General features: G+C 37.0%; 1 protein-coding gene and 1 pseudogene across 1 annotated transcript; one reads left to right on the top strand and one right to left on the bottom strand.

Annotated features, from left to right (window-relative positions):
• Positions 1-114,166: 114,166 nt before the first annotated feature.
• On the bottom strand, positions 114,167-458,160 carry KCNH5 (potassium voltage-gated channel subfamily H member 5). Its single transcript, XM_037835300.1, has 11 exons — positions 458,088-458,160; positions 427,907-428,030; positions 420,018-420,124; positions 411,034-411,162; positions 395,487-395,602; positions 389,708-390,100; positions 355,419-355,845; positions 230,171-230,370; positions 193,550-193,802; positions 178,089-178,285; positions 114,167-115,539 (listed from the first exon to the last, which is right to left on the bottom strand). The coding sequence occupies exons 1-11, from the start codon at positions 458,158-458,160 to the stop codon at positions 114,592-114,594; spliced, it is 2,967 nt and encodes a 988-aa protein (XP_037691228.1). The 3' UTR covers positions 114,167-114,591.
• LOC119530875 lies at positions 328,415-330,020 on the top strand (annotated as a pseudogene).
• Positions 458,161-576,716: the final 118,556 nt, after the last annotated feature.

Below are 576,716 nucleotides of genomic sequence, written 5' to 3'. Positions count from 1 at the left end.
TAAAATTGACACGAGAAAAAATAGAAAATATGATCAGCCAATAGGTATTAAGGAAATTGAATTCATAATTTAAAAATTCCCACAGGAGTACTGTAATTCTACATTAATTTACTGATGAATTCTATCTAACATTTAAGAATAAATAAATAAACCAGTCCTACTCAATAAATGGGGTATGAGGAAGAATTCCAACATTTTGTGTGTGTGTGTGTGTGTGTGTGTGTGTGTGTGTGTGTGAGATAAACATTACCCAGATATCAAAACCAGACAAAGACATTAAAAAAAGTTATAGACAAATATCCCCTATAAACATAGATGCAAAAATCTTGAGCAAATATTAACATATTAAACCAAATCCTATATAAAAAGGATGAAACACCATGACCAAGTTGTATTTATATTAAGAATGCAAGATTGGCTTAATATTCAAAATATCCATCAATGTAATTCACTGTGCTAACAGAGTAAGGAGAAAAACGTATTATCAACTTAAAAGATGCAGAAATAGTATTTAAAAAATTGAAATCCCTACTCTCAGCAAACTAGGAAGAGAGGGGAATATTCTCAACTTGATAAAGCGCATCTTTGAAAAATTACAACTTTAAACTTACTGGTGAAAGGCTAAACAAGGCAAGCATGTGTGCTCTCACCACTTCTATTCAACATTTTACTTGAGGTCTGACATAGAACATCAGTCAAGGAAAAGAAATAAAAGTTACAAGATTACACAAGAGTAAGTAAAACAGTCTTTCTTTATAGACAGCATGATGGTGTATATAAAAAATTCTAAGTGACCTTCAAAAGTGCTACTAGAATAATAGAATTTAACAAGTTTTAAGATACGGGCTCAATATACAAAGATTATTTTTCTATATACTGGAAAATGGATAATGGAAACTGAAAAAGAAATTAGTTGTGATCCATGAATTTGGCTGAGGGGCTTTCCCCCAATATGTAGAGAACTCTTACAACTCAATAAGGAGACAAAGAACCAAATAAAAAAATGTTTAACAATATATCAACCTGAACTTGACAAAAAAGAGATACATCAATGGTCAATGAGCACATGAAGAGATGTGGGGAGAAGATTTACCACATTATACTGTAATTCATATGGAAAAATAAACAAGAATATCCAGGACAGTTTTGTAAAAGAAGGATAATGGAGAAAAGAATTTATGTCAATTCTCAAAACAGTCAGTCATTGGTGCAGGAATAGATAAAGAGTCCATTAGGGCATAATAGAAAATTTATTTAAAAAACTAAATTATATGGAATTTAATCTATGATAAAGATAATTACCTCAAATTAGTGGAGTAAAAATGAAAACTTTTAGAACTGGTGTTTGGACAACTGTAATGAAATAGATGAAACCATATAGGAAATTTGTTTCACTAGGATAAATTTGTATATTTTACTGAGAAAAATGGATCAAATTTATAATATAAAAGTGAAACAACAAAATTATTAGAAGAAACCCTGGGGAAAGCATCCACAATCAGTTCACTTTAAGTAAAGGAGACTACCCACTATTTGGGGAAGGAGGCCTCATCCAATCATTTGATGGTTTTAAGGACAAGAACTGAGGTTCCAGGGATCAGAAAATTTCCTGTTTCAAGGCTCCAATATCAACTCTACTGGAATTTCCAGTCTGTCAGCCTCCCGTAAGGAAATCAGACTCAAGATTTCAACACCTACTTTGCTGGAATTTCTAGCATGCTGGTCTGTTCTTCAGAATTTAATTTAGACTTACCAGCCCTTATAATTATGTGAATCAATTCCTTAAAAAAATTATCTTTATATATGTGTGTGTGTGCATGTTCTGTTTCTCTGGAGAACCCTGACTATTGTAGACATGAAATACAAAAACCTTAAAAAGTTGATTTTCTGTGTCTCTCTATTTAGACAAAATCAGTCCTATAAGGGAGGTAACTCAGAGGCTTTCTATATATTATGAAAATGTATGTTTCTCCAATCAGCTCTTACATATAAGAATTGCAAATCACCATTTCTCCATATGAATGAATTAAAGCATGATTTCTGGCAGGTGAATAAGGAAGACCTGGAATTGAATTTTAGACAATTCTATAACTCTGACCGCAGTGTAGTCGCTTACCCTCCACCCTGTTTCATTTTGTTCATCTGTAGAATGGGAATAGTTACTCTTGCCCTGAATGGATTGGTGATGAGGCAACCAAATAACAGTTTCGGAAAGACTTTCAAAACATCGTTTTGCTTTAAAATAAAGTTATTGATTTTTAAACTTTTTTTCACCTTTGAGTATATTTCTTGGAGGAACGTTTGTAGGATTGTTTTCCTTTTGCTTTCAAGGTCACGTCTAATGCATATCTAGCTTATGCTGCTTTACTGTAGGTGAAATGTACATTGAAATGTTTTTATCTGGAAACAACTAATATAAGTATTTGACTTATTAATAGAATCACATTGTTTTAAATCAGCACTGGAGCTGCCCTGAGATAGATCTTTTTAGACTTTACAGTTGCATATAGTAGTTGGAGAATCTAGATTTCATTTTGGTGATTGCCTTCCTAAAGACCGTTTGCCAATACTGGACATGAATGAGGACATCAAATTAAATGCCATGGCTGAAAAATAAAGCAAACTTTATATCATCAAAATACCAAGTTAATTAAAGAGCATCATAAAAACAGAGTCTCAGAGAACACATTAGAAGCAAAGCAGTAAAACTCCAGTGTCTGGGGTAAGAGAAACTTAATCAATCACACGGTATATATCACCAACCCAGGCATAGTTAAGGTGTATCTTAATATATCTTTTCAAAAGAACACACCCTTTGTCAAAAGTATTTAAAATTAAACCCTTACACATTGTAGCATCTTTAACAATTTCCTCTTCCCAGACTCCATCCACTTCACCCTATCACCATAGCAAATACATATTCTAAAATAAGAAGTAAGAAGTTTATATGGAAAGATAGGAATGAGTTATAATTTTACCTTGATTCTCAAGTAATAGTTATGCATCTTGGGATCTATTATCATCTAAGATATACATTTTGTTGCCACCAGTTACTGCTGGGTAAAAAAAAAGAATATGTAATTCTGGTATATTTGATATTATGTAGGGGCATAATAAATATGTAATAAATAAATATTATGTAGAGACAATAAATGTGAAATTAAGTAATAACCTTAGAGCCAAAGTGTGACCCATCTTTTTAAATTTTTTTTTAGTGTTTCTCCTTTGAATAGATAAATGTTTCCCTACACACATGCATTTTTATTTCTTGCCTTATTCATTCAGCTTTTTTTTGCAGACAAGCTGCTCAGAAGAGCTTTTCTTTTTTCCCTCTGACAACCATTCAAGGCTCTGCCCCAGACTATCCTCTCATTCTCCATACTCTTCTGCATAAACTCCTTTAATGTCTATGCTATAATTACAAGTTATATGCCAATAACTCTCAAAGTTGCACCCTTAGCACCCTGAAATAAAATCTACAGGCCTAAATATTCAACACCTACTGGGTATCTTAGAATTTCTCCAAATCCTCAAACTCATCACATAAATTAGAAAATTTGTTATCTACCTTTGCCAAACCTCTCCCTTCCAGTGTTTTCCACCTCAATGAATGGCATCATCTTCCTCCCAGGTGCCCTAGTCAGAACCCTACATATTTTTCTTCACACCTTTTCCTTTCTCACCTCTGCTTATAATCATCAGGTTTTGACAATTTGACTTCCCATATGTTCTAGTTTGCTGATGCTGCAGAATGCAAAACACCAGAGATGGATTGGCTTTTATAAAAAGGGGGTTTATTTGGCTATACAGTTACAGTCTTAAGGCCATAAAGTGTCCAAGGTAACACATCAGTAATCGGGTACCTTCACTGGAGGATGGCCAATGGCATCCGGAAAACCTCTGTTAGCTGGGAAGGCACGTGGCTGGTGTCTGCTCCAAAGTTCTGGTTTCAAAATGGCTTTCTCCCAGGAGGTTCCTCTCTAGCAAGCTTGCTCCTCTTCAAAACGTCACTCACAGCTGCACTCCGTTCAGTCTCTTTGAGTCAGCACATTTATATGGTTCCACTGATCAAGGCCCACCCTGAATGGGTGGGGCCACGCCTCCATGGAAATATCCCATCAGTTATCATCTACAGTTGGGTGGGGCGCATCTCCATGCAAACAACCTAATTCAAACGTTCCAACTTAATCCCCACTATTATGTCTGCCCCACAAGACTGCATCAAAGAATATGGCTTTTTCTGGGGGACATAATACATTCAAACCAGCACACCATACATCTCTCAAATTAGTTTACTTCTCTCCATCCTCACTGCTATTGCCTTAAATCAAGTCCGCATCAATTTTTATCTGCATCATCTCAAAGCCTCTGAATCACATTCTCTGCCTGTAGTTTTATTGCCCCTCTAAGTGCTCTGCCATCCAGCTATCATAGTGGTCTTCTAAAACTATAAATCTTGCCATGTCAGTTTCTTGCTTAAAATGCTTCAATGGTTTCTAATTGCCTTAAGGTTAAAATTCAAACCAATTAACATGACATCCTCCAAGATCTGCTCCCTGTCTGCCTGTCCAACCTCATGCCTGACTATTCCCTTACTCCCACCTTGTATTACAGACATAATAATGTAGTGTGTTTGTAATTCTAGAAACCTGCCTTAGCTCTCAGTCACTCCCCACTCTTTCTTTTCCCACTGCCTAAAATGTTCTTGACTTCTTTCTTTCCTTGGTTAGTCCCTGCCTGGCATTAAAAATTTTTTTCAAATGTCCTGTCCTCTGAAAAGTTGTCTCTGATCCTCTATCACCCTCACTTACATGAGATTAGGTGCCCTTCCTCTGAGCTCCTATATTACGTTGCTCTATAGTAGCATTTCAGTTCTCACTAGTTTCAGTATTTATTAAGAAGTTTTTATTTATTAAGAGTATTTAATAATATGTGTCAGGAATTGGGCTAAAGGCTAGAGAGATAGGACGGAGACAAACTCTTCCCTCTGCGAGGCACTTGGCTAGTCCATTTTCATATTGTGCAGACTTTCTCATTATATTATGAGTTTCTTGAAGCCAGAAAATTGGCAATTGTCTTTTCATCTCCAATGCCAAGCACATCTGGCACACTGCATGTGGTCAGTAAATGTATATAAATGCATAGCTTTAGCTTTATCCATAAGTGAAAGATAATTTGGGGAGGGGGTCTTAAATATCCTGTAGCATTTTAAAAGTAAGCATGCCTATCTGCAAATGGGCAGAGAAAGTATCTATTTATGGTAAAAATCCTTTCTGACATGCTGCTTCTTTCTCCCTTCTCCTCACATCTGTTTGCATTTTGGCAAAGGCCCAAGCTGTATTCAACTATTATTTATGTAATGCCTATTCTCAATATCTGCCTTGGCTGAGTAGCATGAAAGCACCAGCTTTCCTATTAAATCAGGTTCTTATCTCTGACAGAGTATTCAACTTGGTTTTCTTATTTTGCATCCCAGTTGCTCTAATAGATATCCTAGAGCTTTTCGTATTAGCCCCCTCTGAAGTGCCCATGACAGTTGTAAACCATTAGTTATCAGGCTCACCTGAGGCCTGCAAAGCACTGTGCCATGATAGTATGATTAATCCAACTCATGCAACAGCCATAATTCTGAATTTCTGATGGAGTTTTAATAAGGATGGTTGGGGAACAGAGTATCTCAGAGCTACAGAATCTCATTTTTCCTCCAAATCAATGCCAAAGTGGATTCCAGATAGCATTTTTTGTTCTTTAAGAACTGAAAAGAAAAGATATATTGTCATATTTCTTGCTTTATGAGGAAAATTGTATAACATCTTTGGAAATGTTTTTCATAAAACATCTCTCCCGAATTTTTGTCATTAGCTAGGTGAATTGTCTGTACATGGAAAAGGGGAAGTGAGTTGGGAAATGTTTATGCCCACCCCATAAACAGCTCCCACCTCTTTTTATGGTGGTCTCTTTCCTCATCAAAGAAATGAGTGCCACTCACGTGCTTATGCAACAGTGCATCTGAGATTCCAAGATCTTGTCTAAAGGTACAGTGCTGCCAAAGTTCTCTGAAGAATGAACCACAGCTTGTGTACTCCACTGCTGAATTATGCTTTAGAAATTAAAATAAGAAACAAACAAAATAAAAAACTACTCTTTTTTACATCATTTTACTCAATCTTAGTGACCCAAATAAATGATTTAGATATTAAATAAAGGCAATGCATTGTTTCTACTGGAACTTGTATCCAAGTCAATTCCTTTACTCATCTAAAATTCCACTTTTATAGATGCTGGGAGGAAAGACAAATATTTCTACACAATATGACTATGAATACATTTGATAACCAAATTTTAGCATTTTATTTTTACCATTCATAAATTTATTCAATAAACTCACAAATTCTATCTGACAGGCACCTTGCAGGGTGCATGTTAAAAACAGACATCCTCAGAGAGGGTTATGGGAAGATGGCAGAGTAGGGAGCTCCAGGACTCAGTCCTTCCACACAATACAATTATTAAACATGCAGGAACAGTATGAAACTACTATTTTGAAATTCCAAAGGCCAGAAGAACACTGTACAGCTTCCAGGGAATAGTGATAGGAAGGGACTGATGGTAAAGAACAGTAAATTGCTCTCTCTGTGTGGTAGCTACAGGTGCCCATCTCCCACTCTTATGACAGGCCACCCTAGGGTCCAGCCCCTGGCTAGCTTGCTGGTGACAAGAAAGAACATAAAAATCCTATTCCCCAAGAACAGGGGTGGGAGCAGCTGATCAGTGATCATGGCATTTGATTAGCAAATTCAGATTGCTGGGGACCAGGATCTGGGGGTGGCCACTGTTTCAGCCTTCCCTGACTGAAGTGATGGCAGTCATTGTTTCAACTCTTCCCAAAGATGGTGGCAGATTGTTCCAACATTTCTCAGAGAAGGGCAGTGGCTGTGGAGACTTAAAGATGCTGCACTTCCTCAGGGCTTTTGGGAACAATTAGTTGAAGGGCTGCATTTGCTGGGCAGGCCAGAAAAGCTCACCTTTGGGGAGCCATTGGAGAACTTCTTGGCACCTACCTGATCCCCTTCCCAGGGTACTTTGTAGCCCATCTATGCACCATTCATGGGTCTCTAGACCTGTTTCACCTGGGAAAGGCTGGCTTGGGAAATTCCTCTCCAGCATGCCCCTTCTCCCAGAATTTGCCCTCCAGGATAAAGTAGCTTGAGATAAAAGGTGTATAAGAAACTGTAGAGATGTTCAGTCTGGGCAAAGGCCAGCCAGAATCAAACACCCAGGAGAGGGAGGTCTGTCTCCTGGGAAGCAGACAAGTCAATCAAAATTCATAAACAGGAGAACTCCAAACAATTAACAAGTAAATGCCCAGGACAAGACAGAAGCCCAGAAAGAGGGAAAACCCTGCACACTGCAGTCACCTTGGGCAGACCTTTCTGATAGGTGGACTGAAGCTCAAGAAAATGTATGTCTTATCACCAGTTGGTTAGAAAATCATGAAACAGACAGTGTAGGGAATAAATATCAGAATTAACATTTTAAAATATTAAAATGTATAGTGTGCAACAAGAGTACAAGATAAATTGAAGCAAGAAATGATGGTCCATCTAAAGGAAGAGGATAAAAGTACAGAAAACACCAATGAAGAAGATGATAAGGTTGATATAATGAATAAAGCCTTCAAAAAAAAAAAAATGATCTTAGGAGGTGGGGCAAGATGGCAGCATAGGGAGGTGTGGAATTTACTGAGTCCTCTAGAGCAACTAGTAAATAGCCAGGAATAACTAGAAAATAGTCTAGAACAGCTGATGGGGGGACATCCATGACCAAACACACATCATACACCAGTCTAGAATGGGTGTAATGGCTGAGAATGCAGCATAGAACTGTAAGTAAATCTCCCCAAACTGCAGAGCTGGTGCTCCTACCCCACCCGTATGGCAGGCTGAGTTAGAAAACTTCACTGTGGGAAAAAAGAAGCAGTCCCTGCTGGGACCAAGCTTAACCAAGCTCAAATTGCAGTTTTAATTAACAAATTTGCACTGCTGAATACATACTATGAGCAAAGATAAACCTGGAGCAAGCAGGAAAGGAACCCAGAGCTTTCTCCTGGGGTGATGGAAAAAAATACATAAATAAATGAAAACAGAGGCTTTTGGAGTCTGCTGATCTCAGAATACTGAAAAAGGGCTGTGACCCAAGAAAAGGAACACAGAGAACCAGGTACCAAATTCGGTTCTTGCCTGGTGAATGGGAGGGCTGGGGACTGGCTCTGAAAAGGGGATTTCTGTTTTTCATTGTTTTTCTCCCATTCCAAGTAGCTCATTAGAGAAAGCCTCAGGCATTTTCAATTGTCAGCACTGACCCAGGCAAGAGTGGAGTTAAGATAGAGAGTCAAAGGAAAAACTCACGTATAGAAGATAATTCCCTAAAGGGCTTATATCCCCTAAGAAAAGTGTGGGGAGCAGTTCAAGTGGCAGCCCTCACTCAGAGAACTCAGACCCCAGGACCTGGGGAAACAAAACCAGAAACAGCTTAAGCTTGGCTTCTGACATCCTCTGTCCCTGGCCAGGATAGGGTCCACTGAGAATTAAATGCACCACACCTTTACACTGGTAGGGACCTGCAGACTGACAAGCATCAACTGCTGGACAGGATAGGAAAAGCACAGAGTCTAGAGGCCTCACAGGAATATCTGACAATCTTCTGAGTCTCACCCTCAGGGAAACCTGATATTTAATACAGCCTCCTCCTCAGACCTGGGCCCAACTGGTCTGGGAAAATCTGAGTGGGGTGATCAAGGAAACCAGATGCCTAGAAGACAAAAAAAAATTATGAATCACACTAGGAAAAACAAAGATATGGCCTAGTCAAATGAACAAACTTACACTTAAATGAGAAACAAGAGATGAAACAGCTAATTAAAGCTCTTCAAACAAATATGCTAAATCAATTCAAAAATCAAATCAAGGAGTTGAGAGAAGATATGGAAAAAGAGATGAAGGGTATGAAGAAGACATCGGGCAAACATAAGGAAGAACTCAAAAGTTTTAAAAAACAATTGGCAGAACTTATGGGTATGAAAGGCATAAAAGAAGAGATGAAAAACACAAAGGAGCTATGCAACAGGAGATTTGAAGAGGCAGAAGAAAGGGTTCAGGAATTGGAGGACAGGACAGCTGAAATCCTACACACAGAAGAACAGATAGGAAAAGACACCCAATGTCTAAAAGGTGACAGAAGACAGTCCTGAATTATTAGTAGTAACTTTAAATATAAATGGATTAAACTCTCCAGTCAAAAGGCAGAGATTGGCACAATGGATATAATGCATGACCCATACATATGCTGTCTGCAAGAGACTTACCTTAAATTCAAAGACACAAGTAGGTTGAGGGTGAAAGGATGGAAGAAATATATCCTGTGCAAGTAGTAACCAAAAGAGAGCTGGGGTGGCTATACTGATATTGGATAAAATAGATTTTAAGTCTAAAATAATTATGAGGGAAAGTTGGTCATTATATTTTGATAAGGGGGAAAACACAACAGGAAGATGTCACAATTATACATTTTTATGAACCTAACAGCAGAGCCCCAAAATATATGAAGAAAATACTGAGAAATTTGAAGAGAGAAAATGACAATTCAGTATTAATTATAGGAGACTTTAACACACCACTCTCAATAACAGATAGAAAATGTAGTCAGACAATCAATATGGAAGTACAAGGCTTGAATGATACTCTAAACCAACTATACCTAACATTTCAGCCCCTCCCCCCCAAAAAAAAGAATATGCACTCTTCTTGAGTGCACGTGGATCATTCTCTTGGATAGACCATTTGTTAGGTCAAAAAACAAGTCTCATTAAATTAAAAAATATTGAAATCATACAATGAATAGTCTCTGACAACAAGGGAATGAAGCTAGAAGTCAATAACGGGAGAAAAGGGGAAAATTCATGAATATGTGGAAATCAAACAACATACTTTTAAACAAGCAATAGATTAAAGAGAAAATCAGAAGCAACATTAGGAAATATCTAGAGGGGAATGAAAATGAAAATACAACATACCAAAACTTATTGGATGCAGTAAAGTTAGTGCTGAGAGGGAAAATTATAGCTTTCTATGCTTATATTACAAATGAAGAAAGACTTCAAGTCAGAGGCCTAAACTCAAAACTGGAAGAAATAGAAAAAGAAGAGCAAACTAATTCCAAAGAAAGCAGAGGGAAGGAAATAACAAAGGTTAGAGTAGACTAAAAGAAATAGAAAACAAAAAAGCAATAGAGAGAACCAACAAAACCAAAAGTTGGTTCATTTAAAAGGTCAATAAAATTGACAAACCTTTAACTACACTGACAAATAAAAAAGAGAGAGGATACAAATAAGGAAAATCAGAAATGAAAAGGGGTACATTGCTTCTGACTGTTGAAGTAAAAAGGACTATAGGAGAATACTATGAACAACTTTATGCCAATTAATTTGATTACCTAGATGAGTTGGACAAATTTTAGAAACACAGAAACTACCAATATTGACAAAAAATTAGAAGATCTCAACAAACCAATTACTAGTAAAGAGAATGAACAGTAATCAACTCCCCCCCCGTCCGATAAAGAAAAGCCCAGTACCTGGTGGCCTCAGAGGAAAATTCTACCAAATATTACAAGAAGTCTGAACTCCAGTTCTACACAAATGCTTCCCAGCACATTAAAACATTATACAACATGAACAAGTGGGTTTAATCCCAGGTATGCAAGGGTGATTTAATTTAAGAAAATCAATTAATTTAATGCACCACATCAATAAATCAAAGAGGAAAATACTGAAGACAAGGTAGCACTCCCTAACTCATTCTACAAGGGCAACATCACTGTCATACCAAAGCCAAATAAAGATACCATAAGAAAAAACCACTACAAACAAATGTCTCTTGTGAATATGGATGCAATAATCCTCAACAAAACACAAGCAAACTGAATCCAAATGCATATTTAAAGAATTATATACTGCGGTCAAGTGGGATTCATTCCTGTTATGCAAAGTTGGTTCAGCATTAAAAAAATCAATTAATGTAATACACCACATTAACAAAATGAAGGGAATGATACAGAAAAGGCATTTGACAAAATCCAGTACCACTTCTTGATAAAAACACTGAGAACAACAGGAAGAGGAAGAAACTTCCTCAACGTGATAAAGGGCAGATTGAAAAGCCCACAGCTAACATCCTCCTTAATAGTGAAAGGCTGCAAGCTTTCCCTCTGAGATCAGGAAGAAGACAAGGAGGCCCAATGTCACCATTGTTATTCCAAGTTGTACTAGAAGTTCTTGCCAGAGCAATTAGGCAAGCAAAAGAAATAAAAGGCATCCAAATTGGAAAGGAAGAAGTAAAACTCTCCCTATTTGCAGATGATGAGATCCTATAGACAGAAAATCTTGAAAAATCCACAACAAAGTTCCTAGAGCTAATACATGAATTCAACAAAGTGGCAGGGTACAAAATCAACACCCAAAAATCAGTAGTGTTTCTATACACAAGCAATGAACAATCAAAACAAGAAATCAAGAAAAAAATTCCACTCACAATAGGAAAAAAATCAGATATCTAGGAATAAATCTAACCAAGGATGTAAAGGATTTGTACAAAGAAAACTACAAAATTTTGCTAAAAGAAGTTAAAGAAGACCTAAATAAATGGAAAGAAATTCCATATTCATGGATTGGAAGCCTAAATATCATTAAGATTTCAATCCTCCCAAAGCAATTTATAGAATCAATGGAATCCCAATCAGCAATCCCATCCCTTCTTTGCAGAAATGGAGAAGCCAATCATCAAATTTATAAGGAAGGGTAAGGGGCCCTGAATCTTGAAAAAGAATGAATTTGGAGGACTCACACTTCCCAATCTTAACATTTATTGCAAAGCCAAAGTAATAAAAACAGCATGGTACTGGCACAAGGACAGACAAATAGACCAGTAGAAAAGAAATGAAAGCTCAGACATCAGCCCTCACATTTATGGCCAACTGATGTTTGTTAAGAATAAGATGGCAAAGAGCACTCAGTTGGGAATTGAGAAGGAATTGTGAAGGTATTGAGACTCAGAATAGTTAACTGATTTGCTCACACTCAAATAGTTAATACATTATGGTGCCGCTGTTCAAACTCAACGTTTCTGAATCTACCATGTGATGGTGCTCACCACTCCATGACATCATCACCCCAATTCCTGGGATGATTCCTTAGATTCTGATTTAGTTGCCATCTGCTTTTTTGAATACTGCAGGAAAATTCTAGTCTTTCTGGAACTTAACTTTCCATTATTCATCCCATTTTTGTAGATGAGAAGTCTGAAGTTCAGAGAAATCAAATAATTTACCTGCAGGCACAAAGTAAGCAGAGCCTGGGAGGAGAATCAGAGTTAGGACCTAGACTCACCTAGCTCTGGACCTTGCTGCAGCCTTTGTCCCCAAACCTACTCTCAGGCATCAGACTCCCAGCTAGTGGCAGCCTTTTACCTCCACCCCTGTTGCATGCATATGGCCCCTGGCCAAGGAAAAATTGGGGGTCAAGATACTCTTTATGATCCCTCCAAAAATTTCATCATTATTGTCAATTACTAGACTTAAGGTAATAGTAGACTTTTCATTAATTCATTAAAAATCAGAGGGACATCTATTGTGTGCCATGTAGAGGTCATTTATGGCTTTGATGCCTCCATGGGTAGTGGAAGAAACACAAGGAAATACAATTCCATGAGATAAACGACATGATAAAAATTTACTGACGGTTCTGTGGGAAAATAATCTAGGGAATGGAGCTGCAGTGAAGACTTTTGAAGGAGCTGAGCTCAAAGAACTTCAAGTATTCCAACATGGTAACAACATGTGCAAAACAAATCCAAAGAAACAGTAGGCACTTTTCAGCAAGTACAATACTTTGTATGGCTAAAGCATAGTGTGTGTGTGTGTGTGTGTGTGTGTGTGTGTGTGTGTGTATTGAAGGAAAAAGGAAAGGGCTAATAGGAGTATGTATAGGAGTTGAGGCTGCAGAGGCTGGCAGGGACTTATGCTGTGTTTAGGAGTTTTGGCTTTTATTCAGAAGGCAATGAGGAGCTACTGAAGGATTTAAGTCAAGGAGAAATGTAATATAGCTCATACTTTAGAACTGTTTATACTTTGAACTCAGTAATTCCACTTCTATTTTCATTGTTTTAGCTTACTATTTGCTAAAACAAATACCATATAAAGGGTTGGCATAAAAGATAGTAATTTATTGTCTTATAATTTTGAGGCTAAGAGAAGTCCAAAATCAAGGTGTAAACAAGCTGATGCTTCTCCATGAAGACTGGAATTCTGGGGCTGGCTGCTGGTGATCCTTGGTCCTTGGGTTTTCTGTCACATGGCAATGAACATGGCAGCATCTTCTCCATTGACTTCCAGCTTCCAGCTGCTCCCCATAACTTCTCTCCATCTGACTTTCACTCTGATTACAAAGGACTCCAATAATCCAGGTTAAAACCCAACCTGATTTAGTTGGGCCACACCTTAACTGAATTAACATCTTGAAGAGATAGTTCCACATCCACCAGAATGTGGACCAAGACCAAAAACGTGTCCAAACTGGGCTACACAATTCAATTGAGCACAACCATATAGCTCTCCCATGCTAAAAGTAAACAGGATTAGGGGGAGAATAGAGTAATTATTAAGTGACTGGTTCCTAAATGTATAATGAAGCCTCAAGCTGCTCTCTCTGACAATCCCACCTCCAACTTGTCCTTTTTTCCATTTATTTTTCTTCGAGTAACTGCTGAGCCCACAACTCAGAATCTTCTTCCAGGCCACCAATCTGTCTTGCCTGCCTCACCAAATCTCATCACTACATGTGACACAGCATAACATTTAGGGGACTTCAGAAAGATTTAAAGAGGGTAAAAATGGATGCATCTATATTGGGGGCCCAAGAATGAGTCTAGACTGGGATTTAAACTCATCTGGGCATATATGAGAATGTGGGCATATCTGAAATGACCAGGGAAACACTAGAATGGAAGCACTGGTCTCTGTTATCATTCTCCTCATCATTCTCCAACTCCTTTGACATATGACAGGTTAATGAAGGACGAAGTTGAAGAAACTGGTTTCATGAGGTTCTGGTTAGACGTACAAAGAGTGACTGAATGTTACAGTGTTGTTAGGAGAGATTTTTTCCCCATGTGCTTCTCATGTCACATAGCGCAACCTGTGAAGAGTCTTGCAAGGGGTGGGCATTGAGAGATAATAAATTTGACATTAAAATGAGAGTTCTCACAGGAAATAGGTAGACCATGAAAGAACCATCTGTAAACACAAGAAAAGTCCTCCCCTCCCACATCCATCCCTGAGAGCCACCCTTGATTCCTTGGGTAGTGATAGGGCAGGTTGGTAAAAGTCAGTGAGTGAGTGTGGCTAGAAGAAACTTGTCATTACCAGCTGAAGGAATTAACTCAGGCAATCACTAAGGGTCAGTCACCAATTTTTCTGCTGTTCCATTCCTGTTCCTTGTTTAGTATGTCAGTGCCCATGTAGTATGACATATATCAAACAATTACATCTCTTCTTCAACTTTTGGGAGGAAATAAGGATAGACGGTGAGGCTGGCTTTTACTCTCTGTATACAATGTGACTTCCTCATATATTTTCTTTTTATTTTTGGCTCTTATGAAATGATGTGGTAATGATGGCATTATTTTTTAAAATTATGACAGAGTGGAAACAAGGTGCTGCTGTTTGTTTCCTCATTAGAATCATCCTCATGAATTTGCTGTTATCCCACTCAAAGATGACAGTAAAGATTCATTGCTGTACTCATAGAAGCTTGGGCAAAATACTCAGGGACATGATAAATTGAATACATTCTTTTTTATGGGGGTGGGGAGGGAGGAAGTATTCTTATAGTTAAAAACTAAAGGCCTGTAAGCTCTTGACTCATTTTCTCAGCTTCCTATCAATGGATCCTACCAATAGACCTAAGACCACTATAGTTTCTGAATTAACGGTGACTGAGGCTGAAAATATACCTATAAATTTAGTTCCACTACTCAGTTGGCCTTAGTAATGGTGTGGCAGACTGTATTTTCCAAAAATAGCCTTGGAAATAGTTCTGATTTCTTGTGCTCTTCTAGAACCTTGCCACTCTCTCACCAAAATGTGAAATCTGTTTTCTTACTCCTTGCAACTGGGCCACCATCAGTGGCTCCCTTAATAAATAGAATGCAGCAGAAGTAACTTTATGTGATTTCTGAACTGGGTTATCAAAGTCCATACAACTTCCACCTTGCTCTCGGTCTTATTATGCCTACCCTTAGGATCAAGCCACCGCATTGTGAGGGAGCCCAGGTCACATGAAGAGGTCATATGCGGATATTCCAGCCAACAGCCCCAGGGGAGATCTTAGGTGATAGTCACCATCAACTGCCATACATGTGAGTAAACAAGTCCTCATACCATTCTAGCCCTCAACATTCATATTGACACCAGGTAGAGAAGAGGCAAATTATCTCTACTGAACCCTGCCCAAACTGCACATTCATGAGCAAAGTAAAACTGCCATAGTTTTGTGGTAGCTTTTATATAGCCATAGTAAGCAAAACAAACAGGCTTGTCCAAAAAGACATGGTGTCCATTGTGCTAGGGGTGAGTGTTGGGTGTTCTTGTGTTGAGAGCTTTGAGTTGCAGCATTTTGCAGCTCTCATTTTGGCTACCATTATGTAGTGGGAAAGAGTATAGGCTTTTGGTCCAGAAGAACCAAGATCCAGGTAACATCTCTGCCACCTACCACAAACTTTGTGACTTCTGGCTAAATACTGAATCTCATTGTAAGAGTGGGATTATTTCACTAACCTCACTAAGCTATTGTGGATACTAATTGAGATGGAGTTTTAAATCACTTAACACAAATTGGCATCCAATTCTTTAGGAGCTAAGATATCTGAACTGGCAGAGCTCAAATTTTTAGGGACAGGAAACAACACTTTTGGGGGTATTCAAGTAATAATGGGAAGAACCTTTCCTACTTTCACCCTTTGATTCCTGAGCCTGTAGTATTTTGTAATATTTATTTCCTCATACACTAGTATTTTGGCTATGGCATCAAAAGTACCATATAAAACATATATCCCACTTCCACTTCATGATGGAGAGTTACTGTCCACCTACATAGATAATGGTTTCATGGATTAGATATCATTCAGTTCCTAATGGGTAACTCAGGTCGTGTGTCCGCTTTCTGTCTCATGGTCAGGCATTCACTCTCTATCTGGGCCCAGTAGCAAGGAAGAGCAAGTTGTCTATACAGCATCCTTGTCTGTTACAAACTTCAAGCACCATTATATAAACTGAATCAAAAGACCCAAGTGACTGAACAGCTTGTACTGTGGCCTGGACCTGTTGAACACCTTATTTTGCTCCTGGCCTCACCCAAATTGTCAGTAATCGGATTAATCAGAAAATCGGTCAGAGCAGCACACCCAAACTGGTATATGTTGATTCCAAAATTCAAAGAGATCTACCAAGCATCATGCCTCTTTCTTATTGGTAGGCAACTTGCCTTTCATTTTGGAAGGGATATACTGACACGGCCCAGACATCTGAACCCTAAGAAACTTTTCCAAAGGGGCCCCTTAATTTTTGTGGTATTAATCATCCATCCTCTGGCACATGTTTGCTTTACTAAGGCTTCTAGGGTACTTTCTATTTACTACTCCTAAGGTTCAGTCAATTCAAGGAATGAACTGTGGGCTGTTAAGAGAGTTGAGGTTCTCCACACTTTTTTATGACCGAGAGGAGGAGAGTTGATATTGTCCTCTCCCAACCAGGTGAAACAAATTGCTTCCGGTAGTGCTTGATCGTTAATACAGAGGGAAGAAAAACTTAACTGATCAACATGCTTCTCAGTTGCCAAGGGCTGTGTTGATTTGCTTCAGTAAAGATACCACATCTGGAATGAAAGTTGTATAAGAAATCACTACCTGCTAGACTTTTTGCTACTTCGTTGTCATTTTCTATAATCCATTTGCCAAATAGGGCAGATAAATGAGGAGGCAATAGGAATCATCACATTTGTAACTCCCAAATCTTCAATGATGGAGTTAATCTATGTGGTAAACCCATAAATAAAGCCATAGCATTGGCTTCCATGATGATATGGAGGGGAAATTCCTGGGGCGTCTACAGTAAAAGTTCTCACTTTACAGTTCAGGGAACCAATTTTGCCAGTTGCTGAATTTGTCTATTCCAACTCTGCATTTAGAAACTGCAGAAATAACAAGATTTGGTAGGGAGATTCATTGGGCCTCTGTGAGATATACTCCAGCCAAACTGCATTTCTAGATTGTCTCATTCAGTACTATGGATTTTCATATGAACAATTTGGTGAGAATTCCCTAAAGCCTATCCCTCGCACTGATCTCTCCCCTGGATTTCAGTCTCGAACATATAAAACTGCCTACTTGACATCTCGTCCCCACTCCCATCCACTCTATTAGGTGTCTCAGACTTAACATATCCTCAACAGAATGCTTCATTGCTCAATGTGCTTATCTCCTAGTGTTTGCAGGCTCAGAAAATGGAAACAACTTTCTTGAAGTAATACAGGTCCACAATTTGAAGTCATCCTTGACTTCACATTTTTACTCTCTGAAAAAGTGGTTGAATTGTGTCACCCCCATATTTGAGGCCCTACTCCCAGTACCTATGAATGTGACCTTATTTGGACATAGGGTCTTGCAGATGCAATGAAGTTATGATGCAGGAATTGAAGCAGATATTTTGCAACCATGTGACAATAATGTGTGGACAAAAGCCACATGTTAAGCCACTCAATTCTAAGCATTAAATGAATTCATATACATAGAAGTGGTAAGTACATAATAAATGCTCAGGAATATTAGTGGTAGTACAACTGTTTCTATAGTAATTTATATTTGTTTTTCCAGTGCTTAAAGAAATTTGTAAAGTTGGTACTCAATAAATCCTTGTTGAGAGCTTGAATGAATAATTTTTTTTTTTTTTTTGTAGTGGATAAATGACAACTATCCACTAGATTGCTCTTTCTAGCAACTAGTCTTCCGGGTTCCATCTTGCCACCCCACTTGCTTAGGTGGACTTCTCTGACCTAACTTGGATACCCTATTGCTACACCGCTATCACTTCCATCTCTCCTTTTTGAATGTTTTTTAAATGGGCACTGAGGAATTGTAGAATAATTATGTAGGTGGTAAGAAGTAAAATATTCACACACATTTGTTTTCAAAATGCACTCCCTATAGAATTATTTTTTTTTCACAAGTACTTACTTTCTCATTTATTGTTTATAAATAGAAATTAAAGTTTACCTTGAAGAGCAGAGTTGTGGGTTTTTTCCAAAAAGATCTCTCAGGTAACATAAAACTAACAGACATTTGTCATCATCAAAATGATCAGTAAATTTGAAACTTTTGCCTTTTCATAAATCTGCGTAATACATGTTTAAGTTCCATAACTGTCTCATACATTGTCTTGAGATTATAAGAGGACTTCTATGAAATGCAAATGATTCTCCTAGCCATTCTATATTAGTAAGTATTTGGAAGATTCTGCAGTGTTGTAGAGCCCTTATATTTTAAAATTACCTTCATTGATGATATTTCAGCTCCAACCTCATTGTCTAGATAAATTGTCTGTTAACAATGTAGTAAACAATTTCACATATGCTGCCACATCTATAATCTTGTCCTGGAATCTTTTTCCATTGCAGTCAAAGAAACTACTCCATAACGTTAACCCTTATAAATTCTTTCCTTAAAATATTGTGTTTATTAAATGTAGAAAATATTACTATTTGGTGTGGTTATCTATATCCAGTTCTCCTCTATTTCCTGGGCACATGGGAAAGTATATTTTCTATTGTCTTGCTGTTAACTGCCATCAATTGAAGCCATGGATTAATTCTGGCCCATGGAATGTGAGTGGAAGTGACCCGAGTCATTTTTTGTCCAAGTCATTAAAAAGCATGAAACTCCAGGCCTTTCTTTTAGTACTGTAGCAACTTGGAAGTCTTGTGCTGAGATAATGGAGCACAAAAGTGGAAGCATGCTGGAACTCTAGGTCATTACTTGGAAGATAACTGCCTTGAAAAGCCATTAGACCCATAGAAGACCTTGTGTGAGCCAGAAATAAACTTGATATATTAAGCCATTGTGATTTTGAGCTAATTTGTTACAAAATTAAAGCACAGCTTCCCCTGAGGAATAGATTAAATAATCCAATGTTATGGTCAGAATATGTCATTTCTGATATGCTCTTCCTTTGGTGGTTCACAAAGATGCAGTTATTTGTATAGCCATTACTGAAACAGAATCTAAAAGTTGCCTTAAGCTGAGACATGTTAAAACATTTTCACTGTTATCCAACTCTATAGCAATTCTCTCACACTGATAATTTAGTCATATCCAATCTTCTTCAGATCTGCAGCAATGTTTTCCCCATGAGTCTCTTTTTTTGCTGATGGAAAAATATACTTTAGTTTGTTACCATGTTCTTTTCTGTATATCATCTCAGCCAATTTTGGTGTGGTAAAAGCACAAGTGTTTCCCCAATGACCTCTCTTTGTCCTTCCCTGCTAGGTAAGAAAACTTTGATTATCCTAAATATTTATCAGTACATTTAGTAGAAAATTTAAAGCAATGGACGGAGACTCCAATATTTCTGAAAAAGTTATAGAAGTTATTTTCCCATTTTCTGGTTACCTTAGTGCTTATATTTTAAATTCTGAGTATTTCTTTTCAGTCTAATCATGATGGCTTCACACTAGTATCTCAAGATCCATATACATTTTGGGTGCAGTTCATCATTAAGTCTTTCTGACAATTTAAACCTTTTTTGCCTGACTTCTGATTTGAACTGTTTGGCTATTATCATTTTAATCTCAGAGTTAGTGGAATAATGACTTTATCTTGTATTTTGTGTTTCTTTTATTGTTAGTAGTATTTTCTAGTTCTTTTTAGGAATCAATTTTAAGCCACTTGTCTTTGTGTGAGGTTTCATTTAGTTTTAATAAGATAACATAACCTACGAAGTTTAAATATGCGACAGTATACTGAAATTGAAAAAATGAATAAAGATGTCATAGCAAGCCCTATGCATTGGTGGAACTTCCATATCTGCAGAGGGACACCATCCACAAAAGAGAATAAAGGGTGACCCAGTGAGCATCATTGCAACCCCCTTCTCCCTTATTTTCCTCTAATATAGACATGGGATATAAAATAAACCAATTTCGAGCCCCCCTTTCATCTAAAGATGGCCATGGGATACAACCAGAAATTCCCGGAGATAACATCACGTCCTAATAAAAGCTTGCTAGGAGAAAGACTTTCACTTTTGGTCCTTCCTTTTCCTTTCACTCTGGAATATTGATGCAATTCTTAAAGAAGAAGCAACCATCTTCTGTGAGGCTTAGGGACTCAAGTACCAAGTCACATAACTAGTAAGTGTCAGCATGTGGGCTAAGATCCAGAACTCTCTGACTTCCAAAACAAAAATCGTAATCCCTCTTGTATACTGCCTCACCAGAGCTGCGACAGAATAAGTTTCAAGGGATGGAGAGAATTTCAAATGAGACTTGGCAGACCATTACGTGATAAAGTGTCAGTAATATATTTTTACATTTGGGCAAGCTTTGTCTACTTGTGTACAAGGCAAAATTACATGTGTTTTAACATTATATCCCTGGATAGGAGCCTGTTTTTTATATATTGATTTTTCTTTAAAAAGGAAAATTTAATTTTTTTTCTCAATTTTGTCCCGTTGTATTCCAAGGTTGTTTTTTATTGTGAACAGTAATAATAAAATTTAACAACTATTGGATCTTGTTGCACAGAGTGACTTTTATATTGTACATTTTGTACTTCACAGAGACTAGTGGAAGCAGACTGAGTATTTAAAAAATTTCAATTGTACTGGTTTGAATAGAGCAGGGGTTCATAGACAGGTGTGAAGGGTAAGGTAGAAACAAGCTGTGGTTTGACTGAAGACAACCTGCAATATCAAACTGTGGAGTTCAAGCTGGAGCATTGATGATATTAATCTTTGGAATCCAATGGAAAGACTGTAGCTAATTCAACAAATGTGTGTTGAAGACCTACAACTGCATAGAGCATTCGCAATGATTGTATTAGGGATTAAGTTTAATTTTCTTGTACTTTACTGAGTATTTTTCTGATATTCAACAATGTGATTAAAATCAGGTTTTTAATAAATCTGCAGCCAACTCCTTGTAAGCATCCCCGATGCCTGAGCTGTGGTGACCAGAAAACAAATTCTGTTCTTCTAAATCCATTGGAAATGAGGAGAAATAAGGAGAACAAGGCTTTCTGTGGAAAATTCCCTGGCATTAGTTTCATGAGGCTAGATTTTGAGCTCTGCTAATAGGAACACAGCTGTGACCTGAATATCAAGGCACTCAGGTAGCTTTTGAAAGGCATCCAGACTACAAACCACTAGGCATTTGTAGCCGGTAGTTAGGAACTGTTGTTATATTCTGACACACCCCCAGAGCCTGGTCATGATGTGCTGTCTGCAGCCTTTTACCATATGGTTAAACCTCTGGGTTCTGTTGTCAGATGCCAAAGTGAAAAGCAGAATAAGAATCTCCACAATCCAATTATGGCAGTTTAAACCAGGTGGGTCTACTTGGCATGTGACCCACAGAAAATTTCAAGAATTCTCTTCCCCTTTTGCTCTAAAGGTTTCTCAACCTGAGCACTATTAACATTTGGGGCTAAATAGTTCTTTGTTGGTGGGGATGGGGCTGTCTTGTGTATTGGAGGATGTTTAGCAGCAACCCTGACCTCTACCTACTGGATGCCAGTAATACCCTCCAGCCATCATGACAATAAAAAGTGTCTCCAGAGAAATGCCCCCTCGGAAAACAAATTGCCCCTGGTTGAGAACCACTGCTGTATCTAGAGATTCAACCTATATTGAAAAATTCCAAATGACTCCATAGTATACAGTATCAGAACACAGAGGTTGTAGGGGACAAAGGCTGAGAAAGGACATTCCATTTGACAGTGTGGATGCCGTAGGGGATGGGGAGGCATCATTCAGGCAGAGTGACAGGAATGTAAGTGACACTCAGGGTTTGGCAAGAGACTGGGGTGATTTGTACAAAAGAAGAAATTGGCTGCTTTTCTGCAAGTTGGCATGAAGGGAGAGAAGTAGGCTGGTATTTAGCATGGTTCAATGCCTTATTGAACAGCGTACTCAACAGATATTTGTTTGATTCTTTGTTTAACTTAACATATTCCCCTTCAATATAGAGAAAGCTGAGCAGATTTGGAGGCAGGAAAGCTTTAAGGGAAACGAGGAAGGAGGCAGACAAAGAAAAGGGAGGCAGAAGAGGAAAGCAAGAACTCCCGAGTTGGGGTGGGGGAGATTAGGAGCTAGAGGGTATTTGCAGAGGATGCTGATGACAGGGGAGAGAGTAACATAGCTGGAAGAATTTGAAATCCAGAATTAGGCCATGTGGCTACACACCGTAGGTCCATCATTTATGATCTATTTGACCTTGGGGCAGTTTTTTAATCTCTTGAAGTTTCAGTCTCTTTGTCTAAAAATGGGGATCATAATAGTTGCCACCCTATAAAGTTGATGGAATATGAAAATGTGATCATGTCCAAAGGCATCTAACACAGGACTTTAGAAGCAAGTACTGAGTATAAGATAAGGGAGCTTGGTGGAGCATTGAAGAGTGGCAAAGCCCAGTGTTTTGTGGCTTCCACAAACCCAGGCTGGGCTGATAATCACCAGTGTTCCTAATGGGGATGCTGAAATGGGTGAATGTGGAGGAAGACTGTGATGGCTGACCTGCCTGGGCTATTGACGAGAGTGAGAGATGACAGGTAGGGAGCTTGTGCAAAGACTGGGGATGGGGGCCCCATGGCTATAGTCTTAGCAGGAGAGCAGATGGAATGTCAGGTGCCTCTGTGGTCTAGGAGATGACTACAGTATCAGGACTTGTATTCCCCATGGGGTTGGGACTCTGCTAAAACCTCAGCCCTTAATACTGCATGGGTCCCATGTAAGTGCTCCAGAAGTATCTACCCGGTGAACCACTGAAGAATAGACGAGGGAAATCAACAGCCTTTTCTAATGTGAACTCTTCTTTCAAATCTTTCAAATCTCTATAGCATTAATTTTTACCTTTTATGGTTGCTTATGTATTTTGCTTGGTGATAGAGCTATAATTTGTCTTAGTTCTTTCATTAGACTGAAAATTTCTTGAGATATCTTCATTTTTATATGCGTTGTCTCATAGTACTTTATTTTTAGTATCTGAGCAATATAGATACTTGAGGAGTTAAAATCAATTTTAAGGCAATGACAGTGAAGAAAGGCACACGACTATCATGTCTGATTGCTGAAGGGTCATTAATTGGTGCAGTATTTCTCACATTGAAATCCATAGATACATTCTCAAGGATTTTAGAGAAGAGGATTTTTTTCCTTTCAATTTGAGACTTTCATTTTGACAATAATCTAAAATAATATTTTATCAGTTATAAAGACAAAAGTTGTCTCTGGGGCGATAATGCACAACTTGAAGATATATCTGTACACTTTCAACTCAAAGTCAGTGCTTCTCTGGGTTCTTCTTTTGTATTCTTTTTAAAGGAATCTTTACATTACTCAAATTGAAGAAACTCTGGCTTCTGAATTAAAAACCCTGGGCTGAATATGGGGGTTCAGCCTTGACTCTGCCAGCGACATTTGACAAATCACTCTAGATCTCATTTTCATTATGCATAAAGTGAGGGGTTTGAATTTAATGGTTTCTGAGTTTTGCCCCATAGCTAAATGTCTATGTTTCTAAAGATGATGATATTAATAGGGGAAAAAGAAAATAATAAAAATGTGAACAAGATCATGCAAATTTCAAGAAAACTGAGAATGATACCTACCCAGCAGTGAAAACTATCATTCATTAACTATTTCCCTTTTATTGCTAAGAATATTTATAGTGTGCCTACTATATATATCAGGCACAGTTCAACAGTCAAGACACTAGGAATCATTGGTGTACAAATCAAAATACTTGCCCTAGGAAGCTTGCATTGAGGGCATGTGTGGGTGGATGATTAAATGGGTGAAAAAGAAACTAAACAGGTAAATTAAAAAATGAATTCATCTGTGGTATAAAAATCTATGTGCATTTGTGGGAAACTATGCAGTGTACACAGGATCACCCTCCAGTTTATTTGGTTCTAGTCTTTTATTGTCTTTGTGCAATCATACAACTCTATAAATTGTAAGCAACAGATAGCAATGCAAATTAATTCTTACACACATGAAAATTATGTCATGCCTGGAAGAGGTGCAATTGACTTCCTTTTCCTTCCATCTTCCCCTGTAAAAAAGTTGTCTCTCTGCACATGCATTTCAAAATTCCTGATCTACGAATTTGTCTGATATATAGATTGTCTTGTGAACTCATTATAACAACTGTCTGCTTCCCTCATTAACTGAGGAGTAGAATAAAATCTTCAAAGTGCTGATTTTTTTTCATTTTTTTTTAACTGAGATTGTTTGCATACCATACAATTATCCCAAGATCCAAAGTGTACAATCACTTGCCCATGGTACCCTCCTACAGCTGTGCATCCATCAACACAGTTACTTTTTTTCAATTTTTAGAACACTTTCATTACTCCAGAAAAGAAATAAAGACAGACAAAAAAAAGGAAGCTCAAATCATCCCATACCCCTAACCACCCCCCTCCATTATTGATTTGTAGTATTGGTATAGTACATTTGCTACTGTTGATGAAAGAATGTTCAACTACTACTAACTGTAGTATATAGTTTGCAATAGGTATATATTTTTTCCGATATACCCCTCTATTATTAACTTCTAGTTATAGTGTCATACATTTGTTCTAGTTCAAGAGACAGATTTCTAATATTTGTACAGTTAATCACAGACATTGTCCACCACAAGATTCACTGTTTTATACATTCCCATATTTTAACCTCCAACTTTCCTTCTGCTGACGTATGTGACCCTGAGCTTCCCCTTTCCACCTCACACACCATTCAGCACTGTTAATTATTCTCACAATATGCTACCATCACCTCTGTCCATTTCCAAATGTTTAAGTTCACCCTAGTTGAACATTCTGCTCATAATAAGCAACCACTCCCCGTTCTTTAGCCTCGTTCTATATTCTGGTAACTTACATTTCATGTCTATGAGTTTCCATATTATAATTAGTTCATATCGGTGAGACCCTGCTATATTTGTCCTGATGTGTCTGTCTTATTTCACTCAGTATAGTGCCCTCAAGTTTTCTTCATCAGCCCATTTTTTTTAAGACAGTTAAACAAATCGATGGTTCCCTGTATAGTCACGTATTTATGTACTCACCACCATCAGCACTATCTGTATAAAGACATCTCCATTTCTTCCACAACGGAGGAAGAAGAGTCAAAGAAGATAGAAAGACAGGAGAAAAAAGAAAAGAAAGAGAGGAAAAAAAGAAAAAGAAAAAAAAACGACAGCTAGGAAGCAACAAAAGGAAAGATAGCATTAAACTAAAGTAGAATAAAGAGTCAGACAACATCACCAATGCCAAGAGTCCCGTACCCTTCCCCAAGTTCCTCCCCCACCCCATATGCATTTAGCTTTGGTATATTGCCTATGTTATATTAAAGGAAGCATAATACCATGTCTCTGTTAACTGTAGTCTCTAGTTTGCATTGATTGTATTTTCCCCCAATCCCATCCCATTTTTAACACCTTGTAATGTTGACATTCATTTGTTCTACCTCACATGAAGACATATTTGTAACTTTTATCACAATCATTGAGCACCCTAGATTTCACTGTTATACAGTCCCAGTCTTTATCTTTCCTCTTTCCTTCTGGTGTCTCACATGCTCCTAACCTTCTTCTTTCAACCATACTCACAGGCATCTTTGCTCAATGTACTTACATTGCTGCACTACTATCTCCCAAAATTATGTTCCAAACCTCTTACTCCTGTTTTTTCCTTTCTGTCTGTAGTGCTCCCTTTAGTGTTTCCTGTAGAGCAGTTATCTTATTCACAATCTCTGTCTTTGTCTGTCAGAGAATATTTTAAGCTCTCCTGCATATTTGAAGGAAAGTTTTGCCGAATATAGGTTTCCTGGTTGGTGGTTTTTCTCTTTCAGTATCTTAAATATATCGCCCCACTTCCTTCTTGCCTCCATGGTTTCTTTTGAGAAATCCACACATAGTCTTATCAAGTTTCCTTTGTATATGATGGATCACTTTTCTCTTGCTGCTTTCAGGATTCTCTTTTTATCTTTGACGTTTGATAATCTGATTATTAAGTATCTTGGTGTAGGCCTATTCGGATCTATTCTGTTTGGGGTACACTGCGCTTCATTGATCAGTAATTTTATGTCTTTCATAAGAGATGGGAAGTTTTCATTGATTATTTCCTCTATTATTGCTTCTGCCCCTTTGCTCTTCTCTTCTCCTTTTGGGACACCAATGACACATACATTCCTGCATTTCATTTTGTTCTTAAATTCCTGGAGATGTTGCTCATGTTTTTCCATTCTTTTCTCTATCTGTTCTTTTGTGTCTAGGCTTTCAGTTGCCTTGTTCTCCAGTTTCTGAGCATTTTCCTCTGCCTCTTGAGATCTGCTGTTGTATGTTTCCATTGTGTCCTTCATCTCATGTGTTGTGCCTTTCATTTCCATAGATTCTGTCAGTTGTTTTTTCGAACTTTTGATTTCTACCTTACGTACACCCAGTGTTTTCATTATACACTTCATCTCTATTGCCGTAACTTCCCTAAATTTTCTGAATTGATCCAGCACTGGTTGTTTAAATTCCTGTATCTCAGTTGAAGTCTAAGTTTGCTCCTTTGACTGGGCCATAATTTTACCCCTCCTAGTGTAGGATGTAGTTCTCTGTTCTCTAGGCATCTGGCCTCCCCAGCTACCCCTATCAGGTTTTCCCAGACCAGAATGGGCTCAGGTCCTGGAAGTGGGCAATAGTTTCACATCTCCCTTAGGGTGTCCCAGTAGACTGATGCACCTGTGAGGCCTCAAGTCTCTGTGCCCTTCTGCCCATCACATGGCTCCCATCAGCCTGTAGCTCCAGGCTGTCATAAGGAGGTGTGGCCTGTGGCTATTTTCCCCTAGGCTCTGTGGTCTGGTTCTGAATGGAAGGTTGGTAGTTGTGCCAGTTTGAATGTATTGTATCCCCCAAGTGCCATTATCTTTGATGTAGTCTTGTGGGGCAGACGTTTTGGTGCTGATTGGGTTTGCTTGGAATGTGCCCCACCCAGCTGTGGGTGGTGATTCTGTTGGGATGTTCCCATGGAGGCATGGCCCCACCCATTCAGGGTGGGCCTTGATCAGTGGAGCCATATAAATGAGCTGACTCAAAGGGAAGGAACTCAGTGCAGCTGTGAGTGACATTTGGAAGAGGAGCAAGCTTGCTAGAGAGGAATATCCTGGGAGAGAGCCATTTTGAAACCAGAACTTTGGAGCAGACACCAGCCACATGCCTTCCCAGCTAACAGAGGCTTTCTGGATGCCATTGGCCATCCTCCAGTGAAGGTACCCAATTACTGATGTGTTACCTTGGATACTTTATGGCCCTAAGACTGTAACTGTGTAGCCAAATAAACCCCCTTTTTATAAAAGCCAATCCATCCCTGGTGTTTTGCATTCTGCAGCACTAGCAAACCAGAACAGATTTTGGTACCAGAGAAGTGGGGTGCTTTTGCTGCTGAGTCTGCAAATACCAAACATGTTGGAACAGCTTTTCAAATGGATAAGGGGAAGATTCTGGAAGAATTGTTAGGAGCTTGATAGAAAAGGCCTAAACTGCTTCGAAGAGACTGTTTGTGGAAATATGGACTCTAAAGATACTTCTGATGAGGACTTGAACAGAAATGATGAATGTGCTATTGTGAACTGGAAGAAAGGCGATCCTTGTTTTAAAGTGGCAGAGAATTTGGAAAAATTGAGTCCTGGTGTCAGACAGAAGGAAGAATTTGAAAGCGACAACCTGGAATACTTAGCTGAGATTTCCAGACTACTTCTGGAGGACGTACCCTGGCTTCTTCTTGCAGCTTATAGTAAAAACAATTTCTTCAAAGACAGAGCCATGGAGGTTGAGGTCTGGAGTCAAGAGGTCTCGGGCTGGGGGAGTGGAGCAGCCCACATGCATGGAAAGGGTGAGTTTGCCCTGGAGGTAGAGGGCGGGCCTTCCGCCTCGATGCTCAGGAAATGTCTTGCCACCCCAGGCCCCAAAGAGGGTGGAGCACATTCCCAGGGAATTGGGGAGAGCCTGGCTGCCACCACACTGTTCTGAAGGGGTTAAGCATGTGCCCCGGAGATGGAAGGGAATCCGGGAGCTGCCCTGATGTTTGAGGAGGGTGGGGCCAAGAAGGTGGTCTCCCCAATGTATAGATATGTTGGAGCACTCACCCAAGTGTTTGGAGAGGAAAGGGCTGCCACAAAGGCCCTTAGGAAGAGTTAGACTCCCGCTCTCTCAAGCCCCAAGGATGCAACGTTGTTCTGTAAATGACTCTCAGACTTTGAAATCCAATGGAGTTTGTCCTGCGGGTTTTAGGAACTGTTTTGGTCCTGTTAACCCTGTTTTCCTTACTGTTTCTCCTTTTGGCAATGGGAATGCTTATCCTATGAATGCCCCTCCTTTGTATATTGGAAGCATATAACTTGTTCTGAGTCCACAGATCCAAAGCTAAAGGAGAATTATGCCTTAGGACCCAGCACGCCTGTAATTCATTTTGATAGGATCTTGTACTTAACTTTTGTTACTGAAATGATTCAAGTTTTTGTGATATTGTGATGGAATGAATGTATTTTGTATTTGGAAACATAATGTCATTTTGGGGTCCAGGGGGTGGAATGTGCCAGTTTGAATGTATTGTGTCCCCCAAGCACCATTATCTTTGATGTAGTCTTGTGGGGCAGATGTTTTGGTGCTGATTGGATTTGCTTGGAATGTGCCCCACCCAGCTGTGGGTGGTGATTCTGTTGGGATGTTCCCATGGAGGCATGGCCCCACCCATTCAGGGTGGGCCTTGATCAGTGGAGCCATATAAATGAGCTGACTCAAAGAGAAGGAACTCAGTGCAGCTGTGAGTGACATTTTGAAGAGGAGCAAGCTTGCTAGAGAGGAACATCCTGGGAGAGAGCCATTTTGAAACCAGAACTTTGGAGCAGACACCAGCCACGTGCCTTCCCAGCTAACAGAGGCTTTCTGGATGCCATTGGCCATCCTCCAGTGAAGGTACCCAATTACTGATGTGTTACCTTGGACACTTTATGGCCTTAAGACTGTAACTGTGTAGCCAAATAAACCCCCTTTTTATAAAAGCCAATCCATCCCTGGTGTTTTGCATTCTGCAGCACTAGCGAACCAGAACAGTAGTAGAGCTTGGCACTGCCTCTTTCCTCATATGGAAGATATACCCCCTGGGGAGAGGTCATTTGCTTTTGAATTGTCTCTGACTCTGCTATCTCCACCTTTGTCTGGGTCTGAGCATTGGGAATTGAAAATGGCTGAGGCTTTTTCCACTGAGCTGAAAAAGGGACAGAAAGACTACCTTCAAGGTCAGTCTGCACCCCTCCACCTCAGTTTCACCCATTGGCCAGAGACAGCACCCAGTCCTCTGGGCTCTCCCTCCCCGCCAGAGAGATCCTCCAGCTCTCCAAGGTCAGTGGTCACAAAAAGCCTCTGTCTGTTTGTCGGGGATTGGTAGTTTGTATTGAGCAGTCTACATGTGCTAATTAAAACCCCAGTTGGAGCTCAGCTGAGCTATATTCACTTGTTTGGAGAGTGCTGCTCTCTAGCACCACGAGGCTTTGCAGTTTGGCCCCTGGGCGGAGGGGGTTCCTGGCTCAGGTCCACAGTTTTTACTTACAGATAATATGCTGCAATCTTGGGCATTCCTACCAATTCAAGTTGGTGTATGATGAGTAGACAGTCACTTTTGGGCCCCTTGCAGTTGTTCCAGATTATTTTCTAGTTGTTCCTGGCTGTTTATTAGTTGTTCCAGGGGGACTAACTAACTTCCACTCCTCTCTATGCTGCTATCTTCTTTTTCCCTGTTCATTTTTATAGCTGTACAGGAGTCATGGTTTGACATTTTTCTGAAAATTCCCTTGTTGTAATGGCTAAAGTCTATGAAGGATATAAACCACGCTAATTTGGCAGAAAGTAATAATAAGATAGGATCCAGGAGTCCTACCCCTTTAGATCTGCTGATCAGGAAAGGCTTCTTGGAGGAGAGGGCCTTGAGCTGAGACCTGAATGATGAAAGGAACAGCTCCTGAAGGTCCAGGGGATGCATATTGCTAGAAGAGGCAGCAAGAGGTACAGAAGCCTACAAGTGAGATTTTCCTTGGCATGTTCAAGCTATCAGGAGACTAGGTGTGTGACTGGCACATACTGAACAAAAGGAAAGGTAATATGAGATGAGGATAAACATGTAAGCAAGTGCCAGATGTTTAGGGCTTCGTAGAAACTGGTAAAGTATGTGGATTTTATTATCAGTACAATTGGACAGCCATGGGAGAGGCATGATCTGAATTTTACTTTTGAAAGAACTTATTAAGACCAAGAATACTGCTTTGCATGCTTTACTGCAGTTATTCTCTGGAGCATGGATTATTATTTTCCCCACTTCATAGATGATGAAAATGAAGCTCAGAGAGTCAGTGGACAAATAATATCTACACTATACCATTGTTATCTGTCTATGTAAATGGAACATAATTTTACTGTCTACTGAAATCACAATGATTGTGATTGATTTGTGCATAAGTTCAAACATGATCAAAGATTCTTTTCTGAATCATTAATAACATCTAAGTTTTGTAGATTTACTTCACAGAGTTTCTTATCCTCTCTTTTAAGATTGTTTCCTGACTTTCCTTTCAGGAAATAGATACAAATATTGATTGGGAATTTGAGGTAATCTTATTATTGAATCAATCCTGGCTGTGAAAGCCTTCGTAAATTTTGTCCAACATCCGTAGTATTTCTAAGGATTTACATACAAGACTTAATTACTTATTAATCAAATAATGAATTTAAACTGACAAGTTCTTCATACCTACTTACTAGATCAGCAGCCAATAAAAATGCAATATGTACTAAATAGTGTTTCAGACAGGTTTTAGTTGTGTTTGTAATTTGATGGCTATCAGGATGGGTTGTTCTTTTTTTTGCCAATTTAGTGAATCTATAACGAATCACGTCACTCATGTTGGTAGTTCACTGTTTAAAGCTTGCAATATGCTCACTATTGGAGTAGGGGGAGACTATCAGCAAATTGGCAAGTAAAAATCCCCTGTAGAGCTGTGATGAGAAAACTTGTCAATCATTGCAAAGACTGTAGCTTAAATACCTTAAGTTTTCATTAGACAATTGTAATTCCTTCTTCATGGTTTTGTTATACTCTTATTATTGTAATTGGCCTCACTTCCCTAATTTACCTAAACCAGGTTTCTGTGGACCCAACTTTGATGCTCTTCCATCTCAAAATACAGATAATTTTGAAATTTTTTTCAAGCAAGACAATAGCAACTTGTACACATACTGAAATGAACTACCAGTAGTTTCCCAGAAGTATAATGTCTATTTTGTAGAGAACATCTCTCACTGAGTCCCCTGAATCATCAGGCTTGGCCATATCCCAATTTTTTCTTTCAGCAAAAATGGAGAAAAGGAAAAACTGGCATGACTAGCTAAACAAAATATGAACTGCTTAAAGATTAAAGAAGCTCAAAAATGTTTTAGGAAGGGCAGTCAATTAGAAGTTTGGAGTCGAAAACTATCAGCTTATTGGATCAGAAAGGTTTAGGAATTTAAACCTTATGAGAAAAATTAAATTATACCAGCCATCCTGAATGTTTGTGTGTGTGTGTGTGTGTGTGTGTGTGTATGTCTATATTTATACTTACACACTCATTGTGCATTTTACCTTTATTTTAAATAAATTTTCCCAGCAGATGATCATGTTTGAGCAGATACCTTCCAAGTGGCATTTAAACAAAAATAAAACATTAAGCATATTAAATTTGTAAATATTTTTTTCCACTCCTTTTATTAGCCCAGCATCTCCTGGTTAGTTTGCCTCAAATTCAACCCAATAGGCTTAGTTTTGTAGATTCTGTATTTCTCTTCATATTGGGCAAATGCCTCTGAAGACTGCTAATCTCTTCAGACTCCCAGGTTGCCCCAGTGCAGGAGGGTTGTTATTGCTTGCTCAAGCTTAAAAAAAAAAAGCTGCTTGTTAAGCCTGAGAGATCAGAATACTGTCTTTAAAAAAAAAACCCTAAAATAGGGCACCTTACGGCAATTGTGCTCAGCTAATCTGCACTGGAGAAAAAAATCAAAACCAGATGCCTTTTTTTTGCAAATAAAGCAGAATATGGTTTTTAAAAAATAGAAATAAAAGAAAAAAGAAAGAAGGAAAAATAGTCACTGCACTTCTAACCAGAACTTGAAGAGCCTTTTTGACTCCCTTATTCCACCCATAGAGATTAAAACATTGTAGAGATTAAAAGCATTTATAGATGAGTGCATTTCAATGGTCATTTTTAGGAAAAAAAAAAAAAAAAAACCTACTTAAGGTTTAGATGCCACCTAATGTTAGGCCATAAAAACTCACATAGCCTATAGTATTAAACAATGCTAGTAAAACATTTTGAACTGTGCCAAAACAATTGCTCTAATTAGATTAGAAGTTCACTTTGTAAGATCAGATCAGAAAATATATTGCGTATTTTCAAAGTGTCAGTAACAGTTATAGCTGTCATTTTCCTTATACACTGAACTTGTAACATCACTAATTACTAGCAGTCCTTTTTAACCATTTAATGTATTGATAAATTGCTAACATAATTTATGAGTTTGTTAATTATTTAGTGCATCTTTGTAGGATCCTAATATTACCTAAGCCAAGCCCCTGTTACATTGCTTCTTTGCAGGTTAATGGAGCAGAAGGATGGAGTTTAATTACCCAGAGAGAAATATAATGAAAGGAGAAAATACTCTCTTTCAGAAGCACATACTAGAAAATCATTTTATGGTATTTTATCATTTTGACAAGTATTTTATTTGCCATTAGCTACATTATATTCAATAACTCATCCCTTACCTCTTTTAGGTCTCCAAATAGTTTTGGTTTTTATCCTGTGTCTTTAAATATAGATTAGAACTGAAGTCCTCCCATTCACTGAACCTGCTTCTTCTCTAAACTCTCTTCCCACCTGATCAGGACTCTACTTTCTCACTGGGTACCTAAGCAAAAAGCCTGGAGGCAATGAGCTGGTACACAAAGATATGTGAGGACCAAACTGATTTGGGTTCCCAGCATGGCCAGCAAAGCTGTTGACAAGGTTTTGCTCCATTAATGAATCTGAATGGACCCCTGGCACAGAAAATGAGGGTGATCCATTATCCTAGAACTTGTGTATTGCCCACGAAGTTCTAACGCTGATCTTCTGTGATAAGATGTCATCACTTTCAAAGGAAGCTACTAAGGCAGCTCCCAGAATCCTCTGTTCATCACTAAATTTACTAGCAAATCACTTGTCAGCTGATAAAGTACAAATATCAAGACTGAACTTAGCTATTCAATTATTTACAATGAATCAAATAAACTTGAGCCTATCTTATGAATAACAAGAGGCATATCTTGGGGAAATGAGAACTTACATTTATATGGGATTTAAACTTTTGGAAGAAATAATACACTTTATTTAATTTGATCCTTACTTCAGTTAGGATAGGATAGCATTTGCTGCAATGACAAACCATCCAGAGTATCATTGGCTTAAAACAACAAAGATTTATTTCTCACTCATGCTACTTATTTATCATGGATGATCAGGGGAGAGACTCTGGCCTAAATCATCCCTGGTCAGGGACCCAGGTTAAGGGAGGATCCATCTCTGTGCTTCCACAATTGCAAAGGTGAGCATGGTGACCAGTGAACTGACTCAACTTGTCGTGTTTGGGTGTAACACGTCACTTCTGTAAATAGTTTTTTGGCCAAAACAAATCACATTATCCCTCGTAATCTCAAAGGCAGTAAAGATGTTTAATTATGCTCTGTGCCTAGAAAGAAAAGAACTTGAATGCTTGAAAGAGACCAGTGAGGAAATACAGTCAGCAAGGCAAGTCATGGAAACCAGGCAGATTTTCTAAAGATGATATTTAGAGAGAAAATGGATAGTTATCTGTACATAAATATCTTCCTCTCACCATGCTACAGTGCCTAACATTTTATTATCCACTACTTTAGACTAAGTAATGTCTTGCTTAAAAGGGTAATACCTTTCCTAACATTTGGGTGTGAACCCAGGTATCAAGAGATGATGGAAGTGTGATCTTTAAGATGGAAATGAAGCATACTCATGACATGACTATTACACAATTAAGTGGCACCCCACCCCCAGGCTGATTCTGCCAGCCTTGGGTTCTGACCATGTCCCATGGGAGGCAACGTGGTCTCCATGACTCTTGCAGCCTGCTGGTGGTCATGGAGAAAGGAGGTGGGGAAACTCTTTTGACTGAGAGGCAGGGCAGTCTACATATATTTACTGGGAAAGGACCTCTGCAGACATTTATTTTCAGATAATACACAGGGAGTTAAGTCATACATCCCCCTTAAGTTATAGTATTTCTCAGAACTGTACAGAGTAAATTAAAGACAAGTAAAAAAATAGATAATGTGTTTAAACTTTGAATTTTGTAAAAGTGCAAGGAGAGACTGAGAATTTCCTTGACATTTTCATGCTAGCCCTAGCCAAGTAATTGATAATTCCAGTGAAGGTCAATTTGGTACACTGTGATTCAGATTAGGACCTTGAAAGAAGAGCTGATTGATGGGATTGGAGACATACTTCTCCTAATCTCACGAAGCATCTCACAAAAGAATTGGAAGTGGATGCCAAAATCATTCTGGATATTTTCTGCATGTCACACATATGTGCTTGCTCACATTAACAAGGTACTTTTGTGTTCTGGGTCATGACATTGTTTTGAATGGAGCCTTCATCAAGTCTCATATCAGCTTCTGATCTTTTCTGCTAGAGTCCTCATAACATCCTAGCTTATTTTCAATCCATAGTTTCTATTCATCTTTTTAGCTTTAAAACTCAAAAACTCCAATGGAAAGATACAAGTGGTTTTAGGCAAGTTAACTATTACAGTGATAATTGTCTTTACTCAAATAAGGAAAGGAGAAAATGAATCATAATTTGAAAATATGAAGATTTTCTTCAAGGTTTTCATAAGGTGCTAACTCTGGGCTTGTTTTTAATTGTAGGATGTTTTAAATAGCTGAAATGTTAAACTGTAGGAAACTGAAATAAAGAAATTATAACAAAGTTATTTTGAACCTAATTGCAGCATCTGTTAGAGTTATATGACAATAAAATAAGTGCTTTTCTACCTGTTTACCTTCCTTTTTCCCATTTAAGAATAAGTACTTAAAACTACCTATCCCATTACAATTTACTATTCAACTCTTCAAAATTACAATTTACTATGCAACTTTTAGAATTAAGATTTTATCTTGATTTCCAGTTTCTAAATTCACCAAGTATTTTATGGCAAAGTTTGAAAAGAAATTGCCAACATTATTATGTTTTACTTTTCATTTGTGTGTTGTTTATTTAAAAACTATTCTAGTGCAAGTCTATATTTTATAAAGGTTGCAATATATTAAACAGATCCATTACTGAAATATATTTCTTCCTTTTTACATTAGTGATATCCTTCTTCTGAATTCCTAAATTAAAAAATGTGAGACACTTTACATCGTTTATTCTCTTGGAACACCACCCAGTCAGAAGATCAGCCAGATTTGAGTTCTGGCTTTGCCCCTTCCCGGCTGTCAGACCTAAGCCTAGCCATTCACTGTCTCTAAAGCCCAATTTTCACATACATCAAAATAAAATATCTACCCTGGCTACTTTGTCTATAATTCGTGTTGTGAAGGTTAAATCACTTTAAAATGATACAAACTATTTTGACAATTTCAAGTTTGTCAAAGGAGTTTAAGCTATTAATATCACTGTTTAATTATCTGATTTTTTTTTTTTTTTTTTTTTACCCTCTGGTAAAAAAAAAGAATTCGCTTTAATTACAATAATAATAGAAATATTCTAAAAGATTGTTTAGTTTGCTTTTGTGGCAGTTAAAGGCCTCAAAGATTACAAGTGTCTTCATTCTGTGTATATTATTTGCTATGTTGTTTCTTACAAATGTGTTGTAAATAAGTTTGTGGGGCATGGTTAACTGTGTTAGGGTGAAATAAAATCAAATTTTCTGTTTCCTTTGAAATTTAGGACCTAAAAATAGGCATACTTCAGTAATAGTCTAGTCTTCATTCTTGGGTAAAATTCCTTTATGGAGAGCTGAAGAAATAGCCAGCAGTCAAGCTGGCACAGGGAGTGTGGAAGGAAGGTGTGTTTACATTGAAAAGTTATGCCAGGTGAATGATACAGAGGGCTCACTCCACTCTTCACCTGGGTATCCTTGTGCTATAAATTCATTGAAAATCTTGAAGAAAGAGACCCTAATCCTGAAAGAAATGTCACTGAATCCAAATCGATATGAGAATTTTCTCAGGGACCAAAACACTAAGTTGAATGTAAATAGAGAATATGTTTGTAGATGATTTTAAAAAAAAATCCGAATCTTGAAAATGTATGAAATGCCAAATGAACTGATGGGGAAAAGGATTACAATTTAAATATCAAAGATCTTAGAGTTTCTTCCTAAATCTTATTATTGAATTAAAAAATTGCACTACTTTAATGAGTAAATGTCTCCTGGATATGGAGGAATCCTCTCAAATATTGTGTCTTCTTTTATCCTTTACTTGTAAAATAACTATAATCCTTCTGTTGCTTTTTCTTCCTATAGTGTCTTGATTATGGGTAGTTTTTCTCCTTCACTAAAGCAAGAATAGCAACAAAAATCATTATGTTCCTTATCTGTGGTAGAAAGAAATCAAATTAAGGACCTTTGGTTTCTCGTCTCACCAAGAAAGCCATGCTTCACATTTCAAAAGAAAGGGCATTTTTCAGATGCTTTTTCTCTGTTTCCTGAAAACTTTACTTTGGCAATTCCAGTAATAAGAAAATCACCACATGGGTGCTTTTGGCAAATAACAAAAACATGGAAAATAGTAGCCACATTTTCACTAATGCATGGGAACCAAAGGTCAGGAAGCCATAGTCTACATGGGCAGGACTTCAGAGAAGACAGTTTTAATATTTATTGAAGGGTGAACCTTATAGTTATACTAAAGCTGTAAATATTTTTTAGTGTCACCTAGACTTGAAGGCAGAATCAGCGTCCCCTTTCCCACACACCACACACGTTTAATAGTCAGTTCCCTTTAGATTATTTTTCCTCAATGCTTCTAAATTCAACCCTCTCCTTCCCATCTCCAGTTTAGACTTCTAGATGTCCAAGTTCAGGTTCTGCCCATTTTTGTCTTTGCTTCATCTAGAATCTCTCCTGATTTGTCTGTTGAAATCCTATCTAAGTCTTTATTATTTTTTAAAAACAATTTTAGAAGATTATTTAGTTCACCATGCCCTATTGTACCACACACACCACGTACTACACCCCTCACTTTTCCCAGTAGACAGCTCTCTAATCCTTTACCATAACGTAGCTAATGCCTTTTTTTTAGCACTCTGCACATTCTGACTTCGGTTCACTTTACTCTTCCCAAGTCTTCCTTGCTCATCTTTCCTGAACTAGAAGCTTTATTCTCTCATAGAACTACTGTCATGTGATGGTGATTACTCCCTGCAACCAGGACTGAAATTTCCATCATTATTTTAACAAATATGTATTAATGGTACACTAGCTGCAGAGCCTTTTCTATTTACTCCTTTGGAAAAGACAGCCAACAGAGCTTTGCATATAGGAGATTCTGTTAAATGCCTGAGTATCACTCAGGAAGGCAAGATTATTCTGAGAATTTCCCCCAGTCCTCTCATATTAGCCAACGTAGCTTGTCAATAACTCATTGTTGCCGTAAATACTTGACTATGGGGATAAAAACCCAGTTTGGTTGATTTAATGGAAGCATAGAGTCTGAGAGTGTGAAGGTCAAAATTCTGAATGTCTGAGGTAACACAGGCAAAAGACTTTCGGGAAGAATAGCAAGAGAGCATGGTACCAGATTATGGGTTGTGCAGAAAGGGGTGAGTATGGGGAGATGGTTGCCAAATTAATTGGGAAGACAGAAGATGAGGAATGGAGGAGAGAGAGCAGGTGCTGCATATAAATTTGTACTTCTTCACATTGTGACTAACATTAATTCTGGACCTGAAAAGGATGCTTTAGAGGGGAAAGACATTACCAATGATCGATTTTTAGGGAGCGTATAGACCACCCAGAGAGCATCATCAACAGAGGCACAGGCTATACTCTCAAGGTTAAATTTCAAGTGTATTTAAGGTGGGGCGAAGGAATCTACATTTTTAACAAGCACTCCAAGTGATTCAGATACATGTGGTCTAAGGGCCATCCTTTGGAGAACATTGGCAGACTATAAGGTTTAGCTTTCAAACCATGCCAATATCAATTAGTTAATTGTCCATAAATTTTGTATCTGAGTAGGAGGAAGGAAAATATCTGGATGGCTTCAATGCGTAGATTGCTCACTATTCCTGTTGCCACCAGAGGCCCAATTTAAGAGGGAGGAAAACATCCATAGTTTTGACATATTCAAATTTTGAGGCCTCACATCTGTTCTATTTAGTACTACATGATTTTAACTGAATAGGATGTAGTTTCTTTCATATCATTTTAACTTCCTTAATCTCCAACAGCATGCATGGTTTTCAGTGGCAAAGGCTCTATAGATGTCCCAATGACAATTTGTAAAACTTCTCACAAAAGCCAAGCATGCAATGCACAAGCACAATTCTTTAGCTTTTTAACTTTCAAACCGTATCCAAGTCTCTGTACAGTGATTTTCTTATGAAAAGTGGCCAGTAAATGCTTCCTATAGATAATTTATTTTAGTCATATTGATTTTTTTCCTCCTAAAAGCTGTATTGAAACAACAGCCATTAAAGTTTATAGAGCTTTGCAACATCTGGTTATGATTGCCAACAATTGCTCCATTCCTTATTCTCTAGGATGCATATAATACCTCTGAGAACACCTTCATTAGCCGCCTACTATTCCCCTTTCTGATGGCACCTGGGGAAAGGCAGGAAAAAGAGATAAAGAAAATATCTGAAGGCAAAGCAATGTTTATTGTCCATAAATTAGTTATGTCATTTACCCAGAGTCTGCTCCCTGGTGTGGTGTTAGAGGAACACTTTGCTTCTGTATTCATTACTTGGGATAGCTAATCCCAGTGTATTTAGTGAATTAAATACATCCATTTTTAAGTTAGACGTGCACTGGCACATAATCTTCCACTTAAAATTTTTGTATGTTAACTTCATTAATTTTATTAATCAAAGTTCTTAGCTGAAAGCAACAAAAACTGACTCTGACCGACTGAAGCTAAAGGGATTTTCTCAAAACTATGAGGTAACCCAGGCAACTAACACCTCAGAAGGCTAGAGAACCAGACTTGGAAAATGAGCAAGAATGAGGAAATGTCAGTAGGAGCAGGACCACAGCTGACTTCCTGCCACAGAAACTGTTGTGTGAGAATAGAGATTCCTCTGCCCCTGGAGAGATCTTCTTGGCCTAGCATAGATCTCATGTCTGTGTACTACTCCAGCACAAGCAAGAGAAAAGCCTGAAGCTGAATGAACTGAGCTTTCTGGATCCTTAGTAGGATTCAGGTCCTATTGCATATATAAGAAAGGGTCAGATGCTGGGAAGTCAACATGAGGTTTTAATTATGGTTCCCTCAGAGCCTATAGACTTTAAATTATAAATTTTTGGCATGGGCCACACTTCTAAGGGAGTAGAATTAATTACAAAATACATATAATATTTGTAGTAATACATATAATATTAGTAGTTTTAAGCAGTGTAAACTAGTGCAGATTCTTCATAGAATCAGATGTTTGTTTACAAAGAAAAAGTGTATAAATTTATAACTGAATAACATTAAAGAAATATGAAATTTGCCATCATTCTTCCATCTTGTCTATCAAAAATATATTTATATAGCATTTTCTATAGACAGGCAGTCTGGTAGGAATGGGGAATTAACTATTCTTATCATCAATGAATGTATAATACAGTACAAGGAGTATAAGGAGACAGATGCACAAAGGACAATGCAACAGAGAATTGGTGCTTTATGAAATTACGTACAAGATACAAAGGAGGTAAAATATGTGAGAGGTCAAATTTATCTAAGCAGGAAAAAAGACTTCAGGTAAAATATAATAGGTGAACTGGGTCTTAGAAGATGAGGATGTGTTCTCCTGGGAGAGTAGGAAAAGGGATTCCCAGGGATAAGAAAATACATGTAAATTGTTGCATGTGATTTGGAAATGGGTGAATGTATGTGCATAATGGAGGGGCAATGCTGAGATTGGGAAGAGACAGAATCAGGAAATGAGACTGGGGAAGTAGGCAGAGACAAATTATGGAGAGTTTGTCCCAAATAGGGAATGTGAGTTTATCATAAAGACAACAGGGAATTTTGAAGGCTTTTAATCAGAGAAATATTGTGTTTTATTTTCATGTTTTAAGGAGCACTTCATGATGGTAACTCTGGTCTGAAAAAATGGATTAGAGAAGATAAGATGAGGCAAGAAGAATAGATAGATTTTGGTAATATCTCAGGGAAGAGAAGAAAGAGCCAAGGCTAGTGAAGTTGGAGTATTGATGGAAAACAGGAGAAGGATTTGAGAAATGATAGAGAAGAAAGAATTGATGGTGCTTTTCCATTAGCTTCAAGTAGGGTGAGGAGAGGGGTAGAGGCATTTGGTAGGCTAACACCCAGGCTTTGGTGGAGGTATAGGGTGCTGACAGAAGTGGAGTAGAAGATTTCATAGAAAAATAAGAGCTGTACAGTAAATTCAGATATACATGGGTTTGGAATACAAGAGAGCTCTTTTAGTTACAGGTATCACTATGGATCACCAGGATGGAGGTCACCCTGGGAATGAGTATATACAATTAATAGACAAGAGAACAAAGCATAGAATGTGTGAGCACACCAACCCTTGAGGAATTGACAGAGAGGAAACTGCAGTGAGTTTGTTCAAAATATTATGGGAGGGGAAATAAGTGGGACATAGGTAAAACAAGATTGGCCATGAGTTGATAATTGTTAAAACTAGATGATGGATATATGGGTGTCAATTATCCTAAAATGTCTACTTTTGCATATGCTGAAATATTTTTCCAAAATTAAAAGTTTTTAAAAGTGAAAAAGTCAGAGATTTACAGAGAGATGGTGGAGTAGGGGGCTCCAGGACTCAGTCCTTCCAACAAAACACTATTAAACAGTCAGGAACTATCGGAAAAAAAAAAAAAAAACAAAACTATGTTTTGAAACTCAGTAGGCCAGAAGAACACTATACAGCATCCGGGGATGAGTGGAAGGAGCAGGATAATAAACTATGGGTTTGTGCTCTCTGTGTAACAGCTGGTGGTACCCATTTCCTACTTTACTGACAGGCTGGCTCATGGTCCAGTCCCTGGCTAGTTCGTTGGTGACAGAAATAGACATGAAAATCCTCTTCACCAAGAATAGGGGTGGGCACAGCTGATCACTAATCATGGCTTTTGATTAAGATAGTTGGGGTCCAGACTGTAAGGGTGGTGTTCTAGTTTGCTAATGCTGCTGGAATGCAAAACACCAGAAATGGATTGGCTTTTATAAAGGGGGTTTTATTCGGTTACACAGTTGCAGTCTTAAGGCCATAAAGTGTCCAAAGTAAGAGGGTACCTTCACTGAAAGATGGCCAATGGCATCTGGAAAACCTCTGTTAGCTGGGAAGGCATGTGGCTGGCATCTGCTCCGGAGTTCTGGTTTCAAAATGTTTTTTTCCTGGGATGTTCCTCTCTAGGCTTCAGCTTCTCTCCAAAATGTCACTCTCAGTTGCTCTTGGGCTGTTTGTCCTCTCTTAGCTTCTCCAGAGCAAAAGTCTGCTTTCAAAGGCCATCTCCAAAACGTCTCTGTAAGCTTCAGCTCTTCTCTCAGCTTCTGTGCATTTTTTAAAGTGTCCCTCTTGGCTGTAGCAAGCTCGCTCCTTCTGTCTGAGCTTATATAGTGCTCCAGTAAACTAATCAAGGCCCACACCTCCATGGAAACCATTCAATCAGAGTTATCACCTACAGCTGGGTGGGGAGCATCTCCATGGAAACACTCGAAGAATTACAATCTAATCAATACTAATACTTCTGCCCACACAAGATTACATCGAAGATAATGACGTTTAGGGGGACATAATACATTCAAACTGACACAGGTGGCTATTGTTTCAACCTGCCCTGGACAAATACAGTGGCAGCCATTGTCTAAAGCCCTCTGGACAGGAGTGGAGACAGTGGAGATTTAAAGATGCAGCACTTGCTCAGGGCTGCAGGGGACAGTTAGCAGAAAGGCTGCATTTACTGGGCAGGCCAAGAAAGCTCCACTTTAGGGAGCTTAGGCAGCTATGGGACACTACCAACTGCACCAAAATATGCATTATGGGAGTCCTAGAAGGAGAAGAAAGAAGGAAAGGGACAGAAGGAATAGTCAAAGAAATAATGACAGAGAAATTCCAAAATCTAGCAAAAGACATTAATATGTACATCCAAGAAGCCCAAGGAACACCAATAGTATAAACATGAATAAAAATACACCCCTTCATATGTTTATTTTACTACCAAATGAAAAAGACAAGAAGAAAATTCTGAAAGGTGCAAGAGAAAAGCAATGTATTAAATAAAAGGAGTTCCAATGAGATTGAGTGCAGATTTCCCAACAGAAACTGTCAAGGCAAGAGGGCAGTAGGTTGAAATACTCAAAGTGCTGAAAGAAAACAACTGTCAGCCAAGAATTTTACATCCAGCAAGAATTTCTTTCAATAATGAGGGAGAGACTAAGACAATCACAGATAAGCAACAGCTGTGAGAGTTCATTACCACTAGACCTGCGCTACAAGCAATGCCAAGGGGAGTTCTTCAGACTGAAAGGAAAGGACATTAGGCAGTGGTTCAATGCATCATAAAGAAATAAAGATCTACAATAATGGTAATCATTTGGGTTATTATAAATGCCAGTATTCTTGTAGTGTATTTTTTGGTATGTAACTCCACATTTTACTTGCTACAGCTGCTAAAATGCAAATGCATAAAAAGTAAAGAATAATCTATGTTTTTGGACATACAATATACAAAGATATAAGTGGTAATAAGTACAAAATTAAGGTGGGGGTGAGAGAGGTATAGGAAAAATATATGTGCATGCTATTGATGTGAAATTGGTATCAAGTCAAATCTGATTTATACATTTAGAATGTTAAATTTTAACCACATGATAACCACAAGGAAAATAGATAAGAAAAATACATTTAGATATTAATGAGAAGGCACTCAATATGGCACAGCACAAAAAAAAAAAAAGCAAATAAATATTAAAGAAGGCATTAATGAAATTGAGGGACAAAAATGGTATGACTTACAAAGGCTAAATAGCAAAATGACAGAAGAAAGTCCTGTATTATTAGTAGTGTCTTTAAATGTAAATGGATTAAACTCTCCAGTCAAAAGGCAGAGATTGGCACCATGGATAAAAAAGCACAACCCAACTATTATGCTGTCTGCAAGAGAATCACCTTAAATTCAAAGTTACAATAGGTTGAGGGTGAAAGAATGCTAAAAATATCTCCCATGCAAGTAGCAATCAAAAGAGAGCTGGGGTGGCTATACTGATGTTGGATAAAATAGACTTCAAGCCTAAAACAGTTATGAGCGACAAATATGGGCATTCCATTAATGACAAAGGGGACAATTCAACAGGAGGCTGTCACAATTACACATATTTATGCACCTAACAGTAGAGTCCCAAGATATATGAAGCAAATATTAACAGATTTGAAGAGAGAAATTGACAGTTCTGCCACAATAGTAGGAGACTTTAATATACCGTTCTCAATAATGAACAGAATATCTAGTTAGAAGATCAATTAGGAAGTACAGAACTTGATTGATACTCTAAACCAATTAGACCTAACAGACACATATGGAACACTGCACCCAATAAAAGCAGAATACATATTCTTCTTGAGTGCACATGGATCATTCTCCAGGATAGAACACATATTGGGTGATAAAACAAGTCTCAATAAATTCAAAAATATTGAAATCATACAGTGCATATTCTCCTACCACAGTGGAATGAAGCTAGAAATTAATAACAGAGGGAGAAAATGGAAATTCACAAATATGTGCAAATTAAACAACACACTCTTAACAACCTATGGATTAAAAAGGAAATCAGAGGTGAAATTAGGAAATAACTTGAGGCAAGTGAAAATAAAAATACAGCATACCAAAATTATGGGTTGCAGAAAACACAGTGCTGAGAGGAGAATTTATAGCTGATAAATCTTTATATTAAAAAAGAAGAAAGACTTCCAATCACAGACCTAATGTCAAAATTGGAAGAAACAGGAAAAGAAGAGCAAATGTAACACAAAGTGGGCAGAACTAAGGAAATAACAAAAATTAGAGCAGAGGTAAATGAAATAGAAAAAAAAAAAAAACAATAGAATCAAAAAACCAAAAGTTGGTTCTTTTAAAAGATAAATAAAAGTCAGCTAGACTAACAAAGGAAAGAAACAGGATACAAATAATGAAAATCAGTAATGAAAAAGGGGACATTACTACTGATCCCACTGAAATAAAAAGCCCTATTACGAGGACACTGTGAACAACTATATGCCAATAAATTGAATAACTTAGATAAAATGTAGAGATTTTTAGAAACACACAAAGTACCTCATTGACTCAAGAAGAAATAGATCCCAACAAACCAATTACTAATAATGAGATTGAAACAGTAATCAAAAACCCAGATGGCTTCAGAGGAATTCTAGCAAACATTCCAAGATTTAACTCCAGTTCTGCTCAAACTCTCCCAAAAAATTGAAAAGGAGGGAACATTCCCTAATTCATCCTGTGAGGCCAGCATCAACCACATACCAAGGCCAGATAATGATACCATAAAAAAAGAAAATTACAGACCAATACCTTTATGAATTTTGATGCAAAAATCCTCAACAAATTACTAGCAAGCCAAATGCAACAGTGTATTAAAAGAATTAAACACCATGATCAAGTGGGATTTATCTCTGTTATGCAAGGGTGGTTCAAGATAAGAAAATCAACTAATACAATACAACACATTAACAGAATGGAGGGGAAAAAAATGTTCAACTCAGTTGACACAGAAAAGGCATTTGACAAAATCCAGCACCCCTTCTTGATAAAAACACTTAGAACACAAGGAATAGAAGGAAACTTCCTCAACATGATAAAGGGCATTGTGAATGCAATTACCATTATTGAAATACAATCTGAATATGATAAAGGGAAAATGTATATATGGCAGCAGAATAAACATTTTTTTTTTAATCCATGGAACTATATTACACAAACAGTGAACCCTAAGTTAAACCATGGACTTAATAGTACAATTATAAAGATCTGCTATCCTCAAATGTAACAAATGTTCCACACCAATGCATGTTGTCATTGGTGGGGTGATGTATAGGAATCCTGTATTTTATGCATGATTTTCTCTAAATTCTCAAGTTCTCTAATAAAGAGAAAAAAATACCCCCCCAAATTTTTTTAAAACTGAAGTTTATTTCTACTCCTGTGTGCCACATAATAATATAGCATTTTATTAGGTGATAAACCGCACAGTAGGGATTATTAATTCAGAGAATGTTCAAGAAGAGGGTCAGAATGTAGATGGGACTGGAAGTAGCATATGGTAGGACAAGTACATTTTGGATAGGCAGAGGAGTTGGGAGGGCATTTTAAGCAAGGAAATATGATAGGGAAAGGCAAAGAGAAAATAAGTATTTTCAATACACAGTAAAAATACTAGCTCACAAGAGAATGGATTCATGATAAAATATTGAATAAGGGATATCATTCTGTATTGTGAAAAGCCTTAATGCTAAAGGATGCAATTTTATATCTGTAGAGTAGGAAATAGTAACCTATTTACTGTTTCTGAAAAGAGGAATAATATGAAGAAATCAATTTTAAAGAAGGCTAATATGGTATAAAACGACGAAGAGTGGATTGACTAGTAGCAGGAAGTCCTGTTAAAAAGCCACCTTAATAATTCCAAAGACTTCATAATAAAGACTTAACTGGTGTGGTAGTTGTGAAAAGAATGGATGGATGTGAGAGACCCCTGAAGCAAGAATTAAATAACTTGGGGGTCAAGCAAAGGGATGCTAATTCCACCAAGGTAAAGAGGACATTAAAGATAAGTAAATAAAAATTTTACTTATAATAAAATAATTTCAGCAAAAACTGGAGCGTTAATTTAAAGCTTTTTAAAAGATGACATGTTCAGGTATTTTTAAATATGTAACTACATTTAATTTTTCCAGATTGATGTTTTAGAGAGCTATTTTCTTTCTTGTTCCATTTTCCTTCAAAGAGTATAACATCCATAGCCAATGTTCTGTGTGCATACTTTATGCAGGGAGGTATTCTTAATAATACAAAGGTATGTATGCAAGGACAGGGACACTCTGTCCAAAGTTATACTGGTTAGATAGGAAAAAAGTTTTACATGTACATTACAACCCCCCACACAAAAAGTCAATATTCATAAAACCCCATTCTCTACTCATTACATAAGAACTTAAAGGACATCTCAAATGTTTCTGAGTTTATTAAGATTAGGCACAAAAAGCAAGAGGTTGGACTAAAAACTAGCATTAACATACCCAAGTGAATTTAGTTCGGTATTTATGGGAAATGAGTATATTTTATTCTAATAAGGAGCAGCTTAATGCAGTTCTGAGTCTGAACAAACACAATCCTACACAGAGGATAATGTGTTAGAGTGACAAGATGCCAACACATTATGACAGTTACTGTGCCACCTGACCTGGAACATTTTTGCATTTTCTAAAAGTGCATAAAAAGCAAATTTTATCATTGATTCCAGCACATCAGCCACACATTTTCAGTTTTTATTACCCATAGTCCCACAGGTTCTAGCAAAACAGCAAACTAGGGGTCGTTAGTTAACATTTTAAAAGGACATGATTTTAGATGCTCCCCCAGGTGCTCCGACTTCAGCAATTTTACATCATATGCCAAGTAGCAGACAAATCACCAGCCCTGAAAACAGCCAACACCACTGTTATTATCAACAATAAAATCCACCCACACATCTAACCAGAGCCAACCAACAACTCTTGAAATGCTGATAGCATCGTGGGGCTTTCTAAATGTGGGGACATGGAAAGCAGCTGCAATTCCCCTCAGTAAATACAGATGGTGAGAAGTTACTGTTCTGTTGGTGCTCAGGAGGATGGATACTGAAGGTAAAGCCAGCAAGAATTTCCACAGATGTACCCAGTGATGCAGCAGTTAGTTCCAGATATTAGTTACACAACTGATCTTCTCACCCACCCCCCTACCTGCTCCTTCAAAAATAACTGCATTGCCTATCTACCCAATGGTCCAAGCAAGAAATCTCCAAATTAGCCTCTATTTTTTTCACCATGCTGCTCTCGGGAAATCATAATTGCACTCTCTCCTCATGCCGCACTGCTATGTTTCAGATTCTCACACTTCTTTCTGGACTACTGAAGGTCTTAATAGATATCACATTTGACCCCAATTAATTGCTAATATATTATTCCTTCTTTAAGAAATGATTACATAACATCTTATAGTCTTGTGGCTGGAATATTTTGAAACTTTCATTTGGAAATCAGAAATAAAATTAGCAATTAGAATCATTTCCATGTGGTGCATAAGCTCAGATTGAATATTCATAGGTCTTTTATTAGACATTCCAAATATTAAGGAATGCTAAACTTTTTCAGGAAAAAGTATATTGAGACACCTAATGGACTGAAGGATTGAATGATTCTGTCATCTTCCTGTTGCTTAGAAGTTGGTCTAGGATGTGTTTCCCAGACCCATATGCACCTGCAAATGTGGAAAATCTGAATTCTTAAGAGATTCATTTTTATAAAATTAATGTATCACTTTTTTTTAATATATCACTTTTGATTTTAAGTTTGGAGGTAGATCTAGACAGTGGGCTATTTTCTTTTCTGTCACAGAAACAAATTTTTTTCTCCCCAAATCCAAGATCAAGGTTTAGAGAAATTAAGTCAGACCTGGTCTGTGAAAGACAGCTTTGAAGGGGCTATAGTGATTATACACTCTCTCTCCACCAAGGCCACCTTTACCAGCCTTGTCAGGGAGCAGCCCTATTGCTACAAGACAGACAGTCACCTTGGAGACGCAGCAAGAGCTGCTGCATCCGGTGGCCTTTTCTTTAGTTCCTTACTTTGAAAGCCACTTACACTTCAATGTATTATTTAACATGATGAAAAATACATTGCTCTTTCAGACCTTCAGCACTCAAACAGTTTTAAAAAGCTTTGAAAACCTTTCTAAAACTAAAATAAACCTGCCCTTGGAAAAACTATTTACTGTGTTCATATAAGGATCATCAGCAGTGGATCTGCATGAGTAAAACAAGTAAATGAACAACTTTGTGTATTTTGGTAGCATGGTATCCCCACTGCACCCAAGAAGCTTAAAAGGGCCTCACATGTCATAAACCAATTATCATCTCATCAGGCTTGAAAGCAGTTACAAAATTGCTATTGCCATAGCCTCAAAGGCAGTGTTAAAGCCCAGACACATAATAACTGTGGCAAAGAGAAGGACAATAACTTGATCTATCTCAAAGAATAAAGCCTAAAACAGAGTTGACCAGATATCCAATTTACTGACAAATGGAAAAAATTGACCCTGTTGATTGAATTAGAGATTGCCAATTCAATTAGGTCATTTAAACAAGACCTAGAGATTTCATATCCAATTTTTCAACTCGCATTTTTGGTTATAGCCTTGAATTACAGATAGGAAAACAAGAAAGAGAAAGGCCTGGTTTCTCTGAACTGTGTCAGCTTAGCTATGCTTGAACTGTGTTTCTCAGAATTCTATTGTCTATATGGTTTTGAGCTAGGGCTGGGCGTGAGAAATGAGTGAAAGATTTGGACTCCAGAAATGAATCAGCAGTCTAGTTTGTGTTTGGCAGGTCAGAGTAGGGTCAGGAGCTATTGCAGCTCACACCTCACACTGTTCTCAAAGATGTGGGACTTTGGGTTGAGGCAAGCACCATTTTCAGTAAAACATGATCTAAGTCCATCTCTGATCTTGACATTTAGGCACAAGGAGCAAGATGAAATCCAGTCAGTCTTCAGGACTCAAGTTCAGAGCTAGATTAGATTCACTTCAGGGTGACTCATGTTGAAAGATAAAGCATTGGATTTGAAATTCTTTCCATCTTGCTGGAGGTCAGGGTTGGTCCCATCAGAGCTGTACACTGAGGTCAAGTGATTTTTGGAGCTGGGAAGAGGCAGGGAACCAAAAGGGGGGACAAGCTGTGAGGATTTAAAAGAAGCCATGTGTTAATAGGTAAATAAACTAAAAATAAATATTAAAAATCAAAATGGATGATTGTTAAGTAACTCACCAGAGTTTTACTATATCTAATCCATCAATTAAACATGGTTAAATTAAATTAACCATAATTAAATGTTTTATAAATTATAAATCATATATACATTACATATACATATATGCTTATGTATACACACAGATATATACATACATATGTAAATATATACACACATAGCCTATACATACATTCTCTTTAATGTAAAAAAGCTATGTTGACTCCATATTTCATGAGGATTTTATTTAATGGACTCGAATTTAACATTTATAAAGGTTAAACTCTGTTTAGTGATTAACTGAAGTTCCTGAGTTCAAAAAACTATTAATTTTTCCTAAACTTGCACTAGGATGAAGTAATTTTGTAGATATTATTTATGTGAGTATAATTTCTCACTCCTGGGGTCATAGAGAGAGGTCCATTGTATCACATCAGATTATGCTTTTCCAGGTTCTTGAAACCTCATATTTTTGTCACAAACCTGTATGTAAACACCTATACTAATAGTTGGCTTTGGATTACTAATACTTCTGGAATTCATACTAGAGTGTTTCAAAGTTAATGGTTACAGTAGTTTGAGTCCACAGATGTGTGTCCCACCCCCCACCCCCACCCCCCCACACACACTTGTAAATATGTCTTATGAATGCAAGAGGGCTGTCCCACTGTTACATGTGATTTATAGCCAGCAAGGATATATTTGAAAAGCATGTGGTAATGACAGCTTTTTGCTTTTTGGATTACTAGATCTCTTGCTTAATAATAATTTCTGTTAATACAGACCTTCAAGACTCAGCAAATAAAAATTGCCTATGCCAAGATGTAATAAAGTTCACAAAAGGAATCTGCTTTAGTAATATTGGCTTAGGCCCTGTCTAGGTAATGACTCATTTTATTATTCTCAATCTTGCTTAATTATTACACTTAATTATTTGTTCACTGGGTCCTAACCAGCAAGAAAGCTATTAACATGATGTTCATGCATGCTCCTTTCTTTAGGTATTGTATTTTCTGTTCCTCCTCACTGGAGGTAACAGCTTTAAAATGAATATTAGATCATTAGATTTTCATGTATGCATAATTTTGGTGCATTGAATTTGAACCAAGAAAACCTCTCCCCTAGTTGAGCTATAAGCAGTGAGAAATTTCCAGCGTTCTCAGTCCTGAAGCACTGTGTACAATAGAAAATTGGGCTAAGCTGATTTCAAGAGGAAACGGGGATAAATTAATTCATGGCCAGGATTAGCATCAGGTTGGCATTAGGGTGGACAGACTATAATTCTCACATGAGTTTCAGAAAAAAAAGTTTATGGGAAAACTTCCGATCCCATGCAGATCATCTATATTGCCTTCTGAAGGGGATATGTGGGGGGGTGGGGGTGGGGGTCCTCCGGTGCTATGCACCAAAACTACTAATTTGACTTATTTATTTTCAGTCATGTGGAAGAGCATAGGAGATGATAATTTGAGCTACTGGGAATCCTCTAGAAAGCTGAGTTGTATAAAGGGCACAAGGTAGGAGAAGTCTATCCTGATGCAGTAATAAGGAGATGGGGGGGGTGCATTGATTGCACAGAATTGAAAAACAATAATGAAACCAACTAAAAGCAGGTTTACTTTTTATCAGTACCATGAGCTGGCAATTCCAGACAATGTCAGTGATAAAACACTCCTCTCCAAAAAAATATTTGATTGTTCTAAGTTCTAAACAAATGCTGCAGTTACTTTTGAGTTTTAATAATATATGCATAAGCTTCAATTTTGCACATTTTACTACTTGTCTTTTAATAAATATTTTATTCTCTAATCAAGTTATTTCAGAGAATCCCCAGTTTTATGGTTGACCCAGTGACACACTTATCTACATTCATTCATTTGCATTGTCTAAGAGCATTAGGATTCAGAAGTTTGCATATCTCCAACAAACTGTTGGAGTGTTTAGATGCTCTACATATTTCTGCATCTAAACAGGTTTGAAAAAAACAGGGTTGATAGAGACAAGGATAGCTCAGTGATTGTAAAGAAGAAAACAGCAGAAACTTGATTTACAGCAATTCTGTCATGCTTTCTGACTACTTCGAGTTTTTATTTGCATTTGTGAAACAAAGTATGAACTATAGGGTGAAATATTTTTGTTATTTTACTGAAAATTTTAGTCCATATATAAAATATTTTTCTGAATTTGAATCATTCCTTTAGAATTAATAGTTATTCTTCACTTTTAATTATTAAATGTTAGGAAGCTAAAGAAAGAATTAAAAATAATGATTATTTCTAATTGTTACATTATTATTACAATAAATATTACTGTTGTATGGAGAAACATGTTAAACAATGAACTGATCCAGGGTTCAAATACACTTGGCACACTACAGAAAACACAAAAGTCAGGTTCTGAGGCCATGGTTTGCCTAGTGTGTCAGAAGCTCCAGAGATATACAGAATTGAACCACTTTGGAAAGGGTCCTCAGAGGCATAGATGTAATCAGTTCTGCATATGCCATGAGTAAGTTATAGTGTTTAATAGTTAACCAGTCCTACTGACAAACAATTGAACTTTTATATAGAGAAGATCCAAGATTCCTTAAAAGAGCATTCTTCATTTATTGCATTCTAGTACAGGAGAGACCTAAATCTGTACCACCCCTAGAATTCTGGATTGAGGGCAGTTTGCACAGCAGTTCTGTGAAGACTATCTCTGGTGGCCTCCAAACCATGAGTCAATAAATTACTATGCTTAAGCCAAAACCCAGTTTGTGATATTTTGTTATAGTGGCCCTGGCTAACTAAGATGGACTCTGAAGTCAAAGTGCCTGGATCAAATTATGAGTCTGTCCATCTACTACCTCGGTTACCTTAGACAAGTTACATAATATCTCTATGCCTCAGTTTTCTTATCTATAAAATTGGGATAATAGGGTTGCTGTAAGCATTAAATTAGTTAATATTTTTAAAGCACTTAAAATAGAATCAGGAATATATAAAAATGTTATTTTGATATAGTGCTTTCATAGAGCACTACGTAGATAGTGTTTGCTCTTTCAGTGAGAATCATGGAAGTTTTCACAGAGGAATGAGTTGAAACAATTGCACAAGAAGTACAATCTTAAAAATTATATGGCATATCCAGGGCCAGAAGCAGATGAAGAAGGGCTGAAAAAAATCTGATCAGTTAAACACAGGCTGGTCTAATGGTCTAGAAAAAGTTGAACCAAGTGTCAAAGTAGAGCCTTAACACAAAGCCAATCAACAATTCAACTAGACAAGAGGGAAAAACGGATCTTCAGACTTAATTCATCAAAGTAATCAGATGTCTAGACATCAGCAAAAAGTTGCAAACCACACTAAGAAATAGGTATGGTTCAGTCAAAGGAACAAACTAAAACTTCACAGGGGACTCAGAATTTGGAATAACTGATCAAAGATATTCAAATAAATCTCCTAAATCAATTCAAGGAGATGAAGGAAATACACATAAAGAGATAAAGGATACTAAGAAGAAAATGTATGAGCATATAGAAGAATTTGAAAGCATAAAAAGAACTATAACAGAAATTATAGGGACTATACTTAATAGTACATGTTTAAGAAGGTTCTTTCATGAACTATAGCAAATGTATGATACTAATACAAGATGGTAATAATAGGGTGGTATATAGGAAAAATACACTCATGTAAATAATGGATGATAGCTAGAATTATTTTAATAATTTTTCATCAATTATAACAAAGGTAACTGTTAAAAAAATAGTACAATTATTAAAAGTGCTATCATTGATTGTAACAAATGTTCCACAATGATGCAAGGCATTGGTGGTGGGGTAGTGTATGGGAATTCTCTATTTTATGCATGATTGTTTTGTAAACTACCAACTTCTCTAATAAAAATAAAAGAGTTAAGGGAAGGCTGATTCAGGGTAGTGGCCATGGGATCAGGTTAGGGGCAGCTTTAGACATGGGGAAGGAAAAAGCTACAGAATATGGCACCTGATTGAACAGGTGGGGCAAAGAAGCAAGATGAATTAAAGGTAACAAGGTACCAGCCTAGGTGTATGAGAAAATGAGTATGTATTCAATATACACAGCCACAGAACACTAGGGAGTTTAGGCAATGGGAGTGGAACTCTGGGAAATCTCTCAGCACATGGCAAAACCATAGGGAGCAGCCTGGAGTTTGAGGGCAGGAATAGGTAGTCAGAAGAAGAAATACAAGAGTAAGGCAGGTATATTAGCAAGAAAGCAATTCCAAGGCACAGGTTTAAGGAAAGAGAATGTTGAAAAAGGTGGGTCTTGGTCTGGCAACAAGAACTAGTTAGGGAAAAGTTAGGGAGGCATTATAAGTGCCCTTTAGCTGTCTCCCAGGACATTAGACTAGAGCTTCCCAAATCTCCCTTGCCAAAAACCAAGATTTGTCCCAGACACCAATGAGAGATCATAATATGATAGTGTCTTAGTTTGCCAGGCTGCTATGGCAAATATCACACAATGGGTTGGCTTAAACAACAGGAATTTGTTGGTTCACAGTTTTGAGTCTATAGGAAGTCCCAAATCAAGATAGCAGCAAGACTCACTTTCTCTCAAAAGTCTGTAGTCTTCTGATGCTGGCTGCTGGCAATCCTTGCGGTTCCTTGGCTTTCTGATCAAATGGTGATGTCTTCTTTCTTTTCCCAGTTCCCAAGGACTTTGAGCTTCTGGCTTCTCCCTGTGGCTTTCTCTTTAGAAGGCCTCCAGTAATCTGGATTAAGGCCCACCCTGGTTCAGTTGAATCACATGAGTAAAATGATATCTTCAAGTAGTCCTATTTACCTTGGATTCATACCCCCAGGAATATGGATTAAGATTAAGAACCTATCTACATTGGGGTACAAAATTCAATCTTCCACAGATAGGTATTCAACTAAAGAGGAAAGAAAAACGAAGAGTCTAGAAAATAGGAGGAAGTTTGGCATCCTAAATTCTTGGAGAGGAATTGAGGGACTTGATGAGAAAGATGTTTCTACATATTTTGGCAACTCAGTGTAGAGGGTTTTCAGATGAAAATGGAGGAGGAACAGAAATTACCAATCCATCTTTTAAAGTGACTACTTTGAAGCTTATTAGGTACAACATGGAAAGGTCAACAATGGAGAAAGTGCCTGGAAATTCAAAGAATAAAATAACTGAGAAAGCAGTAGAAGATACTCAGATGTTATATACTGATGCATAGAAATTTGATAAATTGAACTTGAATTTTTCATCTTAAGAAGAAATAATAACTCATACATATTGCCAAGACCCAGTAATCAACACATAGCTGTGGAAAACCACAGCCTGTTCAAAATAAACATGATTTTTACTTTTCAGTTTGTTTTGATTTGGTTTGATTCGGTTTTCAGAAGGGAGATGAGAGATGTTCTGTATGAAGAAGGCATATACTTACATATAGTGAAATGAATTTCGACATGGAAACTAAGCCTTGGCTAAGGATAGAAGGAAAAAGGGGATATGAAGAGGAGCGAGAGCTCACAGGAGAAGCAAAGACATACTTTGCTTACCTAGCAGTTGTTTCTGGACTCAGGTCTGATCACGAGGCTGTGCAGTTGGCCAGCTCAGCCTACAACGAGTTGGCCTGGAGTAAGCCTTTAAGTATAATGATGTTAAACAATTGTGCTCTCAATAAACCCTGAGAAATACACAGCAACAGACTGCTCTGGTTGCAATCTGCCTTCTTCTTGAGAATACAGATGCTAAGTAAGAGATTGCTATCAGTAACTCTCAGCCAGAAAAGTGTGTAGCAATTCATTTGTTGCAAAATTGTAGTGGACAATGGTTGCAGCCGCAAATCAAAGATCGATGTAACGTGGGTGCAGTGTGGTGAGGCTTGCTGCTCGGTATTGATCCTATCAGCCGCAGCTCCACACACAGATGATATTCACCATCAGTCATAACTGCAAAGACTTAGGGCCACAGCACTGTCTTCTGCATGTCGACATGCAGCAAGACATTGTTAAACATGATATTCCAGATTTCTACTTTGTAAATTGGCCTTGAACTATTTGTAGGCAAATAAGAATGCTAAAAAAAGCGACATTTTAAAAATGAAGTCTGGTGGGTTATCAATTTAGAAATATTTTACAGTTAACTGTAATTATGGTGGTTTTTTGAGAATAGCAGAATATAGTTTTTAAAGTATTCTGTAATTCTGATAGTTTATTTTCCAAATAAGTCACATTACTGAAGTATGTATGTGTGCATCTCTGTGTAATACTTAAAAATTTTATAGTAAATTGGATGAAAATACAAGACATCATTGAAACAATTTAAAGTCTTTAAGCCAACACAATGTTCTTCCTATCCCCTAAAAAGAGAAAAAATTATGAAAGGAATTACACTTTTTTAACCATGAAAATCTCCCCAGTATTTTTAACTTTTTTAAAAAAATTAGAGCAGGTGTAGGTTTACAGAAAAATCATACAAGTAGTAGAGTTCCCATACACACTCCCCACCCCCAGTATTTTAAAAAATTAGTTTAAGTTATCCAGATGCCACCTGTCTCATGCACAAAATGGAAGGATAAATCCTTTATTTCTTTGTGTCTCTCATGGTACACAGCATTGGCTACACAGAGTAAGGGATCAATAAGCATTTGCTAGTTGATTATTGAGAAATAACTGTGGAAACATAACTGCTAGATTATTATATACTTTATATTGAAAAGAAAGATTTAACAGCTGGCACCCATAAAAAAAATCAAAGTATTACACAAGCTTACATTTGTAAACAATGTTGGTGCCCTTTATCTAGGCTAGGAAACATTTTTAAAAAACATAAAACACCTCTTGTCTGTAAACCCAGTTTCTCTTGTAAAAAGCTTTCCAGGGAAGTTTTTAAATAGGCTTTCAGTCTAAAACTCTCAGCAAATTTCCCAGCTCCTTTAGAGTCCTCCTCACGGTAGAAAAATTGACTTTTCAGGTGATCTTGCCTCTGAAATGGTGTGGTCCATTCAATCGCTATACCTCTTTTCCAAAATGGGTCATCCTGTAGCTGGTGAGAGTGTGATGAGATTGCCTTCTGAAAAGCAATGTTAAAGGTATGGATTAAGTCTCTTTGAATGATCACACTCTTTGACCTACTAAGTGATTTTCCTTTTAGGGAACCAAACTCAAGGTGTAGATTTTATTCATAAAGGTGGTCACCAAAGCACTAGTAATAACAGTGAAACATTGCAAACTATTAGAATGCCCAAAATACCAATTAAATAAACTGTTGTAATTCCACACAATACATAATTGACACAGCAGTTTTTACCCATTAAAAATGATGCTTTCCTAAGAGTCACCCCCATCTTTTGTGGCTCAGATATGGCTTCTCTGTCTAAGCCAACTCTGGAGCTAAACTTACTGCCTTCCCCTCCCTCCCTTATTCGACATGACTCCCAGGGGTGTAAATCTCCCTGGGAACATGGACATGGCCACTGGTGATGAGCCTATCCCTGGCATCATGGGATGGAGAGAGCCTTCTTGGACCAAATGCGGAAAAACAAATGAAACAAAATAAAGTTTCTGTTGCTGAGAGATTTCAAATAGAGTCGAGAGGTCATTCTGGAGGTTATTCTTATGCATTATATAGATATCCCTCTTAAGTTTTTAGTATATTCGAATAGCTAGGAGGAAATACCTGAAACTGTTGAACTGTAATCTAGTAGCCTTGATTCTTGAAGACGACTGTGCAAGTATATAGGTTTTATGGTGTGACTGGGTACCTGTGAAAACCTTGTAACTCACACTCTCTTTACCTAGTGTATGGACAGATGAGTAAGAAAATAAAGACAAAAAATAAATAAATAATAGAGAGGAATAAGGGGGAAAAAACAATGCTTTCAAAAAAAATGATGCTTTCAAAGAAAGTATTCATGATATAATAACAAAAGGAGAATTCCAATTTTGAAAATACACTATTAGATTACATATTAAAATTTTAACAGTACATACCTTTGATTAGTGAGATTATGAATTATCTATGCCAAAGTTATTTGCATTTTCCTAATTTCTATAACAAGCACTCATTCTTCTGCAATGAAATAAATTACCAGAATTTTTATAACATCTCTTTTTTCTGTTACCTTTTCATTCCTACCTTTCATTTGGCAGAGACTTAACCACCCATACCAGCCCTGATGCAACCCTTCTCTCTTCCTCCAATTCTCTTTTGTTCACATTTTCAATTTCTCTCTATTCTAGCTATCTTCCCTTCACCTTAACAGTAGGGATTTATTAGTTTACAAGCTTACGGTTTTGAGGCTGTGAAAATGTCCAGATCAAGGCATCATCAGACCATACGTGGACTCTTTTGTCACATGGCAAGGCTCATGGTAGCATCTGCTGGTCTCTCCCTTCTCTCCCGGGTTTTGTTGCTTTCAGCTTCTGGCTTCTCTGTCAGTGGTTTTCTTTCTCAGTTTCTGTCTCTTTTCTCTTTGTCTTCTGTGTTTTTCTCTCTGAATTTCATCCTTTTATCAAGGACTCCAGTAAGAGGATTAAGATCTACCCTAATGCAAGATGGTGGATTGGTGAGCTGTATGTTTTAGTTACTCCTCCAGGGAAGTAGGTAGAAAGCCAGGAACTGCGTGGACTGGACACTGCAGAGCAATCTGACTTTGGGCATCCTTCATACAAAACTCATGAAAACGTGGAACTGCTGAAATCAGCGAAATCTGTAAGTTTTTGCGGCCAGGGGACCCGCGCCCCTCCCTACCAGGCTCAGTCCCGTGGGAGGAGGGGCTGTCAGCTCCGGGAAGGAGAAGGGAGAACTGCAGTGGCAGCCCTTATCGGAAACTCATTCTACTGATCCAAACTCCAACCATAGATAGACTGAGACCAGACACCAGAGAATCTGAGAGCAGCCAGCCCAGCAGAGAGGAGACAGGCATAGCAAAAAAATAGCAAGACAAACTCAAAAATAAAAGCAGATGCTTTTTGGAGTTCTGGTGAACATAGAAAGGGGAAGGGCAGAGCTCAGGCCCCGCAGGCTCATTTGCAAAACCCAAAGAAAAACTGATCTCTCTACGCCCTGGATCTTTCCTTAATAGCCCTAATCGCTTTGTCTCTTAGCATTTCAATAATGCATTACATCTGCCAGGAGGGCCCATTTTTTTTTTCTTTTTTTTTTTTTTTATCTTTTTTTCATTTTCTAAAACAATTACTCTAAGAAGCCCAATACAGAAAGCCTCAAAGACTTGCAATTTGGGCAGGTCAAGACAAGAGCAGAACTGAGAGCTCTGAGACAAAAGGCAATAATCCAGTGGCTGAGAAAATTCACTAAACACCACAACTTCCCAAGAAAAGGGGGGCATCCTCTCACAGCCATCATCCTGGTAGACAGGAAACACTCCTGCCCGTCACCGGCCCCATAGCCCAGAGCTGCCCCAGACAACCCAGTGTGACCGAAGTGCTTCAAATAACACACATACACCACAAAACTGGGCGTGGACATTAGCCTTTCCTGCACCCTCAGATGGTTGTCCCAGACTTGGGAAGGTGGAGCAGTGGGAATTAACAAGCCCCATTCAGACATCATTTCAGCAGACTGGGAGCCTCCCTACACAGACCGGCAGCCCAGAACCACCCTGGGGGGATGGCACTCACCTGTGACATAGCACAGTCATCCCTCAACAGAGGACCAGGAGATGCAAGGCCTGGAAGAGGGACCCATTCACAAGTCTCAGGGGCCACACGCCAATACCAAGGACTTGTGGGTCAGTGGCAGAGACAAACTGTGGCAGGACTGAATTGAAGGATTAGACTATTGCAGCAGCTTTAAAACTCCAAGAACACCAGGGAGATTTGGTTGTTAGAGCTGCCACCCTCCCTGACTGCCCAGACACATGCCCCTTATACAGGGCGGGCAACACCAACTACACACACAAGCTTGGTACACCAACTGGACCCCACAAGACTTACTCCCCCACTCACCACAGAGGCAAAGTGGGGGAGAATTGGCTTGAGGGGATCAGGTGGCTCGTGGATGCCACCTGCTGGTTAGTCATAGAGAGTGTACTCCACGAAGCTGTAGACCTGACAAATTAGAGATAAGTATTTCAATTGGTCTACAAATCCTAAAAGAACCCGACCAAGTTAAGCAAATGCCAAGAGGCCAAAAACAACAGAAAATTTGAAAGCATATGAAAAAGCCAGAAGATATGGATAACCCAAGCCCAAGCACCCAAATCAAAAGATCAGAAGAAATACAGTACTTAGAGCAACTAATTAAAGAATTAAAGATGAACGATGAGACCATGGCACAGGATATGAAGGACATCAAGAAGACCCTAGAAGAGCATAAAGAAGACATTGCAAGACTAAATAAAAAAATAGATGATCTTATGGAAATTAAAGAAACTGTTGACCAAATTAAAAAGATTCTGGATACTCATAGTACAAGACTAGAGGAAGTTGAACAACGAATAAGTGACCTGGAAGATGACAGAATGGAAAATGAAAGCACAAAAGAAAGAATGGGGAAAAAAATTGAAAAAATCGAAATGGACCTCAGGGATTTGATAGATCATATAAAACGTCCAAATATAAGACTCATTGGTGTTCCAGAAGGAGAAGAAAAGGGTAAAGGTCTAGAAAGAGTATTCAAAGAAATTGTTGGGGAAAACTTCCCAAATCTTTTAAACACCACAAATACACAAATCATAAATGCCCAGAGAACTCCAAATAGAATAAATCCAAATAAACCCACTCCGAGACATATTCTGATCACACTGTCAAATACGGAAGAAAAGGAGCCAATTCTGAAAGCAGCAAGAGAAAAGCAATTCATCACATACAAAGGAAACAGCATAAGACTAAGTAGTGACCACTAAGCAGCCACCATGGAGGCAAGAAGGCAGTGGCATGACATATTTAAAATTCTGAGTGAGAAAAATTTCCAACCAAGAATACTTTATCCAGCAAAGCTCTCCTTCAAATTGGAGGGAGAGCTTAAACTTTTCACAGGCAAACAAATGCTGAGAGAATTTGCTAACAAGAGGCCTGCCCTACTGGAGATACTAAAGGGAGCCCTACAGACAGAGAAACAAAGAAAGGAGAGAGAGACATGGAGAAAGGTTCAGTACTAAAGAGATTCGGTATGGGTACATTAAAGGATATTAATAGAGAGAGGGAAAAATATATACGACAAACATAAACCAAAGGATAAGATGGCTGATTCAAGAAATGCCTTCACGGTTATAATGTTGAATGGAAATGGATTAAACTCACCAATTAAAAGGTATAGATTGGCAGAATGGATCAAAAAGAAAATGAACCATCAAAATGCTGCATACAAGAGACTCATCTTAGACACAGGGACACAAAGAAATTGAAAGTGAAAGGATGGAAAAAAATATTTCATGCCAGCTACAGCCAAAAGAAAGCAGGTGTAGCAATATTAATCTCAGATAAAATAGACTTTAAATGCAGGGATGTTTTGAGAGACAAAGAAGGTCACTACATACTAATAAAAGGGGCAATTCAACAAGAAGAAATAACAATCATAAATGTCTATGCACCCAATCAAGTTGACACAAAATACGTGAGAGAAACACTGGCAAAACTAAAGGAAGCAATTGAAGTTTCCACAATAATTGTGGGAGGCTTCAACACATCACTCTCTCCTATAGATAGATCAAAGAGACAGAAGACCAATAAGGAAATTGAAAACCTAAACAATCTGATAAATGAATTGGATTTAACATATATAGAACATTACATCCCAGATCACCAGGATACAAATTCTTCTCTAGTGCTCACAGGACTTTCTCCAGAATAGATCATATGCTGGGACATAAAACAAGCTTCAATAAATTTAAAAAGATTGAAGTTATTCAAAACACATTCTCTGACCACAATGGAATACAATTAGAAGTCAGTAACCCTAAGAGACTTAGAAAATTCACAAATACCTGAAGGTTAAACAATACACTCTGAAACAATCAGTGGGTTAAAGAAGAAATAGCAAGAGAAATTGCTAAATATACAGAGATGAATGAAAATGAGAACACAACATACCAAAACCCATGGGATGCAGCAAAAGCAGTACTGAGGGGGAAATTTATAGCACTAAATGCATATATTAAAAAGGAAGTAAGACTCAAAATCAAAGAACTAATGGATCAACTGAAAAAGCTAGAAAATGAACAGCAAACCAATCCTAAACCAAGTAGAAGAAAAGAAATAACAAGGATTAAAGCTGAAATAAATGACATAGAGAACAAAAAAACAATAGAGAGGATAAATAACACCAAAAGTTGGTTCTTTGAGAAGGTCAACAAGATTGACAAGCCCCTAGCTAGACTGACAAAATCAAAAAGAGAGAAGACCCATATAAACAAAATAATGAATGAGAAAGGTGGCATTACTGCAGATCCCAAGGAAATTAAAAAACTTGTAAGAGGGTACTATGAACAACTGTATGGCAACAAACTGGATAATGTAGAGGAAATGGACAATTTCCTGGAAACATATGAACAACCTAGACTGACCAGAGAAGAAACAGAAGACCTCAACCAACCCATCACAAGCAAAGAGATCCAATCAGTCATCAAAAAGCTTCCCACAAATAAATGCTCAGGGCCAGATGGCTTCACAGGAGAAATCTACCAAACTTTCCAGAAAGAACTGGCACCAATCTTACTTAAACTCTTTCAAAACATTGAAGAAAATAGAACACTACCTAACTCATTTTATGAAGCTAACATCAATCTAATACCAAAACCAGGCAAAGATGCTACAAAAAAGGAAAACTACCGGCCAATCTCCCTAATGAATGTAGATGCAAAAATCCTCAACAAAATACTTGCAAATCGAATCCAAAGACACATTAAAAAAATCATACACCATGACCAAGTGGGGTTCATTCCAGGCATGCAAGGATGGTTCAACATAAGAAAATCAATCAATGTATTACAACACATTAACAAATCAAAAGGGAAAAATCAAACGATCATCTCAATAGATGCTGAAAAAGCATTCAACAAAATCCAGCATCCGTTTTTGATAAAAACACTTCAACAGGTAGGAACTGAAGGAAACTTTCTCAATATGATAAGGAGCATATATGAAAAACCCACAGCCAGCATAGTACTCAATGGTGAGAGACTGAAAGCCTTCCCCCTAAGATCAGGAACAAGACAAGAATGCCCGCTATCACCACTGTTATTCAACATTGTGCTAGAAGTGCTAGCCAGGGCAATCAGGCAAGACAAAGAAATAAAAGGCATCCAAATTGGAAAGGAAGAAGTAAAACTGTCATTGTTTGCAGATGATATGATCTTATATCTGGAAAACCCTGAGAAATCGATGATACAGCTACTAGAGCTAATAAACAAATTTAGCAAAGTAGCGGGATACAAGATTAATGCACACAAGTCAGTAATGTTTCTATATGCTAGAAATGAACAAACTGAAGAGACACTCAAGAAAAAGATACCATTTTCAATAGCAACTAAAAAAATCAAGTACCTAGGAATCAACTTAACCAAAGATGTAAAAGACCTATACAAAGAAAACTACATAACTCTATTAAAAGAAATAGAAGGGGACCTTAAAAGATGGAAAAATATTCCATGTTCATGGATAGGAAGGCTAAATGTCATTAAGATGGCAATTCTACCCAAACTCATCTAGAGATTCAATGCAATCCCAATCAAAATTCCATCAACCTACTTTGCAGACTTGGAAAAGCTAGTTATCAAATTTATTTGGAAAGGGAAGATGCCTCAAATTGCTAAAGACACTCTAAAAAAGAAAAACCAAGTGGGAGGACTTACACTCCCTGATTTTGAAGCTTATTATAAAGCCACAGTTGTCAAAACAGCATGATACTGGCACAAAGATAGACATATAGATCAATGGAATCGAATTGAGAATTCGGAGATAGACCCTCAGATCTATGGCCGATTGGTCTTTGATAAGGCTCCCAAAGTCACTGAACTGGGTCATAATGGTCTTTTCAACAAATGGGGCTGGAAGAGTTGGATGTCCATATCCAAAAGAATGAAAGAGGACCCCTACCTCACACCCTACACAAAAATTAACGCAAAATGGACCAAAGATCTCAATATAAAAGAAAGCACCATAAAACTCCTAGAAGATAATGTAGGAAAACATCTTCAAGACCTTGTATTAGGCGGACAGTTCCTAGACTTTACACCCAAAGCACAAGCAACAAAAGAAAAACTAGATAAATGGGAACTCCTCAAGCTTAGGAGTTTCTGTACCTCAAAGGAATTTCTCAAAAAGGTAAAGAGGCAGCCATCTCAATGGGAAAAACTTTTTGGAAACCATGTATCTGACAAAAGACTGATATCTTGCATATATAAAGAAATCCTACAACTCAATGACGATAGTACAGACAGGCCAATTATAAAATGGGCAAAAGATATGAAAAGACAGTTCTCTGAAGAGGAAATACAAATGGCCAAGAAACACATGAAAAAATGTTCAGCTTCACTAGCTATTAGAGAGATGCAAATTAAGACCACAATGAGATACCATGTCACACCGATTAGAATGGCTGCCATTAAACAAACAGGAAACTAGAAATGCTGGAGGGGATGTGGAGAAACTGGAACTCTTATTCATTGTTGGTGGGACTGTATAATGGTTCAGCCACTCTGGAAGTCAGTCTGGCAGTTCCTTAGAAAACTAGATATAGAGATACCCTACGATCCAGCAATTGCACTTCTCAGTATATACCCGGAAGATCGGAGAGCAGTGACACGAACAGATATCTGAATGCCAATGTTCATAGCAGCATTATTCACAATTGCCAAGAGATGGAAACAACCCAAATGTCCTTCAACAGATGAGTGGATAAATAAAATGTGGTATATACACACGATGGAATACTACACGGCAGTAAGAAAGAACGATGTTGTGAAACGTGACAACATGGATGAACCTTGAAGACATAATGCTGAGCGAAATAAGCCAGGCACAAAAAGACAAATATTATATGCTACCACTAATGTGAACTTTGAAAAATGTAAAATGAATGGTTTATAATGTAGAATGTAGGGGAACTAGCAATAGAGAGCAATTAAGGAAGGGGGAACAATAATCCAAGAAGAACAGATAAGCTATCATGGGTAAATTTAATGTTCTGGGAATGCCCAGGAATGACTATGGTCTGTTAATTTCTGATGCGTATAGTAGGACCAAGTTCACAGAAATGTTGCTATATTAGGTTACTTTCTTTGGGTAGAGTAAGAAAACATTGGAATTAAAGTAGTTATCTTAGGTTAGTTGTCTTTTTCTTACTCCCTTGTTATGGTCTCTTTGGAATGTTCTTTTATTTTTTTTTTTAATTTTTTTTTTTAATTTTTTTTATTTTTCATACAGTTGATTTAGGGAAAAAAAACATTTAAAAAAAAAACAAGACAAGGAAAAAAATATGCAGAGCCCCCTTGAGGAGCTGGTGGAGAATGCAGGGGTATTGGCCTGCCCTACCTCGAAGGTTGCTAACATGCCCACAGACATAGGGGACTGGTGGTTTGATGGGTTGAGCCCTGTACCATAGGTTTTACCCTTGGGAAGACTGCTGCTGCAAAGGAGGGGCTAGGCCTCCCTATAATTGTGCCTAAGAGCTTCCTCCCGAATGCCTCTTTGTTGCTCAGATGTGGCCCTCTCTCTCTACCTAAGACAACTTGAAAGGTGAAATCACTGCCCTTCCCCTACGTGGGATCAGACACCCAGGGGAGTGAATCTCCCTGGCAACGTGGAATATGACTCCCGGGGAGGAATGTAGATCCGGCATCGTGGGATGGAGAACATCTTCTTGACCAAAAGGGGGATGTGAAAGGAAATGAAATAAGCTTCAGTGGCAGAGAGATTCCAAAGGGAGCCGAGAGGTCACTCTGGTGGGCACTCTTATGCACAATATAGACAACTCTGTTTAAGTTCTAATGAATTGGAGTAGCTGGTGGTGGATACCTGAAACTATCAAACTACAACCCAGAACCCATGAATCTCGAAGGCAATTGTATAAAAATGTGGCTTATGTGGGGGGACAGTGGGATTGGGGGGGGGGCCATAGGGATCACACTCCCGTTTGTCTAGTTTGTGGATGGATGAGTGGAAAAGTGGGGGAAGGAAACAAACAAACAGAGAAGGGCGCCCAGTGTTCTTTTTTACTTTGGTTGCTCCTTTTCACTTTGATTATTATTCTGGTTGTTTTTGTGTGTGTGGTAATGAGGGTGTTGGGGATTGATTTTGGTAATGAATGTACAAGTACGTAATGGTACTGTGAACAATCAAATGTACGATTTGTTTTGTATGACTGCGTGGTATGTGAATATATCTCAATAAAATGAATAATTAAAAAAAATCTACCCTAAATGATGTGGATCCCATCTTAATTTAAGATCCTACTCACCAAATGATCATACTTAGGATGGGACCACACCCACAGGAACGGATTAAATTTAAGAACAAGATTTTCGAGGTACATACAGCTTCAAACCATCACATAGGGCAAACAAATAATTATTTTTTAGTTTCTGTCTCTCAGCAGTGAAGTTTATTGTTCTATGACATACTTTTAATCATGTCACTCCATTGCTCTCACCTTCAATGTTCACCATTTTCTTTTTTTTTTTTAGTTCAATTTTATGGAGACTATTCACATACCATACAATCATCCAAAGTGTACAATCAGTTGTTCATGGGACCATTATATAGGAGTGCATTCATCACCAAAATTAATATTTTTTTCAATTTTAAAACATTTTCATTACTCAAGAGAAGAAATAAAAATAAAAAAAAAAACTCAAATCCTCCCATACCCTTAACCACCACCCCCATTATTGACTCATGGTATTGGATTAGTACATTTGTTACTGTTGATGAAATATTACTAATTGTAGTACATAGTTTGCAATAGGTACATTTTCCCCCATAATCCTCTATTATTACCTTCTAGTTATAGTGTCATACATTTGTTCTAGTTCATGAAAGAGATTTCTAATATTTATACAGTTAATCACAGACATTGCCCACCACAAGATTCACTGTTTTGTACATTCCCATGTTTTAGCCTCCAACTTTCCTTCTGGTGACATATGTGATTCTACATTTCCCCTTTCCATGTCATTCACACACCATTCAGCACTGTTAGTTATTCTCACAATAGCAAGCTACTGTCACCTCTGTCCATTTCCAAATGCTCAAGTTCAACCTAGTTAAACATTCTGCACATGTTAAGCAACTGCTCCTCATCCTTAAGCCTCTTTCTATATCCTAGAAACTTATATTTCATGTCTAGGAGTTTACATATTATAATTAGTTCATATCAGTGAGACCATGCAATATGTGTCTGACTTATTTCACTCAGTATAATGTCCTTAAGTTTCATCCATCAACCCGTTTTTTTAAGACTTTTGTTCACACACCATACATTCCATCCTAAGTAAACAATTGATGGTTCCCTGTATAATCACATAGTTTTGCATTCACCACCACCACCACTATCTATATAAGGATATTTCCATTTCTTCCACAAAGAAAGAGGAAGAGTAAAAAAAAAAAAAAATGTATAAAGACAAAAGAAAAATATGACAGCTAAAAAGCAATGAAAGGAAAGATAGAATTAAACTAAAGTACAATTAAAAAAAGTCAGACAACATCAACAATGCCACGAGTCCCATACCTCTCCCTTATATCCCCCTCTGATAGGCATTTACCTTTGGTATATTGCCTTTGTTACATTAAAAGAAGCATGATACAACGTTTCTGTTAACTACAGACTCCAGTTTGCATTGATTGTATTTTTTCCCTAATACCACCCTATTAACACCTTGCAAGGTTGATATTCATTTATTTTCCCTCATGTAAAAACATATTTTTACATTTTATCACAACCATTGACCACTCTTGGTTTCACTAAGTTATACAGTTCCAGTCTTTATCTTTCTTCTTTCCTTCTGGTGTCCCACATGCCTGTAACCTTCCTTCTCTCAACCATACTCACAGTCATCTTTGTTCAGTGTACTTATATTATTGTGCTACCATCACCCAAAATTGTGCTCCAAACCTCTCACTCCTGTCTCTTCCTATCTGTCTGTAGCACTCCCTTTAGTATTTCCTGTAGAGCAGGTATCTTGTTCACAAGCTCTCTTATTATCTATTTGTCAAAGAATATTTTAAATTCTCCCTCATATTTGAAGAACAGTTTTGCTGGATATACAATTCTTTGTTGGTGGTTTTTCTCTTTCAGTATCTTAAATATATCACACCATTGCCTTCTCATCTCCATGGTTTCTACTGAGAAATCCACACATAGTCTTATTGAGCTTCCCTTGTATGTGATGGATTGCTTTTCTCTTGCTGTTTTCAGGATTCTCTCTTTGTCTTTGACATTTGATAATCTGATTATTAAGTGTGTTAGCACAGGTCTATTCAGATCTATTCTGTTTGGGGTATGCTGCGTTTCTTGGATCTATAATTTTATGTCTTTCATAAGAGATAGGAAACTTTCAGTGATTATTTCCTCCATTATTGCTCCTTCCCCTTTTTCCTTCTCTTCTCCTTCTGGGGCACCCATGACATGTACATTCATGTGCTTCATGCCATCATTCAATTCTCTGAGACATTGCTCATATTTTTCCATTCTGTTCCCTGTATGTTCTTTTGTGTGTAGGATTTCAGGTGTCTTGTTCTCCAGTTCCTGAGTGTTTTCTTCTGCCTCTTCATATCTGCTGTTGGATGTCTCCATTGTGGTTTTCATCTCTTGTGTTGTGCCTTTCATTCTCATAAGTTCTGCAGTTGTTTATTCAAACTTGAGTGTTCTTCCTTATGTTTGCCCAATATTTCCTTTATATCTTCATGTCTTTTGCCATATCTTCCCTTCACTTGTTGAATTAGTTTTTGAATTGATTTAGCATATTTATTTGATGATCTTTAATTAGTTGTTTATCTCAGTTGAAGTGTAAGTTTGTTCCTTTGACTGGGTTGTACCTTCATTTTTCCTAGTGTGATTTGTAGTTTTCTGTTGTCTAGGCATCTGGTTTCCTTGAATACCCCAATCAGATTTTCCCAGAACAGAACAGTCTCAGGTATCAGGCAGGGGCTGTATTCAGTATCAGGTTTCCCTGAGGGTGTGTCCTAGAAGATTGACAGACTTTCGTGTGAGGCCTCTAGATGCTGCGCTTTTCCTAACCTGCCCAGCAGGTGGTGCCTGTCAGCCTGTTGCTCTCCACCAGTATAAAGAGGCGTGGCCACTGTAATTCTCAGCTTAAGTTGTTTCTGGTTTGATTGTTTTCCCCCAGGCCCTGGAGTCTAAGTTCTGAAGCAAGGGCAGCAACTTGAACTGGGTCCCACCTCCCACCTCTCAGGGAAGATACACCTCCTAGGGAGTTATCTTCTGCACTTGAATTACTCCTTTGTTTTGCTGACTCTGTTAACTCCACCCCTGCCTGGGTCAGCACATGGAGAACTGAAAATGTCTGAGGCTTTCTCCACTGAGCCACCCAGATTGAGAGAGGAGAAAAGGACAGGGAGAGAAAGCCCCTGTTCAGAGTCAGTCCCCAGCCCCTCAATTTCACCTGTCAGCCAGAGATAGTACCCAGTTCTCTGTGCTCCTTTTCTTGGGACACAGTTTTTTCCAGTATTCTAAGCTCAGCCATCTCCAAAAGCCTCTGTATTTTTTTTTTTTTTCCATCATCCCCACCTCCTCTCCCCTGGGAGCAACCTCAGGGTACTTTGCTGCTTGTTAGGGGTTTGTCTGTGTTTGTAGCTTGTATTCAGCAGTCCACATTTGTTAATTAAAATCCCAGTTGGGGCTTGGTTAAGCTATACACTTGCTCCCAACAGGGACTACTTCCTTCTTCCACAGCAAACTTTTGCAGTTTAGCCTGCTTTGGAGGAAGGTGGCTCCCAGCATGGTTCCACAATTTTTACTTACAGCTTTTATGCTGTGATCTCAGCCATTCCACCCATTCCAGGCTGGTGTACAATGTGTGGACAGTCATAATTGACTCCAGCTTTTGTTCTAGACTATCTACTAGTTGTTCCTGGCTATTTAGTATTTGTTTTAGAGAACTAACTAACTTCCACATCTTTCTATGCTACCATCCTGCCCCACCTTCTTCACACCATTTTCTTAATAAGTTAAAACACATTCATCATTCAGTAAGACATCTAAGGACCTTCTTAATCTAGCCTCTCTAATCATTATGTCCTCATCCCTAATATATGTATAATATGGTCAAGTAATTCCTCCAAATTCATGCCATTATTCCTCATTTCTTTACCTTTACTTATGCTATATCATCTATTTGTGTATTTTCCCCAAGGCTGCTCTTCAATACCATATCTGTTGAGATTCTATCCATCCAATTACAGGGTCACCTCTCTTTCCCTTGAACTCCTAATGGCTTCCTTATAGCAGTTACTTCGTCATGGCTTAAACAGTGGTTACTTAAAATTTTTAACCTCTGTGTCCCTAATAAATGTGGCTATTGTGTCTTATTCATTTTTGCAGTCCTAAGAGAAGCAAGCTCAGTATTCTACTAACAATAGGTTTTTAATGACTGTTTTTGAATCTCAGAAAAAGATTTAAAGGGGATTGGCAAAAATTTTATGTGCAGAGTCATAGCTAATTGACTGAAGAATTTCTTTCTTCAACACGGATCTGTAAATGCATTCAATTTATTAGCTATGTGCACTTACACACTGTGGAAAATAATGGTTTTACCAAGTCATTTCCTAAGTGATGCATTTGGTCCTTTCAGATATTTTGGAAGATTAAGTGTAAAGCATCGTGATAAATATTCACTAGGAACATGGGTTAAAAACTGCTCACTGTCTCTCAAATTTCATTCTACTATTTCTTCTTAACAAAAATAACCCAGTGTATTTGGCAAATCACATTGCCAGTCTGCTAAAAGGTGACATATCCCAGTATCTCTTGCAGATAGGTAACACCCCATGTATGTTTTTGCCAATATATTATGAGCAGAAGTGTTGGTAGCCATTCCCAGAAGTCTTCTTAAGATGATAGGTACACCCTTCTTCTTCTGCTTTCCTTCCTCTAGATCTGCCACCCAAAGGTGGATACGATGGAGTAGCCACCTTTGACAATGAGAGTTAAGAGTCCCACCTTAGAAAGGTGAATCAGGAAACTACAATGAGCCTGGGTCATTGAAGGCTGTAATCATTCCAGTCCTGAAATGTTTATTTCTGAATTGTGTGAATAAAAGCATCTGTGGCTAAGCACTTATATTTTGGTATATCTTCCCATATGTAGTAGACCCAAGTTACATGTAGACAGGTAAATGGATGTGAATGTTTTGAGTTTCCTCAGTTCTTAGCAAAGGGCTTTCTTCTCATTCTGGCCTTATGAAAAAATCAGAAAGGAAACTAATAGATTCTGGTCTTCATCTGTTTGGAATTTATTCTACTTGTAAACTCTTGAATAGTAATTACTATGTATTAAGCTTTATTCTAAACCTTTAAAAATATTAACTTATTTAATTATCATAACAACCACAAGGGTAAGTTCCAGTTTTATCTTCATATTCAAAAAGAGTTACCAAGATACATAGAGGTGAAAAACTAGCCTAAGGTTAGCTCCTACTAAGTGATGTGGAGTTGGAGCTCAGGGAGGCTTATCCCAGAATTAGCCTTCATAACCATTATGCCATTCACCCTCCTCAGATTCTAGCTGGAATTTCTTATGTGCTTTATAAGTTAATCATTTAAAAACTGAACCCCCTCGGAATATTAAATTGTTACTAATATAGAAAAGGGTCTTACATCTGGGTCAGAAGAAGCATTCTTAGACACGGAGAAGAAAAATATCAAGATATTTAAATTTGAGTGCAGTTAAGCAGCTATGATCAAGTGGCACTTCTTGGTTCTACTAGTGATTTTTAATTCTTCAATAAGTTACTGATTTTTTTAAAATGTATTTTAAAAAGCACAAAAATACTGATTTCTCAGCTCTTACCTCTTTATTTTAGATATAAAAGGGTTGTGAGTATTCCATGGTAGAAAGTTATGCATTGATATCTTGAAGATGATTATCTATTAAATGCATGGCTTGAAAACAATACTATAGATATACCCATTTGAAATTGAAACAAAGGAAGAGTTTTCATTCATCTTGACGGTGTTTACAATATAGAAACAGGACAACCAGAGAGTTTTTTTTTACATTAATGAGAATTTCAAATAAGATAAAACAAAATGTCCAACACATATTACTATCACATGCTTAAGTGTGTTTTCATGTTCTTCCTGTACTCTCAACTATATTTAAATTACTAGTACTCATCAAAATTCATCTCTACAAAAAAAAAAAAGAGTGTAACTTCAAAGTCCTTTCATGTATTGGATGTCATCATGGCTTATTCATTATAAATTACCTTTCAATCTAGTAGTATTTACACAGAGAAAAAATGGAGCCTTTTAAATTCATTTTCTTAGGGAAAAATAATCTTTATGATAAAATAGCCTCCCTTTGCAAAGGAAAGAAGAGTGACATATTTTATTTTTCCAAACATGTGACTATGAACAAGCAGGGGCTATTATCCAAATACCAAACTCAAGCTCTCCTGTGTTCATTGTATCAAACTCTTTTTGTGTAATTCTAATTTAAATTATGGAAGCTGAAAATGCTCTTGTAAAACTTGTTGTCATGACAACAAAAATCCCCTAAGAAGTGATGCAAGTCTGCATGTGAAGGAAACATGCATGACATAATGTGACTAAAAGATGCTTCAACCACCCACCATATGCCCACTTTTCAATTTGTCTATGCTTGCTTAGTTTTTTAACAGCTAACAAAATCCCCACCTTACATAGCTCTTTAATAAATACACTAACAGTACTTATTTTTGGCTTTCCTGTATCATGTTATTTATAGTGAGTAAGAAAGGGAGTTAATAAAATTTGTAAAATTTGTCAATCTTTATAAGTTATTTAGAGATTTTTTACTTGGTCACTTATTCTTGAATTCTGAAGATTTTCCTTCTTCAAATACCTTCTAAAGGATTTCTCTAGGAAGAAAGGCTTACTAATACTGTTAAAGGAATACTTGTAGGGTAATAGAGATTTATTTCTTCTAGTTATCAAAGATGAGAAAGTAAAAAGTGAAAAGATGAAAATAACAATTTTAATTAACAAGATGTACTTGGTTTTCCTTAGAAAAACCTTAACACAGCACAAAAAAAGACATTTTTCTGCTATTTGACTATTTTAAAATCATAGATTCTGGGCTCTAACATGGAATTAAAATTTTAAGAAATTTCCAAATTTAAAATTAGGGTCATACATTCCAATTTGGCAAAAAGTAACAAAACATCATATGGAAAGCTATGTGCCATATAACAATCTTAGTTTTCTTCTTTGTTAAGATCTTACCCTTCACTCTGGCAGTTAGTGTCCTTCCTGTTGTGACTGTAAACTATCTCTCCAGTCAAAAGTCTGATGCCCACTCATACATGATGTTCTTGCAAGTTAAACTCCTCATTATAAGATGCCCTTGCCAACCCCTGTGCCTTCTTCCATCTCTAACTGTTAAAATTCTATTCTTTATATATTCAACATGTCACTCAAGACCAACTCAAATAAGAACTCCTCAACACATTTTGTGAACTGCCCCCCCAACTATATATGTGCTTTCCTCTCTCAAATACTAATGTTGTTGTTTGCTTTTTTTTCTCTTCATTTCCCCCCCCCCCCCATATTACAGTAGATTCTATCAATCTCTCATCTATGGCTTTTTGGCACTTGCTATTCCTGTGTATGCCAAAGGCTTCTGCATCTCTGCCTCAAAGCTTTCTCTGGGCATCACAGGAACATAATCATCCCACCTGCACCTGACCCCTGGAACAGTCAGGATATTAAATACCCAGGAGCAGCCTTCAACCAGTGGTAAATAGGAGGTGATGGGTCAATACCCAAACTTCCTAAATCACTTGGTTGGGACAGCTCTGAAATGTTTTCTGCACCTCAGATCAGCTTGTGTCTGTTTTTGTAAATAAAGTTTTATTTGAACACAGCTGTTCACATTTGTTTATTGTTTTCTATGGTGGCTTTCATACTACAATAGCAGAGTTGGTAGTAGTAATAGAGATTATATGGACCCTCAAAATATGACATATTTAGTATTGTCCCTTTACAGAAAAAGTTTGCAAACCAATGTTCTATACTCTGTCTCCCAAAGTTACTGCAGGATAGAGCTCCAGCTGTCTACAGTAGTACCCTCCTTATTACAAATTTCTGCAACAGCTTTGCTCCCTTCCTTGACTCACTTTCCCATAAGGTTACCAACTCATCTTTGTATGCCAAGACTTTCCTGATTTTAAAACTGAAGGTCCTGTGTTCTGGGCCACACCTCAGTCCCAGGCAAATCGAGATGGTTTCTCACCACCACCTTCCCACTCTTCTACTAGTGTGTCCTGGAATCATCTCCCAAAGTACCTACTTGGTTTTAAAATCCTCATCTTGAGGTCTGCTACTGGGGGAACCTACCTAAATACAAATTATTCTCATATGCATACAAATCATATTCCCTGTTCTAGTTTGCTAATGCTGCCAGACTGCAAAATACAAGGGATTGGCTTTTATAAAAGGGAGTTTATTTGGTTACACAGTTACAGTCTTCAGGCCATAAAGTATCCAAAGTAATGCATCAAAATTGGGTACCTTCACTGGAGGATGGCCAATGACATCCAGAAAACCTCTCTTAGCTGGGAAGGCATGTGGCTGGCATCTGCTCTGGACTTCTGGTTTCAAAATGTTTTTTCCCTGGCATGTTCCTCTCTAGGCCACATCTCCTCTTCAAAATGTCACTCAGTTGCTCTTGGGGCATTTGTCTTCTCTTAGCTTCTCCAGAGCAAAATTCTGCTTTCAAAGGCCATTTCCAAAATGTCTCTGTAAGGTGCAGCTCCTCTCTCAGCTCCTGTGTGTTCTTCAAAGTGTCACTCTTGGCTGTAGCAAGCTCGCTCCTTCTGTCTGAGCTTATATAGTGCCCCAGTAAACTAATCAAGGCCCATGCTGAATGGGTGGGGCCTCACTTCCATGGAAATTATCCAACGAAAGATCTTGCCCACAATTGAGTGATCACATCTCCATGGAAACATCCAATCAAAATTCTCCAATCCAATCAACACCAATACTTTCCTACCCACACAAGACTGCATCAAAGATAATGGCATTTTGGGGGACATAATTCATCCAAGCCAACACATTCCCTATCCCAATAACAAACCCATATGTAAAGAGTGGCCTTATGCTCTTCTCTTCCTACAACCTGCAGAAGATAGCACAAGCTTTTTAATTGCTTGATAATTGAATTGCATTCAAGACCTTCAGTAGATAAACACAGCTCTAATATTAAAAATAAACCAAAATGATTTTATATTCAAATTAACAAGATGGATTGAAAGTATAACACTGTCAAAACAAAAGGAAGAATTCAGAAAATTTTCTACATAATTCAGTTTGTGTTTTAAATATCTTTAAGGTTTAGTTATTCAACATTACCTAAATTTTATAGATAAGCAAACTTAGACACTCAACTACTGATAAAATATATCTTGTTTTGTCTTGTTTTGCTTTTAGGTCTTACTGATTTTATAAATCCCTTGTCTAGTATAAATACTAGATGAGGTATTTATAAAATCCTTATTCACACAAAAAACTAAAGCCCAGGGTTTAAGTCATGGCACATGTTAAAAGTAGAGCTGATGCAAGAACCCTAAACCTTGTTCTCCTTCACTTTGTGTAAAGTAAGCAAGTAATTAAATAAATAAATAATAATTTTTTAAAAAAAAATATTACTTTTGCTTCCAGGAAGATGGGAAAAAAATGCTTTTCCCTATTCCTCTCTATAAAATATTGCTAAAAATCCCTGACATTATATATAAAATAAACATAAGAAGGACTTGAAAGTTGGAGAGACAAAGGAATACCAGCTATAGACAGCATTCAAAGAACAACATGGTAGTGAGTTCCCTGGTTGTCTTTTGTGCCTTTTATATAGCAAGATGGGTACTGGAGAAGCTGGCAACCCAGAAGCACACCATGTGCAAAAATTCCCAAGAAAAGCCTACTCTCTCTAGCCAAAAGACCAGGAAAGGGTCAGTACAGCAATATAGAAAACTTTTAGAAAATAATCATTGTATCTAGCCAAACACACACCACACAAAACTGGCCCAAACCCTATCCCAACTAGCAAAGGTGTAGTAAAGAGCCTGCACTTACACCATTGCCAGGCTGTAAAAAATTCCTTAACCTCCCACAAGGTGATGTCAGAGAAGGCCAAGTAGGTGGCCAGGATTTTCATCCCAAGCAAATAATATAGAGTCCCTCTCCCTGAATGTCACATGAGAATCTTGGACTTCTACCTCACATGGTGACAGTGAGGTGTATCTTCCCAGGAATGGTGTCAGAGGAAGCCTGTTAAAATACAAGACTTAAACTTAAGATCCAGACTCCTATAACATAATACCTAAAATGTCCATGTATCAATTGAAAATCACTTACCATGCCAAAAAACAACAACAACAAAAAACAAACAAACAAAAAAAAACAGGATGATCTGAATCTGGGTGAGAACAGATAATTAACACTAAGTAACACAGATGTTAGAATTATGTGAGAGGATTTTAAAGCAGACATCATAAAAATGCTTCAAGGAGTAATTATAAACACACTTGAAACAAATGAAAATAAAAAGATTCAATAAAGAAATAGAAGATGTAAGGAAAACCTAAATGAAAATTTGAGAACAAAAAAGGCAATAGCTGAAATAAAAATTCAATAAACACTCTGCATCAGAATGGAGAGGACAGGAGAGAATCAGTGAACATGGTAACAGAAAAGTAGAACTTACCCATTCTGAAAAACAGGGAGTAAGTATCTGAGAAGTTGAACAGAGACCTGCAGGAATAAAAAACAATCTAACGCATGCTATTAAAGTCCCAGAATGAATGAAGAAAGAGGGTAGGACTGAAAAAATATTGGAATAATAATGGCTGAAATTTTCCCAAATATGACAAAAAGGCATAAACCTACAGATTCAAGAAACTGAGTGAACTACAAAGGAACTCATCCCAAGACACATCATAGTTAAACTTCTGAACACTAAGACAAATAAAAAATCTTAAAAGCAGCCAGAAAGCATTAACTATAGGAGAACACAACTCAAATGACATAAGATTTCTCCTCAGGAACTGTGGAGGCCAGAAGAGAGTGGCACAAAATATTTCAAGTGCTGCAAGAGAACTGCCAACCCAGGACCCTATATTCAGCAAATATATCCCTCAAGAATGAAGCAGAAATCAAGACTTTCTCAAAGGTAGGAAATATAAGAGAACTTGTAACAACATACCTACCAGGAAAGAATGGCTAAAGGAAGTTCTCTAAATGGAAAGGAAATGATATATGAAGCAATCTTGGAACATCAGAAAGAAAGAATAACAGAGCAACAATATAGGTGAATACAGTGGACTTTCCTTTTCCCCTTGAGTTTCTTAATTATGTCTCATGGTTGAAGCAAAACTTACAACATTGGCTAATATGTTACTCAAACTATGTAAAGGTAATGTGAAGACAATTATATTATAAATGAGGGAGGGTAAAAGTTTCTAAAGAAAGGTAAGAATTCTATACTTCATAAAACTGGCAAAATGTTGACACCAGGAGACTGTTGACTTATACATACATACATATATATGTGTGTGTGTGTGTGTGTGTGTGTGTGTGTGTGTGTGTGTGTGTGTGCATGTGTATGTATGATTCCTTTAAAAAGCTATGCAAAGAGATACGTTTTAAAAGCATGATAGATAAATCAAAAATGAATTATATAAACAAAACAAAACAAAGATGGTCACTAACCCCCAGGAAGACAAAAAAAAAAAAAAAACACACTGGAGAGATGAAAAAACAGAGTAAACAAGTAGGAGACAAAAATAAAATGGCAGATTTAAGCCTTAAGATATCAATAATTATATTAAATGTAAATGGTCTGAGTAAATTCTTAAAACCAAACCAAGATTGGCAGAGTGGATTGAAAAACATGCCCAACTATACACTGTCTACATAAAATATAATGATGTAAGTAGTATAAAATTGAAGTATTAAAAATATATATATATCATGCAAACATTAACCAAAAGAAAGTAGGAGTGCTTTTATTAATATCTGACAATGTAGGCTTCAGAACAAGAAAATTACTGGGGACCAAGAGGGACACTACATAGTAATAAAAGGATTATCAGTCCTGAAGATACAGCAATCCTAAATTTATGTATGTACCTAAATGTGTGTATGCACCAAACAACAGAGCAATAAAATACATAGAGTAAAAACTGATAGAACTGAAAGGAGAACTAGACAAATCCACAATTATAGTTGGAGACTTCAACACCACTCTCTCAACAATTGAAAGAAGAACTAGATAGAAAATCAGCAAAGATAGAGAAGAATTTAACACCACCATCATAAAACAGTTTCTTATTAACATTTATAAAGCACTCCTACTTACAACAGTGTAATATACATTTTTTCCAAGGTGTTCATGAAAACTGTGTAAAGATAGACCATATCCTGGAGTATAAAAGAAACTCCAACAAGTTTAAAAGAACTGAAATCATACAGAGTATGTTCTCTGACAAAAATGGAATGAAACTGGAAATTAATAACAAAAGGTTAACAGGAAAATCTCCAGACACTTAGAAACTGCACAAGATGCTTCTAAATAATCCATGGGTAGAATAGTAAAACTCACAGGCAATGAAATATCACACTGAACTAAATTGAAACACAACATATCAAACTTTGTGGGACATAACTAAAGCATTGCTGAGAGGGAAATTAATAGTGCTAAGTGCATAAATTAGGAATGAGGAAGAGTTGAGTCAATAATATAAGGCCCCAACTCAAGAAATAGAGAAAGAAGATCAAAATAAACTCAAAAGAAGAAGGAACAATATGATAAAGAGAAGAGCAGAAATCAATTAATTGAAAACAGAAAAATAAGAGAATAATCAAGGAAACAAAAAGCTGGTTATTTGAATGATTCAATAAAATTGACTACCCATGAGATAAAGTGCAACAGAGCTATGTCCACTCTCACCACTTTTATTCCACATAGTTTGGGATATTCTACTCAGTGCAATAAAGCAAGAAAAGGAATAAAATAATCTATCAAGAAAGAAAGAAATAAAACTGTTCTTATTTTCAGATGACATGATTGTCTACAAAGAAAATTCTAAGAACACAACAAAATCTTCCTAATTCTAAAAAGTGAGTTCAGCTAGGTCACAGGATTTAGATAAACATCAAAAATTGTATGCTAACAATGAGCACATGGAAACCAAAATTAAGAATATAATAACATTATAATCACTCAAAAATTAAAGATTTAAATGTAAATCCAACCATACATATACAGTACTTATACGCTGAAAACTACGAAATGTTCATGAAAGATGTTTTAAAACTTCTAAATAAATGTAGAGATATACCATATTCATGGATTAAGAGACTCAGCATATTAAGATGGCAATTCTCCTCAAACTGACATGCAGTTTAACATGGTTCCTATCAAAATATCAACAAGATTTTTTATATAGACAAGGTTTTTCTAAAATACATATGGGAAGGCAAAGTAAGTAGAATAGCTAAAAATTTTTTTTAAAAAGAATAAATTGAGAGGAATTACTCTACCTCAATTCTAACACTTAATATAGCTCCACTAATCAAAATTGCATGGTATTGGCAGATTAGATTTGTAAATCAATGGACATATTATTAAGGTCAGCTGATTTTTGACAAGGGTGAAAAAGCAATTCAATTAGGAAGAATAATCTTCAAAATATGGTTCTGGACATTGACCAACTACAAGAAGGAGTGAAGCTGTGAGACACACGAAGAGGTGAATGGATCCTGTACACAGTATTTGAGTGAAACACACCAGAAATAAAGGCAAACACTTTAATGCCTCACCAATATGGACTAACTACAATGTGTAAACTCAGAATTGAATCTTAGAACATAGCCTAACGTGGATATAATAATTGTAATAGTCCCTAGATTGTAAGCTCTTACAGCAGTTAACTCTATCCCTGAATTGTAATGCCTATCTCTAAACTTTGAGATGCTGATCCCCTGACTGGTCTCTGGAACAATGCATATGTCTGAGACACCTGAAACTCAGAGCTAGAGCTGGGCAAATATGAATGTCAGTATTAGTGCATACAGCCACTGTCAAAAAAAAAAAAAAAAAAAAAAAAAAGCTGAAAAAGAGCCCAGACTTCAATTAGTGATATGAATGAAGCAGGTCTGGTTAAGACCAGGGCAAGCCAGGCCAAAGGGTAAAGGTTGAAACTGATTGTGTTTTAAAACTTCAACTTCCATATGAGACCAAGGGAAGAGATATCTATTTGGTACAGGATCTAAATTTTCTAAACGGTACAACTCTACAGTCGATTTGTTCAAACACCACAATTGCATGGAACTTTGAATAGGAAGTGAGATACGGTAGGTTAGTATAGGCTGGAGTGAAATAGTGACACATCCCAGAGTAATTTGGGCAGATAATAAAAAATATATTTACAGCCTCCCCCTCCCCAGCCCCAAGGATCTGGGGGAAGGTGCGGATATGTTGGACATCCTCACCTGGACTGGTCTTGATGTTGTCACGAACATTGGGACTGGCAGTTTGATGTGCTGAGCCCTTGATCATGGGACTTGCCCTTATGAAGCTCATTACTGAAAGGAGAGTCTAAACTTGCATGTAATTGTGCTTAAGAGTCTCTCCCTGAGTACCTCTTTGTTGCTCAGATGTGGCCCTCTCTCTCTCTAACTGAGCCATCTCGACAGGTGAACTCGCTGCCCTCCCCCCTACGTGGGACCCTACTCTCAGGGTTGTAAATCTCCCTGGCAATGCAGAATATGACTCCCGGGGATGAATGTGGACCTGGCATTGTGGGACTGAGAGTATCTTCTTGACCAAAAGGGGGATGCAAAATGAGACGAAATAGTTTCAGTGGCTGAGAGATTTCAAATGGAGTCAAGAGGTCACTCTGGTGGACATTCTTATGCACTATATAGATAACACCTCTTAGGTTTTAATGTATTGGAATAGCTAGAAGTAAATACCTGAAACTACCAAACTCCAACCCAGCAGTCTGGACTCCTGAAGACAACTATATAATAATGTAGATTACAAGGGGTGACAGTGTGATTGTGAAGACCTTGTGGATCACAGCCCCTTTATCTAGTGTATGGATGAGTAGAAAAATGGGGATAAAAACTAAAGGACAAATGGGGTGGGATGGGGGGATGATTTGGGTGTTCTGTTTTCACTTTTATTTTTTATTCTTGTTCTGGTTCTTTCTGATGTAAGGAAAATGTTCAGAGATAGATTGTGGTGATGAACACATAACTATGTTATCATACTGTGGACAGTGGATTGTATACCATGGATGATTGTATGGTGTGTGAATGTATTTCAATAAAACTGAATTTAATAAAAAAAAATTAAAAAAAACATGGTTCTGGAATAATTGGACATACATAGACAAAAAAATTAACTCAACCTCTGTCTAAACCTTTTACAAAAACTAACTCAAAATATTCCATAGCTATAAATGTAAAATATGAAAGTATAAAACACTTAAAAATAACATAAGGGAAAGTCTCTAGGACCTAGTACTTGGTTAAGAGTTCTTAGAATTCCAAAACACAATCAAAATAAATAAATAAATAAATAAATCTATTAAGTTGGACTTAATAAAAACTAAAAAATTTTGTTCTCTGAAAGACCCCTTTAAGAGGATTAAAAACTAGCTATGGACTTGGAGAAAACACATGCAAACCACAAACCTGAAAAAGAACTCATATTTATAATATATAAATTAGTCTCAAAACTCAGTGGTAAACAAACAATTCAATTAGAAAATGGCAAAACATGAAGAGACATTTTACTGAAAAGGATATATTGATGGTAAATAAGCAGATTGAAAGAAGTTCAACATCACTAGCTATTAAGGAAATGCTAATTAAGACCACATTGAGATATCATCACACACCTGTTAAAACAGCTAAACTAAAAAAAAAAAATAGTGAAAATGTTAATTGTTGGCAAGGACATAGAGAAACCGAATCTTTCATACATTGCTGGTGGGAATGTAAAATGTCACTCTGTAAAATAGTTTGGCAGTTTCTTAAAATACCAAACATATACTTAACCTACAACCCAGGAATTGTACTTCTGGAGATTTATCCCAGAGAAATGAAAATTAATGTCTCCACAAACATCTGTATAAAATTGTCTACAGCAGCTTTATTTCTAATATTCTAAAACTGAAAACAGCCAGAATGGCCCGCAATAGGTGAGTGGTGAAAAATACTGTGTTGCTCCCATATTATGAACTACTGAACAACAGAAAAAGAGTAAACTATTAATATATGCAACTTGGATGGATCTTAAGTGTATTATGCTGAATGAAAAAAGACACTCATAAAATTCCATACTGTATGCTTTTATTTATATAACACTTTTGAAGTGATAAAATTATACAGATGGGAAACAGATTAATGGTTGCCAGGAGTTGGGGATGATCTTAGGGAAAGGGGGAGTTGTAATTATAAACCAGTAGCTCAAGGGAAATCTTGGTAGTGATGGAATAGCTTTGTGCTTTGATTTTGGTGGTGGTTACACAAATCTTCACAGGTGATAAAATGACTTAGAATTATAAATATACATTGTACTGATGTCAAATTCCAGGCTTTGACATTTTACTGTAATTACCTAACCATTGGGAAAACTGATGAAATTGATGAAAGACACATGGGACTTCTCTGTACTACCTTATGACTGCCTGACAATCTATAATTAATTGAAGTTATAAAAAATTGTTTCATGAAATAAGACTAAATGATGTTGAGTTTCACTGATGACATAACAGTGCAAAGATGGACAGTGTCATCTACAGTACTCTGAACCCCTGGAATGGCATAGTATTTCCAAAAGCTAGAAAACAAAATAATACATTTTCATGTGTGTAGCCTATACATTTTCAATTTAATTTCTATCCCAAGAAAATAATATCATTTCTACAAACTTCCAACCTTAAATCAACCAATAATGGACTCAGGTAAAAATGTAGGTAGCATGGTAAATAAATGTACCAATACTCTTAAAAATTAATATATCTGATCTAGAAAATTCTCTGCATCACTCTAACATCCTTCAGCAACCTTGAAGTGGGGCAGGGCATGCTCTTGACCATAGGCCACACCAGGAGGGGAGCCTTCTGTCCATCTGTTTTCCTGCTGCCAAAAAAAGAAAAAAAAGCACTCTTGGGAATATAAACTGAGGCAGATTATCACACTGAAATTCCAACTTGGAAGTTTGGGGATGATTCTTTCCATAATCAGTATTTTCTCTGCATCCCCACCCCATTCATTCCACTTGTGCTCAGTTCTTTGTAGTATTTGTTTATTTCTCTGCTTCCTGCCTTGAGTACTATGCTCATTTGAAGGCAAGAACTCTCTCTGATTTAACCTTTGTAATGCTCTCTTTCTAAGCATAATAGTTTTATAGAGTATGAATCTAATACATGTTGTAAAATAAAACACATTTGAATAATTACAGGATAATTAAATTGGTACAGTTGTATGTTGGCAGTTTCACATTTTGTGTAATGTTATTAGCACCACACCAGAATATACAGTGTTGGTTTCTTCATGTAACCATATTGCACTAAAAGGAAAAAATTTGAAGCAGCCTGAAAATACTAAGCTAGAAGATAGTCTCACTAAGAGGAATCCAGTGGGGTATTGAGATATTCAAGGTTCAACATTTGTTTAGTAGAGAAATAGTTACTGAATGTATTCTATGTGCATGGTTCTCCATCAAGCCCTAGAGATAAAAGGGTCCACAGGAGATATGGTCTTAGACCTCATAGAATCAGGTCAAGTATCAGTTGAATGGGAATGAGATTTATTTTTGTATATTAGTGGGAGTTTATACTGCACTTTATAAGCACAGAACAAATATATTTAGAATCAGTACAGTCTGAGGGCCTGGGATTGTGGAACCCTTTTCAATAGACGTCTTTCAAAGATGGCTTGAGATGCTGCAGGAAAAGGTGAACCAAAATAGTTGGTTTGGAGCACTATTAAATCCCTCTAACTGTGACAAAGCTTGCTTTGCTCAGAAGAGTTCACGCTCTTCCTTGTCAGGTTATTTTTGAAAAGTGACCCACATCCAACACATCAAAAGAAAAGAATATTTTCATCTTAACTTTATGGGAATGAGTGTGCAAAAGAATCCAGAAATGTAGGACAGTAAATTCTTTATTATTGCATTTCTTAATCTTGTGAATCAACAATATTTTTCTAAGCAAAATAATGTTCTACACTATAGCTCCCATATTAAAAAGCAAGATGATTATTTTTTACTTTTGTTTGATTAAAATAAAAATGTGAACATAAATTCTGAAGATAACTAAGTGCCTTTTCCATAAAGTAAAGGATCTGACATAGTTTGAAAAGTAAACTTGGGGGGGGGGGAGGCACAGGGCAAGATGGCAGAGTGGTGAGGTATGGGTTTTAGTTACTTCTCTGAGGCAGCTGGTAGATAGCCAGGAACTGTGTGGAATGGACACCACAGGGGAATCTGAGTTTGCATATGCATTATACAACAGTCTTGAGCATGTTGAACAGCTGAGATCAGCTCTATAAGTTCTAGCATCCAGAGGGCCTGTTCCCCTCCTTGCCAGGCCCAACAGTCTGTTTTGTGGCTGGTTCCCTGATGGAGGAGGGGCCATCAGTGCTGGGAAACAAGAGGGAGAACTGCAGTTGTAGAACTGACCAACAAACCCAGACTGCTGTACAAAAACTACAACCATAGATAAACTGAGACCAGACACTGGAGAATCTGGGAGCAGTCAGCCTGGCAGAGAGGAGATAAGGCTAGCAAAAACAGCAAAGGAATAAAACAAAAACAAAAACAGAGATTTTTGGAGTTGGGGGTGAACAAAATATGGAGAAGCACTGGGCTCAAACAGAATCAGGCACATATACAAACCCAGGGGACCAGGGCTCTTCTCTGAAAAGCTGGTTTTCTGGTTTCTTGTTTGCTCCTCAATTGCTCTCCAACTCTTTGTCTTTTAGCATTTCAATAGCCCATCAGAACTGCAAGGATGGAATTAAAGCACTTTTCTTTAAATAGTCTATAATGGACCATTCTTTTCCTTTTTTCTCTTTTTTATCTTTTCATCTTTTTAAAAAATAACTATTACAGAAAGCCTCAAAGACTTGCAATTTGGACTCAGGCAAGAGCAGATATAAGATAGGTCTGACAGACAAAGCAGTAAGTCTAGTGGGGGAGACTACTCACTAAAGGCCATAACTTCCCCAAGAAAAAGGGGGCAGGGACAAGCTCAAGTTCCTTCTGGGAACTCAGACCCCAGGGGCTAGAATTCAGAAACAGGCTTCAGTCAGCCATGCCCTGACAGGGTCAGGGTCACTGGGAGAACTAAAGGCTCCATGCCTCCTTACACTGGTGGGGGAACTGTGGGTTGGCAGGAACCACCTGCTGGACAGCATAGAAAAAGCACCGAGTCTAAAGGCCTCACAGGAGAATCTCATTCTCAAGGAAACTCCATACCCTCTACCTGAGACATGGGCCTCTCTGGGCTGGGAAAACCTGATTGGGGTTGACCATATCTGAGGAGATCCTCAGACAAAAAGGCTGCATACAGGTAGGGCAAGAAACAAAAAAACAAGAGGTGAAAAACTCCAATCAACTAAACAGAACTGAAGTTAGAGGCCTAGAATAAGCTGAACTGAACACCAAAGGTTAGAGAACAAAGCCAACCAACCAGAAAACCCTAGGTAAAAGAGTGAAAATGAGCTCCAGAATAAACTAATCAAGAAAGTCAGATGCCTAGACAGCTTAAGATAATGAGCCATACTAGAAAACACAAAAATATGGACCAGCCAAAGAAACAAATGAATGGTTCAACCAAGAAACAGGAGTTGAGGCAACTAATGCTAAAGCAATTCACTGAACTGAAGGAACAACTAATTAAAGATGTTCAAAAAATCTCCTAAATCAATTCAAAAATCAAGTTAATGAACTGAAGGAAGATATAGGAAAAAAGATGAAGGCTATAAGGAAGACACTGTATGACCATAACAAAGAACTCATAAACTTGAAAAAACAAATGGCAGAACTTGCAGGAATGAAGGGCATAATGGAGGAGATGAAAAGACAATGGAGGGATAAAACAGTAGATTTGAACAGACAGAAGAAAGGATCTGTGAATTGGAAGACAATACATTTGAATTCATACACACAAAAGAACAGATGGTGAAAAGAATAGAAAAATATGAGCAGGGTCTTAGGGATCCGATGGACACATGAAGTGCATGAATATGTGTGTTATGGGTGTCCCAAGGGGCAGAAAGAATAATGGAAGAAATATTCACTGAAAATTTCCCATCTCTTATGAAAGACAGAAAAGTACAGATTCAAGAAGTACAGTGTACCCCAAACAAAATAGATCCCTATAGACCTACTCCAAGACACTTAATGGATTAGATTGTCAAATGTCAAAGACAAAGAGACAATTCTGAAAGCAGCAAGAGAAAAGCAATCCATCACATACAAGGGAAGCGCGATAAGACTATGTACAGATTTCTCTGCAGAAGCCATGGAGGCAAAAAGACGGTGGTAAGATTTATTAAGATAGTGAAAGAGAAGACCTGCCAACCAAGAATACCATATCCTACAAAACTGTCCTTCAAAAATGAGGGAGAGATGAAAATATTTTCAGACAAACAGACACTGAGAGAGTTTGTGAATAAGAGATTGGTGATATAAGAAATACTAAGGGGGGTGCTGCAAGTTGATAGGAAAAGACGGGAGACAGAGGTTTGGAGAAGAGTGTAGAAATGAAGATTATCAGGAAGGATAAAAGGAGAGAGAGGAAAAAATAAGATATGACATATAAAATCCAAAAGACAAAATGGTAGAAGAAAGTACTGCCCTCACATTAAGAACACTAAATGTTAAAGGATTAAACTCCCCAATAAAAAGACACAGACTGGCAGAATGGATAAAAACAGGACCCATCTATATGCTGTCTACAAGAAACTCACTTTAGACACAAGGACAAAAATAGGCTGAATGTGAAAGGTTGGAAAAAGATATTTCATGCAATAGCAAACAGACAAAAGCAGGAGTAGCTATATTAATATCAGTCAAGTTAGACTTCAAAAGTAAAACAATTAAAAAGACAAAGAAGGAGACTATATATTTAAAAAAGGGGTCAATTCATCAAGAAAACATAACAATCAAAAGTATTTATGCACCAAGCCAGAGTGCTCCAAAATTCATGAGCAAACACTGAGAATACTGAAAGGAGAAGTAGAAACCTCTACAATAATAGTTGGGGACTACAATACACCACTCTCATCAATGGATAAAACATCTAGACAGATGATCAATAAGGAAATGGGGTTGTTGAATTGTATGATAAATGAACTAGACTTGACAGACATTTATAGAACACTACACCCCACCACAGCAGGATACACATTTTTCTCAAGTGCTTATAGGACATTTTCTAGGATGGACCACATGTTGGGTGACAAAGCAAGTCTCAACAAATCTAAAAATACTGATATTATAAAAAACACTTTCTCAGATCATAATGGAATGAAGTTGGAAATACATAACAGGCAGAATATTGTAGAATTCACAAACATGTGGAGATTAAGCAACACCCTCTTAGAAAACCAGGGGGTAAAGGAAGAAATTACAAGAGAAATTAGTAAATACTTCAGGGCAAATGGCAATGAAAACACAACAAATCAAAACTTATGGATGTGGCAAAGGTGGTGCTGAGAGGGAAATTTTTTGACCTAAACAGCCATATTAAAAAAGAAGAGAGAGCAAAAATTGAGGAATTAACTGTTTACCTGGAGGAACTAGAGCAAGAGCAGCAAACCAAACCCAAAGCAAACAGAAGGAAAGAAATAACAAAGATTAGAGAAGAAATAAATGAAATTGAGAACAGGAAAACAATAGAGAGAATCAACAAAACCAGAAGTTAGTTCTTTGAGAAAATCAACAAAATTGATAGACCCCTAGCTAGGCTAACAAAACAGAGAGAGAGGGAGAGAGGAAGGATGCAAATAAATGCAATCAGAAATGGGAAAGGAAGCATAACTATTGACCCTGCAGAAATAAAGGAGATAATGTGAAGGTACTATGAGCAACTATATGCTAATAAACTAGACAACTTAGATGAAATGGATAACTTCCTAGAAAAGCATAAACAACCAACACTGACTCGAGATGAAATAGACAACCTCAACAATCAAATCACAAGTAAGGAGATTGAGTCAGTCATCAAAAACTTCCCAAAAAAGAAAAGCCCAGGACCAGATGGCTTCACATGTGAATTATACCACGCATTCAAGAAAGAATTAAGTACCAATCCTGCTCAAACTATTCAAAAAAATTGAAGAGGAGGGAAAGCTACCCAACTCATTCTATGAAGCCAACATCACCTTAATACCAAAATCAGATAAAGATACTACAAAATAAGAAAATTATAGATCACTCTCTTTAATGAATATAAATGCAAAAATCCTCAACAAAATACTCACAAATCAAATACAGCAGCACATCAAAAGAATTATACATCACGACCATATGGTGTTTATTCCAGTTATACAAGGCCGGTTCAGCACAAGAAAATCAATGTAATATACCACATCAACAAATCAAAGCAGAAGAACCACATGATCAGTTTGATCAATGCAGAAAAAGCATTTGACAAAATTCAACATCCTTTCTTGATGAAAACACTTCAAAGGATAGGAATAGAAGGGAATTTTCTCAATATGATAAAGACAATTATGAAAACCCCACAGCTAATATCGTACTCAATGGGAAGAGACTGAAAGCTTTCCCTCTAAGACCAGGAACAAGACAGGGATGCCCACTGTCACCATTGTTATTCAACATTGTGCTGCAAGTTCTAGCTAGAGCAATTAGGCAAGAAAAGAAATAAAAGGCATCCAAATTGAAGAGGAAGAAGTGAAAGTTTTACTCTTTCCAGATGACATGATTCTATATGTAGAATATCCAGAAAAATCTACAGCAAAGCTATTAGAACTAATCAATGAATACAGCAAAGTGGCAGGCTACAAGATCAACACCAAAAATCTGTAGTGTTCTTATATACAAGTAACAACAAGAGGAAGAAATCAAGAAAAAAAAAATTCCATTTACAATAGCAACCAAAAGAATCAAGTACTTAAGAATAAACATAACCAAGGCCAAAAAAGACCTATACAAAGAAAACTAAAAAAAACTGCTGAAGAAATTGAACAGGACTGAAAAAAATGGAAGAACATACCATGTTCATGGATTAGAAGACTAAATATAATTAAGATGTCAATTCTACCTAAATTGATTTTGAGAGTCAATGCAATAACAATTAAAATCCCAGCAACTTACTTCGCATAAATAGAAAAACCAATAACCAAATTTATTTGGAAGGACAACATGCCCCAAATAGCCAAAAATATCTTGAGAAAGTGGAACAAAATGGGAGGTGTCACACTACCTGACTTTGAAGCATATTACAAAGTTACTGTGCTCAAAACAGCATGGTAGTGGCATAAGGATAGATATACCAACCAATGGAATCAAATTGAGTGTTCAGAAATAGACTCTCACATCTATGGACAACTGATCTTTGATAAGGCAGTCAAGCCAAAGCAACTGGAACAGAACAGCCTCTTCAATAAATGGTGTTTGGAGAACTGGTTATCCATTTCCAAAAGAATGAAAGAGGACTCCTATCTCACACCTTATAGAAAAATTAGCTCAAAATGTATCAAAGACATACACATTAGTGCTAAGACCATAAGCTTCTTAGAAGAAAATGTAGGGCAATTTCTTAAAGATCTTGTGATAGGAGGTAGTTTCCTAGACCTTACACCCAAAACATGAGCAACCAAAGAAGAAACAGACAAATGGGATCTCCTCAAAATTAAACACTTCTGTACATCAAAGGACTTTGTCAGAAAGGTAAAAAGGCAGCCTACACAATGGGAGGCCATGTTTGGAAACCACATATCAGATAAGAGATTAATATCCTGAATATATAAAGTGATCCTACAGCTCAAGAACAGAAGGAAAAATAACCCAATTATAAAATGGGCAAAAGACATGGACAGACACTTTTCTGAAGAGGAAATACAAATGGCTCAAAAACATGAAAAAATGCTCAACTTCACCGCAATTAGGGAAAAGAAAATGAAAACCACAATGAGATATCATCTCACATATACCAGAATGGCCATCATCCAAAAAACAGAAAATTACAAGTGCTGGAGAGGATGTGGAAAGAGTGGCACACTTATTCACCATTGGTTGGAATGTAGAACAGTGCAACCTCTCTGGAAGGCAGTGTGGAGTTTCCTCAGGAAGCTAAGTATAGATTTGCCATATGACCCAGCTATTCCATTACTAGGTATATACTCAGAGGAACTGAAAGTTAAGACACGAACGGACATTTGTAAACCGATGTTTATTGCAGCATTATTCACAATTGCCAAGAGATGGAAGCAGCCCAAATGTCCATCAACAGACGAGTGGATAAACAAACTGTGGTACATACACACAATGGAATATTACGCAACTGTAAAACAGAACAAGACATGGAACATATTAACATGGATGAGCCTTGAGAACATTATGTTGAGCAAAGTTAGCCAGAAGCAAAAGGACAAATACTGTATGGTCTCACTAATATGAACTAAAATTAGTGAGCAAACTTTGAGAGTTAAAAGCTGGTAACACAGGCTACCAGGAGATAGAAACAGGGTATAGTTCAGGGATTTGATGCTGAAGGACTACAGAATGTTCAGCAGGATTGATTGTATAGATCCAGAAACAGATAATATAGTACTGTGTGATGGTAGTACAATATTGCAACTATACTGAACAAAAATGTCTGTGAGTAAAGCTGAAAGAGGTGGGCAAGGGGCATGAATGACGCCTGAGGTAAAGATAGAAGATAAAGACTGGGACTGTTTAACTTAAAAACTGGAGTGGTCAGTGATTGTGACTAAATGTAAAGATATAAAACTGTTCTTGAAGAAAATGTAGGGCAATTTCTTAAAGATCTTGTGATAGGAGGTGGTCTCTTAGACCTTACACCTAAAGCATGAGCAACCAAAGAACAGACAGACAAATGGTAAGGGGATGGTATTGGGGAAAAAATATAATCAAAGCAAATTGAGTCTATGATCAAGAGTAACATTGTAATATGCTCCCATTAAATGTAAAAAAGGCAATATACCAAAGCCAAATGTGTATGAGAGGGGGATATAAGGGAGACACATGGGATTCTCAGTAGTGGTGGTGTTGTCTGACCCTACTATTATATTGTATTGTATGATATTTTATTTTTCTTTTTACTATCTTTTTTATTATTCATTTTAAAAAAAATTTTTTTTTCATAGTAATCAATATGTTCAAGTGCTGACTGTGGTGATAAAGGCACAATTTTATGATGATGCCATGAACAACTGATTGTACATTGTGGACAGTTATATGGTTTGTGAATATAGTTCTATAAAATTGTATGGAAAAATAAAAACAGGGGTAAAAGTGCTGGAGAAAACATGGAGAGAGGTATGTAAGTATTTACTGTTGGTTAGGAGGAAGAATGGTATAGCCTTTCTGGAGGATAGTGGGGTGGTTCCACTCGAAGCTAACTATGTAGGGGCCATAAGGTCCTGCAACCTCATTAGAGGCATATACTTGGAGGATCTGAGAGCAGGGACATAAATGGACATTTGCACACTGGTGTTTATGGATAGAGTATGCATGATTTGCAATGGGTAGAGGTGGCCTAAGGGTACATCAACTGAGGACAGAATGGTAAACTGTTGTGTGCATACAATGGAATATTGAGCAACTGTGAGAAGGAGTGAAGTTGTGAGACACTCAGCAAGGTGAATGGATCCTGTACACAGCATTTTGAGTGAAGTATGCCAGAAAAAAAAGGCAAACATTATAATGACTCACCAATATGGACTAACTCCAATGTGTAAACTCAGAATCGAACCTTAGAGCACAGCTTATCAGGGGAATGCTTATTTTAATGGTCTCTAGATTGTAAGTTCTTACAGCAGTCACATCTATTCCTGAATTGTAATGGCTATCTCCAGATTCCGAGATGATAATCCCTTTGGATATAACCTGATCGATCCCTGGAACTTTGGGTATCTGTGTGACATCTGAAACTCAGAGCTAGAACTCAGCAGATATGAATGACAGTATTAGTGCATACAGCATCTGTTTAAAAAGCTGAAAAAGAGACCAGACTTCAACTAGAGATATGAATGAAGCAGATGTGGTTAGGACTAGGACAAATCAGGCCAAAGGGTAAATGACAATACTGACTGCATTTTAAAACTTCAAATTCCATGTGAGACCAAGGGAAGAGATGTTTACTTGGTGCAGGATCTATATTTCCTAAACAATTTAACTCATACAGTTTGTTCAAATACCATAATTACATGGAACTTTTAATAGGAAGTGAGACCTGGTAGGTTTGCATAGGTTAGTGTGAAATAGCAACACATCCCAAAGTAATTTGGACAGAGAATTAAAAATATATATCCAAGGCCCCCCTGAGGAGCTGGGAGAAAATGCAGAGGTGTTGGGCTTCCTCACCTTGATTGTTGCTGATGTTCTCAGAAACATTGAGGACTGGTAATTTGATGTGCTGAGCTCTCCATTATGGGACTTGCCCTTATGAAGCACTTTACTGCAAAGGAGAGGCTAAACCTGCTTATAATTTTGTCTATGAGTCTCCTCCTGAGTACCTCTTTGTTGCTCAAATGTGGCCCTCTCTCTCTAGCTAAGCTAACTCGGCAGGTGAACTCACTGCCTTCCTCCCTATGTGGGATCTGACACCCAGGGGTCTAAATCTCTCTGGCAACATGTGATATGACTCCTGACATCGTGAGACTGAGAACATTTTCTTGACCAAAAGGGGGATGTAAAATAAAAGAAAATAAAGTTTCAGTGGCTGACAGATTCTAAGTGGCGTCAAGAGTCACTCTAGTGGGCATTCTTGTGCACTATATAGATAACCTTTTTAGGTTTTAATGTGTTGGAATAGCTAGAAGTAAATACCTGAAAGTATCAAACTGCAACTCAGTAGCCTTGACTCTTGAAGACAATTGTATAGCAATGTAGCTTACAAGGGGTGACAGTGTGATTGTGAAAGACTTGTGGATCACACTCCCTTTATCCAGTGTATGGATGGATGAGTAGAAAAACGGGGCCAAAAAACTAAATGAAAAATAGGGTGGGAGGATGGATGATTTGGGTGCTCTTTTTTACTTTTATTTTTTATTCTTATTTTCACTTTTTCTGGTACAAGGAAAACATTCAAAAAATAGATTGGGTGTTGAATGCACAACTATATGAGGGTACTGTGAACAATTGATTGTACACTTTGGATGATTGTATGGTATGTGAATATATCTCAATAAAATTGAATTAAAAAAAAGTAAACTTGGCCCAGACACTGAATTGCTTGAGTTAGGTGGAACAGATCTTTGCTAGATGCCTATCTTTCATTTTTAAGTTGCTTTACCTTTGAGATTTCTAATGGTTTAATCTAAGGATAATTCAGGTAAACTCCTTCTGAATTCCTTTTCAAAATCAGCTTTTCAGCTTACTAATATTTTTTGAGATTACAGTCTTTGACACAACTGTTTTCTAGAACTTATTGGCTGCTTTTAGGATATAGTCTTAGTAGTTTCCTTGAAAAATTCAAACCAATTACTCACAAATCCAGCTTTCTAATTTCACGGCAGTTTCTTCCAGAAGTGCTAGTATCTCTTACCGTATCATCATTTTCACTAAAACACTTGAAAAAGGTAGTCTTAAGTCAATCAATTCATTGTCAGCTTATGGGGCTAGAAAAAGGCTACAAAATGAGGTGAAAAGGGGGTGATAGATTTAAATTTTTTCTCAATGCAATACATTTGAATAGAAATTTCACCAAAAATGAAGGACACATTGAAGAATGTTTAATATCATTAGTCTTAAGGGAAATACAGATCTAAACCACAATGAGATACCACTATACAGCCCCTAGAATGGCTAGAATCAAAAAGACTGGCTATACTCAGTGTTGGCAATGATGTGGAGAAACTAGGGCTATCATATACGTTGCTGGTGGGAATGTAAAATGGTAGAGTCACTCTGGGAAAGTTTGTCAGTTCCTTAAACTACTAAACATACACTTATTATATGACTCAGAAACTGCATTTCTGGATGTTTATCTCAGAGAAATGAAAGCTGCTGGATCCACAAAAGCTGTACATGATGTTCCTAGCAGCTTTATTTGTAATAACCTAAAACCGGGAACAATCCAAATGTCTTTCAACTGGTGAATGGATAAACAAACCATGGTTATACTCACACACTGAACTATTCAACAATAAAAAGGAGTGAAGTACTGATATACAAATGCAACAATATGGATTAACTCCAAAAAGCATTATGATAAGTGAAAGAAGTTAGACATAAAAGCCCGCTTGTTCTATAATTCTATTTAAATAAAATTTCTAGAAAAGGCAAACCTATAGAAACAGAAACACAAAGCAGATCCGTGATTACCTGAGGCTTGGGGTGGGAGTGAGGGAACACAAATGGCCATGAGGTAACTTTTCAGGGTGATGGAAATGTTCCAGAACTGGATGGTGATGATGTTTGTACAACTATATACATTTACTAAAAATCCTTTAACTGTATATACTTAAAGTTAGTGAAGTTTATGCTATATAAATTATGCTTCAATAAAGCTATTTGTAAAGATGCACTTTACAATGAATACTTCTCCAACAGGTTTGCACCTGGCATCAGTGTTCCAATAACCAACAAAACTTGTTTGTAAACCAACTGAATCACTGGCAGGACTAAGGAAGGCAAGATTTCTGGAGTCAAGAAACATTTTTAGAAATCGCCTCATTCACAGAGAAATGAGTGGTGGCTATTCAGTTAAGATTGTTAATTTTTCTCCTAAGCATCTTTCACTTACATGAGTGGGATGCATATGTGTGGTCATTATGAAGGAGCCATCACATTCAGTTTGTATTTGCAATAACAGTAATGGAAACATGACTGTGTATAGGGTTCTCGATGAGTTTTTGCACTGATGTGCACAGTTAAGCCCATATCTCTGTTCTAAGCCCAGAATCTCTCCTTCCAAAGACTGTTCAATGAGGCCAGGCAGAGCTGTGTGTAACTGAAGAGAAAATTAGTAATCTGAACATAATTAAGCCACGTATGCATTTAAAGATGTTTAGTGGCAGCCTGGCTTCTATCCCTTAGATACCAATAGCACCTTGTCCTCGTTTGACAACCCAGAAATTGTCAGAGGTACCCTAGGAACAAAATCACCCCCCAGTCGAAAACCACTGGTCTAAATGATCAGTTCAAACTCTTTGGAGTAGTCAAAAATTGAGTAGGATCTTTGAAAAATATAATTTCCCCCACTGTTGAATTATCAAGATTACTGTAAATCTGTTGATATCTAGAAAAATGTAAAGTGAGTGTCTTGGAAAATGAAGACATTTGCAAGAAGGATTGTGACATTACACCAGTTTTACTGCAATAACAAACTCCAGCATCAAGAAAAGTGAATGAAGAAAATGAGCTTGCTCTAAGCAGACATTCTGACTGGATAAAAAAGAGACTCAGTTTTACTACCTGTTTGATGCTACCTATGCAAAACAGATTGCCTTTAGTATGAAACCTTAGCAACATCTCAAAGTACAAAAGCCAAATTCACACAGAAGAAAGTTGCATCACCACATTTGACTATCGAGTCCCACTGTATACAGAGATCATCATTTAATTAAACCGTAAAAGTGAGAAGAGAGATAATCTGCTTACTTGTTTATGGGCATTAATTAATGAACATTAAAATTCTCATCAATCAAGTGAATTAACATTCAAACAATTAGTTGTCGTTCCTAATGCCTCACTCTTCTTAAAGGCAAAGAGAACACCAAGTCATAGGTCTAGCCTTCCTGCATGAATTTAGCTGTGTGACCTCTTTTCAAAAACAGAAGTGAGTCTAAAAGGAATGAAACTGAACTACTCCAAGCATTCTTTCAAGACTTTTAATTTTAGTAACTGTACTGGGGGTAGAGCACCCTTTAAGCACTGCAGGGAGTTCTAAAGAAAGAAGAAAACACATTCCATTCCTTTAAGTATCTTTTGTCTCCGTTGCCAGAGCATCCTGTGCTGATCCTAGTGCTGCAATGAGGCTTTTCCACATAAGTCATCGCACAGAGAAGAAACTAGGGTGACACCATGAATTGTAGTTCTCCCTAGAAATGAACAAGCAGACCCTACACATCTTAGCATTTTTACTGTCTTAGAAACTCTGGCACAAAGCCAAACCCTGAAATTCAGTAGTCAAATGATAACTTTCTGTGAAAGACTCTGGACCAATAAAAAGTCCTTCCCCAAATAATTTGAACATTTATTTTATTTCTACATGTGCTGTTATGAATACCAGGTTTCTAATGCAGACCTGAGCGTTACTTTGAGGCAAATAAAAACTTGATTTGGAGTTAGAGATCAGATTTGAAAACTGTCTCTGATATTGTCTAGCTATCTGAGTTTGGAAAAGTCACTCAGCATACATGGCCTTGTCTCTCCAATGGGGATTAAGAGATCTACCATTTAGGATTGTTGGGAGTAATATATGTTAACAGTATCTAGCACTGTATCTGACAAATGGTAAATAATTCTATTTTTTCCATCTGTCCACCCATCAATCTACCCATACATACATACAAAACTGTGAGAGTCTTGGTTCTACATCAGAGTCAATTCAAGTGACACAACAACAAATCATACAACAGATGCAGAGCTACAAAAGTTTCAGAGATCCTGCCACAGTCTATAAGGGAGGCCTGGTGGGGAGGATACATTTTCTGGCATTTGAATTCAGTCCTTGGGTCATATTAGTTATAAACATTTTAACTTGTCAACCCCAGCATTGTGACCTCACTTGTAACTAAGTGACTTGCATCAGAGTCTTAAACCAACTCTTCAACTCTACTGCTTTAGCATTAACTTAGGAATTTATTTTATAAGTATAAATCATAAGGCAGTAGTGAAATGTGTTACTGATGTACCATAAGATATTGACAACTAACTCCGGAAGTGAAAAAGTCAAGTAGTACTATTCACTTGAGACATTCAGATTAATGAAACTCTGGCTGTATCTATCCTATAGCCCATATAGCCCCTACATTAATAAAGTTAACAAAATATATTTTTCCTGAAGTGTGTGTGTGTTTGAGTGCGTGTGTGTTGGCCCTGTGTTTGTTTTTATAGTTGCCAGAGAAGTAAAAGCACTCCACCTGCTAGTCGTGTCTGAACAAACTTTGATCTTTGTCCATTTTTCTCTCTATATAAATGAGAAAATCCTGCAACTTAACAAGCTGGGTGTCAATGTATGTTATTAATATTTATGGCTCGTTCTCAATAAGTTCTGACATCTATCCTTCACTAATGGAAAAATCAAAGTCAAATAGAGAGAACCTCAAGTGTTGTATAACCCATTATATTTTTCAAAGTACTTTCACTGCTATTATCTCATTTGATATGGTCCCAACCTACTTTTGGGGCTACTTAAAGAATAAAGTACCCACTAGAAGAGGAAAGGAAGAGGAAGAGGCTCCAGGCAACCCCCAGCACAGAAGTTGCTGCTGATGTTCTGAAAGGCAAAGCTCCCCTACCCGGCGTCTCCTACCTTTCAGACAGCTTAATGGTGACTGTTGGATGTTTTGCTTTAGTCCTTCCTTTTCCCCTTAGGCAGGCAGGGAGCCTCAAATCCACCAGCTAAAGGTCACAGGCAGAGCATTTCTGTTTCTCCCCCTGCATAGAGCAGAGTGGAAAACTACAGGGAACAAGACTACAGGATGTGTATGCAGCAGTGAAAGAACTGGGACTGTGTAAAGCTGCTCCCTTCTTTCTTTGACTGAGTGATTAAGATTTTGGGGGAAGGATGTTAAGAGTGGAGAACATGGAAATTGAAGGAAGGCATGGCACACCTGAAATCCTTCCCTCTCTCTTAAACCTGGTTGTTGTTCCTGGTATTCCTGCCAATATAGTAAACTGCCAAGTTCAAAGGTCATTAAAATTAAGAACTTTAATAGAATCTTTCTGTTGGACTTAGAACAGGATATTCACATTCCTGGAAGACGTCCCTAAGGTCACCCTTTGGGCACAGCAGAATTTGATCAGTATGATGTCTAGAACAATGTCATGCATGGAGGTAACATTTGTTGATGGGGTTGGATGGCTCCAGGTGACAAGATTCTAGTACTTCTGTATGAGCTGCTGACTATATTGACCACTATTATTTATAAGCCATGGTCATAGATATACCATTTTCCTTTTTCATAGAAATAGTCCCAGTGACTATTAAGAAGAGGATGTCATCCCCAGACAAATTTACAGCTAAATCTGGGCGCTAGAGAACAGCAGAATCAGGAGAGGTGGAAAGCTGTGTTATGCATCCATAGGAGCTCACAGGAGACAAGAGACCCAAAAGTTGCTGTTTCTGTTCCTCACATAGCGAGCTGAGGTGATCAGTATCCAGCCAACCCTTTTTTGTCTTCTTGAACAGTGACCCAACTCTGTGGCCTGAGCCAGATATGACAAACTTATGCTCTAATTCTGCTTCTAAAACTCTGAGCTGATACAGAGAGTATCATGATTGTAGGACATAACAATCCTAGGATCAAAGTGAGAGAGCACACATTTTCTGAGATTTTTTTTTTAGTGTTAGAGAAATTGAAGGACGCACACATCTTTATATAAATAGTGTAGTGGGCTACACAACTGTCCTTTCAGCAACACAGAAATGAACAACACTTTCCATATCTTAAGTTTGTGTGTGTTTGTGTGTGTGAGCATATGTTATACTGTGGAAAACCCAGACAGCAATCTGATATAGTGGAAAAAGTATTGGACTTGGAAACAAGACAACTGAATTTTAATCCCAGCTCCTCTGCTAACTATGCTTATAACTTTGGGGATTTGCTTAGCTTCCCTAAGCCTTGGTTTCTTCATCTCTCAAATGAAGTGTGGTGTTAATTCACTTCCAAAGTTCTTTCCAGCTGTATAAAGTCTTGTGTGGCTCAGATCGGGCACACGCTGATTTAGTCAAATTAAAGCACATTGTGTTGTTTTGCCTAGATCAAACAAAAAGGATCTGACTTGAATAAGCAAACTGGGTGTTTGCAAACAATCTTAGAGAAAGCAAAAGCTTCCTTGCTGGTTGGAAATAGAAGCATGCTGACCAGAATAGGATTGAGGGTTGGAAGGGACCAGCATAACTGGAGAAAATATCCCAAGGGACACAAGTTTTTGTCTCTTCCTTCTGTTCTTAATAGTATTTGGCACCTGGGTAATTATTCATGCAAATCTATAATATGTTTTATCATGTCTTGAAAATTAGTATCTTTCTCAATTGAGTTACCAACATACAAGAAAAGATTGTAATTTGTTGCCGGTTGTGGTTTGTGTGTATTTGTGTGCAGATGTGTCTGTATGTTTGTATGGTTGGATGTGTAAAGAAAGAAAGAAGAGAAAAAGAAGAGAAAGAGTGGGAGGAAGCATTAATTACTCATAATTTGTGTCGAAATTGTCCATCCACTTTGGCGATCCATTTAGTTATGTGAAATTATCATGTCCTTGACTCCTGTATAATTGAAAGTTGACTCTAGAATCTTCTTCTTACACCCAAATACACCCATGCCGTGACAAAACTTTATTTAGTTTCCTCCAACTAAGATGCTGTTTTGAATAGAAAAACAATAGCTATGAATAACTCTTCTGTGACGTGCAAAAAAGCATCCCTTAAATTTGTGTTTCTTTAATTAGAAAAGACCTGCATTTCTCATACAACAGACTCCCTTTATTGCCTGTTCAGCTATTGCTTTGAAATGCTTCAAGGGATACTGGCAATATCATTTCTGACTTACTGTCTGCCCCCAAAAAAGAAAAAAAGTATTCTATTCTTTCATGTATACTCTGCCTTTTATGTCACCAAATTTCATAGCCTGTAATAAACTTAAAATATTAGGAAAATCAAAAATTTGTTGATAGATTGATAGAATTATGAAACATTAAAAGAAATCCCATTTAAAATAAAAATTTCTTCAAAATTCAATTTAGAGTTGATCGTTATTTATCGCTCTTTCATGGAACAGAGAAACCTTCTAAGTCCATTTTACTAGTGGGATTTAAAAATCTAGCTTCTCATATGATACTACTTTAATTTTATTATTTATAAAATAATGGTACAATCTATCAGAGGGAAACTATTATAAAATTATAAAATAACAGTGGCAAAACTAATATATCAAAAGACTGTTCTCTCTGAATCCTCTACTTTGTGTTTTAATATTGAGGACTTTTTCATTTATTAGACCAAATTCAAAAAAAAAATTTCCAACAAAGACCCAACTCAAACAGCTCCATAAAATGCACATTTTATTCTGTTTCATGAAAAAATATTCACATTTAAATAAAGTGTGGAAAAAAATCAAAGTTAATCCTCCCTGATTAAGTACAGTTTATTGTGCTGAAACCCAGAATTCTTTTGGGTGACAAACTTCCACCTGCCAATTCACTTTTGAAATGACTTTTTCTTGAGAACAGACTTAAAATGGTATCATCACACACTTCTAAGAAGCAGCTAAATTTTGATTACAAATATTCCAGAATTGACCCTAAAATCACAGAGCTCAAATATTTTCACACATCCTATCAGCAATCAGGTGATAGGTCAGCAGTACATTCAAAATTTCTATTTTATACACTGCAATACTTTGGTTTAAGTAGAAAAGCAATCTGCTTAACATGAATCAGATTTTGAAAATAGCAGACAATTACTGCTTAGCATAATGATATCAAAAACATCTCACCTGAAGTTTTCACATTGTTTCCTTGGTCACTTGCTTCCAATGAATTAATCCTTAAAGGCAGAGGCATTTTTAATACTCCAAATTCTCACAAATATGGTTGCAGTGACAAAAACATTTACAGAATTTGCAAAAATAAATTCCCATAGTAACATTAGTGTTATAGTCATATATTTGCATTATAGTATACAAAACTTAGCAACTAGTGTAAACAAAGTCACTAAAACATAGAATTTTGAAAAGCCTATAATTTTCAATGTCATAAATGTGCACACTTTAATTTGTGTTGTCTGAGTACAAGGGCTTTTAAGAGAAGTCATTACTTTTTCATAAACAACAGTGTCTGTTACAGAGAAGAAATGATTCTAATTTCAATGTGATAATCTTTTAAGAAATTTGTTTATAATATGAAATGCATTTTCCACCTTGCATTGTTAATTGTGAATGGGTTTCCAGGTGGAAGCTGACTGCTTTATAGAAGATGCCAGTGCTACAACCACAAGGAGATATAAGCAAATACTACTTAACACCATCTCTGAAAAAGGATCATGAAAATCAAAATGTGAAAATATTCCTGTAAAGATCAATGAAAAATCCTCACCACTATTTTCTAAACATGGCATATGTCAAATAATACTGAATTTCAATGAAAGTACATTTGAAATTTGGTGCAGTTTCCATTAAAGTCTCCATATAAATTGACAATTCATGACTATGACATCTTACTATACCAGTATTATAGACACAAGTCTCAGTTCTGAGCCTTTTAGCTTGGCAAAATCAAACTTTCTTTGACATGAAATTCAAAATGAATCTTTCTCTATGATGGGTTTGCATAGTTTGCTAACTCTTCTTCCTGTTTGCTCATTCTCAGCAGCATCATCCTTTCCATCATACTTTGGTCAGGAGAAAAGTTTAGGATCAAATGAAAGATCTGTTACACCACCTGCCCCATGATCAAAACTAATCTTTATGTTGGTTTGTTTATAAAGTCTTATACCCCCAATTCAGTGGAGAGTCTGAAAACAGTAGGAAGAGGTCAAGCTTCAGGTTTATCAAAGATGATTTATCAGAGGAGGAGGAGAAAATATTTGACAATGAATTACTTAAATTACTTGTTGTGAACACCTGTTCTGTACTATTCATGCATCAGGGTGGGTAGGTTAGCCTTGGCTAGTCTGGTCCCTCAATAGTCCCGTCATCCTGCCTGAACAAGAGAGCATCAGATCTTCTTAGCTTGTGAATGGAGATGCAGCCCAACCAGCTGAGTGCTTAGGGGCCTGGGCTTCTGGGTCAGAACCAGAGCTTCCAAGCTCCTTGGTTGGTGGGAGATCACACTTTCTAAAAAAAGGCCCCAACCTTTGACAAGATTGCAAGCTGCTTCCTAATGTTCCAGTATAATCTCAACAATTGTCATGACCATGTATTATTTAAAATACAAAAATAAAAGTCACCTCCCCCCCACCCCGAACACTTTCAGAGGGAGAATCTGCTATACCTTCCCTTCCCTCCCCTTTTCTTCAGTTAAAACTCTGGTCAGAAACTGCACATTTTGGTCTATTGTTTTCGACCAAGTGCTTTTACAAATAGTGCAAGTCATATCTTCATTTAGATAGTAATGTAGTCATAATGTAAAAGGGATGGAAGTCAGGTAACAATAAAAGCTTTGGTTAGTGTCACTGGGGTTCTCCAAAGCTGCTATGAAAAATGTGGGATGGTCCTTTCTGTGGTTACCTTCTGGCTTTGTTATTGTCAAAGTGGTAACACGATGATTTGGGCTGAGAAACCCAAACTGACATGTTGCAATATCATATTTTTTCTCCTAATCTCAAGACATTTGGAAAAAGTTCACATCTTTTCATTAGAGGAAATTACTTAAACTCTCAAAAGTGCATACAATGGGCTCATTAAATTGGGAAATAAGAACACAAAATGCTATTCGAAGCAGAAATAGTGCATTTGGATAATGGATTTAATAATGGTTTTGCCAAAAAGCCCAAATCAGTGTAATTAATAAAGTTCTGAATAATTTATCTAACATCAGTGGGTCAAAAGATAAATTTGAAAAATAAAAGTCTTTCTGGAGTTTTATCCAAATTCTAATGTTAAAAATAAAGAGAAATATTAAGAAATTATTCTAAAAGTCTCATTTGCTTCCTTGACTGTCACACATCACCTCTTTAGGTTAAAATTCAATTGGAAAAGGAAATGTTGATACTAGTGACCACATGTCAAACTTGTCTCTCCCTTAAAATGACATTTTGCAATTCACTTCCACTGATGTCCTTCAACTTCCAGGGAAAGTGAAGGAAAATTGCATTATTGGGACTGGGGCACCTTATGCTTATAAGAGTTGTGATTTCAACATCTGTGATTTACTCTGACCTGTGGAAAACCAAACATTTAAAATTTCCACTATACAGTAAAATTTTAAAGGATCATTTTAATGTATAGAACCATTAAATGTACATGTCTTGAAAGTCTTCGAATTTGTGCTTGAACTCATTAGCCCTTGCAAAGTTCTGATGGCCTGTGTTAGAATTTCAACTTTACCAGTTACTATGTTGGACAACTTCTTTACCCTTCTTAGGGCTGTTGCAAGTATTAAATGGATAATCTAAGAAGTACTTAGCATAGTATTAACAGTGAGCACTCAATAAATATGAGCTTAATTAACTTAATTAACTTCTAATCCTTCAGGTAAAGAAGCAGATAGATTCTACTCAGTCTTTTCTTAACCTTTGCCTTTATCATGTTCCTGGTCCTCAGTCTAAATCCTCAATGACCCTGATCCTCATAAGGCATGGAAACCCTTTGTCTCATCTAAAATCAAGATAAAGGAAATCTTGGAGGAGGGGCAAAATGGCAGCATAGAGAGGAGTGGAATTTAGTCAGTTCCCTGGAACAACTTATAAACAACCAGGAACAACTAGTAAATAATCTGGAATAACTGCAGGGGGAGAAACCGTGACTGTCCACACACTGTACACCAACCTGGATTGGGAGGAATGCCTGAGCTTGCAGCATAAAATCTGTAAGTAAGAGCTGTGGAACTGTGCCAAGCCTCCTCCCCCATGGCAGGCTGAGCTGCAAAACCTTGCTGTGGTAGAAACTAGCAGCACTCTCTGAGTGAGCAAATGTAGCTCACCTGAGCTCCAACTGCAGTTTTAATTAACAAATGTGGACTGCTGAATACAAGCTACAAACCCCCAAAAAGCAGCAGAGGCTTTTAGTGATGACTGTGCTTAAAGAGCCAGAGGACTCCTCTGCCCTGGGAGGTGGAGCCCAGAAGACTGGGTATTACCTCTGGCCAACAAATGAAACTGGGGGGCCATGCACTGGCTCCAAAAGGGGGCTTTCTATCCCTTTTTCTCTCTCAACCTGAGGGGCTCAGAAGAGAGCCACAGCCATTTCTAGTTCACAGCACTCTGACACAGACTGGGGTGGAGATAAGAGAGTCAGGGAGACTATTCAAATGCAGATGATAACTCCCTAGGGGGTGTATCTTCCCTAAGAGTAAGGAGGTAGGGCCCAGCTTTCCCTTCAGAACCAGACCCCAGAGCCTGGGGGAAAACAGCCAAAACAGAACCTAAGGAGGCCACACCTCCTAACACTAGTCGGGAGTGACGGGCTGACAGGTGCCAACTGCTGGGCAGGTTTGGAAAAGCACAGCAACTAGACACCTCACAGGAAAGTCTGTCATTCCTCTAATATACACCCTGAATATAACCCCATTCTGAGACATCAGTTCAGGGAAAATCTGACTGGGGTAACCAAGGAAACCAGATGCCTAGACAACAGAAAACTACAATCTATACTAGGAAAAACAAAGATATGGCCCAGTCAAAGGAAGAAACTTACACCTCAATCAAGATACAGTTGAGATATTGTTTCACTTTAATGAAACAATCTATTAAAGATTTTCAAAGAAATATGCTAAATCAAATAAAAAACCAAATCATCGAGTTCAGGGAAGATATGGCAAAAGAGACAAAGGCTACAAAGAAAACACTGGGAAAACATAAGGTAGAAATTGAAAGTTTGAACAAATGACTGGCAGAATCTATGGAAATGAAAGGCACAACACAAGAGATGAGAAGCACAATGGAGACATACAACAGCAGATCTCCAGAGGCAGAATAAAACACACAGGAACTGGAGAACAAGGCACCTGAAATCCTACACACAATAGAACAGATAGGAAAAAAAATGGAAAAATATGAGCAACTTCTCCAGGAACTTAAGGACAAAACTAAAAGCAGGAATGTACACATCATTGGTGTTCCAGAAGGAGAAGGGAAAAGGGGCAGAAGCAATAATAGAGGAAATAATCAACGAAAATTTCCCATCTCTATTGAAAGACATATAATTGCAAATCCAAGAAGTGCAGCATACCCCAAACAGAATAGATTTGAATAGACTTACACCAAGACATTTAATAATCAGATTATTAAATGTCAAAGACAAGGAGAGAATCCTGAAAGCAGCAAGAGAAAAGCTATCCATCACATACAAAGGAAGCTTGATAAGACTATGTGCAGATTTCTCAGTAAAAACCATGAAGGCAAGAAGGAAGTGGTGTGATATATTTAAGATACTGAAAGAGAAAAACCACCAACCAAGAATCCTATATCCAGCAAAACTGTCCTTCAAATATGAGGGAGAGTTTAAAATATTCTCTGACAGACAATGGAAGAGTTTGTGAACAAGATACTTGCACTACAGGAAATACTAAAGGGAACACTACAGACAGATAGGAAAAGACAAGAGTGAGAGGTTTGGAACACAATTTTGGATGATGGTAGCATAGCAATGTGAGTACACTGAACAAAGATGACTGTGAGTATGGTTGAAAGAGGAAGGTTAGGAACATGTGGGACACCAGAACGAAAGAGGAAAGATAAAGACTGGGACTGTATAACTCAGTGAAACCTAGAGTGTTCAACAATTGTGATAAAATGTACAAATATATTTTTACATAAGGGAGAACAAATGAATGTGAACCTTACAAGGTGTTAAAAATAGGGTGGTATTGGGGACAAAAATATAATCAATGCAAACTAGAGACTATAGTCAACAGAAACTTTGTATTATGCCTCCTTTAATGTAACAAAGGCAATACACCAAAGCTAAATGCCTATAAGAGGGGGACATAAGGGAGGGGTATGGTACTCTTGGCATTGGTGATGTTGTCAGACTCTTTTATTCTACTTTAGTTTAATTCTATCTTTCCTTTCATTGCTTTTTAGCTGCAATGTTTTTTTGTTTTGTTTTGTTTTGTTTTGTTTTGTTTTTCTTTTGTCTCTCTACCTTCTTTGACTCTTTTTCTTTGTGGAAGAAATGAAGATGTTCTTATATAGATAGTGGTGATGGTGGTGAATACATAAATATGTAACTATACAGGGAACCACTGCTTGTTTACTTAGGATGGAAAGTATGGTGGATGAACAAAACCATCTTAAAAAAAAATGGGTTGATGAAGAAACCTTGAGGGGACTACACTGAGTGAAATAAGTCAGACACATATTGCATGGTCTCACTGATGTGTTTAATATGTAAACACATAGGCATGAAATACAAGTTAACAGGATAGAGAATGAGGCTAAAGAAAGGGGAGTGGTTTCTTATTATGAGCAGAATGTTCAACTAGGTCGAACCTGTGTTTGGAAGTGGACAGAGGTGACAGTAGCACGTTATTGTGAGAATAAATAACAGTGCTGAATGGTGTGTGAATGTGATGGAAAAGGGAAGCTTACAGTCACGTATGACACAAGAAGGAAAGTTGGAGGTGAAAAGATGGGAATATATAAAACAGTGAATCTTGTGGTGGACAATGGCTGTGATTAACTGTACAAATATTAGAAATCTCTTTCATGAACTAGAACAAATATATGACACTAAAACTAGAAGCTAATAATAGAGGGGTATATAGGGAAAAATATACCTATTGCAAACTATGTACTACAGTTAACAGTATTTTAACATTCTTTCATCAACAGTAACAAATATACTATACCAATACTATGAGTCAATAATAGTGGGGGGGTGGTTAGGGGTAGGGGAGGTATGGAGTTTTCTTTTTTGTCTTTATTTCTTTTCTGGAGTAATGAAAATGTTCTAAAAATTGGAAAAAAGTTAATTGTGGTGATGGATGCACAGTTGTATGATTGTACCATGGGCAACTGATTGTGCACTTTGGATCTTTGGATAATTGTATGGTATGTGAACAATCTCAATAAAATAAAATTTAAAAAAAGGTATAGGAAATCTTGAGTCAGAAGACAGATCATACTCTCACAATATCTGGCACACAGAAGGCATTAAAAATGATAGTTTGTGTTCTCTTTATCCATATAACAAGACTCAGAATATTAATTCAAATCTAGGATCAACTACAAATTCTAGTACCATCTAAGCAAGTGTGTTAACATTCATCTAATTTCTCTTCACTAAAATAATTTCTCAAACATTTCCCAATTCCTCCATGAAGTTTAATAAATTTATATCTTCTGTGAAGAATGAAAATTTAGTTGTCCTCCTCTAAGGAGGAGATGCTGTAGCAATGTGTATGTGTGGTTGAGCGTGTGCGTACACATGCAAGTGTGTGTGTGCAAGTGTGTGTGATCCCAAGTGTTTTGAGAGATGGAGAAGGACAATTATGATGGGGTGAAAGGACCCCAAGCTGTTTCAGTGGATGAGAGACATTTTCTGCCCTCTCTGGATGGCTGAGATATCATTATTTTGCATAAAATGCTTTGAAGTTTAAACTTATTAATCAAAATTAACAGTAATACTGTTTAACGAATTGATTTGTTGGACATAATTAGACATCAGATACTATTAATTGATTTGTTAATAAAGACTGTTAAATTATTTTTAGCACTTCTGATCTTCATACTTTATGGTCCTAACTAATTTTCACTATATTCTTTAGAAATATTACCACATTGTTTCAAAATTATAGGCTATTTATAAGCTAGACTTTCAATTAAATTCCTTCCTCATGAACATGAAATGAAGATCATAATTTAGAATTTCACAAATGTTTATCTCCATCATTTCCAAGGTAGAATGATCCTATGGGCAGGGAAGTATTTTTAAAGGTTTTTAAACAATTTTAGGTGGTTTCAGGGAAAAAGCATCAAGGCTGGAAAATAAAACCATTAAAATTCAGAGTAAGCATTTTAGCACAATATAAGGAAAGTCTATTGATTTTCATATGTTAAGCCTGCTGAATAACTTGCATATCCAGTGGAAGAATTACTAATAGATCATTGCTTTTAGTATATATTCTGTTAAGGTAAGTGAGGCATGTAAAATTCTCTTCATCTGGAGAAATTCTGAATAAGAAAAGTCGGGTAAAAATTCAGGAGATAAAAAAACTGTGAAATCAGGAAATTAAATAAATATCTTTGCAGAGAAATAAAGGTGACTTGTGAACGTCACAAAGGAGAAGGAAAAAGTAATTACTATTTAACCTGTGGGTGATGATTCTGTGAAAATAAATTAAGTTTTAGAAAAAGATTTTATTAAAGATCTAGATTTCACAGGAGATAGGTAAGGAGAATCTGTTTCTTCAGTGAGGGTAGTTCTGTAGCTTCATTGTTAAAACTGAACCTGCATTGCATTTTTCATGATTAACTTATGGGTTAGAAACATCTCACATAAGCACTCTTTTCCTTGACTAAGGAAATAAGGAAAACTTATACTAAAGAAAAACGTGTGCAACATAGATATTTTGGACTTATTTTGTATTAAAGTGCTAGGATTGCATTGTTTCATAATTACATTATTTAATGTTAAAAGACTACTTTGCACTTGAAAATACATCAGAATTTGTCCTTTTGTTTGCCTGATGACATGCCCATTAGAAAAATAAGCAATAATTAAAGACAAGTGGTTTTGATGGCTCTGTTTCTGTTTTAAATGTCCCTGTTCTTATTCCCCCATCTCACTTGTTTTTCTCCAATGACTAATGGCAGGTCCAGACTTAGCAAATCCTTCTCATTGAGAAGGTTACAGACAACACAGAGCCGTCAGCAAAGCTAAAGTAAACCAACGTACAGCAGTAAAGCTAGGGTAAAACAATAAAAATCATATTCTATACATACTTGCCAGAGTTGATCTGACTGTGCCCATGAGCATGGCCAACTCAGATCTACAAGAATCTAAATTGCAACATCCACTGTGCTCCTCCTTGTAGATTTGTTACATACGTGGACAACATAAATCGTGATTTGCAATCTCATGAGCCCATGCAGCCTGGCAACACTAACCTACTTACAAACTGAATTTTGGTTTTTGTTCTGATTGGGGTCATGTAAATTACCTCTCGGTTTTCTTTTCTAGACCCAAGTTAATACCAATAATTTCTGTAGTGCCAAATTGACCTGTATTGACCCTTCAAAGGATAACAAATGCCATGCCATAGTCATAAGGGTTTTTGTTAAATGAGCTGCTAACATTTTACTGTAAATACAAAGTTTACACTGAGAGCCAGTTGATTGAAAATATTTATTTACATATGTGTACAATACATACTTGGAGAATGCAACTATGTTGGAATGTCACAGACCTATCACAGTGGATAAAAATACAAATTTTACCAATCATTTAGCAAATAAATAGAAAGGGCTGGAGTGGATAGTGTAAAGTCACTGTCAGAGATGACAGATCCCCTAAACCTCCTTCAACTTGTCTTCTCAGAGAAGGCATTAAGACATTAAGAACTAATCCTTCGTTAAATTGGGAAACATGTCTGCTTCCAAAATAGTGCTTAATAATTGATTTATAATAACAATTTTAAAACTATGGATTGACAGAAACATTAACAAAACCCAATGAGAGATCAGAGAATCTCTTCTAGTGCATAAAAAATTTCCCCTTTTGTTTCTGTGTGCCCTTGTTATTTACTTCTTAAAGGAACATGGCAGAGAGTGATGGCTAATTTGAGTGTATCCTTTGAGAAACAGGGTTATCTCTGCAGAACACACAAATATATTCAAATAAATCTCATTTCCAAAAATCAAATGTTTAAATGCTACAAGTGGCTAACCTAGTCATATCTTTCTTGAATTACCAATTTTACTAATCATGTTTTGCAACTTTTTAAATTAAAATACTGTCACCTAAAGGGACACAACAATATGAGTGATTTTTTAATGTCAGTCAAATGGTTTTCTTTTTTTTTAATCTATTTGTTTCAAGTTCAAGATATACATTAATATATGTATATCTTTAAATATCTATTGGTCAATGGAAAGGATTCTTTCATAGTAATGATTTCATTTGTTTGTGATTTTGTCTTGTGGCACCATATATCTTGAGTAAGTTATGATTCTTTGTATATAAAAAGTTGAAAGACGAACTATTCTATACCTTGAATATTCATTAGTAAGTAGATTTTTGTCAAAATTGAGAATTTCTACTGAGCAATATGATTCAGTGGAATAAGAGGAAGCACAGAACTTTACCTATCTGTTTCTCTCTTGCTTTCTTGCTGCCTTCAGAAGACCTTTTTCCCCATGTTTATTTGATCATTTTCAAGTTCATTTTCAAATCTTATGCTCACTAATAATTATTTAGCCACCTATGCCTTTCTCCACTGACCTCTGACTAGAAAAATCCCCTCTGAAACCTGGAAAATTATTTAGATAGACAGCTCATCTTGACTAATCTGCAATGAAAGAAAGAAAAAAAATGATAATTTGTCCTAATGTGATTTTCATCGGAAAGAAAGATAACTTTCCATTAATCTAATACCATCATTATATAAGAAGGGAGCAGCTCTTATCTTCATTTTAATATTTATTGGTGGGAAAGTTGAAGCCCCTGATGCATAAAAAACAAAACAAAACAAAACAAAGCAGTTAACTTGCCCAAAGTCAGACTGCTTAATTGTGGCAAGGCTGGATTCAGACTCCAAGACAAAGCCGAGATACACATCCCAAGGTGTTTTTCAAAATTTTGCTTCTTTTCTCCCCTTCCATCAGAACCACAGAGAAATTCTCTTACATGTTACAAAGCAGTATTAAAATGCAACATTTAATTATTAATAAATACCCATATTTTAAGTTATCCATGTGTGATATTTATATTCTAGACACATTTTCTCCTTCCTGACATGAAATTTTGGAAAGAAGATTGAGAAAATAGCTTAAAAGGTAAAAATAATACAAGATGATGGAATTCATAAAGGATATGACACTTAATTCTACCCATACCAACCAATGGACACTTCAAAAACAGTCACTGCTCGGAAAATTAATAATGACAATAATTTTCTTCTAAAATAATTTAATTATTTAAAATAGACCATCATATGGGCCAGATCTTATAAGAGAACAAAATCTCCTTAAATTAAGGGATGCTGTGATTTTTTTTTTTTTTTTTTAGGCTTCAATAAGGCTACTTTCCAAAATGACACTACTTAATGGTCATAATGAATAGTCCTATTAAAATACTGGGTACTCTATGACTATGTATTTGTTCTATGAGCTATTTAAAGCCCCTTAATTTCTTTGCTCTTACTTCCATAAAGTTAAAAAGTCTGAATACTTACAGCATTTGTAGTCCTAGAGTTAATGTGAGATGGGACCAGTGACATAACAAAAATGTTCCATTGTAACCATGAAGTGTGCGTCTCTATTCAGTCACTGTGCCTATTTAGGTCAGTGTTGGACCCTAGTAGCTCCGGTTTTGTCATCTGCCTTTAGTGTGCCTGTTTGTCTTTTTTGTAAGACTCCTCCACCTATTAAATCACATTTAGTACAACAATAGCTTAATACAGACTGATGAAACTTGCCACTATGATACACTAGTCACAATTCCATTATTATTTGACTTTCACTATTATGTTACAACCACCTGTCCAGGGTACAGCAGCTGATCAGGTTATATATTATCAAAGAAAAATTATTGAAAGTGTATAAGTTGCTTTGGAATCTCATCTATTATTACTTTGTTCAGAAATACAATAGCAAAAAGTATTTTTCCGGATGCACCAAGAGCATCTATACAGTGTTAAGAATAAAACATGCAGTCATCTGGTCCCCAAAAGAAAGTCTTCTGTCTGTGTGCTGATTGAGACAACACAGATAATGATTTTATCATTATTGCATATATTAAAGCAAGTATTCACCCTTCATTCAAATCTGAGTAAGTTCAACTGGTAAGAACTGTGGAATCTGGGAACCTAAAGACTACTCTATATACATGTTCGCTGAACACATGCATTCCTGCTGAAAGCAGCAGAGTGCATTCAGCACCACATCATGTCATGCACACAGAGAACAGAGATGGCTGGAAATGAATATCGTGATAACTGCACCATAAATAAGCAATTGATAACCTCCCCCTGCCCCTTCTTGAAAATCTAGGGTAGTTCAAAATCATTATGCTTCTTTTCGACATATATGAACAATAAATACTGTAGGTTGACTGGGTGAAACTCTGAGTCAATGACAGAACACAGTGCATATTTGCACCACTAATATATAAAGGCATGGACTGCGAATTAAAATTGCCCTGTTGTTTCACAGTCATTCTTTGAAGCTATACACCAACTGGTATATTTACAGCACTCGGCTAAAGTTAAACTGGCAACTTCTGACTCAGATTATTTTTCTCACTCATTCAACTTTAAAAGTGTAACCAAGCTTGTCTCACACATGGTTAAACAAACAGAAAAATATCCTGACTCTTAATAAATATCAAGAAAAAGGTACTATCCTCACCAAGAAGCAAAATCCTTATTTCAAGGCCGTTTCATTTAACCATAATTACTCCATTTTCTTGTGCCTGTGGTAGGTAGATATTGTAGCAGAGCATGGAGGCATGTTCCCCCGAAAACTTCCAGTACTTTTAATGGAAGTTGTGCGCACAGAGAAAGGAAAGTGGAACCCACGGCACAAAACATAAGTTCTGAGACTCCTACATTAAAGAGGCACATCTTGTTGGCATGTGAGGAAGAAGTTCTAATACAAAGTCTAAAATAGCAACTGTATTTATAAAATATTTTGCTTTTCACTTTTCCAGTCTGATTGTGATAGTTTGTCTTTCAGTTCTGGTGGTTTTGGCTGGGGATTTTGGGAAAAAGTTACAAAATTTCATAAAAATGGTACAATAGGCCAAAATATCTCCTTTGATTTTGGTATGATCTTTTGTGTATCGTAGAGATGGTCCAAAAATGTATAAATTCCTCATATATATATATTCAACTTGATGCAAACACTAACACCCTGCTTTCACTATTTAAATGTCATGCATGCACAAACTGAAAAATAAGTCTTTCTGATCAACGTCACAGAATACACTTTCTTAGTCAAAAGAAATTAAAGAGTTCTTCTGGATTCTTACAGATGGACATGTGTTTTGTTATGAATGCATACCTTAAGGAACTAGCTATATGCAACTCTTTTTGACTTTTTTTAGTTGATAATAGGCACTTTCTAAGAAGAGGATTTGTGACTCAATAAACAATGAAATTCAGTCTTTACTGACCCCCTTCCTAAATGGACCCACCTGAGCCACAGCAGTCTATTGCATCAACTCAGCAGAAGTCCAGCAGTAGAACTGTGTGCAAAAAAGCTTTAGAAAATTTTAACTAGAATAAAATTATAGAAAAGCAGTTATCTGAGTTGAGTAACTTAACATCCACTTCTCGGCGGTGTTTTTGTAACCACATTTCATATATTCTCCTACAAACAATGAGATTCATATGTGACCAATCCCATGCCTGTTTTTCATTCTTTCTAAGTTAAAGATAAGCTAGAAAACATGTCTAGCTGTTTACATTCTCTTGAATTTGTCACAACAGTTAAAATTGTGATATGATTTCTTAAACACTTTTTTGTTTGTTTCATTGCTAAGAGCCTTTCAACTTCACCCTTGAACAAGTTTTAGAAATACAAATTTAGAACAATCATCACCTTTGGAAATCAGTATTTCTAACATGAATTGTTAAAAGGCCCTTATACCCTGTGGTGCAGTATTTCTATAATAATATACAGTATATTAACAGTTTAGTATGCATGGTGTTGATAAAGTCAGCTTACAAGATGGCAGCTATACTCCAAGATGGAGGGAGCAGGGAAATCCTTACGTTAAGAGTCAATGATTACTATTTAAGTATAATGTTAAAAAAAGGAGAGGTATAGTTGAGAGAAAATGCAATTCATGCAGAAAACCCATAGCAATAAATTCCCAATATCCCACACTGCTATCCGACTTAGTCAAAAAAACAGATCATTAAATGGAGCAAACATTGCCTGTAGGGGAAAATAACCTAATACTAAATTACAGAAAGATATCCTATGGAAAGAGATCATAAAATGGTAGTAACCATTTAAAACATCAAACTCTTTCTTGGCATTAATCTATAATTTAAATTTAACAGAAGAGCAAGGAAATCACAGCTCAATATACTCAGCCTGAGATCAAATTTGTCATAGCAACATTGGCAGGTTGGACCCTGATTCTTCAAATAGTACATTGCCTTGGTTAAGAAAAATCATCCTTTTTTATTATAGAGAATATAAATAAATGTAAGGTGTGCATGCAGTCAACTGCATAATATACAAGCAATAATCTATATTTTAATCATCTTCTGTGGCAGGCCAGAATCCAGCTGGACATGCAATATATACATATCAAAATCCATATTGTGTTCATCATATTGAAAGCAAGTGAAAATATATATATATGTATATACTATATATACACATATGTATATAGCTGTATATACGGTTTTTAATATATTAACAAATATATATATGTATATATATATATTAAAAGTGGATTTCATCTTTATCTGATTCAGGTGACTCAGGCCTTGAAACACTAAAAATATCCTGACATGGTATTTGGGGAGGTACTTGGAGTGGCATTTGGGATTTGGGAGAAGAGGCCTGGGGCACGCTCTTTTCTGAGAGTATTTTTAAAATTTCTGCCACCTGCTTTTCCAGGGCAGTCATTCTGCAGCTTAGCAGCTGGATGTCCTCTTTGAGTTCATGCTTGACTTCCTGCAGTGTGGTTTGTAAGGCCTGCTCGGGGATGGGATAAAAGGGATGCTTGGCATCGGCCTGAATGGGACTGTGCTCTAGGGGACTTCGCGTCTCACCAGCCTTATCCAAACGAAGGTCACTTTTTGTAATTCCACTGTCACAAGAGTCTGTTTTCCTTAATGGGTTTTTGGTCACACTGTTCTCTGAGTCACTGCTCTTGGGATCCTCTGATAATAACCCCATCGACTCAGCTTTGGTGACATTATTCCAGTCTTCCTTTTTCTCCTCATGAGCTCCCGTATTATTCTTGAGTCGCAGCCACCCCTTTCCATTTCCGTTTTTCATTCTGATTGGGCTGTTGACTTTGAGACATTTCTGGTCAGCACCACCATTGGGCTTGAGTTCCATGGCATCGCGATTGTTTGGCTTGAGGGATTCACTGGTTTTCACATAGGCCAGAGACGTCTGGATGGGCGTGATCTGTGACACGGTCACCACGCTGGTGCCGGTGATGGAGGCTCCGTTCTGCAAGGAGCGGCTTTCTGCCTGCAGTTGATTCCGCTCGGGGTCGCTCTGCGTGGATCCCTGATTCCGCAGCTCCTTCTGCTGCTTGAACTTCTGGAAGAGCTTTCTGACTGGGTGGTCCACAGGGATGCTGAGGGTTACCTCATTCTTCTGCCTCAGGCGCTCCTCCTCCTCCTTTTTCACATCACTGATTTTACGGAAAATGATCTGTGACGGGAGAGATATCAGGATATTCAAAATGTGACTTTAAAAACAGATGAATTTATAATTGTGTGGTACTATACAGGATGAACTTTGTTTTACAGATAAAAACCTTGAACATATGATAAGATCAATTCTAAAGGGATAAAAATATTCTGATGCCATTTAACAGATGCAGTATGCTTAAACCCAACACAGGAACAGTCTACTCACACATCATGGGTAGGGAGGGTGGGGGTGGGGGTGTATTTAAGAGAGTGCAGAATTATTTGCTTTCTTAAGTTCCTGTTTAAATAGAAAATATATAAATATATAAACATAAATATACATGTGTATGTAAGTGTGTGTATAGGAGTGTATATATATCCCTTAAATTACTTTGTAATGCATCACTATTTTTTGGATATTTTCCCTTTGGTCATATAAATATGATTCAGAACATTTGCAATATCAACCTCTGTTTAGGGGTCAGCTAGAAGAGTTCCAGGCTATACAAATATTGAAAATTTAGATGGTTTAGATAGCACCATCTGGTTAGGGGACAGGTAAATTTAGTTGTGTATCCCTAGAAGTCAGGACTAGGATCTATGAATACATTTCTGGGAAGCAAATACCAGCTCAATATACAGACTTCATTTCAAACAACTGCTATGTGTTAACTGTGCAAACTACGTCAAAAACTCATGAACCACACATCACTGTAATATTCAAACAGAATTAAGGATGTTGTGCTCTGATAATTTCACTGGATGGGAAGTTGGACTCAGTTACTTCTAATATCTCTTCCAATTCCAAGATTCTTTAAATTTTAAATATAGAGTTAAATATAAAGTGCATGGGAGGTTAGATGGATATACACAAAAAATAAGCATAATTTTATTAAAATGTATTTTGAAAACATTATTGGGAAGAACTTGTATAACTCCTTCAAGAGAAATAAAAAAGATTTGCTCTACAGGAGATTATATTATCAGGAGTAGAAGTGAATTTAAATATTGTGAGGCGTTTTCTCAGATTTCTTCTGAAAAACAAAGCAACTGCAGGTGAGTCCTGTAACGAAACTTCAAAAGACAGTGATATTAGATAAAATGCTTTCAGAGACAGACAATTTTATGACTGGCAAAATTACTCTCCTGCATCAACCTCTCTCATTAAATTGGTGATTAGATTGGTATATGTGAACAACACAGTCCCTAGCACATAATTGACACACAAAATACACTGATTCTCTCCCCTTGAACTCTCATAAAATACTTTCTATTTGAAATCATATTCGCCACCTCTTAAAGATTCAGCAGCTTCTAGGGGTAACATCCAATCATTGATTTTGCACCAGAAACAAATAATGAGGACAGTCATTTTTAAAAGGGAAGTCTGGGGGATAGCAACTCCCCATCCAGGAAAGGGCACATCTTCTAAATGAGATTAGAGTGCTAAATATAGCTGATCAAATGATAATAATTCACATTTTAAGATAAATAATCTCAAAATTCAAAACTATCTATAAAGGCAAGCATATTCTTCTCTTTCTAGTGACATATGAAATTGGATCTTTTTAAATGATTTAATACTAATCTTGAAGTCTGACATCAAAACTCCAGCAGTTTAATTAGAAGTCTTTCAAACATTGACGTATTTCTTGTACTTCCTAAGTAAACAGAGCTTGTACTAATCCTGCAAAATATTAACACTCTTTGTGACAGGACAGACTCAACACGGAAACACAGATACTATTTTTCTATGCCATCCCTTTCATCGAATAGGCACTCACTTTGGTTCTACAGACTGACACAAGGAGCCTAATATAAATGACTGGTCTCAGGAATCTTCCCACGCACCTCTGACATCCTTCCCTCAACTTAAAGCTTTGCATAGACCTAGCCTTGGTCCAATGTGGTAATAGAGTAAACGTCACATTTGGGAAAAAGGATCCATTCCAAACTATCAGTCTAGGAAGGCAGGTGCTTGGCACGTAGGGATGTCAGACAGAATAAAGGAAGCCAAAGAAATATGTGGGACATACTTATACTAAAAATAATTCATTGCTCATCTGATTGGGACATATATTTAAAATGTTTTATGTATATAACATTTAAATTTACCTGGGCACCTCTATTTTTGATTACTAAATTTTGTAACCCTGTTGGTATATAATAGACAAAGACATTACTTCCTCTGAAATGGACACAGATATTGTGATGTGAACCTCAAAGCTTACAGAAATTATAATGAAAGATTTGGGTGTCCCTGGTGACTGAGAATTTGTGAGCAACTGACCAGAGTCCTATTTTTGTTATCGTCAATGTAATGGCTAATAATTGCTTACAATTATTGTATGCTTACCAGATTTAGGATGCTTAGTCATTCAAAAGTATTACAAGCCATCAATAAAAGCAGCTATTTTCAGCTTCCCTGACCATGAGCTGGCCTGTTCTCACCCCAGCCAAGAGAAAGCAGAAGTGTTTGGATTGCTACTACCATGCTGATAACAAAGCTCCAAATTCCAAAATACCAAGTAAAAATGAAATCTTATCATAGGGCCAGGTTCCCAGTCTGCATCCAGGGTCAAATGAGGCATAATTGGATTGGCATATTTTGCCAGCCACCTAGAAAATGTGAAAGGAACTGGGAAAAAGAAAGAATAGAGGTTTTGGACATTAGATATCAGAATCCAAAGAGTGTTGTACATTGTTCTTTCCCTCCGTCTCCCCAACCCAAGGGGATAGAGGAAGAGAGGATAACGGGCACAGCTCACCTGAGGTTTAGGGGTATTTATGAACATCAAGACTGGCCCTGCCTGATTTTTCATCTGGAGTTAACAGAATGCCAGAACCTACAGATCGACTAAGGTACAGAAGAAAGAATATGTGACCTAAAGAGGGACAAGTTCCCCTTCTTTGCTCCTTTGCACCTCACTTCCTATGTAGCCTGGATGGGCCTGGCTGAGATTCTCATGGACCCAGAAAGACCCAATAGATAGCCATTTGTGATTTCAGCCTTTCAGAAGCCAGATGAGGTGGTGGGAGAAGTGACGACACCCTCTAAGATACCTTCCACTAAGGAATCTCAAACCATTAAACATGCCACGTGATGGGAGTCAGCCGTGTGTGTGGCCAGCTCAAAAGGCTGGCGCTCTCAGGAGTGACTCCAAACCCTCAAGATTTCATGGATGAGCCCTTGGTACCAACGTGGGTGAACCTTTCCCTTAGCAGTGGGTCCCAGGCAATCTTGAGCCCAGTGAAAGTAGAAGCGAATGCAGGGAGACGATTGGAAGAAAGGTTCATGAGGAGATTCCCTCCCCGAGATGAAGCATTTGAACTGGAGCCTGACTGAAAACAATAACACTTGGATTTGATGGCCTGCTTACCATAAACTAGACTTTTCAGTCAGGAGAAACTTAAAAAAAAAGGTTTACTGGAGTAGATGGAGTTTACAGAACCATCTTTTTTCCGACTACTAAGCAAACATGATGACTTAATGAAAACGGTTTTAAAAAGTTTGCATATAGCAATGCAGTGACCTCTACATAACTATTATTTTACTTAACTGTCATAACTATTCTGTGAGATAGATACTATTATTCTCATGTTAGAAAGGAGCAAACTGAGGTGACAGAGTTTAAGTGAATTGCCTTTTGTCACACAACTAGTAAGTGTGTAGGATGAAAATCCAAGGAGTCTGAGTCCAGGCTTAACCATTACACTCTACTGCTTTTCAGGGGAACTTTGATACTTCCTCCTGGATTCTGTGAAAACCCAGATAGTTGGGTGCATAAAGTAGGGAGGGATGAAGCAGTTTCATATCCAACAGGTAACCCTTCACTAAGCATTTGCCATGGAGAATCATCCCTGAAGACAGCGAATTGAACAAATGATTCAACGGGCTTGTTGGATGAGGCGGCAGCCTTGACTAACAGCTGAGGAGAGCTTTAAGGGAGGCAGTCACTAAATTCTCATTCTCAAAGGCAAAACCAGCAAACTTTGAAGATAGAGATCTCCCTTCAAAATTTATGCTCCCATTTTGTAGCTTCTCCTTCCCTTCAAGGCTGTCCTTGCATTTTATTTTAACTTGCTTCTACAGATATTCAATTTACTACATGAATGAAAGGCAGGGGTCAGGAAGGATCAAATAATGTGATGTTCCCTGAATGCTGACACCATTCCTGACCCCACCCATTCTTAGATTCATGTGTTTATGAGGACAGAGATTTTTGTCTGTTCAGTTTACTGCTGTATCTCCAGTGCCTATGATGGGGCCTGTCCTCAATAAATAAATTTTATTCATTAATTTGTAAACTTTTAATATATTCAGCAAATCCATATTTGTGATGAGTCTATGAATAGAAAGTGTTACAATTATTTCCCGATCTCTAAACAATAAGTCAAAGATATTTATATTATTATTATAGATCATTAATGTCTACTTCTATTTTCTCATTTAGAAGAAGATATATTCTCTACCTCCCGGCATCCCCAGGACCTAGCCCACTGCCAGGCAAAGTAGATAATTAACAAATCCTTGCTGAGTTGAATCACATTCAAATCTTCCATCCACAGATCAGTCCTTGGAAGGCCTTGAATCAGAACCTTCCTTCACTTCCACATAAGGATGCAAAAACATGCACTAGGAACTCATTTTCTAGCTGATGACTGTAAAGATATTATACAAGTTTCTTAACACAAGGTAAGAAAAATAGGCAATGAAATGAAAAACAATCAAACAATAAAATGAAGAAGTGATTTTATCATGTCTATGAGGCTTAAAGACAAATAATCTACTGAGATGCCATCATTGGTTGATCCATGTCTTAAATACAAAGTGCAATAGCTTTATGATTTGTCTTGGGTTCAGAAGAGTAGATTATATATTAAAGAAGGAACTAAAACAGCAGAGATGCCTAATGTAAGAAACTCACTGTATTTCAAAACATTAGGTACAATAGGACCTCTGTAAATCCCCAAAATTTTGAAGATAACTTTATGACCCTGAACTCCAAGTTTAAGTAACAACTGATTTTTATTACTCAGAAGACTACATTTCATTGTAAAAATAACATAGCAATATTCTAATTTAGCATTATAAGCATTCTTAAATTCTCCTGAATTTAAGACGTACTTTTGCCTTTAATTTTATTTAAAAGGCATATAATAAAATGGTTCAACTTCATAACACATTGGAAGGACTGATTACTTTTATTTAGTTAAACCTCTATAAAAATAGCATGCTTGTTTTAATTTACACAAAAAAATCCACATAGTATCCTTTGGCAATTGAAAGAACATCCAACCAATAATATTGTTCATAACCCTATTGACTCTTTTATGGGTAATGTGTCATATAGAAATAAAAAATCTTTGGCAAATTCATTATATATGCAAAATAGATATTAATTGTATCCAATTACTATGTGGACATGATTTTTCTCCAGAAAGAAAACATCCAAAAAGAATCCAATGCCCCCACCAAATAAAGCACGTTAGAAATTGCTTAAAGGATCAGAGTGAAGTTCATGTGAGATCAAACTATGTGACTTAAATGTGTAAAAGAAAAAGTATACCTATATGATTACCATTTTGGTGTTAAAAGAAATCAACATTAAAAATTCAAATATTTGTTTTTTACTCAGTATTAACAATATAGGACTCCTAGCATTTGATGTACTCTGTGTCTGTCCTTTTCCCAATGGCAAATCAAATTGCTGATGTACACCTCAAAAATTAAGATTATCAAAACAAAACAAAACAAAAAAAGCAAAAACAAAAAAAAAAAACAAAAAAAGAAAACAGGAATCAGGCTAGGGTTCCAGCCACACATTTATTGGTAAAATGCACAATAGCCAGTACCGTTTCTATCAGCAAAGAGGTTTATTTCATTTAAGCTTTTCTTTTCTGTGCCTCATTATGTTCTGTGGAGCCCATGCTGAAAGGTTTAATTTATTTAAATGATAAAAGCTTCTTAAACTTAACAAGGACTGTAGCCAACTGAGCTTTCCCTTTCAAAAGTAGGACATTTGATCATAAAAGTGATATCTAAATTGAATAATTTGAATGTGTACTGGACATTGAAATCCAATAAAGGCAAGGAAAAAAAGGGTTAGAATCATCTGTTTAATGCCATGGATTTAGAGTTATATAATTTAGGGAACTGACTAGGAATTTATAGTTATATGTGATCAGGCAGCGGCTCTGGTTCATCTCACTCTCATGGGATCAAGTTGGTTTGGTTCTTTGTTCTTTTTACTGTTTCCATAAACTTAATCATTAATTCTAACTTTAGCCCTTTCATTCCAACCTGAACTAATCCAACAAGCTGATATTTATTAAACACTACCATATACTACCAGAGGCTGGAAACTCTTAGCAGCAAAGGCCACAGTGATGGAGCCGTGGCAGATGGCCATGCATAAATCTAGATATGTGAAGAAAGGGTAACTAGGACGCATTGCACTCTGTTTTGGGACATGGCTGCCTTGCTTTACTTCAACCAACGATAAATCTATGAGCTCTTCAGGGCAAGTAATGTGTGATTGATCTCATTCATCTTCTTAAGTCCTAAATAAGCTTTGATAAAATTGTAAGTAAATAAATTTATTTATGTAAATGAAAAGTAAAAGGAAGAAAGGGAAGTGAGTAGAGAGGGGAAAAAAGGAAGGAGGGAAGGAAGGAAGGAAGGAAGGAAGGAAGGAAGGAAGGAAGGAAGGAAGGAAGAAAAGGAATATCTTTTGGTTTTGCTAATATGGGGGGTAATGTCCAATGTGGATGGGGGTTGACTAGTAAGGGGTGAATGCAGAAGTTTCTATAATTACTGATAGAATTGCTGAATTAATGAAATGTTCTAGGCTTCATTTTTCTTAATAATATAAAGTTAATTTCAATTCACTGAACTATCATAAATATGAAAATACATTTTTCATAAGAAACAAAAACATATATTGTCTATGTCTTTCCTGAGGCTAGCACATCTCTGAAATATAGATGTTAAATCAATAAATTATTGTTGCTAAAACAGCTATTCTAAAGTAAAGCTGGTCAGCAGGCAAGGTTTAGATTCATGGCCTCTCACTTTTGCCCCTCCCACTGTCCAACCCTCCTGCCTGAAATATTACAGCAATCCATGAATTAATCTCCATGCCTCAGTTTCTAGTTTCATTTCCTTCATTCCGTTCTTTATGATGTAGCTCTAGTGCTCACCATCAAATATCAAAGTGTCCTATACTTAAGATCATAGAATAAAATTCAAACTCAGTAGAAAGGCCTGCTGTGGTCCAACCCTAGTTACCTCTCCAACCTCTGTTTCCTTGCCCTCCTCACTTAGCTTCCACGTACTAGCGACGCAGAACATTTGGAGTTGCAGAGTTTCTTTATGCAAAATTGCACATATTCTATCTTCTTGTCTGCACTTGCTTGGGGAATTCCTACTTAACCTTTAAAGCCCAGCTCAACTGTGCTCTTCCATATGAGGCAGGGCTAGCTACATTATTTGTGTGATCCATTGCAAATAAAAACGCAAAGCCCCTTGTTCAAAAATGACTAAGAATTTCAAGATGGCGGCAGCAATGCACTAAACCAAGAGTAGATCCTACTAAGCACAAGATCAAAAACTTTAGTAAGTTTCTGATCTGTTTAGAGTCAATTCCATGTGTCAGGGATCACATAAAAATTCTTTGCTAGATATAATTCTCTGTTTTAACTCTGATTTAATTCTTTGCTTTTTTGACACCAGTCTTCTGCCTCCATCTCCCCGACCTCTACTCTTTTCTCCCTCCTCCCATGCATCCACTCCATCTCTCTCCAAAACAGCTGCTACAATGAAGGCATTTTTGCAACTGCACAGATCACATGCCCATGAAAATGGCCCTGCTCTGCGGATTTCACTTATCTTCCCAGGTAGACTTGGGTTCATCCTATTCTGTAGCCCAACAGCTTATTTTGTGCCAAGTGATCTTCTAGGTGATGAGATGCAGCAGCAAACAAGATACTCATTCACTTTTCAAGTATTTGTTAAGCATCTACTGTGTTCCAGACTCTGTTTTGGCATTAGGAATACATCAGAAAACAAAACAAATTTCCTTAGATAGTCCATTTAATGTCAGAAGGTGATGTGGGCTTCAAAGAAAAATGAGAGTGAGGACATAGAATGGCAGAGTGGTTGGATCTCTATGAGGAAAGGCTATTTAAGCAGAGCTCTTCATGGGATAAAGAAGCGGGCCATGCAGATAGCCATGAAGGGAGGACTACAGGAAGTAGGAACTCTGAGGAAAGAGAATGCTTTACAGGTTTGAGGAGCAGCAAGGAGACCCAGTGGGTGGTACTTGGTAAACAAGTGGAAGAGTGACTGGAGGAGAGGTTGGAGAGGACAGGGACCTAATTATGTCAGACCCTAAAGGCTGCTATATAGACTTCAGATTTTGAGTATGAGAGGAAGCCATGGGAGCATCTGAAGCAGAAGAGTTACTTTATCTCACTTCCACTTTAAAAAGATCCTTCTGGCTGCTGTTGGAAAAATGAATTATAAGAGGAAAAAAAAACGGAAGCAGGGAGACCAATTAGGAGAATTTTCCAGTAGTTCAACTGAGACATGACAGTGACTTCAACTACGGAGGCAGTAATGGAGGCAGTGAGAAGACATCAGACTGTGGATTTATTTTCCCAGTAGAGTTGACAGGATTTGCTGATGGTCTGGATGAACAATATGAAAGAAAATGAGAAGTAAAACCAAAACAAACTAAAACAAACACTCCCACCCCTCTCTTTAGTCCAAACAAAATGATAAATAGTGCTACATTTTCACAAATGGGGGAGCCTGAAATGGAGGCAGATTTGGTGGCCTATGAACTAGAAAGACAAGTTATCTGCCTCCCTCCTCCACATACACACATGTACACACACAAATATATGTGCACATATACACATGCAGAGTATACAAAAGTGGGGTAAGGTAAGATAACTGAATAAGCAGGTCTATTAAAATGGCGGGGTTAATGGCTGACAGACTCGGCCGGCCTGGGTCCACGGCAATGATGAAATCTCACAGGCCATGAAGCATTAGTCTCTTAATCTGCAATATGGGGTAAGTTCTCTCCTCCATACTGTCTGTGGTTCCTTCTTCCACATTCTTGGAGGTACTTCTTTGGCCATAATCTTCTATATTCTGATATGATACAGTCAGATCTGGTATAGTCAGATCTGATAAACTGCTGGAGAGTTTTTCCTATTTCAGCGTTGTCAAGCTTCCTCAGTTATTTCCTGTCTGTGCAAATTTGGGACCCACAGTTTGTTTTAAGGCTCAAATAGTAAATGGCTTTTAGGCCAAGTTTATGGTGTTTTTGGCAATATGATTCTCTCAAAAACCTTAGTAAGTTTCTGATCCGTTTACAGTGAATTCCATGTGCCAGGGATCGCATAAAAATTCTTTCCTAGATATAACTGTCTGTTTAAAGTCTGATTTAATTCTTTGCTTTCTTGACACCAGGCTTCTGCCTCCACTCCCCAACCCCTGCTCTTTTCCCCTCCCCTCACCCCACCTCCCCATCTCTCTCCATAAGGGCTGCTACACTGAAGGCATCAGACAGTGGGAAGGTTACATTTGATCTCTGCCATAGGTCTGAGTCTTAATGGGCTTTCTGTACAATGGTTTTTCAACTTTTTCTAACTTCCCCCAGACTTTCTCTATTCCTTTCTACTTCTGCTTACAAGCCAGTCACTGCTATTTAAGATCATCCCTTTCTGTTAATGCGTTTCTAAACATAACCAGTCACAACCCACACAAACTACTAACGTTCTGTTTTCCAACTTCTTCCAGTAGATCCCCAGCATTAAAAGGCAATCACAGGCAGCAGCTTTACCAAATGTTTTGTCAATGAAAATATTTGTCTCCACTTTTCCAAATCTCCCATATCTATTTCCTCACTTCCTTTCACTCCTGCTACATCCATGTCACATGAAATGGTGGCAGAATCTCAATATTGGTAGCAATTTAAGCTAATGCCTAGGAGCACTGCAACTGCCCTTTAATGGTTACCTTTGAAAATTCAGAAGAATCATGTCTTTAAATTCTAAGTTCTTAGCATAGAATTTCTAGCACACCCAAGTTAAAGGGAACAAAATAAAGCAAAACCAACTTCTCTCATCATCATTGTGCTTTGCTGGGAATGTAAGAATACAGCCTTTAGGATTTGCATGAGTCTCATAAACAAATTATCAGACCACATTCTCTTTGAGAACATAATTATTTCATTCACAATACAGACTGTTTCTTCAGGATTTCATCTTGAGATCACTAAAATAAAAATACTAGGATTAGTGGAATTGTACTAAGAACTTTAAGTGAATTATTAACTCATTTAATCTTCACAATAATCCATTTTATAGATGAGAAAACTAAAGTTATAAATCTTTCCCAAGTCCACACAGCTAATGAATGACAAAGCAGGATTTCCTATTCAGATCTATCAGGTTCAAATGCTAGGCTACTCTGAATCATGTCTGAGCTGTTTCAAGAATTCCTGATCTAAATTTTAGGGTGATGCAAAGACCTATAACTGGACTGTAGGGAAGCAAATTAAATGATCAAGGAGGTTGAGTCACTTTCATAATGACATATACTAAAATCATGACTGCAGTCTTAAAGTTTAACATATAGAAGAAGATATACACATATGAATATATAATGGCACTCTTCAGCATTATGAAGTATGTAGAAAATAATACTATATTACATTCAAGGAAAGCACACAGTTTAAAAAGCACTTTAGCATACGTACCTCATTTTCTCCTTGCAACTCTGTAAATCAGGTAGGGCAATTATTATTATCTTTATTGATAGATGAGGCTCAGAGAAGTTATATGATTTGCCTAAGCTCACCCAGCTAGCAAATGGCCAAGCTGGGACTGAAATCCATTTCCTAGCGTTCTTTCCACTATTCCCTGCTGACATTCATAATACTATGCAGAATTTATTTATTTATTTATTTATTTATTTTTGTAGTTCATGAGGCACTTTCAAATATATTACTCTATTTGGTCTCACATAATGCTGTTCCTTTGTTCCTAGGAACATATCTAATATGTGGGTTTAGCTTTTGCCTTGGAAGATAATTGCTGTGGTGCCTCGGGGAGAACAATTACTGAGGTAGGGTAGATACAATACCTTTAAAGATATTTTTCTCATAATCAAAGAAACTTTCTACTCTAGCATATTTATTTAAATATTTGTTAATCTGCATATGATTTCTAAAAGAATAATGTATACTTGATATCAACACACACAAATTCTTTATTGTTGGGAAATAAAAATTGAGTAGGTAAATAGTTTTTCTCCGATGGAGTATTATCCTCTGTGAAGACTTAAAAATGTGTATTTATTCTGAGTGACATATTACTATTCCAATCTTTTACATTAGGAATTAAATTTACATGATATGGAATATTTCTTGGCTTATGTTTTATACTTTTTTTTTATTTTGTGGAACTTAATAGCTGAAACTTAGAGGAATTAAAATTAGTAGGCACTTGGACATACAGCCAATCATTGACAGAGTTCAACCTGGAAATTACTTTTCCTAGTTTCTAGGGAATATTCCCCAGGGGATATCTATTATTTCTGGATTAAAATCATGGGTTAAAGTGAAAAAACAACCCTTTTTAGGAGTCAGGAGGCAAGGGTTTGGGACCATCTCTGACACTGACTTTCTGCATGAACTTGGTCAAGCCACTTAGCCCTTCTGAGCATCAGGTGGATTTAAAAATCCATTTAAGGTAAAGGAATATTCATTTTATCCAGATAGTAGAGCTGTTTCGAGTAAAAAAAAATCAACTGTTTTTGTTGAATCTATTGAGTAGCATAAGCATAGTATATATATATACATATATATATATATATATATATATATGTATATATATATACATGTATACTCAGGTTTAAAACTGAAAGTGGGGTCTCTAAAATTTGTTGATTGAAAAATAACCAAATTCTGATGCAGAAACCTCTACTCTTTTCTACACCACCTGGGTATTTTAACCTTCCACAGAAGCAAAACCAGACTTGCAAGTGACTTTGCCCTGCCTCCTAGGGTGGTCTGGACCCTATTCCAATTGAGGAATTTGACTGTTCAATACATTTAGTTAATCCAAGGGTGAGTCTTCCCTTGCCTTCCACAGGTGGCAAACTAGTGTGCCATACATACTATTGTATGCTTCGTTTAGTAAGAAGTCACTAAAACAGCATTGGTAATGAGTTCTACTTCCAATTTGAAAACTTCTTTGCAGGAGACTGTATGTTCAGAGGGTCTATGTGGAAAAAAGTTAAGAAATAGGAGTTGCAGTCCTAGCCAGGGTTCTAGCTAGTTATGTGAACACGTGAAAGTCCCATAACCTTTCTGGACTTCAGTTTCTTTATTTAAAAAATGACAAAATGATGGGGCTGAACTTAATTCTTTTCAACCCTTACTATCATTTAATACATTAAATAAGAGGTCACTACTTGATGCTAAAAAAAAAAAAAAAAAAAAAAAAAACACTTTGAAATAAGACAGATAAGATCCACTTTACACTCTTTAAATTATTCCTAACATAAATTCTTACTAGAATAACACAAATTTCCCCATTTTCTAGAAGCAAAAGTTTCTTGCAACAAAACCTCCTGAGGATTCCGTGACCCTTGGTAACAATTTTAGATTTAGGATATACATGCTGCTTTTGTTTGTGTTTGGTTCTGTTTCTTCTGGAGGCAACTGCTCGCATGCTGTGCTGGGAGAAGATGAAAATGTGCTGCTAATTATCAAGGTTTGTGCTTCTAAACATTGCTGGCCAGTAATTGAACCGCAGCATCTAGAGTGAGTACTACCTAATAAAATTTGTCCCAACAGTGTTGAACTGTAATTAGTTATTCCAATCCAAAAAGAGTGTGAGAGGTGATGTTGGCTGTTTCTTTAGTGTTTCAGTTGCCAGGAGTGGCAATTTTAAGTGACTGAGATATGCCAATGCATTTGCCCACAATATACTCACAGCCAAGCAAGGAGAGGCCATAGGGAGTGAGGTTTGAACTATTATTTTTGGAAAGCCTAGTTAAAGAGATCTTGGCTCTGTGTATTATTGGGGCATGAATTATGAAAAATTATGCAAAAGTATTAGACAGTATTAGAATGTATGATAATTTCATCAACAGCATCCTATCCAAATATATTCATGTAATTTATACCGAATCTAATATTTTTATTAAAAACATGAATATCTGTGACCTATTATATTTAGAAGGTTCTTTATACAGTCAAAATAGATCTCCCACTATCCTATTCCCACTATCATATTCTATTCATCTTTAGCCTTCAGAGGGAGTTGTGCTACCCTTCGGTGGAAGAAGCAGCATATGCTATATGCTATACCTTGGCTAGGCTATGGTGTCCAGTTGTTAGGTCAAATATTAGTTTAGATGTTACTTTACAGGTATTTCGTAGGTATGACTATATTTAAAATCAGCTGACTTTAAGTAAAAGAGACTGCCCTCCATAAAATGGGTGGGCTTCATTCAATCATTTCAAGGCCTTAAGAGAAAAAAACTGAGGTTTCCTAGAGAAGAAGAAATTCTGTCTCAAGACTGTGGCATAAAAATAAAAATCCTGCCTGAGTTTCCAGTCTGGCAGCCTGCCCTACAGATTTCAAACTTGAGCCTGCAATGCCAGTTCCTACAGTTTCCAGCCTGCTGGCCTGCTGTACGGATTTCAAACTTGCCAGCCCCCACAATTGCATGAGCCAATTCCTTAAAATAAATCATATGTGTGTGTGTAAATGTGTGTGTATATATACACACACATATTATCTCCTATTGGTTCTGTTCCTCTGGAGAACCCTGATTGATACACAATTTATTACTGTGATTAGAAGCACTGACCCCTACTAACATTATCTATAGGTAACTTGGGAGGAATTTTTGTCATTATCTTAGAAAAACAGATTACATTAGCCCAGTTGATTCATCATAATTTTTTTGCTCTGAGGGAAAGATAATCTCTGAGGGTGGACAGAGTAGCTTTTATTGAGAATAGCATGGTGTAAGAAGGGAAACATATGAGAAATTCATAGTTGATTGATGATATCAGAGTGGAAGGAGAGGGAATATGAGAGTTCAAATTTTGAGGGTCAACTGAGTTCCAGGCACATATGACAGAGAACACAAAAATAAATTTCATTCCGTTATGGAATGGAAGAGTGAGCATTGGTAAGGTGGCAATTCTCCTCTAACTGATTCATAGATTTATCAAAATCAAAATCCATGCATGAGTTTTTTGTAGAAATAAAGATGCTAATTCTACAATTTATATGGAAATACAAAAGGCCCACAATATAAAAAGTAATATTAATTAAGAAGAACAAACTTGGAAGTCTTAAATTGCCAGATACTTTACTGCTAAAACTATATTAAAACAAAACGTGCTATTAGCAGAAGAATAGGCAAATGACAAATGAAGAGAATAGTGTCGAGAAACAGACCCACACATATTTGGACACTGAATTATGATAAATAACATGGTAATACATTGAAAAAACATTGGTCTCTTCAATATCAGTGTGGGATAAACTGGATATCCACATGGAAAAAAACATATTGCTTGACTGTATTTTGCACCATGCAAAAAAATCAACTCCAAATAGAATGTAGATTCAAATCCAGAAGATTATAAACCATAAAACTTTCAAAAGAAAACATAGGACAAAATCTTCTTTATCTTGGGATAAGAATATATTTCTTAAACAGCACACACAAAAAAGTGGTAACCATAAAAGGGGAAAAAAGGATAAACTGGGCTACTTTAAGACTTTTTGTCCATTTAGACATACCATGAAGAGAATCAAAAGGCAAATGAGACTGAATGGAGATAAATTCAATATATGTATCTGATGATCTCATGAAGGACTCATATCCATAAAATATAAATAACGGTTACAAATCAATAAGGAAAAAAGACAGACAACTCCAACAGAAAAATAAGCATTTGTACCAAAAAAGGTGATGTAGAGGTTCATTAACATATCTAACAGTGTTCATCTTAATTAGAACATCAGAACATACAATTTCAAACCACAATGCATTACCCTTATGCACTCATCAGAATGGTTAAAATGAAAAAGACAGAAAATAAATGTTGGTGAGGAAGTGGAAAAATTGAATTCTCATAAACTGCTGGTTGGTGTGCAAATTCATCTGTTTGATGAGGATCTACTAAGTATCAAGATAAACATATATTAGACCCAGGAATTTCACTCTTAAGGTATATGTTCCTTCCAAAAAAAAGTGTACATATGTAAATTAAAAGGCATTCACAGGAGCACGTGTAGAGACACTATTCATAATGGCCCCAAACTGGAAACTCTAATGTCCATCAAGAATAGAATGTGTAAATAAACTGTAATATAGTCACTCCAAGTAAAGAAAACTCTACAATGGGCATTAATGAAATACAGCTACATGTAACATGAAGGACTCTCCGAAAATAATATTGAGGGAAAGAAGCCAGATAAAATGAGTACATAATATATGGTACCACTTACACATTTAAGTTCTAAAAATCCAGAAACAGAGACAAAACAAATCTAAAGCATAAAAAGTCAGAACAGCATTTAAACCTTGGGTAGTGGTGTAATGAATGCAATGGAGCAAGAAATGGGTTTCTGACAATCTTCATGGTCTGTTCCAACTAGATGCCGGTTAAATGTATCTGTTCCATTTGTAAAGATCTATCAAGCAGTACACTTGGGATATATGCACTTTTCTATATATGCGTTGTATTTCAATAAAAATGTACTTAACTAATAAATTGTGAATAAATAAATAAGAGCTTGCCCCACTTCCGAAGGTTCTTAGTTTTGTGGAGTAGAACTTCTCGTAAGCATGCCACTGCAATGCAATGGGGAAATTGTTTATTACAATTCATCAAAGATTTATAGGAGCCCCTATTACATGCAGGACAGGTCTGGGTGCCAGGGATATAAAAATGAATAAAATAAGGTCACTTCTTACAGTCTAGTAAAAAATGGAGGCATGAGAACAAATAATTTCAACACAATATATAAATGCCAGGTGTTATGGGTTGAATTGCATCCCCCCAAAAGATATGCTGAAGTCCTTATCCCCAGTAGCTCAGAACGTGATCCTATTTCAAAGTAGGGTCATTAAAAGTGGAATTAAAAAAGGTAAAATGAAGTCATTTGGGAATAGAGAGGGCCCTTAATCCAATATGACTGGAGTCCTTACAAAGGGAAATTGCACACAGACAGACAGATGGGAGTTGGGGTGGAGAAGGCCATGTGACAACTGAGGAAGAGAAAATCATGGATTGCCAGCAAACATGGAGGGAGGCACAGAACAGATTCTTCCCTACAGACTTCAGAGGAAGCCAGGCTCTCCTAATACCTTGATTTTGTACTTCGGCCTCCAGAACTGTGAGACAATGAGTTTCTGTTGCTTTAAGCCACCCAGTTGGTAATACTTTGTTATGGCAGCAATAGGAAACTAAGAAACAGAGGAAGAGGAATGCACATGATGTTAAATAAAGTAGTAGCCCTTACTTGTACTCTACTTAATCAACTTGGCCAGCTGGACCATCACTTGCCCTTCTCCTTGTAAAACACACTAATCGATGCCCACAGCACACTAGATACTGCAGACTGGTAAACGCGTGAACATTTATTTCCACCAGATGCACTGTCAATTTTAGACAATAGTCAGTTGTAGTATGCTTATCAGTAGCATCATTAAGTTCTTGTTCTATTTTAAAGAAACAAAGATTGGAAATCCCAGAGGCTATATTATGGTTTGAATAAGAAAGATTATTAGTGCTTCAAAAGATTAGTAATTGGATACACATTTTAAGGTTTTAGTCTAAAATAAAATACTTAACCAACATTTTTTATTCATTTATTGATTAGTTGAAGACATACAATGCTTTGGTAAGTGTGTAAGCTCTGGTACCATATTGGCTGTGTTCAAATTGTGGCTCACAGACTCATTATCTATGGATTCTGGGTAAGTTATTTAACCCTTTTGTGCCTCAGTTTCTTCATTTGTGAAAGGGGATAGTAATAATACCTTCATCAAAGGATTTTTTGGTAATAAACGTATTACTGTATCTAAGGAGCTTTGAAGAGTGTCCGACACATCATTTGCATTCTAATGGTAGGTTAGCTATTAATATTTCTGGTCCCCATAACAACAGATAAGAGAGGCTGTAGTGCTAGAGGTGAAGGAATGGATCTAGAGAAAAGGAATAATCAATGATAGTCAATTGGTGAAACCTCTAGCATCACCTGGTGAGGCAAGTTGGGGACAGGCTTCACAAATATTTCAGCAGGATCTTGAATCACAGGTAGGAATTCACCAAAGAGATAATGGCTGGAAGGAACTATGTACAGAGAGACGCAGACTGTAGAAAAGTATAGTGTGTTTAGGGAACCTTGAGTGTTCTGTGTTCTTGAAGACAAAAGTCCCTGAGATTAAGAGATGAAAAGTTATTCTATAAAGGGAATTTTTAATTTACTTTTTAAAATTTCCATTACTGTGAGTTCCATGAGAACAGTGACTATGTCTTCTTTTTCCCTGGCTTATGTGATTCCACGTTCTCCTTCTTTACTTCCCAGCCACTGGTCAATGACTGGTCTAAGTCAACTTATCTGTATCTTCCTCCTTCTCCTGATCTCTAGATGTTGGCATATCTGAGGGCTCCATCCTTTTCAGTAACAGCTATTATCAAGAAGAATCACACATTTTTATATCTAGAGATAATCTGTCCCTTGAATTTCAGATTCATATCCATATAATGTATCACACAAACTAAAACACATTTTAGAGATGAGGTGCTACTAACAATTATTCCAGGACAACAGGCATAAATCAGGACCATCCTAGGCAAAGTGGGACATGCGGGCTGTATGTATAGCTAACTACTTACTTGGCATCTCCACTTAGATAGCAAGTGGACATACTGACCTTAAGATGTCTCAAAAACAAACACCTGACTTTTCAGATCTGAGGAAGAGGATTGCTCATTGCCCAGACTTTGAGCTGGATGCAGAGCCTGGTTGGGACTTGTTGTCCACTTTGTGTGTGGGAAGTGTGGGAAGAAGGGTAAGACATGCTTTTAATCTCCATGGCAATGACTGCTAACTGTTCACCAAACTGTGTCCTCTTCTTCCCTGGCAATGGCTAGATGATGTTTCCTTGCATCCCTTAAAGAGAGAAATTGCCACCTGACTAAGTTCTAGCCAAGGGAATATGAACACAAATTACATGCATCATGTTGAGGCCTGGCCCTGTATAATTTCCCTGAAGGCCTGACTCTTGCTTCCAGCTGGAAGCAAAAGATGAACAGATTTAGAGGATGATGGAAGTCAAAAGATGAAGGAGCCCGGGTCTCTGAATCACTCAATGGAAGACTGTTCACCAATCACTTGCTTTGGATTGTTACATAAATGAGAATCAAAATCTTGTTGTGTTAAGGTACTGAAATTGTAGGGGTTATTGGTTCTAGTATCTGGCATTTCTTTTACAATGAAACTGATGGATTTTCTGTGAATTTTCAATTTGATTTAGTGTTATTGTCACGTAAACTTTCAAAAAAATTAAGTTTGAAGTCAAAGAACAAGTTAAAATAACCCACAACTCTTTGCATGCAAACCAGTCCCCCTTTTTTTTCTTTTCAAACTTTGCCAGAATTCATAATTACTCTAGGCATTTACTTTTATATTTTGAAATGAAAATGTAGCTTCAGGACTTAATAGACTATATAGAGACAAGAATCATGTGGATAAAATATCTTCTGATACTTATTCTAGAAAAGCTAAAATAAAATAGGTACTGATGTATAGTTATTTAATTTCAAGCATTTCCTTAGAATTAGTGATTCTTGCAGGCACAATTACACTACTTACTTTGATAGTTATGGGGAAATGGTTGAAATAAAGAAAAATCAGTAACTGCATAGCAGTAATGTCCACCATGTGTCAAGAACAGTACTTCAGTCAATAACATACTAATCAATTCACATGACTCACATCCCTTCTCTTTATTTTCCTTCATGCAGTTTTGCAAATTAAAGTAGTTTAATTTCATCTCTTGATTAGGTTTAGCAATTTGTTTATTAGCAGAAGCAAGAAACCTCTTTCCACATTTACTCAAGAACAATAACTTGGGAATATTTATGTTAAATAATCTGAGAACATAATAGACTCACAGAAATCTTCATTTTTATTAAAAATACATCATCTACAATTAAAATCTGTCTTTTCTTGTAGGAGGATTCCATCCCCAACCCAAGGATATAGCAAAGCCAGTAGAGCAAAATTACAAAGGGACAATTTTCAATTGGTTTCTATTTAACTATATTTCACAAAGTGAATATAGACTTTTTTTTGTTAGTTAGAGCATGTGACTCTCTTTTCAAACAATACTATGTTTCTACAGATTTCATGTGTAAAAAAAATTAAATTAAATTTTTAGAATTTTGAAAAAATAATAATTTGACCATTTTTTAAAATACTAATCACATTGATGGAAAAAGTAAAAGAAATGAAAGAAAACATCATTGAAATAAATCATTGTGGTTCTCTTTTTTTGAAATATAATATTAATTTCTTTGCCATAGCTGCATGGGTTTAGCAAATAGCTTTGGATGGTTTCTACATGAAAGCAGTAAAATTGTTTTACTAAAATTTGAGCTTCGACTCTATATTCATCCACCTTATGTGATACTTGTTTTAACTTTTAGAAGAAGTTTGCTTTACTGAACATGGAAATAATACTTGTAATACTTGTAGAGTTTTATTATCTAAACTTTATAAAATAATTTGAAGAACACCACCATTATCATGGGTTTAGGTATGTTGCAAAAGAATTTTCCTTAAAGACAGCACTGAAAAGAAGAGGGGGGAGATAAAATGATCTCATTGCTAAGATGGATTTTGAATGATAATCACCACTAGCTTCCCTTTGGCTTCTGCCCTATCATTGAACTAATGTGTTAAAATCTGACCTTGAATCATTGCTTCAACTGGCCTTCTTGAGTTGTATACTCAGGGTGCTGTGCACACATCACTGAATGAGACAATCCCTCTGCCATCCATACAGGGCACATAAGATAGCTCAGAATCTCCAGTCCCAATAGGGCTTCCAGTTGACTTTTCTTGATCTTGATCAACTCCATTTACTGCTCCCCCACTAATGATGGTTTCAAATCATCATTTCTCTCCCTAAACTCAATCCAGATGCCATCCCGTCACTATGTATGATTATGCCTCCTACTTTATTTGGAAAATTGGAACTAAGTGGTCAATTCCCTCTATTTCTTGCCTCTCCTTTCTGTTCTTCCTCTCACCAGCTATAGATTGAATACATCTCAACTCCTTCCTCTCCTTCCTTTCAGTCTGAGACTGAAAAGTTCTTTATTGTGTTTAAAGCCAATCCCTTCACTTTTGCTTTTTATCTGGTCATCCTGAACTCTCCAGTACTTTTCTCCATCAATTACACTTATATCCTCCAATAGCTTCAACTTCTTCTCTACTATTATTTTTAAGTTTGTCCCTTACCATCTACCCTCCTCTTTTTTATATTATAAAATTTTGATTAAAAAGCTGTAGGTTTACATAAAAACCATGAAGAAAATACAGAGTTCCCATATAACCCCCAATTACTAACAACTTGCATTAGTGTGGTATCTTTGTTACAATTGATGAAAGACTATTATTATAAATGTACTATTAACTATGGTCCATAGTTTATATTAGGGTTCACTATTTGTATTGTACAGTCCTATGGGCGATTTTTTAAAAAGATTTTTATTCTAGGAACATATATACCACCTTGAAATTTCTCCTTTTAACACATTCCAATTTATAATTCATTGTTGTTAATTATGCTCACAATGTTGTGCTACCATTACTACCATCCATTACCAAAATACTTAATTGGTACAGAATTTTTCTTTGGGGTAGTGGGAAAGTTTTGGTACTAACTCTTTTCTTTTATTTCAGGTTTTAGCTCATCTTCACCGTTCTTGGAGATGGAGTATTTTAGAGAATACGTTCCCAAACCTGTAACCCCTTCTCTACCCAAACTAATTTTGTGCTGAATATATCCATTTACTTCTTCAGATTCATTCTTCTCCTTTCTCTGCTCTGCTCTCTACACTAAGATGATGGCCCGTATGAATTACATCCACCGGTTCACTTGCTGCCTTGCTTCCCATTGAGTTTGGTGATGGAATGGATAGAAGGAGGAGATACAAGGAAGGAAAGAGAGACAGGATCAGGCTCTTTATTGTCCCAGCTCCTCCTTGTAGTGTCTCCATAGGCTGGGTTAATTTCTTAACTGAAGATCACAGCTCCTATCAGTTAGTCTTCTCAATACAATATTGTCTTTCACTCAATCTCTATTCCTATCTCCCTCTTTCACTGCCTTTGCTTCTCCCTCTCTCTCTCCTTTCTCTTCTCTCCTCAGGTCAATGAATGGCAATGGTATCCCACATGTACTTAGTCTATGGGTAGTGGGTAGCTATGTAGGGAAATCATAAGGGCTGTCCACACTTTCTATGTAGATCTTTTATTTAGCTTTCCTCAAATTATCCAGTATGAGTCTGCCATTGGCTTTCTAATAGGTTCCAATGTGAAAAATTTTCTTGAGAGAATATACATAATGTTTTAGTAACAAATACCATATAATGGGCTGGCTTTACAACAGGTATTTATTGGCTCAAGGTTTCAGAGGCTAGAAGGCTTGTTTCCTCCCGGGTTGGTATCTTCTAGCTGGCCAGCAATCTTTGCGGTTCCTTGGCTTTTCCATCACAAGGATATGCACACAGCAGTGTCTTCTTCTTTCTCTTCTGCTTCCAGCTTCTGGCTGCTTCCTGTGGCTTCTTCCCTACATGTCCAATTTCCTTTACATATAAGGATTTCAGCCATATTGAATTAAGACCCACCCTTATTCAGTTTGGACATATCTTAACTAATAATACATTCAAAGGTCCTATTTACAAATGGGTTCACACCCACAGGACCAGGGGTTGGGACCTGAACATGCCTTTTGTGGGGAACATGATTTAATCCCCATAACATAGGTCCCACTTGTGAACTTCTTATACAGTCATCAACCCACATAACAGTTTTTGCCCTACTAGCCTTAAATTGAAATGATTTTCTCTGTCTCTATGGTCACCATTCATCCCCATTGACAAATCAAGGAGTCACTGTTCAGTCCTTCCCTTACTGGAATTTTTGCTGCATTTGAAGCTGTTGACCACTCCATTCTTCTAATAAATCTACTCCCTTGGTTTTTATGACACTCTTTTTGTTCTCTCTCTTTATCTCATTCTTGGGAATTAATATTATCCCTTTAAACACGGATCCTTAGAGTTCCATCCTAGCCCTAATGCTCATTATATGCTTTTTATAAGTGAGGTCCTTAATTTTCAAGACTTTAAATACACCCAACACGATCCAAATATTTATTTCACTTCCAAATCTGTTAGACACAACCATCTGTGTATTCGGAAAACACTTCAACCTTAGCATGGCTAACATTAAAATCATAATCATTAGACTGCTCTATCCCAGAACTGCTCCTACTTCTGTATTCCTCTTGGCTAATGGCTCCATTTATCCAGTGAGAAGAGAGTCATCCTAGACTCCTCTCTCTTCCCTCCCTCCCCACCATATCAGCCTCCAATCATGATTCATTGAAAATCATTCTTCACACTAACAGCAGAGAAAAAGTGCTAATGTGAAAATCTAGCCATGCACCTTCCCTTGCTTAAGACTGTTCAATGGCTCTAATTTAATCTCCTTCAAGGCATATGAGGTGCCTGCTTCCTGCCTTGACCCTTATTTATATTCTTAATCTCATCAGCTAGAACTATCTTGCCTTGTGCTTTATGTGCTATTAATACCAAACTGCTTATAGTTCATAGTTCAAGTCATAATAGTTCATGCCTCCATGCCTTTTGAAGTCTGTCTCTCTTCCCCAGAATGCCCTTAACCAGGTTGTTTGATCATGTTCTTAGTGTTTTAGCCTAGGTGTCATTTTTTTCCAAGGAGCCCTGCTATTTACCCCTGCCCCCTCTTTCACCGGCCTTATGCTCTTCCCACTGCCCTATTGCTTCTGAGTGTACAAATCTGGGTTTCAAAACACCCAAACAACTTTATCAGATAATTAAAAAATTATATTGAAATTGTTTGCTAGCATATCTTTCTTCCTAATTTCCAAACTTCTAAACTTTAAATATTATTGGGCACAGGACATGATTCGGTCATCTTTTAACAAGAGCATAACACAGTCATCTGAACTAAAAGTATTTCACATATGTTTTTATAACTATAAATAATTAAATAATAACAAGCCTCTTGTCACTGTTTAACCTCAGTGTCATCTCTTAGGAAATGTACAATGGAACATTTCAAATAGCCACTAAAATAAGTAGTCTGATATATCATAGGACAGTTTCTCTAAGGCATGATCTGATACATTGTATGGAGTAGCCATATAATAGTGTAAGGTCCTAAACTATGCATTCACTTGGAATCCACACAAGTGCAGACAATCTGTGGGGTGAGCCAGCCTGGGGGTATATGCCTTAAGACTGGGGAAGATATCATATCTACAGTTGTTAGAGCTAATAGCCCCCATACCTGAGACCTCATTAGATGTCCTGCAGGAAACAAAAGCTTACTGATATTCAGTTTCGAAAGTGGAAGGAGGATTGTAGCACAGTGACTTGTGGGAAGAGTTGATGTGATCAAGTCAATATTGGTGACATAAAGAGGGGACAAGAATGATGGACCTGTGGCTGTAATCAGGAAGGGACTCAGGTGAGCTCAAGAGTGTCATTGTCCTTGGGTACGTAGCAGAGCAGACAGGGCAGAACAGAGACACACATATCCAGAGTAAGAGTAACTGGGAAAGTCAGTTGGTGTAATGCAATAGAGAAGAAGTCACCTGACATTGACTACTCAGGTGTATGTGAGATACTCCAAAGACCCGTTCCATTAAGGAGATAGATCTGGTGCCTGAGGTTCTTCAATTTTACTGTTATCATCTTCCTCAGGCGTTACCTAACATAACAAGGGCTTATCATCATTCAGACAAGTATTGTTGCTATTGTGATCATGATGATAATTCAAATAACAAAAATAATCATAACTGCTACTTATTAACACCAATTATATAGTAGGCATCATGATTTGCATTATATAAATATTATCTAATTAGTCAGTAAATATTGTTAGCTTTACCGTCAAATTATATCCAGAATCCAACCACTTCTTCACCATTTCCACTGATACCACTCTGGTCTAACTCACCAACTCTTGGGCTGCTGCAATAGCCTTCTCATCAGTCTCTCTGCTTCTGTATGTCCACATCGTCCCCATTATCACCACTGTAATCTATTCTCAGCAGACAGATGGAAGCAACAGTGAGCCTTTAAAATTTTGATCAATGCCCTATTACTCTTCTACTCAGTATCCTTCAATGGTTTCCCATCTTATTCAAAGTAAAACCAAAGTCCTTACAGTAGATTCCAAGGCTCTGCCCGATTGACTTCTTCTCCCACTATTCTTTCCCTTGCTCACCAGGGTCCAGCCTCACTGGCCTCCTTTGCATCCCTCAAACATGCCAGGAATACTCCTGCCTTTGGGCCTTTGTACTTGCTGTTTCCTCTGTGTATGTCCCCTGGATATCCTTAAACCTTGCTCCTTCATCTTCTTTAGGTCGTTCCACAAGCATTACTTTTTTGATGAGCCCTATTACCCTATATAAAATTGCAATCCTCTTCAAATGCTCTGCTTCCCTTCCCTGCTTTATTTTCCTCCATAACACCCATCATCACCAACTATACTATACATTTTATATACTCATTTCATTTAATGTGTCCCACAACATGACTTAATCTCAGTAAGGACTTCTTTTTTTTTTTTGTTCAGTGCTATACCCTAAGTGCCTAAAACATACAAAATATAGCACTTTAAAATGCATACAACTTATCTATTGAGTGAACAATTAGATTATCTCTTGTACCTTAGAAGTAGTACAAAGTAGTAGACTGAATACTGCCATTGCAGTCAGAATGCCTAGGTTCTATATCCCACTCAATCACTTACCAGGTGATAAGTGGCCTTGGGTGAGTAGCCCCTGAATCTGTTTACACATGTGTTAAAATGGGGAAAATAAAATCCATTCTACCTACTTCACATTGTTGTTCTGAAGATCAATTTGGATGATGCATATAAAAGTGGTTTATCTGTACAGTGTTATACAAATACAAGCTATTATAAAAACAAATCCATTCAGAGTTTTACAGAATGAAAGTGATTCTGTGTGTTAAGAGGTAATAAAATATTCCATTCCTAATTGTTGTGAAGTCAGACTTCCTGAAAATAGGTTTTAAAAAAGGAAAAGTAAAAGGAGTCCCTGTCTAGCACCACTTAAAGATAAAATAAGCAGGAGCTGCAATAGGTAACAGTCATTATTAATAGCTTTTACTTACTAAGAGTTACTAAACTCACATATAAAGCAAAATACTTACAAGAACCCAGACATTCAAGCTTTCTTGGTGCCAAAAAAAAACTCCCTATGAGTGAAAGAGACTCAACATTATTGCCCGAAATTGTATCACCTCACAAAAACAGGAAGAGAAGATACCTAAAAAATCATATTGTGGTTTCTTTAATTTATCTTTCCCACTATGATTTACAAATAGTAACATACTCCTGCTAAGTAAGTATTCCTGGATAATGTATAGTTTGTGCTCATCTCCCTAAGTTTTGCAGATCCCACAATCATACTTAGGGCATTTGGCATCAACTTGACATCCATCAAACAGTTAACAAGGAAGCATTTCTTAAGTACCTATTAAGGAAAAGGCACTGTGCCTGGTGGAGAGAACAATGATGAATAAAATATGGTCTCTCTCTTAGAGTACTTTGCAATACCGTTAGGAATATATAGCCATGTGGAGCCACAGTAAAAATCAAACCACGAGGGACACTTTAATAAAAGGAGTGCACAAACAGTGATATGGAGTTATGCAGAAGGAAAATATGAATTCTAAATGGCAGGATCTGGAAGAATTTTTAGAGACAGTGCTATTTTAACTGTGCTGAAAGGACTTCAACAGGAAGAGAAAGAAGCAGGATGTAAGGGATTGTCATGTAGAGGGAGTAACTTGAGCAAGGAGCAGTAAAATGGGTCAAGAAGAAATGAGATAGATTTGGAGTCACTTTATCTGCAAGCACATACTAGTGACAATGAGAATACTGAGGGACCATCCTTAATTTTTGAAATCAACAGTGGCAATGGAAAATATCCCCACTAATACAAGATATACTACAGTGCCATATTCAAAGAAACTAAATCAAAAGTGTTCAGTCTCTTTGGGGTATCACATACTTTTTGGGAATCTGATAAAAATTATGAAACTTCCCCCAAGAATACACAGTGGTCAAGAAATGAAAATGTTTAAACAGGTTTTCAAAAGTTTAATAGATTTCCTTGAAGCCTGCCTTTGGATCTCAGGCTAAGAACCTCTAGTCTTTTTGTGGGTGCATTTTTTTTTCCTTTTTGTGCTAGAGCATTTAGGGGTACTTGGAGGGGAAGTTTCGAGAGCAGTGCTAAAGTAACATTTAACTCATATGAAAAATGAAAAATGATTTATTTGTAAAGGCACTGAAGTATGTCTAAGATGCTCTCTACTGAACATCAAAATTTGCCATCTTTAACAAAGAACAGACAGTACTTTTGTTAGAAGTTCAGTGACCCACTGAAACTAACAATCCCAAAACCTTACCAGCTTCAAGCACGGTACTATTGTACAAGTTGAACTACCTATATGAGAAAAACCTGCACAAATATTACAAGTGGATAAAAATCTGTTTCTTGAAATCCAAGTCATAGGATTTAAGAGCTCCCCTTTGTCATATAAACATGCAGGATGTTTGAAGAACAGAAGAGAAAGCTTGCTGCATACCTCAAAGACTGCCAATAGAGCATTATCTTTGATTTACAACATCAGTTTAATGGTATTTTATAGACAGGCCATAAAAATAAAACATAATAAAATGTAAACCTTTTAGCGAAGTAAGATGGAATTATTTTTGGGGGTGTATGGGAATGTTCTAACATTTGAATCAGCACTGTGAAGAATCCCTTTTCTTGACAGATCAAGAGCTCATAAAAATTGTTATGCTGCTTTCTATTCTCAGGGATCACATTTTTGATCAAATCAGGTCTCATTAAACCAACAGGAGAAAAAAGTGGATCAAGTGGGGGTCAGTCTGTGTCAGACTCATAACATGAAGGACTAAGATCACAAAGTATATTTGTTAAGCAACCGTATGCCTGCATTACACAGGAGGTTTGTGCTTGGGCATTTGTGAGGACATATTTGACTACAGTAAAGACACCCTTCTTGTCATTCTGCTCCTTAATATTTCCATTTTCCATCCTTGTCATATATGTTTGTGTATGTATGTTGTCTAATCTCAGGAGTCAAATAATAATCACCATCACACCTCTGGCCTAGATGGTCAGAAAGACGTGGCTTCGTGCTAGTTGCTATTTAATCCATCTCTCCCCTCCTGTTCACTAGCACCCTATTCCATATTGCACTCCTGTGGCTTTTCTAACATTTTACCTCAGCTTGCCCCTGGCCTTCATCCCACCCTGAAAAAGCCTTCCTCCTGGGTTATGAAGTTATTTCAGAAAAGAACATGACATTTAAGAGATGTAATCCCAAAAGGAAAAGATCCCTGTTTCAACCTTATTCCGATTTTCCTTTTTTGTTATTATTTTATGAAACTTACCTTGCTATTCATATATTCTGCATGAAATAAAATATATTTAATGTGGAGGTGGAAATGAAGTTTATTCAATTCCTCATTGTACATCTGATGGCTTAGTGTTAAGAAATCACTTTTGGATAATACTTAGTAAGGATGGAATTAATATCCACTAATATGTATAGCTTTCCACTTGTCTCTTTAGAGCAATACAACTGATTAGCTCTGTGCCACAATTTAAGACAAAGAACTCATGGGAAGCTTTTAATGTCTCATTTCTGACTTTCATTACTTATTAACTAAACTTTAATCTGCTAATTTCCAGACATGTCTTACTTTCAACTAGGAGTCATTAAAACACATGCTTTGATTTCTTCTAAGTATGAAAAGCAAATTAAGGCAAATGTAAAAGACACCCCTATAACATTTTGAAAGGTGAACATTATAATCATGCACTGTATTGACTGCTGTTTGAAAAAGGATCATAAAGGAGTTTTTTCAGCAAAACAAGTGTACTGACAGATGAAGTGACTTGCATCTATTCCTTAAGGATTTCCCTAGGATTCCTGATGCTTCAGATAAAACAGGAAAAAAGAACGGCATTATAGTTTAGATGAGAAAATGACTGACAATACAAAGACCTGCTCTGTCAATGGGCTATATCAGGAAGAGAAAGCTCGTGTCCCGGGAAAGCTCATAACATTACAATAGTTAGAGTGACCTTCTAACTCTAGGATACAGGCTGCTGGAAGATAGTGTCCTACTAGCATGTCCTGGACCACTCTTTTCATGAACAAAACATACCAAGTCAACTGTCAGTAAAATCAGGAGTGGGTTCTCCAGATTTTTTATTATAAAAGCCCTTGCAAGATCTTTTCTGGTAATGCCGTAGTATCTGACTTTTGGTTTGTTTATCATACCCCCCTCCACCTCCCAAGGATTGGATAAGGCAGGGAAAGGAGGATCAAGCTCGAGTGAGATTTGCAGCTTATTAACAATGATTTTTAAAAGTGTGTGCCAGAGAGAAAGAATGCGAGAGAGAAACTTTTGGCCAAGAGAGGTTGATATTATTTCCTAAGAATTTCTTTACCTGTCTAGTCCTTCTTCCCTGGCAATGCACAACAATACAGTTCTCTTTTCTGTGTTGATTTTACAAGAGTTTCCACATTGTATTTCAGGAAAGATCTGTGCAAAGAAAAGCATAGGACTGTGGTTTTTTTAAATCACTCTTTTTTTTTAATTGTGGAATATAACATATACACATAGTAGTGATACTTTCCAATTGCAAGTTAACAAGTAGTTAGGATTGTGTTTTAAATGTAAATTTGTTACTTCTGCAAAAATTGTCTATGCTTTTGCTGTATTTAAAGGCAGTATAGTATGAGAAAAGATCACTGGCCTTGAAGTAATACCCTGGGGATTAAGTTTCATCTCTGCTGCTTATTGGGGTTACAACTTTGGACATACACTTAGCCTCTGTAAAACTCAGTTTTCTGCATTCTGAAATGCAGCAGGCATGTCTTCCTCAAAGCCTTGTTCGGATTAAATGAAATAACATATGGAAACTTGTGGCACAGAGTCAAACATATTTAAGAAGCTTTAGGATTGCCAATGTCACAGATAGCAAGAGTACAAGGTATCCTGCAGTATGTGATTCACTTTTTTTAGATTTTTGAAAGAACTTCATTTTTTTTGTTTTGTTAATAAACAATAAAAATAAATTAACATAATTAGATTTTAATAAGTAAAAAAACTAAGTAGTGAATAAAAATAATTTAAGTTATAAAAACTGAAAATATGGACTCAAAAATTTTATAGACTGTGTCTATTTCTAAAGGTGTTTGTTCTTGTACTGCAAATGTCTAATTTTATAGATAAGGGAGGGAAGGCAAGAAATAAAAAAAGGTGGAGGAAGAAATCGCTACCTTTTTTTCCTTTAGCTATCTGAACAAGTTAGCAAGACAGCCAGTCATATTACAAACCTATTAAGCTTCAAGTGTTCCTCAAAGCATGTTCCAAGAAGCACTTCAAACATCTTTTTTGAGGATGAGCTCTAGGAACCTAAATTCTAACCAATACCCCTCTAGTGATTCTTATGAACAGTTTTAGAATCACTGACAAGAACAATGGTTTTCAGTCCTGACTGCATATTATAATCATGTAAGGAACTTGTTGGGGATTGAATCATGTTCCCACAAAAAGTTATGTTCAGGTCCCAACCCGTCATCCTGTGGGTGTGGACAAACTGTAAATAAGATTCCTTTAAGATGTTACTTCAGTTAAGTTGTGATCTATCTGAATCAGGTTGAACTCTAATTCAGATTACTGGAATCCTTCATAAGCAGAATGATATTTAGACAGAGAGAAAGGGAGAAGCCACAGGGAGCAGTCAGAATTTGGAAGTCAATGTAACCCAGAAAAGAAAGGAGAAGATGCCACAATGCACATTTCCAGGTGATGGAAAAGCCAAGGAACCCCAAAGATTGTCAGTCAGCCAGAAGATACTGACCCTGGGAGGAAGCAAGCCCTCTAACCACTAAAACTGAACCAATAAATTCCTGTTGTTAAGCCAATCCATTGTACTAATTCTTTAGCATTCAAGAAACTAATACGGTCATCTTTGTTCAGTGTACTTACAATACTGAGTTACCATCACACAGTATTGTGCTATCCATTTCTGGATCTATACAATCAATCCTGCTGAACACTCTATACTCCTTCAGCATCAAATGGCCTACCTCTACCCTCTTTCTTTCTCCTGATAATCTCTGTTCTCAGCTTTAACTCAAAGTTTGCTCATTAATGTTAGTTCACATTAACAAGACCATACAGTATTTGTCCTTTTGTTTCTGCCTAATTTCACTTAGCATAACATCCTCGAGGTTCAGCTACATTGTTACATGCTCCATGACTTTATTCTGTCTTACAGCTGCATTAATATTCCATCATATGTATATACCACAGTTTGTTTACCACTCATCTGTTGATAGACATTTGGGCTGTTTCCATCTCTTGGCAATCCTGAATAATGCCACTATAAACACTGGTTTACAAATATCTGTTTGTGTCCTAGCTTTCAGTTCCTCCGAATATATACCTAGTAATGGGATTGCTGGATCATATGGCAAATCTATACATATCTTCCTGAGGAACTGCCACACTGCCTTCCACAGTGGTTGCACCATTTACATTCCCACCAACGATGAATAAGTGTGCCTCTTTCTCCACATCCTCTTCAGCACTTGTAATTTTCTGTTTTTTGGATAATGGCCATTCTGGTAGGTGTGAGATGATATCTTGTTGTGGTTTTGAGTTTCATTTCCCTAATAGCTAGTGAAGTTGAGCATCTGTTCATATGTTTTTGAACCATTTGTATTTCCTCTTTGGAAAAGTGTCTGTCCATGTCTTTAGCCCATTTTTAAATAGGGTTGTTTGTCTCTTTGTTATTGAGTTGTAGGATCTTTTTATGTATTCTGGATATTAAATCCTTATCTGATATGGGGTTTCGAAATATTGTCTACCATTGCATAGGCTGCATTTTTACTTTTCTGACAAAGTCCTGTGATGTAATAAAGTGTTCAGTTTTGCAGAGATTCCATTTATCTATTTCTTCTTTCATTGCTCATGCTTTGGGTGTAAGGTCTAGGAAACCACCTCCTATCACAAGATCTTTAAGAAATTGCCCTACATTTTCTTCTAAAAGTTTTATGGTCTTAGCTCTAATGTTTAGGCATATGATCCGTTTTGAGTTAATTTCTGTATAAGGTGTGAGATAGGAGTCCTCTTTCATTCTTTTGGATATGGATTTTCAATTCTCCAAACACCCTTTACCGAAGGGGCTGCTCTGTCCCAGCTGCACTGGCTTGACTGCCTTACTGAAGATCAATTGTCTGTAGATGAGAGGGTCTATTTCTGAACACTCAATTCGATTCCATTGTTCAGTATATCTGCCATTATGTCAGTACCATGCTGTTTTGACCATGTAGTTTTGTGATATGCTTTAAAGTCAGGTATAGTGTGAGACCTCCCACTTCATTTCTCTTTCTCATGATACTTTTGGCTATTTGGGGCAACCTGCCCTTCTGAACAAATTTGGTTATAGGTTTTTTTATTTCTGCAAAGTAAATTGTTAAGATTTTAATTGGTATTGCATTGAATCTATAAATCAATTTAGGTACAATTGACATCTTAACCATATTTAGTCTTCCAATCCATGAACACGGTATGTCTTTCCATTTATTTAGATCCTCTGTGATTTTGTTTAGCAATTTCTTGTAGTTTTCTGTCTATGCATCTTTTGTGGCCTTGGTTATGTTTATTTGTAAATATTTGATTCTTTTGGTTGCTATTGTAAATGGAATTCTTTTCTTGATCACCTCCTCATGTTGCACATTACTAGTATATAGGAACACTACTGATTTTTGCGTGTTGATCTTGAACCTTTCCACTTTGCTGTATTCATTTGTTAGCTCTAGTAGCTTTGCTGTAGATTTTTCTGTATTTTCTACATATAGGATCACATCATCTGCAAACAGTGAAAGTTTTACTACTTCCTTTCCAATTTGAATGCTTTTTCCTTATTTTTCTTACCTAATTGCTCTAGCCAGAACTTCCAGCGTGATGTTAAATAACAATGGTGATAATGGGCATCCCTGTATTGTTCCTGATCTTAGAGCAAAAGCTTTCAGTCTTTCCCCATTTAGTATGATGTTAGCTGTGGGTTTTTCACATATTGCCTTTATCATATTGAGGAAGGTCCCTTCTATTCATGTCTTTTTGAGTGTTTTCATCAAGAAAGGATGTTGAATTTTGTCAAATGCCCTTTCTGCTTCAATCAAAATGATCATGTAGTTCTTCTGCTTTGATTTATTGATGTGGTGTATTACATTAATTGATTTTCTTGTGTTGAACCAGCCTTGCAGAATAAATCCCACTTGGTCATGGTGTATAATTCTTCTAATGTGCTGTTGAATTCGGTTTGTGAGTAATTTGTTGAGGATTTCTGCATTTATATTCATTAAAGAGATGGGTCTACAATTTTCTTTTTCTGTAGTATATTTGTCTGACTTTGGTATTAGGGTGATGTTGGCTTCATAGAATGTGTTAGGTAGCTTTCCCTCCTCTTCAATTTTTTTGAAAAGCTTGAGCAGGATTGGTACTAATTCTTTTTTAAATGTTTGGTAGAATTCACATGTGAAGCCATCTGGTCCTGGACTTTTCTTTTTTGGGAGCTTTTTCATGACTGATTCAGTCTCTTTACTTGTGATTGGTTTGTTGAGTTTGTCTGTTTCTTCTTGAATCAATGTTGGTTGTTCATACTTTTCTCAGAAGTTGTCCATTTCATCTAAGTTGCCTAGTTTATTAGCATATAGTTGCTCATAGCATCCTCTCATTATCTCCTTTATTTCTGCAGGGTCAGTGGTTATGTCCCCTTTCCCATTTCTGATATAATTTATTTGTAGTCTCTTTCTCCCTCTCTCTCTCTCTCTCTCTCTCCCTCTCTCTCTCTCTCTCTCTCTCTCTCTCTCTCTCTCTCTCTCTCTCGTTAGCCTAGCTAAGGGTCCATCAATTTTTATTGATTTTCTCAAAGAACAGCTTTAGGTTTTGTTGATTCTCTCTATTGTTTTCCTGTTCTCAATTTCATTTATTTCGGCTTTAATCTTTGTTATTTCTTTTCTTTTGTTTGCTTTAGGGTTAGTTTACTGTTCTTTCTCTAGTCCTCGAGGTGAACAGTTAATTCCTCTATTTTTGCTCTTTCTTTTTTAATATAGGCATTTAGGGCAAAAAATTTCCCTCTCAGCACCGCCTTTGCTGCATCTCACAATTTTGATATGTTGTGTTTTCATTTGCATTTCCCTCAGGATATTTACTAATTTCTCTTGTAATTTCCTCCTTGACCCACTAGTTGTTTAAGGGTGTGTTGTTTCACCTCCACATATTTGTGAATTTTCTGGCCTGCCACCTGTTATTGATTTCCAACTTCATTCCATTATCATCTGAGAAAGTCTTTTGCATAAGATCAATATTTCCATATTTATTGAGATTTGCTTTGTGACCCAACATGTGGTCTATCCTGAAGAATGATTCATAAGCACTTCAGAAAAATGTGTATCTTGCTGTTGTGGGGTGTTGTGTTCTATAAAGTCTAGTCCATTTATCATACAAATAACTAAAAATATGGAAATGGCTTTGGAATTGGATGATGGGTAGAGGCTGGCAGAATTGGAAGATACTTGAAAGAAAAATCCTAGGGTGCTCTGAAGAAACTATGGGTAGAAATATGGATAGTAAAGGTACTTCGAATGAAGCCTTAGAAAGAAATGATGAATGTGTTATTGGAAACTGGAGGAAGGGTGATCCTTGTTATAAAGTGGTGGAGAACTTGGCAATATTGTTTTCTGATGTTGGATGGAAGGCAGAACTTGAAAGTGATGAAGAAGGATATTTAGCTGAGAGATTTCCAAGCTAAGTGTGGAAGTTACAGCCTGGTTTCTCCTTGAAGCTTATAGTAAAATGCAAGAGGAGACGGATAAGCTGAGAATTAAACTCTTAAGCACAAAAGAACTGGAAACTAATGATTTGAAAATTCTCAACCTATCCAGGTAGCATTCTCTGAGACGGGCCAGATGTGGCTTTGAAGTGAGTCCTTAGAGAACAGAGCTCCATGGGACATAGATATAGATATAGATATAGATATACAAAGATGTAATAGAGGAAACAGACTGATTCAAATATGAGGTCAAAATCAAAAGTCACAAGGGCATAAGCTTTGAATGGCAGGGCTTGGTTTGCCAACAATCTGCTTTCTTGGATGGACAACTCTAGGGCTGCTTCAGGGTGAAAGGCAGCAGTCATCTGTTTCCACAATGACTAATGTTGCTCTCGAGCACAGCTATAGAGGTCACTAGTAATTGCTGATTGACAAGCATTTTGAAAGAGAACACTCTCTTAGCAAGGATGAAAAAGCTGGTTTCATAGTACCCAAGTGTAGTTAGGAGGTGTCAATAGAGTCTTTATTACAAGAGCAGAGCTACAGCCTCAGCCAGGTTTGGAATAACTAATTAACACAAGAAATATCCACATTGCTGGCAAAGAAACAAGCAAATTTTTGAACTGCAATCCAAAATCTCACCTCTATTTTATTTTCTTTATTTTCTATCAGCTTTGAAATCTTATTACCTTTGGGAACTAAAGAGAAAGGTTCTGTCAGCATAAGACAATCCAGATTCATTAATAAATAGTTTACCTTTATAGAACTACTGACTTTTTAAAAACTTTTTTGCTACTACCTCACTTCACCCAGTAATTCTTTGAGTTCATTAAAACAAATTTAAAAAAAAGAAAAATTACCAAATTTAGATTCTGAAGACCTAGGTTTTGGTTCCAGGACTGTTACTTCATTACTTAAAATCCAGGGATCTTCACAAATTATTTTGCTTCTCTGGGCCTTGGTTTTCTCATTTCTAAAAGGAGAAAATGATATTTTCCCCCAAGGACACACACAGTATATTGCATTTTAAATAGAGCTAAACTGTAAGTGCTTTGGAAGTGTCAGGTATTGTAAATATCCCAACTTTAAGGATGATTAAATTGAGACACAAAAGACTCAAGAAGTAAGTAAGAGGCATTACTGTGGTTAAAATGCAGATTTTCCACCATAATTACATGGAACTTTGAATAGGAAGTGAGATCTGGTAGGTTTGTACAGGTTAGTGTAAAATAGTGATATATCTTAAAGAAATTTGGGCAGTGAATAAAAACATATTTGCAGCAGCCCCAACCCTCCCAACAAGCTGGGGAAAAATGTGGAAATGATGGACGTTCCCACCTGGGTTACTGCTGATATTCTCACAAACACCGAGGACTGACAATTTAGTATGCCGGGCCCTCAATCTTGGGGCCTGCCTTATGAGGCTTGTTACTGCAAAGGAGCGGCTAAGCCTACTTATAATTGTGTCCAAGAGTCTCCACCTAAGTGCCTCTTTGTTGCTTAGATGTGGCCCTCTCTCTCTAGCTAAGTCAATTTGGCAGGTGATCTCACTGCCCTCCCCCCTACATGGGACCTGACTCCCAGGGGTGGAAATCTCCCTGGCAATGTAGGATATGACTCCCAGGGATGAGCCCAAACCTGGCATCGTGGGAATGAGAAAATCTTCTTGACCAAAAGGGGGGAGCGAAATGAAACAAAATAAAGTTTCACTAGCTGAGAGATTTCAAATGGAGTCAAGAGGTCACTCTGGAGGGCATTCTTATGCACTAGATATATATCCCTTTTTAGGTTTTAGTGTATTGGTATAGCTAGAAGGAAATATCTGAAACTATGGAACTGCAACCCAGTAGCCTTAATTCTTGAAGATGATTGTGTAACTATGCAGCTTACATGGTGTGACTGTGTGGTTGTGAAAACCTTGTGGCTCATACTCCCTTTATTAGTGTATAGAGAGATATGTAGAAAAATGGAGACAAAAATTAAATGAAAAATAGGGTGGGATGGAATGATTTGGGTGTTATTTTTTATTTTTATTTTTTATTCTTATTTTTATACTTTTTGATGTAAGGAAAATGTTCAAAAATTGACTGTGGTGATGAGTGCACAACTATATGATAGTACTCTGAACAGTTGATTGTACACCATGGATGATTGTATGGTATATGAATATATCTCAATAAAACTGAACTTAAAAAAAAACACAGATTTTCTGATTCCTAGTCAATCAGTTATTTTCATGATATCACAGATAGTCTCAAATACTGCCTGATGGATTTCCGGACATCAAATCTAGTAAAAATAATTATTGAGTACCCACTATATCCTGGGGTATTAAATGATGACAAAAAGAGCATTCCATAGCTTGACCAGGTCTTTGGGAAAGGACCAAGCAATAATATATTCTGAAATAACAAATAAAAAACTAATTGAAGTCTGAGTCTCTTAGGTCCTGACACCAAACTTCACACTAAGGTCAGAAACGATGATCCATCATTCACCAAACCAATCATTCAGAGGCCTGTGGGAAAACTCTTCTTTTTCAAAATGGCTAAAACTTCAGGAACCTTTTCCCCACACCGTGTGCCTATTACCAAGGGCCATCAAATCAGAAATACTTGCGAAGAACATCAAGTAAAATGTACTAGCTTCAAAACACTTTCTAATCTAAAAGACTGTGGAGCAGGAGGAGTAATGAAGAAAGAAGGAAGAAAGGTAGGATAAGTTACCAGAGAGATTTTAAAGGGTACAGTCCTTCCAAGGAAAAGTCTGCAGACCTCTTCAATTTAGACATTGCTCTCTACATTTTCTTTTGACCTGGAGTCTAGCAGGGGGAGTTCTTTACCACTCCCTTTTCTGTAGGACATGCTATTGTACAAACTGCCAGCAAACATGAAGTCAAATTTCCCGGCTTTTAATGCACAAGTCATCTTGTGTTGAAAGCCAATTCAGTGGCTGGTTACTCAGTTTGTCTGTGTAGATCATAAGCTCATGAGATGGAAAGACTCAAAAAGTCATCCATCCCCGTGTCTGAAGGTCTGTGCTGTCCCAGAGCTGGAGGCTCAACCTTTCTAAATAACTGCATGCTGTCCTTGCACTTAGAGAAGTTATCATCCTAGAAAAGGCAACCTTGAACTAAAACAATGTTACATTGAGTCTGGCTGCCCAAGAAACACAATATTTCCTCAGAATATCTAACATTTTAGGGAATGGTCAAAACACCAGGCAAGTTCATCGACTCTCTATAAATTTGTTACCTGTATAACATGGCATAAACTTTTCAATAATTTTTACATACAGAAAAATAAAAGAAACAATCGTATATATTTCATTTACTTTCATTTTAACAATCCTTGGTCAGAGTGCAGGAACCAGAGAGACCTCTGAGATCAAAGCTATGAGGGGTTGGTGAGGAGCTGGGGTATCATCAGGGAGGCACAGAAGAATGTAGATGCACTTAGGTGATAGTGTACCCTGCTTCCCACATGGACCAGTGTGTCCAACCATGGATGACAGTGCCAGGAATCTGGTGCAAAGGGCTGCACATGTGGAACTATTCACAATTTCTGCACAAAGCAGCCATTTATCTTGTCACCCTCATGGTCAAAAGAGTTTTCATTCATAATCGAAACAACTTATCTTGTAGCTGAGCCATTTTCTGTGTCTCATTTCAAGTAAAGAACAGGGATTGACAAAAGTTAGTCACAATCTGCAGTTGCCTCTTTGGCAATGGTTTTCCAGCTGTGCTGTGCACACAAATCATCTGGAGTGAAGCCTTATTTGCCACCCCCACCCCAACCGCCCCATACCTGACAACTATAGTTTAGTGGAGCCCAGAAGTCTGTTCTTCAACAAGCATCCCAAGTGATTCTGATGTAGGTAGCTCATGATCCTCACTTGTCTTAATGGCCTGATCTAAGCCATCCCAAAAAATGTTCAGGTACCCATGTCATCACCTCCAGGTTGCCTGAAATCGTTCCATAATCACTCTGCCTGAAATTCTACCTCTAAAGGTTGAGTAATCTTTTAAAGTGTAAATATATGTATTTAACATGTGATTATATATATACATATTTATATACATATATGTCATAATCTTATATAAAAGTATGTATTAATGTTGTACAAGTTATATTTTAAATTTTATGCACATGTGTGTTATGCCTATATGTTATAAGTCATTTATAAGTACTGTAATTCCATTTATGCTCATTAGGGAAGAATATTTATTCTCCTCTCCTTATGTATCCACATGTAGGGATTTCTATAGGCTAATATTCCTAATATTTTTCTCCACCTCACATTTCCTTCTCCCCAGGAAAGAAATCATTCCAATAGGTGAGACTGCAAGAAAGAACTGAGCCTAACCATTTTCTCTCCCCTTTTGAAGCCACACTGCCTGCAGAGAAAATGTATTTTGACCTAACTACAGAGGAGTGTGTTTATCAGGCCAGGCTGTGGTTACCCAGTCTACCTAATTCAAGGCTAAATATTGGAAAGTCTACTCAATACAACCCTAAATCCATATTCTCCAATCAGCTTGATCATTAACAACAGTCAGACTTTGATCTCTCAGTCATTCCAAATATAGGATGAACATAAAGATTCTATTTCTTGGACCCTTCAAAGCCCTACAATGAACAAAAAGATAAATGTCAGACATAGCCAAAAGAAGAGTAGGTTTTCTAATCACTGAAGAGCTGTGTGAATAAAGCATGGGGAGTGGGGATACAGGCCTTATCTTGGAGGTGGGAGGGGAAAGCCAAACTCATCAAAGGGAAATTTTATATAACTATATTCTTAAGATCTCACCCTGTGTCTCAAGCATTAGGTTCTCTTGAACAAATTAAACAATTCTAGTCTCTTTAACCTTTCCTTAGAGATATTATTTTGTTACAGGTTTATGAATCTATGTAATGCCTATATTCAGTCCTCTTCCAAACTGGAGGTACTCAAATGTTGATACATTCACTTGCCAAATATATTTTGAACACTACAGTACAAAATACTACTCTAGGTGATGGTCACAGTATTCACAGAAAACCCCATCTTCACCCTTTAGGGATTACACTGATGAGAACAATGGACCCAAAATAAGAAGTATAATAAAGGTTCCAAACACCAAGCTCAAGGAGCTACTTCTCTAAGTTTACCAAAGCTCGGTGCAAAAGCCTCTCACGTCCAGATGACACAGGTGCCATCCGGGGTCAGGATCACTTTGCATTGGCAGGTCAGCCACCAATCCAGGAGAGAACTTCACTGAGCTGTATTTCTCACTGGAGACTTTCTCTAACTCATGAATCGCTCTTTTAGAATGACAGTTCCCTTTTTCTTTGTTTCTTTTAATTAATAACCCTGTGGATTATACTGTCATTAAAAATGAATTTTACCTTTACTATGAAATGTCAAGCATGAATAAAATGAGCAAATTTTCTCACAGGGACTATTATAAAAAGGAAAGATAGAAGTTCACCTTTCCTTTGACAAATCTGACTTGTTAAAGTAATATTTCTCTTTCTTCTCATACCAGTGGCCTGTCTATACTATGTTCCTTCACAGGCAGATGAATGGATACAAATTGTATTAAAAAAATTAAGACCTTCCAAGATGTGTTAATGGCAAGGGCAGATGAAATTGAAAATTTTATGAAATTCCAAATGCAGTTGTCTTTACCTCTAAAACTGCAATTCAAATTTATCTTGAGGTCCTAAATAAGAGTGGACTTAGCTCTTGGTTTACAAAACTACTGGGTAATCCTAAGCACAGATTGGAAAAGCTCTTTTCTATTTTTCCCAATGCTTCCCTTGAGTGTCTCTCATTAAGACATAAATGTGGTCTATATTTGTTTTCTATAGCCAAGAGAGGCAGGGTTCTGGACATCTGAGCAGATGGCAGAATGCTCAGATATTCAGGATGGGTTTTGAACCTATAGGTAAAGTGCAAGTTTTAGGTCAAGTTAGATGGCTTAATGCTCATCTTGTCACATGCAGTAAAATAGAGCATGGAGGTCTGTTCATTAACCTAGATGAGAGAGATGCAATTGATGAGCTAAGTGTGCCAAGAACTGGACTTGACGTTAGAAACTGACTATTCTCTTTATCTCATTTATCATTAGTCCAATAATCTCATCAAACATCAGGGACTGTAGTTGAAATTTTACCCCTAATAGAGGTTATGCCAAATATGTTAAATTTGGAAAGAGGTGGAGATATTTTACTTTGTATTAACACAAGAAAGTAGGCATTTCCTTTGGGAAAACTCAACATTATTCTGGGCAAGTATAACCCTCAGCATATTCCATGGCTGCATATGGAATTCCTTGCCATTACACATTGCATTTGGCTTAAGAGTGCCTTTGTTAATGTTTCCCTCACTTTCTTATCACCAGTGACTGACAGAACCCAGTAATACTAAGACTACTGCCTGACTTTCATTTCCCATTAAAATTTTGGGAGAGGGCCGTAAACACCCATGTGGCTCTGCCACTTATGAAATGCATCCTCATCATTGTCATCACCTTCAACACCATCACCAGCAGCAGCAGCAGCAGCATGGCCATCATCACTGTTAACACTCACTAAGACCTTACATGGGACAGCCTCTATCCACCTAGTACTCACAGAAACTCTCTAAGGTAGGTATTAGTCTCTAAATCCAAAGAGGGCAAGGAAAATGTCTGTAACTAGAAAAGTGCCTGGTACTTCAGAGGTGTTCCATGCATACTTATTATTATTCTCATTTTACAGATGAGGCATAGTAAGTAAACTAATTTGCCCAAGATTATTGATTTGACCCTGTCAGATATTGAAACATGTCCCCCACCAAAGGCATGCTTGGATCCCCGCCCTGGTCCTGTGGGTGTGAACCCATTTGTAAATAGGACCTTTGAAGATGTTATTTGTTAAAGTGTGCCAAACCTGAGGGTGGGTCTTAACAGAAATCCTTATAAGCAAATGAAATCGGGCACGGGAGAAACCACGAGGAGCAGCTAGAAGCTGGAAGGGTCAATGGAACCCAGGAGAGAAAAGAGAAGATGCTGCCATGTGTATTGCCATGTGACGGAAAAGCCAAGAAACCCAAAGGTTGCCAGCCAGCCAGAAGATACAGACCCTGGGAGGAAGTGAGCCTTCTAGCTTCTGAAACCATGAACCAATAAATTCCTGTTGTTAAGCCAACCCATTGAATGGTATTTGTTTTAGCAGCTGGGGAACTAAAACAGACCCCAAGCTGTCATACTAATCCTTACAAATGCAGATCTTGGGCCATTCTCCAAGACAGAGATGCTCATCCCTGAGATGCTCTTTGACTGTGGGTATAAACAAGATTGTTTTATTTCTAAACTGAGTGAGGAGCCATGGTTGATTCTCCAGCCTATCGTTCCTTAAGTAAGAAGGGAGCAGGCATTTTGGACACCCACATCCCATTTCCTAACCATCAAACAACAACTAAACATTCATTCTAAATCAAATGCCTAATGCTGCAAAAGAAAGAATTGAGGTACCTCCTGGAGAAGTCCAAATATTACCATTCTCCTTACCATTTTAGACGAATTTCAACAAACTAAAATGTAGTACTAATCGTAACCCCATGACAAGTCTAATTTTTTATATGCATATAATTTCCCAAAGAATTTTAAACTTCTCAATGCTGTAACTTCTGGCAATTCTTATTAAGAGTACATTCATACTGATCCTAATAATTTTCAAGAATAAAAAATCTCAAACACCTCTTTTTCCTCTTTTCCTGCTACTTTCCTTTCAATATTTACTCCCCACTGTGTGCATTAGTTTCTACTTCCAGAAAGAGAAGCAGTGCACATCATTTTAAAGTAACTAAATTGCAATATTATTACTGAGTCATTCATGACATCAACAAATGTCATGGGGGTGCCTGTATGCAAGCAGCAGTTGAGTGTATGGGATAACAGACATTCCTCTATTTTTAAGGGCTTAACAGTCCAGGTATGGAGATGGCATCTATTCAACACATACAGCTCTACAAAGCAACATACATTAAATACTGAACAAACTGATGCTGTGGCGGGTGCTAAAGAGAACAGAGAAAGGAGAGCTCAGTGGGCCAGTGCACATGGGGAGGTGCAATACGGAGGTGGAACTGAAGTTGGTCCCTGAGGAGGGAGCTGGAGTCACAGAATAAGGTGACCGATTTCCTTTACATAATGAAAGTTCAACCATAATATAGCTTTTCTTTGGAATGCGTTATTTTCCCAAGTTCTCTTCCATTTGTCTAAATCTTGGTAGTTTTACTGCTCCATATTTTAAAGCTATCTCAAATTTTAGTTTCTAGAACAATCTTTTTATAACTCAATAAAGAAATACCTTTGCCCTTGTTCTCCATTTAAAATAATCACTTTTGTTGCTATTTGCATGGTTTTGCTTTGCCTTTATTATAGTAACCCATATTAGTTTGACTTTACTTCAATGAGAATTACATCTCTTATCTTTTTTAATCTTTTTTAATCACAATTAGTTCTGTTTTTGACAAGCTGGAACACACCTGAGTGTTGAGCATTTCCACTCTGAAATTGAGTAAGTTTTCTACATTTTGCATATTTTTTCTGAAGATCGACTTTGAACAAAATGAGAACATGCCTGGATGATTTTAAATTCTTTGATATCAATGATGAATTTATTCCTGGGGTATGTTTGTTTGATCATGGAAATAAGAGGTGCCTGTGCTTCCAGAAAGAGTGATATTTTTGTTTTATAAAATTTGCTCAAGAGCTGAAATTCAAATCTCTTACATTCTATTCAGTATATTAAAGATAGCTTACCCTCTAAGCATCGGGTACACATTTTCATATAATTAGACTTGTTGCAAACATTTTGTGCTGACAGAAACATTCTGATTGAATCTACCCCACCCCCTCCATTCTCCCTCTCTCTCTCCCTCCTTCCCCCCTCTCCTCCTCCTTCCCTCTCAATATCTGAACTTCATTAATGCTGCCAACCTACAGTGAATTGCTTGTTCAAAATTAAGAATACTCCTCTAAGGGAATGTGTCAGTAGAATGCCTTAGGTACCCAAAAACTGAGATTTTGCAGCCTTGCACAGCTACCAAATCAAACTCTGTTTTCATAATTTTCTCACCATAATAAACATCCACATCCTGAACCTTCTTCGCAAACCCTTTGTGGAAGTCAGCTGCATTGGACTGAAGGGGATGAATACCTATCAGGCATCTGCCACACACACCCCCTCCCCCCCATCAACACCACTCCCAACAGCCTGCAGAGAGAGTCCTCCTGGTGTGTGATTTCAGTAACAAGCCTCGTGGTGACTCTCAGGTGTGGAAATGTTGCTATCAGCAAGCCAGCAGTCAGCCTCATTTTACAGAGTCATAAATTCAGCAGGCTGGATTTGACCTCTCACACTTGTTTTTTGCTGGCATAATACACCCTTCCCTGAACAAAATCTACAATGGCTAAGTAGGTCATTATGCATCCTGGTTTCTGTATTTTGGAGCCTGAGGAAACACTATTATCTCACTGAAGAAGGAGTTTGTATCTTCCTGTCATGTGCAACTAACCTTCGAAGAATCTACCACTAACACATTACCCATTTAACGTGCCTGAGTTATGATACAGTTCACAGACCATATCTATAGCAGTTGCTTAGGCATCTGTTACAAGAGAGAAGCATAGTCCAGGATAGGGTCCTGGGCCCCATGCTATCTCCATGTGCTGCCATTAGGGAAAATCAGTTTCTAAAATGCAGAATTAGCAGTTAGTTTTGTTGTTGTTGTTGCTTTTATGAGAGAAGTTGTGGGTTTACAGAACATTCATGTATAAAATGCAGGATTCCCATTATTCCCAACCTATTCTTAACACCTTGCATTAGTGTGGTACATTTGTGACAATAGAAGAAAGCACATTTTTATAAATGAACTATTAACTATAGTCTATAGTTTAACTTAGGGGCCACTGTTTCTGTTGTGCAGTTCCATGGATTTTTTTAATGGAACCTAAAATCTCCCATTTAACTACATTCAATTATGTAATTGCTATTAATTGCATTAATAATGTTGTGCTACCATCACCATCATTCATTACCAAAACTTTTCCATTGTCCCAGATAGAAACTCGGTGCATTTAAAGCCTTAACTCCCTATTTCCTAGCCCCACCCCTTTCCCTGATAACCTATATTCTAGATTCTGACTCTATGAGTTTGCTTATTTTGGCTTATTTCACTCAACATGATATCTTCAAGATTCATCCATATTGTTGCATGTATCAGAACTTCAGTTACCCTTTTGACTCTGCAGTTTCCATTCTAAGTTGTGAGTTTTCTAAGGGACTGTGCTACTGATGAACTTTTACAGATGGCTTCACTCTTTAGAGGATAAACCATGGAAATATATGAAACCCCAGTGAAATCAATTGTCAACTTCTAAAAATGTCAGGTGAATCACGTATAATCTGATTCAAAAAGAAGAGGCAGAAAATTAATGACTTTCTCTGGTAGAAATTACTTTAGCCTCACTTGGTCATCTGAGTGTCTCCGGCTATTAAGTTGAGTCATTTGATTTGATTCCTTTGGAAAAGATCATTGACTAGAATGTCAAAATCTATGAAACATATTCCATCACCCCCCAGGGTGGGAAAAAAAGAACATTCCAGGAAGGCAGATGTTATTTTGGTCAGAATACTGAACTATTAAGAATTCAATCTACCCACAGAGCTACTGTTTTCTCATTTTCAAAATGTATATAATTCCTTAAAGTCCTTTCTCTCTTATAAAAATTGATATGAATTATTATAATATTTTTGTACATTTTTTGGCCAAGACCCTGACAGAATTTACTGTAAGCATCTTGAAATTTCTGTTTTGAATAACCAAATGCTTCCTCAAAAATATATTCCTGCGTTGTAAAGCTTTACAAAGCTATTCATCAGAATCTGCATGGAAGCCTTTTGAATACATGTCTGTTGAGCTCTGTATTCTCTCAGATACCTCAGAGATCGGAAAGAACAGAAGAGTGGATTCAGCTCAAAAAGAGAAGGGAAAAAATCCTTTGTAGCATGTATAAAGACATACTACATGATCAAATTGAGATGGTGTCCTGGGGGTTGTGGAAGAAGGAACTTCCATAAGTCCTCTGCCTTAAAATATATCAAAATGTAGGTTCATAAACATGTTAAAACTTAATATTATATATTCAACTAGAGAACAGCCATTGAATTTTTTCTGGAAGAGATCAGGGAAAAGAGATGTAAGAAATTAGGATAGGAAAAATGGCATGTATCCCAAATTCAAATCAATATCAAAAGGCATTAGGGCAGTGGCAAGGCCCTTCAGCCAGACGGCAGAGGGAACAATTCCAGGGTTCCTCCCATAGAACGTAACATTGAAAATCCAGTAAGAACTGGCAGAATTAACATTCTCAGAGCTCTGGAAAAGCATTAAAGGGTTGCATTAACTGGGTAAGCAATGAATCAAGAAAAAGGCAACAAAAAATTGTGGGAAAACCTTCTGACACTTTTACTGGCCCTTCCCCTACCCCCACCCAGGTCAGCTAGGAGTGATGACAGACCACATCCCAGTGTGGGCTCTGATCCTGGGTTCCAGAGGGAGCAGAGTAATTCCTGTATATATATTGGGTGCATGTATGTCAGCACCAGAAGTTGGGTAACAGCCTGATGGACTGAGCCAGGATGTTTGTGACACAGTCCCAGAGTTCACTATGGACATAAAGGCAGCTAGCAGAGCCCCCTAAACATCTTAAGAAAACAACCAAGCCACAGTAGCCTAGAGAAAAACGTTTCTGATTGAGACATAAAATAGTGCCTGGGACTAGAAGAAAAGACAGTATATTTCCTAGGGAGAAGTTGGACACATCCAGATCCATGTACAGAAAGTAATTCATAAAGTTCTGCAGAATGCCTAGGACAAGACACACGCTCAGAAAAGACCTGAGAGGATCCTAAAGCTTTTGCATCACGCTGTTCTGTCAGTGCACAGTAATGCTGCCTAAGCACTGAAGGAGAGCACCAGCACAGAGCAAATCTGCAATCTGCAAAGAATGGGAAAAGTGATTTCTTATTTGTTTTTTTTTTTTTGGGGGGGGCATTTATTATTTTTTTGTTAGCTCCTGGAAGTTAAGGAAATCTCTATCACAACACTAGCTAAATACAAGCTTAGGTAATGGAGATTTTGGACCTGTATACATCAAGGGAAGCATATACTCTTTGAACAAATAGTTTAGAAAACTCACTAAACAGACATATACTAAAACAATGAAAAGGAAGAAATCAGGTAAGTGGGAGAATCTGATTTACAGTGTCAATAAATTAAAAATTCAATGTCCATATTTCAACAACAACAAAAAACCACAAGACATACAAAGGATCAGGAAAAAATGGTCCATTGAAAGCAACAAAATATGTGACATAAACCATCCATGAGGAAGTCCAGACAATGGACATACTAGAAAATACTTTTTAAAAAACTACCTTAAATACACTCAAAAAGCTAAAAGAAAACACATAGAACTAAAGGAAATCAGAAAAACAATAAATGAACAAAATGAGTATTTCAATCAAGACACAGAAATTATTAAAAGGAACCAAACAGAAATACTGGAACTTAAAAGCATCATAACAGTAATAAGAAAATTTCCTAGAGGGGTTTAACAGCAGATTGGACATGGTAGAAGAAAGAATCAGCAAACCTGATTCTAGGAAAATTGAAATTATCCAGTCTGAGGAACAGAAAGGGAAAAATAATGAAGAAAAGTAAACAAAGCCTAAGATACCTATGCAAGACCACCAAATTTATGGATATACACACTATGGGAATCCTAGAAGGAGAAGAAAGAGAAAGAGGCAAAAAGAATATTTGAGGATGTAATGATGGAAAAGTTCCCAAATTTAATGAAAGATGTCCAAAAAGCTCAACAAACACCAGATAAGATAAACCCAAAGAGATCCATGTACAAGACACATAATCATACTTCCAAATGCCAAAGACAAACAGAAAATCAGGAAAACAACAAGCGATAGGCAACAAGTCATGTACAAGCAGACTTCAATAAATCTGAGTACCAATTATTCATCACAAACACTGGAGGCAAGGGCAGTGGGGTGACATATTTAAAATGTTGAAAGAAAAACAATGTCAACCACAAATTCTATATCCAGTAAAACTGACTTTCAAATATGTGGAGGAATTAAGACATTCCAGATAAACGAAAGGTAAGGAAGTTCAACACCACTAGATCTGCCCTAAAGGAAATGTGAAAGGAGTTCTTAAGGTTGAAAAGAAAGGATACCAGACAATAGATTAAATCCATTGAAGAAATAAAGAACTCTGGTAAAGGTACCTACATAACTGCCAGTTCTATTGTATTTTTGGATTGTAACTCCACTCTTTAATGATCTAAAATAAAAATGCAAAATAATAATCTATAGTGTTTGGACGCAATATATAAACATGTAATTTGTGACAAGAAGAGTATAGGGGTGGAAAGATACAGGAACAGAGGTTTTGTTTGTTATTGAAGTTAAGTGGTATCAATTCAAACTAAATTGTTACAGATTTAGGACATTAAATGTAAGTCCCATGGTAACCATAAGGAAACAATTCACACACACACACACACACACACACACACACACACACACAGGAAATGAAAAGGGATTTTTCACTACAAAAGATCAACTAAACACCCATTATGCGATAATGGAATAAATGGGGGACAAAAAAAAAGGTGTAAATCTCACAAAACCAAATAGCAGAGTGATAGAAGTAAGCCCTTCATTTTCAGTCATTAATTTAAATATAAATGTATAAATTCTCCTAGCAAAAGGCAGAAATTGCAGAATGAATAAAAAAGCATGCCCTAACTACATACAGTTTAAAAAGAAAGGATGAAAAAAAAATCCACGTAATATAAACAAAAGAGATCTGGTACTAATATCAGATAAAATGGACTTTAAACCAAAAACTGTTACAAAGGTCAAAGAAGAATATTATATACTTACTGATAAATTCTATATGAAGATATAACAATTATGGACATATTTGCACCTAATGTCAAACCCCAAAATATATGAAGCAACAATTGACAGAATTGAAGGGAGAAATAAATGGCTCTACATTAATAGTAGGAGATTTCAATATACCACTTTCAATAATGGGTTGAACATTGAAATGGAAATCAATAAGGAAATAGAGGACTTGAACAATACTATAAACCAACCAGACCTAACAGACATATATCGAATACTTCACACAACAGCTGAATATCCATTATTTCAAGTGCACATCGCTCATCCTGCAAGATAGAAAATGTACTAGGTCACAAAACAAGTCTCAAAAAATTAAAAAATATCAAAATCATACAAAGTATTTTCTCTGACCACAAAGAGAACGGTTGTTTAAGAGTATGTTAATCACTACATATTTTTTTTATTTTCCAGTTTCCCTTCTATTTATATCCAGCTTCACTCATTGTGGCCAAAGAAAATGAGAAAAAACCTTGATATAAATGAAAACAGAAACACAATATACAAAAACTTAAAGGGTATAGTAAAAAGCAGGACTCAGAGGAAAATTTATAGCTCTAAATGCCCACATTAAAAAAACAAAAAGATCTCAAATCAGTAACCTACCTTCACATCTGCAAGAAATATTTCTTAGAAAGAGCAAATTAAGCCCAAAATGAGCAGAAGGAAAAAATAACAAAGATTGGACCTGACACAAATATAATAGAGAATAGAAAAATAATAGAGCCAATGAAAGTAAAAATTGATTTTTAGAAATGATAAATGAAATTCACAAATGTCTTGCAAGATTGATAAGGAAGAGAGAGGATGCAAATAATTAAAATCAGAAATGAAAGTGAGAATATTACCACCAACCACATAGAAATAAAAATCAGGATAATTCTATGAACAATGTATGCTAAACAAATTATATAATCCAGATTAAATGGACACATTCCTAGAAATACATAAATTACCTAAACTGAATCAGGAAGAAATAGAAAATCTCAGCATATCCATAGCAAGTAAATAAAAAGAATCAGTAATCAAAATCTCAAAAAAAAAAAAAAAAAAAAAAAAAATCCAAGTCCATACTGATTCACTGGTGAATTTTACCAATATTTAAGTAATTAAAACCAATCCTCAAACTCTTCCAAAAAACAAAAGAGGAGGGAAGGCTTCCTAACTCATTCTATGAGGCAAGAATTACCCTAATACCAAAGCAAGATAAAGATATCACAAGAAAAAAGCAATGGCATGCCAATAACCATTATGAATAGTGATACAAAAATCCTCAACAAAACACTAACAAACTGAATCCAAGAGCACATTAAAAGAATTATAAACCACAAGTTGGCTTTATGCAAGTAATGCGAGGGTGGTTCATCTTAAGAAAGTCAATTAATGTAACACACCACATTAATAGAATGAAGGATGAAAAAACCTATCATCATCTCAATTGATGCAGAAAAGGCATTTTACAAATTCCAGCACCCTTTCTCAATAAAAATACTCAGAAACCAGGAATAGAAGGGAACATCCTCAACATGTAAAAAGGCATATATGAAAAACCAACAGCTTATTTCATACTCAGTGGTGAAAGCCTGAAAGCTTTCTCCCTAAAATCAGGAACAAACACAAGGATGCACACTTTTACCAGTGGTGTCAAACAATGTACTGGAATTTCCAGCCAGAGAATAAGGCACAAAAAAGAAATAAAAGATATTCAAATTGGAAAGTAAGAAGTAAAACCATTTTTATTCATAGTTGACATGACCTTTTGGGAAATCCAAAAGAATTCTTTTTGAAAATCGAAAAGAATTCACAAGAAAGCTACTGAAACTAGTAAATGAATTCAGCAAGTTGTAGGGTACAAGTTCAATACACAAAAATCAGTTGTGTTTCTATACATCAGCAATGAACAATCCAAAAAGGAAATCAAGAAAAGAATCCCATTTACAAAAGCATCTAAAAATTAAAAAATCTAGAAATAAACTTAACCAAGATTATAAAAGACATGTAAACTGAAAACTACAAAACATCACTAAAAGATATAAAAGAATGAATGGAAAGACATCCTGTGCAGTGGATTAGAAGATGTAATATTGTTAGGATGTCAATATTATCCAAAGCAATTTAGAGATTCAACACAATCCTGATCAAATGGCCACCAGCCATTTTTTTATGTGTGGAAATGGAATAGGCTATAATCAAATTCACACAGAATGACAAAAGGCACAAAATATCCAAAACCTTTTTGAAAAGGAGCAAATTTGGAGGACTAACACTTCCCAATTTCAAAATTTTCTACATAGCTACAGTACTCAAGTAGTATTGTACTGGCATAAGGAAAAATTGACCAATAGAATAGAATCAATAATTTAGAAATAAACATTCACATCTATGGCCAATTGATTTTTGACAAGGGTGCCAAATCCTCTCAGTGGGGAAAGAATACTTTCTTCATCAAATGATACTGGGAAAACAGGATATTCATATGCAAAAGAAAGAAATTAGACCCCTACCTCACACACTATACAAAAATCAAATCAAAATGGATCAACAACTTAATATAAGATCTAAATATAAAACTCTTTGAAAAAAACAGAGGAAAATCTTTAGTACCTTGCATTAGGCAATGGATTCTTAGATATGATGCCAAAAACACTGAGGAAAGATTATATAAAATATACTTCATCAAAACTAAACAATTCTGTGCATTAAAGCACATTATTAAGAAAGGAAAAAGAAAACCTGAAGAATGGGAGAAAATATTTGGAAACCACATATCTGAAAAGGGTTTAATATTTGGAATATATAAAGAAATCCTGTAACCCAACAAAAAAACAACAAACAGCCCAATTAAAAAATGGCCAAAGGACTTAGACATTTCTCCAAAAAAGATATACAAATGGCTAATAAGCACATGGAAAGATGCATAACATCATCAGTCTTTAGGGAAATGCAAATCAAAATTACAATGATCTACCACTCCAAACACTGACTGCTAGTAAAAAAAAAAAGAAAGTAATAAGTGTTGGCATGGATGTGGAGAAACAAGAGCACTTGTTCATTGTTGGTGGGAATATAAAATGGGGCAGCCACTGTGAAAAACAATTTTGGGGTTCCTCAGAAAGCTAAACATAGAATTGCCACATGACTTGGAAATTTCACTAGGTATATATACAGGTATATAACAAAAGGAATTGAAAGCAGGGACTCGAACAGATCTTTGTACACCAACATTCACAACAACCTTATTTACAAGAGCCAAAAGGTGGAAGCAACCCAAGTGTCCATCAGCAGAAATGTGGTATTTACAATGGAATATTATTCAGCTGGAAAAAAGGAAAAAAGTTCTGATACATGCTACAACGTGGATGAACTCTTATAACATCATATTGATGACAAATATTGGATGACTTCACTTGTATGAAATACCTAGAATAAGTCAATTCATAGAGGCAGAAAGTAGATGAGAGGTTACCAGGATCTGGGGTGGGGGAGGAGTTGTTGATTAGTAAGTATAGAATTTCTGTTTGGGGTGATGAAAAAGCTTATGTAATGGGTAGTGGTGATTTTAGCACAACATTGTAAATGTAATTAATGTTATTGAATTGTACATATTCAAGTTATTAAAAGGGAAAATTTTGTTTTATAAATGTGTTATCACAATAAATATATGTTTTAAAAAGGTCATTAGGGAAGAAAGTAATGCACACATTTCAATCTTATCATTAATAAAAATATTTGCTTTTTAATTCTAAATGAGTATTTTCCTTTAAATGAAAATGATGTGCTATAACACCATGCTTCCAGTAGCCCCTCCTCAATAATAAATTGTTGAGAATTAAGAAGTGGTAAACACATTGGAAATGAACAGTCTAGTGTCCAGCTATAATTATTGCCTAGAAAGGTATTATTGAACGCATTGTTGTATGGCAGGATTCAGCCCTAGAAGAAAAACAAATGCTTTAAGTGGATTATTGGCGACCACTGGAATCCCCAAGAAAAATAATTTCTATAATTTCTACCTCATATTCACATTAGTTAACTATTCTTCTGTCTATTAAAGGATTATTTCTTTTTTTCACTATTAAAATAAATGTTTTCTTGCAACAAGAATAGACTCTCATTTTAAATAGAAGATCTATTGTCAAGTATATTGGTAAATTAGTCAATCCAGCCCCTATTCCGAAAGTTGGAAAATTCTGTACTTAATTGACTGCTTTGGAGGTATATGGAAGAGTTTGGGGTTTGGGAACCTATATCCTGATTGTTACATTTGGAAAATTTTTTATTTTGTCTGGAAGCAGACCAGTAGAGAGCCCTAAATAGAAGCAGCTTAAGTACTCCAAAGACTCAATGATGAGGGCTCTGCTTCACCTAAGTGCACATGACAAAATTCTGGAATTACCGAAGGTCTGCCTCTTTCCTCCCACCAACACTGAAACGAGAGCCAGTCTGGAGTCAGAAAACTGAAGTTGGAGCTGCGGAACAACTATCAGCTGTACAACTAAGCAAGCACCAAGCCTCACAGAACTCACTTCCCTTACAGTGTTGGGTTGAGGCTCAAATGAGATAATATCTGTGGTGTGTAAATTGCAAGGCCAGTTTAGAGGTTAAAGTTCTGCTATCCATAACATGTAAGCAAAATAATTGCGAGGAGTCAGCAGTTCCTAAGGAATTCGCAATCCAGGTCAATTGTGGTAACAGTGGTTATAATCACACTCTGCTCAAATTTCAGTATGTTATGCAGATTCTTTAGAAGAAAAGTGAAGAAAAAGCTTGCTCTTCAAACTTTAGAATGAGGTTAAGAAATTATTCTGGCAATCATTTTCCCCAGCATTAGGTGATCCTAATTCATTCATAAAAGTGATGACCAAAATTGCTGTACTATTCTGAAGGCACTAGACAAGCTGCTGCAGGATTGTGCAGAATAGGAAGGCACAGATGGGTAGAAACAGCAGCTGAAAGTTAACTTAAATTGTGATTTACTAATAAGAGTAATGGTCATTTCATAATCCTATATCACAAGGTTCTTTGCCAAAGTCGTCAAGGGCATGATGTGTTTTTCTAGATGACAGTGATTATTCTAGTCAGTGATGATAAAAGCTATACTTTGTGGCATGTCTGATTCACATTTCATTCAGTCAATGGAGTCATTCATTCAATTATAGAGCAGGCACTATTCTGATCATTGGCAACAAAGGGATTACGGAAGAGGCCTACCTTAAGAAGCTTAGTGTACAGCTGAAAAACAAAAAGCAAATAGGAATCTAAAACAATACAGTCGGTGCTTTGGGAGAAGTAAGCACAGTTATTATGAAATGTGCCGGTTTGAAACTATTATGTACCCCAGAAAATGCCATGTTCTTTTAACCTATTCTTGAAGGTGCAGACCTGTTGTGGTTGGGACCTTTTTATCAGGTTGTCTCCGTGGAGATGTTACCACCCAATTCAAGGTGGGTCTTAATCTTTTACTGAAGTCCTCTGAGAGAGCTCACGGAGAGAGAGAGGGCTTAGAAAGAAAAGGCCCTGGGAAACGCGAGAAGGACCCACAGAAACTGAGAGAGCCATTTTGAAACCAGGGCCCAGGAGAGAAAGACAAGCAGACGTCGCCATGTGCCTTCCCATGTGACAGAGGAACCCCGGATGCCAGCAGTCTTTCTTCACAGAAGGTATCTTCCTCTTGATACCTTAATTTGGACATTTTCATGGCCTTCGAAATGTAAATTTGTAAACTAATAAATCCCCATTTAAAAAGCCAACCCATTCCTGGTATATTGTATTCCGGAAGCTTTAGCAACCCAAAACACAAAATTTTTCAGGGTTTTATGGAGACTTGCAAGTGTGGGCAATTTTATAGTGATGTCTTTTTCATGGGATCAACAAATGATGGAATTGGGGAATAGATAAGCTTTCCTATTTTGTTAGCTGATATGCCAGTGGAAGAAAAAAAAGGATAGTGAAGTTAGAACTCCCATTGCCACATTTCTATACCATTTCTTACAAGCTGCCATTACTGACTAATGAAATACACACAGTCAGCAGCACATGTATACCAGGCCCTTCTGAAGTCCAATTTGGGTGTTTTTCTATCCACAAAAGGTAATTGCTGCTGAGGTCCTTCATTGCTCTCGGGGTGAAAAAAAAAAAAAAAAAAAAAAAAAAAATGACATTCTAGAATGCTTTCTGGAAAGAAAAGCAGTGTATTGACTTCTGAGCCTGTGACAATGCAAGAGGGAGCCCAAACCACTAAGCCCAAACCACTTTTTCTTCCTACTGGAACAACCTTCCAGATTGGTACCTTCCTTATCCATCACATTGCCAGCTGTGCAATGTGGCTTCAGCTGCTTTCTACTTAAGAATAGCAATGCCTATGAAAAAGGACCCTGGCTTTACAGAGTGAAAGGGATTCATACCTCTAGGTTCTCTTCTGCAATTTGCGGTTTATACTGATCATTCCTGGAGGACATTTTTTTTTTAAAGTTCAAATAAGAATCCTTTCTAAATCACTGTAGGAGCACAGGGATGTTTTGCTAGTATCGATAATTATGCATTGCCCCCCAAAATCAATACTGAATGCTGCTGCTGCTGCACATCCCCAGTAATGTAAACCCACTTCAGCTGGATGCTTAGATTTTAGAATACTTCACCATTACTCCTTCATTTTAATTAAAAAAATAAAATAAGGTTAAATGAATATTGGTATAGGATCCCAGATTAGCCTGTGCTTTGACCTAAGTGGTAGAGATTATTCAATACAAAGGAATTTAAAGTGGAAACTATGGAGACGGACCATGATGGGTCTCTGAGCTACAATTGTGGCATCTCTGTAGACCACAGCTGAAGGACAAGTGCCAGTTTGGCATCACTTTTTGATCAGCAGCCAATGGCCTCCTCTCCATGATAACAGCAGAAGTTTAGGACCATTTTCTCTGGAGTCATTTGCTTACAAATTTGCCTTACATAGCCACAAATTCACAGAGCCATGGAGTGAAAAGAGGCAATAATTCTATGGCCATGACCACCTTTAATCTGGAACCACAGAGGGGTTTACACCCACTAATAAAATACAGAAATGGTCTTTCAAAGAGAAGTCCATTTTATTACATAACAAATTTAGCCTGTATTAATAGTGTTCAATCTTAGTTATTTTTTTCCTCTTTGAATTTTAATTATTAACCTTTTACTTTGAGATTTGAGAATTGACTGCACAGTAATCTTAGTTCTCAGTCCTAACAAAGAATTATTCTCAACACTACCTCATTCCAGACCTGTTTCCTGCTCTAAACAAGGTCTCACATTTTCCCAATTCTATATGAAAATACTTGTTTAACTTTTTCTTTTGCCTCCCTCCCACCCTCCTTCACATCCATCCTTCCTTCCTACCTTCCTTCCTTCCCAAACTCCCTTCTTTGTTCCTTCTACCTTCTTGCTTTTTATTCTTTTTGAGCAACTAACATTTTTAGTACTTAGCATTGTCACATTTAGTGGTGAACTTGTCAAAATTTTTTCATGACTTTTAATATGAAAGTGCAAACTTCTTTTAAAAAATAACTTAAAATACAAAAATGAAAAATAGGGGTTTTGCTTAACATGAAAATTAAATATATTATATATATTCATTAACACTTCTTGCATAATACCATTTTCACTAAAATGTGATCCCTTACAATGCAGGTTACATACCTGCTATGGCCACATCATATGCATTTTCTCAAGCTTAGATTTAGGGTCTTGCTCTCAGACTCTGGACACTGCTATAGCTTGTTTTTTTGAACTCATCATTAGTTTTATCCTGGACCATCTTTTGAAAAACTCTATGTCTCACGTGCAAACTCATGCCATATACCTTTATCCTCCTTCTTCCCTGTTAAAAATGAACAAAATCAAGTAGTAAATCTTGCCCAAAATCTTGTACAGAAGACTTTTAGTCTATGTTAAATAGTAAAAATACCACCTGCATGGAATTCAGGGTCTTAGTTTCCAGCCTCAGCTCTGGTACTAATTAGCGAAGTGACCTTATTCTCTGTGTCTCAGTTTTGTCATCTGTTCAAAAAATAAGTTGGACTCAGTGATCTACAAGATACTTCCTTGCTCTAGAATATTTCTCTGAAATGGCCTGAAATCCTAACTCCACTGTCATTATCACCTTTTAGAACTCTTCTCTGTCCCCTCCCCTGGGATAAGTTGCATTCACCTTCTTTGTATTCCCTTAGTACCCTGAGTGTCACTCCCTCATAGCATTTATATCTGACCTATTATGATATAGTCATTGGACTGTCTCACAAGACTGCAGGTCCCTGGAGATCAGACATTGGGTCTTTTATTCCCCATAACCCCACAGTTACAAAATAGGAGCTCCATGTATGAATATCAAATATATACTGAGTCAGCTAACACTTTCTATGCCATGCTTTAATAAAGCATCTCATCAGAAAATAGCAAATCAAATCCCTCACTAATCCTATTTAAATAGTCAATCTGGAGGAAAATATGTTCTTCCTATCTTGAAAGCAAAGAAAATATTCAGAAATAATTCAACATCTCAGTGATGCTTAATGTAGCCATAAGTGCTAATGCAGCATTTATTTTAGGTTTCAAGCAAAGTAGAATTCTCCTGACAGCCTCATGGACAAATATGCTTAGCAGTTTAAAAATGGTTCAGTCTCTTATAAATTTCTAAAACATAATGTCCATAGGCTTCAGCGTCTTTTATGGAAATCAGGTCACAGTGAAATTACTAACTTACCTACAAATTTCAGGACTTCGGAGAATATAGATTTTTCATCAACCTTTATAAATGGTATTCTGGGGGCTCCCAAGACCACCCAGAGGTTCAATAATTCAGTAGAAGGACCCATAGGACTCAGCATATAGTTATGTTCATCACTATGGTTTATTAAAGATAAAGAATACAAAGAAAAATTAGCAAAGGGAATAGATGAATGGGTTAAAATATACGGGAAACCAGGCACAAGCTTCCAAAGTCCTCTCTCAGTGGAGTCACCCAGGACAGACTTCATTTCTCCAGCAATGAGTTTTGAGAGTACGTGTGAAATGTCTACAAAGGAAGTTCATCATAGACTCAATGTCCAGGGTTTTTATTGGGAGATGATCACACAGGCACCCTCTGCCTGGCACATATCAAAATTCCAGACTCCCAGAAGGAAAACAGATGTTCAGCATAAACTACATTGTTTGCACAAACAATTTAGGAACAGCGAGTCACTCTTAGCAGTCAGGGTGGTGGGAACATCCTTAAAATCTAAGTTCTCTGACGCCATTCAAGGACCAGCCTTTTAAGCAGGACTTTCAAAGGACAACAATCAGGTCTGCTATGTTAACTCTTAATGCACAAATAGTAGACATCATTGTATAACAACTAGGCAGGATAAAAAGAAGTCCAACAACTCCTTTAAAAGTCCAGTTAGAATCTTTTAAAATTTAGATACCATGTCTGCTGAGTGTGCTGCTGCCTCCCTTGACCCATATCTGAGGGCTGGTCCTCAATTTAACCAACACCAGTTTTCCATTCCAGGAAATGGCATCTTGAATTGGTTAAATAAATAAATACATAAGTAAAGTGAGCAAGTCAGTTAACTTTCCTCTACTGCTCTCCCCACTCCTTTTTTGAATATGTATAGACTTATTGGAAACTATGAAACTGTGTTCTCATTATGGAAAAATACAACTAGTCCTTTTGTTCAACCCAATTTAGTTTCTGACTCTCATAGAGAGGATTTTAACCTCCAGCATCTGGTAAAGCCTATAGACTTCTTCTCAAAATAGTGGCTCTAACTGCACAAAATTAAAAACATAGGATTACAAAGAAAATGCATCATATTAAATTCAGTTATTAAAATGTTAACAATTATTTGTGCTATAAAATCTATGTGCTTCTTTAAGAACACACACAAATAGTAATATCCAATAAGAAGTCTAACAACTACCATCCTTTTGAGGTAGTAATGAGCATAAACAAAATTTCAGGGTATCTTCAACAATGTAATGTAATAAGTATCATGATTTCTTTTGTTGCAACATCACAAGTACTTCTAATAATCCTGTACTTTGTTACCTACCTTCATAACTGAAGGAGATGCTAAATTTCGGTTAGAAATTAGAGGAAATAAAGATGTAATAATTTTTCTCATTCAAATTTACAGGCCCTGGGTAAAATCTCTGGCATTCAGTACCATAATATCAGGGGAATCATCAAATCATTTGCAGAGGTCGCAAAACTCTTAGCTCAATAGCAAGCAGACTTGCTTCATTTGGCCAGCACAGTATTTTAAAAACAAATCAAATTAGTTGCTAAACTAATGCAATTTACATAACAATCTATGCTTCTGGATTCTCTGGAAAAAATAACAATGGGCTGACAACCCTGCAAGGCAATATGGAAACAGAATGTGTAGAAGCTGCCCCTTTTGTATATGGTATGAAATCTCCAGTCCTCATAGCCACAGTAAACCTTGCCTCACTTGTATGTGCTGTCTACCTGGTGCTGTAGATACTTGAGTTTCCCACCTCTTACATAAGGTGTTTTCCGTTTCATGATATCGCTCTGACAGGATAACAAACTAAAGACTTGCTCCTTAATAAAGGGAGAGAGAATTCTCCTTTCATACCCATTGCCATCCCCACCTAATTTTCTGTCCTGAACTTCCACAGTTGCCACACTAAGGCCCATGGGCAGCCACCTGGTTTTATAAATAAAATTTTAGTGAAACACAGCCACATTCATTTATTTATGTATTACCTATGGCGCTTTTGCACTACAATGGCAGAGTTGAGTGGTTGCAATGGACGCCATATGTCCCACAAAGCCTAAAATATTTACTATCTTGTCTTTTACAGAAAAAGTTTGCCAACTGTTGCTCAAGTTGTTGGGGAAAATTACCAGTTAGAGCTCTAGAATTGTTATATATTGGAGGTTTAGAGATAGTTAGGGGGTGCTGTATTTGCATAGCAAGCATCTTATTTTTCCTTAATAGAGATGGAGGCATGGAGCTAAAGACCTTTGACTTTCTTCCCTATTGCAGCCAGGGAAAACTGCACACTACACAAACCTTTCTGCAAGCCATTGCACGTGCTTATGTAGACAGAGCTATAATCTATAATGGCAGAAAACTTGGGTTCAAAGTCTGCTTTCCCACTTACTGGGCATATGACATTAATTAATGGTGATGGTTATGAGATATCTATAGCATACTAAGGACACAGTTTTGATTATATCATTCACAACAAATATTTATTGAAATAATGCTTATAATCATAGCAATAACAAAAAACATTAATATATCAATGGGGAATGAAGTTAGAGGGAATGAATGAGAAACTCTATAACTTGTTGAGAGTTTGTCTGTAGAATATTGTTGTGGGAAAAAAGGAATGTTAGCTACTTTGCAAAGCCAAAGCAATATGTTATAGTCTAAAGAATATGGGCTTTAGAATCAGTCAGAGCTAGGTTCAAATCCAGGCCCTGATCCATAAGTTAGTTGACAACTAGCTGCCCTCCTCTCAGAACCTCAGCCTCCTCAGTGGTGAAATGGAAATTATACTGCCTCATTTCTGGCTATTGAGAGGCTTTAATAAGATAATTACTACATGTAAAATGTGTTGAAGTGCCTGGCTATGAAATAGGCTCTCCAAATGGTAGTTATTATCAGTAATCATTGGAGGTTATTTTCTCACAATTCATTTTGTGCTGCTTAGATTTTTTTTTCAGACACTGAATGACAGAGGGCCCTGTTCCCATATTTTGCCATGTTATTGAGCCTGTCCATCAAAAGCAGAGGAGACGGAATTATAAAATTAAATGGACACAAGTTATGTAAAGGGTAGAAGCCATTTGGTGTAACTCAGTGCATCTGCACCTGCAAAGAGTCAAGTGTACCATTCGGTGATGCCACTAAAAATACAACTATTCTGTCTCTTGCTTCTCTTCCTATCCAGGATAGCCGACCACACTGGTATAACCAGTGAACCGTGTGTGTGTGTGTGTGTGTGTGTGTGTGTGTGTGTGTGTGTGTGATGTATATGTGTTCAGATGCATGAAGGAGAAAACAAGGTGATAGAACTTGATGATAAACTCACTTTGAAGAACCATAATTTATTTTCTAGTGGTGACTTGTCTTAATTATCCCACTAGGAGATCTTGCAATGCAATGCAGTTGGTTATTTGATATCAGTCCCTCTGGGCCTCAGTTTCCTCATGTGCTGTAACAGGAAAATAACTGCCTGTTTCATTTCACAAGAATATTATAAAAATCAAGTGAGGTACTGTGTAAACAACATGCTTTGAGGAGAACAGTGACAAATAATATATGTCCTGAGGAAAGTAACAATAATGGGGAAGGGTTTTGGTAATCTTGAAATACAGTTGATGATTTCAAAAACTGGCAAAATTTTGATTGAAGAAGTCTTAAGAATACAGAAGTTTCAAATATCTAACAAGATACCCTGTAGAAGAAGAATGTGTCGTTTAAGAAGATAGAGCATAGAACCAAAAGATATATTTCGGCTTAATACAAAAAGGGACTCTGAGCTCCCTAATGAGTTTAGAACCAAAAGCAAGAAAGTTCTATTTTTATTCCATACTTAGCATCTTTGATGATTAATTTCATATGTCAGCTTGGCTACATTGTAGTGTCCAGTTGTTTGGTCAAGCAAGCATGGTCTGATTATCATTGTCAAGAAATTTCATAAATGGATTTGCACCTATTATCAGTTGATTGCATCTACAGTCAACAAAGGAGAGTGTCCTCAGCAATGTGGGAAGTCTCCTGATCAAATCTGTTGGAGATCTTAGAAGGCAGAACTGAGGATTTTGGAAATCAGAAAGAATAATTTCTGTCTCAGCTTCAGCCAGCCAGATTTCCCCAGGAAAATCTGGACTCAACTTCAACATCACTTTCACTGGAGTTTCTAGCTTGCTACCTGTCTTGCAGAAATTGGACTTGCCAGTCCAGAAGTTCACATGAACCAATTCTTATAATTCATCTCTTAATACATATATATATCTCCTGTGATTTTGTTTCTCTTGAGAACCCTGACTAACACTAACAAAGACCCCTTCCACTTTTATCACTACCTAAGCTTTCAGTATTTTTACAAATACGTGTTTCACATATTTGCATTTCATGTAATATTCACTCTTGACTAAACTCCTTGAGCATAAGGACTCTGCATTTAGTCTGTGCTCTCTACAGCTATTTGTATTTTGTCCTGCAGGTTGAACATGATCAGTAAATGTTTGTTAAGAAAAATACAAACCGAAAATGCCATTCAAATTCAGTCAATGTAGTAATACGGCTAGTACAAATACTACTACTGCTCATCTTTTCCTTTCTTGGAATCCTGAGTAGAGAACTGCATTGACTTGACTATTTTCATTTATTTGTTGTTATAGTGTAGATAGAAATTTGTCCCTTGGATTGATTTTTTTCCTTCCATATTAACAGCTGTGAAGATTCTATTTAAGGGGGTAATGGCTGGGAAGGATTATTTCAAAATACTTCACCATGGACAGGCAATCATTTTAGATTAAATTCCCTAAGTGCAGTTATACAAACATATATTTCATTCTTGGCATTAAAAGGGCTTTAGCCAATGCCCAATGACCTGTAAATCAAGGCAGGAAAACTTCTTAATGCAAATTAAATGTATGTCATACTCATCAATAAAAAAGAAAATGGCAACAAAGATTAAATTCTCAGCAGCACTGCAAAGTAAAGGATTCCTATACCTATCTGTAGGATATGTCAGTGTGGTTAATTAATTTTTTAGATGATGTGTTCTTTGAATTAGTTAGGAGTAAGCTTTGTGAATTTATTAAATGAGAAAGAGGGAATAAAGACAGCCAGGGATGTAAAACAGGCAACCAGCTGGATTAACCTTACCAGCTTAAAAAATTCTGTTTCAAAAGTGAGACACTTTTTATGGCAGTATTATAATCCCCAAGAGCCAATTATTTCATAGTTTCATTTGTTTTTCTTCAAGTCTGTTTTCATTTTGCAATTTAAAAGATAAAGATTCAAATCTTTACCCATTTAATAAGGGCTTTTTTACCTTAGAAAGTAAACAAAATCTAGAAAAAGGAAAAGAAAACTCTGCTGTTTTACATTGATGGGAATGCATTGCTGTAAAATGACATAACTTCCCCACTCCTCAACTAATATAGCATCATATATTAGCCCTCTGAATACTAATAAGAGAAAGTGGATCCAGATGACATACCCGTTTCCTTAGATTGCAAGTAAGGGTGAGATTCCTGGAGAATGAGTTTGCAAAAGCCGTATAAAAGTCCAGAACTTTGAGCAAGGCTTCTCGCTTGATGATGTGTAGATCACAATATGTCAGTGCCCGGACATTGGCACAAGCATGAGCAAGGGTGGTTTCCTTCCAGAAGATGTCTCCAAATACATCACCTTTCCCTGGAAAACAGTATAAGGCACGCATTAAAGTATCTACAACATTTCTTATTCCAATCACTATTGATACTTAGTTTCCTAATACAGTATTGATCTTCTGGCATTATTTAGAGCCTGAATGTATGATCCAATCTACATACATATAACTTTCATATAACATGTAAAATAACATCTTCCTGAATTCAGTTCTTGATAGAAATATGGAGGGACATGAATAAATGAAATCCAACAGGGAATCCCAAAACCTCATTTGGACAAGTAGTTGCATAACCTGCCACCTGAACTTTTCCCACTGTGTATGGAAGAAGCAAAGGTAACTTATCAGTCCCACCCTTTCCTCTGCACCTTCTGATGGAGATGACAATAAAATGCAATATATGAGGATCTGCTTTCACAGCCTTATAAAGCTGGAACTTATCTAACAAATATTAAACATGTATTATTCAGTGACTAAGTCCTGTGCTCCAGGCAAATTGAAACCTGCCATAATCTAGTTCCCCAAGGATGCCTTCCTTCACATTCCACCCAGCCAAACCTTATACAGGGCCTCAGGGTTCAGCCAAAAGCTCCCTGTCCACAATTCCAAAACTGTAGAAGCTGACTTGGGTTATCCCATAAACAGTCCCCTACAGGGTGCTATAGCATATCCAAATGTATGTCTTTTGAAACTTTTAAAAATCACACAGAAATCACCAATTCCCTTCAGGGCACCATCCACTGATAATCTGAACTCAATATTTCACCATTCCAAATCAAGAATACTTAATTGCCCACATAAAGAGGATGCAGAAGAGTCAAAGGTTAAAAGTGCCCGAAGGCCTCTCTCAGTTCCATAAGAGCTCCTGGCTCTGAAGTGTAGTCACTTGGTTGACTGCTGTGGGAAAGAGAGAGTTTTAAAGTGGAAAAGAAATGGGATAAAGCCAAGTGGGAAAAATCTTCCTAGAGGCACTTTTCCAAAGACTTATTCTGCACTCTAACCACAGGGATGAATAAATATCTACTCTCAGCATGCAGATTGAAGTCAGAACTGACAGGAGATAAAGAAAAAGGGGAGGGGGGGATGGAGGGAGGAAGAAGGAAGAAAAAGGAGAGCTAAGAGGGCAGAGGGAGGAAGGAAGAGAGAGGAAGAGAGGGCAGGGAGAAAGGAGAGAGAGAGAGTGAGAGAGAGAGAGAGAGAGAGAGAGAGAGAGAGAGAGAAAGGGGAGAGGGAGGAAGGCAGGTAGGCAGGCAGGAATCTTACAACAACCCTTCTTGTCAGTTAGACCAGAGAGAGAAGAGAATGTGAAATCAAAGATATAGAAGGGGCGGGGGGGGGGGAGAGACAGGATACATGAGATCACAGATTTTTTTGCCCACATGGGTAATTGAGAGACCCTTAAAGAATCACGTGGCTTGGGATTCAATCATAAGAGGCTCTCTATGGTAGAGAGAGATAACATGCACATTATTGAGGAGGTTGTTAAAAGCAGTATGGGATCAGCATAAAATATCCACAATAGGTATTTAATTAATCTTGAGCAATTCATTTGCTACCGGACCCTCCAAAAATTCCATTTAGTTAGTGAGACAGATGAACAACTCAACTAACAGTCTGACAGCCAATATTGGTCCAGAAAAGGATGGTGAGAGACCAGGTACCCAAATAAGGTCTCTAGAGTTATATGTACACAGCACGATAATAGCCCTAAGGGACACGTTAGCTACAGGAATTTAAAAGATAACCTCTACATTCTCACAGATGAATTTCAGCTACCTGGAAATGGCACTCTCTTTGAACAAGTAATTCTCATTATAGGTATTTATTCTAACTGTATAATCAGAGGTGCCAAATATACTTATAAAAATGTTCACTTTATGATAGACAAAAAAGTGGAAACAAGATAAATGTCAATGAATTAAAAAATAAATTGTTATAAATAAAATTCAACATCAAATAAAAATCAATAGTGACATGGAGAAATGCTTACAATATATGAAGTAATAAAACAGAATAACAAATCATAGATACAGTATAATCTCATTTTTATAAACCTCATTCAGTCCCTCCCCACCAAAATACACACACACACACACACACACACATACACACGTATATGTTTACACATAAAGCATGCAAGTAAACACATCAAAATATAATTTCCCTCTGTATTATGTGATAAAGGGTGGATTTTATTTTGTCTCATAATTCACATGTATTGTTTCATACAGAGAAAAAATCGACAATTGTTATATGCTCATAGTCCCTGGTGCTAAGAAAATAGCAAGGCTTTTAAAGGGCTGCTTTGTTCCTTTTCCTCTATTGTCATTCTTATTCTTCTATACTGGGTTCTTCTGTAAAGAGATAGAAAAGGATTACATTTTGTTATGGACTGAATCAAGTCCCCAACAAAGACATGTTCAGGACCTAACCCCCCAGGCCTATGGATGTGAACTCATTTGTTGATCATTATGTAATATTTTCAAGATAATAGTTTGTCTCTGTCTCGTAAAACAAAATAAGCCACCTTTAAAATCTGTTCTCAACTCCAAATCCCACTACAAAGCTATAAAGTAACAGAAAAGTTAACTGAGTCAGCCAAAGTAAAACTTATCCCATAATACCCACAACAGCAACAACAAAGTCTAGTGAAGTATAGAAGAATTCATAAGTGTGGATAATTCTACCCCCAGCATCTGAATTCACATTATATAACACACAACATTAATTGTTTTATGACATAGAATTCCCATTAGGAGACATAATATATAAATCAGATATTAGTCACATCGGTTTTAAAATGTATTCAGTTAGTTTATCCAGCTTTCTACATTACCTAACAGGCACTCAATTCACAGCAAACTGTTAAAAAGCACTTCTGGGAAGATGGTCATCTTACAAATTAATTAAGTAATTTACCAGCCTCAAAAGGACTAGCTAATGTCTTCTTTAAGGCATGTTATGCACATATACCCTAACTAATCTGCAGAAATCACAGGTGTGTGGAGATGCTGGAGTATGCATGGAACATCCAAGAGAAAAGCACCTTTTGCTTCATCAAGAGTTCGCATACATTTAGGGTTGGGAACTCGTGTTCATTTTCATACCTATAGACATCTGAGGCTGGTTTTTAGGTCAGCTCCCACTGGATACAAGTAGGCTCAGCTATAAACGTTTAGAGCTTGAGAGAACTAACCTCCCCCCAAAGCCCTAAAATTAGTAGAAAAGCTAGCACTCAACATTAAAGTTGTTGTTTGGTCTATTTATATTTTCTCAGTTCTTTGCATCAAGTCTTATGAAGTATTTCACTGCTAAACCACAGGAAACATGATTGTAAAATAGAAATAAATTTGAAAGATTCATATAGTAGGAAACTTGGAAATTCAAAGGCAAAACATAGGCACAGGGTTACAACATAATTAAGGGATTATTAAAGACCATGGTGTACTTGGAGATTATGGTGCCCTGAGGTGTTGCTTTTAAAGATAGAGTTTAATTTTTTAAAAAAAAAAAAATGACTTTATTTAGCTAGTTAATGACATGGACAAAATAAATGCATAAAAGTTATCACAGTTATTCAGTAGGGAGAACAGCTAATATATACAACAAATCCCTAAAAATAAAGTATTTCAATTTTACTTAGGTGTCTCTGAATACATGCAGAGGTGTAATGATGGTTCCATGTGATGATTCTTCTATAATATGGACCTTAAGGTCCATGTATGCACTTTCATTTATTAGTCAGCCCATAACTATAATTGATTACTGCTGGGCATTACCAAGAAAGTGAAAAGACAGCATATAGAATGGGAGAAAATATTTGAAAGTCATGTATCTGATCAGAGCCTAAGATCTACAGTATATAAGAAAAACTCCTACAACTCAACAACAAAAAAGATAAACAATCAAATTCAAACATGGGCAAAGGACTTGAATAGACATTTCTCCAAAGAAGAGACACAAATGACCAGCAGGCACATGAAAAGATGTTCAACATCATTAGCTGTTAGGGAAAAGCAAATCAAAACCACAATGAGGCACAACTTCTTACCTACTAGGATGGACTATAATAAGATCAGATAGATAGACAGATAGATAGACAGGTAGATACACAGACAGATATATAGAAACACAGAAAAAATGAACAAGTGTTGAAGAGGATGTGGAGAAATTGGAACCCTTGTATGTTGCTGATAGAATGTAAAATGGTGCAGCTGCTATAGAAAACAGTTCGGCAGCTCATTAAAAAGATAAACAGAATTACCATATGACCCAGCAATTCCACTTCTACGTATGTACCCAAAAGAATTGAAAATAGATGCTCAAACAAGTACAAGTGCATATGGGATCATAGCAGCACTTTTCACAATAGGCAACAGGAGGAAACACTCATGTATCCAGCCATAGATAAATGGATAAGCAAACTGTGGTATAAACAAACAATAGTATATTATTCTGCTATACAAAGGAGTTAAGTATTGATACATGCTACAGATGTGGATGAACCTTGAAAGAATTAAACTAAGTGAAACAGAAGCCAGATACAAAAGGTCACATATTGTGTGATTCTATTTACAGGAAGTAACCAAAATAGATAAACCCATAGAGATGATGCACATTGGTAATTGCCAGTGGCTGGGAGGAGGGAGACATAGGCAACAACTGCTTAATGGATAAGGAGTCTTACTTTGGAGTGATGGAAATGTTTTGAAATTAGATAAAGGTGGTGGTTATATAACATTGTGAACCCCTAAATGCCACTGAATTATTCACTTTAAAAATGGTTAATTTTACCTTAGATGAATTTCATACCAATAAATTATTTTTTTAAAAGAGAGAGAGTATCCTTATCCCAGTGATGGGCCATGGTAGACACCATCAAGGAGGGTGGTGAAATGATTATAAACAAGCTGATAATGCCAAGTTTGGCAGGATTAATATACAGACAAACTGGTCATATACAGAAACTCAAACACATGTCCAAATCAATATATCAGTAGAATATTATAGAAAAGAAATCCAAGCAAAAGACTAAATTGAAAAATCGTTACATGTTGAAACTCTTCTCATTTCTATTTTCTAAGAAAGTATACTTGCAATAATGTTCACATTAAAACTGTTGAGTCTTATAATGTTCTCATCTGTCCAGTCGGGTCATTGTGACTGCCTTCTTCATCTCATTCAATTAATGCATCCAGCATCCTGAACATAACTTCCACCTTAAGCTGAAACCTATGCTTCGTGCTGTGAGACATGGATATGCATGAAATACAAATCCTATTCTCAAGGAGCCTTTAAGTTATGTAAAGATATATGAAGAAAAATTAACTACAAAACAGTAAGGAATACAATAATGTGCTATTGGATTAGGGTAGACAAAGCACACTTGGGAAAAACAAAAGGATTATTCAGAATTTGAGGGAATTAAGGAAGAGCTCAGGCAAGAAGGTAGCACTGAACTGAGAGAATAGTATAAGCACAATCTTCCCAAGGAATGATGAGCATCATTAGCCTAGAGAGGGCCAAGTCTAGAGAAAAAAAGATAAGAATCCCAAACAGAGAATGCCAAGCAGTGGAGTCTACTTAATCATATTGTAAAGAGGAAACCAATGAAAAGTATTCCAAATAGAGAGAGCTGGGATATATCTAGTGCTTTCATAGCAAAACTGATGACAGTCTGAAGAGTAACTAAGAAGTATTGTGGAAAGGCTATTGGCATCAGTGTGAAACAACAGTATGATGCTTCACAGATGGAAAATATATGATTTTATTTGCCCTCACAATCATGAGGAAGGTAGTGACAATAGGTAAGGGGAGAGAACAATACGACACTAGAAAACAGAAGCGCTATGACTTGCCTGTTGATTTGAGTGGAGCAGAGGGAATAAAATGCTTAAGACATTCTAGGAAAGAAATGTAAACCAAGGATTTTATATCCAACAAAACTGATTTTCAAGGTCATAAACCAGATCATCAATATAAAGGAACTCAGGGAATATTATTGCCATGGATCCTTTCTACAGAATCTTTTAAAGTTTACGTTTTAGACAACAAAATACCTAGAGATAATGATACAGAAACCTGTGATAGCACTAACGATATAGTTACTAGCAGAACCAAGATTAAATGAATATTTAAATGGAGAGAGTATACTGTGCAATGGCTATATACTCCAAATATGTAGATATAGTACAACTATTAAGAATAATGGCAGGTCGGGAGAAAATGGGGCATGCGTATGGTAAAATTCGTACATGTGTTTTCAGTCATCAGATTGATGGTGGTGGTATTATCAGCATTGTTATTCTGAGATTGTTATATTTGTATTGTGGCACAAAGCAAATGAGCAACTATGGAATATTTTAATTTTATCATTCCTAAAATTCTCAACACGGAAGAAAATCAATATAGACGTAATATAGAAGTTGATAAATAAAAACTCTATAGTATTACATTTGAATTGAATATATCTTCATGAACTCGGGGTAAATTTTATTTGTATGTGTGTGTGTGTGTGTGTGTGTGTGTGTATAATGTGTGTGTATACAATTTCCTAATTTTGTCCGTTGAAATCGGTTAGAAACAATGACCAACCCAGTAGCAATGAGCATTCTTAGAGCCCAGATTGTGATCTTGAAATATTATTTCCCACTAAAAACATTAGAGCTTTTTGGAGAAATAGCTAATGGTTGATTTCAGGTATGGGGCAGGACATGTACAAAATGAGCATCTTGTCATACTAGATAGCAAGAAAGCTATCAAAGACCATCGTATCAAAATGGCACAGAAGCCATCATCAAGGGGCTCCTAGTGGCTGAATGTGATTTAAGTTTATGTATCAACTCAGCTAGGTTACAGGGTCCCACTGTTTGGTCAAGCAAGCACTAGCCTGACTGGTAATGGGAGAATATTTTGTGGGTTCTTATCATCACTAAGTTATTTGTATCTATGGCTGATTACATCTACAATCAACTAAGGTGACTGCCTTCAACAATGAGAGAAGTCTCATCCAATCAGTTGAGGGCCTTACAGGGAAAGCTGATGATTTCAGCAGTCAGAAGGAAGAATTTCCATCCCTACTCAGTCAGACAGCTTCTCCTGGGGAATTTGTCAAAATCCTTCTTTGGAGTTCCCAGCTTGTAGCCTGCCCTATGGAATTTGAACTGCCCAGGGTCAGGTGAGCCAATTCCTATAATAAATCTCACTGTATTTACATCTCACAACATTATCTGTCAGTTCTATTTCACTGGAGAACCATGACTAATATACCAAAAATGTGACAAACAGAACTTTAATAAGGCAAAAACCTCCATGCATTGAAACTCATGAAATTTGTGTAAATACATGAGTTAATAATGAGATTCTTTTAAACTACCTGGGCACATTCATAGAATAAGAAACCCGTTAATTATCTTGAAAATGTATAGATAATGGGAAGGTATCAAACATGTGTCCTAGGCTTTTCCAATGTGAATCCTACATTGGGAAGCCGAAAGTAAATGAGAAGACTCACACCTCTATAAAAATATTTCAACTTACAAATAAACCAATACAGAATTATAAGATCTCCATTTTTGAACCCCCAACGAATTAACAGTTCTAGGCATTGTGTATCAATGGCTGGTAAAACCACAAAAAGAGATTCAACTAGACATAATGTGCCTCCTTATGAAAGAACACATTCACATCTATAGTCTCACCAAAGGGACTGAACTTGAGTCTGATCAAGCCTCTGGATCCAGTAGCCAATTTGTAAAAATACAGAGAATGGAACAGGTTGAATGGCACCATTTGTATACTGTTAGCAGAATCCAGACTGTGGGAAACTCTACACAACAAATGGCTTAGGTTCTTTAGCAGATAATTGTAAGGAAAAGAAAGGGATGGATATAGAACTTATAGATTTCAAGAGATGTAAAATACATAGTCAATAAAAACAGGCAAACTAAACCTTAGTGTTTAGCTATGCAGTATATAGAGTAACTTCAGGCATGGTGGGGAGCGTTGTCAAAATTCTATTTCTTGACCTGTGAGATGGATACAAAGCATTTACCTTATAAAATTTCATTGGGTTAATCATTTATATCATGAGATTTTCTGAATCTGAGGTTTAGTTTCTAATAAAAATTAAAAATCTCAGGTGACTTTGACATGCACCTATCCTCCAATAACACCTTTTACTCCCCATATAAAAAGGAAGACTGAAATTTCAAAGGCATTGTGGAGTGGGTAAACCGACACCCACAACTTAACGAGCTCTGGCCTTTTTATTGCGACAAAACAAAATCCAGTTATTTAAGTTGTAATTAGTTACATTTTCAGTTCCTTGAAGCCAAAAGTATTCTTGATGCTTTTTGAGACAAGTTGAAATATTGGCCTCGCCTAGGGGAACACAAATGAGGAAAGAAGAGTGGAAACAAGACACTGTTTGTTTGTTTTTTTGTTTTGTTTTTTTTTTTTTTTTTTTGGTAGTTGCAAGAAAGCTGGAAAAAAAAAATACAGATGAAGAAGTACAGAAGCGGATATGATGATAGCAGAAAAAATAAAAGAGCAATGAGAAAAGCAAGCCAACAGCCCCACTCCTTCCAGAGAATGTCAACATTTGAGGGAAGGACAGAGGAGATAGCATACCCAATGAAAAGTAATAATTAGGAAGAGAAGAGGAGTCCTAGGGTGGCACAAGTTCTTGGCTACTAGTGGAAATTATACAAGAGTAAATTCAGGGTAAAATTATTACAAACGCATTGTACTATAATTGTGAAACGGTGTGTTGCATCACATAAAATCACAAAATTAATTCTGAAAATTAATGACAATATTACTAAATTCACAGAATAGAAAGAAACTTACTAAGTAAGATTCTTGTCATGTTTTACTTCCTCCTGTATCTGGAAGGCAATGTGTTTTAAAAAGCATTAACTTATGACTTATTATGATGGTAATTTTATGTGTCAAACACTAGCCTAGATGTTGTTGTGAAGGCATTTTGTAGATGTGATTAACATCTACAATAAACTGATTTAAGTAAAGGAAATTACCATCCATAATGTGAGCGGACCTCATCCAACCACTTGAAGACCTTAAGAGCAAACAACGGAAGTTCCAGAGGGCGAAGGAATTCTGCCTCGAGCCTCCAACATCAACTTCTGAGTTTCCAGTCTGCTGGCCTCCCTTAGAAATTTTGGACTCAACACTGAAACATCAACTCCTACTGAAACTTCCAGTCTGTTAGCCTGCCCTTCAGATTTAGGACTTGCTGGCCCCCAGAAACACATGAGAAAATTCCTTAAAATAAATCTTTTTATATGTATGAATAAAGAAATATATGACTATGAATATGAATATATACTGTTAGTTCTGTTTCTCTGGAGAACACTGACTGATACAGTTGTGGTGTATCAGGTATCCTTCGTTTTATAACAAACCACCCCAAACTTGGTGGTTTCAAAAGAAAAACCACTTACATCACAATTCTGCTGGCTCACAAAATGGGACGGCCTCAGCGGAAGGCTGGCGAGTTGGCTGTAGCCGGCTGGTGTATTTTGGCCTCAGCTAGGATACCTGGGATGTCTGGAGCCTCTCCACATAATCTCTCATCCCCCAGCAGGGCTGGCTGGGGCCTGATCACATGGAAGAGTCAGATCCAAGAGCAGCAAGTTTAAGTATGCTAAGCCTCTTTAGGACAAGACTTGGAACAATGTCATCTCCGCCACGTTCTCCTGGCCAAAAGGAGTCACAAGGCCAGTGAAGAATCGAAGAGTGTATATAGACTCCATCACCTCATGGAATGAGGTGCAAAGATTTGTGACCAGTCTTGAAATCCTGAAGCAGTTTTACAAGTTTCATTTCCAGTTTAATCCCTCCCAAACTGAATTCTTTCATGGCCCAAGTGAAAGATGTAAACAGAACATAAGCTCTCCCTATTGTGTCCTGAGGGCTCACGAAATTCAAACTCAGGCTCCAGTTCTTCCAGTCCTAAATAACTCCTTGGTGGTAAATTAGTCATTTGTAGGAGGACCATATTCTCAGATACTTAGTAGTCAGTTTAACTGTCTCATAGTTCAGTCAAGTTTTTCAGAATTATGTCTGGTGAAGGATTTTTTAAAAATATACTGGTATAGTTCTTATCTTACCAGTGTTGTTAGAGAAAACCTTTTTTAATACAAGGAATGAAATTCATAAAGTTAATACAGGCATTATCTTCTGGTAAGATTTAACCAAATAGTTATATAATTGTAAAATTCTATTGCAAAATTCCTTTTAAACAAAACATCATTTCTGTAATGTGATGGTTAGGAGTACGGGTATAGAGTGAGACAGACCTGGTGAGACAAATCCTGTGTCCACCTCTTACTAGCTGTGACCTGGGGGAATTACCTGATATTGCAGAGCTCCAGTTTCTTCATTTGTTAGATCATTATAGTAATATATTATTCACTAGGCTGATGAAACAATTTGATGTAATAATGCATATAAAGTAATGAGTACTCAATAAATGGTAATTGCTACTATATTAAATCAGACTTTCAAGGGTCCTGGCATGTATTCTTCAAAAATATACTTGAAAAGAGTGGCAGCCTGTGGCCTGAGCAAAACAGGCCTGCAGGTCTTTGGTGCACAGCAGTCTGCGTGACCTAGGCAGCTAATGTTTAACCTATTGTCTTTGTAAGCCAGTAAGGAGAAAAAGGGTACATTGACCTTAAAATGTAACTTTACAGGAAGCAGGCAGGAGGTGAGAGGCTCTTAGTCTCAGAAAAAGAGCAAAATGTAATTGTTCAAGTGTTACTCTAGTCCCTCCTGCACCATCCCTCAGGTCAGAGTGACCTGTTCCCACCTCTATGCTCTCCTAACCCTTAGGAATGCCTTTTTCTTAAACCTTTATAAATGGTTTGCTATCCTCTGTGTACCATGATCATCTTCCCTGCAAATGCCTGAGAGAGCTGTCATGATCTCTCCACGAATTCTCACCCTGTTGGTAACCCTGAATAAAAGTTCATTTATCAGAAAATGCTTGTTGTCTTCTTTTGCCTCTGGACTGGCATGGCCCTCGTGGGCTGCGACAAAAAGTTACATTAGAAAATATTAAAATCAATCCAAAATGTACCTATGCCTTTAAATTTTACTTAAGTATGGGGAAGGGGGCTCATTTAATAACCACAAATGTGATTTCTCTTTCTTTAAGCCCATTTTAACTCCTAAATGTTTATTGCCTGAAAAATTAATTCTGACTTGCAGAATCATCTATTCTAGCTGGTGGCAGAATTCAATCCTACTTTTAGGAATTAAAGCTAAATCTTCTTCACTGGATATAATTTAAAGCCTTTCTACCATATTCAATGACAAGGGTATAAGTTAGCTCATACAGCAAATCGGCATGTTTCATAGTACAACGTTATTTTTATGGTACAACACAAAAATGTGGATACAAAAGAAAATATTTAATTTTTTGGAGCTTGGGAAAAGCCCTGTAAGTATGTAAAGTGTGAAACACTTGACTTCTAATAGCAGGTATACAGGAAGAAATCTTAACCACAGCATAAAAGTCACATTTTCACAGATTCTCAAAATAGCAAAATATTATTCATTCACAGCTCAGAATTTTTTTCTTTTTGGAATACAAATAAGAAGCAAATTTTGGATTTTGAGAACCATAATTTAAAAGTTTTCTTTAATAATGAGAAAATATTTACAAGAGATAAATGATCCTACCTACAATGTAATCTTAAATCAAATAGAAAAGCAAATCTTTCTTACATTATTAAATTCATTTAATTCTGTCTTTTCCTTCCTAGTTGATGTCTCTTCCCCCCAATCCCATAACAATTTATAGCCCTTCTATTCAAACTCTATATAAACAAGCATAATTCTCTTGGGAACTTCAAAGTAACAAGGAAGAGATTAGATGGAGATGGTCTTGGGTTAATAACTCATACTCTGTGATTCTAATAAACCATAAATACAGAAGAGAAAAGACAAAACATGTATACAGCAAGACAAATATCTTAGAAGCAAGATTTTTTTGTTAGGGGGGAAATAGCATTTTTATAGTCTCTAAAAGGTACAATGCACTTGTCAAGACATTTAGAAATTACCTGGTTCTTTCAGCCATACCAATAAATCTGTTCACATTAAGGAATTATAGGGTAAGAACTAAAAAGTAAGAAGACGTTCAAGAATATAAAATATTGTGTGTGCATCATGAACTTAATTTAGAATTCTTTGTGTTCCATAAAAAGCAGGAAGGTCAAAAAAACTGGAGGTGTAAGAACTGAAAGAACTTCAAATTGGAAAAAGACATGAACTGCAATTATATTTATATGCCCTATTTAGAAAAACATCTTGAATCCATCTTTCAGTGTTAAAAAAGGGAGTATTTATCCACATTTTTTTATCTTTCCATTAATTAGTTATGCTTCAGTACTTATTCATTAACCTCCCTAGCACTTTTGACACGCTAAAGAATTACGTTCCTACCAAGAGACTGCTTTGAGGCAAGGCTCCAAAAGAACGAAACTGCACCTGTTTTTGGATTCAGAGATTTTAATTAATAAAATGACCTCCCTTCTCTACTTTCAACTGGCAAATAAATTAGTGTAAGAGATAGGAAGGATTATTCCTTCTATCAGAACAATTTAGACAACCTTATGTTTTCCCAAGTTATCTTCACATAGGAAGGACATAGGGATGTTGTTTCTGTCTGACTTTTACGAGATTTAAGCCAAACATCATTACACATGACAAAGAACACATTTCAATTTTAAAATCCACAATTCACAATGAAGACATCAGTTATAAACATCAGTGCACTAAATAACACAACACCACCTTGATAAAGTACAAACTAAAGGAGATACGTTATAGATAAAACACATTAATATAATAAGATCCTTCAACATGCATTCAGTGCAAGCAAATCAACTGGACAAAACATTAGTAAGGATTTAAAAAACATAAATCAATTCACTCAATAAGGTAGAATTTAAGGGTACATATCAAACTTTATATACTTTTTGCAACTTTCCTTTAAGTTTGTAAATATTCCAAAATTAATTTACCAAAAATGAATAGAAGAAGAAACCAAGCAGAGCAGGAAAGAAATAGACAATCACCAAAACGTCAGGTCTGACTCTTAAGTACTATTTTCCTCCCCCTTTCTTAAAACTTTGTCCAGGGGTGCTGAGTGTTAAAACAAAAACTCTAATCTAATTGCCTTTTGGTTAAACTAATCTTTGTCAGAGATCCATGGAATAGGGGGGAAAAAAGTAACTAGAGACGTGTCGTATAATTTGACTCATTAAGCAGAGAGATGAAAAGTCTGAATCCCAGGATTTTTTAGGAGGACAACCAAAAAGCCCACACTCAGAAGAGATAAAATGTGACAGATATATGATGAGACTGGTCCAATACCCAGGGGGTCCTGTGTTTGTTTTTACTATGTCATTGGGCAATACCAGCTACCATTTTATTTTAAAATTAAAAGAAAATACATTTTATCAGGCTCACTGAGCAAATAATTGCGGCTTAGCAGACCTAGCCCAAAGGCATTGCACTCAGGGATTTCTCCAACCTTCTCTTTAGAAAAAGAGTCACCAAGGTGAAGCTGTAATGAAGACAATGGGGCACAACAAATGACAGTGAGTCTACAGCTGAGGTGAATTTACCACAATGGTACTAACTACTGTGATATATTTCGTGTCTCTTTTCCCACCCACCATTGACACGAACAGAACATGCAGGAATGAAAATGCACCTGTTCTGAGCTAGTTTTTTCTCCTCTTCTTTAAGCAAACAGGAAAGGTTGTAGTGTTTATTGCTCTCTTCTATCACAAAGGATTGTTCTGGCATAATGCACACTTTTTGTGAAGGTTTAGATTAACTCCTTTATGCTCCAGTAAACAAAACAAAACAAGCACTAAATATCATTAAGCACACACCCATAGTGCTGACTCGAAAGCACTCACGTTTTTTACTTGCAATAAAACAAAAATTAAAAATAGTTCCTAGAAGAAATTTAACTTAACTGCAATATTATTTCTAAAGAGTTAAGGGCACGTTTGCAAACAATACTGTTCAGCCGTTTACAACACTGAGCCTTTTTCTGTAACTCTTACAGAGTTACAGAATCTGATTTCCTATAAAGGGTGATTTCTTCTCAACTCTTCTCAAGTCTTTTTCAAGTAATTGTGCCCTTTGAAATTGGTTCTTCATTTTTGTGCTGAATTTTGCTTTTGCTATTTCTATAATGCATCAATCTTTTACTTCTAAGTGGCATTCAAGCTATGGTAGGTTGACCTCACTAGCTAAAAATCCAATAGTTTAAAAATTGAGCTCATTTTTCATGAGACACAAGCCATGAAAAATGATCAAAATGGAGTTGACACCCTCAATTCTAACTTTTTTCACTTGAGAAAGAGATAATTCTCTGCTGACTTCATTATTGTTTTCTCTTTTATCTATGTGGACTTCAAAACCTGCTGCAGATATTTGAGCACAAAATGATCCAAATGGCCATTCAGCCATTTTTTCTTTACCAAAATATGTGTCTTACTCGGTCCAAAATCTTGTAAATTTTTGTATTTTGTCATATACATGCACTGTCACTGCTTTTTGCTAGTACAACTATCAACAGGGTTTCCGAATTTTCTAGTAAATTTATTATTACCCAAATAATTCCTGGTTTGTGAATATAAATGGATATAACCAGCTTCAAAAACCTAAAGTTCATTTACTTACACTGCAATGGCTCCATTATAGTCGGTCACATATACTGACCACCTTATCACTTTGAGCTTACTACTTAGGCCAACTGCGATGAAGCAGAAATATTTGGAGTAAGATGACCTGCAGGTAAACCTAACTCATTTACTAATCAGCTGGGAAAGTCACTCCGTTCATCCCATTAAGAAAATAGTTGAACTAGACAGGTTCTATTGACCCTCTGAGATTAAAACTCTTCATTACTAACCTGACAATCAACCCGCAAGCCATTTTCACACATATCAACATGGAGGTATAAGGCACCTCTGGCTGAGAACAGAGGTAGTCTAAAAGGTACTGTTCTACCATTGCCCAAAATTTTTAATCAAACCCTCACGCAATCCATTAGGCTGTGACCAGTACTGATGTTCCTTGCTGAAGCAGCATTACTAGTTTTTACTAAGATTCATCAACTCATTAGCGACCCAATTTCTGAAGTCACCAAACAAAGGAAATTTCTCTTAAGAAACCTGAGAAGCAAAATCTCTAAAACTGTTACAAGTTTGCTACTACATTAGGAAAGTTCACAGTACCTAAAATAGCCACCACCTCGTCATCCTGGATGACTTCCAAGGATCCCGACACCACAAAGCAGAGAGCATCCACACTTTCTCCAGCATGGTAAATGAGGTCCCCAGGAGCACAGTGAATGGTTTGGAACTCTACCGCCAGGGCGCGCAGACACCCATCGCTGGCCAATCGGAAAGCAGGATGTTCATTAAAAACCTTCCGGTTTAGATGAACACAGATATCAGCTCTCATGTCCTTGGGACAGATGGAGAGGACCTGAAGAAAGTGAGAGAGGAGTAAGTGAGAAGGAAAGGGAAAGGGGCCAAATGTTTGTTGATTATGACCATGTCTGCCACACACCATACTAGACAGTTGAAAGGAAAAATTAACAAGACGTAGCTCTGCCCTCAAGCCAATCTAATGAGATGGGCTAATGAGCATATGGACTGCTACATACAGGACTGCGTAGTAAATGCTTTGAGAGAGGAATATGTCTTCCCCTAGAAAGAACACAGTCTTTTGGTGGTCAGGAAAAAAGTCCCAGAAAAAACTTAATATCATTTCATCAGCCAACTAAAATAAGGCATTAAAATTAATGTTAGTATAGCTGATGTTTCAGAATTTTTTCATAAATAAATAAAAATTCAGGTTTATGAACTTCACACCACATTGGAGGTGGATTAATATTATCCAGCTATAAGAAAACAAAACCAACAAAAGCACCCTTGCAACCTGATATGCGGGCTCTGGCTGATATAACTCCACTCTCTATGTATTTTCTTCATTCTGAAAGATTTCCCTCTTAAAAATTAATTCATGTTCAGGGAATGAAAAGGGTTTTCATCATCCTTCTATAGGGCTGAGGCAGCTGGAAATATCAGCAAGGTGAGCACATCATTTTGCATGGCTGTTCTTGCTCATTCTGGTTTTTCACTCCTAAAGATTGCTGAGGGCAATGGCAGAATTCAGGTAGCTTTAGAAAAGGAAACAAATAGCATAAATATGCTTAAAAAGCAAGGTTTACAGTTTGTATAGCCTGTAGCTTTCAGGCAGGGCAATTAGAGAACATATTTAAAATGTACATTATCACGTTTAATCAGAGAATCATGGAGCAGGATGTGAATAAAGGAAATTGGCACCATCAGCTTCAAAGATGCACACACAAACTCAGAATCCCCCCGTTACTAAATATACAAATATAAAAATGTTTTTGCATGTGGGAAAGCAAATGAATGTCAACCATGCAGAAATTTGAAAAAGGGATGGTATTCAGGAAAAAACATAATCAAAGCAAACTGGAGTCTATGTTCAACAGTAACATTGTAATATACCTCCATTAAATGTAACAAAGGCAATATGCCAATGTTAAATGTATATGAGAGGGGGATATAGGGGAGGAATATGGGATTCTTGGTAGTGGTGTTATTTTCTGTCCTTGCTAGTATATTGTATTGAATGACATGTTATTTTTCTTTTTATCATTTTTTTCTTATTGCTAAAAAAAAAAATTTCTTGTAGTAATCAATATGTTCAAGTGCTGATTGTGGTGATAAATGCACAACTTATGATGATACCATGAACAACTGATTGTACACTGTGGATAAATGTTTGGTATGTGAATATAACTCTATAAAATTGTAGGAAAATATATATATAGGAGTAAAAGTATTGGAGAAAACATGATGAGAGGGATGATGCCTCACCAATATGGACTAACTGCAATGTGTAAACTCAGAATTGAATCTTAGAACATAGCCTAACGTGGACACAATAATTGTAATAGTCCCTAGATTGTAAGCTCTTACAGCAGTTAACTCTATCCCTGAATTGTAATGCCTGTCTCTAAACTTTGAGATGCTGATCCCCTAGCGTATAACCTGATTGGTCTCTGGAACAATGCTATCTCTGAGACACCTGAAACTCAGAGCTAGAGCTCGGCAGATATGAATGCCAGTATTAGTGCATACAGCCACTGTCAAAAAAAAAAAAAAAAAAAGCTGAAAAAGAGCCCAGACTTCAATTAGTGATATGAATGAGTATCTTCTTGAACAAAAGGGGGATGCAAAATGAGATGAAATAGTTTCAGTGGCTGAGAGATTTCAAATGGAGTCGAGAGGTCACTCTGGTGGACAGTCTTATGCACTATATAGATAACACCTCTTAGGTTTTAATGTATCGGAATAGCTAGAAGTAAATACCTGAAACTACCAAACTCCAACCCAGCAGTCTGGACTCCTGAAGACAATTATATAATAATGTAGCTTACAAGGGGTGACAGTGTGATTGTGAAGACCTTGTGGATCACACCCCCTTTATCTAGTGTATGGATGAGTGAAAAAATGGGGATAAAAATTAAAGGACAAATGGGGTGGGATGGGGGATGATTTGGGTGTTCTTTTTTCACTTTTATTTTTTATTCTTGTTCTGGTTCTTTCTGATGTAAGGAAAATGTTCAGAGATAGATTGTGGTGATGAATGCATAACTATGTTATCATACTGTGGACGGTGGATTGTATATCATGGATGATTGTATGGTGTGTGAATGTATTTCAATAAAACTTAATTTAATAAAAATAAAATAAAATAAAGTAAAAAAAGTAAAAAAAAAAAAAAAAAAAAAAAAAAGATGCACACACAAACTCAGAATCCCCCCGTCTCCTTGGAAACTCTTCCTTATAATCAGAAATTTTTTTCTTTGATAGGATTTCAATCTCTCAAGCTGAAGTCTAAAGTTGATCTTTCCCATATTAAATCATATATTTTAATATAAAATATTTTTGGGGGGATAATTGCATTTTAAGCTTTAATAAAAGGCTTGAACTATCCCGAGTATTCCTTTTATTTAGAGCTTACTATCAATGAAAATCTGGTGCTTCCATGCAAAGACAAGTCAATAACAACTATAAAGACCATTTATTAATTTATGCTTTGGCATTCCTTCCCTTAACTTTCCCTAATACTGTAAATATTATTCAATTTCATCATCTGTGTTTTTTAAAAATATACTTCCTCAAATCTTTATAGGCAGTAATGATCGTTTCACCCATTTCTCTGAAAATTCTCATCTTTGAGAAAAGGAATGCCTAACAGAGTTTTAAAAGCAAGTGACACTGCCTTTCCACATCAGTTATTTTCCATAATAATGTTTCCTTTAATATATTGATGTTTAGTGTCTTCTGACAATCTTAGTCATTCAAGAGACAATTACTGAGCTTCTACTGTGGGTCACATCACTATGTTAAATCTGTGGAACTACAAGGATAAATAAGACACTGTCTTTGCCTTGGAAGAGCTCACCATTAAGTAGGGGGAGGTAGGCAGGTAAAGGGACAGTTATAATATGCTATGAGAGGGGTGTGGCGTGGGATCACCTGCTGCCTGGTGGGTCATTCCTCATGCCTCAGGTGTTGCAAAAATTGTCAGGCTCAAGAGGACATAAGCCTGGGTTGAAGTCCATCACTTACTCTGTTATTTAATTTCTCTAAAGCTTATCTGTGAATTGGGACTATTAGTAGAGCTTATTTCTTAGGCAAATTGTAGAAATTAAATGAGAGTCTCTGAGTTTAGCCCAATTTAGCCTGGCACATAGCAAGGGCTTAAGAAATGCCAGCTTTTGTCATCCCCATGGAGCAAAAGAATCACTGCAAAGTTTATTGTTACTTTAGTGCTTTACAAAGACAATTTGCTTTTTCACTTTCTGCCCCTATCTAAATTCTCTATCTTGGCTGATGAGGTTTCAGAAAGAATAAGGAAACATTTCAGCATGAATCTGAGACTATTCCAAGCATTGAATAAGGTTTATAGTTTTCTCAAGATGAAAATGAAATTAGCACAAAGGAAGCAAAAAAATAAAAAACAATTAAAAAGTATGCACACTTGTACATAAGCATTATACTAAGAATGGCTTAATGAGAAAATGGATTTAGTTCTATTTCTATCCAATTACCTTACATGGTTTTTTTCATTATTTTTAGATTCCTTTTGGTAATAGTCATTTTATTTTCTTGTAATTTTTTTTCAGCATTCATGTTGCTAAAGAAATCTAATATTTGCAATATTCTCTGTTTAGTCATATATCATAAGAATATTTTTATTACATTTTAAATGCATCTTTCCTTTTGATTGATTCCATTTATGGCACAAACTCATTTATTATTTGGATAGATGGCATCTAATATCCAAATATCAGGAAGTGACAGGTTGAAAAAATGGGTTTAAATGGATCAACTAAAGTCATGCTCAGTGGTACATTCCTTCCCATCCCCAGATAAAGCATATGCCTTACATAGTGTGCCTATGATAGGGACAGAATTTGGTATTATTTCCTCTGGAAACCACTAATAGCATAAATAGCTATCTTAGACAAGGCAAAATTTAGTTTTCAGTGTTAGGATAAAATTATCATTCAGGGTGACTCCTACATCTGGTCCACTCTTGCCAATTTCAATGTACTCTGCCTTTCTATTATGTAGGTACCCTAATGGGTACCATAATTTACAAACAAATGAAATTACATTTCAGTAAAAATATTCAGGATAAATTTGAGTTTTATTTTTCCCCAAAGTTGATCATCTCTCCCCTCTTCATGTCAGGGTAGTTATAAGTTATGATAGATTCTTAAGATAAGCCCAAGCTTTCCCTTTACAAGAACTATGGCAGAATGATTTTTAGGATGCTACAAACCAACACTGAAGAAACAATGAAGTCCATGGTAAAAAAAGAAAACCTTTCTGTTAGTATTTGTGATTTCAGTTCCATTAAAGCCAAAGTCAAGTGATTTGTAACAGATATCCCTCAGTCTCCAAAGATCTAACCTCAGCAATATGACTAGAGAACTTTTAGTAAACACCAACATAGTCATATTGTCTTTGCCTTCTTAAAATATTTGATTCCTTGCTTCTTCACCAGGTAAGCCAAACCCCTAATCAAACACATAGACTCCTTATGATGGGAGCCCCTTTCAGCGACATCCCTGGCTACCTTATTCTAACCCTGCATGCCTGTCACAGCACATTTCTCAGCGCTCTAAACTTGCCATGCTCTCTCATGCCTCTTTGCCTTTTCACGTGCTGTTCCTTTTGATTGGCATCCCCTTCTCTGCCTAATCACCTCTGACTCATACATCAAAGCACAGGCCATTCCCACTCTCTTTCATAAATATAATTCACAAACAGCCATCATAGAATTTAGTAATGTATAAAGAAGAAAATGAGAGTAAGACATTTTGTAATGTATTTTAAATAATAGCACAATATAGTAACATGGAATTATAGAGTTGAAATTACTTTGAAGATCATTTAGCTCAAAGATGTCAAACTTTCAATTTCAGCAGTGAAATCCTTTTTTAGTTTTTAATGAAAAACCTGATCTAATGCCCAATATATGAAACAGGTACAAACATCATTTCCACTGAGTGAAGCCGTGATGGGGAGGCAAACTCCTTGGCAGGGAGACAGGACAAGACAGAGCACATTCAGTCATTCATTCAAATCATGGTCATTCTCCAGATCCATGAGCAAAAACTCTCACAGTGCCTGCCCCACTGCAGCTTCCATTCAAGCACTATTTGAAAAATCACTGTTCCTAGCCCAATGCCCCATCTTACAGATCAGGCAAAGGTGTCCCATAGAGTTATGTGATTTGTTCAGGTCCTCCCAACACATTACTGAAAAGGCTCACATCAGGATCCAGGACTCTTGAGTTCCAGCTATTAAGACATGCACCACAAAGCTGAATCTGGAATAAAGCCCAGTACCTGGCACCTCCTGATGTTTTCTGGTTCTCTGTATACTACAAAGATACAAATGTTGGTTTCTGAAAATCTGTACAAGCTCCAATTAATCAAATCTATAGTTTATTTATTAGGAAAACACAAATGCTAACCTCCATCCCACTCCCAGGCCATAAAACAGCTTAGAAGATATTGCAAATATGTTTCCTTTCTAATTTTAATTTCAGCTCCAATAAATATATCACAAGCTTATATGTAAATTGATAAAGATGCAAGGATTCATTAACAAGTTATGTGATTAACCTGTTATTACTTGCCAAATGGAAGTCATCTTATTTGAAATAGGTTTTATTGTATATATGAAGAGGATCTGAGTTTGAGATTGACACAGAGTGAGCAATTGATAAACTTTACTCATCTTTATGTCTCTCCACCATCACTTTCATCCATTATGAAATGTTGCTGAAGCGAAGAAGAAGAAAGTGAGTCTAAATACAATAATTAATAATGAAACCTAGGAGGGAAATCAAGACCCTATAAGGAAATGGTTGACTAGAGAGAAGCAGAGGAAGAAAGCTTTCTCCTCTCTTAGGCAACCTTTCAATATACTTTTAAAATTCATTTTAATATTCATGATATAACAACTGGAAAAAATGACAAAGAATAAAATAAAAATTCTCTATTATCTATAACTTTTTTACATATTTTACATACCATTTTCATATAACTCAGATGTCTACAGTTTTATTTTCTGCTATTGTCATCCACCACATTGCTATAATCATCTCCCATGTCATAAAATACTGCTTTAAAAACATAATTTAAACACCGAATAATAGTACATCATATAGTTGTAAACACAATAAATTTAATCATTATCACTGGATATGAGTATTTCCAGTTTTCCCTTTCATAAACACACAAATATCCTTATACCTGTATCTAATTTCCTAGGGAGAGATATTTAGAAACAAAATTCCTGGGTAAATATAAAAGCAATTTTAAGGCTTTTACCAAATTGCTTTCCAGAAAGGATGTGCCAATTTATACCCTAACCAGTTGTGTGTGAGAGTATCTGCTTACACTTTCTTAATCTCCATTTTAAATCTTCCATATGAATTTGAAAAAGTTAGTTTCACCTGAAATGTAAACAGAATTGAATAATGTGATAAAAGAGAAGTCTGGAGAGCTTTAGTCTTAGTGGAGTTGGTCTTCTGCCACTGCTAAATAACTTGTTGACCACAGAATCATCACTTTATAGTGGAGAAGTTGAAGTTTCATGGAAAAATCATGCGGAAAGTACAGAGTTCCCAAAAATTCCCCCTAAAATGTGCAGTTTTCCCTATTATGAACACTGCGCATTAGTGGGGTAATTTGTTACAATTGATGAAAGACTATTATTATAATCATCTATTCTGCATTCTAGTTTCTGACTATGAATTTCTTATTCTAAGTACCTCATATCAGTGTGTCTGGCTTATTTGATACATGGTGTCTTTAAAGTTCACATATGTTATCACATGCATCAAAATTTTATTCTTTTTATGGCTGAATAATATTCTATTGCGTGGTTATACCACATTTTGTTTATTCATTCATCAGTTGTTGGGCACTTAGGTTGCTTCCATCTTTTGGCAATTGTGAATAATGCCACAATGAACACTGGTATATAAATAACTGTTAAAGTCCATGCTTTCGATTCTTTGGGGTGTATACCTAGAAGTGAAATTGCCAATTCATATGGTAATTCTATACTTAACTTTTTGAGGAACCAGCAAACTCTCAACATTGTACATTCCCACCAACAAAGAATGAATGCTTCTATTTCTCCACATCCTTTACAACACTTGTTATTTTGTGATTTTTTTTTAATAGTAGCCATTTTAGTAGGTGTGAAATGGTAACTAGTTGTGGTTTTCAATTGCATTCCCCTAATGGGTGATGATATTGGACACATTTCCATGTGCTTTGTGTACATTTGTATTTGTTTGGGGAAATGTCTATTCAAGACTTTTGTTCTTTACAAATTGGGTTGTTTGTCTTTTTTTCTTAAGTTGTAGGTTTCTTTGTATATTCTAGATATTAAGCTCTTATCAGATTTGGGATTCCCAAACATTTAGTCCCTTCCTATAGGTTGCCATTTTGCTTTTATCATGAAGTCCACTGATCTGCAAAAGTTTTTAATTTTGATAAAGTCCTGTTTTTCTATCTTTTCTCTGGTTGCTCATACTTTCAGTGTAAAGTCTAAAAAACCATTGCCTAACACAAGGTCCTGAAGATGCTTCCCTATGTTTTCTTCTAGGAGTTTTACAGTTTTGGTAATTATTTTTAAGTCTTATCAGTAGTTGCTTTAAATGTAAATGGGTTGAACTCTCCAGTAAAAAGGCAAAGATTGGCAGAATGGATTAAAAAGCAACAGCTAATTACATGCTATTAAAAGAGACTCATCTTAAAATCAAAGGCATAAGTAGACTGAAAGTGAAAGGATGGAAAAAATACACAATGCAAGTATTTACCAAAAGGGAGCTGGGGAAGCTATACTAATATCAGATAAAATAGACTTCAAGTAAAAAACAGTTATAAAGCAAATAATGTCATTATATACTGATAAAGGGGTCAATTCAACAAGAAGACATAACAATTATAAATATATGTGCACCTAAGAGCAGAGTCCCAAAATATGTGAAGCATATATTGACAGATTTGAAGGGAGCAGAGACAGTTCTACATTAATAAAAGTCTTTAATATACCACTTTCAATAATGGATAGAACATCTAGACAGAAGATCAATAGGAAATGCAAGACTTGAACAATACTCTAAAACAATTACACCTAACAAACATATATAAAACCAATTAAACCTAACAAACATATATAGAACACTTCACCCAGTAGCAGAGAACACATATTCTTCTCTAGTGCACATGGATAATTATCCAGGATAGACATGATCTTAGGTGCAAAACCAGGCTCAGTAAATTAAAATATATTAAAACCATACAATGTGTCTTCTTTTATCACAATGGAATGAAGTTAGAGATCAAAAACAGAGGGAGAAATGGAAAATTCATAGAAATATGGAAATTAAACAATATACTCTTAAACAATCAATGGGTTAATTAAGGAAATTAGAAAATATCTTGAGGCAAATTAAAATGAAAACACAAGATACAAAAACTTATGGGAAGCAGCAAAAGCAGTGCTGAGAGGGAAATTTACATTACAAATTTACATTTACAAATGCTTACATTAAAAAGAAGAACAATTTCAAATCATAAACCTAACCTCAAAACTGTCAGAACTAGAAAAAGAAGAGAAAACTAAATTCAAAGCAAGCAGAAGGAGGGATTGAGTGATTAATGAAATAGAGATAAAAAAGAGAAAAACAAAAAAACAAAAAGTTGGTTCTTTGAAAAGATCAATAAAATTGACAAAACTTTAGCTAGACTGACAGAGAAAAAAAAGGACACAAATAACTGAAATTAGAGTGAAAGGGGGGACTACAATGAAATAAAAAGGAATATAAGGAGGTACTATGAACAACTGTATGCCAAAAAATTAGATAACCTAGATGAAATGGACAAATTCCTAGAAAAACACAAACTACCTACACTGACTCAAGAAGAAATAGAAGAGTTTAACAAACCAAAAACTAGAATTGCTAATCACAAACCTCCCAACAAAGAAAAGCTCAGCATCAGCTGGCAACAAAGGGGAATTTTACCAAATAGTCCAGGAAGAATTTACAACAACCCTTCTCAAACCCTTCCAAAAAAACTGAATAGGATGAAACAGTCCCTAATTCATTCTATGAGGCAAAAATCAGCCTCACACCAAACCCAGATAAAGATACCACAAGAAAAGAAAACTACATACCAATATCTCCTATAAATAGAGATTCAAAAATCCTCAACAAAATACTAGCAAGCCAAATACTACAGTATATTGAAAGAATTATACACCGTGATCAAGTGGGGTTTATCCCTGGTATGCAAGGTTGGTACAACATAAGAAAATCAATTAATGTAATACACCATATTAACAGAAGGAAGGGGAAAAACAAAAGCACCTGATCATCTCACTTGATGCAGAAAAGGCATTTGACAAAATACTGCAGCCTTTCTTAATGAAAACCCTTATAGCACTAGCAATAGAAGGAAACTTCCTCAAACATGATAAAGGGCATATTTGAAAAGCCCACAGCTAACATCCTACTTAATGGTGTAAGGCTGAAAGCTTTCCCTCTAAGATGAAGACCATGGTTATTCTACATTGTACTGGAAGTTCTAGCCCAAGCAATTAAGCAAGAAAAACAAATAAAAGGCATCCAAATTTGAAAGGAAAAAGTAAAACTTTTCCTGTTTGCACATGACATTATCCAATATGCAGAAACTCCTGAAAAATCCACAAGAAAGCTCCTAGAGCTAATAAACCAACTCAGCAAAGTGGCATGGTACAAGAGCAACACCCCCAATTCAGTAGTTTTTCTATACACTAGTAATGAACAATCTGAAAAAGAAATCAAGCAAAAGATTTCATTTACAATAACAACTTAAAGAATCAAATTTCTAGGAATAAACTTAAGCAAGGATGTAGAAAACTACAAAACATTGATGAAAGAAATTGAAGACAACCTAAATAAATGGAAGGACATTCCATGTTCATGAATCAGATAATTAATTATTGTTAAAAAGTCAGTTCTACACAAAGTGATTTACAGTTTCAACACAACTCCAATAAAACTTCTGACAGCCTTCTTCACAGAAATGGGAAAGCAAATCATTAAATTTATATTGAACAGTAAGGGACTCTGAACAGCCACAGACATCTGAAAAAGAAGAACGAACTTGGAGACCTCACATTTCCCAATCTTAAAACCTATTACAAATCCACAGTAATCAAAACAGCATAGTACTTGCATAAGGACAGTTATATAGACCGATGGAACTGAATTGAGAGTTCAGAAATCAAACCTTACATTTATGGCCAACTGATTTTTTTCTTGCAATTTTACTGAAATATAGTCACATACCACACAATCATCCAAAGTGTACAATAAATTGTTCACAGTATCATCACATAGTTGTGCATTCATCACCAGAATCAATTTTTTAACATTTTCATTACTCAAAAAAGTAGTAAAAATAAAAATAAAAAAGAACACCCAAAACAACTCATTCCACCCCACTACCACCACCACCATTATTCATTTACTTCTTTTGTCCTCATTTTTCTACTCATCTGTCCATACACTCGATGAAGGGAGTATGAACCACAAGGTTTTCACAATCACATGGTCACACCGTATGTTATATAGCTATACAATCATCTTCAAGTATCAAGGCTTCCGGGTTGCTGTTTAACAAGTTTCAAGCATTTCCTTCTATCTACTCTAATATACTAAAAAACTAAAATGGGATATCTATATAATGCATAAGAATAAACTCCAGAATGACCTCTTGACTCCATTTGAAATCTCACAGCCCCTGAAACTACTTTGTTTCATTTCTCTTCCCACTTTTGGTCAAGAAAGCTTTCTCAATCCCACAATGCTGGGAACAACCTCATCCCTGGGAGTCATGTCTCACATGGGTGGGGGGCAGCGAGTCTACCTGCAAAGTTGGCTTAGAGGCCACATCTGAGCAATGAAAGAGGTTCTCTGGGGGGTGACTCTTAGGCACAATTTTAGTAGACTTAGCCTCTCCTTTGCAGTAAAAAGCTTCATAAGGGCAAGCCCCAAGATCGAGGGCTTGGCCTACTAAATTGGTAGTCCCCAATGTTTGCAAGAATATAAGGAATACCCCAGGCAGGTAAATTTAATATTTCCACATTTCTCCCCCAGTTCCTCAAGGGGGCTTTTCAAATACTTTTTTTATCCTCTGCCCAAATTACTCTGGGATGCATCGGGGCTTCACACTAACCTGTACAAACCAGATCTCACTCCCTATTCAAGGTTCCATGCAATTATGGTGTTTGAATAAACTGACCATACAAGTTATATTATATAGCGTGCTACAGAAAACAAAGATTTTGCACCAAATAAATACCTCTACCTTTGGTTTCACATGGAAGTTGAAGTTTTAAAACACATTCAATATCATCCTTTCCCTTTAGTCTGATTTATCTTAGTCCTAACCAAGGCCATTTCGTTCATATCTCTAATTGAAGTTTGATCTTTTTTCAGCTTGTTTAACATTTGGTATATGGGGTAATGTTGATACTCATAGCTACTGAACTCTAGCTCTGAGTCTCAGGTGTTAAACAGATACCTGAAGTTCCAGGGACCAACCAGGTTATACACAAGAGCTGAGCATCTCAAAATCTAGAAATAACCATTACAACTCAGGAATAGATGTAACTGCTATAAGAGCCTACAATCTAGGAACCATTATAATAACTCTTCCCCTGATAACCTATGCTTTTAGATTCAATTCTCAGAGTTTGCACATTATAGTTAGTCCATGGTAGTGAGGCATTATAATGTCTGCCTTTTCATTTCTGGCTTATTTCATGCAACATACTGTCCTCAAGGTCCATTTACCCAGTTGCATACTTCATACTTGCAGCCACTCAACATTCCATTGTATGCATACACCACAGTTCACCATCCCGTTAATCGGTCAATGTACCCTTAGGCCACTTCCACCCATTGCAAATCATGAATACTGCTGCCATAAACACCAATGTGCAAATATCCATTTGTGTCCCCACTCTCCATTCTTCCAAAAATGATGTTGCAGGACCATATCACAACCCTATACTTAGCTTCCTGTGGAACCACCACACTGCCCTCCAGATGGGCTGCACCATTCTACTTCCCCACCAGCAGTGATTAGGTATATCCCTCTCTCCACATTTTCTCCAGAACTTGAATCCCTCTGTTTATTTTGTAAACCTTCAATCCTAAGTAAACATTTTCTCCAGAACTTGAATCCCTCTGTTTATTTTGTAAACCTTCAATCCTAAGTAAACAATCAGTGGTTCCCAGTATAAACACATAGTTATGCATTCACCACCACAATCTATATGTGGACATTTCCATTCTTCTGCCAAAAAAAAAAGAGAGGAGAAAAAAGAAAAAGAAAAGAAAAAAAAAATGATGAACAGAAAAAATTTTTAATAAAGCAAAGAGAAAGACCACTGAAGTGGGAAAGAATAGTCTCTTCAACAAATGGTGCTGTGAAAACATGCTACAAATTAAGTATAGAATTACCAAATGACCCAGCAATTCCACTTAACGTATATTCCTAATAGAATTGAAAGAAGGGACTCAAAGTAATATCTGCACTGGTGTTCATAGTGGCTTTATTCACAATTGCCAAAAAATGGAAGCAACCCAAATGTCCATGAACTGATAAAGGTTAAACAACGTGTGGCATATACACACAATGGAATATTATTCAGCCATAAGAAAGGAATGAAGTTCTGAACGTGCAACAACATGGATGAGCCTTGAAGACACAATGTTGGGTGAAATAAGATAGATACAAAAGGACTAATATTGTATGATCTCACTGATATGAAATAAATTGAATAAGCAAGCTCCTAGTATCAGAATCTGGAATACACCTTACTGGGATGGGATGGAGCTAGAGAATAGCGACTTAATGTTAAATTGTACAGAGTTTCTATTTAGGATGATAGAAAGGTTTTGGTAATGGATGGTGGTAATGGTAGTAAAGCATTGTAAACACAGTTAACATCACTGAATTATATATTGGAATTACTGGAATGCATTAAAAGGAGAAATTTTAAGTTGCATATATTTTACTAGAATAAAAACTATAAACAAAATCCATGAAGAGCCCAATACAAACAGTGAATGCTGAAGTAAACCATGGTCTATAGTTAATTACACAATTTACTAGAATAAAAATTATAAACAAAATCCATGAAGAGTACAACACAAACAGTGAACACTGAAGTAAACCATGGTCTATAGTTAATTGTACAATTATAAAAATGTGCTTGCATCAGTCATAACAAATATACAACACTAATGCAACACATTAATAAGAGGTTGGTATGTGGAAACCCTGTAATTTATGCATAATTTTTATGTAAACCAACAACTTCTCCAATAAAAGAAGAAAGATACTTGGAAGTAATTTTTAACTTCAGTTTAATGAAAACTAGAAATTAAGAATATCTGAAAATAAATGAGACACACAAAAAACTACCTCATAAACAAATAGATATTATCTAAAGGGAAAGAATGAATGAAATAGAAATTGGTAATGCCAAATCAATGGCAACAATCACTTCTAGAATAATTGAAGTTACAAAATCTTATGTCTAAACCTAATAGAGGGAGCAAACTACAATTCCTGAAGATATGCATGCATCAGCTATCTTTCAAAATTATTTATGCAATTGAAGATATATACATATATGCACAAAGTGTAGAAAGTGAAGGTACTAAAAAGAGGTCACAGAGTAGCAAATGAAGGATATGTGTGTTGATTGCACTTATGTATTTTATCTCATCTAATTCCAAAAATAATTTGTGATTGGATCATAAAAACTCATATAAACTGTACACACACACTTAAGTACATACACATATAAAACAACTAGAAAGTTAAATTGTCTTGAAAAGATTGGGAAATGAAATAAAACAAAAAACAACAATTGAGTTCACATTGAAACATTTTTTCACAGATCTGACACTCATATTTAGATTAGAGACACGAAGGGCGGTGTATAGTGGGTATATACGTAAGATGACCATGTACTTTAAATCAGAAGCCTTTCAAATTCACCAAGCTCTTCCCCTCACTCTCCAAATATGCTGATATCTATCAGAGTAGATCCCCATCAATTTGTTCTTATTGAGTAACACCTGTTATGTTTATTATTTATAGTTGAAATAGGAGAGCAATATTAGACTGAGCTTTCCAATAAATTAAAACCTTCACTGCTGCTCAAGTTCTGCTTCAGGAATTTAGCTCTCTGGGACCAGTGGACTAGACAAAGGGTACAGTGACTTAAATATTTATATGCACAATAAGCTTCCTAGACATTTCTATGACATAATTCATGCATATACAATATAGACCATAACAAATACAATAAACATAGCATGCCTAATAAATAAAAATAAAAAATTAAGAAAATGAAAAGACAAACTTCAGACAAAGAGAAGATATTTATATCCAAGATACATGAAGGACTCTTAAAAATCAACAAGTAAAAGGCAGACAACCTAATTAAAGAAAAACAAAACAAAACAAAAACTGGGCACAAGACTTGAATAGGTAATTCACAGAAGAGATTATCTAAATGGCCAATAAACATAATAGAAAGTGAACAAAACCCAGGAAATATTGGGAAATGCAAATTAAAACCACAGTAAGATATTACCATATGCCACCACAATGACTAAATTGTAAAAGTCTGGAAATATACCACGTCTTGGGAAACATGAGAAACAAGTGGGACTCTCATGTAGTCTAATGAAAACAGCAAACGGTATAACCACTTTTCAAAACTCTGGTAGATTTTAATAAAACAAAACACTTACTAAACTATAACTTATCAACTCCACTCGTAGGTATAAACACTAGAGAAGTGAGTTGTTATGATCAACAAAAGACATGTACAAGTATTTCAGAGCACCTCTATTCATAATAGCCAAAATTCAGAATCAACCCCAAAATCCACCGTCCACAAAATGTACAAATACCCTTTGGTATATTCACACAATGGAATAGTACACAGCAATAAAAGAGGAACCAACTACTGCTACACACCACAATACAGATGAAATTCAGACATAAATTCAGAGCAAAAGAAACCAGAAATAGAAAAAGTATGTATCTTATAATTTCACTTATACAAAGTCAGTGTCAAAATAGTGGCTTCAGGAAACAACCCAGAATCCCATTAATGGCTGAACAGATAAACAAATTGCAGTATGTCTTTATAATGGAATATTATTTGCCAAAAAAAGGAACAAAGTACTGAGAAATGCTTCACTATGGATGAACTTTGAAAACATTATGTTACGTGAAAGAAGATAGACACAAAGGCTGTCTGACAGACACCTCACATTGTATGATTCCATTTGTGTAAATCCAGAACAGGAAAATACATAGAAGTGGAAAGTAGATTCCTGGATTTAGGGGCTGGGGGAGAGAGTAATAGAGAGTGGCTGCTAATGGGTGTGGGGTTTGGTTTTGCAGTAATGAAAACATTCTGGAATTAGACAGTAGTGATGGTCATACAATCTTGTAAATATAGTAAAACCCACTGAATTGCATATTTTAAAAAGGTGAATTTTATGATATTTGAATTATATGTCAATGAAAAAAAGTGGTTGCTTCGGCGGGGGAGTAATTGCCTAGATAGATCATGGAGGAGACTTCTAGGATAATAAATGATTTTTTACCTTGATTCAGGTGGTAGTTACAAGGGATATACAAGTGTAAAAATCTATTGCTCTGAACGCTTATGATTTGTGTACTTTATATGTATGTATATGTGTGTATATACAAAAAGACATATTTATAAACATATGTATACAAAACCTTCTATAATAAAAACTATATGGGAAAATCATTTTTATTTCCATGTTCCAAATTTGCATCAGGCAAATTTGATCAAAATTATGCTACACCTCCTTACAGAATAGAATATCTAGCAGCTGTGACTAATTCCATTCAATACTTTTATAGTATTGGAATAGAGTGTCTATCATATGTGCATCATATATAGGAAGTAGCATAAAGAATAGATCCAAAAAGTTTCTGCAAGCCAAGTTTTGTCTATCTCACCAGAGTGACAAGACAAACTCATTAGTCAGTCAAAGTTACAGGGAAAGGCCAGCACGTCGCTAGCTTAAGGGGAAGCCAGCTTAACGGGAAAAAATAGGAAGCAGCTCAGAGGAGGCAATAAGCAAGGAATGTTTGAGGAACAGTGAGCTGATCTATATAAGCCAAAGTAAATTGAGAATTTGACCATTTTAGAATTATTTAATCAACTTTACGATTGTAAAACCTATCTTTTTCACTTCATATGGTGGAAACAGCTTTTCTTAAGTAATTGGTATATTGTAATGAATTTCTATCATGAAATGTAGTGTCTACTATCTTAATTAAGTTTGTATTATTACTGTTGATAAGACCTGAGAACAGGACAGTGAACAATTGCTGGTTATTTAATTGCTTACTTAAAGGTATATGAGCTGCCATGGTGACTAAAGTGGTAACAATGTTTTTAGGACCAAAAATAACCAAATTTTTCTTATTTGCATGAAACCAATTAGCAGCATAAGGGGATTAGACATTAGTTTAAAAATATGCCTTTAAAACTCATTAGTATTCTACAACATCCTAGAAACTAAATTCTCAACTTTTTGATATAGTGTATTATGTCAAGATTATTAAAGAGGGCTTTGGGTAAATAAGCCCCAAATTGAATTTATTTTATGTATTATTTACATTGCTATTTGCCACCAATGTCTTCATAGCTGAAAAACCAGATTTTTTAGTAACACTTCTTATTAGATCAAACTCATAGACATTTCTATCATCCAGAAAATAGCTGTGAACCTCAGAGTAAGTAAATATATCCAAGAGTAAAAGAAGAGGATGTCACAGAGCTTGTAGGGTTTACCCATAGGGCCTTACTTAAAACTTCAGTATTCCTACTGGACACACAGATGCAGCAAACATGATGCTCAAAGACAGCAAATCAAAGATGGCAGACTGAAGAAATGCTGCTGTAGCAAGTGAGCTAAGTGTAAGGAAAAGCAATGGATGAGAGCCTAATGCAAGAGAAATACTCAAAAAACTAAAAAGTAATGATGGGCATATGGACACCAAAATTAAAAACAACCTTTGCAACATCTCTGAAGAAATGAAACGTTTAGATATAAATCTGACAAAACATGAGCAGGATCTGTATCCTGAAAATTACCAAATGCTGATGTAAGAAAACAAAGAATACCTAAATAAATGAAGGGACATACTGTGCTCATTAATTGGAAGACACAACATAATAAAGATGTCAGTTCTCCCCAAATTGACCTATACATTTAATGCAATTACTTAAAATCCCAGCAAGGTTTTCTGCAGACATAAGATAAGTTTACTCTAAAATTCATGTGGGAAGGCACAGAATCTAAAATAGCTAAAATCACTTTGAAAAAAGAACAAAGGAGGAATCACTCTAACTGATGTTATGGCATACTATACAGCAATAATACAGACAGTGTGGTATTAAAAGAGGGAAAGAAAAATAGACCAATGGAACAGAATAGAAAACCCAGAAACAGACCAACGCAAATATGCCCAACTGGTTTTTGACAAAAGTGCCAAAGCAATTCAATGGAGGAAGGATAAGCTCTTCAGCAAATGCTGTTGAGGAAATTGGGAAACAGTTGGCAAAAAATAAACATCTCAACCTAAACTTCATATCTTATACAAAAACGAAGCACAAAACAGATTATGGATTTAAATGTAAAACAAAAAACTATAAAACATTTAGAAGAAAACTTGGGAAAAAATCTTTGGGATGTAGGGCCATGTGAAGAGTTCTTAGACTTCACACCCAAAGTACAATCCATAAAAGGAAAAATAGATAAACTCTATCTCATCAAAATTTTAAAAATTTGCTCTACAAAAGAACCTGTGAAGAGAATAAAGAGACTACAGGCTGAGAGAAAACACTTGCAAGCCATATATCTGGCAAAGAACCAGCATCTAAAATACATGAAGAAATCTAAAACTCAACATTAAAAAAACCAAAAATCCAATTAGAAAATGTACAAAAGACATGAGCAGAAGTTTCACTAGAAAGGATGTACAGATGGAAAATAAGCATATGAAAAGGACTTAAACATTATTAGCCCTTAGAGAAGTACAAATTAAAACCACAGTGAGATATCACTACACACATATTAGAATGACTAAAATAAAAAATAGTGATAACTCAAAATGCTGCTAAGGATATTGAGAAATGATCACTCAATTATTTCTGGTGGAGATATTCTTGGGAAGAGAGAATGGCAGTCTCTCACATGTGCTTACCACATGTCCCAGCAATCATATTCTTGGTCATTTATCCCAGAGCAATGAAAATTTATGTTCACCAAAAATCCAGCACACCAATGTTTAAAGCAGCTCCATTAGTGATAGCCCAACACTGGAAACGCCAAAATATTCTTCAATGGATGAATGTTGAAACAAACTGTGATACATCTATACAATGCAATACTTCTAAGCAATAAAAATGAACAAATTTCCTTTTTTTTTGATACATTGATACATGCAACAACTTGGATGAATCTCAAGGGAATTATACTCAATGAAAGTGAAAAACTAATCTAAAAGTTTACATGAGTCTATTTATATAGCATTGTTGAATAACAAATTTGTATAGATGGAGAACAGATTACTGGTTATGAGGATTTAGGAAGTAGGGGGAGAGAGGGAGGTAGCTGTGATTATAAAAGGATAGCACAAGGGATCCTCATTAGGGAACTATTTGATATCTTGACTGGATGTGGTCACACACATCTAGACCTGTGATAAAATAGCATAGAACTAAACACACTTATGCATACATGCATACACACATACACACACACACGAGTGCATATAAAACTGATGAAAAATGAATAACATTGATGATTTGTATCAATGTCAATTTCCTGGTTGTGATATTTTGCTAGTTATACACGATATTATTACTGAAGGAAAGTGAGTGAAGGTTATACAGAATCACCCTATCATTTCTTACACCTGGAGTGAATCTACAATTATCTCATAATAAAACTAAGGAAAAAAAACTAAAATATTTTGTATTTTGGAAGCTTTTGAGGGAGAGACAAATAGCTCCCCAAACAATCAGAGACCATAGAACATCAACTAACAGCAGCACATTACATTAGAAGCCATCAAGACACTTTCATTAAGTGATACTTTGAAAAAACCCATGATCAGTATTAATAAATTCATTAGGAACTTTATTATAGTGGTACTGTATGACTGTTGGCTTTAGTAAGCTCTGTGGCTCTCTGAAATTTGTTCATTAAAATATAAAGTTCTTAAGGGCATGTAAAAAAGTGTTATTTGTATTTTTTTAATGTGGCCAATAATAAATGACTCCACAAAAGCCTCTTCCTAACCTAGGTTCCCAATCCTATAAGAGAAGCAGAAATTTTGTCAATATTGGAAAACTCTAATATTAATCTAATATTTACCCCAAGTTTGGCAACACAGGCTCACCAAAATTCCAAGTTTCATTGTTCTTGGTTGTAATTATACCAATTCAGTTCTGTAACATTGCATAACTCTTACTGGCAAATCTCTTTGATAAATAAAATCAGAAACGCAAATTATCATAATATAGCTAAAATTTGACTTCAATGAACTAACAAACTAGCAATCAGTGATCCCATAATGGTAGCATGTTTATGAGGAGTCATATAATTCAATCTAGTACAGAGCACAGTCCTTTTAGGAATAGCGCATTTCCAGCTACCATTCTCAACACAGGTGAAAACCATCCTTCTCTTTGTTAAGGCAGAAAACCAGTCAAAACACAAAAATCTCCTTTTACCTTGAATGCTAACAATTTATCACTTAAATTTTTATTAGCAGGAATTGGAAAATATGATTTATGTAATTGTCCTTCCCTGCCTCTCCCTCTAGACTGTCCGTCTCGTGCAGGCAAGGACCCTGTCTGTCTGGTTCGTGGCTGCATCTGCAGGGCCTGGCCTAGAGCCTGCAGCATGGAAAGAGTGGAGAGGTGAGAGGTGTAGAGCAAAGAGCATGGACTCTACAGTCAGAACTCTAGGAATCAGAATCAAAATTTGGCTCTGCCATTTATTTGTTTATTCTTTCAGAACCTCATTCTCCCATTCTAAAAACAAGACTACACTGTCTAATACATAGTGTTTGTGATCATTAAATGAACTGAGCAGTATCTCCCCACCAAGAGAAACACTAAGGATTTAAGCACATTCCCTAAACGTGTGTTTCTTTCCCTCTGACCCTTGGCCCAACACTGTTCCAGTGCCCCATGCCTGGCAACCGACTGCCTCAAGCAGGAACCATTAAAGAGTATCAGCAGATCAAAAACAGACATTTATTTGATCAGTCCTGCTAGACTGAGAACCCTGGTTGGCAGGGACTGTCTCATTGCCACCATTGTCATCTCAGAGAGTGAAACAATATCCTGAATGCAAGCAGGGGCTTTACTATTGAATACTGACAGAGAACAGTAGATCTTTAAAGTAAAAAGTAACTTAAGTTTCAATAGCTATCTAAATATTTATGATTTCTTGGCTAAACATCCTATCAGACCTCAGCTTACAGCATAGAGAACTTCGTCTCCTTTTAAGAAGAATTTTCTATTTTCCTCTAACCATCCAAAATTTATTAAAAAGTTAACATGCCACTATTAAATCATGATCCCTCTAACAGAAAACTTAAATGATAATAAAGTGTAACCGTTAACAGTAAAGAGGATTTGGGATTGGGGTTTTGATGTTTGTTTGCTTCCTCACTGAAGGATGGTACTCAACTGCACTGAGAATGGTCGACTAAAAGATCTATTTATAATTGTACTGTGTTCCATGATTTATAGAAGTATATGAATCACTAGCAACTTGATTAAATTATGTCATTATTGATTTAACTACTTTACAAGGCACTCTGAAGCCAAATAATAACTATCCAATTAAAGAGGGAAAGTCTCTTTGGATGTATTGACATTTTAAACTGTGCCATCAGATGAGCAGGATCTTAATTGAAACAGCTGGGTATAACTTGGCAGTTTGGGGCTGGGCTGTTTCTGTTTTAACAGTGACTGGTTTCCCCCAGGAGGGCTGCTTCCCATTAATTTCTCATTTATTGTCAAGATGAAGTTTGATACAAGGGTTCCAATATTAAATGATTAATTTAAACTTCTGAGTTTTCCTAGGTGCTAAGAGGAAACTACTATTATTTCTCATTAACTCTTCCTGAACACACGTTTGAATTATAAACTGTGTTTTTTCCTGCCCTCTGGACTAAAGATGTCTCTGGCCTGAGGGCCAGACAGAAAGCAGGCGGGAGAGAGGCTCCTCTCAGGTCTTCTGGGCCAAGGAAAAGACATGAACCCCTCCTCCTCCTCTTTCTTTTCCCTACTTTCCTGCCAGCACTATGTGAAATGAACAAGTGGCCCCATGGGGGCCATGGTCTAAGAAGAAGCATCTCTGTGGTTTCTGGAGGGGCTCCATGCCATCTGCTCTGATGCCAGGGAGACCCATAAGTGCACAGTCCAGAGGATGCTGTGTTCTAAGGGTGAGCAGCAGGCAGCCTCCCAGGGGTGGGGAACAGGCACCAGCCAAGGGGTGACACCTTTGCTTCCTGCCCATTGCCCAGCAAAGGGCCTCAGAGCAGATGAGTAGGCCCCAACTCAGAACCCCACACTGTTGAATGTGTGTGCCATGTACCAGCAGGGTGCAATACCCCAGAACTCTGTGTGGTGGGGTTGAAAGCTTTTGCAGTCAGTATCCCTCCAGACCTTGAATAGGAAGTGAGATCTGGTTGGTTTGTACAGTTTAGTGTGAAGCCCCGATATTTCCCAGAATAATTTGGGCAGAGAATAAAAAAGTATTTGCAAAACCCCTTTGAGGGAGTAGGGAAAAATGTGGAAATATTAAACTTCCCCACCTTGGGAATTCCTGATATTCTCATAAGCACTGGGGACTACCAATTTAGAAGGCTGAGCCCTTGATCTTGGGGCTTGCCCTTATGAAACCTGTTACTGCAAAGGAGAGGCTAAGCCTACTTATAATTGTGCCTGAGAGTCTCCCCCAAAGAACCTCTTTTGTTGCTCTGAAGTGGCCTCTCTCTAAGCCAACTCTGCAGGCAAACACACTGCCCTCCCCCCGTGTGGGACATGACTCCCAGGGGTGTAAATCTCCTTGGCAATGTGGGACATGACTCCTGGGGGTAAGCTTGGCCCTGGCATCTTGGGATTGAGAAAGCCTTCTTGACCAAAAGGGGGAAAAGAAATGAAACAAAATAAAGTGTCAGTGGCTGAGAAATTTCAAATGGAGTAGAGGTCATTCTGGAGTTCATTATTATGCATTATATAGATATCCCTTTTTAATTTTTAGTGTCTTAGAATAGCTAGAAGGAAATACCTGAAACTGGTAAACTGCAGCCTGGTAGCCTGGATTCTCAAAGATGATTGTGTAACTAAATAGCTTATCTAGTGTGAATGTGTGATTGTGAAAACCTTATGGCTCACACTCCCTTTATCCAGTATATGGACAGATGAGTAGAAAAATGGGAACAAATAATAAATGAATAATAGTGGGGATGAGGGTCGGGGCTGTTTTGGGTGTTCTTTTTAATTTTAATTTTAATTTTTATTATTTGAGCAATGAAAATGTTCAAAAATTGTGTTGATGAATGCACAATTATATGATAATACTGTGAACAATTGATTGTACACTTTGGGTGATTGTATGGTATGTGAATCTATCTTAATAAACTTGCATTAAAAAATATATATCCCTCCAGTTTCCCTATTTCTTCTGAGTCTGGAGCTAGAAGGGCTTTGGAGATCAGATGGGGTGAGGGAGGGGTGCTAAGATGCAGAGAGGTGTAATGATTTGACCAAGGTCACACAGCCTGCAGCTGGCAAATGAGGTGGCTGCTGCTCACTGCCTGGTCTCAGAAGGAGGCAGGTGGTGGGAGGCGGGGGAAAGACAGATTGTCCTGCCTTTCCTGAGAGCTCCACTGAACAGCTGGGAAGTGCTGTTTGCCACTGGGACCCAAGATCTGAGGAAGATATGTAAGGCCATTGTTATGGATTGGATCATGCCCCCACAAAAACATGTTCAAACCCTAACCCCAGGTGTTGTGGATGTGAAATCATTTGTAAATAGGGTCTTGGAAGATCCTGGTAAGGCCAAAGTCAATCAGAGTGGGACTGATTCCAATATGATGGGAGTCCCTATAAATAAAGGAAATTTGGACACAGATTCATTAGGAGACAAAAGGAGACAGATGGTCATGTGACAGAGACAAAATGAGTTATGGATTGCTGGTAAGCCACCACCAGAATGCTACAGACTTCAGAGAGAGCATGATCCTGCCAACACTGGGTTGTTGGACGTCTAGCCTCCCGTTCTTTGAGATAAATTCCTGTTGTTTGAGCCAATTGATCTGTGGTACTATGTTACACAGCCCTGGCAAACTAAGACAATCATGCATGAATGTATAGTCTGAAACTGTGATTTTAAGTGATTGGTCATCCAACTGAAATATGGCAGCCAGATGGGGAGATTAGCCGACTAGGACTCAAGTCACCTTGCAGATCTAGCATTTTGCCCACCATATCCCACCTGCACTACTTCCAGTTTTCACCAAAACTGTGGGATTACTTTGGTCTGTACATGGGCTTCAAGAAGTGAAACCTCTCATCCTAGATTAGGAGAGCCATGTCAAGGTTCTCTGATTACTTCTGGGGAAACTACTATACTTCATTTGAACAATTTGAGCAAAGGATTCAAACTTTAATATCAGCACAAGTTTTTAGATGGCCTTTGCCGTATGTTTTAACTCAGAGATTATCCCAGTTCCAGTGAAAAGATAATGAGTGGGAAGGCTAAGAAAACTTTATCCAAAATCATAAACAAGTGAAGAAATAGGAAAAATTAAGGTGTGATCAGGAGAAACTTACCTATAGGATGTTAATCTGAGACAAAGGGCAGATGGCTAAGAGCATTGCCTCTAATGCAGACCTGGTCTAAATCCAAATTTTACTATATGTGACCTTAGCCAAGTCATTTAATATTTTAGAGCCTGGTTGCTGTATTACTAAAATGGGAATAATTATAGAATTTATGTATTCTAAAGGGTGAGGATTAAACACACTAAGATTATTGGATAATGCCCACAAAGGCAGTAGACCCAATTTTACACAAATATGTCCCTCTTAGTTTATTTAAGATTAATTTAATCAAGATGAGGGTACAGACAGATTTAATATATCCTGTATCTATTTGAGTATTGCTATTAGTTTCAGAGTGAGATTTTTATCCAACATGAATGTTCCGCTGAAATTGTTCTATGGCACATGGAATGTACAATTCTAAGTTAATTAATAATTTATGATATTATTAAGGAGTTAACTAGATCTTTGTTTTTTTTTCCCTTTATATTGTTTTCTATATTCAGACCAGTTACTTGACTGTTAGCACATGGATATTTTGAGTTGTATTATAAAATGGTGAAAGTGTTCAGTTTCTAACAAGTTTTATATCTAATTTCTATTGATTTCTCTACTGCCATTCTTTGACCCATATTCTCCCAATCTAACTTAGATCTTCCCCCCACCTTTATTATCTTGCATGGTTTCCTTCATTGCTATTTGAAGCATCACAGTTTGGAATCATGCAGTTTATCTCCGTGGTCATTTGTTTTAAATCCTTCCTACCCAATTAGACTGTGAGCAACACAAGAACAGGAATTGTGTTTATTTTTATTTACCACTCTATAGCAACAGCTACAAGACTATGTCTCCTTTTATATGGATGCAAATTTAAAAGGATGGTTATTTTCCTATTAATATAATTCCACCACAATATAGATCCTTCCTCAATTGATGTTTCCTCTCTCTGAGAATGCCCCAGCAGAAATGAGGGTAGTGAAGATTTCCTCAAGAACGTTGGAGACACAAAGAAAAGAGGAATAATGCTAATGAGAGAAAAGAAGAGAATGCCTGAAGGTCTGAAGACAGGTCAAGAATCTTATAAAAACAAATTTAGAGACAGTGGTCAAGTTGCACCACAGTTTCAGTCCAGGACCATGCAAAGAAAAGGCCATGGAGCAGCAACTCAGGCAACTGGCAGAGAACAACCAGAGAAATCACTTTGTTACATAACAATTTTTCCTTCCTCCTTAATCTATTCACTGTATTTTTCTCCACTGTCTTGCTACCTTCTGCTGTGCCAGAGATGCCTATGGTTATTTGGCACTACTAGTAAAGGAGCTAAAAGTGGCATTTCAAACCTTCATAGAATACAAATGAATCTAAACTCAAAAGCAAGTAGCCTAAGCCAAAAGACCGGCCTCTTTTTCTTCTTCTTCTTTTTTTAATCATAAAAACTGGGAAAGAGATAGAAATATAAGTAGAAACTAGAAAGCCCCAATGTCCTGGAAGAAAAAGAAAAAACAATCAAATAACAACACCAACAATAGCAACAATCAAGAAAATGGAACTATCTTTTAAAAAAAAGTCCAGTTTATACAAACCAACAATCTGCATATTCCTACATTTATCTAATAAACTGAAAAAATTGTAGAACACACTATGATTTCATTCAAAACAGGTGTTTCAATGGCCATCACTGCAGCTTTACTCTAGAAGGAGTTTGAAAGAGATAAACCTAAAATATATATGTGTATTTGTGTTCAATCTGTACATATATAGACATATTTTATTCATCCAAATTACTCCCTAATTGATGTTCTATTTTCATCTACATTTAAAAACAAAAATGCTCACTGAATACTGAGCAAAGACTAACCTTAAAAATGTCGCCAGGCATAATCTAGTTTTTGTAGTTTATGGAAGAAATAAATTATAACCGCAATGATCCTATAATGTTGTGGCACTTATTATCTACCTCATGCAAGTACTATGTAGGCACGTTTCATCTTTCAGCCAATTCAGTAAGGTGGATAGTTTCATCTTCATTGTAGATGTGATGATACAAGTGTGTAAGCCAATGCCAACCATCTGGACAAAGGGAGGCTACTGAGCAAACCATTCATTATCCTTTGTGGACAACTTCTCATTCATTCTTCTCATTCATATGCTTCCTTAGGACCTTCCACAGAGACTAACGGCAGAATGGCAAGAAAATGAAGTACAAACTAGTCCACACTACTGTGCCAAGCTACTTTCAAGATGGTGCATAAAAAGGATGCACTAAATGCTATTCCTAAAGAGATTTGGAGCATTCAGGATTTAACTTAAATCATGCAATGCCTCCCTATCATTACTAGTGAAAAATAACACTGCCTAATATCTGACCCACAAAATGTTGATTAATAATTATATTGTCTAGTAATATAAAGCTTGCCTTGAAGCACTCAAAACTATGCCAAAAGCCAAATCACACTAAAGTATACACTTGAATGTTCCAAAATACTATTACTGAAAATATTACTGAAAGTTATAGTCTACTTATTATGTTGCTAATCAGTCCTTAGACATTAGTTACCTTCCGTTATGAGAAAGAAAAATAAAATTGAAATGTCAGACAAAAACCAACATTTTCCAATAAGCTCTATAAGCCATCTAGAAAAGAGAAATGCCAACAATATCTCTGAATGATTCCTTCATAATATTCCATTCAGTAGGTAACAACTGAGCAGCATATATGGATGTGATAATAGTAAAATTCCCTTACCAGGCTTAGGTACAGATAGAGAAGTTGCAGTTTTCAGATATTTGGGGCATAATGCCTTCACACAGCAGGTTGAAAAACAGTTTCTTATAATGCCAGACCAGGCATAGTCTCTCTTGCTCAACAGATTATTTTAAAAGATCACAGGAGACAGATCTAAGATGGCAGCACAGAGAGGAGTGGAAGCTAAGTAATTCCCCTGGAACAACTAAAAAAACCCAGAAACAACTAGTAAATAATCTGGAATAACTGCAGGGGGACAGAAGTGACCGCCCACTCATCATACACCAACCTGAATTGGGAGGAATGCCCGAGATCACAGCATAAAATCTGTAAGTAAGAACTGCGGATCCAAATCGGGAGACCCCTCCCCCACAGCCCAAGCTACAAAGCCTCGTGGAGCCAGAGAGAAGCTTTCTCCCAGCAAGCAAATATAGCTCAGCTGAGCTCCAGCTGGGGTTTTAATTAGCGAGTGTGAACTGCTCTCCAGAGGTATGAATCCCCAAGTAGACAGAGGCTTTGGGTGACGACTAACCTTGGAAAGCCGGAGGGTCACCTCAGACTAGCTCTGTTCCTTTTTTGACTCAGTGGAGAAAGCCTCAGCCATTTTCAGTTCCCAGTTCTGTGACCCAGACAGGGGTGTGGCACAGGCAGAGAGAGACCATTGAAATGCTAATGACCTCCCGCTAGAGTATCTATCTTCTCTAAGAGGAAAGGGGTGGGGCCCAGCTCTACTACCTGCCTTTCAGTCAGAACTTACACCAGTCAAGAATTATAGGCTAATCTTTGCATCAGGCTGGGAGTGCCCCTGCACAGTCCGGCGGCCCGGGGCTTCCCTTGAGGGATGATGCACACTAGTGACATAGCACAGCCTTCCCTTAGCAGAGGTCCTGGACGATCACAGCTGAGAAGAGGGGCCAGCTCAGAAAACCCAGGGACGCCACGTCAATGCTGGTGGCTTGTGGGTCAGTGACAGAGAAAAGCTGGGGCAAAACTGAAATGAAGGCTTAGACTCTTGCAACAGACTTGAATCTCTGGAAACACCTGGGAGGTTTGAATACTAAAGCGGCCCTGCCTCCCTGACCACCCAGACACACGAACCACATTCAGGGCAGACAGCTCCAACAACAAACCCAAACTGAGTTCACCAATTGAACCCCACAAAACTCATTTCCCCACACACCACAGAGGCTGAGTTGGGGAGAACTGACTTGAGGGGTATAGGTGACTCGCAGACGCCATCTGCTGGTTAGTTGGAGAAAGTGTACGCCACCAACTTGTATTTCTGAAAAATTAGATTGGTATTTTTTTTTTTTTTTTACAATATAAAAGAACCCTATCAAGCAAAGCAAATGCCAAGAGGCCAAAACAACAGAAAATCTTAATGCATATGATAAAACCAGACGATATGGAGAACCCGATCCCAAACACCCAATTCAAAATATCAGAAGAGACACAGCATTTGGCACAATTAATCAAACAATCACAATCGAGGAATGAAAACATGGCACATGATATAAAAGACATGAAGAAGACCATGGAACAGGATAAAAGGGACATCAAGAAGACCCTAGAAGAGCATAAAGAAGAAACTGCAAGAGTAAATAAAAAAATAGAAGATCTTATGGAAATAAAAGAAACTGTTGGCCAAATTAAAAAGACTCTGGATATTCACAATACAAGACTAGAGGAAGCTGAACAACACCTCAGTGTCCTAGAAATCCACAGAACAGAAAATGAAAGAACAAAAGGAAGAATGGAGAAAAAAATAGAAAAAAATCACAATGGATCTCAGGGATACGACAGATAAAATAAAACGTCCAAACTTAGGACTCACTGGTGTCCCAGAAGGGGAAGAGTAAGGGTAAAGGTCTAGAAAGAGTATTCAAAGAAATTGTTGGGGAAAACTTCCCAAACCTTCTACACAATATAAATACACAAAGCATAAATGCCCAATGAACTCCAAATAGAATAAATCCAAATAAACCCACTCCAAGACATATTCTGATCAGACTCTCAGATACTGACGAGAAGGAGCAAGTTCTGAAAGCAGCAAGAGAAAAGCAATTCACCACCTACAAAGGAAACAACATAAGACTAAGTTGTGACTACTCAGTGGCCACCATGGAAGTGAGAAGGCAGTGGCATGACATATTTAAAACTCTGAGAGAGAAAAATTTCCAACCAAGAATACTTTATCCAGCAAAACTCTCCTTCAAATTTGAGGGAGAGCTTAAATTTTTCACAGACAAACAAATACTGAGAGAGTTTGCCAATAAAAGACCTGCCCTACTTCAGATACTAAAGGCAGCCCTACCAACAGAGAAACAAAGAAAGGAGAAAGAGATATAGAGAATTTTAACAGACATATATAGAACCTTACATCCCAAATCACCAGGATACTCATTTTTCTCCAGTGATCACAGATCTTTCTCCAGAATGGACCATATGCTGGGACATAAAACAAGCCTCGATAAATTAAACACACAAACAAACAAACAAAAACAATTGAACATATTCAAAGCACAATCTCTGACCACAATGGAATACAAATAGAAGTCAATAATTTTTGAATTGTAACTCCACTATTTACTTCCTACCTGATACAAAATACACAAACTCTAATGACAAGTCAGTGGTTTTGAACTCAGTGTAAAATATGTAATTTTTGACAAGAATTATATAAAGGCGGGGGAATGGGGGAGTATAGGAACATAGTTTATGTGTCCTATTCAAATTAATTTGGTATCAAAGAAAAACAAGATTGTTATGGATTTCAAAGTTTAATTCTAAGCCCCACAGTAAACACAAAGAAATTATCGGAGAATATGACCATGGAGACGAAAAGTAGAGTATGGGTTAAGAGAAATGGGGGAAGGAACAATGGGGAGTTAAGAAACGAATGTAGGGTAGCTGTTTGAGGTGAAGGGAAATTTCTAGTAATAGATGGTGGGAAGGTGATAGCATTACAACATTCTAAATGTGATTAATCCCACTAGTGGAAGGCTAGGGAGGGGGTGAAATGGGAAGATTTAGGCTGTATATATGTTTCCACAATTGAGGAAAAAAAAAAAGACAGTCTAAACAGATGACAATTGAATGCCAAGGATGAACCTGGATGGGATCTGAGGATGGAGGACAGGAGGCTCAAAGGGACACAGTTGAGACATAATGAAAAGGAAATATAGAATGTATGCTTTGTATCATTTTTGAATCTCTTGTACTTCTTCGCTGCGCTTAATGGGATTGCATAAAAGAATGTTCTTGTTCACGGGAATTGTATATGTGAATTATAGTGTTTGTTCAAGGATGTGTGCAGCTAGCTCTCATATGTTCAGAAGACAGAGCAATAGATGATGGATGATAGATTGGGAGAGAGGGAGGGAAGGAGGGAGGGAGGGAAAGAAATAGTGGTGTGATAACATGTTAAAGTTAGTGGATCAGGGTATCGGGGGAGGGGGGTCAGGAATGCTGGAGTTCTGTGTATGGGGCTTGTATTGTTTTTACAACTGTCCCTATAACTTTGAATTTGAATTTATTTTCAAAATAAAATTAAAAAAAAAAATAGATCACAGGAGAAGCACCCTAGTTGTCCCACATGCCTGGCTTATCCCCACCAGGGATTCTGGGTCTTAATAATTTTTAAGCTAGTATTTGCTCTATAATCTTGGAAAAGCCAGTTAGTTTCATTTGTAAAACTATAGGACTTAGACGTACTAAGAGAAAGTTGGTGGAAAATAACTGTTGAATGATTACAGAATTTTATTCTAGCACTATTTTTATACAGTATCCCTTAAATATAGGTGTCCTAATTATAAATGAGATATGATATTCAATAATAATCCAAATAATTTAGACACAATTACCATGTAATTATCATGTCAGGACCTGCAAGTTCATCAAGTACTACGTTTTACCTATGTGTCTGAAGCGTTTGCTGACAGGGAATTAATTTCCTCCTGAAGCAGATACCCTGTTCCATTTTTAACTATCTTTACTTGTTAAAAACTTCTCCATTACGGTGCTCTAAAATCCAACTTCATTTAACTTCTATGCATTGCCCATATTTTCACCCTTTATCTATAGCAACCCCAAATAAACAGAATATTTCTTACATTATTTCAAGTACTTCAAGTCACTTTACTATATTCATGTGTACATATTTACATAACTTTTATGACATAGCACATCTGCCTGTGAGCTCTTCTTGGGAAGTCTCAGGTCTTCCCTCTTAAGTTCAACTGTCCATTGCCATAGGAACCTCTTGCAGTATTTAAATATTGACTCAAGAAAATGATGTCAGACATGACAATGTTATCCCATTTTTACATTTGGAAATTCAAAAAAATATATTTAGATGTACTTGTCCAAATTTTAAAAAACATATAAAAGTAAAGTAACTAAAAGAGATTTACTTTAACTTGTAGAAAAAAAAGTATTGCCTACTGTATTTCAAATAAGTTATGTGCTTCTGTGATAGATTTGATTGAAAAAATAATTGAAGACCTAGAAATATTCAAAATCTCAATTTCTTTAAATTCTAAAGGCATAATTCTGCCTGAATATTTCATATAATAGCATCTTCCTGATAATATACTTCATAGTTATTACAAAACACACACGAAATAAGAAATGAAGACCAGAGAGAGCTTTTTAACTGATATTTTTGAAGCTACATGTTGAAAAAAAAAATAGGCCTAAAAACCAAAAATTGTAGGGTTAAGCTTCTCCCTCTAAAAGAAGCTGGAAAAGAAATCCAGTATAATCAGAAATAAGTGGTCTACAGAATGTTATTCAGATTGTACATTTTTCATAAGGTCCAAAAAGCTGAAAATAAAAAGTCCTCAGCCATTTGTTTCATTTGAATTATTTCCCATTAAAGTCACTTCAAACTGCAGGATAGATTTTCTGAGCTTTAACCATCATCCCTTCTATTTTTTTCTATAATCCTCCCTTCTCCTTTTAAATCCTCACTCATTCCACCCATTTCTCAGTCTTTTAAAAGCACAGAATGTTAGCAACTAGCAAAGCCCAGAGGAAGGATTTTGGTAAATTTAAAAAGAAACTAAAGCAACATAGTAATTAGGAGTCGATAAAATATTTTCAACTAAATAAAATTAATCTAGCCACTGTTCTGTATGTTAAAAAAAAATATTGCCTAAGGCAACCCATCATGATAAAAAGGCTACAGTCTCCATGTCAGAACAGATTCTAATGCCATGATTTGTATTAGAGAAGGCATTATTCACATAAGGCAAATTAAGGCTGAATTAAATTACAGTGATTAATTTGCTTGTGGGTTAAAGCTGAATTTGAAAAATCTATAAAACTAAATATGTGGAAATGATAGAAGGAAATCTCAGTAATTGGGGGGAAAGGTTTTACTCTAATTAGCTGCAATGCATCATTAAATTCCATTGTACTAGCAACTGAAAAAATATAGCTGTTTTAGAATTAACGAGAGAAGAGATGCATTGGAACAGACATTTGGCTTCATACATTATATTTTTATCTCTTTCTGGCGTATAATCATAGTTAAAATCTGCTAACAACTGCCATTAATAAAGTATTTGAAAGAAGCTATCAACAAAATGTGAGATAAGAAACATAGTGAGGTAAAGTGTTTGGCTTACTGGAGGAAGGATGACTAACAGAAATCTCAGATGTTATACACAGGATGATTGCTAAAATTCATAGGCTGTTTACTAAAGCCAAGTAAAGTGTATATCCCAGCTAGTGTTTAATTGATTTGATCGCTTCCATATTTCTAATATTGTAACTGCAATTACAGATTTTATAGGATTACTGTCATCAACCTCTCATGTTCTTTTTCCACATCTGTATTTTAACAGACAGAATCAATGAATCTTATCAAAAAGCCTGAAGTATAGATGAATATATAATTAGATGATAGAAGATAGATAGATAGATAGATAGGTATAGAACATTTTTATCATGAAAGCTATATATGCTCATTGGCTGCTGTGTTGGGAACAGGGAGTCAAGGTTGAGAGCACAGCAGGGGACCAGTTGGCTATTACAATTACCCAGGTAAGATATGATGATGACTTGGACCATGTGACAGCAATGGAGGCTACAAGAAGTGGAGATCAGGCCAACAGGATTTAGTGGAGATTTAAATGTGAGAGGTTTTGTCCTGAGCAACTGAAAGGTGGAGTTCCCAATAACCACACTGGGTAAGATGGTCAGTGAAGCAGGTTTATGTGAAATGATTAGCAGTTCAGTTTGGGACAACCTCATTGGACATGATTTGCAGTCGGATAGGAGAGTCTGTAGTTCAGAAAAGAGATCCAAGATGAGTACATAATCTGGATGGTGCTAGCTTATGTTTTTAAAGCCACAAGAGAGGACTGAGTTCTGGGATACCCCAACATTTAGAATATAATCATGTTCAAATTGCTTTCCAGAAATGCTCTAACAATTTATACATCTCCCAGGATACTACTCTAGATTTTTTCCTAAAATTGGGCTTCATTCTGTCCATTTGACAACGGTTTCTTGTTTCAATTTTTACTCTTCGTTACAAAGGAAAATAAGCTTTTTGGGGGTATATTTGTTAGTAACTTGTAATTTGTTTCCTATCAATAACCTATCAATTTGCTTTGCTAATTTTTCTTCCCAGGTATTCTAATCTTTTTTATTAATTTATAAAATCATTTTACATATTAAGGTAATTAACCCTTTTGAGATATTTATTACAAATGTTTTATATCATTTTCACTTCGTGGCTTTCTGGTGTGAGAAATTTTACATTTTTTATAATTTATTAATCAGTTACTTCATTATTTATGCCATTACTTTAATATTTACAAAGACAAGTTAAATATAGTCACATTTTTAATAGTTTATGATTTATTATTTTTTTACATTTAACTCTCAGTCCTTCTGACATTTATGTTAGGCCTTGTGGTGAGACTTTCATTAAATATCTTCCTAAATGTTTGGGTCATTTTATAATTATATTAAATATATCATTTCCATGTATTAAGTTCTTATGTATATTGAGGTCTAGTTCTAAGCATTCCCTCTTTTTTTTTTGGCTACTAATTCTTTTGTCTATACTTCACTAATTATTGTATTTTAAAGGTATATGTTACGTACACTATTTGTTAAATGAATGAATGTCTAACAGGAATATGAGCCTTCTGCTCTGGTTGCTAGGTTCCCTACTAAACCAGAAAGTAGGATGCCAATTTTTGTTTTCTTCTTGTTCAGCATAGCATATGGTGTGTAGTCTAAGAATGAGCTTTTGAAAATTCATCCTCATTGATGATGCAATTAGTCAGAATCTCCACAGCCCCTTTCCAAACCCAGACATTGGCATATGTCGTTTCTTCTCTTACAGTAATGTTGCAGCCAATTTTATGAATACGTGTGGTGATTTTCTTAAAAGGCTAGGATAAATCAATACTGGCATGGGTAGTTTGCTGCCATATTAAATTAGAACCTCCAAATATGTTTTACACATGCACAGCCTAACTTCCATATTTGCCACAGTTATTTAAATCTGCCTCTCCTATTAGACAAAAACTACACCAAGGATTCCCCACTCAGTCAAGAGGCACATCTATGTTCTTTTCTTATCCAAATGCCAATACTTTTAAGCAATTTTAAATGTTCTTTTAAAACTTGTTCTCATTTGAATTGAATTTGCATTTCACCTTCCATATTAGCCTTCCCGTATTTTCCTCTATTACTCTATTTTCCCTGGTCAATCACTCTACTAATTAGAATCATATTTCTGTGACCACAAAAGATGAACAAGTGAACCAAAAACAAAAATGTGTGGCAAATAGGTAAAATAGTAGGGGTCCAGAAATTGCTCCCTGCTACATGGTGTGTGCACTCCAAACACACTCCATGCTATCCCACACTAATTAAATCATGAATCAGGCAGTTTAGCAGGTCCTCAAGGGGAGGTTTGAAGAGAATCTCATCGGCTCTGGGAATATGCAAAACAGGGATTCAAAAATGTGCCATGTACTGGATCTCTGATATATATGCCTGGGTGAGGCTTTTTTCTAATATGTAAGAGGCCATGATATTATTTTAATGATATTTTTTGTCAACTACCATGTGAACCCATTGTATTTTCTGGAAGGAAAAGCTTCTGAATGAGATGGTAATTGGCAAGGCAGGAGTTTGCCTCTTGATCTCAATTTCATTTTAATGGGTGTCAAAGGAATTCTTGTATTTGAAGACTTAAACTCTGTTATTCTCACTTTCATCCCAGAGGACGATTCTCTTCCTTCTTTGGATACTCTCTCTATTATTAACCCAAGTATATTTTAGTCATGCATTCATTTTAAGTAGCCACTAAACTATGAGTCATGCTGTATCTTGTAAAGAAGAGCATTTTGAAAGGAAAGCAAACCTCACTCCCTTTCATGACTCTTCCATGTATCTACCCCATAGCATCTCCCCTGTATACCCTCTGAATGCTTCTCTCCCTCAGCTCTTACATTCCATGTCCATTCCAGACACCTCGTTTCCATCATCTACCCCTAACAATATCTGCTCTGGCTTCAAACTATTTACTTTCGGTTTCACAGAACCCCTCTAACCAAACATGTACTTTGCTCTTTCCCTTTGACATTGAAAAATGTTTGCTGAGCAGGTCTTAAAGAGAAAACACAAGTCAACATCAGAAGACTAAAAGAAGTTTGTGGGAAATAGCAAGGAAGGGAATACACTGCCTGATAATCATATGTCAAAACTCAGTATCTAAAAATAATATTCTCAATAAGGCTTATAAAGTAAAATAACTTGATTAGTTTTCTCCTGTGCTCAAGCCCTTTTTGTCATCCCCTATATTTGATGTGAATCAGTCAGTGTAGGAAGTGGGAAAAAATTTTTTATTGTAAGGAGGACTTTGGGTCTTTCTTTATCTCAAATATAACATGGATGGGAAAAATTAGAAGAGATTTCATGGAAGTCAAGGAAGAAATGAGAGATGTCAGGTGAAAGGGCAGAGAGGCATCTATTTTAAGGACAAATGTAAGGGAAAGGGAAGATAAAGAGCCACCAGGTGCTTGGTACATGAGAGAGGTAGGGGAGAAATTTAAGTGGACAGTTTATTTCTAATTTTAAAATGGGCAAAAAATCAAAGGAGATATCAAGAATGAAATCTAGTGGAGAAATGGCAGCATTCTTAGAGTTCCAGAGGAAAACAGCAAATTACTGGGAGTAGTAATTAGACTGTTTTAGGGAAATGGAGTAATTAGTTGTTTTCAGGAACTACATTTTCTAAATTAAGTGTCATGACTAGTTCTAATTGATGATTAATGGTTGAGTGCTTTTCACCTTCTAATCACTCAACAAATGTGCTTGATTGATAGGTAACTTATGAAATAGAGTATCATTTATGAAGCAGTTATAGAAGTATTGTGTGTTGAGTGGGAAGTCTGCATGCATCTGAAAACACTGTTGAAACAGAAAATAAATAAAATAATAATAATAACAACCCATACCTTCTCTGTGTCAATGCCTTTTGACATGGACCATGTTGACACAATATAATCCATGACTCTCTCACTAAGGCCTTTGGGGACCTGATAGAGTTTCAGAAAGTCCCGTACATTATTCAGCATCTCATGGTATCGGTTGGTGTTGGCATACATTTGCTGGAAAATTGTGGTAACATTTCCAAAAATAGTTGCATAAAGAAGAGCTGAAAGAGAAGAAATTATGAAAATAAAACAAATATCCCAGAAGGAAAAAAATAATATGAATATTGGCCAAGTCAATAAATAATTTGACACAGTTACCCTTATCAACTTGTAGGGGTTAAAACTTAAAAGAGTGCCTGGCACCTGTAATCACTCAGTAAATGTTAGCATTCAGTTTTATAAACATGATTTTATAAGCATGCACCACTCTAGATCATGTGGAAAAACATGTGACTGGTTCACAGTGTCTGTGAAGAATCAGACCTAAAGTTTTCATTTTTCCTAAGAAACTCTAGCTTTATGATTAAAGTTATTCTCCAGCCTACTCTTCCTGAATGAAGCCTAATTATCTTAAGTATTCCAAGGATTGATGATTCAGTTTAGAAATGTATGCTCCTTCTCACTTCTTGTTCCTTCCAGATTTTGGAATTCTTCCCTGCTTATAAACATTTTGATGGAACATCAGAAATATATGGAAGTAGAGACAAATTGAAGTGTTCCATTTTTAGAAAGTTCTGGAGAGAAACAAGGTTGGAATTAAGAGCTAAATTAAAACTTAGGGAATGCCTGGAAATTCTTATTAAAGTCACACCTGTCTCTCAGTGAATATAAGTTTCTCAATTCCATCATTTTAATTAAGAATGAAGCCAATTTGTTGACCACTGTTATTCATCTACAGGGACTTATGATTGGGATATGGTTTTTAAATGCCCCTGACTGCTGCCTCCTTTCCTATAGCCCACAATTTACCAATTCTCTCTCCAGATCTGATCAGGCAATAATGCTGACCAGATACTGCTAAAGCACTTGAGGTAGTTGAGTTCAACCCAAACTGAACACAGCTCTAATTGCACACCACATCCTGCACCCACCTCTGTGGTTTCACTTTGGTGTTAACAGCTCTTTCGGAAAGAGGATAGTACTTTATTCCCCTTATTGTTACCATCAACTTCAGTAAGCAAAATATTTAGTAATCATAGGCATAAGCTTTACACAAATAAGTGCAATATCAGACAAGGATCACTTCCATCCTACATTCTCCAAGCCCTTGAAAAATGAATCCTCTACACAAGGTACTGTATGGGCTGTTTCATTCTCCAGTTTCATTAACCAAATCCCATTTGATGGAAATGCTATAAAATCAAGCTAGTGAAGCAAAGTAAAATCCTTAAAATACCTTTTTTAGAAAACCATTTGTTTTTTCAAGAGCAGTTGTTCTCCTCTGAGTATGACAAATTATAATTTCACAACTGAGAGCTATTATTTTATAGGCATTTAGTCAGCTTTTGCTTTTATTTAGGGATTTTGATGTCAGTGAAGGGCAAATTTTAAGATAGATGATATTTTGGTTAAACTGAGTAGGAGGAATAGAATGCTGGCATTTCTCATCTGGGTCTTTAAATCTTTGAAAATTAACTTTTAACAAATAGAGGTAACAGACTTAACATCTTGATTCCACTTTTGTTGGTATTAAGAAAGGCTAACATGTGGAATAACGTGAACAAATTAAAGATAGAAGAATCATGTAATAAAAATGGAATTTCACATATTCAGAAAAGAGAAATAAACACAATGTATGTTTTTTTAAAATAATGAGTGTTATAAGGGTTAATGAAATAATGCTGCAATCATGATATTTTTTAATTTAATTTTATTGAGATTGTTCACATACCATACAATCATCCAAAGATCCAAAGTGTACAATCAGTTGCCCACAGTACCATCATACAGCTGTGCATTCATCTCAACAGTTAATTTTTTTTTCAATTTTTAGGACATTTTCATTACTCCAGAAAAGAAACAAAAACAAAAAAAGAAAATTCAAAGCCTCCCATACCCCTAACCACACACCCTCCGTTATTGACTCATAGTATTGGTATAGTACATTTGTTACTGTTGATGAAAGAATGTTAAAATACTACTAACTGTGGTACATAGTTTGCAATAGCTATTTTTCCCTATATACCCCTCTATTATTAACTTCTAGTTATAGTGTCATACATTTGTTCTAGTTCATGAAAGAGATTTCCAGTATTTGTAAAGTTAATCATGGACATTGTCCACCACAAGATTAACTGTTTTATACATTCCCATATTTTAACCTCCAACTTTCCTTCTGGTGTTGATAAGTGACTCTAAGCTTCCCCTTTCCACCACATCCTCACACCATTCAGCACTGCTAGTTATTCTCACAATAACGTGCTACCTTCACCTCCATCCATTTCCAAACACTGAAGTTCAACCTAGTTCAACATTCTGCTCATAATAAGCAACCACTTCCCATTCTTTAGCCTCATTCTATATCCTGGAAACTTAAATTTCATGTCTATGAGTTTACATATTCTAATTATTTCATATCAGTGAGAGCATACAATATTTGTCCTTATGTGTCTGACTTATGTCACTCAATATAGGGCCCTCAAGGTTTCTTCATCAACCTGTTTTTTTTTTTTGAGAAGGTTTTGTTCACACACCATGCATTCTGCCCTAAATAAACAATTGATGGCTCCCTGTATAGTCACATATTTATGCATTCACCACCATCACCACTATCTATATAAGGGCATCTTCATTTCTTCCACAAAGGAGGAAGAGTCAAAGAAGGTAGAGCCAAAGAAAAAGAAAAAGAAAGAAAGAAAAAAGACAGCTGAAAAGCAACCAAAGGAAAGATAGAATTAAACTAAAGTAGAATAAAAAAGTCAGACAACAGTACCAATGCCAAGCGTTCCATACCCCTCTCTTATGTCCCCCTCTTACAAGCATTTAGCTTTGGTATATGGAATCATAATTTCTAATCATGCCCAGCTAGTATAAGTTGCCAATGAGTATCACAGAACTACCTATTATTTTGATATGTTTAACTTGTTTGGCTACACATAATGCTTGCAATAGTTCTACCTTTGCCAAGGTGTCTCAATACTGACTTTTAGTTTAACAAATTACCACACATTTCACCTTCTTGGGTATATTAAACATGCATGAAAAAATACATTTTACTCACATGAAAAGGGAAAGCACTAAGAAATGAAAAAAATCTGCCAATGTATTAAAAGTTTCAGCACTAATAAATGAAGGACACAATCAATATCTCAATAAGTTTGGCATATTGCAAATATAGCCACTCCTGCCTTCCATTTTCATGTGAGTGTGGTATCCTATATTGGGTCTTTGTGACTAAACAAGGTGATGATGTAAAGTAAGAGATTCATATATATGTATGAATCTTATACATATGTATGAATTCATATATATGATTCATATATAAATGAATCTCTATATATGCATCTGTACCTATATGAATCATGATGTAAAGTAAGAAAGTCATACATATGTATATATACATATATATTAACATTTTATGCATTTTTTATTGTGAACTTTAACATACATACATAACAGTGAAAACTTTCAAAGTACCATTCAACAAGTAGTTACCAAATTTCAAAGAATGGCATGGGTCACAGTTCCAAAACTTCAGCTATTTCCATCATTGTAAAATATAACATGCATACAAGAAGGTGTTAACTTTTGATGTATAGCTCAATAAGCACTTATATAGGTAATTTCAAAAATTGTTACAGGTTACAGTCCCACAGTTTCAGTTCTTTCCTTATTATGCAACATAGGGTATATACAGAAAGGTAAAGACTTTCAAAGCAAAATCCAATGAGTAGCTATAGAGCAAATTTCAAAGGATGCCATAGGGTAGTTCTACTATGTCATCTACCTCCTTCCAGCTATTCCAACACCCCAGCATCCAAATAAATATATATACATATATATATATATTTATATAAAGTTTCAGTATTCATAGACCTTTGTTAAATTTTATTTTGTTTGTTACTACCCCTTCCTCTCACTTAATCTCTTTCTCTATCTTCAGGGGTGTCTAGGCATTGAGCACCCTAACTTGTTCAAAGGGAATGTGGACACTATGGGGAAGGGGCTGCTTCTGATTGTTGTTCTTAAAGAGGCTGTTGCTTCTGGATTTAGGACTTCTCTGGCATAGGAACACTCTGGTGGATTTAACTTTCTAAAAGATAAAACTTAGTGAGTGAATATTTTACAGTATCTCAGGTAGGGACTTAGGTATTTGGGGACTACTTTTGGTAAGGGCATGGCTTACTGTGGGCATTTGGGATGTCTAGCTGGAGCTTACATAAGAGAAACCTCCAGGACAGCCTCTTGGCTCTATTTGGGATCTCTCAGCCAGTGTGAACTCAGCTTGTTGTCTTTCTTTTTTTCCCCCTTTTGGTCAAGTAGGCATTTTCAATCCTTCACTGCCAGGGCCAGGCTCATTCCTGGGAGTCATGTGCCATGTTGCCAGGAAGATTCATTTCCCTGGGAGTCATGTCCCTTGTGTGTGTGTGATGTGGTGGTGGTGGGGGTGGGGGGTGTTAATGAATTTATCTGCTAAGTTGGGCTGAGAGAGAGAAAGTCCACATCTGAGCAGCAAGAGATGTTCCCTGGAGGTGCCTCTTTGGCATAATTACAGGAGGGATCAGCCCCCCATTTACAGACCAAAGTTTTCCAAGAGCAAGCCTCAAGTTGAGGTCTTGATTTATTAAGTAGCGTGTTCCTAATTTCACTTAATATATATTCTATCCCAAGCTAAACAGTCAGTTTCTTACATTATCTTCACTTAGTTGTACAATCATCATCACTCTCATCTTTAAACAATTATCATAACGTAATACATCCCAGAGTTCTTATCAGTTGCTAATTAATCATCCCTGTAGTGTTGGTAAGATATTCCTATTAAATATAGTCTTTAATATATAATGGGTAGTTTTTTCATATACCACTCTGTTGTTAACCCTCTGTAACAGTGTCATACCTTGCAAGTATATCTTAACTTTTATTTTTAGATCATTTTAGACCCACAAAAAGTTGGAAAAACAGTAAAAAAAAAAAACCATGCATGCATACTGAACTTCCCTCAAAGGTGACAACTTACATAAATACAGTAATTTATCAAAACCAGGAAATTGCCAAAGGCACAATACAGTTAACCATATAATAGACCTTATTCAGATCTTCACCAGTTTTTTACAAGTACTCTTTTTTTGTTTTGGTGTATAGTTCTATAAAACTGTATCATATATATAGAGTAATAACATCTATGCATTTTTTAAAAAAAAAGAGAAAACACTTCCTATTTTAAAATATTTTCTACATTTAATACTGAAAACATTTCAAAAAAGATAGTGAGAGCAAATATCATGTTCCACAACAAGGAAAAACAGTTCTGCCTATTACAGTCTGCATTCATGGGATGAATGATCACATCTTTAATGAGAGATCCCCTAGGGCATGACACGCAATGAGGGAAACTGATCTCAGTAGAAACTCTATGCGGCTAACTCCCAAAATAATACCATTGGCCTGACCTCCCCCCTGAATTATAGGCAAGCATATCTTCTTGGATGTCTAATATGTATTTGAACCTAAAGTCCAGAAAAATAATACTTAATTTACAATGCCCCCTTCCAACAGCCAAGGGCACTTTCATCTCAGTAAATGGTAAAGCAATTTGCCTGGTTGCTCATACTTAAAACCTAAAAGTCATCCTTTAATCCATGCATGATTCGTCTCTTATGTCTAATCCATCTACAATTCCTGTTGATGTTAACTTTAAAATACAGCCTTAATTCAATCGCTTCTCACTTCCTCTACCAGCATTCTTGCATAATCTTTAAAGGTTTGTGCTTTGCCACTTACTAGCTATGTGTCTTTGCGTTAGTTACTTTACCTCTGCAAATTTCTATTTCCTCACTTGTAACTTGAAAATTACACTAGAATCTTCACAAAGGGATTGTTTCAAATGAGATAGCACATATGAAACAATTAAAAAAGGGTCCAGTAGAGAGTCAGCATCCATAAAATTGTATCTATCATCATCATCAACACTGAAATAGCTTTTAATTTTTCATGCAATAGGAAAAATGATCACTTTTAAAAGTATATATAATGCAAATCTTGGCCTTGGCATTAGCCAGGGTTCTCTAGAAAAACAGAACCAATGATACATATTATGTATATTTATCCTATGTAAATATTATCAGATTTATTTTAGGAATTGCCTCACGCTACTGTGAGAATGGACAAGTCCAAATTCCATAGGGCGGGCCACAAGCTGGGAACCCCAGTGAAGGTTTTCGATAAATTCCCCAGGAGAAGCTGGCTGGCTGAAGTAGAGGTGGAAATTCTTCCTTCTGACTGCTGAAATCATCACTTCTCCTTTAAAGCCCTTCAACTGATTGGAAGAGACTTCGCTCATTGTTGAAGGCAATCTCCTTAGTTGATTGCAGATGTAATCAGCCATAGATGGCAATCAACTTATTGATGATATAAATCCATGAAATATCCTCACAGTAACAATCAGGCCACTACTTTCTTGACCAAACAACTGGACACCATTATCTGGCCAAGCTGACACATGAACTTAACCACCACAGCTCTCCACTACTCAAAACTTTTCGATCACACTTAAAACTTAAATCCAAGCCTAGTCATGGTCCATGGCCACAAATAATCAAAGCACTGTCCTCCTCACTGATATGCACTCCTTCCACTCTTCCTCTCACTCCCTCTGCTCCAACCACGCCAGCCTTCTCCATGCTGTTCGAATATTCCAAACCCATTCATGCTGCAGAACCCTTCACACGCTGCTCCTTCTGCCTGGAACACTCATCACCAAGATCTTCACCTGGTCTGTTTTCTCTCCTCATTCAGGTCAAAACTCAACAAACACATCAGAAAGGCCTTCCACAACCACCCTACCTCCAGCCCTTTCCTCCAATATCATTCTCTAACTTCTTACTCAGACTTATGTTTCTTGATCTTATTTATTACCACTTTAATTTCTATTAATTGTTTATTATCTGTCTCTCCTACTAGAAACACAAGTTCCATGAGGGTAGAGATGGGCCTTGTCTTTCTTGCTCACTGCTGTGCTCCCAGAACATACACTAGTTCTGGCACATAGTAGATGTTCAAATTTTTTTCCAATAAATTCACACACTAAAAACCTAAAAAACAGTTTTTCAGAAATATTCTTTTTTCATATCAAATTCTCATGACTAGTGATACAAAAACACAAGAGGAATACACATTATTGAGACAGGTGGGGAAATGAAACATTTAGAAACTAAGAGGGTCCATGTTCTGGCCATGTTTAGATAAACAATGAGTTAATTGTGGAAGGACGTTGTCCTCCACATGAAACTTGAATGTGCATGCTTGGTCTGGCCTAGTTTTGCAGAGGCCAGTAATATAATTTGACCCTTTGATGGAGATGCCCTACAGTCAATTCACATAGTAATAATAATTTGTGACAATGTCATCAGCCACTTTTTATATGCTCTCCTGCAGGCTTTTGGACTTAGGATAACAGCTATTTTTGCAAGCATATAATATTCATAGTCAGTAATTTTGGCATAAATGCCAACATATTTCTTATCCAAAATGTCTCATTTTTTCTTATTACTCACAAAGTGATTATTTTGAAGATAATTCTTATAGATTATTCTCTGACACCCCTCTAATAGAGAAGTGGGGTATATCCATTCTTCTTGAAGCTAGATATGCTCGATGACTGATGGCCAAAAGAATATAATTGTGATGCTGTGCCACTCTCTGAGGTCAGTCCTTTGAAAAGGGGAAGCTTCCAATTTCTGTCCCTTGCAATACCTCCTCTTGGAATCTAGCTTCCTAGTTGTAAGGAAGCCCAAGTATTCTTCTAGAGAGGTCCATGTAGAGAGGAATCAAGGCCACTGGCTGATAGCCTGGACTGAGCACTCAGCTAAGACTGGCCTTAGATCAGGCAATTTAAAATATTGATACATGAGAATACACTTCTGATAACACAAGGCTATGTTGGTAGTCCAACCATCATTTCCCTTTCTGATTATATTCACTAAAGTCCACTTATAATAACAACAGTTAAAATGTGAAGGGAAATTTCCCATCAGTCTGTGATTGTATAAGGCATAGCTTTTTAGTATCAGTTTACCAGCCAGGTGATTCAGCCAACTAGGAACTGGATCTTCCAGATCCAGTCAAGCCACCCCAGTGGATATTGCAGGGTCATGCCCTCCTAGTTCTGTGTAAGTTGCAGATTCATAAGCAAAATAAATTGCTGTTCTTGTTTTAAACCATTAAGTTTGATTATTTATGCAAGTAAAATAATTTAATACCTAATAAAATGGAATAATAATTCTCAATTGAGTGGGGGACGCTTGGAGGAGGAGATTAGTAAGCCCCTTATATGAAGCACATAAGAGCCTCTGAGGGTATAGTTTAGAAAACACTTTTTAGTATTTTAGTCTGGTTTTATATTTAAAAATAAAAAATATTTATTGCTTTTATAATATAAACACTAAAGCCAGGAAGGAATGTTTAATATTTTCAAAAATAGACAGAGGTTCAAAGATGGAAAATTATTATTAGAACTGCTTATGATTCAAGAATTGATGCATTCAGTAGACATATACTGAGCATCTATTATATGCCAGCCATTATACTAGCCACTCTAGGACTGATGAAAAAGACAGGCATAATCCCTCCTCTCAAGTAGCATCCACTACTCCCTGTAGAAAAGTATTAGTCTTTTTCCCAAAACAAATTATTTGAAAGCAGATTCAAATTCTTTTTCCATTTCTTAGTTAAAAAAAATCCACATATAAAAATATAGTCTATCTCTCAGGGTTAAGAAATTTGCAAAGTCAAACAAAAATCTATGTTTAGCTAATTAATTGTAACTCAGCCTCCTCTCTTATGAGCTGTCCATGTTACCTGATAAGGTTAGGCTTTTTGGATCTCATGAGACATTATTTTCCCCATGCACTTATTTATTTGTTCATTAAGTCAAGCTGTATCAATTTACCTCCTTATTAAAGATCTTTATATTTTAAACATTTGGGTATGCTCATGATGACATCCAACACTTAACTTTTCCTTGTTATCTGCCTTTTACATATCTTGGTCGGTGGCCATTGACCTAAAAGTGAGTAATTTAAAATATTGATATGAGAATACATTTCTGGTAACCCTTAAAGCCATGTAGGTATTTCAACCATCATTTCCTTTTCTATCTATATTTACTAAAGTTCACCTTTAAAATGATATTTAATATATATGAAGGATACATTCATCAATCTGTGATTGTATATTTAGCATGCAGCTTGTTAAAACATTTGAAATGGCTCCAGTTGGCCTTAGAAGAAAGTCAAGAAGTTGATCTTCAATGACCTCAGAGCTCTAGTTTCAAAGTATTACTGTCCTTCCAGCTCTCTCATGATGGCTTCTGGTTTCCCCAGGTGAGCCTCCTGAAGTGACCCAGATATGAAGACACCCTCTAGGCATCCATTTAGGCACCAGAAATTTTTTATTTCCCAGTCCTCACTAAATCTATGCCCCATTTGATCTAATATCTGAACTATGCCAATTTTCCTGTTGTAAATTCATCACATTACTTACTTTATAAGTTTTAAATATTGAAAACTACTTAATTTACTATCCCTCTAAGGGATGTTGGAATTTTGAAAGGGGAATTTCAGGTAATATAATGAGTTGATTGTAATAACTCACTATTTGAATTCACTATCAACTAGCAAGGTAACTTGGGATATAGGAGGCCCATTTTTATAACAGCCAATTATAGCATAATATTGGACAGGTTTCACCTAGCTTAAGGCTAATCCTTTAATAACTATAACAATCAACTTCATCAAAGTAATCTCAATAATAACACGGCCATGTTATTTATATTATTTTCTATATATCCTAAAGAATCTTTTAGTTTAAGGAAGTTAATTGTGAACCTACATTAATCAATGTAACATCAAAGATGGAAGAAAGGGAAAGTGTGAAGGCTGGAGAAAAATTGGATTGTTCATTCAAAAGAATTCTAAAAACTCAAAGTAAAAGTCTGTGCAAGGAATCAGAGAATCAACATAACTTCAGTATGCACTACGATGGCTATTCTTTTTTTTTTTAATTTTATTTTGAAATAAATTCAAACTTACAGGAACAGTTGCAAAAACAATACAAACCCCATACACAGAACTCCAGCATACCCCGACCCCCCTCCCCCGATACCCTGATCCACCAACTTTAACATGCTGTCACACCACCATTACTTTCTTTCCCTCCCTCCATATCTATCATCCATCATCTATTGCTCTGTCTTCTGAACATATGAGAGGAAGCTGCACCCATCTTTGAACAAACAATATAATTCACATATACTTTCCCATGAACAAGAACATTCTTTTATGCAATCCCATTAAGCGCAGCTAAGAAGTTCAAGAAATTCAACATTGATACAAAGCTTACATTCTATATTTCCTTTTTTGTTTTTCTTATGTCCCATCTGTGTCCCTTTGAGCTTCTTCTCCTCCATCTTCAGATCCCATCCAGGATCATCCTTAGCATTTAGTTGTCATTATGTATTTAGACTGTCTTTTTTTTTTTTTCACTTGTGGAAACATTTATACAGCCTAAATCTTCCCATTCCAACCCCTCCCTAGTATTCCATTAGTGGGATTAATCACATTTAGAATGTTGCAGTGCTATCACCTTCCCACCATCCATTACCAGAAATTTCCCCACCCCAAACAGAAACCCTACACTCATTTCTTAACTCCCCATTGCTCCTTCCCTCACTTCTCGTAACCCATACTCCACTTTTCACCTCTATGGTCATATTCTCTGATACTTTCTTTGTGTTTACTGTGGGGCTTAAATTTAACCTCTTAAGTCTATAACAATCTTGTTTTTCTTTGATACCAACTTAACTTCAGTATGACACATAAACTACATTCCTTTACTCCTCTATTCCCCCACCTTTATGTAGTTCTTGTCAAAAATTACATATTTTACATTGAGTCCAAAACCACTGATCTATCATTACAGTTTATGTATTTTAGATCCTGTGGGAAGTAAATAGTGGAGTTACAAATCAAAAATACAGTAGTATTGGTATTTATATTTACCATGTGGTCTTTACTGGAAATCTTTATTCTTCATGTGGTTTCAGTCAATTGTTTAGTGTCCCTTCCTTTCAGCCTGCTCAATTCCCTTTAGCATTTCTTATAGGACTGATCTACTGGTGATGAAGTCCCTCAGCTTTTTATTATATGGGGATGTTTTCATCTCCCCCTCATTTTTACCCTCCAGGTGTTTGTAAATTTTCTAAGTCTCTGATGGTTACTGACTTCTATTTGCATTCCATTGTGGTCAGAGAAGGTGCTTTGAATAAATTCATTTTTTTTTTTAATTTATTGAGGTTTGTTTTATGTCCCAGCATATGGTCTATTCTGGAGAAAGATCCATGATCACTAGAGAATAATGTGTGTCCTGGTGATTTGGGATGTAATGTTCTATATGTGTCTGTTAAATTTCTCTATATCTCTCTCTCCTTTCTTTGTTTCTCTGTCGGCAGGGCTCCCTTTAGTATGTGAAGTAGGGCAGGACTTTTATCAGCAAAATCTCTCAGCATTTGTTTCTCTGTGAAAATTTTAAGCTCTCCCTCAAATTTGAAGGAGAGTTTTGCTGGATAAAGTATTCTTGGTTGGAAATTTTTCTCTCAGAATTTTAAGTATGTCATGCCACTGCCTTCTCGCCTCCATGGTGGCCACTGAGTAGTCACTACTTAGTCTTATGTTGTTTCCTTTGTATGTGGTGAATTGCTTTTCTCTTGCTGCTTTCAGAACTTGCTCCTTCTCTTCAGTATTTGACAGTCTGATCAGAATATGTCTTGGAGTGGGTTTATTTGGATTTATTCTATTTGGAGTTTACTGGGCATTTATGCTTTGTGTATTTATATTGTGTAGAAGGTTTGGGAAGTTTCCCCAACAATTTCTTTGAATACTCTTTCTAGACCTTTACCCTTCTCTTCCCCTTCTGGGACACCAATGAGTCTTAAATTTGGACACTTTATTTTATCTATCATATCCCTGAGATCCATTTCGATTTTTTCGATTTTTTTCCCCATTCTTTCTTTTGTTCTTTCACTTTCCATTCTGTGGTCCTCGAGGACACTGAGTCATTGTTCAACTTCCTCTAATCTTGTATTATGAGTATCCAGTGTCTTTTTAATTTGACCAGGCCAACAGTTTCTTTTATTTCCATAAGAGCTTCTATTTTTTTATTTACTCTTGCAATTTCTTCTTTACGCTCTTCTAGGGTCTTCTTTATGTCCTTTATATCCTGTGCATGCTCTCATTGTTTGTCTTTAGTTCTTTGATTAATTGCACCAAGTACTGTGTCTCTTCTGATCTTTTGATTTGGATATTTTGGTTTGGGTTCTCCATATCGTCTGGTTTTATCATATGCTTTAAGATTTTCTGCTGTTTTTGGCCTCTTGGCATTTGCTTTACTTGATAGGGTTCTTTCAGGGTCTAAAAAATACCAGTCTCTAATTTGTCAGATCTACAGCTTGGTGGCATACACTTTCTCTAACTAACCAGCAGATGGCATACGCGAGTCACCTATTCCCCTCAAGTCAGTTCTCCCCAACTTTGTCTTTATGGTGTGTGGGGATCTGATTCTTGTGGGGTTCAATTGGTGCACTAAGTTTGGGTGTGTTGTTGGTGCTGTCTGCCCTGAATGTGGGGCGTGTGTCTGAGTGGTTAGGGAGGCAAGGCAGCTTTAATAATCAAACCTCCCAGGTGTTCCTGGAGATTTAAGGCTATTACAAGAATCCAAGTCTTCACCTCAGTCCTGCCACAGATCATCTCTGCTGCTGACCCACAAGTCCCTGGCACTGGTGTAGGGTCTCTGGGATTTCTGAGCAGGTCCCCCTTCTCAGCCATGCTCTTCCAGGACCCCTGCCAAGGGAAGGCTGCACCACATCACAAGTGCAAGCCGGCCCTCCAGGGAAGCCCTGGGCTGCCGGGCCATGCAGGGGCATTCCCAGCTTGCTGTAAAGATCGTTGAATGGGGCATGTTAATTTCCCCCTCTTTGTACAGCTCTGCCTTCCCAGCTCTGGGACAATTAGCTGTGGATGCACTAAAGGCCACTGTCCCATGGCCAATATTGTGGCGTGTGCGTGGTGCTACAGGAAACACTCCCCGTCACACTGGGACCTTTGGCGCGGCTCTGGGCTATGGGTCCTGCCCCGGAAAGGAATGTCCCCAGCCCGCCAGGGAGATGGCTGCAAGGGGCGCAGTTTCTTTCTCCTTTTGGCTCCCCTCTGCCCCCCTGGCCCCAAGACAATCAGCAGCGGGTGTGAGAAGGGCTATCCTCCACAGCAGACACCAAGGTGTTGGGATAGCCCACTCCTGCCATGCTTCACTATGCAGTTCTCACCATTGTATCCGAAGTCAGTCCCAGGTTTTTTTTTTTTAAAAAAGAACTAATACGTCTCCAAATGCCAACCCATGGTTTCCCCACACCGCAGCATGGCTGCCGGACTTTCAGCTGGTTCACTCACTTGTTTAGAATGCAGACTCCCAGTTTCACCAAATGCACGGTCTCTGTGGATTTAGCAGACCTTGTCCGGCTGGTGCATCGCTGGAACTGGTGTTCTGGGTCACTTCTGGCTTTGATCTAGTATTTTTCACAGAGGTGTTTTTTTGCCCTGCCTCACCTAGCCACCATCTTGGGTCGTCCCAGTTATTCTTTTTTAATACTAAGCAAATCCATTTTAATATCTCTAATCCAGCACTCTCATTTAGACTTCTAATAAATTTAGTACATTCACCTTATTTATATATAACTATAAAAATTTTTATAATCTGATAAAAGGCTAGCTGAGAAATGTATAACAATACCTCTGAAAAACAACAATAACAGATGCTCAATGAATGCTGATATCATCACTACAGACTCATTTATTATGGGTGAAACATTGGTTCCCAAAATGCAACAACTGCCAGAGGCAACCACAGAAAACCCAGCTCCCGCTTAGAACCCATCTCTTCCCTAGCTCTAGTTATACCTACCACCACCCCAATCCCCTTCTCACAGGAATTTACTTTGTAGCTTAGGACATCACACCCTCCTGGATGAAGCCATTGCCTGGCTAATACAAGGACTAGCTTAGTCACTAAACAATATATTGGAAGGGAGCTGTCTTAGGTACTGAACCACAGCCTCAAGCAAGAACACTGCTGTCCATGCCAACCTTGGGGCACTGGTCACTTGTCTCTGTGTTTCTCAGGAATTCTAAACCCAGCTTGGAAAAAAGAAGAGGGAGGACAAAAGTGAGGACATTGAGAAATAAACAGACACAGAGAATTTTCTGGCCATGCATACTACTCACTCAGAGATGGCCAGGGGAGGGGGGAAGGAGACACTTTTATTTTGACACTATTTTCCAAAAATCACATTTATTAAAAATAAGATAAACCACAGGCTGAACGACCAAAGGAAAATAAGATAGAGTAGTACCAATTGATTTAAAGCTGTACAAGGGTCAGCACACTCAGGTTTATGTTCTCAAGGAACAGAACTCCAATTTTAGCAAGATTGATTTTTTTTCTTTTTGTAATTGAGGATATGGATTTTATTTTCTATCACCAAAAATTTTTTATAGTTTCAAGGAATAACTTAAAGTATAACTTATATTTCACAAGTTATGTAGCTGATGACATGTGCTTTTGGCACTTTCATTTTGTTTCCAATTTTTTTTCCCTTAGTTGGGAGAAGGCACATTTCTTCCTCCATCACCTTCATTTACATTTATACACACACATATACACATATATATATTCACAGTTAAATTATGATTTTATTTGATGATTACATGATAATTTCAAAAGTTGTATCTTTCTGGATAAACATCCTTATATATTTTTACTTAAAAAACTTTAAAACATAAAATGAGGAAACTGCAATGGTAGTATTTCAGATACGGTAAAAGTTTAAATTTTTACCTCCAGAGGTTTTCCTATGGCCTTCAAATTATAAAATGCAGAGAACTACTTAGTCTACCTATTTATGAGTCTAGCTTTATCAGCTATAGAAAAAAAGGAAAAGAAAATACAGCAAGTCCAGAATGGTTTCACTGCTGTAAAAAATTGCCTTCCTATTACTTGGGGCTGTTTCCCATCTATTTTGTACTATATAGTCCTTTGAATTACCCAGGAATCTTAGTTTTTCATTAAGGATACCTGCAAGCCATTCCCCTAACATTCGCTACTAGAAATAAATAGATAATAAAATTAAATTACTAACCCTCATCATATATCTATAAAATGGATGTTACTATCATGCTTACTGAATATACTTTATATTCAGTGTTGAATATGGAAGCATTGGATATAATACTTTAAATAATACTGGAATACCTCTTTCCCAAAACACAAGTTTTACTGATGCAAGATCCAAAGAATGAAGTGATACTATGTGACACAAAGCCCTAAATGAACCAATGAGTATTCTGAGACTGCTACCCACAGCCAAGAGATTCTCTTGTCCTCTGAGAACTACTGCCATGACCCATCTTCTAGTTGACCCTTAAAACAACCCATTCTTGCTTTCAAATCTTTGTTCATTCAGTTCCCTTGTGTTGGATTGCAAAATGTGGCCACAAACTTCCGCCATCCAAACATACACATCTCTTTGCAATGAGTCCTTTACTGCTTCTCCAAAAGGTTCTTCTTCAACGTTTCCTTGAATCTGAGCTGGCTTTGTGACTTGACCAATATAATATGGCAGAAATGGTATTATGAACTTCCAAGGGTAGATATCAAGAGAACCTGCAGGTTTTGCTTTCACCCTCTTAGAGCGCTGCCTAGAGACCACCATCCTTGAAGAAGGCTGAGTTGTACCAAAAGAAAGCAAGACAGCAAGGATGGATGGAGAGGCCTAGTTATCCCAGAGGCCCCAGCTGAACTTAGTCACCAGCTAACCACAGCTGCCTGAGTGAGATCAAAAAAAAAAATCAATAGAAGAACCAATTGTCCAGTAATACCCAAAGACCATGACAAATAATGAATCATTGTAATGTTAAGTTACTAGGTTTTGAGTCATTTCTTATAAAGTAATAGACATCTAATATGTCTCTCTACTAAGAATGCCCTCCCTTTTCCTCCATCCTTCCTAAATATCAGCCACTCTTCAGGACCTACTATTTCTTTCACAAAACTGTCTCTGATCATTCCAGGTCACAGGAATTTCTCCTTCAGTTCTACAGAACCATCCAATATATCACTACTTAAGATAGTAATCATATACCCTGCTTTCTGTTGCTTTTTACTCCTTTGTATGTTAAGATATCTTGTTTTAAATATAATGACATTTATGAAAGTAGGCACCTTTTAAATTTCTTTTCATCTCTTTGCTGACAGCAAATAAAAATAGAAGTTGAATTAAATTTAAAATATTCTCTCTAGGTAGTAAAAGTAAGCACTCAAACACACAAGAGCCACCCCACTTCAAATCTGGTTGCAAATACTTTTAATGTCTTATGACTTGCCAGTCTGAATACGGAAGGCAGAAAAAGAGACCATTAAGAGGTGTAGAATCACAAAGGTTATGGCTAAGGTCAAATTTACCTACTACTCAAGTCCAAGAATATTAGAACCTGGGGACATCAATGTTTGAAACTTGGTGGTTTATGAAAAATAAGTAAACTACAAAATTGATTATGCTATTGTGGAGAAACACTTCAGAAATTAAGCAAGAAGTGATGTTTGTACTAAGTATGGACTAAAAGTTTAAGTGGGTGTACCATTAGGCTCGATTATCCCAATTCTTTGAATTTATTCTATGGACCTATGACAAAAATGATCACTGAAGTGTTGCTTATAACATGGGGAAAATGAGAAATGCTAAAATGTTCAAAAATAAAGATTTGGTGATAAAAATAAGGCACATCAATGCAATTGAAAACTAGGCAGCCATTAAGATGATGGTCTTAGATAAGAAAAGATTAATGGCATTTTAAGCAGGTTATTAATTCCATTTTTGTAATATTATATATATGTGTGAAAGTGTGGCAGGATTAACATATAAGTATATATAGAAACATGATGAGAAGGATGTTTAGAAATATTATTGTTATCTCCAGGCAAGGAGATTGGTGATTTTAAGTTCTTTAAACTTTTCTGTATTATTTGACATTTTGCAATGAGCATACATCATTTTTATAAATAATAACAGGCTATTTGTATTTTTATAAGCACTGTAGAAGCTATAAATTTCTTTAAAGACCAATCAGGTCATTTCCTGGATGATATTCATGAAATCCCGCTAGGAAACTCGAAATGCTAATAATGATAGCAAACCTTTACTCAGTGCTTATTGAGCCTTAAGTAAATCTGCATAATCACCCTAAATTACTACTTTATCCTCATCATAAACAGAAGGAAACAAATTCAGGGAGTTAATGTGCCCAAAGTCAGACCAGAGCTTCAGTCTCAACAGCTTCACAACCTAGCAACCTTATCAGCTTTTAGATTGATACTGAAAAGCATCATCATTCTGTCTCATACTAACTTCTCGTAGCCAATGTCAGTGACTTAGTGATCACTGATCTGACCAAAAGTTCTTAAATGTGAACAGGTCTCAGAGAATAAGTACTCCCAGGGTCCAGAATGTAGACCAAGTGGAAATAGCAGGTACCCCTTAAAAATATGCACCAAGAAGTATTCCACTTCCATTCCTAAAGTGAGATATGGTTAGCTGGATACAGAAAAGGAACCTTTAAACCTACTGTGGTTGCCACGTTACCAAAGCAGCCACTTAATGCAATAGAAAAGAAAGTTTACTGACTGATATGTCTGTACCATGAAAAGATAACTTTGGTTTACTCTGCTTATGCTAAGAAAAACAGCTTACTCACTATGACACACATCAAAACTAATCAGGCAAGAAAATGGAATATAAACTTTATGATGGAATGGAATATATAATTAGCAAAAAGGGAATACTCAAAGAGTAATGCAGATCTAACATTTATAGCCTCCCCATCGCTCCCCTCAAATTGTATATTCTTGTCATTGCTGCATCCATTGGCCTTCCACCACAAACTAATTTAGATGCTCTACCATTACTTTGCGAAGGCTGGTTACACCTTTAGCTGGATTTCTCCTTCTATTTTGTCAAATATTAGAGTCAGCCTGCTGAACAGAGGGACAAGTGAACATGTCCTTTCATCAAAAAACTCCAGATCCCTTCTTTAAAGCACTGGGGAGAGTAACTTGTCCAGGGCCAGATATCCCTCCACTTCTAACTATTCTCTTGTTTCCTTTCTAACTGAGAAAAAAATCATGCTGAACATCAAGTTTACAAACCAAAGGCAGCATTCTGCATGGGTCGAGTGAAAACTTGTATTTTTGGGGCTGGGAAGTGAGATGAGTTATTGTAAATTTCTTTCTCTGAGGACCTCCTCGTTTTAGACAATCTAGAGCCCCTTCTAATGGTGGGTATGCCAATAAAGTTGCAACTTTTCAGACAAAGCTCTGAATAATCTTATCAGGCTGTTAAGAGTACCACTGGTCACCTTGGGGTCATTGTTAGCTCCTCTCTTTCTCTGATCCCTTTTGTAAAGCTAGCTACTAAGAGTTTTTAATTCTTCCTTCAGAATATCTCTTATACTCAAAGCTTCCTTTCTCTTAACAATCTCAGAATCTAATCTTACCATCTCTTGGCTAGATTACCACAGCAGCTCCCTAACTGGTCTCCCTAGCTCCAGTCTCTTCATTTAAAATAGTCTGTATATGGCCACTAGGCCAACTTTCCTAAAATATTGATTTTATGATTCTATGTCTCCCCTTAAAAATGTTCAAAATTGTCTCCTCATTGTGGTTAAGATAAAGTTACTGGTGGAACCAAAGGATCAATACAATGGAGTAAAGGAAGAAGCTCTGGCTTTCTAGTATCTTCCAGAACCAGGACTTAGCATTTTCCATAGGTTAATTTATCACCTCCCTACCTAGACTATGAGCTGCTGGAAGAAAGAAACTATGTCCGTAATTTCTTTTCCAATCAAGTGAGACTTTTGCCCAGTGAGCAAATAAATGAGAGTTAATTTAACCTGACTATAAAAAAAGATGTGTGAGGCATTTTCTAACTTAAGTATAACAGACCATTAATATGACTTTAACTCTCCAGCTGCCTGATATGGGGCAGGAATTTTCTTACCACCTTTAAAATCTCATATAATGCATAGCAACCAATTCATCAAAGGAAAGGTGATGTAATCCTTGAATAAATTATTGTTTAAGCTCTTTAAGGCAGGGCCAGAATCCTGTAGTTCCTTTGTAATCCCCAAGAATAACTAGAAGGTTCTTCAACAAAGTGGGATATCCACAAAATATGCTAACATGAAAAGATTAAAACAGCTGCTCCGGACTTTGTTCTTTGTTTTGTGAAATGATAAAACTAGTTTTGTGAGAATAGAAGACTTATTAAATTGCACATTTGCATAATTTTCAAGTATGCTATTTTAGTCATTTTATAAATATAATTAGACCATTTTTACATTGACCAATAGGAAGGCTATCCAAGAATGTACTGAACACAGATTTATTGAATGCTTGCTGGGTGTAAACACAGTGCAGACACCATGGGAGATCAGAGATGTACAATTTTATATTCATTTTTTTTTTTTACCTATTACTTAAAGCAATTTAGTTGTAGTAAAATTCTATGCTCAGAAAAGATTATGAATTTTCCTGTTCTCCTTAAAAATGTCCTAAGCAATGTATCCGAAATCTGGCAAAATATCAACCCAATAGAAAGCCTAACTATTAAATAGCAATACATTTGACAAAACCCACTGAAATGATCAACAAGGTCAAAACTAACCAGGCCAGCCTTACTTTCCTCAAGAAACTGTTTTGCATTAAAATCTTGGGTTGACCTCCTCATCACTGACTTAAAGTTGCCTGTAATAACTAGCCTTAATCTTTTCCTTCTCAAGTAATGCTCTCTCCTTATAGAACACACTGCTCCACCACTGGCTCTCTCTACGCCCTTATCTAAGGGTCTTTACAATCAATCATCCAAACCAGGACCTTTTTTGAGAATTAAAGAGGGAACTCTTAATAGTCGTGCTGGGACAACAGGAGTAAGCAGGGCTGTCCCAGGCAAACCTGGGACACTATGGGTCACTCTACCCTCATTCCAATTCCTCATTCTCTGCCCCCTGCCCCTTCACCCTGAATTATAGGAGACAAGGTCTATGGGCTTCTCATCAATCACTTCATCAGAATTCACTCTGTAAGTAACGTCTTTCTTTCACCATTTCAACCAGCATCACAACTGAGGTGACCTCCCCATTCACATGCCCTAACCTGTCTGCAAAAACCTACACAATCACTTAACCCGAATGAATGTATCTGAAACTGCCTGATGTGATGCCTGAAAGGAATCATATCCATCCTCTCTTTGCAACCCAGAATATAACCCTTCCTGAAATCCCCTTCTACATTAATATGAATGGAAATAATTACAAAACCAAAGCTCTAGAAGAAAAACCACTATGTTCTTTTTTGCGGGGACCATGCGTAGATTAACTTAGCTGAACCTGAGGGTATAAAATGGCAGTGAGTTTTGAAAAACATATGAGTGAGATGAGAAAAATATGCGGGAAGAAGGTAAAATGAGTTGGTAAAGGTGTAAGGAATTTGATTTGATGAAGCAGTCCAAAATTTGTCAACTATATTCTCTTGCAACACTATAATTCTCTGTGAGGATAACAGATGTTTCTCTAAAAAAAAAATAGTTTCTGGATCAAATATGTTTCATTAATGTTCCATATTAGTTTTGCACTTGGAGAGTCCCAGCTCACATTTAGCATATTACAATGCACATTAGCACATCAAAAGCTCTGAGAAGCCTTGCAGTGAAGACACCATTTTTCATACTTGTTTGTTATTGGAACCCTTTTTGTTCATTGAAAATCTGTGAATATTTTGCAGATCTTTATGCAATCAGAGCAGTAGGCAGGAAGGAACAGCTGCAGGCATTAGGACATCTGACAGGATGTTGCCACAATCCCAAGATGCTGGTGCAGATCACAACTGAGATACTGTTTTAACAAATCTAAAAACTGGTGGTTGCTTATCAATCAGAGAAGCAGATTGTTGTAGGGAAAAGAAAGTAAGGAAAAGAAAAGAGCAGAAGTCATGAAACGTAAGGAAAAGAAAGAGCAGGAGTGCTCAGTGGTGAGGTCAAATTTAAATTGGACCATGAAATAACCTGGGCAGTGGTGGAAAGTGTGAGAATGAGCAGTGCAGCTGTATTGGCAGGGCTTGCTGCTTTCTCTGGCTATTCACAGATTCCGCCTTCCCGTGCCACCACACCTTGTGGGTCTTATAGTGCCATTCCCTCACTGAGTCTTAAATCAATGTCTGAGAAATAAGGGGTAAAATGCTATTTGAAAAAGTTTATTCTTATAGTTTTGTACAGGTTGAACTAGAGTGGGAAATAGACTAACAGTAGGCAGACAAGTTACCAGATTGGTTACCATACTGATGAAGAATGAGATGATGAAGATCTGGAATACAGCAGGGGCTGGCTGATGAAAAGAGAAATAAATAAACCAAAAGCCATGAGGAAGAACAGTGTGCTTGAACTTAAGTCAGAGGCCTCTAACACAGTATGTTCTTACAGACTGGGAGGTCCTGGGAATGGGTTGCCATTTCTTGGCACTCTGCATATTCAGTTTGTACTATTTTCCTTAACATTGACCTGCACCTTGGCAAGTTTATCATAAATCATTTCAATTATATAACTTTAGCTTCTCTACATATAAAGTGAACCTTTCTTATAGACCATAAAATATTATTTCCATGAATTGTGCATTTCGTAGGAGACCTTCTACAATGCTTGGAGCAAATAAGTGACAGCTTAAATTAAACGGGCATTTTAAGTTATTTTATATATGATTGGTCACTTAACTCATTTTTCTTTTAAAGATATTAATATCTCATCTATGTAAAAACAGGATCAGATCTTTAAAAGAACAATCACCAAGAGATTGTCATGTAGAAGACAACCACATCATCAAAATTAGAGAAACAAAATCCATTTAGTGATATATGAAAAATTTCCACCATCTGGAAGCTTAAAAAACAGAAAATATTAATCCACCTTTATTTTCTGGGACCTGTGATTTGGGGAAACTTTGAATATTCTACCTATAAAAAAACTTTCCACCCTCAGCTGATTCATCAGGAGGTGTCAAAAAGTAAAGTTCAATTAACTGTTTATGATGAACAAATGAATACAAACCCATTGGGTCAATAGGAATGGCTTTGATTTAATAAGTTCTGAAGGTTGTGAGGCCTGATATGATCATTTGCCCCCATCTCCCTAATTTTCAAGACCACATACCCCATGAAACACTCCATATCCCATAAACACTGCATGGCATATTACTGAATTTCTTCTCTCACCATCTACCACATTACTAGGTTTCATTCTTCTCTAATAACATTTGTTCACCTTTCCAATAAATCAGTACTGCCAAGGTCTGACATATACGGAATAAAGCCATATCAAGTTCATTCTACTGAACACATCACTGTGGCAGAAACGTCAACTATAATAAGCAAGTGATGAAAAAGATCTTCGGGGCCCTTGTCAGGTCGGACAGACCCTGACAGTAGATTAAGACTGAACATTTACAAGAAGAGTTTGGGTGACTGAGGCTGACAACTGTCATTAACACAGTGAAGATGAAGAAATACACCATGTAAGATTTCCCAGCTTTCACACTTTTTAGGTGCTTTCACATTACTGCTTAATTCCCCTAAAAGCCCTGGGAGTTGACATCACTTCCCCTTACAGGTGAGAAATCTGTCTTCCTTCCCCATCCATATTTCACCACTGTCCTGGCTTAGGCCCTCATCTCATAACTGGATTACTGCAACAGTCTCCTAATCAGTGTTCTTGCTGCCAGTCATGTTCCTGCTTTAAGAGTTGATTAATATTAGGCTTTGCTCGGGGTACAAAAACAAAAAACAAAGAAGTGAAAATTCAGTGCCTTGACACAACCAGTTTTTACTTGTAGTTCACATCCCAGGATGGAGGTGAATTGCACAGCCCTCCAGAGCAGTAAGGTTCCAAATGGAGATTCTGGGAACCCTCTTCCTTCCAACGGTGACTCTGCCATCTTATTCGTGCTCCCACTGTCATCACCAAAGAACAGAGGGCTAGAGGAGCACTCACACCTGTTTAAGTGGCTCACAGCACTTCCCCCCAACTCCCATTGGCAGAAGCCAGTCACGTGGTCCCAACCCACAACCCCAAGGGAGGCTGGGAAATGCAGAGGAGTGCATAGCTTCTTGATAAGTGAAAACAGCCTTGGCCACACCAGTGTTCACTGAAGCCAGAGTAATTGGCCTTAAATACAAATCTGCTCATTCTGTGCCTCTGCTTAATCTCCTACAATGGCTCCCTAATGATCACAGGAAAAAGCACAAGCGGTATAAAAGTGCACACGTGACTCTGCATAAACTGACCCCTGCCTGAGCTCCATCTTCATCTCCTGATACTTTCCACCTTGAAATTCAGGCTCCATAAACCCTGAAATACTGGCTTCCTGAATACTAGGTTGTTTTTTACATTTGCTGATATTTTCAGAAACATCACATTTATGACCATTTATTACCATATTCAAAGCTACTATCCTTGCCTAAGCCCCACATCTTTTGCCTCTACTTTTGCAAAAGCCTCCTAACTGGTCTCCTTATTTCCACCCTTCCTCCTGCAGTATATTCTCCATACAGCAGCCAGTGCATTACTTTAAAATAATATCAGATCACGTTAAAATGCTTCCAGGGACTCTCATCACATGCAGAATAAAATTCAAAGCCTACACGATCCAACCCCTTTCTTCTTCTGCAAACTCATCTTCCACTTGTCTCCCTACCTTGCAGTGCAGGGAACCCACCGACACCCGAACCCGCTCAGCATCTCCTGCCTCCAGACCCAGTGGAACGCCACACCAAGTGCCACAGCAGGTGTTCTAAGTAAAACACGCTTACAATGGTTCCCCCCCTAACTTATTCCAGGTCTCTTAAATGTCACCATCTGGCAGAGAAACTCTTTTAACCCCATACCCTTTACCTGCTTTAATTTTCTTCACAGCACTTACCTTCACCTGATATTGTACTTTGAATTGGCTTGTTGTCATTATCACCTGACACCCTTTCCAACAGGCAAGGTCTATGAGATCTGGTGTTTTATCTGTGGGGATACTATAATATCCCCAGAGCTTGGAACTCAATTTATGTTAAATTAATGAAGGGGGATAGTGAATCCCGTCCCACCCTGCCTACAATGCACTTTCTTCAATTCACTTGGCAGCAACTCTACCTTTGGGCTTCAGCTGAGGATTTACTAACACCTTCCACATTCTTCCCGGGGAGACCTCTGGACACCCAGTGCGACTCCTCCTGTGTGCCCTCAGTCTCTAACACAGCGTCTGACACAGAGTAAGCATTCGACAATTTCACACCACAGCATAAATGCTCAAAGGCAGTAATGCCAACGGCTAGTAAGTAAGAAGGTGCACTAGAAAGGATCCAGCATTTCTGATTTTTAGATCTAATCTACAGCTGCTGGGGAATAGACCTTTTGTAGCTGAAATTCGGGATTCAGAGTATATTTCTTTTCTTAAAGTATATTCAGCCTTTGCTGAGGGCAAGTCACTTAAAAATTAGCCCTCATAGATTTTCTTTGACACACCTACATGGAAACACTTCAGCAAATACTCTCTATTTAACCTCGGTTTCACCTCTATTTCCACCCATCTGTTTCAAAGAGTGTGGGTGATTTTTCATTTGACTCCTTTGGAAAATTGCATGTAAACATTTTCTTCCTAAAACTGCTATTTTAACTTCAATATGAATGTATGTGACTTCTGCTTCTGAAGGCTCAAGCATTTCACATTTAAGAGCGTTCAGTAGTGAATCATTTGATTGGTAGTTCATGTGTCCAAAGTAGCAAGGTAATAAAGTTTTAATGATATGGGACAGAGGCAAAGTTAAGTCCTCTGGTCAGTGGAAGATCCCATGCATAAAATCAAGTGTTCATTTTTTAACTTCAAAAAAATACTCAGTTTTACTCTATTTATAAATCAATCTCCTTTTCTAGCATTCAGATGTACAGTAAAAGGTAGGGAAATCTTTTAAAAAAATAATGTATGGAAACATTTTGTTTAACTACTTGGGAAATATAAAGCATGGTTTTAATGCAAAGTATTTTGGAAAATGTCTCAGTAAAATTCCTATTATGCCCACAATTAACAATAATAATAATTATGATTATTATAATGAACAGTCATTATTATGTATGTTATGTATTATGTATCTTATTCATTTTCTTAACTCATTTAAACCTTAAAACAACTCTCTGAGATAGATCTATTATAAACTAAAGACATAAAGGGTAAGTTGTTTGCCCAAGGTTACACAGATATTAAGTAGTAGAATAAGGATCCAAATCCAGATGGTCTGTCCCCCATACCTACGTTTTGAACTTTTATTAAATTTTCCTCTCAATAAACACAAAACTTTTTTTTTTGCATTAGCCATAAGATCTTAAATAACACACCAGTTTAACTATTTTCACTACAATTTAACACCCATTTGTGATGGATATGAAAAGTTAAATATTATTCAATAATGATCAACTTCTATGTACCAGACCCTTTATTAGGAGCTTGGATACAATGGTGTGTGAGCTCACATCTTTCCCAGGGAGCCCATAATTGAATGTAGCCACATAAAGTATTTTTGTTCAGTGCCTCAAAGGCTACACAGGACACCATAAGAACACCAGGTATTTTTTTTTTGGAGGGGGCGGTGGTGAGGGGAGGTCAAGAATATCTTCCTAGAGGTGCAATTTCTAAGCATTTGCTAAAGTTGTGTGATATTATGTGGCTCTAATACAATGATAGATAAAATTGGTACCAAGCTATACTAATTGACTGAAAGTTTAGTTGCTTTTCCATTGATGTAAGATGATAAATCTCTCCTTGAGGAAAACAAGGAAAGTTCCCATTCAGAGCTTCATTTAGAACTTTGTCTAACTAATAGAGTTGGACTTGGAATTTAGAGTTTAAGTCTCAACCCTACCACAAATTAGCTGTGTTAAGGATTCTGGAATGGGAACGTGAAATGAATAGAAAGCCCCAGATATTAGGCAAGAGAGATTTGCATAACAGGTCGCTATGATATGCAAGAAAAGAGGGACAAAGACATAAACAAAGGATGGGTAAGGATATCTATGTTCTCATGCCTGTCAGTGCTTAAGAGATGAGCTGTGCATGCAGTGTGGCAACAGAGGATTGGCTTACGGTTGCTCTGCCCACATATGCCAGAGGGAGACTAATAAGAATTGGGAATAGATAACTTGAATGAAAAACCCCAATCTGAAAATGAGTCATCATTTGTGTTGAGTGGTAACTCCAAATTCAGTAGCTTCACTCAGGCTTTGATCTCATGCAATTAATTCCTTTTACTCAGAAACCATACACTACTGTCTATCTCTTCCTTTTCTTTCTTGAATAGTGAATTTCCTCTCCTTAAATGAAATGTTCTCATCAGCATCTAAGCATAGTCAAGGCTCTTCCAGCTTATTGAAAAGAAAAAATAACTTGACTATTTATTTCATTTCCTATTCATTCATTCATTCATTCATTCATCAAATATTCACTAGCTGTCTACTATATGCCAGACATTGTATTAGCGACTGATAATACAAAGGTGAGCAAAATAGGTTTAGTCCATGACCCACACTGCTGCTTTTAATGACTTGATTGTATTACAAGAATTTAAGACATCTTTCTGCAAATGTATTTTGTAACTAATTCCCTTATACCTAATGTGTTTCTTTAGTTGTTGTTCCCAAATATGGCTCTGGCATTCTATTTGTTGATTTCTATGCCAAATAACAAAAGGAAGAATTGGAGGAAAATGCAATTTCTCTGTAGATTCTAACTCTTAACTCAATACACATTGTCTAAGAACATTGAATAAATATAAGTATAAATTTATAATGTTATTTAACTTATAGAAAAGTTTCAAGTTCTTACATTCTACTCACTAGCAGAGGCAATGACAAATAAATGAGGTCCTAAAAGTATGGGGGAGTGACAATGGAAATGACAGAAGAAAAGGAAAAGAAGGAAGAGAAAGTGAACAAGAAAATACAAACTTCTAATTTGTATGTTAAGACCCCTCAAGGATATAGAATGACTTAAGTTAAAATGTTATGACAATACTTATTGGTTTAAAAAGAGTGATAATTTGAAGGTGTGGAGTGTCCATGAAGGATGTTTCTTTATGTTGTTACCAATTTGAAGGCTCATAATGTGGCTCTTGCTGAGTGAAAAAAAATGCCTTTGTAATTGTTTCAATCATTAGGCAGACAAACAAGCATGATTTATCTGAAAATGAAAACAATACACAAATCAGAGATTCAAGCATATAATGATACATGATACACCCTTGGGCACTCAATAAAAGCAATTGTCCAACTTCCTAAATCCACAGACATTACATTTGGAAATTATGATTGCTTAATGAGCCAGTGATTTGAATTCATTAGTGTTTGCAGGCACTTATGAAATCAAACATTTATTTTTACTTCTCTGAGGTGGTTTGGAGTAGGAGAAATAATAAAATGCCTTATCCATTTATCATAAACAACTCAAATCTTCCTCAACTTTTTTTCCTAAATGAAAGTATCAGGTGGCAGGAAGAAGATGCAGCTGAGAATGAGAGCAGCCCCCAAACTCTGAAAGCCACACTGGGTGACCATCACCAGTCTGCTGTTGACCTACACAGAGTGATTGCTGAGTGGAAAGGTCAACTGGTTGTCCATGATCCAAAGGCTGGTCTGGTTCTAGATTTTCTATTCCTAATTATGAATCCAGGCTTCTAACCTGGGATGGTATTTTAGGAGGCTCAGTACCACTAACTCTTAAGCATGCAGGAGGCCCAAAATTTCCAAGCTAATGATGAAAATATTTTGTAGTTAAAAAACAAAAACACCCTTGCACAGAGAAAAGACAAGAAGCTCAAACTAACGTTTATTTCCTGGACTCTCATTACTGAAGAAATCTCCTTTTTTGGAGACCTTGTTTGCATGTTTGTTACAAGAGGAGATTTGAATCTCATAAGTAAATTCATAATAAAAACAACCAGTTACCTTGTAAATAAACACATGTGTCCTTTAAATGGCTAGAGGGATGAAGAAAACGGAAGCACCATCCTAGAAGCACCTAGAAGCACCACAAATCTGAGACACAGCATACATTTGGCATAGTTTGTAACCTTCAAGAAGTTATTTAACTTTTCTGAGCTTCTGTTTTTCATTTAAAATATGGCTAATAAAAATACTGATGATGATAATAATATCTTGTTTATATGGTTGGGGGAGAATTAAATAAAATAATCTATATAAAATGGTTAGCATGGTTTCTGGCACATATAAAGCATTAAATAAAAGTTTTATTATAGCTCTATAATAAAAAAACATTGAAATCTTATCTGCTCTCTGTACATTGATATATGGGAAAAGTTAAATTTGACTTCAATATCATATTGCCTTACATAAAGATTTTTAAGTCAGAACAATGCCTTTCTAGTTTGCTAATGCTGCCAAAATGCAAAATACCAGAGATGGATTGGCTTTTATAAAAGGGGTTTAATTGGTTACACAGTTACAGTCTTAAGGCCATAAAGTGTCCAAGGTAAGTCATCAACAATCAGGTACCTTCGCTGGAGGATGGCCAATGGTATCCTGAAAATCTCTGTTAGCTGGGAAGGCACGTGGCTGGCGTTTGCTCCAAAGTTCTGGTTTCAAAATGGCTTTCTCCCAGGACGTTCCTCTCTAGGCTGCAGTTCCTCAAAAATGTCACTCTTAGCTGCACTTGGGGTATTTGTCCTCTCTTAGCTTCTCCGGAGCAAGAGTCTGCTTTCAATGGTCGTCTTCAAACTGTCTCTCATCTGCAGCTCCTGTGCTTTCTTCAAAGTGTCCCTCTTGGCTGTAGCTCCTCATCAAAATGTCACTCATAGCTGTACTGAGCTCCTTCTGTTTGTCAGCTCATTTATATGGCTCCACTGATCAAGACCCAACCTGAATGGGTGGGGCCACACCTCCATGGAAATTATCTCATCAGAGTTATCACCCACAGTTGGGTGGAGCACATTCCATGGAAACATTCAAAGAATTACAATCTAATCAACACTGATAGGTCCAACCACACAAGATTACATCAAAGATAATGGCGTTTGGAGGACATAATACATTCAAACCGGCACAAATGCTTCCTATGAATTTTCATTATAAGAATATGACTGCAATTGATCAGCCAAATCTCAAATTCCAAAACTTGAACAAGATATCATTCTATGCAATTTGAATGCATTTTGGTTTTCCTATGCTCTATTTTTTAAATAAAATAATATTTTTTAAAAAAACTGAAATCAGCAGAAAACCATAAAAGGCCAATTATCAAATCTACTTTCAAAATTATTGCTATATGAAAAGTCAAAATAATTAAGCTAGACTATGTTCCGGTGTGCTAATGCTGCTGTTACATAAAATATCAGAAATGGATAGGCTTTCATAAATGGGGTTTAGTTGGTAACACATTTACAGTCCTGGGGCCATAACAGTGTCCAAACTAAGACATCAACAATAGGATACCTCTACTGAAGAATGGCTGATGGCTTCCAGAACACCTGTCAGCTGGGAAGTCACGTGGCATCTGCCGGTCCCAGGTTGTGTTTCACCTCCTCTCTCAGCTCCTGTACATCCTTATCTTAGCATCTCCAAATGTCCTTCTGTCTGCAACTCCAAGCATCTCTCATCATCTCTGTCAGCTTCCAAGCATCCCTTCAAAAGTCTCTCTCAGCTGCTCTTGGGGTGTTTTGTCCTCTCTCAGCTTCCCTGGAGCAAACTCTGAGCCAGCATCTCAAAAGCATAAGCAAGCATCTGGATCTGAGCAGGTTCTTTTAAAGAACTCCAGTAAACTAATCAAGACCTACCCTCAATGGGCAGGGTCAAATCTCCATGGAAACATTCAACCAAGAGGTCATACCCTAATCAAAAAGATAAATCAATCTGCCCCCACAAGATTGCATGAAAGAATATGGCTTTTTATGGGGGACATAATAAGATTTCAAACAAACTGGCATAGACTACAAGGGTTTTGTGTGTGTGTGTGTGTATGTGATTCTTATGGTTTCCTGTTGTGTTCATCTCTGGACAACTTGAAATTAAGATTCACAGGTTTAAGAGAACATAAAGGTCCTTCCTCAATATGAAACCAGGACTTCTGCTCCCAGTTATGATGTAGCAACTCTTAACAGATAAGCCCTCCCATCATAAACATTGAGAAAACTGAGCAAAAAATATCAAACAATTCATTTCAGGCATTGGGCAACAAATAGCACAAGAATGTGATTCTCTTAAGGAAGGGAAATAAACAACACAAGCTCCATGAATGCCCTGCATATCTGCCTGAAGTCTATAGAATAAGAAGGTAGAATCCAAGTTAAGCAAGGTGATCTGGCTGAATTAATTAAACTGAGATCAGAATTTGGGAAGGCTGTGGAAGGTAAAATTTTTGTGGCAGAGTATCAGAAATGAAGATGCCAAGCAGAGCATAAGCTCCAAAAAACTGCATAGGGCCCCCCTTGAGTCTTTGTCTGAATGCTAAGCTGTGCATACACAGGATGACACTCCATCAGGGCTAGCTAAAAGTAGCTGGGTGTGCCTCTGAACTAAACCCAGATCTCACAAAGAGTTGGTAAATATTTGCTTTCCAACCAGACTTAATGGAGTGATCCTCTCTAAACACGTAGGACATTCATGAGAGAATTAAAAGAGTCATGTCACAGGAAGGTTAAACTAGTACAAGAGAAAAGACTACCTGATATCCATTCAGAAAGCTCAAAAAAGCAATCCTTTAAAGGATCAAGTTTAATTGCAAATTGCTAAGCCATATTTCAAAATAATATTCAACACACTTTAGAAAAAATTGACAAAGCAACTGATGATAGCACCTAAAAAATCAAATATTTCAGAATAAATCTAATCAGGGATGTAAAGGATTTGTACACAGGAAACTACAAAACATTGCTGAAAGAAATCAAAGAAGACCCAAGTAAATGGAAAGACACTTCATGTTCATGGATTGGAAGAATAAATATTGTTAAGATGTCAATTCTACCAAAAGGGATTTGGAGATTCAATGCAACCCAAATTAAAATTCCAACAGCCTTCTTCTCAGAAATGGAAAAGCCAATCATCAAATTTATGTGGAAGGAAAAGGGGCCACAAATAGCTAAAGCCATCTTGAAAAAAAAGATGAAGTTGGAGAACTCACACTTCCCAATCTTGAAACCTACTACAAAGCCACAGTAATCAAAACAGCATGGTACTGCCACAAGGATAGATATATAGACCAATGGAATAGAATTGAGAGCTCAGAAATCAACCCTCATATTTAGGCCAACTGATTTTTAACAAGGTGGCAAAGACCACTCAATTGGGAAAGAAGAGTCTCTTCAACAAATGGTCCTGGGAAAACTAGATATCAGTCTGGGAAAAAAATTAAAAAAAAAAAAAAAGAGAGCCCCCCACCTTACACCATATACAAAGATCAACTCAAAGTGGATCAAAGACCTGAATATAAGAGCCAGAACTATTGAACTCCTAGAAAGAAGTGTAGGGAAACATCTTCAGGATGTTGTGTTAGACAATGGTTTCTTAGACTCTATAATCAAAGCCCAAGCAACAAAAGGAAAAATAGGTAAATGGGACCACATAAAAACTAAAATCTTTTGCACATCAAAGGACTTACTATGAACGTAAAACAGCAACATAATAACAGGAGAAAATATTTGGAAACCACATATCTGATAGAGGTTTAATATCCAAAATATATCAAGAAATCATTCAACCTAACAACAAAAAGACAAACAACCTAATTAAAACTTAGGCAAAAGTCTTGAATAGACATCTCTCCAAAGAATATATACAAATGGCCAGAAAACACAAGAAAAGATGCTTAACATCATTAGCCAACAGGGAAATGCAAACATAAACCACAATGAGATACCGTTTCATAACCATCAGAATGCCTGCTATTTAAAAAAAACAATAACAACAAAATGACAAGTGTTGGAGAGAATGTAGATAAATAGGAACACACATTCATTGCTGGTGGCAAGGTAAACTGGTGCAGCTGCTGTGGAAGACAGTTTGATGGTTCCTCACAAAGCTAAGTAGAATTACCATATGACCTAGCAATCTCTATTAGGTAAAGCAGGGACTTGAACAGATATTTGCAAACTGGTATTCATAGTGGTGTTATTACAATTGCCAAAAGATGGAAGTTACCCAAATGTCCATTAACTGATGAATAGATACACAAAATGTAGTATATACATACAAAACGTAGTGTGTGTGTGTGTGTATGTGTATGTGTATATACATATAAAAATATAAAAAATTCAGCTGTAAAGGAATGAAGTCTAATACAAGTGACAACATGGATGAACCTTGAAGACATCACGTTGTGTGAAATAAGCCTGATACAAAAGGACAAATATTATATGATGTCACTGATATGAAATAATTAGACTAAACAAATTCAGAATCAGAAACTGGAATATAAGTTACCAGGGGGCCAAGGTGGGATACGAAATGTAAAGTTTATGCTTAAATTACACAGAATTTCTATTTGGATCATGGAAATGTTCTGGAAATGGATGATGGTGATGATAGTACAACATTGTGAACATGATTAATAGCACTGAATTATATATTTGAATGTGGTTTAAAGGAGAAATTTTAGGCTTACTAGAATAAATTAAAAAAAAAATAGGACTTAAAATACAAACCCTATGTTAGAGAACCCAAATATAAACCATTGACTATACTTAACAGTACCATTTTAAAAATGTTCTTTCATCAATTTCAACAAACATGCCACACTAAAGCAAGGTGTTAATTACAGGGTGGTTTATGAGAATGCTGTATTTTATGCATGATTTTTCTGTAAACTTACAATTTCTCTAATTAAAAAAATAGCAATGCACTTTAGAGCTTATAACATATTCAGAAATAAAATATATATCCCATTTGTGAGAATGGGAGTATGGTATAGAAGTTCCATCTTGTAAGATTTTTACATTATATGTGAGGTGTATAATATTATGTGAAGGTAAAATGTATAACTTAGAGATACATATTATAGCCATAAAGTAACTACTAAAAATTAAGTGAAAAAGTTTGACTAATAAATTAAAAGAGAATATTGAAAAATACTCAATAAAAATCTAGTAAGAGGGAAAAAAGAACAGAAAAAAACAGTAACTACGGTAACAAACCAAGCAGATACATGGTAGCTGTAAACCCAATCAAACTAATACTTTAAAAGTAAATGGTCTACTCTAGCCCCCTCTCACAATTCCCCTAATGACCCCCATGCTCCCCACCACATCAGAATTCTACACTGCTCATCCCATTGGGATTCTAAGGGCTTGGTCAAAAGGAGCCAGACAGAGTAAGATGTAGATTTGAGGGCCCAGAAAGGGACTCAGGGGTAGGTTAAAGATGTGGAAGTGTCAGAGAACCAGAAGGGACATACAGAGATAGGCCAAGAAGGGAGAGACCCAGAGATGGATGTAAGCCTGTGGGCTTTGCGGTCTGACAGATGGATCCAAATTTGAGTCCAGGATTTCCCACTAACTAAATGAAGCTGGAGTATGGGTCCATGTGACTCAGTATACTACTCTACTTTTGTCTATTTTGGTAAATTTCAGTAATAACATGTTTTGGTCCTAAGGAAAGGACTTAACTTCTTGCACCTCAGTTTCCTCATCTGTACAACGGGCTTAAGAATTATACCTGCTTCTTAAGTTGTGTGTGGATTAAATGAAATAAATTAATTCTGGTGTCACATCCAGAACAGTGCTAGACAGAGAGCAAACTCTTAATAACTATGAAAAAAAGAAAGGTAAATCTAAACATTGCAATTGAAATGTACAGACTGTCAGATTGGTAAAAAAAGAAAGATCCAACTACATGATACCTATAAAAAATTCACTTTTAATACAAAGACGCGATAGTTAGAAATTAAAGAATAGCCATGCAAACAGCAAACAGAAGAAAACTGGAGGAGCAAAATTTATCAAAGTAGACTTCAATATAAGGAATATTACCAGATAAAGCAGAACACTTCATAATAATAAATTAGTGAATTTATCAAGAATACATAAAAATCTTAAATGTGTATGCACCTAATAAAAGAACTTCAAAATACATGAAGAAAAAAATGAAAGAAACAAAAGGGGAAACAGACAAAACCACAAATAGATTGGGAAACTTTAATCATCCTCTCTCAGGAATTCACAAACAAGTAGCAGAAAATAAATAAGGACTTATAAAAAGTCAAGCACCACTATCAACAACTTGATCTAATTTACCATTACAGAACATTATTCCCAATGGTGGCAGAATACACATTATTTTCAGGTGTATATGGAACATTGAACCAGATAAACTATGCCACCAATGAAACAAGTCTCAACAAATTTACAAAATGGTTAGTTACACAAGTTTGTTCTCTGACAAAAAAAAAAAAAAATCAAACTAGGAATCAATAATAAGTGAATTTCTGGAAAATTCTTCAAATATTTGAAAATTGAACAGCACACTTTTATGTAGTCTGTGAATTAAAGAAGAAATCACAATGAAAATCAGAAAATATTTTGAACTCAATGAGAAATAATATTTTAAGGCATCAAAACTTGAGTTATTAAATGAAAATAATGTTTAATTGAAAGTCTGTTGGTTTAAATATTCTTACTAAAGAAGGAAGAAAGAATGAAAACTATAATCAAAGGATCCACTTTAATAATCTAGAAAAATAAGACTAAATTAAACCCCAAGTAATAGAAGGAAGGAAATAATGATGGTGAAGCAGAAATCAATAAAATGAAAATAATTAGAGAAAAAAATCAATGAAACTCAAAGACAGCTATTTGAATAAAAGCACTAAAATTAATCAAAGTTTAGGCAAATTGATAAAGAATAAAAGGCATAAATTACCAACATCAGAAAGCAAAATGGAGACTTTCATAAATAATAGAAAAATATTATAAACACCTTTATGTCAATAAATCCATTGACTTAGATAAAATGGGCAAATTCTTGAACACAATTTTTCGAATTGCCACAAGAATAAAAAGAAAATTTCAATAGTCCTATGTCAATTATAAGCATTATATTTGAAATAAAGAAACCTTGCCACAAAGACAACTCTATGCCCAGATGACTTAGTTGGGGAATCTCTCAAATATTTAAGGAAAAAATAATACTAATTTTCTTTTAGGAAATAGATGAGAAAGAAATAGTTTCAATTTGTTTGATGAGGTCAGAATTACCATGATCCCAAATCCAAACATATTGCAAAAACACTACAAACCAAGAACCCTCATAAATATTGACACAAATAGGCTTAACAAAATATTAGCAAATCAAATTTAGCAATATTTAAAGAGGATAAATATTATGACCAAGTGTGATTTATCCCAGGAATATAAGGATAATTAACCACAATAACAGATTAAAACAGAAAAGCATCCATCTCTGTAGATTCTGAGAATGCAATTTACAAAATTCAACACCTATTCACAGAAAACTAGGAATTGAATGAAAGATTTTCAAAGTGTAAAAGGGCATCTACAGGAGGCGGGGCAAGATGGCAGACTGGTGAGCTGTATGTTTTAGTTACTCCTCCAGGAAAGTAGGTAAAAAGCCAGGAACTGCGTGGACTGGACACCACAGAGCAATCTGTCTTTGGGCATACTTCATACAACACTCATGAAAACGTGGAACTGCTGAGATAAGCGAAATCTGTAAGTTTTTGCGGCCAGGGGACCCGCGCCCCTCCCTGCCAGGCTCAGTCCCGGGGGAGGAGGGGCTGTCAGCTCCAGGAAGGAGAAGGGAGAATTGCAGTGGCTGCTCTTACCGGAAACTCATTCTACTGATTCAAACTCCAACCATAGATAGACTGAGGCCAGACACCAGAGACTCTGAGAGCAGCCAGCCCAGCAGAGAGGAGACAGGCATAGAACAAAAACAACACGAAAAACTCCAAAATAAAAGCAGAGGATTTTTGGAGTTCTGGTGAACACAGAAAGGGGAAGGGCGGAGATCAGGCCTTGAGGCGCATATGCAAATCCCGAAGCAAGGCTGATCTCTCTGCCCTGGGCACCTTTCCTTAATGGCCCTGGTTGCTTTGTCTATTAGCATTTCAATAACCCATTAAATCTCTGAGGAGGACCGTTTTTTTTTTTTTTTTTTTAAATCATTTTTGCTTTTTATAAAACAATTACTCTAAGAAGCTCAATACAGAAAGCTTCAAAGAATTGAAATTTGGGCACGTCAAGTCAAGAGCAGAACTAAGAGAGCTCTGAGACAAAAGGCAATAATCCAGTGGCTGAGAAAATTCACTAAACAACACAACTTCCCAAGAAAAGGGGGGTGTCCGCTCACAGCCACCATCCTGGTGGACAGGAAACACTCCTGCCCATCGCCAGCCCCATAGCCCAGAGCTGTCCCAGACAACCCAGTGTGACGGAAGTGCTTCAAATAACAGGCACACACCACAAAACTGGGCGTGGACATTAGCCTTCCCTGCAACCTCAGCTGAATGTCCCAGAGCTGGGAAGGGGGAGCAGTGTGAATTAACAGAGCCCCATTCAGCCATCATTTGAGCAGACTGGGAGCCTCCCAACACAGCCCAGCAGCCCAGAACTGCCCTGGGGGGACGGCACTCACCTGTGACATAGCACAGTCATCCCTCAACAGAGGACCCGGGGTGCACAGCCTGGAAGAGGGGCCCACTTGCAAGTCTCAGGAGCCATACGCCAATACCAAAGACTTGTGGGTCAGTGGCAGAGACAAACTGTGGCAGGACTGAACTGAAGGATTAGACTATTGCAGTAGCTTTAAAACTTTAGGATCATCAGGGAGATTTGATTGTTAGGGCCACCCCCCCTCCCCGACTGCCCAGAAACACGCCCCACATACAGGGCAGGCAACACCAACTACACACGCAAGCTTGGGACACCAATTGGGCCCCACAAGACTCACTCCCCCACTCACCAAAAAGGCTAAGCAGGGGAGATCTGGCTTGTGGAGAACAGGTGGCTCGTGGACGCCACCTGCTGGTTAGTTAGAGAAAGTGTACTCCACGAAGCTGTAGATCTGATAAATTAGAGATAAGGACTTCAACTGGTCTACAAACCCTAAAAGAACCCTATCAAGGTCAGCAAATGCCACGAGGCCAAAAACAACAGAAAATTATAAAGCATATGAAAAAACCAGATGATATGGATAACCCAAGCCCAAGCACCCAAATCAAAAGACCAGAAGAGACACACCTAGAGCAGCTACTCAAAGAACTAAAGATGAACAATGAGACCCTAGTACGGGATATGAAGGAAATCAAGAAGACCCTAGAAGAGCATAAAGAAGACATTGCAAGACTAAATAAAAAAATGGATGATCTTATGGAAATTAAAGAAACTGTTGACCAAATTAAAACGATTCTGGACACTCATAGTACAAGACTAGAGGAAGTTGAACAACGAATCAGTGACCTGGAAGATGACAGAATGGAAAATGAAAACATAAAAGAAAGAATGGGGAAAAAAATTGAAAAACTCGAAATGGACCTCAGGGATATGATAGATAATATGAAACGTCCGAATATAAGACTCATTGGTGTCCCAGAAGGGGAAGAAAAGGGTAAAGGTCTAGGAAGAGTATTCAAAGAAATTGTTGGGGAAAACTTCCCAAATCTTCTAAACAACATAAATACACAAATCATAAATGCTCAGCGAACTCCAAATAGAATAAATCCAAAAAAACCCACTCCGAGACATATACTGATCACACTGTCAAACATAGAAGAGAAGGAGCAAGTTCTGAAAGCAGCAAGAGAAAAGCAATTCACCACATACAAAGGAAACAGCATAAGACTAAGTAGTGACTACTCAGCAGCCACCATGGAGGCGAGAAGGCAGTGGCACGATATATTTAAAATTCTGAGTGAGAGGAATTTCCAGCCAAGAATACTCTATCCAGCAAAGCTCTCCTTCAAATTTGAGGGAGAGCTTAAATTTTTCACAGACAAAGAAATGCTGAGAGAATTTGCTAACAAGAGACCTGCCCTACTGGAGATACTAAAGGGAGCCCTACAGACAGAGAAACAAAGACAGGACAGAGAGACTTGGAGAAAGGTTCAGTACTAAAGAGATTCGGTATGGGTACAATAAAGGATATTAATAGAGAGAGGGAAAAATATGGCAAACATAATCCAAAGGATAAGATGGCCGATTCAAGAAATGCCTTCACGGTTTTAACGTTGAATGTAAATGGATTAAACTCCCCAATTAAAAGATATAGATTCGCAGAATGGATCAAAAAAAATGAACCATCAATATGTTGCATACAAGAGACTCATCTTAGACACAGGGACACAAAGAAATTGAAAGTGAAAGGATGGAAAAAAATATTTCATGCAAGCTACAGCCAAAAGAAAGCAGGTGTAGCAATATTAATCTCAGATAAAATAGACTTCAAATGCAGGGATGTTTTGAGAGACAAAGAAGGCCACTACATACTAATAAAAGGGGCAATTCAGCAAGAAGAAATAACAATCGTAAATGTCTATGCACCCAATCAAGGTGCCACAAAATACATGAGAGAAACACTGGCAAAACTAAAGGAAGCAATTGATGTTTCCACAATAATTGTGGGAGACTTCAACACATCACTCTCTCCTATAGATAGATCAACCAGACAGAAGACCAATAAGGAAATTGAAAACCTAAACAATCTGATAAATGAATTAGATTTAACAGACATCTACAGGACATTACATCCCAAATCACCAGGATACACATACTTTTCTAGTGCTCACGGAACTTTCTCCAGAATAGATCATATGCTGGGACATAAAACAAGCCTCAATAAATTTAAAAAGATTGAAATTATTCAAAGCACATTCTCTGACCACAATGGAATACAATTAGAAGTCAATAACCATCAGAGACTTAGAAAATTCACAAATACCTGGAGGTTAAACAACACACTCCTAAACAATCAGTGGGTTAAAGAAGAAATAGCAAGAGAAATTGCTAAATATATAGAGACGAATGAAAATGAGAACACAACATACCAAAACCTATGGGATGCAGCAAAAGCAGTGCTAAGGGGGAAATTTATAGCACTAAACGCATATATTAAAAAGGAAGAAAGAGCCAAAATCAAAGAACTAATGGATCAACTGAAGAAGCTAGAAAATGAACAGCAAACCAATCCTAAACCAAGTAGAAGAAAAGAAATAACAAGGATTAAAGCAGAAATAAATGACATAGAGAACAAAAAAACAATAGAAAGGATAAATATCACCAAAAGTTGGTTCTTTGAGAAGATCAACAAGATTGACAAGCCCCTAGCTAGACTGACAAAATCAAAAAGAGAGAAGACCCATATAAACAAAATAATGAATGAAAAAGGTGACATAACTGCAGATCCTGAAGAAATTAAAAAAATTATAAGAGGATATTATGAACAACTGTATGGCAACAAACTGGATAATGTAGAAGAAATGGACAATTTCCTGGAAACATATGAACAACCTAGACTGACCAGAGAAGAAATAGAAGACCTCAACCAACCCATCACAAGCAAAGAGATCCAATCAGTCATCAAAAATCTTCCCACAAATAAATGCCCAGGGCCAGATGGCTTCACAGGGGAATTCTACCAAACTTTCCAGAAAGAACTGACACCAATCTTACTCAAACTCTTTCAAAACATTGAAAAAAATGGAACACTACCTAACTCATTTTATGAAGCTAACATCAATCTAATACCAAAACCAGGCAAAGATGCTACAAAAAAGGAAAACTACCGGCCAATCTCCCTAATGAATATAGATGCAAAAATCCTCAACAAAATACTTGCAAATCGAATCCAAAGACACATCAAAAAAATCATACACCATGACCAAGTGGGGTTCATTCCAGGCATGCAAGGATGGTTCAACATAAGAAAAACAATCAATGTATTACAACACATTAAAAACTCGAAAGGGAAAAATCAATTGATCATCTCAATAGATGCTGAAAAAGCATTTGACAAAATCCAACATCCCTTTTTGATAAAAACACTTCAAAAGGTAGGAATTGAAGGAAACTTCCTCAACATGATAAAGAGCATATATGAAAAACCCACAGCCAGCATAGTACTCAATGGTGAGAGACTGAAAGCCTTCCCTCTAAGATCAGGAACAAGACAAGGATGCCCGCTGTCACCACTGTTATTCAACATTGTGCTGGAAGTGCTAGCCAGGGCAATCCGGCAAGACAAAGAAATAAAAGGCATCCAAATTGGAAAAGAAGAAGTAAAACTCTCATTGTTTGCAGATGATATGATCTTATATCTAGAAAACCCTGAGAAATCAACGATACACCTACTAGAGCTAATAAACAAATTTAGCAAAGTAGCGGGATACAAGATTAATGCACATAAGTCAGTAATGTTTCTATATGCTAGAAATGAACAAACTGAAGAGACACTCAAGAAAAAGATACCATTTTCAATAGCAACTAAAAAAATCAAGTACCTAGGAATAAACTTAACCAAAGATGTAAAGACCTATACAAAGAAAACTACATAACTCTACTAAAAGAAATAGAAGGGGACCTTAAAAGATGGAAAAATATTCCATGTTCATGGATAGGAAGGCTAAATGTCATTAAGATGTCAATTCTACCCAAACTCATCTACAGATTCAATGCAATCCCAATCAAAATTCCAACAACCTACTTTGCAGACTTGGAAAAGCTAGTTATCAAATTTATTTGGAAAGGGAAGATGCCTCGAATTGCTAAAGACACTTTAAAAAAGAAAAACGAAGTGGGAGGACTTACACTCCCTGACTTTGAAGCTTATTATAAAGCCACAGTTGCCAAAACAGCATGGTACTGGCACAAAGATAGACATATAGATCAATGGAATCGAATTGAGAATTCAGAGATAGACCCTCAGATCTATGGCCGACTGATCTTTGATAAGGCCCCCAAAGTCACCGAACTGAGCCATAATGGTCTTTTCAACAAATGGGGCTGGGAGAGTTGGATATCCATATCCAAAAGAATGAAAGAGGACCCCTACCTCACCCCCTACACAAAAATTAACTCAAAATGGACCAAAGATCTCAATATAAAAGAAAGTACCATTAAACTCCTAGAAGATAATGTAGGAAAACATCTTCAAGACCTTGTATTAGGAGGCCACTTCCTAGACTTTACACCCAAAGCACAAGCAACAAAAGAGAAAATAGATAAATGGGAACTCCTCAAGCTTAGAAGTTTCTGCACCTCAAAGGAATTTCTCAAAAAGGTAAAGAGGCAGCCAACTCAATGGGAAAAAATTTTTGGAAACCATGTATCTGACAAAAGACTGATATCTTGCATATACAAGGAAATCCTACAACTCAATGACAATAGTACAGACAGCCCAATTATAAAATGGGCAAAAGATATGAAAAGACAGTTCTCTGAAGAGGAAATACAAATGGCCAAGAAACACATGAAAAAATGTTCAGCTTCACTAGCTATTAGAGAGCTGCAAATTAAGACCACAATGAGATACCATCTAACACCGGTTAGAATGGCTGCCATTAAACAAACAGGAAACTACAAATGCTGGAGGGGATGTGGAGAAATTGGAACTCTTATTCATTGTTGGTGGGACTGTATAATGGTTCAGCCACTCTGGAAGTCAGTCTGGCAGTTCCTTAGAAAACTAGAGATAGAGCTACCATTCGATCCAGCGATTGCACTTCTCGGGATATACCCGGAAGATCGGAAAGCAGTGACACGAACAGATATCTGCACGCCAATGTTCATAGCAGCATTATTCACAATTGCCAAGAGATGGAAACAACCCAAATGTCCATCAACAGATGAGTGGATAAATAAAATGTGGTATATACACACGATGGAATACTACGCGGCAGTAAGAAGGAACGATCTGGTGAAACATATGACAACATGGATGAACCTTGAAGACATAATGCTGAGCGAAATAAGCCAGGCACAAAAAGAGAAATATTATATGCTACCACTAATGTGAACTTTGAAAAATGTAAAACAAATGGTTTATAATGTAGAATATAGGGGAACTAGCAGTAGAGAGCAATTAAGGAAGGGGGAACAATAATCCAAGAAGAACAGATAAGCTATTTAACGTTCTGGGGATGCCCAGAAATGACTATGGTCTGTTAATTTCTGATGGATGTAGTAGGAACAAGTTCACTGAAATGTTGCTATATTATGTAACTTTCTTGGGGTAAAGTAGGAACATGTTGGAAGTTAAGCAGTTATCTTAGGTTAGTTGTCTTTTTCTTACTCCCTTGCTATGGTCTCTTTGAAATGTTCTTTTATTGTATGTTTGTTTTCTTTTTAACTTTTTTTTTCATACAGTTGATTTCAAAAAAGAAGGGAAAGTTAAAAAAAAAAAAAAAAAAGAAAAAAGACAAACAGGGAAAAAAAAAAAAAGGGTGTAGTGCCCCCTTGAGGAGCCTGTGGAGAATGCAGGGGTATTCGCCTACCCCACCTCCATGGTTGCTAACATGACCACAGACATAGGGGACTGGTGGTTTGATGGGTTGAACCCTCTACCATAAGTTTTACCCTTGGGAAGACGGTTGCTGCAAAGGAGAGGCTAGGCCTCCCTGTATTTGTGCCTAAGAGTCTCCTCCTGAATGCCTCTTTGTTGCTCAGATGTGGCCCTCTCTCTCTGGCTAAGCCAACTTGAAAGGTGAAATCACTGCCCTCCCCCCTACGTGGGATCAGACACCCAGGGAAGTGAATTTCCCTGGCAACGTGGAATATGACTCCCGGGGAGGAATGTAGACCTGGCATCGTGGGATGGAGAACATCTTCTTGACCAAAAGGGGGATGTGAAAGGAAATGAAATAAGCTTCAGTGGCAGAGAGATTCCAAAACGAGCCGAGAGATCACTCTGGTGGGCACTCTTACGCACACTTTAGACAACCTTTTTTAGGTTCTAAAGAATTGGGGTAGCTGGTGGTGGATACCTGAAACTATTAAACTACAACCCAGAACCCATGAATCTCGAAGACAGTTGTATAAAAATGTAGCTTATGAGGGGTGACAGTGGGATTGGGAATGCCATAAGGACCAAACTCCACTTTGTCTAGTTTATGGATCGATGTGTAGAAAAGTAGGGGAAGCAAACAAACAGACAAAGGTACCTAGTGTTCTTTTTTACTTCAATTGCTCTTTTTCACTCTAATTATTATTCTTGTTATTTTTGTGTGTGTGCTAATGAAGGTGTCAGGGATTGATTTAGGTGATGAATGTACAACTATGTAATGGTACTGTAAACAATCGAAAGTACAATTTGTTTTGTATGACTGCGTGGTATGTGAATATATCTCAATAAAATGATGATAAAAAAAAAAAAAAAAAAAAAAAGGGCATCTACAAAAAAAAGAAAAAAAAACTACAGTTGATATCATTTTTAATGGTGAAAGACTTAAGACCTTCCCCTAAGATAGGAAACAAGTATTCTCATTCTCATCACTTCTATCCCAACTTATGCTGATGTTTAACCAGTGGAATAGTGCAGGAAAAATAAATAAAAGACATACAAATCAAAAAGGGGGAAGTATAGTTGTCTTCATTTGCAAGTGACATAACTGTTCAAAAGAATATCCTAAGAAATCTACCAAAAGCTATTAGAACAAAAAAGTGAATATAGCCATGTTGCAAACTACAAAAAATACAAAATACAAAAACTAATTTTATTTCTAAATACTACCAATGAACAATTGAAAAATGAAATTAGACAAACAATGGCATTTAAAACAAGATCAAATAACATGAAATATTTAAGGATAAGGTTAACAAAATACGTATAAAATCTGTTATTAAACCTAGGAAAAAAGTCTAGAAAATGTTACATGTATAAAGACTATCAACAAGGCAGTGTAGTATAGGGCAGATATTCAGGTCAATGGAGCAGAATGGAGAGTCCAGAAATAGAACCCCACATATTTGGTCAATTGATTATGAAGAGAGTGGCCAAGATAATTAAATGAGAAAAAAAAACTTCAATAAATGGAGGTGGAGAAACAAAATCTCCATATGGAATAGAATGAATCTCCCTTCATTCCCTCAATCCGCCTTATTTTTGTTCTTAGCACTTATCTCTACCTGAAATTATACTATTTACTTATTTTATGTGTGTATGTATCTCTTCCACTGGAAGTGAATCTCCATGATTATACTCTAATTATGTAATGTGTAATAAGCATCAAATCACATACATTTCTTTTGCTCCAAGCTATATCTCTAGAGACTAGAATAGTGTTTGGCACATAAGCAGTACAGACAAAATATTTAGTAAATGAATGAATAAATTTCTTTAACCAGTCTACTATTATTGAACATTTAGGATATTTCCAACTAAAGGTAAATCTTTAACCATGCCTCTGACAATTTAGGCACATTTTAATCTTCCAGAAGCACATTTCCAAATACTCTCCAGAAAACTTGTTCCAATGTACTTTTCATCCGTAGTGTTTTCGAAAGAGTGCCTGCATCTCTGCTATCTACCCAGTATCAAACATTAAATTTTATTTCACTTCCCCCAGTATGATTTACAATTTTCCTTTTTTTTTTAGTTTGCATTTCCTTAGTTTTCAGAGGTGTTGATCTTTTCCCATAGATTTCATTTGTGCTCATATTTTGTAGTCTATTTTAATAGTTATGTATTTAATGCTATGCTAAATCAAATGTCATCTAAGACTTCTAATCAAAATACAGCCTACATAAATAACTTTTAATTTCAGAGAACCAAGGCAGGACTTTGTATCCACCTTCTGCTACATAAGAACATTTTGAAATGATTATCTCAATAAGCATAATAAGCAATGTATTTATTACACAGTTGTTTGCTCTACAAGCTGCCTTCTAAATTTTTTTTCTATTAATAACTTAACAATCTAGATTTATATTCAGCAAAGGTTTTTGGTGGTGATTTATGTGTGAGATATTACACTTAATATTTTTTTGCAATTTCTAGTTATGCTTTCACAATCAAGGACATTGCAACAGTTACATTATTAGAAGGTCATTCTGCATGTAACTGACTTTCTATGGAGCATACTGTGGCACTTGAAAATCGTGGTGCAATTATATATTAGAGCGATAAATCCCGTCCTTTTTAAAAAAATACACACACAGGCACACATGCACACTCACACATACCACTGCAAATTTCCAAAATTAAGGGAAAGACAAGTATAAGAAGTTAGTATCAAAGAAATTATAATAGAGCATTTTCCAAAGAAGAAAACCTAACACAGTTTAAAAATCTTTCACAATGTCAGAGTGGAAAAACAAGAGCAATTTTCAAGGCTAATTGAATGGGAAACTACTGGCTTGATTTCATTGACCACACAGCGGCATTCTGCAGCCAGAAGGAGACCCCATCGACTAAGGAATTAATTACGATTTTATAAAGAATTCTTACTCAAAAATATTTACTGAGTGCCAACTAAGTCCCAGAAACTACATACAATCATAATTATTACAGTGATAATAAAATGATGGTGTGAAGATGTTCTTTGTGACAAAGGCAAGAGATAAAAGAGAGTGGAATGTAGAAAAGCAAACAAGATTGTGAAGAATTTCATCATGATTAGTGGCAACTTTATCACTGAGCTCAATTTTTCCTTTTTTTCACTCCTGTTGAATAATGAAAAGTCACTGTTAAATTTAGTGCAGTATTTATTCATTTGAAAATATCTCAGAAACGTGGATCTATATTTAGATGAAGATGAAAAAATAAATAAACCCTGGATGTTTCTGTTGCCAATCTGAACTGGGAACTTGTAAAGGTTCCACATACAGTGGCAATCAGCCACTGATATGTGGATCAGTTCTTTCATTGACATAGAGGGGGGAAATGCTGCAAAAAAAGAAAGAAAAAAAGAAAGAAAACCATATCGTAAGAACTGAATTTACCTGAATATGTTATTTTTCAATCAGTTGTACAGACATTGTGCAGAAACACCTTTAAGCCTTCAATAAAATACTTTGTGCATTAGGAGAAAGGCCACATAACAGATTATGTACTCCTCTACATATCTGGCTTTGGAGGTAGTCATTGGTGCCTGATATGGTGCCTAGCTTCCAAGAGCATAGATTCTAAAATAAGCAATATTAAATTGCTGAATACACATCATTTGTTTAAAGATTTTCATAGAAAAATCCATTAGTCACCCCACTTATAAACCCTCATAACAGAAAGTCTCACTTCTAACTGAAATCCCTCATTCTGTTAAGAAATGGAAAACAGTTCATTGTCATTATCCATATTGCCGGTGTGCCGGTTTGAGTGTATTGTGTCCCCCAAATGCCATTATCTTTGTGGTCTTGTGTGGGGCAGGCGTTTTGGTGATGGTTGGATTTGCTTGGAATGTGCCCCACCCAGCTGTGGGCAATGATTCTGATGAGATGTTCCCATGGAGGCGTGGCCCCGCCCATTCAGGGTGGGCCCTTATCGGTGGAGCTATATAAATGAGCTGACTTGGGGGGAAGAAAGAGAGTACAGCCGGGAGTGATGTTTTGAAGAGAAGCAAGCTTGCTAGAAAGGAACGTCCTGGGAGAAAGCCGTTTTGAGGCCGGAGCTTTGGAGCAGACGCCAGCTGCCTTCCTAGCTAACAGAGGTTTTCCAGACACCACTGGCCGTCCTCCGGTGAAGGTACCCGATTGCTGAGGTGTTACGTTGGACGCTTTGTGGCCTTAAGACTGTAATTGTGTAGTGAAATAAACCCCCGTTTTATAAAAGCCTATCCATCTCTGGTGTTTTGCATTCTGCAGCATTAGCAAACTAAGACAGATTTTGGTACCAGGAGTGGGGTGCTTTTGCTGCTGAGTTTGCAAATACCAAACATGTTGGAATGGCTTTTTAAATGGATAAGGGGGAGTTTCTGGAAGAGTTGTGAGGAGCTTGATAGAAAAGGCCAAAACTGCTTTAAAGAGACTGTTTGTGGAAATATGGACTCTAAAGATACTTCTGATGAGGACTTGAGCAGAAATGATGAATGTGTTGTTGTAAACTGGAAGAAAGGCAATCCTTGTTTTAAAGTGGCAGAGAATTTGGCAAAATTGAGTCCTGGTGTCAGATGGAAGGAAGAATTTAAAAGTGACAACCTGGAGTACTTAGCTGAGGAGATCTCCAGACTACGTGTGGAGGACGTGACCTGGCTTCTCCTTGCAGCTTATAGTAAAATGCGAGCAGAAAGAGATAAACTTAGAACTGAACTCTTGGGTTCAAAGAAACCAGAAGTTGATGGCTTGGAAAATTAAAGGCTTCCAGGGGGTGGAATCCCAGAAGCTACAGCCCAACATGAGGATGTAACCAAACATGGAACCCAGCCACCATTTCAGTACAAGCCAAGATTGGAAAAGGAGTTAAGCAGAAAGGATTTGTGGAAAGTCCTATTGTCTGATGGCTTTGACCCCTGCATGCTTCATGCAAAGCCAACAGAATTTTTGCGAGATCTTTACAGACAGAGCTGCTGCCGGTCTGGACTGGAGGAGACAGACAAGGAAAAAATTAAAGGAAAAATCTCTTCAAAGACAGAGCCATGGAGGTTAAGGTCTGGAGTCAGGAGGTCTCGGGCTGGGAGAGCGGAGCAGCCCACACGCATGGAAAGGGTGAGTTTGCCCTGGAGGTCGAGGGCGGGCTTTCCGCCTCGATGCTCTGGAAGAGTTTTGCCACCTCAGGTCCCAAAGAGGTTGGAGCACATTTCCAGGGAATTGGGGAGAGCCTGGCTGCCACCACACTGTTCTGAAGGGGTTGAGCGTGTGACCCGGAGATGGAAGGGAATCCGGGAGCTGCCCCGAGGTTTTAGGAGGGTGGAGCCGAGAAGGTGGTCTCCCCAATGTGTGGAAATGTTGGAGCACTCACCTAAGTGTTTGGAGAGGAACGGGCTGCCGAAAAGGCCCTTGGGAAGGGTTAGGCTCCCACTCTCTCAAGCCCCAAGGATGCAACATTGTTCTGTAAATGACTCTTGGACTTTGAAATCTAATGGACTTTGTCCTGTGGGTTTTAGGAACTGTTTTGCTCCTGTTAACCCTGTTTTCCTTACTGTTTCTCCTTATGGCAATGGAAATGTTTATCCTATGAATGTCCCTCCTTTGTATATTGGAAGCATATAACTTGTTCTAAGTTCACAAATCCACAGCTAGAGGGGAATTATGCCTTAGAACTGACCAAGCCTAAACTGATTTTGATGGGATTTTGTACTTAACTTTTGTTACTGAAATGATTTAAGTTTTTGTGATATTGTGATGGAATGAATATATTTTGTATTTGGAAAGATAATGTCATTTTGGGGTCCAGGGGGTGGAATGTGCCGGTTTGAGTGTATTGTGTCCCCCAAATGCCATTATCTTTGTGGTCTTGTGTGGGGCAGGCGTTTTGGTGATGGTTGGATTTGCTTGGAATGTGCCCCACCCAGCTGTGGGCAATGATTCTGATGAGATGTTCCCATGGAGGCGTGGCCCCGCCCATTCAGGGTGGGCCCTTATCGGTGGAGCTATATAAATGAGCTGACTTGGGGGGAAGAAAGAGAGTGCAGCCGGGAGTGATGTTTTGAAGAGAAGCAAGCTTGCTAGAAAGGAACGTCCTGGGAGAAAGCCGTTTTGAGGCCGGAGCTTTGGAGCAGACGCCAGCTGCCTTCCTAGCTAACAGAGGTTTTCCAGACACCACTGGCCGTCCTCCGGTGAAGGTACCCGATTGCTGAGGTGTTACGTTGGACGCTTTGTGGCCTTAAGACTGTAATTGTGTAGTGAAATAAACCCCCGTTTTATAAAAGCCTATCCATCTCTGGTGTTTTGCATTCTGCAGCATTAGCAAACTAAGACAGCCGGTTATAAGTATTGTTTAATGAGCGAGATTGTTGTAAGCATATATATTTTGCAGGTCTAGATGAAGAAAAATACTCAGTTAGATTACATAATTTCCCAAAGTCACACTTGTACTGAGAGATGAAGCCAAGTTTCAAATCTCAGACTATCTACTTTCAAAGCTCCAGTTCCTGGTCAGATTGATACACTATCTCCTAAAATAACTTTCACAGTCCTCTATATTTACATCACCCTCAGAAGCCTTTTATTTTAAACATTTCACCATCTTTGGGGAGTCTCTCTGAGATCCAGTGAAAGTTCTTCAGTGTTATTCACCTCCTGGTCATCCTGGGAGAAGCACAGATTGAAAATATTTTTCAGGAAATAATAACTCCCTCTAAGTAAAGGGAATGCAAATTACAGAATCAATATTGAGCTGTATGTTGCAATTTTCTATGCTCTCTGACATGCACAGCAACAGAACTTTAGCCAAGCCTCACAAGCTAAGTGTTACAAATGCAGTAAACAGGCTTCTCCTTACTGTGTGACACTTAGAACCAGATAGTATCTGCAATGCTGAGTGGGTCCCATGCCTTAACAGTTCTCATCTACAATACAATATGCGATCTGGATTTAATAGTGCCATCATACTGATTCACCCAACATTCACTTTATGCAACAGAGTTTGGACTGTTCATTTTCTTGCCTTATTTTAATGCAGTTTAATAAATTTCTTTTACTTTAGAATGCATGCTGAACATATTTTCTGGGTAGAATTTAATTGAGCATCACTCTTCAAAATTAAAAACAGATGCATATTCAGAACCAATCAAGGTTCTTATTAATAAAACATTCAACTTTAGCTCATTTTGGTCAACTTAATTAACATTCAGGAAACTAATCTAAAAAATAAATTAAGTACCTTCTGCACAAGACCTTTTAGCTTTATATTACTTCTTTTTTTACTATATAGCCTAAAGAAGTTTTTGAATGTCACTGGAAGTTTCATCAAGAGTGTAAAATGATAAGCTTCCACGGTGAGGTTTTAAGTCTCTAACTTTCAGTTATCCTACAATTACACTGAGGAATCACAGTGGGACCTCTTTAACTAGTTAATTAATACTCACTCTTCCAGCAGAGAAGTACACATCAATCTGGGAAATAAACAGCAGATGTTTTTTCCTGCTCCCCAAAGTATGGATCTTTTCCCACATTCTTATAGTCCATTTAACTTTTTGATACACTCAGTGCAACTTTTGAGTAAGAATTGGATATATTTACAACTTTGAGAAAATCCAATTACCTAGAATATGTTTAAGAAAATTTAGCTGCACCATTTGGAAAATTACTTCATGAGCTAGTCCCTTAGGCACCCCAAGAAATGCAATGACTTGACTATGAAAAACACAGAAGTCTTTTCTCTATGTGTTGCCATTATGATTAACTAGGGACTACTTTCTCGCTTCAGGACAGAGAGAAGTCTGTTGCTGTGCTCCTGGGATTAAATTATGAATATCAAAATTCCAGAACATTTCAGGACTCTGATGCTGGCAATCAGTCTTCATTAATCATAGACTTTTAAATGGCATATAAAGAAAGAAAAACTGAGATCAAGAGAGACTAAATGGAATACATACTTGACACACAAAATTTCTGTTAGTATACAAAAAAAGCTATTAATAGTAGTGATTACCTCTGTAGAGTGGAATGATAGGATATTCAGGATGGAGGGAAACTTGAACTTTTCACTTTATGCCTTGTTCTTTTTTACATCATGAATATTTATTGCAACAACACTAATAACAATACTAATGACAGTGAAAATTAGCCCATAATAGGTAGAAAGGGTGAAGTTGCAAGAATGTGAGTTAAAAATCTTTGTCATGGAGGTAAATGTCCTTTGTTTTGAATTTAGAACATCTGTATATAGAAGCGTAGCCAGTTGCCTTATCTTATTCAGACACAGAGATTTAAAAAGTTTGTAGTGCCAGAATCATTTAATCCTAATAGTGATAGTTCTTTTTGCCACCTAGAGAACAACTACTACTGCAGAAATGGGAAGTTTTCTTTGAGTTCTGAGTTGGAACTAGAAATATATTTTCATATTGAAATAATTTTTTAAAACTGGGCAATAAATCACAAAATCCTACATAATCCACAATGTACCTGTAATTTAATACTAATAGCACCCCACATATATATAGCCTGTACTTACAATCTGATTTCTCTGGGTCTGTGGGATCTGCTTTCCAAATAATTGACTTATAAATGAAAATTACTACCCTTGCCATTTCACAGTTTTGCCATTTTCACAGTTTTGAGGTGTGAGTATGTAGGGGATATACATGAATATGGCAGCTATAAAAAAATTAAGGCAAATGACAAACACAAAAGAACAGAAGGCTAGATGATAAGTTAAATGGTTAAAGTCTTGTGTCAGTTTGGCCAGGTTATGGTGTCCAGTTCCTAGGTCAAGCAAGGATTGGCCTGATTGTTACCCTGAGGACATTTATGGATTTAAATCATCAGTAAATGGATTGCATCTATGGCTAATGACATCTACAATCAATTGAGGAGTTCGCCCTTCACAATGAGAGAGGTCTCATCCAGTCAGCTGAAGGCCTTAAAAAGGAGAGAAGTGATTATTTCAGCAGTAAGAAAGGAGAATTTCCATTTCCACTTTAGCCAGCCAGCTTCTCCTGGGGAATTCTTCAAAAACCTTCATCAGAGTTCCCAGCTTGTGGTCTACCCTTTGGAATTCAGACTTGCCCATCCCCACAGTCTCATAAGCTAATACTTATTAAAAATCTATTATAGTAGTTCTGTTTCCCTAGAAAACCCTGACTAATACTGCTAGTGACATGGAAAATATTGACGGTAAAAACATTAAAATCTAAGCTTTAAATTAATGCAAGTTCAAAGTACAGGAAATTTTCCTATGAATTCTGTAATGCAAAATTATATCAAGTCAGCAAGAAAAAACTGAATTTAGACACAAACCAAAGGCTTTAAATAGAGCCTTGAAAACAAAGGCACATCATCAATTTATTATTTTTTTGTCTAACTCTCTAGGATGTCAGTAAACAAAAACAAAAATGATCTCAAATCTCAAGGACCTAAAAAAGAAATTTTGTAGTTTGATGAAAGAACACATAGACCAGTTCTTGAAGGATGTGTTGGATAATATTAACAATTATGATATTTCCATGCTTGATCTTACTGCTCAGGAAAAAGATTCTTGAAATATCACAAAATTTTGAAAAATATATAACCAAACAATGCACAACTGAAAACTAAAACTAGCCAATATGATATGGATAAGTCTTATCACCTCTGGACCTCAGAACTATATGATATCGATAGTTCTTTTCACCTGTAAGACAATTAAATTACTTATACTAATTATTATTGTATCCGATGTTCTGAGAATATAGTAAGTATATAATGTCACAGGAGAATGCAAAAAAGAAAAACTTATGTATTTCCCAGAACTATGAAGAAAAGATAATGACTTATAGCTAAGATTATTGGTTTTCACTATCAGCCAGGCTTATAAATAATCATTAAAGAGTGAAAGTTGGCTAATGGAGAATTATCCTACTTGCCACACATGAAGACAAAAATACAAAAATACATTTAACAGATATTGAAAATAAGATAATCATTCATTATATAGTTTATGAACACCAACTATATGCCAAACACTGTCAGACAGTGGGAAAAAAGGCAAAATGACATTTTTTGTGCCTTCAGAGGAGTTAGAGTCCAATAGAGGTTAGCAGGCAGGTAAGCAAGTAAGCACTTTAAACACCTGTGGGTATAAGGAGAGTGCTGGGGAAGACATGGACACACTTAGCGGCCATCTTCCAGCCCTTGCCTATCCCTCTCCCACCTCTTTTTCCATTGTGTGCTGTGTTTCCATTACACTGGCCAGGGGAGATCTTAGGTCTATGGAAAAGGCCTGACCACCCCTGAAACCCAGATACTGGGAACAAAGCAGCCCCAGCTGCTTATCAGGGCAAGAATTCTATGTGGCAGGCCACTGCCCCTAGAGTCATAGAAATACCCCACCCTTGGCAGGAAAGATCTGTCTCTCCTCTCTGACACAAAGTGTGGCCTGCAGAGCTGCCATCCACCAATCTTGACTGGAGCAGTTGGCCTCCCAGGAGAGCGGCCATCATGAGCTCTCTTCCCCTATACTATTTGGGACCCTTTGTACTGTGTAAGTAATAAGGTGGTCATTGGCTGAAAGTTTCTGTTGTGCCTGAGACTGTGTTCCCATGTTGCACTATATAGCAACTCGCTCCTCAGAGACAAATTGGTCGAGGGGATGGTGAAGGCCATTACTTAATTATCTTTTTGAGTTTCAGAGTCATTATGTATCATCATATGTAGATGGGAGAAGCACTATTAAAATACAAAAGTATATAAACAGGGTTTAATATATAGTGTTAACTGTTTTAAAATTAAATAAAAATGCCAATATTAAAATTTTAAAAAATAATGTTAGGAGAGATAGGCCTAAAAGGAAGATATGAAGCCCCAAATCCCACATCTTTTCTCTAATGCAACAATTTCTGCTTTGGATTCTGTACTGCCAACATGTGTCTGTTTGCAAACAAACATCTCACAATTATTAGTCATGTTTGCTCATGCTGAACATTTCTCTCCTTGAAACTTTAGCACCTGCAGAGAAAATACACACACACACACATAAATGTGACAGTGCAGAATACATAAAAGAATGCTGACCATAATATAAGAGTTGAGGCTTTTAGAAGAGACTCATTTGATCAGAATGTTAAATACCTTGACCTTGGGGTCTGAACAAGAGTGTTCTACTATTAGCTTTGCTACTGAGTAGTCTAGTATGAAACTTTTGGAGCCTTACTGCTTCTTAGGGCTCATTTCTACCTCCTTAATCTCAGCTATCTCTCAAATTGTATGAATCTTTCTAATAATTCTAATGCCTACCTTTTAAGAACATGTTAAATTGTATTTACCTAAGAGCAATGAAAAATATTGGAATGCTGATATTCAATCAGAAAGTCTGAGACCTTGTGTGAAATTTGAACTACACTTAACTTGCCTGTAGGTTGACATTAAAATAGATGATCTCTTAAGGTTCCTTTTAGTTCTAAGATCTATATTTCTGTGGTTTTAAGTTGGAAAATAATTTTGTAGGCATTTCTATAATATTCAGTCTTATAGAATTTTAAGGTTCCCCTCAGAGAACTGTAGCACATTACTTCTCAGTGCCACTAGATATTTAGAAGCAAGAGTCTGTATTCATCTCGACCCATGCAAAATAGTGTAATTTTTACTTGTAAATTTTCTAAAGTCATAAAGTACCTGTCACCCATCTGCTTAATCCATTTGGATCTGTGTCCCTGCTCAAAAGAACATTTCCATGTCATAGAAAAGGACACTGACCCATAACCAATTAAACTGTATACAATAAGAAGTCTACCTCTAAGTATTTCCTGAAATTGCTCTCTGATAAACTTAAGAGATCTTTGTCATAAAAATATCTAATTTGTTTGAGACCAAAGTCATTTGTAGGCTCAAATTTACCTGTAGGTGCTAGCTGCAACATAGTCTAATGGGTGAGAACACTTATAATATTAAAGTCCTTTGGGACATATAATGCAGTGGACAATCATAAGCTAGAATTGGCTGGATGTGCATGAATGCTGAGCCAGAGGGGACTTAGTCTGCAGTTCCTGTATAACCCCTCTAGGAAATTCACACTCAGTAAGTTAGAAACCAAATGACAAAGGCCACTCATGGAAATGCATAAGTGACAGAGGGAAACAAAATGACAGAGACAAAAGTCATAGAATTCCATTAAAAATATCCATTAATTGAGTGCCTGCCACATGCCAGACACTCTTCTAAACATTTAGGGTATAGCATTGAACAAAACAAATAAAAATCTTTCCCTCATGGAACTCATGTTTTAATACAGCATTACATTGGGGGCCCAGCCAGAAAAAGTGGAGGGTGCACAAAAGGAATTTTTATTGTAGGGGAGCAGGGTATCAGAAATGACACAGTCAAGAGACAGGAATTAAGGAGAAAGCAAAGAATTAAGGGTCAAATACCCAGAATCAGAGAGGAAGATGATGCAGTGGTCTAGACAGCAGCCAATGAGCACATTAACTGATAGGGAAGGGCTGAATTTTTAAATGCTGTCCCAGTTCCCATTGTTCTGCCTCTCTGATTCTTAAGAGGATCAAATCTCCACAAGGCAAGAAGCCAGGGCAGGTTCTGACACTCAGACTATTTCAGTACCTAAACCATTTTAGGCTCAAGAAGTACCAAATTCTGCACAATAACAATTATGTATGGTAATAAATTATCCTGCATAGTGCCAGTGTATTTCAGTTTGATGTGCAACTGCATAAGAGATTAGCTAATTCCACAGGTGTCGAAGATGATTGCCCAGAAAGGCATGAGAGGGCGAAGTTGAAAAATTACAAGTTGAAGGTCTTAAAAATGTCATGTATCAACTAGTTATCAAATCAATGTGAGCCATAAAGCCTTAAAACTAAACATCATGCTCCTGATTTTATACACCTATACTCCTCAGAAAATGCACACACAGCATAAAACTTACACACAGGCATACAGAATTTAAGTGTTCGAGAAGAGGAATCCTACATCCTGGGACGTGTGGAAGTGGTAAGGGAAGAGTTCAGACAGGTAAGTAATAACCACTGTCATCAATCAAGGGAATTAAGTGATTACTCTTAATGCTTTGTTGTGTGTTTTTAAGTGTGTGTGTTTTCAACCACGTCCTATAGATTCCCTCCATTTTGAGTAGCAACACTGCTGGATTAATCCAAGTTTCTAATTCCTGCAAAAGATTAAATCTTCCTTTTATCAACATATTAAAACTGAATATTCAAGATGCATCCCCTAGAAAACCTGGAAGTCAAGGTTGCCAATGATACCTCCTGTAGTAACATCTAGCCAATCCTAGACGGCTTTTGCCTGATCGTTTGCTAAGTTAGAAGCAAAAGGCTAATCGTAAGTCATTCTCCACTCTTTAAGTCTCTTCACAGAAAACCAGTTGCCTCAATCTGATGGTCTTAACTAAATGAATCCACCTTTGACTTTCATTAAGTGCCCTGAAATTGAACTCATCAAGTCTCAATAAACTTTTCAGATATTTAAAAAGATAACTCCTCTTAATTTAATTCCTAAAACTCTGAATGAATACATTGCCCTCTCTTCTACAGCTGGGAATCTGTAGATAACCAAACCTATAATCTACTCTAATGATAACTCAGAAACAGATCAAAAAACCTTAAATTCATAATTCTGAATGTACTAAAGAATTAGAATTTGACATTCAGCCTTTCTTTGATTTTAGACACAGTTAATAAAATTGCAAATCACATATAATTCCCCTGTGCTAAATTAACTCTTAAATAAGCCTTAAATCTTTGGATATGTAAGATGGGAAGGTTCTTTCCTGCACATATTTTCAGACATTCTTTAGTATATCTATTATCTATAAACATACTTTATTTCATTTTCTTCAGTCTTATGAGAAATTATTGAAATATTGAGAAACACAATCAACAATTCATTCACCATTACAACTTTAATGAAGTAAATCATTTTCTGTCAATATAGGGCAAAGAACAAAATTAAATGCACCATGTAAAGCAATCTATAGCCATAATTCCTTAATTCAGATATATGACAAGAAGACATTGAAATCCAAGACAACCATAAGAATTATGCCTTTTTTTAACTAAAAAAAAAAAAATCAGTAATAGAACTTAGACTCCAAAGTGATATCTGGTAAAGGTTCATCAGCATTACAGAGGTGCATCTTTTTTAGCATGCATGGGTAGACTTCATCGAATCCTCCCTTCTCTGAACTCCTGTAGCAGGTATAATCCTAATTTACTCTTGTAGAAGGAATAATAATGATCAAGGGTGGGGTATAGAGCAGAGAAATTGCTTTCACATCATAAGCTTTCCCAGTGGCAAAAATAATTTGAAATCTCTTCTGTCTTCAGTCTGATAGTCTGTAGGTGTGTCCAGAAACAGGGAACCTACAACAACAGCTCCAAGCATATTGCTTTCACTGACGTCAAGACTCTTAGACTCGGAGGGAGAAGCAGATGTAACAGGTAAATAACCCCAAGCAAATTCTTTTTTCCATCTGAATTGCCTGTAGGCAGCCAGCAGCCATAAACTATGAATCAACAAGATTTGCTTTCTGATTGCCTACATAAAAACCTCTATTTTAACACAGTGAAAGAATTTGACTCATTTTTGTCAGAAAATCCCATATAATTGAGGCAAAAATACTTGTAGGGGTATGGGGAGGTGAACCAGAAGAAGGCCCACTTATTGGCCTAGTGGCTTAGATTCTCCATTTCACATAGCCAGTGAAGATCAGGAATTGGGAAGCAACCTCCTTTCCATCGTCCTCTTCCCCTCTGCATGATGGGGAGTATCCTTTTAAAAAAAAGTAAAAAATGGATCTATCTATATGTAGTGAAAATTCTTTTTGAGCTGGATTCAAAGTTTAAATTTAAGGTCAATGTAGTATATGTTGTCCATCCACCAACTGAATTTGAAAAATATACTGCTGCTACTCGACTTAAAGACTATGAATTGAATTCATTTTTTTCTTTATAGGCATTTTGGTCATAACGGAAAGATTTTCAGAAACTAAAATTGTCAAGAGTGGCCCCACGCTGATCAAGATGGCAGAGTGAGATAGTTTAGGGCTCTGTCCCCCCACACTAGCTTTGAACAACCAGCAAGAACAGGCAGAAACATCTTTCTAAAATTCCTGAGAATAGTTACAGGATTCTAGTAACAGGGCAAGCAGCACATCAAGAAAAAGGCTATTTAAAAGTGGTAGCATCCCCTGGCACATTGGCTGGTCCCTCCCCTACCCCTCACCAGCTTGGTGGCCCAGAGCAGGCCTGTGCTCCCAGTGCTGATCCCTGGCCCCAATTCCGGAGGGAGCAGAGTAACACTCATACTGCATGTCTGGCCCAGTCTATCAAGTGATGGTCTGAAGGATTCACTGTCCCAGAACTTGCCTTGCACATAGAAAGTGACTCACTGAGCTCTCCTCCAGAATGCTGTGGGAGAGCAGTCATATCATCCTGCCTGGGGCAAGGGATTGCTGGGTGTAGGACATACAGTGCAGTGTCTGGGACCTTGAGGAAAGTTTCCTAGGGAAGAGGGGACATTTGTATCCATGTAAATGCAGGAATTCCTAGGACCACATGTGCAGACATGATCAGGGAGGCCCCTACTCTTTGGTCTGGCTATTCTCCAAAGCCATTGTATGGATGAGCTCTGAAGGAGAGAACTCCCACAGGTTAACCTACAAAGACTGGGAAAGGTATTTTCTTTTCTCTTCTTTCAAATTCTTTTTATTTTATTTTTTGTTTTCTTTTGTTTTGGTTAGCTCCTGAAATTCAAGGAAAAATCTGTCATAACACCAGCTGAATACAAGATTAAGAAACAGATGCCTCAGTCTAAATACCAGCAATAATTCGCTAAAAATGTCCAGTTTTCAATAGAATTTTATAAAAAACATAAAGATGGCCCATGCAAAGGAGAAGATTAAAGCATTAGACACCATCAGTGAAGAGGATCAGACTTGGGACATCAGAAAACCAACTGGTGAACAAAAATCGAGTATCAAGAGAAATGGAAATTATGAAGAAGATCCAAACAAAGCTGAAGACCACAGTAACAGAAATTTTACAGTCCACTGAGAGGTTCAACAGCAGATGGGAGCTGTCAGAATAAAGAATCAGTGAACACGAAACAAGACAATAGAAATCATCCAGTCTGAGGAGAAGAAAGAGGAAAGAATGAGGAAGAGTGAACAGAGCCTGAGGAACTTGTGGGGCACCATCAAGCATACCAATATAGACATTGTGGGGTCCCAGAAGGAGAAGAAAGAAAGAAAAAAGCAGAGAGAATATTCAAAGAAACAATAGTGAAAAAACTTTCAAACTTTAACAACAGACATCAATATACACATCCAAGAGGCGCAATGAACTCCAAACAGGATAAACCCAAATAGAGCCACACAGCACCAACTTATAATCATACTGTTGAATGCCAAAGATTAAGAGACAATTCTGAAAGTCACTAGAAAGAAGCAATGTGTCACATACAAGAAGTCTCAATAAGATTAAGTGCTGATTTCCATCGGAAACCATGGAGGCAAGAAAGCAGTGGGAAGACATACAGTACTGAGTGCAAAAAAGTGTCAACCTGTAATTCTATATCTGGCAATACTGTCTTTCAAAAATAAGGGAGGGATTAAGACATTCTCAGATATACAAAAGCTAACAGACTTCATCACCACTAGACTGGCTGTATAAGTAATGCAAAAGGGAGTACTGCAAGTTGAAAGAAAAGGACACTAGACATTAACTGAATTCACTTGAAAAAATTAAATTCTTTGATAAAAATAATAACATGGGTAAATACAAATACCAGTGCCATTGTATTTTTTATTTGAAACTCGACTTTTGAATTCCTACAGGTTCTAAAAGGCAAATGCATAAAATGTAGTGATAAAACAATAGCTTTGGATTCATAATGTATAAATAGGTTCTTTGTGACAAGACCTACATAAAGGTGGGAACATGGAGGGATATAGGAACAGTTTATATATGCAATAGAAGTTAAGTTGGTATCAAAACAAATGAGATTTTTATAGACTTAGTGTTTTAGTTTGCTAATGCTGGAGAATGCAAAACACCAGAGATGGACAGGCTTTTATAAAACGGGGGTTTATTTTACTACACAGTTACAGTCTTAAGGCCACAAAGCATCCAAGGTAACACCTCAGCAATCGGGTACCTTCACCGGAGGACGGCCAGTGGTGTCCGGAAAACCTCTGTTAGCTAGGAAGGCAGCTGGCGTCTGCTCCAAAGCTCTGGCCTCAAAACGGTTATCTCCCAGGACGTTCCTTTCTGGCAAGCTTGCTTCTCTTCAAAACATCACTCCCAGCTGCACTCTCTTTTCTCCCCCCAAGTTAGCTCATTTATATAGCTCCACCGATCAAGGCCCACCCCAAATGGGCGGGGCCACACCTCCATGGGAACATCTCATCAGAATCATCTTCCACAGCCGAGTGGGGCACATTCCAAGCAAATCCAACCAGCACCAAAACTTCTGCCCCACACAAGACCACAAAGATAATGGCATTTGGGGGACACAATACACTCAAACCGGCACACTTAGGATGTTAAATTTGAGCCTAATGGTAAACATAAAGAAAATATCGGAGATAGGAAAACTCATAGAGACAGAAAGTAGAGTACTGGTTACCTGGTGTTGGGGACAGGAGCAACGGGGATTATTGTAAAATCAGTATAGGTTTTCTGTTTGGGGTGAAGGGGAGATTCTAGTAATGGATGATGGTAAGGGCACTGCAACATTGTGAATGTGATGAATCCCCCTGAATGGTGTGCTTGGGAATGGTTTGGATGGTAGGATTTACTATACACACAAACACACACACACACACACACATATACACACACATACATATATATATACCATATGTGTATATACACACATATATGTTTGTATATATTTCACAATTTAAAAGAAAGAGAAACTAAAGAGATAATGACAATTAAATGCAATACATGATATTGTATTGGATCTAAGAATGGAGGAGAAAAGGCTCTAAAGAACGTTATTGACACATAAGAAAAAATTGGAATGTGGAATGTAAGTTTTATATCAGCATTAAATTAAGGCTCTAAAGAACGTTATTGACACATAAGAAAAAATTGGAATGTGGAACGTAAGTTTTATATCAGCATTAAATTTCTGGAACTTGATAACTGTACTTAAGATAATTATATAAGTGAATATTCTGTTCTTTGGAAATGTGCATGGAAGTGTTATGTGTTCAAGAAGTATGATGTGTGCAACCTGCTCTCAAATGTTCAGAAAACAGATAGATATGTAGAGATGATAGGTAGATAGATAGATAGATAGATAGATAGACAGACAGACAGACAGACAGATAGACAGATAGATGATAGATAGGTCTAACCATATGGAAAAGATGGCAAAATGTTAAAATTGGTAGATCTGAGTATCTGGGGAGTGTGAGTGTATTGGAGTGTATTCTCTGTATGGGGTTTATATTATTTTTGCAACTGTCCTGGAAGTTTTAAATTATTTCAAAATAAAAAGATTTTTTAAAATGCCCTGATATCACAAAACGCCATCTTTTGAGTCTTTAGGGATCCCAGCAACTATGTATTACTTAGCGCAATAATCTTAATGGATGATTTTTAAAAACTGTTAAATATGTGCAAATAATACAACAATGTCACATATAAGGAATATGTATAACAAGCATCTTGCCTCTCCTTAATGTAAATCAATTGTTGAAGACTCAGAAATCCAAAGTATTCTTTAGCAACCGAGTAAGGTAATAAATGGCCATTGCGAGACAGTGGTTAAAACTGACAAATCTTTATCACCAACTCGCTTTATGGTAGAAGCCCCATTTTCCCCATTAACAGCCAGTGTTTCAAATTTTACTTAGGTTTTACTAACATCACAAACAAACTGACAATGACTGAAGATGATGCATGAGTCTTCTGAGTCAAGCAGTCTGAGAGATAAATAGCAAGAACTCCTTATTAGCAATACTTTTAGCCATAGGTTATAAATAATGAGTAACAGATATCTTATCCAGAGTCATTTTATTACATTATCTTAAGGGAAATCCAAGTTTATTTTTAAGCTATTCTTAGATCAGATATTGTAAAGCAAGAAATGAGTTTTTATTAGTGGGAAAAAAATTTTGTTTTCTAGATGAACCAAGTGGAAAAGATAAGGCTAAAAAGTTAATAAAGGTGTTCAACACATAATGAAGAAAGAGAGTTTTTATCTGGAAGATGCTGAAATACTGGAAAAGAACAGCTTGGAAAGAAAAGAGACACGCAATTTGTTCTGTATCTACCATGGCTTTGTTTCACCCAGCTTAAGGCCAAAGAATAAAATGTATCACTCTCTCATTCTACAACACAGGAATATTACAAAAACTCATAAATGTCAATAAATACAAAAGGAAAGAATATAGTTAGGTAAACAAAGCAACCAATGCAAAATGCAACCATGAATTTTACTGTTTTTTATAAAGTCACAAAACACGTAGTATTTTTTGAGATTCCCCTTGTGTCTTTATACATGTGTTCCCCCTTGCCACTTCCCACACAATCTGGCCGAGTAATTGAAGCTTCTAGCTGAATAAGTTCCATGGAAAAGGACCATGGCAAACCAATACTAACCACAGCAGAAAAAATATCGCTAAATATTTTAATTTGGATGTTAAAATATCTCATAATAATGAAAACTAATGAGTATAAATGGATGCTAAGTCAATGAGCAAGCAAATAGTTATTAAAAACCTGCTAAGTATATGGCATTATCTCAGACACTGTGGATTAATAAAAAAATAAATAAGACTGGATACCTAGTACTAAGGAGCTTATAATATTTTAGGGACAAAGACTATAGAACACAAAATCATATATAATAGAGGGTTAAATTTTAAGATTTTATTTTATAAAGTAAGAGCTTAATCATTATGATGTCTAATTTCTGGAGTAGGAAAATAAATAGAAATAAAGACTAGAGAACAATGGCATAAAAGTTTAGAAGAGAATGTGTGGATTTTATTTTAAAGTTCCTGTATTGCTCTGGCAGAAGGTAAAACTTTCATTCACAGAAGACTTTATTAAGCAAAAGCATTAACATATCCAGTTAAAATCACTAAAGAATATAAAGAGAGACTATAATTTCCAAAATGGTAGAGGGGAAAAAAACTCTATCTAGTAATAAATGGATAAGAAAAAAAAAAAAAGAAAAGCAGAGAAAGTAGAAATTGAAAACACAAAATAAGATTACAGACAGAATTTAAATGTATTTGTAAATTAAAAATAATGTAAATAATTTAAATCTTTGATTAAAAAACAATTATTGTCAAAGTGAACTTTTGAAAAAATGCAACTATATACTCTACATGAGACTCAAAAGAGGATAAGATCATTGAAAGTTTGAAAGTTAAAGGCTATAAAAAGATAAGTGACACAAATACTAATAATTTGGTATTAATAATAGACTAAGCAGTCTTTCGGACAGAAATCATTACTACAGACAAGTGCAAATTATTGCTAGAGATATAAAAATACAAAAATTTTTGCTAGAATAATATAAATTATTGTTATTGATACAATAGATACATAATAGAGATATGTAGAGTCTCTAAATACTGAACAAAATTCCTCTCCCCAGAAATACAAAAAATTTAAATTAGTATTAGTTAGTAATATTGCTTCAAAATATACAAAGAAGGAATTACCAGAATCAATACAAAGAGATTAACAAATTTATAAAGGTAATTGGAGATTTAACACACCTTTTTAAAAAAGTTATTTATCAAGCAACCAAAAAAATAATTAAGGATATCAAACAACACTATTCCCAAGACATGAGAACTGGAAAATTCAACTCTGTAAGCATACATGGCACATTCACAAAAATTGACCAAATTCAAGGACATCAAGAAAGTCTTGACAAATTTCAAAAACACTGGTACAGCATGATTTCTGAATAAAAACATAATTAAGTTAGAAATCAGTAGCAAAATTAAAACAAACAAAAATCTCATGTACTTAAAAATGTTAAAATAAGATTTTAAATAACCTGAGGGTCAAAGAAGAAATCAAAACAGACATTATAAAATACTTAGAATTAATATAAATATATAATATAAACTAAGGCACTTTTTTTTTCACATTTTAAATCTCTGAAATCAGAATGTATCTTGTTATCAGTGATGATTTTCAATTTTTGTTGGCCAGATGACATAATTGCCATTATTTGCACATGAAGTATTGTTACCCTCGGTGGCTTGACAAGAAAATTGCATCCCCTCCAACAGTTCTGTGTGCAAAACAGTTAAGGACCATAAGAGGAAGCAATACAAATCCTGTTTACTGATTGCAAATGATCAAGTGACAAAATTTTGTAAGATCAAGAAAGTACTAGCAAACTCACAGAATGGCTGACACTAGTTGGGAAGAAAATCCCAGAAAAATAGTGAAGCACTCTTTAAGAAATGCTCTTGCTGGCACAGAGAATAATATAATGAGGAAAATTTAAAAGTCCATGAATCTGAATCAATAAAGTATTCTAAAGAGTTAGTTTCTAGATTTGAGGAAGTTTAAGAAATACCTTTAACAGTATATACTTTTATATTTTCCATTATATATATGCACAAGAGCAAAAGTGATGAAGTTATATATTTTTAAAAGTTTAAAGAATTCTTACAAGAATAAAGCAAAAATTAGAAATGATGAGAAAGCATTATGTTAAAATGGCAGTTTTTTCACTCAGAGTATTTATAAAATAATGGTGCATTTTATAATAGAAGGTGTCTCGGAGTTTATGAACTGTGGTGCTAAATATTAAAAGGTGGGACTAACTAAAGCAGTTTATAAAGTATTGGATACATGCAGTAAAAGATTAAAGGCTGAAAGTAAATGAGCTCAGCATTCAAATTAAGAAATAAGGAAAATAAATGGAAAGGAGGTGTAATGAAGGAAATAATTAAGATAAGAATGAAAACAAATGTAGAAGAAAACAAAGATATTATGGAGAGAGTTTACAGTAACAAAAGGTAGTTCTTTGAAAATCAGAATCAAACTGCCTAATCTCTAGCAATGCTGATCAAGGAAGAAAGGAAGACAAAATAATAAATAAAGAAATAAGTGAGTAAATAAATAAATACAGGATAAAGGGATAAAGGAATAAAAAATGAACATAAATTCAGATGTGACAAAATTAACGTTATGCCAGAGATGAAAAATGTCAATAAATTTGAAAATCTATATGAAACGGTTAAATTTCTACAAAATACAACTTACTAAAACTTAGCAACTTAGTAAAACTGGCCCCAAAAGAAATACAAAACCTGAAAGATATCATAAATCTTAAAGATATTTAATCAAAATTAAACATCCTAGCACAAAACAATCACCAAGTTCAAGTGATTTTCCAGGGATATTCTACGAAATATTCTAGAAATAGATAAGAGTTCATTCTTACATATACTCCTTAAGAAATTGGAAAAATAGGGAAACATCTCCTAGTCTTCTTTGAGGCTACTGTTATTTGATACCAAATTAGACAAAGGCAATATGAAAAAGAAAAATATTGCCAATTTCTCATTAATATAGATGCAAAATTAACAAAAAAAAATTAGTAAATACCAACAATCTCTTTAAAAGTATACATAATTACCAAACAAGTTTGTTCTAAGGATGTAAGATTAATTCAGTACTAGCAAGTGTTGGTGGGAATATGGCAGAGTAGAGAATTCCAGGACTCAGTTACTCCAAAGAAACAACTATTAAACAGGCAGGAACTGTCTGAAACAACTACTTTGAAACTTTGGAGGCCAGAACACTCTACAGCATCCAGGGAAGAGTGGGAGGAAGAAGCTGATGCATTACAGTAAAGAATAGTAAATTGCTTTCCCCGCATGGCAGGTACCTGTGCCCATACCCCATTCTCGCGCAGGCCACTGTGGAGTCCAGCCCCTGGCTAGCTTGCTGGTGACAGAAAGGGACACAGAAGTCCTCTACCCCAAGACCAGGCATGGGCATGGCTGATCACTGACCACAGCTTTCAATTAATGACTTCAGATCGCTGGGGGACAGCATCTGAGGGCAGCCATAGTTTCAACCTACCCTGGACAAAGGTCGAGGTGGAGCAGACTTAAAGATACTGCACTTCTTCAGGGCTGCAGGGGACAGATAGCTGAAGGACTGCATTTGCTGGGAAGCCAAGAAAGCTCAGCTTTGGTGAGCCATGGAAGGAGTTTTTGATGCCTTTCCTAATCCCCTTCCCAGGGCACTTCAGAGCCAGTCTGCACCCCCTTTGTGGGTCTCTGGCCCTGTATGGGCTGGGAAAAACTGACTTTCCCAATCTTCTCTGGTGTACCCCTCCTCAAAGAATTTGCCCTCCAGGAAAAGCAGCTTGAGACAACAAAAGGAGTGTAAGAAACTATAGATGCAAACAGTATAGAAACTATTGATGCAAACAGAGAAAAAGTCTGCTGATTTCAAACACCAAGTAGAGGAAAACAGAGGGAACAACCAAACTCTTGTAAACAGGGTACTTCAAAACTGAGAAGCAAAAGCCCAGGACAAGATATAGGCCCACAAAAACAGGGAAAACCCTGCACACTGCATTCACCTTGGGCAGACCTTCCTGATGGGAGGGCTGAAGCTCAAGGAAATCTGTCGTATCACCAGCTGTTTACAAAAATCAAGTACAGACATCCCAGGGAATAAATCCCAGACTTAACATTTTAAAATATTAACATGTACAGTGTGCAACAAAAGAGTACATGGCAAAGAAACAGGAAATCATGGCCTATACAAAGGAAGTGGATAAAAATCCAGAAAACACCAAAAAACAAGACCAGAGGATGGACAAACTGAACAAAGCCTTTAACAAACATGATCTTAAAAATGTTCAAGGAGATAAAGGAAAATACAGAAAAAGAACTAATGGATACAAGGAAAGCAATGAATGAGCAATATGAGAATATTATTGAAGAGATAAAAAATTTTTAAGGAAAACCAAACAGAACTACTGGCCCTGAAAACCATGATAACCAACAGAAATAATTCCCAACAGGGTTGGAACTAGCAGAAGAAAGAATCAGTGAACTCAAAGATAAGACACTTGTAATGAGTCAGGCTAGGGAGCAGAAAGAAAAAAGAATTCTAAAAAGCAAAAATAGCCTGAGACACCTCTAGGACATCATGAAGCATATCAGTATACATGCATGCATTATGGGAGTCCCAGAAGGAGAAGAAAGAAAGGCGCAGAAGGAATAGTCAAACAAATGACAGAGAACTTCCCAAACTTAGCAAAAGACATGAATATTTACATCCTAGAAGCCCAGAGAACACCAAACAGGATAAACATGAGGAAAAATACACCCCCATCATCTACTGATTACACTAGCAAATGCAAAGGAAAAGGACAGAGTTCTGAAAACTGCAAGAGAAAAGCAACATGTTACATACAAGGTAGTCACAATTAGATTGAGTGCCAATTTCTCATCAGAAACCATGGAGGCAAAAAGACAGAAGATTAAAATACTTAAAGTGCTGAAAGAAAACAACTGCCAACCAAGAATTTTATATCTGGTAAAACTTTCTTACAATAATGAGGAAGAAAGTAACACATTCTCAGATAAACAAAAGTTGAGGGAATTCATCATCACTAGACCTGCCCTACAAGCAATGCTAATGGGAGTTCTTCAGACTGAAAGGAAAGGACACTAGACAGTGGTTTCAAAGCAGCATAAAGAAATAAAGACCCGTGGTAAAGGTAACCATTTGGGTTATTTAAAATGCTACAATTATTGTAGTGTATTATCTGGTATGTGACTCCACTTTTCACTTCCTACAGGTGTTAAAATGCAAGTGCATAAAAAGTAATGATAAATCTATGGCCTTGGATGTACAATGTTCAAACATATAAGTTGTAACAACAAAAAAAAGGGTAAAGCGACAGAGGGGTATAAGAAAAGTATATATGCATGCTATTGAAGTTAAGGTAGTATCAAACTAAATATGATTGTTGTAAATTTAGTATGCTAAATTTTAATCCATGGAAACCACAAGGAAAATAGATGAAAAACATATACAGATAGAAAAGAGAAAGCACTCAATCTAGCACAAATCAAAAAAATCAAATAAATATAAAAGTAAGCATTAACAGAAGATTTGAGGAGAAAAAGGTATAAAACACACAAAGTCTAAATGGTAAATCAGCAGAAGAAAGTCCTGTGATATCAGTAGTGACTTTAAATGTAAATGGTTTAAACTTTCAAGTGCAAAGGCAGAGATTGGCAGAAAGGATGAAAAAAGCATGGCCCAACTATATGTTGTCTGCAAGAGATCACCTTAATTCAAAGATGCAAGTAGGCTAAAAGTGAAAGGATGGAAAAACATATACCATGCAAGAAGTAATAAAAGAGAGCTAGGGTAGCTATACTAATATCAGATAAAATAGACCTGAAGTTAAAAATAGTTATGAAGGACAAAGACATCATTAAATACTGACAAAGGGGACAATTCAACAAGAAGATGTAACAATTATAAATATGTATACAACTAAGAGCAGAGCCCAAAAATATATGAAGCAAATAGTAACAGATTTGAAGGAAGAAACTGATGGTTCTATATTAATAGTAGGTGACTTTAATGCACCACTTTCAATAATGGATAGAGCATCTCATCAGAATATCAATAAGGCAATACAAGACTTGAATGATATGCTAATCCAACTCAACCTAACAAACTTATATAAAACTCTTCACCCAACAAAAGGAGAATACACATTCTTCTCACATGCACATGAACCACTCTCCAGGAGAGACAATATGTTTGGTCAAAAACAAGTCTCAATAAATTAAAAAACATTGAAATCATACAATGTATATTCTCTGACCATAACAGAATGAAGCTAGAAATCAATAACAAACAGAGAAATGGGAAATTCACAAATATGTGGAAATTAAACAACATACTCATAAACAACCAATGGGTTGAAGAGGAAATCACAAGTAAAATTAAGAAAGCTATTGAGGAGAATGAAATGTAAATACAACATACCAAAACTTATGGGATGCAACAAAGGCAGTTCTGAGAAGTAAATTTATAACTCTACATGTTATATTAAAAAAGAAGAAAGACCAAATCAGAGACCTAACATCAAAACTGGAAGAACTAATGATAGAAAATTATACCCATAGAAAGCAGAAGGAAGAAAAGATCAAAGATTACCAGAGATAAATGAAATAGAAAACAATAGAGATAATCAACAAAATACAAAGATGGTTCTTTGAAAAGATCAATAAAATTGACTAACCTTTAGCTAGACTGACAAAAAAAGACAGAGGATACAATAACAAAAATCAGAAAAAAGGGGGGCATTACAACTGGCCTTGCTAAAATATAAAAGACTAAAAAAGGATACTATGAACAATTGTATGCCAATAAACTAGATAGCCTGCATAAAAGGGACATAGTCTTAGAAACACAACAAACTACCAAACTGATGCCTGAAAAAATGGAAAATCTCAAGAAACCAATTACTGGTAAAGTAATCAAAAACCTCCCAACAACAACAAAAAAAGCCCAAGGCCAGATGGCACCACAGGGGAATTTTAGCAAACATTCCAACACTTAATTCCAATTCTGCTCAAACTATTGAAACAATTGAAGAGGAGGGAACACTCCCTAATTCATTCTGTGAGGCCATTTTCACCCTTGTACCAAAGCCAAATAAAGATACCACAGGAAAGAAAACTGCAAACCAAAATCTCATGAATATAGATGCAAAAATCCTCAACAAAATACTAGCAAACCGAATTCAACAATATATTAGAATTTTAAACCATGATCGTGTGGAATTTATCTCATCTATGAAAGTTGGTTTAACAGAAGAAAATAAATTAATGTAATACACCACATTAACACAATGAAGGAAAAGAAAAACACATGATCATCTCAATTGATGCAGGAAAGGCATTTGACAAAATCCATCACCCTTTCCTTATAAAAACAATTAGAATGCCAGGAACAGAAGGAAATTTCCTCAATATGATAAAAGGCATATAAGAAAAGCTCACAGCTAGCATCCTACTTAATGGTTTCCCTCTAAGATGAGGAACAAGACAAGGTGCCCACTGTCACCACTGATATTCAACATTTTACTGGAAGTTCTTGCCAGTGCAGTTAGGTAAGAAAAAGAAATGAAAGGCATCTAAATTGGAAGAAAAGAAGTAAAACTTTTCCTATTTGCAGGTGACCTGATCCTATATACAGAAAATGCTGAAAAATCTACAACAAAGATCCAAGAGCTAATAAATTAATTCAGCAAAGTGACAGGGTTCAAGATCAACACCCAAAAATCAATAGTGTTTCTTTACACAAGCATTAAAAAATCATAAAAAGATATCAAGAAAAAAATTCCATTCACAATAATTAAAATAATAAAATATCTAGGAACAAATCTAACCAAGGATATAAAGGACTTGTACACATAAAACTAGAAAACATAGCCAAAAAAAATCAAAGAAGACCAAAATAAATGGAAGAACATTCCACGTTCATGGTTTAGAAGGCTAAATATCATTAAAATGTCAATGGTACCCAAGGCAATTTACAAATTCAACACAATACCAATGAAAATTCCAACAGCCTTCTTTGAAGAAGTGGAAAAGCCAATTGTCAAATTTATATGGGAGGATAAGGGGTCCCAAATAGCTAAAAGATAGATGAAGTTTAAAGACTCAAACTTACCGATCTTAAAAATTATTACAAAGCCATAGTAATTATAACAGCATGGTACTGGCCAAAGGATAGATATATAGACCAACAGAATTGCATTGGGAGCTCAGAAATCAACTCTTACATTTATGACCAACTAATTTTGACAAGGAGACAAAGACCACTCAGTTTGGAAAGAACAGTCTCTTCAATAAATGATACAGGGAAAACCAGATCTCCATTTGCAAAAAAAAAAAAAAAAAAAAAAACCAAAAAAAAACGGAGGACCCTCCCTCATACTTTATACAAAAAGCAACTCAAAATAGATCAAAGACCTAAATATGAGAGCCAGAACTATCAAATTCCTAAAAGGAAATGTAGGGAAGCATCTGCAGGACCTTGTGTTAGGCAATGGTTTCTTAGACTTTACAACCAAAGCACAAACAGCAAAAGAAAAAATAGATAAATGGGACCTCATTAAAATTAAAAACTTTTGTTCTTCAAAGGACTTTAACATATGTGGTTTCCAAATATTTTCTGCCAGTCTGTATATTGTCATTTTACAAGTAAAATACAGACTGGCAGAAAATATTTGGAAACCAAATATCTGATAAAGGTTTAATATCCAGAATATATTAAGAAATCGTTCAACTTAACAACAACAAAAAAAAAACCAACCTAATTTAAAAATGTGCAGAAGTCTTGAATAGACATCTCTCCAAAGAATATATACAAATGGCCAGAAAGCACATGAAAAGATGTTCAACATTATTAGCCAACAGGGAAATGGAAATGAAAACCACAATGACATACAATTTCACAATTTTTAGATGCCTATTTAAAAAAAAAACATACAATAACAAGTCTTGGAGAGGATGCAGAGACATAGGAACAATCATTCATTGCTGGTGGCAATGAAAACTGGTGCAGCCACTGTGGAAGACAGTTTGGTGGGTCCTCACAAAGGTAAGTATAGAACTATCATATGACCCACCTATCCCATTACTAGGTATATACCCAAAAGAATTGAAAGCAGGGGCATGAACAGATATCTGCACATTGATGTTCACAGTGGTATTATTCACAAATGCTAAAAGATGGAAGCAACCCAAGTGTCCCATCAACTGTTGAATGGATAAATAAAACGTGATATGTACATGTTATGGAATATTATTCAGCCATAAAAAGCCTGATACATTTGATGACATGGATGAACCTTGATGACATGTTGAGTGAAATAAGCCAGACACAAAAGGACAAATATATGATCTCACTGATTTGAAACAATTAGAATAAGCAAAGTCATAGAATCAGAACCTAGAACATAGTTTACCAGAGGGGTTGGGGATAGGATATGGGAAGTTAAAGCTTAAGATATACAGGGTTAGTTTACTAGAATAGCTAGAAGGAAATATCTGAATCGGTTGAACTGCAATCCAGTATCCTTGATTCTTGAATTGTATATAGCTTATATGGTGTGACCACGTAATTGTGAAAACCTTATGGTTTTCACACTCCCTTTACCCAGCATATGGACAAATGAGTAGAAAAATGGGGACCAAAAGTAAATGAATAATAGTGGGGAGGATGGGTATGGGATGTTTTGGGTGTTCTTTTCTACTTTTACTTTTATTTTTATTCTTATTTTTATTTTTATTTTTTGGAGTAATGAAAATGTTCAAAAATTGATTATGGAGATGAAAGCATAACTATATGATGATATGGTGAATACCTTGTACACTTTGGATGATTGTATGGTATGTGAATATGTTTCAATAAAATTGCATTAAAAATATATATACAGGGTACCTGTTTGGAATGATGGAAATGGTTTGGGAATTGCTGATGATGATGCTAGCACAACATTGTGAACACAACTAACAGCACTGAAATATATATATGAATATGATTGAAAGGGGAAATGTTAGATTGTATATATGATAACAGAATAAATTTTTTTAAAAAGCCATGAAGTACACTATTCAAACAGGGAACTCTAAGTTAAACTATGGACTTTAATTAACAGTATAATTATAAAAATGTGCTCTCATCAGATCGCAAATAGAGCCAAGAGGCTACCCTGGAGGTTTCTCTTATGCAAGCTCCAGCTAGACATCCCAAATGGCCACAGTACTCCATGCCCTTAACAAAAATAGTCCCCAAATATCTAGGTCCCTACCTGAGACTCTATACAAGAGTCACTTGCTGTTTTCTCTCTCAGAAACTTAAATCCACCAGATTGTTTCTATGGCAGACAAGTCCTAAAACCCAGAGGCAATGATAGCTGAATAAGTAGAAAATACTCAATATAACTGTTTAGCTGGAAAATGCTTAGTATAGTCTTCAATAGCCAAAAGAAAAAAAAAACTGTTTATTAAGATCACTTCACTCAAGCAGCCGTGAGTTATTCTAAGCATAAAAAGCTCTCATTAAAATAACTTGCTGTTGTTCTAAACTCAGCAATTAAAAAAAAAAACCTACTCTCTGTAGTCAGGAACTTTTCCAGCACTGCCTATAGGAAAATGCAAAGGATATCACCATATAATATAATAACCAGTGTCTTCTTGAAAAACAAGACTGAATGAGAGGAGGACTTCAAGATAACATGAGATCCTAACCAAACAGCTTTCTCTCTTCTGTTTTTTTCCCCTTCTGCTTTCTTCTGGACCCTAGCCATTCCTTTGTCTCTTCGGGGTTATAAACGCCCAAACCACTCTTCTCACTCTGAACTGGTCTTGGAAAGTTTTTTTCCACCAGTTCCTTGTTGATGCATCTTCAATAAACTCACCTTCTCACCAAAACAAAGAGACTTGTTTCTCTGTTTGATGCAGGATCAGGTGGGTCTGACTATTTAGGACCAGGTTTTCTAATGGTAACAGGAATAGCCTCTTTAAGAACAATCAGATGCAGCCCCCTTCCCCATGCTGTCGATACCCCCTTTCAATATGAACAACTTTGGGTGCTCACTGCTTAGACACCCCTGAAGATGGAGAAATGAATTAAGTGAGAGGAGGGGGTAGCAACAAACAAGGTAAGATTTAACAAAGGTCTATGAACACAGAAACTTTATATAAATATAAATATATATGTGTATATATATATACACACACATACAGATGCTGGGGTGTTGGAATAGCTGGATGGAGGTAGATGACATGGTGGAACTGTAACCTGTGACATCCTTTGAAATTTGTTCTACAGCCACTCATTGAATGGTGGTTTGAAAGTCTTCACCTTTCTGTATATACCCTATATTGCATAATAAGGAAAGAACTGAAACTGTGGCACTGTAACCCATAACAATTTTTGAAATTACCTATATAACTGCTTTTTGAGCTGTACATCAAAAGTTAACACCTTTCTGTATGTATGCTATATTTTACAATGATGGGAATAGCTGAAGTTGTAGAACTGGACCCATGACATTCTTTGAAATTTGTTCTCTAACTACTTGTTAAATCATACTTTGAAAGTTATCACTGTTATGTATGTATGTTAAAGTTCACAGTAAAAAATGCATTTTAAAAATGTGCTCTCATCACTTGTAACAAATATTCCACAACAATGCAAGATGTTTGTAGTCAGGTGGTAAAAGGGAATCCTGTATTTTATGCATGATTGTTCGTTTAATTCACAACTTCTTCAAAAATAAAAAAGAAAAATGTATTATCCAATTCACCATGTTAATAGGGATAAAGTGACAGAAAATGATCTTAATAGGTACAGGAAAGCATTCAATAACATCTGACAATTATTTTCTTACAAAATTATCAGCAAATTAAAATTAAATGAAATTTCCTTAATATGATAAAGGATATAAACCTTATAGTAAAAATTATATTTGGTGGTAAACAGAAAAGTATTTCTTTTGAAATCAGGACCAAGATAAGAATATTCACTTTCATCATGTGTTTATCACTGGGGATTCTAACCAGTTCAATAATGCCAGAAAATGAATTACAATTATAAGGATTCAAAGAAAAAAATACAGGTGATATAAGCAACCATATGCAAAACACAAAAGATTCTACAAACTATTAGAAATACTAAATTTTTTTCATTATGACTTGCTGTAAATTCAATAAATAAATGTCAATTGATTTCCTATTCAACATCTACATACATTTAGAAAACAGAATTTTCAAGCATACTAGTATAATCTTAACAAATATTCATTAATTACCATTATGTTCCAAGCATTGGTCTATGAACTGGGGACATAAACATTTTTTTAAAAAGGCAAAAATGTCTGCCCTCATGAAGCTTATAAAATATATATATATATATATATATATAGAGAGAGAGAGAGAGAGAGAGAGAGAGAAAGAGAGAGTAAGAAGTAAATCTAGCAACAGATATGCAGGAACTTTATAGAGAAGAAAGTTATAAACATATATAGAGACATACCATGCTCAAAATCATTAAAAAAACTGATTCTCTACAAATTGATCTACAGTTTCAATGTAATTTCAATCAAAGTATCAACAGTTTGTTGGTATGCCTTTGTGTGTATGTGTGTGTGTACATACAAATTTATTTGTTCATTCTAAAACTTATATGGAAGAGCTAAATACCAAGAAGGACCAAAACACTCTGGAAGAAGCAGCAGCAGACTTGGAGCTTTATCCTACTTTATATTAATATATATTAATATAATACATGATACTAATGTATAGTAGTACTGTAATAATAGTAATACTATATAAAAATTATAATATAATGTGTTAATATTCACTACAAACTTCTGATACTAAGTATTGGGGAGGCAGATAATGTAGAGGAGCCAAATTCCCTGTCCCTGAAAACTGGTGTGCCAGTTGGATGTATTATGTCCCCCAAAACGCCATGTTCTTTGATCTAATCTTGTGGGTCAGACATTATTAGTGTTGATTAGATTATGAGTCTTTCATTGAGTGTTTCCATGGAGATGTGACCCACCCAACTGTAGGTGATGACTCTGATTGGATAATCTCCATGGAGGTGTGGCCCTGCCCATTCAGCATGGGCCTTGATTAGTTTACTAGAGCACTGTATAAGCTCAGACAGAAGGAGCAAGCTTGCTACAGCCAAGAGGGACACTTTGAAGAACACACAGGAGCTGAGAGAGGAGATTCAGCTTACAGAGACATTTTGGAGATGGCCTTTGGAAGCAGACTTTTTCTCTGGAGAAGCTAAGAGAGGACAAATGCCCCAAGAGCAACTAAGAGTGAAATTTTTGAGGAGGTGAAGCCTAGAGACGAGTGTCCTGGGAGAAAGGCATTTTGAAACCAGAACTTGGAGCAGACGCCAGCCACATGCCTTCCCAGCTAACAGAGGTTTTCTGGACACCACTGGCCATCCTCCAGTGAAGGCACCCGATTGTTGATGACTTACCATGAACAATTTTATGGCCTTAAGACTGCAACTCTGTAACCAAATAAACCCCCTTTTATAAAAGCCAATCCATTTCTGGTGTTTTGCATTCCGGCAGCATTAGCAAACTACAGCACCTGGGTCTGCCACTTTCTGGATGTGGGCCATTAGGCAGGTTAACTGAACTACTCTGTGCCACATCTATAAAATGAGTCTTAGAGTACTATCATGGATTGAATCAAGTCCTCTACAAAGACATGTTCAAGCTCTAACCTCTGGTTCTGTGCATGTGAACTCATTTGTACATAGGATCGCCAAAGATCCTATTAAGATGAGGCCAAACCAATTCAAGGTGGAATTTAATCCCATATGATTGGAGTCCTTTTAAGCAGAGGCAATTTGGATGCAGGATCAGTAGGACACAAAAGGAGACAGATGGCCAAGTGACAGTGGCAGAAGCTGAGTTATGGTTTGCCAAAAATTCGCTGTAGAACACCACAGATTTCAGAGAAAGCATGACCTGTCCATACCTTGATTTTGGCTTTCTAGCCTCCAAAACTGTGAGCCAATAAATTCCTGTTGTTTAAGCCAATCAGTTTGTGGTGTTGGTTAGAGCAGCCCTGGGAAACTAAGATAAGTACCTACTTCACGAGGATTAAATGAGTTAGTATTTATAAATCATTTAGAATAGTGCCTGGAACAAAGTAAGCACGAATAAATATTTGATAAATAGACCAACAGTGTGTTGTAGATATAAGGACAGACAAATAACTCCATAGACTCCATGCATCTAAGAAAGCCTGATGATTTAAACAGGTAATATTGCAGATCAGTGGAGTGAGATAAACAATTCACTTAATGGTGCTGGAATAATGGCTATCCATATGGAGGAAATTGAAAATAAATACCTACCTCACAATCTCATAAAAAATAAATTCAAGATGTATCTAGGATTTGAATGAGAAGGGAAAAATGGTGAAACATTCAGAAGGAAATATAGAATATTTCTATGACCTCAAAGTAAGAAAGAATTTCTTAAAGAAGATACCAAAACACAAACCATGAAAGAAAAAATTGATTTGATCACCTTAAAATGGAGATATTCTATTCATAATAAGGTACCATAAAGATAATGATACACAAACAATCTGGGAAAAGATATTTTAGCATATATAACCAACACAAGATATATCCAGAATAGAGAAAGAACTGTAATGTATCAATTAAAAATACAAATGAACGAAATGAAAATGGAAAAAAGACTGGAAAAGATCCATTACAGAAAAGGAGACATATGAAATAATTCTCATCTTTTTAAAATTGTCATCAGTAATCAGAGAAATGTAACCTGAAGGCACAATGACCACATTTCACAGCCATCTGAAGATGGCATGGTAGATTGGGACCTCGTATATACTACTGGGAGAACAACTATGGAATAAAATTTCACAACATCTTGTAGAGTTGACCAAGTGCACAGCTTTAACATAGCAATGCCACCACGCACACACACACATGCACACAAACACACACACATTCCTGTACATATGCATCAGGAAATATGTACAAGAATGTTTATAGAAGCACTGTTTGTACGAAAAATAAAACTAGAAATAAACATTAATATGCACCACGTATCAGGCTAGTTAAAAGAAATGTAGCAGTCATACAATAGAACTCTATTCAGCAGTGAGGAAAAAAGGAACTATAGCCTCACGTATCAACATGAATGAATATGAAAAAGATAAAGCTGAGCCACATAAGCAAGTCACACGGTATACATACAGTGTATGAATCCATTTATATAAAGTGCAAAAACAGGCAAAACTAAACAATATGTTGCTTGGGGACACATTCCTTGACATGGAAACAAAGCCAGGATAGTGATTTCCTCTAAGAAAGAGGGAAGGGTAGAAGGTATTGACATCATAAAAGGGCCATGTGGCACCAAAAGCGTTAGTAGAGCTTTTTTATTTTTTTAACTTCAGCTGGCTATATGATACACTTTAATACTTTTTAGGATATTGTTTGCAACAATACAATTTTAATTAACAAACAAAAATATATAATCCCTACCCTTATCAAAACTCATTAGAATTTTTTACTTGCATATGTATCTCCCTTACCAGACCCTCCTAGACACTAAGACTTAATCGCCTTCCTAACACCAGCCGGGGTAAGGCCTGATGGAGAGAGGAAGATTAACATATTTTTTAAAAGGCTAATTTTGTAGTCAGAGAAATCTGGCTTCAATCCTGGCTCTGCCACTAGTTAGCTGTAGGACATCAAACAAATTAATTTTTCTTTGCCTCAGTTTTCTCATCTGAAAAATGTGGATAATACCCATTTCATGCCAGGCCCATCATTAGGGAATGAAAATGTCCTCTCCAGGAGCAGAACACATGCCCTTCGATAAATGTTTGCAAAATGAAAAAAAGGGCCTCTCTTTCTCCTCCTCATCCCACTCTTGGGTTCCAATCAAAAGATGGAATCTTCACACCACAACCAGTTCCTCACTGGCAAACACACACACACACACACACACACACACACACACACAGTTGAATTAACCAAGTTTCAGTCCATTCCTGGTTTCCACTTTGCTAAAAATCTTCTCAGGGTCAGAATGTGCCAAGTTTTCACTGTGAAAATTAGGTCCCTCAGGAAGAGGGGAGGAATGGGACCCAACATGTATATATCCTTCAGAAAGGAGGAGAGAGACTACTGTTCTTCATCTGAAGCTGGAGGAAAAGATGAAAGCCAGAAAGGTAGACAGTTAACGCGAAAACAGAAGTAGAGTTCTCAGTGTCACCAATTTTAATTACTTATGTCTCCAAGCCTTGGATTCATGAGAGTATAACCAGATATGATGTAGATCTTTTTCAGTTAATAGTCTATGCTGATAGTGACTGGGAGTTCGGAGAAAAATAATCTAAAAGTGACAAGGAATGTGTCAGGGATTCAATAATAATAATAAGACTGCTCTACAATGACAAAGATGAAATGGGTTTACAAAATTTCTATTTTGACCTGAATGAATACATGAATGGATGGTTAGCTCCATTCTAAGGGTTATCAAAGCTATTTGGAATGTGTGATTAATGAAGCTACTATAAATTATTTCAATATTAAAAGGTATGATATAATATGTAAATAATTTCATTATATTGTAACACAAATTTTTATTTTTCAGATAGTATGGTTTGAGATCCTAGACTATTCCCTTAAATGAAAACAATCATTCTCACATCAATTTATTAATAAATTATAATATTTACGTGCAATTAAGGGAGTGTAGTCAACATGCTAAAAGTGGCGGCATTCCCATAAAAATATTCCAAGACTACTCCTGAATGCATTTTTCTCAAATGCAAACCCTCAAAGAATCAAAAAATGTCAAAAAGTAATTTTTTTCACTTTGGCATTCAAATCGTTTTAGGCTAAGTAAATTTTTATTCATCAAGATAAAGAAATAACCAGAACATTTCCTCTTAATCACTACACATGTTTCTCATTTACTGGCATAAATCTGCTAGTTTGCACAAGTAAAGTCATCTTACTTGTAAAGCTATTATCTCAGAAGCAAATGTCAATGAAACCTAGTAAGAGTCAGCCTAACTAATCAGAATAAAGGGTGTGTTATGTTTAATTTTTCCTATCAAATTAAAAAGATCCTCTTATCTTCAGCAAAGCGCTGCCCCACCCCACCCTTCCCCTCAAGCATCATTGCTCCATGATCCTCAATTATTTTCCCCAAAACAACCACACTTTCCCTAATATCAAAGGTGCCTTGGGTCACCTCCCCAAACAAAAACACACAAACACACACCAACACAAATTAAGCCTTCATCAAAGGTAGAAAGAACATTGTTTCTTTTAGACATGTTTATCACTTTTCATATTTTCAGAGAGGATATGCTGAGTCTTAAGTGGCTGCTAAAGATGGCCAATAGTCTGGACTTAAACGATAAATAAAAAATGCTGAATTCCAACTTTGAGTGTACTTCTCAACTCATCTTTCCCCCATTAACAAGCCACAAATGGAGGTCTTGCATCTAAAACATGATTATGTCCAACTTCTGCAAATCCTACCACCAATAGTAATTATTAGCTCACATATTCAAGCCTTGCTTTTTAGATTAAAGGAAGTTAAAAGGTAAATAGAACTAAATTAACAGATTACAAAGTAAAGACATTTAATTATAAAATTCAAAATTTACTCCACCACTCATCTAGATGCACTTCTAAGCCTATTTGTTTATTTCTTTGGCATTGTTCACAGAATCAAAGAGCTGCAGAAGTCACTGAAATGTAATCAAGCCAAGCGCTCTGAGTTCAAGTGAAATGGAACCCATATTAAGCTAAGAAAAGAAAATTTACCTCCTTTTTAATGAGGTCCAAATAAGTGGGCACAACTTCCCTTCTTATCCTTGCTCCAAGTCTGAAAACCTCACCAGTTCTTCAGATGCTCTGGACTACAATTAAGCCTGATCCATATTGTTTTAGTGTCAAAGAAAAGGGAGAACACCTGGTACTCATTTGTATAATGACCCTAATACTGAGCACTATTTATTATGAATATAGAAAATAATGAGGCACAGAGAATAGGACTCTAGAAGTTTAGACCCATGCACATCCTCCAAGACAGCCAATATTGTCCTGGACTTAATTCCATAGTGACCAGATGAAAGTATGGATTCTTTCCACCTTGTTTGTCGTTCCTTGCTATGCTCTCTTCTGTTCCCCTCTTCACTTTGCAGGGAAAAAACAGATGACAGGAAGTTAGGTGAGAGTTCTGGACTTTCTCAACAAAGAGGAAATCACAAAATCTTAAAGTAGTGGAAGGTTAGAAAATTGCTCTGCTAAGTGTGTTCAATTGCTTAGAAAATGTCTGTTACATTTCCTGCTCTCTAGTAAATGAATCCCAACTTCCTGCTCAGTGAACCGATTGTCAGTGGAGGGGAGTGAAGAAGTGTTACTGAAGCCAGCTGCCAGGGTGAGTCAGTGACAGCCAGTTCTTTAGGGGCTTTGATCACTCTCTCTTGCTATATCAAAAGGACCCACTGAATGCTTTTAAATAAGCTTTCAATGGTACGATGAAAGAGACGCCTGTCCAGTAACAGTTACTAAAATTGGGCTGAGGCTGCAAACAGGCCCAGTCCACATCCATACGCTCCCCACCCAGAATCTTCCAATGTTGCCTTTCTCCTACCACTCTGCCTCTTCCATATGTTTAGAAAGTTACCTCCCTTTACTCCAAAAGAAAACATGTCTAGTATAAAACTTACAGGTGAAAGTTCCTTTCATGGGCACTATACAGTTTCATTCAACCCCATAGGGTTTGTTTTTTTTTTTTCAGTATATTAATATCTAAACTATATTCACTGATTCATTGGCTCCTTCATTTATTGAGAGTTTAATAGGTGTCAGATACAGTGCTAAGCTCTAGTTGAAAAATGGTGAATCAAAACTTGCACATTCCTTGTGTTTAGTAGAATTTACAGTCTATCTAGTATCACACACTCACATACACACACACACACACACACACACACACACATATTTGGTACTATAAAAGATTATAAAAGGCTGAGCTGACCTAGTCTCAGAAGTCAAAGAAGCCTTCTCTAATGAAATAGTGATTGAGCTGAGATATAAAGGAAACATGGAAGTTCATTCTATAACAAAACCCCTTTCTTCTCTTTTACACAAATCTACATATCATTTTGGTTAACAGTGTTCACACTTTCCATTAAGAATGAGGAGAATTCTTCTTCCCTTAAAAAAATAAGAATTGGATACTGAAAATATAAAATCTTTTCATCTCCCTGTTGGCTAGGCTTTTTGACTCTGTTTTCTGAGTGAAATTGTTAAACTCATAAAGATTAAATGAATAGACTGCCATTAATATATAAAAGTAAAGTTGTTGACCCATAATCAGTATGACACAAATTAGTAGAGAATTTTTTTTTTAGTAGCAAAACTTTTTTTATGTCTGATTTTATGATGACATCCATATTCTTTAACTTTTTCCTGGATTCTTTAAGATACAGCTTGCATTTTCAAGTCCTTTTAATGTCTTTTGTTTACCTTACTAAGCATCCCAACACCTCCCTGTAGTCTGAAGACAGTTTCGCACATGTAGGTAGCCTACCATGGTTTTTAGCACAGACAGGCTTCTGGCTTTAATTCTTGATTCAGTTCTGCTGCCCTGATTTTTGTTAGCAAAACTTACCCAGCATGTTGGCTCAGATGCAGAATCACAGGGAAACTAGACAGATTAATCAGGCCCAGTAAAAAAGATCCTGTATTTCTCATCTATATGGAAACATAAAATACAGCCTACCTACACCTGGAGTGTTTCAGGAGTGATTACAGGGAAAAAGGATAGATCTTGTCCATTAATTCCTCTTGTTTATGAGGTCTGTCACTCTATCAGAGAAGAAAATGAAATGTCTGCCATGATTTGTCTTCATACTGTCACACTGACTATTTCCTGGTTTATTGTACGTTATTATTCTCTCCCATATGGTGGTCTCACCGACAACTTCACTTAAGTCTTGAAGGAAAGGGCAACACCCAAGGATGCTATATAACAATGGACCTGAAATTCAGGGAGATCAGAATCCATTAAAGGAAACCAAGTGGCTGCAATTCAGGAATGCCTGCAGGGTCTGGAATCTGAGGGTCAATTACCCAGGCAAGGAGTCTGAGCAACAAGTATTAGAAACCAAAAGTAAGTAGGATCTCAATACATCTTGTTGTCATTCCCTATTCCTTCAAATACTTTCTGTAAAACAGGAAGCAGTGCTCAAACTCTGGTTGCCTCGCTGGAGAGGCAAGTGATACACACGAAGCAGAGCAGTATCTGACACTTGCTCTGGATTTCTGCCCTACACAATGAAAAAATAAATACTCCAGTGGATCAACCAATCACCAATGTCCTGTTACTGTTAGACCACATGAGAACATCGTACAAGGCGAAGAACATCTTCTGCCACAGTCCTGCCCTCAAAATACTGGGTATAGACATCTGAAAGATCTCATCAATACTCCACTATGACTCCATCACCCAAAACCTTATCTAAACTATTTTTAAAAGTATTTATGTATACAAACTGAAGAAACTCTTGGGGGTAATGGATTCAATATGTTTAAACTCAATTCATATGAAAGTATCATATTTAATTTTATTTGACCTAAAAACAGAAACCAATATTTATTAATCATCAAATACATAGTAGAAAAGAGGCTGATTACAAGAGGAACCCTCAGCAAACCTCAGATGCAGGAAACTATGAGAATTCCTAAAGGATGGGAGACAACACCTAAACAACAAAGGAATACAAAGCTCCAAACACCCAAAGAAAAGGACAGGAACTGAACAACTCTAAATAAAGAATGATTGCTAATAATGACAACAACCAAATAACAACAACAGCATGAAACAAAAGCTAGATATCAACATGGTAGGTAACAGGGGATGGGGAAGAAATGGAGAAAATTGAAAAACTGTTGTACTTTTATCGCACAAAGTGCAATAACAATAATAACAGATATTAATAAATTCTTAGCCCTGTTTAAAAAAATAGTTCATGGGTATGTGTATATATAAATAGAGACATAGGTAGATAGATTGATACATGGATAGATAGATACATAAATAATGTATGTATGTTTATGTATACACACAGATACATATATGTATATATGTGTATATATTCAAAATGTGTAAAATTTTACAATTTAAATATATGCAGTTTGTTGTATGTCTATATGACTCAATAAAGTGGTTTTTAAAATGGGGTTAAGTACTGCATAAAAATGTAGAATGACCAACCAGAGGAATGTTTAATTTCAAAATCATTAAAGGGGAAGTAAACAAAACAAGAACAAAAATCCAGTCAATTCAGCAAAAGACACGAAAGGGAATGTGAGAAACAAAGAAAGCATGGTAGAATATAAAACATAAAATAATTCCTACATAACAATTCAAATTCAACATGACTAGATTACACTCACCTACCAGAATGCAAATTTTCAGCTCTGCTGTTAAAGATAAGATACCTAAAGCAAACTGTACATGAATGTGGAAAATAGAGATTGAAAAGGATATACCAAAAGAAGAGTTAATAAAAATCAGCTATGCAATACTGATGCAGACAATAATAATAATAATCAATATAAGAAAGTAGAACAAAGACCAAAGGGAATATTCCATATTGGTAAAAAAAAAAAAAAAAAAAAAAACAATAAACAAAAAAGAGAAGAGACCTTTATGAACCAAGCAACATAGTTTTGAAGAAAAATGTAATACAAATACAAGGAGGAATTGGTAAACGCACAAACACTGAGATTTCAATGTACCTCTGTAAATAAATAACAGATCAAAATATTTTAAAATGATATTGGAGATTGGAACAAGTTAATTAATAGACATATAAAAATAACCCAAATAGTTACACATGCAGCTTTGCACCAAACAACAAAGGATGCACATTCCTTTCAAAACTGCAAGGGACAATCTCAAAAATTGACTATGTGGTTAAAAAAAAACAAAAAACCATATTCCATAAGAGCTTACTACATGAGAGTCATATTCAATAGACATGATGCAATAAAATTAAAAATTGACAACTAAAAAGAGTAAATAATAAAAGAAAAATTTAAATTTAGGAATAAGATAAAATAATTTTTTAAAACTCATGTACTGAGAAATAAATTAAAAAACTTTGGAAACAGAAAAAATAACAAGAACAAGAACACTACATATCAAAACGTGTAGAGTATGCCCAAAAAAATTCTCAGAGGAAAATTTTCAATGAGAGATATCCTTAATATGAAATAAAAATATTGACATAAAGAAATTAAGTTTCCAACTAAAGAAGACTAAACAAGGAACAGGATAAACTAAAAAAAAAAAAAAAAAAAAAAAAACAGAGATAAAAGTTTAAATTAATGAATTTGAGTACAAATGTAAAAAAGAGGAAATGCTATTTTTAAAAAATCAAAGAGTTGTCAAATAAGCACATGAAAAGATGCCCCATATCATTAGCTATCAAAGAAACAAAAATTAAAACCACAATGAAATACCAATGCACACCTATTATAACGGCTAAATAAAACATAGGAACAAACCCAAACATTGGTGAGGATGTAGAGAAACCAGATCACTCATACATTGCTGGTGGGAATTTAAAATGGTACAGCCACTCTGGAAAACTTATAAAACTAAACATGCAATTACCAGCAGAAGTTGCACTCAGGGGCAATTTATCTCAGAGAAGTGAAAACATATTTTCACACAAAAATATGAACAAACATGCTCATAGCCACTTTATTCATAATAGCCCAAAACTGACAATAGCCCAGAAGTCTATTTACATTCATCCTGTGGAACACTACTCAGGAATAAAAAGGAGCAAACTACTGATACGCACAACATAAATGCCAGAAGACTATATGACTATATAATGCAAAATTCCAATGAAATAACATTTTGTAAATGACAGCATTTTGGAAACAGAGAACAGATTAGTGGTTGCCAGAGATTAAGGATGGGGATGCAAGTGCGTGCAGGAGGTTGGGGGGTGTGGCTGTAAGATGAGGGATCCTTATGGTGATGAAACAGTTTAATTTCTTGACTGGTGGTGGATACACAAATCTACATCAGTATAGAACTAAACACACACACATACACACACACACACACACAAATGAGTACTAGTAAAATTGGGGAAATCTTTGTAAGATTGCTAGATTACATCAGTGCCAAGATCCTGGTTGTGGTATTATACTATAGTTTTGCAAAATGTTACCACTGGGAGAAACTGGGTTAAAGGGATTTCTTAGTGTTATTTCTTTCAACTTCGTTTAAATCTACAATTATCTCAATAAAAAATGAGAGAGACAAACTTTTGACAAGTATAATCTAGAAAAATAAGAGAAGGCATAAATAAACATTAGGAATAAAAAAGGAAACAAACCTAGAAAAATTATTAGCTGTTATAACTGGATATTATGAACAACTATCAATAAATTTGACAACATAGTTAAAATGAACATTGTTTTGGAAAAAAAAATTAACCCAAATTAACTCATGAAAAAGTTAAAAAAACTTAATAGAACAATAAATATAGAAGAAATTAAAACAGTAGTCATATGATCTACCTCCCATCTCTATACCACTTAAGTCCCCCATGCAGAAAAGAGTTAACATAGTAGGCCTGACACTGCCATCCTTAGAAGGGCCTGCTTGCAGAGGTTGGCTCTTGGATGGCATCTGGGAACTTGACTGGTAAGTAGTTCCCTTCTCTGATATAAAACTTCCTCTAAGTAAGTGACTTAATGTGACTAAACTGTTTATTTAAGCACTACTGTTAATGCTAAATCCCTGGTTTCATTCTAGGAATGTGGAATTTTGGCACATGCCAGGTAGAGAGTGTAAACTCCCAAGGCACTGAGCCTTTAATGAGTTTTCCTAGTTGACAATACTTCACACATGCTGTCACAACTTGTGGTTGGAGAAATTAGACATGTAGAGAGAGGATTCTTGGAAGCTTATACCTGTTTCTTCTAGACTTTTGCCCCTTGTGCCTTTGCCCTTTGCCAATTTTACTTTCTATTCTTTCACTGTAATAAACCTTAGCCATGAGTATGACTATATGCTGAGACCTGTGAGTCCTTCTAGCAAATCACTGAAACTGGCAGTGGTCTCTTAAGGACGCCTAACAAATTCCCCCACTCCACAAAAAAGGCACAGGTACAAATGAATTTTTGCACAGGTTCAGTCAAACTTTTAAGTAAAAAAAAGCTTTATATAAGCTGCCCTCAAACATAGAAAAAGCTGCCCTAAGTATTTTTAAAGGCATAACCAGACAAGGCTTATGGAAGAAAAGCAAATTGTAGCACAATTTTAACTATGAATACCATTGCAAAACTCTTAAATTATTAGCAAATCAAATCAATTAGTTCATTAAAAGAAAGAAACATCATGATCAGGTTGCTCAGGCCAAAAACCTTAACCTATCTTTTCCTTTCACATCCTACATTCAATTGGTTAGATAATCCAGTTAGCTGTACTTCAAAATAGAAGCAGATTCTCATCATCCCCACCACCGTCTGCCAGGTCCCTCATCTCCCTCCTGCATTACTATAACGAGCTCATGTCCCCCTCTTCTTCCCTGTCATCACCCCCACACATTGTAGCGGTCCACAGTGAGCCTGGGGAGACAGAAGCAAGTCACGTCACTCCTCTGCTCAGAACCATGTGATGTCAGCCTGTTCCACTCAGAGCACAAACCGCCTCTACCATGCCTGATTCCCCTCACCTGCCCTGTTTTTTTTCTGTTTTCCAGTGTATTCATCTCATCTAATTTAAAATACAATTTTCTCATTTCTTATATTTATTGTTTACCTTTCTGCCTTCGGTCATTGGACTGTAAGCCCCAAGAGGTCAAAACAATCTTTGGGGTTTTGGGTCACTGATGTAAGTCAAGTGCCCAGAACAGTACCTGAACTATTTGTAGACACTTAATAGTTTTTTGAATCAATGAATGTCCAGGAATCGAAAAATGGTGCTACATTAGGAGAAGGATCAATGCAGTTCACTACATTAACACGATATATACACATGCACATGCACACATACGTAAACTATATTAGTTTCTTAACAGATGCTAAAAAGTTTTTGCTAAAAAAATTTCTTACCAAATTAGAAATTAATCGAAGAAAAAAACTCTTGTTTCATTAAAGAAAGAAACATCATGTTTTATGGTAAAATTATCTTTCTCAAGATAGACACATGGCTTACTTCTTTCTCTGATTCAAATCTGTTCAAATATTAGAATATTTGTTACATTTATTAGAGAGGCCTTCCCTAGCCAAACAGGATGTGTGCTTGCACACATACATATATACACATATATATGCACCCATTGTTCTCTGTCCCTATAGTTTGTTTTATTTTTCCTCCCAGTGCTCATCAAACGTAACACATTATCTATTTGTATCTTATTTTCTTTCTTTCCTCACTGGAATATAAGTTCCTTCAGAGTAGGGACATTTTAATTAATACTGTATCCCCAACACCTGTAACAGTGCCCCACAAATAATATGTGCTCAAAAAGTATTCGTTCAGTGAAGGACATAAAAGAATAAATGGAGATATGCTTTGTACACAAAGAGTAAATATTGAGAGTATAAATACACCCATGATGCCTCATAAACCTATAAATTTAATGCAATCCCAATCAAGTGTCCAATAGAAAATTTTCATGGAGCTTGACAAGATAATTCTAAATTTCATATAGAACAGTGAATGCTCAATAATAGACAAAGCCTGGAATTATACCCTATTAGGCATCAAAGTATATTACAAAGATGTGGAAACTAATAAAACATGACATTGATTCAGAAATAAGCAAATACAAGAAAAATCAGCATTTCAAGTTAGCAGAGAAAAGCTTAAGTCATTTATTTTTAAAATCTCAAAAATATATAAAGTGATTTACACACATCTCTGTTATATTATTTAAAAAATATGACTAAAGATCATTTTAAACTATGCATATCTATTTCTTAGGGTTGTTGTGAGGATTAAATGAGATGGTGTATGTAAAAGTACAATGAAATGTGTGAAAAAGCCTCTTACATAGTAAACACTCAGATCATTTACTATTAGTAATTATTTCACATTTTTATAATAAATTGAGAATTGATTGATTATAGCAAACAAACATTATTCTTTGATTTTTAGTCTTTAGAATATTTGTTGCCTTAAAAAGAAATCCAGTCTTCCACTTCCTCTTACCTTTCTCTGTTATCTTTTAGTTTCTCTCATACCTTGATTTGTTGTAAAAATCAAACAGTTCCCATTTGGCTCTAAGAGCAACCTTATACACACAGATACAACGTAGTTAAATATAAGATTAATAGCTGCTATAAGCTATTCTGGGTGTGAAAATGAGAAGGAATAGAAAGCTTCAACTATTTTTTTTTAACATTGAAGTAATTTACATGTTTCCCTTCTATTCTCACAGATCAGTATATCTGTCTATTTAATACTAAACCCCTGCTGAGAATATAAATTGCTACAAAGAACATAAACTGATGAATTTTTCTTTCTTTAAATTGTGTGGAATTACCTAACAAATTTATCTATATTTTCTAATAACATCTATCTGAAAATGACTTCTAAATCAGTGTTTATTCAAAATGTTCTTCCTAAGAAGTATAAATACATCTGGAAACAACATTAGTATAAACTATTAATTATCTCCAGTGTTTTTCAAACTGGGGGGGTATGGCAATGATTTGTCAAGATAAATGAAGCCACAGAAAAATCTAATGCATGTTCTTGTCCTAGAATACAAATAAGCCATGAATAATCAATAGGGACATAAATCAAGAACAGAGCCTATGTTAAAATAAGTTTAGAAGTTTATATTTGGAGAGTAGGGGTGGGAAAATGATTCACAGTTTGAGATGATATAATAATGGTTTGTCTAATTAGCAGGGACTCTCTAAATTCAATTTACATAACCACCTAGAATAATACAATACTCAGGAGATGCTAAAGAGTAAGAATACTAAAAACCCAAAGTAAAATGTTTTTTAGTGTGTACTGAAAGAAGCTTTGGTTTCTTAATGGCTCATAATCATTATCTAAAACAGCCTAGTTTTTCAAAGAATTTTATTTGTTTTTCATGTAAGTATAAAGTAGTAATACATCCCTGAGGTTAAAAAATAATGGTCCTGACTTCCTTCCTATAATATGCTTTTGAAGAGAGGAGCAAAAATTTTAGTCCCAAACCTCTCCAACCAAAATCCCTCGCAGTTTGTATAAGAATCAAGAATTAATTCTCGCCTCATCTTCAAGCCTGGGAGAACACCAATAAAGAAACACATTCATGGTAATTCTGTTAATGGATATAAGTAGAATTAAACTAAAAGGTGAATTTTCAGGCATAAATGAACACCACTCTAATGTGTTTTCTTAAAATTGGAAAATATATCAAAGGTTATTATAAAAAATTAAGTTTGCTAATGATACATAAACAGCTCTCAGATGTTAACCATATATCTTCTACAAAACAGAAATCATTAATGACCATCTCAATCAAGTTATTCATTTGAGTCATCATTTAAACTGGCTTATTATAGTCTGAGATAGTCTTGCTCATATTTATATTTTCTGGAAGTCCCCAAACCATCTCTTTAAATTGAAAGAGATACAATAAGGGGAATAAAGGTAGAGAGTGCCACAGGGATTCTTTATCATCAGAACTCTGTTCACTGAATAAATGAACTAAAACTGGACTAAAACAGAGAGACAGGTTAAAATATATCATTAAAATCATGATCTCATATACAACTTCATCAAAAGAGGGATTATAACATTGTGCTATAATATAAGTGGTCATAACTGTTAATTTCCTAGAAATTTTCCATTTGAAGAGAAGGAAATATCAGTTCTCTCTCTTCTCATATTTACATGTATTATGTACATGTTTCTTTAAAGCTATATATATAAGGTACAGAAGGGATGTAAGAATACAGTTGGAGAGGGATCCTAAAATGCAATGGGATCCTTTGGCAACAAAAACAAGAGGCTGCTTAGATCATGTGACTATGATGTCAAAACAGATTTAGGTGAAGTCCTAGCCTTATTTTAGTGGCAGGACTAAATAGCCAGGTTTAGGCAAACTGGAAGACACTATCCATGCCCTTATGGCACATCTCAAATGCCGCTTGCTAACCCCCTGTCAGGAAGGCTCTTCTACCAGATATCCACAGGGTACTCTCTCACCATCTCAAATATCACCTCAAAGGGCATATTAGACTCCCTCCCTGCTCCTCGCATTCCTAAACACCCATATCCTGCTCTGCTTACTCTCTTTCCACACACATATCACCTATTAATATACTATATAATTCTCTTATTTACCATGTTTATTGTTTATTGCTTGTCTTCTCCTTCTAGAATGTAAGCTCAATGGAAACATGAATCTTCATTAAGTTCACTATTGTATTCCAAAAGCTCAAACTATCTGATACTTAGAAGTGTTCAATAAATATTCAGTGAATGAATGAATGAATACATGTCTGTAACCCTCACAACTGCCCCACAGATAGGTGTTACCTTCATTTAAGATAAGGATGCAAAACTGTAGAAAGGTTAATAACTGGTGACACAACCAAGAAGTGTGGAAGCAGAATTAGTACAGCACGGTACCCGGCCTCTTATGTTGTTATACCTACCACTTCAGAACAAAAATAACATCAGTTCTAGGCATGCCTCATTTTCTCCACCAGTCCAATGCCTTGTGTTAAGTAAGTTCTCATTAAACACAGGAGAAAGAGGGAAGAAATTGGTCATAAGCATTATCTATTACCAACAGTTCTAACTTTCAGAAAATAAGCTATGACGGGGAAGATCAACAGTGCAAATTAATAGTCTGTTTTCCAGCACCACCCCTTTTATGATAAGTTCAGGAGCATAAAAGCTCACCTGTCATAGTAAAAGTCTACAGATTCCCAGTTCCCTTAATTCTTTAGAAGAGTATCTTAAATCATGATTGTAGCTTGTAGGTACCAACCTAGAAACTTACTTCAAATTAATAAAATAACACTTTTACAGTTTGACAGTCTGGATATGTGTCCAACTTTTCCTTATTTACATAATTTTTCAGTTTCAACATGAAGGTATTATTGATGTGGGTTTCTGAAAGGATCACTATAAAAACATTGATTAGAAATTATCATGAAGCTTGTTTATTTGATGTTTACTTCATGTTCTCGCCTCTTACTTTTTAAAGACTTAGGAATAATTTAAAATTAAATTTAAATACATGACCACTATATTAAATATACTACTACTAATCAAAATAGTGAATTTATGTAGAAAAATACAAGATTCATTCATAACCTGTCAATTAACTCTATGCAGTATTGCCTTATGAGAGGTTACAAAGAATGATACATTTGATAAAATACGTGTGAGAATATTCACGTTTCACACGTGTATACCTTGCCACTATGAGCAGCAAGAGTAGAGTGGAAGGGATTCTCAAATATAAATTATCAGGAGAATTCCCATTGAATTTTATTTTCCTTGAAACAGAGCCTGTGTTTTATTCACCTTTGTACTTCCAGGGCAGAGCCAGTGCCTCGCACAATAACAGATACTCAATAAATGTTTATGGAATCAGGTCAACACAGCACAAGTCTCAAACAGAGACCTCCGAGCTCTAATTAAACAATGGGTGACAAGTAACTATTTTCATACCTGATTGGCTCTGCAACTTTATCAAAGGCCACAATCATGTAGGGACCAATTAATTAGGTCTAACTAATCATCCTTGTTTTTTTCCTGCATTGAGTTAATGCCATTAACTCACTAAGTAAATTTGCATATTCTTCTAAGTCCTCTCCCTATCTCCTGAGAGGGGGATGGTACATTTGGAATGCAGCATATTAAATGGAATATTTAAGGTTTTCAAGTTCCAAAAAAATCTGTCATTTGCAGAAGGGATCTGATGAGTAAACACCAGAACAAGAAGTAGGATTCCTGCGAGTAGCATGCTAAGATTCTTTCCCAGTAGCTTTCTCAAGGTTATAAGCGAATGATGATACACACATGATATTTAAACAGTTGGGGGCAATAGAAGCAAAAGTGGAATTGTTTATCTTCTGAGCTCCTTTTAAATTCTTTTTATAACCCATTTCTATAGGCCCATGTACATAGTAGGCCCCCAATCTATCTTAAAGTGAAAGAATAAGAAACTGGTAAAAAATAAAAAAAACTTATTCCAAAAAGCATATTTTAAATTTAGTTGTTTATGGAAGTACCAACATTTTGGTAAAGATTAGTGCCTAATGATAGTAGTAACTCCTTTTTATTGAACACTTCTTTGATATTAGGTACTATGAAAGTACTTTATGTATAGTATCTCATTTCATCTTTACTATAACTTTAACAAGAGATAAGTATCATTACCACTTGATAAATGAGTATTTTCATTTGCTAAAGCTGAAGAAATTCAATATACCAGAAATGGGTTGGCTTTTGACAATGGGGGTTTATTAGCTTTCAAGTTTACAGTTCCTAGGCTGTGAAAATGCCCAAATCAAGGCATTAACAGGACAATACCTTCTTCCTGAAGAAAGGCTGCTGGTGATCCAGAACTCCTCTGTCACATGGGAAGGCACACAGCAGCATCTGCTGGTCCTTTTTTCCTGGGTTTTGTTGCTTTCAGCTTCTGGTTGCTCCACCTGTGGCTTTCTATCTATCTACTGCTGGGTATTTTCCTTTTTTAGTTTCTGTCTTTCTTAGCTTCTCTGACTTTTCTCTTTAAGAGTGTCTGTGGCTTTTTTTCTGTATTCTTCTCTTTTCTTTTATCCTCTTAATAAAGGACTCCAGTAAGAGAATTAAGACCCTACCATGAATGAGGTGGGTCACATCTCGACTTAAGATCCTACTCACCAAAAGATCCTACTTACAATGGGTCCACATCCACAGAAATGGTTTAGTTTTAAGAACTTTATCTTCTTTGGGGACATACAGCTTCAAACCATCACAGTGAGGAAACTGTGGTTTAGAAATAAGCATCTTGCCCTAAGTCCCCCACATAGTAAGGCAAAGGCAGGATTTGGGTCCAGGTATGGCTGATACTCATGTTCTTAAGCAGAACCAGACCTGGAGCAATTGGTTGATTGGAGGAACACTGAAAGGAAGACACAGATAAGGAGAAGTACAATAAACTTCTTGGGAACCCAAATTATTTAATATTCATTATAGTGCTGTCAAACAATAGGCTTCTTCTTGGGGTCACTGCCTTTTATTCAAAAGAACAAGCCTGATATGAGAACCAATTAATTTTGGGGAAATGCCCTTGGTTCATTAGTACACTAAAATGATTGAGTTTGTTTTACTGCTGGGGCACCTTTTGTGCTTTTCTGATGAGACACAAAGACATTTCCCCATTGCCACATAAACCCTGGATTCTGTTCTGAAAACCTTCAAGCCAGAAAATAGTACTGTGGTGGTTTGAGGCTATGGACCTCAGAAAAACATGTTCTTAGATTTGGTTGATTCCTGTGGGTGTGAACTCTTGCAAATGGGACCTTGTGATGAGGTTACTTCAGTTAAGGTGTGACTCAGCTGAGTCTGGATGGGTCTTAATCCTATTACTGAAGACTTTATAGGGAAGACCACAAAGGGATAGAAGGCCACACAGAGAGAGAGAGAAAGCCAAAGGAAGCATCCAGAAGCTGAACACCAATGGAACCCAGAAGAGAAGGCAATGCTTTGTGCATTGCCATGCAACAGAAAAGCCAAGGACCAATGGTTGCCAACAGTCAGTCCCAGAATGCCACAGTCTGTTAGGGAAAACATGGTCTTAATGACAACTCACTTTAGGACTTCTAGCCTCAAAACCATGAGTCAACAAATTTCTGTTGTTTAAGGCAACCCACTGCATGGTATTTGCTTTAGCAATGAGGAAACTAAAACAAGTATTAATGGGAGTTCAGAACACTGGGAGACTCAAGGACTAAAAGATTTTGAGAGGTAATGCAAGAGGAGAGAAGCATGACTTAACAGAGGCCAATACTGTCAGCGTGGCACAGGTGCAGATACATGCTGAGACTCAGAAAACAGTCTTCTCATCCTTTATGGCTCTCTATCGCAACAAATGATCAATTTAATTCAACTGTAAGAGAAGAGGTCCAGAGTTAAATAGCAGAGCCCCATGTTGTACAGCTAGGCAGTTGTCTTTCAGTTTGATCACTGAGGAGAATCCTGGAAGATACAGAAGTCATTCATGTGGGAGGTAAAAGAGGTTCACTTTTCTAGAAACGCTAGAAATTCAGTTAGGGTTTGAGGATCCATACCAATGAAGTAGGAATACAAACTAAAAGATGTAAAAATTGCAGCTTGCTCTACAGTTTAAAAAATGTTTAACTCTCAAGAGAGAGGATATATTAGAAAACAATAGCAGCCTGTTTTGCCACAGTGAGTGTTAAGCTCTGCTTTATTCCTACTAGTAGCTCTACATTTTTATATAGCTTCTTTTGTTCTGTGTTGAATTTCCTAATTGTTTTGATGAGACTGAGTTCAGTTCATCTCATTGCAAGTCTAGAAAGCTTGTGCTTATTACTCTCTCTTCAAGTTTATCCTTGGGCACAAGAGGGCAGAAAATATTTTACTTTTTGCATTATCTCAAATACAGTGTTTGCTGAAAATATCAGTGCCTCTGCACAAATGCTGATAATTAATGAAGATGTATCAACAGGAAGCCTTATACTTCTTTATTCCAACAGTAAAAGATGACCCGAAGACCAAAAATGTTCTGTCAATGAGAAATTTATCAGGAACAAAATCCAGCATAATAGCAAGCATAAAATCCTTTCTAATTATACATATAAAATCCTACTTAATACTGGCTGTGACTATTTATTAGAAATGAGAAGGGAAATAATTTGTTCAATACGCCTGCCTGAAAATGGGCCAAGCATTCTGATTTGGTGTTCTCTCATTGACCTATTTTCACAAATTCATTTAACTGCTTGACCATCATCCTCCTAATTCTTAAAATCCAAAGCATGCCCTGCATTATTTTTAATACCTTTACATTCCTATGGCTTTTTCCTTTTCAGGTCTAATTACTTTTCTACCAATACTCCTTTTAAAAGACTGAACTGGAATCCGATTACTACAAGAAGCATCATATTAACAGTTGAGGATTCAGTTCCTAATCTTTCTGCCAAAGAAGGAGACTACTCTTCAGCATTAGGTATGCCATTTAACCTTCCTATTTTTTTTGCTTTTTCAACTATCTAATGGGAAAAGTATAGTCCAATGGTAAAAGCATGACTGACACCAGACTAACCTATAACCTAATCTTTACTAGATGTGTTATTTGGGGCAAGTTATTTACCCTCTTACCCTTGGTTTCCTCATGAAAAACGGCAATTATAATGTTAAGGTATTAATTGAATTAAATAAGAAAGTGTTTCTGAAAGCTCTTAGTAAACTTTAATGTGGTTGACACAGATGCTATGACTGCATGCTCTGGCTCTGTGTCCTTTTAAGAAGCCATTTCTACAATGTTGGAGTAAAGAAGGATTTATTAAGAATGGCTCAAAAGCCAGAAACCGCAAAAGAAAAAATTTATTTGACCACATAGTAATTTACAACTCTGTTATAGCAAGTAATACTAAATTACCAACTTAAACAAGGATGAAGATTTGACCACTTTCTGGAAAAACTGTCTGCAACACATAAGACAAACTAAAGTCTTATACCCTAACATTTAAAAAATACCATAAAATTAACAAAAAAGAAACAGCACGCTAATAAAAAAATGGATAGAAGTCATTAAAAAGCAATTTGCAAAGCATATACAAATGGTCAATAACCATAATAAATATATTCAATCCACTAATAATTGGAGTATTAGAAACAAAAAAAAATTTTCAAAATCAGAAAGGCAAAGATATTTTAAGATGGACAAAATCAATGTTGGCAAGGCAAAAAGGGAATAGGCACACTCAAAAACTGATGGTGAATGTTAAAGTTGTTAAAACCTGTCAGGTTTTGGCTCTAAACACTCAAATGAAAAATATGAATGGCCTTTTTGCCTACAATCTCACATCTAGGAATTTTCCCCTGCAAAAGGTAATTGTATATGTACAAAAAGATAGGTAGAAGGCATGTTTATCATAATATTATTTATAATGTGAAATGATGGAAACAATTTAAATGTTCATCTGTATGGGAATGCTTTAAGTATAGTATCGTCATGCAAAGCTGCACTATATAACCATTCAAAAATATAGTATACACTTATACTCACTGCCATGGAAAGACACCCACAACACTTTGTGAGGTATAGAAATAGCTTACAAAACAACACAAATATAGTCTCATTTATAAAAATGCTGTGTGTTTATGTGTGCACACGTGCATGCAGAAAGGTCAGAAAGCAAATTCATCCAAATAATTCTAGGTGGTAGGGCTCCAGGTGATTATGATTTCTTATTTGTATTTTCTGTACTGGTTCATTTTTCTTCACAGTTATTTTTATAATCGGAAAATAATGGCACTACTTTCACTTTATTAGAAAACAAACCTTATAGCTCCTTTACAAGTGATGATGTTTTAATAATGAGGTAAACTACTCTAGGATTTTTTATATGCTTTATAACATTAAAATAGCAGTCTAGGACCATAGGGATAAAATGAAATTCATAAAAGGAAATTACAACATTGCTGAGATGATTAAGCTGATTGTATTTCATGTTCTAGGTTATAGCAAGACTGCCTAACCAAGATCTATATCTTACTAGCTGGGTGACCTTCAAGCAAAATACCTACCCTCCCTGTGTTAAATTTTCTCCACTCCGTAAAATATGGAATATAATACTTATCTCACAGGGTTATTATGAGGATTAAATAAGTCAGTGCATGAAAAGCACTTAGATTCATACCTGAGATAATGTAGAGAATCAACCTGCCACATCATGGAAGGACAATCAATGATTGCTATTGTTATTATCTAACTAGTCATCATGCATCACCTAAGGACACTGTGAGAACAGGAATCATTTTCTCTGCCTCAGCATATTGAGGACCAAATTGTCTATTGTGCAGGGTCAAATCTAAATACAGCATCTACAAACCAAGGGTATGAAGAGAAGTCATCGAAGACATAGGAAGGCATACAAGATAAGTCCCAGGATATCTGAGGTTGTCTAATTCTAGCAAGGTGATAGAAATTACTCTGACAAATCAGTAAATTCCTCTAATAAAACTACTACTAATACCATTCATTATACAGTGTGTGACAGTTTTCAGGGAGCTTGCCCATCTCCGTGATGGTTTGGCAGTCTTTTTGATCACTGTGCCATTCTAATGGGGGAATGGAGAGTGGTGCTTGATCAGCAGTTTAGGATATCAACTGGGCAGGGGGGGCCGGAGGGCTGGGAAGACTGATGGAGAGAAATGGGGAGGAGAAAGCAGACGACAGGGAGAGAGGAGCCAGGATACAAATTCATTTGAGTAGCAGCCACAAATCAGCGGGCCCCGGAGACAATTTTACATCATCTCTGGAACTGCTCCAAGGAACTGGGGAAAACTTACTTTGAGTGAACTGAAGAAAACAGGAAAAACAAAATCTTCCAAGTTAAAGCAAGGGTGGAATGGTGGGGTGGGCTTGCTCACTCATTTATTCCAGTGCACTAAGTGTGCGTTGCTAGACATTTGAGGTACAAAAACTCTCAAGTGGATTTTCCTCTTGGGCTTCATGGTCGCTGTTCAGGAGCTCAAGCCTGGGCAATGGTGTGCGTTTCTTGTATCATCGTTCCAGTTCTGCTCTGTATCTAAAAAAAATTCCTGGAACCATAACTATATCCTTTGATCTTCCCTTTTGTTAGTTGTATATGGCCTTAAAAAGTTGTACAAGAATCCAATGATAAAAATAAAGGCAAAGTAGACTACAAGGGTGCAGACATAAATGGATTACCAACAAAAGAACCAACAGAAGCCCCTGCTAAAAAGAAGGATTTCATTGTTTTAAAAATGGACTTGATAACTGTAATTGTCTTCCTTATTGGAAAAAAAAAAAAAAAGGCCAGAATCAGGATAGATAGTTTAAGATATTTACCTGATGCTAATCAGGAAATACATGGTATTTATCTTTCAAACATATTTAGTTATATTTAATGATCTCTTTCCTGCCTTTTTCGTTGAAGTAGCTTTCATTTCTATTATTGAAGTTTTAATAATATGAATAAATGGAAGATTTGTGCCAGTAGACATCTTTATTACTACATCAGTACCTAGAAATCCTTGGGCCTCTTAAATTCATTCACATGAATATGACTGCTGTTTGCTGTTCTTTGGACTCTTCTAATTCAAATGGAGTACATTTTTACTGTGAAACAGTACAGTGAAATGAATGATAGAGTTTTATAATGAAGAAAAGATTACTTTCCAACATAGTGGAGCAGTTTATCTATGAGAGTAGTAATTACGGTTTCTAACTCTGAGGAAGATAGAAGAGACAGGAATATAGTAGAAACTTCTTTGAAGAATAAAACATCTTTTACATAAATGTCCAATGAATATTATAAAATTCTCCTCTGTTGCATTCTTTCTATTCTCATAAATGTATTAAATAAAAAAAACTCTCATGAAACTTAGTGTTGTACTTAGTTCTCCTCCAGTTCCAAGGTGACCCCCTCAGACATCTCTGAGGAACCTCAAAAGCACCTTCCTGAATCCAGCACAACTTAAAAACCACTGGACTCAGGACTAACTTCTATATTGTGCTGTGTTAAGCAAAAAAAAAAAGCCCTTAAAATAAGCTTATTTTTAGGGTATGTTCACACCAAGAAATAATAATTACAATCTTGGAAACAAGATTCATTAAGTCATGGAATCTGAAGTACCAATAAATTATTCAAAGCTGTCACATTTTAAAGAGGAAGTTTCTTTTCCTGCCCTCTTCTAGCTACATATAACAATTTATCTCATTAAGAATCAGATCTGGATTTATACAATAAGAAAGAAAAATGCTGTCTGAAAATAAAAAATAAATAGAAAATAACAGAGATATATGTTACGCAAACTCCCCAAACCAGAGATCATACACCTGTTTATAAATTTATGAAAATTATGTAAACTGCAAAAGAGGTTTTTGTTTCAATAAAGCAATTAAATGCATTAATTGCTCTGTGTTATCATGTAAAGGCAGCACAATTAATTTGTCATTCCTACCAATGCCTGGGTGCTATTGTGTTGCTCTCTCTCTTTAGCTACCGCAAAGCACGTTCCCAAACATTTATTTTATTTTTATCCTTTGTTGTAGAGCTGTAAAGCACGATCCGTGCAGACCAGAGAAGCTGACATTAGTTCAGAAACAAAACACGGTCGAATGTAATGCAGCATGTTCAGTAATTAAACACGACTGCAAGACCATGCAGCTTTGTTTTCACTCTTGCTATGGAAAACCTAGTCATTAAGCCAAAGCCAAAATATGAGCGTAAATCTTATAACTTCTCTAAGTAAGTGAAAGCTAATGAAGTTTATTCTTTAAAATCCAGGGAAGTATGATTAGTTGTGTTCACATCTTTGTGGATAGGCTCTCAAAACCTTAACTGAATGTGCAGTGTCTGATAGACCAGTAAGCGACAGGAAGAAAATGCTTTCTCTCTCACCTGGAAATTGAGTGTGATGGAGAAGGGATTGGGGACTACTTCAGAGCAGTCTAATCAAATTTTGAGTCATCGACATTCTGGGGAATCTCCACTAAGCCACACGATTTCTCATGATCATAAATGACCTGCCAGAGCCCCACATCTTTGGAGACAGAGAGCAGACAATAGTCCAGGGGAAAGCATAACAGTAGAGAATCACTCAGAAACAGCTCCCCACCCATCTCACTGGCTGGTCGATCAACCTGTGTCTCAAGGTCCACCAGCTTGATTATGACCTGACTTCAAAACAGACAAGGACAGGTCCTTGTAACTGCCAGCCTTCTTGGCCATGCTATAATAGAAAAAATACATCTTAATTCTTCAGAATTTGAAAGGGATACCTAGAGGCTGAATTTTGACTATGCGAGAACACCATAATCATTCTTGTGCTTAAAAGCTAAAAACACACTTATCACATGTTCTTTCATTTGATCTCACAGCAACTCTGTGACATGGTCAGAATGTATGATTATCTCTATAACCAGGTCTCTTTTCTTGGCTATTCCAGCATATAATGATGCATAGAATATAACTGAATTTCTGGGTTCCACTATAAATAAGTGCATTCTGGACTCTAAATTTTTGTTTAAAATTCAATTGTGAGAGGGGTCAAGAACAGTGTTTTACTTGATTTTGCATCCTTAAACCTAGATTTCTATATCTACATCTACATCTATACTACATCTATATCTATAGACATCTAGATGATAGACAGAGATACACCAAGGACATTAATATACATACACATGCATAAATTTATATTAAATAATAAACATATATATGAAATACGTCAAATAAATGTTTGACAGATTTATTGATTAACAAGTAAGTGAAAACCTCACAACTCTTTTCAATTAAGCAATGTCTAATAAGAAACAAACCAAACCACATACTCAACACATTAAATGATTGGCTGGCCTGGGTCCCTGTGGACCACATTCTGTTGGTTAGCCAGAATTTAGACCTATCACCAAGAATGAAGGAGACAGTACCATGTAAAGTACTCTGTTTAACTAAAAAACTTATGCCTCCCTTTCCCACTTCAAGACTAATTAAAGTATACATTCATTTTAAATTGAAAATAAACCACAAAAGGTTTAAAACAAACTAATGAATGGCATTAAACTATAGGAGCTTTCTTTTGTGTAAATGTAGCCTGTATATTTAACTCCTCATTTAAATATTCCCTCCTTCTCTTTGAAAATTCGCCAAAAGTATACTCTTTAATTTTTCACTTTACCATAAAGAATATTCTTCAACAGATTTTTTGTCAGCCTAAAATTGTATTTATATATTTTAAATAATGTAATGTATAATATATTTGTATCAATATGTACATATATTCAATCTGCATTTCACAGGTAAAAGAAAAATTAAAGTATTAACCAGCCCCTTCCCCCTGCCCCTGGCATACACTGGTTCCTTTAAACCCTTAAATTCCCAATGAGGATATTGTCCATAGTCTAGATCAGGTGGCCACAATGTAGCCTCTAATCAAGCCTGTAGACATAATTCCAGAATCTGAAGTTAGATTCCCAATTATGGATTTCCACAAACTATATATAATGGTTTTATGTCTGAATACTTTCTGACACAATATCAAAGAAGAAAGAAATTCCCACATTAAGAAAAATAAGATCAGGAACAAGGACGGAAATGAGTCGGCAGATACTGGCATTTTTTGTCAATGCATAAACCCAAGAAATAGATAATTTTTTCTTCTTGCTGCTATAGGGTTGCACAAGCTTTGAAAATGACAAAGACTATGTTCTGATCAATACTGGGTGACTGTTTTATGTATCCTAAAATATCATGCTATAACCATTTAGAACTGTTTCAGGCAAGAAATATTTCAAATGGATAGCAGAGAAGGAAAATAAGGGTGGGGAAAGAAAGGAAAGGATGCAAGGAGGGCAAGAAGGGTGGGCTTGCATCAGCTCCAGGGAGAATTAAAGTAATTCAGTGCTAAGGAACCTGATAAACTAGAAGTGCATCTTTTTGTTACTCTCATGAATTTATGAAGTGCTTATATGGTCTTCAGGACAAAAGACTATGTTGGATGCTGTTAAAGAAGTTGCCAATATCTCAAAGCCTAAAGGGATATTTTTCTATGCAGATAGTTACTTAAATTGTTAGGAAACCTAAAGACCTTAAGGAACTAATATTTGCACCCAAAAAACTCCCAAGGACAACAAACAGTAGAAAGAAAGAATAGCCTCACTTCTTGTGCTGTGGGTCAGAGTTGATGGATGACACAGAAGACACTCAAATCTGGCACTGTCTTCAATGTCAAGTAGAATAATATTCTGACTGGAATATAGATTATATTGAGCACTGCTGAGCTAACCATAAACCCAATAAGAAGCAAACTTATTAAAAAATAAAACAAAACATTAATAGCTCTAAATGAGTTTGCATGATCTGGCCCCATCAGATTTCACCCCAAGATACTATAGAGAACCTGCCAAAGAGATAACTGTGCCACTGTCAGCTATGACTGAAAGACAGAGTGGGCAAAAGACTAAAAATAAGGTGAACATAATTGCAGTTTTCAAACAATAATTAAAAAGATACAGAAGTCCAACAACAAACTGGTAAACTATACATTATTCCTGGACAAGATTAAAAATGGATGAGCACCCGGAAATGAGAAGAGTTATCTCTAAGACCCAGCATGTGATCCTGAAGAAGTCATGTTGTGATAACCTATTTCTCACTCAATAGAGTTATCACACTGAAGATTTGTCTGTACTTCAGCAAGACACTGGACTAGGTCATCAATGAATAGCCTGACCAGGAGGTATATGCATTGGATCTCATTCAGTTGTGTGGATTCTTCATTAGTTGTATGACCTCAACAAAGGATCGTGACTAACAATATCAATTGATGTCACCTGAATAGAGTTTTCTAGAACCAGCAACTATATATATATACACTACTTGCAATATTCCAGGTACTAGTGAGTACTCTATATGAATTAATTTAGTTCTCAGAACAACACTATGAAGGTGGGTAACATTACTCCATTTTACAGATGAGGAAACTGAGGCACACAGAGATTAGTAGGAACTTTTACTGTAAGACTTCAACAAATCTATTCAAGGTCATCAATGACCTCCAGCCTACAAAAGCCAATGACTGGGAGAGGAGAGGCAAGATGGTGGCATAGAGAGGTGTAGAATTTAGTTAGTCCCCTGGAGCAACTAATAAACAACCAGGAACAACCAGTAAATAATCTGGAACAACTGCTGGGGGACAACCATGACTGGCCACACATGATACACCAATCTGAATTGGGTGGAATGGCTGAGATTGCAGCATAAAATCTGTAAGTAAAAACTGGAGAACATGTCAGGAGCCCTGTCCCCCCATGGCAGGCTGAGTTGCAGGACCTCGCTGGGGTAAAAAGCAGCACTCTCTGAGCAAGTGACTATAGCTCAACTCAGCTCCAACTAGGGTTTTATTTAACAAATGTGGACTGATGAATACAAGCTCCAAACATAGTCAAACCCTTAACAAGCAGCAAAGTACCCTGAGGTCACTTCCAGTGAGCAAAGTACCCTAAGGTTGCTACCAATGGAGAGGAGTTGGGGCTGATGGGGAAAAAAATTAATTAAAAAAAGAAGGGAAAATATAGAGGCTTTTACAGACAACTGACCTTAAAGAGCCAAAAAAACACCTGTGCCCCAGGAAAGGGATCCCAGAAGACTAGGTGTTCTCTGATCAATGGGTGAAATGGGGGTCACGGACTGGCTCTGAAAAGGGATTTTCTTTTCTTTTTTCTCTCTCTTAACCTGAGTGGCTCCATGGAGAGAGCCTCAGTCATTCTCAGTTTGCAGCACTCTGACCCAGACAGGGGTGCAGTTGACAGAGTCAGACAGACAAAGGAGATATTCAAATGTAGAAGATAGCTCCCTAAGGGGTGTATCTTCCCTAAGAGGAAGGAGGTGGTGTCTGGCTTTAAAGCTGGCCTTCCCTTCAGAAATCAAACCTCAGAGCCTGGGGGAAAACAGTCAAAACAGAAACAACTTAAACTGAGAAGTAAAAGGGCCACACCTCTTTACACCAGTGGGGAACAACAGGCTAACAGGCACCACATGCTGGGTGGGTTAGGAAAAGCACAGCACCTAGAGGTCTCATAGGAAAGTCTGTCAATCTTCTAAAATACACCCTCAGGGAAACATGACAGTGAATATAACCCCATTCTGAGACCTGAACCTGTTCTGGTCTGGGAAAATCTGATTGGAGTAACCAAGGAAACCAGATGCTTAGACAACAGAAAACAAAGATATGGCCCAGTCAAAGGAACAAACTTACACCTCAATTAAGATACAGTTGAGATATTGTTTCACTTTAATGAAACAATCAATTAAAGATTTTCAAAGAAATATGCTAAAACAAGTCAACGGTTCGGGGGAGATATGGCAAAAGAGATGAAGGACTTAAAGAAAACACTAGGCGAACATAAGGTAGAAATCAAAGGTTCGAAAAAACAACTGGCAGAATCTATGGAAATGAAAGGCACAATACAAGAGACGAAAAACACAATGGAGACATACAACAGCACAGTTCAAGAGGCAGAAAGAAACACTCAAGAACTGGAGAACAAGACACCTGAAATCCTACACACAAAAGAACAGATTGGAAAAAGAATGGAAAAATATGAGCAACATCTCAGGGAACTGAATGACAACATGAACAGCATGAATATACATGCCATTGGTGTCCCAGAAGGAGAAGAGAAGGGAAAAGGGGCAGAAGCAATAATGGAGGAAATCATCAATGAAAATTTCCCATCTCTTATGAAAGACCTAAAATTACAGATCCAAGAAGCACAGCATACCTCAAGCAGAATAGATCTGAATAAACCTATGCCAATACACTTAATAATCAGCTTATCAAACATCAGAGACAAAGAGGGAATCCTGAAAGCAGCAAGAGAAAAGTGATCTATCACATACAAAGGAAGCTTGATAAGACTATGTCCAGATTTCTCAGCAGAAACCATGGAGGCAAGAAGAAAGTGGTGTGATATATTTAAGATACTGAAAGAGAAAAAATGCCAACCAAGAATCCTATACCCAGCAAAACTGTCCTTCAAATATGAGGGAGAGTTTAAAATATTCTCTGACAAACAGACAATGAGAGAGTTTATGAACAAGATACCTGCTCTACAGGAAATACTAAAGGGAGCACTACAGACAGATAGGAAAAGACAGGCATGAGAGGCTTGGAATACAATTTTGGGTGATGGTAGCTCAGCAATGTGAGTACACTGAACAAAGATGACTATGAATATGGTGGAAAGAGGAAGGTTAGAAGCATGTGGGACACCAAAAGAAAAGATAAAGACTGGGACTATATAACTCAGTGAAACCTAGAGTGCTCAACAATTGTGATAAAATGTACACATACGTTTTTACATGAGGGAGAACAAATGAAGTCAACCTTGCAAGGTGTTAAAAATGGGGTGGTAGTGGGGAAAAAATACAATCAATGCAAACTAGAGACTATAGTTAACAGAAACATTGTATTGTGCTAATTTTAATGTACAAAGGCAATATACCAAAGCTAAATGCCTCTAAGAGGGTGACATAAGGGAGGGGTATGGGACTCTTGGCATTGGTGATGTTGTCTGACTTTTTTATTGTAGTTTAGTTTAATTCTATATTTCCTTTTGTTGCTTCCTAGCTATCATTTTTCCTTTCTTTTTCTTATTTTTCTCTCTACCTTCTTTGACTCTTCTTCCTTCTTTGTGGAGGAAATGGAGACGTCCTTATATCAATAGTGGTGATGGCAGTGAATGCATAAATACATGACTGTACAGGGAACCACTGATTGTTTACTTATAATGGAATGTATGGTAGGTGAACAAAACCATTTAAAAAAAAAAACAGATTGATGAAGAAACCTTGAGGGCACTATATTGAGTGAAATAAGTCAGACACATAATGACAAATATTGTTCGGTCTCACTGATATGAACTAATTAGAATATGTAAACTCATAGATATGAAATATAAGTTTCCAGGATATAGAATGAGGCTAAAGAATGGGGAGTGGTTGCTTATTATGAGCAGAATGTTGAACTAGGTTGAACTTAAGTGTTTGGAAATGGACAGAGGTGACAGTAGCACATTATTGTGAGAATAACTAATAGTGATGAATGGTGTGTGAATGTCATGGAAAGGGGAAGCTTAGAGTCACGTGTGTCACCAGAAAGAAAGCTGGAAGTTAAAATATGGGAATGTATAATACAGTGAATCTTGTGGTGGACAACGTCCGTGATTAACTGTACAAATATTAGAAATCTCTTTCATGAACTAGAACAAATGTATGACACTATAACTAGAAGTTAATAATAGAGTTGTATATAGGGAAAAAATATATAACTATTGCAAACTATATACTACAGTTAGTATTTTAACATTCTTTCATCAACAGGAACAAATGTTCTATACCAATACTGTGAGTCAATAATGGAGGAGTTAGGGGTATGGGAGGATTTGAGTTTTCTTTTATGTCTTTATTTCTTTTCTGGAGTAATGAAAATGCCCTAAAAATTGAAAAAAAATTATGGTGATGGATGCACAGCTATAGGATGGTACCATGGGCAACTGATTGTGCAGTTTGGATCTTTGGATGATTGTATGTATGTGAACAATCTCAATAAAATTTTAAAAAAAGAATAATAAAGGTCTACTGGTAATAAAAAAAAAAAAATCCAATGACCAATCTCCAGGCCTCATCCTGCTTGACCTCTAAGCGGCAATTCACTCACCCCTCCTTGAAACACATTCTTTACCTGTCCACAGCAGGGCTCCTCACTCTTAGGTTTCCTCCTATCCCTCTGAGTGCTGCTTCCCAGCCTCTTTGCAGATTTCTACTCATCTTACAGACCACTAAATATTGGAATTCAAGGGTGAGTTCTTAGACCCGTTTTCTAGCTACACTCAATCCCATGGAGCATTCAACCAGTCTCCTGACTTGAAATATCAGCACTATCCAACAATGCCCAAATGTATGTTTCCAGCTAGGATCTCTCCCCTGAAATCCAGACCTGTCTACCCAATGCCTACTTGCCATGTGCACTTGTCTGACTAATAATCATCTCAAATTGAGCATGACTTATCAAAACTTAACTGCTAATTCCACTACCCTGCTAAAAAAATTAATAAAAAAAAAAAAAAAACCTCTGCTTTTTCCATTATCTTTCCCATCCCTAGAGATAAACAGGTCAAAAAAACTGGAGTCATGCTTAATTTTTCTCTTACATTAACATCCCACATCTGATCTGTCACCACATCTTATTGACTCTACCCTCAAAATATTTTAAGAATCTAACCACTTCTCACCGTCTCCACTACAATTACATTGGTGCAAGCTACCACCCTCTCTCACTTGGATTATTGCAATAGTCTCTCCGAAATGTCTCTTCTTCCCTTGCCCCCCTGGAGTCTATTTTCAATATAGCAGACAGAGTGACCTTGTTAAATATGTCATATCATGACATTTTCTGCTCAAAACCCTCTAGAGGCCCCCATCCACAGAATAAAATGATCTCCAGGGCCCTGTATGATCTGACCCCATTACTTTCTGACCTCATCCCACACCATCCTCTCCCTTCCTTGCCCTATTCCAGATGCTCTGGTCACTCAATTCAACTTTATAATGGGAACACAACCTTCAATAGGTATCCTTTCTCTACTTTCTTTTTACCACTAACCATGATGCTGTTTTCTAGTCAGGCTTCCCCTACTTTAAATTTCTGTAGGCAAAGTTCTGTCTGACAACAGAAGAGTGTCAGGTACCACAATAGGGACATTTCATTTTCACCCCTGCTCAGCCATTAGGCCCATACTCTATGAACTTATTTAATTAAGACTCAAGCCAAAGATTTTCAAGGCAGTGCTTATATAACAGTGTTCACAAGATGCAGCTTCACAGGAATCCCAGTGATTTTAAACTGCAAAGCAGCTTTCATCAGAGGCACATATGTTCCCATCCTACACTGGCTGCTCAGCAGTGTTCCAGCTGACAGTATTTCAGCCTAAACACAAACTGATGAAACACCTATAACAGATTTATCAACAAAATCCAAACATCACTGTGCTGAATTCACTGTGCACTCTAGAATGCTATTCATTAAAGGCTGACAGAAAAGGAATTTTAGCCCTGATTGCTTTAAACTTAGTCCCTAGCACTGAGAATGGACCTTCCTTTCCCTCCTTTATTGCCTACCACTTCTAGTCCTAAAAGTGTAACAGAATACTGACTTTAAGAAACTGAACATATTTCATCAGTGATGCTGGTAAAGTTACCTTCCGTTAACCCTAAAGTATAAGCCTATGTGAAAAGATTAGACACCTGATTCAACCTAGCTACTAACATAGAGCATCTGATCATTTTTACAGTGTTATTCCATGAGTTTAAGGGATTGGGGAATGATGCGGTATCAAGGAGAGAAAACCTGGCTCCAATGAATACAGAAAGGGGACAAGAGAAGAATCCCTGAGAAAATGATGGAGAAGAGGATGTACATAACACAACAGGACTTCCAAAGAGCAAGGATCATATTTAAGAGACAAGAAGCCAAGCAGACAGTGGAGTAGACTTACAGGTTAAGTAGACAGATATTATACTGACGAAACACTGATGGATTTAGCAAGGTTGGGATATTTGCTATGGACCAAGCAGCTTGACCCAAAAGTTAAATAGCAGTGGGAACATTTAGATCAACAACAGTATAAATGTGCACAGCAAACAAGTGAAAGAGAAGAGGAAGAGGAAGAACTGAGAGAGCTATTAAGAAACAGAGACTGCTTCCAAGGATGGAGGATTGAACACATGTATCTCTGCCCTCCCCCCCACACACAAAACATCCTGCAAAATAACATATATGCATATCGTGAAAGGCTTAATGCTACAAGGACAAAGAGAACAGAAGACAGAATAGCAATAAAATTTTAGAAGCTGGAAATCATAGGAACAAGTAGTATCTGACTTAGCAGGTCCAAGACCATTGAATCTTAAACTATCAGTAGGGAAAGCCAAGGAGCAACTTGATTAGTACTACAGAACCTTCAAATATCTCAGGAATTGCCATCACCAGGTACACTGGGAAATGAGAGAGTGAAGATGGGGCTGAAAGTATGCTTAAGAAACAGATGGACACCCCTTCCTAGCTGCCCTCCTTAATTCTACAAAGCTAAGCAATTGTGCCTCTCATACCCCAGCAGAAGATTAAAGATTTTTCTTCTGGAGCAGGTAAAACAAAGGGTTTTTGGACTGAGGGAACAGCAAAAAGTAGTGGTACCATACTGACATCAGGGAGTTTATGTGAAAGTTTACACATGGAATGCCAAACCCTTAACATTATTCCCCAATCAGCTTCCAGAAAACTGGCAGCAAGGCTTATATTCTCTGGCCTGGAGATTGGAAGATTCTTCTCTGGGAAATTTGGCCTATTCAACAGAAATGACCAAAAAAATACTGATGCTGAGAATTTCCCCACAAAATAGCCCAATCCTATCTTCCTATATTCATGCCACAGTCATAAGGCTGGCTACAAACAGGCAGCCAGAATAATCAGGGATCTGAATAAAGCTTCTCCAACATTAGAGACAGAGGCCCAAACCAACAAATCAAAAATTGACTTGAAGGAAGCAGAGATTATATGGGATGTAACATCCTCAGAAGGAGAAGATTTTACATTCATGAAATAACAACAGAATGTTATGAAAAGAATAAAGCAAAATTACAAGATGTCTTGGAAATTAAAATATGCTGGCAGAAATAAAAACTCAATAGAAGGTTTGAAAGATAAACATGAGGAAAACTTTTAGAACACAGAGTTTTTTAAAATGATGGAAAATTGTGGAAAGGGGATAAGAAAACTGGAGAACTAGTCCAGGAGATCCAACATCCAAACAATAGGCATTTCTAAAGAGAAAACAGAAAGAAGGAACTCGTCAATAAAAACCTGAAGAAAATTTCCCAGAAGTGAAGAATAGAAATTTCCAAAAGATAAAACAGGCCCTTAAGAGTCTAGAAAAGTAGAAGAAAATAGACCCACAGCAAGGTGCATGGCATTTCATGATACTGAGCATTATTTTTAGATTCTAAAGGTTTCTAGAGAGAAGGGAGAAACAAAAACATGTTATTTACAGAAATCAAGATTCAAATGGAAATCTTCTGAAATGTTCCATTGAAAATCAAAGACAGAGGAATAATGCTTTGAAAACTAAGTCAGGAAATTATTTCTAACCTTTAAATCTCTACCCAGAAAAACTTTCCATTAAGGGTAAGGATAAATGAAAAGCACTTTTCAGACATATGCAGTGTCAAAAAATATATTTTCCTTTCATGTGTCCTTTCTTTAGAGGCGATTGTAAGAGGTGCTCCTTCAAAACAGATGTAGGAAACAGAGGATCTATAAAAGACAAAAGCAAAGGGAATCCTGAAGATCATGGATAAAGGGAGAAAGCAGGGTGAATGCAGTGGGTCAGGCCAGTAAAAACTAGTCCAGACTGGAGCAGGTCAGAAGGCTTCAAGAGATATGCCTCCAAAGAGGAGACGCTGATTACTACCTAACATGATCATATTGAAATAAAAGTTAAATAGTGGAGGAGAGTTTGGGAATGAATTAATGAGAAAGCACATAGAAAACTAAGAAAGAAATTTTAATAGCAATTACCTAATTACTCAAGGGAAAACTAAACTTTGTACAGGAAAATAATCATAGCATACTATATGATTCAGTTATAAATAGAGTATGTATAGTTATGATGCTGAAAACAGACTATTGAGTCAATCAAAATCATTATCTAACTATACTAAGGAAAAAGATCTTTGGAAAACGAATATGTGTATGCTGTGGGGCCTAAAGGAAGGGAACAAAAAAGAAAATTATATTTTCATCTTCCAAAGATGCAAATCAATAAATAATGACTAAAACTGAAATTCCTCTCTAATAAGCATGTTATTTAGAGATAATAGAAAAATACCAAAAAATATATTTAAAATATTTTAAAGTAATATCTGAGAAATGGGGAAATACATGGAGGGACAGGAAAATGTTTTTCTTATTATAATTATAGCACTATTTGACTCTTTAAATTATGTGCATGTACTACTTTGATCTAAAAATTAAATTTAAAAAAAAAGCAAGCAAATAATCTGAATAACCAAGTAAAATAAGTTAGAAAGAAGCCAGGAAAACCAGAAGCACACAAAGCAGAAGGTAAGTCCTTCCTTTTCCCTGCAGGTCCTGAGTCCTCAGCTTTGCCTTCACCGGCATTATCATATTAACCAAATCCCACTGCAATCACCTTTCTTTTCTTCTCAGAACTTCTTTCTAATGATTAAATTATCTGTTGGAGGCACACAGCCTTAGGAAGTCTCTCTTCAAATATCAGAAACCACCAAAATTTCCCACTGAGTGAATGGAAACACTTTTTTCAAGGTACAAATTTCTCTAAAATATACTCATATGATTTTGTTTCTTTAGCAAACAACAACAAAAAGATTTGTGTTTCTGATCTAAATTGAAACAGTTCTGATTTTATGTTGCCCTCTATAGAACAGGACACCCATCATCAAATTCTATAGTTTGTCATCAAATTCTATGGCATGGTCAGTTGTTTTTCCAAACCATTTAAGTTCCCAAGTGGTTCTCTTCTGAGGTCAATGAACAACCGGGAGTATGGCAAACTCATTCATGCCATGATTCAATCATGGCTGAGTAACACACACACACACACACACACACACACACACATACACACACTCAGAGAAGAACTTTTGGTCCCTCTAATTTCTAGTTCTTCCTAATGACCCCTCTGCTACCCTCCCACTGAAACAGTGGCAGTCACCTTTCAAGGGGTGTGTATCTACATCTGAGAACAAACAAAGCAGCTCAGGTTCAAGTTTCAAATTAGACTTTTTTTTAAAGCCATAGCCAAAACAATAAGCTTGAAAACAGATTTCTTTTGCAAGAGCCAGGCCCTGGAGACAGCAAATGGCTTTTTAAATTCTTGTTTTGTTTTTATTGGTAAAATCTTAGTTCTTCTCCCAGAACACATTGGACATGTGGGTGAGGGCATAGTGAAATATAGGTGGGCAGAATAGAAGGAATATAGGAAATGGTAAAAGAACCCAATATAGATTGAGGGGAAATCTGAATGCAGCAGAGAAGTGTATCCTACCTCCTATCTAGAGGCCTGGGAGACAAGAGGCTTGGAGTGAACCGTAAACCATAAATCACACACAGCAGAGCTACTGTTGTTGAAAAGTGAAGTCAGCTATATGTTGATTCATCTAAGGTTTTCAGGGTTTTTTGTGTAAAAATTTAAACCCACCACTAAAATAGTTGGGGCTGGAGAACAGTGTAGCTTTGCTTTGCCCCAATTTATAACTTTTTGAATATGGAGCATCCAAATCATTTCATTTGTTACACTAAAGATATAGAAGTGAACCAGACAGACAAGGTCCCTGTCTTCATGGCTACCCGTTTATTTGGAGAGGCAAACAATAAACATGTAAAGAAAGAACAAAGGAATATAATTACTGACCATAATAAGGAGGTAATGAAACATAGAATGACAAGGACACATTAGGCAGGGTGGGGAAGAAAAATCTCATGGCACCAAACCAGGATAATAGTGGCATGAAATATCAATCTCTGATGATTTTCCCACCATAGAGCTAGAAGCAAAAAAGCATCCTCCTGAAGTTGTTTCCCTCTTGGCACCATCACCTTAGCTCCCTTTCTACTCCCTACCTGCCGGGCACCACCACCCCCACTACCACCACCACCATGCTTGACTAGTCTCCTCCCTCTTCTGAAATCTCAGCATCTCTTTTCTCTTCACTGTGACAGTGAACAAGCTTGAAACTCAGTCCATGTTTGTATGTTAATAGGAAGTAGAGACACCCTTCAGAGAACAAAATGGCAGTTTCACAGGGGCCTTCTTGAGTCAAGGATACATGAAGCAGGATTTCTTATGGCAGAAATATCAGGCAAAGTGATCAGAGGGATATGGGGGAGTTGGCTGGCTCCCCTTACATTACTCCTTATGGGGAGACATTGCTCAGCCTATCAGGAGAGTTGCCCTTGATCGTTCAGTAATTTGTTCTTGATGTCATAATTTTCAAATTTTAAGGGGAACAGAATAAGATGATCCATCAAGACAAGCAGAGAAGAAATAACCAGAGAGGTGGGAGAGAAACCAAGGAAAGGGAAACATCAAAGAAGGTGAGTGACATATTTCCACATGAATGAAAAAGTATCCATGGACTATACAAATGTACCTAGAGATGGTGCAGGGAAAGAAATCCAACCTCAATAGGGAGTAAATGTAGTTGAGGAAGTGCAGACACATGCTTTAGAAAGCTTGCTTAGAAATGAAAGAAGAGAGAGAGATAATAAGTGAAGACAATGCAAGGTCAAATGTTTTATTCGCATATGTATTTTTTTATTGAAGATATATGAGCGTATTTATGGGCTGATGAGAAAGAGTCATCAGAGAGGTAGACAATACAGAAGGAAGAAAGGAAAATAGTTGGAGGAAAAAACCATTGAGCAACAAAGCATATCTTTGTCCACGCTCTGGACCACTCCACTGAACTCTAGACAAGTAAATGTAACTGACCTCTCACCATGACATCATCCCAACTTAGCGTGGCAGTTGTTAGTACCGAAAACCTTAAAGTAATTCCTCACCCTCTCTTTCTCACACTCTCATGCTTTGTTGGTCCTAACCTGACATATGCCCAGAATCCGACCAAGTCTGACTACCATCACCATCATCTCTCTCCTAGACTATTAACCTGTCTCCCCTGTTCCATCCATGACTCTTTTCAGTCAATTTTCACTCAGCAGCCAGAGTGATCATTATAAAATATAAAACAAAGCATGCCATTATGGTTCAAAACCCTCAAAAGTCTTCCTGTCTGACAGAACAAAAGCCACTGCTCCAGCCTACAATGCCCTATATGGATTTCTCCCCACACCCAGCCCCTGACAGGATCAGAAACATAAAGGAATACACATGGTCTCCTGCTACCCTCCTTTTTCAGAGAAATAAGAGGAAGGCCACCTACTGAGAGGCAGAATGGTGGTCATAGTTTGGGGAAAGGTGGGAGGAGAAAGCGGGGAAGTTGTACCAGAACAGCTGCTCAGCAAAACGTTAAGAGGAAGATGACCTAAAAAGTAAAGGCTGGTAAGACTGCAAATCATATATTTCAGTGGCACCTGTTCACATGGCCGTGTAGTTTACTCCAGTTAGTGCTCAGCAGTCCTGGAATAAAAGGGACAGATGGATCCAGATTAGGATTTTAGAGCACCGTGCAGCCAAAGGACAAGGGACAAAGGAATCTGCAGTATTCGGGGAGAGGGTGGGGGCACTGCTCTCTCACCAGGCCTTCATAAGGGAAAGGAATTGGGGAAACAATCCCACTAAGACAGTCCTTTGAGGCCTTTCCCAAGAGGAAGTGAGTCAAACTGACAGAGACGCAAGGACAATCCAGTGTAAGAAAAGTTCCCCAGGTCTGTGCGTCCGACCCTAAAGTTCTTTCAGAAAAGCCAATAATAGACCTGCCTCCTTCGCCACAGCCTAATTAGAGGCATGAGTTAAGAGTCCTTCCCTTGAATTCATTTTGAATCAGTGAGGTGACCAAATTTTAATTTGGTTGGATGGTTATAAATAAATTAATTTAGGGGATGGTTATAAATAAACTTTAAAGAAGACAGAATCCAATAGCATAGCCACAGAAAAAGAATCAGTGAGACTTTCTTAAAGCCCCCAGTATTTCCTGGAAGTCAATTTGGATATAGATCTCATCCCATTAGGATCTTCTTATCTATAACCACAGCCCAAAGCCAGTACTGTGCTTCCAGGGAGGCCTAACTTAGTAATCACCCTTGATGTAAACATTAAATAAGGAGGTAAGAAGCAGTCACTAAGGGACTGGTTTAGAAATGGCTCCAAAGAAAATCACCTCTGAGTATACCAAAGCAATTCTCAAAACCAAGTAAAAAGGCCTTTGGGTATGACACTTACTTGAACAGATTCTAAATATATCCATCTATGGACTTATGAGTCTTTCAGCCTACAAAAAAATTTCCAAGTATTTCATTTCCAACAAAATTAAAATCATATGTCAATTTCATATGGGCTCATGTAGGCCCCCACTCTTTTTGCTCTAGCAGAGCACTGCTTAACCTATCAGGTTGGTCTATCTTGGGCAATATATGCATCCATAAGAATCAAAACTAAATTACTGGAAGTCATCAAATAATCCTGTAGTTGTTAGTGAATAAAAGTCTCCTCTGACTAAAATATCTATTCTTAGAAAGTGGGGTTTCATAAAAACTTCTCTCGATCAATTTTATTTTCTATTTTACAACACAAAAGGAAAACTCTATGTATGTGTTGTGCATATAATAATTGAATTTCAATATATCATGTTGAATTTGAAAATTGATTCAGAAAGAAAGCAACCTTGGCAGTGAAAAACACTATATACGTATCATCCACCTGCTTGTTATAGGTATCAATTCACCTAGGTTAATGGCTACTGATGAGTTTATTTTCCCTTTACATAAAGGAAAAAAAAAGTTTGGATCCCATAAAGACAAATTCCCAATATGGCTCTCTCCAGACAAATGGCCAATGAAACTGCTCATGAAAGGTCACTGAAGAACGCCTAAGGCCAGCCAGATCTCTCCTGATTTGCTGTCACATTTGTCTTATTTCCTTCCTCCTTTCCCCTTCCTTCCTGAAACTCTCTCACACTTTTTAAACTACAAATCCTCCTACTGGAGCCAGGCTTCTTTCTTTCTGGCCTCTCTTTTTAGTACCCTCTGGGACTCTTCTTTCTTAAGTGTCCAACCTTGGACAGCTTTATTCTGACTCTACCTGTGCTCTTTGGAAATCTATTACTTTCCATAAACTGTGATTCCCAAAGAGATTTCTCTATGCCTTACCTCTCTAGAACCCAAAATCACACTTCTAACAGCCTAATGGACATCACCAGACGACTGGCCTGCCAGCCCTCTAAACTGTTCTTTTCTGACTTAGAAAACAGCTTCATCACTCATTCAACTGAATTATCCAGAAATCTACAAGTCCTTTTAAACTCTTCTTTCTATCTTACTCCATACATTCATTCATTCACCAAAAACAATTGTAAAATGTTTCAGAAGTGTTATATTTGATCTTTTAGATATTCCAAAGAAACCTCCATTTTACAGATGACAGTTTATATCATCGATGTAAATTCTTAATTATTGATGACAAAAAATTTGAACCTAGGTTTTTCTGACTCCAAAGCCCACGCTCTTTTCACAAACCGTGCTGCTTGTCCAGACTGTTTTCATACATTATTAAATATACAGACACTGTATGTCAGAGGGCTACAAAGTTGGATTTTGGAAATTAATTTTATTTAAAAGTATTTTTTAGTCATTCCATTGTTATCTGCTTAGTTTCTAAATTGAGGCAGCCTTACTCACATGGTATATGTCAGTCAGAATCTGTTCTGCTGTGATGCTATGCAACTGAGACTTTAAAAATAAAAAAATCTAAAAACTATGGATATGAAAATTGGTGTGGTTTAATTGGTAGGGAGGAAAACTAGTCATATAATGCTAAGCTCCAATTTGCAAATACGATATAATTGATGGTAGCTCAAACAGTCTAAAAACTTTCTGTGATTTACTGATATGACTTATAACACAGCAGGCAAATGGTTTAGCACATTTGGAAGTACAATGGGACCATCTGCCAGTGGGATGTTTAAGAAGGAAATCTTGAATCTCCCATGTGGGTGGTTCAGGGCCACTGGACAGCATTTAGTTACACACTGGTCACGCAATGTTGCAGAGGAGACCAGTGCCACGCAGCGCATTCTCAGGTTGGTGAGCTCCTTTAGCACCTTCTGTGAGGTTTAGATAAATGCCACAACGAAATAAGGGCATTGCCCTAAGCCCGACACATAGGAAAAGGAATTAAATTGAAGATAGTGCGGCTCAGAGATTGAAGATGGGGGCAAGGGCCTGTGTAACCTTGGTGAGTTTTTGAATCTCTTCAGGTTTTATTTTTTTCAATTGCAAAATGTGGGCTAACACTCCTTATGCCTGATGTTCTGAGGATGCAATCAAGCCAATCCATGAAATGGAGTTGGTTTGGAGATGAGGTTACTACGGAAAAGGAAGAGGTATCTTTCAGAGGTAGTTGCAACTTTTCATGTATACTGCTTGTCTTGTTTTATGGAGAGAAATATGTGTCTCGTATGGAATGTGTTCTGAGAAGAGTTGAGAAGGCAGATTTTCAGGGAATATTTTGGAGAAAAGAAACGATGTTTTTGGAAAGAGATGTATTTTTCCTTATAGAAATTAGGCAGCTAGGCAGACTGAAGGACATTTTTCTCAGAATATAGGAACCTGCTCAGGGTTGGGTCTGTACACCAGCCTAGTGGTGATCTGAAGGGCATTTGATCCAAAGGGATATCCAGGCAGTTTAACAATTAGTTGTTGTCCTTTTCCAAGATTTTTTTTTAAATCTCCTACAAATATCAATATGAGACTTCAGCAGCCTCAGATATAATAAGTTACAAGTTAAATTTTTTTCTTGCCCTTGCTCTTGTTCGTGTAGGTAGGAAATGGAGTGTGAACATGCTGATTTTCATTTCTGGTTTTAGTTTTAGCCAGATGGAGAGAGCTTTAAGCCTAATGTTTATTTTGGAAACTGGGTCAATTCTTTGTGTCTGCTCTACCCCAGCTTGTAAAAAGACTTTCTTTTTTTTTCTTTTCTTTTTTTTTAATGATCTGAGTATCCCATGAGGAAGAATATTTCTTGGACCCCAAAGTTACACGTATCTTTTTTCATGATTTAGTGGCTTCAGACATATAGTTTAGTAGTTAGAAAAATACCATGATGTGGACTTTACTTTGTTTCCTTTTCAAAACAGAAATTGTGTCTTTTACAGGAATGTTCTTTTATATTCACATTTCTTTTTATGCCAAGTCACATTTTCGCAAAGTCTCTCAGACTCTGTAAAGATTGAATTTTCCCAGTAAACAACAGAAAAATTTTTCAGGGTCCTATTAAGTACCTGGACTCTTTATGAGGATCTTGGTCTTTGAAACTGCCTTGTGTCTTTGTGTCACGTAACATGATTTAATTTAATTCGTTCAGCATTGCACCAGGTGCTCTGCTAGATACTGGTATTGGGGAGACAAAATGGATACCTCCCTGCCCTCAATAAACTAGTGGTATGGTGAGGATGTCAGACAAGAAAATCACCCAACTGTGCCCATCTCTCTCTCTTTGACATCTCTATCTCTAGCTATCTTTATACTGTGAGGTAAGAACAAAGACTCTGAACAGGGGAATACAGATAAAGAAGTGGGGATTAATTGAAAGGCTCATGAGAGTAGGGTTTGTGTTTGTCCTGTTCACCATTGTGTATCTATCATGAAGCATTATACCTAGTTTATAGTTGGGCTCATTAAACATATATTGGAAGGAAGGAAGGAAGGAAGGAAGGAAGGAAGGAAGGAAGGGAGGGAGGGAGGGAGAGAAGGAGGAAGGAAAGGGAAGGGAAAGGAAGGGAAGGAGGGAGGGAGGAAGGAAGGAAGGAAGGGAAGAAAAGGTTTACCTAGCTCAACCTGAGGGAGTCCAGGAAGGTTTCTAAGAGGTGGTGACTTGAGCTCAGAATACAAAAAACACATAGGTGAATGAAGTCGAACTTAGGTGCTTTCTAGGCAAAGAGAATATATGTGAAAAAAACATAGGCATGAAATGGCTTGACCTTTTTAGGGAACTCCATATATTTCACTTTGGCTTGAGTGAAAAGTAGATGTGGACAGGAAGATACAGAAGAACTGAGATGTCAAATAGCCTTACACGGCTTGATGAGGAGTTTGGATTTTATCCCAAAGATCTGGGGATAATGGAGAAGGATTTGATTCCAAGGAAAGGATGGCAGCATGAAAGATGAATTAGAGGAGAAAAAAGGCTGTGGGCAGAGAAACCAGTTAGTAGGCTGTTTCAGTAATCCAGGAAAATATAAAGTAAGGTGGTCTGAATGTGGAGGAAGGTATAGTTTTAAAATTGGCAAACCTTAGGAAAAGATTCATAAACACATTAAGAAGACAAAACACTGATTATGTCAGCCAAATGCCACACTCTTCTGTTTTATATCCATCAGAAGAGATCATCAGTGTACTAAGGTGCTATCTGAACAGCAGCAAAATTAGTCAGTCTGCTAATCTGTGGAAAATAGAAAATTATTATGGGCTCAATAATAAGATTATATAGATCAAATGGTTTAGAAAACATTTCAGGAAGGCATCATTAAGCATTTTATTAGAAAATTAGCAAAGAGATTACTGACATCTTGATCTAACTATATATATACTATTTTCCACAACTGCTGCAGAATGAAACTGCAAAATATCCTCTTTCACAAAATCCCCTGTAGTGAATTTTATGAACATCAGCAGTTAGTCAGGTTCATTCATGAATGAACAGATACGGAGAAAAGGGGACCTGACCATCCCGGGGTGATACAGCTGCCACCAGAGCCAAAAAGGTCACTCAAGGCATGGAACATGCTAAAACTGAGAAAAGAAAAATTAGAGGCAGGGGAAGGCATGGTGGTAGACATATATTGAGAAAAACCAAACAACCCTACTGGTTCAGAAAACTGAGAAGGAGGATTCTCCAAATAGGTAAACATAGGAACAAATATTTCCAATCTAAGAAATTCCTGAGTAGCAGGCAAAGGGAAAATTCTGGGATCTGCTGACATAGAAGAAATCTGGAGGGAACATCAGGTGACTGGGTTTAGGAGGAAGCCATGGTCATAAATTTCATTTGAAGACTTGCCTGATATAAACAAGGAGAGCCTTGCAATTGTGGCCCTGTACAAAGACCATATGCAATTGACCATTAGGTACCAAGAACCCGGGAATCATGGAGGCAAGGGCAATAAAGGAAAATAAAAGAGCTCAGAAAAGACCTGGGAACTGGAATTCCTGCCATGGAAATTTCAAAATTTTGCTGGATGGCAACAAAATTTCAGATGACTTTTCTCCAAGAAAAAAAGGCAATCATCTGCAAGTGGTTATTACTTTTCTCAGTAGAATATAGGAGTCTGGTGTCTCCATCAACCTTGTAATACAACATTTCTCTCAGTTGTTGAATTACGAGATTATAAGTGGTGCTTCTCAGCCAGCCAGCACAGATGGACTGGAATCCTGGCACAACTGAAAGCATGAATCCTTCTGTTTGCTGCCTTCCTCTTCCTCCTTTCTCTCTCTCTCTCTCTCTCTCTCTCTCTCTCTCTCTCTCTCTCTCTCTCTCTCACACACACACACACACACACACACACAAACATACAACACTAAATTTCTGCTAGGTCTATGACTGCTACCACATACTGAGTCCTGGGAACACTGGTGGTTTGGTTTTATTTTTGTTTGTATTCTTTGGTGTTATTGCGGAAAGCAAACAGTGCTAAGATTGCAAAAAGCACAATCTCCACATTTGGTTGATATCTTCAGTGTGTGTGTGCCTAATAAATTTTGGAACTGTGGGAAATTACTATATTTTACAGGTCCTGACAGTTTTCTACCATCTTTTTGGGTTGTTGCAGAGGAAGTATACCATGAGTTTATCAAACCAAAGGACCAAGAAGGAAATGAAAAGGCATCTCCCTAGGGCATTCTGGTCTTAGAAACTGGACTTGGTCACATCATAAAAGGAAAACCAAAATCAACAGGCAGTAAGGCATCAGAAATTGACATATTCACAGAAAACTATTGCTTGGGTGTTGAAAGAAACTCAGGGAGGAGAGGACCACTTTTAAGAGCATGTCTTCATCTTGAAATCAAGACAGGAACTGCAGAAAATGGAAAGAAAAGAGGAGAAAAAATTCAGATCTAGCAAGTGTAGTTGGCCTTACAACAGTTAGAGAAGGAATAGGACCAACGCTAAGAAAAAGGAAGTTTTAAGAATCCAACTGAATATTTGAGAAAATTATCAGTATAGATAGATTCGGATGGGAGATGGTAGAAAAGTGGTTGGAGAGAAAGTTGTGGCACTTCCACTAACTTCACAGAACTTGTATTAACAAGCCTAGTGAGAAACTTAGGGTTGGGACAACTAGCTAAAGGAGCTACTATAGTCCCAAATTAAGATAATATAGGTCAGTTCATCAGGGGTTTCACAAAGGAATTAGGGCTAAATCTCTATGAATATGCATTTGCCTGGCATATATCTCTATCAAGGGCCTAAATGGGGTAGATTCAAGGACAGAAGACCCAAATCATAACCATTGGGACATACTCAACTTTATTCATTCATACAACAAATCTAAGTTGAACATTGCAGTGCTAAAAATTATTCTAAATGCTGCAGATATAGCAGCATAAAAAGGCATAAAAAAAGTCCCTGCCCTTATGGAATTTACATTCTAAAAAGGGAGAAAAACAGAGAAAACAAGATTTCAGGTTTGTGTAGGTACAATGAAGAAAAGGTTAAAGGTCAGAGAATAAGAGTGACTGGCATTGGGGTGTTGAGTTTTGTTTTGTTTTAGTAAGGTAGAATTGGGAGGAATCTTTGAGGAGATGATTTGCATAGACACCTGGATTAATTCAGGATATAAGTCAGGGGGAGGAGTGTTATCAGCAGTGGGAAAAATAAGTGTGAAGACCCTGAGACAGGACTGAGCTCAATATATTCAGGGACAGCAAGATAACTAGCAGGGTGGAGTTAAGCAAGGGAGGGAATAATAGAAAATGAAATGGGTGAGGCAGACAAGGGCCAGATCAGTAAAGACTTGAAATATGGGGTAGGGAATTCCAACTTTAAGTGAAATGAAAAGCATTAGAGAGTTTTGAGCAGAGTAATAGTGTGTTACTTTGAAACTGCTATTTACCCCAGAAATGGCCATGTTCTTTAAATCCATTCCTGTGTGTGCAGATCTGCTGTGGCTGTGACCTTTTGATTAGGTTATTTCAATTGAGATGTGACCCACTCCATTCAAGGTGGGTCTTAATCCCCTTACTGGAGTCCTTTATAAAAGGATAAAGAACATGTAGAAAAAACCCAGAGAGCTCAAAGAAGTCTCAGAGAAGCTGAGAGACAAAGACACACCCACAAAAGCTGAGAGACGAAGCCAATGAAGCCAAACGCTGAAAGCAATGAAACCCGGGAGAGAAGGACCAGCAGATGCAGCCATTTGCCTTCCCATGTGACAGAGGAGCCCCAGATGCCAGCAGCCTTTCCTCAGAGCCCAGGTATCATCCTGTCAATGCCTTGAGTTGGACATTTTCATGGTCTATGAACTGTGAATTGTAAGTTAATAAATCCCCATTGTAAAAGCCAACCCATGTCTGCTATATTGCATTGCAGCAGCTTTAACAAACCGAAACAAATGGTGTGATCTTACTTATTTTAAAAGGACTGCTCTGGCTTCTGGGTGGAGATTGTGGGCCAGAAGGAACCTGTAGGATATTACTGCAAAAATCCAGGCCAGCAATAACAGTAGCTTAGTCTTGGGTGGTAAACTATGGAAATGGGGAGAAATAATTAAATGTATTTTAAAAGTGGAGCCAATAGGACTTGTTATGAATAGACGTGACATAAGAAAAACAGAGGAATCTAGGATAAATCCCTGGTTTGAGGCCTGAGAAATTGAGTGAGTTATTGGGTTATTCAATTCTACATAGATTTTATTTTTCTATTATTCTCTTGTAAAATTATAGCTTTGCCAGTATAGCCACTCTGGAAAATAATTTGGTGGTTTCCTAAAAACTAGACATACATTTATCATATGACCTAAAAATGCACTCCTGAGCATTTATCCCAGAGAAATGAAAACTTTTGCCCATATAAAAACCTGTACATGAATGTTCATAGCAATCTTAATGGTAATAACCAAAACCCAGAAATAATCAAAATACCCTTCAGTAGGTGAATGTTTAAACAAACCGTGCTGGATCCACATTTTGGAATACTACTCAGAAATAAGGAACAAATTATTGATACATACAACTTGCTTGGCTCTCAAGGGCATTATACTTAGTGAAAAAAAGCCAATCTCAAAAGGTCACAGTTTGTATGATTCCATTTATATGGCATTCTCAAAATCAGAAAATTATAGAGAGGAAGAACAGATAGTGGTTGCCAGGGGTTAGGGATGGGATGGGTGTAACTGTAAAGGGGTAGCATGAAGGAAATCTTTGTGATGAAGGAACAGTTCTATAATATGCCACATAGAACTATACAAACACTTAGCACCAATATCAATCTTGATATTGTACTCCAGTTATGTAAAATGTAACCAGTGGAGGAAATTTAATGCATTGCCAGTAAAACCTCTGGAAGGTGCCAGATACCTCTTGTGTGGATGTTACTCCTGATGCCTTAAAGAGCTCTCTGCCAGGTACAAAGCTGTGAATTGAATTAAAATCAGAGTTCCCCTTCTGATTTTTTTATCACTGCATCCACACTGGTTTTCTTGTATTAATACACTCTAAAAAGTAAATTGTATTAATTCACATTTTCATTTTCTTACAACTGAGTAAAAATTAAATGCAAATGGTATAAGTTAAAAATTTTCTGAAACAAAGTAATTTCAAAAACAATTTTTTTAATTCAACTATGCTCAAATGTAAGGCAAAAGATACCAAATAATACACTAAATGTTGCATCTATCAAAATATTATCTTGTAAATTTATAAGGTATCTTTTATTCCAAAACATCTGGGCACTTTTGGTGTACAGGGATCAGTTTAATTAACCATCAGGGTCTCTGTGAATGTAAGAACATTGTTCTCCTAAAAGCCTCTAGAGCGAACACTCAGAATTCTCCCTCTTTTTCTAACTGTAACCTCTACCAGTAAATAGAGTCTGTATGTATGTCTCTATTCCTGCACAAAGGAGTTGGAGAGACAGGAGGGAAGCGACTGCTAACATTGGTACTCCAAGCTTGCAGACATTCTGAACTCTGAAAACTTCTACCAGACATAAGATATTGACCCTTCCATGGGCCAACTGACATCCCTGGACTCTAATATCTTTCCTATTCATAGCTTAGTACCTGGCAGCTTTGTAGTTATGTCCAATCTAAACCTCTGCAATATGGGATCTCAAAAAGAAAGGTTTACATCAAAAACTAATGGCCATGATCCAAAGGCTTATAAGGTGCTAATATAATAACACTAATCACACCTACTTCCTCCAGTAAAACCACCTTAAGTTTACTCTAAGTATCAGACCTAGGCTTGGATAAATCTTCTAAGTCATTTTGAAGATGTGGGTGATGGTGAAGTCTTCCTCAAGATCTTCTTTTAGAAAAGCTTCTTTGTATTTCCTAAAAGTTTTGGTCTTTTGATGTCATCTGGTCTCAGACTGGGTGTGGAGCACACAGTCTTTGGCACCATCAAGATGCTGAGTGCTCAGGTAGGCATGCTAAATACTAGACACTCTTGTAGGTGCACAATGTGCTCATATTTACAATCTGTTCATCCTCTCAGACACATGTATATTCAGCCTAGACTGTTTGTAATAGAGGCTAGATTTATAAAATGTCTTCACTAGTCTTAATTGTAAAAACTTACATAAAACTGTATTCTGAGATCAACCTTAATTCGGGAATTCAATTATTAACAACATATCACACATCTGATTCTGTCTACTTTTTTTTGGAATTTGACACATGGCTAATAAAACCTACGGAATGTGCCAGATGCCTTCTGTCTAGGTGCCAGTCCTGGACCCAGCAAGCGATCTCTGCCAGATACAAAGCTTCAAATAGAATTGAACATCAGAGTTCCCATTCTGATTTTTCAATCACTCTATCCACATTGGTTTTCTTGTATTAATACATAAGTAACACATATTAATTCACATTTTCATTTTTTAAGGCTAAATAAAAATTAAACTAACGCAAATGATATAGAGCAATAACCTTTCTGAAGATACTGTAGTTTCCTTTTAATCCTGTCAGTGATTAGAGCCAGGAAAAATGCAAGCAATAATAATAATAATAAAATTCAAGATACTTACAGCCAACCATCATCATGGCCACCGAAAACATCTTCTCCACATCTGTGGTAGGAGCTATGTTTCCAAATCCAATGGTTGTAAGGCTTGTCATGGTAAAATAGAGGGAGGACACATACAGTGAATCCTTGCTGGGACCTCCTTCCCATATCCCTGCACTGGTGTTGTATCTATATGGAGTCCCAATGCTCAAAGCAAGCTGGTAGAGCCAACTATCTATTTGGATGGTGTTTGTGACTTCGTCGATGACCTCGTAGTCCCCAATGCTGTACCATATGCAGGCCAGCCAGTGGGCGACAAGTCCAAATACACACACCAGGAGCACAAGGACCGCTGCTCCGTACTCCAGGTAATGGTCCAGTTTCCTAGCAACACGACCCAGTCGTAGGAGACGCACCACTTTCAAAGAACTGAAGAGACTGCTGATCCCCTGAATAAAAGAAAAGAAATGACATGATGCTTGCAGAAAAGAAGTGGAAGCAAAACAATGGTTCATCTTCATAAACTTGATCACTCATTTACACACTAACAGCATACATTAAAAATGGCTCTGACTTTAAGGAAATAAAAAAAGGCAGAATGAGAAGCAATTTTTTTCTTAGTGCAGATTCCTTCCCAAGCAGAATTAAGATATTTATGAATCATTAGATGAAGAAATTTTTCATTAGCTAAGGAAGACCCAATTTATTTCCATAATTGGAGTATAAATGGCACAGAGAAAACTGAATAACCAAAGAAGAAAATTTTCTAAGTATAAAAATAGGGAAGATGAATAGAGACTTTCAATTTCTTCTTGTAAAACTTTTCCTGTACTCTAAAAGGTTAATTTATATTTCTTATATTATAATAGCTATAAACAGCAAGACATCTGAAAAAGGAAGTCCAATTTTACTGATAAGTAAAAGGGAAATAGTACTATGCATATGGAGAGAATGAGCAAATATCACTGTTGGTCCCACTTCCTCCTGCCACAGCCATGATAAGAAACAAATTTGTAGAGCAAAGATGAAAAAGTGAAATGAGCTTCACCTGGATTGGGGACCTAACCTACCAAATCCTATCATCTTCTAGCAATAATCAAAGAAAAGAATATCAAAAAGGAACAGAAGTGAAAGATGCATATTTTGTTGAGAAGCTTAAAACACTAAAAAAAAAAATTATCCAAATGAAAATATAGTATAGATTTTCTTAAATCAAAGAAGGTCCATAGTTAAATTTTTTTGAAGAATATAATAGGCCACCCAACAAGATAGGTTAAATGCATTCCTGATGCAGATCACAATGTAGGCACGGAGGGAAGGTAAAGCAGCGATCAGGGAAACCTCTCACTGATCATCACTTTCAGGTTTCATTTGGGTGAAAGCAGAGGAATCTATAGATTCCATGACTTTCTTACTGCTAATTTTATCTCTCAGTAAGGAATCCAACGTAACTTACTCTGAGCCTAATTCTGGCAAACCTACAGGAATTGGTGAAGTGGAAAAGATGAAACATTTATAAGAATCTAATTATGGTATCATAAAGTTCTTAATCGCTAAGGTGAAGAAGGTTAAGAATATATCTAACATGTTATACTTTGTTCTATGTCTTTTTACATGTTTGACATTTTTTCATAATATAAATTTAAAAGAGAGAGTGATCAAAGAAAAGGACAAACAAGGAACCCTGTGGCCCCAAGCAAGGGAAGGAGGAACTGGATCAGTCCTGACTATTTCCTGTCTCAACCTTGGTTCCCTTGAAGCCTGGCTCTATTTCAATCCCTGCTTCTCAAATTCTGTGACATCTACACAGCCTGAAAATAAATCCTCATTTCACTCGAACATTTGTAAAAAGAGAAGAGAAAATATTGGACCTCAGGTAGTTAAAAAAAAAAAAGGTAGAATTAATAAAATTCAGAAGAAAAACTGGCATAATTCAGTGACATGAGTTGCTGAAAGGTAAGAAGGTTCGATAGAATTTGGAAGCTCTCAAAAATGAAAATGTGTAATCATGAACAAGAAAAAAATAAATATTTATTGAGCACTTCTATATGCAGGGCTTTGGGTTGGGCCCTGGAGACATTAATATGCTTTTCTTCTGCTCCAAAGAAGTCCATAATGAAAATGCATGAAAACTCAAAAAGAGATAAATTTAAAAATAAAAACAGTGTTGCTGTACATATTAAACAGTGTTGCTGTACGTATTTTTCTTTAGTTAGCTTAAATGTGTAAAGGAACTGTGGAACTTTTGTTTAAATACTGCAGAGGAAACTCTTTTCTCTAAAAAACAATTAAAAACAAAGAGAAGGTAAAACAGAGAGGAAATCTTCATGTCCATTCAAACTATAAAACAATGACAACCCCAAACTAGAACATAACTGAGGCCTACTAGCATTAAGCCCAAATAGTGGAAGGACAAACTTCCCTGATCTCTGGCACAGGCTGATTGCTCCAAAAGGAGGTGGTCCATCCTGAGGAACACCGTTTCAGGACTTTTTTTCAAAAACTGTATCTTCTATAGCCATGTCAAACATTAACTAAATACACAAAATATTTTCTAAGCACTGTAGACTCTCCCTACCATGGGTTCTATGGCACCACTGGTTTGGGGCCAACTCCCCAACTGATATCTCTTTCAAAATCATTTTCTAAGGCTCCCCTTCTCCATGCTTCCATCACAGGGTAGGATTCTCATCAAGACAGCCTTCTTCTGGTTGATGTAATGCACATCCATGTCTCTACCACCTTCTATATCTGGATGATTCACAGGTCCACAACCCAGCACAAAACCCCCTCCTGAGTTCCCAATACAAAAACCGAATGCCTGCTGTGCTTTTCCATTTGGATATCCCAAAGGTGACCAAAAGGTAACGGGCCCAGAAGGAATCCTTCTCGTTCTCCGTATCAGTTCTCCATCTCCTACGCTTGTGAGTGGCATCACTGTTCACCCACTCACCCAGCTCTGGGCCTGAACCTCAACACCTCCTTTTTCCTGCCACATCCTTCTGGTTATCAAGTCTAAGGATTTCACCAACCAACATGCTTGAGAAAGTCCTCAAAATATACCTATTTAATAAATCTCTGAAAAGTTTCCTTTCTTTGCTATTCCCATGGCCATGTTTGATGAATATTTTATTTTTTCTCTCACCTGTGACAGGAATAGTCTCCCATTAGCCACCCCACCTCCATTATCACTCCTTCTAATTGACAGATCACAATACACAGGCTACCCATCTGGTCTTCTTAAAATGCATTTGGTTCACTTAAATGCATTAGATAGATTTTCTAGGTAATCATCTCACTCTTTTATCTTTGTCTCATCTAAAAATCTTTTAATGTTTGTTCAATACTTATAGGATTATAGGTACTATTAGGACATGCAAAGCCTTTCAGGACCTGGTACCTGCCCCCTGGACAGCACCTCTCCCACCAATTCCTCTGCATGCTCTCTCTGCTCCTGCCATGCTGAGCTACTTGCAGTTCCCAGCACACCCAGGCTGTTTCATGCCACATATAAGCTGTTCTCTCTGCTTAAAGGGACCTTCCCTCCCCCTCTCTTGGTGCCTAGAGTTTTACTTTAAGTTTATGATAGGGGCTCTTTCCTCTAACTGCATTTCTTTGATATATCCCTGCCTCCCCATTATTACTGTCATACCCTCTTCCTCATTGGAAAAGTTGGTGTCCTTCCTTTGTACTATCATACACTCTTTGCACATCTCTATTACAACATATAGCTATCACACATTATGGGAGGTATCCATTTGTGTGCATGACTTCCCAGGAAACTCTAGACTCTTTGAGGTGTAAATCTAGTGTCAATTACAAGGCTGGACATATGGTAATATGGTAAGCAGTCAATGAATGAATGAATTAGCTTATGCAACACAGACAAATGTGGAAGGGAAACCTTCGGGATTTTAGTTAATAATAAGCTCAGTGTGATTTGAAAGTATAATGTAGACCAAACAAAAAAGTCAATGTAACTTTGGGTTGCATTAATAGAGGTATGTCACCCAGTGTGAAGGAGAAATTCTTCTCAATATTGGAAGAATTAAGAGAGCATTCAGAAGGGAACTGACAAAACAATAACTCAGAACTATCCCCTCTTAGGAAATGCCAAAGGGATGGAAAAAGGGAGACTGGAGCAGGGTATATGATCGCTGTCTTCAAAAACAGTGCATGGATGAGAGGTGACCTCATTCTCTATAATTTTAACACTAGTGACCAAAATAAATGGTTGGACCTACAGGGATAGAATTATGTGATGAAGATTTTGACAACCTTGTACCATACACTTCCATGAAGGAAACCAACCAGAAAAGTAGATCATTCATCTCTACTTGGAGAAGACAGACAAGGTGATAATAATATTGAGCAATTTCTATATGCCAGGTAGTATTCCAAGTGCTTTCCATGTATTAACTAATCTAATCTTCAAAACAATCCTATGAGGGACTGGTGGCTTGATGGGCTGAGCCCTCTACCACAGGATTTACCCTTGGGAAGACTGTTGCTGCAAAAGAAAGGCTAGGCCTCCCTATAATTGTGCCTAAGAGCCTCCTCCCGAATGCCTCTTTATTGCTCAGATGTGGCCCTCTCTCTCTAGCTAAGCCAACTTGGCAGATGAAATCACTGCCCTCCCCCCTACATGGTATCTGACACCCAGGGGAGTGAATCTCCCTGGCAACATGGAATATGACTCCCGGGGAGGAATCTAAACCCGGCATCATGGGATGGAGAACATCTTCTTGACCAGAAAAGGGATGCGAAAGGAAATGAAATAAGCTTCAGTGGCAGAGAGATTCCAAAAGGAGCCGAGAGGTCACTCTGGTGGGCACTCTTACGCACACTTTAGACAACCCTTTTTAGGTTCTAATGAATTGGAATAGCTAGCAGTAAATACCTGATACCATCAAACTACAATCCAGAACCCATGAATCTTGAAGACGATTGTATAAAAATGCAGCTCATAAGGGGTGACAATGTGATTGGGAAAGCCATATGGACCACATTCCCCCTTGTCTAGTTTACAGATGGATGAGTAGAAAAATGGGGGAAGAAAAAAAAAGGCACCCAGTGTTCTTTTATACTTTGTTCTTTTTCACTTTAATTTTTATTATTATTATTTTTGTGTGTGTGGTAATGAAAATGTCAAAAATTAATTTTGGTGATGAATGCATGACTATATAATGGTACTGTAAACAACTGAGTGCATGCTTTGTTTTGTATGACTGCATGATATGTGACTATATCTCAATAAAAATGAATTAAAAAAAAAATCCTATGAGGTAGATATCATTATTCAAACACAGCCTGGAGATGTTAAGTAATTTAACCAGAGTCACACAGCTGGTAAGAGGAGGAGCTGAGATTCAAATGCAGGCAGTCTGACTCAAAACCCCTTGCTCACAACCACTTCACTACCTGACCTCACTCTGAAGCTAACAATTCTAAGACCATACGTGCCACTTAAATAAGCACATTAGTATCTGCAATACTGGTTTACATATGGGCATTCTCTACATGTCTCAATGAAGGAGATTAAATGACTACACCAAAGGGAAATTCATTCTTTCAAATTGTAAAGCTGGTTAACCAAAAATTTTGTGTTATCTTCTAGATTGATGAGTTTTTCACAGTCCTGGGTATTTGTCTTGCTTTGATTCTCCTAATGTAAAATAAACATCCATTTAAGCAGATGAAAATTCATTCCATGTTTTTAAGTTTTCAATTATGAAAAAATATACATACTTCTGAAAGGGAGTTATATTTCTGTTTTTGCTATTAAGTGAGGATCAGATGGATGGCTAATTCTGAAAAACTGAGATTACATAGAGGCAAAAACACAGAATGAAATCATACTGTCATTTATGACCCTTCAATATCAAAGTATTATTCTTGGAAATTGACAGAACACCACTAAAAATCAACCTGTAAAAGCAAATAGGAAAAAAATCAAATATTTTGATAGAGAATAGCAAGAATGGGAAGGTATTTTACCAGATAACAAAAATATATCATAACAAAACAATAATTAAAAATTTAGTATGAGCACGCAAAACAGAAAGTCCAGAGACAGACGCAATTACATATAAGATTCTGTACATAATAAAGTAACCATCACCGAACTGTGATAACATGAAGCCTCCCTTAACAGAATTTAATACTTTTCAATCTGCTACCATCCACCTTTGGCAGCCCACTCCACCTTAAAAAATATCTCCATTGACTTCTGTGAAATCCACCACTAGGTTTGCCTCTGCACGGCTGATCCATTCCTTCTTGACTTCGTTGCCCCTCCCGCCCCAAACTCTGAATTCCTTGTCCTTGGATGGACCCTAAGATTCCATCTTTGGAGTTCTACTTTCTCAACATACTCTCCTCTTCTGGATCTCCATCTCTCCTGTAGCTTCACCTATTAAATGGCTCCCACATTTGTTCCACTGGAATTTGCCTTTCAATGTGCCTGCTTGACATCCTCACAGTACTTGGCATCCCTCTGAGTATGAACGGTGAGATATTGCAAAAGAAACTTTTTATTCAGTACCCAATCAGATTCCAGGTTGTCAGGTCTAACCACGCTCTCTCTCCTACCCATTGCATCTTTTTTTTTTTTAATATTCATTTTTTTGAGATACATTCACATACCACGCAGTCATACAAAACAAATCGTACATTCGTTTGTTCACAGTACCACTACATAGTTGTACATTCATCACCTAAATCAATCCCTGACACCTTCATTACCACACACACAAAAATAACAAGAATAATAATTAAAGTGAAAAAGAGCAATTCAGGTAAAAAAGAACACTGGGTGCCTTTGTTTGTTTGTTTGTTTCCCCCATTTTTCTACTCGTCCATCGATAAACTAGACAAAGGGTAGTGTGGCCCTTATGGCTTTCCCAATCCCATTGTCACCCTTCATAAGCTACATTTTTATACAACTGTCTTCAAGATTCATGGGTTCTGGGTTGTAGCTTGATAATTTCAGGTATTTACTGCCAGCTACCTCAATTCATTAGAACCTAAAAAGGGTTGTCTATATTGTGCGTAAGAGTGCCCACCAGAGTGACCTCTCAGCTCCTTTTGGAATCCCTCTGCCACTGAAGCTTATTTCATTTCCTTTCACATCCTCCTTTTGGTCAAGAAGATGTTCTCCATCCCACAATGCTGGGTCTACATTCCTCCCCGGGAGTCATGCTCCACGTTGCCAGGTAGATTCACTCCCCTGGGTGTCTGATCCCACGTAGGGGGGAGGGCAGTGATTTCACCTGGCAAGTTGGCTTAGCTAGAGAGAGAGGGCCACATCTGAGCAACAAAGAGGCATTCGACCCATTGCATCTTTTCCTTTTCCACATGCCTTGCCAACTACCAGCTTCGAGTACTTATTTGCTTGTATCCCTATGGTAGTAGTTGTAAAAGTAACAACAATGTACTTACATTTGTCTAGAGGAGAGGTTATAAATATATGGTACATGGGATCTGACACTAATCCCTCATCCATGTCATACATTCTTAATTAATATGGCATTCTCTACAGCCAGGCCAGATGTGAGCTCAGAATCCTCCTCAAGCCTTGCTTCAAAGAACCAGTACCACCTGATGGAGGTAAGCATCAGAAATGGAATGTTTTGCTATCCCCAGTAGAGCTTGTAGCTTGTAAGGCAGCATCACAGGAATTGTTTTGCCAATTAATTTTAGCTACAAAATTCCTCATAAACATGAAGGCTCATTTTGTAGTCCTTTGTGTAAAACAAATGAAAATGGGGCTTTTCTGGTGAAAGAGGGATAGGTTGAGCGCCCCAGGCTTGGTCTCCCTTTTACTGCCCCCCACTCACAGCAGTGGCCCTGGAACAGTATATAGGTTGAAATTCTCTAACATGGATCAACTCATCTCATTCTCACCATAGAAAGATTCTTGTTCCATTCTTCAGATGAGGACATCAAAGTTCGAACAGGTTAAATGACTTGTCCAAAGTCACACAACTAGTGAGCAGAGGGAGTGTGACTCAGACATAGAGCTACAGGTTCTTAGTGTATTTCCCACAACAATAGACTATGGCACAATCTTCCTGTCCTTATCCCAGTCCATCCTAAATAATTACTGCAATATTAATCTTTCTAAAAGACAGCACTGAGCATATCTTCCAGGAAATGATCATGGACATTAATTTAAACATAATCTCTTCCACAGGCCTTCAAGGTCCACAATTCCATCCCTGTCTACACTGCTGGATCATTTCCAACTAACCTTCAGCATGCAACATTGCTTTGGCCAAACTAAACTCCTTTTTGCTCCCAAACAACCAAGTTTCACCTTTGAATCTGGTTATGGGTTTCCCCTCACCTATGATCAAATCAGAAAGTATTAGACAAAAATTATGACAAACGAATTAGTAAGTCTGCTTTATTTGAGAAGTTTTTGAAAGATCTCATTCTCCATTGTTTCATGTCCAGCAGAATTTAATGCAATCATTTTAATTAAATCTCAAAGCAAAATGACTTGATTTTAAAATGTTATGGGACACCTAAATCTTGAAACAATCCAAATATCTATCTCCAGTAGAATGGATAATTAAACTATAGTGTATTCACTCATTGGGATTCTACACAAAAATAAAAATGAACAGGCTAAAACTATACACAATAACATGAACAAATCTTAAAAAAAAAAAAAAAAAAACACCAACACGTTGAGCAAAAGAAGCCAGATACAAAAGAATATATACTAAATGACTGCATTTATAAAAAGTTTAAAAATAAAAAGTATGTGAAACTACTCTAAGGGATTAGACATTAGGATACTACCTCCCTTTGTTGGGGGGGTCATGAGGAGGCTTTTCATTTTCTGGTAATATTCTGCTTCCTAATTTGGCTACTAATTACTAGGTGTGCTCACTTTGTGAAAATTCATTGGCCAGTACACTTAACATTGGGGTACTTTTCTTTGAACATCAAAAAAATATGTTATGGGAAGCCCAATAGTCACTGTTGTGTTGTTAGATTAACATTTCACCACAGTACATGATTCATATTAATGATTTCTTCCTCATCATATGATTTTTTGGAGAAAAAGATCAGATTCAATATTGTATCTAAAATAAGAGATTTTCCTTTATTTTATGACTCATCCTCATAACCTTTACGTTGGGCCATAATTGCTTTCAATCCATTGTTGGAAATTTTAATTTCACCCATTTGATAATACTGAATAATTTCATAGGTTGATCCTCAAAAAATGCCCTCTTCTTGTTACTTCCCCCACCTTCTACAACAATTTTTTGATTCTTTACTTTCTACCAATCTTATTTGTTCATTCATTTTCTGCTTCATTTCACTCCCCACTTTCCAATCCTTCTGTGCCCTCCTCTGCACTTCAGGGTCTTTCTGCCTCTATCCCAAACTCTAAGCTCTTAGCACACAAATCCCTGGGGTTCCACTGGTGGAAGAGAATATCAAACACATCAAATGCATAATAGAACACAGCAGGGTTAATGGAGCACTTTCAATCATCAGCCTCCTACCTTTCTAGCCAATTTCCTCAGTTGGCAAACCCCTCAGGCATAGCAGCATAAGGAACCATATCCCAAAGACATCTCTAATATTAGCTCATCAAGTTATTTTTATGGATTTCCACATTAAAGAGATGTGGGATGCTATCAGCATAAAAATAATATCTTGCAATGATAAAGCCATTTAAAATACAAATCTCTCATTTGATCACTACTAATGATAGTAGGTAGATAACTCAGCCAAATAATCCTTCATCCCTCCTTCTCTATCTTTATTACTTTATGATCAGAAAAAGGAGGTCAAAGAGCTTTTTTGTTCAAGACACATCACAATTGGCTTGAGCCCTCTACCACAGGACTTGCCCTTGGGAAGACTGTTGCTGCAAAGGAGAGACTAGGCCTCCCTATAATTATGCCTGAGAGCCTCCTCCCAGGTGCCTCTTTGTTGCTCAGATGTGGCCCTCTCTCTCCAGCTAAGCCAACTTGGCAGGTGAAATCACTGCCTTCCCTCCTACGTGGGATCTGACACCCAGGGGAGTGAATCTCCCTGGCAACATGGAATATGACTCCCGGGGAGGAATGTAGACCTGGCATCGTGGGATGGAGAACATCTTCTTGACCAAAAGGGGGATGTGAAAGGAAATGAAATAAGCTTCAGTGGGAGAGAGATTCCAAAAGGAGCTGAGAGGTCACTCTGGTGGGCACTCTTACGTACAATTTAGACAACCCTTTTCAGGTTCTAATGAATTGGGGTAGCTGGTGGTGGATACCTGAAACTATCAAACTACAACCCAGAACCCATGAATCTTGAAGACGATTATATAAAAATGTAGCTTGTGGGGAGAGGCGGGGCAAGATGGCAGACTGGTGAGCTGTAAGTTTTAGTTACTCCTCCAGGAAAGTAGGTAAAAAGCCAGGAACTGCGTGGACTGGACACCACAGAGCAATCTGTCTTTGGGCATACTTCATACAACACTCATGAAAATGTCGAACTGCTGAGATCAGCGAAATCTGTAAGTTTTTGCGGCCAGGGGACCCGCGCCCCTCCCTGCCAGGCTCAGTCCCGTGGGAGGAGGGGCTGCCAGCTTCGGGAAGGAGAAGGGCGAACTGCAGTGTTAGCCCTTCTCGGAAACTCATTCTACTGATCCATACTCCAACCATAGATAGACTGAGACCAGACACCAGAGAATCTGAGAGCTGCCAGCCCAGCAGAGAGGAGACAGGCATAGAAAAAAAAAAAAAAATAACACGAAAAACTCCAAAATAAAAGCAGAGGATTTTTGGAGTTCTGGTGAACACAGAAAGTGGAAGCGCGGAGCTCAGGCCTTGAGGTGCATATGCAAATCCCGAAGAAAAGCTGATCTCTCTGCCCTGTGGACCTCTCCTTAATGGCCCTGGTTGCTTTGTCTATTAGCATTTCAATAACCCATTAGATCTCTGAGGAGGGCCCTTTTTTATTTTTTTTTTTTTAAATCCTTTTTTCTTTTTCTAAAACAATTACTCTAAGAAGCCCAATACAGAAAGCTTCAAAGAATTGCAATTTGGGCACATCAAGTCAAGAGCAGAACTAAGAGAGCTCTGAGACAAAAGGCAATAATCCAGTGGCTGAGAAAATTCACTAAACACCACAACTTCCCAAGAAAAGGGGGGTGTCCGCTCACAGCCACCATCCTGGTGGACAGGAAACACTCCTGCCCATCGCCAGCCCCATAGCCCAGAGCTGCCCCACACAACCCAGCGTGACGGAAGTGCTTCAAATAACAGGCACACACCACAAAACTGGGCGTGGACATTAGCCTTCCGTGCAACCTCAGCTGATTGTCCCAGAGCTGGGAAGGTGGAGCAGTGTGAATTAACAAAGCACCACTCAGCCATCATTTGAGCAGACTGGGAGCCTCCCTACACAGCCCAGCAGCCCAGAACTGCCCTGGGGGGACGGCACTCACCTGTGACATAGCACAGTCATCCCCCAACAGAGGGCCCGGGGTGCACAGCCTGGAAGAGGGGCCCACTTGCAAGTCTCAGGAGCCATACGCCAATACCAAAGACTTGTGGGTCAGTGGCAGAGACAAACTGTGGCAGGACTGAACTGAAGGATTACACTATTGCAGCAGCTTTAAAACTCTAGGATCATCAGGGAGATTTGATTGTTAGGGCCACCCCCCCTCCCCGACTGCCCAGAAACACGCCCCACATACAGGGCAGGCAACACCAACTACACACGCAAGCTTGGTACACCAATTGGGCCCCACAAGACTCACTCCCCCACTCACCAAAAAGGCTAAGCAGGGGAGAACTGGCTTGTGGAGAACAGGTGGCTCGTGGACGCCACCTGCTGGTTAGTTAGAGAAAGTGTACTCCACGAAGCTGTAGATCTGATAAATTAGAGATAAGGACTTCAATAGGTCTACAAACCCTAAAAGAACCCTATCAAGTTCAGCAAATGCCACGAGGCCAAAAACAACAGAAAATTATAAAGCATATGAAAAAACCAGACGATATGGATAACCCAAGCCCAAGCACCCAAATCAAAAGACCAGAAGAGACACAGCACCTAGAGCAGCTACTCAAAGAACTAAAGATGAACAATGAGACCATAGTACGGGATATGAAGGAAATCAAGAAGACTCTAGAAGAGCATAAAGAAGACATTGCAAGACTAAATAAAAAAATGGATGATCTTATGGAAATTAAAGAAACTGTTGACCAAATTAAAAAGATTCTGGACACTCATAGTACAAGACTAGAGGAAGTTGAACAACGAATCAGTGACCTGGAAGATGACAGAATGGAAAATGAAAGCATAAAAGAAAGAATGGGGAAAAAAATTGAAAAAATCGAAATGGACCTCAGGGATATGATAGATAATATGAAACGTCCAAATATAAGACTCATTGGTGTCCCAGAAGGGGAAGAAAAGGGTAAAGGTCTAGGAAGAGTATTCAAAGAAATTGTTGGGGAAAACTTCCCAAATCTTCTAAACAACATAAATACACAAATCATAAATGCTCAGCGAACTCCAAATAGAATAAATCCAAATAAACCCACTCCGAGACATATACTGATCACACTGTCAAACACAGAAGAGAAGGAGCAAGTTCTGAAAGCAGCAAGAGAAAAGCAATTCACCACATACAAAGGAAACAGCATAAGACTAAGTAGTGACTACTCAGCAGCCACCATGGAGGCAAGAAGGCAGTGGCACGATATATTTAAAATTCTGAGTGAGAAAAATTTCCAGCCAAGAATACTTTATCCAGCAAAGCTCTCCTTCAAATTTGAGGGAGAGCTTAAATTTTTCACAGACAAACAAATGCTGAGAGAATTTGCTAACAAGAGACCTGCCCTACTGGAGATACTAAAGGGAGCCCTACAGACAAAGAAACAAAGACAGGACAGAGAGACTTGGAGAAAGGTTCAGTACTAAAGAGATTTGGTATGGGTACAATAAAGGATATTAATAGAGAGAGGGAAAAATATGGCAAACATAAACCAAAGGATAAGATGGCCGATTCAAGAAATGCCTTCACGGTTATAACGTTGAATGTAAATGGATTAAACTCCCCAATTAAAAGATATAGATTCGCAGAATGGATAAAAAAAAATGAACCATCAATATATTGCATACAAGAAACTCATCTTAGACACAGGGACACAAAGAAATTGAAAGTGAAAGGATGGAAAAAAATATTTCATGCAAGCTACAGCCAAAAGAAAGCAGGTGTAGCAATATTAATCTCAGATAAAATAGACTTCAAATGCAGGGATGTTTTGAGAGACAAAGAAGGCCACTACATACTAATAAAAGGGGCAATTCAGCAAGAAGAAATAACAATCGTAAATGTCTATGCATCCAATCAAGGTGCCACAAAATACATGAGAGAAACACTGGCAAAACTAAAGGAAGCAATTGATGTTTCCACAATAATTGTGGGAGACTTCAACACATCACTCTCTCCTATAGATAGATCAACCAGACAGAAGACCAATAAGGAAACTGAAAACCTAAACAATTTGATAAATGAATTAGATTTAACAGACATATACAGGACATTACATCCCAAATCACCAGGATACACATACTTTTCTAGTGCTCACGGAACTTTCTCCAGAATAGATCATATACTGGGACATAAAACAAGCCTCAATAAATTTAAAAAGATTGAAATTATTCAAAGCACATTCTCTGACCACAATGGAATACAATTAGAAGTCAATAACCATCAGAGACTTAGAAAATTCACAAATACCTGGAGGTTAAACAACACACTCCTAAACAATCAGCGGGTTAAAGAAGAAATAGCAAGAGAAATTGCTAAATATATAGAGACGAATGAAAATGAGAACACAACATACCAAAACCTATGGGATGCAGCAAAAGCAGTGCTAAGGGGGAAATTTATAGCACTAAACGCATATATTAAAAAGGAAGAAAGAGCCAAAATCAAAGAACTAATGGATCAACTGAAGAAGCTAGAAAATGAACAGCAAACCAATCCTAAACCAAGTAGAAGAAAAGAAATAACAAGGATTAAAGCAGAAATAAATGACATAGAGAACAAAAAAACAATAGAGAGGATAAATATCACCAAAAGTTGGTTCTTTGAGAAGATCAACAAGATTGACAAGCCCCTAGATAGACTGACAAAATCAAAAAGAGAGAAGACCCATATAAACAAAATAATGAATGAAAAAGGTGACATAACTGCAGATCCTGAAGAAATTAAAAAAATTATAAGAGGATATTATGAACAACTGTATGGCAACAAACTGGATAATGTAGAAGAAATGGACAATTTCCTGGAAACATATGAACAACCTAGACTGACCAGAGGAGAAATAGAAGACCTCAACCAACCCATCACAAGCAAAGAGATCCAATCAGTCATCAAAAATCTTCCCACAAATAAATGCCCAGGGCCAGATAGCTTCACAGGGGAATTCTACGAAACTTTCCAGAAAGAACTGACACCAATCTTACTCAAACTCTTTCAAAACATTGAAAAAAATGGAACACTACCTAACTCATTTTATGAAGCTAACATCAACCTAACACCAAAACCAGGCAAAGATGCTACACAAAAGGAAAACTACCGGCCAATCTCCCTAATGAATATAGATGCAAAAATCCTCAACAAAATACTTGCAAATCGAATCCAAAGACACATTAAAAAAATCATACACCATGACCAAGTGGGGTTCATTCCAGGCATGCAAGGATGGTTCAACATAAGAAAAACAATCAATGTATTACAACACATTAAAAACTTGAAAGGGAAAAATCAATTGATCATCTCAATAGATGCTGAAAAAGCATTTGACAAAATCCAACATCCCTTTTTGATAAAAACATTTCAAAAGGTAGGAATTGAAGGAAACTTCCTCAACATGATAAAGAGCATATATGAAAAACCCACAGCCAGCATAGTACTCAATGGTGAGAGACTGAAAGCCTTCCCTCTAAAATCAGGAACAAGACAAGGATGCCCGCTGTCACCACTGTTATTCAACATTGTGCTGGAAGTGCTAGCCAGGGCAATCCGGCAAGACAAAGAAATAAAAGGCATCCAAATTGGAAAAGAAGAAGTAAAACTGTCATTGTTTGCAGATGATATGATCTTATATCTAGAAAACCCTGAGAAATCAACGATACACCTACTAGAGCTAATAAACAAATTTAGCAAAGTAGCGGGATACAAGATTAATGCACATAAGTCAGTAATGTTTCTATATGCTAGAAATGAACAAACTGAAGAGACACTCAAGAAAAAGATACCATTTTCAATAGCAACTAAAAAAATCAAGTACCTAGGAATAAACTTAACGAAAGATGTAAAAGACCTATACAAAGAAAACTACATAACTCTACTAAAAGAAATAGAAGGGGACCTTAAAAGACGGAAAAAATATTCCATGTTCATGGATAGGAAGGCTAAATGTCATTAAGATGTCAATTCTACCCAAACTCATCTACAGATTCAATGCAATCCCAATCAAAATTCCAACAACCTACTTTGCAGACTTGGAAAAGCTAGTCATCAAATTTATTTGGAAAGGGAAGATGCCTCGAATTGCTAAAGACACTCTAAAAAAGAAAAACGAAGTGGGAGGACTTACACTCCCTGACTTTGAAGCTTATTATAAAGCCACAGTTGCCAAAACAGCATGGTACTGGCACAAAGATAGACATATAGATCAATGGAATCGAATTGAGAATTCAGAGATAGACCCTCAGATCTATGGCCGACTGATCTTTGATAAGGCCCCCAAAGTCACTGAACTGAGCCATAATGGTCTTTTCAACAAATGGGGCTGGGAGAGTTGGATATCCATATCCAAAAGAATGAAAGAGGACCCCTACCTCACCCCCTACACAAAAATTAACTCAAAATGGACAAAAGATCTCAATAGAAAAGAAAGTACCATAAAACTCCTAGAAGATAATGTAGGAAAACATTTTCAAGACCTTGTATTAGGCGGCCACTTCCTAGACTTTACACCCAAAGCACAAGCAACAAAAGAGAAAATAGATAAATGGGAACTCCTCAAGCTTAGAAGTTTCTGCACCTCAAAGGAATTTCTCAAAAAGGTAAAGAGGCAGCCAACTCAATGGGAAAAAATTTTTGGAAACCATGTATCTGACAAAAGACTGATATCTTGCATATGCAAAGAAATCCTACAACTCAATGACAATAGTACAGACAGCCCAATTATAAAATGGGCAAAAGATATGAAAAGACAGTTCTCTGAAGAGGAAATACAAATGGCCAAGAAACACATGAAAAAATGTTCAGCTTCACTAGCTATTAGAGAGATGCAAATTAAGACCACAATGAGATACCATCTAACACCGGTTAGAATGGCTGCCATTAAACAAACAGGAAACTACAAATGCTGGAGGGGATGTGGAGAAATTGGAACTCTTATTCATTGTTGGTGGGACTGTATAATGGTTCAGCCACTCTGGAAGTCAGTCTGGCAGTTCCTTAGAAAACTAGATATAGAGCTACCATTCGATCCAGCGATTGCACTTCTCGGTATATACCCGGAAGATCGGAAAGCAGTGACACGAACAGATATCTGCACGCCAATGTTCATAGCCGCATTATTCACAATTGCCACGAGATGTAAACAACCCAAATGTCCTTCAACAGATGAGTGGATAAATAAAATGTGGTATATACACACGATGGAATACTACGCAGCAGTAAGAAGGAACGATCTCGTGAAACATATGACAACATGGATGAACCTTGAAGACATAATGCTAAGCGAAATAAGCCAGGCACAAAAAGAGAAATATTATATGCTACCACTAATGTGAACTTTGAAAAATGTAAAACAAATGGTTTATAATGTAGAATGTAGGGGAACTAGCAGTAGAAAGCAATTAAGGAAGGGGGAACAATAATCCAAGAAGAACAGATAAGCTATTTAACGTTCTGGGGATGCCCAGAAGTGACTATGGTCTGTTAATTTCTGATGGATATAGTAGGAACAAGTTCACAGAAATGTTGCTATATTATGTAACTTTCTTGGGGTAAAGTAGGAACATGTTGGAAGTTAAGCAGTTATCTTAGGTTAGTTGTCTTTTTCTTACTCCCTTGTTATGGTCTCTTTGAAATGTTCTTTTATTGTATGTTTGTTTTCTTTTTAACTTTTTTTTTCATACAGTTGATTTAAAAAAAGAAGGGAAAGTTAAAAAAAAAAAAAAAAGTAAAACAAGGAAAAAAAAAAAAAAAGATGTAGTGCCCCCTTGAGGAACCTCTGGAGAATGCAGGGGTATTCGCCTACCCCAACTCCATGGTTGCTAACATGACCACAGACATAGGGGACTGGTGGTTTGATGGGTTGAGCCCTCTACCATAAGTTTTACCCTTGGGAAGACGGTTGCTGCAAAGGAGAGGCTAGGCCTCCCTATATTTGTGCCTAAGAGTCTCCTCCTGAATGCCTCTTTGTTGCTCAGATGTGGCCCTCTCTCTCTGGCTAAGCCAACTTGAAAGGTGAAATCACTGCCCTCCCCACTACGTGGGATCAGACACCCAGGGGAGTGAATCTCCCTGGCAACGTGGAATATGACTCCCGGGGAGGAATGTAGACCCGGCATCGTGGGACGGAGAACATCTTCTTGACCAAAAGGGGGATGTGAAAGGAAATGAAATAAGCTTCAGTGGCAGAGAGATTCCAAAACGAGCCGAGAGATCACTCTGGTGGGCACTCTTACGCACACTTTAGACAACCCTTTTTAGGTTCTAAAGAATTGGGGTAGCTGGTGGTGGATACCTGAAACTATCAAACTACAACCCAGAACCCATGAATCTCGAAGACAGTTGTATAAAAATGTAGCTTATGAGGGGTGACAATGGGATTGGGAAAGCCATAAGGACCAAACTCCACTTTGTCTAGTTTATGGATGGATGTGTAGAAAAGTAGGGGAAGGAAACAAACAGACAAAGGTACCCAGTGTTCTTTTTTACTTCAATTGCTCTTTTTCACTCTAATTATTATTCTTGTTATTTTTGTGTGTGTGCTAATGAAGGTGTCAGGGATTGATTTAGGTGATGAATGTACAACTATGTAATGGTACTGTAAACAATCGAAAGTACAAAAAAAAAAAAAAAAAATGTAGCTTGTGAGCGGTGACAATGTGATTGGGAAAGCCATATGGACCACACTCCCCTTTGTCTAGTTCGTGGATGGATGATTAGAAAAATGGGGGAAGGAAAAAAACAAACAAACAAAGGCACACAGTGTTCTTTTTTACTTTAATTGCTCTTTTTCACTTTAATTATTATTCTTGTTATTTTTGTGTGTGTGGTAATGAGGGTGTCATGGATTCGTTTTGGTGATGAGTGCTCAACTATATGATGGTACTGTGAACAATCGAATGTATGATTTGTTTTGTGCGACTGCATGGTATGTGACTATATCTCAATAAAATGAATTTTAAAAAAAGACACATCACAATAAAATGGGGGAGAAGAGCTGGAATAAGAAGTGCAATATCCAATTGCATGATTTCTGACTTACAACTTGCAGTCTCAACAGCAAAGGATGTTGTGGCACAGATTGCAAAAAAAAATTTCAGTGGCTATTTCCCTCCCTGTATCCATACTCCTTAGCAATGTGACTTTGCAACCCTCAAAGAGAAAAGAGCCTTCCCTTGAATCTGGATTGGCCTTATGACTGGACAGTAGAATGTGGTGGAAGTGATGTTATGCTAGTTCCAAGTCTAGACCTCAAGAGAAGCTGCATGATTCCACTTGTAGTCTTGGATCCTTGCCCAGCTGCTAGGCTTTTGGAGGATGAAACACCACAGGGAGCAGAGACAAACCATCCTTGAGCCATCTCAAACCAGTCAGCCCCCAGCCAATGCAGCAGTTGCTGACAGATAAGTGAGAGAACTTAGTTGAGATGGGACAAACATAGCCCAAATCAGCAGAACCAGTTGGTTGAAACATAGACTTAATAGTTTTTTTAAAATGGTGGTTTAAAAAAAAAAAAAAGCTGAAAAAGAGCCCAGACTTCAATTAGTGATATGAATGAAGCAGGTCTGGTTAAGACCAGGGCAAGCCAGACCAAAGGGTAAAGGTTGAAACTGATTGTGTTTTAAAACTTCAACTTCCATATGAGACCAAGGGAAGAGATATCTATTTGGTACAGGATTCTAAACGGTACAACTCTACAGTCGATTTGTTTAAACACCACAATTGCATGGAACTTTGAATAGGAAGTGAGATACGGTAGGTTAGTACAGGCTGGAATGAAATAGTGACACATCCCAGAGTAATTTGGGCAGATAATAAAAAATATATTTACAGCCTCCCCCTCCCCAGCCCCGAGGATCTGGGGGAAGGTGCGGATGTGTTGGACATCCTTACCTGGACTGGTGTTGATATTGTCACAAACATTGGGACTGGCGGTTTGATGTGCTGAGCCCTCGAGCATGGGACTTGCCCTTATGAAGCTCATTACCACAAAGGAGAGTCTAAACTTGAATGTAATGGTGCCTAAGTGTCTCCCCCTGAGTACCTCTTTGTTGTTCAGATGTGGCCCTCTCTCTCTCTAACTGAGCCATCTCGACAGGTGAACTCACTGCCCTCCCCGCTACGTGGGACCCGACTCTTAGGGGTGTAAATGTCCCTGGCAATGCAGAATATGACTCCCGGGGATGAATGTGGACCCGGCATCGTGGGACTGAGAGTATCTTCTTGACCAAAAGGGGGATGCAAAATGAGATGAAATAGTTTCAGTGGCTGAGAGATTTCAAATGGAGTTGAAAGGTCACTCTGGTGGACATTCTTATGCACTATATAGATAACACCTCTTAGGTTTTAATGTATTGGAATAGCTAGAAGTAAATATCTGAAACTACCAAACTCCAACCCAGCAGTCTGGACTCCTGAAGACGATTATATAATAATGTAGATTACAAGGGGTGACAGTGTGATGGTGAAGACCTTGTGGATCACACCCCCTTTATCTAGTGTATGGATGAGTAGAAAAATGGGGATAAAAACTAAAGGACAAATGGGGTGGGATGGGGGGATGATTTGGGTGTTCTTTTTTCACTTTTATTTTTTAATTCTTGTTCTGGTTCTTTCTGATGTAAGGAAAATGTTCAGAGATAGATTGTGGTGATGAACACATAACTATGTTATCATACTGTGGACAGTGGATTGTATACCATGGATGATTGTATGGTGTGTGAATGTATTTCAATAAAACTGAATTTAATAAAAAAGAATGGTTTTTATAAGCTGCAAAGTTTTCTAATCATTTGTTATGCAGAAAAAAAGTACCTGGTACAAATGTGGGAAAAGTATATTTTATGTGATTATGTGCAGAGAATTTCATATTGTATGATTTAAGACTAGATGCAATATAGATATCTGATTGGTACAGAGGTCCCATTTTAACAAGGTATATTATCCCAAATAGGTAAGTGATGTGTATGTGTTCTGGTTTCCTAATGCTGCTGTTAGGCAAAATACCAGAAATAGATCTCTTTTATAGGACTCCAGTTATTAAATAAGACCCAACCTGAATGGGCGGGGTCCATACTTCCATGGAAATAATTTAATCAAACATTTTCACCTGCCCACAGTTGATTGAGTCACATCTCTATGGAAACAATCAAAAGATTCCAACCTAATCAACACTAATATGTCTGCCTCCACAAGACTGCATTGAAGTATATGACTTTTGGGGGGACAGAATTATAACCAAACCAGCACATTCCACCTCCTGGAAAGACATGTTCTTTCCAAATGCAAAAATACATTCATCACAGTATAGCTAAATAGAAAGTCTTATCAAAATCCGTTAGTGGCATGGTTTGTCCTAAGGCAACATTCTCCTCGGCTGTGGACCTGTGAAACTCAGAATGAGTTCTCTGCTTCCAATATATAAAGAAGGGACAGTCATAGGATAAATGTTCCCATTGCCATAGAGAAAAATTGAAAGGAAAGCAGGAGTCACAAAACCAAAACAGTTCTGAAAACCCACAGGGCATACTTCGTTAGATTTCAAAGTCTGAGAGTCATTTATAGAATGATGTTTTATCCTCGGGGCTTGAGAGAGCAGGAGTCCAAGCCTTCCCAAGGGCCCTCACAGCAGCTCTTTTCTTTCCAGTCACTGGGGTGAGTGTTCCAACATATCCATGCAGTGGGAAAACCACCTTTTTCTCAGCACCACCCTCCTCAAGCATTGGGGTGCCACTCAGATTCTGCCTCTCCAGGGCAAAGGCTCTCCCCTCTCAGAACAGTGGGGTGGTGGCCAGGCTCTCCCCAATACCTGGGGAATGTGCTCCACCCTCTCTGAGGCCTGGGTGGCAGCATTCTTCCTGAGCATCAAGGCTGAAGGCCGCCTCCGGGGCAAACTCACCCTTTCCATGTGCATGGGCTGCTCTGCTCTCTTCGCCTGAGATTTCTTGACTCCAGATCTTAGATTCCATGGTTCTGACTTTGAAATTTTTCCCTCAACTTCAACTTCCTTCTCCATCCCCTCCAGTCCAGACTGGCAGGGTTCCATCTATACAGATCTCAAAAAAAAAAATTGTTGGCTTGGCATGCAGCTTACGGGGTCAAAACCATCAGACAGTAGGACTTTCCACAAATCCTTTCTGGCTAACTCCATGTCCAATTTTGGCTTGTACTGAAATGGCTGGCTGGTTCCATATTTCATTAATCCTCACATGGGGCTGTAGCCTTTGGGGCTTCACTTTCTGGAAGCCCAGAATTTTCCATACCATCAAATTCTGGTTTCTTTGAACACAAGAGTTCATTTCTCAGCTTATCTCTTTCACATTTTGCTATAAGCTGCAAGGAGAAACGAAGCTACATCTTCCATATGTAGTTTCAAAATTTCTTCAGCTAAGTATCCCAACAGGTTGTTTTCAAATTCTGCCTTCCATCCGACACCAAGAGTCAGTTTTGCCAAATTCTCTGACAGTTTAAAACAAGGATCACCTTCCTTCCAGTTTGCAACAACACATTCATCATTTCTGCTCATGGACTCATCAGAAGTATCTTTAGAGTACATATTTCTACCAATAGTCTTCTCAAAGCAGTCTAGATCTTTTCCATCAGTCTCATCACAATTCTTCCAGACTCTTCCCCTTATACATTTAAAAGGCCATTCCAACATATTTGATATTTGCAAATTCAGCAGCACCCTGCTTCTCTGGTACCAAATTCTGTTCCAGTTTGCTAACACTGTTGTTATGTAAAGTACCAGAAATAGATCAGCTTTTATAGAGGGGGTTTATTTAGTAACAAATTTACAGTTCTGAGGCCATACAAGTGTCCAAACTAAGGCATCAACAGGAGGATACCTTCCGTGAAGAACGGCCGATAGTGCCTGGAACACCTCTGTCAGTTGGGAAGGCATGTGGCCAGTGCCTGCTGTTCCTTTGCTCCCAGGATGCATTTCAAAATGGCTTTCTCCAAAATGTCTCTGGGTCTCTCTTAGCTTCTTCATCTCCTGTGCGTATAAGTAGCAGGGTCCTCTATTAGCTTCACTGGAGCAAACACAGGGCTAGCATCTCCAAACGTCTCCAAGCATACCCAAGTCAGCATCAGTGTCAGCTCTTAGTTTCTCTCCAAAATGTACCTCTTAGCTGCTCTGAGCTCCTTCTGTTTGTTAGCTCTTTTATAGGACTCCAGTGATTAAATTAAGACCCACCCTGAGTGGGGGGGGGTCCATATCTCCATGGAAATAATTTAATCAAATGTTTTTGCCTACCCACAGTTGATTGAGTCACATCTCCATGGAAACACTCAATCAAAAGATTCCAACCTAATCAATACTAATATGTCTACCCCAAAAGGTTGTATTAAAGAATATGGCTTTTGGGGGGACATATCTATATCCAAACCAGCACAATATGTAAAATGAATTTTAATATATAATTGTCAAATGTCATTTACCTTTTGTATTGGGAAATGTGTTGCTATTGTGCTTTCCATAGATTCATGTCAATATATACTCCATGATAATAGAAAATTCAAACATTACTTAGTTCTTGAATCCAATCTCACCTAAAATCTTACCTAAAAATCAAATAGGGAACTTCATTATCCATGTGGATGACCCTTCCAATTATCTGACCTCTTAGTTTCTTTGCCAATTTATCTCCAATGGCCTTTTCTACTTCATAGATAACCACTCCCATAGTTATAATGTGAAATTACAAATGTACTACATATTTAGTATACATATACTAAAACTTCTCCAGCTCTGAAGTCTCAAATGGAACCATCCTTCTATCTTACCATTGCCTCTTCTCTGTGGAGCTCAATGGTGCAATTATACCCACTGTGATAATATTTTAACCTTATTTGGGACCTCCAGTCTATGGTTAAATCTACCTCTTCCCAGTCAATTAATGCTCTCCATTCTTTACTTCCTTACTTTATCCAACTTAGGTTCTGGGCCCAATAATTTCAATAACAATACCACCCTGAATTCCTTAGTATATCTGTCTCTTCATCTTATTCTCTACCCAAAACCCAATCCAGATTCAGTTATCAGCTGTGATCAGACCTGTGTTAAGTCAGGTCTGCTATAAATTCCTAATCACCAATCTCAAAGCAGATTTCAGTTACCCAGCAAATTTACTATTTTTCTTATGAATTTATCCACTCACTATATTTCAGATTTTCCGTACTCTGCTCCAATTTCCAACCACCCCATCAACAACTTCCTTGCTATAGACATTTAAACATCTTATGACCCTCCCATTAAAACATTTTATTCACCTTTTCACCACCTTCCCATCTAGACCCTGCCCCTCTTTCAATATCTAGGCAAATGCAAACATAGCCATCTGATTAAGCAAATCAGAAACCAAGAAGTATTATTCTCACCTCTGCCTCTGATATCCCCTACATTTAATCTACCTTAAAGTCTTATTAATTTTAATTCCTAAATATCTTTCAAATATGTCCACTTCTTTCCATCTCCATTGCCACTGTCATGTCAAGAGTTTCCTAACAAACTTCAAAGCATATATTTGACCACAATCAATCTATTAAGGACACTATGTAAGACTTATCTTGTCAAAATCACTCCTAGTTTATGCAAGGAGTGAAGCTGTGAGACACTCAACAGGTGAATGGATCCTGTAGACACCATTTTGAGTGAACTACACCAGAAACAAAGGCAAACACTTTAATGCCTCACCTATATGGACTAACTACAATGTGTAAACTCAGAATTGAATCTTAGAGCATATCTTGTCAGGGGAATGCTTACTGTAATGGTCCCTAGATAGTAAGCTCTCAGAGCAGTCACATCTATTCCTGAATTGTAATGGCTATCTCCAGATTCTGAGATGCTGATCCCTTTGTGTATAACCTGACTGTTCCCTGGAACTTTGGGTATCTGTATGACACCTGAAACTCAGAGATAGGGCTCAGTAGATATGAATGTCACTATTAGTGCATACAGTAACTGTTAAAAAAAGCTGAAAAAGAATCCAGACTTCAATTAGAGATATGAATGAAGCAGATCTGGTTAGGACTAGGGCAAATCAGGCCAAAGGGTACAGGATGATACTGACTGGGTTTTAAAACTTCAAGTTCCATGTGAGACCAAGGGAAGAGATGTTTACTTGGTGCAGGATCTATACTTCCTAAACAATTTAACTCATACAGTTTGTTCAAATACCATAATCACATGGAACTTTGAATAGGAAGTAAGACCTGGTAGGTTTGTACAGGTTAGTATGAAATAGCAACACATCCCAAAGTAATTTGGGCAGAGAATAAAAATATATACACAGGCCCTCCTGAGGAGCTGGGGGAAAATGCAGAAGTTTTGGACTTCCCATCTGGATTGTTGCTGATGTTCTCACAAACACTGAGGACTGGTGGTTTGGTATGCTGAGCCCTCTATTTTGGGGCTTGCCCTTAGGAAGCTTGTTACTGCAAAGGAGAGGCTAAACCTGCTTATAACTGTGCCTAAAAGTCTCCTCCTGAATACCTCTTTGTTGTTCAAATGTGGCCCTCTCTCTCTAGCTAACTCAGCAGGTGAACTCACTGCTCTCCCACTACATGGGATCTGACTCCCAGGGGTGTAAATCTTCCTGGCAACACAGAATATGACTCCCAAGGATGAATGTGGACCCAACATTGTGGGATTGAGAACATCTTCTTGACCCAAAAAGGGATGCAAAATGAAACAAAATTAAGTTTCAGTGACTGAGAGATGTCACGTGAAGTCTGGTGGGCACTCTTATGCACTATATAGATAAACCTTTTGAGGTTTTAATGTATTGGATTAACTAGAAGTAAATACCTGAAACTGTCAAACTGCAACCCAGTAGACTTGACTCTTGAAGACGATTGTATAACAGTCGTGCCATTGTGAAAGCCTTGTGCATCACACTCCTTTTATCCAGTGTATAGATGGATGAGTAGAAAAATGGGAACAAAAACTAAATGAAAAATAGGGTGGAGGGGATGATTTTTGATTTGGATATTCTTTCTCACTTTTATTTTTTATTATTTTTACTTTTCTCTAGTATAAGGAAAATGTTCAAAAAAATAGATTGGGGTGATGAATGCACAACTATATGGTGATAGTGTTAACAGCTGATTGTACACCATGGATGATTGTATGATATGTGAATATATCTCAACAAAACTGAATTTAAAAAACAATCACTCCTAGTTTAAAATAAGATGATAGCTTCCCATTGTGATAAAATCTGTCTTGGATTACATGGACTTGCATAGTCTGGCTCCCGCTTAGCTCTCTAGCCTCATCCCTCACCACAAATCTGCTTGCTCTACAGCCAACTTTCAATTATTTGAATATGTCATGCTTCCTCAAACACAGAGCCTATGCACCTGCTATTTTTTCTAAATGGAATGCTCTACAACACTTTCCCCAGGTCCATTGCTTACTTGCCTCTATTCATACTTCAAATCTCAGCTCAGGCATTGCTTCCTTAGGAAACCTCTCTCCAGTCTAAAGCAGGTTCTGTCATTATATAATATCAAAGGACCATGTACTTTCCCTTCATGACACTTACCTTTTTGTGAATGTGCACTCATATCATTTTGCTCATTCTTTTATCCCTAATGTACTTGCTATTTTTCTTATGGACCATGCCTATTTCCTTCTGTAGAATTCAATTTAACTATGTAAAGAACGTTGCAAACTACCTTTGTTATTTGAACCTCTAACCCACATAATAAAATTTACTGCCTCTTTCCTATTTAGAACTCACTACTCTAACTAATGCTACCAAGATCTGCAGGGGGAAAGTAATTCCAATTATCCCATGCCTTAGTTACAATGCTTCAAGAGAGGATACAAATTTAAATAATGTGTACCTACACCTGTTTTAGTCAGTTTCTAGTCATATTGAAACACAGTGTGATAGATAGAAAGATAGAAAGACAGATAGATAGATGATAGATAGATAAAGATATGAGAAAAATAGACATCGTTTTTCAGCAATATCCATAATGTGTTAACTTTTTTAATGTTTCATGTTGTGGAAAATATCTTTACTATCCATTGGCACCAGAGTGAATATAAAGTTTGACCAAAATAAGCACCTTAAAAAGAGGCATATTGTCCAAAGCCTGGATTTTTTTTTCAAGCATAATGACGTATGTACAGAGTAAACTCACTCCCAGAATGTTTTAATTCTCTCAATAACTTCTGTTTTTAATTCTGTCCAAATTCCTTAACATGATCTGCCCCTAAATAGCTCTACAATCTTGTTTTGTACATCTCTTTCCTCTGCTCTCTGCACTCTGGTCATCAAAATGTCATATTCTCTCTCACCCAGAAGTCTTCAAGCATGCTGTTTAAAACACTCTTTTTAACCTATTAGCCACTCCTTTTGCCTGATTTAATCCCTACTCATCTTTCAGGTATGGGCTTAAATGTCACCTCTTCAGAAAGACCTCCGCCAACTATTTCCACCCTCAAATAGGTTAACTTCCCTTGTTTTATAGTATGAATAATTGCCCCCTCCCAAATAAAAGAGAAGGAAAAAAAAAAAAAAAAAAAACGCTGAGAGGTTGAGGGTTGAGTTAGCAGGCAATGAGAAACAGAGAAAGGCTGAAGTAGTGACCTTTATGGGCCATGTGCTAGCAGAAGTTATGAAGATATTGAAAGGAAACTGAGAGAGAAAAAGAGAAAAGAAAAGAGAGTAAGGAATTCAGTCAGAAGAGGGAAGAGGAAAATCACATTCCCAACACTGAGTCTCACTAATGGTGGAACACTCAAGTAAAGATCTACAAACTAGGGAAAAACAGCCAGAAAAGCAGAGTTAACAGCCACGTATCACAAAATCATTTTACCCGAAGTGGCACTTACCAAAAATGTTAAAGACAATGTGTGATGTTTTTGTTGGTAAGGGTATAAAACAAAGCTGTTGGAGGAAGAAATGTGGACACAAGGCTGTGAGACATAAAGAAGGTGGTCAATGAGTGACTTCTTTTTTGGGTGCTTTTCCCTCACTTTCCCTACGGTTTGGGCCCAGCTCCCACTTTCAAGCTCACTCCCCTAATAAGACTCTCGGTCCTAGTACCATACTCTAGGTCCTAAGGTCCCATTTGCTACTTTCCTGTGTTACTAAAAAATATCCAACCTCATATTAAACCTCCAATCACTTGAGGAAACTTGAATCTCTTTTCCTTGCAATTAAAATAAAAAAAAAATCCTACCTAACAGCTACGGTTAGACCAATGCATGCTCTCCTATGGTTCAACTGATTACTCCAGTCATTACCTATCCTACTGTCCTATATTATTTTTATTGTAGAGCATATCACTGTCTGAAATTTAAATCATTATCTGAAATCATGTCTACATATACATACGCATACATAGATATTTACACAGATGGATGGATGGATGGATGGATGGATAGATAGATAGATAGATAGATAGATAGATAGATCTCTGTGTTTGTTCACTGGTAGAGTCCCAATACTGAAAATAAAGAAGTTGTTCAGTACATAAATGTGTGTGCGTGTACATGTGTTTGGGTGAATGGATGAATGAAACCCAGTAAAGCATTTTCTTACATTTAAAGGATAACTTGGGGAGGAGAAAAGGAAATTCTTCTTGGACCACCCCTGCATATTTCTGAATGTAGAAACACATTGCAAATGTCCATTTGAATAGATAGCTCATTAATCACACTAAAGAGCAGAAATGCAACAATTAAGCTAGTGATCAGTGCTAGTGATATAACTATCATATACACTGACATGTTTCTTCTACACACGGAAATGTATTTCCCAAAAAAACGGTTTCTCTCTTTGCCACTATCAGTGAAACTATCATTAAATAAATGTGCTATTATTAAACTTAGCTATTAGATTTCAATATTAAACACAGTGTATGGAAATTGGTTCTAAAATTTGAGCAAGACCATATTGGAATTCAAAATTCAGTGCACTCAGAAGGATACAGGGCAGGAACCACTGCTTGCCAACAGGGCAGTGTCAGACCACCTCTTAGGTGAGAGTAGTCCCTCAAAGCAGTCTGTGTAGCAATCCACCAGAACTATCCCTTTTGAGTTGCCAGGGGACAACTCAGAGTGAGGAAATGAGATTCAGTTGAAACACCTTAACTTAAAATCATTAAGGAACCAAAACCATCTAACTCCACAATCAGTCTGTACACTGGGAACCAAAACCATACCATACTGTCTATAGTAAGATGACCTTACGCTATTTCTGTCTTCATTAGCATGACTTTATTTTTCCAAGATTCTGCTGCCCAGGCTAATGATTTGATTGTTACAGGAACTTCTCAAAGACCCGTCAACTCTTCAGTGAAAGCATCAACAGCCAGTTTATGCCCTAAGATTCTTTGAACCCCTTGCCTCAAAATTCTCACCTTATAGTTTCACCAATCCTGGACTGTTGTATCATGACACTTTTACTCAATCCTAATCAAATCCTGTTCCCTAGCCACCACTCTGCTTTGAAAGACCACTTTGAATCAAACTTCCCATTCTCAACAAGTTCTGACATCGTTTCCCATCCTAAAAGACACTGGCAAAGCTTTACAAGGTGATAATCTCCCTCACCATGGTAAGCAGTAAACTCAACTCAGCTGTCTTGTCAACAGATTGTGTCAGTCATGTTTGGGTAGTCAGCTTTGACAGTGTCATGCTCCACAGAAATCATTACCTTTAATAATAACTCCATAGGCTTAGCTTACAGGGATAGGCTCAGAGTTGCCTCATTCAGGGGATGCCTAGCTATGGTGTCTTCATCAGGTGGTTATAGTTCATTAAAAGTTCCTCCCAGTTCAAATGCAATTTGCTAATCAGGGGTCTTTTTTTTAGCTTAAGTGATATTGCCTATAAACACAACTGACATAGTGCCTTCATCAGTTCCCAGAGAAACAGAGAAAGTTAATCAAAGATCAAATTCTTATGCAGAAGAGAAAAGGATTTTGTTACCCATTTACCTACAGTGTCAAATAAAACAACACTTCCTAAAGATGAAGAATTCCAGTATAAAGATAAACATGTTTCTTGTGAGCGAGCTTGTGCTCTGTGAAAGCAGAGATGAAATCCTGGAATAACATGAAGTTATAAAAAGGCCAGAAGGGGGTTTAGAACTTCCTCCAAAGAAGAGCAATGACATGATGTCTTCTCAAGCATGGGGATAATTATCATGTGGGAAGACAGTAAAGAGCAACTTTTACACAAGTATCCATAGTTAGTTCAGGGAAAAACATTTGAATGTTTAAATGGTTATAACACACAAATTACAATATATTTCAACCTTCTTTGCCTCTGTATCAGAATCATTCCCTGGTGCTTAACAATAGGAAGCATTCATCTTGAATGAAGAGCAGTTCAGAAAAAAATTTCTTTTATATAAGCAACAAAATCAAATAAAGGAACCTCATTGCTGGTCCTCACTGCTTCTTACTTCCTATTCTTCCAGGGCTACTTTCTTCAGTTAGACAGACTGTTTCGTCTCAGTAAAAGTTTCATGCAAAAGGTGTTCCTGAAGCATTATCAAATGTTTCAAATATAAGAAGAATGTCTATATATTTCAATCTGTTTATTAAAAAATTATGATAACATTCTTTATAACTAATCCCTAACAAGATTTGAACCTAAGACCACAAAGGTGGTGTTCCAACTTGGAAACTGAGGCTTACTCTTAATCCGGCTTCTATTCTCCAAACTTTCTCCATCTCCTTCCTCACTCCAAGCCCACTTTTATTCACGTTCTTATATAATTTGTGTGCAAGTTTTTCTCTCACAATAGATAAAAGATAAGTCCATTTCAGTCCAATGACTGTGTCTTGTCCATCTTTGTATTCAGTTGTCTGCAATCCTTTGCATCCCAGTGGGAGATCCCAGCTTGGGGACCTAAACCCTAATGTAATCCCTAAGCATGTCTGGAAAGTTGGCAAAGCAGATCATCAGGCTAAAAGATTATTTGCGTAAGAGAATAAGAATATTCATGGAAAAGACATGAGAGAAGAGGTGAATATAGTGGCCAAATGACAATGCCTGATTCTCTGAAAAGTAGAGAAGCTTGGAGCACCCAATTATTGCCCCTGGCCCTGTCTTTCCCATGATTCAAAAGAAGATGGTATATTCAAGAAACAAGATAAGCCTCATTGCCTCACTCACTTCAACAGAAATATCTATAGCATGGCAATGATATGGCAGGCACTGTGGTGGCACTGCAAGTGCATGATGAGTTAGAAAGGTTGGGTCTCCACCATGGGGAAGCAGATGGTCTATCCTTGATTTCTCCAGGAACAAGCATAGTGCTCAAACCTTAATCAGTTTACTAAAGCTCTTTAGTGGATTTGCATTCTTAATTTGTAGTAGAAGAAGTACCAGAATGCCAGTAGGTTCTCCCACACACACTTTCCTTTGAGATAAGTGGGTAAACCACTAATTCAATCCTCAATAAATGTATAAATGATTTTTAATTGGTATTAGAATCACTAGCCTTGTTTAAGCATTTTCTTAAGTGAAGAAGAACTGGGAGATAGATTGGGCTTAGCAAAATTGCAGCCAAAATTCTTTAAAGCAGGCTATTAAGAAACCTAATAAGTCCCAAATAGAAGGTAAAATTGCCCCAGAGATAAAATATGAAGCTTCTGTCACAGCAAGTCTTATGCTTTCTGCAAAATTAGATTAAAAACAGATTGCTTAGGACTCAATGTTGGCATGCCATCATCAGCTGGGCAAACACACAGAGAAGAAAAGTCAACCAGTTCTAAGGACTGGGCAATGCTCCTATGGATTTAATAAGATTAAAAGTTGAAAAACTAAAAAAGAAAAATTATGTAATTCCTACCTGTACGACTCAAAACATTATTTTAAATAATCTATAAGTTTTAATAAAAATGTAACGGCAACCCAATTGTGTTAAACTGTATTAACATTTTATTGGCAACAAAGGAGACAAAGATTCAAGATTGATAAAAGTCACTAAAATCCACAAGCATGATCAGTCTGATCTCAAATTCTTGTTTTGATGACAAGATCAGAGATTAAAATTTGCAACATGCTAAAGCAAAATATATGAGGCAGCTTGATAAGCATAATTCACCAAAAAAATAAAGAAAATTATTTTCCATAAACTGTTCTGAAAATTAAAAGTATTTACATACTTTCATTTAGCAGTCATTTGGTCCATTCATTTTACTTCCTGAAGCACTGCGTAAGTGATCTTTTTCCCCATTTCATTTTGGTCTGATCCAATTTATCACATTTATCTCTCACTTGTTGTCATCTTAATTCCCTTTATATCATGTTTCCTAAGTCTTCCTATGCTACTGAATTGTGCATTATCTGAAGCTGCCCCATCTTTTTCTAATGTCATATGATTCAGTTCCACTAATCTCTCAGAAATCAAACTCTCTGGACCTCACAGAGCTGATTCAAATGCACAATACAAAGGAGTTTGATCCCATTCCCTAGATTCTTAGTGACAACATTATTTCACACTCTGTTTATGGTTTCTAGGAAATTTGCATTCCTTCTTTTCAAACAGAATACTTTGCTTAATGGACTCTGTCTTCCCTGCCTTGCAGTTCTCTTAAAGAGGCGCATATCCAGTGTGCAAATTCCCAGTAAATCAAATTACCTTCTGAGAGCATTTCGACCGGAGCAATCTTGAAAATAAAGAGTGTTATTAAGTCCTCTAAGTCATTCTGCACTCACATCGTGTTCAGGATTAAACTGTGATTTTCAGACGCATATTCTCTCCTATTCCCAAGCCACCCAACTAGCTCACTTCCACATTTTTATGTTCTATTTTGTTTTATGCCAATGATCAATTTACTAAAACCCTGCTAATACTTTACTGCTTCGAGTGAATCACCAAAATGCATTAAAGAGCAATGAATGATTGCCAAGGAAATGGAATTCACACTCTTCATAATCACAAGACTTACAATCAAGTTAAGGAAATAAACACATACAAATTCTACCAACAAAATTCATCCATATTTCTTTTCCCATTTATTCCTTATAATAGCTTCTGATACAGGTAAGGCAAGTATTTCTTCCCTTTTTATAAGATCTGGAGACTGAGACCCAGAGAAATCTTCCTAAAGTCTCACAACAAACACGCCCTACAGAAAACATAGAACCCAGTTCATCTGACAATTGGGATAGTGCTCTTGAACTTATACAAAGCAACAAAATAAAATTAATTTTAAGTACATTAACATGTATGCATGTCCATAACTGAGGATGGAATATGGTGGCGGTGTTATGGGGGCTGCTGGGGAATAATGCAGGAAGACTTCCTGAAAGAGCTATGATCCAGAAAGTTGGATATTATGTAATGGATGATAAGGACTCAATGTTGAAGAAGGAACCAGAGGAAGGTCAAGAATGCCTACAATAATGTGTGCAAAGAAACTGGCAAACTTGCGAATAAATCTAAATTGGTAATGACAATTAGATAGAACAATACTAGAAATAACTAAAGAGGAAAATCAAAAAACAATGCAGAACCAAAATCATTTTTATGACTATACTGTAAATAACTACAATCTTACTGTATTAATCTTAATATATTAATCCATTTAGTAAGTAAAATATAAATATTGCTTATTGTCCTGTTATCATATAATAGCATTTTCAAAACTATCTCCTCTCAGCCCCCTCCAGAGGGTAAATAGGAAAGAAACAAATGTACCTTTAAAAGCTTGATATAGGTGGAATCCAGAATTAGAAAGCAAAATACTGTGATTCCTTTTTGCCCATAATTTTTTAAGTAACAATTACATGAGCAATGTAAAAATACAGTATCTGCACTTAACTTTCGGGGAACTAATCTAAGAAAAATATAAAAATTCATTGAATGTAGAAATTTTATAGGAAAAAAGATCACTGAAGAAAATTTCAACCTGCCTCCCAGCACATATTAGAATAACACAACAACAGTCATGTAATGGGGAATTTTCCATCTGCCAGTCTACAAGAATAGAGCAGTCTTTAAAGAAATTAAGTTAGTAATATTAGTCTTATGAACACATTTTTAAAATAGATCCTTATACACCGACTCATTTATATACTGTTAGTTGAGATGATTGGTTGTATCTTATTAGCTTGATCTAGCAAATTGAAAATCATCCACTAGTAAATTAACAGTGAAGAAGCTCTGGATGAGTAGTCTTTTAGAATATACTCAAGTTTTAAGTATTTCTAATTGCATGGAGAACACTGAATGAACAGAACCTGAATTAGACCAGATATCAGAGGTCATCCAGTACAATGTCTACCCACAAATGTACTCAGACAAAATATACAGCAAAAACTATAAGAAATAAACCAAAACAGTGGAAATTTAAGAATTGCTCTGCTCCTCCAGAAAATCTTCATTATCCTTATTAACTCTAGCACTGTACCATATGTATCTGGAGAGGAGGAGTCAAAAAATCCCTGATGCATAGCGTTTTAAAAGACTGCTTTTTTTTCAAAGAAAATATATCTTATTTTATCATCTTTCAATTAATTATTTAGTTTGTGAACTGTATTTGACTCCAGCTGCTGCTTTTCTTCTCCTCCCCTGCTCCAACCACAACCACCGCCTCTCTTCTGGCCATTTTTCTGGTTGGTTATTAAGCATTTTCCACCAGAAATCAAGAAAAATCAATTTAGAATAATCAACTATGATGATTTATGAACACACATGTTTAGTACAGTGAAGGTTGAAAGTGGTGACTAAAAACAAGTTTGGGTTATCTGTGGACTCCTTTTATACTAATGTTCTCAAAGCACATAATCCACAGTACTCAAAAAAAAAAAAGAAAAGAAAACTTACCTCATCCACATTTTCAAAGGCATTGATGATGTCATAAGGTAAACAAGAGAGCAAATCGATCACAAACCAAGTTTTCAGATAGTTCATCCTTATGAGCTTGGGGTCAGAAATGACCTCTCCACCAGGCCCCACAAAGGTCGTGTGAAAATTTAAAACAATGTCAACCAGAAAAATAACATCCACCACACTGTCCAGCACCAGCCAGGCTATGTTGTTCTGTTTTGTTTTGAAGGAAACATTATAAGGAACCATAATGGCGGTGTAGAAGGTAAGAATTAAAATCACCCAATCCCAAGTAGTTTTAAAAGCACAATAGTGTAAAATAATGTGTGGTGGCGTCTTTGGCGCTTCTTGCTTATACTGAGGAAGGATATCTGATCCCAGCTGAAGAACCTAAAAGAGAGAAAATACATATGTAAATAACATGGACATCTTGCACATAAATTAAAACTTACTGACAGACCACAGTCTATTTATCCTGATTCTTGGTTTCAAAGCTAGTCATGCTCCATGGCTTCACCATGCTCTTTTCCTCAGTTGTACCAAAGTGTGTTCAAAGGAAGTCTCGCCAAGTCCTATTTCTCTTCCGATGTTGGTCTGTCTGCTCAGCCTTCTGCAGCTGACAATGACCCACAGCACTGCTGGATGTCGGCTTCTGGGAGTGCCCGCTCCACACTCAAACCCACCAAGAATCACATGGTTCTCACTGACTGCAGGATAATTATTTGGGTGACTCACCCTTATCCATTCCTCATGCATATTTAGCAGCTCGGGGGGCATAACTTTGATTCTGATGTTCTTGCTGAACCCCAGGACCCCAGTCCTGGGGATCTTGCTGTTAAGTGGACTCAGCAAGTCCTGATGATTCGTATACAAGGATAGCGGATTGTAAATGTTATAGGCCATATTTCCTTTTCTCCCTTCAATCAGGACTTACAGAATATTCTGTTTCCTGCATAGATGTGAATTGCCTTTAGGGAAAATAAACTCAAGTTTGCTTCCCCATACTGTACCAGTTTGGATGTATTATATCCCCCAAAATGCCATTATCTTTGATGCAATCTTATGTGGGCAGATGTATTAGTATTGATTCGATTGTAATTCTTTGATTGAGTCTTTCCATGGAGATGTGACCCACCCAACTGTAGGTGATAACTCTGATTAGATAATTTCCATGGAAGCGTGGCCCCACCCATTCAGCATGGGCCTTGATTAATTACTGGAGCACTATATAAGCTCAGACAGAAGGAGTAAGCTTGCTACTGCCAAGAGGGACACTTTGAAGAATGCACAGGAGCTGAGAGAGGAACTGCAGTTTACAGAGATGTTTTGGAGACGGCCTTTGAAAGCAGACGTTTGCTCTGGAGAAGCTAAGAGAGGACAAATGCCCCAGAAGCAACTAAGAGTGACATTCTTGAGGAACTGCAGCCTAGAGAGGAACGTCCTGGGAGAAAGCCATTTTGAAACCAGACCTTTGGAGCAGACGCCAGCGATGTGCCTTCCCAGCTAACAGAGATATTCTGGACACCATTGGCCATCCTCCAGTGAAGGTACCCTTTGTTGATGGACCCGTGATGGCCTTAAGACTGTAACTTTGTAACCAAAGAAACCCCCTTTTATAAAAGCCAATCCATTTCTGGTGTTTTGCATTCTGGCAGCATTAGCAAACTAGAACTTTTTGACAAATGCAAGAATTTCAGTGCAAGGTTATCTGAACATTTTCTTACTCTCATTAAGTCTAATTAGAGTGAAAGATAAGAAAAAAGCAAAAACATAGAGCAAGAGCATAGGTTTGTGCAGTCCTGGACAAAGGTAACAAATATAGGACTTAGTAATGCTCTCTGGTACTTTTTTGAGGGAAGGAACCTGGAAATCGTGAAAAAGGAATTGAAGGAGCAAGCCAGAGAACTCTGCTCCATGTCATCAAGGATGCCACGGCTGAGTAAATCCTACATGTTAAGGAGTCTGGTAAATGGGGTGGAATTTTTTAAATAATGTTTTCCAAAAGCTTTGCCCATCTTATGCATTCAATTACTTAGTGTCTTGGGGACCCCTGGGACCAAGAAGATAGGAACAAAAACATCCAAATCAGAAAATCAGAATTCACAGACTATTCAAAAGAAGAATAGATATAAACAAGAATATCCATTAGCATATGTTTCATGCCACAGAGCAAAACATACCAGCATCTTTTAAAACTTGGGAGAAAGTTATACTGAAAAGTTTCTCTCATACAAAAACTTAAGTAAATGAAAACCACGTGCGTAATAGCCATTATTACTCATTTTAAATGTGGAAAATGTCATTGACATTCTCTTTAGTTGTGTGTTACAAGTATAGTTTTTTGTTTAGTGATTGTAAAAAATATTCATGAAGATTTTTATGCATTTACACACAGTTATCAGTGCCCCGGCTATATTTCTCTCACAAGGTCTTAAATGGCTTAGCACCAATTACTTAAATTCCTTATTTTACCTGAAGGTAAGCTTCACATTGGAACAGGAGTATTATGTGTACAGAATCAGACATAATCAAAGCTTTTCTTTCATATTTCAATCACTGCTCTATCAATTCCAATTTTACTGTGCTAAACCTGAAAATGTCCTTCATATTCAAGATGATATTTTACCATCTATTTCTACACACTCTACAGTTGAGCACAAAGAACTCAGACTTGGAAAATAAGAATAAACTCTTTAGACAGTGATTTGTATATAAAAAGCATTAGAAGAGAAGGAAAAGAGGAAGAGGAGGGGGAGGAGAAGGAAGAAGAAGAGGAAGAGGAGAATGGCAATAACAAAACATGCACATGCAAAAAAAGGTATTCAGGCTTTGCTCTTTCTCATGTGCAAGGGACTACTTTTAATTTTAGCTCAGTCACTGGAGCACTTTTATAAAAAGCTTTCATTGGTATTTCATTTGCACTTTTAAAAGCCTAAGCCTTAGGTGGAGGGAAGATGAAATCACATTTTCAGATGTATTTTTGTACTGATGCAGACGTGCTCTTCCTCTGAAGATCTAAGAGCACTGACTCTAATGGCATCAGGACTGCTGACATGGCAGTGGTGCAGATATTTATCTCCACTAATATAAAAGTGAAAAGCTGAAGGCAAACAGCAGGATGTCAGCACATGTGGAAACTTAATGGACTGCCTAAAGGAGGCCCAGAATCTTTAAACTAGGGACTGGCTTCTCATTTGAAGGTCCAGGAGGAATTGAAATAATAATCTATGTATCTTAGAGAAAAATGAAACAGGCTATCATTCCACAGCAATACTAGACACCCCAATTGAGCAAATTATAAGGCCCTTAGTGTACAATTGGAAAAATAACATTCTTGTGATAACTTGGTGTTTCACTGGGGTTGGTTTTTGGAGATCTAAGAGCACATGCTATAGGAGCAAGGACTAAATCTCTGTTGAAAACCTTGTTATTTCTGCATGTGGTGTGAACTCAAGCCTAAAACCTGACAGAAAGTAGTTTTGCACCTGAATCTGGTTTGTGAATTAGGGACGAATGATAAAGAACAATAATCTATTGTAATAATCTAATTTTAACAACAATCAAAAGGAAATGCAAAGAAGCCGATGAGAAGAAACAGGAATGAGAGTTTCTCAAAATAAATAAATAAATAAATAAATAAAGGTAAAAATGATGAGCTCTCAAGGGGAAATAACCTTTCCACTGGGTGAAGAAAAAATAATCATGAGGGATACGAGGCCTCCCTAAGGTCTCCTTCCTCTTGTTCTTGGCCCGTTGTGTAACAAAGAAAAACTGAATAGACACAATTATGACCCAGAAGGAATCATGACAATGAAAGTCAACAGTCACGGAAACAAGCTGTCATGCTTCACCTTGAGCTGTACAAAGAAATGGACAACTCAAGGCAGAAGAGAAAGCAGCTTCAAATTTAAGTAGTGCTGGATGACAAACATTATTGTAAAAAGAAAGTGTGTCTACTTGTCTGCTATAAATCTTGTGCTAATTGTGTATCATTTTTAAAAATATAGTAATTATTATTACTGATCAATATTTAATTATGTTCATTCAAGTCTTCTTTTTGTTTTAAAAATATGTCTGCACATGAAAATATTAATCCCTCCTTGAGCTAACAGTGCTTATTGAGAGCAGAAAGCCATAACAAGTTCCTCTTGTTAGCTATGGTCTAAGAAAAACTCCAGAATCCTCCAAATTCAGGGAGTGTACTTAATTTACCAACCCTCCCCAAACCAGACTTAATATTTACAGTTAGTTAAGAAAAGTTATTCTTGTGCACTCAACTCACTTCCTTGGACAGAACAAATGGATGAACAAACGTATCTAATTTTCTCTTTGTTCTTTGGCATGTTCCCTCAGAACGTGTTGTGAATATCCACTAAGTGCTCAGCATAGTTGTGGTAGGTTAATAAGTTTTTCATATCTATCATAGTAAAGCAAATGAAAATTACAGAAATGTGAACAATAAAGCTTTTAGGTGCTTCGGGGTTTCACCCTCATTCCTTTACTCTTTGCTTTCTATATACTCTCTCTGGGTAATGATGTCTAGTCCTAGGCAAATCTGTGAGAGTGACAGCTAAGTCTATTACTCAAACCCAAATTCCCTCTGGTGTACCAGATCCATAGATCCCATCGCCTTTGGAATCTCTCCGCCCTGATGGAGTTTTATTAACTAACAGCACCACCTACCTACTTGTACAAGCCAAAAACAGAGGAGTAGTCCTTGACTCATCCGTCTTGTTTCACACTAATTCTAATCTATCAATAAATATGTTGACTCTGATCTTGGTGTCTCTGCAATCTTCCCATTTCGGCTACCCTGCTTAAAGCCATGGTCTTCCTAGCTGAATGACTGCAAGGGCTTCCTAACTGGTTTCCCTTCCTCCCCATTCTCCATAAAGCCACTAGGTCAAGCAGGTGTTCTCAATCTTTTTGGGTGCTGTGGATCCCTTTGGAAATCTGGCGAAATCTATGGTCCCAATCTCAAAATAGTGTTTTTAAATAGATACAATAAAAAATACAGAATTACCAAGGAAACAAATTGGAACCAAAAGTGGACCAATCTGCCTGTGAGCATTTTTCTAAAGTACAAATATGATCATGTCATTTCCCCAGCACATGACATACTTCATGATGTGGCTCCCATCAACAACCACTGTCTCACTATATGCTGCTCTAAGCCTTCCTCTCCTGACTCCAACCACATTGACGTCATGGTTAAAGTCACCATACTTCCTGGAGGCTCTGGTACAAATGACCTTCATCCCTTCTTCGCCTGGTTAACTAATATTTTTCCTTCAAGATTCACTCAGCTCAGATATCACCTCCCTCAGGTAGCCTTTCCTAGAGCCCTAAGTCTGGATAAATGCCCTTGCATGTGCTCCCCCTGAACCTTGTCATAGTATTTATCACATTCCATTGCCAGTTTCTTCTGCTGGACCTTTCACTCCTACACAACAGGGACCATTTCCTATTCATCTTTCACCCTTTGCAGAGTGCCAAGTTCAGAGTAAACCTTCCATAAGTGCTTTCTGCATATAAAATAGATGGATGACTGAAATTTCCTCTCTCATTTGCTCAGTGGTGCTCATGAATTACTTTTCCATTTCATAAGTAGGAGAGAATAATAAGAAATGTTTAGGACTTCTACATTTCCACAAGGGAAAAATAAGTTAGCTGATAAATATTTGTAAAATAATAGCCATAAATATCTGCATTCCATTATTTTGGGGAAAAAAAGTATCACCACCATCTTGGGAAGCAAAGTTAGTCTCACACTTACTTCAGCTAATCTTGAATGTTTGTGGACCACCTCTGTTTTGTTCATTGGCGTGAGCTGCTGCAAAACACTTCGGCTATTTGTCAAAGCCCGCGTCAATCGGGCAAATTTTGTCCAACCTTAAAAATAAGAAAAGATAGTCTCAGTTTATCATACATAATGAATATGGAATCCAACATTCTTGCTAATATTCAAAGGATTGCAGTAATGGCATAACAACCAGAACTAATCATCAATCTAAATCATTTTATTTCTACATAAACTGCATCATATATTCGAGATGTGGCTATAAAATAATCAGTAATTTTATGTGTGACCTTTGTGTTTTGCTCATATAGTCACTGTGGCCAAGGCAGCCAGGTGTCCACAAAATTCTGTTCTCCCCCTTTGCTTTGAAATAAGCTTGTCACTGGGAATTATTTCTTACTCATTAACGAACTAGGGAACACATTTCCCACCCTTCCTTGCATCTAGGTGTCCCGTATCTTGTATTTCTCACCAACAGAATATAAGTAGAAATCATGTGCAGCACTTCCACGCCAGTTTTAACGAATATTACATATTATGGAACATATCACATACTTCTACTTTCCTTGAAACACAGAAAAATATCTCTCATGTTATATCACAACTGCTGTGATATCTAAAAATTATGTTTGAAATATCTAGAATCCTTAATAATGTTTTGCGAAGCAGCAGTAACTTTGGGGAAAGGACTATGAATTTAATGGGACAGGAACTTCTTCTGGGGCTTCAAATTGCCACTGTTAAAATCATTTGTCTCAAGGAAATGTCAACAAGATGGGAAATAGAACAATACCACCCATACTCTGCTCCTGTCTCAAATTTCCTTTCTCCAGACATCTTAAAAAGCTCTGATCCCATTGCGAATTAGTATTTGGTAACTCCACAATACTCCTTGGGTATTTGCCAAACAACCCTTAAATATGAAAAACTCGTGGTTCAAAGGAATGCATCTAATGGTAATGATGAAATTTCAGACAATGTAACAACCAGTGAAGGAGGAAACTAGGGGCAGAACACCAACCTAGTATCTTTCAAACGTACTGGGTAGAGACTGTCATACTTTACTACTAATTTTAAGGTTTATTCTGGTTTATTTATGCTTATTCTGGTTTATTTACAATGCAATGCCCTCTACAGTACCCAGCAGTTGAATAGGAAAAGAAGTAAATTGGCATCAACTGATATAAAGTCCTTTGCTCTTATTCATTAATGCACCTCAACCTAGAGACTAGAATAAAAAAATGCTAGGCTTGGGGGATTGTATTCAACCCTAAGCCTTACCTGTGGAATGTACTAGAGAAACAAAGAAGCACCAGGTATGACACTGGCACTCTAAGAATATAGTATCTAACATAAAAAGCCAACATGTAATCTATGTCACCAAACTAGACTTTTCTTCTTAATGCTAGACCTATGTATCTAATTGGCCATTGCCACCTCTGTTTCGATATCCTACAGGCATCTGAAGCTCAACATGCCCAAAACTGATCTCATCATCATATTCTCCCTTGTAAACCCCAGCCCTGTTTCTTTCATGTAATCATGGTCTTAGTGAGCAACCCCATGATTTTTCCAATAGCCCAAATCAGAAAACTGAAATCTACCTTCCTCTTTCACTATAACCTAAACACACACACACACAAATCCAATCACTTCTAAGCCTTATAGATTATACCTTAAAAATATCTCTCTAATTGAATCTCTTTTCCCTACTATGTCAGGCATCTATCATCATCTTTCACCTGTTAGGTGGCAGCATCCTAAAAACCATACTCTCAGTCTGCTGTCTGACCTACTCCCCAAGACTCTCCAATTACTGCCAAAGTTCTTTTAAAGCACAAAAATGGCCATGCCCTTCCCCTATTCCAAATGCCTCAACAGCTTGCTGGAGGTCTTTAGGATATATTTAACCCTCTCAGTTTGGAATATAGGTCCTCCAGGGTAGACCCCAATGTTTTGCTCTGCAACCATCTAGTGCCTCTTTCTCACATAAATTCTGTATTCTAGCCCCACTAAAATCAATAGCAAATTAAAAGAATAAATTCAAAACTAAATTAAATATACTAGAAATTCTCTGAGCCCCTTCTGTTTCATGCTTCCATGTTTTCACACGTTATAATCATTATGCCAACCTGGATGCCTTTCCCCTCCCCTATCCATCCAGCTAATACCTACTGTTGCCTCCAGACTCAATTCAAGTATGACTACATTCTGGAGGCTTCTCTGACCTACCCATAAGAAAGAAATGCCTTCCTCTGTGCACAGAAAAACATACATACCTCATGTGACACTAACAACATAGTGATGCAGTAGTTGATGGACCTATCAATCATTCCCACTAAACTGATATTTATCTCTCCATACCCAGCACCTGGCCCAGCGCCAGGCACAAAATAGGCCATCAATAAATAAAAAATTATTTCTATTTTTAAATTCAGATTTAAAAAATAAACCCCATTTTGTTTTATTATCAGAGGGTTTTGATTTGGCTTTGCTTTGCTGAAATAAATTGGAGAGGGCATCTTCAAATGATATTAACTATGTCGGCAATAAATACATTAAAATAATACCTGGTGCTCATTTCCCTTTTTTTTACATTAACTGAATAATATAATTGCACTGACTATTTCTAGAGCTATCCACTCAAGCTTATAATCACGGGAAGTCTATATTTCCAATTTAGTAATGCTGCACCCCTTGCTATATCTGAGTACCAGATTACAAGAGAGACCCATTTTCATTCCCTGAGAACAATATGGTTTATTCATATAATATGTTTTAAAAAAAGCAGTATTTAAGGAATAAATGCAATGACACACAGAATAATACACACATCAATGGCATGTGTTTTCTCATTTCCTAGGATTGTGCAGTAAATGTGTTAGGAAGGAGAAATACAACAAGGAAAGCTTATTGCCATCCTCTGATTTTCTATTTGAAGCATCATGAGCACACACTACTGCATTTCTTAATGAGGAAGCAGTAGTTACTAATCTAAATACAAAAATTTTGTTCAAATATGTCTAGAAGTGCATGTATGTGTGTGTATCTTATTGTACACATGAAGACAATATGCTGAAGGAGTATTCCGTCCCTTTACCTTATTCTAGATTCCTGAAGGAAGAAAAAAAATGTAAAACAGTGAAAATAAAACACACTTTTTCTCCACAGGTAAAAGGACTGTCATTGATCAAATAGCAGAAAGAAACTGAAATAAAAATGCAATATTAATTAATCACTCTAAAGGTGTTTTCACACAGCGTAGTCTGAGTGAGACCACCCTTTAACAAAGGTGAAAAGTCATGTGATGTGACTTTTAGGATTCAGATCTTATTCTTTCTATCCCTAGTTGTCTAGTACTGTGATTCGGACATACAGAACAACAGGTAAGTTTTTGATGAATGAATGAATGAATGAATGAGTTAATAAGTAAATGAATTTTAAAAGTTAATTCAGCATCAGCGTTACATTTAGATATAATTAAAATATAAAGAAGGAAATATTCTTAGCTCTTAGGTATTAATACAACATCAAATAGCATGATAACTGTGAGCATAATTAATTAGCAATACTGAATTATATATGTGAATGTGGGTAAAAGGGGAAATTTTAGATTGTATATCTGTTACTAGAATAAACCATTTTAAAAACCCAAAGGTCTGGCCAACACAAACAGTGAACCCTAAAGTAAACCATGGACTATAGTTAATAGCACAATTATAAAATAGTCTTTCATTGATTGTAACAAATGTACCACACTAATGCAAAGTGATAATAATAAGGGGGTATATGGGAACTTGATATTTCTGCATGATCTTTCTGTAAACCTACAATGTCTCTAATAAAATATAATATATATACATATACAAAAGAAATATATTTAGCTCTTAGAAGGTGTTAGGACAACTTATTTATCTTGTCAAAGAAATAGGCATTTGCTCCTTCCTCATCATACAAATGTCCTACTGATGAACATTTAAGTGGTTCCTAGATTTTCATTATCACAAACAATGCGACAGTGAATTTTTTTATGCCTTTCTTTTTATGCTCTTGAACATGCGTGGAATTGCCTGTGATATTAGCTAGATTAGTTCATTTGTTCTTTCCCTAACCAACCCCCACTATGCAGTCAAACTTTGTAAAAGTTGAACAGCCACGCTGTCTAGGTCAGAGAAAAAAAGATGCATCAGCAGTTCTAACTTTTCCCAGAGATACATTTACTGATCTCACTTTTACAGAGGCCTAACTTAGGTGACTGATTATTCAGCACAATTCACTAATGTTACTTAGATGTGGTCGATATGGGGTAATGTGAAGAGACAGCTGAATATGAAGAGCCTAATACTTGCTCTATAAGTTGTTCAAGACATCACAAGAACATTTGTTCCCCTAAAAGCTCAGGATGCCAACTCCTTCTTAATAAAAAATTAGTTTAGTTCTATTGGGTTGCAATTAACCTCTTTGTCACGGACTGCCTAATCTTAAAAACAAAAGGAAGTCACAGAGGCAGTTAAATCAATCTAGTAGACTGCAACACAAGATTTTAATCTATAAGAAAAAAGCTTAGGTAAACAATTATACTGTTGGACAAAGACATGATATAATTACTCATATTCCATCTGTTATTTCCTCTCTAAAGAAAGCCATTGGCTTCCCAAAGGAGAAGCTTGCTATTTTTGCTGTTATTCTCATTCTACAGGAATTTGGGAGGTTTGTCTCAATTACTGGCACAAAGGTGTCATAGCTATTTGGCACTGGATATTTCACACTGTAAGAATGTTGGCAGTTTTAGAGTCTGTTTGAAAATACTCTACAGTACGAATGGGCAGAGACTTGGCCATCAATTTTTAGAACACATATGGATAATCAACAGAATGGATTTCTTGGCTGTAATTTTTCCTCTGTGTGTTATTATAAGTGATGTATTTGGTACCATCGATTGATTATCTGAACAACAGTTCCAAGACTTTAATACTAGGAACAAAAGATAACAAGAACACTTTGCCTCCTCGAATTATCAGTAAATTTCTTTGGTTTAAAACAATTAAATTCTATCAGAAGCATAAGTTCTCACCGATGCTTAGTTTTTGCAGGGAAAAAAGAGAATAAGGGATTCAGGTGGCCAAGAGCCTCCACAAGTTTTCATTGGAAAGGATGAGGCAGCATGATGCAATGGGGAGAGCATGGGATTTGAAGTCAGTCAGACTTCAAGTGTCAGGTTCTTCAACTGTAAAATGGAGATAATAATACTAATTTGCAGAATTATAGGAATGAGCGATAATGAATACAAAGTTCCTGGCACATATTAATTACTCCATCAAAACTGGTTTCTTTCCTATTCAATGGTTTTTGCTACCATCCATAACAGTATAATTCAAAGGTATTGCTGACATCACCTAGTGCCATTTAGTTTAAAGGCAAAAATCAATCCAGAATGAAATTTTGGGTTTCAGAAGATTCATTGTGAGAAAGGGTTGCACTCAAATTAGTTGGTTACCATCAAACCAACAATCCCAGGTAGGATAGTTACTAAGCTATGTAGGATTTAGAAATAAAATTCAAAATTAGTCAATTTATTAAAGATGCTTCCAAACTTAACATCTGAGTTTCTTGGTAAAAATACCAAAATAAGTAGAAAGTGATTGACGTCAATTCTAATCCATTTCGGAAATCTTCAGAGGACTTAGACCCTTGTCCCAATCACTGGCCCCTTCTCACATTAAAAAGATAAAAAGCTCTTCTCTGGGATTGAAAGTTACATTCTGGTTTTGCCAGAGTATGGATTCACTTGTTAGTTCTGAACCTTAAGACACTCTTTCCTGTATCCAGGACAGCAATTTTATTCCCTAAGTATTTCTTCAAATTTTTGCCAATACCCTCAACATACTCCCTTGCAAACATCTTCAACTCCCTGATCCTTGAACTCATTCTTCTCATTTTACTCACCTTACCAAATCCAGCTCTGTTTAAATCCAACTGTTGACCTACTTTTGCACCTACACTCCTTTGGCTAAATATGGGTAGAGTAAAAGACCTAACTACACTCCTAGGTCTTAGTGAAATTCATGACCATTGGCCTCGGTGCTGCCCAGCACTCACGCTGTATTTCCCTAGCCCACTTTCTATTCCACTCGGTTAAACAGCCATTTCATACCTATTCCTCTCAGCTCACACATCACACCTCATTTTCTTCCCCATCTTACTCTCAGTTGATAATCATGTTTCCTATTTTCACTGAGAAAATAAGAGCAATCAGAAGAAAGCTTCCATGTGTTTCTCTTCCCCCACATTAGAATATGAAGGAAGGGAATTTGTATCTCTAGGACCTAAATAGTGCTGCACTATACTGTGTGCTGAGTCAGCATTTTTGGAGGGCGTGGGGTGGGGAGAGACATTAGTAGATTAATCTAAAACAAGGGGAATAAAATATTCCTACAAGAGTCATAAAAAGGTTCATGTTAAGTAACTCTTGTCCCAAGGCTGAGTCAAAAGCAAATCTACTGTCTCCAAGTTCAATGCTCAAGACCCAAATCTTTTTGATATTATGGTGTTATCATGTAATCTCATCTCCTGTTCTCCCAAAGTTCCATGCTCCTCTTTACTTAATAAGTTAAAGAATAAAGTACTGTATCAAAATTTCAAAGCAACTTTCCTATACTGCTGGCTTCAGAGGTGTGGTGGGATGATTACTTAATGGCATAAATATTTTATTTCTATTGAATTTTTCATGTTACTTTTACAGCTCCCATGAATAATAGAAAGTAGCTCATATACACCATTCATAGTTACATTGTACAATGCTTTTTCAATAATCTATTTGGAAGTTATGGAGGAGTCTCAAAATAAGTCTAGTTCAAAAAGCTCATCCTCTATAAATTCTAGTGCTGGAAAGACTACACTATTGCTTTTTACAATGTGGTCCGATTTTCCTTTTAAATTCTAATGTACTATGGCTTTGATAGCCCATAGTACAAAAATCAAGAGGTCTTAACTGCATGGAGTTTATTGAAATATCATTTGGGGATGGATTATGCATTCAGAAGGAACTGTGGCTGACAAACAACTCTATGATTCTAATTTGGGGATGCAGAGAGCTGGAGGTGGCAGCCGATAAATGGAGAGGCATTAATTTGGGAAATAAAAGTCAACCCTTCAGTATTTGCACCGTTTCCCCAACCTCACTGTAAAATGCTGCCAGCTTTCGGGTTCCATAAATAGAATACATAATTAGTGATACCACCATTAGTGTTCAGCAGGTCACAATCATAAACAAAGGAGTGTACTTAACTTGGCAAACTTCAGCTGTGCCATTAAATCATTTAAAAATAAATGAGAGAAAGCAATGCTCATCTAATACATCACACTTCTGGGAACAGTACCATGAATTTCCATTAGAAAATGATTGGGGGCCCTGATTGAATTAAGCTATTCAATTTTCTTCACGTACCAGGGATTGGGGTTACATGCTTATGTCAGACCAGAAGTAAGCAGAGAAAATGAGACATACGGACACAACTGCTGAAGTTTCCAGGAGAAAGGAGCTTCATTTGTTAACTATGGGCAGGACTGGTTGCATAATTTGCAGGGCCTAATGCAAAATGAAGACGTGCAGTCCCTTGTTCAAATATTATTAAGAATTCCAAGAGGGTAACAGCAGAGCATTAAACCAAGCACAAGACCCCTCCAAGCTCAGGGCCCTGTGCAATGGCGGAGGTTGCCTGCCAATGTAGCTACCCTGTTTACAAGTTTTTTTTTGAAAATTTCTAAATTTTGAAACATTCTGCTTTCTTCAAATAATCCGTTTGGTGGTTGGTATTGTCCTATGGACCTAGATTTGGTATACAGATATTTTACTTAGGCTTTTTAAATCTACATTCCTAAGTGAGATGGATCTTTATTGAAAGTGCCTAATTAAAATGTTTGTTGCTGTTTTTTGTTTTTTTGTTTTTTTTTAGTTATCCTTGCCAAATTTTGAGATAAAGGATGGAATAATGAAGAAATTTTTCATCTCTTTCTATATTTGTAAACAATTTAAATATCATAGAAATTAGAAGTTACTTGAAGGTATAACATTCAATTCGGCTCAGGGCTTTAGAGGAAATAACTTTATTTAAGAACAATTTTCCCATGCTTATTGACCTATATAGGCTTTCCACCTCTTAATTCAAAGTTGGTAATTTGAATTTTTCCCAAAAAATCATCCATTTCTTCAATCTTATAACTTATCTAGAGTTTTATAGCATATTTCCTCTTATTTTAATCTCCTTTATGTCACTCATTTCTAAAACTGTATTTGTTTTCTTTCATCACTTCTTTTTACATTAATCAGTTTCCCCAATGGTTGCTTACTTTACTGGGCTTTTCAAAGAATGATCTCTTAAATTAATAAATAAAGCCTAATAGGTTCTTATATTCTTTTGCTTTCATCCTTAACTTCTTTACCTTACATCCGTTTTTTTGTTTGTTTTTTCTATTTCTTGACTTAGGTGGGTGTACTGGTTTATATATATTATGTCCCCCAGAAAAAGCCATGTTCTTTGATGCAATCTTGTGGGGACAGACATATTAGTGGGGATTAAGTTGGAATGTTTGGATTAGGTTGTTTCCATGGAAATGCACCCCACCCAACTGTGGGTGATAACTCTGATTGGATAAGTTCCATGGAGGTGTGACCCCACCCATTCAGGGTGGGTCTAAATTAAATCACTGGAGCCATATAAATAAGCTCACAAACAGAAGGAATTCAGTGCAGCTGAGAGGAACATTTTGAAGAGTAGCTATAGCCAAGAGGGACACTTTGAAAAAAGCACAGGACCTGAGAAAGGAGCTGCAGATGAGAGACAGTTTGAAGACGGCCATTGAAAGCAGATGTTTGCTCCAGAGAAGCTAAGAGAGGAAAAACGCCCCAAAAGCAACTAAGAGTAACATTTTGGAGAGAAGCTGAAGCCTAGAGAGGAATGTCCTGGGAGAAAGCCATTTTGAAACCAGAACTCTGGAGCAGACGCCAGCCACGTGTCTTCCCAGCTAACAGAGGTTTTCAGGACACCACTGGCCATCCTCCAGTGAAGGTACCCAATTGTTGATGCATTACCTTGGACACTTTATGGCCTTAAGACTGTAACTGTGTAACCAAATAAAACTGCTTTATAAAAGCCGATCCATTTCTGGTGTTTTACATTCCACAGCATTAGCAAACTAGAACAGTGGGTAATTTATTTTCTTTCTTCCTTGTAAAATTGTAAAAGCATGTAACACTGAATTCTCAGAATAGTTTGGCAACTAACACTCTTAATTGTCATCAATTTTCTTAACTAGTGTATGTTTGTAGTTTGATTTTCTCTTTGGCCTAAGAGTTACATAGGTAAGGGTCAGCAGTGGTGACTGCTTTAAGATTTTTAAGTGGCTGGTAAATAAATTTTTGTCTGTTTGTTTTGCTTATCTGTTTGGTATAAATATACAAGCTTATTGTATTGTAGTAAGAGAACTATGGCCTTTATAATTTCTGCTTTTTTTAAATGTATTGAGATTTTCTTATTGGCCTAATATGTGGTTAAGTTTTGAAAATGCTCATGGTGAAGTACAGAATTTGATATTTACTTCTTAAATGATCTTTATTGAATTATATTCTTCATACTTTTTATCCTCTTGGTTTTCTTTTGGTTTTTTTTTTTTTTTTTTTCACTATTTAACCTATCAAAGTCTGACAATATTATATTAAAATTCCCACTTTTATTTTGTTTTGTCTATGTCTCCTTATATTTCTAAAGTTTTCATTTTTATATATTTCAATGTAATATCTTTACACTTATAAAGGTTCATGATGGTCATAGTTTCATTGTAAATTATACCCTTTAACAATTCTCAGTAATGTTTCAAGTAATGTCTGTTGACTAGACTACTTTGTCTCATTAAAGTTATAACCCAGCCTTTCTTTATTGTTTTGTTCTGTTGTCATTTTCTGATATATATTTGCCATTTTAAAATTTGTAATGTTTTTGCAGCCCATTGTTTTAAGCATGTAGCTGAAATTGATATTTGATTGCTTGAGGGTCTTTGTCTTTTAATATGATAGTTTTGCTTTTGACATAACCAAAAACGCTAATTAATATGGCTGGTACACTTCTGCTTTCTTCTTATACTGTTTCTGTTTTGACTTATAGACTGTGTTTTAATGATTTGAAAGTTATACCTAAACCATTTTTATTTTAAAATTAAGTACTTTTAAATTTTCAGTAGCATTCTTGAACTCCAAACAGTCAAGAATAAAGCAGTATCTCTCTCTGGGGGCAGTATTGTTTGAGGGTATTTTTTTTCTATTCCTTGAGTTGGATGGGTAATTTATTTCCTTTCTGTCTTGTAAAATTATAAAAACAGTTGGCATCACTAAGTTTCTACTCTGGAAAGTTATAGAATCCAAATGCATATGCTTATATATTTATTTTTTTAATGGTTGGAATACATTTGCTTTCTGCTTTTCAACTATCATGGTTAAAAACAGACTCAACAACTGCTTGGCTCAAATTCTAATATTAACACTTATTAACCATATAACTTGGAGGGAATGATTAAAATCTCTGAACATCAATTTCCTCATCTGAAAAAATAAAGATAATAATAGTACTTGCCTTATGAAATTGAGAGAAGTAAACAACATAAGGCATGCAAAGTACTTAGACCACGCCAGGCACATAATAGTCTCTCAGTAAACCTTTTATCTTTTAAATGACCCCCATTAAAAATTTTTTAAAGGGCACCTCACTTTTCAATCTGTTTTAACATAATCTTCTTGATTGATCCAGATCATTGTTATTATGGAATTATATATTATTATTCTCTTAAGAGAAGATATTTTATCTTCAATTTTATAACCAGTTTTATGACAACTATTTAGATATCTGCTTTAGAAATCTAGTTTTAGTGCTCATCATTGCTCATCTGCCTTTTGAAAATGCTCATGAGAGAGATCATAACTTTTCCATTCTTGTGCTATTTTTTTTTGCTTCATCTCTTCATTCAGCAACCTTTATCTTAAAGTGATGTATTTTTAAATAAAATATAAATGATCAGTATGTGCTCTGTGACCTACCTTATCTTCAAATGTATTTTTGTTGCCTTCACAAATGAAAGACAACCACAGTGAGTAGAAAGTTCTCATGTTAGAGTCTTTTCCCATCAAAATTATATATGTATACATTGTTCTCTTATTTCCTGATATTTTGTATGGCAGAACAGACAGAAGTCTGAATTTAGCCTGAATTTTATTTATTTCTAGCTAAATTTCTTGTACAGATGCTTATCATGTGTGTGAGTTTCTTTTTATTGATTTCTCTGAAACAGAAAATCTTTGAGTCTACATTTACAGGTCCTTCTGCAGCTCAGAAAAACTTTTCCTATTACATATTTTCTTATCCTGGCCTTCACATGTTGGCTCTTCATTTGCTGGCTTCAAAATTTATCTCATCATTTTAATCTCTTAGACTTAATCTTCTATTTTTGGGATATTGTGCCAAATAAGTCGTTAATATCACTGAGTTGATTTATGTTCACCAAATAAAAGTCATAAATTTTAATTGTGCAATTGATTTTTTTCTTAGTTTCAAATCTTCCAAATCATCCTGTTTTTTGTTGTATTTAATCTCAGACTATTGTACCTTAGAATTTGCTCCTGAGTCATAGAGGCACCTCTTCTTACACATTTGGGGATTCCAGAATTCATTAAAATTTTCCTTCTATACCCTGCAATAACTCATTTCCAGAGATAGGTTTTCTCCCTGAGTTTTCCAAAATCTCTTCTTAGTTCCATAATCTGTAATATTTTATCATAGGCCTGATGTTAGGTTTCTTTCTCCTTCTTCAGCCTTTGATAAAGGAAAATCTAATCAGACTCCATGTTGATCAAAGACAAAAAGGAGGGTTTCCCTTCATCTCATTTTGTCCACTAGTATAGTAGCTAAATACTCTTCTCACATCTATAGATGGAAGCAAGATTGACATGCACAATTCCCATTCGAATTCCCAGTTCTAGATGGTTTTTACCTAGTGTATTTCTGCTCTGCTGCAGTGTTTGTATATTCCTAGATACTTAGTGAGAACTGGAAATGAATAATTACTGTTAGCTATATGACAATTTGAACAAAAGCTCAAAGTGCTAGGTTGTAATTTATACTGGATCCTTGCTATATTACTCTTTTGTTCTGTATTACAGAAACATTTTTACTATGATGGAATTCTTCTTGCAAACTTAATAATAAAGCCCTTAAGATAAAATCCAAAATGAACTTAAAGATTTCCCTTAAAGGGAAATCTTAAGAGATGGCTATTCTAGGTTTTTGACCTTTCCTTATCATTTTTTAGAGTCATTTTATCAATATCTACAAAATAGTTTTCTGAGATTTCGGTTGGCATTCTATTGAATCTATAGATTGAGTTGGTAATAATCAATATTTTAACAATATTGAATTTCTAATTCACAAAGACAGAGTAACTCTCCATTTAACTAGATCTTCTTTGATTTTTTTTCATTAGTGTTTTGTGGTTGCATGCATACAAATTCTGTATGTAGACTGTTGAATTTATAACTAAATATTTTGGGATTTTTGTTGCTGGTATATAGAAAAAAACTGACCTTGTACCCTGCAACTTTGCTATACTCACTTATTAGCTCCAGGATTTTTTATTTTTTAGGTTCTTTGGGGTTTTCTATACAGATAGTCATGTCATCTGTGTATAAAACACTTTTATTTCTTCCTTTCCAATTATTTCCAACAATTTCCAATTATGTCTTCCTTGTCTTATTGCACCAACTAGGGCTTTCCATATAATATTGAACAGGAGTGGTAAGAGAGGACATCTTTGACTTGGTCCAAATCTTAGGGCAAAAGCCTTTCACCGTTAAATAAGACATTAGCTATAGATTTTCTGTAGATGTTCCTTATCAAGTTGAGGGAATTCCCCTCTATTCCCAGTTTGCTGACTTTCTATCATGAATAGGTGTTGGATTTTGTCATATGCTCTTTCTACATCAATTGATATGACCATATGATTTTTCTTCCTTAGTCTGTTGATATGGTATTAGGCTTACAGAGATTAATTTTTGAAGGTTCAACCAGCCTTGCATACATGGAATAAATTCCAGTTGGTCATATGTATAATTCTTATGATACATTGTTAGATTTGATTTTTGTTGAGGATTTTTACATCTATAGTCATAACAAATATTTGTCTGTAATTTTCCTTTCTTGTAATGTTTTTATCTGGTTTGGGGATTGGGTAGTAATGACCACATCAAGTGAGTCAGGAGACTTCCCTCTGCTTCTACATTCTGGAAGAGATTGTGAAGAATTGGTACCATTTCTTCCTAAAAAGTTTCGGAAGAATTTACCAGTGAAATTATCTGGGCCCAGTGCCTTCTTTTATTTTCCAAAGGTTATTAATTATTGATTCAATTTTTAATAAACATAGGGCTATTCAAGTTATATATTTCTCCTAGTATAAGTTTTGATAGTTTATGTCTTTCAAAGAATTGGTTCATTTCATCCAAGTTATCAAATTAGTGGATACAGAGTTGTTGATAGTGTTCCTATATTATGCTTTTAGTATCCAACTGGATCAGTAGTGATGACACTTCGCTACTTTATGACTGGTAATTTGTAGCTTCTCTTTGTTCTTGGTTAGTCTGACTACAGTTTTAACAATTCCACTGATTTTGTGAAAATCAGCTTTTGATTTCATTGATTTTCTCTATTATTTTCCTGTTTCCAATTTCACTGATTTCCATTTTAATGTGCATTATTTCTTTTCTTCTTTTTGCTTTATGCTTGTTTTAGCTCTGTCTTGCTTCCTAAAGTAAAGAGCTTAAGTTATTGATTTTAGATCTTTCTTCTTTTCTAATCTATGTATTTAATATTGTAAGTTTTCCTCTAAACACTGTTTATTGTATCCCGCAAGTTTTGATAACTTGTATTTTCATTTTCATTAATTTTGTAGCTTCTCTTAGCTTAATTAATCTTAGGGCCTCCTCTTTAAGTGATGGTGATTTAGAAATATGTTGTTTAATTTCAAATATTTGGAGATTTTCCAGCTACCTTTCTCTTATTGATTTCTTATTTAACTCGAATGTGTTCTGAGAACATGCTTTGTATGATTTCTATTCTTTTAAATTTATTAAGGTGTGTTTTGTGACCCAGCACATGGTCTATCTTGGTAAATGTTCCTGTGAGCTTGAGGAGAGTGTGTATTCTGATATTGTTGGACGGAACAGCATGAATTTTAAAACAATCAAACAAAAGAACATTAAATCTAAATACTGTAAGAAGACTAATCCATTAACAATAGTTCTTAAACTTAGCCTCAATTTCCCAGGTACTGGGTCTATATCCTCATGCTAATTGGGAAAAGACAGAGCAACAGGTAGTGTGATTCCAGAAGTTAATACTTTATTCCATTACCCAGGAGAAGAATTAATACACACCAAATTTTTAGAAACATTTGCAAGTGAATTGTTCTATGTCATACTTTAACTCGTTTGCACATTGTAAAATTTCTTCTCCTGCAATTTTATGCTAATCAGAAACTATGTAGATGTAAGATTATATATGTGAATTCATATGTAAGGAAAAACCTAATGCAAGTTTTTCTATAATTTTTATTACAGTTGGAAACATTAAACCATCTTTGCCAGGTGTTTTTAGAAAAGTGAGAAAGGGCAATGTGTGTCAAATGCAAAGGAGACATTAAATTTTGGTATCCTAAGAGATTATTAACAATAACTTTCATAAAAATTACTTCTAAGGATATCTGAAAGCCTCCAGTTATATCATACCAGTTTCTAATCTAAACAATATTGGAGAGAATGAAATGAGAATCAATTACATAAAAAAGAGGATAAAAACATGCTACCAACTATTGGTTTTTTTAACAGTCTTCCTAGATTATATTTCTCTTGGTGAGAAAATTCACCAGGATATTTGCATTTTGCCAGCTACTCTCTTGATAACAAAATTATTCTTTAGATAACCTAGCAAAGTCTGCCTAAGAGAACTGCTATCTACAACAATCAAAGAAAGAAAGGGTGATAAGTAACCTGAAAAGGTCAGCTAATCAAACTCTAACCAACTCAAATTCATTCTTCTCCAATAGGACAATCCCACATGTCATTATATATTTTGTTTCTAAAGCTCAGCATGGTAGATGGTGTTTAAACTCCCTTTATGTTGTTTCTAAATTAACAATGCCTTATGACATTTTTTCCTTATGTGTTATTTCAGTTACTCCTATTATAGTTTAAATTAAACAACTACTATTCCATCTTTCGCTATTTATGCTACTTCCACTCAAGCAATATGATTAAATAAAACTGATCTGGTTGATCACTAATATGAATCTGAAACAAAAGAAGGGTCACATAGTAAAATTGCATCTTCCAGTTCAATTGATGGCCTTTAAAAATAAATAAATGATAATAAGAATACAGTCTTTAAGTGACAGCCCAATTCTTAAGAGTAGACATTCCACTGAAGATTACCTTTTGTCGAATCATCCTCTATTGGCTGTTTGAACAATGTAATATCTTTGAAAGTGCAGAGAAACAAGACCACCTTCTCATGTTCATTTCTTATTGGTGCAATTTGCATATAAAACCAAACAGGGGTTCCTGTAACAGAGAGAAAGAGAAGAAAAAGTACAATATATAGTAACATGGCTTCATAAATAGTTTGGTTTCCTGCCTTTCCCGTTCCTTCACCTCTAAATGCTATGCCAGAGAATCAGCACCAATAGAACAGTATTTTAATTGCTGAAAAGAATCCAAAATATTTAATTTTTTATCAGCTACCAGTTGTTCAAAAATTAACAAACACATTTTTCAACCCCAAATATCAAAATTCTAAAGTAAAATGTGTTATTTCACCATTTTACTAAGAATCTAACAGACTACCTGGTGAAATCAACAGAGTACCTGATAAAATCAGGTACTTGTTAATAGCTGTTGAATGATAATTAATTTGTTATCATAGAATTGAAAATCTATCTCCTTTAAAAAATATTACCACCTTATCAAAAATTAAGCCATTTTTGTTTTTCCCTCTATTCCTATGTTTTCACTCCTTATGTTTGTTCTATCTGTTTGGGCTTTATTTATTTTGACTTCCAGGTTATACTAGGTTTCATTTTATCATATTTGGAGGTAGGCATAGATGGAGAAAAAAGTAAAATTGACTTGGTAAGTGAGAAGAGGTTTGTTCACAGCTTAAAGCATTCCAGCAAAATGCTAAGGGTAAAGTGATGAAATGAATGAGAGAATTGTAAGGTTTGCCTAATGGTTCAAAGAAACTGGTAAAACAGATGGTGGAAGTGATAGACAAGATGTTGAGGGTGGAGGCAAAAAAACTTTCCTTTCTTAGAAGTAGCTGGAAAGGCAGCAAGGAGGTTATAAGGAGGTTTTTGTAGGGATGTATTGACTATAAAAGAAATGCAATAAAGCTGATTTTTGTTTCCACATGTTAGTCTGCATTAGGGAGAAAGGTGAGATCTCAAAGGAAAAATAAGTAGTTTCCCAAAGTTCAGCTGGAAGGTGAGTGAGGACAAGTCACAGAGTTCAAATGTTAAGAAAGATGGAATGTCATAGTGGGGAAAAGAGCAATGAGGTTTAAGAGAATCGGAAATTTGCTTAGGGACACAGGAAAGACAAAAGTAGAGGTGTCAAAAGGGGTGTGGATTTTGTCTTCTATCAAACCATTCAGTTTGTGATAGTGGGCAGGTATCAACAGTGGAAATGTAAGAAGAAAGTCTTGGATTGCCAAGATGAATGACAGCTCTCAGGGAAAGAGAAGTTGTCACAGGCAGAGCCTGGAGTAGGGTGGGCCATGAAAGGAAAGCAATTCCAAAGATAGATTGAAAGAGCAACTAAGCTCTTTCAATCACCTTTCAATTCACCTGTTTCAGCACCCAAGAGACCACAGAGCAAAGCACAATTCAATTTGAGGTGCATTTTGTAACTCTCTTATTTTCCCGCCATATCCATACTGCCTGAGTAGATACCCAGTTTGGTGAGTATGTAATTAATAGAGTAAGTTTAGGAATCAGAAAGACCTGGGTTCCAAACCCAGCTCTGCTACTTACTGACTTACTAATGATCTGATATTGGACAAGTTACTTAACCTCTCTGGGCCTCAGTTTTCTCATTGATACAATGGGGCATTCACTATATGGTAGCTATGAATAGTATTTTTTATTTTTGTCTTAATAGTCCATTACACAAGGAGGCTGCCAGCCCCACCTGAGATGCAGAAGCCAAAAGGCAATCTCAAGTAAAGCCAGCATCACCTTTATGTCTGGGTCCCACACCACTGCTCCTCTCAACAACTTCCTCTTTGCTACTGTCACCAAGTGTCACTGCTCCTATGTGCTACTACTCTCTTCTTGCCACCTTGAAAATTAATCACAACAGCCATACCTGACACTCTAATACATGGTCTTCTTGGAGGAACATTGAAATACTGTCTCAACCTCAAGGCTCTCTTCTTGGTAAGATGGCAGGCTCTTTGGCTTTGACTGCATGGTCACATCAGAGAGAAGAAGACATCAACAGCACTTGATGCCTGATGCAAACAGAGCTTTAGCTGAACCTTTAAGGTAGACTTGAAGAAAAAGAGACTTGTCCCCAGTCCTGGAGAGCCTCAGGCATCTTCACAAGCCACTGCCTCCTACTTCCCTCCCTCAAAGTATGAATCTGGGCTTGCTCATCACACTCTTCAAACATTGGCTCTTTCAGACCCCAGAAGACATAGAGTTTCAAAGCATTCAAGGCTTATGATTTGGCCAAATCAGGAACCGACATTATATCAAATAATGAATATTTGAAGGCAGGAAAAATGCCTTCAAAGGAGTAATTATCCATTAAATTGAAGGAATGTTCCATTTGAATCACAACGACACTCTCCATAATATTCTCTCTAAGGCACAGTGCAGTAAAGCTGCTCAAATATGCTATCTTAAAGACATAACGAGTTTTGTGGGATTTGGGGAGGGAAATATGCAGCTAGTAACACAGATTAATATAAGCAAGAGCTGATAACCTCTTGGTGGCTTTCAACAAAACCGAATAAGCAGTATATCCATATCTGTGGCCAAAAGAAATCACCCAATGCCACCATGAAAGGGAAATTGCTATGAAAATAAGATGAGGTGACTTGACCACTGGGCCCAAGTGGTCAGAAAGTTAAAAGGGGAGTTTTCTGTGGGAACATTCAGTTCTGACACCCAGGTCCTTTGTGACCCCAGGGGGAGGCTATGGAAGTACATAGCCCTTTCCGGATTGATTACATGATGAGACAGGTACCTCAGAAACAACTGTACCATCTCCCCAAGAGGCTTGTTCTTTGTTTTCTGTTTCTTATTTTACACAGTGTGTCCAGGAACTGTGTGTGATGTGCACAGTCTTACAAATCAACAGACCCAAACGCAAACAGATACATGGCCTGTGGCTATTCCAGAACAGCGAGCTTCTCAGTGAAGGCAGAGAGGTCAGAAACAAAGAGAAAAGGGCATGAAAAATAAGTAGCTTTCCAAGGTCTTTTAGAAACAAACCTGCACAGAAAGAAATAGTGTTACATTTTGTGCCTTCCTATGAAAACAGCAAATTTTAAAATTCTGGCATACAGCCAAGGCTCAGCTTTAAAATTACTTTTGGATATCAGGGTAAATTATTTTCAAGTTGGGCTGCAGGGTCAGACATCCTGAAGTAGACTGAGTGTTTGCCAAGCAGTTGGTGATAAATCCTTCATATTCTGGATTTGGAGTTTGGAGGAAGGGTGGAGGCAGGGAGTCTGGGAGGCTTGGGGCAGAGAGGCCTGTTGTAGCTGGAAACTTAAAGCAGTGCCCCAGAAGGGATTACTGAGAGCAGCCCAGTTGTCAGTTCTTCCTTTGTGTAAAGAGAAAGAGCCATTTTAAATCATCCCAGGGCTTCAGTTTCTTTCCTAAGAGTAGAAACAGCCCACCACTAATCAGGGCGCTGGACCTAAAGAATCGAGGCTGCAAACCGAAATGTCAATGGTGACATGTTAAACCAGATATCCCAATTCTCCCATTTGCAAAATGGGTTCTAACTTAATTACTTCATGGAAATGTTGGGAGAACTTGGCATTTAGGCATTCCCAAAACATTTTTCAAGGATATGAAAATTCTTCTTTCTAGCATAAAGAAAAAGTCACAAAAATATACTTCTGGAGGTTTTCAATTGATGTTCAATAGCCTTCAAATAATTATTTACAAGAGTTTAAAAACCTGCTTTTAAATATAGTAGCACTCAATTATAATACATGTTTAAAACCTATGTTTCATATAAAAGCAAAAAAAAGCACAATACAGATTCTGTACAGAAAGGACATACAAGTTTTAATCTATAGTACTATAGTGTGTATCTCCTACTGAGTATAAACCGATATCCACATATAGAGAGAGATAGCTATCTGAAAAGAACTAGACAGGCCTGAACATAAGTCAGAGAATTACTTCAAGCCATTAAAATAAAGTAAAATACCTAACAACCAGGAGTGAGACTTACAGAAATGTAAAGGACAAGTTACTGCCAAGATGATTTAAAGGAAATAAACAAAAAAGGAATTCCACTAAGGTATTTTTGAGAAATTCAGACACTTAAGGATTTGGCTTTGATGCTTTAACATCAGGCAAAGACACATTTACTATGCTTAGTTAAATGTCAAGGTGAATGATCTTGGTAATATGGAGTAGTCTGAAATTATTGGCATAACTCAGGGTTTATATGTAAGTCATTCAAGAGATAATGAATCTGTCTGAAAATAAAAGGCTTTGGGCATATGGGTCTACTATGAATTAATAGCATATATTTGAACCTGGTACAGAACACCCAGAAGGTACCTACTCTAACTTTTCTCTTCTAGCGGACACAGCTAATTCAGAATGTTCTGTCTTCTAGGTGACGAGAAAACCTCACATCTGGCTGTGATTTCAAATAGAATTACCTTTTTGGTTATAAATGATTGTAAAATGAACAATAAGATGTTATTGTTAGGTAAAACCACTAAAGACAAATATTCCCATTACCAAGTGTACTACTCTGAAGCAATGCCTTATTGTTATCCCTTTTATAATCTGCTAGTAAAAAGAGGAACCTACTTTCAATTACAAATATTCCCTAGAGAACAAAAGTTTGAGGTAAAATGGTGGGATAAATTTTGTTCCACAAGATTCAACAGGCACTGAACATGGAATAAAGGTTCCTTGTTTAAGCAGAATATTTTCCAAATTGGGGGGAAATTTATTAACCATCATTTTTTACTGAAAACCATTATGAGTTTTGCTATTGTCTACTATTAACACCAAATCCAATTTATGAAGTGCTTGCTCATAAAAAAAAAAAAAAAAAGGAAAGGATGATTTGAAGCAGCAGCAAGAAAAGATAAATACAGATGATTATTAAAAGAAAGTGAGAGACAGAAGAAGATGGCAGCATATAGAGGAGTGGAAGCTAGTTAGACCCCCAGAACAACTAATAAACAACCAGGAACAACTAGTAACTAATCCAGAATAACTGTAGGGGGACAAATGTGACCATCCACTCATCATATACCAACCTGAACTGGGAGGAGTGCCTGAGATCACAGCATAAAATCTGTAAGTAAAAACTGTGGATCTAAGCTGGGAGCTCCCTCCCCACACAGCCCAAACTGCAAACCCTCACAGTGCCAGAGAGCAGCACTCTCCAAGCAAGCAAGTATATCTCAGCTGAGCTCCAACTGGGGTTTTAATTAACACACGTGGACTGCTCAATACAAGCTACAAATCCCCAAAAAGCAGACAGAGGCTTTTGGTGACGACTGACCTTGGAGAGCTGGAGGGTGGCCACAGAGTAGCCCTGAAGGGGGAATTTCTGTCCCTTTTTTGGCTCAGTGGAGAAAGCCTCAGCCATTTTCATTTCCCAGCACTCTGATCCAGACAAGGGTGGAGATAGCACAGGCAGGGAGACTATTCAAATGCTAATGACATCTCCCTAGGGGGCATATCTTCCCTAAGAGGAAAGAGGTAGTGCCCAGCTCTACTACCCACATTCCATTCAGAACTGGACCCCAGAGCCTGGGGGAAAACAGCCATGGGCCACACCTCCTTACACCAGTCTGGAGCTACAGGCTGACAGGTGCCACCTGCTGGGGAGAAAAGCACAGTGACTTGAGGCCTCACAGGGTGTACCAATCTTCTAAGACACCCTCAGGGAAACTGGATACTATTCCCTCCTTCCAAGACCTGAGCCTGTTCTGGTCTGGGAAAACCTGACTGGGGTAACCAAGGAAACCAGATTCCTACACAACAGAAAAATACAACCTACACTAAGAAAAACAAAGTTGTGGCCCAGTCAAAGAACAAAACTTACATTTCAACTGAGATACAGGAATTTAAGCAACTAATACTAAATCAATTAAAAAAGTTTAGAGAAGATATGGCAAAAGAGATGAAGTGTATAATGAAAACACTGGGCATACATAAGGTAGAAAGTGAAACTTTGAAAAAACAACTGGCAGAATCTATGGAAATGAAAGGCACAACACGAGATGAAAGACACAATGGAGACACAACAGCAGATCTCAAGAGGCAGAAGAAAACACTCAGGAACTGGAGAACAAGGCACCTGAAAGCCTACACACAAAAGAACAAATAGAGAAAAGAATGGAAAAATATGAGCAATATTTCCGGAAACTTAAGGACAAAATGAAATGCATGAATGTACTGGTCATTGGTGTCCCAGAAGGAGAAGAGAAGGGAAAAGGAGCAGAAGCAATAATATAGGAAATATCAATGAAGATTTCCCATCTCTTATGAAAGACATAAAATTACAGATCCAAGAAGCGCAGCGTACCCCAAACAAAATAGATCTGAATAGACCTACGCTAAGACAATAATAATTAGATTATCAAACGTCAAACATAAAGAGAGAATCCAGAAACTAGCAAGAGAAAAGCAATCCATCACATACAAAGAAAGCTTGAGAAGACTATTTGTGGATTTCTCAGTAGAAACCATGGAGGCAAGAAGGAACTGGGGTGATATATTTAAGATACTGAAAGAGATAAACCACCAACCAAGAATCCTATATCCAGCAAAACTGTCCTTCAAATATGAGGGAGAGCTTAAAATATTCTCTGACAAACAGACAATGACAGAGTTTGTGAACAAGATACCTGGTCTACAGGAAACAATAAAGGAAGCACTGCAGACAGAAAGGAAAAGACAGGAGTGAGAGGTTTGGAAAACAATTTTGGGAGACAGTAGCACAGCAATGTAAGTACACTGAACAAAGACGACTGTGAGCATGGTTGAAAGAGGAAGGTTAGGACCATGTGGACACTAGAAGGAAAGAGGAAAGATAAAGACAGGGACTGTATAACTCGGGGAAACCTAGGGTGTTCAACGATTGTACTAAATGGTACAAATATGTTTTTACATGAGGTAGAACAAATGAATGTCATCATTGCAAGGTGTTAAAAATAGGGTGGGATTGGGGGGAAAATGCAATCAATGCAAACTAGAGACTACAATTAGCAGAAACATGGTATTATGCTTCCTTTAATATAACAAAGGCAATATATCAAAGCTAAATGCATATTGGGGCAGGGGAGGGGAGACATAGGGGAAAGGTATGGGACTCCTGGCATTGGTGATGTTGTCTGACTCTTTATTCCACTTTAGGTTAATGCTATCTTTCCTTTTCTTGCTTTCTAGCTGTCATGTTTTTTTTCTCTCTCTCTCTCCTTCTTTTTTCTTTTTCTTTTGTCCTCTACCTTCTTTGACTCTTCTCCTTTTTTGTGGAAGAAATGGAGATGTCCTTCTATAAATGGTGGCAATGGTGGTGAATATATAAATATGTGACTATACAGGGAACCGATTGTTTACTTAGGATGGAATTATGGTGTGTGAACAAAACCATCTTAAAAAAATGGGTTGATGAAGAAACCTTGAGGGCACTATATTGAGTGAAATAAGACAGACACATAAGAGCAAATATTGTATGGTCTCACTGATATGAACTAATTATAATGCATAAACTCATAGACATGAAATATAAATTACAAGGAGAGAGAACGAGGCTAAAGAATGGGGAGTGGTTGCTTATTATGAGCAGAATGTTTAACTAGGGTGAACTTAAATGTTTGGAAATGGACAGAGGTGAATGGTAGCACATTGTGAGAATAACTAACATTGCTAAATGGTGTGTGAAGATGATGGAAAGGGTAAGCTCAGAGTCACGTATGTCACCAGAGGTAAAGTTGGAGGTTAAAAGATTGGAATATATAAAACAGTGAATCTTGTAGTGGACAATGTCCGTGATTAACTGTACAAATATTAGAAATCTCTCTAATGAACTAGAGCAAATGTATGACACTATAACTAGAAGTTAATAATAGAGGGGCCTATAGAAAAAAATACCTATTGCAAACTATATACTACAGTTAGTAATATTTTAACATTCTTTCATCAACAGTAACAAATGTACTATACCAAAACTATGAATCAATAATGGAGGAGTGGGTGGTTAGGGTTATGTGAGGATTTGAATTTCCTTTTTTTTTTTTTGTCTTTTATTTCTTTTCTGGAGTAATGAAAATGTTCTAAAAAATTTTAAAGGAAATTAATTGTGGTGATGGATGCAAAGCTGTATGATGGTACCATGGGCAATTGATTGCACACTTTGGATCTTTGGATAATTGTATGGTTTGTGAACGATCTCAATTAAAAAAAATTAAAAAAAAAAAAAAAAAGAAAGTGAAGTAGAAAAGTGAGCTTGGTTGGTGAGTATACTAGTTTGTTTTATTTTGTTTGTTTTTGTTTTTGCCTGTTCTTCCCCCAAGCCCTGACAAGGAGCCTATCATGAGGTCTTTTCTGATTATATAATGCATAACTGACAACTCTCAAATTACATGTGAGAAAACGGCTCATAACAATAAACATTTACCAGATATGAAAGGCCATGTTCTAAAGTAATGGCTACTTCCAGTAGCCTTCCACCTGGGACAGATAGTCTAAGTTCCAGCAAAAGCCATGTTAGTAAGAATTCACCACAAGTATATTCATATGTTCACATTTATTAATTATGTGTAGAAAGGTAATCATACATACCTAGTGATATCAATCACCTTTCCTTTAACCATAACAGAAATAAATAAATATTTACCTGTCATTTTTAGTTTTCACATAGCTATTGGGTCTTTGTCACAAAATATTACAAAATTTTTTCTGCCTGGCATTAAAAAGTCAAACTTAAAATGCACAATAACTTTCTTCCATTCCTCAAAAGGTTGTTCTCATAGGGAGAATGGTTTTTCAATTTTATCTAATTTTGCCAGCCCCCATTTCTCCCTACAAAGAGAAAGAGCAATTTGAATTTTACATTCTCTCCACACTGGCACTCAACTACCACTTACCAAATCATAACATTAATAAAGAGTTGGCACAGTTATTGATAGTTTGGATACCTACTGTTTTTCTTGTACAGAAGAACCTCAAAGCAGTTTGACTCGTAGTTGTCAAAAGTCTGCCTGACTTTCTCAATGGTCTTCTTGTCAGTCAGTTCCCCATACATAAAACTGGAGAAAAGGAAACAAACCCCATTTCAGTTTTGTGTTGCTTTTCAAATGCTGCATAAAATCATACGGTTGTCTTTGTTCCATTAAGTATTCAAATATAGGTACAATGTACACTGTTGCTCTCACAAAGTGAACTAAAAGAGCTAAACCATGTTTTAATCATGGTACCACATGATTGTTAAACTGCTCACAGAAAGTCACCCACGCACACACACACAGGGGTAGTCCTCACACAACACACTTCCAAAGTGCATGAATTTTGGTTACCATGGTTCACTTAAATAACACCAGTTTCTTAAGCACTGTGTTTGAGTTCAAATTTCAATTACCTCAGTATAGTAACACTGCAAATAATTTCATAAAATACGAACTTCACCACTAGCTTCTTCAGTCCAAAAACCATGAGAGTGACCAACCACACCCCTTCTTTTAAAGTGTGTCTGTGGCTGGTCACTGGGCATCGGTTATTCAGTTCACTCACCAGCAGCAAAGAATGTTGTTATGCTGCCTTCCGTCTCCCCATGTAAAATATCCCTGTAATATTTTACAATAATGGGTAACTGAAGGTGGAAAGTATCCAGCAAAGGTGAAAAGTGAAGCAAGGAAATGAAAAATGAAAATGTCACAAGTGAAATTCTAATCAAATGTAAATTAAGTTAGAGAAGAAAGTGGATGCCTATGGGCATGTTGACACATCTGCCATTTGAGACCCTGTGGATGTGAGGCCTGAGAAACTTGGTGAAGTGAACTTATCAACACAAATGAGGAAAGAGGCTGTGATGAAAAGGACAAATGTTTACCAGAGGAAGTTACACCAGCAAAAATCTTCATATTAAAGGAGATCTCAGAGATGGTCCATGATAGTGAAAGTGCAAACAATGAAACATTTGAAGTTGATACAGACTTATAAAGGAGTATAACAATTTGCCAAGGAATAGAAAATATGCTTACTTCATTTGTTATATTATAAGAAGATGATGGCAAATACTGTTTGAACTACTGGTGACATGTTTTTTACAGAGAGGTAAAATGCTTTAATTCTCAATGTTTCTAAAGCTTTAAATTACAAGCTACTAAATAACTTATTTTCATTTCCCTATATGTTTACAACCAGCATTAAGACCTTTTAATGCTTTGTCAAATAATTTTAAAGATCACAGACAAAAAAGAACACTTGCGAGGTCTGTTTCATGAAAAGTGAGGACTGTACTAGATATATATGTGTATATATATATATATATTTGCATCATTTGGGAAGATTGTCTTAAGATAGATATGGTTAATCAGGGGAAAATGTAAGTGACAATTTGAAGCAAGGCATACACTATCACTATGGCTAGAGAAATATACAAAACAAAACATAGATGAAGGAGTGAACTCTACTTTCACAACTTTCTAATATTTGAAATTTTCTGTTTTTCTAAGAAAATCTCACTGAAAATCTGATTAGCCACAAAACAACTCACTCAAGGCCTACATGCCTCTAAAACTCCATTATTGATGCTTTCAAAATCATCAGTTGCACATCTGGTTTTAGATACATATTTCTACTACATAGTATAAGTATCCAGTTTTAGAATATGTGTCACAGCTAGATGCCTTGGCTAAGATTTCAAGGGTCAAATGTGTATCTTTTTTATTGCTTTTCTTCCAGTTTTCAAAGAGTTCACATATTGGTCTGGTTTACATACAGATGTAGATCCAAGTTTCATGGAGCCTGAAGTTTATATAATTTGGGGGGCCCACTTGAAGAAAAAGTATTCAAAAATCATAAAAACTAAATTAGGCATAGAGCCTTGAAAGACATCCACTCAAGGAGGATCTCCCAAGTTTAGGATTCACTGTTTTTAAGGAAATCCTGTCCCTGAATGTGTCAATCTATAAAATATGTAACAGGAAATCATAGTTTCTTAGCAAGAACGAACAAAGAATAGCAGGACCCAACAACAATACTATATTGTGACTAGAAATTACAGGGTCACTCAGGCCCATCTCTGAGGCAACTAGAATTCTGGAACTAAGAAATGAAAAGAAGTAGTTGAGGCAGGGCAAAGACTGTCTCACCTTTGAGAAGTCAGTACCCTGCATTTTCTATATTCCATTTTTATATGTACCATTAAAACAGTAAAATAAGCTAGAGAATATCCAAGCAAAATGGCAGACTTTAGCTCCATAATCTTATCTCTAGATTAACACATGTTATCTTCATAGGAAGCTTCAGAGTACAGTCTACTTGTAAGATGGCATCGAAAAGTCACTGTTCTTGTCAAAGCCAGAATTTCAGTTAATGTGAGTTTTATTAAAATCTCTTGAAGGTATTCTAATTAAATTAGGAGTCAACTATTAAAGGCAAAGCCACCACCCCAAAAATATATGTTAAACATTAGTTGAATACTTTTAGTATTATTTTTACAGACAGGTGAACTTTATAAAAATTTACCAGTTTTTTTACTGACTTTTATTTTTAAACTAATGGCTCCTTAGTAAAGAAGAAACAAATAAAAAACCGAGAAGAATTTAGGATATAGGCAATTAAGCTAACTAACATTTGTGGTTTTAAAATTAAAAAGTAAAATCATATTAATTTGGCTACTAAATGGCAGACCTGTACAGTTCAATAAACTGAAACATAATGTTCACAATTATCCCACAGAAAAAAAAAGGAAGTATCTCTAATATAACAAACAATTAGAATAAAAATTGTGAAAATTTAACCCTAAGATTCAAAAATCAGTTACAAGTGAAAGCAAAAAAGAAAAAAAAAGAAATAAACCATTTTAGTGATTGGTATAATAAGAACACTTGAAAAGAAAAACAATGCTAGTCTGATGCAGCTAAAAATCTGAAGATAAGGTGAAAATGAACTGGCAATTTTTTCAAATAAATATTCCTAATTAGTTTAGCTCTCCCAAAGCTAAGATCATTTATTCTAGAGAAATAAAAGCACTATCTTTTAAAATCCCAGATTATTACACTCTGAAGTCTTTCAAAAAGTAGTCTTTCATTCCTTGTTGTTTCACTCGCATTTTTTCATTTTAAGTTTAGTATACCACATATTTCCAGTGACAGAAAACATAGGTGCAGTGGTAAAATGCAGCAGTTGAATAATAAAATACATTTCAAAACTAAGGACTGTAAAGAATATCTAAAATGTACTATCCCTCCTTCCATGGCAACAGTTCTGGAGACTAATTTGATTGTAAAATATTTCTATCCTAAGTTGTCCAAATCATACTGACTAAATCAATGGTTCCATGTTCTTTATGGCTATGGCATGTTTGTTTATCGTCTTGGTCTGTTACATGTAAATACTGGATGTTTTTAATGTCATTTCATACAGCCTGACTCAGGATATCTGAAGCTGAAGCTCAATGCGGTTTTTGAATAATTAATGGAATTTGAGGGGACCAAAGTTTTAGAAATGGTAGCCATATGACTGAGAAACTATATACATAATAATTTTATATAGTTTCAGTGTCTCATTAAATATTCTCAAGAAATATATAATGGGACTACAAAATATTACTTCAAATGGCTCTCTTAGAATGCCAAGCTCCCCTTCTCTAATTATAAATTACCACTACAACTGCACTGTTATTTTATTGGGATGAAAATAATATCGGATTCACAGATCAATCTCTGCTATAATATTGAGCAGTCATGATGTAACAGAACACCAATGAACTTGGATGATCACTTACTAACTGTATAATTCATAGGCTAGTCATCTAAACTCTCTGACCCTCAGTTTCCTCATAAGTAAAATGATGATGATAATATAACTCAAACGAAGAGGATTGAAACATTAAAGTTGCAAATTATAATGTCCTGAACAACTGCTGAATTATTACTGGAATACTTCATATGGATGGGGTTAAAAGAAGGATGCCCCAGCTCCATTCTCCACTCCCTTACTTCCCCACAATTCTAGGACACAGACTGGGCCAGGCTTGCTAATAGACAGGGTCGCTGTGTCTTAAAAGTAGATGCACATGGTTCTGAGCTTCTTCCTCCTTTGTGAGTCCATGAAGTTGAAGCAAAAGCTGACTCAGGGCCAGCTCCTGGATAATCTGGCCACTTCCCTTCTCAACACAACTGACGTGGGGTAAGATTTAGTCTCAGGAGTAAGGGAGAAGTCCTCCTCGGACCCGGCCAAGATCATATCAAGCTTGCCTGACATCTGGCAGTATATCCCTTATGTGTATTCTGCCCTGGGAACTTTTAGGAGACAGGTGGGTTTGGTTACAAGAAGATATTTTTATTCTTAGACACCTTGTTCTGCTGTCAAAATCTCACAAACAAGCCTCATTGTGATACCTAACAATAAGCGTGGATATGACATTGATAGACTTTCAAGAAAGAAAAGAACCTTACAGACCCTGAAAAAAAAATATAACCTAATTGTGAGTTCCACCAACCTGTCTTTATCTGCTAATGATCAAAAATGTTCCTGGACAAAAACATCACCAACATTCAGTCACCACTAGTGAAGGATGGTGTCATATGCAGGCTGTGGTCCACAGACGAGCAAGTACTTCATCAAAGAAACAACACAGATTGACTTAATGCAGTTGGTAAATGTTGTCTCCGGCTCAGAATCAGCCACAACACTAGAGTCATTATAAAGATTATTGGAAGCATAGACTGAGACCTATCATCAAAGAATAAAAGAAGCAGCCAGGCAGAAAGTAGAGGAGAAATTAGAAACAACTTAGAACACAGTTTTAGAAATCTCAAAGAGGTAATTTTGAAGTAAATTGAAGGCATTACTACATACAGTAACCAAAAGTTTTCACAACCCATTAATTTATGGCTTAAAAAATTCAGATAAAGTCATAAGTGGTAGATCCATGACATGTAATTAAGGGAAACCGGGAATAATGCTGGCCATCACCTCTGGAGACTGACATCACTGAGGAGCCCTCCAACACTCCCCCCGCGGTGCCACCATAGGAAACAGAACCCTCAGCCAAATGGAAACCAGACTGACTGATATCCGTCAGGTGTAATGTGTTCTTTCAGCTGCTGAGATAATTTTGTGTTGATAAAACTGCTCAAGAATTATATACAATGAAATGCCCCTTAAATTCACTGCTTCATTGTCTAATTTGATGGCTTTGGTAAGGAATCGTTAATGGACCTTCAGAAAATATTTGAAAGCATCTATCTACTCACGAGTTCTCACTACTTACATGATTCCTTTCTCACCTCTCTACTCTAAAACAACACAGAAATGGCTTTTAAAAGGTTCAGGTTAATGAAAGGTAAAATGTTCCTTTTTAAAGTGGCTTTTTAGAAAGTGGCTCCTACTTTATAATATGATGTACAGCAATATGTGTTGAATGTTAGGGGTGCTGAGGGGTCATGAGATAAGATCATATGCTTTTAAATGCCATTTCTCCAAAACCTATAATCTCCTTTAAACATGCAGCATTTTTTTACGTCCTCCAGTAAACAGCAAAATAGTCCAAGCACTTGGAAAATCAATTTTTAGATAATAAAATTGACTAGATTTGAAACTTCTAGGCACCCTAAAATAAGAATATTTGCACTAATGAGCACACATCAGATATATAAAGATAGAAATTTAGATACTATTAAGAAGTAGCAAGGACAGTGAAAAACAGGAACCCTCATACATGGCCTGTCAGAGTGGATCCCAGAAGCCACTCTGGAAAGCAATCTGACAGCAGTTCATTTACAAACTCTGCACATACTCTACTATGCAGAAATCCCACTTCTGGGTATAGGGCACAGTAGACTTCTCACAAAGATCCACAAGAAGATAGGATGAGAACGTTTATCTCCAAATTGTTAGTGGCAGCAAAGTGTTGCAATTTGGGTTCCATGACTAATAGAATAGATAAATAAATGAAGGCTTTGAAGACACTGGAAACCTATGCAACGGTCAGTCATAATGAACTAGATTTCATATTGAAACCTCAAAACCATAATGGAAAGTGGAAGAGTAAGAAATATAAATTCTTCTTACACAATATAAATTATGTAGTTCTTAAAAATGTATACATACAAAACATATTTTTCAAGAATACACATATATAATAAATGAATGGAAGATGGATTAGAAAGACATACAATAAACACACTAGATAAAGATCTATGGAAGGAGGAAGGAGAAGTGGATGAAGGTACAAGGAAATAAAATAAGGTAAATAAATTAAAATAAAGAGAGAAGTTTCCCACAGCAATATTATTGTGATAAACTGAAGAATATGTTTAATTCGATTCTATGCACCTGTACCAATGGAGGGAGAGTGGTGTGTATGGGAGAGTCAAAGAAGGAAAAACATAAGGAAAAAGAAGAAACAAATCTTAGCCCCTTGATATTTTAAAAAGAAAGAGTAATGTATGTATTTCCCATGAAATAATTCACATTTGAATATTCAAAAAATAGGACATGCAATCATTTTTCCAGTTGCCGTATTGATCCTATTGATATTAATTCATCTAATACTAGTGGTATATAAAGATAATTATTTTTTCTGGCATATATAGTGTTATAAATTTATATATAAATCTTCCCACACAAACTGAAGCTCATTAATTTATAGTATCTGATTGTTTGTTTGCCTAAAATTGTCATTATTAAAATCAATGGAATTATTTGAACCATTCACAAGGCGTCAAATGGTTTATCTCCATATTCAACTGGAATTCAGTGATTCCAAAACCCTATAATAACTTCTAGATACTAATCCTGTATTAATAAATTTGTATGTAAGTTTTCCTTGCTTCCCTCCATCTCCATGTATCCCATATTCAAAGGCTTTTATAGATTAATACATGAAATGTGAAAAATATGTAAAAAAAATCAGAATCATGATGCAGATATTATTCTGCAAATTGTTTTTTTAAACTTAGCAATATGTTGTGAAGTTTTTCCAGTGCCATAAGATTTTTTAATACATCCCTACTACTGGGCATTTCTATTATTTCCAGGTCATCCCTCTTGTAAACAATGCTGCAATAAACACAAAATGGGGGTAGTTTAATATTTTAAAAGGGATACATTACAATAAATTACATCTAGAAGAAAATTTTATAGGCCTCAGAAATAATTTGCTTGAATATTAGCTGCTAACCTTCATTGCTCTGTGAGGGCATTAAACTGGTTGCAATGGTTAGACGAGCAAAACACACTGGGAATTTTGTGCAAGTAAATAATAATTGTTTATGGTAAGAATACAATCATTTTCAAAATACTGTCTCTGTTAATAAGTAGAGAAGACTTGAGAGAAGACTTGCATACTTCTTCCCACCGTGAAAAATTATAATCCAAAGCCCTCTGCTCCCTCAGCCACCTCAAATATCATTAACACATGGGATGAAATGCAATAAACAAAAGCATGTTATATAAAAGCATACGAGACCTGGGTTAGGGTTCATTGCAAACAGATCAATCTAACTCAACACATACTAATACAAAACATTGAACTGTGTCTTGTAATGCATACATGAATGAACAAGATGGAATCCCTGCCTTCAAAGCATTTATAATCTAGCACTGGTGATGGAAAGGAAAAAGGAGCTTTTAGGGGATGGAAGATGCCAACAGAACATCCCAGAATTAAGTAACCCTTTTGTAGGAAAATTGCACATGCCAAAGAAAACAGCCTGAGGATGGGAGCAGACATGTAGGAAGCAAGAAGAGATGGGAGCAGGGCTTTATAATATGTACAGATTTCAATAGCAATACTTCTCAAAATGACAAAAAGGCAATAGCAATAAAAACGCAAGAGATACCTGGATTCTATTACCTACCTGCAAGTGCTGCTTTTCTGCATGACGTCAGCTCGATGATAGCCAGAGAGTTTACAAAAACCGTCATTACTATAAACTACAGGCCAATCCACAATCTGGGCATTTCCCAGTAAGAAACTTGATTCTAAAGAAGAAAGAGGGAAAAGGAAGTCATTTGCTTCATTTAACACTGTACTTCTTTCAGATAATCAAAAAGGCAAATTCATGAAGATGGACAAATGTAACTATGGTTTGTTAAGTACAAGTAATATAACCCATCCTTGAAATTGACATAATAAGTTCTGCATGATTATCAGACGAAACCTGCATTAAATACAAGATTTGTTTACAAACTCAGAACTCCATTTACAAAAAGCTGATTTACGATTCCTGTTTGCATTACAGTACACCATAAACAATTAAAACAAAATATGGTTAGTATTGAATAAAAGTTATCTACTACAACAATTACCCCAGGGTCAAGTTCATTTATTAAGAATCAGGCTACAGTCACTTTTCCACAAAATGAAATTGTTGAACTTGGTAACAGAGGCAAATTGGATGACCCCTCCAAAAGTTCTATCAATTTAGTTTTGACATCATAGGAAAAATTCTCTGGTCATTATGCAAATCTTGAGAAGTCTAATTTAAAATGATATTGAAGAGTACTTTTTTAAAAACAAAATGATTCAAAGATGGTATTTTCAACCATATATTACTCAGAGTTTTTAAAATATCAGTATTCTAAATAAAAGAGATATCAATGCTCCTTCTTGCATAGAGAAGTATATTTGCCTTAGGTTAAGAAAAAAAAGAAAGAAATTAGCACAAAAAGTAGTTTCTTTTGGTATCAACCTTGATTGAAAATCCAGTACTTTTAGGCAATAACTTTAGCAGTGCTACATATTACATGATAATACATTAATATTAAAATGAAGAACAAAACAATCAGGTATAAATTTTTAAAAGCAATACTGTACAACAGGTATCTATCTTAACAAAACTCCTTTGAACTCATTTTCAGGGTAGTGTACTAAAAAAAGAAATGAACTTATGTATATAAGAATTCCAATCTAAATCCTGACTCACAGTTTATCTTAATAGAAATAACAAATCAATTCAACAGTTAATGAGAAGCTGCTATATAAAAAGCCGTCATCTGGGTCAGGCAATGGGAAATAATACAGACCAATAAAACAAACTTTTCATTCTCCAAAACTTACATCTATTGAGAAAGGCAAATAAGTGACAGGCAATTGCAAGGAAAATAAAGCAAACGTTAAATGGAGTTTCAAGAAGCACCATGGGGACCCCTACCTCACACCCTACACAAAAATTAACTCAAAATGGACCAAAGATCTCAATATAAAAGAAAGTACCATAAAACTCCTAGAAGATAATGTAGGAAAACATCTTCAAGACCTTGTATTAGGCGGCCACTTCCTAGACTTTACACCCAAAGCACAAGCAACAAAAGAGAAAATAGATAAATGGGAACTCCTCAAGCTTAGAAGTTTCTGCACCTCAAAGGAATTTCTCAAAAAGGTAAAGAGGCAGCCAACTCAATGGGAAAAAATTTTTGGAAACCATGTATCTGACAAAAGACTGATATCTTGCATATACAAAGAAATCCTACAACTCAATGACAATAGTACAGACAGCCCAATTATAAAATGGGCAAAAGATATGAAAAGACAGTTCTCTGAAGAGGAAATACAAATGGCCAAGAAACACATGAAAAAATGTTCAGCTTCACTAGCTATTAGAGAGATGCAAATTAAGACCACAATGAGATACCATCTAACACCGGTTAGAATGGCTGCCATTAAACAAACAGGAAACTACAAATGCTGGAGGGGATGTGGAGAAATTGGAACTCTTATTCATTGTTGGTGGGACTGTATAATGGTTCAGCCACTCTGCAAGTCAGTCTGGCAGTTCCTTAGAAAACTAGATATAGAGCTACCATTCGATCCAGCGATTGCACTTCTCGGTATATACCCGGAAGATCGGAAAGCAGTGACACGAACAGATATCTGCACGCCAATGTTCGTAGCAGCATTATTCACAATTGCCAAGAGATGGAAACAACCCAAATGTCCTTCAACAGATGAGTGGATAAATAAAATGTGGTCTATACACACGATGGAATACTACGCAGCAGTAAGAAGGAACGATCTGGTGAAACATATGACAACATGGATGAACCTTGAAGACATAATGCTGAGCGAAATAAGCCAGGCACAAAAAGAGAAATATTATATGCTACCACTAATGTGAACTTTGAAAAATGTAAAACAAATGGCTTATAATGTAGAATGTAGGGGAACTAGCAGTAGAGAGCAATTAAGGAAGGGGGAACAATAATCCAAGAAGAACAGATAAGCTATTTAACGTTCTGGGGATGCCCAGAAATGACTATGGTCTGTTAATTTCTGATGGATATAGTAGGAACAAGTTCACAGAAATGTTGCTATATTATGTAACTTTCTTGGGGTAAAGTAGGAACATGTTGGAAGTTAAGCAGTTATCTTAGGTTAGTTGTCTTTTTCTTACTCCCTTGTCATGGTCTCTTTGAAATGTTCTTTTATTGTATGTTTGTTTTCTTTTTAACTTTTTTTTTCATACAGTTGATTTAAAAAAGAAGGGAAAGTTAAAAAAAAAAAAAAAGAAAAGAAAAACAAGGAAAAAAAAAAAAGATGTAGTGCCCCCTTGAGGAGCCTGTGGAGAATGCAGGGGTATTCGCCTACCCCACCTCCATGGTTGCTAACATGACCACAGACATAGGGGACTGGTGGTTTGATGGGTTGAGCCCTCTACCATAAGTTTTACCCTTGGGAAGACGGTTGCTGCAAAGGAGAGGCTAGGCCTCCCTATATTTGTGCCTAAGAGTCTCCTCCTGAATGCCTCTTTGTTGCTCAGATGTGGCCCTCTCTCTCTGGCTAAGCAAACTTGAAAGGTGAAATCACTGCCCTCCCCCCTATGTGGGATCAGACACCCAGGGGAGTGAATCTCCCTGGCAACGTGGAATATGACTCCCGGGGAGGAATGTAGACCTGGCATCGTGGGACGGAGAACATCTTCTTGACCAAAAGGGGGATGCGAAAGGAAATGGAATAAGCTTCAGTGGCGGAGAGATTCCAAGACGAACCGAGAGATCACTCTGGTGGGCACTCTTACGCACACTTTAGACAACCCTTTTTAGGTTCTAAAGAATTGGGGTAGTTGGTGGTAGATACCTGAAACTATCAAACTACAACCCAGAACCCATGAATCTCGAAGACAGTTGTATAAAAATGTGGCTTATGAGGGGTGACAATGGGATTGGGAAAGCCATAAGGACCAAACTCCACTTTGTCTAGTTTATGGATGGATGTGTAGAAAAGTAGGGGAAGGAAACAAACAGACAAAGGTACCCAGTGTTCTTTTTTACTTCAATTGCTCTTTTTCACTCTAATTATTATTCTTGTTATTTTTGTGTGTGTGCTAATGAAGGTGTGAGAGATTGATTTAGGTGATGAATGTACAACTATGTAATGGTACTGTAAACAATCGAAAGTACAATTTGTTTTGTATGACTGCGTGGTATGTGAATATATCTCAATAAAATGATGATTAAAAAAAAAAAAAACCAGTCTGACAAAAAAAAAAAAAGATTATCTGAGCTGAAACCTATGTTTCCAGGATCCTAATGTATTCTACCACCACCTACTTTCATAATCACAAAGGAGTTTTGGTGAGTTTGGAGAGTTCTGGCTCAGGTGGATCCCAGGCAAGTCTTTCCTACAGTACCAGTGAGGGCTTTATGACACTTATCTCCTACTAGATAATCTCAAAATAAAAATCAAAGCTTCTTAAAAAAAAAAAAAAAAAAGAAGCACCATGGGAGGCACAATGGTGGAGTAGTTGGTATCAGACTAACCGTCCTGCTGATTACAATTATAAATACTAGATAAAATATGAAAGAGAGTTGACTGAACCTAAAAAGCAGTCAAAAGTTGGCAAAAAATGGAAAGGCTAAATTGTTAAAAGGAAGGAAACAAATTTGGTGAGAGATGTCCCTTTAACTGTCCATGCCAATGACAACACTGTGCAGTTTTCTGGGTACATGGGGTAATAGAGCTCAAGTAGAAAAGTCTTACATGGCTAAGCAGTCAAAGATCACAATTTGGGGCTAACAAACATCTTCATATTGAGGGGGATCCTTTAAAGGATGGAACCATAAACCTGTATACCACCCCACTTCAAATCCTTCTCTGTGACCTAAACTGCATACACAAGATGAGACTCCAAGGAATCTAGCAGAAATCAATGGCTAGAAAACTTAAGGAGCTGGGCAGAAATTTTACCAGCTCCCAAGGCTAGAAAGTTAAAATCAGAGTTCAAGTCACGTCACATTAGAGGGGCTTGGTAAACACCTCAAAATTTCCATTTAAACCCCAGATGGTCATGCTTTAGGAGTAAAAAACAAGTCCCAGGACAAAACACTATGTCCCAGAACTAAGATAAAAAAATGTAAAATATAGGCCCACCATTAAAAGTCCTAAAATAAAGTTTCCTCATGATCAATGTGATCCACTAGTAATTTAACTGCCTAAAAAAAATAAAAAAACAATCCTCAGAGGAAAATAACAGAATCCAAATTCTCTGCAATGTGTCATTCACAATGTCCAGTATGCCATAAAAAATAATAAGACATTCAAAGAAAACTGTGAAAATAATCAAGGAGAAAAAACAGGGACTAGAAAAGAGGTACAACTTGGAATCACAGAAATAAAATGGTATAATCTCTAAATAAACAAGTCATCAGATAGGCTTAACAGCCAACCAGAAACTAAAAAATAAAGGAAAATTTAAAGAAAGGTTGACACAAATTATTGCAAGCTGAAGCAAAGGGAAAAAGACTGAAAAGAAGGCCTGTGGGACAATACCAAGAAATCTAAAATATGCCAATTGAGTCCCCTCAGAAGAAAAAGAGAAACTGGGGCACAAATGCTTTTTGGAGAAATGTTGGCTAAAATTTTTCCAAACTGGGTTAGAAAAAAATAGCAAACCACGGATCTAAGCTCAGTAAACCCCAAACAAGTTAAACACAAAGACACAGTAGGAAAATCATGGTCAAATTGCCAAAAATGAAAGATGAAGAAAAAAATCTGAAAAAACATCCAAAGAACGAAAAGACATATTACAGATGGGGGAAGGGAGTTAGAATTGTAGCAGAATCCTTATGAAAAATAATGGACTCCAGGAAACAATAGAATGACATATTTTAAACTCTGAGAGAAAATACTCATTTCATCAGCTAAATTTTTATATAGAGCAAAGATAACCTAATAAAATGAAAATGAAACAAAGACATTTTCAAAAACAAAAAATAAAAGAATTCACTTTCAGCAAAACCACACTGAAACCAATGTAAGAGGGATTTTAGCTGAAAGAAAAAAAAGAAACACTATATAACAAAAATGATGATGATGGTGATGATGGTCATGATGATAAAAATAATAGCCCACACCAAAAAAGTCAGAAAAGGAAAAGCAAAGAATATATGGAACAAAAAAAATAAACCATAAGAAGTCCTAAATCCAACAATATTAAGAATTATGTTAAATATAAATGGAATAAACACATCAATGAAAAGATAGAAATTGTCAAACTGGATTTTTAAAAAAAGAAACATAATACACTGTTTTACAAGACCCACTTAAAAGAGACAGATAAGTTGAAAGTGAAAGTATGGAAAAAATACATCACACAAACACTAAGCATAAAAAAATGTGGATATATTAATATAAAAAAAAGTATTCTTTAAGACAAGGGGTATTAACAGAGATAAATAGAGACATTTGATACTAATAAAAAGATGAATTCATTAAAAAGTTATAACATTCCCAAATGTATATGAAAGTAATAAAAGAGTTTCAAAATACATGAAGCAAAAATGATAGAATTAAAATAATTAGGCAATCTCATAATTATAGTTGTAGATTTTAATATTACCTCTTTGACAGAACAACCAAAAAAAATAAGAATATAGAAAATTTGAATATAAACACTATCAACTAAATCAATGTAACTGACATTTATACAGGATGCGCACCACTACATAATGCATTCTTTTCAAGTGCATATGGAACTTTTATCAAGGCAGAACATGTTATAAGCCACAAGCTATGTCTTAATAAATTTAAAAGTATTAAAATCACATAAAGTATATTCTCTGACATTGTTCTAGTTTGCTAATGCTGCCAGAATGCAAAACACCAGAAATGGACTGGCTTTTATAAAGGAGGTTTATTTAGTTACACAGTTACAGTCTTAAGGCCATAAAGTGTCCGTGGTAACACATCAGCAATCAGGCACCTTCACTGGAGGATGGCCAATGGTGTCCGGAAAACCTTTGTTACCTGGGAAGGCACATGGCTGGCGTCTGCTCCGTAGTTCCTGTTTCAAAATGGCTTTCTCCCAGGACGTTCCTCTCTAGGCTGCAGTTCCTCAAAACTGTCACTCTTAGTTGCACTTGGGATATTTGTCCTCTCTCAGCTTCTCTGGAGCAACAGTCTGCTTTCAACGGCCGTCTTCAAACTGTCTCTCATCTGCAGCTCCTGTGCTTTCTTCAAAGTGTCCCTCTTGGCTGTAGCTAGCTTGCTCCTTCTGTCTGATCTTATATAGTGCTCCAGTAATTTAATTAAAACCCACCCAATGGGCAGGCCAACACCTCCATGGGGTCAGAGTTATCACCTACAGTTGGGTGGGTCACATCTCCATGGAAATCTAATCAGCACCAAAACATCTGCCCCACACAAGATTACATCAAAAATAATGGTGTTTGGGGGAACATAATACATTCAAACTGGCACATTCCACCCCCTGGACCCAAAAATGACATTATCTTTCCATATACAAAATACATTCATCCCACAACGGTATCACAAAAACTTAAATCATTTCAGTAACAATAGTTAAGTAAAAGATCCCATCAAAATCAATTACAGGCGTGGTGGGTCCTAAGGTATAATTCTCCTTTAGCTTTGGATCTGTGAACTTAGAACAAGTTATATGCTTCCAATATACAAAGGAGGGACATTCATAGGATAAACATTCCCATTGCCATAAGGAGAAAGAATAAGGAAAACAGGGTTAACAGGACCAAAACAGTTCCTAAAACCCACAGGCCAAACTCCATTAGATTTCAAAGTCTGAGAGTCATTACAGAACGATGTTGCATCCTTGGGGCTTGAGAGAGTGGGAGTCTAACCCTTCCTAAGGGCCTTTGTGGCAGCCCTTTCCTCTCCAAACGCTTAGGTGAGTGCTCCAACATATCCACACATTGGGAAGACCAACTTCCCGGCCCCACTCTCCTCAAATATTGGGGCAGCTTCCAGATTCCCTTCCATTTCCGGGGCACATGCTCAACCCCTTCATAACAGTGTGGTGGCAGCCAGGCTCTCCCCAATTCCCTGAGAATGTGCTCCACCCTCTTTGGGGCTTGGGGTGGCAGAACATTTCCTGAGCATCGAGGCAGAAGGCCCACCCTCGACCTCCAGGGCAAACTCACCCTTTCCATGCATGTGGGCTGCTCCACTCCCCCAGCCCGAGACCTCTTGACTCCAGACCTCAACCTCCATGGCTCTGTCTTTGAAGAAATTGTTCCTTCAATTTGTTCCTTGTCTGTATCCTCCAGTACAGACTGGCAGCATCTCTGTCAATAAAGATCTCGCAAAAATTCTGTTGGCTTCACATGAAGCACGCAGGGGTCAAAGCCATCAGACAATAGGACTTTCCACAAATCCTTTCTGCTTAACTCCTTTTCCAATCTTGGCTTATACTGAAATGGCGGCTGGGTTCCATGTTTGGTTACATCCTCATGTTGGGCTGTAGCTTCTGGGATTCCACCCCCGGGAAGCCCATAATTCTCCAAGCCATCAGTTTCTGGTTTCTTTGAACCTAAGCATTCAGTTCTAAGTTTATCTCTCTCCGCTCGCATATTACTATAAGCTGCAAGGAGAAGCCAGAGTACATCCTCCACACGTAGTCTGGAGATCTCCTCAGCTAAGTATTCCAGGTTGTCACTTTCAAATTATTCCTTTCATCTGACACTAGGACTCAATTTTGCCCAATTCTCTGCCACTTTAAAACAAGGATTGCCTTTCTTCCAGTTTGCAGCAGCGCATTCATCATTTCTGTTCAAGGCCTCATAAGAAGTATCTTTAGGGTCCATATTTCCACAAACAGTCTCTTCAAAGCAGTTTAGGCCTTTTCTATCAAGTTCCTCACAATTCTTCCAGGAACTCCCCATTATACATTTAAAAAGCCATTCCAACATGTTTGGTATTTGCAAACTCAGCAGCAAAAGTACCCCACTTCTCTGGTACCAAAATCTGTTCTAGTTTGCTAATGCTGCCGGAATGCAAAACACCAGAAATGGACTGGCTTTCATAAAGGGGGTTTATTTGGTTACACAGTTATAGTCTTAAGGCCATAAAGTGTCCATGGTAACACATCAGCAATCAAGTACCTTCACTGGAGGATGGCCAATGGTGTCTGGAAAACTTCTGTTAGCTGGGAAGGCACAAGGCTGGCATCTGCTCCATAGTTCTGGTTTCAAAATGGCTTTCTCCCAGGATGTTCCTCTCTAAGCTGCAGTTCCTCAAAAATGTCACTCTTAGTTGCACTTGGGATATTTGTCCTCTCTCAGCTTCTCTGGAGCAACAGTCTGCTTTCAACAGCCGTCTTCAAACTGTCACTCTCAGCTGAGTTCCCTCCACCCATCAGCTCATTTATATGGCTCCACTGATCAAGGCCCACCCTGAATGGATGGGGCCACACCTCCATGGAAATATCTCATCAGAGTTATCACCTACAGTTGGGTGGGTCACACCTCCATGGAAATCTAATCAGTACCAAAACATCTGCCCCCCACAAGATTACATCAAAGATAATGGTTGGGGGAACATAATACATTCAAACTGGCACAGACCTCAAAATAATTAAATGACAAATCCATAACGAAAGATTATTTATAAAAATCTGTAATAATCTGCTCATTCAAAGTCAAGAAAATGAAAAAGAATCCCACAGACTTGGCAAAAATACTTATAATGCAGATATCCAAGAAAGAACTTCCATGCAAAATATACAAAGAATTCCTACAAGGGGACAATCAACCCAATTCATGTGGGTTAATAGACATTTCACAAAGGAGATATAAAATGGGCAAAAAGCACAAGAATAAAATGCTCACCATCATTAGTCATTAGGGAAATACAAACTAAAAGCACAATGATATACCACTGTTCAACCACTGGAGTTGCTATAAAGACATAAAATACACAATATTGGTGAGAATCCTGGAGCAATTGGAACTTTTCAAATGATGCAAATGAGAATACAAAATGGTATGGTTACTTAGGAAAATGGTTTCTTGTAAAGTTAAATATTCATCTATGACTGAATTAAATATTAATCTATGACCCAGAAATTTCAGTCATAGGTATTTACTGAAGAAAATGGAAAGCGTATGTTTGTAAAAGGACTTGTACAAAAATGTTCACAGAAGATTTATTCATAATAGTCAAACTGATAAGAGAATGATTAAAAATTATAGAATATTCATTCAAGAAATACACCTCAGCTCTAAACATAGAACAAACTACTGATATATACAACAACATGGATGAATCTCAAAAACATGTTAAGTGAAAGAAGACACTAAGGTATGTATAGTGAATGATTTCATTAATATGAACTTTGTAATACAGGCAAAGCTAAACTAGTGTGATAGGAATCAGAGCGATGATTTCTGAAGGGAATAGGGAAGGGACTGACAGGAAAGAGGCAAAAGGAACTTTCTGAAGTAATTTTTCTTTCTTTATTTTAATATCCTTTTGCTTTATCTTGATAAAGGGCTATGTCACACTGGTGCATACATTTTTCAAAACTCTTGAACTATATAGTTAAAATCTATGCATTTCACTGTATGTAAATTCTTCAAATTTAAAGGAAAACACAAAAAGGACAAAGGACAGTCCCTTCTGACCAGAGAATCAGGGGAAGCATTAGGAAAACAGTGGGATTTGAACTGAACTTTAGCTGTGCAAATGGTAATACCACTTATATTTAATAATAGTGTGGTAAGAATGGAAATCAAAATGAGCTGATTTATTCATAAAGAATAAATTCCTCTATAAATAGATGGAATTTTCATTTATGTATAACATTAATTATAAATATTTGTGATTAGATAGTCAGAAATTATCTTGTTTTCCCCCTCTTATCCCAGGCCAGATCAGTTTCTCTATTTCACATCCTTCCATGTCATGACAAGATAACTGTGGCAGGCCAGCCAGCTGCATGGTCTCCCTACTCAACTCATCCCGACTTTCAGTTTGATGTTCAGATTTATGATCAATCATCTTCCTGAAACCTGGCCTCCATTCTATTACTCCCCAGATCAACTATTCCCAACTGCTCACATTGTCAAACCTCAAATCCTCTCCCAGACTTGCAATGCCCTCCAAAATCCAGCCTCTCTCACTACTAGACAAACATATTTCTCATTACTCTTAAAATGTGCACTATTATAGTTAGGTCAATTTCTTCATGTTTCCCCCAAACATACTTACTTATGATGTTCACTTTCCCCTTGAAATACTTTTTCCCATGCCTTTGCCTATCAAAATCTTTAAGAACCAGCTCAGCTCAGCTCTACCTCTCCTATGACACTGTCACTGAGCACCACTCAGCTTACATCCTCTTCCGGCTATCACCTGTCTGCCTCTGACCCTTCGCAGGACAAACTTTCCATAAAAGGGGCCTATTCTCCATTGGCCCCATAATCTCATCTCTTACTGATACAACTCACTCCTCTCTGGCTTCACAACTCCACTAAAACAGCCAAGGTTACCAACTGACCTCCATGTCATCAAATCTAGAGGATATTTTTTATTAATTTTGATGGAACACTCAGAAACATTGATGACCACTCACTCCTGAAAAATCACTCAAAACTTGGCTTTCATATAACATCACCCTGTCTCTCCATCTCCTTTGCAGGCTCAACATTTTTTATCTAGTAAATACATATTAGCATTCTTACAGTAAGTTCTACGCCCTCTCCTGTCCTCCCTCTCATACTCTCACCAATCCCCATAAATTCAGTAACTCATGATTTTATATCTCTAGCTGAGATTTCTTCTATAAACTCTAGGTCTTGGTGTCCAACTTGACCCCTCCTCTTAGATGACTCAAATGTACCTCAGCATAACATGTCCAATATTAAACTCATGACCTTTCATTCTTCAAATCAAGTGCTTTGCCAGAGTTTCCTGTTAGAGAATGGGACTCCATCCTTGTAATTACAAAAGCCAGATATATGACAGCCATCCTTCAACCTCCTTCACATTATCCCCATCTAATCCACTACCAAACCCTATTAATTTTGTCTCCTAAAATGCATTCAAATCTCTCCAGTTCTTTCCATAGTTGCCATCATTATCCAAGTCAAGCTTCCATCATCTCTCCCCTAGTTCCAACAGCTGTCTAATCGTTTTACTCAGACTCCATCTGGTATTCCTTCAATCTATACTCCATGCCAATATCAGACAGTTCTTTTCAGAACTCAGCTTGGATCACATCCCCTCTCTGCTTTAACTCCCGTCAATAGCTTACCATAGCTCTCAAGATGCCCAAATCTTCTCCAGAGCCTACAACAACCTCAAAGTCTGGCCCTGCCCATCTGTCCAACATCAGCTCTTTCTCTCAGGAGTACAGCCACACTGATTTTCCTTACATTCTAGTAAGCTCTAAGCTCTTTCCCTCCACAGAGCATCTGAACTTGCCATTCCCTCTGTCTGAATACTATTTCTTTCCCTCCTCAGCTGGTTTACACCTACTTGTATTTTAGATCTTACCTCAGTTCTCGTGACCTCAGGGTATCTTCCCTGACCCCAACTAGGTCAAATCCCCAATTTATTATATTTTAACATGATGCGCCTCTTCCTCACAGTGCTTATTACAGTTGTAATTTATTTGTGTCACTACTTGATTAATGCCCATCTGTCTGTTGGCTGAGAGCTCAATAAGGGCAGAGTCCATGTCAGTTTTGCTCACCTTTGATCCCCCAATACCTAATATAGTGACTGGGACATAGGAGATGTTCAATTATTGGTTAACTATATGAATAAATAAATTGATTAATATAGTCTTACAAGGATCTCTATATAATTGGTATCATGAAATTTAGAATTCAATGCCCTCTAAATACTTAGTATATGCTATTTTGTCCTCTCAAATGGATTATATATTGCTCAGGATCATAAATGATATGTCCATTGTGCATAAAACAGTTGCAGTATGTCAATTACCTACTGATTGATGGAATTGCTTGTATCACAGGAGAAAGAAGCCCACAGGCTAACAACAAAAAAGAGGTGAACTATAAACGTTAACGGGACTGCTCAGGGAGACCCTCTTTTCCCAGAAACTATTTAACAAATCAGTGTTTTTCAAATTTTTTGTATTGAAACCCATAGTAAGAAATAAATTTTACCTAGTGACTCAAAGTGTATATACATGTGCACACAAGTACACATACAAATACACAAATGAAAAAATTTCACAAAACAATACTGACAGTTACCAGATATACTCTACTATTTTCTATTCTATTTCAACGTTAAGTGTGCTAGTCAAAGTCCATGAAATCTATTTCATACCCTACTGAACAGTTACATCTCAGTGTTACAAACATGCTGCAAACTACCCCCCAAAGCCTTGCTGACCTCCCTCTCTCCACAGGATCACTAACTGTTCCTAGTTCACTCTGCCATTAAAAATATTATCCTACCCCTACCATACCATTTTTCAATAGCTCTACAATAGAAAAATTAAGACTTTAGTTCAATGGGGCCCAACTATAACGAATCATTTGTTGATTTATTATTTCACTCAAACAGCAGTAACTCTATGTAATAACAAAATTAATAACAAAAGCAACAATTAACAGAGCCCCTACTCTGTGCTAGACATTGGACCAGATGTTGTGCGTGTTATCACTAATCCAGAAAACAACTTTGCAAAGTAGCTACTGTCGTTCCCATTTTATTGTTCCCATTATTAACCAGGCAAATAAAACAGAGATTTGCACTGCCCAGATTCCCCACGGGGTCAGAAGCAGTAACTAGAACATAGGCCCCCTAAATTCTAATTCTTATCTGAGATATTTGCAGATTCAGTCTTTTTCTAGGGAAATTCACATGACTTTTTTTTGCTTTAGATTGAAAGGTATGAAGGCTAGGAGTAAAGGTGTAGTACAGGACTCATTCTCATGTTAGCTTGGAGGCAGAGTCATTTAGGGAAAACAACACGGAAGTTACAATCAAAAGTGAGTTGTTCTACCAAACTCCAACCCAGCAGTCTGGAGTCCTGAAGACAATTATATAATAATGTAGATTACAAGGGGTGACAGTGTGATTGTGAAGACCTTGTGGATCACACCCCCTTTATCTAGTGTATGGATGAGTAGAAAAATGGGGATAAAAACTAAAGGACAAATGGGGTGGGATGGGGGGATGATTTGGGTGTTCTTTTTTCACTTTTATTTTTTATTCTTGTTCTGGTTCTTTCTGATGTAAGGAAAATGTTCAGAGATAGATTGTGGTGATGAACGCATAACTATGTTATCATACTGTGGACAGTGGATTGTATACCATGGATGATTGTATGGTGTGTGAATGTATTTCAATAAAACTGAATTTAATAAAAAACAAACAAACAAAAAAAAGTGAGTTGTTGAGACTTTGCCTTTCTTCAACCCCATTTTCTCAAAATACTTACTTGATGGTAACCGATACTATAGAATATGGATAATTCAGGTATTTGCCAGGTACGTACTAGAGTATTTGTTAACACATTTAATCAGACCAAGCAACTCAGAGTTAATTAATACCAACTTAAAGTTAAAAAAATAGTCTAAGAAATATGCTACCCATTCATGTTTATGTTGCATGTTTGAGTTCATTTATTTAGCCCATTAGAGAGTGAAGCAAATGGACCGTGTGCTCTCCAGCCCTTATCTCAGTGCCTTTAAAGATTACACTTTAGCAACATGCTCTCTGAGTTTATGGAAAGCAAACATAGAAACTTCTCTATTAGGCACTAATTCTGAATGTTTTTTAAAACCATACTTGAACAAATTAGCCACAGTGCTAGACTTTATATATAAGTCATCAACTTGTAAACATTCCTGACAATCAAATTATTGAACAGCTCTGTCCCAGAATCTTCTCCCAGTACCTGGATACCTTCTCAATACTACAAAGGGAGCTTCTGTGAAAAACCTGGGGAGTTTTAATTGGGTTATGGCTGTCCTAACACACAAACTGGAACTAGTGATAGAGTAATGGGAACAACCGTTTTTATAAACTTGTACTATTATTGTTTATTATCTATGAAATTCTTAGGATTCTGCCATAACACATGGGTAGAGCATTCTACGTGTGGGTTGTGTGCATGTGTGTGTGTATATGTGTGTATGGGTATCTAAGTATGTACAAGCAAATACCCAGAAAAAAGTAAAGACGTTTTCAAATGCTGACCCTGCAAAGCAAAATCTATAAAATTATATTTATCATTGAGAACTCAGCAACAAAATAAAATAGTGGAAAATGGGGGGAAAGAAAGAAGAGAGGGAGACAGATTTTTGTAATTATTTAAAGGCTAAATTAGGTAGGAATTGCTGGAAAATAGACTGTACATAAGCATCTTTTGGAAATTTGTCTAATTGCTATTTGAAACACTATGTGCATATGAAATATTCATATAACTGTTCCATTTCCCTATAGCCATGAAAATTATTGTTTCAATGAATATGAGATCTGATATTATTAAAAAATATTAACAGCAGAGTAGCCAAATTAATTAAAATTGGTTCCTGGGAAATTTTCATTTCCTTTAGCTTTAAAATACGGTGGGGAAAAGAAATCTTGTTACAGACAGAGAACCTCCCTGCAAAAGGAGATGAGTTGCAAATCTAGAAAGTTAAACCAGTCCAGAAGTTTTGGAAACAAGAAGCCATTAAAGAAATTGCTCAGAATTCTCGGTGACCATCAGCATCCTCATCAACCAACCTTAACAGGGAAACCAGTTTGGATATGTCCTCACACCTGGAGCCATGAACTCTGGAAAATTGAACTTTCCTTGGGGGGATTCAGACTGTTTCAGTCCCTGAAGATATTTATGAATATTGCATCCCCCAACTGCTCAAATACATAATATGGTCTTCATGAGGTGTTTAACAATCAGGTTCTTATCCCCACCAGGTGGTAAAGAGCCCAGAGCAACATTTCAAAAGCTAAACTTCCACACATAAGCAGTTTCTTGGATGGATCTCTACAAGAGGCTGAGGCTTGAAAACTCTCATTACATTCTTTCAAGACTATCCATTGTCTTCTCAGAGACGGACATGAAATAAAACAAGCAGTTTTTTTCTCAAGGGTTAGAAGATTGAAAACTAAATCACAGACCCTTAACTCAAAATAGCCTACTGCACGTTAGATTGGAGTATGGGCTTTGGGGGTGGGGTGGGGGTTGAAGAGGATAAGAGGGGTTACTGATCCCAGGTCCCATCCCACAAAGATTCTGTGTCAGTTGATCTGTAGTGGAACCGAGGTATCAGTATTTATTTTTAAAGTTAGTTCTAATGCGCAGCAAGGGCGGAGAGTCACTAATCTATTGCTAAATCTCTAGCAAAATACTTCCCAAATGCTGGCACCTGCCATAGGATCATTTGTCATGAGATTCTTAAGTCCTAGTGTAGAGTGAATTAACTCCCTTGGTCTAGAACACAAAATTACAGCCACCAAGGTAAATCTGATGCTCCGCCAGGTTTGGGAAACTCAGATCTAGTCCCTTACTACTCCAAGTGTTGACAAGTTTCATCTGGGAGCTTCTTAGCAAGGCAGAATCTCAGGACCCACCCCAAACCTGCTGAATCAGAACCTACATTCTAACAAGATCCCCAGTTGATTCCCAAGTCCATGAATGCACTGAAGATGTGAGTCCCTTCCTGCCTTCTACAGATGGGAAAGCAGGCTAGGAAGAGTAAAGGACCCAGGGAGCATGGGAAAAGGGCATCTGGTGGGAGACAAGGAAAAAGACAGAACCAGACCTCACCGTCTAAGACTTTCCATTCTTTCACACTGTATTTCTGAACTGCTATCTAAACTTTAAAAAAAAAAATTATAGCATACACTTATTTGCCAAGGAAAATAATTATTATTGGGTAAATACTACCACATATGAATTACCGTTCCTAAAGGAGATCATAAACAAACCAAGAAGTCAAAAATCCTGGTGGATAGAAAATTTGGGGAGAAGTTATAATTAGTCACTGAAAACATTTTAAGACAAGTGGGTTGTTTCTTCCCTTTCTGCAGCCACTCCAGGAAAAGAATGTTTTCCTCTGAGCTGCTGCAGCACCACCTGTATCTGGCATAACAGTGTTATTTTCTTTTCTTTTTAATAAAATCTATGCCCTTCCTTCATTCCAGAAATTCCATAGACATTAACAATGGTGGAACACATTTCTTCAGGTTAAGATCTCTCTCTCTCGCTCGCTTGCTCTCTCTCTCTCTCTCTCCCTCCCTCTCCTCCCTCCCTCTCCCTCCCTTTCTTTCCTTCCCTCCCTCCCTCTTTTTCTCTCTCTCACTATTTTTTATGCAAATTACCCTAGAGAGAATTATTTCAGAGCACCAGCATGGAGAAGTGTTCAGATGTTTTGAGAAGTGACAAGACATACAAAAGAATGCCAGGGTACCGAGGAAGAGAGAAGACATGGAATGAAGATGTAAAGGGAAAGGACTTCACAAAAAGAAGGCAGAAACAGTGAGGAAAACACTTTCACGAATTTATAGTTTTTCAAGGTCTACAACTGTCTGAGAAAAGTCAACTGGATTTTCTCTCCGATTTTATTCTTTAGAGATGCACACCACCCAAAAATCTGCTCTTATTCTGACAGCCCTAAAATCCCAGGACACCATGAAACCTATGGAGCAATTGCTAACATTTTTTAAAAAGGAGTTGGTTAGATAAGGCTTTTCAACAATTCTGATCATCAAATAAAACTCATTGGGAAGTTAGATTTTGGTTTGGGATTTTGGTTTAATTCAGAAGTTTGCTATGTTTCTCATCTGACTCAGCCTCTTAAAAGCTGAAGCTACATCTTTACCAACCACAAGAACAACCAAACTCACAAAGCTAATTAATCACCTGGCCTGGGATGGTTCTTTTCAGAACCACTGTAAGTGGAATATAGAAATCACCTCTGTGCACAATGTTTTTGAGCTAAGCTCCCTTTGGCTACCTTCTTCCTTTTTTCAAAACAATGAAAAGGGAGCTAGGATGGCAAACTGATAATGCAAGTGAACTCTAGACTTTCACTCCAAAGTTGGTCCTGTTTCCAGTCTTCCCCAGTTCAGAGAAATCTTCCCTACCTCCACCTACACAGATGTTCAAGTCAAAAACCCAGGAGTCATCCTTCGCACCTCCTTCCCACCCATGGCATCCAATTCATCACTCAGCCCTCATACTTCTATCAGCAAAACACATCAAATATACACGTCTCTCCATCTCTATTGCTACCATCCCAAGACAAGCCACCATCATCTCTTGCCTAGACCACTACAATAGTCTCCCAGCTGGTCTCCCACTTTCACTCCTCCTCCTTCCAACTCCTAAACAAGAAAGCCCTGTGATCAGGAGTATTTGATTGAGTACTGCTTCTAAGTGCATATTTGATCACTGCACTTAGAATATAATGCAAAATCCTTACCCTGAATAGTCAGGCCTAACTGTCTCTTCAGCATGGCCTCCCCTCTTTCTCTTTTAGTCCACCATAATCCAACTACACTAGTTTTAAGCTTGACAAATTAGGCCATTCATTTTCTCTTTCTTTCCATGGAAGCGTTCACATGCGTGCTGGTTTGAATCTGTTATGTTCCCCACAAAAGCCATGTTCTTTGATGCAATCTTGGTGGGGGGGACTTATTAGTCTTTTTTATTAGGGTGGGACCTTTTGAGTAGATTGTTTCCTTGGAGAGGTGACTCACCCAACTGTAGGAGAGACCTTTTGATTGTATCTTTTCCATGGAGATGTGATCCCGCCCATTCTGTGTGGGTCTTAATTAGATCACTGGAGTCCTTTAAGAGAGATTACCAACAGAAGGAGCTCAGAGAAGCTGGGAGAGTTTGGAGAGAAACTAAGAGCCAACACAGGCCCAAATGCTTGGAGACATTGGGAGATGCAGACAGAAAGACATTTGGAGATGCTAAGCTAAGAGATGAAGCCCAGAGTTTGCCCAGGAGAAGCCAAGAGAGGACTCTCAGACACTTAAAGAGAAATGCCCCAAGCAGAGAGTTGAGAGAGAGAAGCTAAGAGAGACAAAAGCCCAGAGACATTTTGGAGAAACCCATTTTGAAATGCAACCCAAGAGCAAAAGACCAGCAGACACCAGCCACGTGCCTTTCCAGCTGACAGAGGTGTTCCAGATGCCATTTCCCTTCCTTCAGTGAAGGCATCCTCTTCTTGATGCCTTATTTTGGACACTTTCATGGCCTTATAACTGTAAATCTGTAACCTAATAAATCCCCTTTATAAAAGCCAATCCCATTTCTGGTATTTTGCAAAATGACATTAGCAAACCAGAACAACATGCTTTCTCTTTGCTTGAAATATTCTTCTGCTTACCCAACATCTAGTTACTTCTTACTTTAGGTCTCAGTTTAACACTACTTCCTTCAAAAGGCCTTCCCTGATCACATTCCCCATTGAAATCAGTACTGGTAACACTTTCTCACAGCACCCTGCCCTTTTCCTGCAAAATGCTTACCACAATTTGGGATTATATATTTGATGTGTGTTTGGTGAATGCCCATCTCTCCTACTGATTATAAATCCCATAAGGTCAGGGACCATATCTGTTCATTTATCACTGTACACCCACAAATGTTTTGTTCTGAATCAAATATAAAAATTCTGATTCTTATTTAAAATCATACAGCCAATTAATTATTAAACAATGCCAGATACTGTCAAGAATAGAGATCAGGATATATCTAGGTATTTTTCTTCAAGGAACTGAGAGCTGTGTAAATAAATAAATAAATAATTATTTCCTTGCACTTCAAATAGCGTCTGGAAACTTGTGGGTTTAGATCACAGAGCAAATATTTGTTAAACTTGTCTCCTGGGACAGTGATATCAATAAATATATTTAAGTTTCATAGAACAGGAGCAGCAGAACAATCCCTGAAGCACATATAGCACGTTATATTTGGGTTAAATGGAATCTTAGCACAGATGGTTAAACAAAAGCATAAACAATTCATGTGACATACCCATGTTCACAATGTTGATTTCTGGTAGGTGCATTGTTCGCTTCTGCTACACCAATAACAGAATGTAAGGCTGGTCTCTTTCATGTCCTTGGAAAATATGCCTTTATCCTACAACTCTGTATCCAGGAGGCGTACATATGAATGTGCATAGACCCATACACTTTGCACCTTACACAATGAGACTAATTATTATATAATAATATTGGCAACATTAAGCAGACTATCACTGAGGGAGTTTGAAATACGGAAAAAAAAATCTGTTAATTTATTCAAACTTCTTCAGCTGTCATCAAAGATAAAAATATGCCTCCACTTTTCATCTCCTTCAAGATCAAAGGTACATTTTTAAGGTTCTGTGTTTCTTTGATGCCATCAACTTTATCACTTTTTCATCTAACCAAAGTGGTTCGGAATGCATGAGATACTTTAACATACATTTCTGAAATTCTAATGGTAGGAATAACAGCAATTTTGTTATAGAAGATATTTCTCCATACACAAAAATGTTCAACAATCCAAAGTTTCTACTTTTAATAGTTTGTGTTTTGTTCATGATAAGATGGGTTTCTAAAAAGTATACCAGTCAGAATCATTAGAAGCAAAATATAACTGCAATAATGGCCTATATAATTCGTGGTGTTCATAATACAATAGAAAACCTTCACCCTGATATAGATAATGACAATTTTTTTCTGTGTTTCATCACATTGAATTGTCTTAGGATACCTAAAGCCATAAGATACATACTATAGTTATGTAACATTGGGGAATAAAAGCTAAATCAGTCAAGATATATTTAGCAGGAAAAAATTACATTACATGCTTAATGTTTAAGCATCAGGTTTAAATCCTGCAAATAAACAAACCTTGTTTTCTGCAAATGAGCTGCATCTTTTTTGAAGGGATTATAAATTTTCTCTGAAGTTAACCTTTTAAGGCAAGCAAACACAAGATAATTAATCAAGAATCTCAAATAAAAGACTAGTCTAACCTGCACTAATGACAGAAAACAGAAGGGAAGCTTTTCTGAATACATTTCAATCCAATTAAATTTATAAAGTTTTGTCCTGTTTTTTTTTTTTTGGTTTTTTTTTTTAATTTCTTTAATCCATACAACAGGAGCTAATTGTTCAAGAGAACGATACAGAGTTACAAATGCAATTCTTTTCTCTCTTTTGGCCAGATTTCACTGGGCCCCTTACAAAAAGAGGTTTCCCTAGAACTGCCAGGTACTAAGGTAGAGAGAACTGAGGCTTCTTTTGCACCAAAGAGCAGTCGTTTGGTTGGTTGATTTTGGTGTTTTTCTCCCAAAATGTAAGCCCTTGGTAAAGATTTTATTCTCAGATATACCAGTTCATGGTTTAGGAAAGACTAAATTATTTAATGCATTGCTTTTGTGAAGTTAAAAAAAAAAAAGAAATTGTCCCCCACTTACCATATCTGGAGAAAACATGTAAAGAATATTTATCAAGTCCTTACCATGAGGAAGCCCTTTGTGAGATATGCTACATTTGTGGCTTCACTCAACCTTTCCAGCAACCCTGCAAGGAAGATGTTATCCTGGAAAGCTTCAGCGTCTCACCACAGGTAAGTGTCAGGACTAGGAGAGGAGACTGTGGCCTCAAAACTCTCTTCACCCAATGGAGAAAAGTTAACAGCACTTTTCTCTAAGCACTGGAAATTCTCCCACAGAATTTTAGAAAGAGTACCAGTCACCTTGACTATGGTTGCTCTAGTAGAGATCTTCAGCATTGTGAATAAGGGGAACATAGCATGTTACATTCTTCATTCAAGGAATAAATCATTTGTTTCTGAGCTGTTCTACCTTGGCAACTTTTATCTTTCGCCCTGCACTTCTTTCTTTTGGCTCACCATATTTTTACACATCAGCTGCATATGAAGTCAGTAATGGACATGCCTCATGCCCTGAGATAGTCAGTACAGTGCATGGACATGAATTTACTTACTCTGCACACAGCACTTACAGGAGGTACAAAAGAAATATGTGACAAAATCTTACCCCTCAGGGCTGACAATTTGGTTAGGAAGTACGGACTGAATCATGTCCACCACAAAAACATGTTAGAACTCCTAACACCCCATCCTGTGAATGTGAACCCAAAATAGGATCTTTGAAGGTGTTATTAGTTAAAGTGGGGTCAAACTGAATCGGGGTTGGCCTGAATCCAATATGACTGGCATCCTTAGAAGCGGAGGAAATTTGGACAAAGTGAGTAGGAGACCAATGGGAAGATAACCACGTGATGAGGGCAGAGATTGGGCCACCACCAGGACACTGCAGACTTCAGAGGAAACATGACCTGCTGACACATCACAGTGATTTTGGATTTTGAGCCTCCAAAACTGTGAGCTAATAAATTCCTGTTGTTTAAGCTAACCAGCCCGTGGTACTTGTGTCACAGCAGCCCTGGCAAACTAAGACAGGAAGTAAAGACTAATATTTTACTGAATGAGGAGTCAAAGATGGCCTAAGATTTCTAGACTAAGAGACTAACATATTAATGACAACTTTGAAAGAAATGGGGAAAGACCAAAAGACGTAATGCAGTTTGAGAACAAATGCAGTGATAAATTCAATTCTGGCCACAGTGCGTTTTAGATGACTTGTGACAAAAGCAAAGACAGAAATTCTATAGGCCATTGGAAACACAGGACCAGAGGACAAAGAAGCTACAATTTAAATTACAACAAGACAAGCTGGCTCTGAAAGAGAGGATATATAGTCTCAAATCCTGAAAAGCCAGAAAAATATGAACAAAAAAAAAGATCTTCGGATTTACAAAAACAATGCTCACTTGTAATCTTCTAGGAATTTTCAACATTATGGCGTGGGCAGAAATCAGACGAAAGGAAGTGTAGAGAAAATTGTGACTAAGAATTAAAGCCATCAAAAACAGATTGTGCATTCAAAGATTTAAACAACAAAATGATAGACAGCAGTGACACAGGGTTTATGGTGTGCTAGGCCCTGTGTTCAGTACTTTCGACATATTACCTCATTTAATCTTCACTACAACTCAGTAACTAGGTACTACTATTAACTGCTTTTTCAGATGAGGAAACTAAGGGAAGGGAAGAGAATTTAGTCACAGAGCAAGGAGGCATTAGAGTCAGTCCCCTAACACAGGCCTCTAGAACCTATGTCTCCTAACCAACATGCACACTGCCCCCCACAGAAAAAAAAAACAGAAACATTTTTGTCATTTTTGTTATGTATTCTCAGTACTCAAACAATACCTAGCACATAATAAGGAATGATTAACTAAAAAGGATATGAGCTTCAAACAAAATGGTAAAAGTTGTTTTAGGGGACTTTATTCTGGGACTATTTAACCCCCATTCTGGAATTCCTCTGTTCTAGCAGTGCTGTCAATATAGGAAGATAAACTTGTGGTGCTTTAATTTACCCCAAATAAAGCCAGCAGACAGAAAAGGCTTACGGAAAAGGTCAGACAAAGGGTAAACGTTTCCTCAATCCAAGCGAGTTTTTAAATTTTCAGTTAAGCTTGGCAGTCTGAGACTGGCTCCCACAGTCTCTCAAAAAACAAAATCTATTTTCCTTCTTCCACTGGCTACTACACAGGGCTGTAAACTGCTCCCCAAGGCAAAATTCACTCAGAAAATAAGTTGATAAGGATTGATTCCCAGGGATAAATCTCACCATGTATAGACCCTAACTGAAAATTCTTTTTTAAAAACTCATTTAACTAGAAACAATGAATTTCCAACAGTTCTTTCCTATATTAAAGTCTACCATTTAAGTACTTGGAGACTAAGACAAAAATAATAGAAAATCTTTCAGCTATACACTTACATGTTCATGCAAAAGACAAACCCAACTCCCGTGAGTCCCGTGTGATTTGCCCTATATGGGGCAATCTCCATTTTCAGGTATCTGCATTGATTAGCTAAATATATTAAACTATGTAATTACTTACACAAGCTTTCCTAATAGATTTAATCAGCAGTGTCTTGGAAAAATCAATTATGGGCTTCAATAATTTAGGAGACAAAATCAAAAAAAGCATTTATTCAACTAGTACTTACTACTATATGCTCTGTACAGTGCAGAATATAGAAGTATGTGTAAGGCATGATCCATATCCAAGAGGAGCTTAATTCATACACCAACATCTTCATGGCTTCCCAGTTTTATGTCATTACTTCATGAAACTGCTACAGTTGTGCACCTAAGCTCAGATTTCAAATCACTTACATCTTGAAGTCAGTTGGACTTTTACTTATATTTATCTGATGGGATCAGTCTCAATGAGGGAAAGAAATGCATTTTCAGTAAAATTGCAATAAGCTTTTCAACTGTTTTTCCTTTCTAATTTATTTTGCTCTTTATTTAATTTTTGTATCTTTTTCCACGTGAAAAATTAATATATCACAAAACTGCTACCCAGAACATATACAAATATGTCACTTTATTAGGTAATATTATCCACAAATAATCAGATACCAAAATAATGTCCAATATACACACAGACTTATGTGACAATAATTCTCACTACCCTCACTCATTCAAATATCTTTCAAGACCTAGCCTTTCCAATATTTAAATGATTATTTTTAGTTATTCTTAAATGATGAAAAGGAGTCATGCCATATGTTTTTAAGCTAAAATATTTAGTGGAACATACTGAAGACTTTTTTATTTTACTCCATTATTGGTAAAGCAAAAATGTTTGATAAATGCTCATTTCTTAAAGTACATCAAGACTATTTTCTTTGATCCCAATTTCCACAACAACAATTGCCACTAGTTTTGGATTGTTTCTTGTTATTCATGGTTATCTGATTTCATGGCACATCTTCTATATAAAAAAAAAGTGTTGTGTAATGGCATATTTCAATTTTTGCCAATGAAACTAATTCTGTTAGAGACATTTCAAAGCATCTCCCAATATATTGTTTCTAATCCTACCAAAATGATAAAAAAAAAAAAAATCTTTAACACTAAGATTGGGACTTGCTGATTGACAAAAACAAACCTCTTAAAGTAATATATTCCTAAATATGTTTTCTTTCTTTGGAGTTTAATAAGTTTAATAAGCTTGGAGAAATTTGAAGACAATTTGTTTTAGCTTTGTATTTATAGAGATTTGGATAAGGCCAAAATGCTAGAATCAAATTATATCCTATGGAAGTAACTGTAAATCTCTTTCATAAACTGATTCTACATCACCAGTTAAACTAAATTATATCAAGATATCTGGTAGAGGAATAATTTGTTGAACTTGAAAATACAGAGTCATCCTCTAATATTAAGCATTATTTATATGGCATTTTTATGATAACCTTTATATTTATTACCACCACACTGAAAGTGTATTACAATTACAGTTTTGTTCATCTGCTAAAGTAAATGTTGTATTAGTCTAAAATTTATTAAAATATATTTATGATAACCATTTTTATTCATATCACATTCATTTAACCATAAGTTGTTGGTTACCACAACTAAAATAAGGTTTTAAAAATTTTTTTAAATAAATACTTGTCTTCTTTTCCTTCTCCTGTATGTCTTACATTTTAGATATAATCTTCCAAGAACAACAACTAACTACATTGGGTCTAAGCTCACAATAAAATTTGAGGGGAGAGGGCTGGAATCCGATAAAGAAATTAACTCCTTGTTTCACCTGTGACAGAACCTGTAGTGACCTCTTGTGGTAAAAACTAACTATAGCACTTTGGTGAACAATGCAACCTTTTCCTAGCCCAGTTGGAGAATACGGAAGCATTGTTCCTCTGGGGTAACAAACAGCTGTGATTAACATTGAAAGTAAAAGATGATAAACATTGACTAAACTGAAGAATTTCTGTATGGAAATATACTCAGTCAACTGTCAAAATAATCATAGCTACTCCCTTCCATTAAAAAAGTAGTTTTAGATAGTTCTTTAAGTAGAGCAGTTAAAACTTGAACATGGATTTCTTACACCTCTTACTTCTAGAACCAAGCAAAAGATAGACACAGAGGGAATTTCTAGTGAAGACAAGAATGTCCTGGGATGAGCAGCAATCTGGTCAGCAGGATACTGCAGGCATTACATAATGCTGTGCAGGCTCTAAAGCACAAGACAGTCCTCTGGCTTATTTAACAATATAATCTAGGGACTGGTCAGTAAAGTTTCAACCTCTATGATATTTTTAAAGTAAAAACAGTACATTATAACATAGGTAAAACAATGCTTAAAAACCCTATGAGGTACCAATATTTCCTAAATAGTATTCCATATTAAAGAAAACCTTTCAAGAAAAAAAATCAATCCCTTTATACCAAAAAAAAAAAAAAAATCCACGTTTCCCACTGTTTCTTTTCAACTGAATAATACTCATAAGTTACTATTCCTGTTTTGTTCTGTGTTAAATCACAGGTTCTCTGTTTCCTCACCTATCAGTTTTCTTTTAAGGTTTCAATGTTTACAAAAATTAATTTTAGCAGAAAATAACTTTAGATTTTCCAATAAATGGGGGTGGGCGGGAGGGCTGAGTAAAGAAAACACTTAAGCATCCTAGAGGACTGAAGCAAAATGGAAAATTGAGCACATTGAGCATCTTCTTGGAAATTATTAAATGGTTCATAAAATACTACCATCTCTATTTTCTTCTTTCCTGAATCCCTTTTATCTCCAAGGAGAAGAAAACACTTCTAGTTTTTACATAAACAACTGAAATTAGTGTTTAAAATGTGAAGAACAATAATCAATTTCTAACAAAAAGACATTATTTTTGTAGTTATTTTTCAGAATGGCAACCTAATTTACTATCACCCAAACTGAATCATTCTTGCCTATGAATAAAAGTGCTGCTCAAGGACAACAATCAGATTGAAGGCCTTTGAAAGGTTTTGGGGTGTGTGTGTGTGTGTGTGTGTGTGTGTGTGTAATCTAAAACTTCTGCCTAGAAGTTCTAAAAACTGTTGCTTTCTTTCAGATACTTAACCTCTACCCACAACTTTTCTGCTCCCTACAAGCCCAATTGATACTGATGAATAGCTTCCATCGATTACAAATGTCAAGAAGGGAAGGTACCCTAATAATATTACAGACACAGATTAATCAGCAGGCAGTGGGGCGGGGGCCTTCTACAAGGCATCCCTAGTTGTAATGAGCTCACTGCATAGTCCCCAAACTTTCCTGTCCTAACAATTTACTTTAATCCTGCTAGCCAAGAAAGTAACTAAACCTTTCTAGTGTATTGAAACTTTTGGCCTTTACAACTTCTCACTCTTTATGTTTACTAGAACCATGTGTTCAGAATTATTGTAATTCCTTATATTTGTCTAAAAATGATTTTATCTTGTCCTTTATCTTAAAATTGAAGATAAATTCTCTACTTCTACTATTTGGGAACTTGGCTATAAGGTGTGTGTATACACATCTTACTCAATGGCCCTCATTATTTTATGATAAACAACTTACAATGCCTTCCCATAAGAGATTGAGTCAACCAAATAAGGAAAATAAAAATCCAATCTCAAGAGATGTAAAATAACAGCACATAGGTTACTGCTGCTTCTTTAGGGCACAGAATACAGCACTACTACTCTGGGAAATTTCAACTGGGGGAGTTTGGAACTTGATAAGGAAATCCTCATGTTTAAAGGCTATATTCAAATAAGCCATGTATCTTGCTCTTTTTTTCTGCATTAACAAGAAGTTCTCTGATGGATTTCAAATTGGCTGAGGTTTCAACTCATTAATGATATCCATGGACAAATAAATGTCTTATGTTTTCTCTTTGTGTCCATTTCTCTATGTCTAATGTCACCCCCTTGCTTTCTGTGTATGCACGTGTGTGTGTGTGTGTGTATTTCTGTCTTTATATACATCTCTCTCTTGCTCTTTGTGTTATTCTTCCTCTGTATCTGTCTTTGTGTCTGGGTGGATGCCTGTCTGTCTGTGTGTTTTCCTGTGTGCTCCTGTACAATCTGTGCATCACTCTATATATGTTTCTATGTTCATCTGTCTCTTACTATAAGATTTGATATTTTCATAAGAAGAAAATGATGTTGTGATCAGAAAAAGAAGCATTTCTTCGGGTAATGGTAAGCAGACAATCCCAGACTTTCGTTTCCTCAATATTTATACTGGGAGCATTGGCTCCTTTTCTTCCTTTTACTGCTAAAGCTCTGCCAACACTTCTCGCTCAATGTTGTTAACTTAGTGAATAATGAAATCTTCACTGTGACAAACCCAACCCATCTCTGAGAATCCTGAAGGGAATTTTCTCTCTTAGCCTCAAGTAAGGAATTTCTCATGATGAATTTTTCAACATCTCTACCAAATCATAAGGAAATGGCAACAACTGTGGGACACTTCAACATGAATGTGCAAATCAATTCAATACTGCAGTTCTCAAGTTCCGAAGTTCATCCTGTAAAAGAGGTCTTGAAACATTTCAACGTTTAGTAAATACAGATACACATACACTTATCCCAAATACCTAACACATTTCAAACAAAGCTCAGAGACTTGAGTAGTGGTTTCAAAGATTAGCCATAGGCTATAAGAGGTGGCATTTAAAATACCAAAACAGATAAAATTTTATTTGCATTTGGAATTAGCCACAGAAAGAAACATTAAACCAAGGACACATTTATAAACAGAGCATAAAAATTTTTTTTCATTAATTTGGATGCCAGATACATCTTTAAAATGGTAGACATAAAATGGAGCAACAGAAACAGATATATCTAAGCCACATAAGGTAAATCTTAATTTCATGGTATATCTAAAATAAAAGATATTTGAAAAATTGGCTTATAGTTCCAGTCTGTGCAAGAAGTTTCAACCAAAGACACTATGTTAGTAAACTTTAGTTAAGGGGTTCTCATTTTCTTTCTCTTCACCAAAGCAGAGCAACAGAGAGCCTGTGGGTTTTGTGTGTGTGTGTGTGTGTGTGTGTGTGTGTGTTGTTGTTGTTGTTTTGTTTTGTTTTTTGTTTTCCTTAGGGCCTTCTCTGAAAAGTCCTTTCACAGACCAAATGGCATGGAGATCAATAACCCAAGCAAATGAGAAAGCTGAAATAAGACTCATATAGCTTAAGTAACTGATTCCAATAAACCTTAAATTCCCCAAACTGGTTGTTTCAACAGTAATATCCCCTCTTGGTCTATGTATAATATTAATATAAATGTATAAATATAGAAATTGCCAACTATTGCAAATTTATATTTATATTAACATTGAAAGATAGAAAATGCCTATTAAATCACACTGGAATGACTAAAACATTGCAGGAATATAAAGTATGAGTACTAAGAAAAAAGAAATACACTAGGCCAGTCCTGTTAGCTGTTTCATTCAACCCAAATATAACACTTTGCTGTTCTAGACTTCTATAGTGTCAAGCATTGGTCAAAGTGGAAGAAGTCAAGTCATAAGGCTCAAATTAAAACCAAATACCAAGTCAGGATTTAAGGAAAACACTTTGGGAGACGCTTAACAATATATGGTCCCAAAGTCAGGGAAAATATGTGTAAGCCTAGTTTTAAAAGAGATCCTAATCTAAGACTTAGTATAATCTAATAATTCAGAGAAAGGATAATTGTATGTAATTATTTATTATCATTTGATTGTGCCAATGTGTCACCCACCAAGCAGGGAGCTTCTTGAGGACAGAGAAATTGTCTTAATCATTTTTTTTTTAATCCAAAGGGCCCCACAAAGTGTCTAGTGTATAAGGCACCTAATAAATATTTGTTTAAATGAATAACTAACTGCATAGAATATTCCCATTGCTTTGTTCCAAATTCTGCTGTAATCCATATGCAGAAGTGTCTTTCTCATAATCCTCCAAGCAAGGGATCTCAAAATAAAATAACTCTCTGAAGGAAAAACTTCAAAGGATATTCAACATATCTTGTTAATCACTTTGAAAACTATATAAAAGAATTAAGGATAAACGGAAGATGTAGATTTCAGAAAGTACAAAGTTTAGAAGGTCTTAAAGTGTGAAATAAATAACCATTCCCATTCAGAATATCCTGGAGGAAATGAATACATAATGTGTGGTGTGTTAAAGACAACAAGAAAACATCAGTAGCACAGATTGGAAGGGCATTCTTGGAATTCTTTCTCCACTTGTTATTAAAAACCCAGTAGCTGCTGCTTCACTTCTTCATTTCTCCTATTTAAGTCAAATCAAATGTATCATATAACCAATAGGAAACAATAAACAATGAAAAAACAAAGAAACTGTAAACACAAATTTAACCATAGGAATTGCCTTCCCATCTTCCAAAAGTCGATTCTCTTTTCTAGATGCAACTCCAACTACTCGCTCCAGTAGAACAGGGTTCCTTCCAGTGGTGCTCATTGGGACAAAAGCCATTCCAGAGACTTAGATCTTAAGTGGCCTCTTTCACAGCCATTCCCAACTTAAGGAAAACCCTTCCACTGAGATAAACTCTGAGAAATTGGTCAGTACCTTACAGCCTCCTTGGGGGGAAAAATGTGGGAGATGAACTAACAAGAAAGATAGACCTCACCAAAAGGAAACTGGACTCTATTCTCTAGAATAGAGATGTGAACCGATGGGAGGAGGATGAGTTATCGTGTGGAGGGGATGCAACTAACTTTTGTCCATCACCACCTCATTCCTACCCACCCTCCCCCCAAATCAAGCCCTACTGGTAACTGAAGCCACCAGGTAAGGATGCTTGCATCCTCCTCCCTCTTTGGAAGAGGGTGGAATGGGGGGGCGGGGGGAAACGGGGGGGCTTGCGTGGGCGAGATGGAGGTGGGATGTTCCGAACTGCAACTCTCCTTACCACTGGAGCGCCTGACGATGTTCTCCAAAAATGTGTTCTGCGGTGCCACCAGCCCTCTCTTGCCCCCCGGCATCCTGGGTCTGGAGAGCGGCGGCCAGGATCCGCGGCGGGGGAGGGGGGGCTGCAGGAAGAGAAGGTGGAGGAAGAGGAGGAAAAGGTGGAGGAGACGATCGAGCCGAAAGAAGAGGGGGCGCGGCGGCGGCGGCGGGGTCCCCTGACTGTGTCTCGAGCCCGACCCGGATGAGCAGCTCTGGGGAAGAGGACCAGGCAGTTCATGGTAGTAGCGCTCCCCCGGCCGCCGCTGCCCAGACTGTGGCGGTGCCGCACACCGGGCTCGGGAACTGCAGGCTCCGCGGGGCACAGTGCGCCTGCGCCGCCCCCGCTGTCGCTGTCCCGCCGGTGCTGATGCTGAGGCTGCTGCTGAGGTTGCTGCCGCGGCGGCGGTCGCCTTGGCGCGGGCTCAGCATTTCTCCCCCTGCCCCGCGCCCCGGGGCTGGGGGAGCGGGCAAAGCGAATTCAAGCCCCCTCTATCCCAGTCCACCTTAGTCCAGACCGAGACCCTTTACTGTGCCTTCCTCGGCTGCCCTACCCTACCCCTCTCGTGCAGCTGGATCCCAGCTGCCCAGCGGAGTCCAACTTCTCCCGGTCTGTGCGCCTGGCGGCCGCTCCTCTCGAAACAAGCGCTTGCTGTCCAATCGGGGTCGCGGAGTGGGAGAGGCAGCGAGAGAGAGAAGCAGGCAGGTATCAGCGAGGGCAAGGGGCAGTCAGAGGGGTCACATCGCAGCTTCTGCTGCCAGAGCCCCGAGCCCCGGCCGTTCCTGCGGGCGCGGCTGCCCGGGCGGCGGTGCGGTTCGGCTCTCGCTCCAGCCGAGGCTGAGCACCGCGCAGGGACTGACTGAGCGGCTCGCCGGGACGCAGAGCAGCCACCTGACGCTGCTACCGCCCCCCTCCGGGCTTCGGCTCCCAGAGCCTCCACAGATGAGCTTTCAACACCCCGCCCCACCCAACACCCGGAGCCGGAGCCAGATAGGGTCGCGGCGAACAGCGGGCTCTCAGAGTCACCCCTGCGCCCCGGGCTGGGTCTGATGCGCGGGGGGGCGTGAGGGCTGCCCGCGAGAGTTTTCCGGAGGGCTGCTGAGCACCGCAGGCGAGCTGCGAGGCCAGCCACTGCTACAAAGTTGCGGAAAAGATTGCACTTGACGCGACAAGTGGGGGTGGGGGGTGTGTGAATAATTCACAACCGAAAGAGGGGGAGTGCAGCGGAAACGTTTGTGATGGAAACACAGGGAAGATGGTCGGGGCGAAGCTGCGCAGGGCTAGGGCGGGACACTAATCGCCTCTAACGACCCCCTCCTCCCCCGCCGCCGCTCCGCTCTCACCCACACACTTCGGCTTGGAACCTGGACAGAGGTGGAACAGCTAGAAACAAAGTCGAAAAGCCAGGATCTGCCAGGGAGAAGGGAAAATGGAGAAAAGAATAAATGCCAAAGCGGCTGGGAGAGATGCAAAGAAAGGGGGAGCCCGCGCCGTGGCACAGTCTTTTGTCTAAGGCAGTGGTCCCCGGACTGGCAGCATTAGCTCCAGCAACACCTGGGAACTTGTTAGAAATGCAAATTATAGGGCTCAACCCCAAAGCTACTGAAGGAGAAACTCTGGGGGTGAATATGATGCTGGCTCAAGTTTGAGAATCACTGGTCAAAGGGCTCTCCTGAAGCTCCACCGGGTGGATGCAGAAAAGAATGTGTGAAAACAGCAGGGTCAAGGGATGGGGGACAGAAAAGTGCGCTGTGGCAGGATCAGCGATTGCTGGTAGGAAGAAGTATTAAGTGGCAAAGGCAGAAAGATAATTGGATGGAAGCGTCCCCTCTGACCTCTGACAGAATATGCTGGGATTAGACATGGTGAAGACCAGGTTGCTAGAGTATCGAGAATCCCAAGGTTCGGGTCGTAGTGAACATCTCCCGCTCAAAGCCTTCCCTGGAGGACCCAGGTTTAACCTTGTTTGGAGCTTCCTAAATCACTAGCCTCCAGTTGAGATAACTCTCGCCCCTGAGCAAGCCTATGCTGGAGAGAGTTAACTGCACAGGCTAGAGTTGAGGTCATTATTTCCCTTTCTTCTCTGAAATTTCCACCCACTCTCCCAGAGCTTGGGCAGCAGAACAAACCCAGAAGGTTGATGCAAGACTAAGAGCAGTTTGTTCTGCTGGGTTTCTTTCCACAGAAGAAAATCAAGAGACTTGATCCAATAACACTTGGCTATTCTAGCTTTCTTTCCGAAGCATTCTGGTGGTTGTAGCTATTCCCCACCCCACCCCACCCCCAGCTAGATGTCTTTTAAACACCCTGGGGTGTCTTTAGTTAAATAACAAGGGACTCTGGCACAGATTGGATCCTTTTGACTAGCTTGCCACTGGCAGGAGTCAGGGATATTCAGCTCCCTCCATGTTGGTCTAGTGTGTGTATGCAGGCAGGGGGACTCTACATCCCTACCCATCCCCACCTTAAATGTACTGGTGGGTCTTGTATGACCTGTGTTCCTTGCAACCAGGCTAGTACAAAGACAGTGATCAAAGACTAATCAGCCATTCACAGGCTGAGGCAGTGGACAGGCAGGCTAATTTTAGAGATGTTAAAATCACACATATATAAATTGCTTTCCTAGATTTCTAACATTGGTGATTCCATCATCACTAACAGGGAATATTTCAAATCTATATGTTCTTTAGCACATCATCAGGTGCCTACATCTTGCCTCTGGGTATTGATGTAAAATTCAGCTTCCCAGCATTTTCCATCTATTATAAATGTCTCTGTTCCCAGTCATTCCTCTGTGGGTGTATTAGCTCACACTTCTCAAAGAGGAAACTCTTTTGGTCTCCATTAAGACACAGTCACACAATTACTGGTAGAATTTCCCTGTTTATTTCCAGCCACAGATGTAATTAAAATGACAGTTACCTCTTCTTTGTTGTCTTTAATAATTGTGTAGCATGATAACTTTGGGATTGTAATAAGTTATTGTAAAAAAACAAAACAAAACAATTGGTAGTTACCAATTGACAACTCCTGTATACATAATTTTCTTAATCTTCTAGTTTAAATTTTCATTTTATTGAAGAAACAGAGATCCAGAGAGATGAAATGACTTGTCCAAAATGACACCATGGTAACATTGAGACTAAAACCAGGTCTCTTGACCCTGAAGCCAGAGCTCCTTGTAAATAATAGAAAATAACCTGATCTTAGATTTGTGTGGTAACAACAAGCAACATCCAGTGGTCTCTATTGCCATTACTGATTTTGCAGGTCTAGAAAGAAGTGAAACCCCTGGCAACAACTTGAAACAGCTCCCAATCAAAATAGAGTTAAGGAAAATAGAGCAGCACCGTATGGACTAAGTGGCCCTAAGGAATGTGCTGGCAGATTGCAGCAAGTGCCAATACAGCATTTTAAAAGCGTTTTGCAGATAGCATCCATATGTTGTGACCAAATGACAAGATTTAACAGGTGAGAGAGACAAGAATAAAAAAGCTTCAATGTCACAGAGTTTCTTCTCTTTTGTTTCTTAGTTTTATTGCAAAGATTCCATTTCACAGCGAAATCATTTATCCCTTTCATCTGTCTCTTGTGGTTTTGTAATTAGAGTGCCTTTCTCTGCTATTACCAAGAGTTCTAACCCCCAGAGGTGCTGAGTTCAGAGTCAAAGCAAAATGAAAGCTAGCTGAACTGCAGGTGTGTTTCACTTTAACAGCAAAATAAAAGTGGAAAACTTTAAAACTGATAGATTGGGAGATTATTTGTAGCTACCTCTGGATCGTTGAAGCATTGTTTAATTAAGCACCCCTCCTTTGAGAATTTTACAATATAGTTTGACAATAGCTGAAATTACACATAAATTCTCCAACATGTATTAGAGATACATACATTCTGACTTATTGTTTGATTCCTTATGTGCAAATAATCCACCCACTCAATAGGGGTATGATTTTTCTCCCCAAAACTGTTGTGTTTCTGAGCTCATACAGGGCAATCTGTAGGTACTATAAATAGGTGGCTCTGATGGAGGAACAGGAGGAAGGAAGAAAGGAAGGGGCCATCCAGAAGTCACTCTCCATGTTTGTCTTTAGGATTGTTCTCATTGGCAGTAGTAGCAGTCCAATCTATTTCCTCCTTCCCAACCCATTTCTCATGCGTCACTCTGTACCTCCCCCAAGAACCATAACCTAACTGTGGCAGTAAACTATCCAAATATTATTGTTCCTTTAGATGCACAAAGTCCCCACCCTTACACTTACACCTCCACCATGCAAGATCTAAATTAAGAGAAAGCAGAAGAGAGAGGAAGCAGAGGTGCAAAGGTTCAGTGCTGTGGGATCTCCCTGGGATTTAATCTTGCCTCTGACACTTCTTAGCTCTATGACCCAGGGCAAGTTATTTAACCTCAGTTTTCCTTTCTGCAAAATGAGGATAAACGTAATACCTATCTTATAGGGCTATTTAGGAGGATTATCACAAAATAAATGTGTAAGTCTTTTCATCCCCTTTTACTTTCATTTGCAGTAAAAGCTCTAGAAAAATTCAGCAGGTCACCCGATGGTCATTACTAATGTTCACCAAAACCCAGTTGCCTTCTCTACCCCCTTAAAATTAATTGTGGCTGTGCAACTAGTTTTAATGAACAAAATATGAATGGGAGTAATGTGTGTTACTTCCCAGTGAAAGCAAAAAAGAGCCAGGTCTTACTCGGTTCTCTGTGCTTCTCTTCCTTTGCCTCAGGGATTATGGAATGCTGAGCCAACAAAAGGAGTTATCTAGACCCACAGTTGACAGTGCATAAACAAGAAATACACTTTTGTTGTGTTAAGACACTGAGATTCTGGCATTGTTGGTTACTGTACCATAACCTAGTCTATTCTGAGTGATACAAGTTATGAACTTGCTATAGGTAAGGCCCTACCATAATGATTCTCAACCTTGGCTACACATTAGAATCACTTGAAGAGTTTATAAAAACCCCAAAATCCAGGCCAGTGCCCAAACCAAGTAAATCAGAATTTCTGAGGGTGAGACCCAGGTATTGTTTAAAATTCCCTGGTTGACTTCAGTATATTTGAAGGCTGAGAACCACTACCCTAGAACAGTGCTGCACTCTGTGGGAACTCTTAGATTTAGATATTGTGGCACGGATCAAACTTCTGGTTGCACCTGCCCAACAAAGCCTCAACCCTAATCCATCCAACTGTGAGTTTCTCCATGCCTGTAGCTACTGAGAATCATAGAAGAGAATCACAAAACCTACAAGAATGACACGTGATAAATTCAAAGCCTCCAAATGCAACTAGGACCTCTCAAGGCTGCCCATCAATTCTGCATATCCCTAATCAGCTGTCTTTTCCATTCTCTACAGTTGCTTTCTCAAAGCTTCTCCACTCTCTTCACACCTTAGATGCCATTCCTTCACCTCTCAGTTTCAGAAGATGTCTTCACAGAGAACAGAGAATAGGCCATGCCATCATTCCTTAGACATCCTGCCTCTGTTCCCTCTTCCTTTACTTTAATCTAAGAGAATAGGAAGAAATTTCCCTAGGCACTCCTCCACCAGTGCTATTGATCTAATTCACTTGTGCCTCTAGAGGGATCTCACATTACTGACCGACCCCTCATTCCTCTTTCTTCAACATTTAAATGTGCTTTTATAATGTTTTTTAACTCTATTCCTCTCTAGCCTTTGCTCTGTCTCCCCCATCCCTTCATGACTGATCTTCTCAGGAGAGTAGTTTGTAGTAAATGTTCCACTTCCTTGCCTCCTATTCATTCTTTAACCACCACAGATGAAACTCCAACAACCTACCTCCCTGAAATTGCCTTCCCAAAGTTCATTTTTTTAACTGTCAAATCCAGTGAGCCATTTTCTTTCTTAATTTCACTTTACCTGTCTATGGCCTTTGACCCTGTTTCCACTCCATTCTTCTTGCAACTCTTCCTCTACCTTGGATTGCTTGGTTTTGAAACCTTGCTGTGAGACCTCAGGCATCTTAATTAACCTATGTCTGTGCCTGAGTTTCCTTAATTGTAAAAAGAGAATAGTAATAGTGCCTACTCATATGGTTGATGTAAAAATTAGAAAATTCGGGTGGACAATCTTGTATCCACACTTCTGAAACACAAAATTCAGAAATCATGAAGATTTTTTACATAAATTTGTCCCAAACTCATTTGCCATGAACTGACATAAAGCTTATTTGTAGTCTCTCTTTATCCCACTTGGTGTGAATATTATATGTTTTGGTATATACAAATAGACAGGAATCTATGCATTTCTGAATTCCAAAACACATCTAGCCCCAATGACTTCTGATAAGAGATCATAGGTCTATATATGTAAAATACTTAGAATAGTTCCTGGCACATAGTAAGCATTCAAAAATGTTAGCTATTAGATTTTATTCCACGATAATTTTATCTCCTAGTTTTTCTTCTACTTCTCTGCCCTTTCCTTTTCAGGACCCTTTTGTAAGTCCCTCATTCTCTGACCTGTCATAAAATATGACTACTCTCCAGAGTTCCATCTTCTCATTCGGCCTACTCTGTCTAGACAATCTCCTTCACTCCCATAGTTTCACACATGTATCACATATATGATGATGATATACTATCTTCAATTCAGATCCCTCTCCTGGAACTCTAGGCATGCATATCTATGTGTTGACTGGTTCTCTCCATGTGGCAATTTCACAAGTGCAAAGCGACATTGTTCGTTTGTTTGTTTGTTTAAAATAAGCTTTACTGAGTATAATTGACACACAATAAACTGCACATACTTAAAATGCAGAATTTGATGAGGTTTGATTATGTATACACCCATTAAACCAATTCCGCAGGGATCCCTAACTCAACAGATTCAAAACCAAATGCATCATCTTTCTGCCTGCCCAAACTTTCTGCCCCTCCAGTGTTTCCTATTACAGGAGTGCCACTTCCATTCACCCAGTTGTCCGAGACAATAACTACAACTCTTCTCTGACCCAACCCCCTGCATCCAGTTCTGTTCATTCTATCTCCAAAATATCTCTTGAAAGTATTCACTTCTCACTATCACCCTTGGCACCACTTGAGGTCAGGCCTCCACCATCCTTCACTTGGATGATCGCAACAGTCTTCCAACTGCTCCCTGTTTTGTCCTGCTGTGCTCTTCACTCACAGACCCCACGTCAACCCATTCTTCACTCTGAACTGCTGCCAAAGTGATCTCCCTAATGCATAATTCTAATTACTATGATGCTCTCCTGAATATAACCCTTCTAAGATTCTCTTTAACTTCAGGTGAAAGTCCAAAGCTCCTAACGAGACTTTTTATATCCTTCTTTATGAAGCTCCTGCTCCCCTGTCCAACCTACTCTCATCATTCTCCATTCCAACCCCACATCCTCATACTCCCTTGCTCCCTACACCCCTTTTCATTCCTTATATGTACCATGCTCTCTCTTTCTTCCTCTACCTATGTCCTGTCTCTCCAGGCAGATTCTTTTAGGCCATAAATTAGACATCATTTCCTCCAAGAGACCTTCTTTGGCTCTCCAAGACATAAAGAATTCCTTCTGTGTTTTCTTCTAGCACCCTCTGCTCAAAACTGGTATATGATGATGCTGGGATTATGTACTTTCACCCAAAATATTTGGGAATATCTAATGAATAAGAACCAGCTACCTCATACACTCCCTCCTCCACCTTAGAGAAGAAAAAGTTCCCTGTGCTAAAGAAAGGGAGACCAATTGAAGAGAAAGTGAAGGAGTAAGGGTCCTACATCCTGCCCTAATATAGGCAGAGTCCTCGATCTTCAAGGAAAGTGGCAAATACCCCAGAGAGGTTAATGAGAGTTAAAATCGAAAAGAACTTCCCCATCTCCTGGGTAGAAAGCCAAAGAGGCAGCAGGACTATAAAGTAGAAATGGCTGAGTAAGATGGCTAGATGGGACCTTAATTAGCCTAGAGAAATTCCCCCAGGCCTTTGAGGGCATGAGTGTAGCATAATGATTCCTTCATGCCTAAGGGGTACATCCAGGAAACAGATAAAGTGAAACCCACTGATATTATCACACATGTATTATGTGTCTTTCCTACCTGTCTCCAACACCACACTATGAACTCCTCAAGGCAGAGGATCAAGTCTTTGGAATGTATGCTTCTTTAGTTCTGATTCAGTGCCTAGAACATGAAGACCACAAAATAAATTGAATAGTTAATCATTTAATCCTGTTGGGGAAATTTTAGTGTAGAATTGAAAATTTTAATTTCTCTCCACACTTCACACCAGCCACCACAATAAATTCCAAGTATACTACAGAATTAAACACTTTAAAACTACCTAAAGTAAGTTTATTAACTACTTTTGAACCAAAGGAAATTATAAGTAACAAGATAAATCAGCTTTGATTATATCAAAACTACATTACCTGCATGTCCAAGATAAAGCATAATATAGATGCAGAAGAATTTGAAGGAGTGAGAAAAATTATTCAGAATTAATATGAATGGGAAAAGTTTTTTTTCAAAATATGTTTGGAACAAATATAAAGCTATACAGAAAATACATAAGTTGCAAAGAAGAATTGTCAAAAGAAGTAGATGGATTATAATTATAAAAATTAATAAGAGTTTTTTAAAAATTGTAAAATTTTCAACCTCACCAAACAGTAAAGCAATACACATTTAACACTTATAAAATGACACCTAATTGGTTGCAATGACAAAACCAGTGTTTTCAAAGCCATAAGACAGGGGCAAGATTTCTGGAGGACATTCAAATATATGTACCAAGAATCATGAAAATAATTATGCATAGGGACAACTTAAAATTTAATAAAATACTACTTTGCAGAACATAATAGGCCACAAAACACCTTCATTAACTTAAATCAGTTTTGCCATGATCCTCAACAGCACTTTGTGAAATTATTAGAGCAAATATAATTATTCCTGTTTTTCATGTTTTAAAAAAAAGTTTCAGAAATATTAGGTGTTTTTCACCAGGTCCTCAGCCAATAAGTGGCAAAGTGAAGGCTCAACCCAGTTTCTCTGACACTATGTTCAATGTCCTCTCCCCTACATTATATTCTCAAGGAGAGAATTCAACTGAAAAACAAATGTACAAAAATGGTTAAAACTAAACTGCTTTTTAGCTAGCAAATAAATGACTCAAATATTTAGATGTGAATGAATGAGCAAGCAGATCATGGCATGTTAATCCAATTGCAAGTAAAATTCTATTTGAATTGACAAATTCAAGGACTATGTAGAAATATGGAAAAGACTTTTAAAAAATACAGGCCACTGGAATATATATAAAATGTGGCATATTATATATTCATTGATTTCCACAATGTACATTTTGACTCACAAGCAGGAAGATGGGAAATAGATTTTATGACTCACTGGTGATTTAAACTCACTGGTGATTTAAAGAATTGAGTTTTGTTTTCTCTTTTCTTCTAGGAATATTTAATGTTACTACTGACATTTGGTGTTTCTACTTAATGCTCACTTTCAGTTGTTTAAACAGATCATTAAAAAACAAAGCAAAAGTCTAGCTAGGCAGAAAGTTTTGTAAATGCATAAAATGTCCAGGGAACAAATGCAAAGCAATATTGTTTGTTTGTTTGTTTAAAATAAGTTTTACTGAGTATAATTGACATACAATGAACTGCACATATTTAAAATGTAGAATGTGATGAGGCTTGACATATGTATACACCCATTAAACCATCACCAATCAAAAAAATGAACACATCTATCACCCCCTAAAACTTTCCTCTTACTCTGTTATAATCCATCCCACCTTCTCAGACAACACTGATCTGCTTTCTGTCACTATATGTTAATCAATATTTCCTAGAATGTCACAAAAACAGAATCATACAGTATGTACTCTTCTTTCTCTGCCTTCTTTCACTCAAGATAATTATTTCAAAATTTAGCTATGCTGTGTGTATCGACAGTCTGTTCCTTTCTCCAGGTAATTCTGATGTACACTAAAGTTTGAGAACAACAGGCATAGGGTATTAAGAATGACTAAGGCATAATCTCCTTTTGGCATTTGAAAAATTGTCTACTGAGGCACAATGGGACTTCCTGTATTCTTGTTTTAGAAGCAGTAGGCAAGGGCAAATTAGCACACCTGGCTCTGCCAGTCCTTCAGTGCCTTGGGTCAGTCACATAACTCCTTCACCTCAGTTTTCTCAGCTATGAAATGAAGTTAGGACTAGATCTGAGGTCTGCCTCCTCTATCCTAACAGGAGGCATATATGGTGAAATACCTGAGAAATGCAGGAAAGGTGACATCAAGGAATCACAACAGACTGGGAAGGGGGACTGAGAGGTATAAGAAGACAGCAAGTGAAGAGTGTTTTCTTTGAGTTAAAGTTTAGTCATGCTTGCAAATGCTGATCTATTTCCTGGTAAGTAACCCTACATTTGGTGGGAATGCATTAAAGATGCTGCCTTGCATAAGACAGAACTGGACTTGAATCCCACCTGGAGCAAGTCATTCAGCTTCCCACAGTTTATTTGGAAAATGAAAACAAAAACAAACTCAGGCATCTCACAGATTGTTCTGAGGATTAAATGAGATAGCATGTAATAATCAAAATACTTTACCTGCAAAATGGCTCATGTCTTCTTGCCCAGTCATTTTAAGAAATGAAAATAATTGATGTAAAGTACCATAAACAGAGCCCTGCACATTTCAAGACTGTTTGGTGGCAACAAAAATCCAGGTCCAACCAGCTTGGGGCATAAAACGAAATTTAGAAAATCCCTGGGCAGGACCCAGGTTCTGTTGGTCCCTCTCTCATCAGTGCTTCCCCTGGTGAGTTGCCTTTGTTCTGCAGACAGGCTCTCTCCATAAGGTGGAGAAAAAGTCCAACAGCCCCAGGTACAGTAATATGCTGAAACCAGCTTATACCAGCTTGTGAGAGCCAATTACTAAATTTTCAGGAATTCTGTGAGCAGGTTGTCAAACACAGCCATTAATTAAAATTAAGTTATATACACTTACAATTAAATAGAATATATTAAAAATAAAGGCAATAAATTTTCAAAACTCATCACGTCTTGATTATTTGACTACATTTTACTACTATCTATGCTCTTGATATTATTTGCATCTATTTTTTCTGTAGAGTAGAAATAAATATGCAATGGTGTGCCACTGTGCATCACTTTCCAACCCCATATTCAATGAGATCACATTAGTAGCTTGAAATAATTAGACACATAAATCGGTTAATGCTGGGTTAGGTGCTGTGGATACACTTCAGTTTACTCCAAATTTGATAAATGGCAATCTAGTTTGATTGCAAGCCCATCTGTCATTTCTCAAACATCCTGTTCTGAGTGTGGTACCATTTCTTTAAAAAATGGTTTATGCCACCTCAGCTTCAGTAGACTAATTGAACTAAACAGGTTGTAAGAAGCAAACTCTAAGAATAAATCCCCAAATGTCAAGGCTGCCTATCAGAAATGAAGAACCATATAGGATCCCAGCCATTCTTCTAATTATTTATGCCAAGGTGTCTGAGGAGGCTGGGCTCCAGGGAGCAGCTTTATGCCACCTTCCAGAAAAGGTGCATGGTCATGTAATTCTAATTGTAACCATGGAAAAAATGTGCCTTTAAAAAGACATTGCAAGGAAGATTCTTATCACACGGGATCATTATTTTACATTCTGTTTGTAGTATAAAGCACTGTTACAGCCTTAAAATTAGGCAAGAAATATCCCCTATGTGAATGTAATGAACGCTGTCCACCCTGTACACCATCTTTGGGGAAATCAGGCCAGCATTTTCTCTGGATATGGCAACAGGGTGCTTTGAAAAACCACGGCATGCTTCTTACTTCCAAAAGTGAAAAAAAGGTTTCACGAGAGAAAGAAAATCCAAGTGGCTCACGTGTAAACCAGAGGTAATTAAAAAGGGGAGTTTGTTTAAAGGATGTGGGCCAAAAAGAAAACAGAAACTGAGGAAGTTAGAGAAGTTAGCTCAGCTCAGATGAAGAGAGAAAGAAGAGGCTCCTGAAATAGCCAGCGTGGTTCTGGGGACGTAAATCAGAATCTGCATCCTGGGTGAGCCAGATGAGAGAAAGGAATGAGGGATAGAGGAGCACAAGGAGGCTTGAATGCCAGCTATATTCTACGCTCTGTGCTAGATACTTGTCATGGGTAATCACTAATCCTCACAACTTTTCAAGATATATATTATTTACCCCCACTGTACATAAGAAGAAAATAAGACTCAGAGAAGTCAATAACTTGCCCAAGGTCACACAGCTAAGTACCAAACCAGGGTTCAAAGCCCTCTTCCCATAGGTTGGTTCCAGTGAAACTGCACAACAAGCCATCCAAAGCTAATAACTAAAGGGACAGTGGTGAGCTTGATTCCAGGCTGTCACCGAAAGCTGAAGGTGAAGCAGCAAGTAGAGTTCAAACTGGAACTGGAGGCAGATACTTATCATGTGCAATAGGTACTCCTGTGGGGGACAGAAGAAGGGTGGAGATGAAAATTACAGCTCAGTAGGCTGCATGCCTCTAGGAACTCAACCAGGACTCACAGGACCTTGGTTTTAGGTCAGCAAGAGCACACCTGGTAGGGACACACCTCCGTAAATACTAAGACTGCCTTGCCTCTGAGTGGGGTTAAGCCAGCAGGTTAGAGCTCTTTAGCACTGGCATCCATGCATGCGTGACTGTGGAGGAAAACCACAGAAACAACAAATTCACCATATTTATCAGAAACCTAGTATGTGCTAGCTCTGTGCTGCAGTCCAGAGATACATCAGTGAATCTGACAGGCATAGCCCTGCCCTCACAGAGCCCACATTTTAGTAGAGGAGACAATGAATAAGAAAACCAACAAACAAGCAAAGCAAGTTGTAAAAGCTCTAAGAAAGGAAAAAACAGTAAGCTGAGATAAAAGGAAAAAGTACGGGAAGGACTTTAGATTAAATGTTCAGAGAAAGTCTCTCTGTGTGGAGGTCATACTTAGGCAGCAAACTAGAGCAAGAGAAGAAGCTATGCCTAGAAAGTGTAGAAGGCAGAGCAGTTCACACAGAGAGAACAGCTCGTGTAATGGATCCCATGTTGGAAAATGTTTGGGATGTTCAAGAAACTGTAAGAAAGTGGGGCTGGCACAAAGGGATTAAGGGGGAGAGGGAAGCAAAGTGATGTTGGAGAGTAAGTAAGTGCCATGTCCTTTAGGGATTTGTAGAACAAGGCAAGCCTTAAGAACTTTTTCTTGAAATCAAAGTATAACGGGTCGCCATGGAGGCATTTTCAGGTGGCCGTTGCATCTGCATGGAAGACACATGGAGAACAGAGTGTGAGACCAGTGAGGGGACTTTTGGCATAACTTAGGCAAAAGATGATAGTATCCTGGAAAATGAACAGTGCAGGTAGGAAGAGGTAGATTGGGGATAAAATCAATAGGGACTCACTGATGGAAGGGATGCAGAAAGGAAGGCAAGGGAGGAGTCAGGCTAACTACTCCATCCGTGACTTCAGCAACTGGGTGAGTGATGGTACTATTGACAGAGGTGGAGAAAACCGGTGAAAGGAAGACATGTTTCAGGGGAGGAATCAAGAGCTGCAGTTTGGCCATTTGGAATCTGATGTATCCAGGTGGAGTTGTCAAGAAGGCAATCTGATGCGTGAGTCTGGAGCTCCAAGGAGAGATTTTAACTCCTGGGAGTGGATGGAGATGTCTCTACCGAGGAAGTTCTGCAAGGGTTTTCTCCTAAGGCATCTCCATTACCTCTCTGTCTACTTCCCAGTTCCACAGTTGCCCACATATGTTACAGAGTGTGCTATTTTTACATCTTTCCTGCCTATAGTGAATAAAGTGATGGGAAATGGAAAGAGGAATAAGACAGGAAGCACAAGGGACCAAAACCTCATAGCACAATTCATGTTAGGAAAACACTTGAAACAACCTAAATATCCATTAGGAGGGGCAAGGCTAAATAAATTATTGCACATTCCTTAAATGAAATATAATGTAGTCATTTGAAATCACTACTATAAATATGTATTTACTTATTTTTGGATATGGAAAGATATCCACAATATATTAAATGGAAAAAAAAATTACAAAAATACATACCATATAAATCATACTGTCTTTTGTTAGAAAGAAGTTGTTAATTATAGTGATATGAACAAAAAAAGAAAAGCAGCCTTGAGAAATATATATATATATATATATATATATATATATATATATATATATATGCCTACATTTGAATAATAGTTACTTGGGATGGGGGAATCATGCAAATTTTACTTTCTTCTTCATACTTTAATTAATTACCAGATTATTTTTACAACGAACACACATTTCCAGGCAAGTTTGTTTTTACATCTACTCTTTAATCAGAAGGAAAAAAAATGCTATTTTCATTTAGGAGAAACAAGACAAATGGAGCCTGGAAACTTCAGGTGGTAGCCGGAAAGAGCCAGACTGCCAGCCAGCTGCTCTGCCACTGCCGTGATCAAAACATAGTTTGTGTTTATTCTATTCCATTCAACAAGCATTTCCCATGTTCGTCTCTGAGCCAGGCTCTAGTTAGATGATGAGGATGCAGAGATGAATCGTCTCAGCTGACCTCTAAGAACTCATAAGGGAATAACCTGGCTTTTAGTACACATTAAACTTTTAGTGGAAAGATTCCCTTATTTTGTGATTTACTATTTATGTTTCATAAACCTCCATTGTAAAATCTGAGTGGATATTCAGAAATACCTTATAAAATAATCTAATAAGAAGGATCATAAAATAAGATAATTACTCTTGTGATAGACACATTTACATTTGGGCTTTACATTCTAAATATGGAATAATTGACCAAAATGTAGTGGAGAAATGAAGAAATTCTCATTCAGGTTCCCATGCAGCCTAGAAAAGCAGCACTTGGGATAAAATATCCTGGGAGTGAATTTTTATTTATTAACACAATAAAGCTTTATAATCTACTAATAACTCTTCAAATCATTTTGTCTTATAAGTAACAAAGTAGATGAGGCTCAAACAAGATCAGGGGCTATAAAGCTAAAAACACACATAAGATTTAAAAAATATTTTTCCATATGTCATGTTTATAAAAGTCACTCATTTTTAAAGGGATGTTCAAAATCCATTCTGCTCAAGCTATATTCCATCTGGAAGAAAACTGCAAGCACTTCTTAATTAAGAAAAAAGGGGTCTCCCACAGGACTTAATTGAGCAAACGTCTAACAAAACGTAGCTGCCCATGGGTAACAAAAATTAAATGAAAGAAAATGACTCTATTCTAAATTACAAGCAAGCTCATTCGCTCACAGCAATATTTAGGATAATGCTAGCAACACGCTCTCCCTAGCACACACTCAAAAAGAATATCTCCTCCTCACTCTCTCTGTATTCTGTTTCCCAAGGTTCTACCTGAAAAACAGGAAGTGAGCCAGCAGGGCTGCTAAAATATAGCAGGGCCGGGTATCGAGTATACAAAACATACACAATAGATGTATAGTAGATGTTTATTTGCTCCCTCCCTGGAATTATTCCGCTGACCCCTTTCAATCTGACGGTGAGATAGGAGCAAAGAACCATGTCCTAAATGGAAACCTTGGCGTCACAGAAGACACCAGGCTCTCCGCTCTGTGTTTATGCCCCAGTGGTATTTTGCAAGTGAGGAGAGAATGTACTTCTGTTTGCAACACAGAAGAGAGAGAAAATGACCAAATTGTACATGTTAGTTGCTTTAGCATCTGGAATGCAAACTACATAGTTTGGGGAAATATTGTTGAAGATGAGAGTTTCCAGGAATATTCAAAATTACTGGAGATATTCAAATGCAAGGAGTTTTGCCAATCATAAAAGTGTCTTCCTTCTGATGTATTAGGTGGCAAAATTATAACTCATTTAATTTAATTGAAGTAGAAAGGGTCATGTGTTTACCAACCCATGTAAGCAAAGCTACAAAAAATATCATAAGGTAGAAAGAGATAGTATAAAGCCTCCTTGTGTTCTGTAATCTCTTATATAGTGAATCCCCTTCTCTAGTATGCTTGAGAAAAATGATGCCGTTTCCTAATATAAATAGTGACAATGGAGGCTTAAAGAAAATGAAATTATTATTCTGCTCTGCTTGCTGCCTCCACAGTTAAAAGATAACATAGTAATTTCAGCCACCAACCTTTAACAATGTTTACTCGGTGGGACTATAAATTCTCAACGATAGTGAAAATAAGTTCCATGGCTAATAAATGTCACTGGTGCATATTTTAAAGCTAAGACAATATAATCCTAGGAAGTAGATTGATAAGAAAAGCTTAAGAAATAACATGTCTATAAGTAACATCCAATATTTATAGAATATTTGATAGACTTTCAGAAGTCTCCAGTGATACTTCAGCATTCTGTTCATAACGAGGAGGCTGTGAAGCAGTTAAGAGTGGGGACCCTGAGTCAGATTGCATCATTGAATCCTGGTTCTGTTTCTCATTGACCAGGAGGCCATGGGCATACTCCTTTTCTGTGAAATGAAAATAATAGGGGTTTTTTTTGAGAAATAAATGAGATTTTACATGTAACCAAGGCTACATGAATATATTACTCAATAATATATATTGATCCCTTATCCATGAAATTCCTTAAACTCTGTGGGAGACACGTCAATAAACACAATGTGGTCCCTAATCATCAGGAGTTCACCAGTTAGCAGGAATGTCAAAACATGAACAGATGACAATAATTCACTTCAACAAACATCCGTCACCTATTTATTATATGCAAGCTGTTGTCCTAGGTGCTGGCAGAAAAAAACTGTATGCCAGCTAAATTTCTAACTCCTTATCACATTATTGTAAATAGTATAATAAGACAAGTTCTAAAAAAGTGCTTCTGAACCACAATTGGGAAAAAGTATTGCCAGTCAGCAGATGGGAGAGGATCCAAGTGAGCTTTGTACCTGGCTACAAAATACCCTGGACCTTAAAGGATGGGTAGGATTTCAGTATGTCAAAGATGGGGCATGTGCAGGAAAATGTTAACTCAATGGGCCTGAGTTATTCAAACGCTGAGCATTCCAAAGAAAAGACTGGCCCTTGGCCAATTCCTAAAAAGATAGCCTCTAAACCCTTATAATATCCTGCCTGATAAGAGTATTTTTATACCTAGGGCCTTGGGCCATGCCAAATAGTTTATGATAACTATGTGATTTATGGTGAGGGCCTAGGGCCATACTGCATCAGTTTGACTTCTGTTGGGGCTGGAGACTAAGAAACTAAAGCCAGCCACATGGGATCTCCATGTCTACATACTGACCCCCAATAAAAACTGAACATCAAAGCTCAAGTGAGCTTCCCTGGTTGACAATATTCTGTAAGTGTTGTCACACACCAGTACTGGAAGAATTAATGCTGTGCATACAACTCCACTGGGAGAGAACAGATGGAAGCTTGCACCCGGTCTCTCCTGGACTCATGTGCCTTTTACCTTGCTGATTTTATTCCATATACATTCACTGTAATAAACCATAAACATGAGTTTAATAGCTTTTCTGAGTTCTGTGAGCCCTTCTAGTCAATCACCAAACCTGAGGGTGGTCTTAGGGATCCTCGAAATAGGATACAAAATAACCAGGACCTTAAAGGTTGAGCAGGGCTTCAGCATGTTGCGTACGGGGCAAAAGGCAATTTAGGAGCTATGAGGGTTGCTCCATAAAAAGAACCCCTAAATCTTTCTCTGTCAACACAGTCTTGAAATTGGAAATAAATTTGGCTACAAAAAAATTACACATTCCTGTGTGTCACATAGTATAAAAATGTTAAACTTAGAAAACTAAAATATTATGTGCCAATATACAATAACAAATCATTAATATCCTTGATATATGTAAACTATTTCTACAAATCAATAAAAAACTATGTGCATCCCATTAATGAGAGGGATACTGAGCAATCAATTCACAACAGAATAAAGAAGCATGAAACACATGAAAAAGTTCAACTGTTCTGTTAATCAAGTAAATAAAAATTAACCAACAGTGATACCTAGTTTTATTTATAGGCTTGGCTAAGATATGTTTAGTTTTAGTATATTTCTGCTATGTAGAAATGTTCTTCCATATGTTTCTGATGATTGCTACTGTAATATAATTTTCTTTGAGATGCTTTCTCAACACAGCTTTGAGAACCTGGGTAGAAGCCTATCAGCTCTCCGTTAAAGCCCTGGACAGAAGCTTGTCGGTTCCCCTTCTTGAGCAGCCAATTAAGCCCTTACCCCCAAAATTCCCCTTATCTGGCTTTCACACTCCTGGAACCCTATGTACCTGGACTAACTGTCTCAGGACCAGGTACCTGACTACTAGGAACAGCCCCTATGGCCTGAAGCTCAGAGTCCTTGAAATTATTCAAATTAGCCAATCCACAGGGAGCTACTTTCACAGCTCCAGCATGCTGTAACCCTGTCCCAGGGTACAGTTCCCTGCGTGGCCCCACATGGCAGCCTTCTTTCATTTAGAGCTGTAAGTAATAAAGACTTCTGCTTTTCACCTATCTACGTGCCTTTATGTTATGTCCTGCCATTCAAAGAACCCAGCATCTTACCTAACATCATATAATATAACACTGTTACTCAGGACAATGATTTGTCAATACATGGAAAACCTTTTTATCGACTTCTATATCCAGCTGCAAGAATCATTATTAAAATTTGAGGCATATTCAATATATCCCATAATCTATTTAGATTTTCTTTAGATAACCAACTGGTCTTTCCCTTTTATTTGGGTATGAATTGTTCAACTTTGCAGTATTTGAAGAATTAGTCACATACTGATAATTGTCTAGAAAAAGGGGCTTGGAGGGTAATTGACTAAAGAATGGGGTTAACTATTAATAATTTTTCTTATATAAAGGGAAGAAAATAACAAAGAGGTTAAAAAACAAAAACATGCAAAGAAGTTCTTGGCTATCAGTGGCTCTTGGATTCTGCTAGATCTTGTGCCAATGAGATCTTAGAAGAATGCAACCTCTTTCACTTTGTTTTCTGATTCTGAGTCCAAATGGTTCTGGAAATCCTGACTCAGTCATCTGTCTGTGGAGATGAGAACTATAAATGTATTCCCTGCATTATCTATTCCGGTTACTCTGTTCCAGAACGAAAATCAATTCCAGTTACTCACTGCATAACAAATTATTCCAAAACTTAGTGACTTAAAACGACATTTAATTTGTTCATGAATCTGCAATTTGAGAAGTGCTTGGTAAAGACAGTTCATCCCCGCTTTACTGGGCACCAGCTGGGACAGCAGGAGGGCTGGGGACTGGAATTATCAGAAAACTCACTCATATATTTATTCTGATGGTTAATGCTGATCGCGAGATTTAAGCTAAAGATGTTGTCCACAACACCCGCACGTGGCCTGGAACCTTGCAACATGGTGACAAGGTTCCAACAGTGAGCACCCAAAGGGAGAAAGGGGGTACGGGGGACTTGTTACAGGCCCTTACTCAGATTCTTTGTCATTCCTTCCGGAAAACACAATACAGATCCTAATCTTAAAACAGACGTATATAGGGGAAGGTAAAAAGAAGAAAAATCTCCCGTGGATGATAAAACTGAATGGCTCTGGTTAATTTCTTATAACTACTAACAAGATTAGAATGAAGGAGAATGGAACCCTCTGTTGAGCTATAACATATAATCAATTTTATAAAGATTTGGTTACTAATTAAACTGGGAAAAATATCATACTATGGAAAGTGAGAAGTATGACAAACCTCTAGGCCTTTAATTTATCCCACAAAATGTATTGTGATTGTCCCTGAGACAAAAGTATTAAACCTAGAAGTGAAACTTTTCTGGACACAGTCATTATCAGACTTTGTACACAAACATGGTAATGTTTAATTTAGTATGAAAAGTACACAATTATGAAATCTATCCATATCAACACATTGTATTTATATATAAATATCCTAGGAAAGTTGAAACTCTCTTGATTTGCTGGTTTCATTTACTGTCCCTTTATCTCACATTTGGTTAAAAAAAAAAGAGCTCTCACTATGGTTTTGAATTAATTACAATGTGGAGAATGCCAAGCAAATATAATTTTTCCTGTATCTTTCCTTTTAAAGTGTGTAGGAGGAAATCTTTGTGCTTCCTCATGGCCATTCCAGAAAACTTAAAGATTGTGTAGACATAAAGTTCATCCTAACAGTTTTATTACTATGAATTTGGGGCTTTAATTTTGGAAATCCAAAGTCAAGACTTGTCAGAGAATACAAGATAAGAACTTAAGTCATAAGTATCCAAAGACAAGAAATAGTTGCATGCAATATTTTGAGTAAGAAGCAATGATTTTTTAACAATTTTTAACTTTTAAAACACAATTAACCCTTTTATTCAAGATTATTTAAGAATAGTCAAAAAGAACAGGGAGTTAGAATAATTTATTATTAAGAGAAATTTGTTATCTTTGCATAGAATAACATTGAAAGAAAGCAGAAAACATCAAATTCTTGTTTTATCCTTTTTGTATATGATCCATGTGACAATTTGCAATAGAGCATTTATAAGCCTCTCTTTCTTTACATATAAACACATAAAAATTTGTGAAAATTAACACATTTAGTCACCCCTTTTCAAGTCATTACTAATAGGCATTGTAAACCTATATTTAGAGCATAGCCTCAAATTTGTCTTTTTTAACTTTATCAAGACCAATGCCCCTCATGATTATAAATGCAAAAATCCTTAAGGAAATACAAATACTAATAAATAAAATCCTGCAATAGACAAAAAGGAAAATACTGCATAACCAAGCAGAGCTCACCCTAGAAATGCAAGTTTGGATGAACATTTGAAAGTCAATTCATTATAACAGAATACAGGAGAAAAACCACATGGTCTTTTTAAAAGATGCAGAAAAAGCATTTAACAGAATTCAACTGCCATGTATAATAAATCTCTGCAAATTAGAAACAGAAGAAAACTTTCTTAACCTAATAAAGGGCATCTAAAAAAGACCTACCTATAATATTATACAAAATTGTGAAATACTGAATGTTTTCCTCCAAGATCAAGAACAATACAAGATGTCCACCTTTACCACGTCTATACAACATCATAAGAATGTGCAAAATGCTTGAATAATAAATACAAGGCATAAGGATTGGGAGGAAAGAAGTAAAACTGTCTCTATTCATAGATTACACACAATTGTTTAGACAGAAAATCTTAATGATCCTAAGTGCATTTAGCAAGGTTTCATGATACAAAGGCAGTACACAAAATAAAATAAAGAGTATAAACAACAGCAAACAATCATAAAGTTTTTTTATATATAATTTATAATAATATCAAACATATTTAAAATTTAGGAATATATTTATTAAAAGACATAATATATCTACTCTAAAAACTATAAAACTGCTGAGATAAAAATCTAAAAAAATGGAGAAATATACTATGTTCATGTACTAGAACCAATATTGTTAAGATGCCAATTATCCCCAAATTGATCTAGCAATTCAACACAATTCTAATCATAACCTCGGCATGCCCTTTTGTATAAATTGATGAAATCTTTCTAAAATATATATGTCCTATTTTGCTAATGCTGCCAGAATGCAAAACACCAGAGATGGATTGGCTTTTATAAAAGGGGGTTTATTTGGTTACACAGTTACAGCCTTAAGGCCATAAAGTGTCCAAGGTAACACATCAGCAATCAGGTACATTCACTGGAGGATGGCCAATGGTGTCCGGAAAACTTCTGTTAGCTGGGAAGGCACGTGGCTGGCGTCTGCTCCAAAGTTCTGGTTTCAAAATGGCTTCCTCCCAGGACGTTCCTCTCTAGGCTGCAGTTCCTCAGAAATTCACTCTTAGTTGTCCTTGGGACGTTTTTCCTCTCTCAGCTTCTCCAGAGCAAAAGTCTGCTTTCAACAGCTGTCTTCAAACTGTCCCATCATCTACAGCTCCTCTCTCAGTTCCTGTGCATTCTTCAAAGTGTCCCTCTTGGCTGCAGCTCCTCTTCAAAATGTCACTCACAGCTGCACTGAGTTCCTTCTGCTTGTCAGCTCATTTATATGGCTCAGTAATCAAGGCCCAAGCTGAATGGATGGGGCCACACCTCTATGGAAATTATCTCATCAGAGTTATCACCTACAGTTGGGTGGGGCACATTTCCACAGAAACACCCAAAGGATTCCAATCCAATCAGCACTAAAACATCTGCCCCACAAGATTGCATCAAAGGATATGGCTTTTTCTGGGGGACATAATGCATTCAAACTGGCACAAAATATTGAAAAGCAAAGGACCCAGAATGCCCAAAGCGTATCTTGAAAAGGAAGAATAAAGTTGGAGGACTTACACTACCTGAAATCAAGACCTGCCATGAAGTATTGTAATCAAGACTATAGTACTGGCATAGAGATAAACCAATCAATCAATGGAAAAGAATAGAGAATCCAGAAATACACCCTAAATTAGATTACTTCTTGATTTTCAACAAAGGTGTCAAAGCAAACCAGTGGACACTGAAAAGTCCTTTTATCAAATGATGCTAAAAAATCAACATCTATATGAAAAATTTAAGCATTAACCTCCTCCTCAGCAACTTTATTCATTTCTCATTCCAGCTTTATTCCAACTTTATTCCAGTGTAAAACTGGGAACAACACAAATATTCATCAACAGAATAATGGATAAACAAATTGTCAACCTGAAATTTTAAAACCGGTTAAAATGTCTTTCAAAACTGGAGGAAAATTAATGACCTTTCAGAAAAACAAAAACTGAGAATTCATTACAACAGATGTACACTATAAGAAATGTTAACGGAAATTCTTCAAGCAGATAGAATATAGACAGAAACTTTGAGTTTACAAAGAAATGAAGAACACAAGATAAAAAACATGAAAGTATATATAGAACTTTTTTTGTATTCTTAATAGCTCTAAAATTATAATTACATAAATATTTAAAACAAAAATAGTATCAATGTACCATGTGTGTAAAACATATGTAAAATAAAAGTTATAACAACAAAACACAAAGGAGGGAAAGGAGGAGTAGAGAGTATTCTGTTTTAAGTTTTTAACACTACAAGTGAAATGGTACAATATATTTGAAAGTAGATGGTGATTAATTAAAGATGTATATTGTCAACCCTAGGACAACCACCAGAAAAAAAAATTATAAAAACAAGTATAAATAATAAAGAAATAGTGGAAATAAAGTAAAATCATAAAGATACTGCATTAATCCAAAAGCTATAACATATAATCAATTTTATGAAGCATAATAAAGGGAAAATCAGATGGAACAATTAGAGAACAATTAGCAAAATGGTATATTTTAATACAACTATGTCAGTAGATTAAATGTTAATGTCCTAAATATACCAATTAAAAGTCAGATTATATTCTTTTAAAAAAAGCAAGAGCCAACTATAAGTTCTTTATAAGAAATTCACTTTATATGTATTAAAAGTAAAAGGATAAAAAGATAGATCATGCAAGAACTAATCACAAACAAAGCGGCAGTGGCTATATTTATATCAGACAAAGTAGATTTCAGAACATGGAATGTTATCAGGGATAAAGAGGGACGTTACATAATGATGATAGGATCAGTTCACCAAAAAGACATGGAATCCTAAATGTGTAAATGTAATGTGTGAACCTGGATTGGATCCTAAAATGAGAAAATAGCTATCAAGATCATTACGGGCATTTTTGAAATTTTAATATGGACTTTGGATTAAATAATAGTATTGTAACAGTGTTAAATTTCATGATTTTGATAATTTGATATCATACTGTGGTTTTATACGATAATATTCTTTAACTTAGAAAATAAATTCTGAAGTATTGGGGAGGGGAATGTTCCCAATTTACTTTCAAATGGTTCCGGAAAAAAAATAAGAGAGAGAGCAATGGAGGGAGCAAGAGAAGGACAAAGAGAGAAGTTAAGAGAGAATGATGAGGAATAAAGCAAACTAGAAAAATATAACCAAGTGGTAAATGTGAATAAAGACCATATGGGAGTCCCTTGCACTACAGCAAATTTTCTGTATGTTTGAAATTATATAAAAATAAAGCATTACAACTTCCATCATGTCAGCATGAGGAGTTCCCTGGCAAAAATGGTGAAATTATTTAAAAAAAAAAAAGGGAAGTCTCTGGAAATAGTCCAAAGGGCATTCAGCAAATACAGAAACATATTTTTAAGAAAATAAGTAAGAGCAGCAAGAGTCTGTGGCATTTGAAGGAAGACCCACTCTCTCCGTCTCTCTTATGAACTTGGTGGAACAAAAATTCTACCTTATGGTGGTACAGCCAAGAACACAAGGCTCTCTGTCCCCCTAGCTCCCAGTCCTGGGAGGGGCAGGGCATCAACATTTTTCATCCTGCCTGCAGCTACCAGTTGCTGAGACTAAGTTCAATATGAGTATGGCCAAGAGGTAGGGTCTCCCTTCTCCTGCCCCCCACTCATGTATGGAGGCCCTACCTTGGGCCTGGCACTGCTGAGAATACTTGAGGTCGATCACACTTGGTATGGGTCATGGGGAGGGGGTTCCATGCTGGGTGAGGCAACCTGAGAAAACCCATGAAAAATTCCTGCTCCCCTGAGGACACAGCTCCTAAGGTGGTGATATCTGTCCAAGAGAAGTGCACATTGTCTTCAACCCTAGCAACAGAGACATGGCTCAGAGATTGTGCCCAGGGAGAAAAGCAGGCCTTAGAACAGGCCTGAACCTCTCCTCAAAGTGAATGACTTCATTTGCAACAGAGTGTGAACACTGAAGCATAAGGATGTTCTCAAAGACATTGGAGGTTTTGGTAAAAGGCACTTGGGAAGACAACAGTAGCTTCATTGGAGATAAAAGCTAAACTGTAAGCTGGCTATTTTGCCAGCTAGGAGGAGTTGACAGTGGGTCAAAACAAATCTCAAGCACTGACCTCAGGAACTCTCCAAAGAAGCCCAAATTTGATTGGATCCATTTGTGGTGCAAGTTATGCTTCAGGGCATTGTTGAAAACAATGGAGCAAACAGCTGGCAATTCGTGGAATTAACAGTTGGGTTTTTGTCAAGGGAAGAGACAGTTAAAAAGAGCCTTGCCTAAACCACGGTCATCCCAGGGTCACTGTAGGCATACCCAAGGCTGAACCCCCTAAGGAGCAACATCAGAGGCTTCACACTGCAGGGAGAAATAGATTTCATTAAAATAGACCAACCAGTCACCAGACAAGTAAACAAGAAAATAACAACAATCTCTGGTGGATATGGGGGCACTAACTAGAGTTGCTATAATACAATGTCCAGTTACCAATAAAAAAAAATTATAAGACTTGCAAAGTAACAGAGAAGTAAGACCCATAGACGAAATAAACGTAGGTAACAGAAACTGCCTATGAACACAACCAGGTGTCAAATTTTACAAAAATTTCAATGTAACCACAAAAATATGTTCAAAGAACTAAAAAAAAAAAAAAGATTAAAGAGGTAAAGGAAGATGTGATGACAATGCCATGCTAAATAGAGAATATCAATAAAGAGATAGAAATTATTTTTTAGAAAGAGCAAAAAGGAATTTTTGGAGTTGAAAATCACAGCATAACTGAAATGAAAAAGTCAACTAGAAGAGCTAATTGTATATTTGAGATGGCAGGAGAAAGAACTAGCAAACTAGAAGACACACTGAGAGAGATAATGCAATCCAAAGAACAGAGAGGAAAAAAAGAATAAAGAAAAAATGAAGAAAGCTTCGGAGAAATGTAAGATACCATTAAGTGCACTGAAATACGCACAATGGGAGTACCAGAAGGAGTGGAGAGAAAGGAACAGAAAAAATATTCAAAGAAATAATGGCTGAAAACTTCCCAAATTAATTGAAAAACATTAATCCATACAGCCAAAAAGCTCAATGAACTCCAACTAGGATAATTGCAAAAAGATCTACACACAGGCACAGAATAATAAAAATACTGAAAGCAAAAGACAAGGAGAAAATCTTGAAAGTATCAATAGAAAAAATAACTCATCACTTGGAAGGGAACTCCACCAGGAACAACTGACTTCTCATCAGAAGCAATGGAGACCAGAAAGCACTGGGATAACATATTCAAAGTGCTCAAAAACAAACAAGCAAAAGCTATCAACCTGGAATCTTATATCAAGCCAAGCTATCGTTGGAAAAAGAAAGGAAAATAAAGATGTTCCCAAATAAACAAAAGCTGAGAGAATATGTTGTGTTCAGGTCTGGCTTGCAAAAACATTAAAAGAAGTTCTTCAGGCTGAAAGCAAGTAATTCTAGACAGTAATATGAATAAACACAAAAAAAACAAAGAGCACCAGTAAAGGTAATTACCCAACTATAAAAGCAGTATAAATGCATATTTCTGTACTTCTCTTAGCTGATTTAAATGCAGCTGTATAAAATACATATATATTGCTAGGTCTATAACATATAGCAATATACTTGCCAATAATAGCAAAAAGGAAGTGGGTGGGAGCAAGGCTGTATTGTGTTAAGAAAATTACTCCAGATGGCAACTCAAACACAAAAGAAAAAAATGAAGATAACCAGCAATTATAGACAGGAAGGCTAATATAACAAAAGCTTTAAATACATACTTTCTCTCCTTTCTTCCCTCAGCTTCTTTAAAGAAAGACAAAAAATTATATAGAGTAATAATTATAACAATGAACTGTTGAGTTGATAGCATTTATATATGTAATATGTATAACTAATATCACAAAAAGGGGGAAAGGGAATACAGCTATATAAGAGGAACAATTCTGTATCTTACTGGAATTAAGTTAATTAAGTTAATATAAATCTGAAGCTGATTCTGATCAGTTAAGATGTATGTGGTAAACCTTAGAGCAAAAATTAAGGGAATAATTTGAAAAAGATGAAAAAAATTAATAAAAAATAAAAATCAATAAATGTTAATGTAGCATTTAAATGTAACATTTAATTTTTCTAATCATTGGCTCTCTCCTGCAGATCAAAGATACATATAGATGGAAAGAAGTAGAATAGAAAAAGATATATCATGAAAACAGCAACCACAAGAGAGCTGGAGTGGCCATACTGATATCAGGCAAAATAGACTTTTAAAAAATATGCCTAGAGGAGAACCTAAGATTGCAGCTAGGTGAGACAGGGCAAAAAAACACTTCTGTGAAAAATACTAGATAAAAACCAGAAGGTGACCCAGAATACCAGTTTCAGCAATGCACCAGCTGGACAAGGTCTGCTAGAACCACAGGGGCCATGCACGTGGTGAAACCGGGAGTCTGCATTCTGAAACGAGTGAGTAAGCTCGCTGAAAGACCTGTGGCTGCGCTGCGGTGTGGGGAAGCCATGGGTTGGTGTTTGGAGATGCACTGGTTCTTTAAAAAAAAAAAAAGAGGAAAACCCAGGAGTGGCTGCAGTTGTAACAGTGGGAACCATGCAGTGAATCATGGCAGGAGCGGGCTGAGCCAACCTCTCAGTGTCTGGTGTGGAGGATAGCCTGCTGCAGATTCCCTCAGGGCCAGGGAGCGAAGGGGAGAGCCAAAAGGAGAAAGAAACCCCACTGCCTGCAGCTGGCTCCCCAGCGGGCTGGAGACACTCCTGCCCAGGGCCATGCCCACAGCCCAGAGCCACACCAGTTGTCCCAGAGCTGGGAAGGAGGAACTGTGTGAAAGGGGAGGGGGGGTTGAGATGCCCCATTCAGCCATCTTTGCATCAGGCTGGGAGCACCCCTGCACAGCCTGGCAGGCAGCCCAGGGCTTCCCTTGAGGGACAGCATGCACTTGTGACATAGCACAGCCTTCCCTCAGCAGAGGTCCTGGAAGATCACAGCTGGGAAGGGGGGCCCACTCGGAAAACCCAGGTACGCTACATCATTGCCGGTGGTTTGTGGGTCAGTGACAGAGAAAATCAAGGGGAAAACTGAAATGAAGGCTTAGACTCTTGCAACAACATTGAATCTCCAGGAACACCTGGAAGGTTTGAATATTAAAGCTGCCCTGCCTCCCTAATCACCAAGACACATGCCCCACATTCGGGGCGGACAACTCCAACAACACACCCAAACTGAGTTCACCAACTGAACACCACAAGAATCATTTCCCCACACACCACAAAGACAAAGTTGAGGAGAACTGACTTGAGGGGTATAGGTGACTCGCAGATGCCATCTGCTGGTTAGAGAAAGTGTATTCCACCAACTTGAATTTCTGAAAAATTAGATTGGTATTCTTTTTTTTACAAATTGAAAGAACCCTATCAAGCAAAGCAAATGTCAAGAGGCCAAAAACAACAGAAAATCTTAATGCATATGATAAAACCAGACGATATGGAGAACCCAATCCCAAACACCCAAATCAAAATATCAGAAGAGACACAGTACTTGGCACAATTAATCAAAGAACTACAATCGAGGAATCAAAACATGGCAAAGGATATAAAGGACATGAAGAAGACCATGGCACCGGATATAAGGGACATAAAGAAGACCCTAGAAGAGCATAAAGAAGAAATTGCAAGAGTAAATAAAAAAATAGAAGATCTTATGGAAATAAAAGAAACTGTTGACCAAATTAAAAAGACTCTGGATACCCATAATACAAGATTAGAGGAAGTTAAACAACAACTCAGTGTCCTAGAAGTCCACAGAACAGAAAATGAAAACACAAAAGAAAGAATGGAGAAAAAAATCAAAAAAATAGAAATGGATCTCAGGGATACGATAGATAAAATAAAACGTCCAAATTTAAGACTCATTGGTGTCCCAGAAGGGGAAGAGAAGGGTGAAGGTCTAGAAAGAGTATTCAAAGAAATTGTTAGGGAAAACTTCCCCAAACTTCTACACAATATAAATACACAAAGCATAAATGCCCAGCGAATTCCAAATAGAAAAAGTCCAAATAAACCTACTGCGAGACATATTCTCATCAGACTCTCAAATACTGAAGAGAAGGAGCAAGTTCTGAAAGCAGCAAGAGAAAAGCAATTCACCACATACAAAGGAAACAACATAAGACTAAGTGGTGACTACTCAGTGGCCACCATGGAGGCAAGAAGGCAGTGGCATGACATATTTAAAATTCTGAGGGAGAAAAATTTCCAACCAAGAATACTTTATCCAGCAAAGCTCTCCTTCAAATTTGAGGGAGAGCTTAAATTTTTCACAGACAAACAAATGCTGAGAGAGTTTGCCAATAAAAGGCTTGCCCTACTTCAGATACTAAAGGGCCTACTTCAGATACTAAAGGGAGTCCTACTGTCAGAGAAACAAAGAAGAAAGAGATATAGAGAGTTTTAACAGACATATATAGAACCTTACATCCCAAATCACCAGGACACTCATTTTTCTCTAGTGATCACGGATCTTTCTCCAGAATGGACCATATGCTGGGACATAAAACAAGCCTCAATAAATTAAAAAAAAAAAAAATTAAATATATTCAAACACATTCTCTGACCACAATGGAATACAAATAGAAGTCAATAATTTTTGAATTGTAACTCCACTATTTACTTCCTACATGATATAAAATACACAAACTCTAATGACAAATCAGTGGTTTTGAACTCAATGTAAAATATGTAATTTTTGACAAGAACTATTAAAGGTGGGGGAATGGAGGAGTTTAGGAACATAGTTTATGTGTCCTATTGAAGTTAAGTTGGTATCAAAGATAAACAATATTGTTATGGATTTAAGAGGTAAACACAAAAAATTATCAGAGAATATGACCATAGAGATGAAAAGTAGAGTATGGGTTAAGAGAAATGGGGAAAGGGGCAATGGAGAGTTAAGAAATGAGTGTAGGGTTGCTGTTTGAGGTGAAGAGAAATTTCTAGTAATGGATGGTGGGAATGAGATAGCATTACAACATTCTAAATGTGATTAATCCCAATAATGAAATGCTAGGGAGGAGGTGGAATGGGAAGATTTAGGATGTATATATGTTTCCACAATTGAGGAAGAAAAAAAAAAAAAAGACAGTCTAAATAGATGACAACTGAATGCCAGGGATGACCCTGGATGGGATCTGAGGATGGAGGACAGGTGCCTCAAAGGGACACAGTTGAGACATACGGAAAAAAAAAAAAAAAAGGAAATATAGAATGTGAGCTTTGTATCAATGTTGAATCTCTTGTACTTCTTAGCTGCGCTTAATGGGATTGCATAAAAGAATGTTCTTGTTCATGGGAAAAAAAAAATATGCCTAGAGATAGAGGGAACTTTAATAATGATAAAAGTGTCAATCCATCAGAAATATATAACAATTATAAACATACATGCACTTAAGAACAGAGCACCAAAACACACAAAGCAAAAATTGACAGAAATTAAAGGGGAAATGGACAATTCAACAATAATAGCCATTCTTCAATACCCCACTTTCAATAATGTATTTAACAACAAGGCAAAAGATCAACAAGGAAATAAAAGAATTTAATAATACTATAAACTAATTAGACATAACATATATCTATAGAACAATCCATCTGAGAATAGTAGAACGTATACTCATTTCAAGTCCACATGGAACATTGTCAAGGATAGACTATATACTAGGCCACAAAACAAACCTCTATATATCTTAAAGGATTTCAACAAAGTAAAGTGTGTTCTCCCATCACATTTAAATATTAGAAATCAAAACAGAAAGAATTTGGAAACTCACAAACATGTGAAAATTAAGCAACACAATTCTAAATAACCAATGGATCAAAGAAGAAACAAAAAAGGAAAATCAGAAAGAAATTTGAGATGAATGAAATAAAAACAGAGATGCAAATTTATAGCTATAAATGGCTATATTACAAAAGAAGAAAAATCTCAAATCACTAACCTAACATTCCACCTTAGACAACGGGGAAAAAGGGCAAACTGGACCTAAAGGAAGCAACAAACTTCATAAAACTTCAGCTACATTGAGCAAGAAAAAAAACAAAGAAGACTCAAATTACTAGGAACAAATATGAAAGAGGGGACCTTACTACAAACCATACAGAAATAAAAAGGATTATAAAGGAATTCTGTGAGCAATTACATGCTAATAAATTAAATACTTAAATGAAGTGGACAAATTCCTACAGAGACACAAACTACCAAAACCGACTCAAGAAGAAATAGCCACAGTGACTATCCAGATGCCATCTCATGCTTGCCTTAGCATCTGTTGTTTATTTTCTTTTATGGTCTCCAAATTTTACTGAACCTTCTCTAAATATTCCATCCCCTTTCTTCACCCTAACCTTCATCTGGAAATTGGGGACTGATGGCCAGAATAAGCCCTTTGAAAGTCTTGTGGAAAGCAAACCTGTGTTCATTTTTAAGTGGCATATGAGAGGCTCCAGTTGTGCTAAAGCCTAGTTGGTGTCTTCACAGAGCTTGTAGGATACTTGTGCGTGTGTGTATAAATGTATGATACATATTTATATATGCTGCTTCAGTGATATGTTGAAGGGCAACATAAATGGTGGACAGGGTCAGTGAAAGGAAATAGTCTTTGTAGTGGCTATCAAGGCAAATGTGTATAAGGAAATAAATAGTGTTTCTTTGCCTGGCTTTGTTTTCCATTTCTGTACCAGTTCCTGGGCTGAATGTGTAAGCGTAGGAAAGGCAAACTGTCGTTAGGAAGCTCACAGTGTACTGCTTGAAGTATAAATTAAAAAGAATAAATTTTTTCCCTCTTTGTTAAAAAAAAAAGAAGAAATAGCCAATCTGAACATACCTGTAACAAGCGTAGAGATTAAATTAATCAGAAGCTACCACAATGAAAAGCCCAGATCCAGCAGACTTCATCAATGAATTCTACCAAACATTTAAAGAATAATTAATACCAATTATTCACAAAATCTTCCAAAAAATAGAAGAGGGAACACTTCACAACTCATTCTATATGGCCAGTATTACCCTGTATTACCAGTATTACCACACTTCCCAACTTCAAAACTTCTTACAAAGCAACAGCAATCAAAATATGTGCTACTGGCACAAGCACAGACATATAGATCAACAGAATAGAATTAAGAGTCCAGAAATAAACCCCCACATTGATGGTCTATTGATTTTTGACAAGGATGCCAAGACCATTCAATGGGGAAGGAATGGTCATTACAAGTGGTTTGGACAGCCAGATAGCTATATGCAAAAGAACAAAGGTGGACCCTCACTTCATGCCATACAAAAAATGACCTCAAAATGGATCAGACACCTAAAAGCAAGAGATAAATATATGATCTCTTAGAAGAAAAGATAAGGATAAATCTACCTAGCCTTGAATTTGCCAATGGATTCTTAATTATGACACCAAATGCATGAGCAACAAAAGAAAAAAATAGATAAATTGGGCTTCAACAAAATGTAAAAGTTTTGTGCTTCACAGAATACTATTGTTCCAGTTTGCTAATGCTGCTGGAATGCAAAACACCAGAAATGGATTGGCTTCTATAAAAGGGGGTTTATTTAGTTACAAGTTTACAGTCTTAAGGCCATAAAGTGCCCATCAACAAAGGGTACTTTCACTGAAGAAAGGCCATTGGCATCTGGAATACCTCTGTTAGCTGGGAAGGCACGTGGCTGGTGTCTGCTTGCTCCTAGGTTGCATTTAAAAATGGCATTCTCCAAAATGTCTGCATCAGCTTCCAATGGCTGTCTTCAAAATGTCTGTCTCAGCTCCAGCTCTCTCTGAGCTCCTTTTGTCTGAGCTTATACAGGACTCCAGTAAACTAAACAAGGCCCACACTGAATGGATGGGGACATGCCTCCATGGAAATTATCCAATCAGAGTTATCACCTACAGTTGGATGGGTCACATCTCCATGGACACTGAACCAATAGGTTCCACCCAATCCATACTAATATGTCTGCCCCCACAAGAATGCATTAAAGAATATGCATTTTTCTGGGGATCATAAGTATACAAACCAGCACAACTATCAAGAAAGTAAAAAAATATATATACCCATAGAAAAGGAGAAAATATTTGCAAGTCATATACCTAATAAGGGACTTTATTTTGTATAAAGAACTCTTACAATTCAATAAGAAATGACAACCAATCCAAATTAATAAGTGGACAAAGGATCAGAATAGACATTTCTCCAAAGAAGATATAAGAATGGCCAATAAGCACATGAAAAGATGCACAACGTTATTAGTCATCAAAAAAAATGCAGAACAAAACCACAATGAGATGCCACTTCATATCCACTAGGATGATCATAACCACAAAGTTGTTGAGATTTGGAGTGGATAAAGAGAAATTGAAACCCTTATACATTGCTTGGGGAGATTTAAAATTGTGCAGCCACTTTGAAAAAGAAAGACAGTGGTAAAATCTACTGTTAACCATATGACCCTGCAATTCTACTCCAATGTATATATCTAAGAGAACTGAAAACCCATGTCCAAACAAAAATCTGTTCACAAAGGTTTATCGAAGCATTATTCACAACTGCCGAAAGGTGAAAACAACCCAAATGTCTATCAACTGATGAATGCTTAAACAAATGTAGTATACCCATACAGCAGAAGAGTATTTAGCCATAAAAAGGAATTAAGTGTTGATACAGTTTAAAGCCTTGCAAACATAATGTTTCATGAAAGAAGCCAGTCACAAAAAATATGATTTGATCTAAAATAATGCATTGCAATACTGTCTGTAATAATAAGAAGTATATTTAATTGCCCAGTGATTTAGGAAATATGTTTAGCAGGATGCTATGTAGCCATGAAAGAAAACAATGCAGAAGACCATTTAGAGAAATGGAAATAAATTCCAGGAATATTGTTAGGCAAACAGACTACAAAAGCATGAAAAGTATAATTCCGTTTTTATAGACATAGCTATATATATATATGTTTTACACCATTCTTTCACCCTTTGGGGAAGGATATATACAAATAAATAAATAATGGCTATTGCTCAGTGGCAGGATTATAGCTATTTTTATTTTTTATATTTTGCTTATCTGTATATCATATCATATTGCTCCTATAAAAGAAAAAATAACTTCCATTGTTATACACCAACAATTAAGTCTCAAATTTGAACTGAAATAATGTGACCATACTCAAATACAGCAAGATTAAAGTAAGCATAAAACTCTGAGAATAAATCTGGTTCTTGGAGAGGTCACTCCCCCACCTCCAGTGTGTGGTCTTCCACTTTGTTTGCACACTTAATTTTGAGATTACACCCAGAGCTGATCTGACTGGGGGTCACTGACCAACAAGAGATGAATCTATAGATCAAAATATCCAGGTACTAATTTCAAATTGAGTGACCATGACATTCCAGAAACCTTTCCATTCATAACTCATTCACAGCAGTTTATTCCCAAGGTCGGATATCTGAGATAATGTGTAAGTTAACAGAAGGTTGTTTAGTGACTTTAGGAAGCAGACTATCTGGGGAACTATTTCATCCATACTGTGTGGTGAGCTTGATGAACTGCATTGAACCCCACAGGGTGTTTCGGCTCACTGCATCCACCAAGGGTCAGTCCAGCAACCCTGGCACAGCTGATTGGATAAATGGTGTGCAACTGACTCAGGAGCAGCAGTCCACACCTAGTCAGAAACCTTTGGTTGTGACCTGGAGCAAAAAGATGAGCTGGTCCAGGTTGTATCTCAGAAATGTGAAATATGCCATTACTTAATGGTGTTGCTAGTGAGCAGAAACTGGAACAGTCATTAAATCATGTCAGGGTCATGGTGGGGCATGGAAAGCCAATGCTATGAGGCAAAAAAAAACCCACAGAGAGAAGCAATATGAACTGAGAGACCATGTCAGCTGTTCCAGTTTGCTAATGCTGCCATTATGCAAAATACCAGAAATGGATTGGCTTTTATAAAGGGGGTTTATTTGTTTACAAATTTACAGTCTAAAGGCCATGAAAATGTCCAAATTAAGGTATCAACATGAGTATACCTTCATCAAAGGAAGACCAATGGCGTCCAGACAACTTCTGTTAGCTGGGAAGGCACATGGCTGGCATCTGCTGATCCTGGGTTGTGTTCCAGCTCCTCTAGTAGCTCCTGTGCTTTCTTCAAATGTTGCTCTTGGGGCATTTTGTCTTCTCTTAGCTACTCCAGAGCAAACACTGGGCTAGCATCCCCAAAGTGTCAGCAAAAGTCTGCTTTCAGTGGCCATCTCCAAAATGTCTCTCTGAGCTGCTCTGCTCCATGGTCCTTCTGTTTGTGAGCTTTTTATAGTGCTCCAGCAAACTAATCAAGACCCATGCTGAATGGGTGGGGCCACACATCCATGGAAATAATCTAATCAAAGGTATTACCACCTAATCCAAAAATTCTAACCTAATCAACACTAATACATCAGTCCCCACAAGATTGCATTGAAGAACATGGTGTTTGGGGGGACATAATACATCCAAAGTGGCACACCAGCCCATGAGGAAGGCAGAGTGCCCTCCAGACTGTAAAGAGACCACAGTTCTTGGCTGGATTCCTTTATCAGATCACAGATAACCGCATGATAAACCCAAGGTGAGCAGGATTGAACCTCAGTGAACCTCAGTTCCTTATACCAAAAGAACTTTGCTTCACAAAGTAAACAAAAGCCTTGAATCTGCCATATTCTGTAATTTTCAGGGATCAATTTGGATTAATTCTCCCAAGAGAAGAGAGTAGAGAATGATGACGGTGTTAGTACTATACTGACCTTTGATCTCAGAGCATGTTTTCAGTGTGCTGCTCTGAATAATGGTTTTCTCCTTGTTCTAGACTGTAAGCTCCTGAAAGCAGGAATATAATCTGGTTTTGCATATCAGTAAACATTCAGCATGGTGCCAGCACATAGAGCCCTCCCAATAAATATTTGTTGAATGGAAAAATCAATAAATCACTTTAAAACATATGATTTAAGTTCCACAGCAGCCCTGTCAGCTGTCTCCTAACCATATATTGCAGTTCAGTTGTCTATTAACCCATGTAATATTATTCATTTTTACCAGTTTTATCTGAACTGTTAAATAAAGAGCAAAAATGATAGCTAACTAATGGTATTTTCATTAGTCCCTGCTGTTGTAGAAAGAAAGAGAACAAAAAATCCCTTGATTATATACAATGTGCTAAGGTATTTTTTTCACTCTGATAGTCCCATCAACACATGAATAATATTACACCCTCATTTTGCAAACAAAATCCAACAGAGGAATTACATACCTAGAAAGGGATGAAGCCAGGATTCAAACACGTCAGGTTCCAAAACTCAAGATCTTTCTTTTTGTCTTGTGCTGCTTACAGAGACCTTGGAGATCATCTGACTCACCCTTTTGTTTTACGTATAAGGTAACCTATGGGAGTTAAAGGGGAACTCCTGATTCCCTACTCTATGAGAGTTGTGAAGACATGTATCCCATTGTTCTTCTTCTGTTGCAGAGAAATAGCACAAAAGATGCTAAGGCCAGGATAATTCCTTATTGGAGCATTCAGGTCCTTTGATTTCTTATCCAGATATTAGTACTGCTTATTCTGTTTTACTATCTACTGCAGTTGTTCCATCTGACCATGGTAGAAAAATAGCTTAAATCTCATTAATTACTGTTCATTTTTCTTATGCTGCACTTGGATGGATGGATGAATGGAGCGAGGGAGGAAGGGACAGAGGGAGGGATCAATGGTTGGATGGATGGGTGGATAATTGGATAGATGGATCAATTAATCAATGGATCAGTGAATTGATGAATCTACCTCTCTTTCTGTCTATACATATACAATTTCCCTGTAGGGAAAGTTTCTACACTTAATGTGATCAATTTCTTGTCATTCAAGCAAAGACAAAATTGAAATCATTTGTAGAGTTCACTAAAACCACATATTGTCCAGGTTATATTATCTATACATCACGTTACTAATTTAGAACCATAAAAAGCCTCCATTTCCTAAGTCTCCATTCATCTGGGCAATTAAAATCTTGTTGTGTATAAAATCTGAGTCAGCATGAAAAGGCCTAATCCTGCCATTGATTTGCACTTGTGATCCCTGTTCCTTTTAAAGAAAATGGAAGTGTGAACCACTGCCAGTATTGGGTCCTAAGTGTTGATTTCTAAAACTCTAATAACAAGACCACTAACATTATCCCATGCTGATTACATTTAATTTTGCATACTTTAAGTCCCACAGTGATTAAAAGTCACATCAGCAGGACAGCAATGGCTCTGAATTTCACAGTAACTAGGGATGTTCTAAATCCCAGTTTGCATTCATTAGCAATGATACCCTTGCACCAGATGCCAGCACAGGAAATACCCAAAGGCAACATCTCTGCTTCCATGTCCATGCTGACTAACCAGCATAGGCAGGTGCTGGGCCATATCCATGATTAGGTTCCACAAACCAGGCAAAAGCTGGCCTCTAGGCACACTGGGATTCTGAGCTACCTTACACCTTTACATGCAAGTTGGCAGGCAATAATTAAATGTCCACACACATGCAAACCCACAAAACCCATTAGATTTAAGCATACTGTGGTGACTTACTGTATCTTGGAGACTTCTTTAAAACATTCTTGGTGCCACCTGGCATAGTAGAAAGAGCATAAACTTTGGAGTCAGACAATTGAATTCAAATCCAAACTCTGTCATTTACTAATTTTGTTTACTACTGAGTTAGGACAAATTGCTAAACCTCTCTGTTCCTTGATTTATTTTCTTCATTTGTATAAAATGTACAATAAGTACATTACCTCCTAATAGTATCTTATGGATTAAACAAGATAAAGTAGTGCCTAGTAGGTGCTCAATAAATTTTAGGCCCTTTTATCTAAGAAATGTGTGGGAGGTGCTATTAAGCTCCCAAAAGCACAGCCTCACAAAGGTAAGTAGGGCATGGCCTTATATTTGGAAAAAATAGTGAAGAATATCGTGAGGCAAAAACATGTGGCACGTGTGAAAACCCATATATAATATTTTAAAACCCATATATAATATTTAAAATAATCTAAATTCAAAATAACCCCTGGTTTTCTTCCTATGAAAATGAACTGCATTTCAGTTTGAAATGCGTGTTTCTTAGGAATTTATCTCTTTGAGACATTTTGCTTTATGGCATGGATTTAAAGAGTTCATATTTTATGAACTTGAAACTTGTAGTGTAAGCACCTATTAAATTCAAACAGGAACACATGGAATTTCTCTGTAAACATTCCTTACAGATGGATCAAACAGAGAAACTGTTCTACAGTCACAATATTAAAGTTAAAAGAAAACTATGAAAGACTATGATGGTGCCATGAAGTGTTTTATTTTCCAGTTAAACATGACATTCTTTAGGGGATCATGTAATTATTAGGCCAGGTGGTGTCTCCAGGCTATTGTGAATCTTGCTGCACTCAGGCCTGGACTGACTTAAACCATGTCAGTTACACTGGGCCTCTATCATTTAAAAGAAAATTTATAACTTCTAGAGATTCACAAAACTAAATCATAGCAACAAAATTCACGTAACAAGCTCTCTGAAAATTGTCTGAACTTGGGTGAGGTCAATTGGACAATATAAAGTAACTGGTACTGGCACAGACATCTTTTAAAGGACATAAAGGAGTGGTGGTATGGATTGTATGTACCCCCAGAAAATCATGTTCTTAAAGCTAATCCATTCCTGTTGATGTGAACCTACTGTAAGTAGGACCTTTTCTTAAGGTTAGTTCAGTTAAGGTGTGCTCCAGGGTAGATCTTAATCCTCTTACTGGAGTCCTTTTTAAATGAGATGGCGAGGGGAGGGGAGGGGAGGGGTGGGGCTGGAATCATGAAACCTGAAAGAGAAGGGAGAGTCCAACAGACACAGCCGTGTGCCTTGACATGTGGCAGAGGAGCTGAGGATGGCCAGCAGCTGGTCTTCAGGAAGAAAGTATCACCTTGATGAAGCCTTGATTTGGACATTTTCTTGGCCTCAAAACTGTAAGCAAATAAACTCCCATTGTTTAAACCCAACCCATTTCATGGTATTTGCTTTAAGCAACCTAAGAAACTAAAACAAGAAGTAAAAAAAAAAGTAAACCTTCTAGGCTGATGGCTGACTGCTGTCCTTGGTGTGCTCTTGTGGCCTCAGGAAAGGGTAAATACACTACATGGAAGACTGCTTGAGCCACGCAGACTGTGAACGTGGAACTTCAGGACATGGTGAAATGACAGATTTGCAAAATTATCAGTGAGCATAAGCCTTAAATCCAAGCTCAAGTTCTGATGATAAAACAAGTCAAATCAGATAAATTTCATAAAAATTCTCTTGGTTTCCTAGGGCTACTGTAGCAAAGTACCACACATTGGGTGGCTTAAAACAACAGAAACTTATTGTCTTACAATTCTGGGGACTAGAAGTCTGAACCAAGGTGTTTGAGGGTCAGGTTTCCTCTAAAGTCTGAAGGGTTGTGGCCACAGCTTCCCAGCCATCCATGGCACAATTCAAACTCTTTCTCCATTGCATGGCTGTTTTCTCTGTCTGTTTCTCTCTTACTGACTGCATACAAATTCCCTCTTCTTATAACTTCACCAGTCATATTGGATTAGGACCTTGTATTAGTTAGGGTTCTCTAGGGAAACAGATTCAACAAGCGATATCTATCAAGATAAGATTTATAAAAATGTCTCATGCAACTGCAGGTATGCATGAGTCCAAATTCCATAGGACAGGCAGCAAACTGGCAACTCCAATGAAGATGTTCGATGAACTCCTCAAGCAATGAACTAGCAACTTCAATGAACGTATTTGATGAACTCCTCAGGACCAAACTGACAACTTCGACAAACTTCTCAGGAAGCGCTTTGCTGATTAGCCAAAGAAGAAATGAAGGTCCCCTACCTGTCTCACTTAAAAGTCTTCAACTGGATTGGATAAAATTCAGCTGACTGCATTCTCTCATTGTGGAAGACATGCCCTTCATTGACGTTATCAGTCACAGCTGCAGTCAATTGACTAATGATTTAACAAACCAGCCTTCTGGTTTATCAAGCAGGTACAAAGTCCTCATTGCAATGGTTAGGCCAGTGCTTGCTTGACCAGACACCTAGGTACCATCACCTGGCCAAGCTGACACATGAACCTAACCATCACAGACCTACTCTTACCCATTTTGGCCTCATCTTAACAAATGACATCTTCAGAGATCCTCTTTACAAATAGGATCACATTCCCAGGACAGGAGTTAGGACTCGAACACATCTCTTAGGAGGATACAATTCAATCCCTGACAAAATTAAATAAATTATTGGCATGAAGGTCACTTATGAAGAAAGACATTTTCAAAGAGTTGTATACACCAAAGGACAGACACTGCCAGAGACAAGCCCCAGGTCATGTTGTATAGTGTTAACGTTTCTCTTCCCTAGGATTCTTCATTGGGGAGACAGACCACTGAGAAATAAAAAGAAAGCTAACTGTGGAAGCTAAAAGTAGAAACAAGGACTTTTACCATTCTGTATTTTAATACAAAAATTCCATTGAGTTCAGGAAGCAATACTTTCAAATCAGATACTCAGTAAATGATAGGAACATCTTTCTAGAATGACAGTAAATATTATCTCATGAGTAATTAAAACAACTAATATCTGTATTTTGCATCACACTTTATAACCTACTTTCACATTCATAATCTCTCTTAAGCCTCCTAACAACTGCATGCATCTAAGTGTGATTATTCCCATTTTACCAATCAGGAAATGGAAACACAAAAGAGTTAATTAACTTGACCAAAATGACATAGCTACTCAATAGCCAAGTTAACATTTGATGCTGTTTTCTCTATTCTCACAAATACACTTGAATAGCATAGATATATAGATTCATTTTTAAAATATCATAGGTTAAATATAAAATCTCAAATATAAACACAAAATGTAACAAAAGTACAAAGACCATCCATTCTTTAGAGAAAAGCGGCCATGTAAGTCCAACAGAGAGGAATTATTATTACTTATTAAGAGAAAATAATTATTCTCTGGGAATGTTAAATTACTATACTATTAAAAAGCTTTGGAAAACCCAAAGAATTGTTTATTGTGTGGAAGCAGTGTGGATTACACATCACCAAGGAAACACTGGGAGTGTGTGCTTGTCTTGGTTGTTTGGCCTTTTTTTATTTTTTCTTTAATTAATTGTCTTTGCTTGGCACAGTAATTACATTTTGAAGTTCCCTAGCACAGGGAAGCTGATATAGCATGTAAACTGATTTGAATAGATTTTTCATTGTTTCTCATAAAGACATGATTTGCGGTTACAGTGTTTCTCTTCATACAGTACTTTCAGATCACCAAGTCCTCCCTTCAAGAAAAGAAGCAAAATGCAACCAAATTGCCAACATTCTTCACCTCTGCCACCACTCAAGGCAGTTTATTTGCAGGTTGCCATGAAGGATCTTATTATCTGTTTTTCTCCAGGGCTTTATCTTAAGTGTAGAATACATTATGGATAATATCTCTAATTCTGTAATTTGTATAATGCCCATCCTACAACATTTAGTGATAAGTGTGATAACTTTATGAACTTTATGTCATTTTCTCAAATTGTAGTGTGACAACTTGCAAGTGTTTTTTTTTTTTTAATTAGCAAGTTACAAAATCAATCTCTATACTCTGAATGAACACCTAATGAAGTTCTCCTTAACTGAAAGTCACCTCTTTTCCTGACTAATCAATGTAACTAAGCACCCAGAATACTGAGTAGACTCATTCAGATTCAAAAGACCTGTTAGAAAATTAAATTATCTAGTGGGATAATATCTGAGCAGAATCAGATGCAAAGGTATTTGGGAGAAAGAATAACATACACCGAGTGTTAGCTTCCTCATCCTTGAACTGAACCCTGGAGACACCCAGACTCCAGGCAGAAGTTAACAGAGCTCAAAACAGCAAAAACAACATGAGAAACTTCTGCAAAGACAGATTCTGGGACCTAGAAGTGGCAAGCAGTGGCTGACAAGCAAAAAGGGGCCACACTCCAGGGACAGGGAACAGGACACAAGAAGCCGTTTTCCCTCCTGACAATTCCTGGATGTTAACCTATCAGAGCTAACCCTGTATCAGCCAGCTGCTGTGGGGAACCAACACACAAGATGAGCCATTCCCTCCCCCACCCCCATCCAGCCCTGCAGCCTGAATGATTATAACTGTGGGAAGTACCTCAGAAAAAAGAGCAGTTCCTGAAGCAAAGAAATAGGGAGGCTCCCTGAGGGTGTGATGGAGTGAGAGAAGAGTCAGGTAGAGGAGGCAAACAGGGAGTTGTCAAAATCATATTTGTGCCAGTTTGAATGTATTGTGCCCCCCAAACGCCATTATCTTTGATGTAATCTTGTGTGGGCAGACATTATCAGTTTTGATTAGATTTCTTTGAGTGTTTCTTTGGAGATGCACCCCACCCAGCTGTGGGTGATGACTCCGATTGGATATTTCCACGGAGGTGTGGCCCCACCCATTTAGGGTGGGCCTTGATCAGTGGAGCCATATAAATGAGCTGACAGGCAGAGGGAACTCAGTGCGGCTGTGAGTGATGTTTTGAAGAGAAGCTACAGACAAGAGGGACACTTTGAAGAAAGCACAGGAGCTGCAAATGAGAGAAAGTTTGAAGATGGCCGTTGAAAGCACTCTTGCTCTGGAGAAGCTGAGAGAGGACAAATACCCCAAGTGCAACTAAGAGTGACATTTTTGAGGAACTGCAGCCTAGAGAGGAACGTCCTGGCAGAAAGCCATTTTGAAACCAGAACTTGGAGCAGACGCCAGCCACATGCCTTCCCAGCTAACAGAAGTCTTCCGCACACCATTGGCCATCCTCCAGTGAAGGTACCCGATTGTTGATGTGTTACCTTGGACACTTTATGGCCTTAAGACTGTAACTGTGTAGCCAAATAAACCCCCTTTTATGAAAGCCAATCCGTCTCTGGTGTTTTGCATTCTGGCAGCATTAGCAAACCAGAACAATATTGTACACAAGAGTTTCTCTACCCTGAGGCATGCTTAAAGCTAGCAGAAGAAAGGAAATAATAAAGATGAGAGCAGAAATCCATGCAACAGAAAATAAGAAAATTATAGAGAAAAATCAATGAAACCAAAAATCAGTCAATGAAATAAATGATGTCTAGCCAGACCAATCAGGAGTAAAAGAGAGAAGACAAATTATCAATATCAGAATTGAGAAAGGTAACCCATCTATGGTTCCTACCCACATTAAGAAGATCATACGGTATATATTATGAATAACTTTATGGCAATAAACTTGAAAACTTAGATGAAATGGTCAAATTCTTTGAAAGTCTCAAACTACCAAAGCACTCAAAAAGTAGATAACCTGAACAGCCCAATACATATTGTCTATTGAATTTGTACTTTAAAACTTCCCAATAAAGATAACTCCAGACCCAGATGGCTTTACTGATGAAGTCTATCAAATATTATGGAAGAAATACCATCAATTCTAAACAAACTCTTCCAGAAAATAGGAAAGGAGGGAGAACTTGCCAACTCAGTCTATGAGACCAACATTCCCATGATACCAAAGAGAGTACAAGAAAAGGAAACTACAGTCTAATATTGCTTACTGGCATAGATGTAAAATTCATAACAAAATTTTATCTAGTTGAATCCAATTATATATAACCAGGAAACGACAATATGACCAACTAAGGTTGTTTGTAGAAATGTGAGGATGGTTTATTATTTGAAAATCAGTCCTGCAACTCACCATAGTAATAAAGAAAAAAGAAAAAATATAAGAGAATCCCAGTAGGGACTGAAAAACCATTTCACAAAATTCAACATCCATTTATGATTAAATCTTTCAGCAAACTAGTAGTAGAAGAGAACTTCAATCTGATAAAGAGCAGGTATGTAAAAGGTTCAATTAACATCAGAATTAATGCTGAAAGTCCAAACATTTTCTCGCTAAGATCTGACATAAGACATGGATGTCTGCTCTCACCACTTCTATTCAACATTGTGGTAGAGGTCCTAAAAAAATGAAATAAGTTAAAACCACATAAGTAAAAGGCGTACAGATTGGAAAGGAAGAATTTAAAGTGTCTCTTTTTCTCAGGCATACCAACTACTGGCAAGGATGGGGAGCAATTGGAACACTCATACACAGCTAGAGGGAATGTAAAATCGTATCACCTCTGTGAAAAACAATTTGGAGTTTGGTAAAAAGTTAAACACACTTAGCGTATACCAAGCCATTCTATTATGAAATATTTACCCAAGAGAACTGAAAGCATATGTCTACACAAAGGCTTATACACAAATGTTCATTAGAACTTTCTTTGTAATAGCTAAAATGTAGAAACAACCCAAATGTCCATAAACAGGTGAATAGATAAACAAATTGTGGTATATCCATGCAATATAATACTACTAGGCAATTAAAAGGAATGATTTACTGATCCTCACCACACCATGGACAGGTCTTCAAACCATTGTGCTGAGTGAAAGAAGCCAGACAAAAAAGATTACATAGTGCTTGATCTCATTTATATAAAATTCCAGGTATTGCAAAATACTCTATAGTGACAGAAACCAGACTGGTAGATGGGGTAGAGTATGCAATGGATTACAAAAGGACATAAAGAAACTTTGACGAGGAATAAAAATGCTTCTTTTCTTGATTTTGCTGATGGTTTCATTGATATATAGAAATGTGTGTGTGCGTGTGTGTGTGTTTGTGCATGTGTGTTAAAAACTCATTATATTGCATATTTTATATATGAGCCATTTAGTATACATTAATTACACCTCATAAAGCTATTTTTTAAAAAGCTATATATGAAAGGTAAAAACAATAAAGCTTAATAAAGGAAAATATAAAAGATATAGAGAAGTCTTTCCAAAACAATACCACCTTTCCCCCCAAAAAAACACAAACCATAAATCAAAAAACCTGTTGGATTTTAATACCTTAAAAATAAGAATTTTATCAAACAAAAGACATCATGGGAAAAGTTAACATATGGGTAGCAGACTGGGAGAAGATGGTTGCAATGTCAAAAACTGGCAGAGGCTAAATGTATAGAACATATAGAATACATAAGGAATTCCTCAAAATCAACAAGATTAAGATAAGCAAAATACATGAGCAAACAATTCACAGAAGGGAATATTCAAATGACACAGAAGTATATGAAAAGGGCTCAAAACCACTCTAATCAGAGAAACAAAATATTGGCAAAAATTAGAAAGCAAATAGTACCAAGAATGGGCAAAAATGTGGGAAATGGATGCCCTAATGAATATTCTTAGGATTGTAAATTAATACCACCATCTTGAGCAATTTGACAGTATTTAACAGAATTGATGTTATGTTTACTCTATACCCACAGTGGTGGTTTGGAGCTATGTACCCCAGAAAAATATGTTCTAAAATCTAATCCATTCCTGTGGGTGTGAAGCCATTATAAGTAGGACCTTTTGATGAGGTTACTTCAGTTAAGATGTGGTCCAGGCCAGTCAGGATGGGTTTTAATCCGATTACTGGAGTCAATTATAAGCAGAATGAAATTCAGACAACTAGAAAGAAAGTCACAGGAAGCAAGGAGCTGAAGGTCAACAGAACCAGGAAGACAAGGAAAAGGCTAGCAGAGGCCATGTGCATTGCTGTGAGACAGAGGAGCACAGCTCCAAGGATCACAGGCAGCCAGCCCAAGAATGCCAGTCTTTAGGAAGAAAACATCACCTTGATGACACCTTGATCTGGACTTTTCCTAGCCTCATGAGCTAATAAATTATCATTGTTTAAGCCAACCCATCACATTTGATTTGCTTGAGCAGCCAAAGAAACTAGAATACCCATTAATCCTTCTCTTCAGGATTCTCCAATAAACTCTTGCCTACATCCATCCAAGAAATATTTAACAATATTCATCACCAGGCTCATCACAAGATAATGGTAGCAGGGATTGAAAGCCAAGTAAGAGTTGTGAAAGAATAGCTCAAGATAAAGAGTTAATTATTTGTTCTCTCTTTTACTTGTAACAAAAAAAAAGAGTGGGTTCATCTCACAACAACAAAAACAGGATTTGTATTGAAGAAGTAGAAAGAACATGGAAGGAAAACCTCGGAGAATATGGAAGGAAAATCTCTGGTAACTGAAATAACCAACTTTGTTTTTCTTTTCCTAGGTAAGTAGCTGATGAGCTGTGGGTGAGCAAAGACATCAGTTGGGGTATTCTATCCCTGGACAGCTGTTGGGTCATCAAAGAAAATAATTTCAGTTGTTTATGGATTCTCCAGCAAATCTTAGTTGTTTAGCCATGATGCAGACATAACAGTTGGGTCTCTAACGTGCCTGTCAGTCACACTTCATGGCACTTATTCCATATATGCATCATTTCCCTTATTAAAATTTCTTTGAGTCCATCACTAGAAGTATAAATAAATAAAATTTGGAAAATATATTATATAGCAGTCAAAAACTGTGACCTAGATGTGTATATTTTAAGAAAAAGATAGTAAGAAATTGAATGAAACACATAGAAAGATACCATGTAGATAAATTGTGAGCACATACATACAAAGCAACATTATATGTCTTTCAGGGATATATCCTTGGATATATACCATTAACATAAGATTGAGGGCACATGGTGGGGGGAGGGAATGGTGTAGGATGGAGGAGAAAGGGAAGGAAAATGAAATAAAATAACATGAAGCTAGATAGGCTCTCCGCATAAACTGTGATGACAGTGAGCCATCAACTGAGAAGTGTGATTAAACCAACACCTGAGGTCTGAACCACACAAAACTAGAAACCAAAGGAAGATGCTTTCTGCCATGAAAAAGCAGTGATCTGGGCATTAAAAACAAATAGTGAGAGTCTGAGTATTGAGAAGAGAGGTGAGGTGGGAATCTGCAGAGAATTCTTCTGGGAAAGAAACTGGAAAGCAAAAACGGTAAAAGTGTTTATAGACCAAAGAAAAGGGGACTTTGTGGCAATATTATACAGGTTTTAAGGGCATAACTTTGCAGACAGAAAGACATGGACTAGATTTCCCAACTCTCTCACCTATTAGGCTGTGTCCTTGGGTGAGCCACTTAAACTTGCTCACTTCCAGTCCTCTTCTGTAAAATGGGGAATAATAATAGTATCTATCTGAGAATTGCCACAGTGTCTGTGACATTGTAAATGTTCCATAAATATTATTGCTATTGAAATTATGGGTGTTTTAGTAATAGTATTAATATCATTGTCATAAGATCAAGGGTGGAGAACAATGCATTGCTGTACTTTCTGGGCTAACACTCCTATGTTGAAAGCCTTATCCTCACACTCTTTGACACATCATATTCTTGTAGGAGATAACTTACATGATCACCTGCTTACAAGATCCCCACTGTAACTGTTTACATTGCAAAAGCAGTGTAGTGGACTGAATTGTGTCATCCAAAATGATATGTTCAAGTCCTAAACCCCAGTACTGTGGATGTAGCCTTATTTAGGAAAAAAATTTGCAGATATAATTTAAGGAAGACTCTTGAGATGAGATCTTCTTGGATTAGGGTGGTCCATAAATACAATGATGGGTATCCTTATAAAAGACAGAAAAGGAGAAGACCCACAGAGACACACAGAAGAAAAAGGCTGTGAAGGTGAAGGCAGAGATTGGAGTGATGTATCTACACATCAAGGACCAGCGAGGATTGCCGATGGTCACCAGAAGATAGGAGAGAAGCATAGAACAAATTCTCCCTCAGATCCTCCAGAAGGAACCAGTCCTGCCAACACTTTGATTTCAGGCTTCTGGTTTTCAAAACTAAGAAAGAATAAATTTCTGCTGTTTAAAGGCACCAAATTTGTCATAATTTGTTATGGCAGACCTAGGAAATCTATGAGCTGTGTTCCCCCCACCACCAAAAAAAAAAAAAAATTCCGCTTTGTGATAGAAATACAGGTCATTTGCTGTTTATGTATCCTGTCAGCCAAGTGAGCACCAGGAAGTGCTCCCTTGACCAGAAGGCCAAGGAAATCCTCAGCTGCTAAATGCTCATCTTTGCATTTCCTTTTCTCACGTCTCAATTCTCACTGCTAGTGATTCCAGGGCACCTGGAACCACCACCTGACTTCAATGCTTACACAATCTCAGTGCCAGCCAGAGCAGAGAGAACAGATGATAATGAAGGAGGGAAAAATAAAAGAAAGAAAAAAGAAAGGGAGAGAAGAAATGGAGCAGCCACCTCCCATGGTTCCTACTTCCTCAGCTTTAGCATATCTTGATGTTTTATTCCAGAAAGCCAATCTGCTAATGTTACCTACCATATATTGCACATCTACTGTGTATCAAGTTCAGTGCTACTTCTTTGACAAATATTGTATAAATCAGGCTTCAATATCACACCATGGGGCAAGTATCATTGTCCCTAATTCACAGATGAAGAATCAAGAGTTTTAAAAGGTTTAAAATTTGCCCAGAGTCATTCAGATTCTATTTCTTCACAGCCAAGATTCGAATGCATGTCAGATTGGCTCCAAAGATTGTCCTCTGAGTGTGCTCTTCGCTGACTCTAGACCCCTGGAATTCGCTTTGATAATGCCTGGCAAGCAGTCATCTACAGACAAATGTAAGTCAGATTCAGTGAGGAGGACTGAGGAGGACTGAGGAGGATGCTTTCTTATCACCATCCCACCCTCAGTAGCAGCCTGCTGCCTGCCCGTCCTCACCAATGATTCTTGATAAATGAGGCAGGGGCAGGGGAGAAGAGATGGTAAAAGAGTTTGCTTTTGTCTTTACTAGTCACACTCACTCTGTCCTCCCAGTTCTGTGTCAGAGAAGGAATATGATCCCTTTTCCTTGATCTCCATCCAAAACACCAAACATGAAGATTGAGTATCATGCACTACAAGGCAAACAAAATTTGAACATTAGACATTCCCACAAAGATGCCATTCTTCTCTCCCTCCCAAGCTCTCTCCCCTCAGGAATCCCTTGAAAACTCTATCCCCCTCTTTAATTTGCAGAGCTGTTTGGCTCTCTGCTTGCTGTAGCCTGAGTATGGCACAGCTTTTCTAAGATTCCTTAATATGCATTGCTCAACAATGACCTATCTTCTCCAGGTTCCCTGCTTTAGGTCCACAAAAGCCTGGATAGAGACCCATTTTTTTCTCTTTTCTTTCCCTCTTCCCATCAGTTCCCAAATAGTTTATTTCTCTCATCTATATAAATTATTCTACCTACTTTAAAAGTCAGAAGCTGCTCATCAAAATTCGGTTTAAAAACAAAACTGTCTCTTACTAATACCTTAATTGTGCATCTTCTGTAGCCCTCTGAATGCTCTAACTGATTCTCTAGGGGCACTGGAAGACAAGTACAGTTCTTAGGTTGTAAAATTTTGGAGGAAAAGCATTGTAATCCCAGACTGTGCTATCGATGCACTCTCTAGTTAATACTTGCTGCAAAGGCTTTAGTGATTATTTAGTGCCAAGGGGGCTAGTCTATGGTTTAGCCACACAGAATGAGAGGCAGTTACAGAACTTCTAATTAGAGCACTGCTGGCAATAGGAGGGCCTCTGGAAGTGAGGCGAGCTCAGAAGTGCAGGCGGAAATTGTGCCCAGACTCTCATTTGCAGGTTACAAAGGAAACCAGGAAAGGAAAATGAGCTCTTCTTCCTATTTCACCAAATACAGGAATAGCTAAGAACATTTATCTATGCTATCGTAAAAGAAGAATGCAAGTGATTCCTGAAACTAAGAACTATGTTTTACCCAAGTTCAGCCTTGGTAGCTGCTGGAATTTTTATATCTGATTTCTGCTTTCCTTAAATGATATACTTGGAACATTTTCTGAAATCTCAGGGGTGACAAGATAAAGGCAAACCAGGACCTCTAGCATTTGTTAAAATGTTTTGTGTAATACATCCTGGTTTATTCTGCTCCAGGGCAGGCTGATTTTAATCCTCATATGCAGTCCATTGTGACTCTTCTGCCCACAAAGATAAAAGGAATAAAGCTTTCACAATAATGTAATATAATATCTGGAAAGGATTCCACAAATCCTCCTGTAAGATTGGTATGAAAAAATCCAATTTAGCAAAAGCTTTAAATACCACAGACACGTGTGTGGACCATACAGTAAGTATACCTCCAATCTATGGCACTCATGTTGGACTGGGGTTAGGGGAAAGACATAAACCTGTCTTCCCAAAAAATATACCACTTCAAAAATGCAAGTTGTAATTCTGCAATTTTTTAACTGGACATAGAGTGTTAAGGTCTCTGGAGTTTCTTTTTCCTCCTATTTGTGCTGTATCTCAGACTGTCAAATAATAACACTTTCGTTTTACCTTACACATCTCCTCATTTTTTTTCCAGCAAAAATAACTGGCTAGAACAAACCAAATTTTGCTTTCTCTTCTCCCTTAAGATATATTGTCGTGATGTTAGAGTAAAATCCTTACAGCTTTAGGCAGTATTATCCAGATTTAATGGAGAATTAATAAACAAGAATGGCAATAACGACAATAACAAACAAACGTATCATGGTATGCCAACCAACAGCAGTACAGATAAAAGCAGTTTGCTGCCCCTGGGCAGATTTTGACCAACATTATCACAATGGCCTTATCTAGTAAAGCAAAGTGATCAGCTTCCCCCAAAGCAGCCGTCCAAATACCTGCTTGGGCTATTAATCTCCATTAATCACCACATTTTTATTCTGCTCTGTCTGTGTGTCCCTAGTTGCCTTCAGGTTCATAACAGCTAATCTAGTCATGTGCACATAAGGAGAAAAGAAAGCACTGGTGACACATGGGAGGTGTTGACAAGGTAGACTTTGCTTCTCATGATCGCTATAAAGTTGTATGAATAATATTTTTAAAGTAAATTTCTCTTTTGTCTTTGAAGAAAGTGCTAGTTAATCATTTCTTTGGTGAATACTTTGATAACATCAAATAATATTTGGTACCATATTTAACCTTACTCTAAGTTATTTGTTCTAAGTCTGGATCTTTATTTGTTGGATTTTCTGGGAGGGGATTTCATTTACTCACAAATTCAGACTTCATCCCTTCCAGATCCCACTACACAGTCCAATGGCAATCTCAGTCCTTTCCTCTTCTTTTGCACAGACAACTAACTCACTAACATATTCGCAAAGCTTTGTCTATGCTTTTCATTCTTCACTGGCCTGCCGTGGAACATCTTCATTTCCCATTTCCTGACTTAAAAGCCCCCTGGCTTCACATTCCACCTCATACTGTAGTTATTAGTTTGTGTATCTCATTTCCTCTGCCAGATGTTCTTCTCAAAGGCCAGAGTACAGTCTGGCTCATTTTGTATCACCCAGAGTGTACATAATATGTTCTCAATAATTATTTGTTGAATTTGAATTAATGTGTTTTTCTTTTCATCTCCCAGGCTTCCTCTTACAGGGGTTTCATCCAAATTGAATCACAGCACAAAATCTAAATAACTTGTGTAGTATACAAGACTGTTCATATACTTGCCCCTGAATCAGACTTATTTCCAAGTATTAACCTCTGCCATCCACCCCTAACTACTTGCCAAACCCATACATAATTTTCCACCTTGATTTAATAGCAATATACCATATTATTTAAGTATTAATTGTATGACCTTAGGCAGATTTCTTAACTTCTCTAAGCTATAAGTGTTTATCCCTATGACTAATTATGTTCAATTAATGTTAGCTTTCCTTTTTTAACTTGCAGTTCCCCAAACAAACCAATGCTATCTCTTGCTTCTGTGCCTTCTTGGAACACTCCCTGTCCCTGATTGCCTGTCTACTAACTCCTACCTCAATCTAATGACTCTCAAGTTGCATCTTTAATTTCAGATTCTTTCCTGAACCCCAGAACTAAATATTCAACTGCCCATTGACATCTCCACTACAGACATTAGAAGCCTGTAGCATGAAGTGAAATGAAATATGATGGTTGCTGGATTAGGATTTCAGCAGTGAAGATGGGAAAAAGAAATAGAATTTGGAATATACTTCGAGAGTTGCATTAACAGGAATCTATGACATATAAATGTATGTTGGCTCACATTATTAGAAGTCTAATACAATAAGACTGAGAACATGGACTCAATTCCCTGTTAATGCTGTTCCTCTTTATGGTTACAGGTTTCCTGGTTAGAAACACTATCAACACCCATCTTGCAACTGCATGTGCTTGGTCATCATCCCTAAGAAGTTTAGTGACATGACCCAAATCTATTATCACTAATGAAATGTCAGATTATTTAAATCCTTTATCTTCTACATACATTTCTTTTTGGAAATCCAGGTTTATACTTTGACCTTCCTTCTTAAAATTTCCTCTTGGATTTCTCACAGTAATCTCAAACTTAACATGCTGAAAAACTAAATTATTTTGTCTTTGGATATCCCACTCTGCTTCTCCTCCAGTGTTATTTATCTAAAAAAGAAAAGTGCCAATACCAAAAACTTGGAAGACAGCTTTGACAGATCTCTCTCCCTTATCACCCAGATCCATTTGATCATCAAGTGCTAATGACCCTTCCTTTAAAGCATAACTTGAAATTACAACAAAGCCACTAGAGCTAATAAATGAATTCAGCAAAGGGGCAGGGAACAAGATCAACATGAAAAAATTAGTAGTGTTTCTGTACACTAGTAATAAAAAATATGAACAGGAAATTAAGAAAAAAATTCCATTTACAATAGCAACTAAAAGAATCAAATATCTAGGAATAAATTTAACCATTGATGTAAAGGACTTATAAATGGACAACTACAAAAGATGATTAAAAGAAATCAAAGCTATATAAATAAATGGAAGGACATACCATGTTCATGGATTGGAAGACTAAATGTTATCAAGATGTCAATTCTATCCAAAGTGATTTATAGATTCAATGCAATCTCAATAAAAATTCCAACAGCCTTCTTTGCATAAATGGAAAAGTCTATCATCAAATTTATATGGAAGACAAGGGGCCCTGAATAGCCAAAAATATCTTTAAAAAGACAAATGTAGTTGGAGGACTCATAGTTTCCACTTTTAAAACTTACTACAAAGCTACAGTAGTCAAAAAAGCATGGTGCTAGCAAAAGGACAGATTTATAAAGCAATGGAATTGAATTTAGAGTTCAGAAATCAACCCTCACATCTATGACAATTGAGTTTTGACAAGGTTGTCAAGTCCAGTCAATTACAGAAAATTTTAGTCTTAATAACAGGGAAGAATAGTCTGTTCAACAAATGTTGCTGGGAAAACTGGATAGCCATATGCGAAAGAATGAATATATAAAAATTAACTCAAAATGGATCAAAGACCTAAATATAAGAGACAGAACTATCAAACTCCTAGAAGAAAACATAGGGAAGCATCTTCAGGACCTAGTGTTAGGCAATAGATTCTTAGACTTTATACCCAGAGCACAAAAAACAAAAATATAGAAAAGTGGGACTTCATCAAAATTAAAAACTTGTGCATCAAAGGACTTCATCATGAAAGTAAAAACACAACTACTCAATGGGAGAAAATATTTGGAAACCACATATCTTTATAAATCCAGAATTTATAAAGAAATCCTACAACTCAACAATAAAAAGACAAACTACTCTATTTGCAAATGAGCAAAAGACTTGAATAGACATTTCTCCACAGATGATCTATAAATGGCTAAAAAACACATGAAAAGATGCTCATTATTAGCCATTAAGTAAATACAAATCAAAACCACAATGAGATACCAATGACTACTATTAAAAAATGAAAAATAGCAAGTATTGGAAAGGATGTGGAGAAATAGGAACACTTGGTCATTGTTGGTGGGAATGTTAAATGGTGCGGCCATTGTGGAAGACAGTTTGGCAGTTCCTCAGAAAGTTAAGAATTACCATATGACCCAGCAATCCTACATCTTGGTAGAATCCCCCCAAAATTGAAAGCAATGACTAGAACTGATGTTTCCACACTGATGTTCATTGCAGCATCATTCCCAATTGCCAAAAGATAGAAGCAACCCAAGTGCCCATCAACCACTGAATAGATGAACAAAATGTGGTATATACATACAATAGAATGTTACTCAGCCATGAAAAGGAATGAAGTTCTGATACATGTGACAACATGGATGAAACCTGAAGCCATCATGTTGAATGCAATAAGACAAAAGAACAAATATTGTATGATCTTGCTGATATGAAATAACTGGAACAAGCAAATTCATAGAGTCAGAAATGAGAATATAGGTTACCAGGGACTGAGGTAGGGGTAAGAAATGGGGAGTTCATTCTTAATTGGTGCAGAATTTCTATATGGGGTAATGGAAAAGTTTTAGCAATGTATAGTGGTGATAGCAACATAACATTGTGAATGTAATTAATACCACTGAATTACATATCTTGCATGGTAAAAAGGGGACATTTTTTATGGTATATATGTTGCTAGACTAGAACAAACTCTTCAAAAAAAAATCCATAGGACTGTAAAACACAAACAGTGAACCCTAATGTAAACTATGGACTATAGTTAATAATACAATTATAATACTATTCTCTCATCAATTGTAACAAAACTACCACATTAATGCAAAATGTTAAAAATGAGGGCGAGTTTATGGGAACACTGTATTCTTTGCATGATCTTTCTGTAAAACTATAATTTCTCTAATTAAAAAACTTGTAACTTGAAGTCACACATTTATCCCTATCTTCATGGCTATGATTCTGATTCCAACCAATTTCATCTTTCGCTGAACTACTGTAAATAATTATCCTTTCTGTCTCCACTCAATACTCTCTCCAACACATTTTTTACATAGAGCCTTTATTATCTTTTAAAAAACACAAATCTCATTACATCTCACTCATTTTAAATTCTTCAATGACTTACTACCCCTCTTAGAATAAAATTCAAAATCCTAAACATGACCTACCATACCTTGCATAATTGCATAATTTGTTTCTTTTCTATCTCTAGCTGCCTGTCACAACTCTCTCCCCATTACTCACTAGGCTCTGCACACTAAGTTTCTCTCTGTACTAAGTTCCATAGTGTCAGAGCCATATCTTCCCCTCTCCACTCTATCCTCAGCACATAGATATGCTTGGCACATAGCATGTGTTGAATTAATATTTACTGAATGTAGAAAAGAATGAATCGGTTTTGAAAATTATAACCTTCATGCCAGAAGAGGAACTGAGTCAGTTACAATGCATTTAGCTGCAAGTAATGGAAGATCCAACTAGCAGAAGTCTATACAATAAAAAATGTTATCTCACACAACTAGAATCCCAAAGTTAGGGTGGCTCAGAGTCAGTAATTTCAGCTACAGAATAGCATCTTCAAGCCTCCAGATTCTGTTCTTTTCTCTTCTCTGCTATTCTCAGCATGCACTTTCTCCCCTTATGGTCACAAGATGGCTAGTACAGTTCCAGGCATCACAAGTAGATGACAAACTCCAGCTAAAATTTTATTAGTGGAAAAAGTCTTTCCCAGAAGCTCCTCAGCAGACTTCCCCTCAGTCCCATATGCCAAGGTTGAGTTACATGTCCTACCCATTCCTAACCAAATCACTGGCAAAGGGAATGAAACCACCATGATTGACTAAGATCATTTATGATTGCTCCCCTAGAGCTGGAAAAAAATTAACTTTTCTTAAATAGTTGAAGGAAAACAAAACAGAATCAGAGCTTTGCCAACAATGAAAAGCTGAAGGGCAGGAAGAAATGAGAAGTGGGATAGACAAGGAAAAGGCTGTTAGGCAACAACAGCGTCTGCCACAAAAGAACAATATCATCATCATCTTCTTCATCTTAATCATCGTCATCATCATCGTCATCATCATTACTTGAAGCCAGAAATATTACTGGCCAAACCATACTTCTATTTGAGTTTGTTATCAAGACATTTGGGTCTATTTTTGCAAGGACTTAAGCTTAATTCTACAAACATTTATCAAAGAGCACAGGTTCTCTCATTGTAGTTCAAACAAAATCTTTGTTCTGTTTAATATATTTAGGGTCTATGAAATATTTCACTTGAGAAAATGGTTCTATGACTAACATAAAAAGGAGTTTACTGATCTGGTTTGTCTGGTATTTTCCAAATGAGAAATTGAGTCTTATAGAGCTTAAGTGATATTTGCCTGTCACATAATCCTGGTAAAACAGGACATCTGCAGGAACATAGGTCCCAGTGCAAAGCAATAGACTAGAATCAAGACACCAGTAACCAAAGCTGATGATAACTGGTAATGGTTTTCTCCTGCTCAAATTTATAGGATGGCTGGCATTAGGCTTCTCTGTAGAGGCAACACCCAATCAGAGGGAATTATTCAGTGGTTAAGATAAGGCAGCAATCCTCCTACGCCTCCTGGTTCTTATCCTCTTTTATTTCTCCTTCATCTTTTGTCTGCCTCTTAAAGTCTAATGCACCAGTCTCCTCTTTCCATACTTTCTTGCCTGAGATGTTTTCTTTCCTCAGCTTCAACTACCAATTTTTTGCTAATATACTCGAATTTCCATCTCTAGCATAGATTTCTCTCCCAAGCTTCAGACTTAAACTTCCAATTGATCACTGGTCATCTCCAACTAAATATTCCACAAGCACCTTCAAATGTACATATCCAAAAATTATACTCAGTGCCTGTCTTATTTCCAGTTTGCTTATGACAAATACCACACAATGAGTTGGCTTAAACAACCAGAATTTATCATCTTGGGGTTTCCGAGGCTAGAAGGCTCATTTCCTCCTTGGGCTGTAGTATTCTGGCTTTCCTATAACACAGTGATGTCCACTCCTTTCTCTTCTGGATTCTTTTGACTTCTGCCTTTGGATCCTCCCTGTGGCTTTTTCTCTTTATAAGGCCTCCGGTAATAGGATTAAGAAGGATCTTGATTCTGTTGGCCACAACTTAACTAAAAATAATATCTTCAAAAAAGTCCTATTCACAATGGGTTCACATCCACTTGAATGAGATTAAGTATAAGAACACATCTTTTCCTGGCGTACATAATTCAGTCCCCACAGTGCCTACTGTCTCCAAACTCTGCATCCATACTTGCTCTTCTTCTGGTGTCAATGAAATGTCTCCCCATCTACCAAACACTCGGGCCAGAAACCTGGCCAGTTATCATCAAGCTCTTTTGTTTCCTCACCCACATATCAAAAAGTTGCCCCCCACATCTCTCTCAAACCAACACCTCTCCATGCTGTCCCCTGCACACTATCATTTAATGTCTAGTCTGCTGCAGTAAAGCCCTTGGTGCTATATCTGCCCCCTCTAATCCATCCTCCAGACTACCACCACAGTGATAGTTCCAAAACAAGCCTGCAATGTTATTTTCTTTCTTAAAAGTTTTTTCCTGGGCTACAGGATAAAGTTCAACCTCCTCAGAGTGCCCTGCAAGTCCCATCAGGATTTGGCTCTCACTTCCTCTCCAGCCTACTGTCTCGGCCTTTCCTAGCCATGTGGATAGGTGGTCTGTCCTACTGATTTAGAGCATAGACTTTGAAGCCAGATACCCTCAGTTTGAATCTTGGCTTGTCCACTTGCTGAGTAAATTGGGAAAGTTATTTAACTTCTCTATGCCTCTGTTTTCCCACTTTAAAATGGAGATGATGATATTCCCCGAAAATTAAGTGAGATGATCTATGTAAAGTTTGTGCAACAGTGCCTGGCACATAAAAAGTAGCCAACAAATATTACTATCCAAAGCAGATAACCCAATTGACACTGAACTTGATGTTTTTGTTTCTGTCTTTGTGCATCTTCCTTGAACTCCCTTCTGTCTTAGTTTACGAGAGCTACTATGACAAATACCACACCATGGGTTGGTTTAAACGACAGGTATTTATTGTGATATACAGTTTTGAAAGCTAGAAATCCAAAACTAAGGTGTTAGCAAGGCTATGCTTTCTCCCCTGGGCCAGTAGCTTTCTGGTAAAGGCAATCCTCCATCACACGGCAATCTCTCTCTCCTCGCTGGCTTCTCCAATCTCCGGTCTGCTACTGACTGCATCCAGATTTCCTCTCTTCACAAGGCCTCCAGCCATATGGCTCAAGGCCCTCCCTAATTCAGTTTGGCCAACCTAAATAGGGTCCTGGAAGATTCTATTCACAACTGAGCCCACATCCTGACTCACCTTAACATATTCAAAGATGCTATTTATGAATGGATTCATGCCCACAGGAATGCAGATCAAGATCAAGAGCATGTCATTTATGGGGTACATGATTCAATTCCCAACACATTTTCCTGCTTGGTTTGCTGGGCAAAATCCTTCTCCCGGTTCAAAAGTCACTTCTACTAGACTCTGAAAACTTTTGGAACAGACTCTTGAGCCTGTGTATCCATTCTAAATGAGAGAAATTAAAGATTTTGGAAAACTTACTTTAAATTGCAGAACCAGCATAAAGGAATTCTTCATTCATTCATTTACTCATGCATTCATTCAACAAGCATTTGTTAAGCACCTACTGCAGGTTCTATGCTAAAATCAGAGAATACAAAGATTATTAATATAAGAACTCAGACCAACACAGTCCAATAGAAAATTCTGCCCTGATGTGAATGTTCTATATCTGCATCGTCCAATATGGTAGCCACTAGCTGTGGAGTACTTGAAGTGTGGCTCATGCAACTGAAAAAATGAACATTTACTTTTATTTAATTCTAAATGACTTAAATTTAAATAGCCACATATAGCAGGACAGCACAGTCTAGACTAATGCATAAATAAATAATGACCAAGTGAGCAAGACTGTAGAGGAGATGTATATAAATAATGTGGGAACACAGTGGAATGAGTGACCAATTAATTTTAAGAGTTGGAAAAATAATTCAAATGGTCAGTCATAAAGGAAGAGTAGGAAATTGCTTGATGAGGAAGATGAGTGCAAATGGAAAAACTTAATTCCCCCCAGCCCAGACAGAAACCAAAGTAGTGGTTGATAACTTGTAAGAGTTTAATGAAGCTCTTACAAGCTGGGCCTTTGTGTCGCTGAATGTCTTCTTTAAGAGGTCTATACCATTTGGTTTTTTATTTTTTATTCTCAGTGGGACTAGAGGGGCTCAGTTTGGAGAGAGTGGAGAGAAATGAATGAAGATCAGTAAATTATGCTGTGCATAATAATGTGAAATATTTTGTTTTGAGAGAGATAGCCTCACAAATTATAATGCATTTGGAATATTCTTCCATCATGTGGGTTTATAGTGTACTGAACTATAAATCTCTCTCAGAATTTATATCCGTCCTCAGGAAAGTGTGGGGGGTGTATGTGCATGCGTGTGTGTGAGAGAGAGACAGAGACAGAGACTGAGAGAGAGAGAGAGAGAGAGACAATATTGTCCATGTCTCAAGGGCCACTGTGGAAAGGGATGATGGAGACAGTGGTAGAGGTAGTGAATATATGGCAGGGCTCACTTCCCTTCTTCATACCCTTTCTCACTTCCTTTCAGGACTAATTTGTACAGCTAAGTTGTACAGTAGCTGCTTCCTTATTCCTGTGTTCTCAGGTTTACCTTCTCTTCTAAATTTTTCAGGCTAAATCTCTGCTCATCTTTGGAAACCCTCTCCCCAGGGCTAAGTCTGGCTTCTGGATCCATCTCTTGTTCTCAACAGTACATTTCTCTAGGTTTGAACAATTTAGTCTAGAAATACGCATTCAGGGCTCTCATAGGACAGTTTACGATGGACTTTGAAAGGATTCCAGATTAAGGAACAGTCTAGGAAGGGTTTGAGCCCTCCAAATTCTATTCTCTTCAAGTCTCCCCATTAAGATGAACTGCAGTTATGTCATTTACCTTCCTTGTCAAGTGATTAACAGTCACCAGGAAGGGATTCCAAAAAACTCTTTAGAAGGGATTCATCCATTTGGCAAACACTGTTTAACCCTTTGCCTTTTTTCTTCTTTCTGGAAATCTGTGTCAAAGTCCTGAGACCTTGAGGCTGAGAGCCCATGCTTGGGCTATTTAAGCAAAAAGATAGAAGAAGCCATGGCTCTGATGACACCATAAAACCACCCACCCTGCCATCCCTAGACCTTTTGATGAGGCTACTTCAGTTAAGGTATAGCGCACCTCATTCAGGATGGTGTCCTTTATAAATGGAATGAATACAGAGAGAAAGGGGAAAAGCCACCGAAGCAAGAAACCCAGAAGAGAAGGAAGAGGTGATCAGGCACAGCCTGGTGCTTTGCCATGTGACAGAGTAACAAAGTATCACCAGCAGCCACTCTTCAGGAAGAAAGCATCGCCTTGATGATGCCTTGCTTTGGACATTTTCCCAACCTTACAACTGTACACTGATAAATTCCCATTGTTTAAGCCGAACCATTTCAAGGTATTTTCTTTAAGCAACCTAGAAATCTAAAACAACTGCCTACCGCCAACTCCTCATTACCTGAAGAAAACAACAAACATAATTCATTTAAGCTACTCTCATTTGGATTTAATCTGCTTGCAGCCAAACAAAAAAGTCTAATAAACAAGAGATCAACATGAATTGTCTAGGAAAGATTGTCAAAATGAGACTCTGATGAGGTTAGGCCATCAGCACCACCATTCCATTTAAAAATGCATCTGGCTAAGAGTCATTAACTCTCACTCAACCTCCCACTAAAGACCAGAGAGAGAAAACTAGGAATAACTGCTAATGTATTACGAGAATTATTTGGAAGGAATTTCATCTACCTATAAGGCTGTTGGAGTAGGAATGAGAAATACTTGGTGACACATACATCATTTGCTATAAAACATAGGTAACCCAACTCCCCATTTACAAGAACAGAGAAATACATCAAACATTTAACTATAATTAAAATAAAGTTGCCCACTTCATTTTAGTTGTATTATGTAAATTCAATTCTGGCACAGTACCTTTTTTAGGGTAATTGTAGGTTTACAGAAAAATCATGCATAAAATACAGAGTTCCCACACACCACCCTATTATTAATACCTTGTATTAATGTGGTATATTGCTACAATTGATGAAAGAGCATTTTTATATTTGTACTATTAACTACAGTCCATGCTTTACATTAGGGACCACTATTTGTGATGTATAGTCCTATATTTTTTGTAAAATTTTTATTTTAGTAACATATATCCAGTCTAAAATTTTCCCTTTTAATAATATTCAAATATATAATTCAGTGCCGTTTAATTATATTCACAGTGTTGTGCTATCATTATGGCCCAGTATCTTTTGATGCCTATCAGGAAGGTGAATTAAAACTTTGATTAATGAAAGGCATATGTTTCATATTTATAGGTTCTCTTTAATCTTTTGTGTGAATAAGTAGGGAACATTAATCTCTGACAAAAGAGTAAGCCTTGTTGTAGAGAGAATAAGGAACCAAACTTAACGTTAAAGGAAATAAAATTCAAAGTGCAAATGATAATTTTCAATTTCTAGGACTAACTTCTAGATATTACTAACATTAATTTTTTACCCTCAATTTGAAGTCCTCTCAGAAAATATAAGAAGAATAACATTCATTTATGGTCTTTATGCCCAGACTAAATTGAGTCTCATTCTAAAATGTCTACATTTTTCTACTGCAATTAATCTGTTCAAAAGAAGATTAAAGCCAAAAGACTAATGGATCACAAATGAGAGCTGCTCTGTATGGCAGAATGACCACTTCCACCATTCCAGCCATGACACAACGACATGAGCTGAGAGCCCCATACTGCAAGCACTAAATTCATTTTCCAAAAACCTTGTTTCCTTGTTGCTAAAGCAAAATCATGCAATGGATTGGCTTAAATAAGGGAATTTATTGGATCAAGATTTTGAGGTTAGGAAAAGGCCAAATCAAGCCATCATCAAGGTGATGCTTTCTTCCCAAAGACTGGTATTCTGGGGATGGTTGCCCGTGATCCTTGGTCCTGGGTTTTTTTGCAACATGGTGGCCTCTCCTGGACTGTCCCTTCTTCTTCTGGTTTCTGTTGACCTTCAGCTTCAATTTTATTCTGCTTATAAAGGACTCTAGTAATAAGATTAAGATCTGTCCTATTGAGTTGGACCACACCTTAATGAAATAACCATATCAAAAGTTCCTACTTAACAATGGGTTTACATCCACAGGAATGGATTAAGTTTAAGAACAGGTTTTCTAGGGTATACAGCTCCAAACCACCACACTATAGTATTATGAGTTCTTACATCGTTAAATTTAATGTATATTCTATTTCATTGTTGCAATCATAGATCACTGAAGTGAAGGGTTTTGTAAAGATATTGGCAACATTTGCTTTGTAGAACTGCATGGGCAATTGATAATAATATTTATGATGTGCTTGGAACAGCTTTTGTGCTTCAGATTGTTTACTAAAGGAGTTAATTTTAGGTTGAACACCAATAGAATTTTTTGGAAATATAACCTTGAAAAACCAAAAGGTGTTGTTACACAAAGCTGTAATTTAGCTGTTGAGCAAGCACATTTACAGCTGTGAACCAACAGATTCTGTTAAGATGTGCAATGGACACAAAATAAATAGATGACTGTGCTGATTTGGATGTATTATGTGCCCCAAAATGCCATGTTCTTTGATGCAGTCTTGTGGAGGCAGACATATTAGTGTTGACTGGGTTGGAATCCTTTGATTGAGTGTTTCCACAGAGATGTGACTCAATCAACTGTGGGTGAAACATTTGAGTAAATTATTTCCAAGGAAATAGGAACTTCGTCCATTCAGGGTGGGTCTTGACTGAATCACTAGAGCCCTATAAAAAAGCTCAGAAGAACCCCAGAAAGCAGCTGTGAGTGGCATTTTAGAGAGCAGCTCAGAGAGACATTTTGGAGATGGCTGCTGAAAGCAGACTTCTGCTGAAACTTTGGGGATGCTAGCCCAGTGTTTGCTCTGGAGAAGCTAAGAGAGGACAAAACGCCTCAAGGGTGACATTTGGAAGAAAACACAGGAGCTGAGAGAGGAGATGGCACACAATCTGGGATCAGCAGATGCCAGCCACATTTCTTCTCAGCTAACAGAGGTTTTCTGGATGCCATTGGCCTTCCTACAGTGCACGTATTACATGTTGATGCCTTAATTTGGACATTTTCATGGTCTTCAGACTGTAGCTGCGTAATCAAATAATCCCCCTTTATAAAAGCAGATCCATTCCTGGTATTTTGCATGACAACAGCATTAGCAAACCGGAACAAGGGAACACAGAGCATGGGGAAAGTAACACTGTAATTTTGAAGGAAAGGTATAAACTAGTCTGAAATCAAATTGACAATGTACATTCTAAGAGTCTATCAAAAGAAGGTGTGTACCAAATCAGAAAGTGCTAACCATGCATAGCTGCATACTCGGAGGAGCTTTGTTAGGAGGGAGAGGCCAGAAATGGATGCATTTTATGACACAGGAGAAATGACAAGGAATTCAAACTTTAAAAGGCATTCAGAATTTCAGACAGCTATAGGAATATGTAAGTTTTTCATAGAATCTTTCTGATTAATGCTTCTTTGGTCATTGCCTGGAGCAATAGAAGAGTAGGATGTTGTCAGTGATATTTACAGTACTTGGAATGACTCTATAAGTAAAGATAAGGAGCACTGACATTAAGCAGTCAAGTTATCAGGAGATTCCAGCAAAACCTAGAATGCTTGACTACTTCATGTGCATAATCATACTTTTGGACTCCGCTTCCACAATTCTAACCATTACAGAATGGTAACAAACAATATCAACACTGCAGATCTTCTGTGAGTAATCTTAGTACAGCCACTCCCAAAACATTTAAATAGTTATATTTCAACCTGAGTCATGTAGGACAGGGAAAGGCTGAAAATTACTTGCATAAATAAATCCTTGATATCAGCTTCTTTATTTTTCTAATTTCTTTCACTTAAAAAAAAGTGTATTTAAATTAACATTCTGGGAATGCCCAGGAATGACTATGGTTTGTTAATTTCTGATGGGTGTGGTAGAAACAAGTTCACAGAAATGTTGCTACATTAGGTTATTTTTTTGAGGTAGAGTAAGAACATGTTGGAAGTAAAGTAGTTATTATAGGTTAGTTGTCTTTCTCTTACTCCCTTGTTATGTTATGGTTTGTTTGAAATGTTTTTTATTTGTATGGTTTTTTTTATTTTTTTATATAGTTAATTAAAAAAAAGAATTAATAAAAAAAATGAAGAAACATGCAAAGCTCATTCGAGGAGCTGGTGGAGAATGCAGAGGTGTTGGGCTTCCCCACCTCGGCGGTTGCTAATGTGCTCACAGACATTGGGGGCTGGTGGTTTGATGGGTTGAGCCCTCTACCATGGGACTTGCCTTTAGCAAGACTGTTGCTGCAAAGGAGAGGCTGGGCCTGCCTATAATTGTGGCTAAGAGCCTCCTCCCGAATGCCTCTTTGTTGCTCAGATGTGGCCCTCTCTCTCTAGCTAAGCCAACTTGGCAGGTGAAATCACTGCCCTCCCCCCTACGTGGGATCAGACACCCAGGGGAGTGAATCTCCCTGGCAACATGGAATATGACTCCCGGGGAGGAATGTAGACCCGGCATCGTGGGACGGAGAACATCTTCTTGACCAAAAGGGGGATGTGAAAGGAAATGAAATAAGCTTCAGTGGTAGAGAGATTCCAAAAGGAGCCGAGAGGTCACTCTGGTGGGCACTCTTATGCACACTTTAGACAACCCTTTTTAGGTTCTAAAGAATTGGGGTAGCTGGTGGTAGATACCTGAAACTATCAAACTACAACCCAGAACCCATGAATCTCGAAGACAGTTGTATAAAAATGTAGCTTATGAGGGGTGACAATGGGATTGGGAAAGCCATAAGGACCACACTCCACTTTGTCTAGTTTATGGATGGATGAGTAGAAAAATAGGGGAAGGAAACAAACAGACAAAGGTACCCAGTGTTCTTTTTTACTTCAATTGCTCTTTTTCACTCTAATTATTATTCTTGTTATTTTTGTGTGTGTGCTAATGAAGGTGTCAGGGATTGATTTGGGTGATGAATGTACCACTATGTAATGGTACTGTAAACAATCGAAAGTACAATTTGTTTTGTATGACTGCGTGGTATGTGAATATATCTCAGTAAAATGAAGATTAAAAAAAAAAATAAGAAAGGAAATGAAATAAGCTTCAGTGGCAGAGAGATTCCAAAAGGAGCAGAGACGTCACTCTGGTGGGCACTCTTATGCACAATATAGACAACCTTTTTTAGGTTCTAATGAATTGGAATAGCTAGCAGTAAATACCTGAAACTATCAAACTACAACCCAGAGCCCATGAATCTTGAAGACAGCTGTATAAAAATGTAGCTTATGAGAGGTGACAATGTGATTGGAAAAGCCATATGGACCATACTCCCTTTGTCCAGTGTATGGATGGATGAGTAGAAAAATGGGGGCAAAAAAAAAAAGTCACCCAGTGTTCTTTTTTACTTTAATTGTTCTTTTTCATTTTAATTTGTATTCTTATTATTTTTGTGTGTGTGGTAATGAAAATGTTCAAAAATTAATTTTGGTGATGAACACACAACTGTATAATGGTACTGTGAACAAGTGAATGTATGCTTTGTATGACAGCATGGTATGTGAATATATCTCAACAAAAATGAATTTTTAAAAAGTGTATTTAAAGGCTTCCAAAGTAATCACTCCACTGAAAATAATTACAAAGCCTGGACAAAATATGTATGTGCATATTTAGCTTCCTAAGGCTCCTGGAAAAAATTACCACAATCTTGGTGAATTAAAACCACAGAAATTTGTTCTCTCACAGGTCTGGTGATCAAAAGTTCAAAATCAAGGTGTCAGCAGAGCTGTCCTCTCTCAGAAGGCTCTAGAGGAGATTTTCTTCCTTCCCTATTCTGGCTTCTAGTGGCTCCAGGCATTCCCGGCTTCCTTGGCTGCAGTCACTCCAATCTTTGCCTTCACCTTCACATGACCTTCTCCTCTAAGTGTCTGTGCCTTCTCCTATTGTTTTCTCCTCTGTGTCTTCTCCTCTTCTAAGGACATTTGTCATTGGATTTTAGGTGCCTATAGATCCTCCAGGATGATCTCATCTAGAGATCTTCAACTTAAATATATCTACAAAGACATGTTTTCCAAATAAAGTCACATTCACAGACTCCAGGTGGACGTATCTCTTGGGGCCTCAACATTCAGTCCAGTACAGGAGGCTTTGGAGGGGAGTGAGAACAGGCAGGATTTGCGGGGCTTCAATACATGAGAGAAGGGAGGTACAGGGGGTGGGCTTTCTCCTATTCCTATGGCTCTTTCCCTGACTACTTTCTAGTTTCCTGTAGGCAACAGAATAGACCCAAGGCAGAAATACGTAGGTCTTACTTGACTGTGGAGAACAAATTTAGAGCTCAAGGATACCAAAGTAGCTAGAATTTGCGAATTAAAATCACAGAAAGGTTCTCTGAACTTCAGAGAAGCAAGCCCCATAATCTATATATAAATTCTCTTCAAGTCATTGACTGACATCTAAATGGAATAATACAGGGTGAGCATAAAAGAGCAAATCCTAGTCAATTCAGTGAGGCAAGAAAAGACATGAGAGTCATACAGATTGTCATGTATGATTGTCAATATGCAAAAGCCCCTAGAACTGAGTTTAGCAAGATTGCAAGGTCAATATGCAAAAATCAATTGCATTTGTCATCCTAGCAATTAAAAATTGGAAATTGAAATTAAAGAAATAGCACCATTTGTAACAATACCCCAAAATGAAATACTTCGGTATAAATCTAACAAAAATGTGCACATACTTTATGTTGAAAACTATACAACACTGACCAAGGAAATCAAAATTGGGTCAAAGAAGACTAATAAATGATATATAGAGAGTGTTCATGAACTAGAAGACTCAATATTGTTCAGTTGTCAATTATCCCAATTGGTCTGTGTGGGAACCCCATACCCCTAAGTGTCTTGAAGATTGCACACAGTAATTTGCTTGACCTAGGACAGTTAATGTTTGACCTATTCTTGTAAAATCAGGCCTCCATGCTGAATGTAATCTATAACTACCTCCTCCCTGAGACTAACTACGATTATCTGAAAGATAATCTATAATCCTCCCCTCCTCCCTGTTGATTACAATCAATCCCTCCCTATGTTGCAAGCCTCCCTAAGGCTCTCATACCCGTTGGAATGTGGAGCCCTTATAACCAGCTTATTCAGCCCCTGCAAAGTGCAAAATATTTTCACGTTGAGCTCTGAACCCACTGCCAATCAGAGCAGCTCCTGAATCCCTTCAGAGAGGCTCCTGAATTCAGGGCAATGTGACTCAACTTCCCACCCTTGTTGATAAGCCCCATAATAAAGGCTCATGTCTCAGAACGTGTCCAGTGCTTTCTTTAGTACTTTGGCTACAAAAGCCGTCTTCGGCTGTGAACAGTCTGCATATTCCATATGCTCCAAATCAAAATCCCAGTTGCATTTTTTGTAGACTACAGCAAGTTATTTATAAAATTTATATGGAAAGGCAAAGGAACTAAAGTAGTCAAAAAAATTTTTGAAAGAGAAGAGCAAAGCTAGAGGACTCACACTACCTGACTTAATGTGAAGCTACAGTAATCAAAACATGTGGTACTGGTGGGAGGATAGATACACAGATCAATAAAACAAAGCAAGTATTCCAGGAATAGGCTCACAGAAATATAGTTAATAAATTTCTTTAAAGGATACTAAAGCAATTCAGTGGAAAAAGCATAGTCTTTTATGCAAATGATATTGGAACAATTGGACAACCATATGAAAATAAATTAATTAAATTAAATAAACCTCAACTTATGCCTCACACCTTACAAAAATATTAACTTAAACAACATTTTAGACTTTAATATAAATGTAAAGCTATAAATCTTTTAGGAGAAAATTTTTGTGACCTTGGGTTAGGGAGAGTTCTTAGATAATACAAGAAAAGTGCAAGCCACAGAAGATAAAAGGTGACATTAGACATCATCAAAATTAAGAACTTTTGTTTTGTAAATGACACCATTAGGAGAATACAAAGACAAGTCACATTCTGGGAGAACATATTGTAAACCATATGCCTGACAAAGGATTTGTATCCAGTTTATATACAGAATTCTCAAAATTCAACAAGAGAACACACAATCCAACATTTAAAATGGGAACCAGTTGAGAGTACATACTTCACCAATATGGAAAATGCACATTAAAACCACAATGCCACAATGTGACACAATGTGATACCTCTACAGTCCAACTGTACGACAAAAAAAAAAACCTGACAGCACCAGATGCTGTTGAAGCTGTTGAAGATGTGAACCCTTATACATTGCTGGTAGGAAAGCAAAAATAGTACACAGAAATAGAGTATAGGTACCAGGGGTGGAGGACAAGGGCAATGGGGAATTAATGCCTAATGGGGTATAAAGTTTCTGTTTGGTGTGATGAGAAAGTTCTGGAAATGGATGGTGGTGAAAGAACCACAACATTGTGACTGTGATTAATTCTACTGAATGGTATGCTTGGGAGGGGATGGATGGGAAGATTTATGTTGTATATATGTTTCCACAATTTTTTTAAAAGGAGGAGCAACTAAAGAGACAATGACAATTGAATGCAATACATGACACTGGATGGGATCTAAGAATGGAAGAGAAAAGGCTCAAAAAGACATTAATGGGACATATGAAAAATTGGATGCAAAATGTAAGATTTTTATCTAAGTTAAATTTCTTGAATCTGATAACTGCACTTAAGGTGATCACATAAGTGAATGTCCTTGTTTTTGGAAATGTACATGAAAATATTATGTGTTCCAGGAATATAATGTTTGCAACCTGAACTCAAATGCTCAGAAATAGATAGTTGGATGATAGATAGATAGATAGATAGATAGATAGATAGATAGATAGATAGAAAGGGTAGATAGGTGATAGAATAGATATGATGGATTGATAGATGATGGATTGATGGATAGATAAAGTGATACTGCAGATGTGGCAAAATGTTAAAATTGTTGGCTCTGGGTATTGGAGTATGTGTGGATGTGTTGGGGTTCTCTGTATGGGTTTGTATTATTTTTGCAACTTTATTGTAAGTTTGAAATTATTTCACAATAAAAAGTTCAAAGGAAAAAATATAATGCAGCCAATTTAAAAATCAGTTCAGCATTTCCCTTTAAAGTTAAACATAAGTTTCCTAAATGACCCAGTAATCCTACCTCTAGGTATCTCACCCAAGAGAAATGAAAACTATGTTTACACAAAATTTGTATATGTTTTTAGTGGCTTCTTTCATAATCAGCAATACCTGGAAACAATCCTTGTGCCCTTAAACTGGTGAATGGGTAAATGGTACATCAATGCAATAAAATACTACTCAGTAATAAAAATGAATGAACTATTGATATACACAACAACATGGATGAATGTTAAATTCTTTATGCTATCTGAAATAAATCAAACACATACATCTCCATACTGTATGATTCCATTCATCTGATATTCTGGAGAAGGCAAAAGAGGTAAAGAGAGTAGTGGACTATAATGGAGAATCATGAGGAAATTTTGGGGGGAGTTATGGAACTTTTCTGTATTCTTGGTTGTGGGGGTGGTTACATGACTACACATTTATAGAATTCATAACACTACACAAAAAAAGAGTTAATTTTACTCTGCATAAATTTTGAAATAAATGTTTAAAACTCTTAGAAACTTCAAATAACTAAGACATATCTAACAAGACCTCAACAGTGAAGGTTAAAATTACTGCTGACAAAAATTAAAGAACTAAATATGTGGAGTGATATGACATACTCATGGATTGGAAGACCCAATATTTTAAAAGTGCCGTTTCTGTCCAAGTTGATCAATAGCTTCAATGCAATTTCAATCAAAATCCCACAGAGTTATTGTTGTTGTTGTTGGTGGTGGTGGTATGTTTGTGTGCATGTAAATTGCCAAACTAATTCTTTTACATGGAAATGCTTGGGGAGTAAGAGATCTCTATATACTGCTATGGTGTGACAGTGCGATCTCCAAGGTATATTGCCAAATGAACAGGCAAGTCACAGAACAATATTTATAGTATGTTGCTTTTATCTAAGAACAGGAGTGGGGGAATATAAATATGAGTATACATATAAAAGTAACAGTTGATGAGTAAACCAAAAATGAATAAGCTGTTACCTATTGGGGGAGGAAGAGAATAGGCAGCAAGTACAAAAATTATTTCTCTGAATGTACATTATCTCCCATTTTGATTTGGGGACCATGTGAATGTTTTTACATAATGTTTTAATTAGATAAAAAGAATACTTCATAAAAATAACAAACTGAAACAAATACACTTAATAGTATATTAAATAGATAGTGTAATTATATGGAGAGGAATTATTTCAAGTGAATCTAAGACATTATATTTTGAGTGTATCTCCCACGTGCAATATGTGCTAAGGCAAAACACTGCCTAGAAATCACAAACTGCATTCAGCTGTATTATTTTTAGTAGAAATATTGTCACTGCTATTTTGAAAATGCTGCAAATAAGGAATGAAACTAGGAAGTCATATTTTCAGCACAAGAGAAAAGAGACACAAATGTAAAATCAAAATTAGTTGCCTTTTTTATTTTAAAATCTGTTATCTATGTGAATTGGATATCAGTATGAAATCATCATTTTTCTCTTTCTAAAATATAGGTATTCCTAGTTTTATCTACTAAAAAGGTCTAGAACATTGCTGAATAATAGCAATGTAATGTGAGCCCTATATATAATTTTAAATTTTCTAGTAGTTATATTTTTTTAAAAGTAAAAAGAAACAGGTGAGCGCAATTTTAATGATATAGTTTTATTTAACCTAATATATCCAAATGCTTATAATTTCAATATATTATCAATATAAAAAAAATTGAGATATCTTACATTTTTTTTATACCAAGTCTTCAAACTCCAGTATATAATTTTACACTTATGGCACATCACAATTCAAACTATTCATATTTTAATTACTCAATAGCCACATGTGGCTACTGGCTACTGTATTGAACATTACTGGACAATGCAGGTCTAGAAATAATGAAACCAAGCAGCAATGAGCACTCCTGGTGGCCAGAAGGGAATAACAGAAGTAAGATGAAGAGTGAGAGAGAAATTTCACCTCAGATGACATTAATGACATTGGGGTAAATGGTATCATGTTTGGGATTAGCATTAAAATATTTTGTCAAAAAAAAGTGGGGAGATAAATGAAACACATTTTGGAAACTGATGAAAATTGTCAAAGCTGAGAGAGGAACACAGTTTTATTATTCTATTCTCTCTAATTTTGTGTGCTTGAAAATTTTCATATTACATGGCTTTAAAAAGTAAAAGGTGCTTTAAAATATAAAGAGATAGATGATGAATTCTAATTAAGTAGTTCCAGATTATCAAATTTTAATTTCACCACTGTTAATATTTAATTCCCTTTTAAAATGCCAGCATTAATATTTTGATATTAATTTTTATTAAATTACTTAAAATTTCAGTCTGCCCTGACCACAGAATGCCAAGGATTAATTTATAAATATTAGACTCTAAATCTAACATTAATTAGTGTAATTAGTGTAATATTAGTTACTGTAGAAACTTAGAAGTTCATGGAATTTGCAAATCTTTCATCTTCTGGAAAGTGAGACAACTGTTGAAATGAATCTTACTTTATGGGAGAAATAAAGGAGGAAGGAAGGAAGATATGGAGGAAGGAAGGAAGCAAGCAATGAAGCAAGGAACCAAAGAAGGAACTCTACATTCTCAGAGTAGAAGATCTTAGGTTGGATTTTAACAATTGTGATGGTTAGGTTCATGTGTCACCTTGGCCAGGTGATAGTACCCAGCTGTCTGGTCAAGCAAACACTGGCCTAACAATTGCTGTGAGGACGTTTGAGGCTGGTTAATAAACCAACAAGCTGATTTATTAAATCATCAGTCAATTGACTGCAGCTGTGAGTGATGACTCACCAAAGGGCGTGCCTTCCACAATGAGACAATGCAATTGGCTGGATTTAATCCAATTAATCAGTTGAAGACTTATAAGCAAGACAGATAGAGGACCTTCACTTCTTCTTCGGCTGCCCAGTGAAGCATTTCCTGAGGAGTTCGTTGAAGTTGCCGGTTCGTTTCCTGAGGAGTTCATCGAACACATTTGTTGAAGATCCCAGTTCATTTCCTGAGGAGTTCGTCAAGTTGCCGGTTCGTTTCCTGAGGAGTTCATCGGACATTTTCCTTGGAGTTGACAGTTTGCTGACTGCTCTACAGAATTTGGACTTGTGCATACCCACAGTTGCATGAGTCACTTTTACAATTTGATAGTCAGAGACATCTCTCATTAATTCTGTTTCCCTAGAGAACCCTAACTAATACAACAATGATTATCAAAACGGATATTGCCATCATTTTGCGAACTTTTCTTTTAACCAGAATAAACTTAGAATCTTAAGCATGTATATCATAACTTCTCTTCATTAAAAATCAATCCCATCTTCAAGTCCTCAACCTGATAAATTGTATCAATGAAAACCCCACAGCTAACATCATACTTAATGGTGAAAGACTAGAGGCTTTCCCCCAAATATCAGAAACAGTACAAAGATGTTCCATCTTGCTACTTCTATTCAACATGGTCCTGGAGGTTCTAGCCAGGGCAAATTGGCAAGAAAAGGAAATGAAGGCATCCAGAAGGAAGCAGTAAAACTATTTTATTCACAGATGACATTATCTTGTATATAAAAATCTAAGGAGTTAGCTAAAAAAAGAAAAATTACTATTACAATTAATAAATGTGTTCATCAAGGTTGCCATACACAGGATAAAAAATCAATATACAAAAATCAGTTGTCTTTCCATATACTTGCAATGAACAATCTGAAAAGGGAATTAGAAAATAAATCTATTCACAATAACTACAAAAAGAATAAAGTACTTAAGAAGAAATTTATCAAAAGAAATGCATAATTTAAACTCTGAAAACTTCATACTGTTGAAAGAAATTAAAGATCTAAATAAATTGAAAAACATCCCAGGCTCATGGATCAGAAGACTTAAAATTTTCCAATGGCAATACTCTCCAAGTTAATCTGCAGAGTGAGCATAACCATTATTGAAATCCCAGATGATGTTTTTGCATAATTTGGCAAGTTCGTTCTAAAATTCACATGGAAATGCAAAGGACCCAGAATGGCCAAAATAATCTTGAAAAAGAACAAAATTGAAGGACATACACTTCCTGATTTCAAAATTTACTACAAAGCAGCAGTAATCAAGAGAGTATGATAGTAGCACAGGACGGACACATAGATTAGTGGAATAGAATTGAGGGTCCACATATAAAAATTGTCTCTATGGTCAAGTTATTCCAACAAGAGTGCCAAGACAATTCAACAGGAGAAAGAATAGTGTTTTCAACAAATGGTGCAATGACAGTTGGATATTCACAAGCAAAGGAGTGGACTTGGACCCATAACTCACTTCATATGCAAAAATTAACTCAAGTTGGATTAAAGCCTAAAACTATAAAACTCTTAGAAAAAAGCATAGGCATAAATCTTCATGATCTTGTATTAGGCAATGGTTTCTTAGATACGGCACCAGTGCACAAACAACAAAAGAAAAAGTAGATAAACTGTACTTCATCAAAATTAAACTTTTGTGCTACTTGACAGATTTGAATCTACATATAGAAAGGACACACTGCGTACCAGGAATAACTGACCCAGAGAAGTCAACATTGAGACATGTCCTAATAAATTATTAAACTTTCAAATAAGTCAAAGAATCTTTTGGGAAACCAGGTAAAAAGAACAAGTCACATATAGGCAAGAAGAAATCACCTTGGTATCTGATTTATTGACAACAATGTTCAACAAATGCCATGGAAGACAGCAGAGTAGCACCTACAAAATACTCATGGTAAGAGGGTGTACCAAAGATTTTATACCCAGCTCAACTCTTCTTTTAGTATAAAGGCTACAGATAAATAGTTTTGAAGAATTAAGAGCTCAAGAATTATGAGAATTATAAGAATTATGTGAGAAATTTTTAGGAAAACACTAGAGGAAAAACTCCAGCAAATTCAAAGATAAATGGGATTGGTAAATATTAAATGGTGAATGGGGGGGTGGGGGAGAGAATAGAAGTTAATTTTGTCATTGCTTATGTGTGTAAATAGTTATTGTCTAAGGAAAAAGGGGTATCCGAGTATTAGGTAAAGGTAATCACTAGATTAAAAAGTAAATCTTCCTAAATATCAATCTGGGAAACTGTAATTTGGAAAGAAAAAATATTTATGCATAGTAAAAGTTTTAAAACTTTTTTATATAAAAACAGAAAACATAACCTAAAATGACAGACCTAAGACCAAACATATATTTCCTATAAATAAATGTACATAAGTTTAATTCATTAATTGAAAGGAAAAGATCTTCCAATATCACAAAACAGCCATCCAATTCTGTACTGTAAAAATGACACCCAAAATTAAGTAATTAAAAAAGCTTTAATATAAAAGAAAGAAAATGTAAGAACAATTAAGCAGAGGTTATGATAGTAATATTAAACAAGATGGAATGCAAGTCAAGCATCAAATGACAAGGAAGGCACTCTATATTGCTAAAGGATAGAATTCACAATAAAGACATAGCATTAAGAATATGGTTGGTACCTACCAACTATAGACTACCGAGAACACATCTGGTACTTAAATCAGGTTGGATTTATTGACACTAGGAACAAGGGAGACCACACCCCATGGTTTGCTGTAGGGTGTCTCAGTGAGAGGGGCAGGGCTCGTTACAGGATTGGGGTCTGTTAGGCGAGCTAGAGGAAGGATCAAAGAACTGTGGTTTAGCTCTGAATCAGGGAGTATCCGAAAGCAGGAATAATTCTAGGATTGGGTTTCTTGATGATTTTTATCTAAAAAGAAGGAGGACCAATTAGGGCTAAAACTCACTGGTAATGAAGCAGCAGTTACTCATGAGTTAGAAGAGGGTAACATGTAACTATTTTTGTGATTTGCACAGTGTTCTTATCTTTGCCTTTGCTCACACTTGGTTATGGGGTTTCTTATTTTGTCTTGTACCATCATGCTCACAGAGTGACCATGCTTCAGGTTGGTCTTCTGTGAAATTCTTTAGGTTTAAAAGCCAAGCTCCAGGGCATAGCTCAAGGAGCCAGACCAGGTACCAGTGGAAGCCGTCAGTGGACACTCTCTTTTTCTCATTATCTATACACTAAAAAACAGAGTAGCAACTTTGATGAAGCGAAAATTACAGGAGAAAGAGACATTGGCATAGTAATAATAGGAGATTTAAATTTACCTTTCTTGGTCAAAGATGGAGCAATTTGAGCAAAAATAAGGGCACAGAAAACCTAAAAAGGATAATCTATAAGGTAGATACAATTGATTCATAACAAATTTAGTCTCTGAAAATAGAAATACACTTTATCTTCAAATATCCAGGGAACATTTATGAAAATCAACTACGTATTAGTCCACAAAGAAAGCCTTAATAAATTCCCAAAGACTAGAAATAATATGGACAATATTCTTTGATAATAATAAAATAAGTCTAGAAGTTAATTACAATTTCAGAAAATAAAAAGGCTTTTCTGCTAGGGATGTAGGGGAAGGATTTCCTGATCTCTTATAGTCAAAGAGGAAATGCAAATAGAAACTGTAGAACTTCTAGAAAGCGGTAATAATGAAAACACTACATATCAGAACCTATAGGCTGCAACTAAAGCAATTATCCCAAGAAAATGCATGGCCTTAAAATATGTATATCAATAAAATATGAAAATACATAAAGCATGCAGTTTAAAAAAAATTTTAAAGGAATACCAAAGTAAACCAACAGAAAGCAGTAGGAAGGAATTAACAAAGGCAAAAGCAGAAATGAATGAGTTAGAAAACAGAAAATCAAGAAAACTAATACCTAAATTATAAAGCTGATTCTTTTACAAAATTAATAAAATAGAAAACTCAACCAACTAACCTAATCAAGGAAATAGGGAAGAAAGCACAATAAACAAAATAAGAAGTGACAGGGGAGAAATAACCTTGAAAAATACAAAGGAATTTTTTAGGGAGATAAGAAATTTCCTTGCACAATTGCATGCAAATAAACTCGAAAAAATGTGCTCAATGGACAATTTTCTAGGAAAATGAACTATACCAAATATGACCACCAAAGAGATTTCTGGTTTCCAGAGAAAAGAGCTATCCCCTAAAGAAACAGTGGTTCCAGACATTATCACAAAGGAATTCTATCAAATTTTTTTCTTTTCAAAACACTTCTATTAAGATGTATTTCATATAATATACAACTAACCCATTTAAAGTGTACAATTCCATGATTTTTAGTATATTAATAAATATGTGCAATGTTCACTACAGTCAATTTTAGGGTATTTTCACTACCTCAAAAAGAAACTGTTTAGCTATCACGCTATCTGCCCATTCTTCCCCAGTCCTAAGCAACCACTAATCTACTTTCTCTATATATAGATTTCCCTATTCTGGACTTTCATACGCATGGAATCACATAGCATGTGGTCTTTTATGACTAGCTTATTTCACTAAGCATGATATCTTCCAGGTTCATCCAAGTTGTCTCATGTATCAGCACTTCATTCCTTTTTACTGCTAAATTATATTCCATTTCATGTATAGACCACATTTTATGTATCCATTCATCGGTTGATGACTTTTGGGTTGCTTTCATCTTTTGGCAGTTGTGAATGATGCCATTATGAACATCAGTGTGCAAATATTTGTTTGAATCCCTGGTTTCAATTCTCTTGGGTATATATCTAATAGAGGGATTTCCAGATCATATGGCAATTCTATACTTAGCTTCCTGAGGAACTGCCAAACTGTTGTACACAGTCACTGCACCATTTTACATTCCCACAAGTAATGAATGAGTGTTCCTATTTCTCCACATCCTCTCCAAAACACATAATTTTCTGTTTGTTTGTTTGTTTTTGTTTTTGTTTTTTATAACATCCATTCTGATGGATGTGGTTATTATTTGCATTTCCCAAATAGTTCGTGATGTTGAGCATCTTTTCATGCGTGCTTTAGCCACTTGTATGTCCCCTTTGGAGAAATGTCTATTAAATATTTTGCCCATTTTTCAATTGGGTTGTTTGTATTTTTATTGCTGGGTTATATGATATCTTTATATATTCTGGATATTAAACCCTTATCAGATAGGTAGGTTCCAAACATTTTCTACCATTGAGTACATTGTCTTTTCACTTTCATGATAAAGTCTTTTGATGCACAAAAATTTTTTATTTTGATGAGGTCCCATTGCTCTATTTTTTCTTTTATTGCTTGTGCTTTGTGTGTAAAATCTAAGAAACCATTGCCTAACACAAGATTCTGAAGATGTTTCCCTACATTTTCTTCTAGGACTTTTATATTCCTGGTTCTTATATTTAGGTCTTTGATCCATTTTGAGTTAACTTTTGTATATGGTGTGAGATAGGGGTATTATTTCATTCTTCTGTGTATGGATATCCAATTCTCCCAGCACCACCTGTTAAAAAGATTATTCTTTCCCAATTGGATGGACTTGGCAGCCTTGTCAAAAATCAGTTAGCTATAGATGTGATGGTCTATTTCTGAACTCTCAACTTTATTCCATTGGTCTATATACCTATCCTCATGCCAGTACCATGCTGTTTTGACCACTGTAGCTTTGTAATAAGCTTTAAAGTCAGGAAAGGATATGATATTTCCTATGTTACTTAAACTCCTTGTCAGCATAGAAATAGAAGAAAAGCTTCCAAATTATTTTTATGAAGAAAGTATAACATTATTACCAAAGAAGAGAAAAATATCTCAAAATTAGAAAACTACAGACTAAGCTCACTTATGTACTTCGTTTCAAAAGTCCTAGGTAAAATATTAACTAAGAGAACCCAAGAGCATATTAAAAAGAAGAATATATCATGACCAAATGGAATTTATTCCAGAAATGAAACTATGGTAGAATATTACAAAACCTCATTTCTGGTCATGATAATAGATTTGAAAAGGAGAATCATAATCATATCTATAAACACTGAAAAGCATTTGAAAAAATCCATCCTTGATTAGGGAAAAACTCTAAAATAGGAATTAATATTGACTACTTCTTTAATTATTTCCTTAATATGATATAATAAAATAGAGAAACAGAAACAAAGTCAGATGGACAGAGAGACACAGACAGAGAGGAGTGCCAGCCCACCATCATCACACTCAATGGGAAAAAACTATAGGCATTCCCACCAAAGGAATCACTATCATCACTACTATGAACATTTTATTGATGCTATTAGCCAAAGCAGTAAGACAAAAGAAGAAAGAAGAGATATAAAATTTAGAACAACAAAGGAAAAACTATTACTATTTCCAGATGATATGACATATACCTGGAAAACTCAAAAGAATAAATTGTAAAATATTACAAGCAAGATAATCCAGTAAATAGCAGGGCATAACATTAATATACATATATAATTAGTCTTCATATATACAACAACCAGTTAGAAAATATAATTGAAGAGAAATCTGATCTGCTATAAAAACAACAAAAGAAATAACTAGGAATAAACTTAGAAAATAAACAAATTCTACCTGAAAAAAATGTTAAAACATTGTGAAGGATACAAAAATAGAACTAGGCAAATAGAAAGACCTAGCATATCCTTGGAAAGAAAGTCTTAGCATCACAAAGATGTATATTCTAAGTTGATTGATAAATATAATGCAAACCAAATAAAAATGGCAAGAATTGGTTTTTTCCCCAAACCAGGAACACTGATTATAAATTTCATATGGAAAAAATAAACAATCAAGAATAACCAGGGGAGGATCTAAGATGGCAGCATAGAGAGGAGTGGAAGCTAAGTAGTCCCCCTGAAACAACTAAAAAAAACCAGAAACAACTGGTAAATAATCCAGAATAACTGCAGGGAGACAAACGTGACCGTCCACTCATAATACACCAACCTGAATTGGAAGGAATGCCCACAATCGCAGCATAAAATCTGTAAGTAAAAACTGTGGATCCAAATTGGGAGACCCCTCCCCCACAGCCCGAGCTACAAAGCCTCGTGGTGCCAGAGAGAAGCTTTCTCCCAGTAAACGAATATAGCTCAGCTGAGCTCCAACTGGGGTTTTAATTAGCGAGTGTGAACTGCTCACTACGAGGTACGAATCCCCAACAAGTACACAGAGGCTTTGGGTGATGACTGACCTTGGAGAGCTGGAGGGTCACCTTGGACTAGCTCTGTTCCTTTTTTGTCTCAGTGGAGAAAGCCTCGGCCATTTTCAGTTCCCAGTTCTGTGACCCAGGCAAGGGTATAGCACAGGCAGAGAGAGACCGTTGAAATGCTAATGACCTCCCCCTAGGGTGTCTATCTTCTCTAAGAGGAGAGGGGGTGGGGTCCAGCTCTACTACCTGCCTTTCATTCAGAACTTACACCAGTTAAGAATTATAGTCTAACAGGCGCTACCTGCTGGGCAGAAAAGCACAGTGACCTGAGGCATCAGAGGGTATACCAATTTTCTAAGACACACCCTCAGGAAAACGGGATACTGAATATGTCTTCCTTCTGGGACCTTAGCCCATTCTGGTCTGGGGAGGCCTGATTGAGGTAACCAAGGAAACCATGCCTAGACAACAGAAAACTACAACCTACACCAAGAAAAATGAGGGTATGGCCCAGCCAGGGAAACAAACTTGCACTTAACTATGATGCAGGAATTGAAACAACTAATAACTGAATTCAAAAAGTTTAGGGAAGATAGGGCAAAAGAGATGAACCATATAATGAAAACACAGGATGTACATAAGGTAGAAATTGAAAGTTCAAAAAACCAACTGGCAGAATCTATGGAAATGAAAGGCACAACACAAGAGATGAAAGACACACTGGAAACATACAACAGAATATCTCAAGAGGCAGAAGAAAACACTCAGGAACTGAAGAACAAGACACCTGAAAGCCTACACACAAAAGAACAGATAAAGAAAAGAATGGAAAAATATGAGCATCATCTCCAGGAACTTAAAGACAAAATGAAAAGCAAGAATTTATGTGTCATTAGTGTCCCAGAAGGAGAAAAGAAGGGAAAAGGGACAGAGGCAATAATAGAGGAAATAATCAATGAAAATTTCCCATCTCTTATGAAAGACAAAAAATTATGGATCCAAGAAGCACAGCGTACCCCAAACAGAATAGATCTGAATAGGCCTATGCTAAGACACTTAATAATCAGATTATCAAATGTCAAAGATAAAGAGAGAATCCTAAAAGCAGCAAGAGAGAAACGATCTATCACATACAAAGGAAGCTTGATAAGATGATGTGTGGATTTCTCAATAGAAACCATGGAGGCAAGAAGGGAGTGGAGTGATGTATTTAAGATACTGAAAGAGAAAAACCACCAACCAAGAATCCTATATCCGGCAAAACTATCCTTCAGATATGAGGGAAAGCTTAAAACATTCTCTGACAAACACAATGACCGAGTTTGTGAACAAGAAACCTGTTCTACAGGAAACACTAAAGAAAGCACTGCAGGCAGAAAGGAAAAGACAGGAGTGAGAGGTCTGGAAAACAATTTTGGGAGCTAGTAGCACAGCAATGTAAGTACACTGAACAAAGATGACTGTGAATATGGTTGAAAGAGGAAGGCTGAGATCATGTGGGACACCAGAACAAAAGACGAATGATAAAGACTGGAACTGTGTAACTCAGGGAAACCTAGGATGCTCAATGATTGTAATACAAGGTACAAATATGTTTTTACATGAGGTAGAACAACTGAATGTCAACATTGCAAGGTGTTAAAAATAGGGTGGGATTGGGGGGAAAATACAATCAATGCAAACTAGAGACTAGAATTAACAGAAACATTGTATTGTGCTTCCTTTAATGTAACAAAAGCAATATACCAAAGCTAAATGCATTTGGGGGGGGTGGGGAATAGGGGAAGGGTATGGCACTCCAGGCATTGGTGATGTTATCTGACTCTTTATTCTACTTTACTTTAATGCTGTCTTTCCTTTTGTCACCTTCTAGCTATCAAGTTTTTTTGTTTGTTTGTTTGTTTTTCTCTTTTCTCTTGCCTTTTTCTTTTGCCTCTCTGCCTTCTTTGACTCTTCCTCCATCTTTTGGAAGAAATGTCCTTATATAGAGAATGGTGATGGCGCTCAGTACATAAATATGTGACTATACGGGGAACCAATGATTGTTTACTTAGGAAGGAATGTGTTGTGTTTGAACAAAACCATCTTAAAAGAAAAGGATTGATGAAGAAAACTTGAGGGCACTATATTGGGTGAAATAAGACAGACACATAAAGGCAAATATTGCAAGGTCTCACTGATATGAACTAATTATAATATGTAAACTCATAGACATGAAATATAAGTTACCAGGATATAGAATGAGACTAAAAATGGGGAGCAGTTGCTTATTATGAGCAGAATGTTCAGCTAGGGTGAACTTAAATATTTGGAAATGGACAGGGATGATGGTAGCATGTAATAAGAATAACTAACAGTGCTAAAAGGTGTGTGAAGGTGGTGGAAAGGGTAAGCTCAGAGTCATGCATGTCACCAGAAGGAAAGTTGGAGGTTAAAAGATGGGAATGTATAAAACAGTGAATCTTGTGGTGGACAATGTCCGTGATTAACTATACAAATTAGAAATCTCTCTCATGAACTAGAACAAATGTATGTCTCTATAACTAGAGGTTAATAATAGAGAGACATATAGGGAAAAAAATACACCTATTGCAAACTATAGACTACAGTTAGTAGTATTTTAACATTCTTTCATCAACAGTAACAAATGTACTATACCAAAACTATGAATCAATAATGGAGGGGGGGTGTGGTTAGAGGTATGGGAGGATGTGAGTTTCCTTTTTTTGTCTTTGTTTCTTTTCTGGAGTAGTGAAAATGTTCTAAAAATTGAAAAAAAAATTGTGTTGATGGATGCACAGCTGTATGGGGGTGCCATGGGCAATTGATTGTACACTTTGGATCTTTGGATAGTTGTATGGTATCTGAACAATCTCAATAAAAAAAATTTTTTTAAAGTACATGTGGACAGCTATAAGTCAGAACTTCAACTTCAACAAAAAGGGACTTTAAAAGAAGAAACAAGGCAAGTATATAAATTATGTTCTACTTGTTAATTAATGTAACCCTGGTAAATGTATAGGTGAGACAAGACAAAATTTCTGCTATGGTTTGTGGTTGATGACCCCAATTTAAGTCAACTGTCCAGTGTTTTTATTTCTGAAAATAGCTTAATTTTTAAAATGCTTATAGGAAAATTGGGGCATAGATTGTAAGTTCTTACAGCAGTCATATTTACTCCTGTTATTTAACTGTTATTTCTAAATTCTGAGATGCTTTGCTCTTTGTGTATAATCCGGTAGTTCCCTTGGACTTTGGGTACATGTGTGACACATGACACTCAGAATTAGAGTTCTCCAGCTCTGAAAGTCAGCATTATTCCATAAAGCAACTGTTAAAGAAGCTGAAAAAGAGTCAGATTTTGGTTAGAGATGTGAATGAAGCTGATCTGGTTAGGACTGAAGTAAATCAGAATACAGGGTAAAGGATGATACTGTCTGTATTTTAAAAGTTTAACTTCTGTGTGAGATAAAAGGAAAAAGATGTTTATTTTGTCCAAAATTTAAATTTTCTATCAAAAAAAAAAAGAATAACCGGGAAGGTTATGAAGAAAAGCAGTGATGAGTGGCTGCTTCTGTCAGGAATAAAATGCACTATGAAGCTACAATAATCGAACAATATAGTGCTAGTACAAGAATAGACATAAGTCCAGATATAGATTGAAATATGGGCAGGAATTTAGTGAAGGATAAAGAAGTCATCTCCAATCTATGCAGTATATAGATGGACTTTTTCATAAATGCTACTTGGACAACTGGATAGTCATCTAGAAAACAGTTCAAAAACAGTTTTTGCTATTACAAGCTATAAAGGAATCTAGGATTTAAATGTTTGTTTTAAAGGGAAATCATGAAAAAACTAGGAAAAAATTTAGATGAATTCCATTCTAACTCTGGAGTAGGAAAGACCTTTCTATCTATGACTCCAATCCAGAAGTCATAAAAGAAAAGACTGCTAAATTTGACACTAGTTGGTGAAACAGTTACTTACACACACTGCTGGTAAGAATGCAATATGGTACAATCTCTATGAAGAGTGATTCAGCATTATTACTGAAATTATGTATGCATCTTTCTTTAACCCAGAAACTCTAAATCTGGAATTTATCTTACAGATATACCAACACAAACAAAATGACATATGTAAAAGATCATTGACTGCAGCAGTTTTGTAATGAAATATTGGAAACAATTCAAGTGTCCATCAATTACATATATCCACAAATAGTATTAGTGTACCATTTGGCCTTTTCCTTAAAGAACTTAAGGGACCTGCCACCAAAACATAACATATGGACTTTGTTTGGATTCTGATTCAAACAACCTATTTAAACAAAAACACTTTTTAAGAAAATCAAGGAAATTTTACTATGGACAGAGCATAGAATGATACCAAGAAATGCATGTTCATTTAGTTAGGTGTGAGAGTGACGAGGCGATTAAGTAAAATAAGGGCAAAATTTTTAAACTATGCTTACTCAAGCACATAGTGATGAAATGATATGAAGTCTGGGATTTACTCCAAATGCTTCAACAATGGAAAAAAAGGAAATAGAAAAAGAAAATGGATAGAATAAATGTGGCAAAATCTTGATAGTGGTTGATTCTGAATGGTGAATATATGAGAGTTCTTTGTGCTATTCCTTCTGCTTTTATGTGTGTTTAACAATTTCCACAGTAAAGAAAAAGCAACTCAGAGAATCTCCCTTACAAAATAGGCCAGCCACATTTGTCAAACTGTTTCATTAACCAAATTCCATTCTAGCTAATGTTTCCTTCAAGCACTTATGCATTCATTCATTCACTCAATAATCATATGTACATGTGTCACAAAGCGAAACAGGGGATATCAGATGTATGAGACAACCTTTGTCCTCAAGGTACTTCCTTATTTTCCACAGAGGCTATCTGGAGGGGACCCAGTAGCCTATCAGTTCTGGAGGCCTGGTGCATAGCAGATGTCAAAAAAACTGATCATACCAGGCTTAAAGTGAACTCATGAGTCTGTCTCTATTGCTGTCAGCTGTCATGGCTGGGGCATAATGGTAGGAGCAGCCTTGAAAGGAAATTTACTGAAATCCTTTTTTTATAACCATTTTCACATATTTATAAGCAAATATCCTTTAAAGGCCACGACATACAATATTCAAGGCCGTGAAAATAAAGAGATGCAAAACAGAATGAATTAACAAATGAGATGGAAAGATTTCCCGACTTCAAGGAGTTTTACTGATTAAATTGCTCTTCATCGATAATTTTTTGCAAATATCTAATATTAATACTTCATAATTGAACATTTTAACAACTACAAGAAAAGCTTCTCTTTGTCTTTCATTGTCACTGTAAAAAAGTTCTGAAATGATTTTTTAAACTTTAACGTGGACCTTCCCAGACTAACAGAATCACAGGTCTAGTTTTATAAATCTTTTTCCTCTAGTATCAGCAGTTAAAATGTGTGAAACAAAAACATTTTTCCTGAAGACACAGAATCAGTTACTGTTCACAGGAAAAAAAAAAAAAAAAAAAGCTTTTAATTTCAAAAATTTAATGTGATACAGATGACTAGATGGATGAATAGATGAATGGATGAACAGATGGATGGATGGATACATAGATAAAAATAGAAATGGATAAATACGATAGGGAGAGATGATAAAGTACTTGATAAAAGGCTAACCTTTTTGTGCATGCCTTATTTTTCCATTGATTTTCTGAAAGAATATGTCGGCAATATTTTTTTAAGTAAGAGAAAGAATATAAGGAATTGAGAAGGCCCTGGCACTGAATTCAATAATCAAGAAGACAAAGCATTTCTCATACTACTGGGTTTTTCCCGTCAGTCTCTAAGCATGCAGAGAAATGTATTCGGTGATACATTCACTTTCTTTATGAGGAAGATTTCTTTATGGGGCCACACTGTCAAGGGGCCACAGACAGAAACAGTGTATCCTACAGGGTCTCCAAGTCCATTCTAGAATAAATTGTCTGAATGAAACAAAATGAGACAGGGGAGCCAAGTAGAGAAGAAACTGAGTCAGGACTTGACTTGAGGTAGATCTTCAAGGGGAACTTGCTCAGAGAATTCTGGAGTTTCCACAGATATTTAGGCACTACCTCAAGGGGATTGAGGTGGCCAATCTGAAAATGGTTAAAGAAGAAAGGCCTCCCATTACTGTCTGGGGTATGTGAAGAGGGAACTCTGATTCTTCTGGAGACCTAGTATGCAGCAAATGTCAAAAGTAACCACCTGATAGCACTGGATATGTGAGCACACACTGCCTTAGGGTTGAGATATCTATATATATATATGTACACACACACACATAATATCTGTATACTATAGTCCCTCTTGGCTGGACTTCTTCCTCTAGTTAATGTTCTATTTTCCACTTCCATCAACATCTATCTTGCCTCTCTCCCTTATTGTCATTCCTATTTATCTTTCAACCTGAATTGTACTGGCCCCTGCCCCCATCATTCCCCTGAAATAACTTTCACAAAGGTCACTAGTGACCCTCTAATTACTAAAGCCAGCGAAGATTTGTGACTTCTTCAACAGAATATTCAGCAGCCTTTGACACTCTCCACTGCTCCCATGTTTGTGAAACCCCTCCCTTGGCTTTCAGGGCACTACCCTCTCTGAGTTTTCTTTCTCTCTGGCAGTGCCTTCTCATTCTTCTAAATTGGCTCCTCTTCATCTTCTTCCCTCTTAGATGGGAGTGTCCCCAGAAATTCATCTTCGGTTTCTTCCTACTACACATTTTCCCTGGGCCCTTGCCTAATCTGATGACTCCAACTATCAATATGTTCGTGATTCCCAAATCTACATGCCCCTTGGAGCCTGATTTGCAGTCAGTCTTATTGTTTGGACCTCCTATTGAGAGGTTAGGAAGTGTAGTGTTTAAGAATAGACTGGTTCACTTAAGTCTTAGCTCTGCCATTAACTATCTGTGTGGCCTTGACTACATCTAAATTCTCTCTGGGCCTCAGTTTTCTCATTTGTAAAATGGGGCAGTAGTAATAATAGTTCCTACGTCATAGGGCTGTTGTTCAGATTAAATGATTAATGTATATAAAGTACCAAGAATTACATCTGAAACATATTAAGCACAATGTAAGTGTTCTTTATTATTATTTTTATCAGGCATCACTTTCTAAAATTTCTGGTAAGCATCTCAAACTTACTTCCTAAATCTGTCTTCAATATATTCATTTCTCTACATCTCCAGTGCCAATATCATATTCAATTCAGACCATCTGGGTGGTCTTACCTCTCTAGCTTTATTTATGATCATTTTTACCCTAATTCCCACCCACCACCCTCATCCCACCCTTTGACTCCACAACAAAAACTAAAATCTAGTTTTAGTTCCTTGATCATGTCATGATTCCTTTTCCTCAGAGCCTGTTCTAGTTTGCTAGTGCTGCTGACATGCAAAACACCAGAGATGGATTGGCTTTTATAAAGGGGATTTATTTGGTTACACAGATACAGTCTTAAGGCCACAAAGTGTCCAAGGTAAGTCATCAACAATCAGGTACCTTCACTGGAAAATGGCCAATGGCGTCTGGAAAATCTCTGTTAGCTGGGAAGGCACGTGGCTGGTGTCTGCTCCAAGTTCTGGTTTCAAAATTGCTTTCTCCCAGGACGCTCCTCTCTAGGCTTCAGCTCCTCAAAAATGTCACTCTTAGTTGCTGTTGGGGCATTTATCCTCTCTTAGCTTCTCTGGAGCAAGAGTCTGCTTTCAACGGCCATCTTTAAACTGTCTCTCATCTGCAGCTACTCTCTCAGCTTCTGTGCATTCTTCAAAGTGTCCCTCTTGGCTGTAGCTCCTCTTCAAAATGTCACTTTCAGCTGCACTGAGTTCCTTCTGTTTGTCAGCTCATTTATATGGCTCCAGTGATTTAATTTAGACCCAACCTTAATGGGTGGGGCAACACATCCATAGAAATTATCCAATCAGAGTCATCACCCACAGTTGGGTGGGGTGCATCTCCAGGGAAACACTCAAAGAATTGCAATCTATTCAACACTGATACATCTGCCCACACAAGATTACATCAAATATAATGGCATTTTGGGGGACATGATACATTCAAACTGGCACAGAGCCCTTATCTTCTGTCTTACTCCACCTGGAACCCTCTCCCTCTTCCATTCCTCTCTACCTACAACATCCAAGCCCCACCCCCCCACACACAGGGCCACCATATATGGTTGTACAGGTTGTGCACTGAAGAACTCCAGAAGACTCCATTCACATCCTGTCAATGTGACCAGCAATCTCTATAGTTGTGTAGTATTCAAACTGTATACTACACAGTCATACATAATGGCCTTGACCACCCCACTTTATCCAGAAAATTCTTGCTCTTCAAGTCTGTGCTTAGATGTCTCTTCTTTCAGGAAGTTCTTTTGGATTTCCCCTCTTGGTCAAAGTTAGTCCCCCTATATGCTGGTTTGGACATATTATGTCCATCACCACCACCCCCAAAAGCCTTATTCTTTAATGCAATCTTGTGAGGGCAGACATTAATCTTTTGATTGTTTTCATGGAGATGTGACTCAATAAACTGTGGGCTAGACCTTTGATTAAATTATCTCCATGGAGATATGGACCCTGCCCATTCAGGGTGGGTCTTAATTAAATCACTGGAGTCCTATAAGAGAGGGACATTTGGAGAGCAGCTGAGAGAAGCATTTTGGAGAAGGCCATTGAAAGCTGATACTTAGAGATGTGGACAAAAGGACGTTTGGAGATTCTAGCTAAGAGATGCTAGCCCAGAGTTTGCTGTGGAGAATCTAAGAGAGGACCCCCAGATGGTTAGATTCACTGAAGCTGTAGAGGCTAAGAGAGAAAAGCCCAAAGACATTTTGAAACCCAACCTGGGAGCAGCATACACCAGCCATGTGCCTTCCCAGATGACAGAGGTGTTCTGGATGCCATCGGCCAGTCTTTAATGAAGGTATCTTCTTGTTGATACCTTAGTTTGGACACTTTTATGGCCTTTGAATCGTAAATTGTACTCGAATAAACCCCTTTCATAAAAGCCAATCCATTTCCGGTATTTTGCATAATGGCAGCTTTAGCACACTGGAACACCCTACTCCATTCTCCTTTGGCACCCCAGGGGGTGCTATTGCATCCCAGCCTTTACACAAGGTATTGTAACCAACAATTTTCTTTAATTACCCTCTACTAGACTTTACTGGTTCAAAATGTCCAAATCAAACACAATATCTTCTTCTTACCTCCACTCCACTCACCCAGCCACTCACTCTCCAGCTCCCATATTTCCCTTTTTTTATATACTCTTTAGATGATGTTTTACTTTCCTAGGCTGCTCAAGCAAAAACCATGAAATGGTTGGGCATAAATAGTGGAAAATCATTAGCTTAGGGATTTGAAGCTAAAAGAAATTTCAAATCAAGGCAGTGCTTTTTCCCCAAAGACTATGGCATTCTGGGGCTGGCTGCTGGTAATCCTTGGCTCCTCTGTCACCTGGCAAGGCACGTGGCAGTGTTTCCTGGCCTTTCCCTTCTCTTCCAGGTTTGTCGACGTACAGCCTCTTGTTTCCTTGGCTTTCTCTCTCTCTCTCTGTCTGAATTTCATTCTCTTATAAAGGACTCCAGTAATAGGATTAGGACCCATCCTGTTTGGGCTGCACCACATATACTTTAACTGAAATAACCTCATCAAAATGTCCTACTTACAAATGGGTTCACACTCACAGGAATGAATTCGATTTAATAACATGTTTTTCTGGGGTACATACAGCTTAAAACCACCACAGACAGAACCATCTATTCATCCAATTCTTCAACCCAGAATGCTGAGTCATTCTCTGACAATCCTGTCTTCCAGTCAGAATTAATCAATACCCATAGAACTTTTTGTAGATCTCCATGATAGCATGTATCAATCTGTTACATTGTAATTATTTGTTTATGTGATAATCTTTCCATAAACATGAACTCAGTGAAGACACAGGGTCAAGTCTTACTCACCTCCATATCACCAGTACCTAACATAGGTACTTGAAACCATGCTGGATTAAGTTTATATCTTTAAATATGAAATTAAACAAATAAATAACTAAACACACTCATTCTGTGGGATTTAGAGTCCAAACCATTTGTCAGGACCCTATTAATTCATTCACATGTATTGGGACTTTGGTTCTTTTCTTTTTAACATATTTTATTTTATTTTTTTAAAATGATGGTTTTCATTCAGAAAAATACTGAAATGAGAATTTTTCTGTTATCAAATGAACAGATTTCCTCATATAAGTAAAAATAATTTTGAAATGTACTCACATATGTCACTATTTGTAAAATCCATTTCAATGCTGAACATTTAACCAGCATAATAACAAATACTGTCAATTATCACAAGAAAAGGACAGTACCATGAAGAATGCCATAAATAGTAAAGTCATCCAAAAATAAAATCTCAAGACTAAAAACTGTTTTCTTAAGTAAATTCTTATCACTTCTCTGACAACAGAACATTCTATTGCTAATAGATGTAAAAATATAAATATTTGCTTTTAACAATAAAGTCCCTCAAAAAAATATATTATTGTCTGAGTCTGGGCACTAACACTGGCTAATGTGGGGATCTTGGACAAGTCAATTAATCTTACAAAGACTCAGATTCCTTATGTGTAAGCAAAAGAGAAGTAATAATTTTATCTCATAAAGGTAGTGTTCTGGTTTGCTAATGCTGCTGTTTTGCAAAACACCAGAAATGGATTGGCTTTTATAAAGGGGTTTTATTTGGTTACAAAGTTACAGTCTTAAGACCATAAAGCATCCAAGGTAAGTCATCAACAAAGGGTACCTTCACTGGAGAAAGGTCATTGGCATCCGGAAAACCTCTGTTAGCTGAGAAGGAATGTGACTGGCATCTGCTTGTTCCCAGGTTGCATTTCAAAATGGTGTTCTCCAAAGTGTTGCTCTTGGGGCATTTTGACCCCTCATAGCTGCAGGTGTTCTTCAAAATGTCACTTTCAATTGCTCTCCAAAATGTCACTCACAGCTGCTCTCAACTCCTTCTGTTTGTCAGTTTGTTTATATGGCTCCAGTGATTCAATAATGAGCCACCATGAATGGGTGGGGCAACACCGCCATAGAAATGATCCAATGAAAGGTCTTGCCCATAGTTGATTGAGTCATATCCCCATGGAAACACTGAACCAATAGGTTCCAACCTAATCAATACTAAATACATCTGCTCCCCACAAGATTGCATCAAAGATAATGGCATTTGGGGGGAATATACATCCAAACTGGCACAGATAGACGTAAGTACTAAATGTAACTTGGTATATGAAAGTATTTCTAAACAGTGAAGTGCTAGATTATCATTACCATTGATAATATGATTCACACCAGACAAACATCTTTCAAAAGAATGACTCATGTGAATTCAGTTCTCACATCTGCCTCTTTATTGCTGGAACTAACTCTGGAAGATAAAAGTGAAACTATCCTAAAAGTGGAGAAGAAAACATAATAAAATGAGACAATGATTTCCCTTGGAATAGCTACTTCCAAATTTCCTGTGACAGTGCTCTCAGCAGCAATCATATTTAAGAAATATAATAAGAAAATATGTATGCACTTCAGTATTTGTGTGTACATTGCATTTGCATTGGACATTTTAACACTTTTGAGAAAACAAAGCCATAGAAAACCAATATTGCAAGTTTCACCCTTAGCTACCAAAGAGTATGGTCAGCAAGCTTTTTCTGTAAAGGAACAGATAGGAAAATATTTTAGGCTTTGCAGTCCATACGGTCTCTGTCGTAATAATTCTGCCATTGTATGAAAACAACTATAATAATATGCAAATGAATGAGTGTAGATGTGTTTCAATAAAAATATATGGACACTAAAATTTGAATTTCATATAATTTATACTTGTCAGAAAATATTATTCTTCTTTAGATTTTTTTTCAACCATTTAATAATATCAAAACCTTTAGCTCATGGGCTGTATAAAAACAGGCAGCAGAAAGCTGATTTGGCCTGTAAGCCAATCCTGATAGAAGATAACACGCACAATGGACATTTTTCTGGTGAAAAAACAATGCAAGTTAATGTCTATGGTGTAGTAATTTAGTCAAGATTGGTAGTTGTCTAAATTAGAATAATTTTCAGATTATATTACCAGTTAAATCTTGATTGCTTCTGAGAGTACTGTCACAGGAAATTTAGAAGTAGCTATTTCAAGGAAAATCATTGTCTCATTAATTCAAGATCCAGCAAAACAGTACTTGTGCATATCCTATACCACATCATCTGCCTTCAGGTGACATATCATGTAACCTAGAAAGACTAATACATTTTGATTGCTCATTATAAATTTGCATCTACAAAACCCTCACCACCCTGATCATGTTATTCTGTTTCCTAGGCAGTGTAATGAGAGTGTGGTTTGGGGGAATCGCTCAAACCAGGTTTAAAACCCAACTTTCCCACTCAATAACTGTGTAACTTAAAGGGAGTCTGTCAAATTCCCTAGCTTAATTCTTCATTTGTGAAATGAAAAAAATGATAATATTTTTCAGGGTTGTTGGAAAGTGAAAGGAGACAGAGCACCTAAGGTAACACGTGGTTCTTTTTCCTCATTCTAATTCCAGTTTCAAAAAAAATGTTTCAAAATCCATCTGTTACTCTAATGCAAGGTGAATGCCCATTTTTATTTCTCCTTTTGTCTGCAATCAGTATGTTCATATGAGAAGCCAATAATGCTTCTAAAATTCTTATCACATATTAGTATAAATTATCATGTTTTGTCTACATTGAAACGTGCCTCCTAACAATGAAACTGAGTAATCATTTTATTGAAACTCTCTGAATACAGCTATTCTTAATGCAAAGAGATTCATAGGAACATCCAAGTTTTGACCTCAAGTGTGCAAAAGCCAAAAAGTTTCAAAAATCATGCATATTTTCCCTTGTAAAATATTAATATCTTTACAGTGATCAAAATTACGTCTGCGTGTTTTTGTTTTTTTTTTTAAATGTGTGGTTCTCTTACATTGTAAATCTTTCCAATCTAGTTGTCATCAAACCAAAAATCTGCCAAGGATTCTCATTGCCAATCTGGAAAAGCTATGAAAGAAAAAAATCTCTTGATATGATATACAATGACATATAGATGTCATAACCAATCAGCCATACTCCCATTGGCCCCTCAGATCACTGTCTTGGCAGACTGCAGGTCCTGAAGTCAGACTGCCTGGGCTCAAATCCCAGCTCTTCCATTTACTAGGCTGAATAACCCTGGGAAAGTTTAGTAGACTTCTCTGTGCCTCAGTTCTTCATCTATAAAATGGGGCAAAAGATAGTATTATCTCTCAGGAAGGACGGTGTGAGGATTAAATAAGTGTTGACTTGGGTTCTCCCCAAAACAGAGCCTGAGATCGGACTTGGGTTCAAGTAGTTTGTTTAGGAGGTGATCCCAGGGACCACCAAGAGTGAGGCAAGGAAGGGAGAAAAGCCAGGAGGGCTCAGGATGCATTCCTGGATGGTTAGCCCTCTGGGCCCTGGAGCTCAACCCCACAAAGGGCCTTTTGAGGAACCTCTGAAATGCAGAATTTTGCTTTTATCCACTAACCCACACTTCCTATTTGTTGAGGTTCACTCCTGGGAACTTTAACTTCCTCACATAAACCAGCAGGTTAGTTCACTGGCTGAGCAGACTTCCCCAGCTTCAGAGAAAGCCCTGAAGCAGGGAAGTTGAGTTCTGTCCTTGAGGTGGGATGATGGCAGCAAGCACAGAGCTTTCCACCACAGTTGCACTAAAATCAAGCTGAGCTAGGCAATGTGGAATGAGGTACAGAAATTACCTGATCCAATATATGAAACACTAAGCACAGGGTATGTGTAAGAAAGGGATAAGTTTAGTTTTCACATAGAAACAGCATGGAATAAGGAAAATGGAGGAAGAACCAGCTTAAACAAGCCCTATGGTAAAGGGAAGAAAGAGAAAATCTGTGCCAGCTTCTTATATGAAAAAGTAACCATGGTTACTGGAATGTAAAGAGATATGAGGTAAAATCAGAGGCAGGAACTCCCAGCAAAAAAAAATTTTTTTAAACTGAATGAACTCTCTTGGATAGGCTGATCAGTTCAAAATCTCAACAATGAGCTAGACGGCTCTCTTGGATAGGCTGTACGAATTAAAATCTCAAAGATGAATTAGTTAGTTCTCTTGGATAGGTTGTAACCTCTGTAGTACCCAGTCAATGGAAAAACAGGGGAGGGACTTGTGTATTAGGAGTAGGAGATTTAAAGATCGCCATTCTCTTCCTCTGACGCACCAGCCTACCACGTTTTTGGCTGTGTGTCCTTTCTTGCAAGATTGTAAATAAATTCTTTTCTCCTCCAGAACTGGGTGAGCATTTTTTGTATAATGCTTGTTTCTAACAGTATGGAAAATTGTAACTGCTTAATAAATTATAGTTATCATTACTATTACTATTACCATTAATATTGATATCATAATCAATTCTGAGCTGTAAGGAAGGCAGATACCACTCATCCTTTGGGTCCTGAAGTCTAATAGATAATAATGTAGACAAAATTGCAAGTAGTGGAAGGACACAAAATAATGAGCTCAATTAGAGTTCCATGGTGCCTGAAGGATATTGTGGCAGAGAGCTCTAACAGCCAGACATTTTGATCTGGAACTTAGAAGAGAATTGTGAGGGCTGGAGATGGAGTCGTGGAAGCCATCAGTATCTACATTAGAGTTCAAATACTATGTGGTCATAGAGGAAGACTAAATGAAAGAAAAAAAGAACAGGGTTAAGAACGTAATGTTAGGCAACAATAGCATTCAAGGGACCACAAAAAGAGGGTGACCCTGGAAAGCAGATCCAAAAGAATAATCCTTCCAGAGAAGTAGAAGGCAAGCAGAAGAGGAAGATGTCATGGAAACCAGAGCAGACAGAAAAAGGAGAATTTCAAGACTCTTTAAATCTTTTCTCTTTTTTTTTTTTTTTTTTTTTTTTGTCTTCTGGAAAAATAGATTTTAGGATGTGAACATTTTCATATTACAACATTGGCCTCAAGTTCAACTCCATTTGTGTGCCTGACTTGATCAGCAAGCATTCATGATTGTTCTTTTTCCACTAGAATGCAAAGCATGTCATCTAAACAACAGAAGCTATGCAAGCCACCCTCATTAATACACCCACTGGCTTTTCCAAACATATGCTAAAATATCTTCTTCATTCTAGGAGTTGATAGCCTAGTATTGCAAAACAAGAAACCTCCCTTCTTTCATTGCCATAATGACCAATTGTCTTTTAGTCTTGTTGTCCCAAAGCAGTGGCCACTAGGTGGAGAAAGATACTCAGAGACCCCTCTAAGCAGAGGAATGAACTGAATTCTCAGTCCCCTAGATTCACTTAGTGACTTCTCTAGACAGTAGGTTGGATTCAGTTGTGAACAAAAGAAACCTCTATGAATAGTAATGCTAAGTATTCCATGCACTTGGGGGTCATTACTCTGTTTCCTGGAATCTATGCGTTCACTTTCCAAGAATGAGATCCCTACCCTTCTGATCAAGATAACCCTCAGCATGTGAATTAATGAGCCTTGCTGTTCTGCTTCTCAGTCTGGGTAACAGAGGCTCAGCTATAAAATGTGAAATAGGGAGGTTATGTCCTTTCGTCTCTTCTTCCAGTTACTGAACCACCCTCTGATACAACCCTTGCCTTCAAAAAGCATAAAGGCCCACCTCACCCTCCAGAAATATTTGTGTTTTTACGGGGACCTCAGAAGGACAAAAGGTCTTCAGGAATAAAAAAATCTCTTAAGGGTGAAACCTGAGAATCATGACTGGCAAAGAGGTTACATTTTGCACCTCAAATCTCTGATAAAAAATCTGTATTAGTCAGTGTTCTCCAGAGAAAAAGAACCAATGGGACATATGTATATATGTGTGTATATGTGTGTGTGTGTGTGTGTGTGTGTGTAAAGAGATTTATTATAAGGAATTGGCTCATGTGACCATGGGGACTGGCAAGTCGAAACACCATAGGGCAGACCACAAGTGGTAAATTCTGATAAAGGTGATGATGAAGTCCTTAGTTTGAATTCTCTGGGGGAAGATAGCTGGCTGGAAATCATGGCAAGAGCTAATGCTGAAATTGAATCTGATTTCCTCTTTTGACCTCTGAAATCCTCAATTCTTTGAAGACCTCAACTGATTGGAAGAGGAGATTCCCACATTGCTGAGGGCAATCTCCTTTGTTGACCATAGATGCAATCAACTGATTATAGATGCAAATCCCATCTCAAAATACCTCACATTATCAAGCAGGCCAACAACTGGACACCATATTCTAGCCAAGCTGAAACACGAAATTAACCATCACACCATCCTAAGCCTGTTTTGATTGAGAATATTAGTAAATTTCCCACTTTGAATAACTTACATAAATGTATTTTACTAAAACATCTGTTTCTCTAACCAAAAGATATTGTATTCAAGTAAATTTTTAAAAATTAACTCTATTAAATACCTTTTGCTGTATGTTTTATTTCTCAAACTTTTTAAATCTCAGTATAACTTTTAGCTCATTTTCTTCCTAATCTTTCCTTTGATTATATCTCTCCAATTTTTAATGCATTAATCACTTTCACAAAAGACCTTAAATTTAGAATTTTAAATTCCTCTCCAAATAAAACTAAATTTATCATCTTCTCATCCCTCATCTAAACAAAAAGCATATCCAAATATGTGAGTTATTCATTGGAAAACATGTGAGTTATTTATCGGAAAATATTTTCCAAGTGATCAATGTTCACAGCGAGGAAAAATAAGAACAGGCATAAATGTCTCAGAGACATGCTTATTTCCTGCCTCAGAGATATGCTTATTTCCTGCCAAAGAACATTCTGGCATCTGCCATTTTAAACCTTATATAAATTTAAAAATGCAATGAGAAAACTGGAATGGTGAGCAAAGGATGATAGTTTGAAAAGAGAAAAATAAGGTTAAGAGGAAACCCAGTGAGAAAATGAATAAAGTAAGGATTAAATGGAAAAACATCTGATGGGGCCATGGGGCTGCATCTGAAAACCTTGTTGGTTTTTATCTCAGATTTGTCCTCTTCTGATCATAAGTCCTTTCAGATTTGTTTCCTTACTCATTTCATCTCCAGACTCCTAGCTTTCTCTGAATTTTAGATCTTGTAAAGATAAAACTAGATCTAAATCCTGGATGGGATCTGAGGATGGAGGAGAGGAGGCTCAAAGGGACACAGATGGGACACACACAAAAAAAGGAAATATAGAATGTAAGCTTTGTATCAATGTTGAATTTCTTCACCTTCTTAGCTGCACTTAATGAGATTGCATAAAAGAATGTTCTTGTCCATGGGAAAGGTATATGTGAATTATATTGTTTGTTCAAAGATATGTGCAGCTTGCTCTCATATGTTCAGAGGACAGAGCAATAGATGCTCGATGATAGATAGGGAGGGAGGGAGAGAGGGAGGGAAAGAAAGAAATGGTGGTGTGACAGGATGTTAAAGTTGGCAGATCGGGGTATCGGGGGAGGGGGGTCAGGTATGATGGAGTTCTATGTACGGGGTTTGTACTGTTTTTGCAACTCTTCCTGTAAGGTTGAATTTATTTCAAAATAAAATTTATTAAATTTTAAAAAAATAGATCTAAACATAACTGGTGACTTTGGTTATTTCAAGGATTAATCACTACAATTCACTTGCTCTGAAAATTGTAAGACCCATCTTTTATTCAGCCAGATTATCTCAACCTTAAGTTTTCCTGTGCACACTGCAAACTCCATGCACACACAGAATCATGACCTTAGGAAGGATCAAATTCCAGCCTCGTCATTCAAACGGCAGGTCACTGAAGCACCTTTCTCCAAATCTCATAATGGTGGGCAATAAGTCCATGAAGCAGTTCTCCTCACCCCTGGCTCAGCACTCCTCCCACATTGTTACAAACTTCCTGAAATAAACACAGATTAAGTCTTAACTGATATGTGAACAGGAGATTCTCTGAAGGTCTGTGCAGTTCACATTTCTCTCTTTGACAGTCAGGGCTAATCACATGAAGGACTAGGAATTTACCATTATTAGCCCAAGCCTCAAATTTAGACTTTTCACCTTATCTTCAAATTAGGGTGAACATTAAGTTATAAAAAGACAAGTACAGGATGGAAGGACATTTGAATAACCCAATCATGTTGCATGACACTTTGCACAGATATGCATGTTAACAGCATTGATTTTTAAAAATGCAACTATGTAAACTATACATCTGCTTTGGCATTTTAATTTTTCATGTACCAGAAGTTTCAAAAAATTGAAAGTGCCCTAATCTATTTGGACATTTGAAAAGCTCCATTGGCAGCAGTACCAAGTTGTTTTGTGGGAAAATAGGAAATACACCTAGTAATAGCAGAGGCACTATTATTGAGCGCTTACCCCTTGCCAGACATTCTATTGGAGGCTTTGTTAAATCATATCATGTAATGATATTTAATTTCATGCACTCTCATAAAATCCTATGACATAGGTATTATTATCACACCCAATGCACAGATGAAGAAAGTGAGGCTTAGGTTAAGTCCTGGAGCACACACAGCTGGTAAGTGATTGAGCCAGGACTAGAGAGAACCCAGCCATGGTCCAGCCACTCTGGATCACCACCTCTCAGGGTGGGTTAACTTCTATAAAGCAACCCTAATGCTTCATGCCTCTCACCAGAAGGTTTTCAACTCTGAATTAATGACCTGTCAATCACAAATCAAATTCTTCCCACAGCCCACAATGTCTGTGTTAACATGGAGGAAGCAAGAAGCCTCAGCCAGTCCCAGAGAGGTGTGTGTTTATTTGAGCATCTGATGCAAGGTTTGACTCTTTGTTTCAAAGCTAAATGTACATGATATAGAGACTACTACTATCTGCCTTCCCTGTGATCCTGCATTCTTTCCCTGACCTTTGTTCCTAGCCATCTTTTAGTGCTTATTTTATTTTATAATCTATTAAATGTTATAGCTATGGCTCATTCCTTAGCTTTTCTGACCACTTCCAAGTAATACCTGCGGGTGTCTGAGCTTGTACCTCGACTTACCAGGCCTGGGCCAGGGGACCTGATATCACCCCCTGGGGAGGGTAGTAGGTACGGGCGTGAGTGCCCTCTGCAGCCCCCCCGAGCCTGGGGAGCGAGGTCAAGGCAGCTCCCTTTTCCTCACCCAAAATGTCACGGGCAGGGGAGGCTTGCCGGAGGAAACCGCCTTTCTCCCAACTGCCCTTTCCCCACTTCCTTATCTTACCCCCTCACTCCCTGGTGCCAAGGCCACTCCTGCCACCGCCAGCGCGCATGCCCGTGGCCAGAACAACCCCCGCCCCGCTGCAACGGTTCCTGCGTCCTCTCAGAACCAATCCTAGCCCCTATCCCTTCAGTATTGCCATTTAAGGCTGCTTCACCTCCTTTCCAGCCCTGCCCTTCTTACCAGCCTATATAACCTGTAATCACCCCTGAATAAATCTCTTTGGCGCCTACTCCTACTGGATGAAGAGTGTCTTGTCCCTATCGCCGCCCTCCTTGCACGCCTCTCGCCGAGGACCCTGGCCACGTCCTCCGCCTCGCCCTCGCCTCCGGGAAAGAGCCCCCGCCGCCGGTACCCCTTGAGCAGCCCCGAGAGCTGAGGGCTCGGCTACCGGCCGCCTCTCCCCCTAGAAGTAGTAACCGCGACCGCAACTGGTGCCCCGTGTGAGGACACGTCTCCACACAACAGTTCAGCAGGTCGATCGCTCGCCCGGACGCCTCTCCAGCTTCCCGTTTCCTCGCCTGCAGGGTAGGGCCGCCTCTCCTTCGCCGCTTCTGGAGCCGTGGGAGGTTCCCTGCTCCGAAGCCGCTCATCCCTTCCCCCATGCTCTCTTCATCCAGTAGGAACTCCTCCCTTCCCCCACGCTCTCTGCGTCCTCTTGTATGCGCACTTCTATGACCCCCGTTCCTCCTAACACTCTCCCTCTTCCCCTCCATTACTTTGCTGTAGTTCTTTGTATTTTTATTTCCTCATTTGGTGCCGTGTGCCTCTTTGCAACCGCCCCCCCCCCAGACTACTCCCGTTGCCAAAGGGCACTGCTTTCCGCTCTCGCCGTCTCCTTCGGCCTTGCAGCCACAGCTTATCTCATTCTCTCTGCTCGGTAAACAACTCCTCCTCCTCCTCCCCGCCAGCCGGCCGGCCCGGCTCGGGAGTAACCCCCCCTCCTCCCCCCTCAGCTATGGGTAATCGTATATCTACATGTCAGGCACCTCAAGTTCGTGCTCTAGCGGGTCTCCTAGACACGCATCGCTGCAAAGTGTCTGTCCGGCAGCTGCAGGTGTACTGGGACCTCCTGCTCCCCTTTAACCCATGGCTCACTACTTGCCATCTTTGGGACCCTGTTACTTATGATCGTCTTATTGATCGGGTCACTAATGCCATGGAACATGAGAGCAAGCGCTTCCCTCCCGGCTTGCTCCCCACCTTAATAACCATCCGCTCCTGCCTTCAAGGCTCCCTCCCCCCTGATCGAGGCCTCGTTAAATCCAAGGAGGCCCTATCAACCCAGCCAACAGATTCAGATAGCGATACTAATTCAAATCATGACTCAGACACGGAGTCCTTAGTCGAGCAGATTAACAACGCGCTCGAGGTGACTCCCAAAAAGCAAAATAACACTGTGCCACGCCAAGATGGCGAACTTCCTCCTTCTTCTTCCATCGAGGGGAGGAAATGCTCCGGCAATGACATCAGCCCTAAGCTGGGCCGGAAACCACATATGCTTTACCCCGCCCTTCCACAGGGCGGAGCTAGTCCGCCATCTTATGCCTTGGGCCCCACCCTTTCACAGGGCGGGGCTGATCCCCCATCTTGTGTCTTAGCCACGCCCACCGCGCCACCATCTTGCGACGCTTGGGGCCTCCCACTCCCACCTTCCCCTTCGGCGAGCTCCCCCTCGGAGCCGCTACCGGCAGTTACCGCCGCTCCTTCCACCCCACCGACTAACAACCCCTGGCTGCCTTCTACACCTCAAGGCAACCCTTGGGGCAACGCTCCCCCTACCCCCACTTCCGCGCCAAGCCCTCTTCAAGCGCGTCCTCCTTTCTCTCGTGCTTTTCGCTGCTTTCCTCTTAACCTTGCCCCCACCCCACAGAAACCGTATGACTGGTATCCCATTGACTCAGATACTATCAAGCAGCTTCGCAGGGCCGTCAGGGAGGACGGGTTAGGTAGCCCATACGCTTCCCAAATACTGCAGGATCTCGGCATGGACTATTGCATCCCCCAAGACTGGGCCTCGCTTGCCCGTTCCATTCTTAACCCCGGTCAGTTTGTTGACTGGCGTGCTCACTTCCAGGCAGAAGCAGCTCAGCAAAGTGAACAAGATGCAGCCATTGGAGTCTATCATCCCCCTGATGCCTATTTGGGCACTGGAGCATTTCTAAATGCGTCTGCTTATATTAATGTCCCTGCTACCTTCTGGACTGTCCTCAGAGGCATCGCCTTACGCGCGTTTGCCAATTGCTCTGCCTGTCGGCCTAATAAATTCACCAAGCTCTTCCAGGAGCCGAGTAAGCCTTTCGCCACCTTTCTCTCCAGAGTCGAAGAAACCTGTGCTCAAAAGGTAAGTGATCCCCAGGCCCAATATTACATGTGCCCATCCTCAAATCCTGGAAAATCGTACTGTAATTCCCCCAACGAGTACTACTGTGCATACTGGGGGTGTGAAACATTAGCCACTAATTGGAAGCCTCCTGTTCCTGATCATTACCTTACCCTAAAGTGGGCCCCTACAGGGTGCAAACTCCCTACTGTTAACTGGCTCGGCCAAGAAAGTAAGGGATCCTGCACACATCTTAATCTTACAGTGCAGCTCCCCACTAATCCCTCCTGGTTACTCAGTCAAACTTGGGGCTTCAGAATCTATGAAAAAGGAACCGACCGAAAATCACTTATTCTTATAAAGAAGGAGGCTGTAAGCCAACCATACCAAAATACTGCATTAAAAACACCCTCTGGCATAGGTCCCAACCAAGTCATTAACCCCCTTTTTCCACAGCTCTCCAGCCTCACCTCAACTACAAGCAGCGCATCTGGAAGCCGCACCTCAGCTGCAAACAACGCATCGCCAACCTCACCACCCCAACTTTTTCTGCCCCCTTCTCGTTATTCCTCTCCCCTCCTCAGCCTCATCCAAGCCGCCTTTGCCTCAGTAAACTCCTCCAACCCCAATTTTACCTCATCCTGCTGGCTCTGCCTCTCCACCTCTTCCTCTCTATACGAGCCCGTTGCCTCCAACCTCTCCTTTTCAGAAAGCACAGAAAACAGCCCCTTGGAATGCAATTGGAATACCTCTGCCGTCCCCCTGACCTTTCATTCAGTCTCCTATACGGAAAAGTGCGTCCGCCCTCGCTCCAGTAACTCTCCCGACCTCACTGCCTGTGCCAGCTACTCATTTCCCAGCAGCTCGGCAAAATTTCTCATTCCTCATAACTCCTCCCAATGGCTCTGCTCCTCTACAAGACTTACCCCCTGTCTCAGCACAAATGTCAAAGAAACTTGCCTCCTAATTGTCCTTATCCCTAGGGTCTTATACCACAGCGAAGAAGACTTCTTCTGGAAAAGCGTAAAAGAGATCGTAAAGCCACCAGTTATTGGTCCAGTTTTTTCACTTCCATCCTCCCATACATCCTTCCTTTTCTTGGCCCCCTATTAATAATTATTCTAGCTCTCATCTTAGGACCCTGCCTCATCTGCAAAATTGTCCAGCTTGTAAGAAAACAAACGGATGCCATTTTTTCCTCGTTCGTGCAAATCCAGTATCAGCGACTCGCCACCTCTGACGCCCCCCACTCCAAGATGACAGCCAACCCTCCGCGACCTCAACGCCACCGGTCGACTCGCCAACCACGAGACCCTTCTCAATCACCTGAACATCGTTCTCGCCTCGAGTTCCAGCTTCTCTGAACCCCTGAACTTTAAACCCCTCACCTTCACCCAGCCCGCTGCAGCGAAGCCATTGTCAAGCGCCCGGGCACCACACCAACACTGAGCTCCAGCCTCGCTGAGCCACCGTCAACCCCTTTTTCCCTTCCCTGACCTCCCCCTTCCCTCACCCTTAGCGGACCTCTCCGGTAAAGCCTCTTCCTCTAATTAGAAAAGAAAGGGGAATTGCGGGTGTCTGAGCTTGTACCTCGACTTACCAGGCCTGGGCCAGGGGACCTGATATCACCCCCTGGGGAGGGTAGTAGGTACGGGCGTGAGTGCCCTCTGCAGCCCCCCCGAGCCTGGGGAGCGAGGTCAAGGCAGCTCCCTTTTCCTCACCCAAAATGTCACGGGCAGGGGAGGCTTGCCGGAGGAAACCGCCTTTCTCCCAACTGCCCTTTCCCCACTTCCTTATCTTACCCCCTCACTCCCTGGTGCCAAGGCCACTCCTGCCACCGCCAGCGCGCATGCCCGTGGCCAGAACAACCCCCGCCCCGCTGCAACGGTTCCTGCGTCCTCTCAGAACCAATCCTAGCCCCTATCCCTTCAGTATTGCCATTTAAGGCTGCTTCACCTCCTTTCCAGCCCTGCCCTTCTTACCAGCCTATATAACCTGTAATCACCCCTGAATAAATCTCTTTGGCGCCTACTCCTACTGGACGAAGAGTGTCTTGTCCCTATCGCCGCCCTCCTTGCACGCCTCTCGCCGAGGACCCTGGCCACGTCCTCCGCCTCGCCCTCGCCTCCGGGAAAGAGCCCCCGCCGCCGGTACCCCTTGAGCAGCCCCGAGAGCTGAGGGCTCGGCTACGGTGAACATTAAGTTATAAAAAGACAAGTACAGGATGGAAGGACATTTGAATAACCCAATCATGTTGCATGACACTTTGCACAGATATGCATGTTAACAGCATTGATTTTTAAAAATGCAACTATGTAAACTATACATCTGCTTTGGCATTTTAATTTTTCATGTACCAGAAGTTTCAAAAAATTGAAAGTGCCCTAATCTATTTGGACATTTGAAAAGCTCCATTGGCAGCAGTACCAAGTTGTTTTGTGGGAAAATAGGAAATACACCTAGTAATAGCAGAGGCACTATTATTGAGCGCTTACCCCTTGCCAGACATTCTATTGGAGGCTTTGTTAAATCATATCATGTAATGATATTTAATTTCATGCACTCTCATAAAATCCTATGACATAGGTATTATTATCACACCCAATGCACAGATGAAGAAAGTGAGGCTTAGGTTAAGTCCTGGAGCACACACAGCTGGTAAGTGATTGAGCCAGGACTAGAGAGAACCCAGCCATGGTCCAGCCACTCTGGATCACCACCTCTCAGGGTGGGTTAACTTCTATAAAGCAACCCTAATGCTTCATGCCTCTCACCAGAAGGTTTTCAACTCTGAATTAATGACCTGTCAATCACAAATCAAATTCTTCCCACAGCCCACAATGTCTGTGTTAACATGGAGGAAGCAAGAAGCCTCAGCCAGTCCCAGAGAGGTGTGTGTTTATTTGAGCATCTGATGCAAGGTTTGACTCTTTGTTTCAAAGCTAAATGTACATGATATAGAGACTACTACTATCTGCCTTCCCTGTGATCCTGCATTCTTTCCCTGACCTTTGTTCCTAGCCATCTTTTAGTGCTTATTTTATTTTATAATCTATTAAATGTTATAGCTATGGCTCATTCCTTAGCTTTTCTGACCACTTCCAAGTAATACCAAATCTGGTTTCCATGTCTTTCTTCATTGACACTAAAGGACAATGTTTTGCCCAGTATTCTCTTGGATAATTATAAATGCCTGTAGTACTGTATTGTATTTTTTTGGTTTGTTACTTCACTTCTTATTTCTTTCACATGCAAAAATGCGCATGCATAAAGAGTAATGATAAATCTATGGTTTTAGATACACAATGTACAAAGATAAAATTTGTAACAAGTACAAAAAAAAGGTGAGGGTGAATGAGTACGTAATTAAAATCAAGTTGGTATCAAAAGAGATATGATTTCTCAATATTTAGGATTATAAATTTTAACTCCATGGTAAACACAAATAAAATATAGGAAACGCATCCAGAAAGAAATGAGAAGGGAATCAATATGGTACAATACAAAAATCAAATAAATATAAAAATAAGCAAATGGTAAAATTGAGGGACAAAAAAATGTATAAGACTTACAAAGACTAAACAGCAAAATGGCAGAAGAAAGTCCTGCATTAGCAGTAATTAATTAAACTCTCTGGTCAAAAGGCAGAGACTCACCGAATGGATAAAAAAGCATGAACAGCTACATGCTATTGAAAAGACATTCACCTTAAATTCAAAGACATAAGTAGATTGAAAGTGAAAAAGACAGAAAAAATACACTGTGCAAATAGTAACCAAAAGAGAGCTGGGGTAGATATACTAATATCAAGTAAAATAGACATTAAGTCAAAAACAGTTACAAGGGACAAAGATAGTCATTATGTAATGATAAGGAGACCAGATCAACAAGAAGATTTAACAATTATAAATATGTATGCGTCTAACAGTAGAGCACCAAAATATATGAAGGAAGTGCTGACAGATCTGAAGGGAGATATTCACAGTTCTACATTAATAGTAGGAGGCCTTAATACACTATTTTCAATAATGGATAGAACTAGACAGAAGATCAAGAAAGAAAGAAAAGACTTAACAACACTGGAAACCAATTAGACCTAACAGACATATATAGAACACTTCACCCACCAGCAACAGAATACACATTCTTCTCTGGTAAACATGGATCATTCTCCAGGAGAGACCATATCATATGTAATGAAATGAGTTTCAATAAAATCAAAAATATTGAAATCATACACTGTATCTTCTCTGACCACCATGGAATGAAGTTTGAAATCAAAACCAAAGGAGAAATGGAAAAATTTTTTTAAATATTAAACATTTATTTTTATAACTAAACAATATACTCTTAAACAACCAATGGGTTTAAGGAAAAATCACAAGGGAAATTAGGAAATATCTTGAAGCATATGAAAATGAAAACACACCATACCAAAATTTGAGAGATGCAGCAGAGGCAGTCCTAAGAGGGAAATTTATAGCTTTAAATGCTTACACCAAAAAAGAAGAAAGATTTCAAATCAGTGACCCTACCTCAAAACTGGAGGAACTAGAAGAAGAGCAAACTAAACTGAATAAAGAAAAAGGAATGAAATAACAAAAATTAGAGCAGAGATAAATAAAATAGAGAATTAAAAAGAATACAGAGAATCAACAAAACCAAAAGTTAATTCTTCAAAAATATCAGTAAGATTGATAAACCTTCAGCTAGTTCGACAAAGAAAAAAAGAGAGAGGATACAAATAACTAAAATCAGAAATGAAAAGGGGGACATTACTACCAACCCCACAAAAACAAAAAGAACTATAAGAGGATTAAACAAACAACTGTACACCAACAAATTAGATAACACCTGGATGAAATGGATGAATTCCTAGAAACACACAAATTATTTACACTGACTCAAGAAGAAATAGAAGATCTCAATAGACCAATAACTGGTAAGGAGACTGAATTAGTAATCAAAAATCTCCAAAGAATAGTCTAGGGTCAGATGAATTCATAGGGGAATTTTATTAAACATTGCAGGAATAATGAACACCAATCATGCTCAAACTCTTCCAAAAAATTGCAGAGGAGGGAACACTCCCTAACTCCTTCTATGAGGTCAACATCACCCTCACAGCAAAGCCAGATAAGATACCACAAGAAAAGAAAATTGCAAACCATTATCTCTTATGAATAGAGATGCAAAAATCCTCAATAAAATATTAGCAAACTGAATCCAAAAGCAAATTAAAAGAATCATACACCATGATCAGGTGGGATTAATGCCTGGTATCCAAGGGTGATTCAACGTAAGAAAATCAATTAATGTAATATACCACATTAACAGAATGAAGGGAAAAAGCCGCAAAATTATGTCAATTGATGCAGAAAAGGCATATGGCAAAATACAGCACCCTTCTTGATGAAACAGAAAAATAGGAATAGAAGGAATCTTCCTCGACATGACAAAGGGCATACACAAAAATCCCACAATTAACATCATACTTAATGGTGAAAGACTAAAAGCTTCCCCCAAGATTGGGAACAAGACAAGGATTCCCAATGGCACTACTGTTATTTACCATTGTATTGGAAGATTTAGCCAGAGTAATTAGGAAAGAAAAAGAAATTAAAGCCATCGAAATTGGAAAGGAAGAAGTAAAACTTTTCCTATTTGCAGATGGTATGAGTCTATATACAGAAAATCCTGGAAAATCCACAATAAAGTTAGTAGAACTAATATATGAATTCAGCAAAGTGGGGGGGTATAAGAGTAACACTCAAAAATCAGTGGTATTTTATACACTAGTAATGAACAATCAGAAGAAGAAATCAAGAAAAAAGTCCATTGACTATAGCAACTAAAAGAATCAAGTATCTAGGAATAAATCGAAACAAGGAAATAAAGGATGAATACACAGAAAATTACAAAACATTGCTAAAAGAAATCAAAGAAGAACTAAATAAATGGAAGTACATTCCAAGTCCATGGATTAGAAGACCAAATGTTGTTAAGCTGTCAGTTCTAACCAAAGTGATTTACAGATTCAACACAATCACAATTAATATTCCAAAAGCCTTCTTTGCAGAAATGGAAACACCGATCATCAAATTTATACATAAGGGAAAGGGACCCCGAATAGCTGAAGACATCTTGAAAAAGAAGAATGAAGTTGGAGGACTCACACTTCCCAACATTGAAAGTTATTGCAAAGACAAAAACATATTACAATCCATGACTTAAACTTATCACAAGGCTACAGTAATCTATACAGCATGGTACTGGCACAAGGATAGACATATAGACCAATGAAATCAAATTGAGAGTTCAAAATCAACCCTCACATTTATGACTAATTTTGAAAAGGGGGAAAAGACCATTCTATTTGGAAAAAATAGTCTCTTCAACAAACTGTGCTGGAAAAGCAGATCTCCATTTGAAAAAAGAAAAGGAGGACTCCTACCTCCCACCATATACAAAAGCCAATTCAAAATGGATCAAAGACCTAAATATAAGACCCAGAACTATAAAGCTCCCAGAAGGAAGCATAGGGAAGCAGCTTGTCTTAGGCAATGGTTTCTTAGACTTTACATCCAAAGCACAAACAAAAGAAAATATAGGTAAATGAGACCTCAACAAAATAAAAACTTTTGTGGACCAAAGGACTTTATCATGAAAGTAAAATAAAAACCTACACAACGGGAGGAAATATTTGGAAACCACATATCTTACAAGGATTAAATATGAAGAATATATAAAGAAATCCTACAACTCAAAAAGACAAATCACTCAATTAAAAAATGGGCAAAAGACTTGAAGAGACATTTCTCTAAAGAAGATACACAAATGACCAAAAAACACATGAAAAGATGCTCAACATCATTACTCATTAGGGAAATGCAAATCAAAACCACAATGAGATACCATTTCACACCCATTAGAATGGCTACTATTAAAAAAAAAAAAAATTAAAAAAAAAAAAAAACAGAAAATTACCTGGGTTGGAGAGGATGTGGAGAAATAGGAACACTTACTCATTGCTAGTGGCAGCCATTGTGGAAGACAGTTTGGTGGTTTTTCAGAAAGTTGAGTATAGAATTACCTTATGACCTGGCAAGCCCACTACTAGGTATATACCCAAAAGAATTGAAATCAAGGACTCAAACATACACTGGCATTCTGATGTTCATTAGCAGCAAATTATTCACAATTGCCAGAGGATGAAAGTAACCCAAGTGTCCATCAACCAATGAATGGATGAACAAAATTTGGTATATTCATACAATGGAATATTATCCATCCATAAAAAGGAATGGGGTCCTGATACATGCTACAGTATGGATGAACCTTAAAGCCATAAAGTTGAGTGAAATAAGACAGACACAAAAGGACAAATATTGTATGATCTCACTGGTATGAAATAATTAGAATAAGCAAGAATCTAGAATATAGGTTCTCAGGGGACAGGGTGGAGATAGGGAATAGGGAGTTAAGGCTTAAAATGTACAGAGTTTCTATTTGGGATGATGGAAAAGTTTTGTTAATGGATGGTGTCGACGGTAGCACAATATTATGAATGTAATTAACAGCACTGAATAATACATTTGAATATGGTTAAAAGAGGAAATTTTAGGTTGTATATATGTTACTGGAATAAAAAACTTTAAAAAAATCCATGGGACTGTACAACACAGTGAACCCTAAGGTGAATCATGGACTGTAGTTAATAGTACCATCATAAAAATGTGTTTTCATCAGTTGTAACCAATTCACCACACTAATGCAAGCTGTTAATAATAGGGTGACATTTGGGTACTCTGTATCTTCTGCATCATTTTTCTGTAAACCCACAACTTCTCCAACTAAAAATAATCAAGTGAAACATGCATCAGCAGCTAATCAACAGACATTTTCCCTCCCATAAAGGATATTTCAATATTAATTGGAACTGAGAAATCTGAGAAACTATAAAATAAGTGTTTAGCAAAAACATATGAGTATTTCATTACTTTCTTTTCATTATCATGTTCCTTCTTTGGTGTTCTATAGGCCTTCCCAGAAGAGTTTTCATTATCTATGACCAACTAGAAGATAAGTTTGACAGATGCACCATTCAGAGGCCAAGTTTAGCACAGCAATTTTTTTTCTAGAAGTCACATCTGGCTCCCCCTTGGAGATTCAGCAGCTATGGATGTGGCTGGCTGCTTGTCTTGTTTAGCAGCTGTGGAGCTGCGTCCCAAATCGCTTCTGGCATAAGCTGCAGCTGTGCAACATCTGACTTCGTCCTTCTGCATCTCCCTCCTGCTCCTTTTAAGTGAGGCAGAACCCAAAGGAGTCAGGGCAAGAGTCTGGAAAAGACAGAATGGGGCGAGCACACTGGCCCAAGCCCTCGGAATACATTAACAGTGAGATCTGGCTGTTTGGTGGCTGGTATTCTGTCACCACATTATGTTTTGTGGAATTGGTAAATCCCAATTTTCTCAGGCAAGACCTGGAAAAAAGATGAGTTTCCGTTCACAGTGGGGAGGAAATCAAAAAATCTTTTTACAGTGCAGCCCTTTCTGTCAGTGAATACTGAAGATAAAGTATCTCGTAAGTACAGATACTTAATAGAGTTAGGAGGGCGACAATCTCTAAGTATTCCCAAAATACCTCTAAATTGGAAGAATTCAAGCCTAGAAATTCCTTGAAAACAGTGATTTTATTTTCCAAAGGATACATACTCATTTTTAAAACTACAGAAAATTTTTTAAAAATAAATAATATATATACCTAGAGAGAGAACCATACTTATACCATCAAATGCAGCTTATTTGGGGCATTTCCTTCCAACACATTTTTTTCCTGTAGATAGAATGCTGGGGTTTTGCTGCCTAGATTTGATCATACATGATATATGTTTTATTTTACACAATAGAGTATATGAATTTTGTTATGGTATTAATGTTTTCCCTAACGATTTGTAATGGCTGTATAATTGAGCAGATATGTCAATTTCCTAGATCGTTCTATTATAATTTGGGTTCTTTGCAGTTCATTCACTACTCATGCTTAGCAACAAAATGGACATTTAAGAAACATTTTAAAGGAGGAAACAGAATCTGTAAGATTCAATTTAGGCATTGAAAAATAAGAAAACTTTATATAAACTTAAAAGTTTGTAGCCTGAGAAATTAAAAGAATGGTATTACCAACAGCAGAAATGTTGAAGCTAAAAGAGGCCTTACATGTTGACTAAGTCCTCACTCCTCAAAGTGGGTTGCATGAACCACCAGCATCACCTGGGAGCTTGTTAGAAATTAGGGATCTCATCTGAACACGGGTCTGCATTTTAAAAGGTCTCCAGGCAATAAGCATGCACATTAAAGATTAAGAATCACTCTTTTAGTACAATCCCTTCCCCTAACCAGAGAGGTCAAGTCTGGTCACAGTCACACAGCTAAATAGGGACAGACCTGATCTTTCATTCTTTCTACTAAACCAAAATTTATCTTATTCAACTATTAATAATAAAAATAATAGATAATATTTATTCATGAAATTATTCTAATTATACTAATGGCTTCACATGTAATTCCTACAACAACCCTATTAGTAGCTCATTTTACAGATCAAAAACCTCAGTTTTCCATAACTTGCCAAAGGTTACACTGTAACTGGCAGAACTGAGATGGAACCCAGGCTGTCTGGCTTCACAGATCATGCTCCTAACCACCAAACTGAAGCCAGATGGATAGATGAGCAAATCCTTTTGCTGTACTTTAGCCCAGCTGATCTAACAAGTAACACCTTTAATTATGCTAGGGACATGCTAACGAATGCTATTGAGAGCATGTACAGCTATATGGATTTGAATTAAAGGAGACTGGCTCCAAAGCCCACCACTTGCTCTGAATAAATCACCACACCAGCAAAACTGCAATAGAAAATAGTTCACTAAGATGCTATGTCCAAGTGGCTGAAAATCACTATAGGACAATGTAACGATTTTCCTCATGTCTCCAAGAAGTTGACTATATATTAGATATCGCCCCAAACTGGATTTTCTATTATTATCTTTCTATTATTTAACCCATCTTGTGTCTTCTCTCAATCCACCCTTCACTTTAATCTCATTCATTTAAACAAATGAATGCCCATTTGTTCTTTCATTTATTACAACAATCAAACCAGACAACGTCTACCCTTATAGAGTTTGCAGTCTAGTGGGTCTTAATCCTATTACTGGAGGCCTTACAAAAGGCAAACAACTTAATGAATAAAATAATTTTAGATATGTGCCATGAGGAAAACTGTGATTGGGTGAGAAGAGAAATACTTTAGATCAGGTGGTAAGATTTCTCTTAGGAGGTGACATTTTGGCAGAGTTAAATGATAAGAAGGAGCCAGCCATGTGAAGATCTGCAGGAAGAGGGCTACAAGCAGAGAGAACAGTCAGTGTACAGGGCCTAAGGTGGCAGTGAGCACGGCATGTTCAAAGAACCAGCACAGGCCTGTGGGACAAGCCCATAGCAGGCAAGGGGGAAAGGGGCTGATGATGGGTGATCTCATATCTGCTACTATGCTCTGCGCATTTTCATTGATTGCTTTGAATATAAATATTCCTGGCTAGGGTCCAAATCACATTTACAGAGTTTGCATGAAAATATGCTGTGCAAACTATGAAGAACTGAATGCTTTCTGGTTATTATTGCTATTATTTTTACTTTTTAATATTTGTATATTTTTATCAGTAAGCCCTCATTTTAATACCTGCTTTTTTAATAATTTTCCTTCTTTATTGCCTAGTAATTTAAGTTACAGTGGAAAAATTAGAAAACCACAGATAAAGTCAAAAAAGAAGCAGAAAAAAAGCCCTGTGGTTATCTTTGTTATATAATTCTGTCCATAATCACATATATTAACCAACCATGTTTTACTATTCTGAAAATTGATATCACTTCTGTATTTTCATGGTATTTAATAAGTATTACAATACTATTTTCATGGTAGCATAGGAAACCACTGCACAGTTGTAATAATTTGTAAAATCAGTCCTATAATATCAAACATTTAGGTGATTATTTTATCACCATAAACAAATGGGCAATACTAACTGAAATTTTTGTGCTTGTCTCTACTTTTTTGGGTGTATTTGTGGAACAGAAGTTGCTTTGGGTTTATACTGCCTTATTTCCCTTCTCAATTCCTGTACCAACTGTACCAAAATAATGAACAGTTTCAATGTAACTTTTTCCCTTATAAAAATTACCTGGAAAAAATGATTGCCTTTCCATTGTTTTGTAGGCACATCTGAATCAGGAAATTTGCTGTTTTGGTTTTTAGAAAATGACATCCAAGACAAAAGCTTTGTTTGAAAAAAAGAAGAGAGGTTATGCTTCAGTGGAAAAGTCATGGCTCAGGGGTAGACCCGTTATGCTTCCTTCTTCCTGTTTGGTTGATGTGTTACGGGAATCATTATGACTGTAATGTGAGGGGAAAGAATGAGAAATAGACAATCGGTGATAGGATGAAGGGGAAAGAGTGAGACAAACTCTAGGAACAGAGTGAGGGAGATAGAATACGGATTCTGTGGTAGGCTGAATAGTGGCCCCCCAAAATTTCCATACCCTAATCCCTAGAACCTGTGACTATGTTACCATATACAGCAAAAAGGACTTTGCAAGTATGATTAAATTAAGTATAGTGAGATGGGGAGATTATCCTGGATTATCCAGGTGAGCTCACCGTAATCACAGGCATCCTTATAAGTGAAAGAGGGTGGCAGGAAAGTTGGAGACAGAGAAGATGTGACAGTGGAGGAAGGGGTCAGCATGATGTGATTGCTGCCTGGAAGGAGGCTATGAGATAAGGAATGTAGGCAGCCTCTAAAAGCAAGAAAAGGCAAGAAGTAGATTCCCCCTAGAGACTCCAGAGGGAACATTTTGATTTTAGCCCAGTGCTTTAGTTTCCTAGTACTGAAACAAACACCATAAAATGGATTGGCTACAGGAATTTATTGGCTCATGATTTCATAAGCTAGAAGGTTCATTTTCAGCTCGGGTGAGTATCTTCTGACTGGCTGGCAATCTTTGGAGTTCCTTGGCTTTTCCATCACATGGCAAAGCAAGAGGCGGGATCTTCTCCATTTTCTCCTGAGTTCCATAGACTTAAGCTTCTTGCTGCTTCTTGTGGCTTTTCTCTCTGTGGCCTTCTCTATAAGGTTTCCAGTAATAGGATTAAGACCCATTCTGCTGATAGGAGGGCTGAAGCTCAAGAAGTTCTCTATCTTATCACCAGCTGGTGACAAAATCAATCAACAGACTTCTCAGGGAATAAATCCCAGTGTCAATATTTTAAAATATTAAAATATACAATGTGCAACAAATGAGTACAAGGCAAGCAAAGAAACAGGTAATAATGACTTACCCAAAGAAAGAGGATAAAAATCCAGGAAATACCAACAGAATGTAAATATAACAAAGAAAGTCTTTATATATGATCTTAAAATGCTCAAGGACATGAAGGAAAATACAAAGAAAAATCCAAAGGATATCTGGAAAACAATCAATGAGTTATATGAGAATCTTAGTAAAGAGATAGAAATTTTTAAAAGGAACCAAACCGAACTCCTGGAGTTGAAGCCCACAATAACTGAAATGAAAACTCCCAAGAGGATTTCAATGGATTGGAACTAGCCAAAGAAACAATCTTCAAATTCAAAGGCAAGACAATTGAAATGAGTCAGAATGAGTAGCAAAAAGAGAGAGAGAGAGAGAGAGAATTATAAAATGCAAAAATAGCCTAATATCCTCTTGGATATCAAGCATACCATTATAGGCATTATGGGAGATCCAGAAGGAGAAGAAAGAGGGAAAGGAACAGAAGGGATAGTCAAAGAAATAATGACAGGGAAATTCCAAACCTTAGCAAAAGATGTGAATATGCACATCCAAGAAGCCCAGAGAATACCAAACAGGATAAACATGAAGAAAAATACACCCTGTCATATACTGATCACACTATCAAATGTAAAAGTCAAGGAGAGAGTTCTGAAAGCTGCAAGAGAAAGGCAAAATATACATGTACAAGGGAGTCCCAGTTAGATTGAGCACCAGCTTCCCATCAGAAACCACAGAGGCAAGGAGGCAGCGGGTTGAAACACTTAAAGTGCTGAAAGACAACTGTCAGCAAACAATTTTACATCCAGTGAGACTTTTTTACAAAAATGAGGGAGAGATTAAGACATTCCCTGATAAAGAAAAGCTAAAAGCTGAGGAAGATCATCACCAGCAGACCTGCCCTGCAAGCAATACTAAAGGGAGATAAATCTTCAGACTGAAAGGAAAGGACACTAGACAGTGGTTCAAAGCCAAATAAAGAAAAAAGACCTTGAGTAAAGGTAACCATTTGGGTAATTATAAATTCCAGTATTATTATATTATATTGTTTGGTATAACCCCACTTTTTACTTCATACAGTTGCTAAAATGCAAATGCATAGAAAGTAATGATAAATCTATGTCTTTGGACAAACCAGGTACAAAGAAGTAAGAGGTAACAAGTACTGAAAAAGATGGGGGAATGGAGGGGTGTAGGAAAAATGAATAGGTATGCTATTGAAATCAAGTTGGTTTCAAATCAGATATGATTGTTATATATTTAGGATGTTACATTTTAACCCCATGGTAACCACAAGGAAAGTATATAAAAGATACATCCGGATAGAAAAGAGAAGGCACACAATATGGTACAACACCAAAAAAAAACCTCAAATAATTATAAAAATAAGCATAAATGGAAGAATTGCAGGGCAAAAAAAGTATAAGATTTAAAAAGGCTAAATAGCAAAATAGCAGAAGAAAGTCCTGCATTATCAGTAGTGACTTTAAGTGTAAACAGATTAAACTCTTCAGTCAAATGGCAGAGATTCACAGAATAGATAAAACAGCATGACCCTACTATACACTGCATGCAAGACTCACCTTAAATCAAAGACACAAATAGGTAGAAAGTGAAATGATTGAAAAATATATACCATGCAAGTAGTAACCAAAAGAGAGCTGGGGCCGCTATACTAATATGAGATAAAATGGATTTAAGTCAAAAATAGTTACAAGGGACAAAAGCAGTCATTATATAGTGATAAAGAGGTCAATTATAAATATATATATTATATATTATATATATATATAAATATATATATTATATATAACAATTATAAATATACATGCAACTAATAGCAGAGACCCAAAATATATAAAGCTAATACTGACAGCTTTGATGGGAGAAACTGACAGTTCTATATTAATAGTAGGACACTTTAATATGCCACTTTCTATAATGGATAAAGCATCTAGTCAGAAGATCAATAAGGAAATACAGGATGCAAATGATAACTCTAGCCAACTAGACCTAACAGACATAAAGACACTTCACCCTATAAAAGCAGAATAGACATTCTTCTTGAGTGTCCTTGGATCATTCTCCAGGATAATGTATCTTAGGTCACAAAGCAAGTCTCAATAAATTCAAAAATATTGAAAACATACAATGTATCTTCTCTGACAACAGAGTTAAGCCAGAAATCAATAATAGAGGGAGAAACGGAAAAATGTTTCAAATATGTAGAAATTAAACAGCACACTCTTAAACAGCCAATGGGTTGAAGGGGAAATTACAAGCAAAATTAGGAAATATCTTGAATTGAATGAAAATAAAAATACAACATACCAAAACATATGGGATACAGTGCTGAGAGGAAATTTACAGCTCTAAATGTTTACAGTAAAATAGAAGAAAGACTTCAAATAAGAAACCTAACTGCAAAACTGAAAGAACTAGAAAAAGAAGAGCAAACAAAACCCAAAGCAAGCAGAAAGAAGAAAATAACAAAGATTAGAGTGGAGATAAAGGAAATAGAGAACAAAAAGCAGAGATTTGTAGAGAGAATCAACAAAAATCAAAAGTTGCTTCTTTGAAAAGACCAGTAAGATTGACAAACTTTAGCTAAAAGAAAAAAAGAAAGAGGATAGAGGATACAAATAATGAAAACCAGAAATGAAAAAAGGAGACATTATTACTGACCTTGCTGAAATAAACAGGACAATAAAAGGATACTATGAACAACTGTGTGCCAATAAATTAGATAATCTAGATGAAATGGACAAATTCTCAGAAGCACACAAACTACCTATACTGACTCAAGAATAAATAGAAGACCACAACAAACCAATTTCTAGTAAAGAGATTGCATTGGTAATCAAAAATCTCCCAAAAAAGAAAAGCCCATGAACACATGGCTTTACAGGGGAATTTTTTAATGCAATTTTATTGAGATATAATCACATAACATATAATCATTCAAAGTGTGCAATCAGTTGTTCACAGTATCATCATATAGTTGTGCTTTCATCACTACAGTCAAACTTTGAACATTTTCATTACTCCAAAAAAATAAAATTAAAATTAAAATTAAAAAGAACTTCCAAAACATCCCATTCCCCTCCTCTCCCCACTGTTCATTTTTTTAATACAGTTTGAGATAGAGTCACACACCCTAAAGTCATCCACAGTGTACAATCAATTATTCACAGCACCATCATACAGTTGTGCATTCATCACTGGAATCAATTTTCAAAATTTTCCTTACTCCAAAATAAAAATAAAAACAAAAGAGAACACCCAAATCTTTCCATCCCCTCCATCCTACTCTATTCTTCATCTAATTTTTGTCCCCCTTTTTCCTCATCTGTCCATATACTGGATAAAGGGTGTGTGAGCCACAAGTTTTCACAATCACACAGACACACTATGCAATCTACATAGTTATACAATTGTCTTCAAGAAACAAGGTCACTGGGTTGCAATTTGACAGCTTCAGGTATTTTCCTCTAGCCATTCCAACACACTAAAGACTAAGAGGTGATATCTATATAGCACATAGAAATATCCACCAGAGTAACCTCTAGACTCCATTTGAAATCTCTCAGCCACTGAACCCTACTTTGCTTCATCTCTCTTCCCCCTTTTGGTCAATCTTTACATGGGAATTTTAACAAAAATTCCAAGAGAACTTAACTTCAATTCTCCTCAAACTCTTCCAAAAAATTGAAGAGGAAGGAACACTCCCTAATACATTCTATAAGGTCAACACGACCTTCCTAACAAAGTCAGATAAATATACCATAAGAAAGGAAAATTACAGATCAATATCTTTTATGTATAGAGATGTAAAAATCTTCAACAAAATATTAGCAAACTTGATCCAACAGCACATTAAAAGAATTAAACACCATGATCAACTAGGATTTATCCCTAGTATGCAAGTGTTGTTCAACATAAGAAAATAAGTAAATGTAATACATCATATTAACAGAATGAAAGGGAAAAAAAAAAAACACATGATCATCTTAATTGATGCAGAAAAGGCATTTGACAAAATTCAGCACCACTTCTTAATAAAAACATTTAGAACACTACAAATAAAGGAAGAATCCTCAACATGATAAAGGGCATATATGAAAACCCCCCAGCAAACATCCTACTTAAGTGTGAAGACTGAAAGTGTTTCCTCTAAGATCAGGAAAAAAGACAAGAAAGCCCCCTCTCACTGTTGTGCTTAAAGTTCTTGCTAAAGCAATTAGGCAAGAAAAAGAAATAAAAGGCATCAAAATTGGAAAGGAAAAGTAAAATTTTGCCCATTTGCCAATGATATGATCAAATATTTTTTCAGAAAATCCTGAAAAATCCTCCACAAAGCTTCTACAGCTAATAAATGAATTCAGTAGAGTGGTGGGGAATAAGATCAACATCCAAAAATTAGTAGTGTTTCTATACACAGGCAATGAACTATCAGAAGTAGAAATAAAGAAAAATATTCCATTCACAATTGCGACTAAAAGTTTGAAATATCTAGGAATAAATCTAACTATGGATGTAATAGATTTGTACACAGAATGCTACAAAACATTGCTGAAAGAAATCAAAGACCTAAGTAAATAGAATGATATTCTATGTTCATGCATTGGAAGACTAAATATTATTAAGATGTCAATCCTACCAAAGCAGTTTATAGATACAATGAAATCCCAATCAAAATTCCATTTGCAGAATTGGAAAAGCCAATCATCAAATTTATATGGAAGGGTAAGGGACCCTGAATAGCCAAAGCTATCTTAAAAAAACAAGAATGAAGTTGGAAGACTCATAATTCCTGATCTTAAAACTTATTACAAAGCCACAGTAATTAAAACAGCATGGAACTAGCACAAGGATAGACATATAGAACAATAGAATAGAATCAGTCCTCAGAAATCAACACTCACATTTATGGCCAACTTATTTTTGACAAGGGGGAAAGACTATTCAACTGAGAAAGAATAATCTCTTCAACAAATGGTGCTAGGAAAAATGGACCTCCATTTTCAAACAAAAAAAAGAACACCCTACTTCACAACCTTTACAAATATCATCTCAAAATGGATCAAAAATCTAAATATAAAACCAGAACTATCAAACTCCTAGAAGAAAACATAGGGAAGCATTTTCAGGACCTTGTGTCAGATAATAGTTTCTTACATTTTACACCCAAAGCAAAAGAAGAAAGAGTCATTGGGACCTTATCAAAATTAAAAATTTCTGTGCATCAAAAGACTTTATCATGAAAGTGATAAAGCTACCTACTCAATGGGAGAAAATATTTAGAAGCCATATATGTGAAAAAAAGTTTAATATCCAGAATATATAAAGAAATTCTTCAACTTAATAACAAAAAGACAAACAACCCAATTTTAAATGAGCAAAAGACTTAAATAGACATTTCTT

Source organism: Choloepus didactylus, chromosome 4 (assembly GCF_015220235.1).
Source record: "Choloepus didactylus isolate mChoDid1 chromosome 4, mChoDid1.pri, whole genome shotgun sequence".
NCBI classification, from domain to species: Eukaryota; Metazoa; Chordata; class Mammalia; order Pilosa; family Megalonychidae; genus Choloepus; species Choloepus didactylus.
Note: the sequence above shows the minus strand (reverse complement) of the source record. Positions and strands in the feature narration are given on the sequence as shown.

Bases quoted from the DNA above. Each gene is read 5' to 3' on its own strand.
- KCNH5 (XM_037835300.1), bottom strand. From the start codon at position 458,160: ATGCCGGGGGGCAAGAGAGGGCTGGTGGCACCGCAGAACACATTTTTG. The intron at 411,163-420,017 runs GTAGGTATCCAA...TCTCTGTTACAG, and splicing joins TCTTCTGTACAAGAAAAACA to GAACCCCTGTTTGGTTTTAT. The intron at 355,846-389,707 runs GTAAGTTTTCTT...TCTTTTATTCAG, and splicing joins CCTTTGAAAATGTGGATGAG to GGGATCAGCAGTCTCTTCAG.